General features: G+C 46.3%; 10 protein-coding genes and 3 long non-coding RNA genes across 29 annotated transcripts; 7 read left to right on the forward strand and 6 right to left on the reverse strand.

Annotated features, from left to right (window-relative positions):
• Positions 1-15,846: 15,846 nt before the first annotated feature.
• DTX3 (deltex E3 ubiquitin ligase 3) lies at positions 15,847-34,287 on the reverse strand. Of its 2 annotated transcripts, XM_083599676.1 has the most exons (5): positions 33,876-34,287; positions 28,312-28,386; positions 22,264-22,997; positions 18,868-19,085; positions 15,847-18,359 (listed from the first exon to the last, which is right to left on the reverse strand). In XM_083599676.1, the coding sequence occupies exons 2-5, from the start codon at positions 28,322-28,324 to the stop codon at positions 18,284-18,286; spliced, it is 1,041 nt and encodes a 346-aa protein (XP_083455802.1). In that variant the 5' UTR covers positions 28,325-28,386; positions 33,876-34,287; the 3' UTR covers positions 15,847-18,283. The 2 variants fall into 2 exon arrangements, with proteins under 2 accessions (XP_083455802.1, XP_083455803.1); XM_083599677.1 differs by lacking the exon at positions 33,876-34,287 and having other exon boundaries at positions 27,855-28,313.
• A 1,289-nt stretch (positions 34,288-35,576) lies between these two features.
• Positions 35,577-77,199, reverse strand: PIP4K2C (phosphatidylinositol-5-phosphate 4-kinase type 2 gamma). Of its 3 annotated transcripts, none has more exons than XM_083599665.1 (11): positions 76,931-77,140; positions 71,723-71,807; positions 63,813-63,910; positions 60,924-61,020; positions 59,084-59,227; positions 52,441-52,587; positions 46,503-46,541; positions 44,885-44,998; positions 40,185-40,440; positions 38,069-38,172; positions 35,577-37,510 (listed from the first exon to the last, which is right to left on the reverse strand). In XM_083599665.1, exons 3-11 carry the CDS (start codon positions 63,875-63,877, stop codon positions 37,430-37,432), a joined length of 1,047 nt encoding a protein of 348 aa, XP_083455791.1. In that variant the 5' UTR covers positions 63,878-63,910; positions 71,723-71,807; positions 76,931-77,140; the 3' UTR covers positions 35,577-37,429. The 3 variants fall into 3 exon arrangements, with proteins under 3 accessions (XP_083455791.1, XP_083455792.1, XP_083455790.1); XM_083599666.1 differs by lacking the exons at positions 71,723-71,807; positions 76,931-77,140 and adding exons at positions 72,010-72,104; positions 73,005-73,138; XM_083599664.1 differs by lacking the exon at positions 71,723-71,807 and having other exon boundaries at positions 76,931-77,199.
• LOC310756082 (uncharacterized protein) lies at positions 73,326-97,617 on the forward strand. Of its 5 annotated transcripts, none has more exons than XM_083599697.1 (6): positions 73,326-73,818; positions 80,047-80,208; positions 82,024-82,103; positions 82,252-82,377; positions 82,842-83,748; positions 85,793-85,916. In XM_083599697.1, the coding sequence occupies exons 1-4, from the start codon at positions 73,718-73,720 to the stop codon at positions 82,269-82,271; spliced, it is 363 nt and encodes a 120-aa protein (XP_083455823.1). In that variant the 5' UTR covers positions 73,326-73,717; the 3' UTR covers positions 82,272-82,377; positions 82,842-83,748; positions 85,793-85,916. The 5 variants fall into 5 exon arrangements, 1 of the variants encoding a protein (XP_083455823.1); XR_014544687.1 differs by lacking the exons at positions 73,326-73,818; positions 85,793-85,916 and adding exons at positions 77,880-79,165; positions 95,973-97,617 and having other exon boundaries at positions 82,842-84,393; XR_014544688.1 differs by lacking the exon at positions 73,326-73,818 and adding an exon at positions 77,880-79,165.
• Positions 85,851-143,697, reverse strand: KIF5A (kinesin family member 5A). Of its 5 annotated transcripts, none has more exons than XR_014544684.1 (30): positions 143,115-143,697; positions 120,104-120,191; positions 119,912-119,985; positions 119,454-119,558; positions 118,021-118,069; positions 117,765-117,820; positions 117,027-117,114; positions 114,427-114,551; positions 114,133-114,237; positions 111,989-112,137; positions 111,501-111,649; positions 108,499-108,674; positions 108,246-108,314; positions 106,785-106,991; positions 105,397-105,543; positions 104,408-104,596; positions 102,965-103,082; positions 102,341-102,399; positions 101,991-102,100; positions 101,006-101,107; positions 99,212-99,272; positions 99,035-99,106; positions 97,633-97,737; positions 91,493-91,709; positions 90,366-90,519; positions 89,587-89,669; positions 89,239-89,266; positions 88,917-89,043; positions 86,980-87,366; positions 85,851-86,685 (listed from the first exon to the last, which is right to left on the reverse strand). XR_014544684.1 is itself a non-coding variant. In XM_083599617.1 (30 exons), the coding sequence occupies exons 1-29, from the start codon at positions 143,241-143,243 to the stop codon at positions 88,965-88,967; spliced, it is 3,114 nt and encodes a 1,037-aa protein (XP_083455743.1). In that variant the 5' UTR covers positions 143,244-143,697; the 3' UTR covers positions 85,851-87,366; positions 88,917-88,964. The 5 variants fall into 5 exon arrangements, 3 of the variants coding, with proteins under 3 accessions (XP_083455743.1, XP_083455744.1, XP_083455745.1); XR_014544685.1 differs by lacking the exon at positions 143,115-143,697 and adding an exon at positions 127,356-127,493; XM_083599617.1 differs by adding an exon at positions 93,536-93,556 and having other exon boundaries at positions 85,851-87,366.
• Positions 143,698-157,101: 13,404 nt separating this feature from the next.
• Positions 157,102-198,041, forward strand: DCTN2 (dynactin subunit 2). The gene is made up of 14 exons (XM_083599663.1): positions 157,102-157,280; positions 159,168-159,236; positions 185,785-185,881; positions 186,739-186,800; positions 187,665-187,763; positions 188,047-188,207; positions 189,752-189,905; positions 191,913-191,978; positions 192,670-192,708; positions 194,041-194,118; positions 194,224-194,295; positions 195,880-195,982; positions 196,682-196,773; positions 197,521-198,041. The coding sequence occupies exons 1-14, from the start codon at positions 157,245-157,247 to the stop codon at positions 197,605-197,607; spliced, it is 1,215 nt and encodes a 404-aa protein (XP_083455789.1). The 5' UTR covers positions 157,102-157,244; the 3' UTR covers positions 197,608-198,041.
• LOC310756089 lies at positions 161,014-164,653 on the forward strand. The gene is made up of 2 exons (XR_014544697.1): positions 161,014-162,841; positions 164,474-164,653. It is a non-coding gene; the product is annotated as an uncharacterized lncRNA (long non-coding RNA).
• Positions 198,042-200,068: 2,027 nt separating the features above from the next.
• On the reverse strand, positions 200,069-227,811 carry MBD6 (methyl-CpG binding domain protein 6). Its single transcript, XM_083599616.1, has 13 exons — positions 227,604-227,811; positions 222,668-222,817; positions 221,519-221,655; positions 220,887-220,989; positions 217,782-217,947; positions 215,233-216,495; positions 209,117-209,655; positions 208,030-208,171; positions 206,963-207,144; positions 205,594-206,085; positions 204,741-204,790; positions 204,556-204,631; positions 200,069-201,685 (listed from the first exon to the last, which is right to left on the reverse strand). The coding sequence occupies exons 3-13, from the start codon at positions 221,629-221,631 to the stop codon at positions 201,611-201,613; spliced, it is 3,201 nt and encodes a 1,066-aa protein (XP_083455742.1). The 5' UTR covers positions 221,632-221,655; positions 222,668-222,817; positions 227,604-227,811; the 3' UTR covers positions 200,069-201,610.
• A 4,391-nt stretch (positions 227,812-232,202) lies between these two features.
• Positions 232,203-239,529, forward strand: DDIT3 (DNA damage inducible transcript 3). 2 transcript variants are annotated; one of them, XM_083599692.1, is made up of 4 exons: positions 232,203-232,358; positions 234,532-234,579; positions 235,762-237,747; positions 238,593-239,529. In XM_083599692.1, the coding sequence occupies exons 3-4, from the start codon at positions 237,607-237,609 to the stop codon at positions 239,016-239,018; spliced, it is 567 nt and encodes a 188-aa protein (XP_083455818.1). In that variant the 5' UTR covers positions 232,203-232,358; positions 234,532-234,579; positions 235,762-237,606; the 3' UTR covers positions 239,019-239,529. The 2 variants fall into 2 exon arrangements, with proteins under 2 accessions (XP_083455818.1, XP_083455817.1); XM_083599691.1 differs by lacking the exons at positions 232,203-232,358; positions 234,532-234,579 and having other exon boundaries at positions 238,590-239,529.
• MARS1 (methionyl-tRNA synthetase 1) lies at positions 239,485-268,095 on the reverse strand. 2 transcript variants are annotated; one of them, XM_083599621.1, is made up of 22 exons: positions 267,853-268,095; positions 264,909-264,999; positions 261,641-261,740; positions 259,735-259,869; positions 258,464-258,539; positions 257,448-257,620; positions 255,749-255,861; positions 255,067-255,183; positions 254,080-254,283; positions 252,143-252,344; positions 251,198-251,272; positions 250,870-251,040; positions 249,521-249,616; positions 249,024-249,141; positions 247,755-247,968; positions 247,153-247,284; positions 246,345-246,449; positions 245,913-246,096; positions 244,402-244,473; positions 241,730-241,756; positions 240,791-240,856; positions 239,485-239,816 (listed from the first exon to the last, which is right to left on the reverse strand). In XM_083599621.1, exons 1-22 carry the CDS (start codon positions 267,953-267,955, stop codon positions 239,688-239,690), a joined length of 2,703 nt encoding a protein of 900 aa, XP_083455747.1. In that variant the 5' UTR covers positions 267,956-268,095; the 3' UTR covers positions 239,485-239,687. The 2 variants fall into 2 exon arrangements, with proteins under 2 accessions (XP_083455747.1, XP_083455748.1); XM_083599622.1 differs by lacking the exon at positions 241,730-241,756.
• Positions 268,096-272,851: 4,756 nt separating this feature from the next.
• On the forward strand, positions 272,852-300,289 carry ARHGAP9 (Rho GTPase activating protein 9). Of its 2 annotated transcripts, none has more exons than XM_083599761.1 (18): positions 272,852-273,160; positions 277,103-277,538; positions 278,905-279,101; positions 286,226-286,462; positions 287,647-287,835; positions 288,525-288,638; positions 289,457-289,518; positions 291,221-291,302; positions 291,461-291,556; positions 292,145-292,243; positions 293,004-293,130; positions 293,276-293,386; positions 294,544-294,642; positions 294,801-294,878; positions 295,436-295,480; positions 296,798-296,932; positions 297,719-297,824; positions 298,553-300,289. In XM_083599761.1, the coding sequence occupies exons 2-18, from the start codon at positions 277,196-277,198 to the stop codon at positions 298,737-298,739; spliced, it is 2,307 nt and encodes a 768-aa protein (XP_083455887.1). In that variant the 5' UTR covers positions 272,852-273,160; positions 277,103-277,195; the 3' UTR covers positions 298,740-300,289. The 2 variants fall into 2 exon arrangements, with proteins under 2 accessions (XP_083455887.1, XP_083455886.1); XM_083599760.1 differs by having other exon boundaries at positions 277,130-277,538.
• A 2,286-nt stretch (positions 300,290-302,575) lies between these two features.
• On the reverse strand, positions 302,576-411,402 carry GLI1 (GLI family zinc finger 1). Of its 3 annotated transcripts, XM_083599727.1 has the most exons (13): positions 410,771-411,402; positions 319,642-319,830; positions 319,034-319,132; positions 318,718-318,810; positions 317,811-318,006; positions 316,622-316,787; positions 316,181-316,288; positions 314,310-314,450; positions 312,221-312,370; positions 311,006-311,170; positions 310,456-310,686; positions 308,545-308,818; positions 302,576-307,832 (listed from the first exon to the last, which is right to left on the reverse strand). In XM_083599727.1, exons 2-13 carry the CDS (start codon positions 319,736-319,738, stop codon positions 305,746-305,748), a joined length of 3,807 nt encoding a protein of 1,268 aa, XP_083455853.1. In that variant the 5' UTR covers positions 319,739-319,830; positions 410,771-411,402; the 3' UTR covers positions 302,576-305,745. The 3 variants fall into 3 exon arrangements, with proteins under 3 accessions (XP_083455853.1, XP_083455854.1, XP_083455855.1); XM_083599728.1 differs by lacking the exon at positions 318,718-318,810; XM_083599729.1 differs by lacking the exon at positions 316,181-316,288.
• On the forward strand, positions 351,812-357,473 carry LOC310756258. Its single transcript, XR_014544779.1, has 3 exons — positions 351,812-352,110; positions 354,798-354,865; positions 357,236-357,473. It is a non-coding gene; the product is annotated as an uncharacterized lncRNA (long non-coding RNA).
• Positions 411,403-434,821: 23,419 nt separating the features above from the next.
• Positions 434,822-436,764, forward strand: LOC310756157. Its single transcript, XR_014544731.1, has 3 exons — positions 434,822-435,030; positions 435,129-435,793; positions 436,149-436,764. It is a non-coding gene; the product is annotated as an uncharacterized lncRNA (long non-coding RNA).
• The last annotated feature ends 10,963 nt before the right edge of the window (positions 436,765-447,727 follow it).

Here is a 447,727-nt window from a genome sequence, read left to right on the forward strand (position 1 = left end):
ACAATCTGACTACAAAACTCTACAAAGGGTTTGGAAGGGATCCCAAATTTGGGGGTTTGTCATTAATGAAGCTTATTGGGGATCGCAGCAGAGGTGGGAGGAAAAAGGTGTGGTAAAACCAGGCATTTAATGATTCAGCCCAGGTTGCACTGAGACCCATGCACTCAGCATTGTCTTGCTGCTTCTCAGTCCTGTCGTTGGACACAAGGGGCATGTGTCCAGGAGAACAGGTGGCCACGTAGCTGGTTGCCACATGCAGCTGAGCAATCATTCTTTTACAAGAAGCCTGGAGAACTTGAGGCCCTCCAGAAGATGCTGGACTACAGCTCCATCATGCCTGATCACTGGCTGAGGCTGTTAGGAGTAGGGGCCTCACAATGTCTGCTGGGCCACAGGTTCCTCTCCCCTGTTGTATAGCCCAGAAAGGAAAGCGAGCCATTGTAGTCCGCCATTACTTCCTCCACCAAAAAGCACTGCAGTTCGGCCCCAGATAGCCATTTAAACCCCCTCTGCCAGAATCAATGGAAGAGCAATTTCGCAGCAGGATCCACTACCCACAAACCAAACTGGATTGCAGGAGTCTAGACCAAGAGCCTCCTCTTCCTTTCTTCTAGATCAGGCCAATCCGACAGCTTCTGGGTGGCCATCGCACAGAACAAGAAGGGATTGGCAAAGAAGATGTGGTGCACTATTGAGCAGCCTGAGATGTGCTTCAGGGGGTGGGAAGCATCTGTTTTCTCCACCCGCATCCAGAATACCACCTTATGCTATGTATTACATCACCTCTTGGATGCATGACACCCAAAAGGGCCAGCTATGGTCAGGGGGCATTTATTGCATCATCAGAATAGCAACAGCCAAGATTAGGTCACTTTGTTCCCTGTTGCTCTTTTTAATCTATGTGCATGTTTACTCAGGAGTAAATCCAACAGGGGCTAATGGGGCTTGGTCCAAGTAAGTATGCATAGAACTTCAGCTCAATGTTACATTCAGAGAGAAGGAAGACTTAGGCTGTGTACACACCATACATTTAAAACACGTTCCACTGCCCACAAAGAATTCTGGGAACTGCAGTTTACCCCTTCACAGAGCTACAATTCCCAGCACCCTACACAAACTACAGTTCCCAGCATTGTTTGTGGGGCACGTGCTTTAAATGTATGGCCTATATGCCACATCCCCTCCCCACCCTGTTCCCTAGCATTGTCATATGGGGGCCGCTATGTCTTCTTTGCTGATGTCCTTTAAAGGGTTTTAATAATGGCAGTGATTGCCTCTTGTGGTCTTTTCTCATTCTGGGAGTTTGCCCTACCTCCCCACCTCCCCAGGGGGCCCTCACCGCTGTGCAAAGTCACCCAAAGTTCTCTTTTCTATACTCTCTAAGGTGCAGCATCTACAACTACCCTGCCTCTTTGCATCTGCAATGCAATTACGGTACCCCTGCTTCCTTCCTCTGTTGCCCACTATAGCCCTGCAAATACGGTAACGGGGCTCCCCCGCCATTCCCCCCTCCCTTGCGGGATGTTCATTTCCTGTAGTTTTTCATTCCCACTTTCCAGAGAGACAAAACACATTTCTGGAGCCAAAAGGCAAAGCGTGAGCCATGAGTGAGAGGGGGGAGCCTGGAGGGATCGGAGCAGCAGTACCCTCTCCCACCCCCTTGCCACGCAGCCACTAAGTCCTGACCCCACCCCAGCCAGCCATGCAAGGCTCTCTGGGCAGCCTCTCTCCCCTGCACAGCTCAGGTCCTGCCTTAAGGCTCCCTGTTCCAGTTCTGAACCCCCAAGCCTGCTCTTGTGCTAAATACACAAAGACTGCCCCCTCCCCTTGGAATTAGCACTAAAGAGCCCCCCTTCCCCCCTTCAGTAACCAGCTCCTCACCCTGTAACAACAACAGTCGCTTCCCAGGATTAGCCGTCCAGCAGGGCTGGTGCCCACAATCATCAGGCGTGCCTCTGCAGCCACCAGCACGTGGGGGGTTATTAATTTGATTGATTGATTGATTAATTATTATTATTATTTCTATACCACCCTTCATTTGAAGATCAGAGGGCGGTTTACAATTTGATATATACCATAATAACACAAAAACAGCACCCCTCTCTCACATATTCTTATTTACGTCCTGGGCTTGCAGATCAGAAGATTGGCGGTTCGAATCCCTGCGATGGGGTGAGCTCCTGTTGCTCAGTCCCAGCTCCTGCCAACCTAGCAGTTCAAAAGCACGCAGTGCAAGTAGATAAATAGGTACCGCTCCGGCGGGAAGGTAAACGGCGTTTCCTTGCGCTGCTCTGGTTTGCCAGAAGCGGCTTAGTCATGCTGGCCACATGACCCAGAAGCTGTATGCCGGCTCCCTCGGCCAATAAAGCGAGATGTGCACCGCAACCCCAGAGCTGGCCACGACTGGACCTAATGGTCAGGGGTCCCTTTACCTTTACCTTACCATAAGGCCAGGCTGGTAAACCTGTAGCCCTCCAGAAGTTGCTAGACTACAATTCCCATCATCCCTGACCATTGTCAGGGCATCTGGGAGTTGCAGTCCTACAAGATTTAGAAGGCCACACACCGCTATTCCCCACCTTTTCTGACCCAGTACAGTATTTTATCCCAGCTTTCTCCAGCCAGGTGCCCTTGAGATGTTGTGGACATACAGGATCTCAGTTATGGTAAGCGTGTGCAGCAGGAGACATTTTACAGCAGCATCCTTTGCAAGGATCCTGCTTCCTAAGTAAGGGATCCTTTAAAATTCTCCAGAGCTGCAACGCAGCACCAGCTTCAGCAGTGACCATGTTCCAACTTTGGGGAAATTACAAATGCAGATAGCTTGCCCTGCAGAAGGAACAGCTATCTATACAGTGTCAGATTTCAGTCAGAGGATTGGTGAGACCAGATTGCTGCCTCTATGCAAGAACCTGATTGAGCTGCAGGAAAAGGGTATGGGATGTGCATCACATGCACAGCTCCCTGGTGTCCTTTCACCCCAATGCATATCCTGCTTCTCCACAGGTAATTGCCCCATCTCATTTTCCTTCTAAGCAGGGTGTACCACCACCCAGCAACTTCACTCTGAATATGCCACCCTAAAGAGCTGAAATTGAGAGCACCTTCTAAGGCAGGAGTGGGCTGCATTCAGCCTTACGGGATCGCTCTAACAGCTAAGGCATAAGTAACCTGCATTAAAGTGATCTATCAATACATTAAATATATTGAAATACCAGGTCCAGGTCTACATAGTAGAGCAAAGTTGAGTAGCCATTGATATCCTTCTCCTTCTTAATTATGTCTAAGCCCCTTTCAGAGCCATCCAAATTGGTCCTTTCTGTTCTGGGATGACTACAATATAAATCTACTGATCTCTCCCCTCTCCTGTGCAAGGGGACCTCCTAAGACCACTTAACTGAAACTCCGGATTATAAGAAATGTCTTGAGGCAAGAACATTTATTTCACCCTCCTCCAGGTGTGAAAACTGCGGATAATATCTCAAAAGGGAGATGGAGTTCACATATATGTTGGAATATCACATTTCCACAAGGAAGCTGTCTTCTGCCTGTGGGAGCGGACTAGGGTTACAAAAGGAGGGGAGTATTATGGTCACGCTCAGCGCCCTCTAATATTCCACCACATGACATTCGAGGGAGGGGGGAAAGCTTCTGCCTCGAAGGTACTTCATTTCTTTTTTCCTCCCGACTGAAATCCCCGGCCCTTACTTTCAAGTAAGCTGGGAGCTGCCTTACTCGGAATGCAGTCTGCACGTGCTCTGGAGCGCCCTCGCTTCTTTATTACTTGTCTACATGGCCTGGAGCTGAGCTGGAAAGGTTCAAAAGGCCTCCCCCGCCAACTCCAACTCAACTCTGGCCGGCTCAAACAGGAGCCGAGAGCCTTCGCGGAGGATGCCCAGAGACGCACTTGCGCCCCTCGGCGGCCCTCGCGGGGAGGAGGCGCTGCCCGCCGCTTGGCTCCGCCGCCAGTCGGTGCGCGCCTCCAGGCGGGACGGAGCTGCAGCGCAGCTGAGCTGACGGGCCTCTCAAGTTCCGCCCCAAAACGGGGCGGTGAAACCCCGGGAAAGCTGCGCCTCTTCCCGACGGCGGCTCAGGCTTCTGCAGCCCCGGCGAGGAGAAAACCTGCAGCAACAGTACCAGTGAAACACATACAGGTCGCACACATCCATCATAGGAGCCAACATCCCGGATGTCAGAGAGACTGCCAGGTTTGTTATGGTTATTATGATGATTTTACAGTGGTACCTCGGGTTACATACGTTTCGGGTTCCATACGCTTCAGGTTACAGACTCCACTAACCCAGAAATAGTGCCAGTTACAGATAGGTAGCCGTGTTGGTCTGCCATAGTCAAAACAAAACAAAATTTTTTCTTTCCAGTAGCACCTTAAAGACCAACTAAGTTAGTTCTTGGTATGAGCTTTCGTGTGCATGCACACTTCGTATCTGACGAAGTGTGCATGCACACGAAAGCTCATACCAAGAACTAACTTAGTTGGTCTTTAAGGTGCTACTGGAAAGAAAAAATTTTGTTTTGTCCAGAAATAGTGCTTTAGGTTAAGAACTTTGCTTCAGGATGAGAACAGAAATCGAGCTGCGGCAGCAGGAGGCCCCAATTAGCTAAAGTGGTGCTTCAGGTTAAGAACAGTTTCAGGTTAAGTACGGACCTCCGGAACAAATTAAGTACTTAACCTGAGGTACCACTGTATTTATTTATATCCCGCCTCTTTCCCTGACAGAGACTCAAAGGAGCTTACAGACAACAATTAAGAACAGCTAAAAACATAAGGGGGAAACGACAATTCAAAAACAGTTAAGACATTGGTAGAATTAAAACTATGTAAATGTGTATGATCTGTTAAAGCTAAACCAATAATTACCACAAGCACCAGCCCTTTCATTAAAAGCAGTTGGTCCCCCAAAGCCTGTTGGAACAAGAAAGTCTTCAAGGGCCAGTGGAAGGACAGGAGGGAGCCAGTCTAGCTTCTCCAGGGAGGGAGCAGCCACCGAGAAGGCCCTCTCCTGTTCTCCTACCAAGGGTGCCAGTGAGGGTGGTGGGACGGAGAGAAGGGCCTCCTGAGAAGGTCTCAAGACCTGGCAGGTTCATATGAGGAAATACAGTCTTTCAGATAGCTTGGACATAAGGACTTTATAAAGCCTAACCAGCACTTTGAATTGCGCCAGGAAACAGCAGCTGAGCTGTTGCAACAAGTCGTAGGCTCCCTTAATGTTCAAACTTTGACACGTCATGTCAGCTTTACAACAACCCAGTAAGGTTGGAGCGGATGAGGCTGAGAAGGTGGCTTGCTTAAGGCCAGCAAGTGAGTTTATGTCCAAGGGAGGATTCAAACCAGGGACTTTCTGATTCGTTGCTCATAGCCTTTTAGCCACAGTGTTACTTCAGCTCCTGTGCTCTCCAACTGTGTGCTGTGACACATTAGTGTCATAGCTGTCAACTTACAGATTTGAAAATAAGGGACCAGCAGCCTCGAAAATAAGGGACCAGCAGCCAAAATAAGGGACCTGCAGCCTCACCTGTTCCAGGCACTCCAGTCTTCCTGTCCTCCTGCAGTCTGGTCAAACTCATGCTGGTAGCTTTGAGAACACTGTCCACCCAACTTTGTAACCAGAGGTTCAACTGAATAGAATCTGAATCACATGTACCACAAGGCCTATGCAGCCTCAACTTAAGATGGCTTCCCGGCCTGGCTTTGCACTGCAAAGTTTGCAGCAGCACGTGCAACAAAATGGCATCCAGCATTCAAAAACCCCCTCAGCTTGCGTTAACTAGCCACACACAAGGCATGCAAGCTCCACCCCCCCCCAGTCGTTCTTAGACTTCTTATTGGGTGAGCAACGCAGCCAAGCAACACAGTTGGAGCCTCCCTTCTCCCTGGCCGGCAGGGAGGGAGGGAGAGGAGCTGCTTCCTTTGAAATTTAAGGGACATCATTTAAGGGACATCCATCAATAAGGGACAGCAGCGGGACATGGCGCTGGAATAAGGGACTGTCCCTTCAATTAAGGGAATCTTGACAGCTATGATTAGTGTGTCAGCTGCAGTGTGCAGGTGTGTCACACAAACAATCCCTGCGCTCCTCCTGGGGCTAGAAAGGGGTTAGCTTAACCTCCCGTTTGCTAGTAAAACTGAATTACTGTGTTGCGAAATGATGCATGTCCAACATGAAAAGTTTGGAAAGCTCTGCTCTAGAAGGAGAAAGTATGATCTGATAGACATCATCTTAAGGCCAAACCATGGCGTGGCATGAAGGCCTGGGCTCCTGGAGAGACAGTTGATGTGCTCCTGCTGTTCAAGTGCTGCGGTAAGCTGTGTTTTGGCTTAGTGGGTCATTTAACCCCAGGCTCATTGGTTTCCTTCTCTCCATACAAAATCCACATTAGTGCGATACCTTTATTAGGCCAGCCAAAACATTGTAAAACAGTGTGCAAGCTTTCGAGGTCTCCAACACTCTGGTATCAGGCTAGATTGGTGGGGGAGAAGAGGCTGTTGTCCAAGCCACAGATGGAGTCTGCATTAAGTCACAGTCTTAAGATACCTTATTCAGTCCCCACAGAATGGGGAGGGCAAGAACCCTAATCGGTGTGCTCCATATTTCAGCCCAACAGTTCCAAAATGTTTCTTATTTTAGACTTTTCCCTCTGGCAGGCCTAATGCTAGTGGGATGCATTTCCTTGGCAAGATTTGCCCAGCAGCCATTAGGGAATTGAATGGGCTGTAGGCCACACGAGACATGATGTTTGTATGTAGTTAGCTCTGGCGTGAAATGTTGTTGTTTTTTAATGGGTGGGAGGAATCCTGACTTTTGCAGTGGGAAGAAAACTCCCATTAAGACAGTAAGAGGAGCCGTGGTAGACCAGGCCAATGGTCCAGACCTAGTCCAGCATCCTGTCCTCACGGTGACCAACTCTTCATGCCTGCAAAGCAGAACCTGAGCACAATAGCACACTCTCCTCCTGAGGTTTCCAGCAACATTCAGAAACTTTGCTGCCTCTGGCACTGCTGCCATATTCTAAATAAATAAATATCAGAGTGGTTTACAGCATTAGAAAAACATAATATGATAAAAAAGTGACAAAAAATAGAACAAAAATCCATGTTTTAAAGCAGCACAGAATAATTAGGTAAGACAGCCTCTTAAACCGTCAATATAAAAACAACTGATATATGGGGACCTTAATAACAACTAGCAGATCCAAAATGCAGAAGGGCAGCAGACAAGCAGCCATACCTATTAAATATACAAGCATGTATTTATAAATAGCAGCAGCACTCACACTTCGGCTGCTACCTCCCCAACTCAAGCTCACACTAAATAGTGGGGCAAAATTTGTGCATGCACTCCTGGAGCTCTCTGCTCTCACAAGGGAATGTCCACAATTACCCTTCTCATTCACAATACCCATAAACAAGCCATGAAGCTTGTGGGTAGGGTAAGGTTGAAGTGAATGGAATAGAAAATGATAGATATGAAAAGAGAAAGTGTGAAATATTGGGGGGGGGATAAGGGAGGAGTCTTGTGGAATATTTACGTCAATATGAGTACAATGGTTTTATAAGCAGGTAGTTTCCAAGAATATGGTTGTAGCCAATACACTCTACTGAATGTCAAAAAGGGAATGATAAAAGCCATGCAGCTGCATTTGACTCTGCTGCTAGAAGAGTACTTTTAAAATATTGCAGAATATTGAACATATTCCATGTTGTTGCCAAATCTGCCAAGTTTTTTGCTCCTGTAACACAGAATCCTCTAGATTACAATCTCCCATTCTCCTCTATATACATGCACACATGTATTCCAAACTGATGGCTGGGGTGTGGTTTGGATTAGGGGGATCAACCAGGTTAGTTTTCTCTTTTTCGTTTTTGTTTTTTTCTGTGTATGTGGTTTTTACATTTTTTAGAATTTAAATTTTTAAAAAAGCAACCAAATACAATATTGTTTCTAATCCCAGATAATAACCCCTTCCTTTTGTTTATTACTGTGTAGATGGTTTCTGTTTCCATGTTCTTGAGCAGGAAAGCAAATTTAGGTTTGATTAGAATGGAAGGTTTATTTCAATTTTCACAATAAAAATCCAAAACCATTGGATCCTGCCCACTTGCTTCAAATTGTAGTTTTCAGCTCTCTCTGCTGCAAACCCCACACCTTCAGCGTGGGTTCAGGGTCATGGGTTTGAGCCACACATTGGGCAGAAGATTTCTGCCTTGCAGGGGGTTGGACTAGATGACCCTTGCGGTCCCTCCCAACTCTACAATTTTATGATTCTAATAGACATCTCAGTGTATTGTTTTGCTTCAGACAAAACGGCTGACCCACATTTGTCCCATCAAAGTAGGAGGAAAGTCTCCTCATTTGGAACTTCTCAGGCTGCTGCCATCTCTCACCTCTCCTCTCTTCAGATTTGAAGAGAGCTTTGTGCCTCTCACCTCCAACTTGGTGATAATGGATTCTCTGGGTGGGGAGACCCACTTTCACTTTGCACATCTGAATGCTCTCAGGCAGGTCGCCTGGTAGCATGAAAGAGACCAGGGCAGGAATGTACGGCAGTCCAGCTTGCGTCTAACTTTGTTCTCTCCATTTCTCTGTCTGTCTCCTGCTTTCTCCTTGGTTCATTCAGCTCTTGACTGACCATCTGGGAAGTGAGACTATCCAGGCAAGCAGCTGTGAGGTACAGCAAGCCAGGCAGTAGCAGGAGCAGGTGCTTCCCCAGACAGCTGGCTGGATGCTCTTCAAAAAGGCACAGCCCTGTCCCTGGCTTTCCAGAGAAAAGTGTGAGGGATGAGAGACCAAATCCAGCTTTCTTAAGAGTCTACGGACTATACAAAGTGTTCCCTGGAAGAAAGGGGGGGGTTCAGGACATGTCTGCTAAGTCTCCAGTGCCTGCAAGTTCTCTGTTAATGTCCCTGGATCTCAGCTCACCAGTGCACCAACGGAGACAGGAATAGCTGCTCTGTGCCTAAACATGTATAGAGAAAAAGGGGCATGGGGAAGGCGAAGACATCCACCCCAAGTCTCCCTTTCGGGTGTGGGAAGGCTGAGTTCAATTCACTGTTGGGCCAGGAGGTTCACTGTGTGGCCTTGAGCAAGAGACACCCCCCTCTCAGGCTAGTCTACCCTGTGTAGTTATTTTCAGTATAAAGTGAGGTAACACCCATTCAGATTGCCTTGGCACACATGCCATAGCTGTGGCTGCTGCCACCAGTGAGGAAGCCAAGCCCATTTTAAAAGTTACAGCAGGCATGATTTTTGTTTTTTTGTGAAGCTCTCCATTCAAGGGTTTCCCTATACTCTTCTTTGGGCATAAACATTTTTTCTGTGGCACCTGCAACATCAGAGCATCAGGGATCCGTGGCCTGGAAGGAGGCCCACTGACATGGCGCTCACAGGCCATCTAATTTTTATGAAAGGGAGATAATGTGGGGGAAGGTCTCTGGTCATGTTCTTTAGATCTGCTTTGAATGTACGGCGTGCACACAACCTGAGTGTGCATACATCAAATGAAGCTCCACAACACACTAGAATTACCTTCCAGATTTAACCTAAAAACCCCAACATAGAATTGGTTTACAATTCTGGTAACAACTCAACAACTCGCCCTTGGTGTGCTTCTTGTCCGGAGTACAGCTGGGTATGTGCCATGCAGGACATTACAGTGGTGACCTCTGTTTGTTCCCAGCACTTGATGTTCAGTGTTATAACTGCTTCTGAATGTTTCACTGAAACCAAGGATCTTGTCAAGTCCAGCGCTCTGGCCTTAGCCTCACTTCCCAAGAGTAGACAGCAGAGTCTTTCACTGATCCCTCTGTATTTGCCCAGCACAGTTCCAATTATAGAGAATTTCTGTGGGCAGGGCCAGGTTAATTATGGTTTAAGGGCAAATACTCTGCTGTTATCTGGAGATTCCCACTGTGAGAACTACGCCTGTCTTTTTGCCTGCCCCAGGGATTGCTCCAAGGCTGTCTGTTGCTCAGAAACACATCTACTGTCCTGCCATCATAACAGAGAAGGGTAGCAACCGGATTATAAAGCCCTGGAGGACAATGGCATCTTTTCCAGTATGATGAGATTCCCGCTTCCTCTGCTGCAGGTCTTTAGCAATGGAGCAGAGTGGACGCGGGAATCAGCATTAGTACATGCCTGCATAGTGAGGAAGCAACATATATTATTAACTGCTTTCCCATGTCCCTTGCCTAACTCTGTCCCTGGAAGGATCTTGACCTGAACACATAGCTGAGGAGGACTGTTCCAGACTTCTGGAGCCAACCTGGGTTGTGCTCCAGAAGAGAAATTGCCAAATATGGGGAAAGCGCAGGGATCAACGCCCCCCTCCAAAGGAGAGGGACTCGGCTGAGACCAAACCCGCTGCAGTCTGGGTGGGGTGGGGTGGAGACTGGAGGGAACTGGAGCATCCTCTTTTCTGAGAGGCCCCCGTGAGCCTCCCCCCCCCCACCAAAGGCAGCAACAAAGCGGGCTGGGTGCCCGTTTGTGTGCGCACCCTGTAACTGCCTTTCCAAAGTGCCACTCCGGATCAGCACTGCCCACGAGCCCCTGGCACAAAGGGAGCGGGGATAAAAATAGATGCATCTGAAGGTTAAAAATAGCTGGCCTAACTAGGCACACAATTTGCAAGGCAATGGCAAGGCACTACTGTAGAGGTGGCAGCGTGGGGGAGAGGTCTGGGAGCAGTGGGGGGCATAAAGCGCTTGCACAGATCAAGGCCTGCAGGCATCAGGATTCAGGGCTGGGGTAAGGAAGATGACTGGAGAGGTCCTGCCTTTGGCGACCGCTGCTGCCCTTGGGAGTACAAAAGCCAGGCTCCCATCCCAGTTTTGGGAGCGAAGCCTCGCATGCGAAGAGAGGATTTGCTCTAATGTTTACCATGTGTTTCTGTTTCTCAGTCCTTGGGACGTGCTGTGACACACACACCCTTTCATGTTGCTGCATCCAGTGGCATAGCATGGAGTGCCAGCACCCAGGGCCACACAGAAGGGGTGGGTGGGAGGCAGGGAATGAGACAGAGTAGGCAACTGTCTTACAGCGACTGAGTCACCCAGAAGATCGCAGCCGCAGAGATAAGAAAAGAAGAGTCATTGTCTGGAGAGGCCACTTCCTGGTTTGCATGGAGAAGCCATTTTAAACGGAGACCAGCAACAGAAGCACGCAGCTGTAGAGGCAATACTGGGTGTTGAAATTTTGCACCATCTAACAATTTTGCACCCAGGGCAAACGCCCTGGTGGCCCCCCATGCTACGCCACTGTCTGCATCCACACTTAGCCAGAGGGTAGCTGGGTGGCAGCCAGTACCCCTGTTTTGCCACTGGGCCCCTGTCTCCCTGCAAGTCATGCACCTTGGCTGGGGATTGCTTGACTTCATAGTGCCACCTGCCGATAGAAAAGTAACACAGCACATCAATGGGGAATACTTAATTTACTTTGCTTCTGGTTGGCCTCAGAGGAGCAAAATGCAAAGCTGGAAATGTTAGCTGCAGAGACTAAATGAGGGGCCACTCCAGATTGCCAGGGGTTGGGGGAATGTTAGGGGGGGTTTTTGGCAGGTGTATGAAACTGACAAAATAATAGCGCATTAGTTCTAAATTTATACTGGGCTGTCCACACACCATTCAGTTTTATTTGTTATGCAATGCATCCCCAATCTTATTGCAATATTGCTGTTTGGAGGGAGACTCCTTCAAGACAGTGCAAGAAAAACAGCACACAAAAAAATGAACTGGGACATTTGTGGTTTAAAAACTTGCAGGATTGGAAATTAAGCAGTTTGTCTGTGATGGCCAGGGCTGATTTGAGTTGTAGTCCAACAACATCTAGAGCACACCCAGTTGGTGAAGGCTGGTATAAAGCAACATCTCACCATGTCCTGCTTTATCCCATATTCTTTTAAACGTGTTATTGCTTTATATAAGTATTTATTGTCATGTGAATTGCTTTGAGAAGCAATTCATCAATTAATATTAATGGCAAGGGAATCCAGCATATGTCAGATTTTCTAAAATGGTCACATTTGCCCTATTTATTTTGGGGAAGACCAAAGCCTCTACATCAAATCCCAGAAGTAGCAACATAGGCCACATTCACAGCATATCACTATGATACCACTTTAAACAGGCACGGCTTCCACCAGAGAATTCTGGAAGCTGTAATTTGTTAATAGGAGACTCTGATTCCCCTCACAGAGCTACAATTCCCAAGGTGAATTACCAGTAAGTTCCGTGACACAGGGAACTCTGGGAACTGTAGCTCTGGGAGAATAAGCAGTCTCCTGGCAATTCTCAACACCCTTAACAAACTACAGCTCCCAGAATCCTTTGGGGAAGCCATGGCTGTTTAAAGTGGCATCATAGTGTTTTAAATGTATGGTGTGAATGAGGCCATAGTGTCCACAACTCAGGAGTCCCTGGAAGCGTCTGATTATCACTGCATTCTCCCAGTAAGAACGTGAATCCCAGTCCAATGTAGTCACATGGAATGGGCCCCACTGAGTTCAAAGTGGCTCATGCTCAAGTAGGCACAGAATTGCAAACTAAGTTTAATTTAATACTGAAGTGGCAGAGAGCATGTGGAAATTGATCATTGGCAACAGCGCTTCTCAGGGTACTTTCGGCAGAGGCTCAGGCAGGGTAAACTATGCAACAATTCCAAGAAATGAGAAAGGAAAGGAAATATTTCGTCACGCAAGATATAATTCACTTAGTGGATTTATTGCCTCAATATGTGGTGATGACCACACATTCAGGGACATTTGGTTTAGCTGGGTTATAAAACACAGTTGCCAAAATGGTGCCTCCATGACCAGAAATAGACTAGACATTCAGCTACCAGATAACGTGGACAAATGCTGAGATGAACTCCGTCTTGCTCTGTTTAGGAGGTTCCCTGGGAAATCTGGCTGGGCGTTACTGGAAGCAGTTCAGTAGACAGAACTTGGTCTGAAACCTCCTGAGGCAAATTTTGAATTCTTAATTTCCCCCCATATGCGTGAACATCTCTCTCATTTCAAACACATCAAGCTCACTAGCTGCATGAGGGTGGGAAGGGGACGATCCAGGGGAATTTGAGGGGAATGGCAGCAGCTGTTGAGCGGAGCCACTAGTTTAAAAGAAATAATAAATCCCTTTCAGTGGAAGCTCCAAGGCTGCTGTTTGAGATTAAAAATGGTCGCTGCAGCAGTGGCTTCCTTCGCTGAGGAGTTTGAACTAGACAGAGCTCAAGGTCCTGTTTTATCCTGTTAACTATACACTTGTGTTTTAAAACTTAGTCCTGAGCAAGACTCAGTAGCTGAGGGAGGCAAAAGGAAGAGCAGAGCAAAAGACGCAGGAAGTATCAGGCTGAGAAAGTGACCAGATGGGATTAATAAAGATCTCCTTGAGAATCACTGAAATCTTTTTCTCATGAAGGAGGGAGATCCAAAATCCCTTGCAACTCTACTACTAGCAAGCTGCTGAATTCTGTGGTTTGGATTAGATCAACTCCCTATTCCTATTTTTAAGTTAACTTCCACCTCCTGTTTAAGGTTTCTGCATAGTTTTATTGACGCCAGATGTCAACAGCCCTGAATACCTCCATTTGAATTGAGTTCAAGCACTTTGTGAAATGGGATTCTAGTTTGTGTACCCCCACCCCTGCCAAACTAAAGGCCCATTTGGCCAAGATAGGCTTCCCACTCCTGATACAGCGTGATAGGCCAAGGCTGCAATCCTGTGCACACTTACCTGGGAGTAAGCTAGGGAGATCATGGCACAGCTATAATGAGCTGTGTGGAATTGGAAAGGTCACCCTGGCACCTGAGGAACATGCAAGGTAAAAGGTAAAGGACCCCTGGATGGTTAAGTCCAGTCAAAGGCGACTATGGGGTGCAGTGTTCATCTCGCTTTTCAGGCTGAGGGAGCAGACATTTGTCCACAGACAGCTTTCCAGGTCATGTGGCCAGCATGACTGAACTGCTTCTGGCGCAATGGAACACGGTGACAAAAGCCAGAGCGCACGGGAATGCCATTTACCTTCCCGCCGCAGTGGTACCTATCTATCTAATTGCACTGGTGTGCTTCTGAAGGTTGGCAGAAGCTGGGGCTGAGCAAAGGGAGCTCACCCCATGGAGCAGATTCCAACCACTGACCTTCCGATCAGCAAGCCCAAGAGGCTCAGTGGTTTAGAAACAGTGGTTAATTAACAAGAAACTTAACACAACCAAGCTCTGCAGGCCACATAGGAATTTCACAGGTCATCTGAGTGCACATTCAGCAACAAGCCAGAAAGGGGCAGGGAGTGCAGACAATATGCTGAAACTTATCCCAGGAGCTAGAATTTTTAGTTACTGTTTTTTTAAGGCAAGAAGCAGATACTTGCAGGGATCCAAATTGTGCCAGATATATTCCATGTGCAATAAAAGAAACAACATTGTGCCTCATATCCAAACAGCTAGGTCTTTTAAGTCTTGCTTTGCTGTTTTTTAAAATGCCCTACAACCAGCTTTACAACTCCAGAATATGAAGGATTTTTGAAGGTTTTCATCTGGCAATAAGCTATTCACACAAAGCCTCCCCTCCTCCACCAACAATTTTTATTAAAAATTGCTTCCATTTTTTGCTTGCTGCTCCCTTCCTTGCATGAGACATGTAGTTTGATCTGGTGTCATCTTTAATCCTTTTCAATGAGGCTTTAAGTCAGGGGTGGGCAACCTATGGCCCTCCAGATGGTGATGGACTCCAGCTGCCATCAGCCCAACCAGCATGTCGAATGGTTAGAGATGATGGGTGTCAAAAGCCCAGCAACTTCTGGAGGTGCCCTGTCTCTGTTTTAAGCATTCATAGGAATGCTATGTTAAGAAGAAGAAGAAAAAGAGAAAGAGGAAGAGTTTGGATTTGATATCCCGCTTTATCACTACCCGAAGGAGTCTCAAAGCGGCTAACAGTCTCCTTTCCCTTCCTCCCTCACAACAAACACTCTGTGAGGTGAGTGGGGCTGAGAGACTTCAAAGAAGTGTGACTGGCCCAAGGTCACCCAGCAGCTGCATGTGGAAGAGCGGAGACGCGAACCCGGTTCCCCAAATTACGAGTCTACCACTCTTAACCACTACACCACACTGTTAAGATACTTCCTCCCCCCCCGCAAGAGCTGATAACATGTAAGGTGCTGCGATACTGAAGGAAAAAGAAAATTTTAGGTGAGAAATACCTGATTTTGAATTTTTTTAAAAAAAAAATATTGAAAAATTAAATTTCCTTGCAACATCCCCCCCTTCATCAATTCTGTGGTTGAGATCTTATTTTGGAAATAAATGTAAAAGCTGGCTTGTATACAGCCACTCACTTGGTCACCAATAGTAAGAATCGTCTCCAGCTGAACAAGCAAGAAACGTTTTGAAAACTGAGAAAGAACCAGTTCTTGCTTAAAAGCTGCTGCTATATCAGATATGAGAGGCAATAGGGCAAGGCCCAATCTCCATCAGCTTACTTAGGACTGTAGTTTGGGTCCCTCCCCTCCCAGAACTGCTTCCCTCTGTGATTGTTCTATCAATGCGATGTTATTCAATAACTGATACCTGGAACTGCCCTTCCCCATCTCCCCTCCCTGTTTCTGTTATGTCTATCAGACTGTACATTACATTGTTTGAAAATGTAAGTCACCATGGTGAAGGGCAGTAACTAAATAATAAGGAAGTGTAGGTAGGCAGGGTAAGAAGCACTGTGGGTCCTTGCAGACTTATTAGCGAGGCTGAAGGGGGAAAATGCCACCCCCTTATCAAAATAATAATAAACACAAGCACAACCGCAACACATAATTTCAGAAAAGATCAAGAGAACAAGTGTCGTATTTTCAGGTAACTCTTTAAAACAGCAAAGAAAGCCCCACCGTCCAAACTGCGCATCTGAGGGGAGCTCTCACCCGTAGGAGACAGTCTTGGAATTTGTCTCTGCCAGAGGCGACAGGCTCACCTTTAGCCAAGAGATGTCCCCCACCCTCCCGCAAACACTCAACAACAGGTAGGCGCCAAAGTCCAGAGCGTACAGGCCGGCCAACGAGGGTAAGCAGGCCTGGCCAAGTCCCAAACGACACGATTTGTCCCAATGAGGACTTGGTTGGATTAATTACACAACAGCTGATATGCCAGCACAGAAGGTATATATGTATATATATACACACAAGGCATGGTCCACGAACGTTGCCACCCATCCTCTCCACAGGGCCGGTGGGCATGTCGCCTGTGCCCAGAGTCGAGGAGCCGCTGCTTTCTACATCGACATGAAAGGACAGTCCCAATGTTCCCAGAAAGTTCCACCAAGTTGGGGTTGATGCCGATCCTGGAGATAGCAGCACAAGGAATGATGGGTGGGTGGGGTGCCAAGATGCCAGAGCCGCTCACTGACTAGCGAGGGGTTTGAAAGGAACAAGAGGCTGTGTACGAAAGGTCCCAGCACATAGGCCTCTTTCTCCAGCTTTGATCAGTTACCCAAAACAAATCCATGCTAATTCTGCTTCCCACTCACTCCAAGCCAAACCCCAGGGACTATACATTCTGCGCCCAAATGATACAAATTCTACAAGTGCATTTTGTTTAATTTTATTCTAATAGGCAGTCCCAAAAGTGTTAAAAATTCTGCGAGCGAGCTAGAGGGCACAGAGGGAGTGGAATGAAGGTGCAGAGAGGATTTTGGCCTTATTTTGGCATCCTCATGGGAAGAACAGAACCCTACCCCTTGCCCATAGCAGGAACATGAGATCCAGTGTGATCTAGTGGATATAACAATGTCCTCACAGGTGGGAGATCTGGATTTAAAATCCAACATCTGCCATGGACATTCTGGGTAAGCCACTGATTTTTCTCAAAAAGATATACACACTGTGCTCCTTTCCTTGCTTTCTCTCGCTATACTGCTCTCAGCTCACTCTAATTTTCATGGGTGTGCCTTCCTCACACCAGGAGTTTTCCTCCTAAACCTACTAAAGGCCAACATAATAGAAAGAGGGCTGCAGAGGTCTAATTTTAACATCAACAAGGACACACAGATGGTATGAAGAGCAGAACCTATGCGTGCAGCCAGGATTTATGTTGGGGGGGGGGAGGGCAGAACTGAGCTACCTGTGGCGCAATTGGTCAGCTAGTTAAGTATTTTTATTTATTTACTTGATGGGGGGCAGTTGCCCCTCCACCCCACCCATGGCAGAACCCTACTGTGATCTGTGGCTAAGCTCCCTGAAGTTCTTCTTCCAGCCTGGCTGTTATTACCAGAATCAACCCTGGCTGAAGTAAAAAATGCCTGAAGCATGAGGCAGGAAAGGCTTGGCTCTTCTCATCAGCATGCTCTCTTTGATGTAAGTAAGTAAACAAACAAACAAACAAACAAACAAACAACCCCCCTCTTGAAATGTGAATGGTCCAAACACAGGAGCAAACCTAAAACATTATGGGCCCTTCGTCACATCTATTTTGGTCCAAGGAATGAAATTACTATGATGCAAGATGCAGTGGTAGAATTCTGGACTGTGTTACTACAGGTTGCAGGTGCCAGTGGGGATCTTATTTGTGAATGCTCTCCCATGTAAGACAACCAACAAACCTGCTTGTGTTAACGTTAGGCGAGCACCGTCATTACACTGTTTTAAACACCTTTTAAAAGCAGCAAGCCTATCCCAACATATAATTTAGTTGTATTTGTTTTTAAATTTATGCTAATTTTATCTGTATATCACTGATAATTATTTCACACTGTTTGTGTACACCACTTAGGAGAGTTTTGATTAAGCAGTATAAATTCTTCTAAACAAATAAATGCAGCAGTCTAGCACATCAGGGGGAAAGATTTTGCTGTAGCTCTCTTCCTGACATGCTTGTTTATTACATGCCTGGATATGGAGTTTGTTATTATTAATGTTATTTAAACCCACACAACATATTGTCATCAAATAAAAACAAAACCCCTCCCTGCAAGCATTTTGAAGTGGTACAGTCCAGGACTCTACCAACTCACTCATTCTGTGTAATGTGCAGATTGACTTGAACTTTCTAATCCAGCCAATTCAAATGCCTGTCTCTAACACAGCCTTCTTCCCCTTGCCTCTGTTCCCAACTCCTTCCAGCAAGAAATTCCATTCAAAATGTCATCTCAGAATGCCCAGCACTTTGCATCCTGGGTCAAGATCACACTGTGAGACGGTTTGCTCCGAGAGATGAGGACGCTTTCTCCACAATTGCTGGACCAGGCAGAAACAACACACCATTCCTGGAGACACAGTGGCCGGGAGCAAGATCAGTCATTGGTGATGCCCTTGGCCCGCAGTTCCTCTTGCACCCGAGCAAGGTATGTAGGATCAGGGTAGCCAAACCTGGTGGGAAACAGAGATCAAATGTCATAAACTTATTTCAAGGCTCTGGCAATTTAGCTGAGTTTTACCACTTAGGTCAGTGATTTTCCAGATTTTCCACTTCTGCCTGAGCATGGGGAACTGTGGGGTGGGGGTGGGGGTGGGGAGGACTCACTGCCCAGAGAAAACTAGCATATCAGGGGCAAAAACTCAGCCTCCTGGGCAACCTCAGGAAAACCAACTACGCATCTGGAACTTGAGTAAAAGGGTCCCAGAGTGGTCATGTGACAGAAGATGAATGTTAATGAGCCAGAGAAAGCTCTTGGTTATTGCTGTCAGCTTCCTGAGGACTCTGTAATGTCTCTTAAACCCCACGGTTCTGGTTCTTGGAGTAGCTTGCTGAGAACACTAACCCTTTTCCAAGCAGCCTCTAAAGTACTCACCTATCCTTGGTGACCCAACCTTCAGTGCCCCCATACTTATCCCCCCTCCCTCTCCCCCACCCCACAACTCCATGACAGGTCCTTACAGCTGCGGTCCACCGGTGCAGTTGGTTTTGTGATGGATGTCGTTCCAGGTGATGACGTTGGCTCGGCCTGTGGTCATGGAGGTGCCGATGGTGAAAGTGAGGCGTTGGTCAAAGGCCTTGCGGAACAGCGCCAGCACCTTGTTGCCTTCGGGGCAGTCAGGCAGGTAGGCCACACGAGTGGTGCCTGGGTAGCGGACGCCAGGGTTGGGGTGCTCCACCTGCAAAAGGTGAGCCAGGCATGGCAAGGAGAATCCATTGTTAACCTAAGAAGGTTGGTGAACTGGAAGGGCTGGGAAGCCAGGGACAAGTGCCTGCTCTAATCCTGAGCTTGCTGACCATGGTTTAGATCACCCTGCTTCCACTGAGGCCTCTTGGTCCTCTGCAGAAATCTAAGATTTTTGGGATTCCTGAAGGCAGCAGGAGGAGGGAAAATGACACGCCTCAGCTACCATTTTAAATCTTCTACCAGATTTTTTGGGGAGCAAGAGGGCAGACCAAAGCAGGATTTCATTCTCTGCTACAATGCAGCACTCAATAAATGCATCGGGATGCGCATGGGACCAGGTGCATGTAATTAAGATCAGGGCAGCTGAACAGTCACACAGAATGAGAGCGAGGAGGATGTGTCAGACTGCACCTCCAGCTTTGGTCTCCGACTCCTCCCCTTAGCCATGCAGCCCACTGAGAGGAGACTCTTTACCAGTCACCATCTCTCAGGCCCACTCCTACCTCACAGGGCTGTTGTGCGGATATAAGTCCCTTTGAGGAAGGGTGGACAACAATTAATTGGGTGGCAGTAAAAAAACACTATTTGGCACATTTTCCGAAGTTCAATGAATACACATTTGCATTCTACATACCATCAAGAGAGTTCATTGGGATCAACAGAAATAATTCAGGGGGAGAAACTATACCTTGAACATATACCATTAAAAATGACTTTATATTGGTGCCAGCAGGGCAGGGAGCCACTTAGCAGAGCCAGCAGGAAGGCCCACAAATGCGGCAGTCACATTTGGGAACAAGTGAATAAACACACACTACCATCTAAAAGAGGCTCCACTCTGTGGATGGTGTGACCATTAAGTCCATAGTCCAAAATCACCTGTCCTACTCTGGGACTTTATTACATTATCCTCCACTGACTGCAACAGGCATTTTTATTCCAGTAGCAAACACAACAGCTGCTAATAACAGAGCTTCCATTTGCATACTGGGAACCTGAAGAGAAGACACTGTGAAAGCTCAATAAAATATAACATTTTAAGGTTTATAGACATGTCCTCAGGCACACTCATGAAATTCCACACACCAGATTCTACCAAATACAAAGTAGGAAATGCCATGAAAAACCATTTTGGAAAAGGAAGTATCTGTGGGATTGAGTGTGGGTATGTATGAATATTTTTAAGGATTGTATGAAATGTATGTTTGTATATTTGTAATATGTATGCATTAATGTTGCATTATTTTAACAATAAAATATTTGTGTGGTTAAATTTTTTTTTAAGAAAAAAGAAAAAAAGAAAAACCATTTTGCTTTATCCAAAAGCTTTGGAAACTTTTTAGATATTGTACTCTTTATCCCAAAATGGTGTTTTTCTTGACTGAAAGTTACTTTGGCTGGCTGGATCGCCACATGCACTGACTTTGGCCATCCATCCGCTGGGAAGCACACTCACTTCTCTGTTCACTCTACTTCTCTGCTTTCTTTTTCTTTTCTGTTTTCGTTTCTCAGTCACTTCTCTTTTTTCTTCACTTCCCTCTGCAGCCCCCTAATCTTGTGCAATGGCCCTCCGTTTACAATATTTTCACCTGGGGCCCCCTTGGAATATTCTGGGGCCCCCAGAGGGCCATATGGCCCCGGTTGAGAAACACTGCTGTACCCTATGTTCTCAGCTCCCCTCCAGGAAGGAGAAGACACCATTCACCTTCAATCTACATGCAACCCACTCAAAGGTTTTTCTTCCCAGGACAATAACCGTGGCCAAACTGTGGCCCTTCAAACGTCGTTTGATTCCCACCAAGCCCAGGCAGCATGGCCAACAGTCAGGCATGATGGTGAGCCACAGGTTCCCTACCCCTGGCGATACAGAAACTGAACAAACTCTCCATCCCCTTCCAATGCCCAGCTTCAAGGCTCCTCTCAAATCCTCATGTTGTCTCTACACCCTGAATTTTCCTATCACTCCAGCTCCCACAGAACTAAGAGTCATCAGGAAGAAGGAATCCTGTCACTATAACCCTTTTTGCATGTTAGTAGCACCTACAATTATCCCCAGTGTGAAGAGGAACGCAAGGCTGTGCTTGCTGGCAGTTCCCACTCTGGCCCCACTTGAACTACACAGTTAAAGCAGAATCATGTCACTTTAAACCGTTACGGGTTCCCCTAAAGTATCCTGGGAACTGTAGTTTGTTAGACGACCCGTATTCCCCTCACTGAGCTACAATTTCCAGAGTGGCTTAACAAACACTTGAAGAGGGAACTCTGGAGATTTTAGCTCCCTGAGGGGAATATTGGTCTCAGCACCCTTAAAAAATGACAGCTCCCAGAAGTCTTTGCAGGAAGCCATGACTGTTGAAAGTGGCATGACACTGCTTTAAATGCATAGTGTGGATGACACCCCTGTCACAATCCACGCATTGATTAGGGAAATCAGAAGCAGAAAGCCTGCTCTGTGTGCCCTTGTGGGATTTAGGGGTCTGAGCAATCAGGGGCTTAAATTGTGCCTACGCGAATGCAGCAGGCTCCCCTTTAGACACAACATGAGGACAGCAGGGAGGCTGGGCTGGCAGCCAACACAACACCGGACGAGAGAGCCAGTGAGTTTGGCCTTGCTCTCCCACTCAGACAATGATAATAGGTGACTAATCCTATGCAAGTTTACACAGAATTTAGCAGGTCTCATTCCCATGTGACTGTGCACAGGGTTGCAGTCAAGAAATACTAAGTGTGTGGGATGGGGGGCAGCACAAACAGAAGCAGAGCCAATTGCCATTAAGTTCTATAGAGCAAAGGCTGCAAACAGTATTGCTGGGGGGGGGGGGGCAAAGCTGCCTTCCTCCAAGTAACAAGGGGGCAACCAGGAACAGGTTTAGAGTCCCATCCCAATGGTGCTTCTCAGAAACCCCTTTTAGCATGACCCACAAAAGCAAATAGTTGACTCACTTATGAGGATATATATATATATATACACACAGTGTATGTGGGGGTACCGCTGTGGGGGGAACAAAACATGCCCCTTGCCCTGACACTAGGTGCCCTCTCCTCCACCGCATACGCCACACTGTGTCTCAGTGCAGTGAATGCGCCCCTTGACAACACTTCCCTGACCCTCACAACAACAGCCATCTTGCGATCCCCTTATAAATCTCTTATGAATCAACCCTACTTACTCCTTGTATGCCAGGTGGGAAGACATACTGGATGATGATGGTGCCATATTTCTCATAGCCAGGGAGGAGCAGGCTTGAGTCCTTGGAGACCAGCATGCGCCCGTTCTCCGGCTGGTTGCCCACCAGTTGCCCATAGAAACGCCCACACATAGGGCAGGCCTTCTTGACTTGCAAGGCCCGAGTGATGCAGTCCTCGCAGAAGGAGTGCTTGCACTTCTCCAGAGTCTTAATGTTCTGGATCTCCCCCAAACAGATGGGGCACTGGCTGTCCTGTTCCTCCTCCCCTCCCCGCGAGCAGCTGGCCACACCTCCGCTGCCGCTGACCACTCTGGACCCGGAGGTCTGCTGCCCTCTGGATATCAACGCAGCCCCTCGGCGGTGAAGCTCCACGGCGCCGTGCTCTCGGCTCTTCTCCATTAAGGCCATGCAGCCCATCAGCTCGCTCTGGCGCTGGGCCTTCTTCAGCTCCTTCTCTGTCTCCTTGAGCAGCGCCTTGAGGGCCTTGCGGGCCAGGTAGAGGCCGTTGCTTGGCCCGTGGGCCGGCAGGGTGATCTGCAGCACGTAGATCTCGGAGGTCTCGCCATCGATCAAGATGCCGACCTTGTTCTCCTCCTTCAGCTTAACCAGCTTGGCTGGGCTTTCCTTGGTCAAGAAGTCCCAGACGTGTTTATTTACCGTGAGCCTATTCTTGGTGGTGCCTCCGCAAGCGGCCATCCTGGATAAAACAAACGATACTGGAGAGAGAGAGAGAAATGAAGAAGAGAGTCATCAGAGCTGCAGAAAGTGGCTCCAGGCAGGATTAAAGACAACCAGACACTCACATTCAGCCCTTCTCATCATCGGAACAAAGCTGGTCAGGACTTGAAGGCTGTTATTGGTCTGCTCTGATAAAAGTTTTTTTGGTTTTGCTGAGCATGACATATACTAGAAACCCATTAGCAGACCCCCAGATATTCAAAATCCCTTCGTCTTTGTTCTGATTCAACACATCCGTACTACCTAATCCCATCTTAATACAACCCTGTGTCAAGCACTCCCAGAATGTTTGAATAATCAGAAATCTAACTAGGTTGGGGGAACCCAGGATTTCAACAGCTCGTTTTACTATTATGAAGCGGGTGGGGAGAGGAAAGGGATGAATGTGTGCATCATGTGCAGTTCTGCCCTGACAGAAGACTTAGCCTCGTTGGGGCAGGGGCAACCTACACACGTTCTTGTTGGGCTTCAGTTTGCATTATTCCTAGCCAGCATAGCCAGTGGTCAGGGATGATGGGGTTTGGGAGTCCAGTAATGTCTGAGGCCTGCAGGCTCCCCATCCCTGATTTAAGTGGTTACAGCTATAGTGAACTGCCTGGATTTTGTTTGTTTCAAGACCAGCCTACATCTGCACAGTGTTGCTGTCCTTCCTATCAACCCCACCCTGATTTCTCTGAGTCCATGAAGATGCAGGGTAAGAGACATAACAAGCACAGGGAGCTGCCTTTCTCAAGGTCACACTCTTTGCCATCTGGCCTTGCACCACCTGGCTGACAAACAGCTCTACAGGGTCTTAAGCAGAGGCCTGCCTGCTCCCAGGTTATATTTTAAGTGGAAATGCCAGGAGGGATTGAATAGGATGCCTTCCCCATGCAAAGCTGTGGGTCTTCCCTGGATACTGAGTCATACACTTTGTGGCAAGTGACCAGCCGGTCCCACTCTGCAACTTCCTTCTAGTCAATTAGTGTGCAAAGCAGTCAAATGTTTAAAACATCAGCTGCAAAATAAGGCATGGCTTTCCTCCTGACTTTAGGACAAAGGGTAGAATTCAATGTAGTGCTGAGTGGGGTATGCATGCATGGAATGAGAGCCACTTGTGCAACAGGACTCTGCCCCCTCTCTCCTTCCCAAGTGCACTGCCGAAACCTGTTCTAGGGGTTCCCCCAACCCTCCAGAGCACCTTTTGGTGGTGCAGAGGTAGGGGAGGGGGGGAGAATACCCCACTGTGCAAGTGGACATTGTCCCATGCATTCAACTATTAAACTATAAAGACTGCAGGGTTTTGAAATAAAGGACATCCATTATGATCTTGTTCTGAAATGGCCAACAAGCCTTTTAAAATAAATCTGCACTATCTACTCCCAAGCTCCTTGGAGGGACATTTGGCAAGCTTAAGCAGAGCATTACTGGGTAATTAGAACCCACCAGCAATCCATGAGGAATAAAAGATTAGTAAAAAAGATTTCAAAGCCTTTTGAGAGACAGCCTAACAGGACAGAGGAGGTGGAATATACCTAGCTCTTAATAGCCAAAGTATATTACAACCCCAAGCATATTTATTCAAAAGACATCCTCAAAAAGTTCAGCTTGTTCTCTTATAAACTGTTTTTGAAACATCTGGAAATGGGGTTATAGTTGTTGTTTTTTGTAAATTACCACTGAAAGAACACCTGCAAAAAGTTTGCTTTTCAAGTGTATAAAATACTGCTTTTTAAATGTTTGACATTATAGAGTTGTTCCCTATCTTTCTATAATGTCAGCATAATTTGTTGTTTTTAATTGTTGTTTTGATGTCTTTCACTGATTTCTCCAGCACAATTCTCACAGGGCACCCTGGGGTAGCCAGGCATCTTAGACATAACTGCCCTTAGTATGTGATAAGACAGAGGCAGCTTTATTGTTTCATCCAGATCGACCGGTTACTCGAGAGACTGCCTTATCTCTTACATACCCAGTAAGTCACTGAGTTCCACAGGGGAGTTTTTCCTTCAAGACCCACATCAGATATCAGAAGCCTGCTCCAATGGAACTCAGAAGAGTTACTACTAGTGTGGCTGCCTCTGTTCTGTGGGAAAGTATTCCTGTCAAGACACGACAGGTGCCCACTAGCTGTACTTTCTGGGGAAAATCGAAACTATTTTTGTTTCAACAAGCTAAACAAAAAGGCCTCTGCCTAAATCTTCATTCTGTGATGTTTTGAAACCTACACTCTGTTCTTTTTGTGCTGTGGTGCCCTGAGAAATGCATGTGGAAGGTGATCCACAAATTAATAAATAACAGCCGCAAGTATGAAAGAGAATAATAGACAAAACTTAACTAAAATTAGGCAGCCATCAAATACCTACTATGCATGCTGGAGGAAAGAGGTAAGTGGCCAGAGGACACTGAATTTGTCATTTCCCAGAATATAAGAAGCAAAATGAAACTGCTGCCCCTGAAGCTGTTCCTGTTATGATGTGTGGAAAGTGTGCTATCCTGCTTGCAGGCCTCCCATAGGTATTTGGTTGGCTACTGTGAGAGCCGAATGCTAGACCACATCAATCTGATCTAGGCAGGCTCATCTTATGTAGTCCCTTGGCCCAGGACTTCTGTTCCAAGCACAGAAGCCATGCATGGTGGAGCCTGCCCCTGAATTACCTAACACAGTCAAAGCCGAATAGCAGAGAAGTGGCTTCCCCGGTGCCCTTGCTAAATCTGCCTCCACTGCCATTTGCCCTAGGCATCCCCTACTCTTCCTGGGCCTGATGGGGTTACAATGGAATTTTGGTGCCTGGGAGGCTAACAATCTCCAGAATCGGACACAAGTTCACTGGGTGTGTCTTTGGCAGAGGGTTTGCTTACTGAATTCACTTTAAAATGTAAGTAATACACCTTACCATCCCCTCTCCTCCAGATCATTAAACCCAGACTGGGGGCTACAAGCCCGGAGTCTGAAATGATTTAACTGTACCACTGAGAATTCCCTTCCCTTTCAGAGTGAGTCCAATCCTAGCCTTGTTAAGGCTGTGTTCAATTAGGACATGGGTAGGCAAACTAAAGCCCAGGGGCCGGATCCGGCCCAATCGCTTTCTCAATCCGGCCCACGGACGGTTTGGGAATCAGCGTGTTTTTACATGAGTAGAATGTGTCCTTTTATTTGAAATGCATCTCTGGGCTATTTGTGGGGCCTGCCTGGTGTTTTTACATGAGTAGAATGTGTGCTTTTATTTAAAATGCATCTCTGGGTTATTTATGGGGCATAGGGATTTGTTTATTTCCCCCCCAAAAAATATAGTCCGCCCCCCCCCAAGGTCTGAGGGACAGTGGACCGGCCCCCTGCTGAAAACGTTTACTGACCCCTGAATTAGGATTACCCTCGTCCATTTCACCACCTTTTTTTTTTAAGTGAATAAATGCTCAATTACAGATAGCTGTTTTCAGGAAGAATGGGATAAAGGACCCTGTGATTTTATTGTATGCCACCCCGAGGTTGATGGCGTTCCCCCCTGCTTTTCTGAAGAGCGGAAATTCTCAGAATAACATACAGTTAAGAATGCCATGTAAAATACATGGAGAGTAATAATCAGCTGGCAAGGCAGTCATTAAAGCAAGGATTTAACAAAACTCTGGTGAAATTGCAACAGAATTGTGACAAGTGTGAAACATTATGACCAGCGTCTTTGATTTGCAGCGGTCTTCTTTCTACACAGTGGCCCCTATCCAGCTGGTGGTCACTGCATCTGGGCTTTACATTTAAAATGAATCAATACATTAATTTTAGTTATACATTCTGCTCCACTGCCCCATTTTCTTCTGCACTTTGGAGTTTTTGGTTTTCATTTTAATGCCTCCAAGCAAACATTTTTAAAAATCGCCATCACCACCCCACTCTCTCAAAACTGGGCATTAAAAACAGTTCATAGGCAGACTGAAACCCCAGAACCAACAGCAGAACTCAACTTTTGTTCCCAGACAAATACACACTCACAATAAATTAACCTGTTCAAGCAGACTTTGCCAGCCTTGTGCCCTGCAGATGTTATGGACTACAACTTCCACCAGCCCCCAGCCAGCCCATCTAGCAGCAGTTGGTAGAAGTTACAGTCCAAAACATCTGCAGGGCACAAGGCTGGCAAAGGTTGTGTTAGAATAATCAGCCACCTTCATCCAACTAGACTCAAGATACACCTCTTTGGCATGACCAGGAGGTTAGAGATGGGCCACTGGTCGTGGCCCTCCAGATGTTACTGGTCTCCATTTCCCATCAACCTTGACCATTGACCATACTGGATGGGGCTGGTGGGAGTCCAATGGCATCTGGAGGGCTACAGGTTGCCAACTCTTGTAGCAATGTCTGAGATATGAAGAAGCGCACATTGCCCTCTAAAAGCGGGGGGGGGGGGGGATGTGCCACATGGGAGATGTGCACAGTTACCTTCCCAAAGTTTAGAGGGAAAATAGCAAGTCTGCCTGTTGCCTTCTCTCTCTCTCTCTCTCTCTCTCTCTCTCTCTCTCTCTCTCTCACACACACACACACACACAAATGTTCTCAGAACCACGCAGCAGTGGTATAGTGTTAAATTTTGATGTTCAGGCAATCTTCATACCCATGTACTATACACTCCAAGACTATACAGCCAGAAATCAAATTTTGACCAATGCATTCATTATTACTCCAAAACCAAGCCCGTTTCCCCCAACCCCTACCCCTGCCTTGCTTAACGTTCAGCCCAGTGAAGTATACTAGTGGCCTCAAAAAGTTGCCCACTATTTCGTGGAAGTTTCATTAGTCCTAACTAAGGGTTTCTGGAATGCCACTCCTGCCAGTTTACCCCTTGGACACACATGCAACTTACCTGCTGCTTTCCTTTGTTAATTCGGGGGGGGGGGGCTTCTCTCTGGGTGGAAAAGAACACTTCCTAATCTGGCATGCAGAGGATTCGGCTCATAGCACCCCAAAGAGAGGACACCATCACCTTTGCCCTGACGCTAAGGGGCAATTGATTTGGTCCCTTCTCCGGAGTCACCCAGAAAGAGGAGGGGTGCTTTCGCCTCGAGGCTTCAGGCAGAAGGATGAACCCCTGCGGGCGACAAGGGGCCTTTGGAGCTCATCTCAGAGCCATAGAAATGGGAGGATGTGGAATTCACGTCCGTGGGACACAAAAGAACCCCAAGAGGAGAGAGGGAGAGGGGGGGAGAGAGAGAGAGAGAGAGAGAGAGAGAGAGAGAGAGAGAGAGAGAGGGAGGGAGGGAGGGAGGGAGAGAGAGAGAGAGAGGTTTCCTTCCCCCGCGCCGGAGATCGCAGCACCGTACCTGGCGAGCCCATGGGAGAGGCTGAGCGCGAGGACCAGCCGGATGTGGGAGTTCAGCCGAGCTGCGAATCAGAAACTGCAAAGGGAAAGAAGGGGGCGGGTTAGGTCGCGGCTGCGCCGAGAGGGAAATTGCGCGATATTTTTAGCTGCCGCGGACGAGCTTCTCTTCTTGCTCCCGAGCGCAGCGCTCCATCCAGAAGCGCGCCTGGGCAAGCGCTTCCTCGATCCTGAGACAAGGCCTTCACTTTCAATAGCCCCAAAAACCTTTTCGTTTTGCCTGTTTGCTGCCAAGAAGCAAATCCTCCTGAGTTCAATGTGTCTCACTACCTGGTGAGTTTTAAGATTGCCGTTTTGCCTCACGTTACCCGGGCATTTCCATTTTCCTTTCGGGCGCAATCCTAGGTGAACTTACCTGGAAGTAAACCACGCAGAACTCCGCCATGCACAGGATCGCGCTGGAAAGGATTAGGGCAGATCAGCATCTGCTTCTGCACTTGAGGCGCAATCCTGTCTTTGTCTACCAGAGAGTTTAAAGGGGTAACGCCCTCAACTAAGAGGGTTATAGGATTGCAGCCTTACAGTGCTTATGAAGTTCAATGAGAGTTGCTTGTGTGTTTAGATTGCAGCTTTAGTGATTTGTAAAATTCGGCCTAATAAAGGATTGCTTCACTGAGCCTTTGGGGATGCAGAAGTTCTTCGCTCCTGAATTTGTCTTCAGAGCAGGAGTCCAAATTTAGAATTTATGCAATAGTTTCATTCTTATTTCACTACAACATATATATTCTGACTTCTGTGTGATATTAAATGAGCTAGTGACACCATTTTAAACTGCAAATGCAAAAATAGCATGACAATAAGGAATTAAGGTGCCACAGTGTGTGTGGAGAACTTGCCCTTACCATCATGTACTGGCCACAGCTCTTCCTTACACACCCAAAGAACAAAGCTTAAGATGGGCTAGTGGTTAGATTAGACCTATCTGTAGCCCAGAAGCTGGTTTTGAATGCTCATTCTAAGGCATCCTTGCCTGTTCTGCTACCAGAGACCATTAAAACAATCACATAAGAGCCTTCTCCCAATTACATCAGTACTGCCCCATTCTACTCCATTATTATTGTCTCATCTGCACTATACATTTAAATCAGTATCGCTCCACTTTAAACAGTCATGGCTTCCAGGGCCGTCTTAAGCATATCTGGCGCCGTGGTGCAAAGCTCCCTCCGGTGCCGGTAGCCCCCCCGCCCCATTTCCAAGAGTTTTTTAGGAAGGATGGCGCTGCCGGTGGGCCTGGAGGAGGCAGGCAGCGGCTGGAGGGCGGCTCCTCCCGCGGGGAAGAGGCAGAGGCTGGAAACGGCGCCTCCCGGCTCAGCTGGCCGCTTCGTGCCACAGTGGCCACGGCAGGCGGAGGCTCCGGGCACAGCACTGCTTCGTTGTGGCATGGCGGAGGCAAGCAAGGGCGGCAAGCTGATGCTAGGAGATGCCGCGTCCAGCCTCTGCCTCTTCCCTGGCACCCTCCAGAACTTGGCACCCTGGTGCCCCGCGCCACTATGGGTAAGACGCCCCTAATGGCTTCCCCCAAAGTATCCTTGCGTTCGTTAAGGGTACTGAGAATTGTTAGGAGATCCCCATTCCCACCACAGAGTTGAAAACCGATCCCCAAGGATGATGGCAGGGTCATATCACTGTACAGAGTTGCTGGGAGCTATGTAGAATACCCAGCGCAAACCTGGAAGAGGAAGAGGTCTACTGACATCCTGACTGGAGCTCTTCCTAGTGCAACTCTTGGATGACCTCAGACATGGCTGGAAAATGCTTTTGGTGGCGTCGTGTGTGGGGCTGCTGCAATTCATCAAAAGTTTCTTTGCCTGGAAGAGAGCCTTCACCATTTCCAAAGCCAATCTTGCAGGAACATTAGTTGGTTCGTGAGAAAAAGCCACCATTCTACCTATTTTGTGAAAGCTTGAACAAATCTGCAACAACTGCCTATGTAGCAAGCTCAACTCACCTGGATTTCCTTCCAGTTCTGGGGGTAGACCAGGTACAAATCTCACTTGCAGCACTGCCTCCCTAAGTAAGGGGGGTGTTTTCATGGATGTAATGTTGTAACTCGCTCTTGGATCCCTTTGTAGGCATGAAGAGCAGGCTATAAATATCTGAAGTAATTAGTAAGTTTTATTGTAGAGGGCTATAGCTCAGTGGTAGAGCACATGCCTTGCCTGAAAAAGGTTCCAGGTTCCACCCCTCATGTTTGGGAGACTCTCCTGAAATCCTGCCTGTCAGTGTCAACAATACTGAGCTAGGCTGGTGGTTGCAGCCAATGGTCTGACTTGGTATAAGGCAGCTTCCTATGTTCCTAAATGCTAAGATCCCAGGCGCTGCAAAGCTTCCTTGTCCTGGAAGTCTTTATGGAGCTTTTGCCTGGACCAAATTGGGGAAGGGGAAACAAGAAGGAATGAGGGCAAGAGATGGTGAGCCAACTCTCTTCCTGCTGCAAGGTCACTAGGGATCACCACACCACCCTTTCCAAATACACTAGAGCTGAGGAAACAAAACAAAAACCCACAGAGATCACACAAAAATCAAGTAGGCCTATGCAGTCACTTGTGGTTTGGAAGGATCTTGAAGGAACAAACCCAGCTCATAATGAGTTCAACTCTACAACTAAACAGTTGAGAACTCTACTATGACGACAACAACCAACCAACCAACCAACCAACCAAGCACACAGTTTTCCATCACCACAGGCCAGGCACCATACAGGAAACACTACTAACTCAATCCTAACAGCTGCACTGAGTCATTATTGGATCTTTAGTAGGGGAAAACCACCACCACCACAGGATTTGGGAATACTGGATATGCCTTGAAAGATCACAGGGGAACAGTTGGGGTGGGGTGATCTTCCATGTCTATTTTCTGGTACCATCAGTATGGAGGCCAAGGCATTTACCCTTTGTCAACAGCAACACCACAGGTAGCCTTTAATCCTCTGTACCAGCAAATATGGGACAGCCAGTGAGGGCAGTCCAGTAGCAAAGGACCTAATCTTAGATTCATAGAGTTGGAAAGGACCCAAGGATCATCTAGTCCAACCCCCTGCAATGCAGTAATCTCAGATAAAGCATCCAGGACATATGGCCATCCAACCTCTGCTTCAAAGCCTTCAAAGAAGGAGAGTCCACAACCTGCAGCTCTTACCTTCAAAAAGTTCTTCCTGATGTTTAGTCAGAATCTCCTATCTTGTAACTTGAAGCCATTGGTTCAAGTCCTATCATCCAGAGCAGGAGAAAACAAGCTTGCTCCATTTTCTTTGTGATAACCCTTGAGATATTTGAGGACGGCTAGCGTATATCCTCTCAGTCTGCTTTTCCCCCAGGCTAAACACACCCAGCTCCTTCAACCTTTCCTCATAAGGCTTGGTTTCCAGATCCTTGATCGTCTTGGTTGCCCTCCTCGACACATGTCAACATCCTTCTTAACTTTCCAGAACTGGAAACAGTATTCCAGGTGTGGCCTGACCAAGGCAGAATAGAGTGGGATTATTACTTTCCTTGATCTGGACACTATGTTGATGCCGCCTAAAATAGCATTAGCTTTTCTTTGCCGCTGCATCACACTGTTGACTCATGTTAAGCTTGTGGTCCACCAAGATGCCTAGAACCTTTTCACATGTACTACTAGTAAGCCAGGTGTCCCCCATTCTATATTTGTGCATCTGGTTCTTCCTGCCTAAGTGCAGAACCTGACATTTGTCCCTACTGAAATTCATTTTGTTAGCTCGTGCCCAGTTCTCCAATCTGTTAAAGTCATTTTGAATTCTGATTCTGTCTTCTGTGTTAGCTACCCCTCCCAGTTTGGTGTCATGAGCAGATTTGATGAGCATCTCCTCAATTCCTTCATCCAAGACATGTATAAAGGCGTTGAACAACAACAGGCCCAGGACACAACCTTGCGGCACCCCACTTGTCACTTTTCCCCAGGGCGACAAGGAACCATTAATTAATACTCTTTGGGTTTGGTCAGTCCACCAGCTACAAATCCACTTGTTTAGTCCACATTTTACCAGATTCTTTACAAGAATATTATAAGGGGGGGGGGGTTCAATTTATATTTCTGCCACTTGAGAATGGGGAATTTTAGCATGCATGGCTTTCCTCACCTCTGTGTCCTGATGAGAAATCATGCTTGTTAAAAGGGGTTTGTTTGTTTTTTGCATAGCCATTAAGTGTACAGCAGCCCTGCTCCCTATTGCATCTGGACACTTCTACCTACGTGACCTTGGGCACAGCAGGGCCTTTACATTTCAACAGGCCTCACCTGTACAATAAGGATAAAAGGCCCCATCCCACTGCCACTGCGATGGAGGAAGAAGGAAAACAAACATGGAGTGGAGGGGGAAATAGAAGAAAAGAAAGCTACTGCAATTGGGTGGGGTTGGGGAGTGAGAGGGAAAATCACCTTTCAGGATGGCTCCCTGCCCCTGGGTATGTGGGGGTGAGAGAGATTTCTATAGCAATCCGTTTCCCTCCTCCCCCCCCAATCTGGGTGCAGCTTCCAGTCTTAGCAGGCTGCCTCCTCCATTCACCAGGGGTTGTTTATCAAAGAGGAAGCCCAGCAGCCTGCACTCCCTTGAAGAAACCGGGATAAAAACGGAACAAAGGGGAAGGGCGGGGGGAGTTGGGGTGAAAGACAATGCCTGGGAAAATAAGGCTTGACTGTATTTCTCCATTCCTCTTCAGCACGTCCCCGGCCCGGAGTGCGCATCAATACAGCTCCATCACATCCCCCCCCCAGCTCCAAAGAGCCCCCCACCCCACTGCACCCCGCCCTGTTTTTCAGACCCCCCCACCCTCAGGGCGAAAGACCCGAAACACGACGCGCAACAGGGAATGACCCAATGTGCCCATATCCGCACCTTCGCCTGACGAGAAAAAAGGTGGGCAGTTAAGTTTCATCCTCACTTGACCCAGTTCTGCCTCGGACCAAGAGCGCCTCGCCTGGCTGGGGGCGGCCGAGGGAGGCGAATCGAAAGCTCTTTCCCTCCCGGCCCGCCTCCGCGATTCCGAGACGCCTGACAGGTAGACGAGCAGGCAGCGCGACGGGCACGTCGTTACATAAAGCCCCGCAAACAAAAAGCCCCTCCGTGTCCCCCCCAAAGATGAGGGAACCCATTTGGTAACGCGCCCCCCCCCGCCGCCGACGCCTGTGTGTGTACACAACGCAACCGCACGCGCGCGCCCCCCCCTCCCCTCCACACAACCCTTCGAGGCAACACCCCGCTGCAAAGCCAGCGGGCGACACACAAGGAAGATGCCGCCGCCGCAGCTGCTGCTGGCCTCGACGGCCGCCCGAATCTGCAGACGAGGCCCGGCCAATGCACCACATTCTCGTCCTTATTTTAATTTATCCGAGAAAAAGCAGCAACTGCAGCAGCGCCAGCCCCGCGCCCGCCCGCCGCCCGCCGCGCTCCCCGCGCAAAAAGCGCCGCGCTCCGGCAAGCGGGCTCCGCGCGCGCCCGCCCGCCCCCTCCTCTCCCCCGGAGGCGGCGGCGGCGGCGGCACCCACCATAGCGGAGCATCCGAGGCTGGCGAGGAAACTCCGTCCATCGGAAGCTTGGCCCGGGCTGCGCTGGCGAAGGCGGAGGACGAGGCGGCCTTTGGCGCGCCCGAGGTGGCGGCGCGGGGAAGCGCGCCCAGGTGCCGCCGCCGCCGCCGCTCAGCGCCCCGCTCCCCGCCAAGCAGCCATCGCCGGGCGCGTCACGTGGCGCCCGCTTGGTGCCGGAATGGTGGTCATAGCCATAGCAACACCGCGACGTGGCTGCGGAGAGAGCGCGAGGCCCGGCCGGCTGCGCGCGCGGGAGAGGTGGGCGGCGGGAAGGAGGGGGAGCGGCAGCAGCAGCGCCGGGCTCCTCACGACATCCTCCTCTCACGGCCGCCCCGCAGCTCGATCCCGATCCTATCGCTGCGCCCGCTTACTCAGAAACACGCCCGCGCCCAGTAAACTGGCAGCCCCTCTCCCTGCCCGCCTGGCTCTGCTTTTATCCTGAAGAGTGATGGGGGAGCTCTCACAATAACAATCGTTCCAGGTGCAACCCCCTGCGCCCTCACTTGAGAATAAACCCCAGGGAACTCGGCAGAAATCAACCCGTATAGATGAATGGCACACTGCTCTGTATTGCAAGGGCCGTGGAGCTCAAGGCAATCTTGTGATGACGCCCCTCCTGTGAAAGCTTGCTCAGAAGTAAACCTCGAGGTGTCCTGTGCAGCTTCTGTCTTCTCCATAATCTTCACAATCCCTTCCTAAGCGTCGGTTGGCGTTACCCTTCTATAGTAGTAGATCAGCAAGGCAGACATAGGCCTATCTAGCTGCTTGCCTAAGGCCAGCTGGCAAGTCTGCAACTGGGACAAGATTTGAATCCAGGAACTTCTTGGCTCACATCCTCGGCTACTACACCAGCTCTCAGGCTAGCTATACTAATTTTCTGAATGGCTATAAAGATTGGCAGCAATGAATAGTAAGGAGGCCGTAGCAATGGGTATTTAGGCACTCTGTTTTAATTTATTTAGGCTCACTGCAGTCCACCCAGGCACTCTTCGTGTTCCATGGAGGTGGGCACTTGGAAAAGCAAGAGACAGCATTTACATCTAATAACAGGAGAGCACGCTCCAGCAGCACTGGCCAGCCTCTCAGTCTATTGCATTCAAAGATGTTAAGGCAATAGATGTGTTTATTTGATCAAATATACAGGCTGAGGATTGCTTCTAGTCTGCACTAAATTCTGCACTACCGTTGCAAAGGATGGTAGTCTTTCTGGATGCATGAACGCAAGATTTATTATGTATGAAGCCTGAGAGTGAACGAGGCACCATGGCACTCTGAAAAGGCAGGGCAGCCAACAACCAGCGCACAGGTTCCAAAACTATTTTCAGTGAGAAAGTTCAAGCCAGGACAATTAAGCAGCACATAATAAAGGCAAGTCCATCCCAAGTAATATGGGCATCATCTTCCCCCTAATTAATCCTGGCTGCCAGCAGTAATAATGATTTTTGTGTCCAGAACCATCGCCATGGCCAGTACAGGCATGCAAAGCGACCAATATTAGGGCTTGTGTAAGATCCGCCCCCCCTCCCAGCATTTTCTCTTTGCTACTGGGGTACAGTTTTTAGTCCAAACGAACAAGAGCAACCTTGTCCTTCCACTGGGCTTCTCCCATACTGGCAGAATAGGAGCAGCTCGGGCACAGCTGGATTTTTGCATGCAGACAACTTCTGGTTCAATAATTTATTTCTATGTGATACAAGAGTGAACTGGAAATACACAACGTCTTATACAATAAGAAACATTGAAAAGGGGCTGATAGTACAACAGCCCCAGGGCACAAGCATGTTTCCATGGCACAAGCTTTATTGCATTGAAGGAATGGCATCAAGTCCCAGCAGAACCACAATATTGGGGGCAGAGGGGAGGGAACTGATGGAAGAGCACAGCACTACCCCGAGTTCTAGGCCCAAAGCAGCCAGCTGGGTGGCTGTGCCACCGTCAGAGCCGGCCATAAGCCTCTCCCCTTACCAGAACAGCTGCCATGGTGTGTTAAGTTGGTGCGCCAGTCCAGGAAGAGCAACTGGCCTCTGATCAACCTTGACAGCTGTGCTCTGCTGAACTAATGAATACACTATTACACAGGGATGTTCTCTTTAAGACACCTCACAGCTCCTTGGCATATAAACTGCTTCCTCAGAGAGCCCCATCTCACAGCTACTGACATGACAGGTTGCCATCCCACAGCATATAAATTTGTTAGTTCAGAAGGAAACATTCAGAGCCCCTTTCACAAGATTGCGTGCACACACATAATGCTTCTGAAAACGCCCCAGTCCTGGGCATGGCATTTCCACATCATCCTGTCCCCAAAAGCTATGCTAAAACAGGGAGCGGATAAGGCTTTCGCCTTGGCATTTTCTAGAGGCTTCAACTGGACAAGCTATCTTTGGGTGGAGCTGGGAAGCCAGGACTTACTACAGTCGCAGCCTTACTAGTGAGCAGAGCTACTCAACACAGTCTGGTACATACTGAAGCAAGGGTAACAGCTGGATGCAATATATTACACAGGGCCAGAATAATTCTGTCTCTTCTCCCCTACACACACCCATCTCCCTCTGCCAAAGCAGGCACAGCAAGCCTCCTAGAGGACATTCTCAAATCCCCACGGGCAGCCCTGAAGTAGCTCCCAAACCCTGAATCAGTTCTAATCCTCCTTTGGAGTGATGGCTGAGGGAGAATCATAGAACTTCTGAAAGCAGCCCTTCGTGGAAGAGGCTCTTGTTGTAAGGAGCAGAACTTTGGCAACAAGGTTTAGTGGAGTATGCACTGCTGGGGTGAGAACTGGAGTGCTAGGCTCACAGGATGCTCACCAGAGCCTCTGCTATTTACTAGAGTGCTAGAAGGAGCCACCGCCACTCAGGAGGGGTGGGTTACAGCACAACCTTCCAGCAAGGGGTGGGAAAGAAGAGGTAAAGAATAAGGAGGACTTTGAAACACCGAGGCACTACCACTGGGTATCACGGGGTAAGTTAATATATACTATCAGTCACCCTCAGAGGGAATTGATTGCATAAATGGGGAAGAATCCACTTGACCCCCTTCTTTCAAGGCACAAGACTAAATTCTTATTGCATATTATTCTGTCTCTGAATAAAATACCATTAAACCTTATGTGTGAGCTTAGATCCTGCCCTGACCAGAGTCACCAATGTAGCATGTACCCTGTACAGTTTAGAGGATAGAGAATATCAATGCTGGGATGAATCTGAAGCCAGCCGTCTTTCTCCTGCTTAGGCTGCCTTCCAAAGCAGCGACCTCTTTAGTGCTCTGGACGGTTGTTCATCCCGACGGAAGGTCAAAGATAAGGCACTTGATTCAGCAGCCATCCCCCAGACCAGCCACAATGGGGCTCAAGTCAACCCAACTCTCCTGCTGACCCAAACAGCAGGGGGGGCGGGGAAACCATCCCTCTTACTGAGAATTGGGGTGGGGGAGAGAGGGAGAACTACAGGTGGGGGGAGGAGGGCAGGAAAGCCTTTGATCTGAAGCTTCAGCCAACAAGACAGACTGCACAACTGCTAAGCAAATACATTCGTGACGAAGTCCAGAAAGCGCTTGGCATATTGTTCTGGATGCACCGTGGAGATCTCTGCACCAGCCTGAAATGGAAGACAAAGTGTCAACAACCACCATAAAACGCCCCTATCTTTCCACACACACTAGGAAAAATAACAGTTTGAGGAGCGAATATATTGCTAGGGCAAGGAAGAGAGAACATCTGAACAGAAGTCTGAAAATGGCCTTGATCAACCATTTCTCTCTCACACACGTGCTTTCCAATGTCTGCTTTGGCATTATATAACCCCCAACCCTGGCCTAGTTTAGTACTGATGCCACTTTATTTCAAGAAAGTGCCCCTGGCACAAAAAGGATTAAGCCAATTATGCAATAAAAATGACTTCGGAATAACTCATTCACACGGTGTGACATTTTTATCACCCCACCCCCTGAAGATGATGCTGTCTCACCAGTCCACCTTTTTTGGTCTCTAGGTTGTGGCTACAGTCACCACTATGGATGCTATGAAATTGACCAGAAGTCTGGAAATCCTCTCGTAGGTGATGTAGTTGACTCTTTGATTTAGTAAGGCTAGCTGTGGGCCACCAGAGTCCACACTGAGGGGGCCCAGTGTGAAGAACTGTGCAGGCCAGACTCACCCCGTGCTTGACGGTCTTAGCTGCATGGGCAGCCTTCTTCTTGGCATCATACTGTGTGAGGATGTCAATCAGGCCCATGAAATAAACCTCCTTCTGGGGACTATCTAGAAAAGTAAAGAGTCAATGAAGCTCACGGGCACTGCTACCCTCTGCATTCCACCACCACACACACACACACCCCTCATGCCATGAGGCTCTTTCTGCACTGGATTCCAACAGGGCAAAATGCGAGTTACCGAATCTTAGGACGGGGTGGGGGCAGGAGGGAACCTGTCAGCACTCCCCCCCCGCCACCCAATGCATAAAACTACACCGTCAAGGGTACATGGGACGTAAGTAGGAATTAATAGGATGCACCAAACCAAAGTAGCATAAGAACTGAAAAATGCCCAATAACTCAAGAAAGTGAAAAAAGCTCAAGCTGGGAGGAAAGACAAAAAAAGCCACATAAGGAACATTAGATTATATCAGTTAAATTTGGGAAGAATCCCTTCCTGCCCCAAGTATAGCAAACAATTCACGAATGATTAATTCATCTTCTACATGTTTCTTCCTAATGAAGCCTGCATTTTACAGATGAAGCCACCAGTGGCAGCATCCAGAAAATACTACAGTGGCAGGAAGTGAACTTCAAAATCCCTATTATCAAATCTGACTCCTCTCCAGGAAGCAGATATCCACCTGACTTGCCTACAGCAAGGGCTGTGTGAGCCACCCTCTCTCCCACAAGCCACATTTTCTGCAATCAAAACTAAGCAAGTTGAGCAGATGTACACATCTTCTTATTTGTGTGTAGTTTAGCTGGCATTTAGATTCCACATTTAAGAAAGACCCAAAGGAGGAAGGAGTGATGACTTCAAAGAAGAGAAATCTGGCTCAGAGGGCCAGGCAGGACTTCCAAGACCTAGTTTTTAACGGCAGAGTCTCCCATGAAGCTCTTGTGTCTTGTGTCCTATGAAGCTCTTCAGGATCACAACAGGATCCACATAAGGCAAAAAATGGAAGCTTGTTCATGGGTATCTTGTGTAAATCTGTTTGACATCTCAGATCGTTGCAGGCACTAGCTGAAATAGCTTTTGTGTGCACCCTCAAGGTCTACAACCTTTTCTTAAAAATTAAAAGGCGTTGAAATTTGGTGCCAAAGGGTAGATAACATACTTGCACTACAATCTTGCTGATGCATGCATACATACAACAATCTAGTCAAGTTCTGTCTCTGATTTCTGCAGTTTTCTTCCCCAGTTAACTCCACAGCATTCATGGTAAAACACTCTTTTAGCCATGTTTGCATTTCATGGTAAAAGGTAAAGGTAAAGGGACCCCTGACCATTAGGTCCAGTCATGACTGACGCTCATGGGGTTGTGGCGCTCATCTCGCTTTATTGGCCGAGGGAGCCGGTGTGCAGCTTCCGGGTCATGTGGCCAGCATGACTAAGCCGCTTCTGGAGAACCAGAGCAGCGCACGGAAACGCCGTTTACCTTCCCGCTGTAGCAGTACCTATTTATCTACTTGCACTTTGAGGTGCTTTCGAACTGCTAGGTTGGCAGGAGCAGGGACCAAGCAACGGGAGCTCATCCTGTCGCAGGGATTCAAACCGCCGACCTTCTGATCAGCAAGTCCTAGGCTCTGTGGTTTAACCTACAGCGCCACCCACGTACCATGTCATGGTAAAGCATAGAGCGTGTAAATGGCTCCTACTTCTCCACAAGCGGGAGCAACAAACCAGGACCCCTGGGTTAGGTCTAGTGTTTTATCTGAATTGGGGAATGTGGTTTGTTTCACAGAAGCAAATAGCAAATAGAAGTCAAAAACAAATCTTAGCTTCATGTCATGGTTTGTTTGGGGGTGGGGGGAACCAGCCACGACTCCTAGTTGAGACACAAAACCTAAAACAAGGATTGTGGTTTGCTGCTTCCCACAAGGGTGGGGGCAAAGGGAGAGCTGCTATAGATTGCTGCAATGTGTAAATAAGTGGCTGGAATATTGGCCTTCAGTGAAATATACAATCAAAGGCACAAAGTAGGCAGACTGACTCCTGTGTCACAGAGGATAATTAAGGTGTCTTGACTAAAGACAAAGTTGACTTGTGGGAAGTTCCCTCTTGTCCTTACTTACTTTCAGCACTTTTTATGGCATAGACATCAATGTAAGGGTCAAAGTCGCCAGGTCCCAAAGGCTTGTGGGAGTTGAGATAGCTGCCAATACCCTCAGGAGAAGTTCCATAGGAACCTACTGATGCCACACCCCCAGGTTCACCCTCTCCATCTTCCTCTTCCTCTTTCACATCCTCGTCTTCTTCCTGTTCAGCTCGTTGCACGTCATGGATCCCCAACAGTAGGCTGTAGTCCATAATCTTTAGTTGCACTAGGAACTGAACATATGGACACAATTGTCAATAAACTAAGAAGTTAACAATGGGCTTGCTTTCTAGTTATTACACGTGGAACGCCTCTAAAAAACTGGTTGTTGTCCAGTGCTGTCTCTGCATGAGTAAAACGGACAACCCCATGTGCAATGCAGAATAATAATAATACCCCACCCATCTGACTGGGTTGCCCCAGCAGTTTCCAACAGAATACAGGCAACGACCAAGATACACGTGCCCAATAGACATGTGCACATGTACACTGTGGCGATCTGGAAGTGGCTGGAAAAGGGAGCATAACGGGCTTATGCATGCTCCGCCGTTGCACGCGATGATCCAGAATGAAACCCTTGTGCAAGCCGGGGGTTGCCTGTTTTACAAACATACCAAGGGTTAACTACGGATTAAATTACCGTATTTTTTGCTCTATAAGACTCACTTTTTCCCTCCTAAAAAGTAAGGGGAAATGTGTGTGCATCTTATGGAGCGAATGCAGGCTGCACAGCTATCCCAGAAGCCAGAACAGCAAGAGGGATTGCTGTGCAGTGATCCCTCTTGTTGTTCTGGCTTCTGAGATTCAGAATATTTTTTTTCTTGTTTTCCTCCTCCAAAAACTAGGTGCGTCTTATGGTCTGGTGCGTCTTATAGAGCGAAAAATACGGTACCTTTTGTGTAGGAATTCAGCTACTGATCGTAAGTGCAAAACCCAGACGGCAGAATTTACTTTGGATTCATCAGGAAAAATGAAGACCATTTCCTCTTCTTTAAAAAGGGAGTGCAGTTTTAATCCAAAGGTGGCATGTGGTGTTTCTTTGGGGGGGGGGGAGAAAAGAGAACCACCCTCTCCTGGCAGTCTGTCCCCATGATTAATTGCCTTGGCTGTTCAAAGCTGTGTACCTCCTTTGTAACTGGAATGCCTCCAGGTTTTGACTCTCAGACTCCTGTCCTTCTTCTGCCTCCGCTCAGTTGACTGAAGCACCATTAGTAATCAGTATTTTCTTCATAATGCTGAGAAAGCTGGCAAACCCACCAAAACTTCTCCAGCACCACAGACTGAACACTTACACAATGGGAGCCAAAAATGTCATGCGCAAGTGACACGACTGGCATCAAGAGGCAGGGAAGGGGCCACAAACCACCCCACACCCCAGTATGGGGCCTTAGAGACCTAGAGAGCTTTACTTTAGGGTCTCAGTCCACGCTTGTGTGAATATGTGCCTCAGTTCTTCAGGTGCTTAAGGCATTCTCATTCTCACTGAGAGAGAAGTTAAAGCACTGAAGGAGTAGGGATTATTTGGAAAGCATTTACTTGTATTAATGGATGCAGTACTATTATTAGTACTTCCAAGGAGCTCAGTGTGGTGCACATGGTTCCCCTCCTACCCATTTCATTCTCACAACAACCCTGTGAGGAAGGTGAGGCTAAGAGATGGTGACTGGTGCAAGGTGAGCTTCATGGCTGAGTGGGGATTTGAACCCTCGTCGCCCAGGTCATAGGTCAACACTGTAACCATTATGCCACCCTGGCATAATAGTCCCACTACTCGTGCTAATAATTTGCATTTCTACAGTGCTTGAGAATGTTCAAAGCACTTCATGTAATTATCTCAGTAATCCTTACGGCACTACACACAGATCAGGTCAGCAGCACCTGCAGATCCCAGGTGCTGGGTCAAGGCTGTAAGAACTCATATCTGAGATTTTGTTCCAAGGACTTCTTGGCTCAAATCTCACGTGCTTAACCAGGATGCTACAACAGCTCTTTCGGTGGAGGGACTGTACGGCTCGTTCAAATTTTCTCTCAACCATGAAACTCATTATCATCTCAGCCTTACCGACCTCACAAGATTGTTGTCAGGATAAAACAGAGGAGGGAAGAATTACCTCTGCTACAGGATGGGAAAAATGCAAATGCAATAAAATTTAATACTCCGTAAATCCTTGTGCATGTGAATATTAACAACATATGGCTCAGTTTCCCCTTGTGCATCTATCTTTGAAGTAACCATCATCATAAATAAAGTTACGCACATTTCAAGTATTCAAAGTTGTAGTTAGTGTCAGACTAGGCCCAGGGAGACCTTGGTTCAAACCCCCCACTCAACCACAAAGCTCAATGGGTGACATTGGGCCAGTTATACCTGAAGGAGCGTCTCCACCTCCATCATTCTGCCCGGATGCTGAGGTGCAGCTCCAAGGGCCTTCTGGCGGTTCCATCATTGTGAGAAGCAAAGCTACAGGGAACCAGGCAGAGGGGCTTCTCAGTGGTGGCACCCGCCCTGTGGAACGCCCTCCCATCAGATGTCAAAGAGATAAACAACTACCTGACATTCAGAAGACATCTGAAGGCAGCCCTGTTCAGTGAAGTTTAATGTGTGATATTTTAATGTATTTTTAATCTTTGTTGGAAGCCGCCCAGAGTGGCTGGGGAAACCCAGCCAGATGGACGGGGTACAAATAAAAAAAATAAAAAATTATTACTTCTCTCTCCCAATCTAACCAACCTCATTTCATTCTAAAATGAAATGAAATAAAATATTTCTATTGCACACAGGAAGCCAAGGTTGATACACCACCGGGTGTTTGCGGCTGAGGTACATTTGAACGCGAGGCATATGCTGCCGCTACCAGGTGTCCCTCTCAGGAAAGCAGAGGGGAATTTTGGGGTAAGCCACTTTGTGGACCCTTTCTGGAAGTGTTACGTATATGAGAAGACACCAGAGTACAGAAGCAGGGCATTCAAACAGAAGAATCCAAGGCCTTCTTCCCCTCTCTTTGCTCATGTGAATGCGGCCTGTGCAGACGCTTTCACAGAGACCAACTAGCAGAAGGGCATCCATGCTGAGGAAAATTTCAGGCAGATTATTCCTAGGGGCCGTCACTAGGCGACTCCAATTTCTGTCCTCAAAAATGCTTCAAGTTCTGTAAATCACAAAACCTAATTTTCTATCGTTTCCCTGATTTGGGTCACAAGCGATGTTCAGCTCTAAGAGGGTGGGGTGGGGAGGAATGTCAGGGTGGGACTCAGCTGATGGAAGGGGTAAGGCTGTGCGGAATACTGGGTTAGAAATTAAACTCCAAGCGGCTGCAGCCTTCCCACCCCCCATGCTATTAGCAGTCATTAAGGCTAATAGGGTGAATCTTGCACTGCAGAAGCATTTTCAGTTCTGCAGACTCAGTCCCCAAGGAAATATAATAGCTGATGAGATAGTGGCTGGGAGCATTTTTCTAGTCTTGGAACCTAACCTCATCTCATTGCAGCAAATTTGGGTTGGGGCGGGTGGGGAAGATCTGCCATCCCAAAAAACAGTTCTAGCTGCACTGTACAGCTTGAAGTGGTCCCCAAAGTGGCATGGCTTAAAGTGGTATGGCTTCCGCCAAAGAATCCTGGGAACTGTAATTTGTCCATGGTGCTGAGAGCTGTTAAAGGTAAAGGTAAAGGGACCCCTGATCATTAGGTCCAGTCGTGGCCGACATCTCGCTTTACTGGCCGAGGGAGCCGGCGTACAGCTTCCAGGTCATGTGGCCAGCATGACTAAGCCACTTCTGGCGAACCAGAGCAGCACACAGAAACACCGTTTACCTTCCCGCCGGAGTGGGACCTATTTATCTACTTGTACTTTGACCTGCTTTCGAACTGCTAGGTTGGCAGGAGCAGGGACCCAGCAACGGGAGCTCACCCCATCGCGGGGATTCGAATCACCGACCTTCTGATCGGCAGCCCTAGGCTCTGTGGTTTAACCCACAGCGCCACCCGCATCCTACTGAGAGCTGTTAGGACACCACTATTCCCTTTGCAGAGCTACAATTCCAATCATGCTTTGACATTCAATCCTTTTTCTCAGGGAACTCTGGGAACTGCAGCCATACACCAAGTAACATATTTGATTGGCGACACTTGCAAAGCTCTGGGAAAGCCCAACATGCAGCACTTGGGAAGCCCCAATGATCTATGCCAGCCCTGGCAATCCGCTGTTTGTTGGGCCTTGGAAAGCACAGCACCTTGGCCTGCGCAACTTGATTTCCAAACTGCACGAGCATGAACAGGACAGGCAACTGTCAAGTCAAACTTGCCCACTAGGTTGCGTGGGAGATCAGGATCCATCCTGCTCGCCGGATCCAATTCTCCATCCCTGAACAAATAGTTACATATAGCTCTTAGGAACGGGGGGCAGGGATGCAACCCTGCACTGGCACCACTGTTTCTTGACACTAGCTTGAAAGCCTATTAAAACTCAACACATTTGGGGCTAGAATAAGCTCTTTATCAGGGAACATTGCTCAAAAACGAGCCTGTTTCAAAGCATGGCTGTGTAGTTCCCGCAAAAGTCCCTGTTCTGTCAATAAATCCCTTTCTGTGCCTGCGGATCATTTCCTACTGATATGCATTGACCAGCTGCTCCTGTCTTGCTGTGACTGTATCAGGGCTAGGCCCCCTAAGCCACAGTACCTCCACATCTCTCTTTAATTTCTCCATGAAATCTCTCTTGGCTTCGTCGTCAACGTACACTTTCTGGTTCATGTTTCGAAAGTCAATGTCCTTGAGGGTTGGTAGCTCCTTGCCCTAGAAAGGAACAGAAACGTATTTCGAATGAAGAGGAGGCATGGGGGCTGAGTCAACAGCTGGCTGAATCTAGACTTGGAGGGCAGAACTCGAGCCAAAACAATGAAGAAGCGCACTGAAAGTATTTTTTAATTTTGCTTTCAACCTTCTTGCAAGCCCTCGCAGAACATGGTTATGGGGCACCATCTAACTACCGTATTTTTCACCCAATAGGACGCACCGTCCCATAAGGTGCACCTAGTTTTTTGGGGGGGAAATAAAGGGGAAAAATTTTATTCCCCCCCCCCAGGCGCGGGGCTGGGGAAGCCCGAGCTTCCCCTGACCCCAGCCCCCAAACAGGCAGCTCTCTGCAAGCCGTGGGAGCCCAGCGCCGGGCTCCCGCGCCTTGCGGAGAGTTGCGCGAAGTCTGGGCGTGCTGAGCTCAGCGCGCCCAGGCTTCAGCATGCAGGCAACTCTCTGCAAGCCGCGGGAGCCCAGTGCCGGGCTCCTGCGCTTTGCGGAGAGCTGCGCGAAGCCTGGAGAGCGAGAGGGGTCGGTGCGCACCAACCCCTCTCGCTCTCCAGGCTTCAGCGAAAGCCTGCATTTGCCCCATAGGATGCACACACATTTCCCCTTCATTTTTGGAGGGGGAAAAGTGCGTCCTATAGGGCGAAAAATACGGTATTTTAAATAAATAATAAAACGTAACTAACTCCCAGTTTTCAGGAAGATCACTTTCAAGAACAACATGGACCTTTATTATGCAATAAATCTCCTGGCCAGGAGATCACTGAAGAATTACCCCCTGCCTCCTACTGCCTCTCACTCTTTTGAGGGTGCCTCAAAAGGATTTTCAGGAAGCTGAATTCTGTGCTCATTTCTACATTCTTCTGCTGGGCTTCCAACAGAATCACAGCGCACAGAAATCCTGACTATAATGTTAAATGCTACTTAGTTCCATAAGATGCGGCCAACCATTGGTCCACCTAAGCCTGGAACTGCCTGTGGCAACTGCTTTTTAAGGTCCTTTTCCATCCCCTGCTACTGGAACCTTTTTTAAACCAGTGATACCAGGAATTCAACTTGGGATCCTCTGCATTCACATCACATACTCCACCACTGAGTTATAGCCCCTCCCCTCTTGATCTCCATTTTTGAACCCCCTGGAATTTGATGTCAATGCAAACATTAATCCTGCAAACTTATTCCAAGGAAACAACTCGCCTGTAATACCCCTTCACTCATATTTTAAGCCTCCATAGTCTCCACTTCTTCTAGTTTAGTCAAGATCTGTTTATTCTGCCTAGCACATGCAGATACCAGGAGTGCAATGTAAATGCATATATGCCCTTGCCTAATTTTTTAAAGAGATAAATATGCTCTCAGGTCATGCCTCTATCTTCCTTTGCAAAGAGGTCCATCATCATCTAGAGGTTTAAGCCAGCAAGCCAAAAATCACTTCACAACACATCAAAACAGAGGGAGAGCCACCACCTTTCACCAGAAAGCCATAATCTCAAATTACCTTCTCTTTATCACTAGCTTCACGGGATACCAGGGAGCCCTGGGAAAAAAAGCAGAAACACAAACATTAAGAAGCATGGTTCATAAACACAAATGGACATGGCCTTCAGGGCAGGTCTGAAATCAATGGGTGTTGTGCTAAGGAGATTGTTCCATCAGGGCTTGACAAAACAATCTTCCCTCTCTTCCTTCCATGTGCTGTTCTGGGGGTTCCCCCCGACCCCCCAAGGCAGATGAGGGAGGCGCAAGGGGCACATAGGAAGAGGAGTGTGCGGAAAGCCCCACTGTGCCAGCACTGGCTTCTGCTACCAGGACCCGTTGGTTGAATCCAGCCCACAGCGTTCGCATAAACATGGTTTATGTTTGGTTTCCAGCTTGTTATAGCTGGAAACCAAAAGATCATAATTATTGGAGGGGGAGGGGGAAAGAGGTATATGTCTCTAAGCTAAAAAGTACCTCAAGTGCTCTCCAAAAGAGTATCATTCCACTAAATATAATTCTCTGATTTTCTACGCCACAATGTTCTATTCTTCATAGTATGTGTATTTTAAACAACTGACTTTGATATTTTATTTTTATATTGCTGCGATACACCCTGGGTCCTCATGGCAAAGGGTGGGTAAGAAATCCAAGTAATAGTAACAGTAAAAGCAGTGTTTTTATACATTATGATGTTGTCCTGCCTTGACCAGATGTAAGATAAAAACAATAGTGTTCCTGTTACTGAGTTTCAGAGAGATAGCTGCCATAATTCTGTCCCCAGGGGCTATTACAATGGGCAAGATAAGACCTACGGACACTGTTCTCCATCATCTGCCGACCACAAAGGCACCAGTTCAGATAGGCAGAGGGCACAGTCTTTGAATCAAAAGGCTGCAACATAAACAGTGGCGATGGCACTCTGCATAACACCCTTCACCGTGCAAATTACAGACTATTCATTTTAACCATATAAGGCAAGCAATTATATTATCTCCCACTTCATAGGGCAGGAGACTGAGGAAGCATGACTTGCCAAGGCTACCCAGAGAGTTTTTGATGTAGCCAAAATATGAACCTAGGTAGGTCTCACCTGGTGCAAAAGCTCTGCTTAGGCAGTAAAGTAGCTGAGTTGTTGCTGCTGCTGTTTGTTTGTTTTTAAATAAGACTTCAGATGTTAGGATGGACACCTTTCTTGGCATTTTTCAAAAAGGAAAAATTATACAAGGCTGTTGTTTCAGGCTTAAGGATGCAATGGTACTTGCAGCCTGGTGCAAGTACAGAATGGAGGTATCAGCAGGTCTGGGGGAACCCCAAAGGCTTGCACAAGAACTATTTAAAAAAACAACACAAAAAACCAACATGGGGTGGGGGGGAAACAAAACAATGAGGTCCAAGCATGCTCAGTGGCCACAGAATCCTGACTGGCTGCTTGCGGGCAGGGACTGGGAGGGGGAAACAACACGAGAGGGAGAATAGAATAGAGTTGTCCTGCAGGAGAGCAGCGAACAGAAACACTCCACACTGCAGCATTCCACTGCAGGCCACAGCATCTGTCCTCTCAACCAGGGCTACATTGCTGCTATGTTCTGTGCAGCACCTAGCACATTGCTGGCCCTCAAGGTGGAGCTGACAAACGGCAGAGCCTGGGCATCAGAAGGGGAAGCAACTCAGTGGGTTAAATCCAGTCTTTTGCCCTGAGAGGAGATATCCTATTTTGAAAACCTCACAGGCAATGCCTATTTTGTAATCCTAGACCGACTGCACTGGCTGCCGATTCGCTTCCAGGCCCAATTCAAAGTGCTGGTTTCGACCTAGAAAGCCTTAGGTGGCTCAGGACCACAACCACCTCAAGGACCGCCTCACCCCATATGAACCGACCTCTGAGGCCCTTCTTTTTGTACCTCCTCCACGAGGCCCAGAGGTAGCAACACGAGAACCGGCATTTTCGGCAGAGGCTCCCCACTTGTGGACTGAGCCCCCTAGGAAGATTCGCCTGGCACCTTCATTATATGTCTTTAGGCACCAGGCAAAAATATACCTCTTTTTCCAGGTCTTTAAACAATATATGGCTTTTTAAACTGTGTGGGTGGGTGTATTGTTTGTTTTTGTTACCATGTTATGTATTTTCATGTTTTTATATTGTATACTGCCCTGTGGTCCTCAGACGAAGAGCTGTATAGAAATTTAATAAGTAAATAATCAACCACCCAGGTTGATTAACAACATATCCAAGTTACTCCAACTGCATTCCTTTATAATAAGCACATCAGCTGTGGCCCTCCAGCAAAAGCTGCTTTTATACTGTGGCCCTCATTGCAGTTCAACCCTCCAGCCGCCTCTTCTAAAATGTTCGTAACTGCAAACAAGGGCCTAGTTAACTCCACTATAAAAGATCTATGTAACCTTGCTGTGGGTCAGTTTAATGATGTGCAGCCAGGCTGAAGGCAGATAGGGGCAGACATGATTCATCTCATTCTCCTAGCTTGGTTTTCCAACACACACACACACACACACACACACACACACACACACACACACAGAGAGAGAGATACTGTCCATGTACTGAACAAATTCCCTGAGGAGGCCATTTCATTGCAATATCAGAACATTTAATCAGCACAGCAAGCCACATGTTGCCTAATAGGCATTGGGAGAGGGAGCAGAGAGTGAACCACAGACCTATCAGAGAAGGTCTGTACCACAACCTATTTTAACTGTCCGCCTAATGCTAGGCAATGCCTCTGGCAGGGAAGGACACGAGGAGGGCTGTGGAATGAGAATGTGCTCAGCAGGCTGGCAGGAGCCCTCAGATTGTCAAGGAAGGAGGAATGGATCCTCTCTTACGTGCTGCCTTCAAATCAGAAGCGGGTGCCCTTCTTGGGAGATGCAACTCAGCCAAATATGTTTTAATTGGCTTGATCAAGATGGTTGGTGGAAGCCCAAAAGGGAACTTCCTGACCGGCGCAAACCAAAATTTATCTGACCTTAGAAGTGATACATCATCAAACTATGAGGGAAGCGAAGGATTCCTGCCTTGGAGATGGAGCTATTTATCAGTGTGAAGGGTGCTTTGCAGAGCAGCATCAGCAAAAGACAGTCCTTTGCTCCAAGCAGCTTATGATCTATATTTAGGCACCCTGGTTGGGTGGGTGGGGAGGGAGGGAAAAGGAGATACGAGGAACAAATAGAAGCAAAAGCCGTTGCACACACATAGGCTTCATTTCAGGTGGGAATGAGGACTAAGGATGTCCAGAAGAGAAGAGTTTGGAACTGGGGTTACAAGCCAAAGAGGGGAACCTTTTGTAGTAAGGGGAGTGCAAGTAGTCAGGAAAGCCTCAGGCAGCTCAAGATAGGAGAGCTGAAGGAACAAGCTATTTATTCAGTCATTCAACATTTGTAAATACTGCTTTTTTCTCTGTTTCGTTGGCAAGCCGCTAGCCTGCGGAAGTCACATTGTTGCCCTTAGAGTGCAGTTCAGCAGAACCTCAGCCTCCCTCTGCACCAGGGTTAATGGCTATTGAAGCCATGGCCCTGTCAAGTGAAGATGCTTCACTGTCTAGAGCCAGAGCTAGTCACCCGGACAAAGCTGTGCCTCTGTTTAAGTCTAGGTTTGAAGGTTGCTGAAGCAATATTTGAAGGAGGTTTAACAAAGTGAAGGACGTCGTCCTCTTTCTATGCTCCTCCCGAAGGAAACACGCAGATGGGGACAGATATATCCCTGCTTTAAGTCATTTACATTCTGTCTTCTCTTGTATATTATTTTTGTTGGGTCTCTGGACCGTAATAAAGATTGTTGTTGTTGTATATTATTTGCTACAAAGCTTGATGATTAAGCTCTTCAGCAATGAAACATAGGATTACCAGAACAATGTCTGAGCTCTGAACCATTGGTATATTACAAGTGGACTCTTAGTACTATGTTTGCTATTCTTTAAGATAAAACCTATTTGGGAAAGAAACTACTTTTGCCATTTTTATGGACTTTCGTTGTTTGTGTACAGATATTGTGTCGATGGCAGTAGTCATTGTATCACCACCCTGTTCATTGTTTTATTGAAGCAATATTTGAGTCTGCTCATATGCCTCTCAGGCTTGAGCTTCAGGAGCAACTATGCAGGGTGCTACCCAGTTTATTTGACTTTGCCTTCCAGGAACTTGATTTTTGCTTTGCTTGATTTTTGCCTTACCAGAATCTGAACTTGTGCTTGATTTTGTCTTGCTCCCTTTGGAGCAGTGGTGGGACACCTTTTTGGCTCCATGGGCCAGACCCTTATCAGGATCTGCTTCACGGGTCAAATCTTGGCAGGTAAGTGGGGCTGCCCACCTGTCAAAATCCCTTTTGCGCTGCTCTTAAAAGGGAAGTGGGAGGAGACTTAAGATAAGGGGACTCTTTTGCCAAGTCTCCTCCTCCTTCTTCCCTTTTAAATCCCCAGATCTTGCTCCACTCAAATCTTGCTGCCTAGCCTGCTGAGAACAGGATTGTGCAGCCGATGCAGATTGAAACCTTGTTCTCCCACCCATCAGTTGATGGGTGCATGTGGTTTGGGGAGGCAGAATGGCTTGGCAGGCAATGGCTGGCTCATGGGTCAGAGGTTCCCCACTCTTGCCTTGGAGGAAGCCAAACTTGTGCCTACAGTACACATGAACCCATCAGGCTGCAATTACATCCAGCCAAAAACTCTGCCTGGAACTAACAGCATCTCAACTTAATAAGCAGAGAGAGGATCACCTGAATTGAGCCAATTTCTCGTGTCTTACAAGCCGATGTTTGTCTCATTCCTGCTACCAGAGATAATTAAAAGAGATGGAGGGCTGAAGCAGGGAGCTTGTGGGTGCAAATCGCACACCCTGCCACTGAACAATGGCCTCTGTGGGTGCCACATCACACAGCAGGTGGGAATGGTGCAAATCGCACAGGACCCACCCTATTTCAGTGACTCTTTCATTTTTGAATTGTTTCGAACAGTTAAAGTTCAGATGACCGAATTTTAAATTGTTTTAACACGCTCTGGGACCTGATGCTGAAAAGTGCATGCGAAATCTTTTTATAAACAGTTCCACGCATGCTCATATGTTTTCACAAGTATGTAGTGACTATCATGTCTATTTTACAGATGGAGAACAGAGGCGCAGAATTCTTTGCAAACAAGGCTTTTCAGGAGAAAACCTGGATGCTGCAACTCAGCACTGTGTTTTCCAGCTTCCTGCCTGATTACATATTTCCTTTATATCCCCTGCCCTGGCTCTCTACTCTCATGGCAAAGTGAGGATGATCTGAAATTCAGTAATGTCATGGAAGGCATACAGTGCCAGAAAGCTAGATAAGAACTTTATGGCCTTTTAAAAAGAAGAACAGAAGACATACAGGCAATTACTGACTCCACCTAGATACAACTATACCCAGTGCCACCTGGCGACTAAAGCGTATAATGACACCATCTACTCAAGCATCTTCTGAAAGCCAGGCATGCCAAGGTGGGAGGAGACTGCAAACTTTTGAATAAATATGGGTCAATAATAAGAAACTGGTGACATAATTCCATGACAAGCTTTGCCTCTGGTGCAAAAACCCAGCACTGCTCTGTCTGACATATTAGCATTTTAGATACAGCATTATGCAACTACCACGCCTTACATATTGCAACTTCCACAGCTAATTGGTAAAGCTCTGGAGATTTCCAGAGCAAACATCATGCATACATGGGCAAATGAGGGAGAAAAAGATGGACAAACAGGACCAAAGACTTGAGACTCAGCTACATTGGGAAAGAAAAATCACTTTAAATATGTTGTTTATGCATTCTAACACTGTGACACCAGATGGCGCTGTGGAGTTCTGTTTTTGCTAACCTGATTTCTCATACAAAGTTTGCAACGCGTTTAACTGAAATGCTTCTTTGATGTGTCTAGATCCAGCCTTGGCGCACACTTCCCGCCTGCCCTCCACTACCCGTTACCTTCAGATCGTACTTCCTGTGCACGGTGAGCCTGTGGCTGAACATGTTCCTCATGACCAGCATGTAGCTCTCCTCGTTGTCCACACTGAGCCGGTACATACCCAGGAACTGAGGCAGGAGGGTGCTCCCATGACACTTCACAATGTACTGGAAGAAGGAAACAAGATGTTCAGGACGTACTCTTTGCTAAGTACTGTACTAGTGAGCCCAGAACAAAGATCACCAAAAGCTTAGACAAGACTTATGCACAGTAGGAGGATGACTTCAGGAAGGCAAATCCAAAAATGGAATCGTAATCTTCTCTGTTGGAGTCCCAGTCCCCAAACCACAATTCTCCTGCATTTTGGCTTGTTGGGGCTTTCATCGGTCAGGGTGCAACAGACTCAGCTAGCTATCCTTTGCCAATGAGGACTATTCCTCAGCACTTGGCTTGCTATCCAGTTCTTTGGGTCCTACTCCCTCTTCATTAACCTCCATCCTCTCTTGATCACAAGACCACTGTCTTTTTTTGAGCACCAAGTACCGTATTTTTCACTCTATAGGACACACTTTTTCCCCTCCAAAAATGAAGGGGAAATGTGTGTGCGTCCTATGGAGTGAATGCAGGCTTCAGGAAGCTATCCGCAAGCCTTGGGAGCTCGGCGGGAGTGCCCGCTGGGCTCCCAAGGCTTGCGGATAGCAGCCTGCATCCCGAAGCCTGGGGTGCGCTGCAGCGCTTCTCCCCACCGCCAGCCCCACAAGCTCGGCGTTCACCTGAAGCCTCCAGAGCCCAGCGGAGCGTCGCCTTCCCGCTGTTCCCCGACCTGGTCTTTGGGGCTGGCGGTGGGAGAAAGCAGCGCTCCCCCCCGCCAGCCCCAAAGAGCAGGTCAAAAGGAACCCAAAGCCTCCAGAGCCCAGCGGGAACTCCCGCTGGGCTCCGGAGGCTTCGGGTGAACACAGCTTGAACGCACAGAACGCACCTTGACTTAGAGGGGGAGAACAAGAATTCCCCCCCCCTGTTCTCCCCCTCCTATGGTCCGGTGCGTCCTATGGTCCGGTGCGTCCAATAGAGCGAAAAATACGGTATACCCAGCCTAGATTTAAAAGGCACACTAGATCTTCCACCACAGCGGCTCAAGGAGGACTAATACCCACCCACCCACTCACACAGAGGCAGACAGCGAAAATCCAGTCACTGTTTTCCTAGTGCATCATCTGTAATTAATCTCTGGCCTTGCTAATACAGACATTGCCATGCTTTTCTTTACTTCTCCACTCTGCCTTATGCGTTCTGTGCATGCTGGTTAGCACTAGAGAAATATATAAAAAGTCAGCAATATTTTGATTTTCTTTTTTTAAAGGAGAGCAGCCATTGTTTTCTTCACCCCAGAACACATCCACCTGCAATCTGTTTTGCATCATAACCTAACCTAAGGAAGCTGGTGTGAAGTTACAGGGAACCAGGCAGAGGACCTTCTCGGCAGTGGTGCCATCACAGTGGAACACCCTCCCATCAGATGTCAAGGAGATAAAGCACTACACAACTTTTAGAATACATTTGAAGGCAGCAATGTACCAAGAAGTTTTAACATTTGACGTTTTATTATGTTTTTATATGTGCTAGAAGCTGCCCAGAGGAACTGGGGAAACAAAGCCAGATGGGCGGGGTATAAATAATAAAATTTTTATTATTACAATTCATCCTAAAGCTATTATAAAGTACAAACTATTTTTTTTTAAAAAAAATAATTTTTATTAACTGGCCAATCACATCAAATTAAATCACATCACATAAATTCCAAATTACAAAGCCAAATTTTTAAATTTTGTTGGGGGAACCCATGCTTCAAGATCCAAAGGGGGATTCAGATCATCTTCTTATTACTGCGTTAATGTCCAAATCAGTCCCAATCAGTCCAAACAAAATTCATAATTCTATCCAGTCTTATCTTGGTGTTGGTATAAAGTACAAACTAGGGCTTTCATCATGGCCAGCAATATTCTTCACCACATTTTTTTTAAACACTTAACGTGTAATCTGAAATAGAGTCCAGGTGGACTCAAAAGTTTGCTCACGACTTTGTGAATTTTACTTTGTTCTGTTAAAGGTACTGCAAGAATGTTGCTGTTTGGATTTTTTCATCCTAGTGGACCAACATGGCTATCTATACAGAATGCTTCCATATCAATACTGATGAACAGGTCTCATTGCATTCCTTCCACCTATTATTAGATGGCCCAAATGAAGAATTTGGCAGCCTGACGATAGGGCCTATTTTGTGTTTTGAACTTCTGTACAGTGCCCACATCTGTGAGGTACTTTACAAACAACACTGGTGTTGTTCTTAGCTTGCAGGGCACTCGGCATTCCTTACATGTCAGCTTTCAGTATTTTTCCATTTGAAAATTGCTCCTAAGGCTATGGAAAGAAGCTTGACAGCATGCAGTAATGCTTCCTCAGATCTCAGTAGTAGGTGAGGAACGGAGGACAACTTCCAGCGGTCAGGGGGCAGGAGCTACGCAGAACCCTGAAGCCCTTTTCCCTGTCCATGGCTAGCAGAAAGAACTATGCAAACTTTATCATCATGATGGGGGATATGAACGGAGTGGTGTCTACAAATATGGACAAGTCGCAAAGACAGGTAACTACTAAAGACGGCAGACTACCGAAAACCTTTTTTGACATGACTGACAACATGGACTTAATTGACATCTGGAGAACTAAGAACCCCCTGGGTAGGGAGGGAACCTTCTTTTCTGAAGCCAAAATGACATGGACAAGAATTGACCAAATTTGGCTAACTAGAGGACTGGCTCCCAAAATTCGAAAAGCGGAAATTTGTCCTAAAATCTGCTCCAACCATAATGCTGTGAGAATGGAGATGAAATTAACACCAATTGGTTCCTTTAGATGGAGAATGAATGACACCCTGTTTAGAGATCCAGAGGTCACCAAGAAGGCCCAAAAAACCTTGAAAGACTATTTCGAGATAAATTTGAATACTACGGTTGAAAAAAGAGTAATCTGGGACGCAAGCAAAGTGGTTATGAGAGGGTTTCTGATTCAACAGAACGTAATAAAGAAGAGAGCTCAAAATGAGAAAAAAGATAAAATTTTGGAGAAAATAAAGGAAGGAGAGATGAAATTAAGAGTGAAACCAAAGTCGCAAGAGATTCTGAGAGAAATAAAGCTGTATCAAGTACAATATATGAAAATGATAAATCAGGAAATAGAATGGAAAATCAAGCAGATGAGATAAAAGACATTTGAATCGGCTAATAAATGTGGGAAACTGCTGGCTTGGCAGATGAAAAAAAGGCAAAAACTGAATACCATTACAAACTTGGAAGTGGAAGGAAAGAATATACAGAATCCAGTGGAAATTAGAAAATGCTTCCAGAGGTATTTTAAACAGTTATATACACAAGGGCCACAGAAAGAGTTTGATATAGGCCAATTCTTAAAAACAAATGGATTACAAAAAATCTCTCAAGAAAACAAGATAATGCTGAACTATAAAATTACAGAACAGGAGGTAGAAGGTGCCATTCAGAATATGCAGTTGGGCAAATCTCCAGGGCCGGATGGCCTAACCTCAAAATATTATAGATCTCTGAAGGATTGGATAATTCAACCACTAAAGGAGGTTTGTAATGAAATCTTGGAGGGGAAAAAAGCGCCAGAGTCGTGGAAGGAAGCCTATATTACGCTTATACCGAAAACTGAGTCTGAAAAGACACAACTTAAGAACTACCGCCCCATATCCCTGCTTAATGTGGATTACAAAATATTTGCTGATATTTTGGCTAAAAGATTATAAAAAGTATTAATGGAAGAGATACATAAGGACCAAGCCGGCTTTCTCCCAGGTAGACACTTGTCTGACAACACGAGGAATATAATTAACATTTTAGAGAAGTTGCAAGTGAATATTAATACTAAAGCAGTTTTGATATTTGTTGATGCGGAGAAAGCCTTCGGCAATATTTCTTGGAGTTTCATGAAGAAAAATCTTCAGGGGATGGGGGTTGGTCAAGGTTTTGAAAATGGTATAGGTGCAATTTACTCAGAACAAAAGGCTAAATTGATAGTTAACAACGTGGTGACAGAAGAATTTAAGTTCGAGAAAGGGACACGACAAGGCTGCCCAATTTCCCCATTGCTTTTTATTGCGGTCCTGGAGGTTCTGCTAAACATGATTAGAAGGGACCATTTGATAAAAGGTATTCAGGTCGGAGCTAAACAGTATAAACTTAAAGCGTTTGCAGATGATTTAGTATTGACATTACAGGAGCCAGAATCTAGTACTAAAAGAGTATTAGAATTGATTCAGGAATTTGGTCAAGTTGCAGGATTTAAGTTGAACAAGTTAAAGACTAAGGTTCTTGAGAAAAACTTAACACCGATTGAGAAAGAGAGGTTTCAGAAGGAGACGGGATTAACATTGGTTAAGAAAGTAAAATACCTGGGGGTTAACATGACTGCTAAGAACCTAAATTTGTTTAAAGATAATTACAAGAAATGTTGGTCAGAAGTGAAAAAGGATCTTGAAATATGGTCAAATTTGAAGCTTTCCTTGTTTGGTCGAATTGCTGTTATAAAGATGAATGTATTGCCAAGAATGTTATTCTTATTTCAATCATTGCAAATTTTGGACAAAATGGACTGCTTTAAGAAGTGGCAGAAAGAGATTTCTAGATTTGTCTGGCAGGGTAAGAAGCCCAGAATAAAATTTAAAATATTAACGGATGCTAAGGATAGAGGTGGATTTGCCCTGCCAGACCTTAAACTTTACTATGAATCAGCAGCATTTTGCTGGTTGAAAGAATGGCTGCTTCTTGAGAACACAGACATTTTGGATTTAGAAGGTTTCAATAATGTTTTTGGGTGGCATGCATATCTGTGGTATGACAAGGTTAAAGCTCACAAAGCATTTAAAAACCATATTGTCAGAAGAGCATTGTTTAATGTCTGGACAAGATACAAATATTTACTTGAAAATAAAACCCCAAGGTGGTTATCACCGATGGAAGCGAAGGCTCAGAAAAAGCTCAATATGGAGGCCAAATGGCCAAAATATCGGGAGATTTTGGAACAAGAAGGTGACAAATTGAAATTGCAGAGTTTTGAGAAACTAAAAGATAAAGTGCGAGACTGGCTTCATTATTACCAAATAAGGGAGGCTTACAATATGGATAAAAAAACTGGTTTCCAGGTGGAAAAATCAAAATTGGAAACAGAACTGTTAGATCCCAAAACTAAGATACTATCAAGAATGTATAACTTGCTGTTGAAATGGAATACTCAGGATGAAACGGTTAAATCTGCTATGATTAAATGGGCACAAGATGTTGGACATAACATCATGTTTGCTGACTGGGAACAGTTGTGGACCACCGGTATGAAATTTACGGCATGTAATGCCCTAAGAGAGAATATTATGAAAATGATATAGAGGTGGTACATGACACCAGTCAAGCTTGCAAAAATATATCACTTGCCCGATAATAAGTGTTGGAAATGTAAGGAAAATGAAGGTACATTCTTTCACCTTTGGTGGACGTGCCCAAAGATTAAGGCTTTCTGGGAATTGATATATAATGAAATGAAAAAGGTATTTAAATATACCTTCCTGAAGAAACCAGAGGCCTTTCTCCTGGGCATAGTCGGCCAATTGGTGCCAAAGAAGGACAGAACTTTTTTTATGTATGCTACAACAGCAGCAAGAATACTTATCGCAAAGTATTGGAAGACACAAGATCTACCCACCTTGGAAGAATGGCAGATGAAAGTGATAGACTATATGGAATTGGCGCAAATGACTGGCAGAATCCGCGACCAGGGAGAAGAGTTGGTGGAAGAAAATTGGAAGAAATTTAAAGGCTATCTGCAGAAACACTGTAAAATTAATGAATGTTAAAATGATGCAGGATTGAAATGAGATGGTTTTAGTAACAAAATTAAAAGAATATGCAAAAAAGGATTGATAATTAGATGAAAATATGATTTTTAATATGTTAAGATTTATAATTAAGATAAAAACAAAGAGGGAAAGGTTTTGCTGAATTAACTATGTGAACTGGAATACAAAAAAGGGAGGTGTGAGGAGGTCAGGAAACGAGTAATTGAAATATAAGACATGAAAAGTTTGATTTGTTTTTAATTTTTTTTTTATTTTTCACATATTTTTTATTTTTTCTGTATTTTTGTATCTTTTTTCTTTGTTTTTTTTATTTTTCTTTTCTTATATTGTAATTTTCTTTGTTGGTAAAATCTCAATAAATATCTTAAAAAAAAAGAACTATGCAAACTTGCTTCATTTGCTTAAGTTTTGCTTCAGTGCACTAAGATTTTATATTTACTGTTATTTATTATATTCTTGTGGGGGTTGGTTTGGAGGTTTGAATCCCAAGTTAATTTTAAAAAGTTCACAGAAAGACAGACCATTTCCTGTGCCCGCCTCCCATCGTGCAGCTACCTGCACGCCAAGAAGTCACCCTGGAGGATCAATGGGCCCTACTGAACAGATGTGGGGTGAGGCACAGGTGGCCCTTTGCTTCCATGAGCATCCTTCAGGTGAACTTATTTTACACTCCAAGTCAAGAGTCCACATCACGTGCCTACAACCCCATACAAAGAAGCCCGCTTGCCTTCACGTCTTACCTGGTGGTAGTGAGACAGAAGGCTATGCACGTCAGCCACATCTTCACTGGAGATCTCCTTGATCACCAACGTTCTGTCGTAGGACAGGAGGAAGCGGCCCCCGCCCTCAATCTCATAAGTGGGCGGACTGCGTGTCAGAGAGACCTGAAGAAGTCAGAATGAACCAATGACAACAAGGCTCTGTGCCGATGACCCTGGCATGGCTGATTTTTAAAAATGCCATTCATTTAATTTGATGAACATTTGAATCTGTATGTATTTCAACTATATGTGATAGCCTTTTTTTCTAGTTTGGTGTGACCTTATTCTTAGCAACTGTATACCCTTGGCCATACAGCGTAATTTTTTTAAAAAAAGAAAGTAGCTTTAACGCTTTATACACTTAAAGTACATAAGCCTATACAATTATGTGTAACAGCATGTGAGGTAGCCTTGATTTAACCAGTTGATGTTTCTATATTTTTATTTAATGCCAGTAATTGGTTTTGCAGTGCCATTTTTTAATATTCCTTTTACTTTAAAAGCTACATTCCATGCATACACAACATAATTTGAATTCAAATTGGATGGTAAATATACGTTTAGTGGCAGGCTCAGTGATTAACGTGAGTCATTCACGTTGCATTTTCAATTTCAAGTTTAGTGCAAAAAATCAAAGAATGTGAATTCACTGCATTGCCCCATTGAATAAAAGCATCTGTACAGTTTTTGGTTGCCATCTGAACAAGTTTACCCATGAATAAACATGTATATTAACTAATTATATCATTTTCAATGCATTAAAATGAATATTCTCCTATTTTAAATGAAAATTCTCTAATATTCTCATTAATCGATAATATTCTCAAGAATATTCTCAATAAAGTTCTCCAAAAGATTATTCTCAAGAATTTAACATCAACCCTTGCAACCATCTTATATGCAGTAGGTCAGCCTCCCTACCCTCACAATGCAGACAGGAGCGGGGCCATCTAGAGAGCAGTTCAGAGTGGGGACTTTGTAATTAATAGCTCATTCTCTTAAGCCTTCCAACTCCCACTGGGTGTTCATACACAACTCAGTACCCAACTGGCTATTTCTAACAGGTGTCATAACTACTGCAGTGCCTGGGCAAGCAAATTCAGGAACAAAGGCAGTAATCTAGGGCTGCAGTGAGAACACTGGCCTTATCCCACCTCAGACATCAATTTCTCTCAAGGGAACATGCCTGCAACCAATGCCTCCAGTGAGCTTATTAGTAGCCCATGATTGCGCCTTATGCTGCAATCTTCCTGCAGTGTGTCCAGCTGAGCAATTTATGATCCTCCCAATTAGCTCCACACTGGAAGTGTACACTATGATTTATTAGCCGAATTTCATACTTGCTTTCGAACCAGTATTCTCAGTGTTTGAAAAAACAAATTACTGAAGTTGTGCATAATTTTAAATTTAAAACTAGCAGATACATACTGTACTAAAAAAACCCTATAAAACCTGAACAAAATCACAAAACTATAAAACCTGAATATATAATAAAATAACAGCAACTATAAAATCTGAATGAACCCAGTAAGAAAACACCTGCTCATTAGCTTTCTTCTAAAACAGCAGAAGCCTAACAGGAAAAGCATCAGCAATTTCTCCAAAAGCAGGTCTGGAGGGCATCTCTGGGAAAGGAGTTCCACAACAAGGGTGCCTTGGTCAAGAAGGCTTTCAGCTTCGTGCATTATACTCTGAAGTCCAGTATATGACAGCAGTAAGGGGGTCGGAGGCAGAGATACTACACACACACTACAGCTGAGTACCTAAAGTTTTGTGCAGGCTTGTAAGAGTCTGAAGTGTACAGACGAGACCCACATACCTGGTAATCCTGGTCATCAATGCTGAAACGTTCGCGAAGATTGCGGAAGACCTGTGGGCAGTATTCCTTGAATTTGAAATGGCTGGGCAGGTTTTCTCTGCAAGAGTCAAGTGACAGAGTTAGCTGCTACTCCAAAACTCGGACTGCACATGCAGCAGGGTGAGCTGGAGGAGGGAGCTGAACGAGAGCTGGGGGTGGGGGAATCACATTTCTGAATGCACCTCTATGAAAAAACAAAAACAATAAAGCCTCCCCGCTTCCGCACAAAAATAAGAACCTAGCACATCAGTGAAGACCACAGCCCAGCCTATTCACTCCCTGTTGCGCTAGCTTCTACTTACAGGGTGGGTTTTGGTTTCAACAAATAAAGAAGCATGATGAAGTTTGATTCTACCCACCTTGCAGCAGTCTGAAGTGGTACAGCCCAGACCATCACCTCAGACTCTGCTACGTTTGTGGTCCAGGCCTTACCTTCTCCTGCTGCAGATGGGACCAGCTCTCCATCAGAGGCAGCCCACTGCAACCCAGTCTTATACACAACCAAGCTCCTTCTGCCTCCTTACCAGAAGGCCAGTTGTTCTGACAAGTGAGCAAGGCCTAGTAATAGCTACCAAGTCAATCTGGGCATTATCTCAGTAATCTGCGACCCAAGCCCCATAATCCCCTGCCCATTAGTATCCTCTACCACAGGGTGTAATCCTCCATTATTATGCAAATGGTCTCATGACCAGACAGGCAGAACAATCTTCCTTTAATACTAAGCATTAAATACCAGGCAGAGGGGACAGTGTGTGAGTGGGAAATGATTTTTTTGTCCAGCTTTGCATACGCTATTCAATTTTTTTGTACTTTTCCTGGAGGAAGGTTCAAATCAAGCAATTGCTGGCCTTTCTGGAGTGCTACAACAGAAGTGGGTAACCTGTGGCCACACGCAGCTCCTAATACCTTCTGACACCACCCCATCTTTCCATCCCATCAGAGCTCCTACCTTCCTCCTTACCGTATTTTTCACCCCATAGGACGCACTTTTTCCCCTCCAAAAATGAAGGGGAAATGTTTTTGCGTCCTATGGGGCGAATGCAGGCTTTCGCTGACTGACCCCTCTCGCTCTCCAGGCTTTAGGAAGCTATCCGCAAGCCGAAGCCCAGGGTGCGCTCCGGAGCGCGCCCCGTGCTTCGGGCTGCAGGCTGCCACCCGCAAGCCTTGTGAGCCCGGCGGGAGTTCCCGCCGGGCTCCAAAGGCTTGCAGATAGCAGCCTGTTCTGGGGGCTGGGGTCGGGGGAAGCTCGGGCTTACTCTGCCCCAGCCCCACAGCTGGGGGGGGGGAATATTTATTTATTTATTCCCCCCCCAAAAAAAAACCTAGGTGCGCCCTATGGGCCAGTGCACCCTATAGGGCGAAAAATACGCCCTATTTCCATAGCTTTAAAAAGCTGTTTCCCCACCGTCACCCCTCTCTTCCTGTGTGGATTCAGAATAAAAAGGGCCATATATTATTTGATAGAAATAAACTGATGTGTTTAACAAATCTTTTTCCTGGTATCAAAGCTTGGGGAAAAGCCGTTTTCTTCTTGGTTTCTGCTCTCTCTGTGTGCGGTCACACCAAAGTCAGAAAAGAATTATTTTCACATGCTTTCTAGAGCAGTAGCTGCACTGGTCTGCTGAATTAAAAACAATAATCTCTGTACAGTTATTTGAGAGTAAACCTTTCAAACCAAGTGGGGCTTACCACTCTTCCCAAGAGTAAGTAGGCTGGCATGGGACTGGAAATTCTGAGCGAAGGTAAAGATGGAAGAAGGGCAGTCATCATTCAGGTTCAATAATCCATAACATTTTTGGAGTGCCCTCCATCCATCGCTAACATGCAGTCCCCAACCAGTTATCCTGAAGGAATGAGGCCCTTAACAGAAAACACTTGCCCTCCCCTGTGGCACAGTCATAGGATAGCTAGACACCTACACCGCCCCCATGTGCAGGCTATGCTCTTGAAACGAGTGTTGCTAATAGCTGACTTATGGTGAGAGTTGCAGGGTGCTAAATTATATAATTATCGCCAAAGAATTGATGCTTTTGAATTATGGTGCTGGAGGAGACTCTTCAGAGTCCCATGGACTGCAAGAAGATCAAACCTATCCATTCTTAAGGAAATCAGCCCTGAGTGCTCACTGGAAGGACAGATCGTGAAGTTGAGGCTCCAATACTTTGGTCACCTCATGAGAAGAGAAGACTCCCTGGAAAAGACCCTGATGTTGGGAAAGATGGAGGGCACAAGGAGAAGGGGACGACAGAGGATGAGATGGTTGGATGGTATTCTCGAAGCTACCAGCATGAGTCTGTCCAAACTGCGGGAGGCAGTGGAGGACAGAAGTGCCTGACGTGCTCTGGTCCATGGGGTCACGAAGAGTCGGACACAACTGAACGACTAAACAACAACAACAAAATTATAATTATAATTATAATTATAATTATTTATTATTTATACCCCACCCATCTGGCTGGGTTTCCCCAGCCGCTCTGGGCGGCTTCCAACAAAACACTAAAATACAATAACCTATGTTAGCTTCCCCTATATTATAGCATGTGCATTTGGAGGAACTATGTCCCTGAGGTACAGCATCTGCAGTCTTTTCTCACAGATGCCTGAGGGAAGCCCACAAGAAAGAGTCGAGCACTACAGCTCCCTCCTGCTCATGATCCCAAGCAACAGGTATATAGAGGTATACTGCCTCTGATAGTGGAGGTAATACATAGCCATCATGACGAAAGGTCCCAAGCCTAATACCTTGCACTTCCAGTTAAAGGATCTCAAGCAGCAGGGGTGGAACCTGAAGTTGGGCTAGGAAGACTATGTGCCTTTCCGCTCCTAGACATATGCACCACCGGTCCTCACCTGTTGAAGAGATGATTGTTCACCTTTATTTTAGAATTCGCTTTGAAGTCATCAGGGAGCAGCATCACTGGCTGGGGAACTTGACTCAGCTCGTTGATCTAAAGAAGGAAAGCAAATGTGAAGCCACTGGCTTCTCTTATACGAAGCAGCACATGTCAGGAGAATGTAATAGCACCAAGGCAAGGCCTTGAGAGGACAGTTCTTGTCTACCAAGAGCCCCCGGAGGAAGTGACATCCGACCGAATGCCATGCCATTTGCAACCTAAGACTTGGGCACTAAAGCTATGCTGTTAGTTTCTCCAGGCACAGGCTTCCTCAAACTCGGCCCTCCAGATGTTTTGAGACTACAATTCCCATCATCCCTGACCACTGGTCCTGCTAGCTAGGGATCATGGGAGTTGTAGGACAAAAACATCTGGAGGGCTGAGTTTGAGGAAGCCTGTCAAAGCATATCAGCAGGATGGACCTTTGGGAAAGGGCCATGGCTCAGGGGTACCAGCACACCTGCTTTGCATGCAGCAGGTCTCAGATTCAATCTCTGGCACTTCCAGGTACAGGTGGGAAAGATCCTGGTCTGAAATCCTGGAGAACTGCTACGAGTTGGCATAGGCAGTCCTGAGCTTGACTAACCAGTGGCCTGGCGCAGTACTAGGCATCTTTCTAAGGCAGCTTCATGCGGTCCTAGCGTGGCAGACAACCAACAATAAATTAAGTTCAAAGTTGCATCAAGAACCTATGAAAATGTATACAGTATATACTTACAGGAAGAGCATTCAAGAACATTTGGGTTATCAACAAAGTTAATACAGCAGTTCAGACAGGATTAGCCTAGGAAGACTAAGCTAGAGACTCATAGCAGGAAACCAATGGGCTTCAGATGGAGACAACCAAGGAGGAAGGTTATGGTGAGGATTAAGAGCACTGAAGAAAATGTTGCTTTAGTCCAGGGGTCAAATAGTCACAAAATAGGTTGCCTCAAAGCATGGGAAAGGAAGACTGTAGGGTTGAAAAATGGATTTTCTTGTAGTTGCATAATTTTTACCTGGGATTTACTCCAAGCCACCATCAAAAGAAATATCATACGTCTACCTCCAGTGCTATTTTTCTAGAAAAATAGGTGCTGGAACTCACCACGAACACCTCTCTTGTCCTCTTCAAATGGCAATGGCACCCACCTGAGGGGTGCCGGAACGGAGTTCTGGCTAAAAAAAAGCCCTGCCTACCTCCATGGAATGACCTGTAAAAATCACATATTCAGCACCTGTCAGGGCCATCATGGCAGAAAACATGGACCCTTGGAACAAATCCACGTGCTATGGTGGCTGCAGTGAGTGCTGGATAGCTGGGGGGGGGGAGGTTACAAGGCAAGCCACAGAAACCAATGGCAGGTTCAATTTGATGGTGGTTTGGAGGAGATGCCTTAAAAAAGTCGTAAGGTTCCATGGTTTTTTTGCCATCACTGACCCCACCCTGCTGCCCTGAGGTCACCCTTTGCCCATACAGTCGCTTCCCTTTTATACATCTATCTTTCTGTTCCTCACAAGCCCATCCACCACAGCTCACAGTTTCCTTTGTTCTAGGTAGCATTTAGAAGGGATGTCCAATCAGAAGGGTAGAGGGCGTGTTTCAAATGTTATACCCACATTCATCACCCCAAGTACCAGCATCTCTCAGGATGTCTCCCCCCCCACATTGTGCTCCTCCAGTGAGTTTTCCTTAGGGGCACCTAGCTTGCCACTGCAGGAGACAGAATCCCAGGCTAGGAAGACCTTTTGGCTGACCCAGCAAGGCAGTTCTTAGGGATCTGTCACTAACTCAGGAGCTATGGTCAAACTGGACTGTCAATTCTTGTTCATGAGCTTATCCCAGGATAAAAACTCTGTGATAACAGTCTGGAGCTAAACTCCTCTGAAACTTGATTATGAGAACGAGTCCAAAAGAGAAGTGGAATTTGGATTTGATATCCCGCTTTATCACTACCCGAAGGAGTCTCAAAGCGGCTAACATTCTCCTTTCCCTTCCTCCCCCACAACAAACACTCTGTGAGGTGAGTGGGGCTGAGAGACTTCAGAGAAGTGTGACTGGCCCAAGGTCACCCAGCAGCTGCAGGTGGAGGAGCGGAGACCCGAACCCGGTTCACCAGATTACGAGTCTACCGCTCTTAAGCAGTACACCACACTGGCTCTCAGTATTAAACTGATTGTTGTGTAGGCTTCCACATTTAGGAGAGTGAATCTCCCACAGGGAGTTTCTTTCAAGCACCCTCCAGTTCACAAGCCAGGAAAAACACGGAAAATGTACCAACAGCCTGGGCTGCTACAAAAGATCAGGATGTGATCTGTATTGATATGATCATGGAGAGATGAGTGAAGGTGACTCATCGGCATACATATCTCGGCCTGGCCTCTGTGTGAGAGACTACTTGCTGGCAAGGGAGATGGCAATGCTGAGAGGCCAGCCTGAATTTCAGTCGCCACAGCCCTTTCTCCTGCAGCGGAAGCTGCAGTGCTGAGGTAACTTTAAAACCAGTCCAAAGCTAAAGTGATAAGTATGAGTTGACCGGCTGCTAGCATCCAGCATGTCTTGTTTATGGGGGGGGGGGACGGGACTGTGATGCCTGCTTTGTTGGGGATTGTGTATTATGGAATCTGGTCCTAACCATCCGGTCCTAACCAATGTTGATGACCTGGTCAGTGGGGTAGAGGTGGAAGGATCATTAGGCGCGGGTGATCATGCTCTTCTGAAATTTACTATACAGCGGAAAGGAGCAGCCAAGCATACTAGGACTCAATTTCTTGACTTTAAGAAAGCCGACTTCATAAAACTTAGGGAAGTGCTGGGTGAGATCCCATGGACAGTAATACTAAAAGGAAAGGGAGTTCATGATGGCTGGGAGTTTGTTAAGAGGGAGATAGTAAAAGCACAACTTCAGGCAATACCAATGAGACGGAAACATGGAAGGTGCCTAAAGAAGCCAGGGTGGCTATCTAAATAACTTTTAACTGAGTTAAGATTAAAAAAGGATGTGTACAAAAAATGGAAAAGGGGGGAAACCACCAAAGAGGAATTCAAACAAATAGCCAGCACGTGTAGACACAAAGTCAGAAAAGCTAAAGCACAGAATGAACTCAGGCTTGCTAGAGAGGTTAAAAGCAACAAAAAAGGCTTTTATGGGTATGTTCGTAGCAAAAGGAAGAACAAAGAAACAGTGGGGTCACTCAGAGGAGAAGATGGTGAAATGCAAACAGGGGACACAGAAAGGGCTGAACTCCTCAATGCCTTCTTTGCCTCAGTCTTCTCCGATAAAGAAAACAATGCCCGACCTGAAGAATTTGGAGCAAATGATTCAGCAGAGGAAACACAGCCCAGAATAACTAAGGAGATAGTACAAGAATACTTGGCTAGTCTAGATGTATTCAAGTCTCCAGGGCCAGATGAACTGCATCCAAGAGTATTAAAAGAACTGGCAGATGTGATTTCAGAACCACTGGCAGTCATCTTTGAGAATTCCTGGAGAACAGGCGAAGTCCCGGCAGACTGGAGGAGGGCAAATGTTGTCCCTATTTTCAAAAAGGGGAAAAGAGAGGACCCAAATAATTACCGCCCAGTCAGTCTGACATCAATACCAGGGAAGATTCTGGAGCAGATCATTAAGCAAACAGTCTGTGAGCACCTAGAAAGGAATGCTGTGATCACCAATAGTCAGCATGGATTTCTGAAAAATAAGTCATGTCAGACTAACCTGATCTCGTTTTTTGACAGAATTACAAGCCTGGTAGATGAAGGGAACGCAGTGGATGTAGCCTACCTTGATTTCAGCAAGGCATTTGACAAGGTGCCCCATGATATTCTTGTAAAGAAGCTGGTAAAATGCGGTCTTGATTATGCTACCACTCAGTGGATTTGTAACTGGCTGACTGACCGAACCCAAAGGGTGTTCATCAATGGTTCCTCTTCATCCTGGAGAAGAGAGACTAGTGGGGTGCCACAGGGTTCTGTCTTGGGCCCGGTCTTATTCAACATCTTTATCAACGACTTGGATGATGGACTCAAGGGCATCCTGATCAAATTTGCAGATGACACCAAACTGGGAGGGGTGGCTAACACCCCAGAGGACAGGATCACACTTCAAAACGACCTTGACAGATTAGAGAACTGGGCCAAAACAAACAAGATGAATTTTAACAGGGAGAAATGTAAAGTATTGCACTTGGGCAAAAAAAAGAGAGAGGCACAAATACAAGATGGGTGACACCTGGCTTGAGAGCACTACATGTGAAAAGGATCTAGGAGTCTTGGTTGACCACAAACTTGACATGAGCCAACAGTGTGACGCGGCAGCTAAAAAAGCCAATGCAATTCTGGGCTGCATCAATAGGAGTATAGCATCTAGATCAAGGGAAGTAATAGTGCCACTGTATTCTGCTCTGGTCAGACCTCACCTGGAGTACTGTGTCCAGTTCTGGGCACCACAGTTCAAGAAGGACACTGACAAACTGGAACGTGTCCAGAGGAGGGCAACCAAAATGGTCAAAGGCCTGGAAACGATGCCTTATGAGGAATGGCTAAGGGAGCTGGGCATGTTTAGCCTGGAGAAGAGGAGGTTAAGGGGTGATATGATAGCCATGTTCAAATATATAAAAGGATGTCACATAGAGGAGGGAGAAAGGTTGTTTTCTGCTGCTCCAGAGAAGCGGACACGGAGCAATGGATCCAAACTACAAGAAGATTCCACCTAAACATTAGGAAGAACTTCCTGACAGTAAGAGCTGTTCGACAGTGGAATTTGCTGCCAAGGAGTGTGGTGGAGTCTCCTTCTTTGGAGGTCTTTAAGCAGAGGCTTGACAACCATATGTCAGGAGTGCTCTGATGGTGTTTCCTGCTTGGCAGGGGGTTGGACTCGATGGCCCTTGTGGTCTCTTCCAACTCTATGATTCTATGATTCTATGAATGAAGTGTTCAAGTCTGCAACACATATAAATTACCACAAATTAAGCAAATTTGCTCAATCTCTTGTTTTGTAAATTTAAACTGCAAAAAATGGTAAAAAAACAAAAACAAAACAAAAACGTTCTGTCTTTGCCAGTGAGAGAGAGAGGGGGGAAAAGGCAAGGAAAAAAAGTCTACTGGAGGACATGGAAGCTCTGCACTTGGCCACAGGAAGACTTGGTTGGCTTCTGTTATTTCCACAGGCATCACCTACACATTTTCAAGAATGTGATTGCAACCATAGGGTCTAGAAACTTGTTTTTACAAATATTAAAGGTTTGATATTCAGGAAGTTGAATCCCACTGGATTCTGCATGTTCTCTGTGCTGCCCCAGAATCACAGCATACACACTGCATAGGCAAAGTCAGTGGGTACATAATACACAGGGATGACTGAGTAGAGAGAACAAAATAGTAGGTATCATATACTGACTAATGCTGAATATGGTGTGAGGACCCTGCATACATAGCACCAAAGAGGGGGCACTTGTGGTCCTCCAGATGTTGCTGTTGGGCTTCAGCTCCCAGCATCCTCAGGCACCACGGGCAATGGTCAGGGGTGATGGGAGTTCGTCCCATCTGGAAGTCCAGATTCCTGATCCCTGCAGTACACTATTCCTCATGAATTTATTCCACTTTCACTTCACTTTCCCTCCGAAGGGTTCATAGCTGTTTACATACAGTTCCCATGCAGCCTCCCGTCAAAATACCTAAAAGGGCCTGACCTACTTGGCTTCAAAACCGCAGAACTGCGTCATGTGCCTTTGGACTAGACTCAAATTGAGAGCACTCCAGTTATTGTCAGCCACCAAGAGAACCAATGGAGTTTGTAGCTTTCCCTTACTTCAGGTTTCTGGGAAAGATCAAAGCTATTTATCGGGCCTACAGGAATGAACCAATCTGGGATAGATCCTTTGTGGCAAAAAAAACTGCAAGACCCAATATGCTTCAGAGAAAACAGTAACTGCAGCAAAATGATCAGGCAAATTATTTCCACAGGGTTGTGACTGCAATCTCATTCAGCTGGAAGTCTTCTGACATGGGACAGTCTGACCTATCAAATACATAAACAGTGCATTGATTTGAACATCATATTAAACCAGTGTTAAAATATACTATGGTTTGTATCTAACTAAATCACTGTATGTGCAGCCCTTCCTTTCCCCATGCACTGTCCCCAATCTGCTACACAATGGTTTCTTTGGGGGGGGGGGAATCTGGAGCAGATGGGGGGGGTGTATGCAGGGGGAGAGTTCTATTGGGGTTTGGGCTGGGTGTTCACCAGTATGTAGATGATACCCAGCTCAACCTCGCCTTCCAATCAGAACCAGTGAATGTCCTGTGTGAGTGTCTGGAACTGGTTGGAGGATGGATGGCGGATAACAGATTGAGGTTGAATCCTGACAAGACAGAAGTACTGTTTTGGGGGGATGGGGTGGGCAGGTGTGGGGGACTCCCTGGTCCTGAATGGGATAACTGTGCCCCTGAAGGACCAGGTGCGCAGCCTGGGAGTCATTTTGGACTCACAGCTGTCCATGGAGGCACAGGTCAAATCTGTGTCCAGGGCATCTGCCTACCAGCTCCATCTGGTACGCAAGATGAGACCCTACCTGCCCACACGCTGTCTCACCAGAGTGGTGCATGCTCTGGTTATCTCCCGCTTGGACTACTGCAATGCACTCTACGTGGGGCTACCTTTGAAGGTGACTCGGAAACTACCACTAAGCCAGAATGCAGCAGCTAGACTAGTGACCGGGAGTGGCTGCCAGGACCATATAACACCAGTCCTGAAAGACCTACACTGGCTCCCAGTGCATTTCTGAGCACGATTCAAAAAGTGTTGGTGCTGACGTTTAACGCCCTAAACGGCCTCAGCCTAGTATACCTGAAGGAGTGTCTCCACCCCCATCGTTCTGCCCAGACACTGAGGTCCAGCTTTGAGGCCCTTCTGGCCTTTCCCTCACTGCGAGAAATAAAGCTATAGGGAACCAGGCAGAGGGCCTTCTTGGTAGTGGCACCTGCCCTGTGGAACATCCTCCTATCAGATGTCAAGGAAATAAACAACTATCTGACTTTTAGAAGACACCTGAAGGCAGCTCTGTTTAGGGAAGTTTTTAATGTTTGATGTATTTTTACTATTCTGCTGGGAGCCGCCCAGAGTGGCTGGGGAAACCCAGCCAGATGGGCGGGGTATAAATATCATTACAGTCGTACCTTGGTTTTTGAACACCTTAGTTCTCGAACAATTTTGGCGCCCGAATGCTGCAAATCTGGAAGTGATTGTTCCCGTTTGCAAACTATTTTTGGAAGTTTCAGTGGCTTCCGATTTGTGGTAGGAGCTTCCTGCAGCCAATCAGCAGCTGCGCTTTGGTTTCCGAATGTTTTGGAAGTTGAACAGACTTCTGGAACAGATTCTGTTTGACTTCCAAGGTACGACCGTACATTATTATTATTATTATTACTATTATACCCACAAACGCTATTCTGCACATTCAGTCATTTAGTTTGAGAGCAGAGATGGTGAACTGAGGTCAAGAGGCAATGCCTTGCTAATGCCAATGAACCCAGTGTGATCCACGGGCAAAGACTGCTTCACTTTCTCAAACAGTAAGAAAAATCACCACTTGCTTCATAAGGCTGTTGCGAGGAAGAAAGAGAGAGATTGGGACTGTACGATGCTATGCATATTTAAACTGTTCCATACATAATTATCAAGTTTCTCTGGTATCATTCCCAACACTGAATGAGGGTCAGAACAGAGTCAATGCTTCTAAATGAGTTAATGCAGCTTGCAATTTAGTAAGCCAGTTCTAAAATGGAAACTATCCCCCACCAACATTAATAGCCATACAGAAGAAGACTGCACACACAGAGTTAAGAGGTTAGAATGATCTGGAAACACCTAAGCCAAGATATATTACCAGAAAGTTTCCATCCAGGCCAAGTGAAAAGGACCCAAGACACGCAAGGCAGACTTAACTTCACCAATTCTATTTTATCTCGTTTCTTAAAAGAGAGAAGGGGAGGGAACACGAGCCACACAGCATATTATTTTTAGGCACAAATACAAGCTTTGCAATCACACTTTGGAAGCAGTGAAGGGCAAAACGGAAGGAAGCAAACTGGCTTTTTGTTCATCAAGAGGCTTATGCTTGCGGCAATCAAGACAGTTTGCAAGGCAGAAGGGCATGCTATGAGGCCCACGTACCAGCCGCCTCCTTCATTCCGGAGTCTGAATTATCCTGGTGTTGTGCCATAGAGCTCATATGCTCCGCCCTCCCCCAATACTTTGGGGTCGTAAAACTGTTGGAATCAGAGGGAAAGGGTCAGTTGAGCTTAGGGAGGGAAAAGAAAGGAATGCAGCCAGACAGCTTAAGACCTGTGCAAGCATCTCACAAAGAGATGCCACTATTGTTCTACAGAAAACACACTCTAGGCCTATAGGTGTTGGTTAATTCCCTTCACATCCAAGGTCTGGGGAGTGACATTATTTTGGAGCTGAAAAATGAAGCCAGGCTCGCCACAGAGGATGTTGCAGAGTGTGCTACAGGAACTGCAGCTTCCACTCATGATGCTTTAATACATTTATCAGAGCACTGCACTCTTGACACTTTGGCAGTGCCCAAAATCAGGCTACTCATGTTCCTATGAGCCATGGAAAGGAGTCCCTCAGTAAGAAATCCCAGTTTGTTAATATGAGAGCACACCAGGGCATTCATGGCCCAACTGACCTGGTCATTCCATCACATGTGCATTCCAACTGTGTAAACAGAAGCCAAGAACACCAAGAATCTACATGTAGCGTACTTGGCGCAAATCTCCATATTCATAGCCACAAATCCTCTTCTTAAAGAGAAATTAAGTAAATTTTGATTGAGCCATACTTGGACATGTAAAGTTCATTCTATACCTTCCCCTATTAACTCAGAAGAAGAAAAGAACCTAGATGCAAGTTCGCAGGAGACTTCAGCAAGGGATTTCAGTAAAGAACAGGAAACACCAAACTTCAAGGGATTACATGGAAGATGCCTCCCAATGGGACCAAAACAGGGCTAGATAGTATTGGTGAACCCCTTGTCACAAGGAATATGAAAATAATGGTGCGGAAGAGCAAGATGCTGACTCCCATCCTGAATTTTAGACTATATGTAGTCACCTGGGAAGTACTGCCTTAACAAGACATGGCACTCTGGAAAGCCTTACCTGTTGACCTTGAGAAGTCCACAACAATAATCATTTTGGAAAGCCCTGCTGTGAGAACAGTTTCAGGTCACTTGTGGACAGGCAGCACTATTCAGCTGTAGGAATCTTTTACTGCTGATGTTATATAACATATAGCAGTATGTTATATAGAATGTGTCATCTGAATTGCCTTTCAGGAGTTTCAGGTTGGGTGTGCATTAGTGTGTCTTATTCTGTCACAGTTGATGATGTACTTTTAAGATGCAAGCCAGCTTGGATGAATTTTTTATTCAAAAAGATAGCATGTAAACATTCTAAAGTAAAAATTGAAAAGATATCTAAGTGACAAAAAGGACAAAGGCTAGAGAAATCAGTAGCAGCACAATCCTACAAGCGTTTTCTTGAAAATAAGTCCCACTGTGTTTAGTGAAGCTTATACCCAATTAAGTGTGGATAACAGTTTTGCTGTTCCGTCTACTGTCTAAAAATAATCTTTGCCAGAAGCTTTGGATGCATGAGAGGGAGCCTAACTGGCCAATCAATCTTCAGCCAGTCAGAGTCCTGTAAAAAATCCCCAGTATGGTGAGAGGGCTTATATAATCTCTACTGACATCACAAACACTCCCAACAAAGCTTCTATGAGTTGAGAAAGCATACCACTCACTAATGAAAAGGACTAGCATAGGATACTGGTAGCAGGTCAAGAGCAAAAACACAGAATAAAAACAGCAAGAATGGAGGATGGAAAGAGGATTCCACAAGACAACAGTTCAGCTATTAGCCCCAACACATCTCCGCTGTTCATGCCTCTCAGTCCCACAAGGGAGACTAAAAGGTAAATGATAAGAGAATAGATGACCAACCATAGAATTGGACGCAACAATGATTGGGGAGAAATGGGGAAGGCAATCTTCAGGTACTTCAGTACAGATACCTAACAATGACAGCAAAAAACTATGCAGGTCCCAGAGGAAGAAGTGTATTTGCCCAGTAACAATGGCAGGATAGTCAATGTTGAGTAACTGATGACATTTCAGCATCTCTGTCTCTTCGATGATTCCCCAAACTACCGTCTCAAGAGATGAGAGTCTGATGGGGAGAAGGGCAGTGTTTGGTAAGAAATTGATTAAAACTAAGAAGTGCTGGTATCAACCAGGAATAGCCTATGTGGTGCCTCCAGATATTGTGAACTACAACTCCCATCAACCCCAGTCAGCATCACCAACAGTCAGGGACCATGGGAACTGTAGTCCACAGCATCTGGAGGGCACCACATTAGATATCGCTTTATAGAGCCACAGAATCATAGAGTTGGAAGGGACTCAGAGGGTCCAACACCCTGCAAGAATCAAATGAAAAAGCAAGCAAGTGAAGGGGATGGGTATTTGGAGAATGAAAAGTGACATTTTGAGAAGTAATCCGTCTACTTCTTTGTTCATTCATTTCTGTTCTCTGGTGAAAATCCTTCAATGCAAAATTCCAAGATTATGCTCTCAAATGGAGGGAAATATTTTTTGATGTCAGGTTCACCCAGAGAGTTCCTTGACAGCCAGCCCGCAAATACATGACTGAAAGAGTAATATTTTGCACGTTCAGTGAGAAGTAAGCTCCACTGTGTTCAGTGGGGCTTACTGCTCGGTTAAGTGTGTTTAGGACTACAACCTGGGTATTCATTTATTTACGGTATATCTGTATACTGCTTTTCACCTGAAGATCACAGGCTGGTTCACAAAATGAAGACACAAAACACATAATCAAACCAAAACAAACAAAGGTACCGTATTTTTCGCTGTATAGGACACACTTTTTCCCCTTCAAAAATGAAGGGGAAATGTGTGTGCGTCCTATGGAGCGAAGACGCCATAGCCCCGCGACCCTCTCCCGGCTGGAGAGGTAACGCGCAGCTATGGAGGCTCCTGCCATAGCCACACGTCACCTCTCCAGCCGGGAGAGCGCGCACGGGGCTAAAGCAGCCACCCGCGACCCTCTCCCAGCTGGAGAGGTGACGCGCAGCTATGGCAGGAGCCTCTATAGCCGCGCACCACCTCTCCAGCCGGGAGAGCGCACGTGGGGCTAAAGAAGCCCGGCTTACTCTCTCCCGGCTGGAGAGGTGACGCGCAGCTATGGCAGGAGCCTCTATAGCCGTGCATCACCTCTCCAGCCGGGAGAGCGCGTGCGGGGCTAAAGAAGCCATAGCCCCGCAACCCTCTCCCAGCTGGAGAAGTGACGCGTGACTATGGCAGCAGCCTCTCCGCTGCGCCTTTCCGCTGCTCCCTGACCTGCTCTTTGGGGCTGGTGGTGGGCTTCCCCCCGCCAGCCCCAAAGAGCAGGTCGAAAGGAACCTTCCAAGGTAGCCGCCTGAACGCACCTTAAACGGCACCTTGTTTTAGAGCGGGAAAACAAGAGGGGGAAAATTCTCCCACTCTCTGCGCAGCGCCTCCTGCCGCTTCGCTGAAGGGGCGCTGGGCAGAGAGTGGAAGAATTTTTTTTCCTTGTTCTCTCCCCTCTAAAACAAGGTGTGTCCTATTGTCCGGTGCGTCCTATGGTGCGAAAAATATGGTACCTGTTTGATCTCAAGAAAGTCCCACAGCAGCTACCTGACTGCTTTCCAAAACTCCAGCTGCTAGTCCCAGGCAGAAGGAAATTATCACCGAGCAACAGCTGAATACAGGAAAGTTTCAGATCTGGTTACCAGAAGCCTGCTACCTGCAACTACACTCTTCCAACTGAAGAAATGTTCTCTTTTTCTACTGCAAGGCTAAAGTGGTCAGAACACCTGTCTCTCCTCCACATTTTGAAGCAGCACATGGGCTATTCACAGGCATGTAAGAAGGGTGAGCCTTGCAGTAAATAAGGAAAATCTCCCTGAAGCAAATAGGATACCTGTGCGATGTATGGTTGAGATTCTTTCTTAGCCACCCTATCAGGTGGGCAGTCCTCACCCACCAGATTTGGAAGCAAGGGACAAGACAGAAAAGGGAAAAGAGATGAATGTGTTGGTTCACCCCTTCAGTGTCAACACAATGATTGCTTCAGCCTAGCCATCAAGAGCAGTGTCCCCAGAGAACATGGAGACACCAGTTTAATATCAAAATTTGACCAATGTACTTATTGATGCTGTTTATTTGCCTTTGGAATGCTTCATTTTCAAGCAAATACTACACTTCCCTAACACGCATTCAAAACAGTTCACAACAGCCGAGGAAGTGCCTACATTAACGTAAAGCCAATATAAACTGTAACAAAGCAGAAATTATTGCTAGCCAGTGTATTCACACAGTGAATGATTCTTAGTACCAGGTATTGGGGAAGATTAACTGAAAAGAGAAGAGGGGCAGCTACTATAAGCTATTATATCTTGAAGAATGGTGATGGTGAAGTGATAAAAAGAAAGAGGTAACAAGTGGTGGTGGGAAGGAATGTGTTGGATACCAAAGTTGCCAAATATCTCTGGATCAGGATAATGCTTTGTGTGCATGTGATGAAGGGGATTCTGGCCCGTGAAAGCATGTGCCATAATAACGTCTTATGGTCTTTAAGGAGTTTGGGGGTGGTTGTTTTGCTACAGAGAGATTAAGCATGTAAATAATAATAATTTGTATACTGTCCTTCATCCAAAGACCCCATGGTGGATCACAATAGAAAAATGCTAAATTATTGCAATTCAGGACAGTTTTGTGAATGGATCCTAAACAAGAACCTTCCTTCCTTCTCCCACCTACCAGGAGTAGATCTCGCCCCGCCCCAACTCAGTAGCTGCCCGCCACATCCCACATACATGGGTCAAGGGTAGAATTGGAAGGGCTTCCGACGGTCATCTAGCCCAACCCCTTGCAATACAGGACCCTTTCACCCAACGTGGGGCTCGAACTCACGACCCTGAATGATGAGTCCCACGCTCTACCCCCTGAGCTATCCCAATCTGGGGTCTGAGCGGGAGGCGTTACCTGATGGTTGATCCCCCAGCCCAGCACGCCCAGCAGAGGGTCGGCGGACCGCAGCACCTTCACACGCTGCGGCACGAAGTGCTTCTTCTTGGTCTTGGTGCGGGTCCCCGGCCCCACCGAGGCTGCCATCCCCGGGCGCTGCCGCTGCCAGCCTCGCCCGCTCAGCCGCCCTGCCCGCCGCTCGCTCGCTCAGCCTCGCCGCCGGCAACGGAAGCGGCGATCAGCTGATGCCGCCGTCACGTGACCCAAGGGAGGGAGGGAAGGAAGTCGGCCGGGGCAGAGAGGGAAAGCGCGAAGTGACGCACAGAGGGAGGATGACCTGCACTTCCGGTAACAGATGAATCATAGGTAGAGTGATCGAGTTCATTCTAGATGCAAGAATCTCAACTAGACCCAACAGGGCAGATGGCCAGCCAGCCTCTGCTAAAAAGCCTCCAAGGGAGGAGAGCCCACCGCCTTCCGAGGAATCTGATCTGCTGCCGAACAGCTCCTAGTGACAAAAAGTTTCTCCTGATATTTAGTCGGAATTTCCTTTCTTGTAACTTGAAGCCGTGGGTTCGAGTCCTGCCCTTCGGAGCAGGAGAAAACAAGCAGGCTCCATCCTCCACGGGGCAGCCCTTTAGACATGGGAAGATGGCTATCCTATAGCTCAGGGGTCAGCAAACTTTTTCAGCAGGGGGCCGCTCCACTTTTCCTCAGACCTAGTGGGGGGCCAGACTATATTTTTTGGGGGGTGGGCAATGAACAAATTCCTATGCCCCACAAATGACCCAGAGATGCATTTTAAATAAAAGGACATATTCTACTCATGTAAAAACACGCTGATTGCCAGGCCGTCTGTGGGGCGGATTGAGAAGGCGATTGGGCCGGATCCAGCCCCCAAGCCTTAGTTTGCCTACCCGTGATCTATCTCCTCAAGGGCCCATGAGCTGTGCCTTGCTTCCCAGCGCCCACCCACCCACTCTTCGCACCCTTTCCTGAGGGGGAGCCCAGCGTGGAGTCAGGGCAGGCAGGCGGTTGGCTCCGCCGAGGGAGACGGCTGCGCGCTCCGCTCTGTAAGCGCTGGGCAGGAGCCTACTTCCGAGTCCACGCATTACAGTCCTGCCCTCCCTGTCTCAGATTAGCTGGTTTAATGTAGGTTTTGGATGGTTGGTATTGCTTCGTTACGTTTTCCTCACAACGACCCTGTGAGGTAGGCCAGGGGGCAGGTCCCTCCGCTCTCTATTTTCTAAGCCAGCATTGCTTCCAGGAAGGTGCTGTTGGGGAAGGAAAGGAACTAACAAGATTTAAGACAACTTCCAGAGTGACAGAACAAAAAACCCTCCCCAGCCAAAATGTATTGGGTCGGCCCTGTTCCAAAGTGTTACTAATTGTGATTGTGAAGGCAAAGTATTGCAACCACGGCTCGTAGCCATTGTTTGTCTTCTCCTTCATTGTCTGATCCTCCTTTAAAGCCATCCAAGTTGTTAGCATACTGTGGTGTCCAGACCAGACTAGGACCCAGGTGTCCAGGGTTCAAGTCCCCTCTTGGCTATCAAGCTCCCTGGGTGACCTTGGACCAGGTTTTGGGCTCTCAGCCTAGCCTACCTCACAGGGTTACTGTGAGGATAATTTGGAGAGAGGAATTGCATCTTGTGCACCACTTTGAGTTCCTTGGAGAAGATGTAGAGTTTTCATGTAATAATACAATAAAGCACCAAGAAAGGCCTCTAGGTGCACAAACATATTTTAAAAAGATGCCTAGAGGTGGCAAATGTGGGTGAGCACCTAGGCTATGGGTAGGCAAACTAAGGCCCAGGGGCCGGATCCGGCCCAATCGCCTTCTCAATCCGGCCCGTGGACAGTCCGGGAATCAGCGTGTTTTTACATGAGTAGAATGTGTCCTTTTATTTAAAATGCATCTCTGGGTTATTTGTGGGGCCTGCCTGGTGTTTTTACGTGAGTAGAATATGTGCTTTTATTTAAAATGCATCTCTGGGTTATTTGTGGGGCATAGGAATTCGTTCATCCCCCCCCCCCCCAAAATAGTCCGGCCCCTCACAAGGTCTGAGGGACAGTGGACCAGCCCCCTCCTGAAAAAGTTTGCTGACCCCTGACCTAGGCAGACAGAGAAGGTGGCTTCATAATACAATAAAGCGCCCCCCCATTTTTTAAAAGAAGATTCAGCCCACTGGAACCTATAATACACCGTGACCTAATGATGAACCACTAGCCATCCAACACCTGGGCAAACAGGTGAGTTTTAAGGAGGTGCCAGAAACTGGACCACAGCCATGGCCTGCCTTATTTTCTTGATCATCCAGAAGGATGCAAAGCTGGGAGAATTGGGGGAAACTCTTAAGGGGAGCCTAGATCCAGCTTCCTGAGCCGTCTGCTTGGGGGTAAATGCAGGGGTGGGCCACACGCTTGGCAGCTGCCTGAAGTTGCCCAGTGGTGCCACGGGCCTGGCAGTTAGAGCGTTCCTGGAGCCCGGAGCCCATTGGCTCCAGTCCTTGTCCAGTCTCTGACCTCACAACTAGGTGTGGAATCCTGCAGAATGCTTGGTTTCCTAGGAGGCCAGGTGAGTTGTTTAAAAGGATCCCTGGGTCAGTTGAAAGCCAATTGGATCAGTCAGCCGCCCGTAAAGCATCCATTCTTCTTCTTTTGCTGTCTTGAAAGCTGTTTGACTGACTTTCTGGGCCTTTTTGGTTCTGAAGATCCTTTGCATAATGTGCCGCGGGTGGCATAGAAGGTAAAGTCATGGAAAAGAGGGGAGGGATCCTGAAGATTTGTGCCCCCGCCACATGCCTAGTTTTTAAAGATGCTCCTTGGTTATTTGACCTTTCTAACCCCCATGCTGTGTGTTACATGAGCCAGAAATTTCCCCAAGGAGTTTTCAGATGAATTTTCTGAGTTTTCATTTTTGTCACCATCCAAATTGCAACAGAATTGCAACAGTTGGAGTCCAGTAGCAACATCTGGAGGGAACCAGGTTTGGGGAGGCTTGATGTAGAAGACATCAGGGTAATTTAGCATCGTAACACTGGGTGACTGGACAGAGGTTTATTTTGGCCCTGAACAAGGGCTGGAGACCTATAGCACAGACTTGAGACCCCTGCTTCTCCCTTCTTCCACAGAAGAGCCAGAGTCTCCGACCTGATAGCCAAGGCAGAGCCCCTCCCTCCCCTTGCAGCTGGAAGAAGAATTCTGCAATGGAAGCCTATGGAGAGAGACGGTTGGCCAAGAGATTGCTGCTTCTCTTCCGGCACGGGAGGCCCTCTGCCAAGAAGCCATCCATGGTGAGGAGGGTCTTTCTGTGGCTCTTTCCTCAGGTCTCCCACAGAAATATTGGGCAAGGGAGTCCAGAAGGAACTTCACTTTCTTAAAGCATAGGGTGGGAGAGAGTGCCTGGGAGATCTGCTGGGAAGTGGGTCCTTCTCCCTCCCAAGGGGAGCCTGGAACCTTTGAGTTCTCGAAAATGGCCAGGAGAGAATTTTTCTCCAAACAAGACCCAGAATGGCAGTGGTGACCTTGGAGCTCTCAAATTCCAGTGCCACCCTGTGCAACTCCTCCCCTCCCCCAGCCCACTGCCGCCTCTTGCGCTCTGTTCTACAGCATTGTTTCGGCACCCCCTGCAGTGCGGCGCCCAGCGCGGCCACACCGGTCACGCCGTCCTAAAACCACCAGAGCTTTGGGTGCTTCCTGGTGTCCAGGCTGGCAAATGGCCACAGCTCAGCGGTGGAGCCCTTGCCTTGCCTGCATGAGCCCCAAGTGCAGTAGCATCTCCAGGAAGGCCTGGGAAGGAGAGACCCCCTTCCTGAGGTGCTGGAGAGTCACCTGCTGGACAGTGTGGCGGTCACTTTGGGCCAAGGAGGACCCCACCAATGGCCACTCTTTTGGCTCTGCTCCCAGTTCAGGAGGAGAGCAGGATCCATCTCTCCTTGTCAGGCAGAGCCCACGTCTTTTTGGAAAGAACAACCCGCTTAAGCTCCCTCTTTTCCAGACCCTGCTGGGATTCGGCCTCTACCTAACCTTCTTCCCCTTCTGCCCTCTTTGCACAGAGCCGTTTATGACAGAGGCCCCCCATCTGCACTCACTGCATATTCATATTGCTCCCCTCAAGGCCCTTTCCACCTGGCCTGGGGGGTGAGGCCCACACTCACCAGCCCCACTGAAGAGGCTCCTCATGAGGCCAGAGGAACATTGCCCGGCTGTGAGGTGTGAAGGCTGCTCCCCTCAAGGCCCTTTCCACCTGGCCTAGGGGGCTGGGCCCACACTCACCAGTCCCACTGAAGAGGCTCCTCATGAGGCCGGAGGAACATCGCCCGGCTATTGTTTGTTTGATTGATTGATTGCTTGATTGCTTGATTGATTTAATATGCTGTAAACCACTTTGAGTTTTTCATTAAAAATATAAAGCGGTATAGAAATTTAAAAATAAAGAAATTCTGGTAGTCCTGTTTTACCAGTGGATGTATCAGGATAAACTCCAATCACGGGAGGAGCTGTCCCCAATCTACGAGAACTCCTTAAGATCCATAGTAAGTCTGCTTCCCCTCCAGACCAGTCCCCATTCTGTGGCCGGCCCAGGCCTCCCTGGCCCAGGACTCCGCTTCTTCTTGATTATCCAGGGAGAAGGGACAAAAATAGAAGCACAGCATCCAAAGATCTCTGCAGCAGGATCAGGCCCAAGGGGCCCAGCTAGACCTGCAGCCTGTTTTCAGGGGGGCCCACAAGCAGCAGGGCAGGAGTGCAAGCCCAATGCCCCCCCCCCCAGGAATGGGGATTGTTCAGAGGCATCCACTGCCTTGGGCAGGGGAGGATGGAGGTGGCAGCCAGTTGCTGCCTCTAAGCCTAACCTACCTCACAGGGTTGTGAGAATTAAATGAGGAGGGAATCCGTGGACACCCTCTTAAACTCCTTGGAGGATAAGGTGGGGTGTAAATGACATAAATAAATGAGATTCCTGGTCTCTCCGGCACTGAGAAAGTAGTATTAAAAAAAGAGCAGGCCATCTCCATCCCCCTCCTGTCCCTGCTGGGGTTATTCTTTATTCCCCCACTCCCATTGCCTTGCTCAACCTCCCCTCCCATGTTTCTTCCCTCTCCTCCTAGGTTCTCTGTTGGGGAAAATGAAGGATCTGCAGGAGAAAGGGCCTCTCATTGTGGAGATCAGGGACCTGCTGCTTTCCCAGGTAAGGATCCCAGAACAGGGCGGAGAGGCTGGCGGCAACTGGGAAGGGGCTGCTTGTGGGTCTCCAGTGGACTTGGGCCCTTGATTTCCTGATTCTCACCAGGCGTGTTTCCTCTCCCCTGCCCCCCTCCTTCCTTCCTTCCCCCCAGTTTGGTGTGGCTGCAAGTGAGGAGCTCCGGCAGGCCATCCTGAAGTGCAGCTTGCAGCAGGCCAGGGCCCTGGAGATCCTTAAAATGAAGTGGCAGAGAGATGCTCGGTTCTGGCGTGTCATCCAGGTAAGCTGTGTGAGAAGAGGAGGCTGAGCTCACGGTAGGGGCCTTCTCAGCTGCTAGCTGGGCACTGTCCCTGGGGGGCTCTTTTCCCATGCGAGGGGAGGGGCAGGAGGCCTGTCCTCTTCTGCCTGCTGCCCACTCCCTGGGCAAATGCAAACGTGCAGGAGAACCAGCCAGATGGTGTAGGTTAGGGGGTAACCCCAATCTCCAGGTGGTATGAGATTGCAGGGGTTCTGGGGGCTTTCCCTGGATTTGGTGTCCTTGGAATGAGGGGCAGCCTTCTGTTCTGACAGCAGCAACCCAGCTGCCCCAACAGATAATTCCCTAAGCAGGCAGCAGCTGAGCAGCAAGGCTCACCCCACTGGTTTTGCTGCTTGTGACCCTGGAGGTGGCTGACTTTCTCTGGTGTCCAGAAACATGCTGTCTGTCTGCTTTCTTCTCTGCCTTTCCCTGGAAATTGAGAGCAGCCCTGAATGCCACGACCACCGGCTGACCGATTTCCTGGATTGTGAGATGCAGTGCCTGGCCAGTTACCCTCTGCTGCTGAATAAGATCATCCAGCACACCGATAATATATCTCTCTTTCTCCATATCTTTGTGTGGTGGGGAGGGTGTCCCAGGAAAGCTGCATCTCTCCATGATTTCATGTTGGTATGCTTTCTATCTTTGGGAGATTGTGAGCTGCATTGAGCCTGCCTTACTAGGGAAAGCCAGCACCCAAGAGGGTGATGGGGGGGGGGAGGAGGAGATGATGGTGTGTGTTTATACAACCCCGTCTACTTGCATTAGTGCCCCCTGAGGCTGTAGGGCATAGGTGTTGTTCAGCAACCCACTTTTTCCTACCAGCAAACAAGGATCCATTTGCCTTGTGCATCTGGGCTGCTGCTGCTCATCTGCCTTCCAGACCTGTTTGCTTTTAAATGCAGCCTTGTTCCAGTTTGTGCTGGGAGTTGCTTTAAATAAAACCAACTTTGCAGGCAACCTCTGTGCCCCACTCTCTTCTCTCTGCACCTTCCTCGCACAGAGTCAACCTATGAGCACCAGTATCTCTGCCTGGCCCGCGATGAGGTCAAGGAGATCCTGGAAGACATCCAGGAGGAGCTGCGGCAGGCAGAGAATCACTGGCAGCTGCAAGTCTACCAACAGCGCCTGGACGACCGATCTCTGCACAAGAGCAGCCAGCCACTGGCCAGGTAGTTCCAGGTAGGGCCTCCCCTTCGCCCTCCCCTCCAATCCCTGGCCTTGTCCTGCTCTTTCCCTCTGTGAATTGCTGCCTTTTTTCTGCCCCTGCTGTGCAAAACCTTGACCTTATGGAGCACCTGCTAATCCAGGAGGGGCGTCTGCAGCTGCACATCAGCAAAAAGAAGACTGTGGGTAAGTGGAAGAAAAAACCTCTCCTGGCAAGACACACCCATGTGTCCACTTTTGGAATCACAATTCTTTTTTTGCAAATATGGGACATTCTGTAAATGTCCATTATCAACAATGTAAATGACTTTAGCCATTTTATTTTATTTCCTTACATTTATATCCCACCTTTCTCCCATCATTTAACCGAAGGTGGCATGCATGCAGTTCCCAGGTCACCTCATCTAAGCCTTGACTGGACCCAGACCTGCTTAGCTTCAACATACAAAGTGGTCTCATGTGCTCTCAGATCATACCCTGGGACTGTATCATTTGTAACTTAAATGTGCAAATTGCCCACTCCCAACTACTATTTTCTAGAACAGTATTGCTAATGCAGATTTGTTTCAATCTGCATCTGGGAATTCAGCACTACCTTTCTTTTTTCTTAAAAATAATTTTTATTAATCATTTTCTTTGGTTACGTACATGCGTTGTCTCTTTTTCAGGTCATAGAGTCTTTTTTTAAAATAGATCAGTTACATTCGAAGTGTGTGAGGGGGTGGATTTTTGGATCAGGTTTGCCATATTAATTCATATGCTGTCAGCGGATTCTTGTTGTTGTCTTGTTGGGCTGTATATATGATGAAGAGGAACCATACTGGGGTGAAGGCATGCTCTTTTAATGGTCCCCGTGTCAGTTTCAGCCTGCTGGTTAACCTTTCTAGTAAGGGTGTTTCCCATATGATTTATATTGGAATACCTCATTTTGAGCAAGGTGGAAAATGTCCAATAGGGCAGTTCTGGGGTGACTTCTAATACCTGTTTAGTTATTTTGCACATTTATTGTAGGACTGCTGCCCCAAAGGGTCGGATTATGGGGCATTCCCACCATATGTGAAGGTATGGGCCTGTAGAGGTGCAGTCTCTCCAGCATTCTGGGGAGGTTCCTGGGTGTATCAGCACCAGTTTCTGTGGCGTTAGGTACCATTTGTAAGCAAGTTTCAATGTGATATCCTTTATTTTGGCTGAGATGGCTTTAAAGGTAGGTGTAGACCACATTCTAGTCCATTGGATAGGGTTCATTTCATAGCCTATGTCATGCTCTCATTGTTTTTTGATTGCATTGAGGGGGTTTGTGGGATTCCGAAGCAGTATTTTGTATATTATGGATACCAACCCCCTGCTGTATTCCTCTGCTGCCAGGAGAAAGTTTTCGAAGCTGGTCGAGGGCCTAGTGACTGCTGATTTTACTGTGGGCTTGTTTAAGAAAGTGTGCAAGTTGGTGGTGTGTTAGCAAAGGTATTTGAGTGTCCTCTATTTTGTCTTGTATGGTGTTGATATGGGTATGTTATTTTTGTAGGTGTTTTAGGTAGTATAGGCCTTTGGCTTGCCAAGTCTTTATTTGGAGGTTTTGTGCTGCATGATGGAATAGTGGGTGATGAGCCAGGGGGATTAGTGGGGATGGGATTGGGGACACTTTACCTACTTTTTCATGTGAACCTGCTTAGTGTTGTGGGGATTTTCTTTAGTTTGTTTTGGAGAAATGTGGTGGGGGTGTTTTCGATTGTGCCTGTCTCCAAGTGAACCCATTGTTTCGTTTTATCTTCTAGGACAGGCATAGGCAAACTCAGCCCTCCAGATGTTTTGGGACTACAATTCCCATCATCCCTGACCACTGGTCCTGTTAACTAGGGATCATGGGAGTTGTAGTCCCAAAACATCTGGAGGGCCGATTTTGCCTATGCCTGTTCTAGGATGTATAGCATTGTGTGGAGCACTTAGCTGGCAATGTAATATAATTCTATGTTGGGAATTCCCCATCCTCCTTCTGAGGAGGGAAGGCAGCACCATCTTTCTTATGCTTTGAATATCTCAAAACTTGTTTATGCCCATCACGTATCATGAAGAATTCTGTGAAGCTCATATAGCAGCCTAAGTCTGACTAGCCAAAGATGGCATTTTACCTATCACATATCTTCAATCTTTGAAAAAGACTGCAGCCAGACTACCTACTGAGTTTATATTTTTTGTCTCGCACACCTTAGATACCTTTTTGTTCCTCTTGCAGTTCATCCTGTCCAGCTATACTCCTTCAACTTATGTACAAGAAGAGACAGAATGCAAAATTGTTATTTTTTAACATATTTGTTCATTTATTTTTTAAATAAACTTCTTAATATTCTGACATGCAACATTTGGTGTGATCTGAGCAGACAGGAATAAAGTTACAGGGTGTTAGCAGCTCCAGCAAGGCAGCCAAAACAAGGCTTTTGCCATTAAGCATTCTGACAGCAAACAGACCTGTAAGTCCCCCATAAGAGCTGCCATCTCCCCACTGCTCCCACAACCCTGTCTGCTCTGCGTGACTCAAAAGTGGTGACATTAATTGAAGATGTGCAGTGGACTCACTGTTCCCCTTAGGGACATAAATAGAAATAACAGACTAAAGGCCACTGACCCAGCTATCAAGAGACACAAAAAAGGAGCAACCAAAAATGTGTTGATAGCAGCCTCGTTTTTGTCCCACTTTGAAGAATCATTAGACCCTTAGCCTGCCTACTTGGATGTGCAGTGTTTCTGGTTGGTTGGGACATGTTACAGAACTGACAACCACATCCAGTCTGTCTGCTCTGGAAACTGTATTCTTCCCCCGCTCCCCCCCAAACAACTTTTGTCTCCCCCTTTATAGAATGGAATGGAGCCCCTGTGTTCCTCATGCCCAGTTGCAGGCTTAAGCAGGGGCTGCCCATCTCCTCCTCCACCGTACAGTCCCCATTATGTGCTCCCTCCTTTGTTCCCAATGGTAAAACATCAGCTGATCACCCTTCCCCATTAACAAGGGATCAGCTCATTCTCAAAGAATAGGCAGCATTTGTATTGTACCTACTGAAGGAGATGGCCAGCAGAGCTTTGAAACAAGTAAGCAGCTCTGTTTTGTAGAAAACCATTTCCTAGCCATCCCTAAAGTGCCACAACGACCATCAGCCTGTAGGCATATGCAGGGGAAACTGGAAATCAAATCCCTTGAAGGTTGAGGCTCAAGCACCATAGTGGGCTCCAAAACAGCTAAAGGTACTTGCCCAAGGTACTTTTATCCCCTTTGGGAAACATCCAGTAGGACTAACAGCTGGGTGCTGAAGCTCCAGGCCTTCTTTTGCAGAGTCAGCTAACACTACAAATGGTGATTTTAGCCCATCTAGCTAGTAACCTGGAGAGTATCAATTCTCCTAGGGCATGGCAAGGCCTAGTTGACACCAGGGTCCAGCATTGCCAGGCTAGGATCAGTAAGTTTTGAGGGGGATGCCTTATTGTCCCTCTCTTAGGCAGAAACTTGTTCCTACAGCAGGGTGCTTCTATGTCTGGGTTCTTCAGTGGCAGCCAGTCCCTTAAGGCAACTGAGGCAGGAAAGAAGAAGGGGCACCAGGCTCCTGGACTAAGGAGCAGGGGGCCCGATGAAAGAAGCAAATATATCATTGTCTAGTTAAGTGAGTAGAACAGAGAAACAGTGGGAGTGAAGCAGCAGCTGGATAAATATACAGGACATGGAGAGAGCAGGACACACAAACAGGGCCCATTTGCAGCAGAGGTCATGGAAAGCCAGGCTGCAGCATGCAGAGTTGAGGCTTCCGTCCCATTTAGAAACTAAAAGAGAAGAGAAAAAGAAGGGAGAGAGAAGAGTAAGTAGGGATGGCCTCAAGACACCAGGCTCCTGCACTCCAGCTGCATGTATAGGAAAAGAGGAAGGTGCCTTGCACCAAGGTAATGGTTCCACCTATTCTTTCTTATTTATTTATTATTGATTGATTGATTGATTGATTGATTGCTGCTGCTACTCCCACCACCACTAGAAGGTCCCTGGGTGAGTTACAGTAATAAAAAATACAGTATTAGCAAAAGTTCAAATCAAATTGCAATCACAACTAGACTGGGTCCACATATTGGTAACACATCACTCCAGATCTCCTAATGATGGCTCAGCAGCTTCACATAGATGTTAAAGCGTATGGGGAATAAGATGGAACTTTACTGGACACCAAAGGACAGCTCCCATGGCATACCTACTTTCTAGAAATGCCCCTGGAAGTAAGAGTGGAAGCACTGAAGTACAGCGTCTGCAACACCACCTCCCTCAGCCACTCCAGAAGGATACCATGGTCACCAGTATTAAAAGTGCTAAGAGATCACAGAGAATGAGTAGGACTGTACTCCCCACATCTCTCTCCTGACAAATGTCATCAACCAGGGTGACCAAAGCAGTTTCAGTGCCATAACCAGCCCTGAAGCCATACTGGGATGCAGACTCAATTTCTTCCAAGCAAGGCTGAAGCTGTGCTGCCACCATCCTTTCTAACACCTTGCTCAAAATGAGGTATTCACTGCTGGGTGATTTAACACTTATGGGTCCAGGGAGGTCTTCATAAGGAAGGAACGCACCACTACCTTCTTCAAGATGGCGCATTGACTACTCTGACTCGCAGTGGCTCTCCAGGATCTCAGGCAGAGAGCTTTTTAACAAGAAAATAAAGGAGAGGGCAAATATATCTCCCTCCCCAGTCTTTCAGGGAGTAGGGATGGAAATGCCTCCAAATATGGATGGGAATGTCCTTTGTCTACAACCCTGGAGAGCACCAGCCAGTTAGCATGGACAATGCTGAGCTAGATGGACCATTGGTCTGCCTTGGTCAAAGCAACTTCCTATATCCTTATATTCCTATGTACACATTCTCTGTAATGTTACCTTTGATGCAACATTTAAAGAGAAAATTTGAACACTTGCATTGTCGCTGATAGTCCTGCTGTGGCTTCCTGCTTGTGTGGGTGGGTGGGTGGGCTGTCAGATGGTGGGCAAGCTGTGGAATGTTAATAGTGGGATCTGTACCATCTCTAGGAGTCCTTTTTAAAGGATGCTTTAGGTATAGGATGTCCTACTTGTGCCAGGCTTCTTTTTAATGAAGCAGTCTTCTAGTTCTTAGGGACTATGTTGGGGGTTTGGGCTCTGAAGTTGTACACAATGAGAGAGTACTTGTGTTCCTATCTATGGTCCTGTGCAGCTTGGTAAATCTTGAGAGAAAGCAACAGCATAGGTGGAGAGAGTTGATAGAAAGGCTTGTTAGATTCCTGAGAAGACACAGTTTTAAAAGAGCCCCAGAAAAGAGGATGAGCTGCTGTGGAGAACAGGGGAGAGGCTGTACCTGATGGTGTGTTGAGGCCCGATAGGGAAGTTGGTGCTGCTGCTGCTATTAGCTGGCTGCAGTCTCCTGGTGAAGTGGGAAGAGCTTGGCTTGTTCATCAGCTTCAACCCCACAGGGCAGGTCACTTCTACAGGAAGGGAAATTTAATGCATGGCAGCTCAGACATCCCCTCTCCCACTTATTCAACTTTCCCCCCTACACCTGCACATAGAAAGTAATAGTCTTTTTTTTGGTATCCAGCCACCCTGAATGATCAATGGAACTATTTTATTCAATCTATAAGGAACCTCCCTCAGTAGAGTTCCACCCTGCAGTTTCTCACCTGTTATCATTGATGTCTGTGGCATTTCCTGGGCAATGGTCCAGGTGAATAACATAGAAGGATAAAAACGGCAGCATTAAAGTTAGAATCACAGAATTGTAGAGTTGGAAGGGACCCTGAGGTGTTCAAAGAGAAGTCAATCCCACTCCCAAGAGGATAAACTCTGTCCACAATATGCCCAATACTGCTGTACGAAAGTTTACTCTTAGTTTGGTGGGCTCTACAAAGATCCCAGGCAGCCATCAGAGGCAACTACAGGCAGTTCAAAGAAGTGAATGTATACATCTCCCCGAGGCACTCTCCTGCCTCATGTGCGTACATGCATCTCTCACTGCCCCAGCCCCTTACCGTTATCCACATTGAGCTTCTGATAGGAGGTCAGAGGGGCATTGGAGGAGCTGCTTCCACTGCTGGAAGAGGCATTGGTAAAGCTGGGTGGGTGAAAAGCAGAGAAAGTGATTTGTGAGGGCTGAATGGAAGTCTGGGACTCTTTCCACCTATGGTCTGGTGGGGTGGGGGGAAAGGGCTGATTGGAGCCCTCCAAAGCAAAGTGCTTCCTAATGGGCTTGGGGAGGAAAGGCATGGATTATGAGTGCTTGCAAGATCTGACTAGTGAATAGAAGGAGACCATATGCCCATTGGGGGAGTCACTGCTGGATTCCTGTAGATAGCATATAGTCTGGAAACGGGGTGGGTACACATCTCATAAAATCATCAGTGGGAGCAAGAAAGTCCATTTCACAATTTTCCTTCCTGACTGCAATAATTATTTCAATAGTTTCAATCTCAATGAACATTTATTAAGATTTATTTTTTTTTAAAGTAGGTTGAACTGTACCAGCTGAGGTTTTTTAATCATCTCTAGCAACAGCTCAGTCTAATAAAATTCTTTTATCCTTGGTATGCAGCTGCTTACTGGTGAGCCAGAGTTTCTGATCTGATGTGAGGTGGAAAACAGAATATGAACCAGGGGACAAAAAGCCTTGCCTCTTTGTTCAAAAAAGTTGGCCTGGGAATAGGACTAGGCAAACCTATCAAGTAGGCCTTGATTTAAGCTGGAGGGTGGGATTTTAGTGAGCCATAAGTAGTTTGCGCATTATTCTTCTGAACAGGTGAAGGATACTCACTAGCTGTCAGGCACAGTGCTGCCAGCATTCTGCAGGTAGACATTCTGATAGTTCTGGAAGAGGCTGTTGGTGTAGCTGATGCATTCAGGGTTGCGGACACCATAGGCGTTGGTGGGGGATGAAGCTGGGTAGTGCCCTGGCCGCACCGGCTTGGCTGCAAAGGGACACAGATAGCAGACATAGCACAACATTTTAATTCATTTATTCATTCTGAGCTTCTCCTCCCCCGCGTAGCTTAGCCAACGGCTCTTAGAACAGCCAGTGTGCAAGTTTCTTCCTTCCTTACCAGCTATCAATGTCTACAGCAGCATCAACATACATGGTATTTTATAGAGTTTCAAAGCTGGAACATCTGAAGAGGGGTGGGGAGGCCTCTAGCACTTTTACTCCTCCAGTGCCTCCTGCATCTGACACCAGAGCCACAATGAGAAACATCTGGAGCAACCCAATGAGGATGTGCTGCCCTGTGAAGTACGCAGCTTCTGATTACTTGGCAGCCATTAACAGACCAGAAGACTCAGCTGGAATGTCAATACCTATGTCACACTCTAGTAACTCTTGTCCATTTTATTGTATTTTAAATGTGTCGGAAGCTACCACGAGAACTTCAGGGTTCTAACCAACAAGTCATCCCATTTGTACAAGGACTTGCACTTGTGCAACAGAACTTACCCTCCGTCTCCTCCCACCTTAGCCTGCCCATAAAAAGCGGGTCTAGAATCAAAGACTAGGGTGATCTCCACTGTCTCCAGGAACTCATCTCATTGTGAGACTTTTGTGGGTGAGCTGAGTTTGTTTGGCCCTGGGTGAGAATCCAGAGGCTGAGATGGAAATGAACCGATATTGATTTTTATATATTATTAACTTTGTAATAATGTAACATTATATGTACCTGCCTATTTTTGTAAGATGTTTAAGTTGTCTGTTGTTGCTTCTTTTTTGTACACCACTTAGAAATATTTTAAATATATTAAGCAGAGTAGAAATCAAATAATCAATTCTTATCAGAGAGCCATCCTCACTGAACACAGTGAGATGCAACATCTGAATGCGCATACATAAGGTTACCACAGTACCAGCAATTTCCACATGCAACCCCCCCCCCCACTTGCTGCTTGCTTGCTTACCAATCTGCGCAGAGTGGTTGCGCTTCATGCTGTTCTTGTAGCGCACGGCCTCCTTGATGCGGTCCACCTCCTGCTGGTAGCGACGCTTGTCTTTCATAGCGCCCTCCTTAGCCTCCTTCAGTGCACCCTCCAGGGCCTTAACTCTCTCAGCCGTAGCCCGAAGACGTTTCTCCAGTTTAGGAAGCTCACAACGCAAATCTGCATTGTCGCGAACCAGCTGAGCCCCATGAGTTCACAGGGAGAGAAGAGAAACAGGGAGTATGGATAAAGAAGATGAGGCAGAGGGGCCTCTGAAGACCCAAGACACTGGCCCTTGCCCTCACTCCAATGCATTTCTACTCTGCTAGTCCTCCAGGCATTTGCCTCCCATTTCCAGAAAAACACTTGCGCCCTGTTTTGGACCCTGTCCCAGAAGCCTCACATGCCCACTTCTCACACCATATATGTTCTGCAAGAATGCTAAACACCCGCCTCATCTCTGGGAAGGCATCTGTGGCCTCTGAGCATCTGGGTGTCTGAACACCCAGCTAGTGAATCCACCACATCTGTGTGACCATACTGTGGAACTAGCCTTGGGCCTCCTAGTTTGAAGAGATGGCAGAGCTCTCAGACATTGAAATAGTTGCACAGAAGGGCATTTTTAGTAAATATAGTTTCTGCCACCATAGCAGGGCTATGATAATATGGGGGGGACATTCCTCCTGTTGCACATCTGTTAAAGCAGAGGTGGCTGACCAGTGTCACCCTCCAGATGTTGTTAGACTCCCAGCTCCCACCAGCCCCTCAACAACATGGCCAATGGTCAGAGATAATGGGAACTGGAGTTTGACAACATCTGGAGAGTGACTGGTTAGCCACCTCTGTATTAAAGGCAGCATTGGGGAATCTATAGCCTTCCATATATTGCTGGGCTCCAACTTCTATAATTCCTGACCACTGGTTGTTCTAGCTAGGGCAGGTGGGAGCTAGAGTTCAACAACACCTGGAGTGCCAAATGTACTCCATCTGTCATCAAAGATATATGAACCTGTATTGATTAGAACCTATATTCAGCCTGGATGCTGGTGACAAGCTCCCGTCCATTCAAAGTAGCATCCACCCCTGGCTCTCTCTAAGCTGGTGGATCCCAGTCTTTGCCCAAGTGTCTCAGATCCAAGCCGTGCACCATGCTGCATCACAGGAGAATACCATGAGGTGCAAATTGAGGGTCTGAAGGTGAGCGCCTCCTTTCTCCAGGCCCAGGCAATCCTTTAGCTCTCCCATCAAACACAAACTAATCTACAGGCAGGTGGGTGAGCAGCATGCAAGGAGGTCAAGAGCACGGCAGCAAGAGGTGAATAAGCGCCGGGGGGGGCGGGGGGCAGCCACCAGCATGATTATATAAAAAAAAATAGCAGGGGAGCCACTGGGTAGCACAGCCTCCAAGGGAGAGGGAGAAAATATCTGAGGTGATAACATTTGACTCCCACATCTGAGAGATTGATATTGGGGGTGGGGGGAGGGCTGGGGGCTTTTGAATCATGCCTTTCCAGAAAACCACAGGGCCTTGATCTGTGAGTTTCTCCAGAGTCCAAAACTAGCTATTTCCAATCTTTACAACACCCCCACCTATTCCTGAAGCAGAGGAGAGAGAGAGCCGCTGTTGAGAATTTAGAGAGGAGCAACTCAAATTTATTTCACTGTTTCTTTCCCTTGTAGCAGCTGCTGGTGGACAGGCAAAAACTGGTCAGTGTTGCCATGGCAGCAGAGCTGCCAGATGCCATAGAAGTCACACACATGAGATTGCCAAGAATGGGGCCATGGTGTCAGCCATGCAGGCCACAGTGGCTGGGGTTGTCATGGTAGCAGTGAGAGGCCTAGTACCAGATGATGCCACAGTTGTCAACGTGGATAGGCTTGCCATGGCAGTGAAATGGTGAGGAGGAAACAGACACCTGACTGCCCCCCCCCCATATGCATGTGCTCCCAATTTGGTCACCAAGTGCAAACATTTCCTGCCCAGCGCAGCAGGCAGATAAACATGGGCGAGAGGCCATACGGTACCTTGGAGACCCAGCGATCCAACTAGGGTGCAGCAGCGAGGGGAAAAGGGGGACACAGACAGTGACTGAGCACCCTGACAGAGTCCCCAGCCAAACCCTGCTCTGTATACTCAGAGAGGGACAAGTTAAACACCCCAGCAACAGAGTGTGCCTATGGCTGACTGTATGAAGACGGTACCCATTCCTAGAGCTGCAAGCAAGGGAACTCCTCTTTTGGGAGCTGAACTGTTGGGTAGGACACACCAGCCCAACATCTGCTAAGTACAGAGAATTCTATGGGGGAAAGAGATAACAGCAGGGATAATAGAAGGATGTGAAAGCTTAGACACACGAACAATCCAGAGAAAGTCTGGGCTGGGAAGCAAGGCAGGAAATGAATACAGCAAATGTCAGTTCAGCATCCATTCTGAGGTTCATTGTTTTCCTACTCCCACCCAACCTTGGACTGAACCAGTCCATTCCAGTGGTTAGCACACAAGTCTCCAAAGAACTGTAAAAGAGCCATTCACCTCTAAACACATGTCAAGCCCTCATGATCAATATCCACTTCCTCCTTGCCCCATCATTTGATTCAGGATCTGGAGCCTGCGTACTCCTCCCACCCAGCTACCAAAACCCCCTCCAGTTTGCACAGGAGGCTTGTTTGTAATAGAGAAAGAAAATAAGGTGGCCTGACTCACATTAGTCATCATTAATGGCTGATCACATGGCAGCCAGGGGACAAATTAGGAACCCTGGGGTGCTTCCAGACTGCCACTGCTTTCAGGTGGGATTCTATCACAAATGGGCAAATTCAGGTTGGGCAGTTACAGAGGATTTGGCACTCCTGTGCAACAAACTCACTTCCCCTAAAAACTGACTTTTTGCAATAAGGAAAGTGGTGGGAGAAAGCATTGGAAAGGGGTGGGGTAACTCTTGAAGCAGGATCACATCAATGAAGACAAATAAGAATGAATGCTCAATAAGCAGCCAGTTTTGACTTATCTCTGCAAACAAATCAGGTTGGCTGCTCATTAAACAGGATGTCTGAAAGTAATTCTTGTGTCCCCCTCTACAACCCCCCCCTCAAAAAAGCACAGGTGATTGTAGATGATAACATCATTTTGGGAGAGGAAGTGGATGGGAGGAGCATGTGGATTTGGCATAGAATCCCCTTTCACATCTGTAACATCAGCACTGGGTTGGTGCTGCCCCTAGGCAGCCCTGGCACCAGTCTGCCCTGGCATCAGTGCCCCTCAGACTGCAAGTTTCCACCAGTGAATTTTATTTCCCTTGCTGCTGGCAAGCTCTTTCAGGCCACATATGGAATTTGGACTCGCTCAACCGTGTAGGCCTGACCCCATGTTTATTACTCTGAAGCCTTGGAGAAGGAACAGAATAAAATGTAAGAAGCCATGAGAGGTGAAAAAGAACCAAAGATGCCTTCTTGACCGCACACATGCATGCAACCAGGTTACATGTTCTAAGCCTATTACCCTCATGCCCACTGGTATCTAAAAAGCTGCCTGGAGATACTGGGAATCGAAGAACATGGGTCTTTCTGCAGGCAAAGTGTATATTCTACCTTTCCCCTACTAAGCTGCTCAAGTGCTGTCTCTGTGGCTGCAGGACTACTACGCCAGAGGTTTCCCACCTTTTAGGCCAGTGAGCATATTTGGATTTTTTCATGTGTGACGTTGGCAGCACTCTCTGATCACTTCCCCGCACTGTACACATACAGTCAAGAGAGAGAGCAAGCACATGCACACATACATTTCTAAGTAGAGTTGCCACCTTTGGATGGGCAAAATAAGGGACAGGTAGGAGGAATCTGGAAAGAGAGAGAGAGTTGGCCGGGGGGGGGGGGGGCAGGTGGACAGCCTCCTGTTTCCTTTGAGGGTTTCTCCACTGGCTACCTCAACAAGTTTAGATTAGAGAGAAAGCTCTCTATGGGTTGTTGTTTTTTTTAAAAAAAATTATTAAAGATTTATTAGTTTACAAAAATATGTGCATTGTCTATTTTTTCAAGCTGTGTTTCCTACAGATCAGTTTCAATTTTTTTTTGTAAGATATTCTTACCAACAGTAAGATATTCTGTAAGCAAGATATTCTTACCAACAATATAAGGTTGGTAAGAAGGGAGGGGGAAAGGGAGGAGGGTGGGGTGGGGTGGGGTGGTAATGCTTCTATTCTTCTACTTAGTGTATGTGTCGGGTTTTGTGTCAGCGTCACTTGTGTGGATTCTCTTACTATTAACCTGTTGTATTTCCTTGGTGGTGAGAGAAGTTGGGACTGGCCTAGGATTTGGTTGGTTGTCTTTGGTTGGCTGTAGTGAGATTTGTTTATATGTGTGTGAGGGGATGGATTTTTGGATCAGGTTGGCCATATTGAGTCATATGCTGCCAGCGTATTCTTATTGTTGTCTTGTTGGGCTGAAGGGGAACCATACTGGGGTGAAGGCATCTTCTTCTATTTGTCCGTATTTGTGTCAGTTTCAGTTTATCAGCTTTTCTAGTAAGGGTATTTCCCATACTATTTGATACCATTGGTCCATGTACACTCCTGACAGGTCTCTCCAGTGCCCGGCTATGGTGCTTCTGGCTGCTGAGAGTAGGTGGGTTATAAGCTCTTTATAATGTGAGTGGGCATTATTATATTGGAAAATGTTCAATGGGGCGACTTCTAATACCTGTTTAGTTATTTTGCACATTTATTGTAGGACTGCTGCCCCAAAGGGTTGGATTATGGGGCATTCCCACCACATGTGAAGGTATGGGCCTATGGAGGCGCAGCCTCTCGAGCATTTTGGTGAGGCTCCTGGGCATATCAGCACTGGTTTCTGTGGTGTTAGGTACCATCTGTGAGTTTCTGGGTGAGTTCTTTTCTTTTAGCTGAGATGAGCTCTCTATGTTTGAAGCAAAAGAAAACCAGTGTGAGTGAGAGAGAAATGGGGAGAGGGGTAGCTGCCTGCTTTCTTTTAGAAGAGCTCATTTCCTGGGCAAGCCGCTTAGTGAGAAGGCAGAGCAAAGACTTGGCTTTGAATGAGTTGTTGCCATTGCCATTCTTTGGCTGAAGCTGCTGCTCCAGGAAACAGTTCCCTCTTTCTCTTCGAACCACTGGCTAGCCTGGAGTGTCAATCAGCCAGAGGGTGGGTTTTACTTCCGAGATGTCTAGCAATCTTGCAGCATGGCAGTAGGGCAGGAGGTGGCACATTCCCGCTTCACCTCAGGTTGCAAAATAGGACAGGTCACCCCTGCCCACATCAGCACCCCATACACACAGTCAGAAGAAAGATACATAAACAACACAGAACCTTCCCACTTAGCCCCAAACGCCACTCTCAGCCCAAACACCACCACTGCAGGAGGGTTGCTTGGCAAGCATTTCTCGGCAGTGGCACAGTAAGATGGGCAGAATGTTGCAGGTGGGCAAAACAAAAGTGCAGATAGCTCAGCACAAACTGGAAGTCTGTGCCTATTTAGGAGCTGCCCAGGATCTAAATCTGGCACCATACCAGAGCCACGTTGGCAGGAGTGGCTCTGGTATGGTGGAAGGGGGAGAAGATCTAAGTCAGGGATGGGGAATCTGTGACCCTCCAAACGTTGATGGGCTATAACTCCCATTATCCCTTACCATAAGTCATGCTGGCTGGACCTGATGGAAGTTGGAAGTCCAACAACATCTGGAGAGTCACAAGTCCCCTGGTCCCTGATCTAAGCAAACACCATACTAAATGGTGTAAGCAAGGTTTGATTGGGGAAGGAGATAGCCACAGAGACAATATATCTAGCAAGGATGAGTGTATAAGCCACCCATGCAGTGCTTTCTGCCAAGCTGGTTTTGCGAGTGGAGGGGGGGGGACTGGGAGAAAATCCAGGTAGCGTTTCCAGCAAAGTAGAGGGTGTCATGAAGAAACATTCACAGCTGCCACAATACACAGAGACAATGCGAAGTGGGGAAGGAGGGGGGGAGGCTTCCCACCCAGAGGGCTGAGTATAAATAAATAAATAAACAAACAGGGCTGAACTCACCAGCTGTCTTACCTTGCCCAGGTGGTTCTCCACCCCCATCCACCCACCCCACTTATGATGGGTCTCCAGCTCCCATCCACCCACTCACCTGTTTGTGAACTTTTGTAAGCTGCTCCAGGTTGTTCTCAAGAAAGGAAATCTTCTGCTTCTGGGAATGAGCCCCCCCGCTATCCTCGGGTTCCAGCTCCGCGCTCTGGAAGGCAAATACAGAGTGAACTTCTACCTCTAGGAGGGTGAATGGGATGGGATAGGAAACCCAGCCAAAGTTGTGCAGCCCACAACCAGAATCCAAACCTAATCCCTTCGTTTGACTGGCCAGCCCCAAATAGGCAAGCTTCTGGGAGACTTCCTTGGGTGGATTGCTCCGGAATAATAAGGAGGCTATTATGGTTGTTGTTGTTGTTGTTGTTAATGGTATAATGAGGCTAGCATAGGATTAAGGACAGTGCTACAGCATACTGGTGTATCCTGGAATGGGAGACACAGCTGGCTCTGAATGGGCCAGAGCATGTGGCGTGACTTGCTGAATTTCCAGTAAGAATGGAAATGGGTTTCCTGGGGAATGTGGCCTGCAGGCAGGTTTGGGGCCCCATAGCTCCCTCTTTAAAAACAAAGCACTAGTCAATTTTAGAGTTGACTAAGGGCTCAACCAGATTTCCTTTTGTGAAAGAAAGAAGCCAAGGGTTTTAGAAGTAAGAGCTAGTGTAGAGCAGAGCTGTGAAGCGGGAGGTCCTTGGATCAAATCTTGCCTCTGCCATGATGGCCACCATCTCCCAGGCTTAGCCGACTCCCCCAGTGTGCAACATAGGGCTAGCACCACTAACATAATAATAATAATAATAATAATAATAATAATAATAATAATAATAATAATAAATTTTATTTATATCCCGCCCTCCCCAGCCGAAGCCGGGCTCAGGGCGGCTAACAACAATCAAATAATCAAACAATCAAATAAACCAACATTCTAAAAATATTTCATTATAAAAATTAATTAAAATCAAGTTGATGGCAACCATTAAGCAAAACTCTGTGCAGGTTGCCAGAGGAGAGAGTCAGGCTGCGCCCTGACCAAAGGCCTGGTGGAACAACTCTGTCTTGCAGGCCCTGCGGAAAGATGTCAGGTCCCGCAGGGCCCTAGTCTCTTGTGACAGAGCGTTCCACCAGATTGGAGCCGCAGCCGAGAAGGCCCTGGCTCTAGTTGAGGCCAGCCTAACCTCTCTGAGGCCTGGGACCTTCAGGATGCCTTTAAACATTTGTTATAAGGATTTCTGAGTGTATGTGAAGGGTTCTCAGCCCTCTAAAGTGTTGGTGGGGAGCCTGTCATCCTCCAGTTATTGCTGGACTACAATTCCCATCATCTCTGATTACTGGGCCATGCAAGTTGAGGCTGATGAGAGGTGGGAGTCAGGAGGGCAACAGCTTTCCCTAAGGAACCCTGTATAAATGCTGAATAAACAATGAAGTTGGCTAAAAGAACTACAACATACTTTCTTAACTCGAGTCGTGACGTCTTGAACGAACAGCTTGCGAAGGTTGTGGAGGGTCTGGAGTTCACGGGCCTGGAGGGGTACGAGAAGAAAGGCAGGGATGAGGTGGTGAGACCAGGCTGGGGGCTTCAGCCCAACTCCCTGCTCCCATCCTTCACCTCTTCTTTAGCTACTTACAACAGTCTCCTCCAGCCCTTTGAGGTCCTGTTTGGACTGCTCATGTCGCTCATAGAGAAATCTGTGAAGATGATAGACAGTGATGGTCAAAGGGGTATGTGGAGTGTGGGGAAGAAGTCATTTCATGGCAGAAAGGGTCCAGTTGCGCTCCTTGAAGCAGAACTGGCAGTGCAAGGATATGCTGTCCCATATGCCAAGGACTAGACCCCAGCATCTGGCAAGGGAGGGAGGCAGGCACAAATCAGGCCCCTGATCACCATGATCAAGAGGTGGGCAAATTTTAGGAGGGGCCTGGACATATTTGCAAACCAGATAAACTGTTGCGGGTACCACACACATGCTGCAACACTCTCCTCCCCAGCTGTAACCCCCCTGAATTTTCCGAAATTAGGCAGGGGGGGGGGAAATCTATTGGTAGAAGAAAGCTTCTTTTGAGACTAATTCCAGCAAGTTGGAGGAGACCCTGTGGGCACCAATGAAAGCTTCTGCAGACACATGTGTGCCCACAGCCTCCATATTGGTGACTCGCCCATTGGTCCTTATCACCCATTGATGAGAGCACTGATATTGGGGGGGGGTGACTTGGTGGTGGAAGAAAAATGGAGAACGGAGCAGGAAGCTGCTGACCCCTAGTCTCAAGGCCTGCACAGGCAGGTAGAAATCTCTCAAGAGAGGGGATTTGAGTTACCACTTCCCTAGCGAGAGTTCTAGAATGTTACAGAGCATTCTTCCTATTCCATGGAGGCACAGAACCTGCATGTGGAGCTATGTGCTTATCTCTAATTAGGGGTGCTTGAAGTGGAGGAGAGGGAGATTGTGCACAATGGTTTAGGAAAGCGGAATCTTGGCTAATGCCCGCTCCTAAAATCTGTTAAGAGTTCCTCAACACTGGGGCCAATGCTTGGGGAAGGAAGAGTGTCAGCTCTCACCACATTTCCTGCGATTGGGTCAGCGGTGGGATGGGAAAGGTGCACAGTATAGCAGGAGTGAGAAATGAGAAGAGCATTCTGACATTTAGCTTCTACATCAAGCAGCAATTTCCCTGCTTTGCACTGGTCTCCTCTTTTACCAGGAAAATGCTCAATCTTACACCCATTTCTATTCCTCCTTTTAAAGTTACCTATCTGTAACTGCAATAGAGGACCATTCCACACAAGTCTGCTACCAAGTATGCATGCAAAAGAGATTTGCGGGCAACTCTGCATCAGTGGTAAGTATTCCTATATAATACACCCATATTTGTGAACACGTTTCTCTCATTCCCAAACTACCTTGTCAAGCATAAGGCATGGGAAATCAGCCTTTGAAGTGGCATGTCAAAGCAGGAGAAATCTAGGATATTGCCTTATATCGGGTCAGATTGCCTAGGCTAGTATTGTCTACTCTGACTGACAGCAGCTCTTCAGGGTCTCAGGCAGAGAGTCTTTCCCAACACTTTCTCCTTTTTAAAGTGAAGGCTTGAAATTGGGAACCTCTACATGCTAAGCATGTATTCCACCACTTAGCTATGCCCCCTCCACCCTCTAAGCACAGTAGGTCAATATCAGCGTTCCCTCTGTGGTGCCCTCCAGATGTTTTGTACTACAATCCTCATCAGCCTCAGATAGCATCATGTGCTGGTAGGAATTGTAGTCCAAACCACCTGGAGGGCACCAGGTTGGGGAAGGCTGGTCTAGACAGAGGTGGTTGCTCTCAGATGCTGGCTTTTGTTTCTCTTGTGGTTTGCTCCTTGGTTGGGATGAGCAGAGTCCGCTGAAAGTGTCTGGGAAAGGAAGGGCAGGAGGGTCTTCTCACGTCAGCTCCTGTAGCTTCTGGGATTTCTCCTGTTCCTCACTCTTGAGTTTCTCATAGTCAGCACGCAGTTTCTCCAGTTCAAGCTCTAATTTCTGGTTCAAGCTAAGCAGGGATAGAATAGAGAGAAAAACAGGGACACTAACACAGGGACAGCAAACACGTCACTTGACTCTCGTGCTTTCTTAAAGGTCTTATCCCCCTCAGATCAACACAGGAAGCAAATGTTAAATGCTTGAGGCAGAGAGAGACGAAAGAGCCCTGGCCTGCAGTCCTTGAGAGCCCCCAAATTGGGACAAAGCGCAGACACTGCTGCTTGACTCACCCACTTGCTTAAGCCTTTCCACTGCTACCAGTCTTGGACACATTCCTAGCCCTGACAACCTGATTTTTAACCAGGTTAAACCCAATAACTTTGGGAAGTGGAGGGTGTTTTGTTTCAGGGGGAGGGGGTTGGTCAATCCCAGCTTCCTTGTCAGAACCCCAACTCTTAGAAGGGGGAACAATCACATTTAAAATTGGTTCAAGTTTGTGGTGCACATATGTCCCAAGCTGTGAGAGCCTGGCTCAAGCCCTGAACTGGCCGCCTGGAGCTCCTTATTGGATATGTGCTTCCTAAACACCTCCACTCAGCTAGCTTTGTATCACACTAGGGGCATGGACTTGCATCCCACACACCACAACAGCTTTGAGCTGCATTGCCATTAGCCCCAAAGTGGCTCTTGCCTCACTCCTGGTTCTGACTTTCCTTCTGGTTCTTACCTCCTATAAGCTACATGGCTGTGGTTGGTTTGTCTCCTCCGCTTCTCACAGAAGCCCAGACCTTCCAAGCCTTGCCTCAGCTCCAACCCACAACAGCCCCCCACCCAGGCCCTGCCAAGTCTCCCAACTTCTGCATAGCCTGTCTCATCACAAGACCCACCCACCCTACGTGGTGCACCACATCCCACCCATGGAAGAGACTTGGCCCATCCTCAGGATGACTCACTCCTTGAGCTCATCGATGATCTTCTGCTTCTGGTTGATCTCATCACGCAGTCGCGCCAGCTGTTTGTGGTGGGCCTCACGGTGGCTCTCCAGTTGCACTTCCAGGGCCTTCTGTGTGATAGGGATGAAACAGGTCAGAAAGGCAGAAAGCCAAACCCAGGAACATGGCAGCACACACCTTGGATCCTCTCCACAAGTACAGAGGAAGCTGCCTTATTCTGATTCAGATCATTGGTGCATCTAAACTCAGTAATGTCCACACTGACTAGCAGTGGCTCTTCAGGGGGCTACCTCGGCCCTGCCTGGAGATGCCGGGGATTGAACCAGGCAGGCCACTGCTGTGATACGAACCTTCACTTCATCTGTATCCTGGATCAAGTCCTTCTCCTTGCCCACTTCATGAACAGTCTCTGTGAAAGAGAAGGAGGAGGATAAATAATCCTTGGGGTACAGCCAGAATTAGAGACATGGCCATCCTATCCCTTGAATTTACCCTGTGACCTCTTGAGCGTGCAAGTCACTGTCACAGCTTAATCTCTCAGCCTCTGTGCAGCCACGGGGTGGAGTCCATGTCCATTTAAAGAATAACACAACTAATCAACTAGCTCATCTGTACAGTAGAAATTAAAATGGCCTGCCTCACAGGGTTGTTGTGAGAGTAAACAATGAAGACCATAAAACACTTTGAAAATGAAAAAAGCACTTGAATCTGCTGAAGGTTGCTTGTCAGCAAACTAGATTGCAGACCCCTGTGTAATCAGATGATCAAGGATTCTGCTTTTAACAGTCAAACATATTATGCAGCTGTCTCCGTCTTTCTTTCTTTCTTTCTTTCTTTCTTTCTTTCTTTCTCTCTCTCTCTCTCTCTCTCTCTCTCTCTCACACACACACACACACACAAGCACCATTTTCTGGCACAAATGTTGCAACCATTCACATGTTCTGCATCAGATATAAGCCAAGGCACAGCCTAACCTTGGGCTTGCAGTTTAGCTAGCTCTTCACTCAGAGTGTCATAGGATTCCTCCAGGTTCCTCTTCTTTAGCTCCACACTCTGCATGTACTCCGTGAGTGAGCGGATCTTTGCCTCATGCTGGGGGGTTGCAGGGAGAAGAACAAGCAAGAGATAACTTTTACAGGTACATCAAATACACAGGTGCATTTAACAGCCTATCCAGTTTGACCTTGAGCCACCCTACAGCACCTGCCATGCCCCATGGTCAGGACAGCAAATAGGTGTTAGCATATTTCTCAGAGAGCAAGGTTGAAGCTACTGTCAAGGGTGTACCCCACAGCAAACCTGAGTGTGCAATGGCTTTCAAAGTCCTCACATTGGGGAGACAGGCTTGCCAGCCTCCCCAAACATTAGTTTTGTGGAATGCAACTAAATGTATCCCTTTCAGCTGAGAGGTAAGCTAACGGATCCAACCCTGCTGGAATGCTTTCTCTGAATTGGAAAGGAACTCATCCAAGACCACAAAAGCTGCTAGAATTAGGTAGAAGTCAGCTGAGCAGATGGGATGGAACCACCTTGTAAGTGATTTCCTCCCTGCCCTCACTAGGAGGAAAGAGGAAGCCTGTTAAGTCAGATATCTTCTTGGTCAGATTTACTTTCCTTTTGCACTCTGGTTTATAAGGATCTAGAACAGGCAAGGGGGAACTTGTGGGCCCTCGAGTGATTAAGACTCCCATCATCCCTGACTGCTAACCACGCTGGCTGGGGATGGCAGGAGTTGGGAGTCCAGCAGCACTTGAAGGACCACAGGAGCCCCAGTGCTGCTCTTGAAGAAGAGAAAGATGCACTACCCTAGCTGCCCCCATTTGCCCTGGATCAAAGCAAAGCCCAGCCTGCCTCTTTGGGTCAAGGTAAGGGCAATCAGTGCCTATGCTTCCGGATGTTTTTGTTTTTTAGTATTGGGAAACACTGAGGGCCTCCCCACAATCCTTCTACCTCAGGGCTGGGGAATCTTCAATCTGCAGGTCAGATCTGGCCCATTCAGCTTGTGAGGCCATTTTCTCCAAACCACATCCAGCTGCCCCACACCTGTTGTCAGGTGTGTAGCAGTAGAGACATGGCTGGTTGGCTGCTCACGCAGCAGGAAACAGGATTTAACTCCTCATACATCTGCAGATGCATGAGGAGTTAATTCCTGCTTGGTTTGGATTTGCAAGGGACTTCCCCATGGGGCACTCTTGGTGCATCCTTCAGAAAGCAGGAGATCAGTCCTCCTTGATCATGATCTCCTTGCACAGGCCAGCTTTGAATGGTGGGCGGGATCACCAACCTGTCAAAGTTGGGGCAGGGAAATAAAGGTCTGGCCTGCCAAGCCAAAAAAGGTTCCCTAACTTGTTCCACATTCTCAAAGCCCCACTTCCCCATGACTGCAGTTCTTCTGTCCTGGCTCCCCCAGGTCTGACCTGAGAGATGAGGAGCTGGCAGGAAGACAGTTCTCGCCCTGTCACCTCCATCTTGCGGTGACACTCGACTTGCAGTCCCTCCAGTTGCCGGCAGCGCTTCACAACAGACTTCACCTCCGATTTGATCTTGCTGATGTAGAGCCGGGCAACGGTGAATTCCTCCTCAATGGCACCACTGATCTCGACTGGCTGAGAATGGGGGCGAGGGAGAGGGGGTATGAACACACTGACCAGCCTCTTCCAGCCAGATCTGTTTGCTGAGCATTCACCCTGACTCTTTTTCAAAATGTCTGCCCGTAGGGTATAAATCATCACTTCAAGCAATTGTTATCCCACGATTCACAGGGCATTTTCCTAATCACAAAAAGTTCATTTTTAAAAAAGTGGGCTTGATGGACAAGAGCACCAAAACCAGTTTAATTGAATACCCTAAATTTGCTGGGATATGGCTGAAAACCACCCTGCAACATACCGACAGTGTTGAAGCAGCCACTGTCTGGGGCACACAGTTCAACCACATGACCCTTGCAAGCAGAGCCATTCAAACTGGTTGCTTCCACATTAGCTATTTAATATGGATTTGCCACCCTTCATTCCCCCTTTTTGGACTGGGAATGGTTTAACTCAGAGGAGAACTATTGAAATTAATGGGCCTAAGTTAGCCATGTCTATTAATTTCAGTGAGTTTTACTCTAAGGCTAACACTTGATACAACACTTGGATTCCAATGCTTTTCCAGGTTGTCCTGTCTCTTTTCAGACCTGGTATGTAGAAATCCCGCCTCACAGCTTAACACACAGTTATAGTACCAGCCTGCCCAGAGGTAGCACCATCAACTCCAGTTAACCCTTGTGTTGCTATTTTCTGTAATAAAAGTAAAATTGGGTAGGGCCAATGCTGAAGCTAGGAATCTCTTACAGGTCCATAATGCATACAATATTGTATATTCTCACCAGGTGTTCTTCCCAAGTGTCTCCCCTCTTTCTTACCAGCTTGATCTCACCATTGCCCACGATGACGCTGAACTCGCTCAGATCCTTCATGAGGCCATTGAGGACCTCAGCAATGCGCTTGCGCTGATGTGCGCTGAACTCCTGCAACCGCTGCAATTCTGATTCCAAGGACAGCATGGTGGCCTGCAGGGTGAGAAGATGGTTCAGCCAACCCAAGAAAACTGAACTTCTGATTTGCAAACACAGAACCCTCTCTTTTGGCAGGATAAAGGGTTAGGCTACAACTCCCATCAGCAGAGTCTGATGGGATGGCTAGGGCAATGAGAGTCGTAGTCCAGAACAACTGCAGGACACCAAGTTGGCAAAGGCTGGGTTAAAGCTTCCCTCCCAGCTCTGTCATTTGAAGTGGACCAGATTCTGCAAACACAAGCCTCGGAGGGAAATAAATGCCATATCACAATGCTAGTACAATCCATTCCTGAAAGTTTAGGCCAACATTTTCTACGGAACTCTTGATTCACATGTTGCAGGACAAACAGAGGCAGTTTTAGTGTAGTGTGACAGGTGCAGTCGCACTGGGTGTCGCACTGCAGGGGGCACCAAAACAATGCTGTAGAACAGAGTGTGCGAGGTGGAGGAGCACTGAATTTTAGTGTCTCGCAGGATGCCACTGAAATTTGAGAACCCAAAGTCCGCCACTGGACAAAGCCTTCAAAGGAGCACTTGCAAGGAGCGCTTGGCTGAAAGCAATGGACCTGAAATTGGATCTAAATTGAAGTGCCTCAGCAATCAGAAGACTAAGGGTGAATGGGGGCTTTCTCTGCTCTAGCTCTGCCTCACTGAAAGACTGTTGTGAGTTCACTCAAAGGCAGGACTGAGTACATTCTACACTTGAAAGAAGAAGGATTAGCATTCTGCACCAAGAATAAATGAATTCTGCAATCTGTATAAATTATGCAAATCAAGCTCCAGATTCTCATACTCTTAATAGTTTTTCTTTTTTACTGTTTTGAGTAATTTATACTTCTAGTACTAGTTATGCTGAGGAGTAAGGTGCTATGTGGAGGACTGAATCCCCAACAACAGGAAATTTTATTTAAGTGCTCTTCAGACTCCAGAGATTTTAGCAGACATTGGTCAGATGCTTTCAAGAATATTTTTGCAGCCATAAGGGGTAGATACTTGATTCTTATTTTAAAAGCTGAAATTTTCAGGAAGGTGAATTCTGCACCCAGTTCTGCACTGTGCACTCTTCCTATGCTTTTGCAGAATTGCAGAGTATATGCACACACACACACACACACACACACACACACTATACTCTTGAGGACTAAGGCAAGATTCAATGTGGTCCTGATCCTCCTCTACCAAGGGATCTCAAGGTTTACTAACCCCAAGGAAGGACCTGGCATCCCAGCACTTACCACCTTCTGGGACAGCTCATCCACCAGCAGCTGATTCTGCTGGTTTTTCTCTTCTACCTCCTGGGATTTCTGGTCGTAGTTGACAGCCAGCTCTTCCAGAGCTTGCAGCACCTCCTTCACCTCCTCCTTGGCTGAGTCATTCTCTGACTGCAAGTGGCTGAGCTCACGCTGCACCTTTTCATTGTCCCCACGAGTTGACATTAGCAGCTGGTGGGGAAGAGGCAGAGAATGGGATAAGTAAGGACCCAGTAGGTCAACAGTTGTCAAGGGCAGTCAAGAAAGAAGCAAGACGGACTGAACAGGAGGCTCAAATAGCGATGATGTGGGATAGACAGGCGTCCGAACAGAGTGAGATAGAGGAGTGTCGAGAGAGAGGGCTCGTCCACTCTTACCTTTTGCCCCATGCTTTCTACACACAACTCTGCTCTTTCCCAATCGATGTCCAAGTGCTTTTTTGTTTTGCCATGCCACTTTCCCCAGGAAAATCTGCTCTTTAATTTGGGACAAAGGGCAATGCAGGTTTTCCATGGATTGTCATTTGCTCTGATTCAGTGGCAAAGAGTGAGAATTTGAGGAGAAAGCTCCAGGGCAAAAAAAAAAATATGTGTTCTCAGACAGGTGCCTAGAAATGTGGAGCAACAGTACATGTGGATGAGCCCGAAGATGAAGAGAAAGAGAGTCAGCATGAGTGTGGCGTTTGCCTCCTAGGGTGGATCATAAGGAAAGGGTTAAAATGGGTGTGATATGATTGGCCAGTGAGAATGCAAGGGGAGAGTAAAAGTTAGAGTGGGAGGTTTTGAAAGTAAGTTGAGGTGTGGGAGTTGAAAAAGGAAGAGGGAGGTTTAGGTGTGAGTTGGTAGAGTTGTATTGTGAGAGAGTGAGAGGAATTGTTAGGTGGAGTCAGATAGATAGTTGGAATAATCAGTTTGGAGTTGTTAGGAACTAAGAATAAGAAACTGACAAGAGAAAAATTAACTGAAACCATAAGCTTGTTCCTGCATTTAAAAGTAAACTTGATTATTTGTTTATGTTAACAACTGACTGGACTCCATGTGTCCCCGTGAGATACGGGGTGGTGGCAGCGGAAAAAGCAATTGCAGTGGTGGCACAGGGTCAATAGACCGTCAAGCGTCCGGGGGCGCTGTGTGTGATCACCACAATGAGAGAGAATGCATGCAAGCTGGAATGGGGTAGTGGTTAGCATATTGGACTGGAATACCAGAGTTCAAATCCCCCAGCCTAAGCTACCTCACAGGGTTCTTGTGAAGGCAAAATAGGAAGGGGCACCATAAGTTCCTTGAAGGAAGGGTCAGATATGAATGCAGCATGCAAGTATAAAGATGATATACTCAATAGAAAGAACATAGCAAGGAGAGAGACAAAGTTCACACCAGCATGCATGCACATACATGTCAACATAGAAGCAAACTCTTGTAAACAAACACATACAGCACTGCTCACCTCCTCTTGGTCCAGCATCTGCTGCTTGAGCTTCTCCATCAGTTGGCTCTGCTGATTGATTTCATCATCCTGGATGGAGAGGAAACAAACATTTCAGTGGTGGTAGCCACCACGTGCTCTGCCACAGACACAAGATACCAGGCATGGAGAGAAAAGTTCAGGGTCTGAGGTGAGGGTAGAATTTCAAGCATCCAAGTGAGCCGAGGGGGAGGGGAGGCTGAACAGCATAAAGGAAGGAGGGGAGGCCTCAGACCTTGTCATCAAGTTGCTTGTAGAGTTTGCGGATTTCCTCCTCATACTTGTGCCGCTCCTCATCTGAGATCCGGATGACAATGGAGGAGTTGTTATCATTCATAGGCATCTCATCACAGGTATCAGGCATCACCTTCTCATCATCACTCAGCTGCTCTGTTTCTGGGACATTCTCACCTGGGAGGATTGTTTAAAAAAAGCAATTAAAATAATAAAAAAACCCACTGTGTCCCATCCCCACATGATTTAAATAAGCAGCAGCACCTTATTTGGATGCTGTCATGAAGGCAGTTCCGTAGTGCCACCCCACAACATTGGCCACTCCTATTCTAAGAAACCTGTTTGCCATTTCCTGCCTTTGGCACTTTGAAGAATTGGAAGGTGGTTATATTTTGTATTAATACCCAAGTGCCCTGAAAAGTCCTATTATATATGACTCAAGTTTATTTATTTCAACTTAAACAATATCAACTGATATGTGTTCTAGTAATCAATATCACCTATTTTACAGTGAATCTAAAATGTTATATTGTTAGTAGTGCTGTAACAAATTGCTTGTGTGGAATGTTGTACTATGTTTTGAAACAAACTGATAGTAGGTTGCTGGGAGCAAAGATCAGCTGTGGTTGTCCCCAGATGCAGACGTGGTCATAATTCTTGCTACAAGTATTTCTCCACCACCACAGTTTTGGTCTGTGTGATGGCTGCTATGATGGGAGGATGTGCAATTATTATTGTATCATTTTAAAAAAAGGTGGGGTAGTTTCCCAAAGGGAAAACTTTCAACAAGAACAAGCCCACTTGTGCCAGAGGACACCTCCCACTCCGAATACATGGGGTGGATGTGGATGGTGATGTGTCCCTTGAAAGACTTGAAACTTTATTACGAATCGGCTTGCTTATGTTGGCTGAAATAATGGATGACATTGCAGAACTCAGATTTACTAGATTTGGAAGGTTTCGATAATCGCTTTGGGTGGTATGCCTACCTGAGATATGAAAAAGGTAAAATTCATAGAGGCTTCCTGAATCATATCATAAGGAAGTCACTATATAAGTTATGGGGAAAGTATAAAGATGTATCGGAACCAAAAACTCCCTGGTGGGTATCCCCTTTGGAGGCCATTGCAGAGAAAAGAAAAAATATGGAAACAGACTGAGCCATGTACAAAGACCTATTAGAAGAAGATAATCAATTGTAGGTGAAAAAATTCGAAGAAATCAGACATCACCTAACGGACTGGCTACAATATTACCAATTAAATGAGGTTTTTAAGATAGACAGGAAAAATGGTTTTGCAACAGAAGAATCAAAATTAGATAAAGAATTAATACAAAATAAGAAACGAGTAATATCTAGAATATACAAGTTTCTTTTAGAGTGGGAGGTGAAAGATGAAGAGGTGAAAGAAGTAATGATTAAGTGGGCAAAAGATTTTGGCAAGAATATCCAATCATCAGCGTGGGAAAGATTATGGAATAAAGAATGGAAATTTACGGCCTGTTATCCACTAAAGGAAAATTTCTTGAAGATGTTCTATAGGTAATTAACTCCCAGCAAACTGGCCAAAATGTATAAAATGAGATCTAATACTTGCTGGAGGTGTAAACAGGCAGAAGGGACATTGCTTCATATGTGGTGGGGCTGTAAAAAAATTAAGAATTTCTGGGATACTATTTATGAGGAATTGAAAAAAAAATGTTTAAGCAAACTTTTATAAAGAAACCAGCAGCCTTCCTCTTGGGCATTTTAGATTCAGATATTCCAGATGAAAAAAGGAGAATATTTCTATATTCTACAACAGCAACAAGAATACTGATTGCCAAAAAATGAAAAGGAGAATCAGTACCAACAAAAGAGGAGTGGTAGGATAAATTATTTGATTATCTGGAACTGACAAAAATGATAGAGACAGTTAGGAGACAGCCGAACCAAAAGTTCAAAAAGAATGGGAAACTTATAAAGAATATTTAAAAAAAAATTGTCCCCAAATAAAAACCTGGACATGCTTTGATTAAATTTCACAAATTACAAGACAGATTATTAGTATAGCATATAGATAACAGAGGAAATGGGGAAATGACCAAAGAAGCAGATTAACAAAAAGATAAGACAGACATCTATTGGAAGACATCTATTGGGAAAGCTAAGTAATTGGAAATTCAGAATATGGTGGCATAAATTTTCTTTTAAGAACTTATGGATGTATGTACTGTATTTTTTGCCCCATAGGGCGCACTGCCCATTAGGACACACCTAGTTTTTTTGTGGGGGGAATAAAGAACAAAAAAATTATTTCCCCCCCAAGCGCGGGGCTGGTGCGGGGGAAGCCCGAGCTTCCCCCGACCCCAGCCCCAAGAACAGCCTACTATCTGCAAGCCTAGGGAGCCCGGCGGAAGTCACGCCGGTCTCCCCAGGCTTGCGGAGAGCTGCGCGAAGCCCGGGCGTGCTCTTCAGCGCGCCCCAGGCTTTGGAATGCAGGCAGCTCTGCGCAACCCTTGGGAGACCGACGCGACTTCGCGCCGGGCTCCCTAGGGTTGCGCAGAGCTGCGCGAAGCCCGGAACTGCAGGCAGCTCTGCGCAACCCTCAGGAGACCTACGCGAAGTCGCGTCGGTCTCCCGAGGGTTGCGCAGAGCTTCCTGAAGCCTGGAGAGCGAGAGGGGTCACTGCGCACCGACCCCTCTTGCTCTCCAGGCTTCAGCGAAAGCCTGCATTTGCCCCATAGGACGCACACACATTTCCCCTTCATTTTTGGAGGGGAAAAAGTACATCCTATAGGGTGAAAAATACAGTATGTTCTTCCTTTTTTATTATTTTCCTACTTTCTTCAATTTTGTGTGTGTGTGTGTGTTATTTGTTAGTAAGAAATGGAACAATTTGTAAAATGTAAGAAAACTAATAAAAAGCATTATAAAAAAGAAAGTCCCATGCCTTCTTAAAAAGATGCAACAGAAGTAGATTGAACTGCAATCCAAACACAGCCTGCAGATTTCCTGCTCACCATTGCGCCAGCGCCCTAGCTCAGCCTCCAGCTTGGCAATTGTCTCCTTCAGGACCTTGTTCTTCTCCTTCTCCTTCTCAAACTTCTTCTTCCACTGCTCAGCTGTCAGTTCCAGATTCACCGATGCTGTATTCTTGATTGTCTTGGCCCTGCAGTGGGGCAGAACTAAGCGTAAGATCCTTTACGCAGATAATTGTGTTAGGGATGCCAAATACCCTTCACAGAGATACAGGGCTCCCTGAAGAGAAGGAATTATTGTTAGATAAATTTCCAGCTGTAGTGCATACCCCATATATTCCAAGTGATTAGGAATTTTGCCTGGCCAGGTAAAAATCTACTTTCCCCCAAACTTTTGCTCTTAAATTCCCTGTGCCTGAAGAAAAACTGTGTGTGTTTCTAAGACTTGCAACTTTTCCAGCAAAATTCATTTTTTGTCTTTCCCTGCAACAGAACTCAATGAAAGGAGTAGGATGTGGCTGGGTAGTTACCTCTGCCCAAACATGAGTGTAGATTTGGTCTCGGCATCATTGTAGCTTGAAGGTGAGCAGCAGATGAACATGGTCGTGCGGCAGTTTCCACCAAGGGAATCCTGGAGGATGCGAGTCATCTTGCTGTCCCGGTAGGGCACATAGCTCTTCTGCATAAGACAATACGAAGCAGGCACATTTGACTTACTGGTATTCATGCACTGGCAAAACTGGCCACCAGACACCCCAAAACACACCACGGCACCCTCTTAGAAGGGAAAGGAAAATTCATTTTACCCAAGTCATTTTGGAATCAATCTACTACTGAATATAAATTTATCCATAAAAATTTTGATATTTCTCAACCAATGGTAGTTAATCTACTATATATTTTGGAAAGTTGCTTTTTTTTTGTTTATTCAATATGCATTTGAATAAACCTCTTAAGATATTGTAACCCATTTTACAGAATGCAGAGAAAAACATGAGAAATCAGAGAGATGAGCTGAGGGAAGTCTTGGAGGGGAGGGAGGGAGGGTTCATTGGGGAGGTTGGGGGAGAAATTAATGAAGATGATTTGTTTTGATAATTTGTTATGTTGAAATTGTTAATAAAATTTATTAAAATAATAAAAAAGATATTGTAGCCCAAAGTTTGCATGATGGTTCCTATGATAAAACAGCAGGTTTTCATCTCTGTATACAATTGGGAACCATTTTAAATCAAGATGCCAGACCGAACCTTTCAAAACTGCCCTGATTTTAACCTTTGTTTTCAAATTGGCAATTTTCTTTTTGGTTTCTTAGGATACCCAAACAACATCAGGTATGAAGCTGCTAGCTCATTATAGTTGTTGACCAGTAATCATTGTTCAATGGAGGTTTTTAAGCAAAAAGAGGTCCATCTGTCATGGATACTTAGTTGAGATTCCTGCATTGCATGAGGTTGGACTAAATGACTCTTGGGTTCCTTCCAACTCTACAATTCTAGGATTGTATATTCATAGTGATCTCAAAGTGCCAGTCCATATAGCCAAATGGCACAATCTATACACAAGACAGAGGGGTCAACAGGTTTGGGAGAATCAAAGGTTTGCAGAATTTAATTTATTTGGGGGTTTTTACATAGAAAACATATCGTAACGGGGAACTCCACACAACTGTAGAACCTCTATACCCTAAATCTCACAAGCACCTGCTGCCTTTGCCATGAATCCATGGTAGAGAACATTCCCTCTTGAAACCTTGCATAATCAGTTAATTTTCACATTCTTGCTGTTTTCCAGTTAACGGAAAGCATATGTGCTCTCTTCAAATATCATGGTACCAATATTTTTGCTGCTGAGAGACAATTCAAGATAACATCCACTTGTATATTGGTTATGTTTCCAATTTCCTTCAGATAATAATACAGAGATTTAATGACATAACACCTTGTTGATTCTGGATTTTAACTAGTTTGCTGCTTTGTCTGTTGAACTTTGACTACTAAACTTAGGCTATATACAGATGTTGGTGACTTTATTTATTTATTTATTTACTAGGTTATATACAGCTCTCTGACAGACATCCCAACACAAGTCTGCAGTAGGGTTTATCCTGGTCTAAGTGGGTATCTGAAAGCTGGGCTGTAGTTAAGGAGACTGCCCACTGTTCTTTTCCTGTGCCTGAATACAACACATTTGCCTCCACATTTACATACTTAACTCTGTGGGAAACTCTCAGAGCTCTAATAGCAGCCTGCAGGATATACAAGTCTCCTGTGGAGAGCTTACAGGATGTGTGCAGCAGTGGTCCACGAGGTGGCTTAGCTTACATCCTGTTATCCAAGTCCTTGCAGTGTACTGGTAGGGAGAGGAGGAGGGAAGAGGTGGTGGCAAGGTCAGCATGGTGCAAACAGGCTGGTGAGGCCAATCTGGCACAGACGCATTTGCACCTCACCAAACTCTCCACCGCTGCATCCCTCCCAGGACGACACAGTGAGGCAGGTAACAGGAGGTCAGGTAAGCACCGTTGCCCTGCCTTGCTGAGCATTGCTGGTTGTATGTTGCTCTAGTTTGTTCTATTTAAGGCTGGCTGAACATGCTCAGACACAACAGCTTCATGTGTTTGGTGTTCCAGTCTAACTAGTGCAAAGCTATTGTCTCCCAAGGAGCCAGAGCTCACCGTGCCCTCAGCCAGAGCAGAGATGACATTGCCAAGCGCTGACAGGGACTTGTTGATATTCTTGGCCTCATCCAAGACAGCTCCCTCAGCTCCAGTCTTGCTGACCTGCCAGGAAAAAAGAGAAGCTTGATTACTGTGTTGAAGATAATGATTTCAGGCATTGCTGGGATCTGTATAGATTTCCAACATGGGACAGCTAAATCTTTTGTTTATGGGAGAAATTGGACCTTGCCTGACTCTACAACTGGGCCAGGGACACCTGGCACCTACACCCCCTTGAAAAAACCCCAGCACCTTCTCACTGCCAGCCAGGTCCACCAGGTAAAGCTTTCCACTCAGTTTCTGTTCAGTCTCCATGTTCTCCTGCTTGATGTTGATGAGGAAGATGCTGTGGCTGCGGGAACTGTGTTCATTCATGTCTGCAGGGGCAAAACAGTGAGAACATGGGAGCGCTAGAACCAAGCCAGTTCCCTATAGGGAAATTCTGAGCAGGGAATTCCTGCACTGGAAAAAAAAATACCCCAACTCGATGCCTATCTAGGTCTAGGGTGGTATTCAATTAAATAGTTGCACAGGCAGAATAGGGGTGTTATTAACCCAATTGTTTGTACACACACTTGTGTCTTTTTCACTGTGGTCTCTGGACAAATGTCAATGCATTAGGAAAAAACCACTCAAAGAGCCATTTGACCAGAGAGAAGAATGAAATGAACATGAGGGAGCCCTGATGAATCAAGCCAAAGGCTCACCATAGTCCAGCATACAGTTCTGACAATAGACAACCAGATGCCTGTGGGAAGCCCATAGCAGGGCCTGAGCGCATCAGCCACTCTCCTCACTTGCAGTTCTCAGCAACTGGTATTAAGAGGCACTTTGCCTCCAACTGTGAACCACTGCATGCACAGTATGAGCAACAATAGCCTGATCATGTCTTGTCCAACTCTCTGGATAAAGGGGGTATTGTGTGTGGCCTGGAATCCACACATACAAATACAATCAACATTTTTCTCAGATATTTCTTACTTCCCAAAGGCTGGGACGAGGGCTGAATGACTGTGCTCAGAAAACACAAAATGTGAGGAAGAAGGCTATATTAGAACGCTTATCTTATTTTTCTAAGAAAAATAAAGGGTTTATTTGATAAACGAGGGAATAGTCAGTCATGCAGACTCTCAGCTGAAATTGTAAGCCCAGGAAGAATGTTATCACATTCTATGCTGTTTGTGTAATAGCAGGTCCATGTTTTGTGACTTAGGCATGATTGGGAGCAAGAGGCTGCAACACCACACACTGCCTCTAGGGTGCAGCAAGATTGTTGTTTATGACTTCACAGTTGGATTAGAGTCTCTGTTAAGACTTGGCTGCAATTCACAGAAGCCAGAACACACCTTCCCAAAGCACTGATGCTACACAGAAGCCCCATTGCCACCACAGCTCCCTGGTATCTTACTTACCTATCACAGTCTAGCTCACTGGCCCTCTTTATCCCAAAGTCCATGATGGGAACCTCCACCCTTTCCATATAGAATCATGGAATTGTAGAGTTGGAAGGGATCATGAGGGTCATCAAGTCCAACCCCCTGAAATGCAGGAATCTTTTGCCCAATTTGGGGCTTGGACCCACAAACCTTAGATTAAGAGTCTCATGCACCACTGACTGCGCTATCATCCATCACTTCTGACTGAGAGCCAATGTGGCCCAGAGGTTAGGGTGTCAGGCTAGCACTGCGAAGACCCAGGTTCACATCAGCACTCTGTCATAAAGCTTGCTGGGTGACCTCAGACTAATCAATTTTTCTCAGCCTAAACTGCATCACAGGATTGTTGTGAGGGAAAAATTGTGGAGAGAGACGTGTTCACTCCTTTGAGGAAAGGCAAGATATATATGTCATAAGTGAATGAATAAACAATACTGTCTATATCTCAGGCTCCACATCTCAGACATTTCAAATTTGACACCTTTCATTTCCATGACCAGGCTCAATTTTTAAAAAAGTAAATAAGTAAATAGAGAAGTCATATTTCATTCCTGGTAATTTTTATTTTCCTGTGTTAGAGACACTGGAGCAGAAGGGATATTTCCACACCACAGATTTAAAAGGGTTCAATAGCCACTCCTGCCCCAACAGTATTGAAAAAGGGATCACATTTGACCACCCCAATAGCATTCTGAGGAAAAATAATCACGAACTCACAATAAAAAGGATGTCTGGAAAGCCCCACAACTTTTCAGAGTAGATGCTATCAAAGGTTTAACAAGGCTCAAGCACGTGTTGCTTGTCAACCCCAAGGCTGTGTTCACACCTGATATTTAAAGCATTGTGATACCTCGTTAAACCTTCATGGCTTACTCCAAAGAATTCTGGTTGCTGCAGTCTGCTGTGTGGAGGTTTGTTAGGAGAGCTCTGTTCCCCTCCCAGAACTACATTTTTCAATTCCTCTTCACAGATAATTCCCTTCCTGTGAGGGGAATATAGGGATCTCCTAAGAACACGCAGCAGCCTTAATAAACTCCAGCCCCCAGGATTCTTTGGGGGGAAGCCATGGCTGTTTAAAGTGGCATCATGGTGTCTTAAATGTATGCTGTGAATGTGGCTTTCGTTTATTAAAGCGTGAGAATCTATTAGGAGTAGCTCTCTCTGCTTGAAACCTGAGCCCACCTCACTCAGGCCTTCCCTTAGCATGAACATAGTACTATCCCAGTGTTTCCTGGGATACAGACCAGGATAACGACTTGCAACCCACCAAGCCGCAAGCAGCCAGCCTGCCATGGCAGACACCACTGAGGGGTTTGATTAAAACAAACAAGTTGTACTGAGCTAGTTCAGAGCTCCCCATTCACCCAACCACACCATCATAATCCCTCCGGCCCGTTTTTATTTCTCATAACTCACTGGTAACAGCCACATGACGGTTAGATTTCCCCTCGTCAATGACATCCAGGATTTCTTCAGGGCTCGAGACAAAGCGCTCAGTGCAGCCCTGAGCGGGGAAGAAGAAAAGGGCATTTGTCATAGTATATATGGTGATGTTGACCTCATCTCTCTCTTTTTTAATCCAGGCTACCACCACCACCATGCCTCATGCAGCTCAACCTGGGCAGTTTTCCCTGTCTTCTGGCCGTAGACAGATGCCCCTAGGGTAGGTTTCCCTAAACTATTGCCCTTCTGCATTTTTTAGGATAATAATGTCCATCAGAACCAGCCAGCGTGGCCAATGGCAAGGAATGATGGGAGCTGGAGCTCATCACTATCTGTAAGGCACAAGTTGGGGCAGGAGGCCTTAGGATATACACAAAGGTTCCACTGAGGAAGGGAGAAAATTGTGGGGACCACTTTTCTACCCCACAGAATGGTTAGACCATGATAATTATACAAAAGTATTTACACCTCTAGTTATTATGAGATTTAATGACCAGCACAGTAACTGCTTTCAAAACACACTTAAACTTAAACTTAAACTTGGATGTACCCAAGCACAAGCCTTTGAATCTTACTGTAAACCCTGCCTCCCCATCCAAAGCTTGAAAATGCATCCCTGAGGTAACCACTGGCTAGACCCAACACTCAGGCCACTAGTGCTCTCTCCCTTCCATTCTGGCCAGGAGTGTGACACTTTCCCAGGAATCTCACCTTCACAAATGGCACCCGGTTCTTGTCCTCGTGAACGGAAAGATTGGTCTTGGTCACTATGAGCAAGGAGAGGAGATCATTCAGAGAGGGCACAGTTGATCCAGGAGCATACATTTCATTTCAGTCCTTCACCAGGGCCAGCGCCCCTGAAAAAATCCCCCCCCCCCGGTCACTATTTCCTATCAAGCCCTTCTCCTTTACTCTTTCAATGCCCTGTTCGTACCATTTCCCCTCAACATCCCTGATGATAACTCACCATCTAACAGATCACGGATTTTGTCCAAGTAGATTTCAAAGTAGGAAACCTGGGATGGGGGAGAGAGAGTAATTAAATAGAACAGACATAAAGATGTGGGGGTCCTCAATTTTCCCTCAGTTATCATCCTTGTGAACACATACCTTTCTGAGAACCACTGTGCTCAAAGTGAGAATAAGTAATACACTCTCATCACACATCTACACCATACATCTAATCTAAAGCATATTTATGCTGCTTCTGAGCAGTCATGACTTCCCCCAAAGGATCCAGGGAGTTGTAGTTTACCCCTCACAGAACAGCAATTCCCAGCATCCTTAACAAATTACAGTTCCCAGGATTCTTTGGGGGATGCCATATGCATTACATGGAGGGTGTGGATGAAACTGCCAACAATTCCTTGAGAAAACAGAGGGGGAGCCTGAGCCCTGCGGTTGAGGACTGGCCCCTTTGTTCAGTCCTGACCTTTATAGCCTCTTTAAATACAACAGTGGAACTGAGGGCTTCTCCACACTTCCTTTAGCCCCACTCTCTCCAGACAAAGGTCCATGCTTTAAAGCTCCATGTCCAAGCAACCCTGCTTTTGTGGTTGTTGCTGCTCCAGAGCTTTCCCCATGAAAACCTGCTCTTTAAAGCTGAATCAGAGCAAACAGTCACCAATGGAAAACCCAAATTGGTATTTACTCCAATTGAGCACTACAAAGTGGGTTTTCAAGGGGAAAGCTAAAAGAAATAAATCACACACATGGACACAGAGCTTTTAAGCACAGACCAGTGTGAATAAGCCCTTCTTCCCTGGACTGCTTCGTGTCAGGCTTTGGCTCCCTGCTCCAGAGGGGGAAAGGAGTGGAGACTAACCCTCTGCTAGCTGATTTGCAGGACCCTATAAGACCCAAATCCTTCTGGTCCTAGGACCCCATATCACCTGTCCCATGTCACTGCTGCCTATGGGAACATGGGAAGTTGCCTTATACCAGACTGGAGTATTTTCCTGTCTAGCCCAGCTTTGTCTCCTCTGACTGGAAGTGGCTCCTTCCATCATCTCAGGCAGAGAATATTTCCCATTACCTGATTTTTATTTCTTAGTTTTTTTACTGAAAATGCCAGGGATCAGACTTGGGACTTTCTTCATGGAAACCATGTGCTCTTCCACTGAGCTATGGTTCCTGTAAAGCTTCTGAATCCTCTGCACTAGTTTTGTCTGGGTAGCTCATGCGCAAGAAATATTATTTCCCTCCACGTTCATCAGCTGACAACTACCTGAGGTCCTTTGCCAGCCCTGGAACCAGAGGATCTGACTCCCTGACCAAGATGTGCCTTTCCAACCATCTCATTTGAGCATCCCACCCATTGCAAATACAGATCCTTTGTTCCCAGTACTGACCACTGTTGCCCATACCCCGGGCCCCACCGCTATTCCGTATGCCTCTGACCTTAATGTGGAATTCCAGGTTCTCATCCATAGAGTAGATGTGGTTGAAGATGTCCTGGGCAATGCGAGGGATGATTCCCATCAGCTGGGGGTCATGCAGCTTACCCTGGAGGAACAGAAACATCAGGAATGAGCCAAACGGATCTCCTCAAATGTTTTAGAGCTAAGCTTTTAGGGGATAAATAGTCCCATCTCCAGGTGGTAAGGTGGCAAGGATCCCCTACCACTGGGGTAGGGAACCTGTGTCTCTCGAGATGTGGTTGATGTACTGCAAGCCCAGGACTACAATGCCAGCTGAGACTGATGAGGGTTGAAGTCCAACACCATTTTGAGGGCCACAGGTTCCTCACCCCATTCCACTTTTGCTTCTTGAACTTATGACAGGGCCTTCTTGTCAGTGGCTTCCTAGCTATGACCTAGTTTTTTCCATGCCTTATATTATATTATATGCCTTCTCACCTCCATGGTGTGAGTCTTTCCCGAGGATGTCTGCCCATAAGCAAAGATGGTGCCATTGTACCCAGCCAGCACATCTGCAAGAGAAAGAAAGAGGACTCATTTATTTCCCCAGTTGGCTTTCTGCCTCACCCTTCCTGCCCCTTTATACAACTCCTACTAAATGCCCACCATTCTACCAATACCCAGACTAACCTTTGACAATCTGCATGGCACAGGCATGGTACACCTGATCCTGGGTAGTGTTGGGTGGGAAGACACGATCAAAGACATAAGGCTTGCCCTAGAAGGGGAGAGAAAAGAGAGGTCAAGAGCTACCTAGGAACACCAGAGGCTTATAGGAAATGCCCATTCCATCTAACTCACGCAGCACACACCTCACTGTCCACCTATTCTGTTTCCATACTCAACCAGCTCAGCAGCAACCAAATCCTATGCATTCTTACTTGCAAACCCAACTCCAGTGTGCCTTAATCCCAAGTAAATCTGCACAGACCTGAATATGGAAGGGTCTCCTACTACAATCCCCCTCCCAACCCTATTTTTGTTTTCCAAACGTCATGACAAGGCCTTATCATCAGGGACACCTAGGCTATGGAACTCTCTACCCCATGAAAGCAGGCAGGTTACATCTTTAAGCACCTTACTATGAACCTGTTTAGATGCGGGAGGGCTTTATGAAAATTTAAATTGTGATTGATTTTGGTTGTTGCTTATTATTATGCTGTTCAGATGCTTTATGTTACCTCCCCCCACTTACTGTTTATGACTACATTGTTTGTTTAGACACCCATATGCAATGGAAGGTATAGGGGATCTATAATTACATACATACATACATACATACATACATACATACACACATACTATATACATATTTCTTTCACTCCTCCTAGATAGTCTTACCTTGGAATTTCCAAAGTATTACACCACAGCTCGCCTCTGGGAGATTTAATTATTTACAGAGCTTGGATAAGAAAAGTGGATTTAAAAAGCCCCCATATCCCCATTCCCTCATTCCCTCAGGACTGTTTGTCCTGCTGCTATCCCTGGTGCTATGCTACTCTGCTGGTCTTGCCACAAAACAAACAGCATTACATGCTTTGTGGAGAGGCTTCATTTTTATATACTGTCCACACACTCTTTTTTGTGCAAGCAAGTCCCATCCTCCCCTAGCCAGAAGGAGGTGGAAATCCAGTGAAATCATACAAAGGAACCAGAGGGTTACTTTACCAAAGGGTATGTGTTATTCAGTCTAGACCAGCCTTTCTCAACCTTGGGCCCCCATATGCTGCTGGATGACAACTCCCATCACCCCTGACCACTGGTCCTGCTAGCTAGGGAAGATGGGATTTGTAGTCCAACAACATACATTTGGAATCCAACGTTGAGAAAGACTGGTCTAGACACTATGGTTCTGACAATTGGCAGGTTTTTTGTGTAAAATGATCCTCTGGGTCTGCAGCTCTTCCCTGATGCATCAGAAAGGGTCCAGCAGAGCCAGGCCAGGCCACAAGACGTGTGTCAAGGAGCCCACATGGGAAGGACTGGCTGAGTTTCTGCCCTTGCGCACAGACTGCTCTGAGAACAGGGAGCTGTCCAACTGCTAGATGCCTTTAAACATAGATTCGGTGGCTGTTCTTAACACCAAGCCTCTTTGTAGTGGCCTCTGTCCCTCCATTTGCTGTAGCTCTGATATGGTTCTCCCAAGAACTGTCAAAAGATGACTCTTAAAATCAGGCACATGCAATGTAATACTTCCTAGTACCAATGTGGCTCCTCCACCCTGTGTAGATTACAGCACATCCATAGCTCGAGCATCCTACTAACTCTTTGGGGCACTCAGTCCACTTCAACCTGCTGTTGCACTCATGCTCAGTTTGCAAGCTTCCCTACAGGCTTCTGGTTCACCACTGTGAGAACAACATGCTGGACCAGGTGGGCCACTGGCCTCATCCAGCAAGACTCTCCTTCTGTTCTGTGGCAGGATAACATGTACCTGAAGTGCTTCTGTGCAGCAATTGCTTAACAATCGGATGCATTCTGTTTTGACTATACACGATTTTGTCTTTTGGCATGATCCCTGGAATGTAACCCTGAGTAAGTTGAGAGACGCTTGTATATAGATACCTTCAACTCGGAACACCATGCATTTGAAAAAGTGGACTTTGGTCCATGAAAGCTTATGATATAATAAATTTGTTAGCCTTTAAGGTGTCACAATTGTTATTAAAAATCTGAGTGCCTGAACTGAGCTAGAATAATGAAGAAGCTTAACAGCAGTGGGCCCTTTAAAAAGTTTGGTTTCTCTGTTTCGAGTTTTTTCACAAGACAGCTGGACACAGTCAGATGCTTTCCCATCAGCACAGATGCACTCATGGGCAAGTTATTTGTCTGACTTTCCCTTTAAGGTGCCACCAATCTGCCTCTCCAGGAGCCAAGCCTGATGGTACTCAGTCAGTAAAGGCAGAAGCAAGGTGGGGATGGGAGCAGCTGCCATCACTAGGGCCTACTGAAGGGCTATGGAGCTCAGGAATTTAAATAGCCTAGAGCGAAGGTAGTAAGTGGCCTCCTGGAGAAGGAGAGACCCAGACTGAGACCACCACTACAGTCCCTTCTGCCATTTGAAGAGAGAGCCCTGAGAAAAGACCTCCCAGTTTTCCCCAACTATATTGCACTAGGATTTGGGATGACCTGGCCATTGAGGGTGGCCTTGGGCTATGTTAAAAAGGGTCCAGCAGCAGAACCCCAGACCTTTCATTCTACAAACACTGGAGCCTTGGGAAAAGCGCCATCAAGGATGGTTTGGGATGCATGAGCTGGGAAGAGGTGATTGTTCTACCTAGGAAAGGCAGGTGAGAGTTGGAAGCCTGATCCTGTATGCAACGAGAAACTTCATAAGTAGCTGCACTTGGCTTGTCTGGCCTGCATTGGGGGCTTAGTTTTTGAAATTATTTATCCTTGGACTGTGAAGCATTTAACATCACACAGTCCATCTGAGCACAAACCCATGAAAACACTTCATTCTCTGCAAATTTAGTAGACTATTTTATATCAACCTTCTGCACCTGCTTCCTTTCCTTATCACATTTTGTGGACACAGAAGTCCATAGCTGTCAACTTTTCCCTTTTCTTGCGAGGAATCCTATTCGGATTAAGGGGATTTCCCTTAAAAAAGGGGAAACATTGACAGCTATGCAGAAGTCTTCTGTTCTATTTTTAGGAGAAACATTATTTAAATAAACCTGGGAAAGAAGGGGGTTTTTTTGCAAGGGGGTAGAAGAATAGGAAGTGATGCTCTTGTGATTTTCCTTTGATGTACCATACCATTTTCTTGAGACAGCTACACTGCAGCTTGAGACAAGCTGAGATAACAGCCCCCTTCCAACTAACTAGCCTGGGAAAAGCTCTTCATTATTTACAGCCTGATGAGTGAATCACTGATTTCATTTCAACTTCCTTGTCAAAGCAATGAAGGCAGGGGAGGCAAGGAGAGAAAATGGATTCTCTAACATGCATGCAGTGCTAGTGATGTATGGAAGTGAGGGCTGGACCATAAAGAAGGCTGATCACCGAAGAATTGATGCTTTTGAATTATGGTGCTGGAGGAGACTCTTGAGAGCCCCATGGACTGCAAGAAGATCAAACCTATCCATTCTTAAGAAATCAGCCCTGAGTGCTCACTGGAAAGACAGATCCTGAAGTTGAGACTCCAGTACTTTAGCCACCTCATGAAAAGAGAAGACTCCTTGGAAAAGACCCTGATGTTGGGAAAGATCGAGGGTACAAGGAGAAGGGGACGACAGAGGACGAGATGGTTGGACAGTGTTCTCGAAGTTACCAGCATGAGTTTGACCAAACTGCGGGAGGCAGTGGAAGACAGGAGTGCTTGGTGCGCTCTGGTCCAGGGGGTCACAAAAAGTCGGACACGACTAAACAACTAAACAACAACAACAAACATGCAGTGCTTGGATACTCTCACCCATTGTGGCTTCTTGCAGGCTCTCTACTGCTTTTCAAATCTGCTTATATTCCTACCCCCTCAATCAGAAAGGTTGATGTTTTTTTCTCCGTTAGGCAATATCACAAGCAGACTTACTTGAAAGTAAGCTTGCTTGAAGCCAACAAGCCTAGACAACAATTAGCCCAACCTAATATTTGGCACTGATGAAACCATCCTCCAACCTTCTGTAAGTCCTTATCCTGGAATCCTTGTTATCCTCTAGGAATCCTTTGCAGCTGGAACAGGAAATAATGAGAACAGCTCAGTCGTCCTACTCTAATTGAAGTTTGAATCTGTGAAATTATTTCCCCAACTAATCCCTTAATCAGGGATTGATTGATTGATCAGTTAACAATAATTTTTAAAGAGGCACAATGTTCAAACCAACTGCTGTACTTCTTCATGCAGAAAAAAATTAATTTGTACTGAAATATCAGTACCAAACAAAGATAGCCTAGAGTAGAACAAATAAAGAATAAAAATTACAGCTAGCAAGAGAGCCAGAGAAATAATTAAATTTAGATTAGGAGAAAAATTGAGAGCTTTAAAAGTAGATGCACTGAGGACTGCCCTCACAATGAAATCTGTACCAAAACATGCTAAAGTTTTGTGAGTGAAAATGGAGCAAGTTTGCATAATTTATTTCTGCATCAACTAGCAATGTAACACATAGAGTAATGAGAAGGTGTCTAGAGACACTAGTCCCTGTTCTGGCTTCTAAGATTTCACAAGTCATCGCCCACACATTTTCAGATCTATCTATCCTTGCAGTTTTAAGAGCTTGACTAGAATATGCTTGAGGGAGGGCTTATGCAGCAATTATCAGGATATTGCATTGTGCCCAATGTTGAATTCTGCAATAGTGTGGTGTGATCCTGAAGTATGGAATACACACAACCTTGACACAAGCCCTGACTTTTTCTTCTTTCATTTCCTGGATTAATACACCAACCTGTATTATTAGATATGAACAAATGATTAAAGTTTATTTTCCTTTTTAGAAATATGCTCCCATGCTACACTCTTATTGAAAGCAAGACAACCCCCACCATCATCAGAGCAGAGCTCAGATGCTTAGTTTTTGTAGGGTACTAAAACTAGCATCTGACAACCAACAATGCAGATAGCTGAGACAATGCTGATTCACAAGAACAGGGGGGAAATGTCCTCTAGACTATTCCTGGTAAATAGGCATGTTTTAGAATAGGGGACTCTGTGGCCCTCCAAACATTGACTAAAAAATGCATCATTCTTTACCATTGCTCACACTGGTTGGGGATGATGTGAACTGGAGTCCAACAATATTCCCATCCCTGATTTAAAACAAACCCCATGTGTTAAGAACAAAAATGCTCTGTTTTCCGAAGTGGCTTGCCAGGTGGGGCAGAGCTGCTCAGGTAGCTTCCTGGTAGGTAGGCTGCTGGGGCTTACTGGGAGGAAGAAGGGCAAGATGACTTGGAGGCCATCCTGGTGTCAATGCACTGGCAGGAGCAGTGGATTGGCTCCACTGGTTTAACTGCACTGGTTTAGTGGCCAGCCCCTCTTGGTAAGCAACAGTGCCCCATCTGCAAGCCACTCCTGCATCAATTACAAAAAGCCAAGAAAGCTGTCCCCTGCGCCTACCAGCTCTGAAATTGAGCAAAGCTGGGTGCAGCTTCCTATGAGCCTAAAGAAGATGATCAGAATCCCCCTTTGGATCTTGAAATATGGGTCCCCTCAACAAAATTTAAAATTCGGCTTTGTAATTCGGAATTTATGTGATGTGATTTGATTTGATTGGCCGGTTAATAAAAATTATCTTTTTTAAAAAAAGTTTCCTATGAGCCTCATATGACCTTGTTTAGGCAGCACAGGTACATTTTGGCAGGCATCAGAATCCAAGTGCGATAGTCCTCAGCTCAAGGAAAAGTACCAATGGTGCGGAAAAATTAGATATCTTTGAGACCAAAAGTTCATCGAGGACTGGGGGAAATATCTGAAAAGAATATGTGATGTGCAAACAACACTGGCAGGGTTTCAAGAAGCACTGTGAAAGTTGAGATATATTGTTAAAACGAAACAGGAGTGGGAGGGGGAGTTTAATGGCAATATAAACAGAGAAATGCGTAATTGAGAGGCAAATATGGATGATTGCCAGAGAAGCTGAAGGAAGTCGAAAAGAACCAAATTTGTGGAAATTTTGATAAAATTGTATATTTGTGTTGGAAAATTAATAAAAATTATTTATAAAAAAAGGAAAAGTACCAATGGTGCATGAGCATAGTCAGGATTTTTATTAGGGAGGGCAGGCTTTTTTTGAGGGGGAAAGCAGAACCTCATATCTGTATTGATTTATATTGATCTGTATTGATGGGGGGCAGCCTGTCCCCCCTTGGCTACGCCCATGCAATGGTGGATTCAGCTAACTGGTCCCACTAGCAAAAGCCTGTGCAAAGCTTTCCTCTAGCACATCGGGGCTTTTCCCTCCCTCTTCTCCCTCCACACCTCCCCAATTGGCTCAGGTGTGTGTGCATGGGGAGAAGAGGTGATATTGTTCCACCAGGCAAGCGGAAATGTTTGTGCATGACATCGAATGCCTCCCCCACCATGTTAAAAATGGGTAGTATTCAATGCTCATCCTACTCAGAGTAGACCCATTGAATCGCAAATGAGGAGAGCGCTATTTCACACATGTCCTGCTTGTGGGCTCCCCTTTGGGGCATCTGGCTGGCCACTGTGAGAAAAGTTAATGAACACAACTAATTTAGGTTTGTTAATTTCAGTGGGTTTCCTCTGAGCAGGACTTGATTACAACCCTTAGAAATGTGTTGAGATAAAATACATATGTAAATATGCATTTTCTAATAAAATACATACTTACAAGTTGTATTTTTAATTTAAAAAAACAGATTAATGTGGAAATGTGATGAAATGGATTTGTGAATGAAGGAGATGGAAGCAGCCTCATGTAGCAGGTGCCTGTAGTAGTGCTACTCCTCACTGAAAAAAGCAAGGGCAGAAAGCCAGGCCACTCAGCAGTTACAGCAAACCTGACCAATCCAGAACCTTCATACTACCAGCCAGCCAGCCAGTGGCAAGGGCTGATGTTGCATAACCTTCCCCACCAACTTTCTGTGGCTTGGAGACACACTGTGTCCAGAAAGCCCACTATACTAGGCAGGCGCCAGCCTCAGACCACCGAGATCCCCATTACAATGTGCTGAACTCTTCCATAGCCTCTTTGCCGTCTTTCATTGGAAAATTGTCAGCACACGAGTTCTTGGTTTAGAACAATGGGGATCATCAGAGGAGGTTAGCAGCTGGGGAAGCATCTTCTCCTGCTCCTTTGGGCTTCTGGCGCTTACTTATGTTTCCAGGCTGGCGTAGACCCCATAGGGAAAAGGTCACAAAAGAATCATCTGGTTTGTAATCACTAAAATGGGAATAAGCACTTAGATCACTTACAGCAATGCAATTCCCCCAGGGAGGTTTGATAGTGATGAGATAATTCAGCGCTTGACTAATTCTCACTGCCTTGCAGGAAGCAAGTCTATTCAAGCTCTCTTGTCTTCTCGGCATCTAAACTGGCACTGCTGGATGGGATGAGCAACAACAGTAAAAGGGAGCAGGACAGCCAGGCCATTGTGATGGCAGCAGCCTTGTCAGAGCAGACACACACTGCCTCCTTATTGTGATGCTGCTGCCTGTGTCCAGCCAGAGGAGGGGAAAGAGCCAGCAGCCAGCTGTCTCTTATCTGCCTCTGCTGCAGCAACTGGGCCCAGCCACCCAGCAGGCAGGAACTAGCAGAGTAATAGAGCGTAGATCTTGCTAGGGCTTTGAGCTTTTGAAAGACTGGCTCCCTTGCATGACCAGATCTAAGCAACTGGAGGCGGAGGAGCCTCGGGCCACAGCTGTCACCCAACTAGATGCTTACTCAGGGCCTTATCAAAGCAATGCCATTGGCTCTACTGTGACTCCCTGACTGTGGAATGCTCTCCCCAGAGAGGCTCTCCTGGTGCCATCATTGCACGTCTTTAGGCACCAGGTGAAAACATTCCTCTTTACCCAGGCCCTTGGCCTATGGCTTGTTATTATGATTATTTTATTATTGTGCTGCATTATGTGTATTGTGTTTTTATTATTATCCTGCATAAATTATGTTCTCAATGTACACCACCCCGGGATCTTTGGATAAAGGGCAGTATATAAATCAAATCAAATAAATAAATAAAATACTACAGCAATAAGATGAGCAGAACCGCAAAGAGAGGGAGACAGGAGCAGCAAGAAGGTTAAGGGAGGGGCATGGAGCAAGAGGAGGGGCTCAGCACCTCCAGAGTTCTCTATTAGGATTCTCCCCAGGCCACACCATGCACCACCCCTCGTACACCTCTCCTTAATTCTATTTTTGGGCTGGCTCGAGTGTGTCTTTCAGCTTTGAAAAAACCTCTGGGTTGGGGAAACTGGCCTGCAGTAGACAGGTAAAATTTGTGTTAGTTTCTCCACCCACTTTTGCCTCTGGCCCCACCCCCCACTGACATGTGCCCCCCTCCCAAAGGTCTGGCACAGTAAGAAACTGGCATCCATTCTGAACCATGTATTAGCATTCTGCCCAGCCCATTGGATACTTGCATTGGCACTAACCATTATGCGCCTTCTGGCACCATAAAATGGCAACAGCTGAAAACAGAATCTCCCAAGGAATGCAACAAATGTCATCAGTTTAGTCAGATGGGTAACTACAATGAATTTGGAATACATAATTGGATTTTGAGAAGATATTTAGAGGCATATGGATGTAATAAGACTCAGCAATATTGAATGTCATCTAATTTGATTATTATGAAGTTGTTCATATTTTATAATAGAAATACTGCTTTAAAAAATCTAGAATGAGAAGGGGGTGGCCCAAATTATTTTGTACTGAGACACGGATGTTCTGCCCCTCATCCATTTCTTTTAAATGTTTTAAAAAATTGGTATAAATTAAACTAAATAGTTGTACTATCAAGAACCAGTGCAATAGGCGTTCCTTCCTCTCTTCCCCCATGTTCCCCCCAAGTGGCTGTGAGAGGCAGGATAGCACCCAAAGCAGTGCTCCAGGTAGGAGAGTTTGTTCTGTCTGGCAAACAAAATGCTTGTGCTGATGAAACAATGGTAACAGTGTGACATTGAATTCCACCCTTTTTTACTTTGCTCACAGCAATGCCAGGGAATCTGTGGCCTATCACTTGTTGTTGGACTCTAACTCCCATCATCCCTGGCTATTATACTGGCTGGGGCTGATGGGAGCTGGAGTCCCACAACCTCTGGAAGGCCACAGGTTCTCCATCCCCAGCTGAACAGCTGGGCATGCTGCAATTTGACCAGAGGAACTCTATACACTTATGCACATTTCTTTTGTGTCTCAGATCCTTCAAATACCTTGTAACTAACACACACACACACACACACCAGGCCCAAAAGACAAAATAATAATAATATGAGAATACTATTCCTTTTGGACACAAATACAAGACTGCTTATTCTGTGTCCTGTTTCTGCTTAACTTGAAGTGGTGGAATTCCTTTCCTGGCCCCTTCTCCAGTTGCAGCTGCCATTGCCACCACTCTCCGTTGTGGCACCCAAAGCTGGATCTGCTAAGCTTAGAATCAATTTCCTCTTAGCCTGCTCCTCCCAGGGATGGAGGAAGCGGCAGAAATCCTCTAATCTTCTTAGCGAGAGCCCAGGCGCCTGGCACTGAGTGGCCTAATCAGAGCTCAGCTGTGTTGGGATGCTGGCGCAGGAAAGTGGCTTTGGGGACAAGGCAGGTGTGGTATCACAGAGACCCTGGCTGGAGCAACAGGAAACCAGAGGAAGAGCTGGGAGAGAATGAGAAGATACACAAACACAGAGGAGGGATTTTGAAAGCATTGCCCAGTGATGAGCAGTGGGAGGCCAGTCATGGGCACATTGGCAACATTTAGAGTGGGATTCAGCCAAGTTTTACTCAGAGCAGAGCCACTGAAATTAATAGGCCTAACTCAGTCATGTTCATCAATTTCAGTGGGTTTACTCTGAGCAAATCTTAGTCGCATACCACCCTTTATTTCTACGGGTGGAATTATACGTAGCACTAAGTGGGGTATGTATGTGGGGAACTGAAATAAAAAATTTAAGGCCATACCGTATTTTTCGCTCTATAAGATGCACCAGACCACAAGACGCACCTAGTTTTTGGAGGAGGAAAACAAGAAAAAAAATATTCTGAATCTCAGAAGCCAGAGGGATCGTTGCGCAGTGAAAGCAGCAATCCCTCTTGCTGTTCTGGCTTCTGAGATACCTGTGCAGCCTGCATTCGCTCCATAAGACGCACACACATTTCCCCTTACTTTTTAGGAGGGAAAAAGTGAGTCTTATAGAGCAAAAAATCCAGTGTGTGTGTGTGTGATAAATGTTCATAACTGCATATATAAACCACATGTCTGAAACCCCACAGAATAAGTCCTGAAACCATTTTGTCTCTCCCAAATTGACCTCAAATATTTCTCTGCAAGGTCGGAGGAAAATGGAAAAGCCTCCCCATTGTCTTTTCGTTCATAAATCCTGTCTTTAGGGTATGTCTGTGTATGAATAGGGTGAGCATGTGACCTGGCTCAGGAACTAAGTATTTATCATTACAAAAGACTGGCCAGGCTCCCCAGGGTATCCAATCAAGTAAGCATTAAGAGGTAATCTGCCAGACAGGAGGTAAAAACAACGCACTCAGATTTCTGTTGTAGACCGCCTTTTTTATGATGTAGGTATGATGTTTGTGGGGGGTGGTCTTGGGTTACACCCCTTCTGTGATGTATGTATGGAGGGGTGGTCTTGAGCTCCAGGGAAGGCAATTTAAAATGTCTATATCAGGGCAGGCACGCCTTTGTTCTGGGTCCTCCTCCTTTCCTGCGTGTGACGGGAGCACTCTGTTGCAACAGTCAATAAAGATCAGGCTTACTAGCTGTTTTGCTTCTCAATATTCTCTGGTTGGCCTCTGTTATTTTCTCCAACCGATGGAGAACCTACAAAGGACTCTATAAGGGCTCTTGTGTCCCCCATAAGGGAATAAGGGCAGATTTTTGTTTATTACAGGAATGAAATCCACAAACGAAACTAGAATTTCCCCCTTTTGTCCCCCCCCCGCATGCCCCCCAATCCTACAGAGCAGATTCATGGGTATAGAGGAGGGAGGAAAGTTCTGTTGGGAGAGTGAATCTCGTTCTGCGCAGACAACCACTTAACTGAAAATGAAAAGTGCTGAGGATCAAGTCTACTCTCACCCTAGATGTACGTATTGGAACTAGGCAGCAGTTATTCCCTGGGGAGGGGAAATGTACTCTGCACATGTGCAGAGAGGCAGGCAGCCTGTAGCTGTGGAGTGGAGAAGGAACTGGGATTGAGACTGGAAGCTGGCTTGGGGTTTTTCTCCACCACATCCTCTAATAATCCCTTGGTGCTTCTGGTTGACAGCGCCTTTGTCCATATAACTGTTGGTACTCAGTGCCTGTAGAAGTCAAATGCATTGCCACCATAAGCCAGATTCTATATTTGTATTCCTTTTATGAGTCACAGAATATGATGACACCTGGAGGATTACATCATAGAACTCTTCCTGGAATGGTGGCCAGGCAAATGCTTCAAACACCCTTGTCAGCTGGGCATCAAGAAAGCAGCCCTGTTGTTTGACTTCTGATCCTCAAAGGCAAATTGCTAAATAGATTTATCAGCGGCTATCAGATAGATAGCTGTCTTCCATGCGCTCATTCCATTTTACAGCCTAGTGTGCATGGTCAACACAGCATCATCTGGGAGAACCAAAAAATGAAAAAAAAAAATGACGAGATTAAAGAATACGTGTTGGACTGGCTAAAAATTATTATCAAAGCAATTCAAAATTTAAGGTAGACAAGAAATTGGGATTTGCAGAAAAAACATTACAATTCGAAGAAGATATATTAAGATCTAGAGTTAATTATTATCTAAAATGTATAGAATATTACTTGATTGGGAAATGAAAGAAGAATTTGTGAAATCTTCTATAATTAAATGGGCACAAGATGTGGGTCATAACATTGATTTGAACCTGTGGGAACCATTGTGGGAAATAAACTTAAAATTCACAGCTAGTTACGCGCTAAAAGAGAACTACTTAAATATGATCCACAAGTGGTATTTGACACCAAGCAAATTAGCCAAAATGTCTAAATCTAAGGATGACCTGCCTTGCCCCACCCTCCAGCCCTAGGAGTCCTCATAAGGGAGCTGCGCCTGGAGGAAGAACTGGGAGGGGAGAGACTTCATCAGGCAAGGCCTCCTTCCACCTGCCTTGCTCACCCTCCAGTCTCTGCTGCTCAATTTGTATTGTATTATTTTATGCACTGTGGCTTGCCGTTGTTTTATTGATTGCAGTTTAGAAATTATTTATTGTAATTTTATTTTTATTTTTAATTTATTGTAATTTCTGTTAGAGTGGATTTCTGTTTAATTTTTATATGCTAATATTATTATTCTATACTATTCTAGTGATTGTTGAATGTTACTTTATTTGATGTGGGTTGCTTATTTTAAAGTTATAATAATAATAATAATTTATTATTTGTACCCCGCCCATCTGGCTGCGTTTCCCCAGCCACTCTCGGTGGCTTCCAACAAAGACCAAAAATACACTAAGTTATGTTTTAGTATCATATTTTTGTATTACATTAGATTGTTATAAGGTGTACATTCTTTGTTTCTTCAGCTTTTAAACCACCATGGGTATTGTAAGATAGAAAGACAGTATACAAATTAAAAGTGATGATGATGATGATGACCTATGCTGGAAGTGCAGAGAAACAACCGGCACATTTTATCATTCATGGTGGCTACAAATGTGTAGCCATAGAGCCTCACCTTTTTCCCTCCACATGACTGTGAAATTATCTGCAGCATAGAGAGTAATCTCTTTGTGGTTGCTAGGCTACAAATATTCTTTTTTTAAAAAACATCTAAGTAGGATTTGGCCCCTGCTCTTCTGCCTTAGAGCAGCCCAATATTCTGTTTGCACAGAATATTGAAGAAATCCAGCGCAGTGAAAAGTGGGCACTCATTTCACATACTGCAGTAATTAACTGCAGCAAAGAACCCTAATTGGGCTGGTGCTCTGATCTGAAGTGCATTTAATGTAACAACTAATCCAGCCCTGCTAAAGACCACCCCATAGAGCCACCCCCCCTCTCCACTTCCATATTAATCCGTATGAATGACCCACAAGAGAATCGGGTATCTTATGCAAGTCTTGTGCCCGTGTCTGAAAGTCCCAGTGAACTCAACAGGACTTTGTTCTGAGTGGAAATGCCTAGACCTGCGCTGTGAGTCACTATCCAAATTGATGATATTATATAACAGAGAAGAAGATCAAAGGGAAATGACTTGATTTTAAAAGGCAAAAGATTTGTATGATCTGAGGCAAAGCCAGACTTGAATTTAAACCAGGTGGGACTGCATGAGATGGATTATAAAAATGTATTCCTGCAACCAGGTCTCTTAAGAGGTCTCCGGGTCCTGGATGTCTGATGGGACAATCTTGGGTGAATCAGACACTTCCTTTCCTCCTGACCTTTTCCACTATTAGCAAATTTGTAGCTTGCTACGACTGGAAAAATTCCAGGTCTCCTGTGCCTTTTTAACAGGGGTAGGAAAGAGATTTGTTGACAATGCTGCTTCTACAACTGCAGCCTGCTAGTTGCAGATGCTCCCCAAACAAAATTCTTTCCTCAACCTGATGTTCTGCAGATGTGGTTGAATGACCACTCCCATCAGTCCCGGTAAGCATGGCTGGTGGTCAGGGGTGATGGGAAGTGTAATCCAGCAACATCTCAAGCATGCCAGATTTGGGGAGGCTGCCTTAGCACTCCTCTTCTGTATTTTAAAGGCAAAACTAGAAGTGATGTTAAGTACACAAATGGTCCTTGCATGTTTCTTTTTTATTTACTAAATAGTGACTTCAAGGGGGAAGTTCCAGGTTGGAGCTGCAGTATAGAGGAGAACCAATTCGAATCTTTGGCCCACCAGTGTCCCAGTTCAGATTGGAGCCCCTACAGCTGCTATTTGCCCCAGGAATAAAGTTCCTAGGGACAAACAGCAGCTGTGGTTGTGAGTTAGAATCATAGAATCGCAGAGCTGGAAGGGACCCAAGGGTCATCTAGTCCAACGCCCTGCAATGCAGGGATCTCAGCTAAAGCATCCATGACAGATGGCCACCCAACCTCTGATTTAAAGCCCAAAGGAAGGAGAGTCCACCAGTTCTCGAGGGAGACTGTTCTACTGTCAAACAGCTCATATTGTCAGAAAGTATTTCCCTATGTTTAATTTTTTTTAATTGGTTTTCCATTATACCCCCAATAATAGCCAAATTATAACAATAACAATTAATTCCCAAATTATACAATTATCAAAATGCCAATCAACATCAAATTAATACATTTTAATTAAAGTGGCTCCCCACATGATGGTTTGGGTGCATTTCCAATCTTATATCACTGCGTTCTTAATTAATGTCAATTAGATTTCAGTTATAATAATAATCCCTTAGTCCACGGCTACATAATTAATGATTTCCATTCGTGATGTTACAATATATAAATTTATAAAGCTTCAAGTGAGGAACTCAAACTATTTCCTTTATTCTGCCCTGCGTGTGAAAACTGTTTTATCCATGGAGATTCCTTCTGTCCATTTATGGACAGCTGTTGTTTTCTCCCATTATGGCTTGGGGCGGAACTGAATCATGGAGTTTCTCAGAGGTCTTATCTCTCTGTCCCTTGCTTCTGTCTCGGAACAGGCAACAGTCTGCTAGAAACCATTCTGTCTCTCTAGTAAAACATGTCACAGATTTTCGCCATTTCCCCCTCAGCCTAGGAAAAGTTGGGCAGTTTCCAATGCGCTGAAGATTTAATACTCCTTTCCAACTCCCAGAATCTCTGCAGCGTTCTTCTCACAGCCCCCAAATTCTTTTCCTTCCAGCGAGAGATTTATGGCCCAATCAAACTTTATCTTAGATTATATTCTGTCAATAACACACCCAAATCTCAGTCTCTTTTTCCTTGTCTGTTGTTTTTAAATGGAGGATAATTACTTCCAGCACAATCATACTTGAGCTTTCCCTCACCCTCCTTTCTTCATTTCAGATCACACACACTTTCTATTTTTGCTTGTTAATATCAATGTTACACCAATGTCCCTTCCTCACTTGTAAATATCTTTTTATCTTATATTCCAGAGAGGGTTGCTAAATCCTAAATATATAAAAGAAGCTTAGAATAAACAAACCATGCGCTTCCTACTCTCCAACCAACTCTCACACCGAAGAAAATCTTATCTCAGTTCAAACCTTTGATCCATGTAGCTGGTATATTCCGAAGCATGTTGTTGCAGCCGTTTCCCTTCACGTGCCAGTACTTTAAACCAATTAAAGTTCCAGTTAAACAGAGAACCTCTGCTTCTTAAGGGCTGCATAGGAGGGTTTTCGCCAGGTGAAGTGATTTGCACTCAGCGGCTCCCGGCCTCCCACATTCCATACCTGAGCAAGAGCCAGGTAATTAGACAAACTGTGAGGGATGCCCATTCCCCCCCGTCCTTGGAGGGAATTTGCAAGGATGATTTACCCATCATCCTTGTTTTTTGTTCACTGATGATCCCTTGCTGTCGTGGAGGCTGTCGTGCACAGTCTGCCGTGCACAGTCCCTTACTGTCGTGGAGGCTGTCCCCTATTGAAATTCATTTTGTTAGCTTGGGCCCAGTTCTCCAATCTGTTAAGGTCATTTTGAATTCTGATTCTGTGGCATTAGCTACTCCTCCCAGCTTAGTGTCATCTGCAGATTTGATGAGCATCCCCTCAACTCATTCATCCAAGTAATTTATAAAGATGCTGAACAACAACAGGCCCAGGAAAGAACCCTGTGGCACCCCACTTGTCACTTTTTCCCAGGATGACGAGGAACCATTAATGAGTTGTAAGACAAAGATTTAAATCCCCTCTGCCACAACACCGCAGTCCCAGTCCATTGTCTCCTTTCTCTTAGTGGATAGTTAGTATATAGAAACCAAGCCAGTCACAAGCATAATACCACAACTAGGGCTTGTCTACTATGCCCCCAGAGTTCACCATGTGTTTGCAGCTGCCTTGATTCCTATTTAATGTGTGTAGTGCACATGACATTACCCTCAGACAACACCAATCTCATACAATCATAGAACTGTAGAGTTGGAAGGGACTATTTGCCTGTAAATTAAGGGGATGATCCAAGAAACTGGGCGGGGGGGGGGCGGACTGGGCTCCAAACCACTGCACTTGGAATCACAGAAGTTGTTTTGGCATTTTGGTGTAGGTGTCTCAATTGTTACTTTCTGCTATTCTCCTTCCTCAAATACTTATTTATTTTCTTGCCATGTACATAACTGCTTCCAGCACATCTGGGTTTTTTCTTTATTAGATTTGCACAAAACCAAAAAAACTGCAGAGGCAAATTTCCAACTCTCCACTGTGTGCTTTTACACACTTCTTGGTCAGGATTTACCAACAAAAAACAAGGTGTGCACACATGCCCTATCCCTATGCAACTGGCATGTTAGACTCAACATACAACTGGCATGTTAGAATCAACCAATCAGATGGCAGAGGCAAATACGAAAGGGAAGGCCGAGGCCTACTAGTAAGAGGGAAAGACCAAAGTTGCTCCTCATACAATTCAAATCCATGTGGGTGTGGACTACTCTGGTCTAATTCAAATGGAGGAAAGATGGATTAGCAGCTACATACTGCTCAAAGGTGGTTTGGCTCTAAGAAGCACGGTATTGATGTATCCAGCAATGTATCAGGCAGGTGATCAGGAATGTATACATTGCCATGTATGTCACTATTGCCATTGCAGTTGGAGGAAACACAGCAGAATGCTGTACGCACCAAAAAACACACACACAAAACCCCTATGGACTCTGTAGAGCAGATAATACAATTGCAATCCCACATGCAGTTTATAGCACAAGAGCAATGACTGAAAAATCTGTAATAGAGCTGGGATTTGTTTGTTTTTAGGCATCTTGCGGTATGGTCAGTTTGTGTCTGAAGCAGCAGAGCTGTTTCAGATTTCAACTGGGAGCTCCCCTGCCTAAATGTTCCTCCGTACAAACACGTACATATCCCCGCACAATGAATACTAGCATCTCAAGGGGAAGTTAGAAAACTAGGAACCAGGTGGAAATGTTCTAGTCTATGTGGAGGGATTTGTATATGTGCACAGGATCATTTCAGTATGTGAAACACCAAGATTCTGCCTCTTAGTTCTGTCCCTGCCCCCTGCCAGCTGAAATACTCAAGGTAGGCACCAAGATCTTGCAATATCTTGTACCAAACTGGCCCCATTGTTGCTCCCCTTTTGGTAGGCAGCCAAGCAAGGCACTACTTTCTAAACCAGATTCTGATTGTTCATGTTAGAACCATTTTTTATTAATTGTTATGCTGTTTTACTGTGAGTTGTAATCATTCTGGGTAATTATTTTACTTTTTGTGTGTTTTGTTTGCCGCCTTCAATTTTATTTTATTTTTTAAATAGAAAGGCAAGATACAGACGTTGAAATAAAATTAAAATTAAAGAACCCTCCCACCTGTAGGCTACAATGACATGGCCCAGATGTAAGCTTACTAGCCCTGTGAGAAGTAGGCCATACTTACACTGAAATCTTGTGATTGCAAAAGCACATCCCCATCCCCAGATCTAGGGCAGAGGTTTTCAACCTTTTTGAGTCCATTGATCCCTTGACCAACTACATTCTTTCTGGGGCATCCCTGTGGGGCTCAGGAGCCCAGTTATGTCACCCCTTGCCTTCAGAGCTGGCAGCCCCTCACCTCATTTCAAACACCATCCCTTGTGAGTGTTCCCTCAGCCTCCTTTGCAGTCTGGGCAGCCACAGCTGCTGCCCCTGGTCTCTGAGCTTCCACCCTGCCCCCAAAGAGAGGTGCCTCTTCACACTGCCCCACAAGGGCCTGGGAAGCCCCCCTGGCCAGCCCCAGAGGCACTATTAGCCTGGGGAGCTTGTAGCCAGGGCTGCTGCAACGAACAGCTGTGCAAGACTTTGCAAGAGGGCATCAGAGAAGGGGGAGAAAGAACCCCAAGGTGGTTATCACCTATGCAACCGAAAGCTATGAAAAAACTTAACATGGAGGCAAAATGGCCAATGTATTGTGAAATCTTGGAACAGGAAGGTGACAAGTTGAAATTGCAGAGTTATGATAAGCTCAAAGGGAAGGTGCGAGACTGGTTACACTATTTTCAAATAAGAGAGGTCTATAATCAAGATAAGAAAATTGGCTTTCAGGTGGAAAAATCAAAGTTGGAAACAGAACTGTTAGAACCCAATGCTAAGATATTATCAAGAATGTATAATCTGCTGTTGAAATGGAGTACTGAGGAAGAAACGGTAAAATCTGCTATGATTAAATGGGCACAAGATATAGGACATAACATTATGTTTGCTGACTGGGAACAGTTGTGGACCACTGGGATTAAATTTACGGCATGTAATGCCTTAAGAGAAAATATTATGAAAATGATGTATAGGTGGTACATGACCCCAGTCAAGCTTGCAAAAATCTACCATTTGCCCGAGAATAAATGTTGGAAATGTAATGAAATTGAAGGTACATTCTTTCACCTTTGGTGGACGTGTCCGAAGATTAAGGCTTTCTGGGAAATGATTTATAATGAAATGAAAAAGGTGCTTAAATGCACATTTGTGAAGAAACCAGAGGCCTTTCTCCTAGGCATAGTTGGCCAATTGGTGCCAAAGAAGGACAGAACTTTCTTTATGTATGCTACAGCAGCAGCAAGAATACTTATTGCGAAGCATTGGAAGACGCAAGATCTACCCACCTTGGAAGAATGGCAGATGCAAGTAATTGACTATATGGAGATGGCTGAGATGACTGGCAGAATCCGAGACCAGGGAGAAGAGTTGGTGGAAGAAGATTGGAGGAAATTTAAAATTTATTTACAGAAGTATTGTAAAATGTATGAATGTGGATGATATTAAAATAAAAAGAAGAAGTTCTAGTAACAAGAGATAAAAATTTGGAAATTATAAATTTGGGAGGTAAACATTTAAGGACAAAGTAGACGATATGAATTTGCTGAGCTAATTGTTAAAGAGGGATACAAAAAAGGGAGGTGCGAGGAAGTCAGGAAAATAAGTTAACCAAAGATGAAAAATTAGAAAAGAGCGATTTGTGTTTGTTATATGTTATCTATGTCATTTGTGGTGTTTTTGATTGTTTTTTTTTCTTTTTTGTGAAAGATTGTATTGTTGTTTTTTACTTTTCTGTGTGTTTTATGTATTTCTTTATTGTTAAACTTAATAAAATATTACTATAAAAAAAACAGAGAAGGGGGAGAAAGAAAGAGGGACAGAGACCAGTGTTGCCTGTGGCACCCGTGACCATCATTCAAAGCACCCCAGGGTGCCACAGCACACTGGTTGAAAACTAATGATCTAGGGTCATTAAATGGGCTCATAGGCTGGTCAAAGGCCCTGCCATTCTGATTACAGAGCTATTGTTCCCTAGCTAACTCCACACCAGGTTAGGGTCTCTCTCTCTGTAACACGAAGCAATCTGAAGTGTAGGTTTTAGGCAGTTACATCAATGAGTGCACAAAGAATGCCATCAAAGGGACAAAGTGGAAGACTGGCATCTGTTTCACAGTGGAAGGGTCTTCAAGTGATCCTACCACACAGACAAAGGTCTCTTGGAGAGGTAAGCTCCAGTCCATGCTCAGGATGTTTGTGCAGGGATTTGGAAAGCCTGACTTCTTCAAGTATCTTTACACTGAACCTTGTGTGTGTGTGTAGTTCCACCTGCAGACTGGGTACCTCTTGCTGGCTTAGTCACACTCTTGCTCTCAGCTCACCCTTAGTTGCCTGCCTGTAAAAAGGGCCCATTAAGCAACCTACCTAAAATGGCTGCTCTGAGGACGAATAAAATAAGGACCAATTAACAGACTCTGGCTGGGCAGGCTATTTCTCATTTTCTTTCTAGCTTCACAGGGTTGTTGCAAAGATAAACAAGATGAGAGTTGTGAAAGTGTTTTGTATATAAAGAGCTGTAGAGAAATGAGTAAGATACCAAAAGTACCATAGCAAAGCAGACCAGAATCCTTTTCCCCACCACACACCTGTCTGAATGCAATATTTCCCCACATCATGACTGTGTCCCACTGGATGCTGATGTAGCCAGGCTAAGCCAGGAGACCAAAATGTTTCCTTCTGGAAACAGAGATGCCCTTCCAAAGTAAGCAGCAGGCCCCCTCTTTCCTTGGAGGGTTTTAAGCAGAAGTTGGATGGCCATCAGTTATGGATGCTTTAGTTGAGATTCCTGCATTACAAGGGGTTGGACTAGATGACCCTCAGGGTCCCTTCCAACTATGATTCCACTGTAGCTGTTCTGTCAGGGTGGGGAACTAGTGGCCTTCCAGATGCTGTTGGACTCCTACTCCCATCTGTCCCAGCCAGCATGGCAAGGATGATGGAGGCTCTAGTCCAGCAATGTAAGAACCACCACAGGCTTCCCAACCCAGTCTAGATGCTGTAGGCCAGTTTCCCCAACCTGATACATGATGGCAAGAGGAGACATGTAGCTATGCTGGTCCATTAGAAAATATTAGGATCAGTGGAAATGCCACAAAATTGTGAGGTGCTTTCAGGTTCCCCATAATACATTTTCCAGTTATAACAGCACCAACTAATCAGCCAATTCCCCCCCTGTGCAGCTGATGTGGTTCCCTGCAAGAGCCACCTCCAGCCTGGATATGTTTGGCACCAGATGGATAAAATCGTTCAGCCAAAACAAAAGGAAAAGAAACACTGATCAACCAGATGAGAATGGCATGTTCCCCCCGCCCCACACTTTCCCTTCCAGCCCATCCATCACAAGAACCCACAAGTACGAAGCTGGTAATGGAGCCGGGAGCCAGTGAGAAGCCATTGTTTGCAAAACACCGAGCAGCTTCACTTGCCACCACATCCAAAGGTTGCAAATTATACAAGATCGCTTGTGTAATCTAGTCCGGAAAGGAGTGCTGCAAGGCAGAAGGAGTACAGACTCCGAGGGCATGGAAGGAAGGGATCCTCATGGAGACGGGCTGTCCAGTGATGGACCACAGTCAAGCACAATGGAGGGGAGTGGTTCCTAGGAAGGAGCTGGCAGTTCCTTCCCTGTCACTGCTCTGAGGGATGACGAAGCAGCTGAGCCCAGGCAGCCAAGCAAGACGGCACTGCATCCTGCTGCCTGTTCCCTGCAGAGGCTTTTGTGCCTTTCTGGTGCTTTGTTCCAGAGGCAGAAGAGAACAGGGTTGCTGCTTCCCAGGGTAAAAAGCACACCTGAATTCCTCTTAAAATAAGCAGATTTTAAACACTCTGGTGTGGAGGCTGGCCTTAAACAAAGCAGGTGGGTGGACAGGGTAGGGGAACCATTCAAAATGGTTTGAGCCGGGTTGAAGTGGCCAGGTAGCAACTGCAGCCCAGGAATTGTCAAGAGAAAGAGAAATAAACTATGCTAATTGGGGGAAAGAGGCCCCTGATATTTAAGAAGCTCCATGGAAAATCTCTGCTCAAACACCCGCAGGAATGACTTTGCAGCACAACTGTGCTAAATCAAGAGGCTTCTCCAAAATACCGTCTTGTTCCAAGCCCAGGCATGAGAAGATGCCCTTGGTACCCAGGTGGAAAATAAACTTGATATCCCAGGGCTCCATTTGCCTGTGCAGTGAGAGAGGAGTCAGGCAGTCCCATTAGCACAGATTAATAACTTTCTCTGCAGCAGAGGGATTGAGAGGCACCCAGAAACCACAGAGAGTTGTGCAACAGACTTGGAGTGGGCAAGTGGTTTCTAATTCCCGCATATGCCTTCAACAGCTGGGGTCACCTTGGGGAGGTCCTGCACCTACCCTTTTCACTTTATGGACAAGAATCAATGGGGTCAGTTGCTCATGGCTGCACTAGCAGATCAGTCTCTTCAAACATGATGGGTGAGGTAGGTACAGTGGCGTAGTGTGGGTTGTCAGCACCCGGGGCAAGGCAAGTAATTTGTGACCCCTAACCCGTGGAGCCAGGTAGGGGCAGAGAGCTGCGAGTGCGAGCGCCCCCCCAGATGTTGCGCCCGGTGCAGCCGGCCCCCCTGCACCCCCCACGCTACGCCACTGGGTAGGTAGCCATCTGTTGGGCCCCCCACAAAATGAACACCCTCCCTTTTGAACACATACCCAAGACTGTGCAACACCTCCCACGTGATACCGAACCACTGATAGATATTTTAAAAACCTCCGTGGCCATGGCTCATCATGGGAGGCTGACATGAACGTCACTAGCCACCCCCCAGGAGAACCAGCTCCCGCTTCCTGCCCTCCTGAAATGGAGGGTGTCTTTAGCAATTGAAAGAAGTGAGCATCATGAGGTCAAAAGCCAAGTGTTGTACCAAGTGATGAACACAGAGACTATGGGGACGGGGCGTTGCCAGTTCTGAGTAAACAACCTACAGGCTCCTCAGCAAGCCACCTGCATCACTTTGAACCCCCATCCTTATATTGCACTGGTGTAACTTAACATGGTGTAATTCACTATGGTAGTGGTGGGGGTTGGATTTAAAACAGATGATGGTGGGAATCAAACGAGATTGTCTCAACCCGTCAGTTCTCAGCCCTTCAAGAGAATAACCTCAGAGGAGGCAGCATAATTTGGGCAGATTCAGAGGATTTAAGTTTTAAAATTTGGGAACAGAAGATAAATTCATGGGGTACAAAGGGTTTGTGTAGGAGGGGGAAGACATGGTTGCTGCTGCTGTTTTCCTTGCAGCTCCCAGGGATCCCTCCTTTCTTCCGAGTAGCCAGACCAACAGCTCAACTAGCCACACCCAGTGGTTTTAAGGCTGCAGAACTAAGGATGGAGCAGTAGCAGCCAAACAATTGAAATAAACTCAAATGGATACGCAAATTGGCAAATGGATACGCTATTGGTTATTTTACAGGTGGGCTTTGCTGTAATCCGGGAGATTCTGAAGGACATGGACCCACCTTATTGAACAGGCCTGGCTCAGGGCAGTGATGGAGGGGGTGATGCCCCTTCTTTTGAGAAGCATCCCTGCAGCTGCTCCCCCAGCCCCCCCCCCCAGCATTTGCTTACCCCAATGATGACGGTGTCATCCCCCTGGAAAACTGGGATGAATTTATCTCCCCGTATGATCTCCGACTGGTTCAAGGGCCGGAACCTACAGAGCACTTTGATGCTACATTCATTGACTTCTGTCGTCATGCTGGCTGGGCAATTGGGCTCCCTGCTCGTCCTGGCAGCCTTGGTGGCGAAGAGGTGGAGGAGACGCAATTCCCAAGGGGAGTCGAGAGGCAGAGAAAGGTGAAGGCGGCGTGCAACCAGGCTTTAGCAGACTGCAGAACGGGAGAGCGAGATCCCTGGATTGTCACCCCACAGCAGCAGAGCAATGGGGCTCTCTCAGCTGGGCTGGTGCGTCCTCCGCGCCTGCGTTACCTTGGGATGCTGCTTGCAGTGCCTGTATCTCCCTCCTTCCTGCTGCAGGCATCGGCAGCATCAGCAGCGAGCAAAGGGATGGGCAGCTGGAGCCAGGATGCTATAGCTTTTAAGGTGGAGCGGGTTCTGATGACTTAAGGTGGAAGCAAACATGCCGGTCCTCGCCCGCGGGTGTGGAACCTTTTTCAGAACAAGGGCTGCATTCCCTTCTGGGAAACCTTCTGAGGGCCACATGCCGGGGGGGGGGGGGGGCGGGACCAGAAGCAAAAGCGGGAGGAGCAAAAAATGTAATTTTTTTTGCCTGCATCTCCGCTGACCTCCATCCAGGCAAGCAAGACACATTCCTGAATCCTGCCAGGCAAAAATACTCAGGTTGTGGAGCGGACCCAGGGAGGGCTGTGGCCTGGGGAGAGTCCCCAGGGCCGGATGGAGAAGACTGGAGGGCTGCCTTCTGCTGCTGGGTGTGATGTTCCCCACATTTGCCTTAGCCAGTGCCCCCTTCCTTGGGTTTTGAATTGCAGCTGGCATCAGCTGCTTTGTTCATTTTGAACCCTGACCTGGTGCAAAGGGGGGCTGGACTCCTGGAGGCAAGGGGCAAGTGCTGATTGGCTTGCTGGGTTTAGAAAAACAGCAACTGCCAAAATTCCCCTTTATACACAGCCCTGGGCTTCTTTGGGAGGCAAAGCAGGGTAAAAATGGGATGAATTAGCAAATAATAAAAGTGAGGATCTGCACCCTTTTCCTAGGCACTCTTTCATTTAATTTATTTTTTTTTAAAGATTTTTTATTAAAGTTTTACAAAAAAATAAAAATAAAAATTCACAGAATAAAAAACCATAAATTACAGAAAAAAGAAACACGCAAAAAAGAAAAAAAAGGAAAAAAGTACAGAAAGAAAAGCACAACTAATTAAGAAAAATTACATTTAAACAAAGAAAAAATAAAACCATTCCATTTTTCCAATAGCCTCAATTTCATATGCTTATGTTCTTGACCTCCTCGCACCTTCCCCTTTTTGTATTCCCATTCAAATATTTAATTCAGCAAATTCTTACCCTTTGTCAAATGTTTAAACTTTGTACCATAACATATACTATATCCCTATTTTTCAACCAATTATCAATACCTTTTTTGCATAGTCTTAATAACTTTTATCACTAATTACCACTTATTACCCATCCAAGCACATTTTTAACACTCATTGATTTTATAATATTTCTGAAGATAGTCTTTGAATTTCTTCCAGTCTTCTTCCACCAACTCTTCTCCACCAACTCTTCAACCCTTTGCCTCCATTGGTGACAACCACCTTGGGGTTTTGTTCTCCAATAAGTCTTTATATCTTGACCAGACATTAAGCAATGCTTTCCTGACAATATGATTTTTAAATGCTTTATGAGCTTTGACCTTGTCGTACCACAGATATGCATGCCACCCAAAGACATTATTAAAACCTTCTAAATCCAAAATGTCAGTGTTTTCAAGAAGCAGCCATTCTTTCAGCCAGCAAAATGCGGCCGATTCATAATAGAGTTTCAGGTCTGGCAGGGCGAAGCCACCTCTTTCTCTTACATCGGTTAGTATTTTAAATTTTATTCTAGGCTTCTTGCCCTGCCAGACAAATCTAGAAATATCCTTCTGCCACTTCTTGAAACAGTCCATCTTGTCCACAATTTGCAAAGATTGAAACAAAAATAACATCCTTGGCAATACATTCATCTTTATAGCCGCAATTCTTCCCAACAAGGAAAGCTTCAAGTTTGACCATATCTCTAGATCTTTCTTCACTTCTAGCCAACATTTCTCATAGTTATCTTTAAACAAGTTTAAATTCTTAGCAGTCATATTAACCCCCAAATATTTAACCTTCTTTACTATTGTTAGGCCTGTCTCCTTCTGAAACCTGTCTTTCTCAATCGGTGTTAAATTTTTCTCAAGAACTTTTGTTTTAGATTTATTCAGCTTAAAACCAGCCATCTGCCCAAATTCTTGGATCACTTCCAAAACTCTTTTCGAACTAGATTCTGGCTCCTGTAATGTTAAAACTAAGTCATCTGCAAAAGCTTTCAATTTATATTGCTTAGCTCCGACCTGAATGCCTTTTATCAAACGGTCCCTTCTAATCATGTTCAATAATACCTCCAGGACTGTGATGAATAACAATGGGGAAATTGGGCAGCCTTGTCGTGTACCTTTCTCTATCTTAAATCCCTCTGTCACCATATTATTCACAATTAATTTAGCCTTTTGTTCTGAGTAAATTGCACTTATACCATTTTCAAACCCTTGACCCACCCCCATCCCCTGAAGATTTTTCTTCATAAAACTCCAAGAGATGTTGTCAAAGGCTTTCTCCGCATCTATAAAGATTAAAACTGCTTTAGTGTTTATATTCACTTGCAACTTCTCCAAGATGTTGATTATGTTCCTTGTATTGTCCGACAAGTGTCTACCCGGGAGAAAGCCCGCTTGGTCCTTATGAATCTCTTCCAGTAGTACTTTCTTTAATCTATTTGCCAAAATGTCCGCAAATATTTTGTAATCCACATTAAGAAGGGATATGGGGCGGTAGTTCTTAAGTTGCGTCTTTTCAGACTCAGTTTTTGGTATAAGTGTAATATAAGCTTCCTGCCACGACTCCGGCGCCTTTTTCCCCTCTAGTATCTCATTGCATACCTCCATTAGTGGTCGAATTAACCAATCTTTCAAAACTCTATAGTATTTGGAGGTTAAGCCGTCTGGTCCTGGAGATTTGCCCAACTGCATGTTCCGAATGGCACCCTCCACTTCCTGTTCTGTAATTTTGTCACTCAACATTATCCTCTTTTCTTGAGAGATTTTTTGTAATCCGTTTTTCCTCAGAAATTGGTCTAATTCGACCTCTTTCTGTGGCCCTTGTGTATAAAGTTGTTTGAAAAATCTCTGGAAGCAGTTTCTAATTTCCAATGGGTTCTGTATAATCTTTCCATTTACTTCCAAATTTGTTATGGTGTTTAGTTTCTGTCTTTTCTTCATCTGCCATGCAAGCAGTTTCCCACATTTGTTAGCCGATTCAAAAGACTTTTGTCTCATCTGTTTGATTTTCCATTCCACTTCCTGATTTATCATTCTCATATATTGTACTTGATATAACTTAATTTCTCTCAGAATCTCTTGGGATTTTGGTTTCGCTCTTAATCTTTTCTCTCCTTCTTTTATTTTTTCCAAAATTTTATCTTTTTTCTCATTTTGAGTTCTCTTCTTTATTGCATTCTGTTGAATCAAAAACCCTCGCATGACCGCTTTGCTTGCGTCCCAGACTGTTCTTTTTTCCACCGTAGTGTTTAAATTTATCTCAAAGTAGTCTCTCAATGTTTTTTGGGCCTTCTTAATCACCTCCTGGCTTCTGAACAGGGCGTCATTCATCCTCCATCTGAAGGAGCCGATTGGCATTAGTTTCATCTCCATCTTTATTGCATTGTGGTCGGAGCAAGTTTTGGGGCAGATTTCCACTTTTCGAATCTTGGGTGCCAGTCCTCTAGTTATCCATATTTGATCAATTCTTGTCCATGTCATATTGGCTTCAGAGAAGAATGTTCCCTCTCTTCCAAGGGGGTTCTTAGTTCTCCAAGTGTCAATCAAATCCATATTGTCAGTCAATTCAAAGAAAGTTTTAGGTAGTCTTCCATCTTTAGTTACCACCTGTCTTTGTGACTTATCCATGTTAGTAGATACCACTCCATTCATATCTCCCATCAAAATGATGTTATAGTCCATATAGTCCAACAATGTCTCGTGCAATTTCTTAAAAAATTCAGATTTCCCCTCATTTGGTGCATATACTCCTAAAATCAAATATTTTTCACCTTGTAGTTGAATCTCAATTGCAATAAACCTTCCTTGTTCATCTTTAAAAACAAATTTCGGTGATAGGCTCTCTTTAGCGTATATAACAACTCCTCTCTTTTTGACTTTGTCCGATGAAATAAATTCTTGACCCAGTCTTTTATTAATGAGAACTTTCCTGTGGAGCCTTACCACATGAGTTTCCTGCAAACAAATTAGATCCAATTGGTCCTTTTTCAATATATGAAATACTTTCCTCCTCTTCTCCGGCGAGTTAAAACCGTGAATGTTCCAGCTTAATAATTGCAGAGACATGGTGTGTTTATTTTAATTTCCTCCAGCCGCTCCCAAGAGCTCGTCAAGTTCTTGCGGTGGTATCTTCTTTTTTGATTTGTCAAATTCCAAAGGTGGTGGTGCTATGCCAGCTCCTGGTCTCAAGGCTTTTGGCAGATCTGTCACTTCCTTTTGTAGATCTTCTTCAAAATCTCTCAGAAATTTTTCCTTATCTTCCACTGATCTGATTCTGAACTTTTTCCCCTTAAATGTAAAAGACAGTCCCTGGGGGAACTCCCATCTGAAAACAATAGTATTCTTTCTCAACAAGGCCACCAAGTCTCCGTAGTTAGTTCTCAAATCCAAAAGGTGTTTCGGAATATCTTTAAAAATCTCCGCTCTGGTCTCATTAATCTCTAGGGTCTTCTGGAAGTGAGCACTCAATATTCTGTCTCGTTCCTCTTTCGATCGGAGGGTCACCAAACAGTCTCTCACCCTGTTTTTCCTCCCTCCTCTTCCAAGTCTGAAGGCGCTCACTATCTTAAAATCTTTATCCAGCTCCAAGTTCCAGAATTTCTGAAATTCCTGTGAAAGATAGTCATTCAAATTATCTCTCTCAAGTTCTGGCACCGCCCTGATCCTCAGGTTTGTCTGTCTCTCTCTCAATTCAACCATAGACAATAAGGCCTGGTGGTCCCCAATCTGTTTACGTATTGGTTTGATTTCTTCCTCCACAGCCACAGCTTTTTCTTTTGCCTCCTCGGCTATTTTCCTAGTAGTCGCAGATTCCTCCAACAGTTTTTCTATAGCTTTGGTATTTGAATTAATACTGGCTGTGTTCCCTTTAATTTCAGCTGACTGATCTGAGACCTGTTTACTTAGGCCTTCCAATTTTTCGTAAATTTTATTCAACACAGATGTAAATTCCCCTTCTGAGGCCATTCCTTTTGGCTCAATTTGCCCTGGGTCTTCCTCCTGAGTCACAGGGAGGCCAGGCACAGATGCCCTACGTTGCTGGGAGATTGAAGTAGATTGTTGGACTTTGACCTTGGATCTTGTTGCTCTTTGTTCAGTCATTCCCCTTTATCTTCAGTCAAGGTCAATTCCCACAGGCAAGCCTTGTAGTGGAAAGTCCCCAAAGTTGACAGTGGAAAATTCCTCCAGTCAGGTATTAACTTCAATAGTCCTCTAGGGGGATACAGTGGCTGCCATAAAATTCTCAATAGCCAGACAAACAAATCTTTTTGTAGCTTTCCGTATCCCCTCTTTAATTGAAACTAAGTATTCAGATCAGTAAAACTCAGAAATGTATCTTCTTGCAGAGTTAGATCAAATATTTACTGTATCCACAGTCAATGCGAGCTCAAATGTAGCAAACCTCATTAATCTGACAGACCGTTCCCATGAGAGTTCAAATAAAAAGTCTTTTTAAATTCCCAGAAGACCCCCAGAAGAAATACAGTCACTTTCTCAACTTCCCCTGCAGGGGAGTTCTCTCTTTTGGTGCTTAGAGTTAAAGTTGAACGATCCACATTAAAGTAATAGCACAGAAAGGTCTTTGCTTTGATCTTTTACAAAGCGGAAAGGCGGACTTCCTGTTTACACCTTTCCGCTTCGGAGCCCAAATTCAGTCCTTTTTGTTCTCAAATCCAAATTTCTTAAGTCCCCCTACTCACGGGTGTTCTCTTTTAGAGCCGAATTTCACAGGGAAAAGGTCAGCGCTCTCCGGCAACAGCTACGCGGCTTCGCTCTGTAGACGCAGCAATCGACCCGTAGCACCGCGCCGCTCCCGCTGCACACCGGAACCCCTTTCGGGGCTCCCTCGCAAAAACGGGGGGCGCAAAAGGTGCCTGCTGGGTCCCACGCTCGCAGGCTCTTTCTGCCTGCAATTTCAGATCGGGTCCCCGCTTCGCCGTAGCGGAACAGACCCACTTTCTACAGGGCTTCTCCTCCTACTCAGAAGGAGACCGCCATTGCCGTTGGCGCCGCCTCCGGAAGTCCCTCTTTCATTTAATTTAGACTCCATGTCTCAAAAAGCACTCTGCACTGCCCTAATGCCTACTGTGTTGGCACTGGCTATGATTATTCACTGCTGAGAAGGGGGGGGGACATTTAGCATGCATTCAGATGCCCTTTCTTTATTATCACTCCATAGTCCATAGGAATAGAGGCAGCTGCTTAGTAACAGATCAGGCTATTTGTTCATTTAGACCAGTGGTGTCTACATTGCTGGCAGCAGCTTTCCTAAGTCTGTCACAGACAAATATTTTCCCTCATCTTCTACATGATCCTTTTCTAAACTGGAGATGCCAGGGATCGAATCTGAGACCTTCTACATGCAAAGCAGGTGTTTTTCCATTGATTGAGCTCTAGGCCCCTCCTCACATGACCTCAGGCTGAGGCCAGAGTCAGTTCCAGGCATCCTGTTCATCAAGCATTCATCCTGATTTGTTTGCACAAAGTTTGTGGGGACGTTAGATGTCATTGCCTATTTATTGTGCATTCATTCTGTTTGCAGGGAGGATAGACAACATTGCGTCAAACAAATATTATCCCACATTTTCCAGTGCATTTCCCCGTCACTTTTCCTAATCACGAAAAGGTTGATTTTGGAAGGAAGCCAGTTTGTTGTGTAATAGCGCCAAATCAGCTTTAATTGCACATCTTGAATTTGTTGGGGCGATTGAATCCCACTTGACAATAGCAATGGTCTGAAATCACCCCAGGTTAAAATAAATGTAAGTCTGACTGAAGATGTCATCCACCTAAATACTAGATGACATGCATTATACTTGCTCATATGATTTCTCATTTTTCCAAAGCACCCAAACAACCCAAACCAAGACTGCCTCCACAAATACCATAGGAGAGGCCACATTCTCATGCCTCTTGCTACCTGAAGGCCAAGACTGCAGCTGGAGAAACAATAAACATCTTAATTTTTGAGATGAGGAAAGCAGAACTGTGTTGTGTACAGTTATGGTCACCTCATCTCAGAATGGACATCACAGAACCAGAAAAAATGCAGGAAAAGGCAACTAAACTATTAGGGGACTGAAACGCATTTTCTACAAGGAAGGAAAAGATGTGAAGGGGGGTGAGATGAACATAAGAACATATTGTTGGCTGCTTTTTCAAATTTGTTTATTTGTTTCATTTTACTTTTTGTAAAGTAAATCCTGCTTTGGATTATCTTTTTAAAAGAAAAATTAAACACTAGTGGACTCGGCTACATTTGTCAAAAACAACACTGAATGCATTATAAACCTGCAACATCAGATGGCGCCAGAGAGCAAACAAATTTTCTATGTTATTTTTACATAAGTTTTTTTCTTTTGTTCTAACGATTTAATTTCTGACTTATTAATAGCGTTTTTTTCTCTTTGTCTAGATCCACCCACTGTCTATCTAAATTAAATATTGGGTCCCTCATGTAGCACCCACAAAACAGCTAATTCTGATGGAGTAGAAAGTCTAAGTTTTCTAATTCCCCAGCATAGGATCAGGAAAGATTCCTGTCTGTAACCTAGGAAAGGAATCGCTGTAGACCAGGGACCAGGGCCTTGTGAGCTTCCAGTTGCTGTTTGACTGACTCCAGCTCCCATCACCCCTGACCCTTGGGCCATGCTGGCTGGGGATGATGGGAGCCATGTTCTCAACAGCAGGAGCCACAGATTCTGCTTTTCTGGTGTACACAGTAGTGAGCTATTTAGTCCAATGGCTCTTACTTGGTATATGTTTGTGTTTGGCTTTGCACCCAACCTCTTCAGCCCTCTGCTCAGATGGGCTTTGACCCGTGAGATCTATAATTATGGTGGTTCTGAAGGACTCCCTTTCTCAGAACTACTTATGGGTGTCTGTGGTTATTTTGGGGGAGGGGTAAAGTAAAACACTAAAAGCAGTGGCATAGCGTGGGTTGTCAGCACCCGGGGCAAGGCAAGTAATTTGCGCCCCCTAACCCGTGGATTTGCGCCCTCTAACCCGTGGATTTGCACCCCCTAACCCGTGGATTTGCCCTAACCCCAGATGTTGCGCCCGGTGCGGCCGGCCCCCCCTGCACCCCCCACGCTACGCCACTGACTAAAAGGATGGAGGTGGCTAGTTTCTTGGAGGAAAAGATAAATATCTGTACAGTACATGTCACCTCATATCTCAGGTTCTACCAATGCAAGAAAGGTGGAAATCTGGGGGTTGTGGTTCAGCTACGCCCGCCCCCCCCCATGGATGTTCATGGGACTACTGTTGCCTATTTAACGTGTGCCCATGTCCTATATGTTTATAACCAATGCTGGCTTCAAATTTTAGGATGCCCTCAGGCAAGATCACCTAAGAAGGCCTTCTAAAATGGTGACAGGACAGTTTACAGACTCTGCTTTCCACTTGTGGCGGCAGCAGCACAAGTTTGTTGTGTAAGAGCTCCAGACCAACTTTAGTTGAGGGAGAAATTTGGTTTGCATTTAAAGCTGAGTTTTTCAAATCCACCCTTTCTGAAACAATATGAGAACCAAAGCATAGCACACATGCAGGAAAAGGCACCGGATCAAACTCAGCTTAAGATGGCTCCCCGGCTTGGCTTTGCACTGCAAAGTTTGCAGCAGCACGTGCAACAAAATGGCGTCCAGCATTCAAAACCCCCCTCAGCTTGCATTAACTAGCCATACACAAGGCATGCAAGCTCCACCCCCCCAGTTGTTCTTAGACTTCTTATTGGGTGAGCAACACAGCCAAGCAACACAGTTGGAGCCTCCCTCCTCCCTGGCTGGCAGGGAGGGAGGGAGAGGAGCTGCTTCCTTTGAAATTTAAGGGACATAATTTAAGGGACATTTAAGGGACATCCATCAATAAGGGACAGCAGCGGGACATGGCGCTGGAATAAGGGACTGTCCCTTCAAATAAGGGACACTTGACAGCTATGGTATAGAGTGCAGTTGTCAGGAACATAGGAAACTGCCTTATAGTTAGATCACTGATCCATCTAGCTCAGTATTGTAACTACATTGGCTGGCAGAGCCACTCCAGAAGTTCAGACAGTCCTACTTTGACATGTTGGAGTTTGAACCTTCTACCACTGAACTACACCCCTTCCCCATACACAATCTGAGATGCATACCCCACCCCCAATATCTGCCTTCTCTAAGCCTCTGAATAATGCCCCAGCCCAGGAGATATATATCTGGTAAAACCTTTGAATCATCAACATTGCTTACTCTTCCAGGAAACTGAGGGCCAATTGGACAGACGCAGCAAAAACTGCAGAAATCAAATTGAGGCTGACGTGTGGAGGGAAAGCAGTACCAGAAGTGCAGTCACTTCTTGCATCAGGCCCCAAGCATGACAAGAGTGCAGCAGCTGCACTGACTTGCAAAGTAGATTCCTTTCCTTCCAGATGAGCTGAGCTGAATGAAGCTTTAAAAAGGAGCGGGTGAGGATAAGGGAGGTCAGGCCCATGCCCTGCTTGTCAATTTCCCAGAGGCACCTGTCTGGGCTGCTGCTGGGAAGCAGGAGGCTGGATTAAACGGTCCTTGATCTGAACCAACAAGGCAATTCATAGATGTGCTCTGTATGTTCTACCACAGTTACGTCAGTAGCAGTTATGTCATTCTCTCCAATACTTAACAGAGGAAAAAAAGGTGCATTGAGAGCCAGTGTGGTGATGGACTAAGATTGGGCAGAACCAGGTTCAGACCCCCACTAAGCTATCAAGTTCCCTGAGCGACCTTGGGCACCATCTCTTAGACTAACCAACCATGCAGGGCTGTTGTGAGAATAATGAGGGGAGAGAGTCCTCAGTATTGTAGAAATATAAAGAGATGGTACAAGAAAGGGGATGGGAGTCAGAAACAAGGAGGCAATAAAAACAAACAACCCCGAATTCATGATATATATTTTTTGTTCTCAAAGTTATTTTGCTCATGTACAGTGGTACCTCGGGTTACAGACACTTCAGGTTACAGATGCTTCAGGTTACAGAATCCGCTAACCCAGAAATAGTGCTTCATGCTAAGAACTTTGCTTCAGGATGAGAACAGAAATCGTGCTCTGGCGGCGCGGCGGCAGTGGTAGGCCCCATTAGCTAAAGTGGTGCTTCAGGATAAGAACAGTTTCAGGTTAAGAACAGACCTCCGGAACGAATTAAGTACGTAACCAGAGGTACCACTTTATTTGATACCAAGATAAAATTTGTGGCCAGCTGTCCAAAATGTTTCTTGAGGATATATTTCTTCCTCTTTATATTCTGTTTTAAATTTAAGACTTTAAAGTACAGTTAAAATAATTAGAGCCTTGCGGGTTCCAGGAGAGATAATATTTTTGTTTACAGTATGATTCCATCAATGTTTACTCAGAAGTGAGTTCCATTGAGTTCAGTGAAGCTTACTTCCAGATAAAGCATGCTCAGTATTTTATGGGATCTGTTGTGAAATATGTAGCTTCAGGCTTTATTTATCTGGCAAGCTCTGGTAATTTGATTTAATTTCAACACACAAACCCTGTATTACTTATATTTTTTAAAAAACAAAATTTTAATGGTTTTTTAAAATACAAATACAATAACCTTTAAACACTTATCCAGCAGTACAGCTCATGGTGTTTGTTTTATCCATTATACAATTACACATTCAACATTCAAACATATTACTTAATGTATTTTATATTTACAAAAAAAAATGCTTGAAAGTATTAGATGCACAGATCTAATAAAAAGTCATAATGAATAATTAACATCAAGAGAAAAAGGTGCAGGTATCATATGTTGTTATAAGCCGTCTTAATAGGATTAGTCTTGCATTATTTCTTGAATATCAGCAAACCAGAACTGAAGGACAAAATGAGGAAAGGCATATAAAATGAAGGATGGATGACACATTGCACTCACCAGCCAGTCCTCCTGTCCTGAGGAGGAATACTGAGTAGCAGTATACCTATCACATTAATACCATCCCTTATTGCCACACCATACATTTAAGGCAAATGGCTTTCTGCAAAAAAATAAAAATAAAAATCCTGGGAACCACAGTTTACTACTCACAGAACTACAGTGCCCTTAGAAAACTACAGTTCCCAGGGTTCTTTGGGGAAAGATGTGCTTCAAATGTATGGTGTGGCTGTAACTTCAACTTTCTAAGAGCTCAATCTTGGTTTCGTTTTTTGAATGAGTCACTGAGGTGAATATTGAATCCGTGGTGGACAACCTTTTTTGTTGTTGTCTCAGGTGCTTTGTTGGGGCTGCATGTTGATTGTGGGTGCGACTGAAGACAGTAGCAGGTAGAAGCAGAATCAAATTGAATAGGCAATCTCTTTCTTTCTGACATTCCTTCCTTTACCTCTGTACCCAGCAGCCTGGAAGGCACAGATTGTGCTTGCTAGAGACCTGAAGAGTGTAAGCTGTTGACCCTGTAATAAACGTAAATCTGCCCTTATTTCCGTATGGGGGACACAAGAGCCCTTATAGAGTCCTTTGCAGGTTCTCCATCGGTCAGAGAAAATAACAGAGGCCAACCAGAGAATATTGAGAAGCAAAGCAGCTAGTAAGCCTGATCTTTATTGAACTGTTCCAACAGGGTGACCCCTTCACACGCAGGAGGAGGAGGACCCAGAACAAAGGTATGCCCACCCTTATATAGATATTTTAAATTGTCACCCCTGGAGTCCAAGCCCACCCCCCAGACACATCATACCTACATCACAGAAAGGGTGGTCTACAACAGAAATCTGAGTGCGTTGTTTTTACCTCCTGTCTGGCAGATTACCTCTTAATGCTTACTTGATAGGATACCCTGGGGAGCCTGGCCAGTCTTTTCTAATGATAAATACTTAGTTCCTGAGCCAGGTCACAGGCTCACCCTATTCATACACAGACATACCCTTCAGACAGGATTTGTGAAGGAAAAGACAATGGGGAGGCATTTCCATTTTTCTTCGACCTTGCAGAGAAATCATTTGGTCAGTTCAGGAGTCAAAATGGTTCTAGGGCTTTTTTCCTGTGCTGCTTGAGACATGTGGTTTATATATTTATGTACACGTTTGCTTGGTACATTTATGAACATTTATTATATATATATAAGACCTTAATTTTTTTATTTCAACCCCATGTGGCCTGAGGGCCACAGTTTGGCCACCCCTGTGCCAAAGCTGCAGAAGAAGATTAAAGAGCCATTTGCTGTGTTTCCACTTATTGGAGCAATCAATGAATGGAGCCAATATTACTGGCTCCTCTGGCTCTGTTAAAAATTAGGTGCCACGTAGGGTTTTAAGCAATCTTATGTGAAGATAAGATCCACTGAAGTGAAACTCCTACTTTTAAACAGATGCATGTGGATTGGGTCTTAATTCTATATTACATTTTATTAGTGGTCCAGGCTATATTATGACCTCAATGGATATCACAGCCATATATCTGGAGAAATTTAGGCATGCTTAATTCCTATTGACATAAATGCTGCTTATTCACAGATTTAGCTAAATCTCATTATTCTGATATCACTGTTGGCAATTGTGTCTGCTGGTATCAGTAAAAGGTACAAAAAGGGTATATTCCTGAGTTGATAAATAATTGATATAAAGAATAATTGATTAAAAGGCTAGGGGTGTCCCAATTCATTCATCCCTGTTAAATGACTGTGTGCCTAAGTCCACATGCGGAGGACTGAGAATCTTTCATGCAGTGCTTTTTCCTTGGGGGGACACAAACATTTTGTGAATCTTTGTACTTTTGTCCATATCCTGTGTTTATTCTTCCCAATTTGAACTATAAAATGGTGATTTTCTTGAGTCAAAATGAGAGTACCCCTAAACATTTTTTAAGGAAAGAGCACTGCTTTCATGTACTGAAAAGCAAACTCATTCTACAAGTGCAGAGCATCGTCACCATCCATGCATAAGTAGGCTCAGGGAACCTCAGGTTTGGCAAAAGCATGAAATCGGGGAACAACGACCCAAAAACAGCTGAATGTGGAGACCCTCCAAGTGTCCCTATTTTCTAGGGACAGTCCCAGATTTACAGGTTTCTGATTTGATCTCAGAATGCCTCGCTTTTCCTTAGGACGTCCCTATTTTCTTTGGAGAAATGTTGGAGGGAATGAGTGTGCTCGATGACCACAGGGAATGTTTCCTTTTGAAAGGAAAAAAAAACCTGTAGAGGAATGGGGAGCGGGGAAAGTGTAACGGTCTAGTATACTGGAAGCCGTGGCAGACTTTGGGGCCTCGCGGCCTCTCGCACGCCATTGCAGAGCAGAGTCGGGGTCCCTTGAGGGCAGCCAAACGGGTCGCGCTCCCCGCGTCGCTGCAGAGGGGTCGCTTTCTCGTGAGGCTCCCTGAATACCTGCGATGGCCGAAAGGAAAACATAAATTTGATTTATTTTATTTTTAAATTAAAACCCTCGTTTTACGTTATCAGTTGTGAGCCTACGTCGAGAATAGCAGCAGCGTACATTTCCCGTCCCCTGGCAACACGCAAGTGAAAAACGCCGATTCCGCAACTCCTTTGGCGACTACAACTCCCAGAAGGCACTGCGCGGCCGAACGCCCTTACCTCATTCTTCCTTTGTACTATACAATACTCGGAGGTGGGGGTTTTTTGGGAGGGAGCTGTTCTCGCGATATTTGGGTTTTCTTCCTTCCCCACCCCCGCCCTCGCCCGGCCTAGGCGGATTCTGCCCATCCCTCTACCTGGCCATGGCCGACCCCAAGTACGCGGACCTGCCCGGCATTGTGAGTGGGCGAGGAAGGGAGCGGGGGGCGAGGAAGGTTCCGGGCCAGGGCAGAGGAGGGGCGGAGAAGGAGGAGGAGGAGGAGGCGGGTGGGGCCGCCTCGCTTCGCTTTGTTTCGTGGGGTGGTTGGGGCGGCGGCGGCGGCGGCAGTCGGGGTGCGGGTGGGGTCTGCACTGCCGGGCGCGGGAGGAGCCTGGATCCTGAATGGCAGCCTAAATGGGGCTTGATTCTGTGACCCTGACGACATCAAAAAAACACGTGGTGTAATGAATAATAATCATTATTATTATTATTATTATTATTATTATTATTATATTTATATGTATATTTGTATCTTCATTCGAAGATCCCAGGGTGGTTCACAGTAGTGTTCCAGAGGATGTGCAGAGTGCCTTTCTCCTCAGCCGCGAGAGGTTGTGACAAATCTCATAGGAAGCTGCCTTAAAAATACACACACATAAACACGCACACAGACACACACACCACCCTTCATTCGAGGATCACAGGGCAGTTTACAAAATAAAAACAAGCAAATACATACAGTGCTGAGTCAGGCGGTTGGTCCATCTAGTACAGTAGTGCCTACACTGACTGGCAGTGGCTGTCCAGGATTTCAGACAGGGGTATGAACAGGCAAAGCAGGTGCTCTATTGATGAGCCATGGGGGATGCCCAGCCCAAGTTAGCCATCACCCCTCCAAAAGCACCCCCGTTTGCTTTCCCCACTTCCATTGGGATGTGAATTTCCTTGTGGATTTTATCCGCAGCCAAGTAGCTTCCTAAGGTTGGTGGTCTCCACACCATCCTTTGAGGGAAACTTGGGTGCATTCACCCATGCCCCATTTTCTGTAAGCTTGTAACTGTTAGCATTTGAGCATCATTTTGCCTTGCAGTGTGACCCACATAGGAGCACTGGCCACATTCAATAAAGGGTTAGTAGATGTGGGCCTGTGATTAATTGCTGAACTGCTTCTTGCTGATGCCCGGACAGTTGTGTTTTTATTCAGTTAGGGATGCTGTACCCTGGGAATTTAGAACATTATTCACGATAGTTTTGTGTTTTGGCTTCTGGGGATTTCCAAGCAATTGGTTCTTTCCCCAAACATTCTATGGAGCAGCTCAGGTGTTCAGGAAGGACAGTGGCATGACTTGAGGTCCCATGTAAAGAGCAACATATCCTATCTATACATGCCCCATCCATTTTCTTCTACTTCATATTTGCGGGGAACCTTTTTTAACCCGAGAGCCACATTCTTTGTGGGGAACATTTCAGGGGCTGCATGCCCAGATGCAAAAGTTGTCGGAGCAATTGGTATGATTCTTAACTTTGTACAGTAAGGTTATATTCTAGTGACACCCATCAGAGATTGATATGTGCTCACCCCTGGGGTTTAATGTGAGCTAATCAGGTTCCTTAGTGGTAAGTTCAGTAGTAGGAGACAGGTATCCTATAATGAGAACTTTACCACCACTACCATTATTCCCTAGAAAGGAAGAAAGCAGTAAAGTGTTTAATGTGCTTTAGGACCTTCTCAAAGTTCAGACAGGCTTGACCAGCTTCTCAGATGAGCTGAGTGTTCATCCTAGCATGTTCTCAAGCAATCCTCAAAAGATATGTCCACTGTGAAAGGATTCCCTTAAGATAGAAGTTTTGAAATCTATGGTTTTAGGACATAGATGTTCTTTTAAGTTAAGGGCCGGTGGGCTAGTACCAATGTTTGTGACTTTTGTGGATTTACTTGTTTGCTTCTGTTCTCTGATTGTCTGGATGATGAGAGTTTATTCATTCCTGCTTTGAGGGCATATCATTGACTAGAACACTTTTGGGTCTGTTCTGACCTTCTGTCTCTTTGTCTCTGGCCTTACTGGATTATCTTTGTGTTTTCCAGGCCAGGAACGAGCCTGATGTTTATGAAACAAGCGATCTCCCAGAAGACGATCAAGCGGAGTTTGATGCGGTAAGATCATGTGACACTTATTCATTTCTTCAGTAGTGTTCTGGTTGTGTTATGTGGGTGTGCCAAGCCCTCAAACCATCTCCAAATGTTTCTTTTGACCAAAGTGACTTGTGCTACTTAATGCTGCCGTGGATTTGACTGGGTGAAAGGGTGTATGGGGTGGGTATGTGATAGAATTTGGTAGCTTAAATCTTTTTTTAAAAGGATCTGGATATCTAAATCATTCTTAAGGTTAAAAAAGGTGGAAAGCATTCAGCAGGTCCCAAAAAATAATGAATTTTGTGAACATCTGTCTACCCCAGTGACAATAATTTCCTCATAATCGGATTCTACAAAATATTTCTAAACTATGGATATCTAAGGAGGGCTCGTGCTGCTCCTTAAAAACATTCCTTTAAATTGAGATTAGATGTTTAAATTATTAGTAGAAAAGTTGAAGATTTGAAAGCTTTTGAACTTTCCTGCTTGCCAGGAAAGAGCTGTGTTTGCCTTTGACAAAAGACATGCGATTGGATGCCTTTATCTTCAGAGTGTAAAGCCCTCCTGAAGTAATCTTGAAGGTTTTGGTCAAAAACCCTATGCTGGAGGCATTCATCGATTTTAAATAGCAACTCTTTTATGGGACCCTTGCTGAAATGAATATAGGGTATTAACAACTGTATGCTATGGTGACAGCCCTGGTCCAGGAAAATGGATTTCTGGAAATACAGAAAAGTACATTAATTGCTTGTAAGAAGAAGCTTTGCGCAGTGGCAGTATCCGAGGCGCGATTATTGCTAATTGTTGAAAGCTTTTGCAGATGACCTAGTTCTGACGTTACAGGAGCCAGAATCTAGTACGAAAAGAGTATTAGAACTGATTCAAGAATTTGGTCATGTGGCAGGATTTAAGCTGAACAAGTCAAAAACTAAAGTTCTTGAGAAAAACTTAACACCGACTGAGAAAGAGAGGTTTCAGAAGGAGACAGGTTTAACAATGGTTAAGAAAGTAAAATATTTGGGGGTTAATATGACTGCTAAGAATTTAAACTTATTTAAAGATAACTATGAGAAATGTTGGACAGAAGTGAAAAAAGACTTAGAAATATGGTCAAATTTGAAGCTTTCCTTGTTGGGTCGAATTGCAGCTATAAAGATGAATGTATTGCCAAGAATGTTATTTTTGTTTCAATCATTACAAATTTTGGACAAGATGGAATGTTTCAAGAAGTGGCAGAGAGATATTTCTAGATTTGTCTGGCAGGGCAAGAAGCCCAGAATAAAATTTAAAATATTAACTGACGCAAAGGAAAGAGGCGGATTTGCCCTGCCAGACCTTAAGCTTTACTATGAATCAGCAGCATTCTGCTGGCTGAAAGATTGGCTGCTTCTTGAGAACACAGACAGTTTGGACTTAGAAGGTTTTAATAATGTTTTTGGGTGGCATGCATATTTGTGGTACGACAAGGTTAAAGCACATAAAGCATTTAAAAACCATATTGTCAGGAAAGCATTGTTTAATGTCTGGATAAGATATAAAGACTTACTTGAAAATAAAACCCCAAGGTGGTTGTCACCGATGGAAGCAAAGGCTCAGAAAAAGCTCAATATGGAGGCCAAATGGCCGAAATATTGGGAAATATTGGAACAAGAAGGAGACAAATTGAAATTGCAGAGTTTTGAGAAATTAAAAGATAAAGTGCGAGACTGGCTTCATTATAACCAAATAAGAGAGGCCTATAATTTGGATAAAAAAATTGGCTTCCAGGTGGAAAAATCAAAATTGGAAACAGAGCTAGGCTGTTTTCACATGTATATTGTGGGATAAATCTTTTTGCATGTTCATGGCTGGAAAATATTTTGGATTTCAGGAGCAAACACCAGATGTTTAGGAACCAGGGCTCTGTCCAGAGCTGAGAAAATAGGCACAAGTATGTCATTCCAAAGAAACAGTGATAGTCATCAACGTGGATGACTTTAAAAGAGGATCTAGAAGTCCCATTGAGCTCAGTAGGATATATTCCTGAGTAGACATGTATAGAGTTGTGCTGTGAGTGTTCCTTGAACATTAGTTCTCTTGTGATGCGTACATCTCTTGGTGCTTCTTCCATTGGTAACAATTCTATTTTAACACCAATCAATCTCTGATGAAATCTAAAATCTATAATGAAAAGTGTTTCCAGCATTTCTCACAGTTAACCAGCAATAGCATCAGACTGTTGCTGCCATGACTATACATTATGTCCACCCCCATTTGTGTAGGCTTTAATTTCATTTACAGTATATGCTGTTCTTAATTTTCTGAGAATGTGAGATGCTGTATCGGCTGGAGCAATAGGTGGGTGCTTCTCTTTGTTTACTCACCTGGATCAATCTTTGCTCAGTCCAGATGAGCAGTGAACAGCACCTAGGTTACATTGTGGTCTTTAGTAGAATTTCTACCAAGATCTGAATCCATCATAGTTTAGCTACAGTGTTTGCATAAGGATGGGCAAAAAGTGCGTTTTATGGGTGAGGCTGTTTGTCCCTAGTTTTAAACACAATTGGATTGTTGCAACTGTAGTTGTATAGGGTGGCTTGTTTGGCTACAGATAATATGCAGCAACATGAAATTTGGTTGTTCTGAGAAAAGCCTGAGGAAAATAATCTCAGCTTTTATTTTACAAAAGGGGTGTTTTGTGCAGGGGTAGCGGGGAGCTTCTGGATTTCATAGCTAAGGAGAAGGCAATATCTGAACAGCGGCCTTTGAAAACTGGTATGTCCTTTCAGCTGTTTTGGGGTAGTGCTGTAGCATCAGATTCACAATTCTGGGTTTTTCACCAAGGTGCAAAGTGGAGTGTGTGTGTGTGTATGTGTATTTGCTGTGGAGAAGCAGTGGGTGGCGTGCAGGTGCTTAACCTTTCACTTGCTGCCACTTTCCTTCTTCAACAAGTAATTCTGCTTTAAGCTTTCCATAGTAAAGAAAATGCTTCCCTCTCTCCTAAATTGGCATTGAATGATTTGTCACAACAGACTGGATTTGTCACAACTAACTAGCTGGGCTGACTGATCTTCATTATTTGGTCTGACCTTTGCAAGGGTCAGTGCGGCAGTGGCATCTCCATGCTGGTATCTTCCATGTCCTGTCTTCCGTTCCTTTATTTGCAATAGGACAGAATAAAGATTCAAAATCTTGTGTTGGATTACCAATCTTAAGAGAGCAAAATAAACAAAAATAAACTTGAGAAAAATGGCCCATACAAAATTAAAATTACTTGTAACAATGAAGTGTAGTGAGTTAGAGTGTTGGACTAGAGCAGGGGTAGGCAACCTAAGGCCCATGGGCTGGATGCGGCCCAATCGCCTTCTCAGTCTGGCCTGCGGACGGTCCGGGAATCAGCGTGCTTTTACATGAGTAGAATGTGCCCTTTTATTTAAAATGCATCTCTGGGTTATTTGTGGGTCCTGCCTGGTGTTTTTACATGAGTAGAATGTGTGCTTTTATTTAAAATGCATCTCTGGGTTATTTGTGGGGCATAGGAATTCGTTCATTCCCACCCACCCCCAATACAGTCCGGCCCACCAAATGGTCTGAGAGACAGTGGACCGGCTCACAGCTGAAAAAGGATTCTGACCCCTGGACTAGAGGTAAGGGACTTGACTCAGCCAGGAAGCTTGCTGGGTAACTTTGGACCAGTTTCTCTCTTTTAGGCTAATCTATCTCAGAAAGTGAAGATGAAATAGGATACTCCCATGTGTAACTGCTCCTTAGTTCCTTGGACAGTGGTGTGAGAAAGTTTTTGGCCTGGTGGGTCAAGACTTTTTCTCCTCCAGCCTGTGAACCAACTTTGACAGTTGTGCATGGTCTCCAACATCGGTCATTGCCAACCGTCATGACCTCTCGGGGTCAGGTGTGCCAACACAGGTAGGGAGAGGGGCCATTGTGCTCATGTTCTGCTTGCAGGCTTCCCACAAGCATCTGCATGTCACCCGTGAATACAGGATGCTGGACTAGATGGGCCAAGTAGCCATATTCCTGTGAATCCTGGACTTTAGTACTTTTTCTGCTGCATTGATTTTCAGCCATTTCAAGTAGTAGCTCTCAAGCTGTTTGAGGTCTGAGACCATTTCCATGAAAGCAGCACATAGACTCACTAGTATGACTTTCCTTGGATGTGCATCAGAATGGGGAAGAATAGTTATCCAGTAGCTTAATTCTTATTTGAAATCTAAGTATTATAATTATAGCTTCTGGGTTCCTTGTCCTGACCATGTGAACTTTGGAAATCACTCCCATTGATTTCAGGGTCGCTTAGATCCATATAATAATGCTCAGAATTGCAGTCCACAGCCATCTGATTTAAAATGAGTGATGGACACCCATCTTTTGGCTTGAGTTCAAATTGAACACAATGGAAAAACAGACCTCATGCAGCTGTGGCTGTACATGAAGGAACCAGGAGAAAGCAGCCCAAGTGTCAGAATTGGACTTAGCTTCATGTTTAAGAAACCACTGCCCAGATTCTTGGAAGGGCACTTAAAGTGTCTGCTTAGAATTAAGGGACTGGATTGGCCTATTCCTAGTTTTGTGCACCCTTTTGAGTATGTGGTAGTTTCTTGCAATGTGTGCACATGTTTTCTCTCAGACTTTAGCAATCCAGTCATGTACCTCCACTATCATGGGAAGGGGGTGGCTTCTGACACATCATTTGAAATGACCCCCCCCCAAATGTTTACACTAATGTGCACAAAGCAGGCTCCTGGCTTGCCATACTCCAGAAATCAACATATGCAGGTTATTTAAGCTTGTCTCCCAGTGCAGTTGCATCCCCCAATGGTTGTGGGCATCCTTCCAAGCAGTGCATCACTATTTTGAATGTGGTTGGCCACATCTGCAGTAAAGTCATCTTGCCATTTGGGCCCCCCAGTTATTAAGAGCATGTGCCATACTGGATGCAATGGAATACAGACAACTCCCCATTCATGCGTGTTCAATATGCGTGCAACTATGTATCATGCCGAACCCAGAAGTGACCTGAAAACTTCACAAAAAGGGGCGGGGCGGGGCAGGGTTGGAACAGGGTCTTTGCAGGGTTTCTCAATGGTATTTCAAATATACACCATTTCATTTAAATGTGTGGTACCTTGGAACATAACCCCTGCACAAATTGGGAGTTGCCTGTACTCCTTAATTCTGACATCCTAACCTTTTTAGAGGAAAAGTGAGTTTTTTAATAAAAAATTAAGGCTGGAAAATGATACATTGAATTTTCTTTCTAGGGAAATGCTGCGGATGCAGGCTAAAAATGCAAAGCACGATGAGTTTGAGACAGAATTTTTGTTTGCCAGCCTTTGCCTTCCATATGGCTTTTCAGAAGAGGGACCATAGTTCAATGGTAGCACTGCAAGATGGTCTCAGGTTCTGTTCCTGCAGGTCCAATTAAAAAAATTCTGGTACTAGCCCTGAGTAAGACTCTTCTTTTCCTGAGACCCTGGAGAGCCTTCCCCACCTGGTGCCCTCCAGATGCTTTGGACTACAACTCCCATGATTGCTGACCATGCTGGCTAGGACTTGTACTCAAAAGCATCTAGAGGGCATCAGAAAGGGAAAGGTTGCACTAGGCAACACTAGACCAGATGAACTTGGGTCATTGTTTTACATTCATCAAGTGAAAAGCCTAAGGTTCTCCAGATAGTGCTGGTCTACAGCTCCCACCATCACTGGCTATTGGCCATGTCGGCTGGTGCTGATGGACAGCTCCCACCCCTGAAGTCCATCACCTGGTGGGAAAGCCACCAGTTTCCCATCACTGATCTAGTCTATCATGCTGTTTCCAGCTATGGCCGGCCATTTGCTTCTAGGAAGCTTAAAAATGGGGCATGGAATTGTTGGCCTATGTAGCCTATGCAGTTTCTGATAATGGAGAGTCTATTTAATTATTATGCCTAACCTCCCTTGATAGACTTATCTTTGAAGAATTTAGCATACCCTTACAAGGCATCTTAAGGCCATGGCCATTACCATTTCTTGTGGTTATGAATTCCATCTGTTAAATTACACACTGTGTGGGAGCTGTTCAGCAGCAGGGAATTATAACTTCACACACACACACACACACACACACACACACACGTCAAGTACTTCCTCTTGTCTTTCTTGGTCCTACTGCCAACCAGTTGCAGTGGGTGACCCCAAATTCTAGTATTGTGAAAAGGGGGGAGAAAAAAATCTTTCTTCTGCATCAGTCGTACTTTTAAGAGCCTTGTCTACCCTTGCAGTTTGTGGAAATGCTTCTCCATGAATGCTGATGCATAGACAAGATGTTTCAGATGTGATGGCTGCTCATATTTGAGTCTTGGATGTGATTCTCCTCTTGCATATCCTACAAAATGTTTGGTTTGTGGCTTTCTCATATTTGAGTCTTGGATGTGATTCTCCTCTTGCATATCCTACAAAATGTTTGGTTTGTGGCTTTCCGTAGTACCCACCCTCTCTGTCAAGGAGGGATACTAGTAAATAGATGCTGAAATCCAGCAGTCATGGTTTGTGTTTTAGCATTTAGTCCTATTTCCCTGTGAAAACCAGCCATGCAACCTGGTATTGTTTGCCCTTAAATGCTTTGCTGTGGGCTGCACGGAAGCTGTGTTTCCTTCAAAGCATGCAATACTCCTGAGAGGAATTGCACGAGGTACATAGTAACTCATAGTAACTGGCTGTGGGGAGGGGAGGGAGAGGGAGGAGGGTTTGAATAATACATTACTTTGGCAATGCTAGCTGAGGGGAACAGTTGAGGCACCAGTTCCCTTATGTAGTCTGACATAAATCCTCAGCACCTGGGTGCCTAAACATTTGATACTAGTGGCTACCTATTGCAAAAATATAACATTTTGACCTTGCCCTTATGGTTAGAACATCTGGTTTTCTGCATAGGATTCAGAAACTTGCTAATCTTGCACCATATCAAATTAAGATTCCATATTTAGCATGAATAATTAACATAGCTGTTTAAGGAAACGTGCACCTTTTTTACATAGCATCATGTGCTTTGCACTAACTAAAACCGCACTTAATTTTTAAACCCCATATTGGGCTGGAATTTATACTTCATGAAAGTTGTTTCGCCAGGGAGGGGAATGGTGGCAGCTTAAAGGTAAAGGTAATTGAGGGGTACAGAGATGTGTGCGGGAAGGCATTATTTATGTGTGTGAAGTAAACACATAAAAGCAGGGAAGCGTGTAATAGCTCTGCTGCCCTGTCTCTGTTCCAATTCCCCTTCATGAGTTGGGAGGGCGACCATTGGGGCAGGAATAAAACTGCTAGCACATCTGCAAAGCTAAGCAAGTTCCAGTATGGGTTCAAATTGGATGGGAACCATGTGTTGAGATTCCTGCATTGCAGGGGGTTGGACTAGATGGCCCTTGGGGTCCCTTTTGAATCTACAACAAGGGAAGGGGTGAGGAACTGGTGGACCTTCAAGAGTTGTTGGTGTTAGTTTATTCAGCTCAGGCCCTTGAGCTGATACGGCTCATCTTGACTTGAGCCCAGCAGAGTATGATCCCATAGTCCGCAAACGAAAGGATGAAGCAGGTATGGCTACATTGCTATACTTTATTTCTAAGCTATACCGAGAACAAACAAATGTACATCTTGCCTCTGTGAGAGCAGAGAGCAACTCCAACAAAGAAACGACAGAACAAAAGAAACAGGAAACCAGTGAACGTCACATCCAGTCTCCCTTTCCCGTGAGAATCCAACAGTATCTGGACTCTGTGGAATGTAAACACAGTCTTGTGACTGCAAGCAGCTGCTCAGTGAGGAAACAGAAACTAACAGTTGGACTCCATCTTCCATCATCCCTGACTGTTGGCCATTCTGGCTGAAGCTGATGGGAGTTGGAGTCCAACAATATCTGGAGGGTCACAGATTCTCCGTCTCTGCACCAGCTGAAGTTTCAGTGGCAGCCCCATATAACATAACAGTATTCAATCCATTGAGTTACCTGGGCATTAATGACACAGATGTGATTGGACTCCCAGCTCCCATCACCCCTGACTATTGGTCATGCTGGCTGGGACAGATAGGAGTTGAACTTCAAAAGCATCTGGAGAGCCACACATCTGAGCCCACTACTTACCTGGAAAACACCACATTGGCTACGCACAGGCTCAAGGCTTTGCTTGCTTCATGGTGACTGAAGCAGCGCTTGCAGATTGGGTTGCTTGCAGATTGGATTGCAATTGATGGAATCACAGTTTTTAATCCTGTGAAATGAAAAATTCCTTCCATGAAAATAAATGACAGGAGCTGTTGTTCTCCTCACTTGAATAGTTTCTAAATGCTCAAAAATGACAGATCTCTGAGTTGGGAGAGGTAGAAGGCTGCCATTGAGAATGCAAAAGAGAGAAGCAGTACTCTTTTGGCTAGTTGCTACGGATTTTAAGAGGCTGCCATTAAAGATGTCCAGATGAAAAGTTGGGAGCGCAGGAGCTCCTCTGATGGGAGCTGGCATAAAGGTTTCGTCCTATAAATGATTCACTCCTTGAAAGTAGGTCAGTGCTTGGGGGAGGTGTGCAAAGTCTTTCTTCTTTGCAGCAATCACTGCTTGATAACCTCACAGGGAAGGACAGGCTGGTAGAGCATCGGCTTCTTTCTCTGAGGGTTCTGGGGTGTGGAGAGGAGCGGGAGGTTGAGTGGAGAAGAGTTTTTGGCATGAACTCATAACACTTTGTTTTCTCAGAATTAATATGTTTTGTATTGGAAGGCTTTCCTATTAATGTCACCAGTGGACATGACATTTTACAGTATAAACATAGAAGAGAGTCCTAGAAGGAATGAAGTAGGGGGGGAGAGAAGGACATGGACAAGATATGAATATGAAATATGAGAGAAGAGAACCACGTAGGTATTGATCATTCGGTGTCAGTCACTGGCCTTTAAAGTTAAAATTCTAATGATGTTCTTTACAATTTTTTGTAAAAAAAATTCCTTTCAATGAGGAAAATGGCAGCCAAGTGGCAAGAAGCAAGAATCACATGTCCACTTCTGAGGAAATTTTAAAACCTCACAGCATGAATGTCCATTTGTGTGTGTGATTGGTCATATGTCACATTTTGGATGTGGATGTACTGTGAGGGTATAAGCTATTTGAGGCCTATTTTGGAAAGAATAGGTTATGGCAGGAGTAGGGAGGGTGCTTTGGGACACAGCTCTCATCATCTCTTGCCATGGACTGCTGGAAGTTGCAGCCCAACAACGTCTGCAGGACATTGTGTCGGCTGCTCCTGCATTATGGGCATGGCTATATGTATTCTACTTTTGCCCAAGGCAAGCTGAATTCTGTAAGTTGTCTAAATAATGCAAATCGACATATCCTATCCAGTGTGCCTCTTGCCCTTAAAGCATCGCCCACATACCTTCAGCCTGTTTTTTCGCAGTTATAAGGACAAAGAAACAGCCCTCAAAACAAAAATGGAGATTCTCAGGAAGTAGAATTCTGCACACAGTTAAAATATTTGATGGTGTAGGATTGCAGAATACACACAGCCCTGGTTTTTGGTTGTGTGGTTCCTGGTCTATGGGAAACCCATGGGCTCGAGTAGAGCTCCATGAAACTGATCGGGTGGGTAGGTGGGTTTCCCATTCAGAATTAGGCCTGCCCTGAAGATGCTGGGAATGAGGTGGTAAAATGAGCTGTACCACTTCAGATGACAGGTGGAGAATAACAATGCTGCATTTTGATTTAGCAGCTCCCAGTTTCCAAATACATCTCTGCCCATACTGTACTGTGACACAAAAGTTGGGACTAAATGTTGCACCTGCAAGACATTTGTGTGTTTTTAATGTTGTTTTTGAAGGTTATGTAATCACTAAGGTTTTTGGGGCCTTTGATCCAGCTCTGTTAACCTCTGCTATTAGTTCCACAGGCTTTTTCCTTTGCAGCTGCCATAGAGGATGCCTTATGATTTTGGGAATTTGCCTGATAACTGTTTTAACTGTGTTTGTATTGAACTGTTGCACACTTGAACTTATCTGAGTTTTCCTAATGCTCTTCCCCTTCACCCCTCACACCACCTTGCCTGGACACTAGTTTGCACAAGTAAGACCATTAAAAATGCTTCTTCTTATTTTATTTCTCTGCATGCTTCTAGAATTTTTGTGTTTTGCATGTGGGTAACTGTGCACTTTTCTCTTCTTTAATTACTTTAAAATCCCTGTTTATAATATGGCAGTGGGGAAACAATGATTATTAATCAAGGGTTGTTTTGATATATAATATTTGTGAATGATTCATGGTGATGTTATCTTTTCACTGGGGCTCTTGCACAGAACAGAGGAAAGCAATAAATTCAGAATTATAGGCTTTTTCAAGAAAAAGAAAAGGAGAGAGAGAGAGAGAAGTAGGGAGCCTCATTTTACTTCAGCCTGTTGATTCAGGAGAAAAGGGAAAGTATAATAGAAGTTGCATTAATATACTTATTTTTGCACTCTGCAGGGTAAAATGGTAGATTCTGGGGTAGGGCTGGGCGATATATCAATACAGTGGTACCTCGGGTTACATATGCTTCAGGTTACAGACTCTGCTAACCCAGAAATATTACCTCAGGTTAAGAACTTTGCTTCAGGATGAGAACAGAAATCGTGCTCCGGTGGCGCGACAGCAGCGGGAGACACCCTTAGTTAAAGTGGTGCTTCAGGTTAAGAACAGTTTCAGGTTAAAAATGGACCTCCGGAACGAATAAAGTACGTAACCAGAGGTACCACTGTATATTGTCCAAAATCGGTTTGAAGTGTTTCATAATGTTTGAGCTGGCAATATATCACAAGTCACAATGTGTGTAAGGGTTAGGTGATATCTGGTTTTCAAAATTGCGATAACTCACCAGCTAAACATTGCAATGTTGTCACCAGTTAAACATTGCAATCTACCACAATGTCTGAAATAAGGATGGAACTATACAGAGGTGAACAGGACAATGGCCTGACAACTGCTACTACTTAGGTGTCTAAAACTGATAAATGACAATATTATCAATCATTACACACTCAGTTTCATCAACAGGAAAACCAAAATGCATCCCAACAGGACTTTTGGTTCACTGCGAGAGGCAGTGGAAGACAGGAGTGCCTGGCGTGCTCTGGTCCAGGGGGTCACGAAGAGTCGGACACGACCAAACGACTAAACAACAACAACCAAATGGTGGTATTCAGGACAATTGAAAGTCCTGTTGGGATGCATTTTGGCTTGCCTGCTGCTGAAAGTGACCATGAGGTGATTGGTAATATAATCATTTATCAGTTTTAGACCCTTAAGTAGTAGCAGTTGCAGGACATTGTCATTTTCGCTTCTGCGTAGTTCTTTCTTTATTTCAGATATCATGATATATTGATATAGCATGATGTTTTCTGGTGATATATCACGATATTGAAAACCAGTTATCGCCCAGCCTTATTCTGGGGAATAAAGGTAGCTTGTGTTGAAGTGGCACAAATTATAGGCGAACCAGGCAGGTTGGTTGGTAGGTAGGGGCAGGATGTATCAGACATTGCAGGATGGAGGCATGGCTGAGAATCTGCATTGGAGTGCTGGTTCTTAATTCTGAAGTATTTCAGATGCATGCCTCTGAGCTCTTCCCACTCCTTGCCATAGAAGCAACAGCCAAGTTTCTTACACTTCCACATCTGATATTTAGGATCAGGGTTTCCAACTTGGAAGGGGTGGTTTGGCTTGAATGCCTGGTCTGTTGCATTTTAAACCCACTGGATCTCGCAGGTGTTCCTTCCCGTACAAAACTCATTCTTGACAGATCAGTTTAGATATGCAGCAAAATTAGAGTCATGACCCTGGGTGGGTCTGAGGCGTGTCACAGAGGAAACACCTAAGCCTCAGGACAGTAATTTTTACGGTAGAATGCTACATGAGACTACTGAGAGGTAATTCCTATTGAGTTCAGTGGGACTTATTCACAGGTTAAGTGAGTATAGTGTTGCAGTCCGGTTGAAATCTGTATCTATGCACGGAAATCAATTTTATATCAATGGCTTTCATAAATGTTACCCCAAGTATTTCAGAGACAAGTATTTCAGGTACATCCATAAGTAAGTTGTGTGTAAATGCAGATTAACACCCCCATAAGTACAACTCTAGGCTGCTTTTGAAAATAAGACACTGATCTGTTTTCAAAACATAGCTTATCAAATGTTTTGGATCATGGTTTTAGCTTCTGAAGAGTAGGGCAAGGCATTGCCCAGAGTTTAGATCTGCCCAGCCTTCTCTTCCAATTCTTACAGTACAATGGCTCCCCTTCACTTCATGTCTCAGCTCTCCATCCTACCTGTGATAGGAACGCACGTGCCATGGACAGTGTGGTAAACCCTGGCTTTAAAATTACATGTGTTTGCCACCATATAATATGCAGATGACATGGCAATAAGAGAAGAAGACCAAATAGACCCAATGCAGATATAATACTGCCTTCATCAAAATTGTGGTTTGCAGGAGCCAGCCATAGGAATTCACCCTCCTCCCCTCTCCAGTGTGGATTCTTCCATACTTGTTGTCAGATTTAATCACGATTTATAATTGCATCTACAATGATGTCCTGCTGACTAGAGTTCCCATCTTACCTGGAGATTGAAACCAAGGTTTGTTTTGGGTTTGCAAGCTGTGGTTAATACTGGTGCTGATAGAACACTGAAGTTTAGCAGTTAAACTGAGGTTCAAGGTGACAAGGGAAGAGAGGGGGGAAATTGTGCTTGAGAGGAGGTGGGGGACAGGGCAGGCTTTCATGAGGCTGGCTCGCCAATTGCAAACTGTGCATGGTTGGCAGGGAACCATCATTGCACTTGTTACATCTGCACCAGATCATAAGTTACAGTTCTTTAAGACTTTTTCAATCTAACATTTCAAGTTTTAAAGATGTTAGCTATTTATATATTATTACGTTTTTACCCCACCGTTCCTCTAAGGGTCTGAAAGTGGCACACATGATTCCCCTACTTTCCATATTATCCTTGGCACAACCCTATGAGGTAGGTTAGGCTGAGAGACAGTGACTAGCCCAAGGGCACCTGGGAGTTCGATGAGCAGGAACTGTGTGATGGACTCGCTCATTTCAGTTGTGTTAGGTTCACCCCTCGCCCCTGCATACACATCCCTGCCAACTCCTCTTATTTGTGTAGCACAGATACATTGCACAGACCTAGGCCAATATCAGAATGAATAATGAGCAAGGAAGTAGAAGAGAAGTAGAAAGATAACTGTGTTTTCATTCTGAGAACTGAGCAGCTTCCAAGCCTGTTGAAAGTGTAACAGCCTGCCCTGAGTATGCAAGATCAAATCTGGAGGGGAGGGAGACCCAAACCTGATTGAAACATTGATTTTCCTGGCAGTCTTTCCCAACCAGCTTGATCTGTAAGCTGCCTTGTGTCATTCTGTCAAGTCAGGACTGGAAAAATCCTAAACACCTGATTTACAAGGGTATCTGTCAAATTTTACTTTTTAAATTTTGTTTTGATTATGCATTTTTATAATTTAAATATACACATATACGTATATCTGACAATTACAAGGGTATGTGCTATAGATTCCAGCCCTATGCAGGGCTGATTCCTAAATCTTTAATACTGGTTCCTTGAAATTTTGAAATCCATTTTCTTAATCCTGCTTTTCTATAAGATCACTGCATGTGAAATGCATTGTGGGAGATTTGTGTGCCCGGAGGTGAAAGGGCGCAAGGGAGCGGAATGTAGAAGGGAAGTTCTGAAGATGAAAGACGCAGCCCATCCTTTCTTAGAACACTTAACATTTTATTCCTATTTTCTCCAGGGTCCCCCCCTGCCCCCCCCCCGCTCCAACTTTGGGGATGATTTCAGCAGAAACAAAAAACTGAGACTGTCAGATGTCTTAATCATCCCATTATTGCTTTTGTTAGGACTTAAAAAGAAAACTAGGCACGATTCTGCCAAAGTTAAGCATTCCTTCCCCCCACCAACCATATTGATTTCAATATGGAAAGTTTAGCACAGGCTTAAAACTGCTGTCATTGAAATCCATGTCTGTGTCAGCTAAATGTCAGGCTGAGAAAAATGGCTCCTTTCAAGCCTACCTCACAGCCCAGGAGGCAGATACCAGCCTCTTCTTTGTTCCCTCTGCCACAGACAACTCCTTGCTTGGTCACGTGGCCTCTGTTTAGCTGCCTCTCTGCTTGCCTTGGGTGGGGAAGCCTTGTGCAGACTCTGACTGTAGTGGCACTGAATGCTTTGCTGATGGCTGCCCTATATTGGAAGGGCAGAGCTGAGGCAATGTAGGCCATAATACCTGTGCAGATGCCCCCTAGGTAGCACAAGGATGCTGTGATCTTGTTATGTGTTTGGGTTGATGATGCCAATAGGTTTTCTACTAAGGAAAAAGACTCTTGGAGCCCAGTGAAGCGCCTGCTTCATTATTCCTGGATAGAGAGAGGATCATATCCACAGCATACAGTTTATGCACATGGCTTCCCACCAAAGAATCCTGGGAACCATGGTTAAAGGGTGCTGGGAACTGTAGTTTGGTTAGGGGTAAACTACAGCTTCCAGGATTCTGTGTGGGAGGGAAGCCATGAATGGTCAAAGTTAGATGCCCATTAAAATTTGTGGGACCTGTGTGCTTAAGAGTGTGGGTGTCCCACTGATTTCCGCAGGACTTAAATAGACTTGTATGGGAGAATCCTCAACACCTTTAGCATACCAAATCGCACTCTTTTTTGCTGGCTCCTCCTCGTCCGAGGGACATAAAGATGAGAGGAAGAGCTTGCACTGGGCCCCTTCCAACTTAGCTTCTCTAATATGAGGGCACTTTTGTGTCTGCCAACAGCAAGTGCTGGAGGCAGAAGTGGCAACTTTCTGCGGGGTGCTGTGTTACCTCAACAAGAAAGGGGGGCGGAGAGGCAACCAGCAGTTGGGGCAACCGTCTAATGGGGAAGAGCACAATAATGCTTAGCTGATATACTGCAGCCATGCATACATATGCGAGAGGCTCACATTGCTGTAAAACGTGCTTTGATTGCTCTCTCCACCCCCTCTGCATTTCATCTGCATGCTCCTGAGGAGGATCTTTTCCAGTCCCCTGGGTATTCTGGGACAAGCAATGCTCTTTGAAGTTTTTCACATTTGCCATCTGGAGAGAATGCAGCATGAGGGCTCTCTCTGGTTCCTAAAAAAACAAGCTGGCTTTCTCTGCCACCTGCGAGTCATTTCCATCCCACCCTGTCAGTCAGGTACCTAGTGAGACTAACATTAACAAAGGCAAATTGAATCCTTGGCTGGCGGTGGGTGCCATCAGGCTTTGGGGCAGAAATAACGGGCTGCAGGAGGGGCTGGCAGATACAGCAAGGCCAGGTCACCACTTCTGAAGTAATACAAATTACCCCCTTAATAGTTCTCCCTCCACCTGCCGCCATCCAGTACCATTAAGTGCAAAGTCTAAAATTGCATAGCTGTGTCACTGCTTGTATAGAATTAGGAAAATGATAGTGGCTTCTGTGGCCAGCTTGCTAAAGCAGAGAGAGAGCAAAACCAGTTTGAAGGACCTGCTTGTTTCTCTTCACTGCCTGTCTGGCACTGAGGCACAAGGATACTTTTGACATGCTCTCAATCCCAGCCTTCAGTGATCAGCTGGGATTTGAACCAGAATTGGAGTATGTTGAGCACTTTGCCAGCAAGGCAAACCAAGGCAAAGCCTCACTTAGGTTAACCAAAGGCTTGTTTTGCTCTGGGAGCAAGTTAACACACACTGTGTGTGTGTGTGTGTGTGTGTGAGAGAGAGAGAGAGAGAGAGAGAGACAGACAGACAGACAGACAGACGGACGGAGGGAGGGAGGGAGAGAGAGAGAGAGAGAGAGAGAGAGAGAGAGAGAGAGAGAGAACACAAACTCTCCAGAGGTTAAGCACTTGCAAATCATCATTCTATCAGTTGGAAGGCCTTTGCAGCTCTCTCAGAATGTAGTGTATTTGTATTTGTGAAGAACTGCATCCTAGGATATCCTATTATCCCACACTTTTGCTTGTCCCGTGCCCAGAAAGCATGGGTCTGAGCAGTTTTCCACTTGTCCCACATGGATCTGAGTGGTTTTGCTTTTGCGCTGCTGTTTTCCCCTGGAAAACCTGCTCTTTAGCTCAGAACAAATGAGCAATCTGCAGAAAACCTGATTTCTTGTTTGTTCCAATTCAGTGCTAAACCAAGGGTTTCCCCAGGGAAAAGCAGCAGGGCAAATGGAAAAGGCAACATGGGCGCATCTTGCAGCTCTAGACCTGTGTAAAGTTCAGTGTGAATTAAGCAGTATCACTTCTTCACCAGTTCTTTTCAACTCAAGCAAGCAGATAAGAGTGAGAATTACAGCCAGACGCCCCTGAAGTTTCTACCTCCCCTCCAGAGCCTTAGATACTTCCCTGCTTAAAAACTGGCATCTCATTTCCCCAAACTAGAGGGATGAAAGGAGACAGTTCTTCTCTTGGATCTTTTCCTCCCACCTTCTGCTTTCCATAATTGCCTTCAGATGCCTCTCTTTCAAAGTCTTGGGCCTTTGTGCTTGATCTGTTGGGGCGCCATCTAAAACTGCAGCAAAAACAACATTCCCCTGTTAATTATTGAAGGCCACCCACCCTCTTGGAAGGAGAGGCATTTAGGAAGGCTCTTGTTCGACTCTTACAGCAGGGTAAGGAGGAGGATACAGCACTTGCTTGGATGCTCTCTGGCAGCATAACATGCCACTTTCACTGCTCCATCTCATTTCCCCCCATGCGCTTTGAGCATAACGGCTTCACCTTAACATCTCGCTGCCGTATTTCTTAACTCAGTAACCGCATAGCAGTCTTGCATGGTATATGGGAATGCATAACTTCATTACTTCCCTTCTCAAGAAACCCCCTTTGCTGCGACCTTCCCAAAAGTACCACCAAAGGTACTGGAAGCAATAAAACACTGGAGTGGGGGATCAGGCTTGGCAGAGATGGGTTTTCTTGTGCTGCAAATATGTTTGAACTTTTGGTGTGTAGTGCATGTGACAACCTTCTAATACAATTTTTGTCTTTTCTTCCCCTCCTCTCCCCCATCTCTCTCCCCCTCTCCTTCTTAACTCCCCCCCCCCTTCCTTTTTCCATCTCTGGTGGAAACACAAGGAGCTGGTAAGGAGCTGCGCCTTCCGTCTGCTTTGGTGTTTGTGCTGATAAACTTCTAGTTGCTAACCTTTTGTCTTTGCCAAATCTTGCCACTCTGGAGGGCTTGAAAAAAGCGGTTTTCTGTGTGTTGCAGTAAGCTGTTTCTCGTGGCCTTTGCAAAGACATTTTGTGGCTTGTGACACAAAATCCAAATGGCTTCCGCTCACCCAAGTAAAATAAACTTCTAATAAAGTAAATTATTGGCTGATTTGCCACTTTTTGTGGCTTCTTAAATCTGCCACTGCACTCTCCCTAATGGTTGGGCTGGCTCTGGTAGAATTCTGATAACAGTTCCTCCTAGCTGCTGGTAATATGCAGGATGTCATCTTGTATAAGCTGATGACAAATGACTAAAATGCAGAAATGCCCTTTAGATCTTATCAGTCTTTCAGAGCAAAGTTCACTTTCAGCAAAAGAGAATAAAAGCCCTGTGGTATCAGACTGAAGGTCCATCTAGTTCAGCGTCTCACAGTGGCCATCAAGATGCCTCTGGAAAGCCCATAAGCAAACTAAGAGTGTAATAACCCCCTGTCCCAGTGTTGACCCCCTGCAATTGCTATTTGACAGTCATACTGCTTTTGAACATGGAGACTCCACTTAGCTAAATATTTTCATGATTTCCACCCCTGAACCTTGTAAATCCATCTAGGTCATTGGCAGTCACCAACATCTCATGGCAGTCATTTCCTGCACGTTTCCCAGCTTTTTGCCTTTGAGATGGGTGGCCAAAACCATGTGCGTTGTTCCAAATATCAGATGAATAATCAAGATTGTTAGCTAGTCTGATCTGGGGTGACATCACATTCTAATCCCCATCCCAACAATACAGAGATGAGTCAGACTGATCAGTCCACAACAAAATTTCCATCTGTCATGTAAAACCAAAGGAAACGTTTGGGGGACATAAATGCCTTCCCTCCAGCTTGGACTGTCTAGTTGTGACAGTCTCTGGTGCTCCAGAGTAGGCATGGCCAACTTTGGTTATGTCTCAGGAGGGTGCTGTGTCCTCTTAGGTTTAGCCCTGGGTTGGAAGCAATCCTCAGAATGGGTAGGACTAGAACCAGTGGGTAGAAATGACAGCCGATTTCAGCTAAATATCAAAACAGAGGTTCTCAAACAGTGATGTGCAAACCACTGGTGGTCCATGGGCTCCATGCAGGTAGTCAACAAATAAAAAAGGGGGAACAATTGAGAATAGCTGTATTGGCTCTGTACCTGATCAATTATGCACACATGCACACACACAAAACACAGATATCTAGGCTGTTTTGACCATGGCATATTCTCTCAAACAGGCTGGCAAGACTAGCCTAGGGTCTGTGATGGTCATAAAGCAGCACTAGAGGGGGGGATGTTATTAAAGCATGAGTTACATTTGTGCTTTAATTTGTAGGACAAAAGAGAAAGTTTATTAAGTGATCCACTGAGACACCTGGCAGTTTCCAAGTGGTCCATGAGGGGTCAGGGGAAGAGTTTGAGAGAGACTGCCTCAGGATAAATTTCCATAACTATAGAAGCTGTTTGGTAGTGCAATAGCCTACCTTGGGAGATGGCAGGCTACCTTCTTTGGCTGGAAGTATCTAAACAGAGGTTTGAGTACCTTCTGCCAGGGATGCTATAGTTGAGCAGAGTTGGACTAGGGTGTCCTTGCAACTCTACAATTGTATGGAATTGTATTTTGCCACACAAACTTTGGTGCAGGGGTCACGTTCTGGTTGGCTCCATTGAGGCATTGGGACACGCATACCGTATTTTTCGCTCTATAAGACGCACTTTTCCCTCCTAAAAAGTAAGGGGAAATGTGTGTTTGTCTTAGGGAGCAAATGCAGGCTGTGCAGCTATCGGTGAAGCCTCTTGAGCGCAGTGGGAGCGCTCCTCCCTCTTCACTCAAGAGGCTTTGCATTGCTTTCTTGTTTCTTGTTTTCCTCCTCTAAAAACTAGGTGCGTCTTATGGTCGGGTGTGTCTTACAGAGCGAAAAATACGGTAATAGGGCCTTTCGTGCAGAATTCAGTGGCTGCTATTGAAATAGAACTTATAGTTTCCTTAAAAAGAAATATGGTGTAGCGATCGGGTAGGCAGCATTTGCTAAAATTCAGAGAAGGGTTTCCCATCACTTTATCCACACGTCACATTTGAAGGTGTCCACTTAAAATTGTTTGGGGGCACCCTTAAGAACATCATGGGTGAAGTGAGATTCTCTCCTCTGGGACCAAAGGAGCAGTAGCTCTGTGTGCCATTCTCTAAGAACAGCATCCTGATCTTTTAAAACAAAAACAGCACATGTGCTGTAGCATGAAATTACTATATAGTTGCTAAGAGGACTCAGTGCGTACATTTAAATATCAACATGCAGCTGATTCCTCGAGACTGCTGTGTTAATCTTAAAGCCATTATGGCTGCTTAGCTCAGATATGGCCTGTGACCTCTAGGTGGAATCCATGCCAAGGCATTTTGGGATTTGCTTGTAATTGCCGCTTGACATGTTACTGTAGTGCATCAAAGCTTGTACGTTCCTGGACCCCTAAGATGAACTGGGTTTTCTAAATAGTGCTTTAAGTCCTTTATCAGGGGTGAGGAGATTTTTCAAATATTAACAACTGCTGGTAAATTCCAGCAGTTTGCAGGGCCTGCTGTGAAATGCTGCTGCTGCCTGCAGTTGAAATAATTGCCTACCTCCTCTTATAAAACCATGGCTAAGTGTGAGTTGCCTTGAGGCTTAGTTTTATGTCTAAAAAGAGGAACTGGTAAAAGAGTAGACCCGTTGAAAACAAGGGGAGGAGCCCTGATACCATGGAGCAGTGCCTTTCAAGCTTTGTCCCATGAGGACACTCTTGCCGTAATGGCTTTTCTTCCAAGGAACACATACATTTCTGCCACCAAGCTCCTGAGCATTGCATTCAGGAGCACATAGCTTAGATTCTGGGCAATAACCTAGGGCTAGTGGTTCCCAAACTTTTTTTTCTGACGAAACGCTTGAAAATTACTGAGAGTGATGTTCCTCCCAGTTGTTGCAATGGCCATGTGCTGTTCTAGAGAGCACCATGTCAGCTACACCTGTTCTAGCATTTATGTAGCAAATCACTGGTGTGCATAGCTCATTCACAGCCCATAACTTAACTGGTGACTTTACCATATTTTTCCATGTATAAGACGAGGTTTCTTGCTAAAAAAAATAGTAAAAAATTGGGGGTCATCTTGTACACGGAACATGGGCACCTGGGGGGATTTCTTTAAATATTTAAGCATATGTCCGGGATTTTGGCTTGGGGGGACTGAGGCAGTCCCTCCTGCTGCCGTCCCCCCTTTCTCCCCCCCACTCTGGGCTGCATGCTGGCCACTGGCTCACCTCCTGAAGACCCTGCTGCCTCGACCACCGGATCAAGAGCAGCTGCCACCACTGAGAGCTGCCTCAGCTACCTCTCCTGGCCTTCCTTTCCTTTCCCCCCTCTACCCCTCTCAAACTCCCACCCTGCCCCAACGGGCGCTGCCTTCCCCTGGCTCTTCCTTGGTATCCTGTTTAGGAGCCTCCTTCCCCTCACTTCCCCGCAGCAGCAGCAGCTGCCACCAAGGGGGACATTGCGGTGCCCCAACCGCTGCCTTTGCTTCTGCTCCATGGTGTACTACATGCACCTCGTGCTGGAAATGATGAGGGCCTTTGCCCCCCAAAAGATCAACAACTTGCTGGCGCCGATCATCCAGATTTTCACTTCTGTTTTAGGGTTTGTTTGTTTTTTTAATTTTGGGTTTAAATAAATAGGGGTCGTCTTATACATGGGGGTGTCTTATACACGGAAAAATACGGTAGATACTACTACTGTTACTAAATTGTCTTCCAGATTTTCATTACCCACTTCCTTTATAGTTTCTGTACATTGATTTCTAATAGTTAGTAGATGTCCGGCTTGCTGCTACCAATAAATTACCATATTTTCCCATGTATAAGACAGATGTTTTTCGCTTTAAAAAATTAGTAAAAAATTGGGGGTCATCTCATACATGGATGTTTAAGAAAAACACTACTGCAGGAAGCCTAGGGATATTTCAAGATATTATTTTGGGAGAAAACACACACACACACACATACATCTTATCTAAAGCCTGCAAGGGAGGAGGATGAGGAGGGTCACTTTTGCAGTGGGAGGTTTGCAAACAACCACCAAAAGGGCAAAAGCACAGCATAGCTTGGAAAGGGCACTCCAGACAATGCACCAAAAAGTGGGGGTGCCCCCCAAACACCCACCCACCCAACCGAAAGGGGGCTGAGCAGGCCCTGCAGCTGCTCCCTCCTCGCCCAAGGCCCAGGAACGGCACCCGCCGCGTACATGCCTGGGAGGTTGCAAGTGGAGCAGCTGACCAGAGCCAAGAGGGCTGGAGAGGCAGCCAGCAGCTCTTCATCTCTCACCTGGTGCTTCCTTGGCGGTGGCAGCAGAGCAGGACAGCTGCCGGGCATCATGAGCTTGACGTGTTGCCACTGCTGCTGCTGCTGCTGCTGCTGCTCCCAGTTCCTCCAGCCTTCCTTCCTAACTTGCACACAGAAACACACACTTCGATTCTCACTCCCAGTTTCCATTCAAAGGGAACACACCCACTCAGTAGAAAAAACCCTGGACGTTTTGCCAAATTAAAGAAATCCACCCCATGTGCTGTGAAGAAGCTGCTGGAACTGCCATTCATTTCACTTACCACTTCCGCCAACCAATGCGGACTGTTGCGGCAAGCCAGGTTAGGCAGAACAAGAGCACTCTAAATGAAAAAAAAGTTGTTCTGTTTGATGTTTAAAGATACGGTACTAAATATACCAGTGCTTTGAATATTTAATAAAATATCAAAGTTGTTCTGTTTGATGTTCAAAATATTGATTTCTTAATTTTGGGTTCAACAAAATAGGGGTCGTCTTATACACGGAAAAATATGGTATTTTGAGTGTTCGTATTGTATTGTTCAATGGTCCATGAAATGATTTGTAGGTAATCTGTAGATGGGTGACAGTTCATTGTTGTGGATAGCAATATTCCAGTATTTGTTTGCCTTTGCACATCATCACGGCCAGGGGACAAGGTCACCTCTAACATCAATATCCAACATTTGCCATTAATTATTTAATAGTTTATGAATTTTCCACTGAGTTGCCATTTTAAAACAGTTTTCTGTAAGATTTAAAGATAAAGTAAAAGTAATTTTCTGTGATGAGAAATTTCCAAACTCCCACTTGTCAATACAGATGATGGTATATTCATTTCCACAGAGCAAGGTGGGGTGATGTGCGAGTCCCAAAGGGCCTGATAAGGTCCTCAGGCTTTATCTGCACCTTGCTTTTAATGAAGGTGTTCAACATTGTAGGCGCTGGTGAGAAGTCTTTGGATGCAGTGATCTCAAGGTGTCCTTTAAAGGTCATGTAGGTGGAGCACATATATTTGTTTGCTTGTAACAATTGCCTCCTGTGCTGTGATTTCATAGCCACTTTAATCTGATGCAGCTATTTTTTGCCGTTGTTTTGAGAATAGCCTCTTCCAGCGTCTTTAATGTGCAGGACCAAAGGAGCAGGAATGTGAGGCTCTTGTAATAGCTCTTCAAAAAGAGTCTGGCCTTGATGCAGCCATAGATTTCCCATCAGAGCCCATTACAGCCACCGCGCTGCTTCCAAGAGTACTGGCAGAATGCCTGCCTCTCTCCAGCACTTAGCAAGAGGAGAGGCTGACTTGTAGTCAATAGCAGAGCTCTCTCTAGCTCAGATGCAGAGTGGTGCTTCCCTTAAGTGAGAAGGGACCTTCTTTTCTAGGGTAGGGCTGACATTACCAGGATTTCAAAGGCGGGATTGATGTTGGGGGGGGGGGGAGGGATTTCCAAAAGGCGGCAAGTCAATAAAAAAAATCACGGTTATTTTAGCATTTTTGTAAAAACAACAACAACAACAATAACAACAAACCAACCCCCAACAATTGCCTCAGCTGGCGTGGGAGGTTGTTGCTGAGGACCCATCTCAGATATGGCACAAAGCTGCCTCTGATTCACAACAGCTTGGTGTTTCTGGGTTAATGAATGCACCCAGCCACAACAATGGAGAGACACCTCATTGATTCATGGCAGTTTGCCACACCTTAGCAGGGCAATGGCTAGTCGGCCTAATGTACACATAGCTGTCTTGTTCCCTTGCTGTCCCCTCTTGGAACAAGATGCTGGGTTTTTGGGAGCGAAGTTCTGACCTGTTCTGCTTTCCTCGGGCCTCAGGTCTTTTTGTACTCAAGCTGCTTCTAGTTTGGATAGCTCTTGGTTCTGCCAGGTTCCACCTTAAAACCCCTGTGCCTTTTGGCAAGTAACCCTCCTGGATTCTGTCACAGCCTGAATTGCAAGCACTGCCGAAAACCATTGTCAATGTTGATTGGAAGCTCTGAAGTAGCAAAGCCACCATGTAAACCTAGCCCCACCTGGTGTTTCTGCTATGCACAGCTTGCTCCTTTGCAGAACTCCTTTGATTTAGGAGAGGCTGTGGCAGGACACAAAGACAGCCTTAAAATCCTTTCAGTGGAACCATCTCAGGTGTAAGAACGTAAGAAGAGCCCCTGCTGGACTAGCCAGAGGCCTACCTAGTCCAGCATCCTGTTTTCCATAGGGGCTAACCAGAGGCCTATGATACATCAAGGATGTTCCCATATGAACTGACCCAAGCCCTGCAATCATCACCTGAGGCCCTTCTTTGTGTGTCCAATCCACAAGAAGTCCAGGGCGTGGCAGCATGAGAACAGGGGCTTTTCTGTTATCACTACCTGTTTGTGGAATGCTCTCCCCTGGGACGTGGGACCTTCATTACATATCTTTAGCTGCCAGATGGAAACATTCCTCTTCTTCCAGGACTTTAGCTAATTAAACAATCTTGTGCCTTTTAAACTGGGCAGGGGAGTAATTATTGTTTGGTTTATTGTTATGCTATGTATTTTGTGTTTTTATATTGTAAACCGCCTTGTGATCCTCGGGTGAAGGGCAGTGTATGTATATGCATATGCATATGCATATGCATATGTATATGTATATGTATGCCCACAAGCTAGGCCTGAGCACACAAGCCCCCTGCCATTCAGGATCCTCAGCTGCTGGTATTGAGAGGCAGACAGCCTCTCTGATACCAGAGGTAATATTAAGCTGTCATGACTAATAAACCTGTATTTTTATCACCCCTGGGTTGGTTACATTTGCAGCAGCCTAGATCAGGCATGTGAATGTTCTGCAAAGTGCTGCTCTCTTGTAATCCTGCACACCTCTGGAACCTGCATGTCACTTTTTCACCTGGAGTGGGATCTAATGCAATTAAATGTAACGGAAATTCTGTAGGTAATTAACCAGCCTTTGCCTCCTCCCTGCACTTTAATTAAATTCTTATTTGAACCAGTTTCATCCTGTATGTTGATTGCTGGAATTGGCTCTCGCACATCTCCTTCACAGGAAGAAAAAGGAAATGCTGCTTTGGCTGGCATTTGATAGCCACTTCACCCAGGGAGCTGTGAGACCCGTTATTGGAAAACAAAATATACTTGGATATTGTCTGAATTCCACCCCCTTCCTTGCTGATTTCCCCTCCCCGCTGTTTTGAAAAAGGGGTAGGGGCTGTCACATAATCCCTCCAGAAAGGCCAGATGGTTTGTTAGTCTTATTAATATAATCCCCTTTTTAACCCTTCCCACTCCTGTTTTAAATGAACACTCAACTTTACCAGGTCAATATGTGCCTGGCCTTTTCATAACACACTATTGTCTCCATCCTTCGGGGCATTCCTCGGCCTAATGTTATATGGATGTTTTTGCGTATGGGGAGGTGCCCACCAGTACTTGATTTTAGCATACCATGTTATCCTTGGCTATTAAGGGTGAAGAAGGCAGATGTAGTTCTCCACAGGCAATCCCACAGGTCTTTCACCTACAGAGAGAACCCAGCAGCTTTGCATTGTGTTTTGCAGACCTCCATGGCTGAGTCACATGGCTGAGTTTTCCTGTGTCTAGGTGGTATGTCAGCTTGCACCACCCACCCTGCACATCAGGCACGCGGTCTACATCTTCTCTTTTTTAAGTGGCTCATGTGTGTTCATTCCTTTGATTAAAAAGTTCACAAGAATGAACAGTTCAGAAGCAGAAGCCTCACCCCACCCTACCTCAAACAGTACTCATCTTCTTTGCTCCATGTTTCAGAACAACTCAGGAGCCAAAACAGGCTTTGTTAGATAGCTGTGTGGACGTAGCCAAAGTGAAACAGTGGTAGTTCTCTTGGCTTCCCTAGAGCAGCCTTTGTGCTGGCTGGGACTGATGGGTGTTGTAACCCCAAACATCTGTAGGGCACCAGGTTGGTGAGGACTGCTCTAGGGTGTTCCAGCCCATGTTTGCAGCCCAAGGCATGTTCAAAGCCAATATTTGAAAGAGCTTAGCATCTGAATGAAGATGCAAACCAGCATCTCTTGGTCAGGTTTTTTTCGTACATAAGAGGCCTGCTGGATCAGGCCAAACACCCGTCTAGTCCGCCATCTTGTTCTCCCAGTGGCCAGTCACATGTATATGAGATGCACTGGTTACTCATGCTCTTTGCTGGTCTGCCCATTTGGCCATCCCTATTCAGATCCATGACTGTCTGCAGGACTGGAAGGGCCCAGAGAGCCAGCCAATGTAATCCCATCACTAAAGACCAAATCCTGCTTGCATAAATCCTTACAAGATTCCTTACAGGTTCTTACTGACGCACTGGAGCAGTGCACCACAATTGATTGCAGAGCAGCTTGTTTCAGGGGACTAGAGTAAATGAGCTCTGCCATGTGCTATAGGGGGAAACAACCAACCCTTTTCCAAATGACTACAGTGGTACCTTGGATCTCAAACGGCTTAGTTGTTGAATAAATCAGCTCCTGAATGCCGCAAACCTGGAAGTAAGTGTTCTGGTGTGCAAACGTTTTTCGGAAGCCAAACGTCTGATGCAGCTTCTGCTTGAGTGCAGAAAGCTCCTGCAGCCAATTGGAAGCCACACCGTGGTTTTCGAACGGTTTTGGGAGTCAAACTGACTCCTGGAATGGATTAAGTTTGAGAACCAAGGTACCATTGTAGTTCAAATCTGACCTAAGGGGAGAGAAGTTCCTGTTTGACCCAAGCTATTCCTTTCCAGCCTGTGGGGCGAATAGCTCTCCTTGTTTCTCAGCACCATTAGTGGTTTCTGTGGACTAAGCACTGCAGTAGTGCTTCAACATTATGCCTGCTGGGACTACCAAGAGTGTCAGGTTTGCTAACAGAGCATCTCCTCTGTTCTGCTTGGCCCTTGTGAAGATTGCTTGGAATCTGTTGGTTGTGGTTGGGAGGGTGGTTTGGGGAAGTGGAGAAAAATAAGGCTGGGTGCTCTGATATTTGTTTGTTTTTCTCTACACAGGAGGAGCTAACTAGCACCAGTGTGGAACATATCATAGTAAACCCCAATGCGGCTTATGACAAATTTAAGGACAAGCGAGTGGGCACTAAAGGACTAGGTAAGTGTTTCTCCATAGGCCCTTTCTTGAGTATGTGTCCAGGGTGGTGGGGGAGCAGTAGATCCCGACTAGAAAATGTACCAAAGAAAAACATTCAAAGCAATCCTCAAAGAACCCAAGGATCCTTGTTTAAAATGCCTTAATAATTTACAATAATAACGTTATATACATACTGAACATTTCAAATAACTTATTCCTAGTTTAGCTTATGTCTGCCAGTCATTTGTCTCATTGCCTGCAGATGTGAGATACAGCACAATACATGCATGACTATTTTTCAGTGGTTTTGTGTGTGTGTGTGTGTGTGTGTGTGTGTGTGTGTGTGTGTGTTGGACGTACAAGATGTTAGCGTGCCCTTGAATGGAGATCTTCAGGTTTGTTCTGAACCAGAGGAAGCAACAGGGTTTCTTTTGCAGTTTTGAACACTGGTCCTTACAGATGATGGATCAAGCTCAGTAGCCAAGCTCTTGCTTTCCATGCAGAAGGTCCCAGATTCAATTCCTGACATCTCTGGGTAAGGCTGGTGATGTCCCATGTCTGAAAACCCAGAGAGCCACTACCAAACAGTATAGACAATATAGTACACGCCTAGCTTGGTATAAGAAAGCTTCTTATAGTCTTCCTAAAACTTGAAGGCACAGTTGTGCAGCCAGGCCTGTCTTGGCCCTGGTATGAAGTCTGTGAGAAGTTGGTAGAAAAGTCAAAAGGCCGTTCTACAAATATGAGCTGCTGATCAAAGAACTACTAACTCCAATTGTGAATCCTGTAACTTAATTTTAATGGAAAACATGAAACTTGAGGCTGTTCAGTCTAAAAGTACAGAAATTTTTTTCCCCTTTCCCCCTTTTGATTTGTAGATTTCTCTGATCGTATTAGCAAAACCAAGAGAACTGGCTATGAGTCTGGAGACTATGAAATGGTAAGTAACTAACTCAGATGACTGTAGACCGAAAGGAAAACCTTTGCTCTGTACCAAGCTGTATCTCAGCTGGAGAATGAGATTGTAGCCTTAAGTAGAGGCACACAGTCAGGGCGGGAGGTCACTTGGCACCAGTATTAGTTCAGAATCCAAGAAGAAGAGTCAAGTCTAGCCAAGGCCCAGGATCCAGCAAGGCAAGTTCAGATAGAGGGGTCAGTTCATATAAGCAAGGTCAAGGTTCATCTACAAGCAAGGCAGGGAGAACTTTCAGCAGCTCCAACTGGAGCCTGGGATGGAAGTTACACATGGCAGGTTTGGATGTTGCTTCAACAAGCAGCAAGCCCAGACTGAGCCTTAAATAGGGCTTCAGCTTCCTCTATATCCACTACCTATTTTATTAAGGACCCAGGGCCAGGATAGGCTTGTAGTCCAAATCTGCTAGGAGGCAAGACCTCCCAGCCACCAGCCTTCCTCGAATTAGCCATTGCAATGGATGACCAGCCGGTGGCATGGGCTCCACAGGAGCAGGAATTCATGGCATTATTGAACTTCCCATTAATTGCCCTGCTCAGTTCTGCCTCTGGCCCCATCAACCACTAACGTGTCACCTCTTGAAAGTTGCCCAGATGGGAAGGTGACCCTCAGGTTGAAAAAGACTTCTCATTGCTGATCTAGACCATCTATCTATATCTATCTATATCTATCTATCTATCTATCTATCTATCTGAACTCTCTCACAGAAAGAATTGAGAATGGCCCTTCCTAGAGCCAGCCTTGCAACAGGAGATGGGGTCAGATGAAATTGTGCTACCCCAAAAAATTCTGGTGTTGCTGTTGACCTGAGAATCCTATTTTATTTTTAAGCTAGGGGAAGGCCTTGGTGTGAAGGAGACTCCCCAGCAGAAATACCAGCGTCTGCTGCATGAAGTTCAGGAGCTGACTGCCGAAGTAGAGAAGATCAAGGTAAGATCAAGGTGGTCTCTGTTCTTGTTTCCTTCTGGCCCCCTTGCAGCTCCTCTGTGGGCCCTATTGATTTGGACCCACCCATCTTCTTGGTCTAGTCCTCAGGCCCAAATGCAAAATGAAGGCCTTTGTTATCCGATAAGTTGTCCTTGCCTTGAGACTATGTGCTTTACTGCTGTGGTTAGTATCAGTACAAGGGGGAGCAGCCCAGGGTCAGAGAGGATCGTGCCCCAAACAATTACTGAATGCCAGGTTTTCAGTGCTTCTATCCCTTCTTCCACAGAGTACCATGAAGGAGTCGGCTGCCGAGGAGAAACTGACACCAGTTGCCCTTGCTAAGCAGGTGGCCAGCCTGAAACAACAACTTGTCTCCACCCACCTGGAGAAACTGCTGGGACCAGATGCAGCCATCAACTTAACAGATCCTGATGGTGCTCTAGCCAAGTAAGTCACGGTGGAGTCAGCACTGCAGTTCCCCAGGGCTTAGACCCACAAGCTGCTTAGCCCTGGAAAAACATGTCTTCTTAAGAGTCCATCTGAACCTGCCCTTCACCCTTGGCTACTGCGGTCAGGCCCTCTGCACCAGTGTTCGAAATTCACATTGTTCTTAGGCACATTTTGCAACGGGGAATTTAATTAGTGTGAGCAGTGTCTGAGCTCTGGGCATGGTACTGCGCCTAAGATTTCATATTAAAACTGCAGAGTGGAAGGAAAGGGGGATATTTTCTGGCTCCCCACTTCCTGCTACTCTCTGACTGGAGAAGAGACCCACTCTTAAGAATATTACAGGGGTGGGCAGGGGACCATGTGAAAAGTGGACATAATGTTGTAGCTGCAATTCATTCATTTTCAGCTTTGTATTCTTATAAAAAAGCATACCTAGACATTCCGTTGCTGTGCCCATAACCTAGGTTTAAGAGGTCATTTAGCTCTTAGCTTTCATATCTCAGTTTTTAACACTGCTCTGCACCTCAGAGTAGGCCATGCAAGGCAAAGAGTGTCAACTTCAGGGCAAGCTTGAGATCAGTTGTACACCTCTCTGTGGAGCACATTGTCTGCATTTAGTAGGAGTGCTGAGATTGTGATGGGATCATAGGACTGGATGGGGCCATGGAGCCATCAGCTCATCCCCTTAAGGCAAGGGTGGAGAGTTGAGTTGGCCCATCATCTCCTAACCATTGAGCAGGCTGACAGGGGCTGCTGGAGTCCCACAACAACCACAAGGCAACCCATCCTTGCTTTAATGGAGTAGATTATACCCATAGATAAACTTGCATAATGCAGACCATCAAAGAGAGTTGTGATTTTTTGGGTGTGAACTGGGGGAAATTGTCTGGAGAATTTCCCACTGGTTCTAAATTGATGGGGATCAGATGCAGTGTACTTTTTTGACTTTTCTTTTAGTAAAACATATTTTTTAGTCTTGTTAGTTTTGCAGTCTGTATAAATTTCCCGCAGGGAAGGAAATCAATAAAGTGCACTTAGTGTGGTTTAAATGCTATTTTCAAAGATTTACCTGGAAATTATTCTTATTGGAATACTTGTAAATATTTAAATACATGGCAGCACAATAGCATACCTTTCCCTTTCCATTATTTAGATTTTAAGAAGAAAATATAAGCAGGGAAAATGGTTAACATACTAATTTTAGCATGCTTGAAGAGCTACGTGCAGAAATATATGTGCTTTCTAGGGATGGTCATCTGAAAAAGTTGATTACAACCATTTTAGATTTGATTTGTTGCCCAGTTGCTGTATACCGTGTTCAAAGTAAATTTCTAAACATGGGCCATTTCCCAACTGACATTGGCTGCAAGCATACAGAGGAGAAAAGTTTCCCCATCCCTTCTAATTATGCTCATGCCCCTCATTATTCCAGTCTCTGATCCAAAATCCATTGCAGCAGGCGGTAGCTGTTGTAGCCAGTGTAGTCAGTGGGGACCTAACCATGTGCCCTCTAAACATTTGTGGCCTCTTCAACTTGTCAGGCGTTTGCTCATTCAACTGGAAACAGCCAAGAGTACTAAGGTGCCCCCTGCAAGTGGGAAGAGCCCAGCGAAAACTGCGGCTGGCCCAGGAAACATGGTGACTTATGAACTGCACTCCCGGCCTGAGCAGGACAAATTCTCTCAGGCTGCCAAGGTAAGAACAGGAGTATTTGATCTTTGAGACCCCCCTGGGACTTATAAGGAAATAGCTAGGATGATGAGCTGATGCCACATAGGTACAGCAGTGAGCTGCTTTAGCAGCGCCCTCATTGTATGCAATTCAGCAGTGCCTTTCTCTCTCCAAGCTCAGCTCTGAGGGCAGGAGAGCATTCTGTTGCTTTATGGGGTGCTTGATTTGAGTGGGGAAAGGCCTATTGTGCACAGCGCTGGTTGGTTAGTACTTGTGACATCACAAGGACCCCAAGCTCCAGAGCATTTTTGTGTCCATATGTGTCTTCACTTAAAGAGAGCTGGAGACTGGGAGCATCAGGGTCTCGGTAATGTCTAGGAATAGTTCCCTTCCTCTGGGACTTAGGACATACATCAACTTGGCTTGTGCGTCTGTATGAAGCTAATGTATTTGATACTGAAGAAAGGAATTTCCAGAATGCAGAGCATTTTTCCTAAGCTGCTTCCCTGTCCCACGCACAGCGTGTATATACAGGGCTCATGGAGATCTTGAAGCATCAATCATTTTTGTGAATCTTCTCCTTCCCTCCCCACTGCACATAAAGTTTGAGCCTTTCTCACCCCATAGCAGAATAGAGCATCATAGAGTAATGAACCTTATTTTGGCTCCTTTGCTTTCCCCACACTTTCTCAGTAATCCTTTAACATCTGCATCACCCAGCAGTCTCTGTGACTTCATTCTGAGTACTTTAGAGTTAATGGGGTTATTGACTTACTTATTCTACAGTCATGAAAGCTTAGGAAGGCAGGAGTGGGAAACAGTGATAATGTCTTCCTGGTAATATTCTATACAGTCTGGGCTCAGGGTTCCCCAGAACGTGGATTGCAACTCTGTTGGGACTGTTGAAAAGAAAGATCTGGCTGTAGGTTCCAGCCTGCTTCAGGTCCAGTTACTTCATGCTGGGGTTGAAGTGGTGGTGGGAAAAGGTGTCATTAATCATATTTGTACCCTGCTTTTTGGCCGTCCATTCTAGGCAACACAAAAATACCATTGTTAAAATGGCTAGGAAGGAGCTCAAAAGAAGTGGAGGGAGTGATAGGCAAAGTCTTGTTTGCGTTGAGCAGATGAGGAAGGGACACAGGGATGCAGAAATCTAGATAAGATTTTTCATTTCGCTGGAAGACTGTGGAATACTCTCTTCCTTAAGCATGCCCATATCTCCTTGGATGCCAGGATCAGACACCCATCCCTCCCATCTGTTCTTCTCTCTGTAAGCAAGTGCAGTGGTGGCTGAAGCAGGTGTCCCCGTCCCCCGTTGGTGGGGGTGGGAGGGCATGCCCACACCATTTTGGATTCCTTTCTCTCATTTCCCCAGTTTCGGATTATGCCACACACAACACATTAGTCATTTTGTGATGGTGCCCCTGACACCTTCTCAAACTTCCAAATGTGCCCAGGAAGGTTGGCAACCTCTAGGTGAAAGAAATGAAGTTGTAGTGGAGTGCCAGTCTCAGTGGAGAACTTTTTGGGAGGGGGGAACCTTTGTGGCTGATTTGAAATGATTGATGTGTATTTCTGTCATAGTCATATACAGTAGGTAATATAATCTCATTCTGGACAAACTTTCAAGCTTTCTAACTTCTGGAATTTTCACCTGGCTTTAGATTCCTTGAGCCATCCATCCACACTTACAATTTTTTTGTGCCTTGAGGTATGAAATCTAAATAGGCACGTGCACCTACCACCCAGCCCAATCCATCCAGGAAGTTTTCCTCGGCAAACCCCATGAAAGTGAATATAGTCAAGGCGCCATGTTCCTGCACAGGTCTTGATCACTTCAGTGGGGCTTGTGAAGGGCAATTTCCTGGCATGTTGTACCCCATAGGTCAAATTGCCCTTAATGGCACCTGAAAAATGACACATCCGGGTCAAGGGGGAATTTTAGAAGTGCTTTGCCCTGCAATTCAAGAAGGCTTCTCGGGAGGGAGAGGAGTGCAACGCATCTTCATTTGCTCCCTCTGGTCTTTCCAGATTGCAGAATTGGAGAAGCGGTTGGCTGAGCTGGAAGCGACGGTTCGCTGTGAGCAGGATGTCCAGGTGAGGCATGAAGGCAGTGGAAGCCCTGGGTCCACGGAGAAGGTTATGGGGCCATAGCTCAGTGGTAGAGCATTGCTTTGCATGCAGAAGGTCCCAGTTCAATACCCAGTATCCCCAGGTAGGCCTGAGAGATACTTTGGTCTGAAGTCCTGGAGTGCTGCTGCCAGTCAGTGTAGACACTATTGAGGTAGATGGACCAATGCCTGACTTGGCAGGCTCCTTAAGGGGTAATGGGAACAGGTGTAACAGCAGGCTAGATTTTATGATGAACTCCATGGCCTCATTTGTTAGCAGCTCCTGAGATTTTCTCCAGTGATGCATTTAGGGCAGCATCTACTTTGGCCCTATAGGCGCGCTGTGAAATTGTCCAGGAGGTGTAATGCCTGGAGCTGGTTACAGGGCCTGAATGAATTAAATTGTACATGGCCAGCCTGTGGCTGAAAATCCACAAGTGGCATAGGCAGCTGACTTGGTAGCACTCCTGGGCAAGAGCAGAATGCCCTGGCCGTGCCATAGAGTCAGACTCTTGCTGGACTAGAAGCAGCTCCAGCCCAGAGTGCAGGAACTACATGGCTATTGTTGAGTGTGATGCAGTGGCATTGCCTCACACTGCAGACTGGCTTGTGCCATGCTTGCCAAAGGCTGGCCAGCACTATCCTAATCACCCCCCCCCTTCATTTTCTCTCTCTAGAATCCTCTGTCTGTCGGACTGCAAGGAGCTAGTCTTATGGTAAGCTGTTGGCTGAAGTTTATAAGTGGCCTGTGCCTTTTGGGATTGGAAAGGAGTTAAAGGGGATGTTTGCTTTTAAAGATTGGGCCTGAGGGTTGTCTCTTAATTTATCCTGTAGCTGCTGGGAGGCCAGGTTGGGCTTGATGAGTGCTGTGCAAAGTGTGTGTACATGTGTACATGTGCAAAGCACATTTGTGTGTAAATGGAAAGGAATGAGATACTATGCTGAAATGTTGGGAAAAATAGCTTCTAGGCCAGGATTAAGGGAAATAGGTTTGCACCTCACTCTATAAGATGTTCTAGACAAGGGGTGGGCAACCTTTTTCAGCTGTGGGCCGGTCCACCGTCCCTCAGACCATGTGGTGAGCCGGACTATATTTTTTTGTGGGGGTGGGAATGAATGAATTCCTACACCCCACAAATAACCCAGAGATGCATTTTAAATAAAAGGACACATTCTACTCATGTAAAAACACTAGGCAGGCCCCACAAATAACCCAGAGATGCATTTTAAATAAAAAGACACATTCTACTCATGTAAAAACATGCTAATTCATGGGCTGGATTTAGAAGGCGATTGAGCCAGATCTGGTTGCCTACCTTAGGTTGCCTACCCCTGTTCTAGACAAAATGTTCTATGTCTTTGTGGATTAAATTCCTTTTCTTTATTTTTGACTACTGAGCTGAGGTAATCTGTGCCAAGTAAAACTGAAATTTTGCAACCTAAACAATATTTGCAAATTTACTAAATATTTCTCATGTTTTGCAAAATTCTGTCTTTAAAAGCTATTTTACATAATTTATTCTAGTTTTGCTAGTCTTCAAGAAGGCCGAGGAGCTATGTAGGTTGCTGAAATTTCTCTCTCAAACACACACACACACAACACAGCACCATCGAAAACCTATTTAAACTACGCCTTTGGTACCTGAGATTCCAATTTGCATTATTCATGCAGTATGAAGCATATATTCACAACAGTGAAAACTAGAAATATGCTGTCTTTAAGAAAAAACATAAGATTCTTGAGTAGCTGAAATTTCCATCCAAGGTTGTGTTCCACTGGTGGTTGGTTGTTGTTCTGTACAATTGCAGCATAGACGTATCCCCATGTATTACCTCAAAGAGCTGATGATATTCGGGGGGGGGGGTCTCACTGGATCTGGCTGGGACAAATGTCGCCTGGGCAGGAAGAGCCAATGGTAGGAAAGGCCAGCCTGAGGGCCGGGACTAATTCCACACACTGATTTGAGTTAGCCAACTAAAGTTTTGCCTACAGGCATGTGGTATTTTTTTCTCTAAAACGCTTTCCCCATGTCACATCCTCTCCATAGCAAACTGTTGAGATCCTGCAGGCCAAAGTCAGCTCCTTGGACATAGCAACCCTGGACCAGGTGGAGGCAAGGCTACAGGTGAGTCTTTTTCAGCCGCAGCATTTAGGGCATGTGGAAAGGACTAAGTGATTTTGAAAGTTCTGGCAGGGTTTAGCTTTCCTAATGGCAGTTCTTCATTCCTAGAGCGTCTTGGGAAAAGTGAATGAGATTGCCAAGCACAAGGCCACGGTGGAAGATGCAGACACCCAAAGCAAGGTCAGATGTGTTTTCTCTCTGTAACTGGGCAAACGATAAAACCCACTTTCTGTATTTGTATGAAAGCATCTTGTTGATTAGGGACACGGGTGGTGCTGTGGGTTAAACCACAGAGCCTAGGACTTGCCAATCAGAAGGTTGGTGGTTCGAATCCCCGCGACGGGGTGAGCTCCCGTTGCTCGGTCCCTGCTCCTGCCAACCTAGCAGTTCAAAAGCACGTCAAAGTGCAAGTAGATAAACAGGGACCGCTCCGGCGGGAAGATAAACGGCGTTTCCGTGCACTGCTCTGGTTCTCCAGAAGCGACTTAGTCATGCTGGCCACATGACCCAGAAGCTGTACGCCGGTTCCCTCGGCCTATAGAGCAAGATGAGCGCCGCAACCCAAGTCAGTCACAACTGGACCTAATAGTCAGGGGTCCCTTTACCTTTATCTTGTTGATGGACTCTGCCCAGTATACCTGAAGGAGCATCTCCACCCCCATCGCTCAGCCCAGACTCTGAGGTCTTCCTCTGAGGGTCTTCTGCTGGTTCCCTCACTCCGAGAAGTGAAGTTACAGGGAACCAGGCAGAGGGCCTTCTCGGTAGTGGCGCCTTCCCTTCAGATGTCAAGGAGATAAAGAACTACATAACATTTAGAAGGCACCTGAAGGCAGCCCTGTATCAGGATGTTTTTAATGTTTGATATTTTACTATGATTTATATATGTTGTAAGCCGCCCAGAGTGGCTGGGGAAACCCAGCCTGATGGGTGAGGTATAAATAATAAAAGTATTAGTAGCAGCAGCAGCAGCAATAGTAAAGGCAGCATTGGCCTGCTATTACCGATCAGGTCAGTGTGATTTCCTGATCCCGGTGGCAAAGAGCACTGAGGGTTCATAAGGCTTCTGCCAACTCTGGAAGAGGAAGAAGGGTAGAGACTTATCAGTTGTGGATGTTCTGAACAAGCCAATGGGATAGATTCCCTGCCAGGCTGTGTCTTGGTGATTCACACACAAACACAACACCCTGGTAAATTAAAGACACCAGCTCTTCTGTGCCCTAGAAAATCCTGAATAAAGAAAAGGGGGTGACATTTGGGAATGGCTTACCAAACAGCCTATGTCTTTTTTCACACGTGTGCGCATCATCTGATCACTCAACATGTGATGTCTGCCTGTTTTATTGTGTGAGCTGAGCTCTACCATAGAGCATAAGAACATAACGTTAAGAGCTGTGCTGGATCAGGCCCATCTAGTCCAGCATCTTGTTCTCGACAGCCAGCTCCCTACAAGAAGCTTGTGAGCAGGACCTCAGCACCGCATTTTGTGATGTGAACATTTTGTCTGGTGTTCAGAACTCTGCTGGCTCATTCACCTGAGCAAGTCAGCATTTGATCCTGTAGTCACCAAGGGATGAATGCAACATGATTTGTGCACTGGCCCTTTGTTGACAGACTTCTGCTTTTGCCAGCCAAGCAATGAGATTGTGAGCAAGTTTTTTGGAGGGATGGTGATGGAGGAAGATGATTGGCCTAAAGTTGAAGACCAGGTTCCCACTTGGATCCCCCCCCCTCCTGATAACTTTCTGCCTCCCCTGCCCCATACAGGTGCATCAGCTCTATGAGACTGTGCAGCGCTGGAGCCCTCTGGCCAGCTCCCTCCCTGAGGTGGTGCAGCGCCTGGTTGCTGTGCGGCAGTTGCATGAGCAAGGTGAGCCTCTGAGCCAGACAGGGGCATTCTCTAACTCGGGAAGGCAGAAGAGTAGCCTCAGCCTTTGGGCCTCCCATTTTTGTTTATTTACTTTGTCATTGTCATTTTTTTCTATTTTTTTTACACTTGAAACAATAAAATTTCAAATAAAAGAAATACACAATTGATATTGACTCCCCTTCCCCTCCTTCTATTGTGCATTTTATTACTCCCCCCCCCACATATTCTAATTTCTCCCTATATCTCATTTTCCTCATCTTCACATCTCAGTATGTTTTACTGCTGAATTTATTCATTTTTATGCTTAATTTATATTGCAAAAAACAATCGACAAAAACAATCCAAAATCAATACATATTACAAAAAGAAAAGAAAAAAATAGATTCATACACAACAGATTCTGTTATGACTTCCGATTATTCTGTTACTGTTAACTTCTTAATATGTTTACACTATGTCTCTACATAATCCATAAAACATTTCTAATCTTCCTCAAATAGTTTTTTTATCCTGATCTCTTTTTCTGTCTTTCAGTCCTGCCATTTCTGTATATTCTGTTAACTTTGTCTGCCATTCTTCCTTCGTTGGCATTGTATCTTCCCTCCACCATTCGAGCCTTTGGGCCTCCCATTGCCCCAGTGAACTGGGTGGCTGTCCTTCTTGTCCCCAAGCTGACTTTTTGGTTCTTCTCTGTTACAGCCATGCAGTTTGGGCAGCTCTTGACTCATTTAGACACTACCCAACAGATGATTTCTAATTCATTGAAGGACAACGCTTCTCTGCTGACACAGGTGGGTTTCGGGGCTTTGGCGAACTGCCTGTGGGACTACTCGGGTCTCTACAAGCTGGCCAGTACAGAGAGCATGGGTGCACCTAGTTGTGGGGAGAGCACCCAACTGTATATTCCACTGTTTCTGAGAATAAACTGCAGCCGCTTCACCGTATAGCACAGATCCCTTTACCACAGCTATGAGATCTAGGCTTCGTAGTGCAATGTGCCTGAAGCCAGCTCCCCACAGAGCACATCCTGCAGGATCCTGCCATTGTCCATTCTGTGGACATGACCAAACCAGCATAGATGTCACTGGGACAGGAGTGCAAACATGCTGGGAACGTGGGTCTGGGGGAGCGCATCTTTGCTGGAAACTGTCCTGCCATACACGTTTAGAAAATGGCAACTTTGCTGCTTTAGAGCGTGAGTGAGACCTGTGGCCCTCTAGACGTTGTTGGACTTCTGCTTCCACCATCACTGGCCACGTAGCCATGCTTTCTGGGGTTGGTGGGAGTTGGGAGGGGCTGCAGCGTCACTGCCGCTGCTATAGAGAGTACTGCCACCCTGAGAGGCAGCAGGTTGAAAACCAAAGTGTATGCGGACTATTTTGAAAACCATCTTGCGGCATTTGTGTGCCCTAAATAGAGCCAGGTGATTCATTGGTCTGACTCACATGCTAGTAGGTAGCCATGGTGGACCATGTTCCCAGGCAGGCCCTCCATATGGCTGGCGTCTATCCATGTTCTCTCCCTCCATCTCTCTCAAGGTTCAGAAGACTATGAAGGAGAACCTGGCTACCGTGGAGGACAATTTTGCCACCATTAACGCACGGGTGCAGAAGCTTGCCAAGTGATTCCCCTTAACAAAGTCTACAAAGGCAGGAACTGAGGTTTGCCTGCTGTCCAAATAAGCACTAACTGCTCCGTCCCTTCCCTACCTCTGTACCTTTTCTCGTGTGCACTTAGTGGGAGTTCAGCCTTGATGAGGGCTGGTGGACTGAGTGCTTATCTCTGTTAGAGGGCAGGTGTGTGCGCCCCCCCCACCTCTTGCAATGCTTTGCACCCCTGTGGCAATTGATGCTGACTGCAGAGGGCAGTGTTGCATTCCAGATTGGAGGGAGGGTGTGCTAGAGAGGGAACTAACTTTGCGTATCCACCTGGGAAGTTGTACTCACTGCTGCTTGGCTCGGAGCCTTCTACTTGGAAAAATTATCTTACCTCTCAGCCTGGCATGGAAGCAGATTGTATTGTTGTATAATTATTTACTGTCATTAAACACTTATGCTTAGTGCTCTGTACTTGGTTTTTGTGTGTGTGTGTGGAACAGGTTGCTTGTCTTGTCTTTCTGTAGTCTCCAGATTGCGCTCTTCATGAAGGAGAAGGTTGTCAGTGGCTCCTAGTTACAATGGCTTTTGGCTCGTCCAGAAACACTTTGGCAATGAGTATGAGATGCTTGGAGACAAGCATCAGGTGAGGTCTGTTGCTCCCTTGCTCTTGTTCTGGGCTTCCCAAAGACATCTAATGCCCTCTGTGGACAACAGGGCTAGATGGGCCTTTGGTGTGATCCAGAGAGCTCTTCTTAAGTTCCTGTCCCATTTCACCCTTGGGAAGTCTGCACAAGCTCTTCCAGTCTCCTCTCCTATAGTGAAATAGCACAGCCTACACTGAACTCCCAGGACTGAAGTGGCACCACTTCACATATTACATTCGGGATTTATTCACTGCTGCTCATTCGGAATAATCTATGCTGGGTAGCAGTCGCATTGACTAGGTGGTCACTGCTAAAGCTGTTTGTTATTACAACAGATACTGATTGTGTGATGAAGGACAGATATACAGTGGTACCTCGGGTTACAGACGCTTCAGGTTACACACTCCGCTAACCCAGAAATAGTACCTCGGGTTAAGAACTTTGCTTCAGGATGAGAACAGAAATTGTGCCGCAGCGGCACGGCGGCAGCGGGAGGCCCCATTAGCTAAAGTGGGGCTTCAGGTTAAGAACAGTTTCAGGTTAAGAACGGACCTCCGGAACGAATTAAGTTCTTAACCTGAGGTACCACTGTACAGCTCAATGACTCGCTCACATACCAGAAGCCCTGTTTGGGCTGTTGCTGACTCACTCCATTATGTTTGAATTTCTTTCCCATCCGTCACCTCTGAAGAGCCAGCTTTCAATATATCATGAGATAAGCAAATATACTAGGAGCTGTGGATCCGCCTGCCTGCTGTGTTCACTAACCCCCACATTAACTCCCTAGAGCTTCCCCTTCCCACCCTCGTACAACTATGGTGGTTGGCATCCTTCTGTCTTGAGAAACAAGGGAGTGTGCTGCCAGAGGTGAAACCAGCACTGAAGCCAACGGTGACCTCCCTGGGGCACAAGCCAGGGCAGTGTGTCTGGAGGTCCTGGGCTGCCCAGACCCCCCCCCCCCCGCCTCACTGATGTTTTCCAAAGGAAAGCAGAGCAATAGGTTTGGCATCAGCTCGGCTGCAGGAGTTGCTGGAAGGAGGCGGACAAGGAGCCATCCAGCCGCCTTAGGGACTCCACTTAAGATTTGTGTAGGGTTTACTCCTTAGCCTTTTCTTCTCCCGAAGATGTCCCGCAAGGCAGCAGAGGTTTAGGATCAGTGTTTTCCTTCTCCTAGATGAGGCTGAGGAGCCCAATCTACTCCTCATTTCCCTCTACAGTATGTGCAGAAATCACCTCTTGTAGCTCACATAACTAAGCTCAATTTTCACCTTCCAAACCCCATTTCTGAAGCCACTTCTATTCTGCAACACCCCCTCTGCGCCCACACCCATGTTGATTCTTCCTCCTTTTAGGCAACCCCCACCTTGCACACAATCCACTTCCATGGTAAACTCCTGCATCTGCCTCTTTCCACACTGGACTACTTAGTGACTAAGCACCTTTTTCACCTTCTGCCAAATTACAAAACCACCATCTCTTCCTATTCTTCAGGCCCTTGCATGCACTTGCTTTCATTTCCCATGCCTCCTGCGCTCTGCTGTTTTGAAACCCCCTTCCTGTTCTCAACTCTCTGTTGCACACAAATCACCCCTGTTTCCATGCTGTAGCCTCTCTCCTATTGTGCATCTTGCATGCACATATCATTTTCACCTTCACTTCCTTTTCTCTTGGTCCTCCTTCCTTCAGCTCGCCCTTGCACACAGACCACCACCCTATTTCCATCTCATCCGGTGGACTGACTTAGTTTAAGGCAGGGTGTTTTCAGCCTCTTAAAAATACGGGCTGCACACCACCCTGCTTCCAGAGCTGTGAGTTGAGCTGACAAAAGACCAACCCCATAAGACTTTGTTTTAAATACATATTTTAATACTTGATACAAAACACACACACACCCCCAAAAAAATAAACAAGTAAAGAAACAGTAACTTCGATCTAAGCGGCAAAATATTTTCATCTGTTAAATTAAAAGTCGCTCCCATAGAAAAGCTACAATTCACAATTGTGTAATTGTTTTTTTTTTTACAAAACAAAATTTAAGCTCGAAAAAGGAAAATAGTTCCCCCCCTCCAAATTCCTTTTTAAAAAATTTATTTATACAAAACAAAGGCCGAAGTTGGTTGGTTGGTTTGAAGTGCACAGGGGAGGGGGAGACAGCGCGAACTGTACAGTATCTACACAGTGCTTTTGCATAATCCGTCAAGATTCTCAACCAGACATGGGGGCAGGTGGTGGTGTACTTGGGGCGTGGAGCGTTTTGGTCGTTCAGAGATGAAGGCTGTAGTGTGTATGTTTGCAGGGAGGGGGCTAGAGAAGCAGATGCAGGGGCAAAGCTGGGCCAACTCTAGTTAGAGCACAAACTACTCCTCTCCCTGGGCAAGGACCTGAGTGTTCTTTTGAGGATTTCTATATATAGAGAGAAAAACACATAGGCAAAGGTTGCTTTTTCGTTTGTGTGTGTCAAGGGGGGGGGGTGAGAACATGAAGCCCTACCAGTCCCAGGAGCCCAACTAGAGCCAAGGAGAAGAGCAAGTCCAACTCACCAGCCGGACTTTGCCTCATGGCCACTCTCTTTCGGTAGCGTCTCAATGGAGGTGGGGGGGGAGTGTGGTGGCGGGGAGTGAATGAATTGCTGAACTATGGAAGGGAACGAATCCTCCCTTCAAAAACGTGGCTTCTTTTTCCTTATTGCTTTGTACCTTTAGCACAGGGGCCAGGATCTTGTGTGTGTTTTTGGCAAGGCAGAGAAAGAGAAAGAGACTGATTCTTGTATTAAAACCCTGAGCTGGTTCTCACCTGGGTGCTAAAGCGCACACAGGTCTGAGGTAAGGTGGGAAGTGAAAGGGCCAGGATGTCCTCTTCCTGGAGCACATGGCCCTTGCTACTCCTGCTGAGGTTCTGAGATTCAACCGAGGGGGGGGAGGGGAATCTCGCCAGCGTCAGGGGAAGGGGCAGCTACTACACAGTGGCAAGGGACTCCCCGTCAGGTCATTGAAAGAAAGAAGAAAAGCTTCCAAGAAGTGCTATGGGTGTGTCCAGCTCTAGTGCTCCTTTTGCTCCCATCCCAGCCTTTGCTCCCACCCACCCACATCCCAAAACAAATGCTGTGACCAGAGATGCACCTTGTGCTTTCAGGGGTCCCTTTTAGGAGAGATTCGGGACCCAGGCAACTGGTGAAGCTACAACACATTCACGGCTAAGGCGCAAAGAGCCCAGCAGCAGCAGCAGCAGCAGCCGATCCTCTTGCTGGTATTTCCCTCCCCTCGCCCCATGTCCAGGGGGTGGGCACCAGAGATTAAGGGGGGTGGGGGGGGAGAGAGAGAGAGAAGCCAGAGGTGTCCTAAGCTCTGATCGCCTAGGAGCGAGGGGGGTCTCCGGTTCAGGCGGTGCTATGTGGGCAGTTTCCTCCTCCTGTTTTTCACGGGTCGGCCAGGCCGTGGCCGACGAGCAATAGTGTAGTCAACCTAACAGAAAAAGAGAAAGAGAGTGAAGGGGGTGTTTAAAGCTCGGCTTACTAAGTGGCAGAGCTCAGAGGCAGGAGCTGCATCTACGCCAATGCAGAGGATGCTCCTGTTATAAATAAAGTCCATTTATTTCCAGGGTGTAAAAAGAGGGAAGGGGTGTGGAAGAAGGAAGGCAGAGGCAGAAGGCAAAACGCCCCATAAAACAGAAGGGGGATGTACATGCAACAATAAAACTTAACTCTGCAGTGGGTACTAAAACTAAAAGGTATAGCTAAGGCAAGCTGGGACAGCCCTAGTCCAGTGATAATAGTAGGAAGGGTGGGAATAGGATGGAGTGCAAAAGAAATCCCTTCTTGGGTCCAGGCAGCAAACCAAGGGGAAGGGTAATAGCTCAGAGACAGAGCATATGTTTGGCATGGCGAAGGTCTCTAGGCTTCTACCACTGAACTGTGAGCCTCCCATTAAGATGAGTGCTAAGAAGAGATGCGGGCTGATGATGTATCTTTCTGGAGAACTCTCTTCTCAGCTTTGGGGTTGTAACAGAAAAGGCCTTGCTAATTCTCTTTGCCAATTGCTGAAACAAAAAACTGGTTTGTTTCGGAGGGTTGATGCAAATATGAACACATAATGAACACCCGATACTCTGTCCTGCTGGCAAAACTGTACTGTAGCAGAGTGGAAAACTAAATGGATTTTGGCAAGAGGTGGGAGGGGTGAAGCAGTCAATGCAGGTGTCATTGCTGCTGGCAGAATGGGACAAGACAACCAATCTTGCCAATGGGGCACAATCCAGTTCTGCAGCACAAGCCCCACTGAAGTGAATGAAGCTTTCCCAGCAGACTGTGGAAATGGCTACTTGGTAGATTGCAGATTTTCCCCCTCATGGAAATCCAGATTCCCATCAATGTGTCCTTACAAGAATGACATACTCTACCCATCTCTGCTGTTGAGATCATCTTCAACAGCCCTATTCCACCTTCCCTCAGCGGAGAAGCAGGGCTTGCAAAAAGTTGTGCCTCCCTTTCCTGGACTGGGGCACAAGGAAGGCACTTCCATTTCTGAGCACTGTCACCAGAGCAATGATGTCAGCCTTTGCTCCAAACAATTTCTCGCATTTGGCAACAAAAAGGAAAGGCCTTTATCCTCTAATTTAGGGCAAGCTTCCAATGTTCCTTCAGCTGCTTTCATAGTCCCTCAGTGCCCTGGAGTCGCCCTCCTTTGGGAATTTCCCCTGGTGACTTCATCAGCTTCGGCCAGCTTCCTGTCAGCTTCTCTTGGGTCCTGCTGCCCTGTGGTTTGAGGGAAGATGTCCAGAGAACCACTTATCCCAGCTTCTGCCCTTCCTGGGATCTGCTGACGTTGCTGCCTCCTCACAGGTCCTGCTCTGGGCTTGTCCTGTTGATATCCAGTGATGGGTGTGTTGGCCCATTTCTTCTAAAAGGCCTTTGGACATGGAGATAATGGCTGGCAGGGGGAGAGGTATGATGGCTTTGCTGCTGTAGGTACAGGTTTCTACCCTGTTTTTGTGCACACAGCTTTGAGCTTAAAATAATTAAAATCATCATGTTCTAAGGTGCCTTAAGCACTTTCAAAAAGTGACATGGAAATGTTTTAAACAAAGAATAAAATCACCAGGGCATGGGAGTGATAATGTAAAATGGTAGGACACCTTTTAAGTCTTCACTTTTAGTTGAATTTGCATTGCCTTTTCTCTGGTGGTTTTGTTTTTTGCTCATCTCCAAAATGTAGAAAGCTTTTTGATCAATTGTTTATTTTAAACTGAAAACACAGAAATCCTGATGAAGCCAATGGACACCAGAAGCCAGGCTCTTCCATTTGCGGCACAATCAGATCCACACAGTGTATTGATATTTTTGCTTTTCAGCGACAGTAAGTGCTTTAAAGGAAATGATTATCTGAAGACATAAATTGTGGCAATGAAGTGGGGGGTGGCCACTTGTGCATTCCTCCAAAATAGGAAAGGCATCACCCTCACCACACAAAAAGCGGGACAAAAGAGGGCACATATTTGTGCAAAAAAATTACAGGTGCTGATAAATATGTAACAATGCAAATTTAGGAACTACTGTAATTGAAACAAATGCATCTTGTCAGGGTGGGAAAGACTGTGATCATGTGAGCTGTGTGTGCCTGCTCGGTCGGCTGTCCAGGTGCCAACCTTCCATGGGCAATTTCAATGCAATTATCTTCTAGAAAATCCTGTTAGGAGAAGCCTCCTTACAGTTTCTCATCTTTAAACTGGCCTTGGACCAGACCGCCCTTCACCCAGAGGACTGACCTCTGTAAGGCAGGACACATGGCTGCTCCACAATGAAGCCACAGGGGAGCAGCAAGAGGAAGACCCGGGGTTAGTTTGACAGAATACAGGCCTTTGCCTGCCCCTGTGTGTAGCAGGGATGGTGGCTGAGAGAGGCTTCTCTGCTCTATTACGCCTCCTTGGTGTCCCCCAGTGGTGTTTCACTGTGGGCCAAAAGGTCTATCATGCTCTAGGACCCAGGGAGCAGCTTGGAGGAACCCTCGCTGGCCTTCTGTGACCTTGAGAAGCACTTTGCCGAGAAAATAGTTTGCCTCTGCTCTGACTTGGGTGCCACGCGGGGTGCATGAGGTTGTGACTTGTGGTTGCTCCCTTGGCTTCTCTTTCACCCTAAGCAGTTGGTTGAGTCTTTGCGACCTACAAATGTGGACAGGAGGCTTGGAGAAGTGCATGGTTAACCCTTTCCCGCTAGGTGTTGGGCTGTGTGTGGTGTCCAGGCACATGGGAGGAGGGAGAAAGCAGCCTTGCTGCAAGACAGATTAGTGCCTACCACTCTGAAGGAGGTGGCATTGGGGTGGGCTGGGGTGGCACTTACCAATGGGCTGGGCCCTGGATCAGCACTGGGACCCCGGATCCGTGTAGCTTCAGGTCGGGCGCTGGGCCGGGCACCACTGCAAAAAAACAAGGGTGGATTAAAAAGAAGGAAGAAGCTTTCAGTGGCCCCCAACCTTGCTCTAGGTTCTGCCATGAGCCCCATCCTTTCTGGGACATGGTCCTCACCTGCTTTTTCTCCTCCGGCCACGTCGGGCTGGTCGCCTTCCAGGAGGGCCCTGCAAGAAGGATGACTGGAAGGTGAGCATCTGCATCTCCTCCCCCTCCTCCTGCTCCCAGCGTCCTTGGAGCCATCCATTTGTCCACTCGGCTCCACCCAGTTTGTCCATCTTCCAATCCCTGGACTCCTCAGGACCATTATGCAAAGGCCACTTTGAATATCCCACAAGGCTCATGTGCTCCCCTGACCTCTTCCTACCAAGCGGCCCTGAAGAGCTCTGTCAATTTTAGTTTCGTAACAAGCTAACTTCAAATTCACTGACTTATTAAACTGGTCTGTCTTTTAAAAACCAGAACCCCCAGTTTGAATGTAATGCTAAACTGAGATAAAAGTGAGACTTCCTGGCTATGCAAGGGTGTCGGGCGTGTGAGTGCGCAAACCCAATGCTTCAGACTTGTTACGGCTTGTGTGTGAAGCTTCCTAGCAGCCTCACTGAACACTGTTGCTGCTCAGCATGCAACAGGCCCTTCATAGCCAATGCAGAAGCAAGGGCTCAAACCAGAGGCATTCCGTATGCTGAAAACAGCAGCATTAGAAGTGTGTTGGTGCACAAAGGCCTCGGGTCTACCTAGTCCAGCATGTGGTGTCCAACTCAGATGGCCAGCAATATGGATGGGTCCATCATGGCGGAGCCATCCCATTGTCTGCAGCATCAGGAAAGCAGGAGACAGCTTGCCTCTGAATAGCAAGGGGGCCTTGCAAGCTGTGCTCCCTCCCCCACCCCTTAGCCAAGTCAGGGTGGAGCCCATTTCCCAGTCACCCCCCGACTCCCTGTCCCCCTTGTTTCAGCACCTGACGTACCTTTATCTCCTGGACAGCAAAAGGGCCCGCTTGGCTTTCAGCACTGCTGGCCACCATCTCCCCGTTGCAGCGCCAGGCAGGATGGGACGGGTGGCCTGCGCCCAAGTCGGGAAGCTGGCCGTTGAAGTGCCGCCTGCCCCTGCCCCGCCCGCCCCCTCGCCGTCCAGACTTGCCGCCCCGCCCCGGCCCCCGAGAGAGGCTGCTGCCGGAGTCTCCGTTCAGGTCTTCCGTGCCACGACGGGGCCGCTTGAGCGGGGAGCGCGAGCTGCTGGCCTCCTGCCCCAGGGGGGCCTCCTGCTGTCCTTGCCTGGCTGGCTCGAGGGCTCTGGGCGGCTCTAAGGCACTTGTAGGGGCAGCGTCCGTGCAAGGGGGGGGCAACGCAGTGTTGTGGCCTGGCTCCGTCTCTGCTGCAGGGGCCCCGCTGGCCAAGGCTGGGGCTGGGGCTTCACTCGGTTGCACAGACTTCTCTGGGACGCCAAAGCCAGAGCTCAGCTGGCAAAAAGAGACGAGACAGCGGAGGAAATCCGTCAGAACTATGCAAAGACTGCTTCTCCAAAAGCATATTTAAATTCACTTCTGCTGAGTCCATTAAAGCTGGCCTCAGTATTCACAACATTCGTCTTTTCAGCAACAGCCTGTGTTACTATTTCTTTCCCAAAGTCCAGCAGTGCGGAACCTGTGGTGTTCCAGAAGATGTTGGACTCCAACTCACATCAACCCTGACCGTTGGTCATGCTGGCTGGGGCTGATGGGAGCTGGAGTGCAAGAGCACCCAGGGTGCGCCTACCCCAAAAGGACAGGGGCTCCATTTTCCTGCTTCAATTGCTCATCTCACCTTGCTTCTTTTTAATCCTTCGCCATCCCAGTGAACCAGCCTATTGGACAGTGTTGGGCTTTGACTAAGGAGATCCAGGGTCTAATCCCCACTCTGGCCTAAAATACATGTTACATGTAAACACACATGAACAAGAGCCCAGGAAAACCCTCTCCTGATGGGTGGCAACTCCCCACCCTCACACTTCTGATCACCCTTACCGAAATCAGCTTTTGCTTCTAAAACAGCTGTTGACTACTGTCAACTACTGAGTTGTGAGGATGCTACCAGGAAGTGGGGGGGGGGGGAGGGTGCACAACTTGGTGAAAAGATGCAATTTTTAAAAATGTCAAGCATAAAACTCCTAACCCATCCTATAACATTCCAAAATAGCCCAAATACAGCAAAGTAAGCAATGCTAATGCAGCATATTTGTGTTCATTTGTGAGTTTAAAAACACTCATAAGCATTTCCCCCAAGTACTGAATCTGGGGGGTGTTTCTGAATGCTGCCTTGACCTTGGAAGCCGGATACAGCCCTCGGCTCTCCACTTACTTGCAAGCTCTGGAGGAGGCAGGCCAGGGGGTTGGAGGCGGCCAGCAGGGGCAGCTGCCCTTGGAAAAGCTGGAGTCCCAGCGGCCCTTGCAGGCTGGGTGGCAGAAGCGGCTGCTGGGCCTGGAGAAGAGGGTTTCCAATCAGCGAGGGGCCGGAGCCTGGGTTCAGCCCTGACAGGTCACCTACATGGGGGAGAGAAGGAGGCCAGGCCGTGAACAATGTGACTCTCACACAACCGTCCCCAGGGGTGCTCCAAGGTGCCTCACCGCAAGAGCTGTAACGGCACCTGTTTTCGTATGTTCTCTTCCCCTGCCCAATATATACTGACTAAAGGGAACAGGATTGTTCCTCCAAAAGGGTGAAAGGGACATCTGCGCATACACCTGCTGTCAGCTGCAGTGGACATAGAGCTCTTCCACACTTCCGCCTTCAAATACTTCTGGAATCCAAAGCTTGAAAACGTGAGAGCCCAAAATACCCCAAAAATTTTTTGGGGGGAGCCTGTTCCCCTCAAGATCTTGCTGGACTACAGCTCCCATCATCCCTGATCCTAGGCCTTGCTGAGAGGGGCTGATGGGAATTGGAGTCCAAACTTCTGGAGGGCCTGAGTTTCCCAGCCTTGGATCAAGAGGGAGAATGCAAGTAAACAGAAGTCAGAGGGGTGTTTCCCCATCACCACCTCAATGAGCTGACTGGGTGACCTTGGCCACAGGTTTTTTTATTGTCAGTTTGGCTCCTTTCATGGTTTCTGTTGCTGGGGGGCGGAGGGCGGGTGACCAGACCCTATGTGGAGCATTAATGAATGCATAGTATCAGAGTGGCTGTGATTCCTTTTCAACTAGCGGCCCAAATAATAAACCAGAATGTGTGGAAGGACTGACAATACAAAGCTGTAAAAGTAGGACTGTTTCTTTCTGCCGTGACACAACTACATCCAGGCCCTGTTCAATCCCAGTCCCACCGATTCAGACACATTAGTATGTGGCTGCAGCTCCTGCTAGCCCCCTTTCCGCCACTGCGTCGCCTTCCTAGGAGTTGGCCCTGCAGAAAGAAGGGGTTTAACTCACCCAGAAGTGTGGTGCTCAGCAGTGGGTTCACAAGCTGAGGCATCAGGGGATGCAGCCGCCCTGAGGTGCTGGGGGCGCCCTCAGTAGTCGTCGATGTTGCGCTGGTGGAGGTAGGTGCCACAGGAGTGCCAGCCAGGCCAGTCTGGGGCAGAAGAAGCAGCGGAGGGTGAGGTGGGAGCGAAGGGGCTGGGCAAGCCCAGCAGCTGATTTGGGGAGAGCGCCTGAAGCCTGTTGCTATGGCTCAGTGTTCCCGGATCCCACCCTCTGCAGAATTTCTGTTTTTTTAGAGCAGCCGTGCTTGCTCCTATCTGTGCAATATGGCAGGTCAGCTGAGCCTTCAAATGTTGATCTCATTCTTCATTATTAATTCCTGGCCTTCTATAACACTACAGCATGACCAAGGAATGAGACCCAGACACAGGGCACTAGGAGCAAAGTGGGCATGTAGCTCCCAGTCCCACATGTATCTTGGAGAGCCCTTTGCTTACTAGCCCCTCACTAGAGAGTCAATGCCTGTCTTCCTGCTTTTGATGCAACACTTCGGTATTACACTTTGGGATGCTATTTTAGTGAGGGCAGAGCTCTGCCTCCCATTCCCCAACGCTGGATGTCCTAGCAATGATTGGCAGGGATTCTGTGGCAGAGTTGCACTGCACCCCTCTATAGTATTTGAGGTGCATAGAATCACTCCACCTCCGCCCACATGGCGATGGACAAATTATGGAAACTCCTTGGGCCATGGATGTTGTTTATGGGCCTCTGCAAAGTGGCACTGTATAAAATAATAACTGTTCCATCATTAGTTTAAAAGAAAGACAGAAAACATTGCTTTTCAGGTATGTGCAAGCCCCATGCTTCCTGCAGCTGTCATCTCCTCCTCCCACCTGCTTTCCAGGTGTGACCACATTGCAAAAGGCCCCTTTAAGAGTTTTGAGCCTGGCTGGTATTCACTAAATACAGTTCCTTCCATTCCACCCTCCCTCCTCCCCAGTGCCCTGTGAGAGGAGAAGCTGCACCTGTGAAACTTCTACCTTCCTCTTGAAAGGAACAAGCAGCCCCTGGCAAACCCCGCCTGCAGTTGTCTTACCTGTGGGGGGCCTGGCCCAGGGTCAGAAGGGCCTAGGCTGGTCGCCAGCAGTGCTGAGTTTAAAGCTAGGACAGCTGGAGGGGTGGAAAGTGCTGGGAAGAGCAGGGGCTGCAGAGTTTCATGGAGGCCAGTGAAGGGCTCCAGCAGGGGCTCCGTCGCGGCTGCCTCCCTCTCCACCTCGCACGTCGCCTCTGGCAGCCCCAGCAGCGATGCCAGGAGTCCGCTGGGTTGGTGCAGCAAATCCAGGCTGGGCAGCACCAGAGGCAGCAAGGGCTGCCCCTCGGGGTCCCCTTGCAGGTTCAGGGGGGGCAGTGGCGTCTCCGGGCCTAGCGTCAGCGAGAAGGGGAAGGAGCCCAGTGGGAGCAGCCCGGGAGGTAGAGCATTCCCAAAAGGCAGCGCCTGCTCCTGTGCCAGGAAGGGGAAGGGGTCGGGGCCCGAGGTCACAGGGCAGCCCAGGCCCCCGCCTTCCATTGCACTGGTGGGGACAGGGCTGGCTGCCGACGGGGCTTTGGGAGTCAGAGGTGAAGCAGAACTGGCACCTAGAAAGGGACAAGAAAGGCACAGACACTGAGGAAGAGCAACGCGGCGCCTCAAGGACTGCCCCCCCCAATACACTGTTCCATGCTTGCCCCTTCCCAGAAGGGCTTGTTCAGAAGAGGCCCAAGAGAGGCCTGGTTTCCATGTATGCTCAGAAGGTGATCCTGCTGAGCTCAACGGAACTTATTCCTTTGTTAAGCACGTGCAGGACTGCAGCCTTAATAAGCACGTAATTCGCCACCTTCTTTGCAGTTGTGTGGCAGACAAAATTCAACAGAGGATGCTTATCTCAGCCTGGAGCTGCCTGCACCTCTACATTTTTTGCCATGCAATTATTTCAGGCTCAAGAGACCTGTGTCCTCCCCACCAACCCATGGAATTATAGTAATCCTGCTTCTGAGGCATCAGATAGCCAGTCTGGCAATGAAGTCTTCTGTGACACTGCAGAGCACCTCCCGAGACACCACCATCCAGCCACTCAGTTCTGTTCGGCTCCCCATTGGGGTAAAGGTAAAGGAACCCCTGACCATTAGGTCCAGTCGTGACCGACTCTGGGGTTGCGGCGCTCATCTCGCTTTATTGGCCAAGGGAGCCGGCGTACAGCTTCCGGGTCATGTGGCCAGCATGACTAAGCCACTTCTAAGCCATTTACCTTCCCACCGGAGCGGTACCTATTTATCTACTTGCACTCTGCTGTGCTTTCGAACTGCTAGGTTGGCAGGAGCAGGGACTGAGCAACGGGAGCTCACCAACCTTCTGATCAGCCGACCTTCTGATCAGCCGCCGACCTTCTGATCAGCAAGTCCTAGGCTCTGTGGTTTAACCCACAGCGCCACCCGCATCTCGGTCCCCATTGGGGTAGCCAGCCTTTAAACTTGTCCCTTAACAGCAGTCTGATCTGTATACATTAGCAAGCGGCAAGGTTCATCTCCCAGCTCAGAAAAGTCCCCCTGCTAATTGGAGTCCCCGTGGTATAGAGCAGGGATGGGGAATCAGTGGTCTTCCGGAGGCAGAAAGTACAAGTACAGAAATGGGGAATATGTGACCCTTTGTATGTTAAGGACTCCCATCAGTCCAGCCAGCGATCAGGAATGATGGGAGTCACCTGGGGGGCTGCGGCCCCCGCCCCTCCCAAAAAACCTCCCTAATGTAAGGTATAGGAACAGTTTGCAAGCAAGGGAAACCACCATTTTGGGACAATGTTTCCAGAATATTGATTGGAAAGAGTACTAACTTTTTTCTTTTAGCAGAGATAAGTACAGGGGCTCAGGCCTACATGGGAGCCCTGTTTTCTGCCATGAAAGACACCCCTGATCCTTTATGATTATGTAAATAGTAGCACCAATGTGCATGTTGCTTCACAGAGTATAAGAGAACCGGTCCCTGCCCCAGGGATCTTAGTCTAAAATTCAAGAGAGGAGAAGACAAGAAGGGCAACGGAGGCGGGGGAAATTGTGATTCTAATTCTGAATTCTAAATCTGCGAGAATTTTGGTGCTGAGGGAAAGTCCATGGGTTCCTTTTGCCATCTTTTCATTATTACTTCATAGCTCATATTTATTCCTGCATTGCAGGGGGTTGGACTAGATGACCACTGAGATCCCTTCCAACTGTACAATTCTATAAGCTATTTCTGTGAAGAAGGGCAATGGGGTCAAAGTGAAGCTCAGAAAAATCATTGTGTGAAACCACGATGTGTCTTGCTGTTTGGGACATGCTCTTTAAAAGGCCAAGGATAGAAGGGAATGGGCAGTGCCAAGTAGCCAGGGCTGAAGGGGAGAAAATGTGGGTCTGTGTCGGACCAGACCGACAGTGCTTGCAAGACTTCTGCCGACGTCAGTGGGAGACAACCTTCCTACCTCTCTAGTAGGGAGAGAGGCACTCACGCGTCTCCCTGCTTCTTTCTCCAGTGTCTGAAACCACCCTGCTTGCTTAGTTTTTCTTTTGTACTCAAAAGACTGTGCATTCATTATGCAAGCAATACTTCCAGCTGCCTTAGGGAGGTGGCAAGCAGGGCCATGACATTGGTTCTGCTGAGGGACCTGAACACTTTCCATCTCAGCTGGTCATTATAAAGCAGGTGTGGGGAATCTGGGGGCCAGGCTTGAATGCAGTCCTCCTGGTCTCTCTATCTGGCGCTTGGAAGCACACAAGCAGCCCAGCCATATCTCCCCTCCCCAGGCCACCCCCCTCCCTAACCCTGCTTGGAACACTCCTTGACTGTTTCCCCCTGACTAGAATCTGCCAAGGAACTCTGATAATGCCTCTGGTGTATCTGGGTGGAGGAAACAGGGGTGTGTGGAGAAATTAGCCTACTGCACAGAGATGAGATGCACATTAGTTGTTCTGTTCCCCATCTCAATTATGAACTCTCCTATTTAAAAACTGAGGGCTGGCTTTGCTTCCCTGCCTCTTGCTCTTCCCTACCCATTCCTTTTTTCCTTATTTTAGGTTGTAAGCCTGCAGGAAGGGACTACCTTGTTTTCATTGACTGTACATAAACTGCTCTTTGAGCTTTTTCAGCTGAAGAGTCAGGTAAAGATTAAATAAACAGATAAAAGAATACCAGTCCAGATTATGTGTCCATACAGCCCACGTTGTCTCTCCTGGCTAGCGATTGCTCTCCAGGGTCTCAGGCAGAGAGGTCTTCAACATCCCCTGATATCTGCCAGGGAGTTAACCTGGGGCATTCTGCATGCAAACTATGTCCTCTAGCCCTGAATTATGGCCCCGCCCTAAGTAAAGAGGTAGCAAAATTTTCTAGGCACCGGCTAGAAGCAAACAGCCTTGTGAGCTTTGAGGCAACCCAGTCACCAGACCCAGCTACTGGGCACCTGGATTTTTTGTACCCCCCATGTATAAAAGCTCAGGGCCACAGTAACTATGTGGACAGAAGCATGTGGTGTGTCCCCACACAGGTTTGGTTTTTACCCCAAATCTAGCTGGATTAGTGGAAGGGAGTTTAACCTACAGGCCATTTTCCTGATCCAAGTGCGACCTGTGCTGCTTTTCTTGCTGTGGAAAACAGAAATCCAGTATATACACAATGCAAAACAGCTGGTGAGATGAGGGGGTGATTTTGATCAGGAAAACTGTCTGAGAGAAAAGGTTAAGCACCTTTCTGCACCATCGCTGCTCCGATCAGATGCAGAACCACCTGCAACTCCATTAAAGTAAGAACAACAAAACGCCTAGCCTGGTTTGGCCCTGAGAAATAAAAGCTAGCGTGATACTAGTTACTAGATATTGACTGAGGCAAGGCTTGACTGAGGGGAACATTCTCGCTTGCTGTTCACACACAGCGAGGCTGTAATCCCAATGCACTTATACTGAGGAATAAGCCACATTTGAAATAGCAGGGCTTGCTATCTATTGTGAAGAAAGTGAAATACCTTGGGGTTAACATGACAGCAAAAAATGGGAACTTGTTTAAAGATAATTATGAAAAATGTTGGGCGGAAGTGAAAAAAGATTTAGAAATTTGGACAAATTTGAAGCTTTCCTTGATGGGTCGAATTGCAGCTATAAAGATGAATGTATTGCCTAGAATGTTGTTTTTGTTTCAAACATTGCAAATTGTGGACAGGATGGACTGTTTCAAGAAGTGGCAGAAAGATATTTCTAAATTTGTCTGGCAGGGCAAGAAGCCAAGAATAAAATTTAAGATATTAACCGATGCAAAAGAAAGGGGTGGATTTGCCCTGCCAGACTTTAAACTTTACTATGAATCAGCAGCGTTCTGCTGGTTGAAAGATTGGCTACTTCTTGAGAACACAGACATTTTGGATTTAGAAGGTTTTAACAATGTTTTTGGGTGGCATGCATATCTGTGGTATGACAAGGTTAAAGCTCATAAAGCATTTAAAAATCATATTGTCAGAAGAGCATTGTTTAATGTCTGGACAAGATATAAAGACTTACTTGAAAACAAAACCCCAAGGTGGTTATCACCAATGGAAGCGAAGGCTCAGAAAAAGCTCAATATGGAGGCCAAGTGGCCAAAATATTGGGAGATTTTGGAACAAGAAGGTGACAAATTGAAATTGCAGAGTTTTGAGAAACTAAAAGATAAGGTGCGAGACTGGCTTCATTATTTTCAGATAATGGAGGCTTATAATTTGGACAAGAAAATTGGCTTCCAGGTGGGAAAATCCAAACTGGAAACAGAACTTTTAGAACCCAAAACTAAGATACTGTCAAGAATGTATAACTTGCTGCTGAAATGGAATACTCAGGATGAAACGGTTAAATCTGCTATGATTAAATGGGCACAAGATGTTGGACATAACATCATGTTTGCTGACTGGGAACAGTTGTGGACCACAGGTATGAAATTTACGGCATGTAATGCCTTAAGAGAAAATATTATGAAAATGATATACAGGTGGTACATGACCCCAGTCAAGCTTGCAAAAATTTACCATTTGCCCGATAATAAATGTTGGAAATGTAAAGAAACTGAAGGTACTTTTTTTCACCTTTGGTGGACGTGCCCTAGGATTAAGGCTTTCTGGGAAATGATTTATAATGAATTGAAAAAGGTATTTAAATATACCTTTGTGAAGAAACCAGAGGCCTTTCTCCTGGGCATGGTCGGCCAATTGGTGTTAAAAAAGGATAGAACTTTCTTTATGTATGCTACAACAGCAGCAAGAATACTCATTGCAAAGTATTGGAAGACGCAAGACCTACCCACTCTGGAAGAATGGCAGACGAAATTGATTGACTTTATGGGACTGGCAGAATTGACTGGCAGAATCCGTGACCAGGGAGAAGAATCGGCAGAAGAAGAATGGAAGAAATTCAAAGACTATTTGCAAAAATATTGTAACATTAAGGAACACTGAGTGATGTTGGATTGAAATTAAGGGGTTATTAGCTGTAATGATACAAAAGAATATGAAAAAATAGTTCTTTTTTGCACATAAGTAAAAGTGTAAGTTACAATAATTTAAGAAGATGGATTGAAAATAAGGTTTATAGCTGTAATGCTATGAGATAAGGATTTGCTGGATGAACAATTTGAACTGGAATACAAGAAGGGGAGGTATGAGGAGGTCAAGGAAATATGTTATTGGAAAATATGATTTGAAATTTATGTGTTTTTAATACTTTTTCTTTTTAATCTTTTTTTCTCTTTTTCCTTTTTCTTTTTGGTTTGTATAAAATGGAAAATCTCAATAAATATCTTTTTTTAAAAAAAATGAAATAGCAGGGCTTGCTTCTGAGCAAACCGGAGCTGCCTATCACTACCCTACAACAGCTGCTGAGGGTGGAAAGGCTGTGGCCGAGTAACATAGCTCAACGCACGTGAGCTAAGCCTGGGCTTCAGCCAGAACGTGCTGAACTACAAATCCCATCCTACTGGCCATGCTGACTGGGGCTGATGGGAGTTGTAGTTCCACAACATCTGGAGGGCCACAGGTTTCCCCATCTTGGAGGAAGGAGACATATAGCAGACACCTCACTGCCTCCAGGGATGAGTTCCCCCCCAGTCTTTCCCACCCTCAGAGGTGGTGTGGCGGGGAAGGAGTTTGCCTCTGTGAAGGGCACCACCCACCTACAGACGCACGGACCTACCTGGGGTGCCGTGTGATCCGAGTGGGGAGGCAGGCGGTTTTGGCTGTGGGGGGCTCCCTGAGATCTGTTCAGAAGACGCCGAGGCCAGCTGGCCAAAGAGGCTGAGGAGCTGGCTGTTGAAGTCCTGGAAGGAGGGCAAAGGGCTGGGGCTGTCGCCGGCGGGGGTCGGGGGCACCGGCGGGAGGCCAGGGGCGGCCAGTGAGCTCACGGGGGGAGCGAGCAAGCTGAGCAGGGACGAGAGCGGCTGAGCCGGAGCCCCGGAGCTGGGGGGTCCATTCTTGGCCTCCCCTGCCGGCAGCTGGTCCCGAGGCCGGGGGTGTCGGGTCGGCGTCTCCTCCGGATGGGCGAGCCCCCCTGCCTGCCCCGCCGAGTGGGAGTCCTTGAGCAGGCGCAGGACGGTGGGAGAGCGGCGCTGCCGCCTGGGCGCTCGCCCGCCCACCATGGACAGTAGCAAGCGGCTGGGTAAAGTGCTGGCAGCCAGCTCGTCGGGACGCCCCCTGCTGGCCAGCTGGGCCTTGGCGGCTGCACTCAACAAGCTGCTGGCTGGGAAGGAGCCTGGGCCCTGAGGGTGGAGGAGCAGCAGGCTGGGCGGTCCTTTGCCTTCCGGGGCAACTCCTAAGGGCACTGAGGGCAGGTTATTGCTGCTTTGGTTGGTTAAGGCATTGGCTGGGGCCGCTGCATCCAAGCCGGGGGGCCTGGCGGCTGGGCGGTGTCCAGAGAGGCCCTGCTCCGAGGAAGCTGAGGAGTGCCGAGAGCGCTGCGGGGACGGCTCGGCGCTGCCTGCCGGCGACGAAATGGAGGAGAGGGTGGTGGGGGCGGGTGAGCCTGTGGTGCTGGTCTGAGAGCCCAGAGGCACCGGCCGGCTGCTCCAGGGGCCGCCCTCCTGGCTGGACGCCGCCTCATCCGGCGGGGGGAAGAGGAGGCAGCTGGAAGGGTAGGGCCGGGACAGCGTGTCTGGGAGGGCCTTGCTGGGCAGGAAGGGCCCCCCCACAGCACTCAGCTCAGCTGGGAAGGACGGCCGGGTGTTGCCATTGGTGGTGGCAGGCAGGCGGCCTGGGAAGACATCCCCAAAGAGAGTGCTGTGGTGGCGGGGGAAAGGAGAGTTCGGGCTGGACCAGGCGTTGCCATAGCGATCCGAGGGGCACTGCTGGTAGAGTTCAGGGCCCTTTGCCAAGGTGGTGGAGGCTTTGCTGGGAAGCATCTGCTGGGGGCGACTGCTGGGCCCCGGTGTGGTTGGGTGAGGCAGCTGGGTCAAGGTGGGCCCTGGAAACAGATGCAAAAGGCAATCACTGCAAAAGGCAATCACTGCATGGGCCTAAGCAAAGTTAACGTTTCAGGGTTTTTTAAAATATATACTTTGTAAACCACTATCTTAGCATCAACTAATGATGATGGCAATGCAAGTGATGACTCTGGTGGTACTGGATGATGTGGAGCAAATACAGAAGACAAAAGTCACCAGATGCAAAAAATATTAATGTTTAAGATAAAGCTGATGTCAAATACATTTGAGACATTCCTAATTCTTCCTTGGGGACGTTGTTCAGCAGTTATATTGGCATTGCCCAAATCTGTGCTGTCTGAAGCATAATTTTTCTCACTGCTGAGGTACATGTGACTTCATATTACTTGTAGTGTGAAAGGATAAAAGTTATATCCCACTTTAGGAGTATCCACAGTGTTAGTTGTTTTTCTTTTCATGTTTCTTTTACTTTAAAGAAAGGTAAAGGGACCCTTGACCGTTAGGTCCAGTCGCGGACAACTCTGGGCGCTCATCTCGCTTTACAGGCTGAGGGAGCCGGCGTTTGTCCACAGACAGCTTCCGGGTCATGTGGCCAGCATGACTAAGCCACTTCTGGCGTACCAGAGCAGCGCACAGAAACGCTGTTTACCTTCCCACTGGAGCGGTACCTATTTATCTACTTGCACTTTGACGTGCTTTTGAACTGCTAAGTGGGCAGGAGCAGGGACCGAGCAACGGGAGCTCACCCTGTTGCAGGGATTCAAACCGCCGACCTTCTGATCGGCAAGCCCTAGGCTCAGTGGTTTAACCCACAGCGCCACCCGCGTCCCTTCTTTTACTTTACATAATCTCAATAACCGAACAACAATAAACACAACATACAAATAATTAGAGGGCCATTCCCCTTGTGTCTCTGTAGGGTCGTTCACACATTACACTGAATATCTGTACAGGGTGTTTGGACACATGTGCAAGTGCTAGTGTGAAAAGAGTGTACACTTGCTGATTTGTACAGCTCAACTGCTGTGGACACAGGTATACAAACTGCACACTCACAGAATATTACACGCAAATAACTTTATGAGCGTACAGATCAAACATTTGTGTACACAGGTTGAATTTGATGTGTGAGCACCCATCTAAGCAGGTCTCCTAAATGGAAGACAGCCCAGAGCAAATGACTCACACTGGGGTTGAATAGGCTGGCTGGCTAAGCCAGTTCCCAGTCCCTAGCGCTGGCCAGGTTTACAGTGCTACCGAAAAGAACAGTGAAGGAATATGGCCCCGTGCAGGAGACCACAGTTACCTGGCCCCAGGTGTGGCAGGCTCAGGGGTCCATGGCTCTCCATGCTGCGGTACAGTGTGGCCATAGCCACAATTTTCCGCCGGTGGTTGCACAGCTTGGTCATGTCCTCGTCGCCCTTGCTTCCTTCACTCCCTGTCACCATTGCTGCTGGGTCGAAGTTGAAAACCTAACCATGATGGGGTGGGAAGAAAATACTGAGAAACAGGAGGGCACCTGACCAATCCAGGGGAACGAGGTGATAAAAAGAGACTGCAGTGGGAGTCAGGCCATTTCTTGTGGTCCAAGTTAGAGTCAGTGTGGTGCAGTGGTTAGAGTACTGGACTAAAACCTGGGAGAGCAGGGTTCAAATCCCCTCAGCCAGGAAGCTCACTGAGTGACCCTGGGCCAGTCACTGCCTCTCTGCCTCACCTACCTCACAGGGTTGTTGTCAGTGTTATTTTCCTAGAAAAAGAGGTGCCAGAACTCGCCATAAATGCCTCTCTCGTTCTTTTAGAATGGCAATAGTGCCCACCTGAGAGGTGCTGGAACCCACCTTAAGAGGCCCAGCATGGCCTAGTGGTCAGGAATGATGGGGATTGTGGTCAATCGGTGCTTGGAGAGCCAAAGGTGCCCCAACCCTGTTTTAAACCCACCCTTCCTCCAAGGAACTCACAGAGGAGGATATATGGTTCTGCCCTCTGCACTACAACCCAGGGGTGGGGAGTTAGGCTGAAATTTTGAATGACCCGAGGATACCCAGTGAGCTTTGTGGTTGAGCAGGGATCTGAATCCTGCTTTCTCCAATCCTGCTTTCTCCAGCACACTAATGATGACTGTTACCTTACTGACCCCATAATGCAAACTTGTGCTGATTCTTTCACTAATTCTTCTCCACATACAGTCATCCTTAAAGCAAGAAACTGGAATGGAGGGTCATCCCAATGGGTGGAAAGCAGCTGACCTTCAGAGCAAAACAGGCGCCCACAAAGCTCCACCAGCAGAGACTGAATCCTGAAACCTGAATAAACTGTGCAAATCGAATCAATCTGCATACGGTTTGCACAATTACTTCTGTCTGTTAGCCCTGGGGCAGGGGGACAAGCCAAGAGCCACGGAGAACACATAAGCAATGCCCCTCCTCCCCACCCTCTGACGTCTTAGTCATCTCCCCTCTGCCTTCTTTCTCCAAACACCGTTCACATGTTTTCAAAAGTGTCTTAGCATCAAAAAGGACTAGTACCTTGTTCTTTAAAAAAATGAAAGCTTTGATTCTTAGGATGCCAAAGGCAGGCTGATTTCCACGTGTGTGTGGTGTGCTTGCTCACAAGGGGAATACAAACAGCTCTGGTTACAACTGTCCCCTATGCAGTAGGTGGCTCTGTCCAGCCACAAAGGAGAAGATGGACTATTGGGTCCTCTAGCTCAGTATTATCTACGCTGGCTGTGGTTCTCCAGGGTGTCAAACAGAAGTCTCTTGGTTCAGCCCTGAGGATGCCAGGGATTGAACTTGGGTCCTTCCTGGGAAGGCAACTTCCCTTGAAATGAACAGCAGCAGCACGTGTGCCAGGTGTGTCCTAGCAGGCTCTGGTCACACAGAGTGAAGCAAATGACAGCTGACTCGGAACAGGTTTCCCTGAGGTGGAGAGCTGGAAAGCCCCTGCACTGGGAAGAGCTAGGAATGTGCTGTTGGCAGAAGGGAGCCCTGGATGCACTGCCAGCTTCTGCTGCTGCTGAATGACAAGATCTGACCCCAACCAAGCCACACACACACTTTCTGTTCCTTTCCAAAATAGCTACTGGTGCTTAGTGTGGTGAACATGTCCCCGCTCATGGATCTAGCATGCTGCTCTTCAAATTAAAGGGCAGAATTTGGCAGAACTGTAGAGGGTCAGACCTTTTTCTAGCCTGAGGATCACAGAGCTGGAATGCCCAAGCCAAACAGGGCAGCATCCACCTCTACAGCAGAAAACTCTCTGCTTTATGTACTCTCTGCAAGCTGTATTCTGCAGCCTTGAGTTATTTTGCCTTTTTTCTCGTTTTGCCTCCTTTAGTCTTCCCATAGGAGCAGCAAGGAATTACAGGGCACTGGAGCCCCGTCCTTAGACCAGTAGAAATATTATCCCACAGACCCCCTTCTCCCAGTTTCTGAGAATCAACCAGGCTCTGCTCTCATACGTTTAAGTGTGCCTTTGCAACAACAAAGGCTAGAAACTTCCTTTAAAAAGGCTGGGAATCTTTAGGAAAGTGAATGCCACATCCAGCAATTCTTTTCAGCACTTGTAAACACTCCCCATATTTAATTCCCTGTAATCTACCTCCACTGTCAGAGGCAGGATGCTGGGAATAGCAAGTGGGAAGAGGGCTGTTGCACTCAGGTCCTGCTTGTGAGCTTCTCACAGGCTTATGGTTGGCCACTGTGAGGATGTTGCACTAGATGGGCTGGTCTTCTGTATCCAGTTTCTAGGGCTAAATTACAAAGCTGCTGAATGAGCTGCCGCAAAGAGGTGCCTCTCCAGCCCACGTCTCTGGCCCAAATGGGCACTCTGCAGAAAGCAAGAACAGTAATGGTGGTAGTGCTGGGCTGGTGGCCCTGTGCAAGTCTAGGGTTCCCAGCAAATGACCAGCTCCCCCGTTTTCTGGAACGAGGCCTGGCCACTAGCGGAAGAAGGGCCATGGCTCAGTGGTGCAACAGGTGCTTTGCATGCAAAAGGTTTGAGGTTCAGGCCTTGTCATCCCCGGGTCAAGTTGGCAACGTTCCCTTCTCTGAAAGCGCTGGAGAGCCCCTGCCAATTGGTGCAGAGGACACTGAGCTAGATTGGGTCCATGGGCTGACTTGGTGTAACACAGGCTTCCTCAACCTCAGCCCTCCAGGTGTTTTTGGCCTGCAACTCCCATGATCCCTAGCTAGCAGGACCAGTGGTCAGGGATGATGGGAATTGTAGTCTCAAAACATCTGGAGGGCCGAGTTTGAGGAAGCCTGGTGTAACACATCCTCCAAAATTCCTGCTGTCAACCTTTGTTCTCCTTTTGTTATTCTCACTACTTGGGCAAAGGTTGAAAACCTCCAGGCCAGAGCCCACTGCTGGTGGCAAGCACAGTTTTGGTTCTCTCCCGCAAGTTCTGTACCTTATGCATGTTGAGGGGACACTCCAGGCCACACTTGCATGTGCCGTCCGCCAGCAGGTATGCACGAGTCTGCTCCAACGAAGCCAGGCTTGTGCCGCTGGGACTATGGGGGGAGGAGAGAAAGAAAGAAAGAAAGAAAGAAAGAAAGAAAGAAAGAAAGAAAGAAGTGTCAGGGGACTAGTACACCAGGGGGGTGAACAAGAAGCTCACCATTGGCATCCATCTGTCTCCAGTGACAATGGAGTGCACCTCCGAGGGTGAAGTCAAAGTGTTGCGTTAGAAGCACCAAAGGGTGCAAGTCTGGACGCTGTGTATGGGGCTCCTGGGCTGCCCAGACGACAAGACCCCCCTCTCAGCCTCACTGATGTGGTCCAAAGGAAAGCAGAGCAATACATTTGGCACCAGCTTGGCTGCAGGAGTTGCAGGAAGGAGGCGTACAAAGTGCCATCCAACTGTCTTAGGGACTCCACTCTGGATTTGTGTAGGGTTTACTCCTTAGCCCTTCCTTCTCCTGAAGATCTCCCACAAGGCCGTGCAGGTTTAGGATCAGAGTTTCCCTTCTCCTAGATGGGCTGCCTTCCCAGGTGGATGAGCCCCATCTGCCCCATCACCAGATATAATGCCAGGCTTACCTGATATAGCGCACTCCACCCTCTTCCACCATGCGCTGCCAGCCCACGGGCACAGGTGTGACTGCCAGGCGCCCACCTCGATCCACAACAGAGCAATCATCGCCGCCATTCATTGTGCTCCCTCAGCACTTGGGCACCTGAAAAAACCCAGAGGGTCACCAAGATGGCAGGCACAACCACCTTGCCTGGAGAGGGGTGGGGAAGGAAGGAGGGAGGGAGGGAGGGAGGGCATGTAAGCCAGTTGCAAACTTCTCAGGCCAACCCTAAGCTGGGAATGGTGCAGCCTAGTTGAACAGGCCACGAATGGCAAGACCTGATAGTATGGAGCTTACTTTGGTCTAGGGACTTTAGCTGCCTCTGGAGAACGGTCACCCACCTAGAAAATGTGGCATCAGTTTTTGCGTAATCACCTCCAAGCCTCCCAACACACACACACACACCTACCTCCCTGGTGGACATTTTGGAAAAACGAAAACAGATAAACATTGATTCTTTGCTAGCTTGAAAAGCTCTAGAAAAGAACCAAGCTACGCCATCAGCAGAATCACACAGCACAGTGCCTGCAGGACTGTACCACTACAGTTTGCATGTGGAGGAATCTCTGTACAGAGGGTTTGGAGGGCATTTTTTGCTTCGTTTTTAAACATAGGGGAGCATTAAGAAACCCTTGACTTCCCCTACTACCACTTGCCATCTGACGTGATACAGTCCCACAGGGACTCTGCTACATGATTCTTTTCAACACAGAGATCAGCCTTTAGAATGAGGAAAGGAGGTGCTTTGCAGACGGGGATCACTGAGCAGCAACAGGACAGAGGAGACAAACTGGCAAGTGGCGGGGGGGGGGCAGAAGAGGGAGGAAAGCACAGTGGGTAGGACAAATAGTGATATAGCAAGGTGGCTTCAGGTTAGGAGACAGGCATCAGCATGATGTGGGAGGCTCAGGACTGTGATAGCAGGGTGTCTGAGGTGAATCGGGGAGTCAGGCGCTGCATTCCCCAAGCCCCCACTGTCTGTCTGTTTCCTCTGCCCCCTCCCAACACTCCCTGGGCAGCTCTGACCTACTAAACTCCACCAGGAGGGAGCCGTGAAACGGCAAACAGCTGGCTGATCCTTTAATCCCAGATCTGCTCTGCCGATGGCTCCTACCTGCTCATGGCTGCAAACCTCACGGCAGGCGGCGTTAAGAGTGGGCACGATCCCTTCAGGCACTCATAGCCCAGCAGTCTCTCTTCTGGGGTCGGGGTGGCGTCCAGTGCAGCGAGCTCACACCCACTCTGCGGCCACGCTAGCCTACACCTGGAATGGAAGGAAGACATTGTTATGCCATCACTAAGGGGGAGAGAGAGAGGAGATTCCCCACAGCCTCCCCCACGACAGGGACCGTGTGGGCCAAAGGTATTTGCTCAAGACCTGCCTATTTCACTAGGGCCCTTGTCAGGTCAGCAAAACCCCTCATTAAGCTCAGAGTTGAGGCACACTTAATTATTTTGTGCTGCAGAAGGTAGTCAAGCAAAGACTTCACCTGTAAAACATAACACACCCGATCACATCCTGGTCAACTCATTGCTAATCATCCTGGAGTTAAGACAACAACAGCCCACCCACCCCTGGTTTTGAAATCCCAGTTGCTACGGTGGATTAGGATTTCAACTTCACCCACCTTGTAAAGAATGGGAGAATGTGGACACCCTCTTCCCACTCTGACTGCAAGTACAAGAGATTGGTTGAAAGGGTATAAAGGGAAGCGAAGCCATGTGAAACCCTGGAGAATCCACGTGGAGATCCATCTTTGTCCAGCTGACATCCATTCCTCTCTCCAGGCAAAAGCCTTGGTCTACACATTCAGCAGAATGAGATAATAATGTTCCCCAATATAAACATGTCTTTGCAAGTTAAAAGTTGGTACATTTAGCCCAGCTGCCGTGCTAGCTTTCTGCTTGCAGGGAGCTGTTTATGGAGGGGAGCATTCATAAATGTCACCTGCCACCTCAGAGCTTCCCCCACCTTATTCTACGGCACCAGGTCAACATTTCCAGAGAGGGGGTAACTAAAAGGCAGGAGTCGTGCCTACTGATCTGGAAGACTACCTTTACTACATTGGTGAGCCAACTTTCTCAACACAAGGGCCACATTCCTTCACAAGCAACCTTCCAGGGGCTGGCAGGTGGGGGCAGAGGCAAAAAGTGAGTGGAGCCAGAAGCAAACATGGGCAGAGCAATCAATGCAATTCTTACTTTTGTGCAGCAAACTACATTCCAGACAAACCCCAAAGTTTTCTATGCACCAGGGATAGGGCCGCTGTGGCTCTCCAGATGTTGCTGGACTTCAACTCCCATCAGCCCCACCCAACATGGCCAATGGTCAAGGATACATACAATGGTTGGGGTACAGCATCATCTTGAGGGCGCCAGGTTCCCCATCCCTGTTGTAGTACATCCACACAGAGGCATCTCTCCATCTTCCATCCAGGCAAGCATTACAGCAGCTAAGATACCTTCCAGCCTGGTGAAAGTACTCAAGGAGAGCATGGAGCTACACTGGTGAGGGGCATGGCTTGGGAGAATCCTGAGGACCAGGAGTGTCTTATTTGGTCTCCAGACTGGAGGTTCCCCATGCTCAGTCAAATTGTGCACAAAGTTAAGCTATAGACTTAGTCCCACCTTGTGGGACTGAAAAGGTGTTGTGATGGCCATCAAATTGGAGGGCTTTTAAAAGAGGAGCAAACTAAATCATGGAAGATACTATCACCGGCTATTAGCCATGCTAGCTAGGTTCTTGCTCCACCATCAGAGGCAGATTGCCTCTGAATACCAACAGAGCTGATCCTATGTTTTTATCCCTGCTGTGCTGCAGGATATTCTGCAATGTAGCAGAAAATTACCAGGTGAATAATAATAATAATAATAATAATAATAATAATAATAATCTATTATTTATACCCCGCCCATCTGGCGGGGTTTCCCCAGCCACTCTGGGAGGCTTCCAACAGAGTATTAAAATACAATAGTCCGTCAAACATTAAAAGCTTTCCTAAACAGGGCTGCCTTCAGATGTCTTCTAAAAGTCTGGTAGTTGTTTTTCTCTTTGACATCTGGTGGGAGGGCGTTCCACAGGGCAGGTGCCACCACCGAGAAGGCCCTCTGCTTGGTTCCCTGTAACTTGGCTTCTTGCAGCGCGGGAACCGCCAGAAGGCCCTCGGAGCTGGACCTCAGTGTCCAGGCAGAACGATGGGGGTGGAGACGCACCTTCAGGTGAAGCTTTAGCCCATACTGCAGCCTCACACCAAGAAGCTTCAGCTGTTGATTTTCAACTCTCAGTAAAGGAAAAGAGTGGCTACCTGAATGGGTGCTAAAGTCCGCAATGGGACAAGTTTTTCTGCAGAGATGCGCAGATGTCATACAGCTGGTGTTCAGGTACAAAAGGTCAGAGAGCGTAAGAGGACAGCAGCCTTACAAGTCAGTTCAAAACAGTTAGTGCCCCACAAAATGCCTGCAGGTTACTAGCCCATCTGCTCACACAAACTTGTACTACAGTTTACAGACCATCTTCACCTGCTTTCATAAAGCTTCTCTGACTGGTTCCCTAGAGGCAATTCTTACACACCCCAGACAGTCAGGAAAATTGTTATTTTGAAACTGGGAAATCTAAGCCCATTAAGACAGCTCTGGATTAGAGAGTAGGCTGTACAACAGGTCAAATACCACCTCAGAGCAGTCTTAAAACCCTAATGGCAAATAGAAATCAACATTAGGGTTGCCAACAGGAAAACCAACAACAGCATTGCCTGTTTTAGTGCCTTTAAAAGCTGCTTGATATGTAGAAATCAGAAGAAAGAGCAGAGCAACCATGGATCAGTTTAAAAGCTGACAACCATAGTCACCTCGAACAGCTCCATCTGAACATGTCAAACTCAGAAATCCAGGAAAAACATACCAGAAAGGGTTAATAATAGAGGCAGTAGCATGCCAACAACTGGCTCCATCTCCTGCCACTCATTGGTAGAGCCAGATGTGGGTGGGGTTAAGCCACTATAAAAATTAAGCCTCCTGCCTCAAGCCGCCTACTTATGGGAAGGCTAGTGGAGGGGAGAAGGTAGAATGCTAGCCTGCCCAACTGAGGAATCATCCTAGAAAGTTGAAACAGTAGGAGAGGTGAAACATTTCTCCCTTTCAGAGAGTTGTATGTTATTTACCTTGCAACTTCTGAGAAAGCAGGGAGTGAACTTTTATCTCAAAAACACCAAAGAGGGAAAACTGGAATGATAGCAAAACACCCTCCTCCTTTAATTAAGCAGGATTTGTCTTTTGTGACGGACAGATGCCAACATTATTTGTAGCTGCCGTTGAGACTAGGTGCAGCATAGAGGGAAACCTGCATTCTGCACCCAGGAAATCTCGCTGTGGGAGGAACTGTTGGGAAGAAACAACCAGATCCTCAAATGACAGTGCACTGGAAAATGCTTAGACTCTCTTGGTTCTGCTCCTTGGGGATCCAGAGGTGGAATGTATAAAAATCATGTAAGGGCCTCACAGCAGAAGCCTATTCTGACCTGTGGCGAGAGAATGGGAAAGTGAATATTATGCTACTGGCACAGGGCAACCCTGGCTGTTTGATATGCTTCATTGTCTAGCTATGTGATCTGGCTCTTCTAAAATGGCATGTATTTTCAATGGCATGTGGAGAAAAGGGTAGGCCTCTCATGTATTGTATTGCTGGTATTCTGATTATTGAAACACAAGGCCAGGTTTGATTATATTCTGCAAGGTGTTGGATATTCAGTTTTTACCATTTTCAACAAATGCACATCTAGAATTTGCCCCAAACCACGACACAGACCAGAAACAGGAGACTCAAACACAGCTCTTTTGTGGCATACACTTCAAACCTGTTTTGAAAAGCCCTGAGATACCTTGAGCAATGAAGCAGCATAAACTAGAGACAATAAGCCTTTGCTATTAATTGCCACTGCCTGGATCCATGCAAGCCAGTCCCCTTCAGCAGGAACCAGCTGCTATCCAAATGTCCCATTTGGACATTTTACATGCTCTGGCTACCCAGAAGTTTCCCAGTTAGATGAAGAACAAGCAGGACAACAACATGACAGAACTTGTAAAAATATTGGCAGCAGTCCACCTTGAACTGGTGAGCAGCCAAGGGCAGTTGTGTGATTTGGAGGGAAAGACCCTAGACTTGGAGGGGTCCCACGTTCTACTCTGCCTCGGACTTGCCACTGTGACCACAAGAAAACATATTCACCTCTTATTTCAGTCTGAATTATTCAGGAAGCTGCAGTCTCCTGAGCAGTCCCCTTTTTGTGCACTTAATACCTCTGAGATCCCACTTCTACTCAGCTCAGAGACTGTGTGTGCGTATGAGTAGGGGCAGATTCGGATTGGAGGAGAAGCTCTTTCCTTACCACCACACCCCCATTCAACAAGACCTGAAATTTATCAACACAAGAATGGGAAATGTGCAGAGACCCAGTTCCTGTCGCTGTGTGAGCCCTTTTGTAGGAAATTATAGTTGTGGTGGGTCATCCAAAAGAACTTGCCACCTGCTGTTGGGTGTCTGAAAAGTGGGGAGGGGGGGAATCTAAAGTAGGGGCGGTGCTTCTAATGGTGTTGGCCCTACTCTTTCCTCCACCGCAGCAGCAGCAGCAGCAGCAGCTGAATTGGGCAGAGTGAGGCCTGGACACCGCCTCCACCTCCAGGGAGGCAGAGGGCAGCCAACCCCTTTCCGACCTTAGCAGTTCGTGCGTGCATCCGGATTTTGGGTGGGTGGGAAGGTGCCTGCTGGAATCGCCGCCCGAGATTTCCTTCCCGGCTTCTCCGCCTTCGCTGCAGGGAGAGCTGCCCTCCGAGAGGCGGCCGCCAAGTCGCCTTTTCTCTGCCCCCACCGCCCCGCTCTGAAGGCGAAGCTTCCCCAACTCCGGCAGAAGTTTGAACTGTCAAGAGGAGCTGGCCGGGTGGGCGAGGGTGGGCCACGGGCTCGCCTCCCGGCGCTGGCGCTCCCCGTGCCCGTGCCAAGTGCACCACCCGGCGCGCCTGCTGCCCAGAGTGCCCGGGGCCCCCTTGGCACTTACCTCGGTTCATGATGCCCCTTCCCCAGCTGCTGCTGCCGCCGCCGCCGCCGCTGCAGGCTCCAACTTGTCCCCCGCCCTCCCGGGGCTCCGGGTGGCGCCCCCCGCCGCGGCGGGTGCTGGGTGGGTGGGGGGTCAGGCTGCAGGGCTCGCGGGTGCTCTCCGCCCCCACCCACCCCCAGCGCCTGTCTCGCTCGCTCCCTCCCCCCGGACTCGGTGCCAGGAAGAGGAGGGGGTTGAGCAAGGAGCTTCCTCCCTGGCATGCGCACTGGGGGCCGGGGTGGGGGTGGGGAGCAGCCCTGGGAATTCCGCTCCCGTCTTCCTCCGCTGCGCGCTCAGGGCGCACGAGCTGCGCTTGGCGCACGGGGCTCCGGGTAAAACGCGGCCCGGGGCTCGGGAGCTGAGTCGAAGTCCCGGCGCGGAAGTAGGAGCGGCGCTGCAGGATCCCGTGGCGTGCTGTTTTAATACCGTGCCGTCCCTCTCTTCTCTCAAGGAGCGCTGGAAATCAAGCTGCCCTCCGTGGCGCCCCGGCTGAGCCACACAGCGGCCGCAAAGTGGGGCGTGTGGGTTTTTGTTCAGAGTAGAAACCTCGGGGTCGCGTATTTCCTCGTCTCCCAGCCCCGGCATTGTACCGAGAAAGGGGCACACTGTTCGAGTAGGACTAGTGGTGCAGCAATTAAAAAACTGCTAAGCAGGGTCCGGTATGGTTTCTAATTGGATAGGGGACCGTGTGTTGAGATCCCTGCATTGCAGGGGGTTGGACTAGATGACCCTCTGGATCCCTTCCAAGTATGCAAACTTTGATTCAATTACTGTTTCACACCCACACCCCTATTCTTCTCTGCGTCACACGCACACTCGGATAAGAAGTCAACAAAGTGTTGACAAAGTGTTGACTTCGTACAGAGTTGTGCAGACCATTACGAGACTGTGTGAGTGTAAGTTACACCTACCATCTATACTGTCAAGACACAGCAGGTCAAGGGATTGCCCATGAGAGACCAGAGAACCAAGTTTGTCCATATCACAATGCAAGAAGTGGCAGCAGCTTTGAAGGGAGGATTTAATACCTAAATCTTGGGATATTAAGTGTACTCGCTTGAAGTATGCAACTATGTGGTGGGGGGAGAGAATGTTGCCTCCATGCACAGACTGTCCGCTTACTTGAACACTGTTGCCAACATAAAGCTGAACTCACAGTTCATGTTAAGAAACATCGGAATTGCCTTGCTGGGTCAAAGCAAAGGTCCATCGGTTTCTGTGATACTCAGCTGCTTGGCCCCAGCATCAGCATTTGGAGGTGCCCTGCCTCTCAACGTGGCAAGCTCCATTTAGCTGTTGTGACTCATAACAGTTCATAGACCTGTCCACTATGATTAGTTACACTTTACAGCAAGCTTCCCTAGGTGTTTTGTCTACAGATCCCTTCATCCTGACCAATGGTTTGAGTTGTAATCAAAAAAATCCAGAAGGCACCAGATTGGGGAAGGTTGTGCTAAACCAGGGGTGGGGAAATTGTGACCCTTAGATGTTGTTGAACTCCAGCCAATGAGGCTAATGGTTGGGGTGATGTGAGCTGGAGTCCAAAAACCTGTGGAGGGCCACAGGTTCCCTGTCCCTGTAAACTAATGGTCCTTGCCACTCCTTGTGTCAGTGATCCTTGTGTGTGGTAGTGCTTATGACTATAAACATGGTATGATTAGGCTGGTACAGGTTGGTACACACATGACCCTGTTGGGTATTAAATATTAAAGTACTGAAGAGGAAATCTAAGTGTTACACATGCAGCTTATGAAAGACATAGCAGAACATTAGTCAGGGATTGAAAGGGCGCAGGAAGTGGACACTAGGGTTTGGGACACTTGCAGGGCACAAAATTTATGGGATAAGCAGGGAGTTGTATGAGAACAGCTGGCATAGTAAATGGAGAGAAACCTGCAGTTATGGTTCAGGGGGCCCAAGCTTGCAACATCTGAGTCATGTTTGGTGGTATAGCAGGAAATCACTTTAATGAGGCCCAATAAATCACCTATGTCCAGTCCCCATCCTGCCACAAACTCCCAGTGTGATCCTAATCAGAACAAGTCTCATGTTGGAGTTGAATCTACTTTGCATGAAGGACTCCCATGCAACTCCAACGTTCAAAAGGCTTATTTGAGTCAAATCTATGGGTGGTTCACTACAGCAGACACAGCTAGTCTGAGTGACCTGAGTGATCTGCCATAATGAAGTCACAAATTGGTGCATCTCATTTCAATGGACCTGCTCCCAATGGAATCCAAGCAGAACAATGGAGTTGGAAAAGGTGGGGGCAATTATTAGTAGACTATAGTAGATTAAAGGATGCTTTATGTTATTAAACCATTAGCCAGGGGAAAAACTAGGCTTTATTTCACCCAGGTCAAAGGCCCAGTTTGGCACACATACCTCCAGTATTTGTATCTGGATTTGAATTTGACTCTTTGGTTTAAATCTGTGTAGGTTTTAAAAGACACAGAGCAGGGGTTGTCAAATTATGTTCAGCAGAACACTGTTTGTGTAGCTTATGTGGAGTCGTCGGTGAGATCGGTAATGGAAGGTGAGGCTACTTCCAAGTCAGTTTTGCCTGCCCGTTTACCCACAACCACTCGTCCTCTGCAAAGTTGCATTGGGCATGTTTGACAGTGCACTCTTAGTTTGCATGGGCCTAGCTCACCAAGTCTGGCTAGCACATACTGCACACAGAGTATGCAGACTAGAGTGGCCCCAGAATCTTCAACAACATGCAGGAGTTTCAGGGAAGACAGAGAAGTGTTCCATGGCAGACAAGTAGATGAACAAAGGATTCATTGAAGACAGAGCATTTGACAACAGCAGTAACTGGTCATGAAAGCTCAGGAACTGCATTAAATACAACTGGGAGATCAACAATATCAACATTGCATGTCTACTGAAGGTGACCTTCAAAAGCAATTCTAACTCCTCTTATTTAAATGTTCAGTCCTCTTTAACAAATCCAAGTAGCACTCCCATTTTGGTGTTTTGCTTGAAAAATACATTCATTTTGATGAAACACTTATAAAAGATTTAGGACTGGCAGTATATTGTTTTAGCCAATTTTTAAGTAAAATAGTAAGCATGGATACTGAAAGCAATGGGACTTTATTGTATGACCTAAAATAGCAAGTCTGACAGCTACTTATGTTAAGTAGCCTTAACTGTCACACCAGGACCAATTATGGAGGAACTCTTTATCCTGAACCCATTTTGTGGGGTGGGGGGGAGAAGTGAGGCAGTTGCTAAACGTTCCTGTTTTATGTTTCTCTTTCCAGACCATCACCACCTCTGTAACCAGGGTGGGATACTCTTAATGTGGTGTGTGCATGCTCATAAGAAGTCTGACAATTTGTCATTTGAAATCTTAAACACATTACATGGAAGCAAATCAAACTGTTAGAACTGGGCTGCACTTGGCTACCTCCTCTCTTTACCTCTTATGAGATTCCTCCTCCTGGAGGCATGTTTAGAAATTTATTTTTCAGGAATACAACACTGCATTATTTAACTAGATTAATTTGTAAAAAAACCCACTTATGAACAATAAAAAGTTAGTCCACAGGCAAAAACGTTCTTTTTTCAGCCAAGCTTTGGGCTGTTTTAACAGGTCTATATCCTTTTAAATGTGTGTAGGGGTATTGGTTTGTTCTTATTATGCACTTTGTGGTTTTATTCCGTATTTTTATACCACGAACCGCCCTGAGATCTTTACATGTAATTTATTTTGGTTAATTCTTATTTTTAACAGAACTACAAGTACACGAGCGGAATTCAGCTCCTTAAAAGGTATTCCTCCTCCTTTCTCACACAGGAGGAAGATGCCCATTGAGATGGCCGCCTGCTGTGACCACCTTAAAAACAAAGAAATGTGGTTTCCCCCCATTCCAGAACCGTTGTTTTATTCACATGCACATATGCATTTATTACATAAAGCTGACGCGGTGAACGGACTTCTCTGATCGAGCAGCGAATTTTTTTGCTAAGCGCTTTGTCGTCGTTGCCGCTGTCCCTCGTTACTCGCTCCGCCCGGAAGGCCGCAGACGGGCCAGTGCGCGGCCCGCAGCCGCCGCTCCCGCTCCCTTCCCCGGGGAGGCCTGGCCCTTTAACGGCGCGGCGGGCGGGGCGTGACGTCACGAGGCTTTCCAGCGGCCCTCCCCTCCCCCCGCCCGGCCTCCTCGACGCAGCTGGGCCTAGGCCCTTCCGAGGGCGCTGTGGCAGTTCGCGGGTGGCCGGGCGGGGCGAGGGAACCAGGCGCGCCCGGTGCGAGAGGAGCCCGGAGAGGCCCAAGGTCGCGGCTCGGCCTCGGCCGCCGCCGGTTACCAGGACGTTGCATCACCCTCCCCGCATGACTCACCTCCTTCAGACTCGTGACCCTGACGGGAGGGAGGGGGCGGGGAGGAGTCACTTCCGGGGGCGACGCGGCAGTCTCCACCCGCCCTTCGGGAGGCGGGGCGCGGCGGAAGGGCGGCGGCGGTTGGGCGGGCGCGCTCCGCTCGAGGCGGGGCCGGGCGCCGCCGATTGGCCGCGGGTGGCGCAAGGGTTGCGTCATGCGGGGGCGGTGGGCGGGGCCGCGCTGGAAGGACCAGCCTGAGCCCAGGACGCGCTTGGCAGTTGGAAGCCGGCAGCCGCGCAGCGAGGAAGAGAATGAGCCGCGAGGGGAGGATGAGCCGAAGCCAGCAGCTGGGGGACCGGATCGCGGGAGAGAAGGGGCCGCGGAGGAAGGTGCGAGGGGCGCCTGGGTCCTCGGGGGGGGGGGATCTTCAGCGCCGCTCACTGAAGGAACTTGGTTACCTTCTTTCTCCCTGCTTCGCAAGGAAAAATATGCCTGGTTTTTTGAGGAGGGGGTCTCCGCGTTGCTAACGCGCTCCTAAAACTCAGAAGTGAAAGGGGGGAACTAGCCCAGACTTCATTCAGAGTTTGCGCCCCCCGTCAGCGTGGCTCCCACTGTCCCCTGAACACGCAGGCAGGAGGCACTCTGCTCTGAACTGGGTGCCCCTAAAAGCGACTCGACCATGAAGCCCTTGCTTTCTCCCCAACCCCGCTCTCCACACAAAGAGAGCAAAAAGCTCCATGGACGGGCCTGCTTACTTCAACGGCGAGAATGAAAAAATAAAGATGTAAGAGGCTTTATTCGTAGTTCTTAGGGGTGCTGATGTGTAAAGAAGGGTGCCTTCATTAAAAAACCCACTAAGCAGAAATCCGAATACAACTGAGGGAATTGCAAGTTTAGCAATGAATTCAGGGAAAGTGGGCACAGCTTTTTTATTTTAAAAATTGTGCTGGGAGCCCCGTTTTTTCATTGCCTTTTGCTGGCATTGATATATTTCAGTGTTACTGTATCTGCTGAGCTAACGGAAGGGAGATAGCTGCTGTACTGGGTGGTGGACAAACCCCCTAAATTTTCCTAGTTTGCTTCACTTTCAACATGGAGAGGGAAACACTTATTGGTCCTGTTTTGTGTACTAAAATAGCTTGGAATTATGGGCTCTCTGCCCGCTCTTGAGGCTACATCCTTTCAGACAGCTGTACGTACTGTTGGTTTCTGCCAAGAGATGTTGGAGCGCAGCCTTTTTCACTGTGAGCAGTTCTGTGGGTTTAGAAAACAAAATCTGCCTTCTGTGAGAATTTAGGGGTGCCTCAGAGGAGAGGGAAGCAGGATGCCCCAGTTCTCATTTATGCAAGCAGTAGCCCCTGTAAAAGACTGCAAAGCTGCCTGCTGGGGCACGCGGATGACTTGAAATGCCTGTTCGCATGGCTCCTTGGGGATCCTTTTCTCCCCCAACAGGCTGCATAACAGTTCCTCGATCCCCAACTCTTCTGGTTTGTTGCATCACTCAGGGCTGATGAAAACCTGTGGTGCATCCCTGGTGCATGCTGCATTCCTGTGGGGTTCATGCCACTGTTGCTGCCTTGCTCTTCAACTCAGGGCAGTGCAGGGTGTCCTTTGATCTGACTAGTGGACCCTTGCAGAAGAAACAGGGGGTAAAGTCTCTGTACACAGAGAGATAAGTGGCCTTCTGACAATTTTCTTAAAACAGTATTTCAGGCAGCTTAATTTCAGGACCTTTGCATTTTGTCAAAAGGTAGTCTCTATACAAATCATAGGTTTAAAAAAATTGCGAGGCCATATCCTGGATCGTCCAAGGTCTTGAGCAGTGCCATACAGTTGGACCTGTGTCAAAACCTCTGCTCATCTCTTAAGTTCATTTGGTGACCTTTGGCCAGTCACTATCTCAGCCTCACCTATTGTGCAAAGAAAGCTCAATGGAAATAATTGTATGCTGTGCCAGGTTTTTGGAAGGGTGGGATACTAGCATAATACATTTCTCTCAGTTCTCCCAGCTGCACAATGGATGCATAGGGAGTGATAAATCTAAAAGCCTCAATTTTGTGTGTTGAAAAGGGCCTGAGCATAGAACGTCACAGTATCAGCTGCAGCCAATAACACAACCATTACAAGGGGAAAGTCATGGGTTATCTGCATTTGACAGTCTCTAATTCTGCCAGGTTCTGTTATTTCAGAGCACCGAGACTTCAGAGACCCTTAGGTACACTACTTTTTTGAAAGCAATCAATGCAGTGCATCACTTCTTGAATTTATTTTGCCTCTGGGGTTGGAAGAAGGAAGGAGATAGTTTCCAAGCATGTGAGAGCAATGGGCACTCCCTTCCAAAACTAGAAGCAAAGCACAGTACAGTATCTTAAGAACTGATGGAAACAATCGGAAAGAGGGCTGTGCCACAGTGCCATTCCACCTTGCTGCATAGCTTAAAGTGATAGGTGTTGCCTGGGTATATTTCTCTCTGCTACCTCTGCAGTGGAAATGGAACAAGATCAGATCATTATGCGGTGACATCAGTAGTCAAAATATAAGTCTCTCCTCTTTTTCCCACAGCTTCGAATGAAAAATCGCATCCTAATACACCATCACACTTGAAAACTGGTAAGAATAATTTATTCTGATTTCTGCAATGAATCAGAAAAGGCACTTAGACTTCATAGAGTGAGGTGTACGGCACTCAGGCAGTCCGTGTGTTTAGACAACGCATGTTGGACTTTGGATGAAGGGGCTGCTGTCCTGTTTTGCTTGGATGTAAGGACTGTTGAACTCAAGTAGGGCTGAACCTCCGGAGTTAACATTCATTGCGTTTGTGTCACAGCCTGTCAGTTTCTATGACAGACACAGTATCTGACTGCAGCTGCATTGATGCAAACAGGTACTGCTTAGCCAAGCAGAGAAATGCAGTGGGATGTAATGGGCATTGGGAGAATGGGGTGCATGGAACTAACAATGCAAGTAATTAACTTGTTCCTATTTAACCATTGCAGGAACATTCAGAGTTGGCTGGCCTTTGTTCATGTGAATGCAGCTCTGGCCATCCCAGGTCTACCATAAGTGAAACCATAAAATCCTAGTTTAAGATTTAGGGGGGAACCAGAGCAATGTTTTTTGTTTTGTTTTGAGAGGGGGGTGGCTGAAGGAGAGGAAGTTCTGTGAGCAGGAGTCCGCTCCCATGATTTTGGATACAACCCTATATTTGCAGGGTGCGTTCTCCCTTGATGGAACTCAAGGTTGCATTTAGCTGTGTCCTGGGAATTATTCTATCTGTGCATTAATTAGGTTCCACCTTGCTTAGTTTCAGTTGCTGTACTTCAGGCCATAGCCCTGGAACCTGTGTCTGGACTGCATCTTAATATAGACAGTATTCCTTACAATGTCTTGTGAGGTATTACTTTAAAACAAGGCTTTACCTCCACTGGGACAAATCTGTAAAATAGAACCCTAATCAGCGTTATCTCGTGATTCTATGATTATATCTCAGAGCAAGGGATAAACCATTTCTGTTTTCTGCTGTGTCTCCTGGAGAAAAGCAGCTGACACAAACATAAATAAGTAAATAAGCAACTGTGCATCATGCTTCTAGAAAAGAATTTGTATGACTTCCATTGCTCAGCAGGTTATCCATGCCTTGCCCTCTAGCAGGCAAGGGGCCCCCTCACCACCAGGTGATGATGGACTCTTTACCTGCCATCAGCCCCAGCCAGCATGGCCAATAGTAAGGTATGATGGGAGTTGTAGTTCAGCAGCAACTGAAGAGCCACGTGCCCCCTTGCCTTCCTCTAGACTAGTCTGTGTTATAATCACCAAGTCAGAGAGTAATGCAACTGAAGAATGGTGCTTCTACTCAAGGCATGTTCCAGCCTGCCCCAAGGCCACAAGGAAAGGAAATGCTTAACATCTGAGGCTGCAGGAATGCTTGGCTTGGCACTCACAGACTGTCTTGTGACAGTGACTCAGCTCTTATTTCCAGCATGAGAGATTTCCAGTGTGAAAGGTACTGAGATGTTAACATCTGCGCTGGTCTCCCTGGGCAGGATACCTTATGCCCCTAGGAAAGGTCATGAATATGAGATGTGCACACTGTAGCCAGCCATGCAGAGAAACACCAGTTTCCTAAAGTAGTTTTAAAAAATTCCTTTGAATCAGGAAAGTAACTTAATAAACCCTGTAAGGCACATGTGGCAGTGGAAGTCTTCAGGGACACACCAAGGATGGTGCACTTGTACAGTGTGATATTTGCTCAGAAGTAAGTCCCACTGTTGAGTGAGTCTTCCTCTTAAGTACATATAGCAGAAAAGGGGAACCTGTGGCTGTTCGGATGTTATTGGGCTCCTATCAACCACAGCTAGCATAGTGATGTTCAACGACAATGGGAGCTGCATATGGAGGACTACAGGTTCCCCACCATAGGAGGGTAGTCACCTCATAATTGTAGGCTACAAGCTTCATTGGCTTCATGTGCATATCAAGACTGTTGGTTGGCATCTGTCTGTTTTGAGAGACAATGGAGTATTACTGAGCCAATAGCAACATTTATTGAATTGGAATGGGTCAGTAAGTTGTGTTTTAAGATTGCTGAGCTTCCAGTGTCACTCCTGAGCCCATCTATATTTTTGGAAAGTGGTTTTTATGGTTATGATGCATTTAAACACCACCTGAGATATCATCACCAAATTTCTGCATGGTGGTTCCAGAGATAAAGGAGTAAGGTATTCTATGTTTGAATACATTTGGACACCATTTGGAATCAAAATGAGACTGAACCTTTCAAAACTGCACTATTTTTTTGGTTTCTTAGAATTCCCAATCAACACTCAATATGAAATAGCTTCCAAACAGCTAATAGCAACATCATTTCTAAATTGGTGACACCTTTTGTGCTCTTTCAGCTCTATTACTAAAAGGTCTGAACCAAAAGTAGCCATCCTGTAGTAATGGTCCATCACAGCACTCTTGGTGGCCTGTAATCCTTTAATTGTGCTGTGCTTGCATAAGATTTTTTTCTAAGAGCTCTCCCAGTGAGGTTAGGCCACAGAATGGTGCCAAGCCATCCTCCTTGTCAATGCAGAATAGGAGGCTGTCTTTCCGGTAGAATGAGGCACACCTCTTGCTTCCTGTTCCCATGTGAAAGCTAGTGCTGTTTGAATGGCAGAAAGTGGATGGGGGAGATGCTCTACCCAGTCATTTCTATAGCATAGCCCCTTTTTAATCTGGCATTCATTGTCAAGGAGCAGGGAGACCCTGGCTCAAATCCCCATTCAGCCATGAAGCTTACTTGGGCCAGTCACTCTCAGCCTGACTTAATTCACAGGGATTAAAGGTATCCCTGGATAAAATGGGAGGCAGGGGGAGAACCTCAAGGGAGGTCAAGGGGGCTTACAAGGAATGATGGGATAAAAAAGCAATGACAAACCGATTTTCAGGGCTCTTTTCGTTTTTGGGTAACAAATGGATAGGGGTCTCCTTGTAATGAAATCCAGGGCTCCTTGTGTTTTCCTATTGACCTAGAACAACTCAGTGGGGTCTGGGGGCTCTGCACACCCATCCATCCTCCCTGTGCACTTTTGAATTTGTATTGCTAGCCCAGGTCTCTTGACACACTTTCTTTCAGACAGTGCTGGCTGAACCATGATGGCAGAATCACTGCCCTTCTCTGTGAGCACCCCAGTGCCCCCGTGGGAGCTGGAGGCCTGGTATGAGGACTTGCAGGAGGTGCTCTCCTTGGATGTAACCAGCAGGACAGACCCCCCAGTAGGGGGACAGGAGCAGGTGAGAAAACGGAGGAAAGCAACTTTCCTAGCATCTTGTATGTCTCTTGTGTACAGCATCCCAGAGGTGGCTAGATTTCCCCCTTACAGGGTTTTCTAATTCTTCTTCCATTGGCTCTGCATCACACTTTGCTTCACTTGTCCTCCCAAACCATTTTTTAAAAACCCATGAAAAAAATTAGTGTGGTACCTTTAAATTTGGGGAACCTGGCAAGCATCTGTTTTACCACTTATGCTATGCAGAAATTTGATAATCTTAACATGCTATATAGTTTTCACTATAGCCTATTCATAATGATGGTAGAGAAACATTGGAGCAAATCCTGTCATGCAGAAGAGGTAGATATTTCAGGAATTGATGGGGTGGGGGTGTCCAATACCAACTACTCCACATGACACAGATGGGCTGTCAAGCCTTATCTTTTATGCTGTGTCATTCACCTTTCACGTGCCCATTAGTGGGGTGGTTGTTTTTTTTTTGGGGGGGTGCCTATAGGCTGGCTTCCCTAGATAATACATACCTCTTTCTGTGCTCTTAGGTGTGCACTGTAGTTTCTATTATAGCTTAGAAACTGCTTTCTGTAGACAAAAGTAAAGCAAATAAACGTGCATATTTGGTTACATGAATACCTAATCCCATTTGTATCTCTCATGCTTTCTTCCAAGGAGCTCAGGGGACTTTCCCCACTTTTTAATCATAACAACCTTGTGAGGCAGCAACAAGTCCAAGGCTGCCCCAGTGAAGATGGATCAGGAACCCTGGTCTTTGTAGGCTAGGGGTCACACTGGCTTTAGGAGGTGAAGGCAAATAGCAGCTCTCACCATCTTTCCATTTTCCTACAGAAGGAGTTTGATGGTGTTGACAGTACTGCTCTGCTGTGGAACCTGGATGCTTCCAATCCCTTGGAGCCCAGTGGAAGTGAAGCAGTTGGAAACTGTGAGCTGGACCCTGATCTCACAGCTCAACTCCTGGAACTGCTAGCTGAGGAGCCTGCGGGACCTGCCGAGTCAGACTCCAGCCACAGTTCCCCAGTGCAGACTGGGACAGATGATGATGAGGGGGTGTCTACTAGCCGGAAGAGGAAGCATGGTGGACAGCCCCACGGAGGCAAGAGGCAGCGGGGCAGAGAGCGGGAGCAGGAGAATGAGCGCAGAGTGGCCGAGCTGTTGGCCCACAATGAGCACCTCCAGAAAGAAATAGAGCGCTTGACTGCAGAGGTGGAAGCAACAAGAGCAGCGCTTATCCAGCGTATGGTGAGCCTAAAGACTTAAATGGATCTGGAGAACTTCCTTCCTGTACTGATGACTCACTTGCCATGGACCAAACAGAGCAATACTTCACTGCTCCCAGCTTTAGCATCTATGACTTTAAACAACGTGCTAAAAAAGAAAGTGTCAAGCACTTTCCTATACAACAGAGTAAACATTACCATCGCCTGGTAGGCTGGGGCTGTTCCATAGACTAACTCTGCAACATTACCTTATGGGGGACTCAGATTGCTTATTTCTACTCTGGTTTAGTGAGCCAGCCTTGCTGAACTGAAATATAAAAGGTGATCATGCAAGTAGACTGTGCCAGGCTATATATTCCAGAGGAAAGCCATCTTGGATGAAACTGCCTCTGCCAACCAGGCTTGTTCTTAACATCACCACACCACTTCACTTGTGAAGAAAAATGTGCGAGAAAAAGCATGTATGTATGACTCCAATAACAGCTTTTGCATTTATAGGTACAGTATGTATTTAACCAATAAAATATTTATTTCTCACCATATAATCAAAACATTTCAAAGGATTCTGAATTTGTCATAAATGTGATTACAAAATAGGAAAAGGGGCTACAGCAAAATAATTTAATGTTGTGAAAAACTGAGAAACTCTCCCATTGCTGAAATACAGCGAGCCAAGTGTCTGGGCAAGAGATGCTGCCTGCCTGACAATTCACTTTCTCTTTTTTGCTTTTCCCTCAGCCAAGTTGAGCTGCTTCTGTAGTTCTGCTAATTTTGAGACTGCAGCATCAACCTGCTTCTTCTCAGCATTCTGAGCCTTCAGCTGCTGCACGTAGTTATCCTAGAGAGAGAAATGAGCGGTAAAATATTGCACACTTGCACAAACAGGAAGCAGGGTGAAGCCTGCAAGGCAAGAGTCCTGAAACACTGCAAGTTACAGTAGTTGGGACCTGCAGCCGACATGCTGCTCTGTTGAGTGAATTGTCCTGTCAGCCTTACTGCATCCCTCATCACAACGCAGGCTGCCTCCTTAACTTTTCTATAAAGGTGGCTTTTGCCTTGCTTCTATGCCATCTCTGCCCTCGTGATACAAGTACTCCTGTTTCCAGGCCTAGTGCAAGATGGTGTGTCTCCCCCCCCCCCAGTGTAATACTTAAGGAAAACACAAACCAAATTAAACAGCATTGCTTTGCAGAAAGTGATTTTCAGCTAGTGCTTGATGCTTATACTCGTCGTTTCTAAGTGGAACTTCACTCTTTCTGGAGGGAACCTCAAGGAAATGTGGCCCTCTAGGACTTTGTGACCCTTAGAGCTCTCTCCACCTGTCCCAAGCCACACCTTTCACTGCCTCTATTTTACAAGGCTATTAGGCTGTGAATAAAGCCTCAGTAAACACAGACAAAAGCTGTCAGCAAATCTTGCTCCGTTTTATCACTTTTCTGTGCCTAAGTGAACCATGTGTGTTTGCTGGTTGCCAGTGCTCTTCATTAATGCATGGGATAGGAAACTATTTTAAAAATAGTTCACAAGCCATTTTTTTAAATGTTTAAAATGCAGCGTTCCCCAACCTGGTTCACTCCAAATGTTTCGAACTATATCGCCCATCATCCTTGACCTTTTGGCTAGCCCAAGTAGGGCTCATGGGAACTAAAGGGCATCGGGGTAGGGGAGAAGCTGAGTTATTTTGCAAGGCTACAACTGCTTGGCCACAACTACTTCGCCATTAAAGAGATAATCATGTAGTTCTAGCTGTGCTGTTGGGCTGATTGGTTCATTAAAAACAAAAACTAAAAACAGTAGAGTGTGCAACCTTACCTGTTTGGCTACTTCTTCCTGCAGCTCCTTTGCTCCTACTGCCTGCTCACCTTTTACAACTTTTTGCTTGAAGGGGAGGGGGAAGAGAAATAAATCTAAATGAGTGGCAGTATAACAGGCTTCACCAGCTTAGCATCCAGGAGACAAGGATAAGCAGAACTGCTTTAGTATAGGCCTCAGATGAAGCTCAATTAGTGGCAGGCACAGGCAAAGAGTCACCAAAGCTTGAAAAAGTGAACTGCACTGTTCTTGCTTGGGGGGGGGGGGAGAGAAGACACACATGCAGGATACATGCATGTTCATTAAGCTACCACTGGTGATAAGCCCTCAATCTTCTCCCAGTGCCCCTTTACCCATTGTTCTAGGTAGCTGTTCCCATAAAAATAAGCAATGAACAGGCTTAGAGGCAGTAAATAGGAAATCATGTAATCCAACCCTGCCTGCTTTGATAAATGCCATGCATTTTGCCTCTCAAGCCAGATACAGATGGCTTAAACGCCTTGGTTAAGCAACAGAGGAAATTTACACTCTTGTCACACATGTGGATGGGTCAAATCTGAATCAGAAGTGATCGCTGAGTGGAACTCAAATGATGGAAAACAAAATGTCCCTTGTAATTTGACTGAACTTGTCCTTAAGGTGGGGAAAAGTGAAGGATGTACTGGAGAGCAAAGGTTATATATACAAAAGTTGGAAAACTGCCTTTCCCCAACTTGACACCCTCCAGTTGTTTCACACTACAACTCCCAGCAGCCCTGGTCAGCACGGCCAATGGCTAGTGCTGAGCTGTAGTCCAAAACATCTGGAGGGCACACAAGGGAAGGTGGTGGGGAACCTCAGGCCCTCTAGAATTCTCTGCCTCATGCAAATGTTATATCAATGGAGAGCCCTTCCTAAACCTCAAAGCCACTCCTGGTGAGCAGGAAGAACACATTTTACCTTCAAATTCAGAGGGAAGTCTTCAAACTGGAAAAAGCACAAAAGGATACGATACCACAGCCATGAAGAGCAGAGAGAGAGAAGCAATTAGGTGTCACAGCAGAGGATTTGCAAGTAGCCTAGAGCTCTATATACACACTAAAAATAAAAGCACCAAGGGGGAGGCAAGAGATGCTTGCCAGTGCTAGGGATGCAGAATCCAATTGCATCCAGCCAACAGACACATTTTGTGGATGCTGGGTAGATGACTTGCCTAGGAACTAAACCATAGGTGCAAAGCAAAATATTAAGGGAGAGAAGCAGAAAAGGGTGGAAAGCATTGGAACACTTTCCCCTGAGACAGTCACTTAGGCAGAACGAAACGGGAGATGTCAGAACGAGTCTCCCCAAGTCTTTACCTTCAGAGTGTGAAAGGGTAGAAAGAGGCAAAGAAAAATCCATTTCTTTGTAGAAGTTGCTGACTCATTCAGAAATATGACAGGCAGATTTCCTTGAGGTAAGACAACTCTGCTTTGCCCATGCATCCAACAAACCTAAATGATCCAATCCCACACCTCATGCAGGGCAGAATGACCTGCCTTTTGCAGAAGCTGACTGGAAAGAGGTGTGGTCAGAAGAAAGGTAAGGTCACCCTTACCTTTCCCGCCCCGACCTGGCCACAGTGATCCATGCGACGGTCACCTCCAGGCTTGACTACTGTAATTCGCTCTACGCAGGGCTGCCCTTGAAGCTGTCCCAGAAACTCCAGAGGGTGCAGAATGCTGCAGCGAGGCTCCTCACGGGGTCTCTGCCATGGGAGCAGATTCACCCAGTGCTTTTCAAGTTGCACTGGCTCCCGGTGGAGTACAGGGTCAGATTTAAGGTGCTGCTTTTGACCTTTAAAGCCCTTCACGGACTAGAACCCTCGTACCTACGGGACCGCCTCTCCCAATATGCCCCACGGAGAGCCTCAAGGTCCATAAATAGCAACACCCTAGTGGTCCCGGGCCCTAAGGAGGTTAGATTGGCCTCAACCAGAGCCAGGGCCTTTTCAACTCTGGCTCCGGCCTGGTGGAACGCTCTGCCTCATGAGACCAGGGCCCTGCAGGATCTGATTTCTTTCCGCAGGGCCTGTAAGACAGAGTTGTTCCGCCTGGCCTTTGGCTTGGAGCCAATTTGATTCCCTCCCTCTCTTTCTTTTTTCTTTTCCTTCTCCTCCTGCGATGAGGCATTTTAATGAGGCATTTTAATATTTTAATGTTTCAATATTTTAATGTTGTATTTTAATTTTGTTTTAAGTTGTAATCATTCAACTTGTTTTTATTATTGCTTGTTAGCCGCCCTGAGCCCAGCCTTGGCTGGGGAGGGCAGGGTATAAATAATAATAATAATAATTATTATTATTATTAAGAAGCAAGTCAGGCAGAGATGCTGGGGGCAACCTCCTCTGTAGAGGAGTACTTTGGGCTCCCAGGAGCCTTTTCAGCAAATTCATTCATTTCCTGAGGTACACAAGCCGTTTTGTCATTCTGCCGCTCTGATACACAGTTTGGGAATTACTGTGTTGAGAGAGTGCAATTGTGAAATGTTTGGAACAGAGGGGGGCAGAAGTGTTTTTCTTGCCCCCAGCAGGTAAGTAATGGCAGCTTACTGGGAGGAGTGAGGTGGCAGAGAGGTTGACATGGTGCAACTGCATTAGCTGAGCTAATCTGGTACTCCTGCCAGTGTGTTTGCATCATGCCACCCTCCCTGCCTCCCAGTAAGCAGCAATGACTCGCCTGCCAGGTCAGGTAAGCACCTCCCCCCACATCTGCTACTGGGTACAGGATACATTAAAAAAGGGTAAAGGGACCCCTGACCATTAGGTCCAGTCGCGGACAACTCTGCGGTTGTGGCACTCATCTTGCTTTATTGGCCAAGGGAGCCAGTGTACAGCTTCCGGGTCATGTGGTGAACCGGAGCAGCGAACGGAAACGCCGTTAACCTTCCTGCTGGAGTGGTACCTGTTTATCTACTTGCACTTTGGCGTGCTTTTAAACTGCTAGGTTGGCAGGAGCTGGGACCGAGCAACGGGAGCTCAACCCGTCACGGGGATTCGAACCGCCAACCTTCTGATCGGCAAGCCCTAGGCTCTGCGGTTTAACCAACAGTGCCACCCGCTGTGGCAGTTTTACTAACTTGTAAAATGGATGTGCTTCTTCAGTAGCTTTCCAGTTAATCCTCTGGCCATTCTGCTACTCTCAGAGGCCCAGCAAGGTATGGGGGTATCACGAGAGGGCCTTTTTCGTGTTGGCTCCAAGAATATGGAACTCTCCACAGATGTGCATCTGGTACAACTTCTGACAGCATCTGCCAGCTGCTTTGAAAACAGTTCATCATCATGAATCAGGTAGACGGAACTGGAGTGTTTACAAGCTCAGGGAAGATGTTTGTGCTGTGGCAACATTGTGAGGAATGCAGTCAAGCTCACCTAGCAGTTCTTGAGCAATGCATGTTGAAGTGCCCTCTTCTTAATCAGTTCCTTCCCCCCCACTCAAGCCTGAAAGCAGAGGGTCTCCACAGTCCCATTCTGTTTTCTCTGAGCTCCTATAACTCCCCCTTTGTATTTTAACTAAACACTTACTCTGCCCACTCATGGCATGAGGTTCTCCCAGAGGAGCTCTACATCCATTGGCTCAGCTGCTTTTCCTTACCTGGCCACCACCAAAGCGCTTCCGCAGGTTTTCAATTTGTTCTGTCTCCAGCTTCTGGAATAGAGGTGTCACCTGGTGGGAAATTAAGGAGACAGGTGGGTCCACAGAATCCTTTGTGAACTTGTCCCATGCACATGTTATGTGTATTCTATATGATTACTTTGAGAGTACTGGGCATCCCAAGAAACGCGTCTAAGCATCTAGTCCCTATGTTTGCAGAGAAAATTTTGTAGCTATGTAAGTAGTAACGGTTAGAAGTAAGTAGGAGGATGACAAAGCAGAACTTCAGTTTCGTTTCTTTGTTGCCAATTATTTTTATTGATTTTTCAATTTTAACCCCATTACATAAATTAATGCCAAATTAATGCAATTTCGTTAAGAGGTTTCCCATGTGCTGGTCCTGATGGTTCTTATTCATTTCTATTACAATCCATTTTACAAAATTATCACATAGTCAACAGCTGCACTCTTAATGATTTCTATTTGTGTTATATTATGTAACTTTCAAAAAACTTCAAGTGAGGAACAATAACTTTTTCCTTTCCTCTTTTAATTTTTATTGATATATTTTCCTTTTTTCTATTTATACATCATACACTTTCCATCATACAAAATTTCTTTACAGACGTCCCAACCCAAAGCTCCTTGGCATTCTAGATGTACCTTACTTTCCTGATATCTGTTAATTTTCCAGCCCTATTTTTCTCCTTTCAATTCCTTTGTTGCTGTTAACTGTTGCTCAAGAAATTACCCCACTTGTAGGTTAGTTTTACTATCATCTCTTTATAAATATGCAGGAATCTCAGCTAAAGTGGTATTTGGCTTGGAGCCAATTTGATTCCCTCCCTCTCTTTCTTTTTTCTTTTCCTTCTCCTCCTGCGATGAGGCTACATTTTAATATTTTAATGTTTCAATATTTTAATGTTGTATTTTAATTTTGTTTTTAAGTTGTAATCATTTAACTTGTTTTTATTATTGCTTGTAAGCCGCTCTGAGCCCGGCCTTGGCTGGGGAGGGCGGGGTATAAATAAAAATTATTATTATTATTATTATTATTATTATTATTATTAAAGCAGCCATGACAGATGGCCACCCAACCTCTGCTTAAAACTCTCCGAGGAAGGAGAATCTACAACCTCCCAAGGGAGAGGTAACATACAGCAGGGCAACAGGTTAACATGAGGAGTCTGGCTGCTGCATTCTGCACCAGCTACAGCTTCTGGACCAGATACCAGGACGGCCCCACACAAAGCCCATTACAGGAGTGGTATTCCTTTTAGCTCCCACCTCAGTGATCTTTCTCCCAAACACACTAGTTATTTAAGTGCTGCGATTATATCTTATTTTTAATGGAGGAGCATTCTGTTATACAAGCCTGAAGGGGTCCAGCCAAGAAACAGGTTTACCATCCTATCTGCCATTGGAGATAGCTGGCCCTCGGTCATAGCTTAGAAAAGACATTAGCCACAGTTCTGGCACTAGCTATATAGCCTCCTCTCCCCGGCACTTACCGTGCCAATCTGATGCCCAGCAGGCAAGGTGCAGACAAAGTCGTTGGTCACCACGTTGTAGTCAGCGGGAATGCACAGCTGTTCTTGGATTGCAGCACTCACACTGGGCATGTAGGGTTGCAGGATAACAGATAGCAAGGATGCAATGTTGACGGCTACCCCTATCACTGTGCTTGCTTGCTTCCTAGGAAGATGAAATGATGCTTGTTAATTTTCCTAGGAAGCTGAAATGATGCTTCCTCCCTGTGGGAGGAAGGAGAGAAGCCAAGAAGAGGAGATGGCAGTCTATATACCAGAGCTAAAACATGCCTCCCAAAATAAAGCACTGGTAGCCAGCTCAGAGCAAAGGGGGAGACATTATTCTGCTGAGTTGGCTGGTCTGACTAGAGGGCACCATCAGAAAAAAGCCTTTTCCTCGAAGCAGAGACTCACTTGTCAGCCTCGCTGCCCTTGATCCGTTTCCAGGGTTCATTGACCTGGAGATACTGGTTGCCAAGGCGAGCAATGTTTAGGATACTGCGCAGGGCATCACGGATCCTGCAGGAGAAAAACAGGAAATTTGTAAGAGGAGCCAAACCAGGGAAGAAGAAAATGTAGCAGTCTCCTCTTCGCCCTAGCTGCTAGAAGGGATCAGGGCTCATAAATAACCACTTGCCTTATACCTGGGGCAACTTAACTTAACAACAACCTCCAGGCAACCATGCAATTTTTTTTTGATTTTTTTTTTTTTTTGTAAATCAGCTGTTGCCCCCCCCCCCTTTTTCAAACCCTCAGACTACCACAAAATACTAACACAGATCCATGCGGACAAGCAGACTAGTAAAACACCTTGGAGGTTATCAAATTTTGTCAAGTTATTTGCAAGGGTGACAGAGCCTGCTTTTTCATTGCTTTATCTCTACTTTAATCTTAACATGTCAGTTTTGCCTCTCAAAAAGGCACAGGATAAAAAGCACACACAGATACATAACCAGAAATAAGCGTCTAACACAATGTGAGTAGAACTCTGGAAGTGAAGATTTCTTCCACATGCATTTACTTGCAGTTAATGAAAGGATGCTCATGAGAGAGACAGATATAGATATAACTAATTCACATGTTCAGAGCCAATCTGGAGATGATCTCCTTAGCCAACGTTCTGCTGCCTGTGACTGGGAAGAGCCCTTCTCAGGACTTTTCTAAACAAGGGATGGAACCAGGCCCTCAGGCTAATGGCACATGCCAGGTCCTAAGGACGTACTTGACCTTCTCCAACAACTGGTTGTATTGGCGCAGCTCCAGAGTGATGTGAACCAACAGACATTTGTCATCCTGACTCAGCTCCATGGTGGGGACGTGTCCCCCAAAGAATTTGCACACAAAGGACCCGGCTCTGAGAGAGAGAGACACAGGAGAGAGGGATGAGGGACAAATTTTATTGTAAGCCATTAAATCCTAAAGTTCTGGCATAATCATTTTATTTTACAGAAAACCAGACTAATTGTAATGATTTGATGGTTGTATTGCTTTTTGATTGCTGTGAAGCTAATGATTTGCATGCAATAAATGTATGGCTAATGAACAGACAGATCACTTAATATTTCTAACTGGATACAACAAAAATAGAAGGAGTTTGCAGGCTATGTACAAAGCAGTATCTCCCAACCAGGGGTGGGAACAGATCTGTATCCATTACATCCACTGAACAAACCATGTGTTGGGTAAATTACCTGCTTTCCTTTTCTTTATATGAACTATCTGACATACATTTGTAATCCTGTTCCTCTCAACCACCACCACCAGGCTGCCATGTTCTAGTTTCACTGTGGATTTGAATGACTCTTTCCCTCCTCACCCCATTACCTGTTGATGAAGTTGCCAAGGGTGTTGAGAAGCTCTGAATTGTTTTTAAGCATGAGATCATTCCAAGAGAAGGCACTATCCTGGCTCTCAGGCCGCAAGTAGAGCAAGTAGAAGCGCCAGATGTCTGCAGGGATGCCCGTGTCTTTGGCCATATCTCCAAAGACCCCCACACCACGACTCTTGGAGAATTTGCCATCCTCGTAGTTCAAGTACTCTGCAGAAAGGAAGATTAAGTGATGGCTTTAAAAGAGGTTTCGACTAATTCACAGAGGATAAGGTTCTCAATGACTACTAGCCAAGGTGTCTATGCTCTCCTTCCAGTGTGGACGCAGTTGGTTGGCATCATCATCTGTCTGTCTTAAGCGACAATGGAGTGTGCCTCCAGGGGCAAAGTCAAACGGCTGTGGTAGCAGAACCCAAGTGACCTCCCTGGAGCACAAGCCTGGGCAGTGTTTATGGAGGTCCTGGGTTGCTCAGACAACAAAACCCCACTCTCAGCCTCACTAACGTAGTCCAAAGGAAAGCAGAGCAATACATTTGGCACCAGCTTGGCTGCAGGAGCTGCTGGAAGGAGGCGTCCAAGGCACCACCCAACCATCTTAGGGCCTCCACTCCTCAGTCCTTTCTTCTCCCAAAGAGATCCCGCAAGTCTCCCAAAGAGACCTCCTTCTTTGGAGGTCTTTAAGCAGAGGCTTGACAACCGTATGTCAGGAGTGCTCTGATGGTGTTTCCTGCTTGGCAGGGGGTTGGACTCGATGGCCCTTGTGGTCTCTTCCAACTCTGATTCTATAAGTCAGCGGAGGTTTAGGATCAGAATTGTCCTTCTAGGTGGGCTACCTTCTCAAACTGAAGACCTCTATCTGTCCCTCACTTCCCTCTACAGCACATGCAGAAACTGCCTTCTTGACCACGGGACCCATCATTGGTCTTGTCAGCTCAATCTCTGTGTGCAGGGGAAGTCCCTACCTCACCTCTGAATATGCCTCTGAATATCAGGAAATGGGCGCAGCAATGTTGGACTCAGGGGTCCTACTTGCGGGCTTCCCATAGGGATCTGCTTTGCCACTGCCTTTGGCATCAACCAGCAGGGCTCATGTTCTTAGGGGGTTTTAAAGGTTTGCTCAAATCCCACTTCAATAGTTCCACTACAGCTTCCAGGTCACATAAGACGCAACCTTTTTTGTGGCATAGTCTAGCTTAAACCAGCAGCAGTCTGAGGGCTGGAAATGAACGAGTGGCAGGTGGGGCCAACTCTCACACACAGAGTACCTGTTGCAATAAGATGGTTGACGAGTGTGTATCTATCCCCAGTACCCAGCAACGAACAGGGAAACACAACACTATGGAAGGGGACGTTGTCCTTGGCCATGAAGTTATAAAGCTGAACCTGAGAAGAAACAAGGAGATGGACTGCATGGTTAAGTCACACAACCCCCTCACTCTTTGCTGCCCCAAATGGCTGACTAGTATAAAGGGCATTTGTTTGGAGGGGTGTTATAGAAGCACACATGCCCCTGAGGATGGGATAATCACATGGGTGTACAGGCGCCCTGGGTCCTACACATGCTCCCACCCCATCTCCAGTGCTTTGATACACTATCAGACAGAACATCTGCCTGGATTCTAGACTGAAGACACACACGAGAAAACTACTGTACATCCTTTACATAAAATGAGCTTATCTGGAAGGGATCTCTTGGTCTTTTTCCTTCTGTGAAAGAGACCAAGCTACAGTGGCAAGTGTGCAAAACTAACAAGCTCATCACCTGTTCTGGGTTCTTCCACCATTTCTCCCACTGGTCAGTGTAATTGGCTGCAATGGACAGGTAGCCAATGGGGGCATCAAACCAGACGTAGAACACCTATGGAGAGAGAAGGGGGGACCAATACATGAGGGGATGGTTCACAGAAGGCAGGCAAGGGAGCACTTTCAGAGACCGGAGTGGCTAGACTTCCAGTAACATCCTGCCTTTAAACTTTTCCCGACCAACATTTCACTTGAAATTTGACACATCTGCTCATACACATATTTTCAATCCTTATTTTTTGAAGTATGGAAGGCCATACTGATGCTTAATTCCTAAAACAGGGCAGGCCACAGCTCAAACCTTTAAGACAATGCCAATTATGTGGAGAGTGGCTGCTGATTCTTCAGTGGTGAACTGTAGGTATTCTGCGCATGCTCAAATGAATCAACAACACTTGACCATTCTGGAGCTGTACCATTGGTTTCAAGGGTTGAATCAATAATTAAACTACAGGCATAAGTTCTGGTTACCATATTTTTCGCTCCATAAGACGCACCTTTCCCCTCTTAAAATCTAAGGGGAAATGTCTGTGTGTCTTATGGAGCGAATGTGTGGTCCCTGGGGCTGGGGAACCCAGGCTTCCCCCGCCAGCCCTGACCTGCTCTTTGGGGCTGGGGGTGGGGGAAAGCCGGGCTTCCCCTGCCAGCCCCGACAAACTCCTGAGCAGCTTTGGGGTAGCCCGCGAAGCCTCTGTAGGGCAGCGAGGAGCCTTCATCCCACTGCCCTGGGGAGGCTTCGCGCGGCTATCCCTGGCTTTTGTGGGAGGTGGGGGAAGGGACAGAGCGAGGCTCTCTCACTTTCCCCCACCTCCCGCAAAAGCCCCCAAGAGCCGCATATTTTTTCTCTCGATTTCCCCCGCCCCAAAAAGTAGGTGCGCCTTATGGAGTGAAAAATATGGTAATTAACAAAACGACGAGTTTAAGTCAAAGTATGAATAAATTTGTTTGGAATTAGAAATCATTTGATTGACTTGCAAATGTGATATGAAGTTACTAATGAATAATACAATTGAGAAGGTTATTTTAGATGTTCAGATAACAGACAGACACAACCCAGACAACTTTCTGGGCTCCTTTTACAATGCCCTCCTTTTTCTCCAGGCACCACTGACACTAAGCTGTTTTGCCTCTAGACTCTCTACCTGCTGGAATTCCCAATGCCCTGATCCATCCTGCTGAAATAGTACTGTATTTCCTGTGGTGCCCCTCAAAAAGAAAAAGCCTTGGACCACAGAATAAAAACAAGCACTCAGTAATACCATGAAAGGATTAAGCACTGACCCCCTGGGTCTTTACCCCATCACTCACCTTGTCACGGAAGTCATCCAAAGGGACTGGCGTGCCCCACTTCAGGTCTCGAGTAATGCAACGTGGCTTGAGCCCATCACGGATCCAGGAGCGGCTGATATATCTTGCATTGGGGGTCCAGTCCCCAGTGGACTGAGAGACAGCCAGCCACTTTTCCAGGCTCTCTTCTAGCTAAAGGTGAGAAGATCAGAGACAGTGAATGGGGATCCTGGGTGTAATGTCATAAGATCTAGGGCTCATTATGATTGCGAACAACACTAAGCAAACTGTACATCACATGTACATCGTACTGTCCTTTAAAGACACTAGTAAAACAAGAGAGACTCACCTTGGGCAGGTCCAGGAACAAGTGCTGGGAGGATTTCACCACAGGGGTCGCCTGGCAGACTTTGCAAACTGGTTTCTGCCAGGATGGAAAGAAGACAAGGCCATGGTATGCTTGACATTAAGCCCAGCAAGTAAACAACATGTAGGTAGTAGTACCAAGCCCATATGTAGGACCGCCACACATGCAAATTCTTGTGTGCTGGAAAGTTATTATTGGCTGCACCTCCCTTTGTTTTGATTGACAAGCCCAGGTTTTAATCAATGAATTGTTTTCCAGGGAACAGCGATTTGGGGGAAAGGATGTTGAAGTAAAGATTAATAACTATGTTTGTTCTTCGCATGGATCTATGCTATTTCCTCCACCACCATTACTTTTCCTATGCAAATCAATAGAAATATCACTCTCTCTCCCCTTTGAAAGCAGGGTCCTTGCCCCCCCCGTTTGTGTGTGTGACATTTCTCCCACCCCAGTCTTTTCTGGGGATCCATGCTCTTTATTCCCACCATCACCTGCACTCCTAAATTCCAACTGTACACAATCCAAACCAGTAAAGTCTCCCTTGAGGGAAAATCACTTTGAAATTTGGCAGGTTTTGTATCCTCAGAATTGATTTCAATTCTGGTATAAAATAAGGTACCTTCTCTTTTTCAAAAAAATAATACTTTATGGTGCCCTGCATGAAAACCCCTGGATTAAGCCAATCTGGTATGCCTAAATCACTCTGAGGGCTCTGCTATGCCTGCAAAGTTCATCTACTTCTGTAAAAAGAGAAGGACCTTGGGCCTGCACCGCCGGATTGTGGGGAGGAGATGGGTGGTGGGGAATCTATGCTAGCCTAGCATGGTGCAAATGAGACACATTCCACCATTATTTCTAGCAATCCAAGACAAAGATAAAGAGAAATGCTAAGTATGTAGGTTCCCAGGATCATATGGGTGGCAGTACCTTAAGTTCAGTGGCATTGATCAGTTTGCCACATTTGTCGCACTGGTCCCCACGGGCCTCTTCATAGTTGCAGAAGGGGCAGATGCCTTCCACAAAGCGGTCAGCCAGGAACCGTGAACAGTTCTCACACTTCAGTTGATCCACTGTCTCTGTCAGAAGGTAATTGCGCTCCAGTAGCTTCTGGAAAATGTCCTGAGCTATCCTGAGGCAAGGAAGAGAAGAAACATATGAAGGAGGGACATCCTCAACCTTCATATGACACACACCCCAAAAATTAAATAAAAATCACATCAAGGAAAACTTGGCAGTCAGTCCATGAACAATTAGCAGACCGGTGTTTGTCTTGGGCTTGCCAACTGCACCTACACCTTCTGCTGATGATTCTCTAATACAGCAGGTAGGCTGGCAAAGCACTTAATACCTCTAGGACAGGTGTGAGAAACCTTTGGCCCTCCAGATGTTGATGAACTACAACTCCCACCAGTCCCAGCAAGCATGACCAATGGGAAGGGGTGTTGGGAGTTGTAGTTCATCACTATCCATAGGTCCAAAGGTTCCCCACACCTGCTCTAGAACATGGAGTCCTGCTCTCCTGTGCCAACCATGGTCCAATTTAAGGAGGAGGCCCATCTCATAACACTACCTGTAGTGTGAAATTCATGGCTCAATTGTCCATTGGTCAGTTAAGAACCTTTCTACGGTGCAAAGGAAGTCCCACTGACTTGGTTCTGCATTGCTGAACCCTGTAACATGTGGCTTGCCTTACTTGCTCAAGCCACTGGAAAGTGACCAAACAGCAAACACCTGTGTTTCCCAATGGCATATTAGTGTCTGGTGGTGTAGGTAGATTTGATGGGAACTGGTGCCAATTAATCTTATTTACACACATATAGACCACTTATTATTATTATTATTATTATTATTATTATTATTATTATTATTAAATCCAAGGTGGTGTACAAAAGATTAAACTGCATCTTATCTTTAGATGTGTATCTGACCTTGCTTCACAGGAGGGGACTGAACATGCATCCTACAACAGTACACATAAGCATGGTAACTAAAATTCCATCTGCCCCAGTTAGTATCCTCGGACAATGCTGTTCTGCTCATTCAGAGATAGGGATAAAAGTACTGTTACAAATCACTTTATCAGTTTGCCATTGAACAAGATGGGCCTGCAGCCAGTACATGTAAGCTGCTAACCAGTCAGGACTGCATTCTGAGTTTATCCGCCAGACCTCATATATGATGTGGCACACCTGCAGTTCTGCATCACATTTAGTGGCACCATACACTCTTTTGTAATACACCAGTGGCAGCTGTACAGGATTATTCAGAAGAAGAGAACCCACATCCTAACTCAGCCTGTGCACCAGTGGCTTCCAAGGAACCCATCTACCACCTCTCAGCAATCAAAATTAACCCATCAGTAAGTTACTAGCCCACAAGGAGTTCCTTCTCACCCACATATATGCTGTTTTGTCATTTGTAGCCCAAGGCAGGGGGAAAATAGCAAACAAAGCCAAATTTTGAAAAGCTTCCCTTTTTCTGGAGAAGTAAAAAACTTGCTACATTAAGCACAGTCATTTACAAGCATGCCTTAAACCTGTGCTTGGCACCAATGCCTCACCCTGAGCACTGAGTTTGAGTAGAGGGGCAACAATTTGAAATAATTTAAATAAAAACATATTATGTGCTCTCAGATTTTTAGGTAAAGGCATGCCTTGTTTCATGGCAGCTGGACCTCCATGGTCACAGAAACTGTAAACAATTCCGTCAATCTTTTCTGCCCATCTCTAATAGCCAGTTTTACAGTTCTTAAAGGCTAAGACAATAAGTGGTTTGTAAGAGAGAGCGCAAAGTAGTGCTGCCACATGAAGCATTCATGCTCCTTTTTCCTTGGCCATTGTGCTCCCTTTCCCAGCAGTACTTACTTGGTCTGATGGGGTGTGGTGGTGCGGCCAAAGTAGTCAAAGGAGATTTTGAACCACTGGTAGATCTGGGCATGGACAGTGTAGTACTTATCACAGATTTGCTGCGGTGTCAGCCCCTCCTCCATGGCCTTTGTTTCTGTGGCAGTGCCGTACTCATCAGTACCGCACAGGTACAGCGTGTTCCAGTTGCGCAAACGACAGTACCTGGAAAGGACACAAGAAGTGAAGCAGGATGCTTATCGCTACCTGCAAGGACCAAAGCTTCACACAATCCCTCTGTTACTTCAAATGGGTCAAAGCTCTCTGGGAAAGCACATGCTTTGAATGCAGATGGTCCCAGGTTACATTTCTGGTACATCCAGTTAAAAAACACTCCGGCAGCAGGGCTGGGAAAGGCCTCATCTTCAGGTCTTGGGGGGCCATTGATACTCAGAACAGAGCAGAAAATGAGGCTGCATGGACCAGTAGTCCACTTGATGTGAGGCAGTTTCATATGATCTCATTAGATTAACAGTTAAACCCTGTCTATGATTAGTTGGAAATAACCCTCACTGAACTCAGTGGCTCTTACTCTGTAATAACTGTTTAGAACTGGAGCCTAAGACCTGCCCAAGATCCAAGTTGCAACACCCTGAAAATATTTTTTATTTTCTTTCATAATATTTATACACTGCTTGCCTCAAAGTAGTTTGCAATGTGTATATAGGCAATGTAAGCACAGATATCCAAGTACACATATTGTGGGATTTTGCAAATTCATTGTAAAATCAGATTCATTAAAACAATATCAAATAGCAAGAAATCAATTGACTCATATCACCAACCACTCTGATATTACCAGGTACAAAGGCAGCTCTGGTGGAGTGGATACACCTTGAAAATAAAATGCCAAAAGAATAAATTCTCAGCCTCCCATTAACCCCCCCCCCCTTTCAAGTGATTGACATATCCTAGCAAGAGTCGGTAGAGAAGGCATCAACATCTTACCTGGCGAAAGTATCAGCACTGAGGACGCAGCCAATGATATTCCCAAGGTGAGGCACGTTGTTGACATAGGGCAGGGCGCTGGTGATCAGCACGTTCTTCATGCCTTCCACAGGAAGTCTGCAAAGATGAGCCACAAGAAATGGAGCCAGATTTTAAGGAGAGAAACTGTGCTTTGGTAGAAGAGCAGGGAAACACAAGACGGAAAAAAGGCTGCTCTGTGAGATTACACTGTAAGTATCTGGGCTCCTGGGGAAGTTGCCCCTGCAACTTAGAAAGGCCAGTTCTTTATAGGCTGGATGCTAGTCTTCTGCAACGCCAAGTACAAACAGATCCTGATACTCTGCTCAATTTGCAAATTGGCATTTGGCTCCTAAACCTCATGGCTGTGGGGAAACTCCATTAAAAATGATCAAACATCACCACAAAATGGCCTATGCAGAAGAGGGGGCTGTTGTGCTGTGCACCATGTTGCACTGATAAGGGCTAACCCTAACACTGATGTCAATGTTCACCATGATATAGATACAGATTTATTTTCATATATTCATACATACAGAGATGTTTGGGATTTTAAGACATAGAACAGGAACATAGTTCTGCTCTTTGCTTTGAAGTCCTCTTCAAAACAGCCCCACATCATTTCCACTAAGGCCAGGGCATTTTAGCCCAGCAAGGTACTTACATAGGCTGCTGTGGCTTCCAAGGTTTGGGGAGGCCAGCTGGCCCTCTGACCCAGACTTCTGCAATTGTTGCAATCTCCTCCTCTGACAGAGACCTCTGAGTGGATTCCTCTTCCTAGAGGGAGGAACAAAAATCCATCTCCAAACCTGCTTTGCAGGTGCTCAGCACCCAGCTCCCAGAAGGCAATCACTATGCTGATGCACAAAGTGGCACAGCCCAAAACTTCAAGTGTGGCTCAAACACACCAGGACAGTCTGCACCCTCTTGGTGCATCTTCCCTCCCCACATGGTGCTTTAGTACTTACTGGGCTAAATACCAGTCAACTAAACAAATCCTAAACATCTTCTCAGAATCTAGTCATTGACTTTAACCTCATTTTCACAAGCAGAAGGAAAGATTTTGTTTCATTCATTTTATCTGAATGCCACTTTGCCACCAAAAATAAATAAATGCTCAAAGCAGCTTACGAAAAGGAAACAGAGATGCATTTCAAACGAACATGACAAAAACAATTTCATAACAACATAGCAAAGCAATAGCACAATAGGACCATCCTGCTGAGAGCCAGAGGGCCCTGCTCCTGCCTCTATCTACCTGGCCCAGGGCAGGGCCTGACAGGCTTCCTAAGGACTGCTGCTGCTGCCCAGCAGAGAGGGCTTCTTCCCTTAAATTGTTTTTATATTCTTTTTTTTTAAAAAAATAGTGTTTCAATGGTTTTTAACTGGGCTGTAAGGGCACTTGGTGGGATGTGCCTGGGATGAGAGGAGCAGGGGGGAGGTTCTGGGTAGGGGGAGGTATGGTGTGGGAGGAGGGGCAGGCCGGGTAAGGGGCACATGGCCCAGGCAGTTAGTGACTGTGCTGTATGTCAGCCCCTCCTCCAACCTCGTTGTCCAATTGTGGTTGTCATATTAGCCAGCCCTCAGGTCTGCGACTGCTGCTGTTGAATGCCCGGTCGGCCCAGAATAAAATCTCCCTCATACACGATCTGATTATGGATGAAGAGGCTGATCTGGCATGTATCACTGAAACCAGGGTGGATGAACAGGGTGGAGTTGGTCTCACTCAGCTGTGCCCACCTGGGTACTCAGTGCAGCATCAGGCCAGACTCAAGGGTCAGGGAGGCAGAGTTGCTGTGGTCTATAGAGATTCTCTATCTCCAGGCTCTCTGTCCAGTTGGGGGGGGATAATAATGATAATAATAATAATAATAATAATAATAATATTTATTTATACCCTGCCCATCTGGCTGGGCTTCCCCAGCCACTCTGGGCGGCTTTCAACAAAAATTAAAATACAGTAATGCATCGAACATCAAAGCTTCCCTAAACAGGGCTGCCTTCAGATGTCTTCTAAAAGTCTGGTAGTTGTTGTTCTCTTTGACATCTGGTGGGAGGGTGTTCCACAGGGCGGGTGCCACTACCGAGAAGGCCCTCTGCCTGGTTCCCTGTAACTTGGCTTCTTGCAGTGAGGGAACCGCCAGAAGGCCCTCGGCGCTGGACCTAGAGTGTGTGTTTCTGGCATTGGACAATCGGAGCAGATTAGGGATTCTGCTGGTTTACCACCCGCCTCGCTGCCTAGCAGTCTCTCTTCCGGAGCTGACAGAGCTGGTCTCTGAGGAAGCATTCAGCCTTCCCTTTCCCCCACCTGCAGCACTATGTGCTACTCTTAGCACCATTTGAAGAGAACTGGAGGACAATACCTTCAGCTCATTAGTAGCTGGCTTCTCAAAAGCCTGGTTGGGAGCAGGATGCTTTTGCAGATAAGCCTTCAGCTCCAGCAATCCTTTGGGTGTCCATACAGATTCAACAGCCTTCTTGCAGTACTCCTTCTGGTTCATGTTCTGGAACCATCTCCTCAAGGTTTTTAACTCATCTTTAAAATCAAACAAATTCCAGAGGAAAAATCTCACCTTGGTAACTGCTCAGTCTCAAATAGAAATGTATTAAGTTCCTATTAAGGTAACACCCACACCCCACAATCTGTGAAGATCCCTGCCACTGACTCAAAACTAGTCGGAGACTAGTTTTGCCAGGAGACTTCTTCTGGGCAAGGCAAGTATGGTTGGAATCACCAGAGTGATCAGAATCAAGATAGCCAGGGGGGGAACGAAACAAAAAGAAAGCTATTGCACCCTTATCTCAGTGTGGTCTAAATAGTGTTTTGAATGCCCTAGGATCCCTCTGTAAGATGATAGTAGTAGCAGACAATCCTTCCCCTGAAAGAGTTTGCCAGGGCTTGTCTTCCCCTGTAGCACGCAGCCACAAGAGCATGTAAGGTTTTTCCCAGGTTTTTATCCAGTTCTTTTAAAAAAAAATACATTTAGGGGTACTCTCATCTTCCTACTCATATTGAAATGCTGCCCCTCAATGAGGCCAAACTCAGATTCACAAAATGTTTAGGGGTTTGCGTCCCTCCACAAAAAAGCACTGTATTTATCTATCATATTTATATCCCACCTTTTCTCCAAGGAGCTCAAGGCGCCACTAACGTTCTCCTCCTCCCCATTTTATCTTCACAACAACCCTGTGGGGAGTGTGACTGGGCCAAGGTGGCCCAGTGAGATTCATGACTGAGCGATTAGGAACGGGGAGAGGAGAGGATCCACAGCAACACACAGAGGCTCATCGAAACCAGCAGCACATCAAAGTTGCCTCCTGTGGCCTTAAACGGGGCCACAAAATGATGCACACTAAGGCCTTTGGCAGCATCTCTCACCTGGCAGGAAGGATTCATCCCTTAACAGAGGGAACAGGGAGCCCCACAAGACGACATCAACAGCTGACTCAGCATCCTAGATAAAAAGGTTAGGAGAAAATTGGTTCGCAAGTGTGAAGAGGAGGGGCAACAGGCCAGAATAAACTCTAGAACAGAGTATCAAAGTGTTTCCCAAAAGGAACAAACTCTTTCCATAATATGCATTTAATATTAAGCTTAAATTTTCCAGAATTAACACTGAAGAGACTTCCATGCCTCTGTTAATCATTTTATCAGAGGGCTCCTTTTTATTATTACAGAGCAATTTGCAAAATTCCTAAATGTAGCAATTTTGCATAGGCTGCTTTATGGCGTATGCACACATGCACACACACTGCAATCTTTTTACTAACTTATGTAATTTATGTTCTATAACTTTTGCATTTGTGCTCAGTGGGCCATAAACAAATTATATATTTGATTTATCTTGTCAGCAAAAGCCAGCAATAACATAGTAATTAAGTACACATATTCTGTAATAAGCTTTTTATATAAGACAATAAACTTGTGTTCTGAAATGGTCACTGGGAAATACAAATGCACCAACTGAACGGACAGGTGTTCTTGTCCGATCTCTTACTCGAGGCAGGATAGCCTTGTGCATTCTGTGACTCTATTGATCCAAATTGCACAAGAACAGCACTTGGTATAAAATTTAGCACCCAGAGTATTCCAGCTTTTATTATTTCATTTTGCAGTTTTTAGCCCTTCAGGTGAGAAAGCTCAGCAAGCATTGCGCTCACGTACAGGCCTAAGCCTCAAAAGTCAGAGGTGAGGCCTCAATGGCACTTCAAGCAATTATAGTTCTCCCCCCGTTCTTTGCTTTTCTCCCCTCACTTTGCTTTGTTTTCCCCTCCCCTTGGTCCTCCTGGGACAAGAGCCACATAAAAGGATGTGTTGCAAATGGCAAGACCTTGGCTTGGAACCAGTCCTGCCAAAGACAACGGGGGAGGGGGGTGTAGATTCAAAGTAGTGCTAAGGAGATCTTCACCAGGGCAAACAAAATTGCTTGCATTGTTGGAGCAATCTCCCTGCTCCTCCCCACACATGCTGTTCTGGGGGTTCTGGAGGATGAGGGGAGGAATTCCTGTTGCACAAGCGGGATTCATTGTGCTGGCACCCACTAGTGTAACTATTTAGCCTGAAAAATCCATAGTTATTGGATATCCCTCTCAACTCTACCAATCCTTTGTCAGTAATGCTCATTTTGCTACACAGCGATTCTTACTTACCCCGGTAAGATAAGGAGTACCCCTTTTGACAAGGGTCTGGTCAATGTGGTTCAGTGGTTTCCGAATAATCTCCAAAACCTCCTCTCCTTTCTTTCCATGAACCAAATGAAGATACAAGGCTGCAGACAAAGCAGGCTAAGAGGAAAGCCAGAGGAGAGGCATGTTAAGGCCCTCTTGTGCCTCATGTTGTTATCTTTCACCCTTGATCAAAAGTAGGTTGCCCTCTCCTAAGATTAGAACTGATACCCTATTTTACAGTGAAAGGAATAGTGCATATTGGCAGCCCTGGATAAAAGCAAATATAAAAGCTAGTTTCCCTCCACACTGCCACAATTCAGAATTAACCAAGGACCAGAGAATGAACCTATGCAGGACTATAAGAAAGGATGTGGAAAGGGAAGCAGGATCGATTCTCACCAGTGTTCCACAGCAAGCTTGGTGCCTGCCCCAGTGGTCTATTCGAAGCCACCATTTTACTTTTAGGTATACAGACACATTGAGCTCCCCTGCCCCCCAGCCAATGGTGCTTACATTATATAGTGGTACCTCGCGTTGCAAACTTAATTCGTTCCGGAGGTCTGTTCTTAACGCGAAACTGTTCTTAACCTGAGGCGCACTTTTGCTAATGGGGTCTCCCGCTGCCGCCGCACCATTTCTATTCTCATCCTAGGGCAAAGTTCTCAACCCGAGGTACTACTTCTGGGTTAGTGGAGTTTGTAACCCGAAGCATTTGTAGCCTGAGGTACCACTATATAAGCTCTTCTCTCTCTCTCTCTCTCTCTCTCTCTCTCTCTCTCTCTCTCACACACACACACACACACACACACACAGAGAGAGAGAGAGAGAGAGAGAGAGAGACTTCATCCTAACGGCAAACATTTTGCTAGCCAGATTTTACATATTTAGTTCCTGTGTTCAGTCTCTGCAACACTCGTGCCAATGAAGACACAGAACTTGAGGAAACCCTAAGCAGATGAATAGGTGGCTTCCCCACCCCCCACTTAATGATTTTCATTGAGTTTTGTAGGACAGAGCAGAAGGACTGCAATACAGAAGAGAGTTCAGAGGAGCAGCCTCAACCCCCAGGCACTGGGCAGTTTTAGCTTACAACCCAATGGCTTTCTTAAGCAAACCCCTTCATCTTCTTCCCTGTAAATAAAAAGTTATTATTCATTCTATAGGGAAAGTGCTGCATTGGTAAACCAAGGGGGAGGGAAGGAAGTGGGGGAGAGAAAACCTATGCTCCAAACATTCAGTGCAGAAATGTAAGAAGCCACTGTTTTCCACTCCAGCCTGCACTGTTGCATGCAGCACTGTCTCCTTTCTGCTGCAGTTTGTCTTCTGTCAATAACTTGGTTATTTGTCCTTCTGTCCACTGTGGTGAAATTATGTAATATATGTATTTAACTACGTCAATTACATAGTACGTATGTTATTCCACCCCATTAATTTCAATTATGTACTGATGGCTGACTGAAATCAACAAAAGCAAATACTGACGGTATTTGCTGGATTGATTTCCGTTCCGAACATGGAACAAAAAGTGCATGTCTGCCATTTCCTCCACCATTTCTGTTTTTGTCAGAATTCTCCGACATTCCTACTAGGTGACCCACCCTCCATCAACAGGAAGCTTAAAGAAGCATCTCACACACATACCCAGGGGCCCCTGCAATATAAAATCACTCCCTTCACACCCCACCAAGAAGAACTGGGCATTTTGGAAAGACAATAAACTGAGCCAGAGTCTCATCTATAGGCATCTGGGTATGTAATTAAAGAAAATAAGGCAGCTACTATAACCTTCTTTCATCCCCCCCCCCCGAACAATAACATCTCCTCTCCATGAACTGCAGGAACATGCAAATGTTCCCACCATAAAGAAACACAGCAATGCTTCACACACCTCCAGCTCAGTTGCATCCCACTCAAACAACTGGTTGGAAAAATTGCTCTCATCCTGGCCCAAATCACGGATTTCTTTTCCAGATAAATGGAAGAAGTACCTAGAAGAAAGAGAGCAGTTTGCTATTGAAAAAGGGACACGACAGGGGTGCCCAATATCCCCATTACTTTTTATATCTGTCTTGGAGGTTTTATTAAACATGATCAGAGGGGACCAGCTGGTTAAAGGGATTCAGGTCGGAGCTAAACAATATAAATTGAGAGCGTTTGCAGATGATCCAGTATTAACTTTACAAGAGCCAGACACTAGTACGAAAAGAGTTTTAGAGCTAACACAAGTATTTGGTCAAGTAGCAGGTTTTAAGCTGAATAAACAGAAAACGAAAGTACTGGATAAAAATCTAACAGTTGCTGAAAGAGAGAGGTTTCATAGTGAAACCGGTTTAATGGTAGCAAAGAAAGTGAAATACCTGGGGATTAATTTGACATCTAAGAATGTGAACTTATTTAAAGACAATTATGAGAAATGTTGGACAGAAGTTAAGAAAGATTTAGAAATATGGTCAAATTTGAGACTTTCCTTGTTAGGCCGAATTGCTGTTATTAAGATGAATGTTTTGCCGAGACTGTTGTTTTTGTTTCAAACATTGCAGCTTGTGGATATAATGGATTGTTTCAAGAGGTGGCAGAAAGATATATCTAGATTTGTCTGGCAGGGCAAAAAGCCCAGAATAAAATTTAAGATATTAACTGATGCAAAAGAAAGAGGGGGGTTTGCCCTGCCGGACTTAAAATTGTATTATGAATCAGCGGCTTTTTGCTGGCTGAAAAACTGGCTGCTTCTTGAAAACACAGACATTTTGGATCTGGAAGGGTTCAATAATAGGTTTGGCTGGCATGCATATATATGGTATGACAAGGTTAAAATTCACCAAGGTTTCAAAAACCATATTGTTTGGAAAGCACTATATAATGTTTGGATTCGGTATAAAGATTTGTTGGAAAATAAAACCCCTAGGTGGTTGTCACCAATGGAAGCTAAGGAAGTGAAAAAACTTAATATGGAATCTAAATGGCCAAAATACTGGGAAATTATAGAACAAGAGGAGGGAAAAGTGAAATTGCAGAGCTATGAGAAATTGAAGTCTAAAGTAAGAGACTGGCTTCATTATTACCAGATAAATGAAGTTTTCAAACAGGACAGGAAAATTGGCTTCCAGGTGGAGAGGTCAAAATTAGAAACAGAATTGTTGGAACCCAATACTAAGAATTTGTCAAGAATGTATAATTTGCTGTTGAAATGGAATACACAGGATGAGATGGTTAAATTAGCTATGATTAAATGGGCACAAGACACTGGTCATGACATTATGTTTGCTGACTGGGAACAGTTATGGACTACCGGTATAAAGTTTACGGCATGTAATGCCTTAAGAGAGAACATTATGAAAATGATTTATAGGTGGTACATGACCCCAGTCAAGCTTGCAAAAATCTATCATACGCCCAATAATAAATGCTGGAAATGTAATGAAACTGAAGGTACTTTCTACCACCTTTGGTGGACGTGCCCAAGGATCAAGGCCTTCTGGGAAATGATCTATAATGAAATTAAGAAGGTTCTTAAGTGTACCTTTCATAAGAAACCAGAGGCCTTTCTCCTGGGCATGGTAGGCCAACTGGTGTCAAGGAAAGATAGGACGTTCTTTATGTATGCTACAACAGCAGCAAGAGTTCTTTTAGCAAAGTATTGGAAGACACAAGAACTACCCACGCCGGAAGAGTGGCAGACGAAGGTGATAGACTATATGGGACTGGCCGAGATGACTGGCAGAATCCGTGACCAAGGAAAAGAGACGGTGGAAGAAGATTGGAAGAAATTTAAAGTTTATCTTAAGAACTGTTGTAAAATTAATGAGTGCTAAAATGTCATGGGTAATGTAAAACAGAATTGCAGTAATAAATAATTGGGTAAGAGAAAAAGGATTAAAGAAAGTGAATTATAAGTAATTGAAATTAGGGGTTGCTAGGAAAGTTTAAAACAGGGATGCAGAAAAGGGAGGTATGGGGAAGTCGTTGAAATAAGGTTTAAGAAAAAGAGGTTATGAAATTATACGTGTTTATATGTTTGTTTGTTTATGTATTGTCAGTTGTATTGTGTCTTAATGTATGTTGGAAAATTAATAAAAATTTATATATAAAAAAAAAGAGAGCAGAAGAAACTAAGCACTCTCCACTGGGAATATGTGCACACTTATAGATGAGTTTAAAAGACAATCAGGAAAACAAAACTATAGTAGTGCTTTCGTTCTATCACAAGGAGCCCTCATTAACCCCTTCTGTTCCTAAACCCAACATGACTGCCTTGTCACATTCTCTAACTGGTGCTGGAGGCTGCTTCACAGAGCTTGCTTTTCTGTGCTCTTCTGCTTCACGCACTCCAGTATGAGATGCATATCTTGTTTCCATGATTTGTGCTGGCATGACCCAAGACCGCTAGAGAACCAGTTGCGGTGCAGTGTTTAGAGTGCTAGAGACCTGTGCCCAAATCCCTATTCAATTATCAAGCTCACAAGGGGGTTGGGGTGGGGTATAGCAGTCACCATCTCTGCCTTCCCTTTCCAAACAGGATTATTCTTAGAATAAAATGGGGAAACGCTGACATGGGCTCCTTGGAGAAAGAGACTGAAATATAAACAGCAACAGAGATGAAGCCTGCCTAACATTCAACGGGAAAAGATTCCAAAGGGTAGACTCTAGCACTCACAAAATTCCCCATGAGGGGAACCCACAAATTTTGGTGGCGCACATGTGTGTCTGATATCAGCATGCCTGGGGCGTGCTAATGTTGGACACGGGAGCCACCAGGCATGCTGACATTGGCATGCACACCCCTGGGCACCCACAGTTGTGAGGGCAAGCCAGCGCTGCTGGCCCACTCCATTGGTTTTGATGGGACAAATAGTCTTCCCCACCCAGAACCCCTTCTCCCTCAGTAGCAATGGTGCAGGGTTAACACTGTGGGGAGTGCCACGGCCCAGCAGAAGGCTGCATCAGCCTGTATGGTGTCGGGAGATGCCACACAGGCCAGTGCAGCCTTCTGCTAGGCGTGCCTCGGTCCCCTCCAGGCAACGTCTCTGCTCGTACTATCAACACTGCTGGGGTTATCTAGCATCACCAGTACCACAGACACTGGACACAACACACAAGTGATGTGACCAGTAACTTGACTTGGAAAGCACACAGGGCATTCAGGGCCTCATACTTACTGGCAAATCGTATTTGTGGAGAAGAGGAAAGACTCTTTTTCCAAGTGCAGAGCTGGCAGCTGTGAGCGGGTGAGGAATGGGACGACGTGAGCTGTCAAGGAATACACACAAAACAGAAGTACAGCTTACACACAAACAAGAGAATTAACTATTTTCTAGCGGGTCTTCTTTGCTTGAGCAACTAGGAAAAGTTGACAGGGGCAGAAGAGAGTTTATAGCAAAATGGTATTTATGTATTATTATACAGGAGCTGTCATATGCAGACCCACATTTTTTAATACCAGATTTAGTTGCTTCAAATGGACTCAGTGGTAAAGCACAAACTTTGCACATGAACAGTTTCAGGTTCAACCCCCACTATCCCCAGATACAGATGGGAAAGATTCATTGACAGGAGTGCCACTCAATCCAGCAGCTAGCCCTCCTTTTTGTCTCTAGGCCCAAAGTTTAACTAATGATACCTACCAAACAAAACTGACATTTTGCCAAATTTTAAAAAAATCTCCCTGGACAGCAATTTTACTCAGAAAAAAGAGGACTTCTCTGGGGAAAACCAGGCGTATGGCAATCCTAACATTTGGTTCAATGGCAGGTGGGACTGCCAAAGTCTTTTCCCCAGATGCTGGCCCCTTTTCTATCTATCATAGAATCATAGAGTTGGAAGAGACCACAAGGGCCATCGAGTCCAACCCCCTGCCAAGCAGGAAACACCATCAGAGCACTCCTGACATATGGTTGTCAAGCCTCTGCTTAAAGACCTCCAAAGAAGGAGACTCCACCACACTCCTTGGCAGCAAATTCCACTGTTGAACAGCTCTTACTGTCAGGAAGTTCTTCCTAATGTTTAGGTGGAATCTTCTTTCTTGTAGTTTGGAACCATTGCTCCGTGTCCGCTTCTCTGGAGCAGCAGAAAACAACCTTTCTCCCTCCTCTATGTGACATCCTTTTATATATTTGAACATGGCTATCATATCACCCCTTAACCTCCTCTTCTCCAGGCTAAACATGCCCAGCTAGCTAGCTATCTACAAACGCATTGATTCAATGCACACAAGTCAAATGTAGAGTTCTTCAACTATGGTTTCCCAAAAGTTGTTCGTTTAGAACTGCCATCATACTGAACCACTAACTAAGCTGGCTGGGACTAATGGAAGTTCCAGTCCAACCCCTGGGGACCGGAGGGTGAAGTAGGCTGTTGCAGGCAGGGACTCCTGTGGGGTACCGATTCCACACCTGCGACCACTAATGTGGGTTAGGATTCTTCCATCTCCTCAGCCCCACTCCCAATACATGACAAAGCAGAAGTTAAATGGCTGTCAAATGGAGGATGGTGCAAGCTTGTTTTCTTCTGCTTTGGAGGCTAGGACCTGAACCAAAGTTACAAGTAGGCCTGGATAATATATCGCCCAGGACTGGTATGAGGGGCAGACTGCAATGGCAGCTTCACTCAGCGATATATCGTGGGTGAAACTGCCATCAGTCCTCAGTCTTTCTTCTACCAGCACCCAGCACACCAAGGGAGAACAAGTTGCAGCAGGCGCTGGAGGCAGAGGGACTCAGGAGAGGCAGCAGCTTCACCAGTGATAAACCGCTGTGTGAAACTGCCACCTCACTCTGCCCTCATAGTGGCGCAGAGGGAGAAACAAGCTGCATTGGCCAGGCGCAATACAGCTTGTTCCTTCTGCCGCTTCTTTAAGCCACCTGGCTGAGCAGTGCGCCACTGCCCTTGCCTCAGCCAAGCAGTTTTACAGAGCCCCCAACCCACCACCGGCTCACATGAGCCAGCGGCAGGGTGAGGGCTCTGTTAAAGTATTCTCGCTCCCCAGCTGAGGGAACTCGATCCTTCTCCTGGTAGGATCGGGGCTGCTTAGATGGGGACGGGAGGCTTCGCACCCACCAGCTAAAGAAGTCTAACCGAGTCGCCAACACGCCTCTAGCTTGTGCAAACCAGAGATGGGGCTGGGGCTCCATTAGACTTCTCAGTTGAGGGGTGCGGGTGAGTCCCTCTCGGCGAAGACGTTCAAAGGAGCGCTGACCTCGCCTCCAGCTTGCACAAGCTGAAGATGGGGTGGGAGATCCATAAGCCCCACATCCCTTCGGCTCGTGGATGAACAAGAGGGACATGGAGCTTGTTCAGCTGGGGGGTGGGAGTCTTTGCACCAACCAGCTGAGCAGTGTCAATGAGAGCAGTGACAGTTAACCCAGCGCCTCATTGGCTGGGGTCAATGCAGCTTGCTCTCTCAACATTGTGGTATATTGCCAGACCAGGATGCTTGGCTGGTGAGAGATCGTGATCTTGAAAACCTGTCATTGCCCAGCCCTAGTTATAAGAAAGGGGATTCTGACCAAACACAGAGAAGAACTATCTGACAGTAAGAGCTGTTTGACAGTGGAACTGTTTTCCTCGAGAGGTGATGGATTCTTCTTCCTTGGAGGTATTTGAGAAGCATTTGGATGGCCACCTGTCATGGATGCTTCAGCTGAGATTCCTGCATTGCAAAGAGTTGGACTAGATGACCTGGTTTTTGATTTATTATATTTCTATGGCGCTTTTCATTCAAATGAGTCCCAGAGTGGCTTACAAACAATAAATAACATGACTGAAGATAACAGAGCAACAACAGCATAGGGTCTCTTCCAGCTCTACAATTTTATGATTCATAACCAATCCAGGTTAAGGGATGCTAAATTACAGAACAGCTGAGGGTGGAGAAGTCCTTAAAAATCAGAATTCAAAGCGTTAGATCGGGATGGGGGATCCTCAAGTGGAAAATCAATGCTGCTGCTGCGATAGGATTTTGTTTTTCATTTTCAGTTCATTTCTATTTTACGTCGGAACAGCATAATCCTCCTCCTCATTATAAGAATCTCCCGTGAGCCACCTAAAGACGTCGGCGAAACTGGGGTGTTTCCCGGGAAAGCGGGGCGCGCCCCCGGCACTCACCCTCCTGAGGGACCCACTTCAGCTCCGCAGGGGCGCCGGTGGCTTCGGCAGCCGCCAGCACCTTCAGCGCCCCGGGGCTGCCTTCGCTGAGGAACAGCTTCATGCTCGCTCCGCTCCGCGCTCGGCTCCGCAGCTGATGCAACTCCGGTCGGACGGGACCCGCACTTCCTCCCGCCGCCCACGTGGCCCGTGAAGCCGGTCGCCCGGACCCTCCCTCCGCACACCCACTCCGGGGCACGCACGCAGCCGGAACTACCACCCCCAGCATGCATTGCGCACGGGACGGGAAGTTGTCGCGACAGACGCGAGAGGGAAAGGAAAGGGAAGCCGAGTCGGCAAAGGAGGAGCAGGCAGGGAGTTTGTGCGCATGCGTACGTACGTACGTGCGTATGCACACGAATAAGCTGATGTGATATCATTGGGGGGGGATTTTTAAAATATTTTTATTAAATTTATTAATTTATTTAACATAATTATTACAAAATATAAGCAAAATACATATATATTTCAGATAAGCACACATATATAAAAAAAGAAAAAAGAAGAAAAAATAGAGAGAAAAAACAAGAAAAGTTGGAGGGTTTTCTTCCAAATTTATTCTACAAATATCTCAATATGAAAATATTAATAAAATTTCATTGATTGACTTCCATCGCTTACACTGCACTTCCTGTATACATTTTAAGCAATATTGTATCTGTTATTCTATATTAGTCCCATACAATCTCATTAGATTAGAATATTTGTGCTGATGTGATATCATTATGTGTTTAGATAGATAACATTATCACTAAAAGAAACATGCAAAAAGCTAAATTGCAACATGTCTGATATCAATAGGCAGGGAGTTCCAAAGTCTTGGTGCTGCCATACTGTATATGGGTCTGATTATGGAAATAATTCCATGCCTATTTACTGCATCTGATTATGCACATTACCTTCCTGATCTGTTGCCACTCTTCCCACGCACCTTGTGATTCCCAGCAACTAGCTTTCAGAGGCACACTGTCTCTAACAGTGGAGGTAGAAAATTTAAAACAGCAGAACATAATGTAAGAACCAACCAAACAGAAAATGAATGTTAGTGAAGCAGTAGCCAAGAAAACCCCAAAGTCTAGGAAACATGTCTTAGAAGCCATTCCATTAAAAGTGGTGGTCAGTTAAGAGGGAGCCTTAACCTGGCACATGACATAATAGCACAAGTGCCTAGTGAGTTTGTATGTCCAGGTTACTTGTTGTTGTTTAGTCGTTTAGTCGTGTCCGACTCTTCGTGACCCCATGGACCAGAGCACGCCAGGCGCTCCTGTCTTCCACTGCCTCCTGCAGTCTGGTTAAACTCATGCTGGTAGCTTCGAGAACACTGTTCAACCATCTCGTCCTCTGTCGTCCCCTTCTGCTTGCGCCCTCCATCTTTCCCAACATCAGGGTCTTTTCCAGGGAGTCTTCTCTTCTCATGAGGTGGCCAAAGTATTGGAGCCTCAGCTTCACGATCTGTCCTTCCAGTGAGCACTCAGGACTGATTTCCTTCAGAGTGGATAGGTTTGATCTTCTTGCAGTCCATGGGACTCTCAAGAGTCTCTCTCTTTTTCTTAATAGTATTTATTAAAGTTTCAAAAAAGTTACAAAAATTAAAAAATGAAAGGAGAAAAAAGAAAGAAACAAAAAATACAAAATACAGAAAAATAGAACCAATTAAAGACAAATCAGTCTTTCCATGTCTTGTCTTTCATTTACTTGGTTCCCTGACCTCCTCACACCTCCCTTTTTTGTATTCTAGTTCAATAGTTGTTTCAGCAAATCCTTACCATTTTGGGACTCTCAAGAGTCTCCTCCAGCACCAGAATTCAAAAGAATCAATTCTTCGGCAATCAGCCTTCTTTATGGTCCAGCTCTCACTTCCATACATCACTACTGGGAAAACCATAGCTTTTACTATACGGACCTTTGTTGGCAAGGTGATGTCTCTACTTTTTAAGATGCTGTCTGGGTTTGTCATTGCTTTTCTCCCAAGGAGCAGGCGTCTTTTAATTTCGTGGCTGCTGTCACCATCTGCAGTGATCATGGAGCCCAAGAAAGTAAAATCTCTCACTGCCTCCATTTCTTCTCCAGGTTACTTAAAAGCCCCTTTTCCAGGTTTAGCCACTGGATGAGGAGGGCAGGAGGCACACCCTGAGAAAAGTTTCAGGAAGAACCAAAGGCAACCCAGGACTTTCACCATAAGGTGGAGATATTCTTTCTCCCCATTCCCCCACCTCTTTGTAATATGCAGAGAGAGAGAGAGAAAAGTAGAGAGAAACTTACAGCATAAACTTCCAGTGAGCATTTGGAAGCTGTTGTGCATGGGACAGAAACAAGAAAGGATCTCTTGACACCTTAAAGACCAAGACTGCATCCTATACTGATTTACTGAGGGGTGTAAGTAGGACTGCAACACTATGCACACTTACAAGCTCCATTGAATACAGTGGAGCTTACTTCTGAGTAAGCATCCAAACAGTGGCTCTGTAAGTCCAACTGAACCGAATGGGGCTTGCTTCAGTGTAGACACATACCGTATTTTTCGCCCCATAGGACGCACCACCTAGTTTTTTTTTGGGGGGGAATAAAGAAAAAAAATTATTTCCCCCCCAGGCACGGGGCTGGCGTGGGCGAAGCCCGAGCTTCCCCCGACCCCAGCCCCCAGAACAGCCTGCTATCCGCAAGCCTAGGGAGCCGCGCCGCTCTTCAGCGCGCCCGAGGCTTCGGAATGCAGGCAGCTCTGCGCAACCCTCCGGAGGCCGGCGCGGAGCTTCCTGAAGCCTGGAGAGCGAGAGCCTCTCGCTCTCCAGGCTTCAGCGAAAGCCTGTATTCGCCCCATAGGACGTACCCACATTTCCCCTTCATTTTTGGAGGGGAAAAAGTGCGTCCTAAAGGGCGAAAAATACGGTATTTAATTTATGGCATAGGTGTTGTGTAGGAGAATCCACTTCTCCAAATCCACTGAACAGAATTTTCATCTAAGAGCGCAGAGTGTCTTTGTCGCTGGGCAACTCTACAGTACTCTCTCTAACTTTTACATTGGAAGTTAGGCTAGATTGAAAATGAGTTCTGTTTTAGGCAGGAAGGACTGTGATGGTTGACATTTGCAGAGGCTGGAAGACAATAACTCCGCTAGCTTCCTGTTTGATTCTAGATCTCTGGTTTACAGTTGTGGAGATCAAAGCACAGGGTGTTTGCATGAAAGCCACAGGAGGAAATAATAATAGCAAGGTGAAATAATTGTTTTGGAGTTGTTGAGGGAAAAATGCATTTTTTGCATTCTTCATATTTTATATAAAATGACAAAAACCAGTTTTGCTTGGATTGAGATGGGAGACTTTTTATATAGAAAACAAATTAAACTGACATGTGGAAGGCGGATTTCAAAGGCGGGATTGACGTCCAGGGAGAATTTGTGAAAGGCAGAGCTTTGGCCTTAATCTTAAGCAATCAAAATATCACATATTTTTTGGTGTTTTTGTAAAACAGCTCAACAACTTTGGGGTTTGACTAAAAAAGTTCAACAATTTCGGCGTGTCCTGGTTTTTACTTTTTGAAATGGAATTACAAACTTAGTGGATCAGGGATGCAGCAGCAAAAAAGCTAACACTATTTTTGGCTGCATCAACAAAAGTATAGTGTCCAGATCAAGGGAAGTAATAGTACCACTCTGTTCTGCCTTGGTCAGACCACACCTGGAATACTGTGTCCAATTCTGGGCACCACAGTTCAAGAAGGACACTGACAAACTGGAACGTGTGCAGAGGAGGGCCACCAAGATAATCAAGGGTCTGGAAGCTAAGCCTTATGAGGAGTGCTTGAAGGAGTTGGGTATGTTTAGCCCAGAAAAGAGGAGACTGAGAGGAGGTATGATAGCCATCTTCCAATATCTATAGGGCTGTCACATGGAAGAAGGAACATGCTTGTTACTTCCTGTTCTGGAGGTTAGGACTCAAATCAATGGCTTCAAGTTACAAGAAAGGAGATTCTGACTCAACATCAGAAAGAACTTTCTGACAGTAAGAGCAGTCCAACGGTGGAGCGGACTCCCTCGCAAGGTTGTGGACCCTTCTTCTTTGGAGCTTATTAAGCAGAGGTTGGATGGCCATCTGTCATTGGTGCTTTAGCTGAGATTCCTGCATTGCAGGGGGTTGGACTAGATGACCCTTGGATCCCTTCCAGCTCTAAGATTCTATGATTCTCTAATAATGAAACCAGCTTCCATTTTAAAAAATCAGCAAGGACACTGAGTATCTGAACATATGCAGAGTGTATTTTCTATTACTGTATACAGGGACTCATTTTTCAAATAAATCAATTTAAGGAATGAATTTCTTTGAGCTCTCACCTTTGGTCTCTCACTCACCTCATTCTATTACTTTTTTAATGTTCTTCACAGAACAACGAGAAATAACAATAGATTTTGGCATTCACATTGCATCCAGTCCAGATTTCCCAAGAATGGAGTTAGTGGCAGGAGCAAAAGGATGCCAGGGACTAAAGACTGCTGTTGGTGGATTTTTGTAGAGGCTGAATATTCTGTTAATGAAACATGAGGTGTATGATTTACAAGGCCATGCAAAAGGTCCCTAGTTCAGTCCCTGACATCCACAGGTAGGGCTGGGAATGTATGTTCCCTGCCTGAAATGCTGGAGGGCCACTGCCAGTCAGTGTAGGCAATACAGTGTAGACAATAGTAAGGCAGTTTGCTGTGTTTCTAGATTGAAGCCTATGATCTGCCTGAACTAAGCCCGCTTTTGGTGGGTGTGCTCTCCCAACGAAGGTGTGCCTAGGCTGCAACCGCGCAGTGCGCTCTCAACCACATCTGCTTTCGGAAGCATCCTCCACAGACTTAAGTACTGAACAGACAGCATGCATAGGATTACAACCCTTGTCTTGCTGGTTTCAGCAGGTCTTCTTGCTTCAGTAATAATTTGTTTCCTGCACACACAAAAAGGCTACAATCTTTATTTTAAAAAAAGATTTTAAAAACTCCATGTAGGTTTGATTTATGGGGCTGTGGGTCAGAGGGACAGTGCCTCCTTCCTGCCTTATCGTGGGGCATGTGAACAAAGCAGCTCGCTGCTGCCGATAGGAAACCATTAACCCCTGCGAAAGCGGATGTACGATACCTGCGCTTTGTGCTCAGCGCACTGAATTCTTTTAAACAAGGGAAATGCTTCATCTTTCACACCCCACCGACACGAGGGATAGAAAGGACAGGAGAGCAGATCCAGGAGCGAAAGAGTCACTCTCAGGAACGTCATCTTTCCTTGTGATGTGAAGTCAGGTAAACTTAATTCTTATACACAGTTGATCTGGGGCCATGATCTTGTGCTTCTATTATTGTGGATTGTTGGGAGAGATTTATGAATTCAGGTTCTGTCTTCATCTCTTGAGAATGCAAAGAGATTTCATGAATTGGATGAGTGAAAGGATCCATGAACTTAAATCTAAGAGGTGGGACTCTGTGATTTCTCCTAGCTCCTAAGGATCACTGTGTCACACTTGTCCCCACTTTTATATAAGCAGCAAGAAGTTTTAGTGGGGTTAATTTTCGTGGGGTTTATTTTCTTTTATGGGGTTCATTTTTTTGTAGTGAGAGACTTGTGGGGGGTAGGGGGGTGCTAGTCTATGGCTTAATGGCAGGCCCAATGTCAGCGTGTCCCTCTCCCATCCCGTATGCTGGTAGCTGGATTGGCAAACTGCCATTTTAAATTTTCCACAGTGCCCCTGATTGTAGCATCTTTTTGCAGGAAATTTAAAACGAGGGCTCCCATTTTGCACTGAGAAATATTTGGGGGGGGGGTATAGTGGCAGTGGCACCATTCACATAACAAAAACTACCAAAGAGAAACCAGCATTTTCAAAAGTCGGAGGTCCATGGCTTGGCTTTTGAAAAACAGGGGCCTGCAGTACTTAGCTAATTGGAACCACTGCTGTACTTGGTTACAAAACACTACTGTTTGATCATAGAGCTAGAAGGGACCCTGAGAGTCATCTAGTCCAACCCTCTGGAATGCAGGAATATGCAGGTGTCCAAAGCCACAACCTGGTCCTTGGCATTATCAGCACCACATTCTCACCAACTGAGCTGTCAAGTTGATGTGTTGTTTCTCTGTACAGCTTCACACCGACTGGAGTCCTTCAGCCCTTACTCATCGAGAGGTGAAAACTTTTGTATAGGGTTAAGGCACCCTGCATTAAAATGGGGGGGGGGGAGTGAGAGGAAACCAACAATTAAAGTAGGAACAGGACTGGCATTAAAAGGCAATTCAGAGAAGCTTTTCAAAAGCTAATTAAGAGGCCATTCTTACCATTCTACCATGGCTGAGTATCCACCATACATTTAAAGCACATTCTCATCCCCGAAGAATCATGGGAACTGCAGCTTACTCTGCACAGAACTGAAATTCCCAGCACCCTTAACAAATTACAGTTCCTAGGATTATTTGGCATGGGCTATATTTTAAATGTATAGTGTGTGTAAAGCCTAAATTCAACAGGAAGCAATGAAACAGCAGAACCTGCAAGCAGGAAGCTTTTATTTAAGGGCTCATTGGTCTGAACTATTGCTTTGTCTGTCCACTGTAGGCAGGCTGGCTCAACAAACATGTTTTATGTATTTTTTTTAAACTCCCGTAAATTTGGTTGGAAGGGAGCCGGAGGATAAAATACTGGATAATGTTGTTTGGATGCTCTGTCAAAACTGAGTGAATAAAGGACAGCAATTGCAGCTTAAGCCCTTTGCCTGTTTGTATAAGTGATTAAGTTGAGGCACCTACTTTGTGCCTCAACTATCGCTGGCAAGTGGCCCTCAGAGAGTGGCCCAAGGGTGGACATGAACCTTTGCACTACAGAACAACTGTTTGTTGCATATTTTACACACACACACACACACACACACAATCTATCTATCATCTATCTTTATAGATATTATCTATCATCTATCTATCTATCATCTATCACCACCCCACCTGCTCATGCGCATCCCACTTGCACGTGACCACATTTATGCGGGTCACTGTGGAATAAGTAAATAAATAGATTGACTTCACCTTGCTTGGAGCTGCTGCCCAGAAATTGCTCAGGGCTGCTGCCAGAGTAAGGGAAGGAGGCCTTCGGTTGCCCTCTGTGGCCAGCTGCTGCCACCACGCACACTGGCTTCCCTCAGGCAGGCAGGCAGGCTCGGGACAGGCTGCGCAGCTGCCCTGTGCAATTTCCAGGGTGACCACTCCTCATCTAGAGGGAACATGCATAGGTTGGTCTACGAAGAACATGTACCTACGAAGGCTATGTTGGAGAGATGCTGACAAGAAGGATGGTGAGGAATTCCAAGGGGACCGAGACGAAGACAAGTCAGCTTTGTTTGTTTGAGAGTCTGGGGCTCTAGAAACTCCCTCCCTGTGATGGTTTTTATGAGCTGAGCAAATCCCACTGGGAACATCGTCTGCTTTGTATGGCTGTGCACTCACTCTCTGCCATGAGTTGCGAGAGCAGTATTGCTTCCTCTTGCAACAGCTACTTGGACACTCCTGCAACTTTCGCTTTTCCAGGGCCCGGCAAACTGGAAAGCACAAAGGTCACACTTCTGGAGTTGGTGGGGACACTGCCACCTTCTTCTCCAGTCTGAGCAGCATTCTGAAAGCCATATGTACCGGCCCCTAATGGAGCCACAGACTCCCAGGTACAAGGCACATGTTGCAGCATGTTCGTGAGAAGCCCTTTGTTTGCAATAGAGGAGGAAGATCCCATTCTCACTTCCTGAGCCACAGGACTGTCTTTTCCCTGTTTGGTTCTCTCTCAGCTGCATCCGTACAATGCATTTGAAGCACAATACTTCCCCTGTAGAATCCTGGGAACTGTAGTTTGTTAAGGATGTTGGGACTTATAGCTCTGTGGGGAGGGCAGTAATGTGCTTTAAATGTGTACATGCAGTGGTGGCTATGATGTGGTTCAGGGTTTTTTGTTTTTGTTTTTTTGCCGAGGCAGAAAGATCTCAAAAGCAAGTAAACTGACCATTGAAATAATATATTGTTAGCAACTGTGTGTGGCTTGGCGTAGGTGTAGCGGTTAGAGAGGTGTGGGAAACCTGTGGTGCTCCATATGTTGCTCACATCATCTCCCATCATCCTGGCCACTGCTTGGACCCGTGCCTAGAAAGCTAGGGTCAAGAAGAAGTGTGGATGGACCTAAGTGTTGTTGTGTCTCAGCCTCACCATAGGATGGTTGGGAGGATAAAACAGGGAGGGAGCCACAACCTCTATAGAGGAAGAGTGGGATATAAATGTAATGAATAAGCAAGATGTTTTGGGACAGAGGAGGACTAACTCCAAGAGGGAAAGGCCTAATCTTCAATGCATATTTAAATTATCTTATGGAATTCATTGCCAGTGTATGTATATTATGACTTTTGTAGCACTAGGAAGAAAAGCCTGGACTTATAATCCAATGGTTACTAGGAATTTCCTGTACATTCCTGCAAAACTAAGGGCTTGTCAATAATAATAATAATAATAATAATAATAATAATAATGGGATGGGGGAGAATTTCAACTCAGCTTGAACCTACTTAATTTGCACTTTCTGAAATAATCTGAGAACTGAAACACAGACTTTCTTTGAAATTTGCACTTCCCTGAATTTTACAATGCAGTACTCCAGCCAATTAGTGTGCACAAGAATGCATATACTGGGCTAAAATGCACATGTTAGTGAAAAAAGCATACTAGAATTATAGGGGAAATTGCATTGCAAAATTGCATACAAACAGGTAAATAATAGGAGGAAATTAACACTAAAATGTGGCAGATTTTCTTGGACTTTTTCATTTTTAAAGAAATTATAAAACTATTGTGGGAATGTGGAGAACTGAACTTAAGATGGGAAAAATGTGAGAGAGAAACCAAAATGGACAGATCTACCCATCACTAGTGATAGAACATCTGCTTTGCAGGCAGAAGGTCATTCGCTGGCATCTTCAGGAAGAGCTTGGACAGAACAGAATGCCCTGTCTACAACCCCAGAGAGCCCCTGACAGTCAGTGTAGTTATCCTGAGCTAGATGGACCAATGGCGGATTCAGTATTGGCCCGCTTCCGATGTTCAACATTCTTAGTTCACTAATATTTCATCATGTATATGATGATTCAACCAGCTGATTACAGCAGATGTGCCTAAGCGGACTGGCATCTTCTCTGCTCTAAAAGGTATATTTCTATTTGTGTGTTCAGCCTCTCAGTGTTTGTGCCCCTTCACAGGTGACAACTCAGAGCTCCTTCCGGCACGCAGTCCCTGGCGCTTCACAGCTCTCCTGTTCTGATGAGATGCTTGCAGGACGGCGGCTACTGGAAGGGTTCCACCTCCGCCAGAGCACACCATCGCTGGACAACCCCTCTGGCGCTGTTATGCTGCAGGCCCTCTACAACTACCAGTATAAGTCTGAGGATGGGAGGCAGGTGACCATTGAAGAAGGCGAGATCTTCCAGCTTCTGCACAAGGCCAATGAGGACTGGTGGCAGGTGCGACGGCTTGGTCAGCCCAAGCAGAAGCGACCCATCTTTGTGCCTGCCACCTACATGATTGAAGTGCCCCCTGGCACAAGGACAGCCTGCCCGGAAAATACTACACAGCATCCTGGCATCAACACAGAGCAAGATGGTGGCACTGGTGAGTTTTGGGGAAGGACCAAACAATGAGAAGCCAGGCTGGCATGCCAGTTGTAGACATATTGTAGACAAAACTGCTAGAATTTAAATAGAAATGCAACACATCTCACCATAGTGTTGTTGGCAATGGGAAATTTTAGGCCCTTGCTCTCCCTTCTTATTGGTCTTTATATTTAAGCTAGACTTGGACTGGACAGTCATATAAAGGGCACCTTTAAAGAGAGGACTCTCCTCTGACACACCTTTAAAAGAGGACTGTTACCCTTATTGGGGTAGTTTGCAGGACCTTCCAAGTGAGGACTGTAAAGCAGTCACACATTCCCTGCAGCCATGGCATTGCTCTCCTGAGAATCCCTACTCTCTGGGGTGATGGGAGCTGGAGTCCAATGCATCTGGAGGGCACCATGCTGGGGCCTCAATATATGGGCAGACTCATGTGGGAAGAGGCAACCAGGAACAAGCAGAAGGGCAGGCAAGTGGACAGGGAAGCCAGCAGACTGTGAGGGGAGCAGCCAGCGCTGTGACTTGGTGAGAGTGCCCAGGCTTTGCCTGCAAAAGGTTCTGGGTTCAGTCCCCAGGTGGGGCTGTGCAAGATCCCTATCTGAAACCCCTGAGAGCCACTGCCAGCCACTAGAGACCATAGCTCTTCCCCCATTATTTCAGTTAGCCTAGGCAATGGTCAGAGATGATGGGAGTAGTAGCCCAACAAGACCTGGGAAACCAAGGCTGAAGACAGCTGGACCAATGGTTTGTTTCCATATTAAGCCTCACATTGGGTGCAGCGTGGAGACAGAGAATCTGACGATTGTTCCAGCAAAGACCAAGAGCAGGAAGCATTGATAGCTCAGTTTAGGTCACAAGGAACCAATGGTCTACCAGCAGTGGGGTGGAGGGAGAAGTGAAGTCACAATAGAACCTGGGCAGACAACACTGTCCCTACCCCCTCCTCCTCTTCTCTGCAGCCTCTGGTAGATCACCATAAGAGATTCCTGGCTGGAGCCTTGGCTGGAAGAACGTTGACCCATTGATGGCTATTGGGCCCAGTCCTGCAATAGGCGGCTGATGGGACACATTAGGCATGCTCTCCCGAGAGACTATGTGTGCACATGCTAGCATAAGGGAACTTCGTGGCTAGAACTAGGGATGTGATAGTCAGTGGCCGCTGCTTAGGAAGTCCACAAGCACGACACGAGGGCAGCAGCTCTCTTGCCACTTGTGCTTCTGAACAGCTGGTCTTCATACAGAGCTGCCTCCAACTGCGAAGGTGGAAAGCCCCTAGTCACAGACCTTTGAGCAGCAGCACCTGTCCCCCAGCACCCGACCCTAGTCATGTGTTTCTGACCCTGCCATTTCCCTCATCCTTCTAGCTCACTTGGAAGTGCTGTCTTACTCTCTGGTAGACCTCTGCATGGAACCACACACCCCGCCTTTCCACCACGTCGGCCTCATGTCCTGCCACAGCCTCCCTCTGCGTTCCCGTCCCTCGTCTCTGGGCAGGAGTCGCAGCGCATGCGGCTTGTCCCAAACTGGTGACGCAAGGCAGGAGCAGAGTTCAGAGGAGCAGGTAAGGTGGCCTCCGTCCTGTCTCAAACCTTTTCACATAATTAAGGTGTGTGGGGAATAACTATGTGAACTCAGAAGCAGGGCTTCAAGGACTCAGACCCCTCCTGTCCCCTGAGCCCTCCGCTGGATGGCAGACCCTTCACTCCCTTCTGATGGCTTTAACCATCTTTAACCCAGACATGGACTAGTCCAGGGGTAGTCAACCTTTTTATACCTACCGCCCACTAATGCATCTTTCTTGATGGTAAAATTTCCTTACCGCCCCCCAGTGCTTGATGGAAGGAGGATTCAGCTTGTGCTGTAGAACCCCCTGCTGCCCACCTAGAATCCTGAAACGCCCACTGGTGGGCAGTGGGGACCAGGTTGAAAACCCCTGGACTAGACAGAGTAATGTCCTCTATGACATGTGGGGAACCTTGCGCTTCTCCCTAAGCCACACCCCTCACAAGCCCTGCTTTGTGTACACACACACACACACACACACACACACACACACGTGTTTTGGCTTGGCTGGAATGTGTCCTTCAACCCTTGCAGCCTGGATGGAGGGAAGAGAAGGGTGTGTGAATTTGTGCATAAACAAGCATGCTTTTAAAAAAGGGGGAAAGGTAAAATTTACATTACTTGCTGCCCCTGCTTTTGCTTCTGGACCCACCCAGCTCTGGGACCAGAACATTTCTTACTGTCAGAAAGTTCTTCCTGTTGTTTCGTTGGAATCTCCTTTCTTGTAACTAGAAGCCATGGGTTCGAGTCCTGCCCTGCAGAGCAGGAGAAAGCAAGCTTGCTCCATCTTCCATGGGACAGCCCTTTAGATGCTGCGAGATGGCTATCATATCTCGTTAGAATAGAAAGTCAAATGAAAAAGCAGCTGGTCCTTGGTGCTGCACCCCCCCCCCCGGCTGACTTAGCCCTCTGAGGCCTGGGCAAGTGTACCTGGCTGCCCACATCCTGCACAGCCCTGGGTCTCGGGCTGAAAAATATTTCCTGCCTCTGGTCTATAAAGAAGGACATGTGGCCGTCCTGCTCCTCAGCTGCAATCCCAGTGAAAATCCCACTTCTCCAGCTACTGCTGGGGTTTTTTTTTAATCACCAATTGTGGTGGGCAGGACAGGTGGGGGGAGGGATTTTTGTTGGGCTCACAGCTGGGGAGGAAAGGGTTAATCCCTTCCCTACTGCTTTCCGGTCCTTACTTTTAAGCAAACAGAAACCACAGTTGTGGTTGCAGCAGCAGCAGCATGGTACATGTAGGCCTAGTCAGCAGTTTGTACAGTAAAAGCAGTTTCAGGGTTTCCATTCAGTGTCCCTTACTAATTACTAAGGGAGGACTGGCCAGTGTCTCAAATAAGAGAATACAGTGGTACCTCGGGTTAAGAACTTAATTCGTTCCAGAGGTCCATTCTTAACCTGAGATGCCACTTTAGCTAATGGGGCCTCCTGCTGCCGCCTCACCACCGCTGCACAATTTCTGTTCTCATCCTGAAGCAAAGTTCTTAACCTGAGGTACTATTTCTGTGTTAGCAGAGTCTATAACCTGAAGTGTCTGTAACCTGAAGCGTCTGTAACCTGAGGTACCACTGTATCTCTAAATGATAAAATACCACTGCACTAGGGTTGAGGCAGACTTTTAACTGCACACTTACTTATATCTATTTAATAAGCTTTATATGCTGCTTAATCAAAAAGAAACCTATTAGAATCACAGGGTATGAATTGAATAATAGAATCACAGAATCATAGAGATGGAAGGGACCCCGAGGGTCATCCAGTCCAACCCCCTGCAGTGCAGGAATCTTTTGCCCAGCGTGGGGCTCAAACCCATAACCTTGAGATTAAGAGTCTCACACTCTACTGAAAAGAAGGAGGTGTTTGTTTCATAGAATAATAGAACTGTAGTGTTGGAAGAGACCCCGGGGGTCATCCAGTCCAACCCCCTGCAGTGCAGGACCTACGGACTGAACCATCGACTACCGGGATAGTGTTAGATTCCTGGGTGGTCACAGCAGCACACATCTGAACATGCTGCACCCACTTCCCCTTTTGGCCCTTTCTCTGGGAGGCTGCTGGTCTTGCCCACACAGGAAGTGGGGGAAGCCAGTGGGAGGGCTGGCAGAGCCTCAGGGTGTGCCTCTGAGCTGCACTCCTGACCCGGGCGCTGACAGCAGTGAGTACCGGGAGGGGGAGCTGGGGCCAGGCTGCAACTCTCTGTGGGGAGGTGGGCATGAGCAAAGGCCTTTGGAACAGGCAGTTTGGGAGGGGGGGTGGTCAAATAGGGAAAGCGCTTGGGGGAGGCATACGCAGAGCAAAAGGAGGCGTTGTGGAGAGCGGAGGCTCTCTGAACTGCTAAAGGAATCATTGGAAAGCCCAGCAATGAAGCAAGTGTTTTCAGCTTCCTCTTGAGCAATGGGTGGGTGGAGGGAAGATTGAGAGGGGCCTCTCCAGCAAAGTCAAGGCTTAGGACCTCTCTGGAATGGGGCAGAGTTTGTGATGGTCCATGGATGGGGGTTCAGGTGGATTCTGTTGGGGTAGGGGCATGGTAGGATTGGTGTGACTCCAACTTGTGTGACTCCAACCCACGGCTCTGGCCGTCCACATGTACTTCTCACATTTAGTTGCATTTTGAGGATAAAATGGGGGTTGTTGTTGTTGTTTAGTTATTTAGTCGTGTCTGACTCTTCGTGACCCCATGGACCAGAGCACGCCAGGCACTCCTGTCTTCCACTGCCTCCCGCAGTTTGGTCAAACCCATGCTGGTAGCTTCGAGAACACTGTCCCACCATCTCGTCCTCTGTCGTCCCCTTCTCCTTGTGCCCTCCATCTTTCCCAACATCAGGGTCTTTTCCAGGGAGTCTTCTCTTCTCATGAGGTGGCCAAAGTCTTGGAGCCTCAGCTTCAGGATCTGTCCTTCCAGTGAGCACTCAGGGCTGATTTCCTTCAGAATGGAGAGGTTTGATCTTCTTGCAGGCCATGGGAGTCTGCGTAACTTTGGTTATTAGGTGGGGTAAAAATATTTCCGCTATTAGTAAAAGGCTCCACATTGTAGGATGGGGATGAATGTAAACTCCAGATTGCAGACGTCTGAGGATTACAGACCTAGATATGGCAGGTGATTACATGGTCAGTTCGTTCCTATGATCGAAGCAAGGTGGCTGCTCTGTCACAGTGCAGTATCCGCTGAACGGCTGTGTCTTCGCAATGGCTGTGTCCCATGATTGGTTGGTGTTGCTGAAGAGCAGGATCATTTATTCATTTTGAAAACGTCTAAACTGCACCTTCATCTTTTTAAAGTCTCCACATGGACTCCAGTGTGGTTCAAAAAAAGGTCAAACATCAATGCAATATTAAAACAAACACTTTAAAAGAAGATAAAAACAGTATTTTTAAAAATCTGAGAAGGGTTCTGGTGCCCCATATGTCACCTGCCTTAGGTCAGGAGGACACAACTCGTGATCTGGGACCAGGACAGGCAGGTTTCAGGCTTGTAGGACCTGGTGTAAAAACCATACCCTTAGAATCAAAGCATTCTGATCCCAGGAATTAATTTTTGTTGTTTTTTTAAATGTGTTTTTATTAAAGATTTCTTGGTTTACAAAAGTATGTTCAATGTTTCAAGTTACATTTTCTACAGATCAGTTTCATTTGTTGAGACATTAGTGTTACATTAGGAAGAAAAAGGGGGAAAGGTGTAGGGGGCCCTGGTGGGTGGGGGTGGGGTGGGGTGGCGATGTTTCTATTTTACTTAATGTACATGTGGGGTTTTGTGTCGCTTGTGCAGGTTCTCTTTGCTATTCACTTGTGTTCTTTTGGTGTTGAGAGAGGTTGGGTTTGATTGATCAGTTGTGATTGGCTGTGGTGAACTTTGTTTTCGTGTGTGAGTCGGGTGTGTGTGTGTTTTTGAATCAGGTTAGCCATATTGATTTGTATGCAGTTGAAGGATTCTTGTCATTGTCTTGTTGGGCTGTGTATGTGATAAAGGGGAGCTATACTGGGGTGAAGGCATCTTCTTCTATTTGTCCCTGTGTCAGATTCAGTTTATTGGTTAATTTTTCTAGTAGGGCTGTTTCCCGTGCTATTTGGTACCATTGGTCCATGCTTACTCCTGACAGGTCTCTCCAGTGTCTGGTTAAGATGTTTCTGGTTGCTGAGAGTAGGTGGGTTATGAGTTCTTTGTGAAGTGAATGGGCATTATTGTCTTGGAAGATTTTAGTAGGGCCAGTTCTGGGGTTATTTCTAATACTTGCTTAATTATTTTGCATAGTTCTTTTATGGCTGTTGTCCAGAATAATTGGATTTTGGGGCATTCCCACCACATGTGGAGGTATGTGCCTGTGGGGTGCATCCTCTCCAGCATTTTGGTGAGGTTCCTGGGCATATTAACGCTAGTTTTCTTGGTGTTAGGTACCACCTGTAGGTGAGTTTTAGAGTGAGTTCTTTCCTTTTCGTTGATATGGATTTAAAGGCAGGGTTTAGACCACATTCTGGTCCACTGAGTGGAGTTAATCTCATAGGCTATGTCTTCCTCCCATTGTTTTTTGATTACGTCTAGGGGGTTCATGGGGTTTTGGAGTAGTATTTTGTATATTGCGGTTACCATCCCTCTGCTGTGTCCCTTTGTTGTTAGGAGGAGGTTTTTGAAGGTTGTCAGGGGCCTAGTTGCTGCTGATTTTACTACTGGATTGTTTAAGAGGGCATGTAATTGGTGGTGTGTTAACCAGGGCATTTGGGTGTCTCCTAGGTTGTCTTGTATTTCTTGTATTGACAAAGGTTTGTTATTTTTATAGAAGTCTGTTAGGCGATATAGGCCTTTGGTTTGCCAGGTTTTTATCTGGAGGTTTTGTGCTGCATGGTGGAATAATGGGTGGTGCGCCGGGGAATTAGTGGGGATGGGGTTGGGGACAGTTTGCCTATTTCTGCTTTCCATGCTTTGAGCATGGTCTGTGTGTATCTGGTGAGTGCTGTGGGAATTTTCCTTTGTTTGGGAGGAATGGGTATGCTGTGGTGCAGGTATTTTTAATTGTGTCCCTCTCTAGGTGTTTCCATTGTTTTGTCTCATCTTCTAGTATGTATGGGATTATGTGGTGTATTTGGTTGGCACTGTAATATGCTTCTATGTTGGGGATTCCCCATCCTCACTCTGAGGTGGGGAGGTGCAGGTATTTGGGGCTTATTTGTGTGTGTGTGTGTGTGTGTGTGTGTGTGTGTGTGTGTAAGAAGATAAATAAGTGTAGTTTTTTTCTGCCATTTTCGGAGTTGGGTTGGGGGGATCTAGATTGGGAGGGTTTGGAATAGGTAGGTTAGTTTTGGGAGGGTGATCATTTTGATCATGGCTATTTGTCCGAGAGAGTGAAGTTTTGTGTTGTTCCATCTCTTTAGGTCTTTGTTAATTTGTCTCCACAAGGGGTTGTAGTTGTGGAGGTATAATTTGTTGAGGTTTCTGGTTATTTGTACCCCTAGGTATCTGAACTTGGTGTGGCAAAGTTTTATGTTGGTGACGTTAGTGAGTTCTTTTTGGGTGTGAGGAGCGGTGTTGAAGCACATAGCTTCCGATTTTGCAAAATTTACCTGTAGGCCTGGCACTGTGCCAAATGTGTTGAATTCTCTGATTAGGGAAGTTGCTATGTTTATGGGGTCTGGTGTTGTGACCATTAGGTCATCTGCAAAGAGCCCTAATTTATGGGTTCTGCCTTTTATTTCCACTCCCTTGATGTCTGTGGCTGCTCGGATTCAGATTTCTAAAAGTTCCAGAGTCAAGATGAATAAGAAGGGAGACAGTGGGCATCCTTGTTTTGCTATAGTGTTAGAGTCCATATTGTTAGTCCTGCATTTTGCTGAGGCTTGGGAGTATATTTGTTTGAGAATTTGTAGGAAGTTGGGGCCAAATTTCATGTTAGTACCGCTAGTAGGTATTTCCACTCTAAGCAATTAAAGGCTTTGAGGATGTCTAGGGACATAATTCTCAGTGGGAATTTGGTTGCTTTGCTGTGTTCGATCAGGTTCAGTAGTTTTCTGATGGGGTCTGTTATATTGAGACCAGGGACAAAGCCACTCTGGTCTGGGGCTATTAACTTGTGTAGGAAGATTTTTAGGCGGTTGGCCAAGATTGATGTGAATATCTTGTAGTCTTGGTTTAATAATGAGATTGGGTGGTATGATTCTACTTTGAGGCTGTCTTTCAGTGGCTTTGGGATGGAGACTATTTTGGAGTAGGTCCAGGTTTTGGGGATGCCCCCCCTTTATGATGTCATTGAATAGGCGGGTCATGTAGGGCATCAGGGATTCTTTGAATTTCCTATAGAATTCTGCTGTGAAGCCGCCTGGGCCTGGGGCTTTGTGTGGCTTCAGGTTTTTGAGGACCATATCTATTTCCTCTGGGGTGATAGGACTGTCCATGAATTCCTGTTCCTCATCAGGTCAGGAATTAGTTTTGAGTACCAGAACTAAGTGGAGCCTTCTGCACAAAAATCCATTCCTGGTTACTCCAAAACTTTTTTTATCTTGGCAGCATAATTCAGGGTGTGTGAATTTTGCCACATACACACCATGCATTTAAAGCACTATGATATCATTTTAAACACCCCCAAAGAATTATGAGAGCTGTGGTTTGTTAAGGGTGCTGAGAGATATTAAAAAACCCCACACACCTTCCCTTCCCAGAGCTCCAATTTCCAGAGTGGTTTAAAATTCAATCCCTCTTCACAAGGATCTCTCAAAATTGTAGCTCTGGGAGGAGAAGAGGGTGGCTTCTAATAAGTCTCCGCACCCTTAACAAGCTAGAGCTCCCAGGATACTTTGGGGGAAGCCATGATGGTTTAAAGTGGTATGATACTGCTTTAAATGTATTGTGTAATGTGGCCTTTGTTGTTGCTATTGTTAACCAGTTGGGAGAGGCCTCAAATCTTCTTGATCACCCAAATATCTGTCAGTAGATCTGCCTTCTTCTCGACCCTGATCTAGGGGATTGGAAAATGTTTATTTTTGAAGTTAAGTTATCCAGAGCTCTTTATTGGGTTCACCATAAAAATCCCATGCTATGGAGACTTCCTCTCACTTGTTCTGCATTCCACAAAAAGGAGAAACTGCCTCCTCTTAATATATGAAAAAATGAGCATTCCTGTTTTCTTCTGACAGATGTTGGATGATACTCACCTGCCTCCCCACCATCCCGTTGGGGAAAAGACCCCAATTTACTGCAACCTGGAGGAGATGAAGCAACCAGCAAGAATGCCCCCGAGCCCTCGCAGTCCCCCACTGCAGGTGCTGGACACCTGGGAGCACCACATAGATTCTGGTTCCCTGCGCAGTTACTATTACAAGCCAGCGACAGGCGAGAAGTCATGGAAACCACCGCGAAGGAGCCAAGAGATGGTGAGGCTGCTGCTGGTTCTTACCAGTGTGTGCAACTGCTAGGGATAGAATCTCACCTCCATCACTTCAAGCATTTTTCGAGGCTGGGGGGCGGGGCTGGCAAACACTGCTTAGGTGATAAGCGCACATTGTTGCCTTCCATCCTGGCCCTTTCAATCTCACAACAATGCTGTGAGGTGGGTAAGGCAAAGAAATAGATGGCTTCTGGACAGCCTCCTTATTTACCATTCATCCGGATCTGTTTGCACAAAGTTTGTAGGGGGTTTGGACTGCATCAGCTATTTATTGAATATTTGTTTGCTGGAAGGATAGACAATGTTGTATCAAGCAATTGTGATCTCACACTTTCCAGCTTGTATTTCCCCATCACTTTCCTTATTGCAAAAAGTCCAGGGTTGTCACGTGAGAGCACCAAACCAACTTGCATTGCACAGCCTGAATATGCTGGTATGTGACTGAATCCCACCCCAAAATGGCAACAGTCTGGAAGCAGCCCTAGGCTACCCAGCAATATCCATGACTGCAATCGAGATTTGAACCCAGGTCTCCCAAGTCCCAGCTGAGAACTATTAAGCACTACACCACATAGGGTCCCCATGTCCATTATTGGGGGGGGGCTCACCTGTTGGGGAGCCCTGCAGAAGGTACCGGCTGCCACCTCCCCCCCCCAACAGGCTGCCTCCCTCTGAAGCCCCTTGCTTTCTGGCACCCTCTCCCTGGGACGCTGCCGGAGGAATTCTGGAATAATTACTTCTAACGAACTAGGAGTGCTGGCCAAGGGGAAGGAGCCAGCCTGCCAGTGCCAGCTAATCTCCGGAGCTGGCTCTCCCCTTTCCCCACGCCCCACTGCCACGTGCGTCCCTCCTCCACCAGGAGAGCTTGTGCCTGTGGGTCTTGTTAGGACCATCAGCAGCAGAGGGTCAGGGCAGGACAGATGGGGGGCGGGTGGGTCAGGAGGACGGAGGGCTGTTGCTTATGTGAGAGAGGAGGTTTGAAAGAAATAGCAGGGGGCCCCTGGGGATTAAGACTCTGGAATTGCTGAGCCTGGGGTGGGGAGGGGGAAGGGCAGCCTCTTTTAATTGGAAGCTGTCCGGTTCTCTAGATAGTAGCTTCTCTTACACCCACCCACACGCCCTGCACTTTATCCTTCCCTCCCACCTTCTGTGTTTCTGCATTTTTTGCAGCGCTTGATACAGGCAGAGGGACACAGCCCCTCAGCCCCTGTAGACCCTCCTCTGGGCGAAACACTGGACAAAGACCCAGACGGAGCAGAGACGGGGGAGCTGGAGGCTGCGAGACAGGGTCTCCGGACCAGGGACAAGAAGCTGACCTACACCAAGTCCATGGTGCTGCCAGAGACGCAGGGGCCCAAGGTAAGTCACCTGGGGGGGGGCTGGGGGGCAACTGTGTGCCCCAAAGAGGAGGAATTAGGTGCATTTGGTAGTGAATGGAGGCTGTGTGCACACCATTTAGAGCAAATCCCTCCCACTGCAAGAATCCTGGGAACTGCAGTATACCTATTACAGACTACAATTCCCAGGATTCCTTGGGGGGTGTTGGTCAGTACACAGCCTTGCGTTACTCTGATTGTGTCTGGAGCTGCAGGTGTGAGAACGGGAGGGGCAGGGCTTGCCCAAGACATTTGGCTGCGTGAGGCAGAGTGCAAATGGCATTGCCTCCCCTCCAAACCATGTCAAGTAAAGGTGCAAAAGTAACCAAGGTCAGCCACATTATTTTGGCACCTGAAGTAGAAATTCCTCTCCTCGTTCCCTGGCAGAGAAAAAGACAATAAAATATGGGGTGCTATCCAAACTTTGTGAGTAGACCCACCAAAATTTGTGGACTTGAGGTCATTGATTTTAGTTGGTCTACTCTGAGAAGGACCAACACTGGATATCACCCATAATAAATAAAATAAGCAGCTGTTTGCCACCCCTTCGTTTCATCCAAAATCAGCTGTCGGGGGCAATCATTTCCCTTTGCCTAATGGCAGGGCTGGCCCTGGACTTGATACACCAAAGAGGTTGGGAGACTCACTTCTTCTGTGTCTCTCTCCTTCCAGGGAAGTCATCGCCGGAACCTTTCGCAACACAGTTGTGAGGCCTGGCTGGAGGAATACCCTGCACCGTCGGGATCTGCCAATGGTTCCCCCACAGACAGCCCTGACCTACTGCATGTAAGTGTGGTGTGGTGGGTAGAGTGTGTGAAGCTCACTGGGTGACCATGGGGCCGGCCTGCCTCGCAGGATTAGCGTGAGGATAAAAGGGAGGGGATCATCTATATACCACCTTGAGCTCCCTGGAGGTAAAGCTAGATATAAATATAATTGAACAAAGAAAGCTCCCCTCCTCCCCACTGGGAAGGATCTGGTGCAGTGAGCACCCCAAGTTTAGGGCTGCCATGTCAGGCAGGCGGCTTTCTCAGTTTTGGGGTGGGGTAGGATGCTCTTATAAGAAGGGAGCCCTGTGGGATCAGGCCAGTGGCACCGACAGTCCTGGACTATATACCAGTGAACCAGATGCCTATGGGAAACTTGCAGGCAAGATCTGATTGTAGCCAAAAGTGCAGCCCAGGCAATGGACTACCCAGTAATAATAGGAATAATAGTGCAGGACAAAGAAGGAGAACGTAGTTTGCTGGTGGTGGTGTGGCTTGGAGGGTGAATGAAGCAACGGGGCGACAGGGAGTGGAATCCAGGCTTTGGAAAAATAAAGTTTTGCAGGGTGGTCTAGGGAGACCCAGTGCGGTACCTAATCCTGAACACCAACAATAAAATCATATATAAAACCAGCTCCAGTGCAGAACCTCTTAAAAGGAATGTCTTCAGTAGTCATCTGAGAAGGCAACAGAGCGAGCGCCTGTCTGATATGTGATGGAGAGATGCAGGTTAAGCTCTGCTGAGAAACAGAGGCTATTGGGGAGTATCCTGCAGCTCAGAAAAGGTCAGAGGGTTTGCCCATGGTGTTTGCTGATGCTGATGCTTCTTCGCTGCAGATGGTGGAGAAAACCGGACAGCTGAACAAAACCAAGATTGCAGAAGGAGGCCGAAAACTCAGGTACCTCGCTGGCATCCCCCGCGGTGGGAAGATGCTCGAGGAGGGGTGCTTCCCCCTATTCCTTTTGGTGGAATCTGGGCAGCCCTTGGTCCTCCAGTCTTCATGCTAACCTGACTGGTTGCTCAGTTCCAGCTGGATAGCAGTTCACAGCTGAAGGGGTTTTGACAAGCAATGTCCTGGCTGTGAATGGACAAAAGGGCTGTCAGTGGGTAATTGGGCCTTTTTTCAGCTTACTGTCACAGCTCAGGAAGGGGCCCAGCCAATCTAGGAGGAAATAAAGCAGATCTGAGCCTGGGTTCTCTCCACCAGGGGAGAAATTTGGTAGGGCAGAGGAAGCAAGCTTGTGGGAAATGGGACATGTGGAGTTTGGAGTATCTAAATAACCTGATGGGCAATACAATGGATATACTGTCATGACGATGACTGTGGAAGGCCCCAGTTCAATCCCTGGCACTTCCAGGTAAGGCTGGGAGAGATTCCAGTCTGAATCTCTGTACAGCTGCTGCCAGTCAGTGTAGACTGCATTATAGTGACCAGTAGTCTTGCTCAGTGTAAGGCAGCTTCCTGTGTTCCTAACTACAGCTCAGGGTCTTCAAAAAGTGGGCAGCAGTGACAGCAGTTGGTCTTAAGGCAGGGCTGTAGTGATACTTGTGGCCTCCAGAGTTCCGCCCATCCTGCATCACTGGCCATGCTGGCTGGAGCTGAAGGGAGATGGAATCCAGCAACATCTGGAGGGCCACAAGTTCTTCAGCTGTGACCTAGGGGGAATTCTTTCTCCTTCCCTCAGGCTCAAACTAGGATATTGAGTTAGTTCCAGAGAACAGGAAATAGGTAAAGAAAGTCTCACCTGATGCCTTGTTGACAACCATATGTCAGGAGTGCTCTGATGGTGTTTCCTGCTTGGCAGGGGGTTGGACTCGATGGCCCTTGTGGTCTCTTCCAACTCTATGATTCTATGATTCTATGATTCTATGACATCCATTTGTCTTGAGAGATAATGGAGTCCGCCCCTAGGGGTGAAGTCAAACAGCTCCATTAGCAGCACTGAAGTGACACCCTTGAGGTGCGAGCCTGGGCAGTGTGTGTGGAGGTTTTGGGCTGCCTAGATGACAAGACTCCCCTCTCAGACTTGCTGATGTGGTCCAAAGGAAAGCAGAGCAAGACATTCGGCACCAGCTTGGTGCAGGAGTTGCTGAAAGGAGGCATACAAGGTGCCATCCAACCACCTTAGGGACTCCACGCAGGATTTGTGTAGGGTTTATTCCTTAGCCTTTTCTTCTCGCAAGGTAGTGGAGGGTTAGGATCAGAGTTTTCCGTCTCCTAGATGAGCTACCTTCCCACGTTGACAAGCCCTCTCCTTCTACGTCGCGTGCAGAAGCTGCCTTCTTGAAGGGAAGGGAAGTGTAGCCTGAAGGCATAAAGTAGGTTCTGGGAGTGACGGCATCAGAGTAAGATAAAATGATGTCTCTCATATGAAGTCTGAAAATGCAGGAAAGCCACTGGCTGCTTTCAATGTAATGTTGAGGTGGGTTCATTTATATAACTGCAGTGCTTATTCCAACCAATTAATGCAATCAATATAACATGCCTGAATGTGGGAGCATTTGTTTTCATCCTTTTGTGTGTGTGCTCAGAATATGCATGCTGTCAGATTCATCCCTATTCATCTCACCCTGCTTCTCGCATCCCCCCCCCCCCACAGAAAGTGTTGGGCATCTTCGTGGCTGGTGTTGGCTGGGAACAGTCTCATGTTCTACAAGGACCCCAAGGTGGCAGCTGGATGGGTGAGTGGGGCAAGCAAGGCACAAGGTGGAAGGTGAAGGAGGAAGGAAGGACTGATTGTGCTTGACAGCAGAAGCCTCCTGTGTCCCTTTCCCAGCTTGACACAGTGTCAAGTGAAGTTCTGGAGAACCAGCTAACTCCTTCTCCTCTCTTCCTGCAGACGCCAGCCAGTAGCCGGCCTGAAAGCAGTGTGGATTTGCGTGGGGCCCGCATTGATTGGGCCAGGGACTTGTCCAGTAAGCGGAATGTCATCCATGTAAGCGCATGAATGCTCAGGAAATGAGCCTTGACATGTGGGATACCTGGGGTCAGATGTCACATTGCCAAGAACTGAACCCTTTTTGCCCCTACTGTGGCGTTGTTTGCTCTTCTCACTTAAGAACACAGAGTTGACCTTTAATGGTCCTGTGTTGGCCTGCAATAGAGAAGCAGCTAAAGAAGGGCCACTGCATGTGCTGTTCATGGAGAAGAGAGGGGATAATTTCCAGACACGTGGATTGTCTCTGCTGGGAAGTGGATGGTGAGAATCTGCTCAAAGGCACATTCTCAAGAGTTAGTCAACTCCTCACTCATAGCTAAATTCTGTCTCTGGGATTGGAGGTGGTGGGAGACTGCTATTGCAGGAGCTTGTTGGCTTCTCAAGACCCATCTTGGTGTTCTCTGTACAAAAGAGGACTAGTTGGGCCTCTAACCTGACCCAGCAGGGCTCTTGTTATGTCCAGTGGCTCCTCATACACATTTCCTTTGAAATCCAAGACAATGTATTCTAGGAAAACACAGGGTTACACAGAGCCGTTGCCTAATCCAGTCTGTCTTCTCTCCTTTTGCCCTCTGTTCTTCTTAGTTCCGCACCGTGACAGGCAACGAGTATCTCCTGCAATCAGGCAGTGAGGCTGTCAGCCAAGACTGGTACCAGGCAATCAGAGGGGTCATCCGCAGGCTGGTGAGTGAGGCAAACCAAAAGGCTTAAGCTGCCCTCAATTCTTCCTCCTCTTCAAAGTTAGACATGCTTGAGGTTTTCTTCAATCTCCTTTTTTTTTTTTAATGAACCGTTCTCATTTGCACTTCCTGGGACTGAAACATGGATTGGAATGCAGTTATTATTGGAATGCAGTTATTGCAATAGTTTTCAGCTGAAAAAGCAAGTTACCAATATTATATTTTATGTTAAAATGTGTACAAAATACAATTTAGAATAAAGCTGTATTAAAATAATATAAAACTGCGTATTTTGTAGGAAAACACATTAAAAATGTGTTTGTGGTTTTTAAAAAACAAACAAATAAATAAAGCTTGATGTGGGGACTTAGGACCAAACCTAATAAATCTAACTCCGTTGGAGATACGACCCATGGTATCAGAGAAGGATTGGTACATGACAGAAGCGACAACCAGGGAAGGCTAATGGCATCACAGCTGACCCCTCCCCCCGCTTTCCAGACCCAGGGCTTTTAAGGGGTCAGTTGCAAAGCTGAAAGTGTGGTTGAGGAAGACTGGAATTAAATGAAATGCCAACTGGAAGAATATGTGGGTCAGGGTTGCATCACCATGACAAGTCACTGACCAGCCCAATCTAGGTCTCCATACCAGTGAAACACCACATTTTGCATTTGGGATAAATTATAAATTAAATGCATTTGCCTGCTTCACCCCTACTTTGCCCCACCCCTCCTGGCTTCACCTGCCTCCCTTCCTCACTGCAGGATCAGGAGAATCCTCTGGATGAGCCACTTCTGTATCCCCTCTGCCGGTCCAACAGCGCTGAACTGGTGGACCTCAGTGCTGATGATGACGAGGAGCCGGGTGCTCTGAAGAACGAGGCGCAGGCAGGTCTGTGCCAGGCAAATCTGGGTGTGGGGAAGGCTAAGAGAGTTGCTTAAATCAGGCTGCCTTGGCCTAGGCAGGGGAGTTGGGACAACTGAGCTTCAGCTGCCTTAACTTCTTCTCTCCCACCTTCTCCCTGCCCATCTCCTAGCATCCTCGAGTCCGGACAGAGCCTACAAGAAACGGGTCAAGAGCAAGCTGAGGCGGTTCATAGCCAAGCGGCCGCCACTGCGGAGTTTGCAGGAAAAGGGACTGATCCGAGGTGACTACCCAAACCGTCTTAGGTGGTGTGTGAATGGTGGACGTTTAGAGGTATTGTATAGTTGGCATCATGATGCACTTGCTCGTAATGCTTCATGTGGGAACTCCTTGAAAAGGCAAAATAAGTCCCCATAATTGTGACCAGCATGGCTGCAATAGATGGGTGTAAATTTTGGTGTGGCTGTTGTGAACATGAAATGTAGCAGGAGCCAACACGGTGCCCTGCAGATGCAGTTCTCTCCTCTGGATGATACCCAGCTCTACCTCTCCTCCAAATCAAAACCAGTGAAGGCAGTGAAGGTCCTGTGTGAGTGTCTGGAGGCAGTTGGAGGATGGATGGCAGCTAATGGATCGAGGTTGAATCCTGACAAGACAGAAGTACTGTTTTGGGGGGACAGGAGGCGGGCAGGTGTGGGGGATTCCCTGGTCCTGAATGGGGTAACTGTGCCCCTGAAGGACCAGGTGCGCAACCTGGACGTCATTTTGGACTCACAGCTGTCCATGGAGGCACAGGTCAATTCAGTATCCAGGGCAGCTGTCTACCAGCTCTATCTGGTATGCAAGCTGAGACCCTATCTGCCCGCGGACTGTCTCGCCAGAGTAGTGCATGCTCTAGTTATTTCCCACTTGGACTACTGAAATGCACTCTACGTGGGGCTACATTTGAAGGTGACCCGAGTGGGCGTCGAGACCATATAACACCAGTCTTGAAAGACCTCCATTGGCTCCCAGTACGTTTCCGAGCACAACTCAAAATGTTGGTGTTGACCTTTAAAGCCCTAAACGGCCTCGGTCCAGTAGACCTGAAGGAGCGTCTCCACCCCCATCGTTCTGCCAGGACACTGAGGTCCAATGCTGAGGGCCTTCTGGCGGTTCCCCCACTGCGAGAAGTAAGGTTACAGGGAACCAGGCAGAGGGCCTTCTCAGTAGTGGCGCTCGCCCTGTGGAACGCCCTCCCATCAGATGTCAAGAAAGTAAACAACTATCTGACTTTTAAAAGACACCTGAAGGCAGATTCCCTGTTTAGGGAAGTTTTTAATGTCTGATGTTTTATCGTGTTTTTACTATTCTGTTGGGAGCCGCCCAGAGTGGTTGGGGAAACCCAGCCAGATGGGTGGGGTATGAATATTGTTGTTATTATTATTATTAATTCCCCAGACCAGGTCTTTGGTTGCCGGCTAGAAGCCTTGTGCCAGCGGGAAGGGGGCACTGTCCCACGTTTTGTCCAGCAGTGTGTGGAGGCTGTGGAACAGAGAGGTACGCTGTGCTCAGCATTCCTTCTCCATGAGGCATCGCCTGGGCAGGGAACGGGCCCTTCCCCTGGGGACCCTGGTAGTAGCCTTCTGCCCTCACTTTGCCCAGTTCCATTGGGGGTCCATGAGATTTCACAGCAGGGTCTCTCCTCTGCTTTTCAGGACTGGATGTAGATGGAATCTACAGGGTCAGTGGGAACTTGGCTGTTATTCAGAAGCTGAGATTCATAGTTGACCGTGGTGAGTAATTACAGTGATAAATGGAAATGGGGGGAACTTGCAGAGAAAGGAGTTGCTGGGTCTCAAAGCCATCTGTTATTTGGGCTTTTACTTTTGTGATGGTGCAGGAAGCATTTGAAAAACTGGGCCCAGTTTGAAAAGTACTTTTCAGCCTATTTAATACCGACATACATTTTTTCCTGTCTTGGGGGTGGCGAACAGGTCTCTAGTTTCGTTTCCACAGTGGTTCAGCTGTAGAACAGCCAGAGGACAGAAGCCACCTATTGGCTGGCGCCTAGAAGGTAACCAATACACACATGCCTGCTCCCTCAGAGCAGTTTTGCAGCTGCTTTTGCAATTATTTTTAATAAAGCAAAAGGCAAACCTATGAATGTAAACATACTGTTTTAATATGTGTATAAATCATAGAGCTGAAGCATGAGAAGGGCAAGGCTGATAGCTCAATCAGTGTATGGCTTGCTGATATGTATCTATGTCAGACATGCTGTGAAGACAGGATTGCCAAAGGCCTTGTTCCTCTTACTGGTGCCCTCAGTAACCATTGCATTGTCTTGCAGAGCGGGCAGTGACCTCAGATGGGCGCTACGTCTTCCCTGAGCAAGGTAATGTTGGGTGCTTGCTTCTTTGCACTTTTGTCTCTGTGAGCTCAAGACCACAGAATGGAAGCCTCTTATGGGGCCAACTTGTGCCTTGAATGCAGGATGCAGTTCTCTTGAGTTGTAGAATAACAGAGCTGGAGGGGACCTGGGGGTCATCTAGGCCAACCCCCATTCATGGCAGGATATGCAATGCAGGAAGTAACCCCCGCACCCTTGACAGGTGGCTGCCCAGCCTTTGCTTAAATAGCTCCACCAACTCCCAAGGCAGTCTGTCTCATTGTCAGTCAACTCTTATACAGTGGGACCTCGGTCACTGAACGTAATCCATTCCGGAAGACTGCCCAACTTCTGAAACGTTCAGCAACTGAGGTGCAGTGGGCGGTCGGCAAATTCCATTGAGAAAAATGAAGAAACACACCTCGGAAGCCATTCGACTACTGAGGTGCGTTCAAAAATGGAAGCATTCACTTCTGGGTTTTCGGTGTTTGGGTTCCAAATTGTTTGGCTTCCGAGACACTCGAAAACCGAGGTTCCACTGTATATATTTAGCATGCTTCTCCTAAGTATAGGGAAATACACCTCCCTACAATGGCCACAAATTTGTCCTTTTCTCTGCAGCGACACAGGATTAATCTCCTCCCTCTTTGTGACAGCCTTTCAGACATTTGAAAGACAGCTGGGACTATCTTTACCTTTCTCTAGACTAAACATACCCACCTCTTTCAAGTGTTCCTCACAGGCTTTTCTTTGCCATTCTTGTCAGGACACACTTCAACGGTTCAATGTCCTTTTTAAAATGTGCTGCCCAGAACTGGACGCAGTACTCCAAATGTGGCCTGGCCAGTGCAGAATTAGGTAAAGGTAAAGGGACCCCTGACCATTAGGTCCAGTCATGGCCGACTCTGGAGTTGCGGCGGTCATCTCGCTTTATTGGCCGAGGGAGCCGGTGTACAGCTTCCGGGTCATGTGGCCAGCACATGGTGAACCAGAGCAGCACACGGAAACACCGTTTACCTTCCCGCCAGAGTGGTACCTATTTATCTACTTGCACTTTGACGTGCTTTCGAACTGCTAGGTTGGTAGGAGCAGGGATTGAGCAACGGGAGCTCACCCCGTTGTGGGGATTTGAACCACCAACCTTCTCATCGGCAAGTCCTAGGCTCTGTGGTTTAACCCACAGCGCCACCCGCATCCCTAGTGCAGAATTAGAGTGGAACAATTGCTTGTGACCTGGGCACAATGGTTCCTTTCAGGCAGACTTTTCTGACTCCTCCTTTACCCGTCTTCAGCAGCTCTGCCGTCTTATTTCTCCCTTTCTAGAGGAGAAGCTGCGCCTCAGTGACCCCCAGTGGGACGATGTGCATGTGGTCACAGGGGCCCTCAAGCTGTTCTTCCGGGAGCTGCCTGAGCCACTGATTCCATACAGCCTCTTTGATGAATTTGTGGCTTGTGTCAGTAAGTGCAATTCCTGTCCTTGCCTTTTGGCTTTGGTTCCCCATAGCTAAAGGAATGACCTAAAGCAGGCATGTCCAACTTTCAAGAGAAGGAGATCTACTCCCACTGTAAAAAACTGGCAGTGATCTACCAAAGTTGAGCTTTTTTTAGGGAGCCCAAGTTGGGTTTTTTTGGGGGGGGGCCCTCCAGAGATCTACCACAGACCCCCTGTGATCTATCAATAGATCATGATCTACCTGTTGGACATCCCTGACCTAAAGGAATGACATCCCATTTCCCTCACCCCGCCCCCAGTTAGCCAGTTAGTGGCTCCCATGCATAACATAGAGCTTGGGTGAAATGCAGGTAGGAAAGCAGAGATCACATCTCTTAGGGTAAAATACCTACTGCAGGAGCACATACATCAGTTGCCAACAATTTTCTCTGGAGCCGGGGGACGAAAAATGGCTCAGAACAAGTATATACTGCCCTTTTCTGCAATAATTCACCTAGTAACTTCCTACTTTTTTGAGTAATTGAAACCCAAAGCCTTGATTTTTACCAGCTAAGATCTGGGTTTGTAAAATTACGTTATGAGCAGTGTAATCATTGCAGAGTCATTTGCATTCTATTGCTAAGATTAGCAGTCCTGTTTGTTTCACAAGATGAGCAAGAACCTCAAGCCATTTCCTGGTCTCGTGTGGCTCCAGATGATGCCTCTTGAGAGCTGGTGGTGTCTCTATAAGCATGCCTATTACCTCACCTCCTGCCCAATTAAGGAGTGGCCGGTTGCTTTTCCCTACACAGAGTTGTCTGAACCCAAGGAAAAAGTATCCAAGCTTGCAGGACTGGTCCAGAGCCTCCCCCAACCAAACCAGGACACACTGCATTATTTACTGGAGCATCTTCGCAAGTAAGGAAGCAGGATTAATGTACCATTAATGTACCACCCAACCCTATGCATTTTCTTATTCCACTTACTGGCATGTGCGGCATTGGTTACTAATATTAGGAGGAAGCTGTTAAGTATCTTGTTAAAAAACCTTGTTTAAAATCCCATTAAAACACTGACAGGCAATCAGTGTTTTATCTGTCATCATTGGACTTGCAATTGTGTTGCATTGTGCACACACAATCATGGGATAGCAATTGCAGAGAAGAGGTATATTGTGGAAGCAATCTGGTATAATTCCAGCTCTCTTGCTTCTGCTATCAGATCTACTCTACAAGGCTATACTGAGTTTGGAAAGCTGGAGTATTTGGGAGCTGGCACTACATGACACAGTGGAGAGAAATAGAAGTTCCAGCTGATTGGAATCAGAATGTCCAAGGATGTCTTTTGTGGGTCGTAAAAAGTAGGAATGTTGGGCTTCGAATCTTAAATATTCCTTAGTGTGATGTGCAGAGAAAGAAGCATGTGTAAAATGTTTTCCTCTAACCTGGAATATTACAACAAGCCCACATATAGACTAGGGAAATGACATTCCAGTTCAGGGGATGTGACTTTCAAGCTGGTTGAGCACCATCTTTTTCTTTTTAGAACTCAAATCCAAAGCATATCCACATGCCTGCTTTGGCCATGGATGTGTTAGACAGAGGCCAGTGCATTATGATGGTTTTCTCTCTCTCTCCCTCCTTCAGAGTGATGGAGCACTCAGATATCAACCGGATGACGACACAGAACATTGGCATTGTCTTTGGTCCAACACTCCTGAGACATGAGCGAGATGCAACCAGCCTGGTGGAGGGCATGGTGTACCAGAACCAGGTGGTGGAGCTGCTCCTTACTGAATTCCCCAGCATCTTTGTGGCCCCAGGTGCTGAATGACATGGCTGGCACCTAAATCTCAGAGGCTGACGGTTTTATCTTGAAGGTGCACTAGATCGCAGATCATCTAGTCCTGGGGCAAAGCATTGGCTCTGAGCACCACGGACCTGGCATTTGCTATTAGACCAGTATCTCTTGGCATCAGCTTCTTGCGGTGTGGATTTCTAGGTGGCTTGGGCTCTGCAGGGTCATCATCCAGGATCTTGAAACTGAGTCAAATTTAGAAGCTGGTGCACCGTAGGGAAAGGTGTTCTCTACCCTACAAAGAACTATTTCAGATGCCTCAAATGAAGCTGAGACTGGCAGCACTTGGACCTGGGCCCACGGGGTCCAGCACGATTCCTTGAGTACAAATGTGAAAAGAGAAGGATGTCGAAAATAGACTCTCCATTAACCCTGTCCCTCTCACATCATCATTCAGCCAAGTTCTGCAGCTCATTCTCTTGAGCCGACAGTTACGTTTTCTCCACATGACTTGATGCCTCTGATGTGCAAGGCTCCTTTGCTCTGCTTTTGCACCCTTCTGCACCAGTTACTCATTTTGCCCTTGCAGTAAAGTCATGCGGTAAAGCATACATCCCCTAGGACAGGAACAAGGAACCAATGCCTCTCTTAAGAGGTTTCTGGACCACAGTTCCTATTGTCCCTGACCGTTGGCTATGCTGCCTGGGGCTGATAGGGTTTTGGAGTCCAGCATCTTCTGAAAGGAACCAGCTTCTTCATGCCTGCTCTAGGTGGCCTTCGTGACTCATTATGTTAAGGCACATCAGTACTTATTAATTAAAAGAAAAAAAAGGTAAAACTACTTTGAAATTGCCATGGTTTCCTGCAAACAACCCTGGAAACTATAGCTTAATGAAGCTGTTGAATTTTCTGTACTGGAGATCCAGTACAGGTTTTTTTGGTCCAGAGCTATGATATTCCACTCTAATGCTGTGTCTCTCTGAATCGTTTGGGTCATAGCTTATGGCAGCCTTCCCCAATCTGTCACTCGAAATATGTTTTGGACTATAGCTCCTATCAGTTTCAGTCACCATGAGCAAAGCCCAGGAACAATGGGAGTTATAGTCCAACAATCTCTGAAGTGCACCAGGTTGGGAAGGCTGGCAAAGAAGTTTGCATTTAACAACTCATCTAGCTGATCAAGAATCTCTAGCTGATCAAGAATCTCTTGTGGGCAAGTGAACACACTGGCAGAAAAGGAATGGACCACTCCTTGTCTCCTCTGCCAACCTCAGCCATGGAGGAAGAAGGTTGGTGGAATGGAGAAAAAGTTATCCAGCCCACACAGCAGAAGTCCTTTTTTTGTTGTTGTTTTTTTGATGAGTCTTAAAAGTTAGTAGCCAGCCTTTCCATGCCCACTATGGAGACAGTGGCTACTACCCTCATAGCAAACACATTTTTTGTTTGTTTTGTTTCTGTTTTTATAGGCTTTTGTGGACTTATTTACAAGGCTGGAACGTAGTTCCTGGAACTTTTCATCTTGATTTTCTCAGTGACTTGTAATAGTTGAGGGAGGGAAGCATACAATAAAAAGAATTTCTGAGTGATCCATCCCCTCTCTACTGTACACGGCAGAATCAAGCATATTGGGAACCTCAGTCTGGTGGGGGAGAAAAGCAGTTTCCTAATGGTTACAGGAAAAAACTATAGATCGGGGTGAAGAACCTGTGGCCCTTCAGACATTGTTAGACTCAAATTCTCAACACCCCAGCCAGCATTGCCAGTTGTCAGGGACGATGGGAGCCAGGGGCAGCCCATCTCATTTCGCCACCCAAGGTGAAACGGGAATGTGCTGCACCTCACCTTACGCTGCCCCTTTTCACCAAACTCAATGAGAGCTGGAGAGCTCTTTTCCAACCCCGGGGGGGGGGGGACGAGCTACAATGCTGTGTGCAGAAATGCTCTCGGGAGTCAGAGAGGAGATATGGTAGCCATCTTCCAATATCTATAGCGCTGTCACATGGGAGACAGAGAAAGCTTGTTTTCTCCTGCTCTGGAGGGTAGGACTCAAACCATTGGCCTCAAGTTACAAGGAAGGCGATTCTGGCTAAACATCAGGAAGAACTTTCTGATCGTAAGAGCAGTTCAACAGTGGAATGGACTCCCTCACAAGGTTGTGGACTCTTCTTCCTTGGAGGTTTCTAAGCAGAGGTTGGGTGGCCATCAGTCATGGATGCTTCAGCTGAGATCAGTCATGGATGCTTCAGCTGAGATCCCTGCATTGCAGGGGTTGGACTAGATGACCCCCGAGATTCAATTCTACGATTCTATGATTCCACAAAGTATTTCTGCTTGCCCTCTCAGCCCAGGGATTGGGTGGTGGCAGCGTGGAGGGGGAAGACGAGCAGCAATGCCCGCCATGTGGGAATGCGCAGGCTCTCGCTGACTTCTCTGAGAGCTAGGGCGCTCCTCAAGGCATTGTCGCTTGTCTTCATCCTGGGGTGGGGAAGGGAAGCAGTGACACCATGTGCTGGAAGCAGTGGGGCAGACGGGGCGCTGCCCTGTGGACCTCTGCTGCCTGAGGCGGGTGTTTCACCCCATCTAATTGGTGGGCTGGCTCTGATGCGAGCTGAAGCCGACAACATCTGGATCCACAGGTTGCCCACATCTGCTGCAGAGGATCTGAAGAGGCTCCGGGACAAGGCTTCTGTACCTTTAACAACTAACTGCGTAAGACGCAAAAAATTATTAGATGAATCTATTCCCCAACTGTGCATAATGCCCACCTCCCCCGGTTGGTTTTCTCCTGGTCCTATAGTTGTTCATGACATTAGGTGTCTGAACAGGGAAGCAAGACTGTAGCCCTGTAGTCAGGAAACTGGTCCATAAATGATCCATACAATTTGCTCTCTGAAATCTTCTTGCGCTTTCTGGCTCATACTCCATGTTGCCCTTCCTTCAGTTCTGTGTGGTCTCCCAAAATACTTATTTGGAAAATTAACTCTCATGAGCAGAGCAAGTTCTTCAAACAATGCACCACAAATAGTCCTGCGCTCTAAACAAATGAAATGGGTGCATCCTTGTATTTGGCAGTGGGTGTTTTTCAAATATGACATTTAAAAGCATACCTTGGCTTCTTTATGTGCTATCGATGCCACATGCAACTGTTGTTGAAGAATAAGGATAATTTGGCTGTGTATAATCAGGAAGCACCACCAGCTGCTTGCTCCTTAATAAATGATTTTTTTAAAACATCCAGCCAATTTGAAAAGGATCCATTATTGACCACCCAATCAGCTGCAGCTCTATATCAACTGCAATTCAGCTGGCTGGAAGGAGCTGTTTCAAGCAGCTTGTTGGAGCCATTCCCATCCAGAAATCTACTGAGTAAGCAAAGGTTAATCAGTAGAAGATTGCCTACATTATTTTGGTAATAAGCCCACTATGGAAGCTCAGTGCATTTCCTAGATCAAGATCAGGAGCAACCCATTCTCTTGGTTTTCAGTATGCTGAAGCTATAGCCCAAGTGAGAGTATGCCGTGCACCGTGGTGGCTGGCTGGGCACTTGTTACAGTCACTTACAAAGCTATCTCCCCCATTCTTGGAGCAGTTGGATGTGTTTTTAAAATATTTAAAAGTGACCAAGATGGATGCAAGGAGATAATAAGGAGGGAGAATCAGTTTCAATTAAGAAGTTTATATTAAAATAATAATAATTAATCTGAGACCATGGATGCTGTAATGCATGATGAGAACCAGGGTTACATTAGGGAGGAGAAACATTTGGGGGCTAAAAAGACAGGCTAGATGACTGCTAGGTGCAGTTCCTCAACTATATGAGTCTCTTTCAATGTGTATAAAAGGGACAGATTTGCTTCCCCTCCCTTAGGAAATATTTTCAATTTTCATTTTATTGTGTTTTTTCTCTTTAAAAAAAGAGAGAGAAAGATTTACAGGTAAAAAATACTCGCACACCTATATACAATCCATAAAAATACATGTCACTATGATATGCCTAGACATTTCCCCTACCACCCACCCTTTTGCTTTAATACTTTCCCCTTCCCATAGATGAAAAAATCACCTGGAAGGGACAGGCATTGGTCTGGCTTCCCAGCTAAAATACAAAAGGAAGATACAAAATAAAAGCTAAAAAGGATGAAAGGTTTCTTTGGTTTCTCAAGTTTAACTTAGGTTCTTTCCCCCCTTTTCCCTTTTTCTTTTGCTAGGAGGAGGATGCTTGAGTGCAGGGCATTGGGATAAGTACCTGAGGGAGACTGGGGAGGGGGAGAAGGTGCTAGCTCAGTGACAGAAGCTGGTGCTCAGTGGTGGAGGATGGCTTTGTATGTGGAAGGGCCCAGGCTCCAGACCCAGGGACTCCAGGCAGGGCTGAATCAAGACTCCTGCTCCAAACCTGGGAGAGAGAGGCTGCCACTCAGCATGTAGACAACACTGAACCAGATAGATGTGGTAGAACTAAGCTTCTTGAGCTTCCCCTGGAATGTTTTCTTCCCGGAAGCAGGGAATCCCCATCTGCTTTGCACAAAGAAGACAAGGGCTCAGGCATGTAACAGACAATGTGTTTAGGAGAGGTGACAAAAAGCATCACTGGCCTTGGCTCTGCTCACTCTCTTGGGTCATCTTTGGTCAAACAGGTTTTTGAAAGCCTAACAAAACCTGTTTAGAAGAGGTGACAATGGGCAAGTGTCCCAACACCACAGGGGATGGTGACTCCTTTTAACTCTGAACACCACTCTCATGGTTGTCCATCTCAATACTTAAACCCTCCAGAGCTTTTGCAGCACTTGTTTTGCTTAGTCAGCTGGGTCTGTTTGAACATTACCTCCAAGTCTCTCCCCCCCCCCCCGGCTTATTTGTAGCCTGTGAACAAAGTACACCATCTTTGTATGTAAATTCAGAACTGAAGAACCCAGCCTCTGAACTATTTGGGGAACCTGGCCTGAATAGATGGCAGGAGCTATAGCTCACCAGCTGAGCACAAGTGCCGCAGATTGAGGGTTGCCCGCCTCAACCAGGTTTTTGCATGTTAAAAACAAACAACCCCCAAAGCAGCTGTGTAGCAAAGCAACTTTTCCTCCCATTGAACACTGAGATGGCAGGAGCTGCCTCTAGACTAGAGGAAGGGGTGTATTTGCTTTCCTGTGGAGTTGCCAGGCTGCAACCTGTAAAAAGCCTTCGGATCCCCAAATGCAGTGGGAGTCAAGGCAACCAGCGTCCCATGTGGCACATCCCTGGAACCCAGGTCATTAAAGAGGTTGGGAAGGACAGAAGGGCCAAGGAAGGAGTGAATCAGCAGGAGCAGTTGTGGCTGCCTTGCTTCCTGCCAAACTGGGAGATTCAAAAGGAGGTAAATGTTCTCCAGATATGCAGCCCAACTCAAGTGATGCAACACACACGTGTCAACCTGCCTTTGAACTGATTTGGGTTCAAGAAGGATTTTTCTTGTGGGCTGGACTGACCTGTGATCTTAGGGCACAGGGGCGGGTCTTTGGAAGTCTGTCATCCCTTGTAACTTGGCTTGCTTGTCTGAGTTATGAGCATGTGAGGCACTTCAATAATGTGTGCTATGCTGTTCCTCCAGCTTTCTACACTTGTGGCTCACTATGGTCTGCTTATGTGCCTGTTGTGCACATACACTTTTTTAGTTTTCAGCCCTAGGATTCAGTTCTCTGTCCAATGCCTGACATTTAAGAAGCCTTTCATACATCAAGAGGTAACAATCTCGGGCAAGGATCCACAGCCCACCCCAGCTCCCTGATGTATGTATGTAAATGTGGGCTCATCACATGCATCTGTTTTTAAGTGTGCATGTAAAATGTCATTGCCCCAGCCCCAATGAGATCTCCCTTTCTCAACTGGGAACTGCTGGTATAAATTATATGTGCATTCTCACCTGTACTCTGTCACTACTTACATGCACAGCCAGAGGTGGATTAGGACACATATGTACACCTTTAAAAAATGTGATGTGTGGATGGAGTGGCCCTTTGGGGCAATTCGGGCAGATGCCACAATTCTGCTCTCACAGCAAGGGATAGTGGAAAGCCATGTATCTTTAGGAAAGCAGAAGCCGCCAGAGCAGATGTTTTTGCACATCCCCCAACATTACACTTACATCACAATGTGAGCTTTGTCATGGTGGCAACTGCAGGATGGGAGCTAATGGAGAATGCCCAGGTTGATGTGGAATTCGGGGCTCCAGGCAGTCTAGCAGCTTTACCAGATGAGAGCTGAAAGGCCTGAATGTGCCAGAAGTGTATTTGCCATGTGCAAAGAAGAGCTTGCTCTTAGTAGATGCTCTGAGCCCCACCACCAACCTCCAGAGCCTCTGTATAGGCAAAACCACAGAGTCAATTCTTTCCTCCACTGGGAGTCCTTCCTTCCTTCCCAGTGGAATTTGCAAGAAGGGACTATGAATAGGTGGCAACATTCCTGCTTGCTCAAGATCACAGATCTCTCCTGCTAAATGCAGGCAAAGTTTTCAATTTGCCTAAAAGCCCTGTTTTTGCACATGTTCCTCTGTGGATAAAATTTTTCCAGGCCGACATGGGCCCTAGGTACGCAGCTGTGCTCAACAAACTCTAGAACCAGGCTGATAGCCTGTCAGAGCTCTCAATGCATAGGGGACTCTGCAGAAGAGGCACTTTGGGGTGATGCTTATTAAGAATACTGGTTTCATTTGGGGAGTGCGGGAGACAGAGGATGGATGGGTTTCGCTCTACCAGCTGGGAGAGAGGAAGGACTCCACTTCCTTTTCCTATGGCCACCTGTCCTTCATCCAGTACCATCAGCACAATTCTCAACAAGAGACCCACCTTGTACAGGAGGTCTGAGGTTGCAACAGATGCAATTTGGTACCAAAAGGCAAGCCTGGAAGTTACTAATTGGACCCAGTCTCCCTGCAGAGCCCCCAGTCCCACTCCCCAACCTCAAGTTATTGAGTCCAGCCCAGCAAGAGGGACCCTGGCCTTGTCTCTTCTTGTGCCCATCTGGTTCCTGTTCACAGCAGGTCCTCGTCGTCTCAGCCATGATCCCAACTGTCCTAGGAAAGGGTGTTAAGGAACTGGTTCTCCCCTGCCAGTGAGTTCAGCATGGAGCTCATGTCCCCCACAGCCATGTTGGCTGGGCCACCGGGCGGGGAGGTGGGGCTGAGGCCCTCTGCATCGTCTAGGATAGCTGTGAAGTCCAAGTGGGTGTTCTCCAAGTCCAGAGTGTCCAAGCTGTTGGACACCTGCTCTTCTGGCAAGTAAGAGAAAGAGTCTGATTTGAGGATGTCCAGCCTGGGGGTGAAGGGCCCACCCGGATCCTCTGCCACGCAGCTGGGGGGCTGGCAGTGAAGCTGGTGGGCGTTCATCAACTTGTTCCCAGAAGCTTTGCCCAACGGCATGTGTAGCTGGCTGGAGAAACCTCTGGCCTCCTCAGGGCTGCGGAGAGGGGGCAAGCGCATCAGCCGGTGAGGGCCGCCCTCACCGGGGGTCTCATAAGGGAGGCTGGCTTGGTAACACAAGCTGCTTGGCCTGCTCAGCGGCTTGGGGCCCCCAGGCGGGTGGGGGACCATCCCTGGGCTGTAACACTGGCCTCCAGGGCTTGAAAGTGCTTTGCTCTCCATTGCTGGTGGGGGCTTGGCAGGGTAGCTGGGGTACTTGGGGCTGCCAGGGTAAGGCTGGGGCTGCTGGCACTGTCCCCCACTCTCTATGCCCATCATGACATCACCGGCTGGCTGCTCCCCCCACATCAGTGCCTGCTGTGACTGCACATAGCTCCGAACCATCATCTCCTTGACCTGCAGCATGGGGGTCTGGGGCCTCCTGCTGGGGGGTTGCCCCATACCAAAGCACGGGGCCTGTTGGCTCTCAGGCTGGTGGTACCCCTCCCCCCTGACACAGGCAGGCTGGGCTTGGCTGTACGACAGCTGCTTCATGCCCTGGCAAGAGGCCAGAGCAGGCACAGCTGCTTGGAACTGCTGCTCAGCCTTAATGTGGGCCTGGCCAAACTGGAAAGTGCCCTGCTGGCCTTCACCCCCATGACCTTCTACTCCCATGTGCTTGGCATCTGGGACTGCGTACTGGGCAGAGTGGCACTGCCCCATGGCAGAGGAGGGTGCAGGGTTAAGCCCCACACCGTCGCCATCCCAGTGCCGCACTGTTGTGTGGAAAGCCAGGCTCATCTGGCATTGGGGCTGGGTATAGTCCAGTTGGTCAAAGCCGCCTTCCAGCTGTTCAGGACCCATCTGCAAGTTGCCTATCGCCCTGGGCGCACCTCGATGGGGCACGTTGCTTGGGAGCTCCATGCCCGCAGCCTGGCATGGGTAGCTCTGCTCCTGGTAACCCAGGTAAGGCTCCATCTCCAGCAGTTCCTGCTCTCCAGCTGGGCCGGTGCTCTCCATGGTAGCGTTCTCCAAGAAGACGTTCTCACTGATGCTTGGCGGCCGTGGCGAGAAGAGGTGGCGCTGCAGGTTGGCATCCGAGCCCCCAATCGCCTGCCCGCTGGTTCTGCCCATGCCTCCTGGGCTCATGTTGCTGAGGCTCTTGAACCTTTGCACTCTGGGGGGCGGGTTGGCCTCACCCACCGTCTGGGAGGGGTCGCTGGCTCGCCGAGCACTGTGGCCAAGTGCCAGGTGGGGGTGGAGGATGCCAGAGCTGCACCTGTGGTATTCGCTGGCACTGTGTCGATGCATGAAAGGAGGCAGGGCAGAGCCTGAGTAATCTGCCATGAGGCTGGGCTGAGCAGCCCTCTCCATACTGGGTAGAGGGGTTGGAGGCGGTCCGCCTGTCGCAGCGGCGTACTTGGCTTTGAGGCGGTATTGTTGGGCCGGTGTCAGGTTGCCCAGTCCTGGAAGACCTCCGCAGTGGCTGGCCTCGCTGGAGCGTCTGGAGGTGTCAGGGGAGATGGGGTCATACACGTCAGGTGGGCCCACCCCATTAGGGCCTCCTGCAGCCGGCAGGTATGGTGACACCATGGAGGAACGGCGGCTGACGGTGTAGGCCGAGCTGATGGTGCTGGTGGTGCTACCACGGCGCTCACTGGGCATGGAGAGGGAGGGCAGGTCTCCCGATGACAGCTCCATGATGCGCCGGTGGGAGACAGCGGAGGGTGGCCCACACAAGCCAGGCATTTCTCTCGTGGAGCCTGCGAAGAAGCAGCACAGTTGACTAAAAGGACAGAGAAAACACATTTCAAAAAGCCAGGCCCAAAGCTAAGCCCATGGTTTGTAGCCGGCTTACTAGGCCCGAGGCAAGGCCTGACAGAATGGCGAAAGGGCTCCTCCTCTGCGAGATCTGGGCACCTGTCAGTCATATTTAGAGCATCGTATGTGATGTCAGCTCCAGGGCAGGTAGAAACATGACTCAACCAGCTCTGTGACTTAATTGGGAGGGGGTAGTGCTAAATGGCTAAAGAAAGAAGAGCGGACCACAAGACCAAGGCCAACAGTATCTGCAAGAGGCTATTTCACTGCAAGAGGTAAAATAGGAGAGCAGCCTCACCCAGCACTGAAGCTGCTCTGCTGGCAGCCGTCCTGAAGAGCAACAACGGGCCTTGTTATTCTCACTGCCTCCTGCCTATGCAGACCCTATTCTATGGGCATCCGCAGGGGTTTTTCTGATCGGGGTGGGCGGGCAGCAAAGTAAAACATGACAATGGGGAGCAGGAGAGTTTCTGTCCATTTTGACTTCTAGCTCAGGTTCTACAAATGCTAGAAACATACCTTTTGAAAACAATGAAAGCTGGAGATCTAGAGATTAATGCTCATCCGGATTTGGAGGGGTAGGTGAGTGCCTGACCCCCTGTGGACACCCCTGCCCTCCCCTCCTCTTCCCCCAAGACCTCCTTCCCCACGCACCTGACCCGGGGATGGAAGGGAGCTTGACCCCCTTGGCGGACAGGGGCTTGCGCAGCTGCTTGAGCTTGTCAATGCGCAGGTTCTCCAGCTTGTGCAGCGCCGACAGCCCGGAGTTGCCCATGGACTCTGATGGTTCCTCCAGCACCGACAGGTCTTCTAAACTGCCGCCCGCATTGGCATTCATCTCCACGCCACTGTCGTTGTTGTTTGCACTGCCCAAGGGCGAGCGCTCGCTGCTGCAGGACGACTGGCCACCGGGGCTGGGCTGCGGTTTCTGGGGTGGGTGGGGGGTGGAGCACAGCCACATCGCAGGGTTACAGCAATCGTCACAACAACTCGGGGGGGGGGAGGCGTTCCATGCAGGGTGGGGGGAGAGATCTTGGCTACTTAGAATCATAGAATTGGAAGGGACTACAAGGGTCATCTAGTCCAACCCCCTCCAATGCAGGAATCTTTTGCCCAACGTGGGGCTGGAACCCACGACCCTGAGATTAAGAGTCTCATGCTCTACCACTTGAACTCACTGGGACCTGTATAGGAGTGGGGTACTTGCTTGTTTCTTTTATTACATTTCCACCCCCCCCCCTTCCTCCCAAAGGAGCCCAGGGTGGCAAACAACCAGTGATTAATCAATAGAAACAATTCTAGTACAGATGCAGACTGGGAAAGATCTCGGCTTAAAAGGCTGGTTGGAAGAGGAAGGACTTCATCGGGCACCAAAAATACAGCAGAGATTGCACCTGTCTCATATTCAAGGGGAGGGCATCCCAAAGGGCAGGTGCCACAAAACTAAAGGCCTGATTCCTGTATTGCGCAGAATGGAGGTTCTGATGAAACGGTATCTGCAGGAGGCCCTCACCTGCAGAGTGCAGTGACTGTGTATATAAGGGGTGAGATTATCTTTCAGGTATCCTGGATCTTACCTGCACAGGGCTTTATAACACCGAAACCAGCACCATAACTACTTCAACTTGCTTCTTAAACCGAATAACATGTGATGGTAAAACAATATTTTTTAAATAAAAAAAAATAGGGCTGCTAGCTTTACTCAGTAGACCATCTACTTAGTTGATTAATCACTGGGGCAAATTCCAGTTAGTGTGGGCAATGGATGAGGGCAGTAGAAAGGAAAACGGGAATAATGCTGAGATGCTCAGGGTGCCAATTTCTGAAGATTTATAGTGCAGCATTCCTTTCTCAGGGCCTGTATGCTGAAGAATGGACTGCAAGAACAGGAAACTTTTTGGCTGAATCACAAATTCCCACCAAATTCTAATTCCTCTTTGGCTCAGCGTGGTTTGGTTTGGGAAGGTCTGTAGCTCAGCTCCCTGGCACCTGCTAGTAGGTATGGGAGAAATCCCCACCTGAAGCCATGGAGAGGGACTGCCAGTCAGGGTGTGGGCAACAGTGGGCCAGGCAGACCAACGGTCTGACTGGGTATGAGGCAGCTTCCTCATCTTTTCTGACTCATCCTTTCTGGGCTTCTTAAGAAGTAAGGAGGGAAGTGGCCCCCAGTGCTCCTTGAACTCAATAAATTCTAGCCTCATAGCCCAGTGTGGAGGCTGACCCATTAGGGCACCTGCCCCACCAACCTCAGTCTGCCTTCTGGTAACCGCCACCTACCAGACTTTCTGCTTGCGAACAGTGCAAGGGGAGGCACTGGCTGCCACCTTCCCTCTCCTCAGTCTCATAGAACACAGCAGGGAATCGGTGGGCTCTGCCTAACACTGGCTCTGGCGCCACCTACTGTTGGCCTCCTTGCCTTCTGCCCTAGCAGTCTCAATGACCACCAGCCACCACGGCCCAGTGTCAAGATCCGTCCTCCGTGTGTCCTCTCCAAGCAACCATGATATGCCTTGCACTGGAATTTAGCCTCTCTTCTCCCAACGCTGCTTGTGTAGCACAGCTTACCAAGTTAGAGTCAGGCACCATGAGTTTGCCTTCGTCTTTCCTGCCTTCGCTGTCTCGCTCCTGTTTCATATCGCTGTGGAGGACGAGTGTCCGGCTGGTGGAGATGGTGTCTCCGCGATGCTTCTTGGTGACGTGGGCATCTGGTCCATGCACCGTCTTGACATGCTTGCGCAGAGAACTGGGGTCTGTGTATCGCTTGGTGCAGCCTGGGATCTTACAGACGTAGGGTTTCTGCCAGGACACGAACAGATTATTGTCCCTCACCGGAGGCGGTAACTTTAGGCATAGAATGCTTCTCTGCCTCACTCTGCCTCATAGTAAGACAAGTGTGCTTCAAACTGGGACCCTCCAGATGTTGGACTGCAACTCCTATGAACCCTCACTATTGCCTATGCTGCTTGGGGATAATGGGAGTTGTAGTACAACAGCACCTAGAGACTTGAGGTTCGGAAAAGGCTGAAGCACTGGGTCATACCAATAGTGCATGGGGGGGGGGTTGCCATCCTTTTGACGTGAGACTCCATGGTTCCCCCTAGGCAGCTAGCCATACCTCATTGGAATGTGTCCGGTTCTGGTGCTTGGCCCGGTCTGAAGCATTGGAGAAGGCCTTATTGCAGCCCTCGTGCTCACAAACGTAGGGCTTCTCACCCGTGTGGGAGCGCAAGTGGGTCTTGAGGTTCTCCAGTCGTGAGTAGGCCTTATTGCAGCCTTCAAACTGTAGGATAGCAAAGCAGTTGGTAGTTGTATGGCAAAATGGGGAACCCCCACCCTCACAAAATCACTCTTTCTCTGTGCCAACCCAAATGTGTAGCTTCCTTTGTGCGCACACCACACCCTTCTTCCAATGGGGCAGCCAGCCACACCCATTCACAGCCAGGTACACATGATGGAAGTGGTCGAAGATGGAACCTGGCTCATTGTCACAGGCACCGGGTTCTGCCCAACTTTGGGGGTGCCTGGTGCATGTGTGTGATGTCACAAGCATGATGCACATGTGTGACATCACATGGCAGGAGGCATCTGCGAGGCCCACCACAGCCACAGGGAGGCCTGGTAAGGCCTGGTGTGTCCCCTTTGCAGCCGTGGGTAGGCACAGTGAGGCCCCCCACAGGACGCAGAATATTGAGGGGGCCCAGCTGCCTCACTGAAAATTTGAGGCACCTCTCCTGAGGGGTAAGGATGTCAGAGAATTCCATCAGAAATTGAAACTAGTGCAATCTACAAGTTTGACCAAGGTCAGAAATCACACAAGTGAATAAAAGCAGTATTCACTATAGTAGTTTTTGAGTCCACACAAGTTATACAAATCAGCAGTTTTCCATTTTTTCAGACCCAGAACCCACTTTTAACCCAAACATGCATTAGGGGACTCATTTCGTAATCTTTTACAATATATTTGCATGGTGGTAGTGCTCCTGTTGTGATGCACCTTGGATCAGGCCACGACTCACTAGTGGGTCCTGACTCCTGACCCACCTGTTGAAGACCAGTGATGTAAATAATTGCATTATTTTCTGCATTGTTTTTGACGTTTCCATTCCACTGAAATGCATTGAAATTAATTATATTTGTTCTGGACATAGTAGAGAATGAAACAACACATATGTTAGCAGAAGCTGAATAGTAGCAATATAAAAACAGTACTCATTGTGAAGAAGACAAGGCAGGAGACAGTCATAGTGCAAACCTCATCAAACTCCGTCTCTCCTCAGATCCTCCACCCAGGACAGAAACCAGCTGGCTCTTTTGAGCCCACCCTACTTACTGTGCACTTGTGGGGCTTCTCTCCTGTGTGGCGCCTCATGTGAACAACCAGCATGTACTGAGCTTTGAAGGGTCGTTGTTCCCGAGAGCACTCCCGCCAGTGGCACACAAACTCCTTCTTCTCCCCGTGGATGTGCTCGTTGTTGATATGCTGCAATGACAGGGGAGCAATGCAGCAGAGGTAAAAAGTCAGTGGAAGTCAGTGGCAAACACAGTTCATCACCAGCATTTATGGTTTAGCTTCTGATCCTGCCTAATCACTGCAAAGCATTACAGAGTGGAAGCAGGGATTGTTCCAGGGTGCAGAGTCATAGCTGGCGGGGGGGGGGGGAGGGGGTTCTAGTCAGAGTTTCTGACCCAGGTGAAGCTTCCAGAGGGGTGCCATTGAGGCTCCCAGCCTCCCAGCTTGTCTGCGCTTCAGCTGGAGAGAAAGATGAAATAGTGAAGGGCAACCGTGAGCTCCTCTTTCCCCATGAAGCTGAAGAAGGCTCATTTACAAGGTGACACAGGAAGAAGGAGAGTTATTATTATATTTATATGTTTGGGCTGAGGAGAGCCCAAGAACATGCCTTCATCATATAGGCATACATCCCCCACCCCCAATAAATAAATATCATATGCAAGGGAAAATAGCATTACAATCCAGAACAGTTAATTCAACAGTTGGTCTGTGAGTATTTAGAAAAGGATGCTGTGATTTCTAAGGCCCAGCATGGGTTTCTCAAAAATAAGTCATGCCAGACCAATCTGATTTCTTTTTTTTTGGTGGTTGATTTCAGTAAGGCTTTTGACAAAGTCTCCCATGATATTCTCATGAGGAAGCTGGTAAAATGTGGGTCAAACAAGGTAACTCAGATGGATTTGTAGCTGGTTGACTGACCAAACCCAAAGGTACTCATGAATGGTTCCTCATCATCCATCTAGGCTGCATCAACAGCCTAGGGTCCAAATAAAGGGAAGCAATAGTGCCACTCAATTCTGCCTTGGTCAGACCACACCTGGAATACTGTGTCCAATTCTGGGCACCACAATTTAAGAAGGATGTTGACAAGCTGGAACATGTGCAGATGATCAAGGGTCTAGAAGCCAAGCCTTATGAGGAATGGTTGAAGGAGCTGGGTATGTTTAGCCTGGAAAAGAAGAGACTGAGAAGGTTGTCACATGGAAGATGGAGCAAGCTTCTTTTCTCCTGTTCTGGAGGGCAGGTCTCGAACCAATGGATTCAAATGACAAGAAAGGAAATTCTGACTAAACATCATGAAAAACGTTCTGACAGTAAGAGCTGTTCGACTGTGGAATTGTCTGCCTCAGGAGGTTTTCAAGCAGAGGTTGGATGACCATCTGTCATGGATGCTTTAGCTGAGTTTCCTGCATTGCAAGGGGTTGGACTAGATGACCCTTGGCATCCCTTCCAACAAAAATAAAATCGAAAGGCATCTTGTTGAAGCTTACTCAGGAGTAAATTTACATGTCAAAACTCCTTGAAAGGGTTTGCACAGAACCAAGAAGAGGGGTAGGTGACAAAAAGCCTCAAAGAAAAGGACAATTTTTTTTTTTGAAAGGAAACCAGAGGGTCTTGGCTGATCTTATCGTCTTGTAATACAGTCTTGTAATGATCCCGTGACCAAATAAATCCAATTCAAAACCTGACCTCAGATAGACAATTGTTGCACATGGAAGTTCTACTTTTGACAAACAATTTGCTTTTACAGGAAGGGATGCTCACTTTCCCTTTGGTCAAACAGTCATAATACTTCTTAGGATTCCTTTGAATTCAAATAATCTATTGCCTATTTTTATGCCCTTTACGAATAAATGTGTTGAGGTGTGTGTGTTTATATGTATGTATGTGTGTGTGTATGTGCATGTGTGTATGCAAACACACATCTGAGGGTGGGTGGGTGCCAAACTGGGTTTTTGACTCAGGTGACAGAAAGCCTAGTTTCGGCCCTGCCAGGATGTATCTGATGCAGCTAATGAGGGCAGGGGGTTGGACTGCGTAAGTCAGCCCTTCCAGTTCCCACCAAGTTCTAAGATGCCTCCTGTCCCGTCCACCCCCCCAATCCTGCCCACAGGCCCACATCACTCACGTGCACCAGCTGCTCCTGGGTGTCAAATTCCTTGGAACATCCTTCCCAGTGGCAGTTGGTCTCATACACTGCCTCAGCCTCTACTTTCCCATCTTCCTTCTCCAGTTCATCCCGGGGATCAAGCATGCCTAGTAAGGGATCCTGGGATGGAGGTAAGAAATGGAGCATGTTCAGAAAACCTTGGGAACAATTCAGAGCAATGACCTAGTCTGCCCCCCCCAACAATCCAATGAGAGAGGGGCAAAATCTGTTCATCTGTCCATCTGTCCAAATCTGTCCACCCAGTGCATAGGCATAGCAAGGATTTTTGTTGGGGGGGGAGGCCTTTTGTTGGGGGGGAGGGCTTTTGGGTGGGAAGAATCTCAGCTATGCATTTTTATTGATTTTTCTTGATTGGAGGGGCAGCTGCCCATCCCTGCCCCACCTCCCAGCTGCGCCCATGGCCTCATGGACTGATGAAGTCAAGGGTTTTGCTGATGTCCGTGAATCTCTTTTGTGCCTTCTGATGGGTCACATGGCTGAGGCACCATTAGTTGATGGCAGAACAGGTGCTTTGCCTGCAGAAGGTCCCAGAATCAGTTTGTATCATCTTTGAGCAACAGAGTTGGGAAAGGAAGGACCTCTACCTGAGACCCCAGTGGACTAGAGATGGACCAATGATCTGACTTGTTTAAGGCAATTTTGTATATTTAATTCACAAAAAATTCTTTTTGCAGGTTGTAACTGTATCACATGGGTGACTGATGGTGTGAAAACATGATATGGGGTGGTATAGAAGAAGGAGGAGGAGGAGGAGGTATATTTGTATGGGCAGATTTCCACCATAGTGGAGCTTAGAATTCTTGCTTTTTTCTGCCATGCTTTTAAATAAATTACATGTATCTGCACATAACATGCTCTTTCAAAGGTTAAGGGTAGATTCCAACATAAAACATAATAGGAGAGTTTGGATTTTAATAAGCTGAAATATGAACAAGCCTTTAGTCTGAGTTTGCAGCCCCTCTGCCTTCATGGTGGAGAGGCAAACAAGCCAGGAAGTCTGCTGTTAATTACACTTGCTTGTTTCATCTGAACCAAGAAACTATGGTTAGCAGCTTTGGAACAAGTCAGGATATTAAGTCAACTTCAAAATGTAGTTTAATATCCTGGTTCATTCTGAAGCTGTTAACCATAGATCCCCAGCCTACACAAAGGGAAGAGCAAAGGAACTGTGTGTTCAGCCAAAGAGCTTGTTCATACCTTGGCTTATTAAGCCAAGATATGATCATCTCAATGTTGTCAGTAAGTTAAAATACCCTGCCACCAATGCCTCAGCTGCAACCATCAGATATGCCTGCCCAAACCAAAAGGATCTGATGCGTCTCCGGAAACCAGCTTCTGCTAGGGCTCTCTCTGGTGAGCAACTTATGCAATGGCATCTGGTCAAAATGGAGCAGATATTGGGTTGTACCCAAAGTGGAACTGAGTAACACATTCCAGCAGCACAATAATTTCTGCTGCTTGCTCACCAGGACTTCCCCCTCCTCCCCCTCCTCCCCCCGTACTCCATGTCCCCTAAAGGTTGCCCCACACAATCCCACTGCACACGCAGTTTGGTTTGTGGACGGACTGGCAACGAGTGAGAGACTAAGCCTAGAGTGCGGTTGATCTATCCAGCTGTGAGACTGAAATGTTGGGGAGGAAAAACAAGTGAAACACCATGGTTTTTATGTGTAACGCTGATGATGAGAACATCTTCCTCTCTCTCCTCCACGCCCCCACCGCCCCTCCAGCTCCACATGAGCCACTCCAGTCCTGGACACTTGACTCTGGCTTTGGAGAGAGGGCATGCTTGGTGTCTGTGTGAGCACATTGGTGTGGGCCGATGTTACCTGTGTCCCTGTCGAGGCTGGGCTGGAAATGTCACCCTCCGAGCACTCCTCCATGCACTTGGAGCTCAGGGCATCCAGAGGGCTGCCCAGGCTGGGCTCTGACTTCAGCTGTGGGAAAGAGACGGCGAGAGCTCCAGGTGATGGTGCCCTCTCCCAGTGCAGCCCCAGACCCGAAGGAGGCCCCTTCTCCCTCTACGGCCACCCATCTTGCTTTCCCAAACGAATGTGAGAGATTAATCTTAGAGCCTACCAAGAGTGCTAAGGCACCCCTGGGTGGTTAACATTTATTTCTGAGGGTTTTTTGTGGGGGGTGGGGGTGGGCAGGCTATGGGACTTGGTAAGCAATGGGTACGGCGGTGTCATGTTGGGGGCTTTTGGTATTCACCTGCTTGAGCGTGACACTTTGAGAGGGGCAGGGGGGTGAACCTGATATCCACTTACCTGGCAGTGTTTCAGCATCCCACGGGGTGGTGGCATATGGTGCATCATCCCTGGCCGGCCAGGTATGTGTTCATGAGATCCACAGGGAGCCATAGGTGGGTTGTGGCCAAATGACATCCCTTGAGCTTTCTGGTGTCCCATGGGGCTCTGGAACCCAAGGGAAGGACTGCCAAGGGTGACAGAAGAAAGCACAAGCTGTTTGCATGCAGAACACCTGCATAATGCACCATTTGCACAATGAGCGTTTGCATAATGGCAGTGCTGTGCATGTGTAACATGATGCAACAGAAGTGCATAACGTGTTATTGAGCCCAAATGTAGTTTTTTAAAAAACAAAAAGGGCAAGGAAAGTTTCTAGCCCTTATGCTTGAAAGGGCATGGGCAATGCCCTCCAGCCGTGAAACATGGAGCTGAAGAAACTTCTGATTGGGGGTACTATTAGTGGAGAATGAGAACTAACATAAGCAGGAAGGTTTTTTTAAATCTCCGGCACAACCGTAGAACTATTTTCATTTTGTTCAGAGTGCATTTGTATATCATCCCCTCACCTGGCTTACCTTAATTTAACAGAACTACCCTCTGACTATCTATAATTGGGCTTTCTTGGGCAGCTAAGGAGTGCGGAATTGAGGAGATGTAGTCAAGTTTGGGCGTGAGGATTCCCCACTCCTTGTTGCAGTGCTCCTCACACACAAAAGGCTCTGGCTTTAAAGGCAGACATTGGTGTGCTTCCCCAAAGAGTAAATAATAGAAAGTGGGGCATATATGCTTCTGCTTCAGAATGGCTAGAGTGGGGAGTGGAAGCTCATTTGTGCCAGTTTGGGGAAAACTGAGAACTTGGGGTGTTGGGAGGTCTGAGTGACAGACAGGTGCTGCATGTCCACGGTAGGTCAAGCACATTTTTAAAAACATGTTTGACTTTTTAAAATATGAGGTTTATAATGTGTGTTGCTCAGGAGCCACAACTGGCTGATGTATTTGGGTGTGTATGAGAGTTTCCCATACATTTTGCATACAAGTGAAGAAGGTTCTTTGTCAGAGGTCTAGCACTGAGTTTAAGTTTATAAGAGGAACAGGCTTTTATGGTGCCCAGGACAGTTCCTCAGATTTCCAAATATGTCCCTGGTCCTAAAATGTTGGGGCTCCGCAATACACACAAACCTGACCTATCCTGGAAGGGAAAACCTACCTGCTGGTGCCAATGGAGAGGTGCCCGTAGGAGCCACCAGCTGAAGCACAGCGGGAGTTTATGTAAGCCACCAAGGAATTGGGAGAGGTGCGGATGACAGTCTGCAGGTCAATGCTGGCATCTGAGAGAGGAGAGATGGACAGCGCTCGCTTCTTGGTCAACTTGGCTGTGCTTCGGGGCGTAGAAAAGCGAGTACCTGGGTGGGAAACAGGAAGAACACAGGGAGCTGCCTTATCCTTAGTCAGACTTTACATCTGGGTCAGTATATTGCCAACACTGGCTGGCAGCTGCTCTCCAAGTTTTCAGACAGGGTTCCCTGCCTCCAAGGCTATCTAGAGTTTGTTTATTTCTTTAAAGCATTGGGGTGCTCTAAATGAATGTTGGCATGTCACCAAGCTGTTTGTGCATCTTCTCCCCTCCTGCACATTCTCCAATGCATTGCATCATATGAGGTTGCCTGGCCCTCTAAGACAGGGAGAGGGAACCCATGGCCCTCTGGGTGTTGCTGAACTATATCTCCCATCATCCCTGCCCACTGACCATGCTTGCTGGGGTTGGTGGGGGAGGGGGCCAGGTTGGCTATCCCTGCTCTAAGAGCATCAAGAGACAACTTAATGAAGGGTTCTTCTGGTTCTGGTTCTTGTGGAAGCGTATTACTTCCTGCAAAGAATCCCAGGAACCGTAGTTTATCCTTCAGACAGATACAGTTCTCAGCAGCCAAGAATCCTTTGTGGGAAGTCATGTGCTTTAAATGGACAGTGCATTTGCAGCCTTGGAGTGGGAAGGTAAACCAGCTGACACAGCAAGACAGAGGAGCAAAAGCAGGAGGCTCTAGTGTCAGTACTGTGTCCTCACTGGGGGTGTGGGCCCAGGGAGGTGCCCTATATTGTTGACCACTGATGCTGACCTTGTCCAGGACAGCCTCTAGTAATTACAGGCATGTTCCAAAGTGGAGATGTATGTGCTGGGGCTTGCATGGAAGCTGTCACCACGGCGGGTCCTACAGCAAAAGAGACAAGCCACTTTGAAAACCGCACAAGAGCTTGCCTTTTCAGCAGCTATGGCAAAACTATCAAAGAAAACTCCAGCTGCATGCAAAATTTCGGCCTGTGCTTATTTATCTGTGCTCTCAAGTCTGTAGGCTGCAGGGTGTCCCCTTCTACCTTGCCCCCCCCCACTCATTACTTCTCATGAATTTGCCACCACCTGTCATTGAAACTCACCATCAGTATGAGAAGGATGTTCACTTCCAGGTGGCATCCCATAGGTGTGATGATTCCCCATGGAGTTGGCTTGGTGGTAATATGGCAAGTCATTGATTCCTGGAAAAGAACAGAGTGAGCCATTAATAGAAGCAGGGGATGTTTTGGTCCACCCTGGGATTCCTTGGAACGTCATCAGGGGCTTCTCAATGAGAAGACCAGTACTGGCAGACAACCGAATCCTGAACAAGGCCCCTGATAATATTCCCTTCCAACATCTACCTCAAGGGGTGTGATGAGTGTGTTCTGAGACACAAGGGCATTGTCTCGGGTGCACAGAGGAAAATGAGGACCTGCAGAGCTTGCTGGTCCTCCGCCCAAACTGAATGTGCACATGCATTCCTAGAAAACCTTCTCTACAAATCCTCTGTAGCATTAAAGGGTTCCATGCAATAGCTCCTCAGCAGACATAGCAACATGGAAAAGGTTCCAGGAAGCTGGGTGGATTGGAAAACCCTCTTGGAAAAGAACAGAAGGAGAGGCAAACAGATGGCTCAGGTGGAGTGTTGAGCAAGAGGACTGTGCTGCTCTTGGCCCATGCTGCCCCTGGCTGTTGCTGTGAGACTGACCTTCCACCATGGTGCTGGGTTGGCCTTGCCCATGGAGGGGGCGAAGGTAGCAGTGTTCTACGTAGTTATTAACTGGTGCGTTCATCGGGTTGAACATGGTTTGTTGGAGGCTGGATGCAGTCAGGGGCACATCTGCTTTTTTGATGGGTTACAGTGAGCCAGGAAGTGGCAGTGCTAAGGGATCCAGATCTGCAAGAGACAGAGTGTAGTCATGTGAGAAGACAAGAGAGACCCAAGATCCCACAGTCACTGGTGTGGTGGCTCTAGAATTGGTCCTGACTTGTTGTGCAGTTCAGCCAAGGACCCTAGTTTTCATCACTGACAGAGAGGGGTCACATGTCAGTGGCAGAGCACAGACTTGGCATGCAGAAAGTTCTAGGTTGAATTCCTGGCATCTCCAGGCAGGGCTGGAAAATACCTTTCTCTCCCCAAACCCACTTGAAACTCTGAAGAGCCACTATCTGTCACATCAGATCATATTGAGCAGGACCGACCAAGAGTCTGGTTTGGTGCAGGGCAGCTTCCTATGATAACACAGGTTTAATGTACACCTTCCATGATTAGCTCCAGTAATAGTATTTTATGCCCTTAAACAGATATGGAGGGCTCCTCCAGACGGCCAATTTATTATTTTTCTTGATTTGGCTTGCACAAAGTTTACATGGGGGTTAGTTTATAGCCAGTCTTTATTGAGTATTTGTTCTGATTTGCTTGCCTGTAGCTTACACAAGAATGAACATTCATCCTGCATTCATCCCGGTTTGCTTTTTTTATACATCTACCATTTGTCATTCATTCAATCAATCCACACCTTTCAGTGTCGCTTACCCAAACTGCAAAAAGTCATTTCTTTTTAAAAAGTGGATTCATTGCACCAGAGCGACAAAGCACAGTAATCCACTTTAATTGAAAAAACCTAAAATTCTCAGTATGCGCCTGAATCCCTCCCGCAAAATGCTGACAAGTCTGGAGAGAGACAGAGGCAGTGACCCCCCCAGTTGTCTGATGAAAGGAGGACAAGAGTTTTCTAGTAAAGCAGAGTGGAGTGAGGGGAGAATCAAAGGCTCATTATTAAATAGATACAAGATTAACTCCTCCCTCTCTGGGGAAATGAATGAAAATGCCTTTTAAGAGCATTCGCCATGATTATTTACTCTTTTACACCTCATCTTAACTGTGGCAATGTTATCAACACAGGACAATGAGTCCCACTCTCATTTTTAAGAAAAAAACATTTGTTCTTTTGACATACACATAAGCTTGCGTAAATGTTTGTGCACATTAGATACTCAACCCCTTACTATGATTTCTATTCTTGGGAATCACTTATTGAACTCAGTGGGACCTGTTACACTTCCTGATTGCACTTCCACTGTGTATGGCCATTGAGTCGTCAATGGATACAGAAGGATCCATATCCTCTCCCTGCTGCCCCTCCAAGCCCACTTTAAATAGGATCCCTATAAAGTGGTACCTTGGTTTTTGAACAGCTTAGTTCTCAAACGTTTTGGCTCCCGAATGCCGCAAACCTGGTTTGTGAACTATTTTTGGAAGCCGAACAACTGACTGGGCTTCCATGGCTTCCGATTGACTGCAGGAGCTTCCTGCAGCCAATCGGAAGCCGTGCTTTGGTCTCCGAAAGTTTTGGAAGTCGAACGGATTCCGTTTGACTTCCAAGGTACGACTGTACAAAGGATCCAACTCCATACCCCAAATATGACTTCAGGTTTGTGGGGAGACAGGATTTGCTACCATTTAAGTCACACACTGGCCCACAATCATGTATGAGTCACCAAGACCCAATTCCAGCCTTTGATCAGGAGCATGATTATAGATCAGAAAGATGGCTACATCAGAAATGCATCTGCTATGGGGGAAAAGCCAAGAATTACCGTAGTTTTCGCTCTATAACACGCACCTGACCATAACACGTACATAGTTTTTAGAGGAGGAAAACAAGAAAAAAAAATCTGAATGAAACAGTGGATGTATCATTTTGGTGCTTCATGCTGTGGCCACAGACATGTGATTTGATGGTGAGTTTGCGGTAGGCCAATGCAAAAATCCTGAGAATCCATGTGGATCTGTGCTTTGTAACCACAGCAACCGAAAACAGCTTTTACAACTTTGTAAACAAAGCAACCGAAAACAGAAGCGGGTGGGCAATAAGACCCTGAGGCAGAATGCAGGAAAGCAGCAGCCTCCTCTCTGCAGTGCGCGATCTGATTTTTGCCCCTGCACTCGGGCCAGTCGGCTCCAGGGACCACACATTTGCTCAATAACACGCACAGACATTTCCCCTTACTTTTTAGGAGAAAAAATGTGAGTGTTATAGAAAGAAAAATACGGTAAACATAAAATTATAATAGATATAAAAGAAAGAGGAGGCTTGCTCTGCCAGACTTGCAAATGTATTACGAGGCAGCTTGTTTATGCTAGTTAAAAGATTGGATTGCTTTGGACAATGCAGACATCCTAGATTTAGAGGGTCGTGATTTAAATTCAGCTGGCATGCATGTCTTTGGGAAGGCAAAAATCTGTAAGAGTTTGATGAACCTTATTCTTAGGAAGAATCTGTATAGAGTTTGGGAGAAATATAAAAATCTGCTGGAAAGAAAAACACCTTTATAGTTATCTCCCATCGAAGCAATTACAATTAAGAGAGTTAATATGGATAGACTTACAGGGAACTGCTGGATTTTATGGGGGGGGGGGGGAAGACTCAAACTGAAACCAATGGAAAACCTAAGGAGCCAAGTTACGGATTGGTTGCAATAGCATCAGTTACATGATATGTTTAAATTAGACAGAAAGAATGGATTTTTGGAACAAAGATTACAATTTGAAAAAGAACTCTTGCAAAACAAAGATCAACTTTTGTCTAAAATGTATAATCTGTTATTAGAATGGGAAACAAAAGAGGAGTTTGTTAAAGCTTCAATGACACACTGGGTGATAAAGGACACAATATAGATCTTAACCTCTGGGAGAAACTCTGGAAAAGTGATCTGAAAGTTACAGCATGCTATTCATTGAAAGAGAATTATTTGAAAATGATTAATAGATGGTACTTAACTCCAAGTAGGTTGGCTAAGATTTATAAGACAGAATCAGATAAGTGTTGGAAGTGTAAAGAAGTGGAAGGAACGTTCTTCCACATGTGGTGGACATGTAAAAAGGTAAAAGGGTATTGGGAAATTATTTATAATGAATTGAAAAAAATGTTCAAAATTACTCCCCCCCCCCCCCAACCAGAGTCCTTTTTGCTGAGAATAACCCAGACTGAAATTCTCAGGTGCCAGAAAAGGTTATTTATGCATGCAACAACTGTGGCCCATGTTTTGTTAGCCCACAAATGGAAAGGGAACGAGGTCCCAACTAAAGAGGATTGGCAACTTAAGTTGACAAAATATGCACAACTTGCAGATTTAACATATAGAATAGGAGAGCAGGAAGAACATATGTTTAAAGAAGATTGAAAAACATTTATTGATTATATGGAAAATAATGGTACAGCTGAAAACACAGGCAGCATTAAGATAAATTCAACAGAGTATATCATTTTTGATGGATGTAAAAGTGGAAAATTGATTTGAATTGTTATAATAAAATATGCAGGGATATATGATATGTAAAATGAACCATGGAAAGAAGAAGGGAAGTGACTGGATATTTTAAAGTTTGTAAAATGTTTATTTGAAATTGTAAAACAGAAAATTTAATAAAAAATATTATACAGTATATATATAAAAAGAAACGCCTCTGCTAAAATTCAAGAGGCTATTTAGGTGGCCCTAGAGTCCCCTAAAATTGTTTTGGATAATACTGTTTCACCACTATGCTGAAGGGGATGTGAACAGTGGGGTTCTTTTTGCACATGTGGTAGGAATGCAACCCAGTTCAAAGATTTTGGGGAACTGTATTTGAGCAAGTATCTGACATTACAGGACAACTCATTCCCCCTAACCCTGCTTTCACTTTTCCATCTATTGCTGATCACCTGGAGATATCAGTCAAACACAAGGAACTTGCTATGCTGTGTGTGTTTCTCTCTCCCATATTTTTGCCATCACCTCTCCATGGAAAGACCACCCACAGCTTTCCATTGGGATGCTATCTCCATTTATTACTTTCACCAAAAGAACATCACTCACTTCCCCTCCACCCACCTACTCAGATTTCCTTATAGCAAAGTTCAATAGGTAAATAGACACAGAACATCAGCCTTAGGTTCTCCTTCTTATTCTGTTGCAGACCAAGTAAGTGCTGTGTGCATGAATTTTAACTGCATTACTCCAGAGTCATTTGTACTTGTGCTGTTGTTTTCTGTTATGTACTAAGTTTGGATCCTAGAACAACAGGCAAGTAGGATCCTAGAATGCAACAACTGATTGGCTTGCAGGAGAAGACCAATCAGGCTCCAGGAGGAAGTTAATCAGCCAATTAGGCTGGTAGGATTGTAGAATGCAACAACTGATTGGCCTGGAGGAGAAGACCAATCAGGCTCCAGGAGGGAAGCCAATCAGACGGGACTCATTGTGTAAATAATGTATATAAAAGCCTGAGGTTTGTGGGGCAATTAAATCACTGTTTTACAAGCTGCAATAAAGAGCATGAAATCACTACAGGACTCTGAGTATATTTCATTTTCTCTTTCATTGTATAAACCATAAAATACAATTTTAAAAGAAAATACTTCCAAGTGGTGGCAGATTTAAGATCTCCTTCCAACCTGGGTACAATGAAATATACGGGAAGTATGCAGGGCCATCAGCCCACAGGAAAGTGTGGCACAAGCTCAGGTCTTCCTCACCACCACTTGCATTCTGAAGGACTCGTGTTTTACACCACAGGGATTGCTGACTTTCTTATCCCTTTAACAGCAGCCCTCTCCAGGCATAGAGAGGGACAGCTTCAGCGACTTTGTGCTTGTGTGTCCAGTTCTGTGCAGGTGGCAACCCTATTCACAGCTGTGTGCATCCACAGGAACTCCCACCCATCTTGAGTGGCAACCAGGTACTATGGCTGGCACAGTAATGCACCCGTCACTTAAGGTGGCAACGGACCCTACCTTTACAGAGGCATCCTTTGCTTTAAGATGCCCTCTATCTGAAGAGTTGTCTGGTCCAATTTCTGTTCAAAAAGCAAGGACCATAAGGAGAGGCGAGCAGGAGGGGCCTCCACGTTGCCCGTCAACATTTAGCAGCACCTGGAAAGCAGCCTGGAAGGGCACCCAGGTCACTTGGTCTGGTCGAATGTACGATGCTTCTATCAGAATTCTTGATACTGGGAATGCGCCTTCACTGCGCACTTTTCAGCATTTTTGTTTAGACAAGTCTGCCCAGGTATTTAGAAAGCTGGTGCTTGTATTAATCTGTTTATAGTTTATTGTTGCTTTTAATTTTTTTCCAGTGTTTTAAATTATTGCTGTTAATTTTTTTTTTCCTGATAATTGTATTGTTTTGCCTTTTTTGTAAACTGCTTTGAGGGCTTTTTTGCAATCAAGCAGTGTATTCAATTTTATGAAATAAATAAATAAATCATAGAAATTATTTTAAAACTTGCATCTCTTTATATAAAATAACACATGCAAATATCTTTTCTGGTGATGTATCTCCTCTGTGAGCAATTCACAAGTTGCCACCCAACACTCATTTATGCCTTTGTTTAAAAAAGGGGTCGGCAAACTAAGGTCCGCGGGCCGGATCAGGCCCATCAGGGTTGTAAATCCAGCCCGCGCCATGAAGCCGGAACCCACCACGAAGCTTAGACTCCTGGCAATGGCGATGGGGGGAAGAGGCCAAGTGGCGGCGGCTCTGCCACTCAATTGCCACGCCTGGTTTACCTCAGCGGGGTTTGATTGGCAGAGACGTCCCCGCGCCACGCTGAAGTAAACCAGGGGCGACGTCTGATTGGCAGACGCACCGCCGCTCGGCCTCTTCCTCCAGTCGCAAGGAGGCAAGGCAGCTCCCACCGGCGCCTCTGGCTCCTCCTGCCTCGCCACCTCCAGAAGTCCGCTTTCCCTTCCCTGCCAGCTTCCACCTGCGCTACTAGGAGACCACTAGGAGACACCGCATCTCAGCAAGTAGCCGCACCCTGCCCTGCCGTTGGATGCATGGACAGTAAGAGCCCTAGAGATGGGCTTACTTGCAAGTAAGCTGCAATCGTTTCAAGGCTGCTTGCTCAGTGCCTGAAGAACTGCTCAAGCCCACTGAGATGAAAAGTGTTACAGAACACGCCCCTGGGAAGGTAAGCGCAGCGCCTGGCCCCCTTGCCTCTTCTTCCAGCTCTCCACCCTATGCCCCTTCTTCGGCCTGCCACAAGGTCTGAGGGACAGTGGACTGGCCTGCGGCTAAATTTTTTTGCTAACCCCTGGTTTAGGCAGTGGTGGAGCTTCAAGCTCCGGCACCAGGGGGCGGAGAGCAGGCGTGGGCATGGCATGGGGCGTGTCCTGGGGGCGTGGCGCGCCACCTGGAGTGGAGTGGCGCACGTCCTGGGGGCATGGCGCCCAGTGCAGGCGGGGGAGGGCAGCCGCGATGGAACCCTGCTGGGATTGTGCTGCCGGGGGCAGTGCACTCCCCCCGCACTCCTCTTCCTCCGCCAGGGGGTTTAGGGGATTGCTTTTGTGGACGGTCATAGAGAATGTTGCATGACATTAAGCCTCCATCTACACAGTAGAATCTGCAATTCCCAGAATGGTTTAACAATCAATCCATCTGAACAGGGAATTCTGGAAATTGCAGGCTCTATGAGAGGAAAGGGGTTAACAACTATCAGCACCTGTAACAAACTACAGTTCCCAGGATACTTTGGAAGAAGACATGACTGTTTAAAGTAGCAAACTCTATCATCACTGCTTTAAATGCTTGCAAACCATTTGCTGTTTCTTAACAGCCAACAATATATTCTGGATTCCAGCAGAGGGAGCCAACACCATAGCACTTCAAGGTGAAAGATTCATAATGCCATGTGGTATCTTTATTCCTCGCCCCCCCCCCCCCCCGCTCTTTGCAAGGCAAAAAGTGACTTAAAGGGCCATCTTGAGTGGAAAAATGGTATCTCCTCTCTATTGCTGTTCTAAAGATATCGGGAAGTACCCATAGCTCTATTTCCATTTTTTGAAAGCCCAGCAGATCCTATTATAATATGCAGTTTGGCCCCAATAGTCCAAATTGCACTTAACGTTTGAGAGAAAAATATATGACTGTAATTACATTTTTATCCCAAGGATCTCAGGCTAGCATACCCCTGTCCATTTTATATTCCCTACAAACCTGTGAGGAAAGTTTTTAATTGTAATTGTTATTACACCCTTCACCTTAAGTTCTATTTTAATAACACCCTAAGGTCCTAAAGGGCAGGTTGCAACATTGAAAACTGCTTAAAACAACTTACACTAAGAGAAATAAGGTGAGCACATACATCTGAAGTGTCAAAAGCCAGGGCAGAGGTGTGTCTTCAAGCATTCTCCGAAAACTGTACAATGAAGGTGCCCATTGCACCTCTGCAGGGAAGGAGTGCCACAGATAACGCCCTCTTCCAGGGCACTGAGCTTCTAAGATGGCCTATTTTTATTATTTTATTATTATTTATTGAATATATATACCACCCTATACCCAGAGGTCTCAGGGTGGTTCACAGAAGCTTTAAGTGTTCAGTACCTGTTTTACTTACTTTAATGGGGTTCATTGCGAAGTGAGTGTGCGCAGGATAACACAGCCTTAGTGAGAAGTCTCCGCCAGTTTCTTTCACTGCAGATGCCTTCAGATTCCACGAGTTCCGCCAGTGGTTTAACCAGGAATCTCTCTCACACACACACAAAGGGAAATTTCAATGCTATTGCTAACTGCTCTTGCGCAGTTACAACCATTTCTTGGTCCAAATGCTTCCACAAAGGGTCAGCATCCTTTGGCGATACCTGAGGAAACCATACCCAAGGCACTTCTTGGCCAAGTTGGCGTCCTGCTGGCTGGCCTTGTGTCAAACAGATGCTTTCCTTCCATGGCACACAGCAGCTTGAGAGTGTGTCTGAGGATTTACATCAAGATTTTTCATGGGGGGGGGGGGAGTGAAGCCTTCCTCTTCACATACTGTGGGTGGGGAAGCCTCAGGCCCAGGGGCCTAATGCCTATTTGTTAGGCTCTTGGGATTATCAGAAAGCCGTGCCTAACTGTACAATGTGCCACAGTGCTTTTGCCTAGGTGGACTATGTCCTTGGACTGTGACAATGTCTCTTGGATGGAGGAAGAAGAGGGGTGTGTATGTGTGTGTAAAAAAGGTAAAGGGACCCCTGACCGTTAGGTCCAGTCATGGCCGACTCTGGGGTTGCGGAGCTCATCTCGCTTTACTGGCCGAGGGAGCCGGCGTACAGCTTCCGGGTCATGTGGCCAGCAGGACTAAGCCGCTTCTGGCGTACGGAAACACCGTTTACCTTCCCGCCGGAGCAGTGCCTATTTATCTACTTGCACTTTGACGTGCTTTCGAACTGCTATGTTGGCAGGAGCTGGGACCGAGCAACGGCAGCTCACCCCGTCGCAGGGATTTGAACCGCCGACCTTCTGATCGGCAAGCCCTAGGCTCTGTGGTTTAACCCACAGTGTGTGAAAAAAACTGTATTTTGTGTGGCTGGAAAGTAGCCTATTTTACAAAGACAAGCACTTTTGCCTCTGGTTCTGTCCACTCTGGCCTCACCTACCACTGGCAGGCAACACCTGCCCCTTGCGTGCCAAAAGATTGGGCATGAGAGAATCAGGCCCTCAGACTGAAGAAGGCCCCCATCCCTCCCATTGCATTCATTTTTATCTATTTATTACATTTATATAGCACCTTTTATCTTCCAAGGATCTCAAGGTGGTGTACATGGTTCCCCTCCTACCCATTTCATTCTCACAACAACCCTGTGAGGAAGGTGAGGCTAAGAGATGGTGACTGGGCCAAGGTGAGCTTCATGGCTGAGTGGGGATTTGAACCCTCATCGCCCACCCAGTGAACTTCATGGCTGAGCGGGGATTCAAATCCTGCTTGCCCAGGTCCTAAATTCAACACTCTAACCCATGGGTAGGCAAACTAAGGCCCGGGGGCCGGATCCGGCCCAATCGCCTTCTAAATCCAGCCCACGGATGGTCCAGGAATCAGTGTATTTTTACATAAGTAGAATATATGTATTTATTTTAAATGCATCTCTGTGTTATGTGTGGGGCATTGGAATTCATTCATTTCTCACCCCCAAATCTAGTCTGCCCTCCCCCAAGTCTAAAGTGGACTGGCCCCCTGCTGAAAAAGTTTGCTGACTCCTGCTGTAACCATTATGCCACACTGGTTTTTGGTCCTTTGCAGTCTCATTCCTTATCTGCCTCTCCTGCGGTTGCTACAGTATTTAATTTTTTAGAAGGAGGCACTTTAATAGCAACCACGCAATTAATGTCACATTGAGTTTGGCCTTAGCTTCTGAAACCTTTGGGGGTTGGACAGGGGTAGGCAGCTCTCCCCCCCCCCCCCGCCCAGACATCAGGGACAATGTTGTGACAATGAGTTGAAACAGAGATCTGCTAGCTGGTTTGGTGGGCGGGAAGGGTTTAGAAGGTCTAACATCCCCTTTCGCCTTGCAATTTGTCTAAGCATGCAAAGTCAGCATAATTCAAAATATATTGACTCAAAATATTGCACCTAGGCAGGATAACTCCTCCAGATGCCACCCCCAAGCTCCAAGGGGAATCTACTACAGTTTGGAAATTCAATGCATTCCTACAGCCATTCGGAAGACACCAATGCATTCCAATGACTGGTCTGTGTCATTTGTTTAGTACACCTTCCTCCAAGAACAGGTTCCTCTTAAGACAGCTAGTCTCAAACTTATATTTTTCCCAGCCCACTTGAAAAATGCTCAGGTTCTCAGCACACCACTTAATAAGCTGTTTGTTGCTGTTCTACAGATCAAAGCGCATAGATAACTGAAATGAGCCCAGGGGCTGTTGTGAAGGCGCAGGAGGTGAAGCTAAACAGGTGAGTGAGTGACCTCCGAGGAACCACTTTGGGTTCCATGATGGAAGAAATATCACTTAGTTCTATTTCCTCATGTTCTGATGTACAGATATTCACACATAAATGTGAGATGGGGCTAAAAAAACTCCAACCTATGCGTTTCTGGAAATTCATACTGGATAGGAAGTTTCTCCCTTTCACATACAGACACGCACATGTTTATGTTTACATGCAAGTGCTCACACCACAGGATGGTTGTGGCTTTTTGGGTGTGGTTAGACACACCCTCACTAAACGCTCCCTGCAAGAAGTGTCACTCTAATCACTGGTTTAGCAACCCCGATGCTTCAGAATTCTGATTTTATAGAATGACATTAACATTATAAATGCCTAGGTGGGGGTGAAGGTGGCAATCAAGAGTTACCACAGTGGCTGGTCCAGGCCAACCTCTCTGCAGTTTAAGGTAGGCCACGTTCTTCTGCTTCAACCGTCAGGGGCAAAATGCCTTGAATGCCAGCTGCTTGGAGTCACGAGTGGGGAGAGCTGTGCTGCTGCTTATTAGTTTTGCATAGGCATCAGGATGGCCACTTTGACTAAGGGGTGTGGAACTGAGTGGGCCATTGGTCAGATGCAGCAGAGCTCTTCTTATTTTCTCATGTCAGCTGAGGAGGCCCTACTTCACATCTGGCAGCCACATCAGCCTCGACAAGAAACAGGGCACTTTTGATTGTCACTCTGGAGTTGGGAGCACTTTGTACCTGGTCCCATCCCTTCTGGAGGCAGGTTTAAACTTTTAACGTCCCTTTGCTACACTACATTTATGTTTGGTGTTGCTGCAGATGCTACTGCCTTTTGTTGTGGTTCAGAATGTTTTGTCTAACCCCATTATGATGCAAACTGCTTACACATCCTTTTTAAAAATATAAAGAGGTTCTATGGCCATAGGTTATGGCACACATGCAAAAGAACTAGGATTTCTGCTCCTCCCTATCTCCTGTGGAGCAACCCAGTCGTATCGTATATTGACCATGTTCTCTCTAGATCCCTTTCCCCAGTCCTCCCCTCCCCAAATATGCACACAGCTATTTGGGAGATCCATATTATTCCCCTGTAATGTAATACAATTTTAACTCCAAACCAGAGGTGCCCAAAGGCAATGGACTTGGTTCCTGAATGTACCACCCGCTCACTCTCACCACTGGCACAACTCCACTCCTGAAATGTTCAGATTCTAGATATGTATGAACAATACAGTGTGCTATTATATATTTGTAAAATAATGAGTTGTGTTTAAAAACAAATTGGGCCAATTTGACCAATGAACATGCAAGGTATCCACATGAAAAATACGCACTATGGGCAATGCATGAAATACCTTGCTGTTCGTTGCACGGTCTGTGTTTTTGCCACCTATGCTTCTTGGCCAGGCAAAATCCCATTCTGTTCATTTGTACATCTTATGTCTAGCAGATGTGCACACTGACGGGGTTTTGTGTGCTACACAGTTTGGAGACTCCCTTAACTCACAAGGACTGGGTTGCTCCACAGGGGATGGGAAGGAGGAACAGACATTCTAGTTCTTCTGCATGTGTGCTGTCCATGTGAGTTAAGGTGGGTATTCTTCATGTGGATGCCTTGCATGTTAATTGGTCAGTGTACATAAACATACAGGTGCCTAGCCCTTTACAACAAAAAGTCCTAGGTCCCTGCCCCAAAGGGCTTACAATCTAAAGAAACTTTACAAGTGAGAAGAGGCAGAGGAAGGGGAAGGAAATGGAAGCTTTGTTATAACAAGGCCTGGAAACTATTGTGCCCAAGGTTTCCCAGAAAGACATCTGCACAATTGTGTCTCCATCCTTGAGTAATATGCACATGTACATCCTCCATGATCTTTAGCAAATATGCACAACAGCCAGGTTTTTTCTCTCTCTGGGGAGCTCTCATTTGAAGGAGAGAAGTTGAAACACAAGCAGTGGTGCTGGAGAGCAAGCTGCTTCAAGGCAGGGATGGATCCTCCCTCTTTTCTAAAAGAGGGAGGAAATATGTAGGTGGTTTTTAATTACACATTTTACTAGTTTAGACAGTTTAATGGTATTTCATGTAAACCACCTCAGAGATCCTCCTGGACCAAGAGGGGGGTAGAAATTACACAATAAATGATACTATACTCGAGTTAAACTGTCCGTTTCTCTAAAGAGGCGATAAGAAGGTGAGGCAGGACTATTAAGACCAACATCCAGTATCCTACCTCCCCCCCAATCATAGTTCAGTGCTGTAAGGGGCCCAATCTGCACTTATGCATATAAAGGAATATCATACCACTTTAAACAGTCATAGCTTCCCCCAAAGAATATTGGGAACTGTAGTTTGCTTAGGGTGCTGAGTTGTTATTCAATCCCTATGCCACTCATGGAGCTACAATTCCTGGAGGAGTTTAATAACATTTCCTCTTCCCAGGGAACTCTGGTAGCTCTGTGAGGGGAAGTGGGGTCTCAGCCCTCAGCAGCATTAACAAACTACAGTTTGAAGGATTCTTTGAGGGAGGCCAGATGGGGTCAGAGCTGGGGATTGCTGGCCCTCCAGATGTTAAACTCTAACTCCCATCATCCCTGACCATTGGCTATGCTGGCTAGAGCCTGATGGGAGTTAGAGAAATATGTGGAAGGCCACAGGTTTCGCACACCTTGTAAACTCCCTTGTGTATGTGCCAGTTATGTGCCAACCTGTGCAAAAGTACCACTGAAATTACTCCATCCAGGTGCACAAAATAAGTGGGAATACAGCAGTCTGTTGACTCATATAAACATGTCCACGTGTGGACACATGACATGCCACAGTGCAGATACATGGACACAGGCTTAAAACACAAAGCTGGTGAGGTCAGCCATGTATACTTGAAACCTGCCTCACAAGGAAGCACATATTCCACCTCCCTCCAGATCACTGGAGGAATTGGAGGTTTTTTGGGAGGGGGGTCCAATTAATGGAGGAGGATATGTCATGCCTGAGAGCCTTCTGCTCATGGTATTGTCCTAGAAAATCATTGGGTTTCTTTTTTTAAAAAAGAAATTAATTCTTCCACAATGAATCATTAGTCACTCCCAGATAGTTACCAGTGTTATAAGAGGCTCTTAAATGGCAATTTCCATAATATCTATAGCTGTATTTTTTATTTTAAAAAAACCAGTAAAATCCTTGCTACGCTAGGCATTTAATTTCTAAAATGAGAGATGCTGCGGCTTACGCCTGCACAGAAGATACAAAATTCTCCAACAGTGGCTGAGTGTGGTAGTGCTGCTGTGGTCACACACCTTCTGCACATGCTCAAAGGAACACTTTCTTTTTAAAACAAAACAAGACAACAACATTTCCATCTTCTAAGACTGAGTGCCAGCAAACAGGGGTACCACTTTAGCTAATGGGGCCTTGTGCCGCTGCCGAGAGTCTTCTGTTCTCATCTTGAAGCAAAGTTCTTAACCCGAGGTAATATTTCTGGGTTAGCGGAGTCTGTAACCTGAAGTGTCTGTAACCCGAGGTACCACTGTATTATTAGCAGGGTGCAGTATGGTTTCAAGTTGGATGGGAGACAGCATGCTGAAATTCCTGCATTGCAGGCATAGGAGCCCATTCCTAGGGGCCAAAGGGGCTTTGGCCCACATCATGGGCGTAGCCAAGGGGGGGCAGGGAGGGGCAGATCAAGTAAAACAATAGAAATACTCAACTAACTGACCAATCACGTTGGTTTGGCCGCCCCCCCCCAAAGTCCTGCCTCCTTAACAAAAATCCTGGCTATGCTCATGGACCCCCTAATAAAATATTACAGGTAGCGAAGCCCCCCCCCCCCAGTTGATGGGTAAAGGTAAAGGGACCTCTGACCATTAGGTCCAGTCGTGGCTGACTCTGGGGTTGCGGCGCTCATCTCGCTCTATTGGCTGAGGGAGCCGGCATACAGCTTCCAGGTCATGTGGTCAGCAGGACTAAGCCGCTTCTGGCGAACCAGAGCAGCGCATGGAAACGCCGTTGACCTTCCTGCCGGAGTGGTACCTATTTATCTACTTGCACTTTGATGTGTTTTCGAACTGCTAGGTTGGCAGGAACTGGGACCCAGCAACGGGAGCTCTCCCCCCCCCCCCCCGTTATGGGGATTTGAACCACTGACCTTCTGATCGGCAAGCCCAAGAGGCTCAGTGGTTTAACCCACAGCTCCACCCATGTCCCCTAGTTGATGGGTATTGCCATTCAAATAGTGTGCATGCACCGTGCCGTGTGATCGATTATGTGGGGTGGGGCTTATCTGGGCCCCCAATATTTTATTCAAGTTGTCACCCCTGATGCGGGGGGTTGGACTAGATGACCCTTGGGGTGCCTTCCAACTCTATGCTTCTTCTGCAGAGAGGAAAGTGGGGCGAGTGAGAGATTTTGAGTGCCAAAAATGGCAGAAAGGGGCCGGATTGAGCGGTGCCTCTTTCTCATCTCCACCTTCAGCTCCCAATTTCAGTTAATCCCGGAGGAAGAACCGCGGACTTGCCCGTCGAAGGGGCGCTTTGACGCCAGGAGCCGCGGGCTGCGCTGCGCACTCAGCCGCCGCTCGGCGGAGCGACAGAAGGCGCGGAGAAAAGCCTCCTCTCCTGGGCGCTTCTGCTCCCCGTCCACTGGATCCGCGCTCCGGCCTTCCCCGCCAGCCGAGGCCCTTCCCGGCGAGGTGGGTGTTCTCGGCGCATTTGTTATGACTTGGGAGCCGATAATGGCAGATCTTATAGACAGCTCTGCTCCTCCCGCCGCGCGGCGGCTTCGCTGGAGAGAGAAGAGGAGGAGAAGCGCGCCCGCTCCGCGCCGATTTCCAAAAAGCTCACTCGGCCTGCGGGAGGGAGAGGAGGGAGGAAGGAGAAGGGGATGCCCGGGGAAAGCGGGCGAACGCGGATCGTTACCCCGCAAGAAGCCGACGCGCTGGACACACGCCTGTCGCGCAAACGCACCAGAAGGCGAGAAGAGGTTTTGCAAAAGGCAGGACCACCGCGGAGACGACCTCCACTTCACTCCCAGCTCCCTAGCTCCGGGTCTCTAGCGCCCACCCTCTCTCAAGTATTATGTGGGTGTCGGGCTGTTTTGCGCCTGGGGCAAGCACCCCCAGTCCCAACAAAAATGGGACTTCGGTTTTCAAAATAGATGTCTTGCAGAAAAAATGAAAAGCGCGAAACTTGAAACTGCTAGGTTTGTTTTCATTTGCAAGTTTAAGTAATACTGCAGTCTTTGATCATCTTTCTCAAATGCAAGAGAAAACTAATCTGTATACAGTGGTACCTCAGGTTAAGAACTTAATTCGTTCTGGAGGTCCATTCTTAACCTGAAACTGTTCTTATCCTGAGGTACCACTTTAGCTAATGGGGCTTCCTGCTGCTGCCTCCACGCAGCATCCTGATCTCACCCTGAGGTAAAGTTCTTAACCCGAGGTAATATTTCTGGGTTAGCGGAATCTGTAACCTCAAGCATCTGTAACCTGAAGCATCTGTAACCCGAGGTACACTGCCCCTCAAAGGTCAGTACTGTGCCGCTCCGAGGTCTGTGCCCTCAGAGGCTGCCTAGTTGGCCTAATGACAGAACCAGCCCTGGACTTATTAGAACTTCAGAACTGTATTTTTTGAACCAGCCCTGGGACATGTACAAAACAGAGTGCCTTTGCCTTTGAACATGTGCAAAGTGGTTTGATGAACCACCAGGCAATCTGCCCCACAGCCAGATGACTGGAAAGGTGGAAAGGCTTTCGGGTCAAAAGAAGGCTGGGTATTGGTGACTAAAAATCCTTTTTGTTATACCAAACAACTACACCAAGAAATATCAACCATATGTATAAAGTGCTTTTGAGAGCTCTGAAGTGTTTCACACATATTCCAACAACCCTGTAAGGCAGGTCAGTGTTATCCCCATATTGCAAATGGGAGCCTGACAGACAGAGACTTGCCTTAGCCCACCTGGTGAATTCATGGCAGTGGTGAGATTCTAACTAGGAACTTCCTGAACTGGGGCTCAGGTTTATATCCACTCATAGAGTAGACCCCTGAATTAATGGACACAAATAGTCTTTCAATGGGTAGTTTACAGTTTTAGTCCTGCTCAGAGTAGACCCATTTGTGTTAATGGACATGACTAATAAGTTCATTAATTTCAATAGGTTGTATTCAATGAATAGTAGAATAGACATATTGAAATTAATAAGCCTAAATTAGCTATACCCCATAACAGCAGTGGACTGACTGTGAATGCAACCCAATGGGTCTACTCTGAGTAGGACAAAGGCTGGCTACAAATGTCAGTCTCTTAGCCACTTCACTATAACTTCGATGAAGGACCATAATGATTGCCCCATCTGCACTTTACATTTAATGCAGTATCATACCACTTTAAACAGTCATGTCTCCCTCACCCCCCCCAAAAATAATCTTGGAATCTGTAGTTCATTGAGGGTGCCAAGAGGTGTTAGGAGGTCCTATTCCTATTGTGTTTTTATGCTGTAATCTGCCCTGTGATCCTTAGATGAAGGGCGGTATATAAATTTAATAAAATATTCCTCTCATTGCTACAGTTCCTGGAGTGGTTTAAACAGCTGAACCATCCTCCCATGGGACTCTGGAATCTGTAACTCTACAAGGAATGGGGGGGGGAGTGTCTCCTGATGACTGTCAGCTGCCTTAACAAACTACACTTCCCAGGATTCTTTGGGCGAAGCCATGACTACTTAAAGTGGTATGATACTGCTTTAAATGTATGACACAGATGGGGCCAAGTAGCACAGCAGCTGCACTGCATGCAGAAGGTCTCAGTTTCAGTGCCTGGCATCTTCAGTTAAAACACAGATCAGACACCAGGTGATGGGAAAGGCCTTTTTCTGCCTGGAGTCCCAGACAGCCACTGCCAGTCAAAGCAGACAGTCCTGGACTAGATGCAATAATAGTCTGATCACCTGGTTTAAACTAGTTTTCAGTATTCTATTTTAACCACACCAGCTCTACCCACCCAAGGTAAAAGATACACAGCCCAGGATCCCTTGATATGTCACAGAGGGGTGCTGGAGGATGACTCTTGAATTTGTCCCTACTTTGCAAATCACAGAGCTCTAAGCCACAGCTTCTGTAGTCAGACCAATGGGGAAAGCAAAGGAGGATAGTTCATAACATTCCAAAATTTCAAATACATTTTCGGACCACATTCTTGGTGACCAAAAGTATTTAATGCTTGTAGTCATAGCCTGTTGCATACAACACATAAAAAAGGCAAAATGTCTGCGACACAGAGATAAACGTGAGCAGCTACGCTTCCCAATTCTCAGATTTTGAAAATCCTTAATATCAACTTTTGAAGGCTCCTATTTACATAGCTTGCTCAGATTAATGAATTACTCTTAAAGTTTACTAACGTTTTATTAAAAAACCCCTCATGCTGATTTTCTTTGCGTCCAATCGGTGTGTGATTGCCAGGACAGGGGGCGCTTATGCACGCTCCGCCAATGTGGGGGCTGAGAACAGAACCCAGCGCAAAATGGTCAAATGTAATGCAAAATTTAAAGACATGCACTCTGAGAGTAAATCTGAGAGTAACTATGCCACTATATCAGGGATGGGGAACCTCAAGTCTGGGGGCCAAATGCCAGGACTCTCTAGGCTCTTAGGCCACACCCATTCCCCTGGTCACAACTCTCCCTGGACCAGCAGAACTGTCCTAATGACTCTTTCTTGCCAGAACTGAGAGGTATTCATGTGGGGCAAGTGCAGACACCTTGCGAGGTTGCAATATAGCCTACTGTGCAAAGGTAAGAATCACACCTGTTGCTCCACCCACTTTTGGCTCTGGCTTCACCCATCACTTGCATGTGGCCCCGAGAAAGTTGCCCATGGATGAATGGGGTCCTTGGGCTGTAAAAAGTTCCCCAACTCTGGACTATATGATTTGTTGACTCTTCAGGGCATCAGGCCACAAGGTAGGATAACTATTATGCATTCTCAGAATACAGCCATGGGGGGTTGCAGGAAGGACAGAACAGATAAGGTAGAAGGGCCCTTGCTTAATTTCTAAAAAGACTGTGGCTAGGGCTCATGCCTACCCTCTATCCTGAAGAACAAGCCTTGGTCCTAAATTTGGAGTGTGTGACAACTGGCAAAGAAGGGAGGAGTTGGTGTTAAATAGCTGTGGTGAAAAAGAAAGGATTGAGCTATAAAACCAATAAACCCAGCCAAAGATTTCCCCTTGCCTTCTACTCCATGGGTAGGCAAACTAAGGCCCAGGGGCCGGATGCGGCCCAATCGCCTTCTCAATCCGGCCCGTGGACGGTCCGGGAATCAGCGTGCTTTTAAATGAGTAGAATGTGTCCTTTTATTTAAAATGCATCTCTGGGTTATTTGTGGGGCATAGGAATTCGTTCATCCCCCCCAAAAAAATATAGTCCGGCCCCCCACAAGGTCTGAGAGACAGTGGACCGGCCCCCTGCTGAAAAAGTTTGCTGACCCCTGTTCTACTCCATGTCAGACCCTAGCCCTAGAAACCACTCTAACTGCTTAGCTAAGATGACAAAAGAAGCCCTTGCATTATTTTGAAGATCAATTTGTTATTTAGAGAACGTGGCTAAAAATATGTAAGACACACAGACACCCACCCACCCCAGTTCTTACTTCTTTCCGCCAGACCCTGTTGAGATCTGATAAAGAGGTAACAGGGTTTCCCTGCCTCTGGTTCTGATTTCATCCACAGCAAGACTGTATTGTGGATAACCTCTCCACTTCTGGGACCATCAAAGGCAGACAGGCTGGCTCAAAATAGCCCTAGGCCAAGTGTAGAGCTGAGGCTGAGGTTGGCCAGTGAGAAGGAAGGTGTCGTTTGTAGCCCAACTAACTGCAGGCCTTGATCGTCCTCTCGCCCTCACAGGACCATAAATGTCACCGGAGGGGTCTCTCTTGCTCCCTAGAGCCAACGCTGGCCAGGAACACAATTTTTTCTCTCTGCCGACTCTTTACACGCACACCCCCATCCTTTTTCCTGCCCATTGGGCTGCGGAGGAAGGGACAAAATGTTTTTGCCAGCAGTCTGAACTGATTGCTTACAGTGGTCTTTCCTTTCAGGACTCCATCTCTTTTGACTTCTCTGCTGTCCCCTGCCCCACCTACATGAACTTGTGTGGAGGGCTGTACACAGCTTCTTGGTGCACACAATGTGTATATACAATAGAACATAAAACTTCACAAGTCTGATGAAGTGCAGCGTCATCCACAAAGGCATATGGCACAATAAACTTGTTCATCTTTATAACGTATTGCAAGACTCTGTGTTGCTTTGTCAATAAATGTGTGCAAGCTATTCCTTGATCCTGTGCTCTGGGCAGAACATGGAGATGGGGAAGCTGGTCTCAATCAAAGGGCAAGGGAAAACATGGTCTGTGTTCCCAGGGGTCCACCCCAAGATGTCACAGAACGCAGAGGCATGCCTGGGGAGTTTGGTAGTGCATGCAGCACCAAGAGCTAAAGTGCTCGTACCACAGTTCACTGCCCAGCAGCAGCAGTTGGAGACTTTTTTCCTACATGGCAACAAGCTCAGGTTCAGGGTTCATCCACACTTCTTGCCCTGCTGCCTTCCCCAGGGAAAGCTCTTAACTGGAGCAAAGGGTGAGATGGGTTTTCTCCAGATTGACATTTGCTCTGATTTAGAGCTAAAGAGCAGGTTTCCCTGAGAAAGGAGTGGGGCAAGGGAAAAACTGCTCTGACCCATGCCTAGAAAGTGTGGGTCAAGCAAAAGTGTGGACAGGTCCTCAGATGACATACGTATCCAAGGCTTTGTTGCTGGGTTGTTGTTTTTTAAGAACCTTGGTTCTGTATTCAAGGGATGGGCAAAGAGTGGAGATGCTGGCAGTACACCTTGTGAACAGGCATCCCTTTGCATGCGCATTATTAAGATGAAACCTGTGGAGGATCCCAAACATTCTTAAATTGATTTGAATGGGTGGCTGCTATGCAGACTGGGCTGCCATTTTAATACAGCGTCATACCAGTGCCAGCCAGGAAGTTGTGAATACCTTACCATTGGTGGCAATTGCCAGAATATAAAGTATGCCATCCTTAGCACCTTCAACATCAGTAGGGAGACACAGGGTGTCTCCAGCTGTCAAGTGCTTTGTACCACATGCTGGAACTTTAGGTTTGCACAATTAAAGTGGAGTAAAAAACTTTGTCAGCCTAGCACAACAGAAAAAAGAGAATTAAATTCCCACCAGTGGCGTAGCGTGGGTTGTCAGCACCCGGGGCAAGGCAAGTAATTTGCGCCCCCTAAACCCGTGGATTTGCGCCCCCTAACCCATGGATTTGCGCCCCCTAACCCGTGGATTTGCCCTAACCCCAGATGTTGCGCCCGGTGCGGCCGGCCCCCCCTGCACCCCCCACGCTACGCCACTGATTCCCACCCCCACTCCCAGTTTGGAAATTGATGGGAAAATGCATTGAAAAGTGTGGGATGAACAAATGGCTAATAAACACCCCAGAAGCAAATCAGAATGAATGCGAGAGAAATGATCATTTGGCCCTGTATACCTGAAGAAGTGTCTCCACCCCCATCATTCAGCTTGGACCTACTGGCGGTTCCCTTACTGAGAGAAGTGAGGTTACAGAGAACCAGGCAGAGGGCCTTCTCGGTAGTGGCGCCCGCCCTGTGGAATGTCCTCCCATTAGATGTCAAGGAAATAAACAACTATCTGACTTTTAGATGACATCTGAAGGCAGCCCAGTTCAGGGGTGTTTTATTGTTTGATGTCGTATTGTGTTTTAATTTCTTGGAAGCCACCCAGAGTGGCTGGCGTAACCCAGTCAGATGGGTAGCATATAAAACAACAACAACAACAACAACAACAACAACAACAACAACAACAACAACAACAATGCCGCCCAACAAACAAATCAGAATGGATATTCTAGATATCTTCCAACCTCTGCATCTAGAATTGGTTTTAATATCCAAGACTTTACATATCAGTTTCATGATCTCAGAACTGTGCCAATGTTGAGAATACAATTTTTATTAATGTTGCTGTTCCATCCTCAGGCCAATAGGTTGGTGGAAGGGTTTCGCTGCACCTTGAAACATGCTAAGATAATCTGTGAGCACTGCACCTCGGTGGTGGCCTCCTTGCCCAACCATCCCTGGTCCATCAGGGCTCCCTGTATGAGGTACTACACAAGGCTTGTTCACATGCCACACTCAATGTTACATGTGTACAAGTGTATAGCTATTTTTTGTAGACAGGTAGGGATGAGCAAACCGCCCCTGTGAGATATTTCATTTGGTGCTAGAAGTTAGGGATAAACTGGTCCAGTTGCCGTTTCTGCTGCTCTTGTTGCTAGCAACCAGAACAGAGCTGAAGTTCTTTATAAACAATAATTTGACATGCGGATGAGGCCCTGTGAGTTCAGTGCTGGGCAGTGAGTTCCTCTTCAAGCAGTTAACAACATTAGATCCCCGGGTGAGAAACGATAACAGAAACATGGGAAGCTACCTCATACCACGTCAGACCATTGATCCGTCTAGCTCAGTATTGTCCACACTGACTGGTAGTGGCTCTCCAGGATTTCAGACAAGCAATCTTTCCCGGACCTCCCCAGAAACTGGGGATTGAGCCTGGGACTTCTGCATGCAACATAGATGCTCCACCACATAGCCACAGCCTGTCTCCTTACAGAAATTACAGCAGACTTTAAGTAACCAGGTGGCTGCCCTGCATTCTGATCCTCTTTCATGGCTGAGGCAGAGTACAGCAGTACAATGCAGCTGTAGACCCAGGTTCAAACTTCCCACTTCTGCAATTGACTTTACTCGGAGCAGGCAGAAAACTGATGATGATCTCATTTCCTTGAATCCTCGTTTCATAGACTTGCTGGGTGGCCTTGGGCAAGTCATGATGGTTGCCAATTTTTTCCCCTGGCAGGATTCCCAAGCCTTTAGCAGCTGCATGACAACACGAAGTTATGCTTGTTGTACAGCAGCTAAAGGCAGAAGAGCTCTACCAGAAAAAAAATCATAAGAGGAAAAACTTTGGCAACCCTACATATCACAATTTACCTCATCCTCATCTGCCTACCTGTAAAAGACATGGCCTGGGATAGTGGGATAGCTGTGCTGTGAATATAATGACAGTGATGACCAATGCTGCATTTTAAAGACACATGTAAACATCTATATTTATGCCCAAGAGGTCCACACCATGTTGGTGTGGCATTATTTATGATCACCACCAATCTACTCCACAGCATTGTCTGGCATGCCCAGAGGTCTTGGGAGAGAGGACAGATCTTTTCTTATTTGTCTGGGGCACAAAGGTAAGGAACAGTGTCTGCCACCTCTGCAGCTCTGAAGAGATTCCTACTGCTTCTTACTTTCTCAAACTCCAGTGGGATCTTTGGGGCAGTGGTTCTCTTGTTCACCAGTAGGCAAGGGGCATTTGCCCCTGTGCAATTGGCAGGTGGATTTGTGGGTGCCTGTCTGTTATTAATTTCTAATGTTCTCTCTCTGTCACACCCAAGTTAACAAAAAGATAAAAAGAATGCAACCAAATAAACAATGAAGGGGCAGGGAGGAAAAAGGTTGATATTCTCTGAAATCCTCCAGCAGTGACTGCTGGGATAGCTCAGTCGGTAGAGCAGAGCTTTCCACACTGTGAGTCGCGACACGTCAGTGTGTCAGCTGCAGTGTGTAGGCGTGTCGTGCGAACGCTCCCGGCGCTCCTCCTGGGGCTGGGAGGGGGTTAGTTTAAGGTTACCAGATTCTTTTTCAAAGAATCCGGGGACACTTTTTTTTTTAAAAGAGAGAAAAAGTTATTTTTAATTTTTTTTAAAAAAAAAATAACAAGTAATCTCTTCTGTGGTCTCCTCTGTCGCGTGGCCTTCCTCTGGGCCCCGGCCTGCTCTCTTGGAGTGCTAGCCGCTGTGGAGTAGGCTTGGGTCAGGCCTGGGCTTGGCCACCTCTCCTCCTCAGCAAAGACGAAGGTGGCAGCAGCAGCACGGCAAGGTCGGGGCTCCCCTCTTTCCTCTTTTTTCTCCTTCCTCTTCCTCTTTCTTCCTTTTTCTCCTCTCCTCCCTCTCCCTGTGTCGGCAGCTCTGGGGTTTTCCTGGCCCCAGAGCATCGCTGGGCAGTTGGCTGGGTGGCCAGGTGCTCTTGCACTTGGCTCGATTTGGGTCATGGTGGGGTGTGTGTCCCCGGTTCCCCCAGTTGACGCGCCGAGCGTCCCCAGTTCCCCCTTGGCAGTGGCTGTGGCGGCGGCAGTCTCAGCAGCCCAGAGCCAGCCTGGTAGCGCAATTGGCTCTGGCTGGCTTCAAGAGCTGCTCACTGCTGTGACGCCTGCCATTTTGCCTCGCCAGAATTCCCCATATGATGTGTCTTGAGCCGTTGAACCAATCACGCAATATTCATTCCCTATTAATAAATCTACAACATTTAAAATATAAATCCGGGGACATAAAATGAAATCCGGGGACATTCTGGGGATAGATTTTGTCCGGGGACAGATTTCTAAATCTGGGGACTGTCCCTGGGAAACGGGGACGTCTGGTAACCATAGCTTGGTTTAACCTCTAGTTTACTAGTAAAATGGAATTACTGTGTCACAAAATGACACAGTAAAAATGTGTCACCACAATGAAAAGTTTGGAAAGCTCTGTGGTAGAGCATGAGATTCTGAACTAACGATCTCAGGGTCTTTAGTTTGAGCCCCACATTGGGCAATGGAGTCCTGCATTGCAGGGACTTTCCAACTCTACCAAACCCTCCCAGTGTCCCTATTTTCCAGGGACAGTCCTTGATTTACAGAAGCTGTCCCTGTTTCTGATTTGATCCCCAAATGTCCTGCTTATTCTAGGTAAAGGTAAAGGGACGCCTGACCATTAGGTCCAGTCGTGACCAACTCTGGGGTTGCGGTGCTCATCTCGCTTTATTGGCCGAGGGAGCCGGCGTACAGCTTCCGGGTCATGTGGCCAGCAGGACTAAGCCGCTTCTGGCGAACCAGAGCAGCGCATGGAAACGCCATTTACCTTCCCGCCAGTGGTACCTATTTATCTACTTGCACTTTGACGTGCTTTCAAACTGCTAGGTTGGCAGGAGCAGGGACTGAGCAATGGGAGCTCACCCCATCGCGGGGATTCGAACCGCTGACCTTCTGATTGGAAAGCCCTAGGCTCTGTGATTTACACTACGCACCACCTGCATCCCACTGCTTTTTCTAAGGATGTCCCTATTTTCATTGGAGAAATGTTGGAGGGTATAAAGTCATGGGACTCCTGAGCCAAGGAGGAAAGTAACGATACAGGTTTTAGAAGACATCTGAAGGCAGCACTGTGTAGGGAAGTTTTTAATTTTTATTTATATATGTTGAAAGCCACCCAGAGTGCCAGGTGCAACCCAGTCAGATGGGTGGGGTATAAATAATAAAACTGTTGCTGTTGTTTTGTTATTATTGAATAGGATGTCCCTATTTTGATGTTGGAGGGTATCCTCTACAACTCGTTAATTCTGCCCAGGTCATCAGAACTTTCACACAAACATTTTCTTTTTCTTTTCTTTTAATCATTTTTATGGCTTGTTTTTTTAACAATGGCGGTGTGCATTAAATGGTGGGTTAAACGGTGTTTCCATGCGCTGCTCTGGTTTGCCAGAAGCGGCTTAGTCATGCTTTGTTTGTTTGTTTTTAAAAATTTAAAATTGGACTTCAACCAGACAGCGTTTCATATTTTACATTGACTTATTCACATTTTACAATAATTTATAGACTGATAATACTGAAAGTTTCCAAGTGGTGTGCTTCATGAATGCCAGAGACTGTCAAAGATGGTGTATGAACAGCATACTAAAAGCAAAGTGAAGTATTGGGGGGGGGGGGTAGACAGATAGATAGATGATAAATAGATAGATAGGCAGACAGGCTTAGGGAATTGTTTCAAGGGGTTGTTGTGGTGAGGGGGCTGTTGCTGTTATTCATATTAATCTTTATTTTATACCTTTTTATGATTTATGTGGAAATGGTTTGATTTGGTTGTGTACTCTTTGATGCATTTCATTTACTGCTTAGGACTACTTTTGTTATGTTTGTAGTCATGCATTTATTTTTCACGTTGTAAGCTGCCTTGAACTATGGAGAGGCAGCATACAAATAAAATTATCTCTGTGTGTGTAAGGTAAAGCCCACAGAATCCTGACAGTTATAATAATAATAATAATAATAATAATAATAATAATAATAATAATAATAATTTATTATTTGTACCCCGCCCATCTGGCTGGGTTTCCCCAGCCACTCTGGGCGGCTTCCAACAAAGATGAAAGATACACTAAAATGTCACATATTAAAAACTTCCCTGAACAGGGCTGCCTTCAAATGTCTTCTGAATGTCAGGTAGATGTTTATCGCTTTGACATCTGATGGGAGGGCGTTCCACAGGGCGGGCGCCACTACCGAGAAGGCCTTCTGCCTGGTTCCCTGTAACTTGGCCTCTCGCAGTGAGGGAACTGCCAGAAGGCCCTCAGAGCTGGACCTCAGTGTCCGGTCAGAACGATGTGGGAGGAGACACTCCTTCAGATATACTGGACCGAGGCCATTTAGGGCTTTAAAGGTCAGCACCAACACTTTGAATTGTGCTCGGAAACGTACTGGGAGCCAATGTAGGTCTTTCAAGACCGGTGTTATATGGTCTCGGCGGCCGCTCCCAGTCACCAGTCTAGCTGCCGCGTTCTGGATTAGTTGTAGTTTCCGGGTCACCTTCAAAGGTAGCCCCACGTAGAGCGCATTGCAGTAATCCAAGCGGGAGATAACCAGAGCATGCACCACTCTGGCAAGACAGTCCGCAGGCAGATAGGGTCTCAGCCTGCGTACCAGATGGAGCTGGTAAACAGCTGCCCTGGATACAGATTTGACCTGTGCCTCCATGGACAGCTGTGAGTCCAAAATGACTCCCAGGCTGCGCACCTGGTCCTTCAGGGGCACAGTTACCCCATTCAGGACCAGGGAATCCTCCACACCTGCCCGCCTCCTGTCCCCCTAAAACAGTACTTCTGTCTTGTCAGGATTCAGCCTCAATCTGTTAGCCGCCATCCATCCTCCAACCGCTTCCAGACACTCACACAGGACCTTCACCGCCTTCACTGGTTCTGATTTAAAAGAGAGGTAGAGCTGGGTATCATCCGCATACTGATGAACACCCAGCCCAAACCTCCTGATGATCTCTCCCAGTGGCTGCATGTAAATGTTGAAAAGCATGGGGGAGAGGACAGAACCCTGAGGCACCCCACAAGTGAGAGCCCAGGGGTCTGAACACTCATTCCCCACCACCACTTTCTGAACACGGCCCAGGAGGAAGGAGCGGAACCACTGTATGACAGTGCCCCCAGCTCCCAGCCCCTCAAGACGGTCCAGAAGGATGTTATGGTCGATGGTATCAAACGCCGCTGAGAGATCCAGCAGAACTAGGAAACAGCTCTCACCTTTGTCCCTAGCCCGCCGGAGATCATCAACCAGTGCGACCAAGGCAGTTTCAGTCCCGTGATGAGGCCTGAATCCCGACTGGAAGGGATCCAAATGGTCCGCTTCTTCCAGGCGTGCCTGGAGTTGTTCAGCAACCACTCGCTCAATCACCTTGCCCAAGAATGGGAGATTTGAGACTGGGCGATAATTGGCCATCGTGGCCGCATCTAAAGATGGTTTTTTAAGAAGCGGTTTAATAACCGCCTCTTTCAGCGGGTCTGGGAAGGCTCCCTCCCAGAGGGAAGCATTCACCACCCCACGAAGCCCATCGCCCAGTCCTTCCCGGCTAGCTTTTATAAGCCAGGATGGGCAAGGATCCAGGAGACAGGTGGTTGGCTTCACTCGTCCAAGCAGCCTGTCCACATCCTTGGAGGTAACAGATTGGAATTGATCCCACACAACTTGACTAGACAGGACTCTAGCACTCTCCCGCCCTGGCCCTGCTCCCACGGTGGAGTCTACTTCTTCCCGAATCTGAGCAATTTTATCTGCAAAAAACTTTGCAAAATCATTGCAGGAGATCATGTGGCCCGTACTGGGCCCCAATGTCGCAGGTGGTTCCGCTAAATTGTGAACCTTCTAAGGGAGATCTCTCCTCTGCAGAACCGGACAAATGGCCACCTGACTGAGTCTGACTTGAAGGAGGCCCGTCTGCGGCGGAGGAGGCAAGTCTGCCGGGCTCTGGCGGCAATTAGAGCCGTGTTGTGTCAGGGAAGGGGTGGGCGGTGGGGGCGGGGGAACTTGGGGGGAGAGAAAGGTGAGGTGGGGAAATGAGAACAAGCTGACTAAGAAGGATGAAATGGGGGGGGGGGTCTGCCTGTGTGTGGCATTTTGGGAGTGTCTCCCTCCCCCCTCCTCCCAGTCGTTCCTTGTAAAGGGAATGAGACAGAGAATAAAGCTCTCTCCGCCTCCCACCCACCCAACTAAAAAGGGAGAGGAGAGCGAGACAGAGCCCCTCACCCCGCTGGGAGAAAAGGGTTTCATTGCTGGTACTGAGGGCAGCGGCCTTCCGCTTGAGTTCCCCCTTTCAGGGCTCATCTCTGCCCATTGTTGGGATGTCACCAAGGAAGAATATGCGGGTGGGGGTTGGAAGGACAAGGGGAGAGGCGAGGTGGAGGGCAAGGCAGGCAACAAGAGGTGGCTTAGGGTGGGTGCTGCAAGGGATGGAGGGGAGGAGGGTGGCCGGGAGCACAGCTGCAGCGCTGCAAGGCCATTTTTAGGAGCTGGGGCAGTGAGGGAATGGTCCCTTGCCCCAGAGAGTGTTGCATGGCCAGAGCTTCTCTCTGTTTGGCATAATCTCTCTCTCTCTGTTTATGTGTGCATCCATCTAAAGCTGCCTTTGTCAACCTGGTGCCCTCCAGATGTTTGGGAATGCAACTCCCATCAGTCCCATGTGCTGCTTGGGGGCTGATAGGATCATGGAATCATAGAACTGTTGAGTTGGAAAGGAGCAAAAGGGTTGCCATATGCCCTCTTTTTCCGGACATGTCCTCTTTTTCATGTAAAATTAGAGTCGTCATAGCAATCCATAGTTAAAAATAGAAATCGGCAAATGTGTCCTCTTTTTTGCTCTTCAGAATATGGCAACCCTAATTTTTCTAGTCGAATCCTGTGCAGTGCAGGAGCTGTAGTCCTGAACATCTGAAGGGCACTAGGCTGATGAAGGCAATATAAGATACTGCCCACAGTTACCTCCATCCATGCAGGTTTAATGGTTGGGGCTTCTCACACACTGGCTGAATATATTATTTTTTAAAAGGTCATAAATGGAAGAAACCACTCCCTTTCCCAGAATCTTACGCTTAATGATAGCATGATATACATAAGACTCCTGATGGATTAGCCAAGAGTCTCTATAGTCCAGGATGCCATCTCCAACAAGGGGCCAGCAAAATGTCTCTTGGAAGACTAGAATGGTGGGCAGGAAGTGAAGGTACATTCTTTCACCTTTGGTGGACGTGCCCAAGGATTAAAGCTTTCTGGGAGATGATATATAATGAAATGAAAAAGGTATTTAAATATACCTTCCTGAAGAAACCAGAGGCCTTTCTCCTAGGCATGGTCGGCCAATTGGTGCCAAAGAAGGACAGAACTTTCTTTATGTATGCTACAACAGCAGCAAGAATACTCATTGCAAAGTATTGGAAGACACAAGATCAACCCCCAGTGGAAGAATGGCAGATGAAAGTGATAGACTATATGGGACTGGCAGAAATGACCGGCAGAATCCGAGACCAGGGAGAAGAGTTGGTGGAAGAAGATTGGAAGAAATTTAAAGACTATTTGCAGAAACATTGTAAAATTAATGAATGTTAAAATGATGTTGGATTGAAATCAAGCGGCCTTAGCAACAAGGTTAACAAGAATATGTAAAAATGGATTGATAACGGATGAAAATATAAAGTTATAATATGTTGAGATATAGAATTAAGATAAAAAGAAAGAGGGTAAGGATTTGCTGAATTAACCATGTGAACGGGAATACAAAAAAGGGAGGTGTGAGGAAGTCGGGGAAATAAGTAAATGAAATTTAAGATATGAAAAGATTGATTTGTTTTTAACTATTTTTTATTTATTTTTTCTGTACTTTGTATCTTTTTTCTATGTATTTTTGTACTTTTCGTATTTTTCCTTTCTTTTTTTTCCCTTTTTATTCTGTAACTTTCTTCTTTTTGTAAAACCTTAATAAAAATCTTTAAAAAAAAATAGAATGGTGGGCAGGAAGAAGGAGCTTTCTCCATACTTCCCCCCCCCCCTTAGCCAGGTACACTTCCTCTCAACATGGAAGGTCCATTTAGCTGCCATCGTTAATAGCGGCCAACAAACTTACCCAATCTGAGCTGGCTGCCATCACCACACCTTGTAGCAGTAAATTTCATAAGTTAATTATGCATCATATGAATATATACTTCCTTTGGTTTATCCTGAACCAACTGCAGATCACTTTCACTGGGTGACCCAAAGTCCCATCAGCCCTGACCATTGGCCAGGCTGGCTGGGACTGATGCAGTCCAACATGGGCTGTGCACACACCTGGGAAATGCAGTTTTTCCTTCACAGATCTACAATTCCCAGCACCCTTAACAAACCACAATTTTTTTGAGCCAGTGTGACCCCATCTAGAGCAGGCCACACACCACTCAGCCTGTCAGAGGAGCCACCCACTAACAGCATCTGTTTATTGGCCTTCATCTAGTTCATTATCACAACCAAGAATGGATTCAGGGCATCCACTGCCTTACCTGCAGAACATGAGAAAGGAGAAGAGTTGTGGGCCCTCAGTGTATGGATGACAATGCACTCTAAACCACTCAGTGGCTTCATGCAGATGTTAAACACCATGGGGAACAGAACCAACTCCTGTGGGACCCCATGCCTAAGTACCCATCGAGCCAAGCAATGCTCCCCAAGAACTGCCTTATGGAGATGGCTATCTAAGTAGGAGCAGAACTACTGCAATGCAGCACCCCAGTACCCCCGACGGTTGTCTCAGGAGGATGCCAAAGCTGATGGCATCAAAAGCTGCTGACAAACTGAGGAGGCTCAACAGAATCACATTCCCCTGTCCCTCATCCAACACAGGCATGGCAATCAAGGCTGTTTCCACACCCAAACCAGGCCTGAATCTCAACTGAAACATCATCTAGAAAATCTGACTTCTAGATCTGGTTGGCAACCATGCATAATGCTAAGCCAGGGATCATGGTTTGTTTTCCCTGCATGCCTACAGAAAAGTGCAAACAGCCCAGATGGACATACCGTATTTTTCGCCCTATAAGGCGCACTGGCCCATAGGACGCACCTCGTTTTTTTGGGGGGAAATGAATAAAAAAAAATTATCTCCCCCCCCCCAGCCGCAGGGCTGGGGCGGGGGAAGCCCACAGAACAGGCTGCCGCCCCAAGCCTCGCGCGCCCGGCGGGAGGTCCCGCCGGGCGCGCAAGGCTTGCGGATAGCTTCCTGAAGCGTGGAGAGCTTCTCTCTCCCTCTCCCCCCGCCCCCTGCAGTGGCAAAATACCTGCTCTGAGTTCAGAACTGACATGCGCACAGCAGAGTGGGACACCCACCCACTGTTAGCTCTTACATTTGAATCATTTGTGTCATAAAATTTATATACTGCTTGATTGGGGAAAACCTCAAAGTGGTTTACAAAAAGATTTTTAAAATCAGGGAAAAAATTCAATACATTAAAACATACAAGAAGTTAAAATACTAAAGAGAGATTCACACCAAAATTTCTAAGCATCTGGATTAGTCTTGTCTAAGCAAGAATGTTTTTAGCAGGTGCTGAAAAGAATACAGTGAAAGTGCCTGCTTGATTCCAAAGTGTTCCAAAGTGTATGTGCTGCTACACTAAATGATGGAGCTTTTACAAACGCCTTTTGCCCATGCTCTAGATACCAAATGTCTCCAAATCACTTCATGAAGGTTCCTTCCAGCCTAAGAAATTTCACACCACAATAAATTTGTGAAGCCTGAAGGTCCTACAAGGACCCTTTGTTATTTAAACCACAGAATTAGCATTAGGATGTTACAACAGGTTGCCTTTATTTTACTGTGCTGACAATATAGCTGTGCGCCTTTGAAACTTCACCCCCATCTACCCATCTTCTTTCTTCACGTGCCCAACTTGTTGTTACATATCAGATCATAAAGAAAGAGAAAGATCAGATCCCTTTAGGGTACGGATCCTCTGACTTCTGCATGGCTTATGGCTTATGATAATATCTGTGGCCCCACCCACCATTCTGGAATGAGGTCTCAAAAGAATACGAACCTCAGGCTGAACAAAGGTTCCCCACTCCTGCTTTGGCAAGTTTGAAAGCAAACTTCTGCCTTGATATGCCTAGCTGAATCAATGGGTTCTTCTTTGCAGTCCAGCAGCTGAAGCTCTGTGCATGCTTTGTGGCATTTAAAAATATAATTAAATCCAGGTAAATGGCTATATGGAAAGATGTATTCAGCCCTCTTCCCCATTCCTTCTTTGTCAAACAGCAGGCCAGCAGAAATATTTCAGCTGCTCAAAAAGGACTCCATGCTGACCCAACCCCTGTACACCCAGAAGAGGTCATGCAGTGAGCATCACACTTTCTCATGGCACATGTTAAGCACATGTTACCTTTGGGGGAGGCCCAAAGGTAAGGCAGAGTTTGAAGGCTCAGCAGAATGGTTTCCAGAGGGGAGCTGTGTTCACCTGTTGCAGCAAAAACTGAACTGGTTAAGGGAACCCAAGCATCCTTAGTTGTCAGCCAACACACCTACTCTACATCTACAAAACAATTTCTATCTCCCTGGTGATTAAGTCCATAATGATATTGCAAACTGAAAAAGCCTCTTCCCTCTTGCCATTGCCCTTGGGCAGGGCTGGGTTACGCTGTGTGCTGAGACGCTCTCCGTTCCCCAGGTTTGGCTCTAGGATGTCCCGAAGGCTTCAAGCACAGCCCAAGAGCCCAGCTCAGCACTCATGCCTTTGCATCCATTGTGAGCAAGAGAACTTCCCTCAGACAGCAAATTCAGGGAGGCACTGAAGATCTGGGCTCTGTAATGGGTGCAAAAGTCTAGAGCTGGCACACTTCTCCCCTGGAATCAAGAGATCAGCTTGCAAATCATGAGATGCTGTTTCTGACCAGCTAAGAGCCAAAGGGCAGAAAGCTGGATATGGGGAAAGGTGAACCCTAAAATGGCGCCCTCCTTCACCCCGCCTGGGAAAGACACACAGCAGGAACAAGAGGGGAAGAAAGATGGGCAGTAGATTATTATTATAATAATTTGTATACCCACAGGTCTCAGGGGCTCCTGAGGATCTTGCCGCCTGAGGTGGTCACCTCACCTTGCCTCATGAGTGAGCCGGCCTTGCTTATTTATACTCTCCCCGTTTGACCATTTTTTAATTAGCTGCAGACATATCCATGTGACACAGAACCAGCACATGGTGAAGACTTCTCTACCAGTACAGGTAAAATTAACAGCAAATCCAGGGAGATTGTGTTATTACGAACTGCTGCTACTGTGTATGGTCACTGTCAGGGTTTTTTCCCCCAGCCGGAACTCACTGGAACTCCATTCCGGCACCTCTCAGGTGGGCACCATTGCCATTCTAATAAAATGAATGAGATGTTCATGGTGAGTTCCGGCACCGCTTTTTCTAGAAAAATAGCCCTGGCTCACTGTGCTTATTTTGTACACAGAACTTTGCACAAAAATCTCACAGACCACATTCTGCATTTCATGGCCTTTTGGGCTCACTGCTTTCAATTCTTATGAATGCATATGAGTGTTTCTGCCAACTATACGCATCAGGTGATGTGCATGGGTCTCTCGGGACTCGTGGAGGGGTGGGGGTTTGGGTTTGGGGTTTTTTTGTAGGTTTATTCGGCAACATTCTGCAATAATAAGCTTTAGCGGTGGATTTAAACTGAACCATCCACACCTCATTCTGCTCTGTTAGTTGTTTTGTGATGGTTCCCCAGTGTTAATGCACTGTTGCCATCTGGAGAGGCGCTATTGCACTATAGTGCAACAAAAGTGCAACCCTCCCACTCCCTCCAAAACACACATTTGTGATATGAAAAGCTACAGGATTTCAGCCAGTTGTTATGGAACATGCCCTGACTGGAAACAAAACAGCATGTATACTCAGAAACCTCTGCAGGCACAAATGCTATTGAAAGCAGGATTGAAAACAGCCACCCCGATATCATCATGAGTGCAAAGAATCACAAATGCACAATAAAAAGGATGTCTGGAGGGACTCCATAAACATTTATGATTCAATAAATATGTTAGTTTTTAAGGTGTCACTACTGTTTAATTCTTTGTTGATGTTTTGCTAATCTGGCTTTTCCTCTAAACTAAGTCATACAGGTCACCGAATACAGGTGTTCTAGTTCTTAACACAGAATATAAACAGTCCTGGAGGATGGGGAACCAGGCTATGCCTGTGCAAATGCTGGATAACCAGGCATTACCACAATCAGATTCAAATAAGAGGAGGAGAAGGGGGAGAAGGACAATAAGCAGAATGAAGGGAATTAGGTAATTGAAATCAAAACAGCATTTTGAGATGTTATGGGACGCCGGGGTAAAATTAGCAGCTGATTTACAAGTCATTGATTTTAGCACTAAATTAAGCAATCGTTTTGGAAGTGGAGCACGAAGCAAGCCATGCTAGGTGCTGTCTGCACAAGCTGCTATTTTACAAGCTTAGCAGAAATTGACTGGTGGAGACAAACCATAATTTAGGACCAATTGGAGAGGTAGGCAATCGGCTGCAGGACAGGCTCTGTGCTCCATTGCCAACCCACACTAGTCCTGAGCACAAGCATGGTAAATTCCAGTGGACACTTAGCTTGAGATCTGTGTCACACCAAGGGATGTCCTTCCCAGTCCTCTTGTTTGACACACAAACACTCCTCCTTCTCACCACTCCACTCGCCTGCTCCCTTCCCTATTCAACAAATGCCAGCTAATTCCTGAACAAACTCAACTATTTACCCTCACACACCCGTCTGCCACAAACCCCCTCTGTACAGGCAGCATGGCCCACAAGTGGTTTGAAGTGCCGTGTTGACAAGTCTTGCAGCCTGCCTGATCCAGGGGGAGGGAGGGGGGCAGGGGGAGAAGACACAAAATCGCAAATGCGTGCCCAGAGAGGGTTGATTCCACCAGGCATAAGGACATGGAAAGGGGAACTTGACACCATCTGCTTCTGCTGTAGCAATTAAGATAAATTGCCATCACCCTATACTGTATATTACCAGGAAACCCATTATCCAAATGTGGATTCTCATGCAGCCAAAATGGCAACATCCTTGCAGAAGTTGGAGGCTATCAGCCATGGGCTTGGGTTGGGGGAACTTCATGGTTTGCAAATATACACATACACCACGTGGCAAATGATACAGGAGCCTACTTTACAGCAGTGTCTCTCCGCTGCTTACTTAAATCTGGCTGAAAGGCTCAATAGGGAGTCTTAATTTTCTGCACCCATGTATCACCCATGGTGAAGTGTGGGAAAAGTACAACTCCATCTCCAAATCAGTATATTTAAAATTTTGCCCAGAGGCAAAACAAGAACATGAGCATTGAAGTAATGAAGGAAAGAAATGTGGATAGGAAAAGTCATGTTTTAAAATAAATTACTTGACACGGGCAACGATTTATAGATTAATCTATAACTCCGTGCAAGAGGGGATATTAGGTATGAAAACAAATTTCTTGAGAGATGGGCACTTTTTATTTCCTTTTGAAATGAAACATTTGGAGAAAGAACATACTCATTTTTTTTAGTTTAAATGTGAAGCTTCTTACTCTTGCTACAGGATACTGCGAGAATATCTTTATCGCGGGGGGTGGGGGTCTTGTTGTCTGGGCAGCCCAGGACCCCCATACACACTGCCCAGGTCTGCGCCCTGGGAAGGTGACTTGGGTGCTCCTAACACAGCAGTTTGACTTCACCCCCAGAGGCGAACTCCATGGTCTCTCGAGACAGACAGATGCCAACAGCAACCTTTACTGCCTGTTAAGTTAATTCGCTCTCATACTGTATATATACTAAATAAATAAATAACTTTGTGACTGCCCCTTTGTACACACCTGTTTGAGCACAGTTACTAGCACCATTCTTGTCTCCAAACTGTTCAGCTGTTTTACCCTCCAAGTCTGACTTCCCATTGCATGAGAAACAGTCTGATTGCCTCAAGAAAAGAAAGGTAAGAATTTGGGGTAATGTTTTTTTTTGGGGGGGGTGGCGGGGGGGGGGAGGGATTGTCACTGTTATTGATATTAATTTTTGCATCCTCATTTTAGATCCTATGACTGACATGGAAATTGTTCAAAATGTACTTTTTGACTACTTTTGTTATGTTTGTAATTATGTACTGTATTTCTTTTTACATGTTATAAAAAGGCAGAACACAAATAAAATGATTGACTGAATTTGCATCACTTTATATTAGTTTATCAGTGTAAGGATGTTCATGTTATCCCCAACACAACCTTGTCAACTGTCACTGTAACTATTTTGGCTTTTTTTTACAAAACTATCACTGATTTGAGGATTATCCACACCACCACTTTCCCCTGGGGAAACCTGCTATTTAGCATTGAATCAGAAAAAATGGCAATTGGGTTTTCCACAAATGCCATTTGTTTTGATTTATCACCATAGAGTAGGTTTTCAGAGGGAAAGAAGCGAGGCAAAGGCAAAATCACTCAGACCCTCAGCTAGAAAGCGCAGGACAAGCAGAAAACCACTTGGACCTATGATTTCTAGGCATGGGACAAGTGGAAGTGTGGACCAGGGGTCAGCAACCTTTTCCAGCCGTGGGCCGGTCCACCGTCCTTCCAACCATGTGGTGGGCCGGACTATATTGGGGGGGGGGAATGAATGAATTCCTATGCCCCACAAATAACCCAGAGATGCATTTTAAATAAAAGGACACATTCTACTCATGTAAAAACACACTGATTCCCGGACCGTCCGCGGGCCAGACTGAGAAGGCGATTGAGCCGCATCCGGCCCACGGGCCTTAGGTTGCCTACCCCTGGTGTGGACGAACTCTTATTTTTGCGTGCATACACACACTTCTGACCTCACTCCTCTGCATTTCCCATCTCCAACCACAGGCGTATTTATGCCTGCCAGTTTGGGGGTATACTTCATGCATTCAGTGAAGTGGACTCGGGCCAATGAAAGCTTATGCCACAATATGACAGTCTTTAAGGTGCCACAAGAGTCTGTTATTGCCTTGATTATCCAGGGATAATTCAGATCACAACAATGAAAGCTAAGCTGGGTGGGGTGATGCTCACTACACCTCTTCTTTTCCTGGCACTACCTTCATAATTAACTGATTTTTTTTAAATAATAATTTTTATTAGTTTTCAGTTACTACAATCCAATAATAGCCTCATTATAACAATGCCAAATTATAATGCAATTAATGATACAAATCACTGAAATGCCAAATTATACAATTTACGTGGCCCTCTGCATGCCAGAATTAATGGTTTATTTATTTTGTTTCTGCTTTCCAAGATCTTATAAATTTCAATTACAGCTCCAGTTAAAATACCAATCCCTTATATCGCAACTACAGTTTTAATGACTTCCATTCGTATTGACACATTAAATTATTTCTACACCTACAGATGAAGCATCCAAACTCCTTCCTGTGTGTGGCAATTATTCTGTCCGTAGTGTTTCTTCCTGTCTTCAAAATACATTACAGTGTCTATCATTTGTCAGTTGTTGCTGTTCTCCATCACGCCTTGGGCGGCGCTAGTGTCCCATTGTTGTTTCAGAGGTTCTCCATTGCTCCGTCCCTGGTTCGCTGTTTTGCAACTCCAATTAACTGAAATTAATTTGCTGTAATAGTGCTGTTCGACTTCAGGCTCTGGCCTTGATCAGCAGTTTTTAATTTTGACTCAGAGTTGATTCATACAACCAAATCTGCATGCTAAGTCATGGGTTAAGTGGATTACCGGGATGTCAACATATTTCCCCAAAATGGTTCGGATACATGTTAAAGGACTGAGATGGACAGGTGCAGAATTGTTATGTTCCTTGAGAGAGAGAGAGATTCAGGGGTGGGTTTTTTTTGCATATTAAACTGTTGTACAAGAACACGTCATACAGATTTTAACTTTGAGCATGTAAACTTCAGGGATTTTATATACTATGTATATTGAGCGCCTGGGAAGATGGGCATGCACACAAATGGGAGTGTATACATTTATGGCAAGATGCATCACGCAGTTGGCACAAAGGATGCTTTGGGTACATTCCGAGAATGCCACATAAAGATTGAATGACTACAAACTATCCCGCTGATGAGGTTCTGCATGCAAAATGCTCACTGAAAGTCTCACACCAGGCAAATCCTCAGTGTGTTGCATGCTCTCAAATAAATGATGCAAATTGTGAGCATATCAGGCATGTCTATGTCACTGGTTACTCTATGTTCTGGTTGGAGAAAGGAGTTCTTTCACTTTGCAGAGACTTCACTGAAACCTCTGGCTTCTGCAATGTTCTCATTTTATGCTTCTGTCCAAGTGTGACAAGTTTTTCAATATTGAAGCACTACAGGAAACCACCCAGTCAGATGAAATTGGGATGGGGGATGGAGAGATGTCAAAAAGTCACACAGCGTAAAATGCAAACTTTGGAATCTGGGATTGCAGAATTGAGTGGACTTGGGGACCCATGACAGTCTCCATGCAGGAAAGAACATGTACACTGCTCCAATGTGGGATTTCAACATACATCTTCAAAAGTAAGGGTACAAACTATCTTCCCTCACCCCCAAACATACTGAAGTCATATAATGCAGAAAAATCATTATATTTAAACTATTATTCTGCACGCCCCAAAAAGTGAAGATTCTGCCCCTTCCATTAGGAGAAAATGTTTTCTTTCTCCTCACCCCATCACATACTTTTGCCTTTACCATCTCATCATCTGCTCTTGCGTAACTCAACCCTCCTGATCTATGGATGAACTCTGAACCAATTACTATCTACTCTCTCTATATCCTTTTAATTCCACACTTAGTGTCACAGTCAAGGAAATCTATGAAATGGCTTTGATTTGCACAATTTATACAAGTCACAGAATTCAGCTTTTCGTGGCACATGATTTTGTGTGTGTGTGTGTGTGTGTGTGTGTGTGTACAGACACACACTTACTGTCTTAATATGCTACTCTAGTGCATTTTTGGTTACCCTAAACCTAGCTAATTTGCATTACGTATATTGAACTAGAACTGAATGGGATTTTGCCGATGATGATGTGATATATATATATAGAGAGAGAGGAAAAACATTGTCAAAATTACTATACATTGTCAATTACTATATATCAATTACTATATAATTACTGTCAAAAACTGACCACCGCTGCAAAATCTTTGAGTGTCAAACCTCTGATTCTAAAAATAAAAAATTCACCACACATTTGCCAGTTTAGAATATATATCCACCACTGCGGAGAATGGGGTGGTGGGAACATATATCACCAGGAATGTTCACTGTGCATTCCACATTGCAGGAAACTGGCACCAGAATGGCAGGACACAGAGGCTGACTTCACTGCCATTGCACTTTGGTGCACCTAGTGCCTTACTTTTTGCTGAATGGCTGTGTTATTTGTAAAAAGACCACACAGCAAGGTTGCCACAGCTGCATCAGCAAGAGTAGAAAGATGAGCAGGAGACCCCTCCCAAGGCACTTCAGGATGGCAGGAGCTCTCAGGGTCACGGGAGAGTGTGGACAGAAAGCAGGACCAGCTTACATGTCCCCATAAGCTATCAGCAGGGCGGGTGTTGCAAGGAACACACTCGACCTGGGAAAGAGACTAGCGGCATTTCTCACAGTGACCAGCAGCTGGACAACAGCAAGCACTGAGCATCAGGTCTGGGTGACAGGGGCCCCAAACAAAGCACCTTCATCCCCCAATGTCCCCCTCATAAGACACTAGTTAAAATGTCTCAAACAGAGTCTGCAACCCAGACCTGCGCGTACTCAGGATTCTATGACCTGAATGCACAGGAACACTGAATTGCATTCAGTGCAGAAGAAGAAGAACCAGAGTTCTGACTGTGTTTGTGCTGTTCTATATGCTGTTCATGCGGAACATTGAACCTGGGTGGGATCTGGCGCAAGCTGAATGCACGTAGCGGAAGATCAGTTCAAAAAAAGCTAACATTTGGGGCTTTAAGAATATCAAATTCCCCACCTGCCCATGAAGTGACAACAGTAATTAGAATAGCAATAAATCCTAATCAGGTATAAGGAGCACCGCCCCCCCGCCCCGAGCTTCTGTGTCAGGAGAGTTCACCCCTCCATCCTTTTTTCCATTCCACCCACAGAACTGGCCAGAGGAAAGGGCAGGGTCACGGGAGAGTCATTCTGGAGTACATCAGAATTTCATTAGTTTTGTAGGGCTGGGTTTTGTTTTTTTGTTTTTTTATCCCAGAACAAACCGAGGAGGTGAGGCTGCAAGCACAGCACCCAACATACATAATTCACAAACACATCAAAATATGTGAATCCCATCTTTGCACATGCATGAACTAGCACATAACCATGCTATGCCTTTCAGCAGCACCATACAGATACAACATTTTCTCACTATTTATCCCAATTGGTGTAGCGGATTTGTACACTCCAAATCTGCCTATTTAGCTGGTAGGAAGCCAGTTTCTGTATCTACTTTGACATTCTTAAAAATCCTTTGAGTTGTTTAACAAAAATGGAAAAGAGAAAATAACTCTCTCTCTCTCGATGTAAAAATGCATTTCCTAAGAGACATTTATAGACGCATTTTTTTCCGAAAAGTCTTGAATTGGGAGTGTCAGCTGCTAAAGCCAATGGAAGTGTGTTGCTCCACTTAATTTTTTTACTCAGCAATAATAACAATAGAAAAGTTAAAATTCTATATCCATCCAATGCAAATTCTGCACCAAGAAAAGCTAAATTCTGCAAGATGTCTAAATTGTGTAATCCAAGCAAATGTTGCATACATTTCTTATGCAATTTGTGCAATTTTCATAATTTATTCTAGCTTTGTTAATCACAGAGGAGAGTATGCTGCTATGCAAGGCATTGAAAGGCCATCTTCACACACTGAAAATATCACTCAGCCCCCACTTTGGTCTATGAGATTTCAGAAAAGGTTGCCCACAGAATTTCAAATTCAAATATACCATTGGCTAGATACTTGCTTTTTTAAAAAAGAAAGTGGAATTCCTCACACAATTCTACTATTTCATGGAAAATTACAATATAATCAGTACTCTGCTCATACCACTGTACCCCACTATAAAGCTGAGCCACCTTAACTCTTGCTGTAAAAAAAGGGCACCTCCCTTCATTTTAAAAACATTGGATGACATGCATCTTGCTCTCTTCAGTTACACAGATGCCACAGCAGAACATCCAATGGTCACCCACACCATGTGACATGCTGCAACACTGTGGGAAAATGTTAACAGGGAGAAATGCTATAGGGCACAAAAAACCCTCTACCTCTTAACTTGGAGGTCAAAGAAAGATGTGGATGTTCTTTTCACTGGCATTGTCAAGCTAGCCTCCTTAACCAGCATCAGTGAGGGTCTTTCCAAGATTAGGTCTAGGGCAGATATAGGGAACATCACCCAAGGCTGAATGTGGCCTCCAAGGCCTCTCTACCTGGCCCCCAAGACTCTCCCCAGCCTCCATCCCTCCGGCCCTGCTTTGCATTCTCTTAAGAGTGTTTTTGCCTGGCTGGAATGTGTCCCTGAATGCTGACAGCACCGCTTGCTTGCCTGGATGATGAGGGGAGACCCTCCCAGTGTCCCTATTTTCCAGGGACATCCTGGATTTACAGAACCTGTCCCAGCTTCTGATTTGATCCCAGAATGTCCCACTTTTACTTAGGACTTCCCTATTTTCATCAGAGAAAAGTTGGTGGGTATGGAGTTATCCAACAGCTGAGCCATCTGAAGGCAGCCCTGTATAGGGAAGTTATTTTTAATGTTCCATATTTCACCACGTTTTTATATATGTTGGAAGCCGCCTGGAGTGGGCAGCTTCCAACATATATTATTATTATTATTATTATTATTATTATTATTATTATTATTGAATAGGACACCTCTATTTTCATCAGAGAAATTTTGGCAAGTATGAGAGGGGTATGTTAAACGTGTATAGAACCTAGCCTGCTGTACACACATAAAATTTACATATGTTGCTCCTCCCCTCCAGGAATTTGGCCTTCAGACTAAAAAGAAAATTCCCCATCCCTGGTCTAGGCCATAATACAAGTCAGAATCCAGAAGACAGAGGTCCAGCTTCAGCACCATAAGGAAAGTAGCAGGACCCAGTTGGGCGTTCAGGTCAGAGATTCTAACAGTAAAACAAACTTAGTGAACATATGAAACAAGAGAGCCACTATGCCAAAGCAAGCAATCTGAGCAGTTGGTAGCAGAAGCATCCACGGAGTGCACTAATCCCAGCCTGGCCCCATATTTTTGGGTTACGAGTAGGTGTTTCTTAGTGAAGTGTGTGGCTTTTAGCTGGCCGCGACACCTCTCTTTTTTTAGAATTCAATTTCTGCCATGCCCCAGGAGCACCCAGAGCACCCACTCTTCCCCAGCTGATCTGTTGGCCTGAGCCCGCAAATCCATGCTTGCTCACATTTGGGAGTAACGCCAGCTGAATTCAGTGGGGCTTCCTTCTGGATGAAGGCACAAGATTCTCTCTGTGCGTCTCACTAAATTCATTTGAACATATTTCCAAGTAAACACACAGAAGATCATGTTGTTAGTTTTATGCACAATTATCTGGGAAACTCTTTCTGTTGGAAGTCAGTGGGAATTTCTTTCCCAGAAATCGAGCACTGAGCTGGCCTGTTAGTGCCCAGTGGGGCTAACTCTCACCTTAGGGTGCATCAGTTATACTCTTGCAAGCATTGGCGGAGGAACGGGGGTGCGGAGGGAGCAGACCGCATCGCGGCAGGCCCCCTGGACACGTGCCGCGCCCCCTGCACCTCAGACGCCACACCCCCACAGGCAGCGTGCCACGCCCCCAGAACGTGAGCCATGCCCTCGCGGGTAGCATACCATGCCCCCGGGGGGCGCCAGCCCCGCCTGCTCTCCGCCCCCGGTAGCGGAGCATGCAGCTTCGCCACTGCTTGCAAGAAGCATTATTTTGGGTTTGTTGGCATGGGTTTTTACTACCCATCCAGAGGCACAAGTGTAGGATTAGCACTGTCTATTTAACGCTCTAGAGTTAGCACCAACTGTCAAAATATTCAGGGCTTTGATGGCCCTAAAGCTCAGCCAATTTAATCAGCGCGGTGAGGGCCAAATTTCAGATCTCCACTCGCTGTGTGATTTTGGGCCAGGGCCAGCCTCAGCATTAACCTACCTTCACAGGGTTGTTGTGAAGATAAAATGAATGTATGCCACCTTGAATTCTTTGGAGGAAAGGTTGGTATAAATGTAATAATAAATAATTAAGTGACATGCTTGTACCTCTAACACAGGGGTCAGCAACCTTTTTCAGCTATGGGCCGGTCCACCGTCCCTCAGACCATGGGCCAGACTATATTTTGAAAAAAAATAATGAACGAATTCCTATGCCCCACAAATAACCCAGAGATGCATTTTAAATAAAAGGACACATTCTACTCATGTAAAAACATGCTGATTCCCGAACTGTCCGTGGGCCAGACTGAGAAGGCGATTGGGCCGCATCCGGCCCCCGGGCCTTAGGTTGCCTACCCCTGCTCTAACACATTGGGTTTCATCCTTTCCTTACACACTCTGCTTTCCTCTCCAAGGTACCAGCACACCCTTCACACTGACCTCTCTGTGCCTTTTCTTGTGATCTTTATCCTGTTCATTATCCCAGCCTATCCTGCAAGGCAGGGTAGGGTTATACATGCATAATATAATCCCCACTTATATGGATGGGAAACTGAGACTCAAAATGCTTGCATAAGAAAAGGGTTGCTAAATAAATAAAGAAAAACCAGGAGGAGGCTTGAGTAATCCTTCCTGCCCCAGCCTCTCACACAGCACATTAAAGGGTCCTCAAATAGGGCCTTGCTAAATCACACCAAAGGCTTCTATCCCCGCAGTGCGTCTCTCCAGCGGCAGCCATCCAGATGCCCCAGAAGGTGGGGGTGGGGAGAAGACATTATGGCCATGGCCATGCCCAGCATCTGGGAATCAGATGTTCTACATGCTTCTGAAAATGAATGTTCTATTATTAGCTGTTATTGCTCATACCTAGGGATCCGTGAGGATTTTGTTCAGCCTGCATTTTTAAGCAAAGCAACCAGATTCACACTTCACAGAATAGTACACAGATTGGGAAGCAGTTTATCCTTTTGTTTTTTTCACTTCTCTGCATTTTGTGATACTATTCTTGGATCAACACGCATATAAAAGGATTTTTTAGGTTAAAGCACATACATAAGTGATGTGTTTTGTGAGAAAAAACACATTGAGAATAATGCGAATATCCTTAAAAATAAATCAGATTGATGTGGAAACAGGAAAGAACACACATAAACACATGAAAAACTGACAGAAATGAGAAAAAGACTGACTCTTCATCCCAAATGATACCTACTGATAAATCTACGCCTTTCCCTATATTATTATTATTATTATTATTATTATTATTATTATTATTATTATTTCGCCCATCTGGCTCGGTTCCCCCAGCCACTCTGGGTGTCTTCCAACAAATTAAAACACAATACAAGACCAAACATTAAAAACTTCCCTGAATGGGAATTTATCCAAATTTATCAAACCCCATCTAAGCCAATGATCTGCCACATACATTTTCACACAGCTGCTACATAACTTAAGGAATTCAGTGCTAATCAGTTTTATTGGATGACCTTGAGGTTTGAGAGATAGGAGAGTTAATTTCTCCATAGTGTTCATAATTTCATTTTTTAAAAGATTTTTTTTTTAAAAAACCCTCTCAACTTTTAAAGACTTCTAGGGAAAATGATAAATCTCGCTGATAAGCTGCCCTTTTCTGAACCTTCTTCAGCTCCAATATATTATATTTTAGATAAAATGTCACAACTAAAAGACATTTATGCTGAAGCATAGATTTATATATAGATTTCTGTAATGGCATTATGATTTTTGTGTTTTCATTATCAATCCTGTTTTCTTCTTAGTAATTTCTAACACCAACTTTGTCCTTGTGTGTGCGTGTGTGCCATATAATACTAAGATGAAACTTCCAGTGAGCTGTTTATAGCTGTTTATTCTCTCTCTCTCTCTCTCACACACACACACTTTCCTGCATGGTTACAGACAATTTAGATGCTTTTAGTAGCCCATTCAAGCATTCAGTACCTATGGTGGGCTAATCAGATTGCATGGGCTAAACATGTGTGATCAGATCAATCTGAATTAGGCCTAGGCATGAACATCTGTATCCACACAACCCCCTTCTGATAGACACCGCTTGGTTATCGCTTCACACATTTGGTACTCTTATGTACCACTTGCCTGCATGGGGCTAGTGTATATCAGCATACTATAGACAACTATTTGTAGCAAGTGTCATGCCTTTTGACCTTTCTGGCGAGGCAAAAGGAACCCTGTACACACTCAAATACATTTGTAGTCTTAGCTCAAATTAAGCCATTTTAGGACAAGATGAAGTAAAGGCCCATCTGCTCACATGACCCTGCCCAGCTACTGAGATCAGCCTTAGAGGCTCTGTTCCATGTTTTTCTGCCATCAAAAGTATTCCATCAGATTCCTGGGGACAGAGCCTTTTCACTTGTGGCACCCTGTTTTTGGAACTCCCTTCTCAAGGAGGTTTACTTGATGTCAACTTTAGTCTCTTTTGGCATCAGAGGATAGTTTTCCAGTTCTTTCTTTGTTTTATGTTGGATTCTTAATTGCCTGCTGTGATCTGCTAATTGGAAGGATTTTATTCTAATTTATGTATATTTTGTAACTGTAATCCATTCTGAGCTACACGTGATGCTGAATTTGCCACAACACACCTTTATATAGCTGGTCCAGCAAACAAATGCACGTGTCATGGTGTGGGCCAGGGGCAAAACTAGACTTTCTTTCACCTGGGTCAAAGACCAAGTTTGGCACCCCCCATGCACATTTCCACACACACAAAGACACTGGCAGGGAGCCTCAATGACACCCCTCTGGAGGCTTCGCCCAGGGCAAAAAACTGGCTAGCCCCCCTCTGTAACCATGGCACTGGTGTGGGCACACATTGACACATTTGCCATGGTTGTGCAGCCACCTGTTAGAGATGATTTAGGTGTCAGATACCTGCCTTAGAGCGGGGAATTGCACTAGATCAGTAGCAGCCAATGAAGTGCCCTGTAGGTTTTTTGGACTACAATTCCAAAAGGGTGCCAGGAATTGTAGCTCTGTGAGGGGCAAACTGCAGTTCTTGGAATTCTTTGGGGGCCGCAGTGTGCTTTAAAGGTATGGTGTACTTTAAAGGTTGGAGTCCAGCTTCCATCAGCCCTAGCTAGTGTGGCCAACGGTCAGAAATTATGGGAGCTGTAGTCTACAACATCTTGCAGGACACCATGTTGGCTACCCCTGGAACAGATAATCTAGTGCAAAGATTTTCAACCTTTTTGTGTCCATGGCTCCCTTGACCAACTATATTCTTTCTGCGGCTCCCCTGTGGGGAAACGTGCTCTGAGCCTCAGAAGCCCAGTTGTGTCCCCCCTTTCCTGCAGAGCTGGCAGCCCTTCACCCCTTTTTGAACACCCCCCCTTGTAGAGTGTTTCCTCAGCCTCCTCTCCTTTCCCTTCTCCCTGGGAGTGCTCCAGGCAGCCCCACCACCATCCCTGGTCTCTGAACCGCCCCTCTGCCCCCCAAAGAGGTGCTTCTTCACGCCCCCCACCAGGGGCCTGGGAAGAGGATATCCCCAGCCTTAGTGGCCCAACAGAGACTGGCCAAAGATGAATGTGAAGCCAGCACCTTACTCACCTTGGGAAGAAGCAGGTGCCACTGGGCCTGCATGGCAGAAAAGCTCCCCTTTGGCACTGGACACTCATCTCCCAGGCAGACATTGCACACAGCAAGCACAAGGCAGGCCAGCATAGTGCCTGCCTGCCTGGTCTCCCACTTGTCTGTCTATTCCCAACAGCAAGGGCTGGAGGACTCAGCTCCCGGCAACCAGCACCCCCTGGCCAAGCCCCAGAGTCACCATTCACCTGAGGAGCTTGTAGCCAGAGCGGCTGCAACAAACAGCTGTGCAAGACTTTGGGAGGCAGAGATGCAAGAGGGCAGCAGAGGAGGGACAGAAGGCCAGAGCTGCCTGTGGCACTCCTGGCCATCATTCAAGCAGACTGTTTGAAAACCACTGTTCTAGTGGGCTAATTCCACAGGAGTGGTTCAGCAGCTCAGCAGGTAGAAAAAGCCTCTTGTTTCTTTCACCATCTGTAAAAGAGTTGTGTGGATCGGCCCTGAGTTGGCAACCCTCTGCAAGGCCTCCTTCAGCTTGTCCTGTATAAACCTTGCCCAGCTAGCACAGAGGTTTTCAAGATGTGAGAAGGAAACAGGGATATTCATAACTGGCTGCTTTCTTCAATACAGTTTGGCTTCCTTTAAACTGGCACTGCTGCAAGGGCTTGGCAGGGGGGAGAGCAGTCAAACATTGTTTTGTTGCTGCTGCAATAACCCCATACAATTTCCACAGGGAGGGAGCACCCCGACAGTGTCTCAGCACTTACGCTGCTTCCTTGGAGCAGCTGCAGAGATCCAGCATACCTGCTGCACGAATGGCACAGAGCTGTGCTTTTTGATATGCTCCTCAGCCAACACCTCTCCCCTGCACACACACGCAGACACACCTTTTCTCATAGCTTGAAGCCACGCAAGAACTGCCTGAGAGTTTGAGCCTATCTCGCCTCTTATTAGGGGCTCAGGAGATTCACCTCTGGAGCATGTTATGGCAATTCCCTGGGGAGCAGGGGAACGCACAGTGTGCCTGTGTGTGTGTACATGCGTGCAGGCGTAAGCGCTGAATGCAGCCAATGGGGAGGGAACGCCTGTTCCTGTGAGGAGTCACCCTCCTCCCCTCCCTCTGCACAGCCGCCTCTGGCCCACCCAAGTAGCAGCCGATGGGCATAAATTTGAGAACTGAGTACTAGGCTGGATTGAAGGAAACCTTTCCCTCTCAGCCTCCACGCCTGCCAAGAAACTCAAACCGAAACACATTCCCTCTTGGCTCGCCTGCCAAGAAACCACGGCGCAAGGCCAGCAGTGCTGAGGCTCCTCCACATAAACACAACTTGAGGGGGGTGGCAGGGCTAACCCCCTCTCCCCTCCATTACCAATATAAGGGGAAGAAACTTTAATGCTTTGCTCTGGATTGCTTACGCACACCAAACACACACATCTGGCTCCCTAGAGGGAACCATTCTCATTCCCACCCCAGCCCCCAGTCCTCAGGGTTCTGCCTCCTTCAGGGTTCTATTAAGAAACACATATATACTTTATGTATAAATATCCTGTCCGGCTAAAAGGTGGAGGAATCAGAGGCAATTGTGGGATGGCCCCCAAGCCCAGAGACCCCATGAAAACAAAAGCAAAGCCCCTCCAAAAATTCTTTTGAGCTGTGGAGGTTGGAGTTTCCCTGAGGCCTCCTATAAGGGAGACTCAAATGCAACGTAAATAAATCTGGAATACAGCATGCATAAACGAGAAAATATATGGCCCAGGAAACAAGATAACTCAGACCCCCAAAATTTCTACTGTAGAAATGGAAGCTTATGGCAGAGACAGAGAGCGATTCAGCCTAGAAGCCCAGCCCTCTCAGATTAAGTGCACTAGGTAAAATGACACATTTCACAGCTGACAGACACATCCTGGATTGAACATGATGGCGAGTGAGACTTGCTCAACCCGATATTCATGCTGAGAGGGAGCGCATAGGATAGTTATGAGCCTCCCTACTAATTTAATGCTATATTGACTGCTATTGCTTTATTTTGTATTTCTCACAGCCCACTCTGGAATCACTCATCCACCGAAGAGCAGGATGACGATGACAGAAATAAATAATTGATACATGAATCCTGTTGCTGAGGAGATTCAAGGTGTGGGAGTCCTCGCCCCCAGCAGCATCACATTCAAACTGAACAAGGAAGGGTGGGGGTGGAATGGCTGCTTGGAGAGTAGGATGGAGGGTCTTATGCAGTGCTTAAGAGCTCAAGTTCAAGGGGGCTGAATGAGGTGATCCAAGGTCTGCCATTCATGGCCTTTCTATTCCCATTCATGAGCTTACATAGTCCCAAGTCACCTGAGCAGGGATGCCCAGAGGGCCAGGCTGGCACACTGGGTTATAACCCTGAACTCCCAAGTCTCAAGCCATTGTCTTCAAAATAACAGGCCCCCTGAAAGCAGAGGGATGAGCAGAGAAAGGATAACTGCAGCCCAGGGAAAGTGGTGAGGGAAGGAGTCAGTAGGCTACCAACCTATTCCTTCGGCCTGCATTCAGAAAGCTGCCATCTCTTCAATAACTGACTTCCTATTTCAGGACTTCTGTTCATACAGAGTAGAAAGCTTACTATAAACCAAATGTGTGTATGCGTGTACACCCATTTTAACTGTGAGCCGGAATCATCTTCAGTCAGTCCTGGGGTGGTCAGATGCAAACTAGGATGGGGGTTCCTGCACCTTCAATAGATGTGTAGAAAAAGGACGTTAAGCAGGTGTTGCTTGCAGGACAGATTGCACCTGTGGAATTCCCTCTTCTGCAAAACAGGTGCCGGAACCCAGTTCTCTTTTGCATCTGGCCACTTAATTAGCCTTGCCATCAGTTTTAAAAATGTTTTGTTTGAAGAAAAGGCTCTTCCCTCCACTGTCATATGTCAGCAGCTATTCCAATCAGGTTCTAGGAGAGGGGGAGGATGGGAATGCAGGGCCTCTCCATCCTCTCCACTGCAAGACCAGCTTATTTCCATTCCAGCTGCTTGTTACAGTAACTCTGCAACTAAGAAACTGCCCATGAGTTTGCTTTCCTCCCTCCTCCCTCTCAATCCCTTTTTCCTTTTCGTTGTGTCTCTTAAACTATAAGCCTGTGGACTATAAACCTGTCTTTCCCCTTGATATTTTTAAGCCACTCTAGGAACCCTTTTCAGCTGAAGAACAGGATTTTTAAAAAATGCTTTAAATAAACAACCATTCTACACCCCACCCCCAAAAAACACAATCTTAACCTTATAGGGTGTTGTTTTACGTGTGGTTTGTTTCTCAAGCAACTTGTGAAAAACTGAAATTGTTGTGTAAAAAAATAAGTGTCTAGTTTTCAAACAGTTCCACACTTGTGCATGTCATCTAAACAATTTGACTAGCAAGTTCTGATAATGATGATGTGGTTGCAAAAGCCTTTCTGATCTTATTACTCGTGTTCCCTGAACATGGCAATTCTGTGTCCTTGGGAGCAAAAGGTCCACTTGTACGTTTCATGGCAAGAGTACCTCCAGAGATGCATTTTAAATAAAAGGACACATTCTATTCAAGTAAAAACACGCCGATTCCTGGACCGTCCGCAGGCTGGATTTAGAAGGCGATTGGGCCTTAGTTTGCCTACCCCGGGCCTTAGTTTGCCCCCCAGTCCTTAGTTTGCCTACCCATGCTTAAAACCCTTGCAAGGGACCCATACATCTGAAGGACCACCCACAGATGACCTTTACATGCATATTAACATCATCTTCTGAGGCCTTTCACAGGTACCTCCACCATCATAGGTTAGGTACAGTTGTAATCACAATTATTCGGTTCCCACTGCAAACCAGATTTATTATCAAAATTTACAGACTTCCAGCTGTTTGCAAATCAAACGAAAGCAATTGAAATAGCTCAACACAACAGATGCTTCAAGTGGTTCCCCAAATTCAGCTGAAAATGCAACTTATACTGTCTTCTCCAGTAGAGATGTACATCTTGGAGTTCTGGCATGGAAACTCTCTCTGTTTACAACGTGTCTTTCTGTGCTCACTGAAATCTCAGTGCCTGCCGCCATCAAATCTTGATTAATTGCATCAGGTGTGCTTGAGACAACACCTGGTGTGTTTGTGCTGTTGTGAGGGATTCTGTTGAGGGGGTTGAATAATGGTGAGAATAGTGAGACTGGAGAAGCCAGTGCAAGTTGCAATTTCAGCTGAATTTGGGGAAACCACTTGAAACAAGCGTTGTGTTGAAGTATTTAAATTGCTTTTGTTTGATTTGCTCATTGCAAACAGCTGGAAGTCTTTAAATTTTGATAATAAATCTGGTTTGCAATGGGGCTTGAATAATTTTGATTGTGACTGTATATGGTGACCAGAGAGCGGGCGCCTTCACCGTTGTGGCACCTCTCTGTCCCCCACCCTTATGGAATTCTCTCTCCTGGAAGGCTTGCTTAATCTGATGTCTTTTTGGTGCCAGGCAACAATCTTCTTATTTACCAAGGCTTTTAAATTAAAAAGCCTCGGTAAAGCTAATTAATTAATTTAATTAAACCATTTTGAACTCTGTTTAAATGTTTTATTTCTCTTTCTTAATAATTGGTGTCACATTATGTTTTTAAATTTCCTTTTGAAGTGTGTATTGGTGTTACCATGTTAATGACTGTTGTATATGAGGGTAAGCTGTTGTGGAGAGTGGGAGTGCTGAAGGGTGGGGTCACGTTGTTGGCATCCATCTGTCTTGTGAGATAATGGAGGAGTGTGCATTTGGGGGTGAAGTCAAACCATTGGAGAGTCACAGCACCTGCTGTGGCTGTAGCATACCTTACACTAATCAGGTTGAGCTTATAACTTATAACTGCTGCCTCCCGCATTGTTTTTGCTGCATTTGCTGCACCAAAGTGACCTCCCCAGGGTGCAAGCGTAGGCAGTGTGTATGAAGGTCCTGGGTTGCCCAGACGACAAGACCCCCCACTCTCCACCTCACCGATGTGGTCCAAAGGAAAGCAGAGCAACGCAGAGTTGCTGCAAGGGGGCACACAAGATACCATCCAACTGTCTTTGGGACTCCACTCTGGATTTGAGTAGAGTTTACTCCTTAGCCTTTTCCTTTCCTGAAGATGTCCTGCAAGGCAGCAGGGAAGAGCAGGGAACAAATGCATCTTCTACTTGTTTTAATGAATGTCTTTTTATTGTTGGTTTTATGCTGTTCATCACCATGGCATTTCCCCCCTTAATGTTGGTGGTACCGAAATAAATAAATCTCTTCAAAAATATGTATAGTTACAAATGCTCCCTGGGCCCTTAATGTTTGCCCAGAAATAAATTTGAGAGGCAGAATAGCTTGAACTTTGGCTTCCTCGTTGCTGCTTAATCCTTCATATTAGTTTTTGGGTATAGAGCATATGCAATATTCCCCTCATCCAACATAATTAGGGGCAAATAGTGGGTGGGATGCAGTCACTCATTTGCCTACATCATTCCATTTGAATTTATATAACTATTAGCCTCTGGAATGTAAAAAAGAAACTACACAGGTAAAACAAATCAGAGAGAAAAGAGAGAGCAGTAAGAAAAACCCAGGGATAGCAATATTAAGAGTGGGAAGGTCCACTCTCTTTTCAGAACATGATTAGCACCATCCTTAACCTAGGCCAATTTAGCCTCTGTAGGGTTAACTGCATGTGCCTGCACACACACACACACACACAGAGAGAGAGAGAGAGAGAGAGAGAGAGAGAGAGTGAAGGAATGTGATGTAATGACTGGATTAGCAAGTGCCGCTGAGATCCCAGGCTTGATAAAAAGGCAGCTCAGAACTGTGTGTGGCAAAATCCACCATCCCACCACCACTAGTCCCCAGCTTGTATCTGTGTGTGAGCAGACAAGCACAAGACTTCTTCCAGTAATGAGAACAGGGTTAATCCAGGCTGCGTGTGTATGAGGACAGATACAAACAGATATTTGTGTACAAGAAGTTGGGATAAATGGGTGCATGTTTATATGGGCATACAGATTTATTGATTACTAGGTTAGAGAAACCTACTTATTTATTATTTGTATTCATTCATTCATTCATTCATTGCATTTATATCCCACCTTTCCTTCAAGGAGTCATTCGGGGTTCTCTTAGAATAACAGAACTGTAGAGCTGGAAGGGACCACGAGGATCATCTAGTCCTACCCCCTGCAGGGCAGGAATCTTTCGCCCAACGTGGGGCTTGAACCCATGACCCTGCGATTAAAGAGTCTCATGCTCTACCAACTGATCTGTCCCACTTCTTTCTCCCTATTTTATCCTCACAACAATTCTGAGAGGTAGGTTAGGTTGAGAGACCATGACTGGCCCAAGGGCAATCAGTGAGTTTCATAGCTGAGCACAGATTTGAACCCTGGCCTCTCAGCAGTGGCGGAGCTTCAACCTCTGGTGGGGGTGGCGGAGAGCAGGAGGGGGCATGGCTGGCATGTGTCCTGGGGCGTGGCATGTCCTGGGGGTATGGTGTGCCACCTGCAAGGGCATGGCACCCAGCGCAAGGGGGGAGCCGCGATGGCACCCCACTGGGATTGTGCCGCCGGGGGCAGTGCGCTCACCCCGCACCCCTTTTCCTCTGCCAGTGCCTCCCAGGTCCTAGTCCAGCACTCTAGAAAGGTCCTCCAGCCTCTTCCAACTCATAAATGCGAATGGACTAGGGCAAGGTGGGAGTTGTCCATCGTTGAAACAGATTGTCAGGGAAAGTTGGGCTGGTGTGTTTGGGAAGGAAAAAGTTGTGAATCAAGTGGATTTGAGAGCAGGAGTCCAGAGGAGGGGAGGCAGTGGGGAGATACAGAGGAATCCCCACTTACGGAGGGGGGCGGTTGTTCAAGGAACGCGCCCAAGTGGAGATTCCCCCACCCTGTTCTGACCCTGCCTCCTTTTGGCACTGTTTTTGGCATCTGTGTCAGCAGGAGCGCATATGCTGGTTGTGCACAAGTGAGGAAATGCCTGTGTTCTCTGATATTTTATGTTACTCTGAAAAGCGGTATACTTCAGGCAACATTGGTTCCATGGCAGATGGAACTGGCAATGATGAACCAGTACAGATTGCGCGGTTCAGAGGTCTAGATTCTTACAATAAGATGACAGTATCCTGTGGATAAGGGGGAAATGAGGCAGTCCCTGCTGCAGCCTCAGCATCAAAGTGGACCATTAAAAACCACCTTCTGGTGGGAGTTTTAGTCCAACACTATCTGGAGGACCACAGGTCCCTTGTTCCTCTCACATGTCAAGTTTAAATTCACTTTGAGCTCCTCTCTGATAATATCTGGTGGTCAAGAGGTCCCTGTATTGCAAAGGAGCATTCTGACAAAGTAGGTGTGATATTCACATTACAAACCAATTTTTCGGAGAAGCACTTTTAAGCCTCATGTTTGAAAGCTGAATTCACATCCTTAATGTCGACAATAAAATATAATGTGCACATTATTGCTTATAATTTTTTTCTTAGTCATTTAAAACTAAAAAAGTATAAATTCATGGCACCAAAGCCATTTGGTATAAGTTAACTAACTGGATACATTTGATTTCAGAGACACTTAAATTCAGGCCCTTTAAGGCTGTGGATGAACAAAACTAGCTACAGTCTGGATGGACCAGATATAAACTGTAGAAGGTGTTCTGGGATGGGTAACATGTTGCCTTTGCAGCAGCTAAATTTTACAGGGTTGGAACCTGAGAAAGAACTCATACAACCTTTTCTTCTTGAGCACAAATTTGCGCTGAGTTTCGCCTGCTATTTACTTTGGTGTGGCAATAAGGCCTTTAGCATAAACTGAAAAGACCACCTTCATTAGAACCTGTAAAATGACTGGAAACTTGAAAGGGCCAAGGCCAGGAGACTTGTGGTCGCCATAGGTGTCTGTCAAAGCTTTCCACCAAAAATGATGGAGAAAAGCTAACCTGTGGAGAGTTAACAGCAAAAGAATGCAGGTGACCTGGTCCTGGATTGCAGCATGAATTCTAACATGAGATTACTACAGGGGTGGATAGGAAAGGATAGCTATAGGATTCAATAACAGTGGACCATTTCACACTAGCTTTCTTCCGCTGGCATATACCCTATCTGTTCATCGATTCCTGACAATCTAGAAGACATTCCTCCAAAACCACTGCAATCTGGACTCCTTCAGACAACCTACTTATTGAGCATTCATCCTGATTTCCTTGCACAAAGTTTAGGCAGATGTTAGATTGTATTTGGTCTTCGGTGAGCATTCATTCTGATTTGTGGGGAGGTTGTACAATAATGAGCATTCTTTCTGAATTCATCTGGATTTGCTTGCAGGGCGTTTAAACATTTTCCCATCAAGAATTTGTTTTATCCCCTGTCACTTTCCTTAGTCTGTTTGTTTGTTTGTTTGTTTGTTTTCTTTCTTTCTTTGAATTGGTTATGCTGGGGTGTCAGAGCACTTTAACCCACTTCAGTTGTGCAAACCTAACATCCCAGAAGGTACTTGAATCCCTCCTGCAAAATACTGGCAGTCTGGACGTGCCCTCTCATGTTTTCCTTTGCTGTTGTCCCATAGTATGTTTTGTTTTGTTTTTTAATTGCCGGCTCCTGTTAAATTGGCAGCACAATCCTTTCAGGTACAAATTCATTTGGACATTTCAAGCAGTTATATATCCATCCTTCTTGGCTCCTGAGTGTGCTCCTTGGAATTAGAACTTTCGGGGGGGTCTATTTATCTATAATAGGTAAGAGCTCGCCTGCTCTTTCACAGCCATCAAATGGGAGCCTACTGGTTGGCACCAGGGTGAGATGGGAGCCTAGCAGAGCCATAAACTGCTGTCAGCCCGTCATAGAGGCCTGGCCCTTCCTGATCTCCAGAAAGGGATGGGGGATGACAGGCAGCTCTAGAAAGCTTCTTGAACCATGAGGACCTCAGTCTCCATTCTTCAAAGCTGCTTATTCCCAAGACCAGCATGAATTCACCAAGCGCAGCACATAGCTCTGCCCAACACCCTATGGAGCCTGGTGTCCTAGCCAACTACTCCCAGTGGAACAGTGGCCCTAGGCCATGGGGCAAGCCCGCTTCCCAAGCCTGCCAGCATGGCACTCCCAGGGCATGGCCTTCGTGCAGGCGAAACGCCCAACCCCTGCTGGTAGACCAGCTGGCCTCACCCCATTATGCAAATCTCACCATTTTTATTGTGTTACACTGCTTTTAGCTGTTTTTAGCAGTTTTAATGTGTTTTAAATACATTTATATCTTACTTTTAATTGCATTTTTATTACAGGAATGTTTGCCACCCTGGGCTTCTTTGTGGGGAGGGTGTGGGACATAAATTTGATAGATAAATATGTAAGTACAGTACCCTGTTGGAAGGGTGAGGATAAATCCCAGTAGCCCCAGCTTAATTAACACTGTAGTTACCTAAACTGGGATGAGGTCTGGGTGATCTCAGTCATGATTAACTCATATACCTGCATGTATTGTGTGTGTAGTGGGAGCCTGAATCTGCAGTTCTTTCAAATTCTGGGACAGACCAGTCTTGGCCGTGATAACAACTAGCAAGGGGAAGAGCAATGTAAACCCAACACAATTACACTCTGCCGGTAGTCAAGCCAACAGTGGGCCCGAAGCCTAGGATTTTAGGAACCAGGTGATCATAAGGAGCCAATCCTATAGCACTGTCTGCTATAAAGCTCCAAGATACAGGAATCTTATCTAGTTGAGATTCTTGCATCGCAGGGGTTGGACTAGATGACTCTCAGAGTCCCTTCCAACTCTACAATTCTAAGATCTGATGTAAAGTCATTACTGAGAGGGCCAAACTAGATGTGAGTTTGATGTGTTACTGCATTTAACTTGCAAGTTTTAAAAAACACAAATAGCCACCTTGGCTTAGCATGACAGGGACCACAGCAACTGGGGGAGGGAGGGGGATTAACCCTTTCACCCTCACTGCAATCCTGACTTACCAACCAGACAGTTGTTCTCTCTGCTTGAGGTGCCTCTCAAGCTGGGGTGCATGTACTTGGACGCAAGACCTGACAATGGCTGTTAGTGCCAAGCTTTGGTTTCCAGATCAGACCAGCATTTGTGAGCAGCTGAATCTGATGAAATATACAAGACGCCTCAAGAACAAATGTAAGACCCTGCACGATCCAGTTCCATAAGGACAGCTTTTCCAGTGGAGATGGCTGCAAAACATTGCCACAGTGGAAAAAATGGTCATGTGAACACACAGCTTTGCACAACAATTACAACTCCCTATTCTTGCCTTCTGGTATCCTGTGAAAGTGGCCTACTTTTGAGGAAGGAGGCCCTAAGTTCCCGTTTTGCAGTATCCCCTTCACATTACTCTGTGCCTAGCAAGGGACAAGGCCTCATAATGTCATTTCCAAATACTGTAACTCTCAACATCACTGATTCTCACAATTAGGAAAATAAAATTTCTCTCTCTCTCTCTCTTGTGTGTGCGTGTGTAGTTCTCAGCTCTCCGCTCTCCTAAACAGACCAAATTCCACACTCCATGTGTGAGTCAGGCTGGGTCTCCCTCTGACCTGAATGAAGGTTTTGTGTTCCCCCACCATGACAGGAAAGAATTCCCTTTGCTCACCTCCACTGTGTGCCCAACCCCTTCTGTCTGGCCCACCACCCTCATTCAGTCCCTGCTCCCCTGATGTTGCTAATCCCCCATCCCAGACAGCTGCCTCAAAGCCCATTGTTTCAGGTTCATGGGCTTTGAAAAGGCCAGGATTCCCTGAGCTGGTCTGGACGGCAGCACTGGATTCAAGGTGGTCCTGCGGCCATACCACCAGGGGCTGGGGACATGGGAAAAGGGACGGCAAGCATCTAGGCTCCCCAGTCCTAACTCCCACACCCAATCTGCTGCACCCTCTTAAATACCAACTGCTAATTAGTACCAGTTTTAAAAGCAAGATGAAAGCACCGGTGAGGGGCACAGAACACTCCCATTATCTTCCTGCATCCTCCCCATATTGGGGAGGTTTCTCACTTCCCGTATAGGAGCCTAACTGAGATACCCCGAATCCTGCTTTGAACATGATTCAGGCAAACCACTCAAAAGACAGAGCTGCCATCATCACAATTCACCTTGTTCACAGTATCTGTTCTCAAAATGGATGGATGCAGATTCCTGGCAGGAACCCAGTCGGTGCTTAATGCTGCAGCTTATTAGGTCAGCTGATTCTGTAGTATTATGGGTAGAATATCAGACAAAGACCAAGGAGACTAGGGGTCAAATTCCCACTCAGACATGAAACTCGCTTGTTGACCTTGGTCCAGTCACTGTTTCTCAGCCTCAGTTGCTGTGATGATAAAATAGGGAGGACATTAGTAGGTGCATGTCACCTCAAATGGATTGGAAGAAAGACAGGATATAGATGACAAAGTTAAAAATCAATGAGATATTTGGCTGGCATAATGCTCTCAATTTCATTTGAGGACTGGGCTGCAATCCTAAACATACATACTAGTTAGCAAGTTTCCCACAGGTGGCTTTTGCCCACTGGGACTCATGGGGCAGAATGCAGGAAGGACAACGGTTTGTGGAGCCACAGCCAATGACAGGTGGAGCCAACCAATTCCAGTTTTGTCCCCGTTCTCCTCCTTACTGAATTCTACAAAGACAAACCCTGAGACTGAGGGAGAGGAAGCTGATAACTAGTCCCACCCCCTGGAATGTTTGTCAGTAAGAAGGCAGGCAGATCGGGGCTGGCTAAGGGCAGAGGAAAGTTGGTGGGGCAGTGCCCCATTTGCCCTACTGGATCAGCCTCCATTGAATAAACATGTACACTAGGATTGCACAATGGATCTCAAAATGTTAGCAGCTACTGAACTGCAAAATGCTTGCTTGCAGAAATTACCGCTCTCACACAAATTGCCACGTATCCATGACGCCTCTCAACAGAACCAATTGCAAATCCTCATTCTGAAGTTGGACTGTGGAATGAAGCATCAGTTCCCTTGCTTAATGTGCTGTGCCCTCAGCAAGAGCTGAAATATGTGTATACATTGATTTGGGAAAGTGTGAGTGCAAAACAGCCTGCAGGGATTCCCCCCACCCCAAGTTCAATAGAAGTTGGAAAGGAGATTGTGACCAAAATGAATGGAGTTAGGGCAGGACCAAGTGCAGTGATTTAGATCCCTGCCAGCGGGCATGCTGAAGAACAATGCCACATCTGGAATAAGTGGTGCTTTAGATGGCCAGGACTGAAAGGGACAAATGTGGAAAACGTACCACCTGCCTGCTCTATTCTGGGCTCTTTTCTGGCCACATTGCTATTATGGGAACCTGAAGCCTTATTTCTAACCAGCAAGCCAAGCATTTCCTGGAACCAGGAAAGGCAGCCATTGCCTTGATAGGTGGTCCTGGGGCCACAGTTCGGGAGGAGATTGCCCTGGACTGTTGGTATGTTTGCTTTGGCACTTGCCACAAAACCGTACACATTTCCCCTATAAAGTGACTGTAGGAATTTGTATGCTGTATGGAATGTGTGTGTGTGCATGTAAAAATATGTGTGGGATTAATAAATCAGTCTGCTTCAAATTCACCTGCTGGTCCCCCCCCCCAAACAGGCGTTGTTGCAACAGGAGCATATTAACACACATTTACAAGGTCTCACCAACGATGTTTCATTTTAAGTCCTGCAAGATTTAAGTAGTTTAATCAATAGTTTAATCAACCCAAGAGAGTTACTGCCTCTGTGCCTCACTTGTGATCTTATTGGAGGCATCTAGATCAGTGTTTCCCAACTGGGGGCCTCCAGGATATTCCAAGGAGGCCCCAGGTGAAAATCGCATAAATGGGGGGGCCACAGCACAAGGGTAGGGGGCCACAGAGGGAAGTGAGAAGTGAATTGCATTTTCTTGGAGCAGTCCTGGTTTGCTTCCAGCGGGAGAGGGTGATTGCTCAGGCTCCCATTTTGACCCGTACAGCCCGCGATCCAGAACCCCCAGGTCAGGCAAGTGTGGTGGTGGGGTGGCAATGCGTAGGGCTGGGTGAGCCAGACCTGCTTGTTGCTGTCACCAGTGCTGGACCCGTCGGCAGCCTGGGTCTGACTCTGCAAGGCACGGGGTTAAATACACCCCAGCGCCTAGCCGAGCAGGGTCGTCTGGTGCTGCTGACTTGCATCTAGTAAATAACTGTCTACTCAAAAGAAAGCTTCACTGAGATCAGTGGGGCTTACTCCCAGGTAAGGGTGAGTGAGGCTATAGCAGTGGCTTTCAACCAGGGTGTTTGTGTAGCGGTTTGCTGCAGCAGCCCTGACTACAAACTCCGCAGGCGAATGATGCCTCTGGGGCTGGCCAGGGTGTGCTGGTTGCCAGGAGCAGAGGCTGCCTCGGAGTAAGCAGGCAAGTGGGCGAGGGAGCCCAGCCAGCCAGTCCGCCAGCCCTTGCTGTTGGGGATGGACAGACAAGTGGGAGGCCAGGCAGTCAGGCAAGCAGCACTCTGGCATTTCTTGTGCTTGCTGTGTGCAATGCCTGCCTGGGAGATGAGTGTTTGGTGCTGAAGGGGGGCCTTTTTGCCATGCAGGCCTGGCAGTGCCCAAGGTAAGGTGCTGGCCTCACATTTGGTCAGTCTCCCTTGGGCCACTAAGGCTGGGGGCATCCTCTTCACAGGCCTCTGTGGGGCAGTGTAAGAAGGCACCTCTCTCTGGGGGCAGCTCACAGACCAGGGGTGACTGCAGCTGCTGCCTGGAGGATTCCCAAAGGACTGTCAAGAAGAGGGGAGAGGAGAGGAGGCTGAGGGAACACTCCACACGGGAGAGTGTTCAAAAAGGGGTGAGGGGTTGCCAGCAAGGGGCAAGGGGCAAGGGGGGACATAACTGGGCTCCTGAGCCCCACAGGGGAGCCACAAAATACTGTAATTGATCAAGGGAGCCGTGGACTCAAAAAGGTTCAAAACCTCTGGGCTATAATGTTTTATCTTTTTGCACCAGGCAGTGGCGGAGTAAGCTGCATGGGCACCCGGAGCGGCAATCGTCTGCAGCTGCAGCGAAGGCGGCTCGATCTTCCGCTCACACTCGCCGCTGTGGGGTGATCCTCCCTTTTTGTCACCCCCCTCAGAGATGGCACCCGGGGCAGCCTGCCCCCCTCCCCCCTTCCTACGCCCCTGGCACCAGGTCAGTGAGGACCACTTGCTTTATAAAATTCTCCCTGTGTACCTTTTGGACTGTATCTGTAGATTTCCTCCTCTGTATCAAATAACTGGGGTCAAATAAGTGTTGTTTACTTTTTATAATACATGTAAGATGGATCTCCCTCAGGAGGTTCTGGACTCTCCATCCTTAGAGGTTTCTAAGCAGAGCTTGGATGGCCACCTGTCATGGATGCTTTAGCTAAGATTTCTACATTGCAGGGCGTTGGACTAGATGACCCCTGGGGTCCCTTGCAGTTCCATGATTCTATGTTTTTCTGCTTCAATGATATGTAATTATGGTCCTATCATTTTATGCAATTGTATTTTGTATAAATTATAAAAAATATAAATAAAACACATTCTATTTACAAACAAAACATTTAAAAAGGTACCTTTCTACTGGTAGGATGGGGGAGGGCAAGAGCATAGCCAGGATTTTTGTTAGGGGGGCAGACTTTTATTCCAGGTGCAAAACCTCAGTTTTGTATTTATTTTTACTTATTGAGTGGCAGCTGCCCCCGGCCCCCCCTTGGCTATGCTTATGGGGGGGGGCACAGGAAGGCAACAAGGTTGGAAACGGGCCATGGTCGAAAAAAGGTTGGGAAACACTGATCTAGATGACCAAAGAGTAAAACAAGATACTGGATTAAATAGACCATTGGCTTGATCCAACAGAAATCTTCTTATGTTCTTATATCAATATTTAGTTCATTGATCAATGTACAACACTTATAATCTGTGAGGCTGAGAGCCATGAAATACATATTTATTTTTTTCTTACAATTTATTAAAAATATTTTTCAGTCTATTGTGGTTGCGGTGCAGTGTTTTAATAGGGAAAATGAAAAAAGAAAACATTGAAAGGTGGTCCCTTCCAAAAAGAAAGGTTGCTTTTTTTTCTTTTGACGTTCAAGTTGTCTCACATTACTTCCACTAGAAGTTCAGTAATATGTAAATAAAATTAATTAGTTTAGTGGAAACTTATTAATATATTAAAATTGTCTTAGTTTGTTGATAGCCATAAACATTATATCCTACAGTTTTACCTGTTTGCTAGAAACTGGGCCTATTTCCCCTATTTGGGTACCAGTTGCTGAAGTATAGTATTTAGGCTCAAAATCAATAAATTGCTGCCTCCAGATACAACTCTTTGGCATGAATTAAACCACACCCAGTGGTCTGACTATCGTATAAACCACAATTCGAAATCCATCTCGGCCAAAAGAAGAGAACTCACCCTAAAACTTATATATAGATGATACCTAACACCATGGAAGCTAGCACAGATACACCCAGAAACTTCATCTAAATGCTGGAGAGGCTGCACTGCAATAGGCCCATACCTCCACATGTGGTGGGAATGCCCCAAAATCCAATCCTTCTGGATATCAGTGCTGCAGAAAAATTTCAAAATAACAAAAAAAGTAATAGAAGCAACTGTAGAACTTGCCCTATTAAATATCTTCCAGGACAACAACACACATGCAAACTAAGTCACTTACTTTCAGCTTTCAGCTAGAAAAATCATAACTAGACACTGGAAGGACCTATCAGGAGTAAACATAGACCACTGGTACCAAAAGGTATGGGAAACCACCCTTCTAGAAAAGTTAACTAACAAACTCAAACTAGCACAGGGATAGGCTACGGAGGATGCCTTCACCTCAGTGTGGTTCCCCTTTAGTACATACGCAGCACAACAGGACAATGACCTATCTGCCCCAACAGCATACAAATCAATATGGCTAACCTGACCCAACAACCTAGCCTGCCTCCCTCACACAAATAAGCCACGCTGCAATCAACAAAATACAACCAACCAAGCTTGGGAACCTCTAACCTCTCACAATATCAATAAAAATAAATACACAAAGGACCTACCTACGTGATGCTGACACAAACCCCCTACATTAAGAATAGGCAATAGAATGAAAGAACAATATCCCTATCTCTCGCTGTTCCCCTTTCTCCCAACTGATATGTATGGCAAAAGTGTCTCTCACCAAACATAAATGAACTGTGAAAAACACTATGAGCTGAAAATGGAGACAATAGATGTACCGTTCCCTGTTTATCTGTTTGCTTTGTAACAGAATTATTATTATTATTAATAATAATAATAATAAAAGTTACTAGCCTGCCACAAACATGAAAAGAAAAGTTTTACTGCTCTGTCAAGGTGGATAATAGGCAGCTTGATATGCTAGGTTCAGAGGAGGGATAGAGCACTTCATCCTCAAAATAGCCAACCCATTCACTACAGTACATGTAGTTCCTTCTTGCCCATGGCTAGCAGACAAATACTTACATACAAGGCTGTTTTATCTAGCACAAATTAGAAGGGAGCCTGCCTACCACCATTTGTGACAGGCCCCTTACCCAGTGTTTATAGAAGGCTACATAGTGGTCCTTGATTTGGATAACATTTGTTGAGATTAAGGATGAGGCTCCTGGTTTTGATTAATGACCCCCAGCATCTTAAAAGGCAGAGACATCACCTTGCCAACAAAGGTCTGTATAGTTAAAGCTCTGGTTTTCCTAGTAGCGATGTATGGAAGTGAGAGCTGGACCATAAAGGCTGATCACCGAAGAATTGATGCTTTTGAATTATGGTGCTGGAGGAGACTCTTGAGAGTCCCATGGACTGCAAGAAGATCAAACGCATCCATTCTTAAGGAAATCAGCCCTGAGTGCTCACTGGAAGGACAGATCGTGAAGCTGAGGCTCCAGTACTTTAGCCACCTCATGAGAAGAGAAGACTCCCTGGAGAAGACACTGATGCTGGGAAAGATGGAGGACACAAGGAGAAGGGGACGACAGAGGACGAGATGGTTTGATAGTGTTCTCGAAGCTACAAACATGAGTCTGACCAAACTGCGGGAAGCAGTGGAAGACAGGAGTGCCTGGCATGCTCTGGTCCAGGGGGTCACGAAGAGTCGGACACGACTAAACGACTAAACAACAACAACAAATACATTTCCTCTCATTATTCAGTTACTGCCTTTAGTACAGTTGGAAGAACTTCTGAGGGAAATTACCTGTGGATGTCACAAGTGCTTTCTGTATCTGAGCGGGGCCAACATTTCCACTAGGAAAACTAAGGCAATTAATTGCCACAGGCAGCAGGAGGGCAGCAAATCAGTACCCTCTGGGTCCACTGGCCCACTCACCTGCTAGCCCACCTGGCCAATCTGAGCGAGGAAGTCCTTCTTCAGAACCAGGTATTTTGTGGGAACAGGAGCAGCAGCAGGAGCAGCACTGTGGGAAAGCAACATTATACGGTTGCCATACATTTGGGAAATCCGGGCCATGTCGTCTTTTGGGGGGCCTACATACCCATTCGGTGGGATTTTTACAATATTAAGCAAATGTCTGGCTGGGGGGGGGGTGTTAAAAAATATGTGTGAGCGGGCAGCTCAGGTTCCGCTGGACGTTCAGGTTCCAAAAGAACATTCGCAAACCAGAACAATCACTTCTGGGTTTGCGGTGTTCGGGAGCCAAAACGTCCGAGTTCCAGGGCGTTTGGCAACCAAGGTACGACTGTATTGAGGTTCTTTCACAGCTTAGTGAATCATCAGTTGTTTGTCCCTGAGTTTTGCGTTGTTTTAACACAAAAGGGAGGAGTGGTGCAATTTGTTATTTCCTCCCGAGGCGCTAATATGTCCTGATCCTCCATCTTGGCTCCTCCACCAGCCATGAAACTTTAATTTTTAAAGAATTATTAAAAAATATTAATAGAAAGCTATAGAATAAACCTATTATAGGTTAAGTACACCATACCAGTTAATTGTAGTTTGGCATCTGTTATATTGTATAATTTAAACCAATTATGTTAATAACATGCCACTAAAATTTGCAGATTAGCTTCAGCCCTCTGGCTCATGGTGCATTTTGAATGTGGAGCTGAGCAGTGAACAAGCTGCCTATCCCTGCCCACTTCACTGGAATACCTGCCTCTTGCACCTGCGCCTTAGCCCTGAACCCCGCTCCTCCTTCAAGGAGCTCAGATTGCCTTCTCCTTGCCAGGGCCAGGCTTAATTAGCTACAGCAGCAGAACTGAATCATGTGCCTTTAGACTATTCTCTGGGCAACCAAAGCCATTATTCAAGAGCCAGAAGAGGTGCAGCCGGCTCCAAATGATTTTGCTTACTGAATAAGTAGTAACACACATTACTTTTGCAATAATGAAAATTCAGCTATAAGAATGCCCTATTTACCCCACACATAATGATTAGGTGCTGACAGATGAACCCTGCTTAAACAATTTCAATAGAAAGAGTTGACAAAGGATGGATTGCACATAAGTTTGCACCTGTCATGCTGAACTGTTGAGTTGAGTGTTCAGTGATAGGGGTTTTGGGGGGGGGGGCAATTTTCTTTAAAACAAAGTTTTTACTCAGTTGGGTGGACTGCTGGGTGTGGCTTGCACAATATATTTTTAGGGCTTCCTGATACAAATTTCAGTAATAATTAATTGACTAACAATTGGACTTGTTAGTTTCTTGTTACACAGAAAAGTCTCCAATCAGCTTAGAACATGTTTACTAAAAACATGCATGCACAAATCAGCTAGTCCAAAGGTAATACAGGGTTGGCGGAAGGTATTTTATCACCCTGGGCTCCCCTCAGCCATCCCAACTCAGCAGCTTTTATGCCAGACACAACACTGGCTAAAGGAGCAACAACAGGTTTCCTGGGAATACTCTGAGTCTGCCAATTGCCATCCTTCATCTCCTTCCTACTCATGAACCACAAAAATCTCCATTAATTAAATACAGAAATTTCAACAGTTCAACAAAACACTGAAGTCTCGTTCCACAGCATTCGAAATGCAAGATGACCAAATTTGAAGGGTAAGTGCTTAGACTGCAAATTAAGAAAATTGTCATGATCCCATGTCCTGCTTCATCCACCCAGCTATTGCTCAATTTTCGGGCAACATGGTGATAATTCAATGGTGTTGCGATCTTCATAACCACCTCGACATAATTAAGAAGTGTTCATTAAACAATGAGCATTTTGTCTCCAATTGCCTTCTAAGGTTTTTATAATGATCTTCCAAGGACTCCATATACATTCTTTTGTAATTCTTACAACAGCCCCCTAAAGCAGGACAGTATTGTTATCATCTCCATAGTATAGGTTTGTTGGGCTCAGTCCAAATGTGGTGAGCTTCCTAAAAGACCACCTAGTGAGTTTCCGATAAAGGCAAGACTCACATCGGGGACTTTCTAGCCAAGTGTCTTCTGCACTGCTATATCCTAGCTCTGTAACATGACTTGCCACCATGAATTAGGAGAAATGGGCTGCTCATCTCACCATGTGGAAAATGCAGAATGAGAATGGGTGGGGAGCTGATGAACTATGCGCACACACTAAAGCAATATTTTCCCCATGGCACTTTTCACATACAATACCATACATTTTTAGTAATCCTGCATTAAAACCAGTAATACCCATTTTTGCTTGTTTCTTTTAACACAATGGACTGGAATGCCCACCTATGATTCATCTAATATAAACATACAATGAAATGATTCAGAGGCAGGCTAGCGATTTTGGTTACTCTCTTTCCCCATTTTTGTAATCTTAGGGCTCGTCCACACTTTTGCTTGTCCCAAACCTAGAGAGCATGGGTCCGAGTGGCTTTCTACTTGTCCTGTACTTTCTAGGCAGTTATTGATGTCCCAGGTATGTAAAATGGACCTTTTCTCAGAAAACCTGTTCTTTAGTGCTAAATTGGAGCAAATGTCAATCTGGAGAAAACCCAATTGCTCTGATTCAGTGGTAAACAGCAGGAAAGCGGCGGGAAAGGCAGAGGTGTAGACAAGCCTTCAAATTCAGTTTGCCCCATTTCCACATCAGTTTGCAAATTATTTTTAAAAGTCTGCAAGAATATACACATTTTCATGCACATGCAATCTCATAAGATTCACATTTTGTACACAATTTTACCTGATCCATGCATGTTTGCAGACACGTTTCCTAATATAAGGCATTTTATGTTTCTTATTTCCACTTGTCTGCACTTTTCCCTAATATACACATTTTTGGGGCACATTAGTTTAAAAACTGCATTACAAAATCTGGAGAAATGCAAATTTTGAAAGATAGCTGTGTTCACATATTAGTTCAAGAAGTGTGAATTTGATGGGTCTTTCTTTTAAAAAAGCAAACTAATTTCTCCCCTAACCCTCCCCAAAACATGGTGTTCTCTCATATAGTTTGCTAGTCACAAAGACCATTCCACACCAACATGCACTGGAAAAAGAGTGGAAAATGTTTGGAGAATCTTATGCACAAATAATCCACGTATCTCCTAAGGTGGCCACTTCCACATCACCAAAAAAAGGGGACAAAAGCACTTGGCAATTTGCATAAAAATGTGACATGCTAATTTATATGTATACATGCAAATTTAGAAATACTGTAACTGCTATAATTTAAATAGCAGTACATTACATCTCATCATAGCGGAGAAGACTAAGATCCGGTGACCTCTGTGCTTCCTCCATCTGCTGCCCAGGTGCTGCTCACTGTTGATGGGCAACTCAAAGGCCTCTGCTCTCTCCCTACTTGATCTTTAAACCAGACTTGGCCCTGGACTGGACTGCCTTTCAAATAGTTCCTTCAAAACATTTTTCCATGCCTGGTGGACTTGTGAAAATCTAAGGTATATTGGGGTACAATTCACAAAGAACTTTAAAAAAATGCTAAAACCAGAGGCACTTCTGTCTACTGGGGAAAGATATACCCCAGAAAAAGAAAGGAATTTTCCTATACGCTATAGCAACTGCCAGGATAGTGTTTGCCAGCAAATGGAAAAACGAGACAATACCTACAAAAGACGACTGGCTACATAAATTAAGTGAATTTATGGAAATGGCAAAGCTAACAGCATACATAAGAATGCAGTCAAATCGAAAACTTAGACAAGAATGGCAGTGCTTCAAAGAATATATGGATAAACACTATTCAAAAAAGAATATGCTGATATGTTTAGATTAAAAGAGTAAAGTAGAAATCATTAATAAGTCATGTTATAAAGAGATTAAAATACAAAAGCCAAAAGACTGCAATGTTTTGTACCAAACTGAAAATATATAATATATGGAAGTCAAGGTGTGGTGGAGGGAAGCGGTGGAGAGTGGTGATGGGTTGTCACGGGGGGGGGGGGGATAAATGGTGTTTGTGTAAATAGTAGTCTATTTCTGTTTGTTTACGTGTTTTTCTTTTTTCTGTCTCATCAAAATTCAATAAAGAAAATTTATACACAAATAGTGGCCTCCTTCAAATAGGCCATCCCCGTGATAGCCAGTCCTGATATAGGATTGTCCTCTCAGCCGGACACATGGCATGACTATCTTAGTAAGTATTTGGCCAATTAGGACACACTTCAACATCAGCCCCCACTCTGACTCCTTTTTTATCACTAGAATGGGTAACAGCACATTTCCCCTATTTCCCTGGTGAGGAATCACGCTAGCAGGAACATCGCTCCCCTCCAATCTTCTTAAATTCCTAGGGGGAAAGACAGTGAGGGGGGGAAGTGTGGGAAAGCTCTTCATTCCTAATGACCTTCAAAGGCCACTGGTTTGTTTTGTTTTTGGAAATTATTTTCTAAGTTAAAGGGAATGCTAGAATGCTGGTGCGGAGGATAATTTCCTCTTCTGCTCTCTCGGATGACAGAGGAGAAAGTGGTGGCACGATTCAGGTAATGCCCGTGCACAGACATTTTGTCTTCAAAGTATGGCTCTCTCTGAGGACCTTACTAAACGGGTTGTCAGTCATGGGTTTGCACAGGTGTGCTTAATTGGGCCACTTGGTCACCTTTTACTTTTCTCAGGCCATTTAAAATATTGCATTTTGAACCTATTTGCCTCTGCATTTCACTGTAGTTTCTTAGCCCTTTGAGATTATGAGATGCTTGCTGAAGATCTGTTGGTTCCTGATTTGATGGAGTTGCCTGTTGCTTTAAGTAACTTCTTGTGCTGTTATTACCTGGGTTCATTGGAACTGTGATTTTAATGGTTTCTTAATCTGTTTGTTGCCCACAGAACGATGGGCATCAGATAAATGTAGCAGTAGTAATAATAATAATCATCATAATAATAGCCATCACTGCCCACATGCCTGCAGGTTGTTTGCGACAGGCCCAGCCCTGCCAGCGGCATGACACAAGCATCTATGTCTTGTGCAAAAAGACAGCGGGTGACTCTCTAGCAGTGACAGTGGCTCTGGGACCCAGTGAACCAGCAGCCAAGTCCAGTATTTTTAATGGACTTGGAGTACAAGGCTGTGTTGCTTCTGGCAGGACATGCCATGGAATGAAATTCATCAGTGGAATGATACGGTGCAGGACCTGGAAAGCAATTGTAACCAATTGACATCGCTTGTAGGGTTAAAAGAAGTTTTGTAAGGTGTAATATATAAATTATTGTGAAAAGAATTAAGAATAGGTATTAAGATTTGAATTTATAGCAATAACTATAGTAACAAAATGCATAATTAGAAAAGATTTTAGAAAACCACCAGTTGAGGTTGAAGGAAGTCTTAGGCTGTGATAGCCAAGATTTTGAAATGATGTTTAAAAGAATGATATGCTGGAAAATATGTGTAAAAACCAATAAAAATTATTTTTTTTTTAAAAAAGATATGGTGCAGGACCACCACATGCTCACTTAATTCCTGGTTTACTCCCACAGCACCGCTCTATGTCCAGCACTGCTTGCCTTGCAGATACATGCAAACTGAGTGCATGGTACAGGTAATGCAGGTATTGATATCCCAGGTATGTATGACGAAGCTTCCTGCAAACAAAACTACAGGGCAAGGAATGTCCAAGATTTGTGTGGAAGCAAGTAGTACTCCACCAGCACCACAATCTTGATGAGGGATAATTCTCTGAGATAGCTCAGTCAGTGGAGCAGGAGACTCTTAATCTCAAGGTTGTGGGTTCCAGCCCCACGTTGGGCAAAAGATTCCTGCATTTCAGGGGGTTGGACTAGATGACCCTCCTGGTCCTTTGCAACTTTACAGTTTCTATTATTCTAATTCCTCCTTTCGGACTCTTTTTAATATACTCCTGGAAATCAGGAGACCCTGGCAGTAGGTTGATGTCAGCTGTAGCTGCAGTTCTTGCCAGTTACCAGTCATTTTTCTAACAGCTCCCATCAAATGCAACAAATGGGCAAACAACCATCTGATTTGGAATCACCCATCAAACGCAACAAATAGAGAGGAGAAAGGGAGGGTGAATTATAAAGACAACCCAATGCATGAAAAAGAATGAAGAATAAAAGACCCCGGCCCCAGAAAAATACGCCTGAGGCAGGGACCTCCAGGACAGTAGCTCTGTTAATCTGTAGCAGCAGTGCTTTGTTCCTGGGGGGGGGTGCAGGGGGACGCATTCCCCTAAACATTTTTTGACTCTAAGTTTGGTCTCATTGAGGGGCCGTATTTCATGATGAGTAGGAAAATGAGAGTACCCCAAACATATTTTTAGGGGGGGGGAGCACTGTGTAGCAGATAAAGATTTGAGTACTCTGGGCTACTTGTATGTGATTTTCCTATGCCAAATTCATTTACATGTATGCACGTGGAATAGACAGTCAGGTGGGCTGAGCACCTGCAGTTTAATTTTGTGGACAGTCTAAGGGAATCAGCCATGGCATGATAAGTCTAGGGAATAAGCCATGGCTTAATGACATGCATGAAATGACTGAGAAGATGGTAGGTGGATGCAGAAGTTAAGAGTAAACATTTTTTGGCAACCTTCATTAGTCATTTGTGGCATGTTGACACCACAGAAGACAAAAAGAGTGGACTGTTTTCTAGTTCATAGAAATATTCTGGCCTTGTGTTTTGAAGGCAGTGTTTGCTACAGGTGACCACGCAAATAGCAGTTGACAAGCCTGGTGTGTACAGTGGAGAAGAAAAACCAGTATCCCTGGCTATTGTAAATTGCACTGAAAAGAACTGAGATAATTCAGCCAGTCTCCATCCTCCTCAATGCCCATCTTGGCTTGTTGTTGTTGTTTAGTCGTTTAGTCGTGTCCGACTCTTCGTGACCCCATGGACCAGAGCACGCCAGGCACTTCTGTCTTCCACTGCCTCCCGCAGTTTAGTCAGACTCATGTTTGTAGCTTCGAAGACACTATCCAACCATCTCGTCCTCTGTCGTCCCCTTCTCCTTGTGCCCTCCATCTTTCCCAACATCAGGGTCTTTTCCAGGGAGTCTTCTCTTCTCATGAGGTGGCCAAAGTATTGGAGCCTCAGCTTCACGATCTGTCCTTCCAGTGAGCACTCAGGGCTGATTTCCTTCCGAATGGAGAGGTTTGATCTTCTTGCAGTCCATGGGACTCTCAAGAGTCTCCTCCAGCACCATAATTCAAAAGCATCTTGGCTAGTCTGCTGCAAAGACCTGCCTCTTCTATGTGGAAGAGTGGAAAAGGTGGCACTCAGGGAAAACAAGGAGATGCTGTTAAAGGCCCTTTTTAAATGAGAAATTAACAATGCTAAGTATTTAAAGTTATTGCATATTCATTACCAGTGTGTTGTCAAAGCTTACTGTGGCTTTAGTTGTTGGTTATTGGTTTTGTTCTTATGGTACTGTACTATGTTTTTATATCAAAGTTTTTAAACATGTTGTCAGTCATTCTGATAATAAGCCACTGAAAAGTCTATTATTATTGTTACTGTTATTATTAACAAGTCTTATTAATCGTTCAGAATGCTGATCATCATAGCTCAGCAATTATTCACGCAGTTCAAGCAGGTCCTCGCTTGCAGATGGGCTTGCCAGGAGGAGACGGAGGCCAGCTGCTCCAGAGGAGGATCATGCCGCCTAGTTAAGGATGAGGCCCAGAAGGGAGGAGACTGGTGGGCTCTGAGGGGCAGGAGGCAGAGTCCGTGCCATCGAGCAAGCAAGGGGTGGATCCCTCATGATACAATGTTTAGCTTATAGCTGTTCGTTTAGACTGTGTGAATTTTTCATAACTATAGTATTATTATTATTATTATTATTATTATTATTATTATTATTATTATTACTGCTACTATTACTGTTTTATTAGTTTTTTTTTAATATTGCTAAATGTTTCTGGCATTTTTTCAGAAAGGTGGGGGTAAAATTATTTAAACAAGCAAACATGGGCTTGCTACTAGCAAGAGCTAGTAGCAAAGATTTCAAGGCAACCAATCTCATTCACAGGTATAGCATCTATAGAAAATACATATTTGGGATGTTGCAAAGAAGCAGGGGAGCCAACTCCAAGTACAAGTCATTTTATTACAGTCAATTATCAGTATCAAGACAAAACCCCACGTACAAACTTTAAAAGTTCAAAACAGGATAAAATGATATAAAATCGCATATACATAAAAAAGCAGTTCTGGGTGGGCATTTATCTGTCAGAAAGGAAACCCTTCTAGTATTTGTGCTGCTGATCTAGAAGTGTCCATCGGTTGATATATTATGTATTATACTATTTCTGGGTGCTAATTGTTATATGTCATATTTTGACATATAACAATGTCATTGTTGCTGCTGCACAAAATTTGGCCACCTTGTATGTTATACCAGGATTTTTATCAAGGAGCAACTGAGTGGCAAGAAACTGATCACAGCATCTAGTATATTTCTGGATCATTGGCAGAAGAAGGTCAAAGCGTAAATCTCTATAAAAGAAGCATGTGTTTGGCCAGAGTCACCGGGACAGCATCTCTCCAAATATGAGAGAACAGCAGAGGGGAGAGCACAGCATTGAGCCAGGATGAAGGCCCTACAATGTTTAGCCAGTTCCAGACTGCTTAGATATGGGCGTCACGCATGACATTGTAACATCACGCACCACCATGATGTCAACCTTCCTGTCTCCCTCCCGAGTTGGTGCTCTGCAAAGAAGTCCATTGAAAGGGAACAAGGGGCAAAAGGGAGTTTTAAACATTAGAATGGGCAAGCACAGTCAGCCGAGCACAAGACTCTTAATCTCAGGTTGTGGGTTAGAGCCCCACGTTGGGCAAAAGATTCATGTCTTGAAGGAGATTGCATTAGATGACCCTCGAAGTCCCTCCTAACTCTACGATTCTATGATTGTAAGAGAGCTGAAGGTAAGCCCTGCAAAAGACAGCCTGCCTGGCCTGCCTTCTGAGGTTTCGCCCTTTTCCGGAGGACTCACAGTCTCGGAGGAGGAGGAGGCTACAACTCCAAAACTTCAGGTCAGTCCAAGAGATCTTTCAATCTTAATTGAGGGAGCAGGGTGAGGCCGCTGTGCCTTGCCTAAGGCCACCCAGTGAGTTCAGAACTGAGTTGTGATGTGATCAGGAGGCTTCTGAGCGAAAGAATTGTGATCTTCACCACTAAGCAGTGCCATTTCCTAGTTACTCAAGTTGCAGGTACAGGAGTGGGACATACTAGTAGCATATCCAGAGTTTCTCAAACCTTGTAGATAGCAAATCTTCATAACACATCCCTTCTGCCCGACTTTTGGAGCTGGTGGATATTACAACTGGATCCCCTACGAGAAGGAACCCTTGGCTTCCCAAACAGGCACCTGGGCTGCATCAATCGTGAGAGGTCAGGTGAATCTTGGCTCAACGCATTCAGGAAAACTGGACTAGGAGACACGATAAAGCAGAATCTTTCCCACCTAACCCCCTTAGGTAGGTACTGCCTGCCACATACTTTAAAAGCTATGGCACTAGACCATCCTTGCAGGCTTTACTGGAGTCCATCTGCCTCAAAGACCAAAGTGAACATTATACACTCTGGCTACAGGTGACATTAGTGCACTTGCTGCTCCTGCATTCCACAGCATCCGCAGTACAGTGAGCCTCTGAATACTAGCTGCTGTGGAGCATGAGCATGAGAGTGTCTTGTCGGTGGGATTCCCAGAGGCATTTGGTTGGCCACAGTGGGAACAGGATGCTGGACCTCTGGTCCAATCCAGGAGGGTGCTTTGTATGTTCCCAGCAGCGGCAATATGCAGTGAAGGAGTGGATGACCCTCAGTGTTGTTTTTCCTTGAACTCAAAACCTTGGGTTCCACATTTGTGAGGCAAAGAGAGGCCTGGAATCCTGGCAGAAGTGGAAATAGTTGAACATGTGGCAGGTGTAGGACTTCTCTGTTTTCACTGGAGAAATGTTGGAGGGTATGCATTTCAGGGGGAAACCAGTGCTCAGAAGAATGATTAGACATCCCCTCTTGCTCCCTCTGCTTATCCCCTGCAACTTACCCCCTCTCAGAGAAGACTCAGTGCTGCAGTTGCCAACTCTCTGGGTCCAAACCTGTTTCAGGGTTGTAGACTGTTAGGCCTAGTTTTCACAAACAGCAGACTTCTTGTGTTCTGCTTGCACCATTCTAGGCTACAGGATGGGGTTCATATGCAATTCCGATTCTCCCTGCTCCGCCCCAAGTATAGAAACTAGGTGTTAGGGAGAATGGTTCTATCAGTTTTATCTGTGTTTGGGTTTTTAAAAATCATTATACTGCGACAAAGTAAACGCAGTCAACTTCAGCCTGCAGGGCACAGTCCTGACCCAGGTTGCCACTTCATCAGCTGTTTGTGAGAACAAGGCTTCATGGTCTCCAGATGTAGAAGTTCATCTAAGGATGAGGAACCAGAGAATGAGGGAGACGGCATGCTTTACTCAGGGCCCTATTGTTATGTTTCTTTGTTGTCCTATCATCACCATTTATTATTCATAAAAGCACTTAATATATCCCAGGCGTCACACAGGAATAAGATGAACAGAGCCTTACCTACAGACTCATAATCTAAAGCTGGGGTGGTAGATCACCAGGCGATTTGGCAAGGATTTCTGGCTCCCAATTGATTAGCCAACAACAAAATAAATCACGCACAGCCTACACACACACACACACACACACACACACACACACTACACTACACTTCTGGATAAAGAAAGCTGGCATATGGTAAAAATCACAGGAGCTTATTTTTGTGTGGACTCAGTTTGTGAACTCAGTTTAGTTTTGGCACTCAGAACAAATACATGGGCTCAGAATCCTTTACTTTTAAGTGCATGTCTTTTGTACCTGGCTCCAGTTGGTGGATCTAGGAGTCCTAGTAAAAAAACCAAAGACCCTGCAAGCCTATTGTCTGCTGACCACAGCACTAAAGGACATGAGACAAAAAGAGAAGTGACTTGGGGCTTATCCATGCTTCTTCTTGTCCCACTGATTTTCCCTGGGGAAAACTGCTCTTTAGTGCTCAGTCAGAGCAAATGGCAATTTGGGTTTCCTCCGGATTGATGTTTGTTCTGTTTTAGGGCTTATCTACACTTACCTTTTGCCCTGCTATTTGCAGGCACAGCTCCAAACTTTGCTCTGTGTCTGAGCATTTGCTTGTTTTGGGTTTTTGTCCTGGAGCTTTGCCCACAGAAGCCCACTCCTTAGCGCACAATAGGAGCAAATGGCAGTTTGGGTTGTCCACAGGTTGCCATTTGCTCCAATTGAGCTTTAAAGAGCAGAGTTTTGTGGCGAAAGCTCCAGGGCAAAAGACAAAAAACCCCAGCTCTCAAACACAGAGAGCATGGACCTTGCCTGGGAAAAGGGGAGGAAAGGTAAGTGTAGATAAGCGCTTGGAGCCAGAGAGCAGATTTTCCCTGGGAAAGGAGCGGATCAAGGGAACTGTGTTTCTAGGCACGGGACAAGCAGGTGTGGATGAGCCCTTGGAGTGAAATGAAGAATAAAAAGGTTGTTTAAGGTATTAGCCTTCAAGTGGTGGGGTCAGGGCATTATACATGCAGTTTGTATTCCAACCTTGAGTGAGTCACACACCAGTGGCATTGGTGTCCTTTCTGATCAAAAGGCGCAACTTCCAGACATGCTTTAGCACTGGTGCCTTTCCCTTGAGAAAATTAAGCACTTGGGATTCTTCCAATCTTGCCTGGACATGTGAGCGTGTGATTTTGCGAAATTTCACATGTGTGTATAAATGAGGGGTGTGAACCAATTGAAAGGGAGAGTTCCAGGGCCACTGGGCACAGCTGCATACTGTTCACTTGTCTTGACTGCAGCCCCCTCTACCTCCCCATCCTGTCAGATCTAGGAGGGAACCACTGATCCATCTTCTATCCTTTACAGGACAGGCCTTCTCTGCAGTGTATCCACATTATGGAACATTGTGGCTTTCTTACTTACTAACTGAGGGCTTGCCTTGCTCCATTGCTGCTGGCCTTTTGGCTTCTTAAGAAGGCATTTTCTTGGGGCTGCCATATCTATAACTATCTATCTATCTATCTATCTATCTATCTATCTATCTATCATCTATCATCATCATCTATCTATCTACAATACCGAAACTTTTCTAGCCACTGTAAAAATATATACATTTAATGGCACAGTCCTCACTTGCAAGCTTACACTTACTACAGAAATTGGGAAAGCAGACAGGGAGAAACCATGAAATCAGGCAGGCACAGACACTAATACCTCATCGGTTACACATGACATAAAAATATTTTTTTATTAAATCTAACAATGATTCTAAATTGCTTTATCTATTATGCTTTCTTGAAAAAATAGCAATCTGCTGGCTATCACTATAATCTTTTACTGTACTGTACTCAGAAAAATGTGGCTAAAAGTTACCTAAAATAAATGTATTACAGGTATGTAGTCGGGCTACAAATCAGGAAAGCAGATTTTTGGGTCCAACATGTTAAGACAACATACTTTGAGAGGTATGCTGTTGTGGGAATTGCTGTTAAATTTTTAAAGTTTTTTAAATTGTTAAGTTTTTAAAGTTTCATATCCACACACAGCAATAAAGTTCATTGGATGACCTTGAGTAGTCCTTCTGTCACAGTCTAACCTACCTTATAGGGTTGTTGTGGAAATGAAACGAGGTGGGGGAAAGAACAAGCTATTCTATGTTACGCTCCCCGGAGCAGTGGTTTTCAAACTTTTTGCTCTGGGCCACACTTTGAGAATAAAAATTTGCTTGCACCACACCAAATTTTTAGGTGATAAAAAATGCATTGGAAAATAGAAACAACTACTAACAACACTTGATAGAATCATAGAATCATAGAATCTTAGAGTTGGAAGGGACCCAGGGGTCATCTAGTCCAACACCCTTCAGTGCTGGAATCTCAGCTAAAGCCAGACCAACTGCTGAATTATCTGCTCTAGGACCTTCCCTGGTATCAATGTCAAACACACCAATCGGTATTTACCTGGGTCTTCTCCCCCCCTTTGAAGATGGAGACAACATTTGCCTGCCTCCAGTCTGCAGGGACCTCACCTGTTCTCCAAGAATTCTCAAAGATCATAGACAAAGGCCCTGAAATTACAAATATTCCCTCCCCACTTGCCATCCTCTCCTGCCACACCAGTGTGATGTGTCACACCCTTTGAAGAACCACTGCCTTGGAGGAACGGTGAGATAAAAGATTCCCATGTTCCCCATAGCAAGGCAATATGTGGGTTACTGGATAATAGTGAGTACTGCATCTTCAGTAAAGCAGCACTAAGCTTTGTTTACTGATATCACAGGTAACAAACCCATTTCCAGAGATCAGTGATGGCATGGTCTGCTAGGTGCATTGCTGAGCAAGGTATAGGTTCGCTGGAGATTCAACACTAAGCCCTTTGCATGTGGAAATGGTCACATATGCCAGCCACAAAGTATGCTTCTGATGTACAAAATGCCTTTGTGTACTTTGTGTACACAAGATGAAGGGTCTTTCACAACAGCACATTTATATTATGGATGATGAATAAGGAATAAATAATAATTCACAATCATGTGCAGATTTAGATCTAGCACTGGATGCTTTCGATGAGAGATGGGGAAATTGTGGTCCTCCAGAAATTGTGGCCCAAAACTCTCATCAATCCTGACTACTGGCCATGGGAGCTGAGGGCAGTTGATGGGAGGCAGAGTCTGAGGCCTCATCCACACTTACCTTTTGCCCCACGCTTTCTAGGCACAGATCTGTGCTTTGCTGGTCAGGATCCGAGCACTTTTTTTGGAGGGGAGTCCAATTTCCCCCAGGAAAACCCATTCTTTGGAGCTAAATTGGAACATCTGGCAATTAGGGTTTTCTTCAGGTTGCTGTATGCTCCGATTCAGTGGTTTTCACATGAAAAGCAGTGAGGCCAAAAGAAAAAAAAAAGTGCTCAGACATGGAGCTTTAAAGCACAGACCTGTACCTAGAAATGTGGCAAAAAAGCAAGTCTGGGTGAGCCCTGACAACATTTGAAGGCTCCTGAATTCCTCATCCCTGCTCTAGTGAAAAGATCAATAATGGAAGGGAAACTTCCTAACAGCAGCTTGTCTGTCTCTGCTGGTACTCCTTTGCTCTGTGGATAGTTTAATCTGGAAAAGGTTCCCTGAAGGAAAGTTTGAAAACCACGGCATTATTTGATTGTGAACTTGATTGTGAGTTTCAAAGGGAACCCAAAGTTTTGTCAAAGTGCAGTTTGAAAAGCACTAGTTTACTGCAGGCACGTCCAACAGGTAGATTGTGATCTACTGGTAGATCACTGGACACCTGCAGTAGATCACTGGCTCCCCTAAAAAAAATAAATCAACATTTTTGCCCTGCACCTTAAAAAAACCTGAACCCCAAAAAAGGGGGTAGATCACTGCCAGTTTTTAGTTTTTAACTCTGTGAGTAGATCGCAGTCCCTTGAGAGTTGGCCACCCCTGGCTTACTGCATGCCCTCAGACACAATTCTAAATTTTAAATTATCGAGGCCAAGTGGCCGAAATATTGGGAAATTTTGGAGCAAGAAGGAGACAAATTGAAATTGCAGAGTTTTGAGAAATTAAAAGACAAAGTGCGAGACTGGCTTCATTATTACCAAATAAGAGAGGCTTATAATTTGGACAAAAAAATTGGCTTCCAGGTGGAAAAATCAAAATTGGAAACAGAACTGCTAGATCCCAAAACAAAGATACTTTCAAGAATGTATAACTTGCTGTTAAAATGGAACACTCAGGTTGAAACGGTTAAATCTGCTATGATTAAATGGGCACAAGATGTTGGACATAACATTATGTTTGCTGACTGGGAACAGTTGTGGACCACAGGTATGAAATTTACGGCATGTAATGCCTTAAGAGAGAATATTATGAAAATGATATACAGGTGGTACATGACACCAGTCAAGCTTGCAAAAATATATCATTTGCCCGATAATAAATGTTGGAAAAGTAAAGAAAATGAAGAGACATTCTTTCACCTTTGGTGGATGTGCCCAAAGATTAAGGCTTTCTGGGAGATGATCTATAATGAAATGAAAAAGGTATTTAAATATACCTTCTTGAAGAAAGCAGAGGCCTTTCTCCTGGGCATAGTCGGCCAATTGGTGCCAAAGAAGGACAGAACTTTCTTTATGTATGCTACAACAGCAGCAAGAATACTTATTGCAAAGTATTGGAAGACACAAGATTTACCCACCTTGGAAGAGTGGCAGATGAAGGTGATGGACTATATGGAACTGGCGGAAATGACTGGCAGAATCTGAGACCAGGGAGAAGAGTCGGTGGAAGAAGATTGGAAGAAATTTAAAGACTATCTGCAGAAGTATTGTAAAATTAATGAATGTTAAAATGATGCTGGATTGAAATTAAGTGGCATTAGCAACAAGGTTAATAAGAATATGTAAAAATGGACTGATAATGGATGAAAATATACAGTTACAATATGTTAAGATATAGAGTTAAGATAAATGAAAAAGGGTAAGGATTTGCTGAACTGACTGTGAACGGGAATACAAAAAAACGGAGGTGTGAGGAGGTCAAGGAAACAAGTAAATGAGTTTAAAGATATGGAAAAAATGGATTTGTTTTTAACTTTTTCTATTTATTTCTTTTTTGTATTTTGTATTTTTTTTTTCTATGTATTTTTGTATTTTTTGTATTGATTCTTTTCTTTCTTGTCTTTTTTTTCTTATCCTGTTAACCTTTGCTTTTTGTAAAATCTTAATAAATATCTTATAAAAAAAAAAATTTTAAATTATCTTTGAGCCTCTCACACTGTATTTATATCGACAGCTGGGTGTTTAAAATGTGGGAGACAAACCTCAGGAAAGGCATTTGTAATACATATATGCATTCTGGCCAGTATGGGTTTCACACTCAGGTTACAAACACAATTAAATCAAGAGCCACTTTAAGTCTCTTCTGTGAAAATGCTCATTATGGGTACCAGAAGATTTCTCTCAGTTTTTAGGCTTACAAGAGCCATCGCACTAATCCATGCCTTTTATTCGGGATTAATTAACCCATTGTGTTTTCTTAACACCACAGACAAGAATAACCATTCCACTCTTTAAATGTTATTGGGAAGACTAAAAGAAAGCCTTTCTTTTAACTCCTAATAAAGAAAAAAAATGTTTGTTACTTAAAGTTTGTATTATCACAGAGCATTCTGATGATGAGCGGCTGTCCTCCTCAATTCGCACATTCAGGGTGATTAATGACTGGCAGAAGAGTAGACATTTTCCCTCCTCTCCTGAATAAAGTTTCAAAAAGATGGAGTGGTAATTCAAGCTCAGTTACGTGTTGCCAGAACACAGCAGCTTATATGTTAAGTTATGCAAGTTAAACTTGCACTTTTATTTGCCTTGGGCTCATAGAGGTGGAAATAAATAATCAGCAAAATTGCAAAAAAATAAATAAATAGAAGTAATTAGCACTAAAAAGTTGAACTTTCGTGAGGATCTTAAAAAAAACCCAACAACCTCTTTTCCCCTCCAGATTGCTGCAGAAAGGTGGAGAACAGAATTCAAGACTGGAAAAATGAAAAACTGAGAAAACCAAAACTGACAGAACCATCCATCCCTATTGGAGAACATGCGGCTTCATGCGTATATAAAAGAGTGGGATGGAAAGCAAAAAAGAGCAGTGTGTGTATGTTTCAGGCTTCGATTGCACACAAATAGTGTAAGATAGCCAGCTGACCTGCACTGGCTTCATCCCTACTTTCCAGCTGTGCTCCTAACACACAAACACGCACACATCTCCGCCCACCTTCTCCAAGGCCTTCCCCAAGCCAACTGGCAAACACCAGCAGACCCAAGCACACAAATAAACAAACATGCCCTGGGTACAGAGTGGGCTCTGTAAGCTGCCCCATGCAAAGGCCAGGGGAGGAAGAAGAGGAGGGGCCTGAATGGAACTATCAGGGCCCACATTAGCCCTGAAAACACATGAGCTTGGCATCCATTGCTATGGTTGCCAGGCCTTGGCTTGGAAATCAGACAGACTACGGTGCTCTCTCCTCTACAGAGTTCAAAGCAGAGGAGCTTCCCATACAGGGAAGAGTGAGAGCGGCTGGGTTGTTTGGAAACAACTGGCTGAGGCAGCATTTTTCTTATTACGAAGTCCTTTCTACTACTTCCACCCTTCTCCTTGCTCCGGGGCCTCAGATGTCAATACGTTAAAGCAAGGGTAGTTAATCTCTGGCCTTCCAGATGTTGTTGAACAGCAGCTCCTATCCCGCCCCCAACCACTGGCCATGCTGGCTGGGGTGGGTGGGAGTTGTGGTCCAACATCTGGAAGCAGCAGAGGTTAGTTCCCCCCACCTTAAGGAATACAGGGGCAGTCAATGGACAAGCAGCCTATATTGTGGTAAAATCACAGGTTTCCGGTCCTTATTAAAATATATTTCCTTTCTACAGCTAGATGCAGAACAAAAAACTTGCAGCAATCCTGGTCAAGCCCCATAAATTAAAAGTGTCCAATATCCTAATGCAGAGGGTGGCTATCCTGGTGCCCCACCACCAAGATGTTCTGCACTCTAGCTCCTATCAACCCCAGCCAGCATGGCCAAATGGTCAGAGGCGGTGGAAGTTGTAGTCTAGCAACATCTGGAAGGTGATGGTTCGCCACCTGTGTCCTCAGGCCTCAAATGATAACCCGTTCCCTAATGCAAAGATCAAATAAGACTAGCCAGCTCTTCCCAATTCCTTTTCTTGTTTTGTAACTTTTCCTTCCATGCCTTTTCTAAGATTGTAGATTCTCCCCCAGTAAGATGAGAATCCTGCCCTAATCCTTTTTCATTTGTGTATGTTTGCTTACAAGTATGAATGTTTAAAAATGTCTTTTTGAGGTTGAAATAAGACCAAACACTCACTTCGTACTCTAGTCCATGGGCAGTCAATGTGGTGGCTTCCAGGTATTGTTGGGAGTACCATTCCCAGAATCCTTTACCACTGGCCTTGGTGGCTGGGACTGGCAAGTCCAACAATATCTGGAAACTGCCACATTGGCTAACCCTACTCCACAGGCCCCTGTTGCTGCTGGAAAGAGTGGAGGGACTCTAAGGCCTTCATCAGCTTCTCCATGGCTGCCATGCGCGCAGGGAGGGCGACTCTGCTTGCGACCGTTTGCCGGCCAGCCAGCCAGCCTCCCTCACCTGCTTTCAGGGAGATCAGCCCTGCAAGAGCTGCTTGAACCATGTGGCCGGGCATTCAGAGCAAAGAGGAAGATGGCACACTCAGTCCGCCACCGACACGACGGCCACATCTTGAGAGCCTTTTTAACTGCCACTGTATTCTGCTCTGGTCAGACCTCACCTGGAGTACTGTGTCCAGTTCTGGGCACCACAGTTCAAGAAGGACACTGACAAACTGGAACGTGTCCAGAGGAGGGCAACCAAAATGGTCAAAGGCCTGGAAACGATGCCTTATGAGGAACGGCTAAGGGAGCTGGGCATGTTTAGCCTGGAGAAGAGGAGGTTAAGGGGTGATATGATAGCCATGTTCAAATATATAAAAGGATGTCACATAGAGGAGGGAGAAAGGTTGTTTTCTGCTGCTCCAGAGAAGCGGACATGGAGCAATGGATCCAAACTACAAGAAAGAAGATTCCACCTAAACATTAGGAAGAACTTCCTGACAGTAAGAGCTGTTTGACAGTGGAATTTGCTGCCAAGGAGTGTGGTGGAGTCTCCTTCTTTGGAGGTCTTTAAGCAGAGGCTTGACAACCATATGTCAGGAGTGCTCTGATGGTGTTTCCTGCTTGGCAGGGGGTTGGACTCGATGGCCCTTGTGGTCTCTTCCAACTCTATGATTCTATGAACTCGCCAGATGGCAGACTTGCCTCTCATCACCTCAGTGAATTCAAGTGTTTATTCAAATGTAATGTGCCATCCAATGTAATGCGCCCCCTAATTTTCACGACATAATTTGGCCAAAAAAGTTGTGCATTACATTCGAGTAAATAAGGTAACCTAATGGGCTTCCTCACCTTGTGGATCGTAAAAGCACACTGTAGACTTGTGTGGACCTGCTCCCTCCCTACTTACACATTCTTTATTTCTGTCCAAAGACCCACAAAAACATTTTCAAAAGAAAAATAAAACAGAAATGCAGGGAAAGGGTTCCAAGGCGGTCGCTATGTTTCATCCAGAGCATGTAGGTTTCTGTTTCTTAATACTTCCAAGAGGAACTTAGCTACGGCCAGGGTAGTATCAGTTGACATATCTCTAATGAGGTACTTAAGGTGGAAGGTTTCGGATTTTCCAGTTAAGTTTACCAATAGGGGTTTAATTAATTGATCCCTTGCTTGTTTGAACTACTCACAGTGCAGTAGCATCTGCTTCATAAAGTCGACACCCTGAGAACATAAGCAGAGTCTATTCTGATAGGGTACATCAGAGAGTCTGCCATTTAGTACTTCTGATGGAAATACATTTGGTCAATTGGCGATAGGTACAGACAGATTCATGAAATAAAATGGCCATAGTGGATTCCAAATGCAAACAGTCGACAGGTTACATAGGATCTAGAGTGAAGACCACTGTGTGGAATATCATAACCTCTGCCTCAGGGATTTAAGGGCAATAACATAGCCCGGATGATGTAAAAAGGATGGTGAAAGACCAACTGAGGAGACTTTTGGGGCCATAGTTTTCAACCATGAGCTGATAGACTCTTCATAGGTTAGATGTAAAAGTAACTCCTTCCCCAGGTTTGATGTGATGTGATCACCTGCATTGATGTGATCAATGCTGGTTTGATATGAGGTCTGGCAGCCATGTTAGTCTGGACCTGGAATGCAGGTGAACTTTCCCAGCCAAGCCAAACTATTCTGACTTTGCCTTCACATAGCTGCCCATGAGGCTACATGTTTACTCTCAGGATGTATCTACAATATCTCCCTTTTTTCAGTCATAAACACAGTTTGATTCTCAGGTCACACTATAATATTTACATACCAGTTAGTCACCCAAAAGGAACTCCTCTCTTAAGGTGGTCCATAGTAAAGTATAGGTAGCAATCTAACACTGAAAACGAAAACAAAACAAAGCTAAAAAGCCACAAAACACCTCACTGTAAGTGGAAGTAACACCTATTGTAAAAGCTAGCAAATAAGGGATCACAACACAGTGAGGCAGAAAACCCCTTCCCTACTTTCATGGTGGGAAAATATATATAAAAATACAAAACTGGCCCTCTTCTGCCCTTTAAAAATACTGTTCATTCAGATTAATGCCTGCAATGAAAACTTCAAGTTGCATACTGCTCTGAAAAATCCATCTGAAAACCCAGAAAAAGCTGAGCTACTCCAAGTCTCCAGTTTTTTTGCAGAAAGTTACTTTTCTAGCAGACACTGTCTGCTCTAGGGAAAATGTGGAAAAGTGGACAATTTTTAAATTAAGACCCTTTCTGAATAGTCAGGAAAAGAAAGACACCCTCACCTGCATTGAAGTCTCTGAGCGATACTCCTCAAAGTCGCTTTCTAGTCCTTAAGCATACAAAGATCCAGTTTGGATGTAACACTAAATTAAATCATGGCTTGGCATGGATGAGCAAAAGTGTGGTTCCCAGAGCAAAGATCAAGGCTGCTGCTTTCCTCCCCAGGTCCTTCTCCTGCTGCCGCTGCCACTGCTGCACTGTCCATGCCTAAGGCATGGTTTACTTATGTCTGAACCCAGACTTGCAGTTTGTTTCACTGCAGGCAAATGAGGAGGTTTGTTCTTGGTTCACCACTACCAAGTACATTCAGAGAAGTGTGAGATCTGGTAGATAGCTAAATTCCAATCTGTCTACTAATCTGAGATTAGATAATTTACCAGAAAGAACCCCTGTATCTGTACCTATTTTGCCTTTGGGGGCTGATTTTAAGAGAAATTTGTTAACGTGCATCTTCATGTAGAATAATATACAGTGGTACCTTGGTTCTTGAACTTAATCCGTTCCGGGAGTCCATTCGACTGCAGCTTCCGATTGGCTGCAGGAGCTTCTTGCACTCAAGCGGAAGCCACGTCAGACGTTCGGCTTCTGAAAAACGTTTGCAAACTGGAACACCCACTTCTGGGTTTGCGGTGTTCAGGAGCCTATTTGTTCGACAACTAAGCTATTCGGGAACCAAGGTACCACTATACTAGTTCAGAATCTGAAAAACGTGTAATAGGAAATGATGATAAACTCATCTCTAAAATATACAAACTGTTATTGGAGTGGGGGACCAAAGATGAAATGGCAAAGGTGACAATGACTAGATGGGCAATAGATGTTGGTTATAATATATAAATGTCTGCCTGGGAGAAATTAGGTGGGGAAACTATGAATTTCTCCAACAAAATAAAAAAAATTCCTTCCAGTAGCAGACGAAAGCTCATACCAATAACAAACTTACTTGGTCTCTAAGGTGCTACTGGAAGGAATTTTTTTATTTTGTTTCGACTACGGCAGACCAACAACCTACCTGTAACTATGAATTTCTCAGCCTGTTATCAAGAAAAATTTACAAAAGATGGTGTACAGGTGGTACTTAACACCCAATAAACTGGTAACAATTTATTAAAAAGATTCCACGTTATGCTGGAAGTGTCAAAAGGTAGAAGGCACTCTGATGCCTATGTGGTGGTCGTGCAAATATGCTAGGGAGTCCTGGGAAATGATTCATATAGAATTTTAAAAGATCATTTCCCAAAAGACCTGAGGCCTTCCTACTAGGGATAATGAGTGATGATATTCCAAAGAAGGCACTCAACCTCTTATATGCAACAGCTGCGGCTACAATAGTTTAGGTGAAAAAATGTCAAGAAAATGAAATACCAACAAAAGAAATATGGCAAAATAAATTGATAGAATATACAGAATTATAAGAAACAAAGGTGAAACACGGATAAGAAAGGAGTGGAAGTCTTTTGGAGTATATCTCGAGAGATATAATACTCAATTTAACCTGCAAGTAGGAGTAGCCATATGAGCTGCAGTTAGTATTAAATAAAAGAAACACATGAGAGAAAATACGGTGGTACAGCAGGATATGCAGCAGAATAAGGGTTGCATAGAATGCCATGGAGAGATGGACTGGGAAGTCCTAAGGGAAGTGACATGTGCTGGGCAATGTATGATGTATATAAGAAATTTGTGGGAAATGCATAATTTTTTTGTACACACACTTCCTTCCAACCATCATCTCTCAGTAACTCCCTACCCAAATAGTAAATAGTGCTAAATATTTTTGAGTTGCAGCCCTTAAAAATGAACCAAGGTCCATTTAAATGAGATGTAAGAATGTTTAATAGATATTTGGGGGGGTTATTTTTAAAGGTAGCAGTTATGGTCAGTTTATTCACACACATACACTTGCTTCAAAAGCCAGTGCAAGTCAGGCCATTGTATAATCAACAACTAGGGTATATGGCAGACATTCTGCAATGTTTAATCGGATGGGGGGCGTTGTTTAGTTGAAAAAAAATAGTTGGTGGGTGACAGACGGCAATCCTTGGCGCAAGAATAGTGGTACTTTAAGTGCTCCCAATTATCTCTGTTTTCATCTGTAAAACATTGGGTGGTATATGAAAAGCCAAGGGATAAGCCAAGAGTGGCAAAACCTGTGATCCTAAAGCATGGGTGTAGCCAGGACTTTGGGGGAGGGCAGAACCTCATCTTTGCATTGATTTGTAATGATTTTGATGGATTTAGGGAGGCATAAAGATATGGGCATAGCCAAGGGCCATCCTGCACCAGCCCTAGCCAGTATAGCTAAGGGTCAGGGGAGCTTAAGTCCAACAACCTCTGGAAGGGCACAGGATCCTCATCCCTGGCCTAGAAAATAAAAATTCAGAGATGGGTGTGCATGTGTGCTTTTAATCCATCTTCCGCAGGCGGCACACCCCTCCAGCAAAGATGGAAGAAGCCTGCACTTTTCATAAAAGTCCCTGAATCACTTATTCAGCAAGCTAAGCCTTTGGGGCTGAATTCTTTCCTTTCTGACAACTCACTTGGGAAACTGGCTTCAAGGAGAGAGGGCACCTGGAAGTCAACTCAGGGGATGGGTAGCAGAGCTCCCTAGGTGGAGTGATCCTGCAGCGCTTCTGTCCCATGGAATAATCAGTTTAGGCCCTGAATCTGGGAAGCTGCCCGGGGCCTGTGAATTTTTCAGCCTCACCCCAAAGGACGCTGCCTGCCTGGTGCAGAAGCCGGCCGAGGGCGGTGGTTCCCAGATAACACCCAAAGTTCCCTGTCACCCTCCCACTTGCTTCTCCAACCCTCAGCCCTGGGAATGCTGGCTGGGTGTGCCAACCCCCCAAGATGGGAGCTCAGAATGTGGGTTCATGACCCAAGAGCCAGTGTGGCGTAGTGATTAGAGCATGGGTAGGCACACTAAGGCCCGGGGGCCGGACGCGGCCCAGTCGCCTTCTCAATCCAGCCCGCGGACGGTCCAGGAATCAGAGGGTTTTTACATGAGTAGAATGTGTCCTTTTATTTAAAATTCATCTCTGGGTTATTTGTGGGGCATAGGAATTCGTTCATTATTATTTTTTCAAAATATAGTCCGGCCCCCACAAGGTCTGAGGGACAGTGGACCGGCCCCCTGCTGAAAAAGTTTGCTGACCCTTGGATTAGAATGCTGGACTAGGACCTGGGAGACCAGGGTTCAAATCCCCACTTGACCATGAAGCTGGCTGAGTGACCTCAGGCCAGGCATCGGCTCTCAGCCTAGCCTACCTCACAGGGTTGTTGTGGGGATTCAATGAGGAGTTTCTTGGAGAAAAAAGTGGGAATATGAATGCAACAAACAAACAAACAAACAAACAAACAAACAAACACTTTCCACTCAGTCTCAGGCTGAAGAGGTGGGCAAGGGCATCTCTTCACAGACAGCGTGGCTAAAATGCATCAGTGAAGAACGCATGAATGGGGAACAGGGTAGAAAGCTACACGTAGAGGCTAAAAGGTCTATATAGGGTTAGGGTTAGGGTTTGGAAGACTTTGAAGGAAGACTTTGAAGACAGAACCATTAAGTGGTGCAGGAGAACAGAGATAGGGGGAAACTGTAGGAACATATGGCTGGATTGTCAGAGGAAAAACCTAAAGGCCTTCACTGGATAGCTGAACATTATTCATGTCTGTAGCAACATCAATGCATACAACACTTTATGAAGTTTAACTATAACAAACACCAGCCGCTACGTTTCAACAGTGGAGAAGACAGCGAAGGAAGAGGAAACATTTACAAGGGACAAACTGACCCCTGTCAGATGGGAACTAAAGGCTGGCACACCATCAATCTAAAAATCTGATGCTAACTCCTACACAGACTAAACAGACTCCAAACTGATGCAGGCTTCCATGTATAGTGTTTAAATTTTTTTCCAGCTTGGATACATGGATTTAAAATAATAGTAAAAATAACAAGAACAACAACTTTTATGTTAAATTTTACAGTGAGAAGTCCTATAGTCTACATATTGGGAACACTCCTGTTGCACAGTATTTCAGTGATAAGTTGTGGTCTCCTCAGTGGTTAGATATATCCTGTGATGGTCTGCAGTAACCAAGCCTAACAGAAGAAACAGGAGACAGCTGCTGAATATGCAGATGCCTACAATGTACAAAAGATTAGCGTTGTCCAGTTTTCAAAAGGTCAGTCCATAGCTCTTTATGGTAACCTCTGCTAACACATGTTAGCAACCTTTACAATACTGACAACTGCAAGGGCAGAAGACGTCTATTTACGTGTTACAGAGCAACTTTCCAATCCAGACTTCTGAGAAGTCACGGGTTCATCCATACACTTTTCATGTCAGTTTCCCATGCTGTGTAGATGGGAAAGCTGTTGCTGGACTCCAGGTCTCAACTCCGCCAACCAGTGTGGCCAATGGTCATAAATCATGCAAGTTGTAGTCCAACAACATCCGGAAGGCCACCAATTCCCCATCACTGCCCTACTGTGAAAGATCGGGGAGGGGGGAGCTTCCAGAAAGGTCCCATCATGCAGCACACTGGCAGCAGAACTTTGCTTTTCCAGAACCTGCCTGAGATGGTGATACAACAAACAGAATCTGAAATATGCTAAAGTCTTGTTGCTTCTTTCCCAAACAAGTGGAACTATGAGCAAAATGCTTTACCACGCCTTGATTACAATTTGGTAGAGCCACCAGGGTTCACATAAAGCTGCTGTGAGCTGACGCTTGGCCATGCCTGCACTGTCTGAAGCACAGATTTGGAGCGTGAAGCATCAACAGCTAACTCGTCCTACTCCTCAGTCCTCGGCCAGATGTTCGCCCACAGCCTTCACCAAACAATTTGCAAGCAGCAAACTCACTCTGATCTCAGCTTTCTCTCCTTGTGTGTCCAAACCTTGCAGCCAGCATCTCTGTTACAAAACCCTGAGTGGATTTTTCCAGGAGGCAAGAAACTTCCACAAGACCTCTTCCCCACTCCCGCCCCCCACTTTTTCCCTTCAGTGCTCAGAAGAGCCCCATCCCTTTCACACTCCCCCCTCCATCCATCACCCAAGGCAGATTGTTGTTAATCTGAGCTGCAAAGTCAAGAGGCATCCCCAGCAACCGAACCTCCTTTAGCAGTTCAACAAGTCCACACAGGTCATTCCAGCTGCCGATTTCAGCAGACAAGGGAAATGGATTCTTAATTATTTTTCCAAGCTTGTCACGGAGGGCTTTGTTTCTCTTCTTTTCTCTGTTGTGTCACAGAATGTTAGAGATGAGTCACGCTCGGGGGTTCCTTTTTTCCTTTTTGCTGAAGGGGGTGGGCAGGAGGGAAGATCTGGATTCCTCCAAACTGCTATTCTGAAGAGAATAATGGACTGGCTCCACAAAACTGGGGTAACCAAGGTTTCCCCATTCATTAAGGGCCTTTCCACAAGGTGACATATAAGGGCACATCTGCACTACACATTTAAACCAGTTTAGGCATCATGGCTTCCTTCAGAGTGGCCTGGAGTCTGTGAGGATTGTTTGGTGACTAACCCAAACCCTTTCACCAAAAGACAATTCTCTTCGGTCAGGAGGTGTGAAGGGAAAACATGGTTGAAACCAGGTTAAATCTTACAAATGCCATTCAATCCAGAATAGGCTACAAGTTTAACATGGGATAGAAAGTGCACAAGAAGTAAATTTTAACATGTAGATATATTCCTGGCAAATGGGGTTTATGTTACCATAAAGCAGTGGTTTTCAACCAGTGTGCCGTGACACCTTGGGGTGTCTTGACTGATAGTCAGGGGTGCTGCAGGCAACCCTGGCCTCTGTCCCTCATTCCTTCCCTCCCTCGTCTGATGCCCTCTTGTGCCTCTGCCTCCCTGGCTACAAGCTCCCCAGGCGAATGGTGCCTCTGGGGCTGGCCAGGGGGTGCTGGGTGCCAGCAGCCGAGGTGGCCTCAGAGCAGGCAAGAAAGTGGGTGGAGGAGCCCATCCAACCTGCTGGGACAGACAAGTGGGAGTCCAGGCAGGTGGGGGGCAGCTCAGAGACAAGGGGTGGGCTGCCGCCCAGAGAACTCCCAAGGAGAGGGGAGGAGGGAGGAGGCTGAGGGAACACTCCACAAGGGAGGGTGTTCGAAAAGGGCTGAGGGGCTGCTGGCTCTGCAGACAAGGGGTGACATAACTGGGCTCCTGAGCCCCACAGGGGAGCCACAGAAAGAATGTAGTTGGTCGAGGGAGCCGTGGGCTCAAGAAGTTGAAAATCTCTGCCGTAAAACCATATGCTACGTTACCAGATCCAGAATGTTTGACGGATTTTAAGTGTCACTTGTGGAAACGGCTTAAAGATCTAATATTTGGGCCCTTTTGTCAGTCTATTAAATGTTATGTACTCCTGTATCATTTCTCAAAGCTGTGGCCTAAAAGCATTACAAAAGGATGCCAATGATACCAAATGCCACACAACAAGAGGGCTGTCTTGATTTACTCCAGCTGGTGGGGAAATCCACCCTGATGTTAATAATTTAATTTAAACAACTGCAGCAAGCCCCCTCAAAGCCTTTGAAGTTTGCCTGCCTGCTTGAGAAAAAGTTTTAACAGAAGTGCCACCATCCCTCTTATACACACATGGAGCCCCCAGATACTCCCAAGTGCCTGATCCTGCAACCTCCACTTAACCACTGAGGTGTGAAAAGTAAATACAATTACAATGAAGAAACCTAGAGAAAGGGCTCCATTTGGAGGATGGGCATAATCTCTTCCTAACAATTTGTCATATTTGCAAAGTTGATTCTGCCTCAAATTTTAATTGGATCTGAACCAGTTCCAGGAATTTGGATGAAGATAATGGATGACTGCTGTTGGCTTGTTGGGCCAAAATATGTCAGAAAAGGTGAGATATTGGGGGGGCTGACGGAGAGCAAACTTACAATTTTTGTTTTCATTTGGTTGGTAAGGAATGAGAAGAATCCACAATTCCTTTAACCAACTGCGCAAAAGTTACAAGTTAGGAAGTTGCTGCATAGCTCTCCTCAAATGGGAACACTTTTGAAGATGAGATTTCACACAAGCTCCTTCCCTGCAGATAACCCTTCTAAAGTTCTTTTGAGGGTGATTAACAATTCCTGCCACTGTGCACTCTTTATCGATTCAGAAAAAATAAAATCTCTACTGCTCCCCCCCCCCCCCATCATTTCTTTTTTTCTTTGTCACAAACGCTGCGACCATTTGGAAGGCAAAGTCTGCAGGCAATGTCAAAAATTTCGTAAGGGGGAATGAGGATTTTTACTTTTTAAAAAAAAATCAGTTTCAAGTTGGAGACAGAAGAGAGAAAAAAAGAGCATACCTTTCAAAGACTGGGGCGGTATTGTTAGAGAGTCATTAGAAATCCGGAGATCCTTGTCTTCTTTATTACGGAGGATTCCACTTCCAAAATCTGGACCTGGTTCCGAAATCTCAACTTTCCTGTAGTCTTTTCTTCCCAAAAGAGCAACATCCAGCGGGCTAGAGGAGGGAGAACGCTTTTCAAAAAGCACAAAAAACCCAGCAGTAGAGATCGCTGTAGCCTTTCACCAAATTCCCCAAATTTTCCACATCTTGATTTCACTTCTTTCGCCTTTCTTTGGTTTGTTTTACAATTACTTTTTTTAAAAAAATAAAAAATGCCCACAATAAGAAGACTAGGCTTTAAAGCTGCTCAAAAGTGCGAGGTGGGATCCTGCTCTCCCCGCGCGCGCGCGCACACAGAACGCAGCACGCGTGATAAATATTCGCCTCTCCGGACTGCAGCCCGGGACCACCTTGAAGCAGGAAGTTTTGATTTTCTTTCAAAACTTTCCCGATGCTTTCTTGAGCTTTCGCACATGGAGCCAATCAGCCGCTGCGTCGGCGCTGCTGTCTCGGGGAAGGAGGGCTTTGCTCGGGACCACGCAGGCTTGTCAGGAGGGGATGGGGAGGGAAGAAAGAGCCCCCCCCGCGCGCCGCCGCGCCACCCACTCCACGCCTCTCCTCCTCGGCGAAGCTTTTGGGTGGTTTCCCCCTCCTCCCGCCCCTCCTTTTTTAAGTTTTCGAGTTGTTGGCTTTTTCCTCTTCTTTTTTTCCAAATGGGATCTTTAGCAACAGGAGGAGGGTAAGTTGAGCCCTGTGTGAGGTTTTCGATGGAGCCCCTCGCGAGCGCAGTTCTCACAGCATGCTGCCTGCGGTGCCAAAGCGGCGTGGAAAACCCGGCATGGAGTTTCAGATTATTATGATTAATTATTATTAGTATTATTATTGGTGTGTGTGTGTACGCACACCGCCCGCGCACCTGGGCACACGCCGGGACACGCGAGAGGGCGCAAAGAGGCTGGTCCTATTCCTCAAGGCCCATCCCTAACCGAAGGTGGCAATGCAGACGCGACTGAAAGACACGGGTTAGGAGCCCAAGCCCACCCGCACTCTGGGTGGCCTCCGGAGCTCGCCGTCTAGGAGAAACGGCCTGGGGAGGCTGGGGGGGAGAGGGGGAGAGTGACCCCAAGTGTGCTGAGGGCCACGGGCGTAGCCAAAGGCCCCCCCTAAATCAAGTAAACCAATCAAAAATAATTAACCAACCGAGGTTAAGAAAACCTGGCTCTGCCCAGGCTGAGGTGGCCCAACCAGGAGCAGACCAAGGCAGTTTGCTGCCTGAGGCAAATAGCAAGATGGCGCTTCCTCCCCGCCCCCATTCCATGGTTCAGAAGCTGACTGGATCTTGCTTCAGTACCAGGGACAGGTCACGGGGGGGGGGGGGAGCAAGCCGATTTGGGGGTGCAGGGCTGGTCTCTCCCCCCCCACACACACAACAGGAGGGAGCAGCCAAGCCAATGGGGTTGCCACTACTGCTTTCCTCTGACCCCCATCTGCCGCACTCTAGCCCTGCATCTATTTCTCCTTGTCCAGTTCAGGAGGGGCTGTGGGGGTGCGAAATCAGTGCCTGGGGCCAGTAATGGCCTGGATGAGGGCTAACCAACTGAAGCATAACCCCCCCCCCCAAAAAAAAGATAGAATGCCCAGGTGGGTGGTGGACTGTTAACATAGGCAGTGATTGACCTATTTTGGACAGGGTTGCATCCCCCCCCAAGGATCAGGTTCCTAGTCTGGGGGTGCTGTTCAATCCATCCCCATCTTTTGGGGGGGCAGATACAGCCTCCTCTGAACAGGAGTAGTTTGGCCAATCATTTATGCTTCTGGCAACATCCTAGTTAGATTGCTGCAATGTGTTATATGTTGGGCTGCCCTTGGAGACAGTTTGAAAACTACAGATTCCGAAATACTGCAACTTGGTTACTTACTGTAACCAGGTGCATTAAAAAAAACCTTGCTGGTTTTAAAACATCTACAGTGGGTTGAGGTGCATTTACAAATGCAGCAGGTTGCGACAAGACTACCCTAAGGGCCACATTCTGCCACATGAGCCTGCCTGATTATTAAGATCTTCCTTGGAGACCCAGCACCACCGTCGAACCGGAGCTGCTGTCCAAGGGCCTTTTCAGTTCTGGCACCTCCAGCTCTAAAACTTGTCCCCCAAAGAAGCTTATATGGTGCCAAGCCTTTGCAGTGCCAGACCTTTTAAAAAATTTGCCCAGGTCTTTTTAATTGTGGTGTTTTCAAGCACTGCTTTTCCACTGGCTTATGTAATCTTTATTCTGTTCTGCTTTTATTTTGATGCCTTTTACATGTCTTTTTGTGTTTTCAGTGTTAGCTGCTCTGAGAGGCTTTTGCCTGATAGGAATGAATGGATCTCAAGTAAGCATGCAGAGGACTCCAGTGGTTTAGCAATGTGTCTTTACTTTGTCGAATGTGATTTGAATGTGTGAGGGGAGATTTTGCTTCTAATTAAAAAAAAGTATCACTCGAGGCTGCAGGCCTGCCTCTGTTGAGATCTGAGATTTTTAAAAGGAAACTAACACTGAATTAAAACTGTATTGTGTTCAGAATCATAGAACCATAGAATCGTAGAGTTGGAAGGGACCACAAGAGTCATCTAGTCCAACCTCCTGCAATGCAGAAATCTTTTGCCCAATGTAAAATAAACCCACCTCTGATGCATCACATGGATCCAAATTATGGAAATTGTGAAACTGTTGGAAGAAGTTAAGGTGTTGACTTGCGCTCTGGGTTGATAAGCAGCCAATTATGCTCTTCTGGGAAGCTCAAAAACGAGGCGTGAGGGAGACAGGCTTGTCCTATGTTTCTCCCCGGCATTTAGCAACCAGAGGCTCATGGCCTCTGCATGTGGATGATTTATGGCTCTTATGAGAGCTGTTGTGGTTGGACTGGAGTGTTGGACTAGGACCTTGGAATCCCTGCTTAGCCATTAAACTCAGCCCAACCTACCTCACAGGGTTGTTGTGAGAATAAAATGGGGAGGAAGAGAACCATGTTCTCCTCCTTGTGCTTCTTGGAGGAGGAAAGGGGATATATAGGCAATAAAGAAATAAAATGACCAAATTTGTCTTGTCCAGGGGTAGCCAATGTGCTGCCTTGGAGGTGTTATTGGACTACAGCTCCCATCATTCCTCACTGTCGGCTGTGCTGGCTGGGGCTTATGGGACTTGTAGTCCAACAAGATCTGGAGGGCCAGTGGTTGACTATCCCTGATGTAATCCGTCCTCCACAAAGCCATCTAAGCTGGTGAACACTGTGATAAGCTCTGGCGAAGAATGCCATGCATACAGAGGATTTGGAAAGATGTAGAAGGGCAGGAGCATCCTTCTTTTGAATCCAGTATTTTTACAGTTGAAAAATTTGAACAACAGCCCCTTGTGAGACTGGAAAAAAAATGGAATGTGTTAAAGCCCACATGACAATTGTGTGCAGAGAAAAAAGCAAATCTGAATGATCCATTTACAATGTAAGCACTCTGCAAGTGCCCTTAATAATTATTTGCAATAAACAATATGAGAACTGTGTTTCACACTTGTTTAGTATGAGACTGCATTATACTTTGTTAGCCCTGCATATCTATGTATATTTTGTATATTTATAATCTTCCAAAGAAGAATTAGTCCAAAACGCATCAGACATGTAATAAGTCTTAGAATGCTTTCCCACCTGGGAGTTGTAGTTTAACAGCATCTGGAAAGCCACAGGTTCCCAATCCCTGTTGTGGGAGGACCAGATGCAAAGGAGACCCAGATGCCTGTTCCCGCAAATTAGAATTATCAATAAATTCCATTATTTAAATTTAATAGCTGTATAGCAGAGGGAGCTTCTGTAGATGCTGCTTGTCATGCACAGATGGAGAAAAGACCCCACCCTTTTACAAAGCAGTTACTGCTTCTTAAGCACACTTACTTTCAATTCATGTGATCTTTTTGCACACGCTGTACATTTATAGTACATTTAAAACACGTGGCTTCCTGCAAACAATTCTGGGAACTCTAGTTTACTCCTCACAAAGCTTCAATTCCCAGCACCCTTAAAAGTTCCATAATTCTTTGTGTGTGGGGGGGGGGGGTTCTCTAAATGTGCCTTATAGCTATGGTGAGTGCACAGCTTGAGTAGCCAAGCCTTGTGGTGCATAAGTGCAGCAGGAACCTTGCCCTAATATCTAGACAAGTTCATTTAGAACTGACCACCACCTTAGGGTATAAGGACCAGTTATCCATCTGGCCAATTGCTCAGGCCTTGTACTTTGAAAAAACTGTTTCTGGAGCCTTGCCTGGCACAAGGTTCCTGTGCAATTTGGGAGCCACACCCAGCACTGAGCTCAGTTGCCTGTCGTCAGATCTGCCTGTGTCTGTGGGTGGCTTTGAATGCTTGCAGAGTCCCTTCCACACACAGCACTTGAGTGGCATGTCCAGCAGCCTCTTAAAAACCGAGGAGGCGGGGCTCTGAGTGAGCTGGCTAAGTATCGCCCCTGAGCAGTCCATCTGTGGGATACTCCGGGCTTTCTCCAGTGATTGTAGTGTGTGTTTTTGCAGGTGACCGGTGGCGGCTGATTCAGCTTTCCAGATAGCTGCAGCCCAGACTGCAGCAGCCCAGACTGCAAATGTGCCACTGTCTGTGCTCTTTGCTGCTGTCCAAATAAATGTGCCAGCAGGATTGTTGTGTTTCTGTCTGTGGGGCAACAAACATAACACAAACCTGGAGATAGTAGCTCAAAGCTTCTATGCTACTTCTATAAAGTGGGTAAGGAAAAATAGTTAGCGCTGGACTTTATCTTCTTTTTATGAACTGTTTCAACAGCAGCTTGATCTGCAGCCTTTAGCAGGGGACAATGCTTAACTCCATTCTGTGAAAAATGTTACCTGTTGATTTTTGCCGGCCAGACTGGTCTAAGAGTGCCGAAACATTGATTGGCCTGGTATAACCTTAAACACAGGCCCACTTCCAGCTCCTATTAAAGGCCGCCTCTGTTTTTGAGAACTGGAGGCTTGAATAGTGTCTGCCCTTTATTTTAAGTTTACTCATGTTTCTGATTGTTGTTTTCAGGCAGAAATGGCAGTAGGACATGTGTATGTTACTATGAAGGTGGCAAATGCTCTTTCAACTCTTCCCTGGGATCTGGCATCACTTCTTACACATGTGCTCTGGAGACTGCAGACCTAACTCATTTATTCCCATATGTTCCAGAACTGGAAAAATCCTGCAGTGGCTCTCACTTGGCCCCGTGGTCTCCAAATGTCCTCAGTTCTTATAGTGCTTGTCCCTCCTCTTGCTGCCAGTTTGATGCCACCCTCCGTTGGCGCATCCTGCCCATGCAGAAACAACAGTGCGAATTCAGCTCAGGAACCCAAGCTTTGTACAGTGGTACCTTGGAGCCAAGATATAAATATAATAATAATAATTATGGACACTGTGAGAATGATCAGGCATATATCAGTGTAAGTCCTATTGAATGCAGTGGGACTTACTTCTGAGTAAAAATTATTATACGGTAATTGCAGTACAGTGGTACCTCGGGTTACATACGCTTCAGGTTACAGACGCTTCAGGTTACAGACTCCGCTAACCCAGAAATAGTACCTCGGGTTAAGAACTTTGCTTCAGGATGAGAACAGAAATCTTGCTCCGGCGGTGCAGCGGCAGCGGGAGGCCCCATTAGCTAAAGTGGTACCTCAGGTTAAGAACAGTTGCAGGTTAAGAACGGACCTCCAGAACTAATTAAGTTCTTAACCCGAGGTACCACTTTAGTTCTCAAAAGATTATGTCTCAAAGCATGGCACCCTGCTCTCTGACTCTCAGAATGCCCTCGAGCAAGGGTGGGAGGCATGTGGACCCTCCACCCATTTTCAAACTACAGCTCCCATCATCCCTGACCATTGGCCATGCTTGCTTGGATGGGAATCCCGCAGCATCTGGAAAGCCACAGATTCCCTGTCACTGCCGTAGAGATTCCAGTACACACAAGCAGTCTCTCTCTGTCTGTCTCTCAGGTGGAGTGGGCTGGTTAGACAACCAGGTGCCCTACATCTAAGTAAACTGTCCCCTCCTGTCCACATGCTTAGATCCCAATTGTTAAACGCAAGGGAGCAAGATAGATTTTTTTTTTTGGTCTGGCAACTAGTAACCCTAAAAACATAGATACCTTCTTTAAGGTCCTTTCTGCTTTGGTTCTGGATTTGGTACAACCAACATTAGATTTAGCATAATTGGGTTACCCTCTGCTTTGTGCCTTTAGCAGCTGCTAAGCACCCAGAAGTAAATGTGTGTGTGGACGCATGTATTTTAAGAATATATACACCTGATAGCTTAGTTGGTAGAGCACGAGAGTCTTAGTCTCATGATCATGGGGTTCCAGCCCCATGTTGGGCAAAAGATTCCTGCATTGCAGGGGGTTAATAATAATAAAAATAATAATAAATTTTTATTTATGCCCCGCCCTCCCCAGCCAAGACTGGGCTCAGGGCAGCTAACACCAAATATAAAAACAATTGATTGAAATACAGCTTAAAAAACAAGATTAAAATACAACATTAAAACATTAAAATGCAGCCTCATTTCAGTGGAAACTCAATCAAAAACTTTTTTGGGGATGAAAACGTCAAGTCTTCACCAAGGCTAACTATCCAGACTGGTCCTACATGGGCCAGAAAAAAGCCAGGGAAGTCCCCAAATAGGAGTTCCAACACAGAAGGAGAAAGGAAAAAAGAAAGAGGGGGAGGGAAACAAATTGATTCCAAGCCAAAGGCCAGGCAGAACAACTCTGTCTTACAGGCCCTGCGGAAAGAAATCAGATCCTGCAGGGCCCTGGTCTCATGAGGCAGAGCGTTCCACCAGGCTGGGGCCAGTGTTGAAAAGGCCCTGGCTCTGGCTGAGGCTAATCTGACTTCCTTAGGGCCTGGGACCTCTAGGGTGTTGCTATTTATGGACCTTAAGGTCCCTTCCAATGCTACAATTCTATACTTCAGTATAAATATTTTCAAGGTAGTTTGCAAATTAACCCACTGAAGCTTTTACAACATTTTCTCCATGCCAGGAAAAGCTTCCCTTTCTCACTTTATATGTGAATTACCAGTTCACATATTACCATGTTAATGTCAAGTTCACATGGTTTGCCATAATTGTTTGTGGAGTGGGTGGCATGGGCAAGGGTTCTGAAATATACTCAGAGTCGCAAGGTGATTTCATGCTCCTTATTCAGCTCGTAGTGGTGAGAAGGAATGAATGGAAGTCCCCTCAAAGTATCTGCTTTATATACATTATTTACACAATGGGCTGCACATGATTGGCTAATTCTGGAATTCTACTGTAAGCCAATCAGGTTGTGGATTCACCTCTATCTGGAGCATGATTGGGTGCTTCCTGCCAACCAATCATACTGCTGCATTGTTCTAGGACCAATCAGACTGCTGCATTCTGAATCCTATTGTTCTAGGACCAATCAGACTGCTGCAGTTTGGATCCTATTCAACTCAGTACATAACAGGTTCTGTGCCTTTAACTGGAGACCTGCACGTGGGATGCCAGCTTGGGTAGCCATGTTTTTCTGTCTCCTTAGGAGCAAGCCTGAAACACAGAAATTAGGCAGATAAAATGATTCCTGGCATGAAGACAGAATGAACAGGGAATGTTTTCCCTGCTTAATTTCTGCACGCCATTGGGCTCTTAACAGGCCAGGGGAAGGCACAGGTAAAAAGCGGTGACAGCAATACCAGGTTGTAGGGCAGAGATGAGGAACCTGGACAGTGGATTGAAACTCCCATCATCCTTGACCATTGACCATGCTGTCTGGGACTGCTGGGAGTTGAGGACTAACATTTGGAGGGCCACAAGCTTCCTGTGTCACTGTTGAGTCATTAGATATAAATTCCTGCACCTTTCATAGAATCAGAGAATTTTAGAATTAACGGGATCCCCTCTGCAATACAGAAATCTCAATGTAGCTGTACAGAAGAAGGAATTTTTGCAAGCACAGCTGTCCTCATCTTAACAGTGCTAAAGCGTGACAAGCTGGTACTAACGATAGTTCTTCCTCTATCCCTCTGTTTATTTCTGATGTTTTGATTGACACATCTTTGCCACAACATCTGAAAGGTTGTAAGCCACAGCACATGCTGCCCTCTGCTGGTTACAAATGGCCCTGCACCCCATGCAAAGAATCCACAGTCTCTTTCAGTCAGCACATCACAAATCACAAATCATAAATGTCACTAGAACATAAGGCACATGTGAGATTGAACCCCTGCTAGGAAGGGGAAAGTGTGTGAGCTACTCAAGATAGGATCAGATCCTACAAGCTCACTTTTGCCCAGTCCCTATCTCTCAGCCTAACCTTTTATTTCATAATTTCGTAAGATGTTTACACTGCTTGACTGTAAAGAAAATTGCAGTGTTGTTTTGGGGATAAAAGGGGTGGGTTTGTTAGTTGTCCCAAAAGGCACCTATTAATTATATATTATATGTTATTTACTATTATATTTGTATCCCACCCTTCCAAAGTTTCCCAGGACAGCAAACATTAAAAGATTAAAACAGTATAATTTAAAAACAATTTAAAAAAATTAAGAAACACTTAGAGCATTCAGAATGTCTAAATATATTTAAAAGTAAAAATATACCCTCACAGTTACTCATTTGCACGGTTGCCATGGCAGGTATCTCTCAGCCCTCAAATGCCTGGGTAAACAGGAACGTTTTGAAATTTCTGCTGAATGAGGGAGACACCCAGGAGTGTATTTTGCAAACAGAGAACCACCACCAAGAAGGCCCTTGTCACAGGCCAACAGCAACCTGGCAGCAACCAGAGGCGGTGCCATCAGCATGGCCTCCCCTGCCAACTGCAGAGCCTGAGATGGTTACTATTGTGAGGGCAGAATGAAAACTAGTTAAATATCATCACTATCAGTTTGTCATGGACAAGGGATCAGGGGAAAAAACATACAGTACACAAAATAAACAAATCTCTCATTAGAAGAGGGTCATGTTCCCTCTTTTAATGAGGCATTTGTACATGTTAATTGAAAAAGTCGTAATTGGACTTGTCACATTGACATAATTAGTGTCCAGTGCCATGATTATACAATTTTGAGGCTGGAACATCCTTTCCTAGAGCAATCAGACCTGTCCATGGTCATTCAGGCCTTTCTGACCTCTTGGCTTGACGGCTGTAGCACACTGTATGTGGGGCTCCCTTTGCAAAGCACTTGGAAACTCATCTGGTGCAAAACACTTCTATATTTTAGGTGCTAATTAAAATGGAGCATATTATTTGAATTTTGCATGATCTACACTGGTAGCTTGTAATTCTGTTTTTTTTTTTATAATATTTTTATTTTTTCCATATAAACACAACACAACAAACATAAACATACAAAGACAAAAACAGAACAAAAAACATGTATCATTTCATATCCTAATTTCATTTACCTTTCTTCCCCGACTTCCTCATGCCTCCCCTTTCTGTATTCCAAATTCTTATTGATTGTTCAGCAAATCTTCCCTTATTTTAATTTAGATTTAGACTATTCTTCCTTATTCTCCTTGTCTTAACCATTACTAATAGTAACCATTTACTTTCCAATCCAACATCATTCTAACTTTCATTAACTTTGTAATATTTCTTTAAATAGTCCTTGAATTTTTTCCATTCTTCTTGCGCTGCCTCTCTTCCCTGGTTTCGGATTCTGCTCGTCATTTCTGCCAAGCCCATGTAATCTATCACCTTCATCTGCCATTCTTCCAGTGTGGGTAGCTCTTGCGTCTTCCAGTACTTCGCGATAAGTATTCTAGCTGCTGTTGTAGCATACATAAAGAAAGTTATATCCGTCTTTAACACCCCTTGGCCGACAATACCCAAGAGGAAGGCCTCTGGTTTCTTGGGGAAAGTATATTTAAATACCTTTTTAAGTTCATTATAAATCATTTCCCAGAATGCCTTAATCTTCGGGCAAGTCCACCAAAGATGAAAAAATGTACCTTCAGTTTCTTTACATTTCCAACATTTATTGTCAGGCACATGGTAAATCTTTGCAAGCTTGACTGGGGTTATGTACCACCTATATATCATTTTCATAATGTTTTCTCTTAAGGCATTACATGCCGTAAATTTCATCCCGGTGGTCCACAACTTTTCCCAATCAGCAAACAAAATATTATGACCAATGTCCTGAGCCCATTTAATCATAGCTGATTTAACCGTTTCGTCTTGTGTATTCCATTTCAGCAGCAAGTTGTACATTTTTGACAAATTCTTAGTACTGGGTTCTAACAGTTCTGTCTCCAATTTTGATTTTTCCACCTGGAAGCCAATTTTACTGTCCAGTTTAAACGCTTCATTTATTTGATGATAGTGCAACCAGTCTCTCACCTTCCCTTTTAATTTCTCAAAACTCTGCAATCTCAATTTGTCCCCTTCCTTTTCCAAAATTTCCCCGTATCTTGGCCACTTGGACTCCATATTTAACTTTTTAACTGCCTTAGCTTCCATTGGCGACAGCCACCTTGGAGTTTTATTTTCCAGCAAGTCTTTATATCTGACCCAGACATTTAATAGTGCTTTTCTGACAATATGGTTTTTGAAACTTTTATGTGCTTTAACCTTGTCATACCACAAATATGCATGCCACCCAAAAATGTTATTAAAACCTTCCAAATCCAAAATGTCTGTGTTTTCAAGAAGTAGCCATTCTTTCAGCCAGCAGAAAGCTGCCGCTTCATAGTAAAGTTTAAAGTCTGGCAGGGCAAACCCCCCTCTTTCCTTTGAATCCGTTAATATCTTAAATTTAATTCTGGGCTTTTTGCCCTGCCAGACAAATTTAGATATGTCTTTTTGCCACCTCTTGAAACAGTCCATTTTATCAATTATTTGCAATGCTTGGAACAAAAACAACATTCTTGGCAATACATTCATCTTTATAACTGCAATACGGCCTAACAAGGAAAGCTTTAAGTTGGACCAAATCTCCAAATCTTTTTTCACTTCTCTCCAAATTTTTTCATAATTATCTTTAAACAAATTCACATTTTTAGCTGTCATATTTATACCCAAATATTTCACTTTTTTAACCACAGTTAACCCTGTCTCATTCTGAAACCTTTCCTTTTCTATCTGTGTCAGATTTTTCTCCAAAACCTTTGTCTTAGACTTATTCAATTTAAATCCTGCCATTTGACCAAACTCTTGAATTATTTCCAACACTCTTTTCGTGCTAGCTTCTGGCTCTTGTAATGTAAGTACTAAGTCATCTGCAAATGCTCTCAATTTATATTGTTTAGCTCCGACCTGAATCCCTTTAACCAACTGGTCCCTCCTAATCATATTAAGCAAAACCTCCAGGACCGATTTTCTGTTATGTGAACAAGTGTTTTCTCCCCCTTTGCCCTAGGATCTTTGTTTCTCTGGAGTTCAACTCATCTGGCTTTAATTTTAAATTATATTGGGAAGCTTTGGAGTAACATCTTCCTAATCTTGTTTTAAAGATTCTTTTATTGTTTGGTGAATTTAGGTGAAGCCTTTCTTTCTTTCTTTCTTTCTTTCTTTCTTTCTTTCTTTCTTTCTTTCATTCTTTCATTTGTTGAATAGATTTTATTGAAGTTTGGGGGGAAATACAAAGATTAGTATCAGATATATTTTTATCGAGGCTAAAAAACTAATACAGACCAGAAAGGGGGGGGGGGGTTGAAGAGAAAAGAAAGGGGGAAAAGGAGAACTTCTGATTCTTTATCTGTCAGCTATATCTAGAAAATTATTTGTAGAAAACACCCAACAAATCAATTTTCTAGAAACAAATATTATCATTGTTTCATCTTTATCCCAGGAAAAGGCTTCACTTGCTAAATTCCTGCATGTTGGACTACAGGCACATGAGCCCCAGCAGAAATAATGTTGCATTCCCAGTTGTGGTTGTTGTGAGAGAAGCAGAAGAATATCCAAAGAATGGTCGTGACAGCTGAAATCCCGAACCCCAGACCATGGGGGGGGGGGATAAAAAGAACTACTTGGCGGTGGTGCCAGCTTGCAAAGGTGATGGGGGGGGGTCTCCATGCTTTTTGGACATTGGGGGGTCCAGCCCCTATCTACCCCCCAAATATAGAGGGGGCCAAAAGGGCTCGGCTTCCAGGAGCTAGTGCCACTGCTACTTAGTATTTTCAAATGGCCAGCTGATTTCGGCACACTGTATACTGAAGTGTGATCCACCCGGACATATGAATGCTAATTGTTAGATAATATAAATTTTAATTTTATATGTGATATTGCGAGAAGGCGCCATATTTATGTTAGATTCAGCTATACAGGAGATTTCTTGGTTTTTTTGTTTTATATATCTTGTCCATATGTTTTCTTTATATTGGATGTATAGATATGGCAAGCATTATTCATCTTTCTTCCTGCTCCCATTTTTGGAATCCTGAATGTGTGTGCTTGAAAATAGATTTGTCTGGCAGGGCAAGAAGCCCAGAATAAAATTCAAAATACTAACTGATGCAAAAGAAAGAGGTGGATTTGCCCTGCCAGACCTGAAACTTTATTATGAATCGGCCACATTTTGTTGGCTGAAAGAATGGCTGCTTCTTGAGAACACAGACATTTTGGACTTAGAAGGTTTCAATAACGTTTTTGGGTGGCATGCATATTTGTGGTACGACAAGGTTAAAGCTCACAAAGCATTCAAAAACCATATTGTCAGGAAAGCATTGTTTAAAGTTTGGCTAAGATATAAAGACTTATTGGAGAATAAAACCCCAAGGTGGTTGTCACCAATGGAAGCAAAGGCACTGAAAAAGTCCAATATGGAGGCCAAATGGCCGAAATATTGGGAAATATTGGAACAAGAAGGAGACAAATTGAAATTGCAGAGTTTTGAGAAATTAAAAGACAAGGTGCGAGATTGGCTTCATTATTTTCAAATAAGAGAGGCCTATAATTCGGATAAAAAAATAGGTTTCCAGGTGGAAAAATCAAAATTGGAAACTGAACTGTTAGAACCCAAAACTAAAACACTTTCAAGAATGTATAACTTGCTGCTAAAATGGAACACGCAGGATGAAACAGTCAAATCTGCTATGATTAAATGGGCACAAGATCTTGGTCATAACATAATGTTTGCTGACTGGGAACAGTTGTGGACCACAGGTATGAAATTTACGGCATGTAATGCCCTAAGAGAGAATATTATGAAAATGATATACAGGTGGTACATGACACCAGTCAAGCTTGCAAAAATCTATCATCTGCCCGATAATAAATGTTGGAAGTGTAAAGAAAATGAAGGAACATTCTTTCACCTTTGGTGGACGTGCCCAAAGATTAAGGCTTTCTGGGAGATGATTTATAACGAAATGAAAAAAGTATTTAAATATACATTCCTTAAGAAGCCAGAGGCCTTTCTCTTGGGCATGGTCGGCCAATTGGTGCCAAAGAAGGACAGAACTTTCTTTATGTATGCAACAACAGCAGCAAGAATTCTCATCGCAAAGCATTGGAAGACACAAGATCTACCCACCTTGGAAGATTGGCAGATGAAAGTGATAGACTATATGGAATTGGCGGAAATGACTGGCAGAATCCGAGACCTGGGAGAAGAGTTGGTGGAAGAAGACTGGAAGAAATTTAAAGACTATCTTCGGAAATATTGTAAAATTAATGAAGGTTAAAATTATGCCTGGATTGGAAATAAGTGGTAATTAGCAACAAAAGTTAATAAGATTATGTAAAAGAATGTATTGATAAATGGTTGAAAATATTGAGTTATAATATGTTATGACACAAAGTTAAGATAATTGAAAAAGGGTAAGAATTTGCTGAACCAAGTATGTAAATGGGAATACAAAAGGGGGGAGGTGTGAGGAGGTCAAGGATACAAGCATATGAATTTGAGGATATTGAGAAAAATGGATTTGTTTTACCTTTTTAACTTCTTTTTTAATTAGCTGTTCTTCGTGTATTTTTTGTTTTCACTTTTGTATTGTTTATTTTTATCTGTGGTTTCTTTTTTATTCTGTAAATTTTTACTTTTTTCTTTTGTAAAACTCTAATAAAAATTTATTTTTTTAAAAAAATGAAAATACACACATTCTTCCTGCAACTAGGACCTGCGCCCCTGCTCACTGCTGCTTGCCAGCTCCACTAGCGCTTCTCCTTCCTACCTCTTTCAACTATTAAGCTCGCTTTTCCCAATCCCATTTCTGAAGGCTCTTCTCTCTTTGATTCTGCAGACCTGCTTTGCACCCCAGTTTTCACAGGGGTGACCCAAACTAGTATATATTAAGGACATTGTGATCCAAGCTAGTATATATGAAGGACACTGGATGCAGTTTTTCACTGAGAGATCTTGCTTTAACTAGCCTATTTGTTTCCCAGATCGTAATGTTATGATTCTATTGGGCTCTGAAATTTTAGAATGGAACATGGTCCTCCTGTTCAGGGCACAAGTTTGAACTGAATTCCAGCTCACCCTGTGCACCCTTTTTCAATATGTCAATACAGCATACGCCTTGAAGGCTGGGAAACTGGAATGAAAGTTGGTGTGGGTTTATTCCACAATTCATGTTCAAACCTGTTTTCATGAGAAACTGACTAGGCCTCACAGATACGGTGCTTAATTAGTTTACAAGTGGGACCCGCAGCAAAAATCTGCTTGCCCTCTATTCCAACCCTTGTCCTCCCATTTCCTGGGTTTCCACCCTCTCTCAACAGCCAGTCAGCATTCTGTGGCCGCTGATCATGCTCATTGCTCGGGGGCTTGTTTCTGTGGGGTGGGGAGGCAGCTTGTAATTCTGAAAACCTTTCAGTTCCCTCTTGCACCTCCATGGTCTTGTTTTGGTAACAACCCTGCTGGCACTCGCTGGCTGAGTTTGCCATTAGAAGGAGTGATATATCTTCATAACTACAGCAACACAGATCAAATAGCCATTTAACCCGCCCCCCCCCCCCAGCATAGGAATTCATGGTCTTGGTGTGCCTGGCTAGCACATAAGCCTGTTGAACTGGTTAGAATGTAGAATCATTTGCACATGAGATCTAAAATGTGTGTTCACCCTCTTGCCCTGCTTCGATGGTGGTGCCTTTGCTTGATGGGAGAAAGTGAGCAGGCTTTTCGAGCTGTGGGGACGTTTGTTTCAAGACCTCCACTCTCTTCTTCTGTGGCAACAAATAGGGTGACCATCAGAAGAGTCAAACAGAAAAGGGAACTTGGCAGGTACAGTTGTTCTCACCTGGCAAGCTGCCCCATGGTCCAGGAATAAATACATTGCATTTATATTAGCAGTCAGGCCAGGGAGAGCCACTGGTGCTATTGGACTCCAGCTCCCATCATCTCTGACTACTGACCCTGCTGGCTAGGATGCTGGAGTCGGAGTCCAGCAGCATCTGGAGGGCACCAGTTTGAATACACCTGAGCTAGGCTTTTAGTTCAATCTCAAAGGTGCTTAATATGTCCAGTTCACAAAGGCAAGCAGAACCATAGAAACGAGTGTTTCCCCTGGCTCATTTTTATGTTGACCACTAGACGGCAATAGAGAGCCATGTTCCCGTTACAGGTCGTTGTGCTGCGTTGAATATTCGTTTATTTCCACCTCCACCAGATTAATGAGGCCGGCAGGTGGTGGTGGAGACAGACAGGTACAGTGGTGCAGTTACTTCATTTTAGGCTCTGGACTTAATGGCATTAGGAAGAACCCTTTTTAGATGGCCCTGCTGTTCATCTGACTGAACTTCTGCCTCTGAGGCCTGTCCTGATGGAGCCACTGAGCCAGACCAGAAACCCAGGGCAGGTACTATTCATGTTCTACAATGTGAATGGCAGAAATGGCACCCAAGTCTTTCTTGCTTTCGGCAGAAGTAGGTCTACTTGCCCCAAACAGTGGATGCAGTGCGAAAGCCTGTTTCACTTCTGACTCCACCTGAGGCTCACAGGATTTAAATGTTCCTCCAGACAATGCAATTCCCTCTGCATAGGCACCTTGGTGTTAGGGAGAAGGCTTCTTGCCCAGCCCTGAGGTATGTGTGTGGGGGTGGGTGGGTGGGAGCAGAGCAGAGCAGAGCAAAGAACAGGGTGAGGAACCTATGGCTCTCCAGATGCTGTTGAACTCTTTTTTATTATTATTAAATTTTATTTAACATAATTATTACAAAATACAAGCAAAATACATACAAATACATACATACCGTATTTTGCGCCCCATAGGATGCACCGGCCCATAAGGCGCACCTAGTTTTTTTGGGGGGAAATAAAGAAAAAAAAATTTATTCCCCCCCCGGCGCAGGGCTGGGGCGGGGGAAGCCCGAGCTTCCCCCGACCCTAGCCCCCAGAACAGGCTGCTCTGCGCAAGCCGTGGGAGCCCTCCCGCAGCTTGCGCAGAGCTACCCGAAGTCCTGACACGACTGCCCAACATGCCAGGGCTTCGGGATAAGAGGCGGCTCTGCGCAAGCCAGGGGAGCCCTCCCGCGGCTTGTGCGGAGCTACCCGAAGCCCCGGCGTGACTGCTGAGTGCGCCGAGGCTTCGGGATAAGAGGCAGCTCTGCGCAAGCCAGGGGAGGGCTCCCGCGGCTTGCGCAGAGCTACCCAAAGCCCTGGCGCACCAACCCCTCTCGCTCTCCAGGCTTCAACGAAAGCCTGCATTCGCCCCATAGGACGCGCACACATTTCCCTTTCCTTTTTGGAGGGGGAAAAGTGCGTCCTATAGGGCGAAAAATACGGTACATACATTTTCCAGATAAGCACACATATATAAAAAAGAACAGGGACGCGGGTGGCCCTCTGGGTAAAACCTCAGTGCCTAGGACTTGCCGATCGCATGGTCGGCGATTCGAATCCCCGCGGCGGGGTGCGCTCCCGTTGCTCAGTCCCAGCGCCTGCCAACCTAGCAGTTCGAAAGCACCCCCGGGTGCAAGTAGATAAATAGGGACCGCTTACTAGCAGGAAGGTAAACGGCGTTTCCATGTGCTGTGCTGGCTCGCCAGAGCAGCTTCGTCACGCTGGCCCCCGGCCTCTTAAGTGAGATGAGCGCACAACTCTGGAGTCGGACACGACTGGCCCGTACAGGCAGGGGTACCTTTACCTTTACCTTTTTATAAAAAAGAGCAAAAAAGGGAATAGGAAGAAAAGAAAAAAGAAAAAGAAAAAATAAGAAGAAAAATTGGAAGAATTTCCTCCAAATTCACTCCACAAATATCCCAACAATAAAACTTCATTGATTGACTTCTATCGCTTACACTGCACTTCCTATATACATTTTAAGCAAATTTATATCTGTTATTCTGTATTTTCCCCATACAATCTCATGCAAATATTCTAATCAATAAATTTTCTAAATCTTTCATAAATCTATTCCAAACACAACCAATACCTTACACTTAATCGCCCAGCCCTGAGGTATGTGTGTGTGTGTGGTGGTGGTGGTGGGAGCAGAGCAGAGCAAAGAACAGGGTGAGGAACCTATGGCTCTCCAGATGCTGTTGGACTCTAACTTGGCTGTTTGTGAGAACTGGGATTTGAGGTGAAGGAGCTTCAGTAGAGCAGAACAGGGGCAGGTGATGGCAGGTGGAGGGGAGCAAGTGGTGACAGGTTTTTGCCCCTTCCTTGCCCATCTTGAGCCAAAGTCAAATGCCACGTTGTGTGTGTTCGTGTATAAAGGGCAAGCAAACACCTACTGTGTTGTGATGCCACATGGGGCTGCAATATCACATCAAACCTTGCCTCTTGGGCAATGCCAGAGCTGGGTTGCATATCCTGTAACCTCTACTCCTGTGGAAACCAGGAAGCCACATGGTTCAAGATTCCCAGAAATGTGAAACCCTTTGCCTCCCCATCCTAGGACTTCATGAGTTTCCCCATTGCAAATCATCTATTCCCAACATCAGAAATCAAAGAAGGGTTAAGTCGAAGATATTTCCAAATGAGATACAGTAACTTAATAATGTATTGTATTTCTCTTACAATTCAGATGACAATGAATACATAATTACAAGTGTATTATTAGTACTGGTCACAGCTGGTCCACACAAAGTAGGGGGTTAAAATATATACAAACACATATGCACCATTTTCTTCTACAATTTTTAGAAAATCTGTTTCAAGTTTGTAATAGAACTGCAGCCTTTCAGTGCAATCCTACCTATTCATTGAGCTCAATGGAATTTACATTTGATCCCATTCAAGGAAGACTGGCAGTTAAAATTAATGGACTATGCTGAAATGGTAAAACTTATGGCAAGAATTAGAAACCAGGAAGAAATTACTTTTAACAAAGAATGGGAAAATATGTAATTTATTTGAAAAATGATTGTAAGCAATTAAATTCCTTAGCAGGATTAATTTAAAACTTCGTTTTTCATTTTCTCCTTTCCTTTTCCTTTTTCCTATTAAGATTATTGACTAAGGAAAAGGAAAGGAGAAAATGAAAAACTGGAGTTGCAATGGAGATGCAGTAAAAAAATCCTAACAGAAGGAATCCAAAGGGATATTTGTATTATTAATTAATGTGTATATGATGTAAATTTGAAAAAACTGAAAATAAATTTTATATATAAAAAAGGAATTTACATTTGAGCAGACACATATAGTTTAGTCATTACTTACTATACTTAAACTTTGCCCGATAATTTTCAACCTATTGGTTCCTTCTTCAGCAGCTTCCAATGATTAAAAACACATGCATGTTTCAGAAATATGGTGAAGAGTCTCCTTAACTCATTAGGAATGTTTATTCTTTTAAGATTCTAGTTCTCATTAACCCACTTTAATTATGTTTTTAAGGCTGCAGTCTTGTGTGTACTTTCCTAGAAGTAAGTTTCACTGAACCTAATGGGACTTCTGAGTAAATATTCATAGTATTGCCTTGTAAGTCATTCATATTATGAACACACAGTAGTAAGTCTGTACTTTTTCACTTTACAAATTATAATCCACCTGTTATGTACTGAGTTGAATAGGATCCAAACTGCAGCAGTCTGATTGGTCCTAGAACAATAGGATTCAGAATGCCACAGTCTGATTGGTCCTAGAACAATGCAGCAGTATGATTGGTTGGCAGGAACCACCCAATCATGCTCCAGATTGAAGTGAATCTGATTGGCTTACAGTAGAATTCCGGAATTAGCCAATCATGTGCAGCCCATTGTGTAAATAATGTATATAAAGCAGATACTTTGAGGGGACTTTCATTCATTCCTCCTCACCACTATGAGCTGAATAAAGAGCATGAAATCACTTTGCGACTCTGAGTATATTTCACCACCATTTAAAATTTATTAATTTAATTTATATACCACCCTATACCCAGAGGTCTCAGGGCGGTTCACAGAAAAGTTCAAAATATATAAAAGCAAAATAAGAACAATAACCCAATAACACCTCCCAAAAAAAGAACCACATTTTAGAAGAATATAAGATGTCAATCTGGTCAGCCAAATGCCTGGTTAAAAAGGAACGTTTTTACCTGGTGCCTAAAGGTGTATAATGAAGGCACCAGGTGAACTTCCCTGGGGAAAGGCTTCCGCAGCCAGGGAGCCACTGCAGAGAAGGCCTGTTCTCATGTTGCCACCCTCCAGACCTCTTGAGAAGGAGGCACACGAAGGAAGGCCTCCAAAGATGATCTCAGGGTCCGGGTAGGTTCATATGGAAAGAGGTGGTCCTGAGCTATACCCAAAGGTCACTAAGAAATAATTTAAATACATTTGCAATTAAAAGAAGCCAAAATAAAAACAAATCCCCTGTACCTCTGTTTTGTTGAGATTAAGCCACAGTTTCATAGCTAACATCCTATCCATCACTGTTCCCAAGCAACAATTCATGGGATGATATCCAGCTTTAGCTATTCTCAGAGTAGAACCACTGAAATCAGTTGATTTCAATGTTTGTTGTAAGCATGATCAATGTTGGATATCTCCCATGGTCTCTGCAGCCTCTGGGGCAATAGACAGAAAAAATAGTGTGAGCTGGATGTTATCAGTGTGTTTATTTGTTGAGAAGCACAATGAATTGTTCGTTTTTCATGTCTCACGCTAGGAAAGTTTGCACATTTCAATTATTTCTTTATTTGGGACGGATGCTTTGAGTTAAGTAAAAGGTAAAGGTAAAGGGACCCCTGACCATTAGGTCCAGTCATGACCGACTCTGGGGATATCCACTTGTACAATGGGACTCCCCACTCCTGCTTCTGTGTCCTGTTCCCTCCCCAAATCTGCTTTGGAGAGTTGGGGAAACTCATAAAACATATTGGGGGGAGGGGAGAGGTCCCACTGAGGAAGCAGAAATCATTGCTCTGATGAGACATTTAGGCTGGATCTAGGCACATCAAAGAAGCGTTTCAGTTAAATGCATTGCAAACTTTGTATGAGAAATCAGGTTAGCAAAAACTGAACTCTACAGCACCATCTGGTGTCACGGTGTTGGAGTGCATAAACAACACGTATAAAGCACTTTTTCTTTGCCAATGTAGCTGAGTCCTTAATACAGTGGTACCTTGGTTTACGAACTTAATTCGTTCCTGAAGTCTGTTCTTAAACTGAAACATTCTTAAACCAAGGCACGCTTTCCCCAATGAGGCCTCCCTCCGCCGGTGCCCTTCCACCGTTTGGCTTCCGTTCACAGACTGAGGTAAAGTTTGCAAACCGGAACACTACTTCCAGTTTTGCAGAGTTCGTAAACTGAATAGTTCGTAAACAGGACTGTTCTTAAACCAAGGCAGTGCTGTACTACATTGGATAGAACCCTGCCTTCTTCATGGATGGAATGTAACCTGCTGTATGAAAGTCAGTTCTACCCACTGTGCTGCCCACTTTTGCACCAGCCCATGCCCACCCTTGGTATACACACAAGGGAATGTGGCCCTTTGGCTGAAAAGGGTTTTCACCCCCTGCTTTAAACCACCTTTTCGTTTCAGAGTTGGGGGCAGAATCAACCAGACCTGGCTTTCCACCTGGGAAGCTTCAATCCACTAAGCACTTTCCCCTGCACCATTGTCCACCCCCTTGGGGAAACAAAGCCCTGCAGGTCTTTGCTCTCAGCCCTGCATTCAGACATGTGCAGGACAAACATTGTGGGAAGAGGCAAAGTCTTTTGGGGACCTTACCCAAGTACCGCCTGTTTATTTTTACCTCCAAGGCCGTTCTCTCTTGCTCTGGCTGGTGGGTCCTTGCTCTTGTTGCCATGGCACTTGAATGCAGGGCAAAGGGCCTTCCCTGGCAGAAGGACATGTGGCTATTTCAGGCACATGTGGCCTTTGCCTACTCCACTCCTGTCAGGAAAATGACATAACACATTGCAACCAGATCAGGCTTCCAAAGGGGCAAAGTCCAGTGCCAGGTATGTCTGAGCTTCCTATGAGGTGCTTGAGGGACAGCTGCATTAATGTTTCCCTGCCTGGCAATTCCTCTGCAAATGCTCTCTTCCTTCTTGCCCCATAATCGGCAGGTGCTGTGAAACCTATTTCACACTTGTACAGGCCCAGTCAATAGTGCATTTATCCCAGGCAGGGCTGGTCCTACCATTAGGCCAAATGAGGCAGTTGCCTCAGGTGGCAGAGACTTGGGGGTGGGTGAGCTGTTGGTGAACAGAGCTTCGTCAGCTACATGGCCTGCCATCCACCCCATATGCTAGCCTTTCACCCTGAGGCATAATGCTGACCTCTCACCAGTGCTGAAGTCAGAATCAGCTACTAGTCTAGTTGGCTTCAGTGCTTGGAATTGGGAGTGATGGAACCTTTTCCTTCACCTCAGGCAACAATATGTCTTGAGCTGGCTTTGAACCCAGGTTTCGGCTGAGTAGAGAACACTGAACATACCAAGCCTCTTGGGCTTGCTGATTGCAAGGTCGGCAGTTTGAAAGTAGAGATGAGCGCCACAGCCCAAAGTCAAATTCAACTGGAGTCCAAACCACACTGTGATCAACTCCCGCCCAGGAACCAATGTCCCCACTGTGGAAGGACGTGTGGGTCCAGAAGTGGCCTCCAAAGTCACTTACGGACTCATTGTTAAAACCGTGTTTATGGAAGACAATCATACCTGGCTACGAGTGATTGCCAAAGAAAGAAGAAGAAGAAGAAGAAGAAGAAGAAGAAGAAGAAGAAGAGCACAAGCTATGTACCCTTAGGGAAATGCTATATAAATATTAATATCCAAATTTTCCATTGCCAGTATTTTGAGGTGGCTTACAAAACAGAATGAAACTATCAACTGTAAAATTAAAAACTATTCCAAATGTATAATCCAAATAATTTATAGGAGTAATCAGATAGTGATAAGAAAATATCATTGGCTAAATGCTTGGGAAAATAAAACAATGTAGATCTGGCACCTAAAAGAACAGTGGGCACCAGTTATTCCTAGGGAGAATATACCAGAATCAGGGTGCCACTGCTGCCACAGAAAAGTCCTTTTTCCTAGTCATCACCTGCCTAGCTTATGAAAGTGGGGACACTTTGATTACAACCTCAGATGAGAATATCATCATCTATGGGTCTCCTAAAAATGCCCATGAGTTTGGATAGCACTCACACAGAGGATATGCGTTTTATTGGCTGTTCCAGAGTTGCTCTGTTATTCCATTCCCCTTGAGTCTTAATCGAAGGTTGTCAGCATTTTACTGGTCCTGGTCCTATGCCTTTAATAGCAGTCTAAATGCAAATATTTTGCAGGTAAATATTTCCCCAAGGCATGTTAGAAACTGTACCTTATCGTCTGTGTGCCATGCTGCTGTGAAGGGCACAGGATCAGGGCCAATTAAAAAAAGAGGGACCCTTGTTGGAACCTGATAATATTTTTTTTCCAGAAGCACTGCAATACTTTTTTTAAAAAAAGTTTGCTTTTGGTGGCTAGAGTTCTACTTGGAGCATTCATATTTCAGGGTGTCACCCCCCTCCCCAATTTTCCCTTGCCATATTTTGAAAACAGGACCCATTTATAGCTCTTAGTGATGGGGCAGGCTTCAAAAAGTGTGTATATACATCTATATCTGTGTATCCATCCTTTGGAATAGGGCTCTGAAGCAACCATCTGTTATTTACAGACCCTCCAAGTGTCCCCATTTTCCAAGGACAGTTCTAGATTTTAAGAAGCTGCCCTGGCTTCTGATTTGACCCCGGAATGACCCATTTTTCCTTAGGATGTCCCTATTTTCATTGGAGAAATGTTGGAGGGTATGGAGTTATGCCCCCCCCCAAGCCAGGAGATAAGTAACTATACAAGTTTTAGAAGACATCTGAAGGTAGCCCTGTATAGGGAAGTTTTTTAATGTTATATTGTGTTTTTATATGTGTTGGAATCAGAGTAGCTGGGGCAACCCAGTCAGATGGGCAGGGGATATTACTACTACTACTACTACCACTACTACAATGGAATAGGACATCCCTATTTTCATCAGAAAAATGTTGGAGGGTATGTATTTGTTACCATTTCATATTATGCCAATAAAGGCTGAATGAATGAATGAATGAGAGTATTACCATTTTATATCCTGCTATTCAGGATCTAAAAATCCTACCAAAGTGATTTGCAACCACATATTTGAAAAACGCATTAAACAATACTATCAGATTAAAACACATTGGGGCAGTTGAGGCTAGATCGCCCTGAGAAGAGGCCGACAAGAGCAGACCTTGAGGGTGGTCTTTGCCTGTCTGCCTAATGCTCTTGCACCATTTGAACATGGACGCTGCATTCCTGGGCTTGGATCCAAGATATTATAGTGAGATTGTAGAGGGTCATCGAGGGCCCCTGACCACTCGCATGTGCTGCTCTCCCATGGATGTTCTCATGATTTTGTTTGCCAAGAATAAACCTAACAAGTCAAAGGTGACTGTAAGGCTCTGGAAACCAGAGCAAAGGTAAAGGCCCAGCCGGGGCCAGGCCACTCCTTCAGATAAGTAATTGTTTGGGTAGGTGGTATTGATGAAAGGCAAGGTCAACGTGGTCATTTGACAGATGGAAAATTTGCTCCAGGTTGTGCTTTCGAGGGGGTTATTTGAATAGGCCTGGTGTTAGGACAAGGCATCTCTTGGGCTGTTGGCAGAGCCCCAGCCACCCTGATGTCTTCTGCTGAGTCCTCTCCCACCTGCGGGTGGGCAAATGCAAAGTCCAGCTTCCTGCCAAAGGTAGGCAAGGAGGTGCAGAGAAAGTAACCATGTCCACAGCTACCTTTGCAAGTGTGCAAAGGTAATCCCGTGTTCTTCACTGAGTTGCAACCTGGCCACCCTACCATAGCTGTCAACGTTTCCCTTTTTCAAAGGGAAATTCCCTCATTCCGAATAGGATTCCTCGCAAGAAAAGGGAAAAGTTGACAGCTATGCACCCTATGCACAAGCTCATAAACCAACGGTGCAACCTGGAGGGGGAACACCAGCAACAACTAGGAGCACCTGAGGCAGACGTATGAGTTTATTCTTTTATTTTGACAATTTATATGCTGCTTAATTACCGTCTCTGAGCGGTATACAGAAACTCAGTACAATTAAAACAAGTTAAAACTATAAAATCAGAATGATGTTGGTGATGGTGATTGAAAGGGAAAAGAGTAGCGAAACAGCAGAGCAAGGGCCTTCAATGAGACTTTTGGGCCGGGAGCGGAATTTCTGCTTTTTCTGGGTTGTATTCAGTGCTGCACATGGGGACCCCGCTGACATGGTGGTCCTTCTGCTTCTTCTCTTCTCCCTGAACAGCCTCAAAATCTGCTTTGGAGGGTTTGACAACCCTCTGGAGCAGATTTCGAGGGTACATGGGGAGCTGCAGGTGAGTGGAACATTCTGTTGTGCAAGCAGGCATCTGCTACACTTGCAGAACAGTCCTGGATGTGACCTGTGAAGACTGCTGGCTGGCTGGTTGTTGTTGTTTCACAAATTGAATTTGCTGTGAGATTGCCATTACCAAGAGGTTTTCAGTCACTTATTGGTTCTTTGGCTGTGTATGGTAGGGGGAGGCCTGTTCAGAACTCTGAAGCCTTCACTTGAGTTAGTTGCCATAGATATTGTTGTGACGCGGGGTTTGTGATTTCAGCTCTCTTGACATAATATGCTGGAGACAGTTCTGTAGTAACACTTCTTTATTAAAGCAAACAAGACTGAGAACTGAGGAGGGGAGAGCTACATTTATAGGGACAGAGAACTAGCTACAAAGGATACATTTTGGAGGGAACAATATCAGGCAATCACAGTTCTGCCTTTTGGAGGAAACCAATAAGACAGAGGATCGAAATACAGCAGCTTAAATGAACCAATAGTAGCTGTACCCTCTGGAACCAAAAGGCAGTTACTTTACCCTAATGCAAATACAGACAATAATAATACAGATATAAAATCCTTTGACTCAATACACAACAGATATAGAGTGCAGTGTGACTAAGGTCAAGTTCCAGGTGGATTTTCCCAGCAGCCCCTGTACACTGAGGTGGTTGATGCATCTCATTTGGGCAGGTGCTAATCCACTTAGTCTAGATTTGTTGCTGAGCCAGTTCAGCTGCCTGAAAGTGCCTGTCCCATGATTACTGAACTGCCCAATTTGCCCAGGTCACGCATTCCCTCTCTGGCAAACCCTGATGGTACTATCAGGAAAGGACAGAGGGATCCACAGCACCAGTTCTTCCTCTTGTATTATGTTCCTGTCTGATTGTACATACCACCCCAAAAGAATCCAGACTGTTTTCTCGTCAGGGGGCAGGCTTGCATGCTGTCTTCACAAGGGGAGGTGGTCGCTCTAAGGGAAAGAGAAGTGGGTGCCTCCTCCCCACTCACCCCTTCCTTTAATCTTTCTTCTGTCACTTTAAGAAGAGTAAAGCAGATCAGAAACAAGGGGGATTAAAGGCTTAGTGACTCCAAGGTTTCCATTCCCTGGGCTGGTAGGTTAGTATGTCAGTGAGTTACTGTGACACATGTGCTCCAATTCTTCAGGCCCACGACTCTGATCACAGATCCGCCCCACCATAAACAACTAAACTCTGACCCCTGCTGCAATCCATGTTTTTTTCTACCCACCATCTCACCCCACCAGTCCATAGCTGTCAACTTTTCCCTTTTTTAAAGGGAAATTCCCTTATTCCGAATAGGATTCCTCGCAAGAAAAGGGGAAAGTTGACAGCTATGCACCAGTCTCCTTCCCATTTTGGCAATGTACCGAACTGCTACGACTGAGCTAATCATGTTCTCTGTGATTTCCCTAGAGTTCAGCTCCATGTGATTTGGCTGGAAGGATGAACTAACCCAAAAGCAGTAATGACAGATTCCTCACATTCTCTGGTATGCTGGAACAATGTACCCAGGTAGTTGAATCACAGATCACCTGGCTCCAGTTCTTTGTGGGCGCTTGCTCAAGAGACCTCTGGCATCTCCTCCCTGACTAGACACCCTTTTCCTCAGTGGGAGTGTGCCATTCACTCATGGCTGCAGTCCTTAATCCTCCTTCAGCACTGGCCATGTGAGTAATGATAGACCAGCCAGAAGAGCTGTATGAAAAGGCAGGGTAGAAATGTATTTTAAACATAGAGAAAATGAGTTGCTGAAATGCTTGACTTGTTAGAGCCCTGCAGACTTCCAAGGACTCTGGGTCATTGCTTGACCATGCTGTGTGCTGGTGCTGACCATGACATGATAGTGTTTCTCAGATTTATTGAATTTGGACCTTTCTTCTGAATGTACTGACATGAAACACATAGACCCAGCCCAACATCAATAATCTGGAGAGTCTTGTGTGAAGGTATGCGCTACCCATATCTATCTTCTAAAACCATTCATAGGAAGCTATCATTTGAAAATGCCTATTTCAGTGAATGGATTATGAATTGATGACAACAACAACAACAACAACATATTACTTAAACCAGACAGGGTTGCCCCAGCCACTCTGGGTGGCTTCCAACATAGGGTTGCCATATTTTGAAGAGCAAACAAGAGGACTTGTTGGCCAGGACACATTTGTAGGTGGGCTGGGGGGGGAGGGAGGGGGGAAATAGTAGAAATTATAACGCTGAAAAGGAGAACTATGGACTATGGCAACCCTACCCAACATAATAACACAGCAGAGCATAGTAAAACATCAAACATTAAAAACTTCCCAATACAGAAATGCCTTCCGATGTCTTCTAAAAGTTTTGTAGTTTTTACCTCCTTGACATCTGAAGCGAGGGTGTTCCACAGGGATGCATGCCATCAGGTCTATACAACTGTGGGGCAAAGAATCTATCAATAATACTAACCCTTTCTGTAAGCCTAACCCCAACCCCAACCCCACCCCTAACCCTAACCCTAACCCTATCAATAACCATATATATCTAACCCTAACCCTAACCCTAACCCTATCCATCACTGTAAATCTAACCCTATCTCCAACCCTAACCCTGCCCTAGCAATAACCCTAACCCTAACCCTTACCCTAACACTAAACATATCTTGAACCCTAACCCTAACCCTCACCCTCACCCTCACCCTCACCTCAATCCTCTGAAACCCCAACCCCAACTGTAACCATAACTCCAACACTAACACAGACCCTATCACCAATGAAAACCCTAACCCTATCAATAACTCTAAACCTAACATTAAACATTAACCAAACCCTAACCCTAACCCTAACACTAACCCTAACCCTAACCCTAACCTCAACCTCAACCTCAACCCTAACCCTAACCCAAATTCCAACCTTAAACCTAACCCTAACCCTGTCTCCAACCCTAACCCATGAACGCAACCCTAATCCTATCCCTGACGTTGACCCTAACCCTACCCTAACCCTATCCTAACCTAAACCCTGACCATAACCCAAACTCCAACCTTAAACCTAACCCTAAACCTATCTCCATCCCTAACGCAACCCTAATCCTATCGCTGACTTTGACCCTAACCCTAATCCTATCCCTGACCTTGAACCTAACCCTAACCCTAACCCTAAGTGCAAGTAGATAAATAAGTACCGCTTTATAGCGGGAAGGTAAACGGCGTTTCTGTGTGCTGTGCTGGTGCTGGCTTGCCAGAGCAGCTTTGTCACGCTGGCCATGTGACCCGGAAGTGTCTGCGGACAGCGCTGGCCCCCGGCCTCTTAAGAGAGATGGGCGCACAACCCTAGAGTCGGACACAACTGGCCCGTACGGACCGGGGTACCTTTACTTTAACCCTATCTCCAACCCTAACCCATGAACGCAACCCTAATCCTATCCCTGACCTTGACCCTAACACTAGCCCTAGCCCTAGCCCTAGCCCTAACCCTAACCCTAACCCTAACCCTAACCCTAACCCTAACCCTGTCTCCAACCCTAACCCATGAACGCAACCCTAATCCTATCCCTGACGTTGACCCTAACCCTACCCTAACCCTATCCTAACCTAAACCCTGACCATAACCCAAACTCCAACCTTAAACCTAACCCTAAACCTATCTCCATCCCTAACGCAACCCTAATCCTATCGCTGACTTTGACCCTAACCCTAATCCTATCCCTAACCCTAACCCTAACCTAACCCTAAACCTATCTCCAACCCAAACTCCAACCGTAAACCTAACCCTAACCCTATCTCCAACCCTAACCCATGAATGCAACCCTAATCCTATCCCTGACCTTGACCCTAACCCTAACCCTAACCCTAACCCTAACCTTAACCCTAACCCTAACCCTAACCCTAACCCTAACCCTAACCTTAACCCTAACCCTATCCCTATCCCTAACCCTAACCCTAACCCTAACCCTAACCCTAACCCTAACCTAAACCCTAACCCTAAGCCTAACCTAAACCCTAACCCTAACCCGAACCCGAACTTTAACCCTAACGCTAACCTCAACATCAAACTCAACCTCAAACTCAACCCTAACCTAAACTCCAACCTTAAACCTAACCCTAACCCTATCTCCAACCCTAACCCATAAACGCAACCCTAATCCTATCCCTGACCTTCACCATAACCCTAACCCTAACCCTACCCTAACCCTAACCCTAACCCTAACCCTAACCCTAACCCTAACCCTAAACCTAACCCTAACCCTAACCCTAACCCTAACCCTAACCCAAACCCGAACCCGAACCTCAACCCTGACCCTAACCCAAACTCCAACCTTATACCTAACACTAACCCTATCTCCAACCCCAACGCATGAACGCAACCCTAATCCTATCCCTGACCTTTACCCCAACCCTAACTCTAACCCTAAACCTAACCTAAACCCGAACCCTAACCCTAACCCTAACCCATGAACGCAACCCTAATCGTATCCCTGACCTTGACCCTAACCCTAATCCTACCCTAACCCTAACCCTAACCCTAACCCTAACCCTAACCCTAATCCTATCCCTGACCTTGACCCTAACCCTAACCCTAACCCTAATACTACCCTAACCCTAACCCTAACCCTAACCCTAACCCTAACCCTAACCCTAACCCTAACCTCAACCCTAACCCTAACCCTAACCCTAACCCTAACCCTAACCTAAACCCTAACCTAACCCTAACCCTAACCCTAACCCTAACCCTAACCCTAACCTCAACCACAACCACAACCTCAACCTCAACCTCAACCTCAACCTCAAACTCAACCTCAACCTCAACCCTAACCATAACCCAAACTCCAACCTTAAACCTAACCCTCACCCTATCTCCAACCCTAACCTATGAACGCAACCCTAATCCTATCCCTGATCTTGACCCTAACCCTAACCCAAACCCTAAGTGTCAGAGCTACCCTAGGTCCCAGCTCACAAAGGACCAACGCTGCTTCGTTGTTAAGTATAAAAGTCTGTATTGAAGTTCAGTTTCACTTCCAGAGCCGCAGCGCGCAGCCCCATGTCTAAAGTGTCAGACCACTGATGCTCCGTCTGAGTCTCCTCCCCCTTGACACCAATTTAAGATTCTAGCCTTGCTCCACCTTCTCCGCTGCTCCTTCCTCCTCTGGGTCCGCCTGCCTGCCGGGGTTCCGCCCTTTCTAGCCTCTTCTGACGCTGATTCCCCTGAGCTGATTCCCTCCCTCCGGCGGGCTTTAGGAGCTGGTTCCCCATCCGGGTCTCCTGCTGTTCCGCACATTTGAACTTGGCGCGCGCGCCCAGCCAGCAGCTTTCCTCCTGACCGTTCCACTGCTGCTGTCACTGCTTCCCCCTTCGGGGGGGCTAGCTGCAACTGACCTCCCCTCCGTTGGAGGCGTGGGCAGCCCTGACTGCCTCTCTGGAGGAGACACTGCTCCTGACACATGTGACTCCTCCCCCCCACTACGCTCTGGTGGGGAAACTGGTCCCGATCCTCCACTGCTGCTTTGGGGTTCCCCTCTGGCTTCTTGTTTCTGGTGCGTCCCCCCTGGGACCCCCCTTGCCCTGACCATCGGCGCCCCCTTCTGGGAATCTTCTGATTCGCTGGAGAAGCTCATGGAATCTCTCGGGCCACTGTCATACTCCCCTACGCTGCCCTCGGATTCTTCCCCTTCGCTCTCCCAATCCTCTCCCCCTAGTGCTCCTGCTCCTGATTCCCTGACACTAAGCTTAATCAGAACCTGGACCTCAACCCTGACCCTAACCCAAACTCCAACCTTATACCTAACCCTAACCCTATCTCCAACCCTAATGCATTAACGCAACCCTAATCCTATCCCTGACCTTGACCCGAACCCTAATCCTATCCCTGATCTTGACCCTGACCCTGACCCTGACCCTGACCCTAACCCGAACCCGAACCCGAACCCGAACCCTACCCTAACCTAACCTAACCTAACCTAAACCCTAACCCTAACCCTAACCCTAACCCTAACCCTAACCCTAACTCCAACCTTAAACCTAACCCTATCTCCAATCCTAATGCATGAACGCAAACCTAATCCTATCCCTGACCTTGACCCGAACCCTAATCCTATCCCTGACCCTAACCCTAAACCTAACCCTAACCCTAACCATAACCGAAACTCCAACCTTAAACCTAACCCTAACCCTATCTCCAACCCTAACCCATGAACGCAACCCTAATCCTATCCCTGACCTTGACCCTAACCTGAACCCTAACCCTAACATGAACCCTAACCCTAACCCTAACCCTAACCCTAACCCTAACGCAACCCTAATTCTGTCCCTAACCCTAACCCTAACCCTAACCCTAACCCTAACCCTAACCTAAACCTCAACCTCAACCCTAACCCTAACCCTAACTCCAACCTTAAACCTAACCCTATCTGCAATCCTAATGCATGAACGCAACCCTAATCCTATCCCTGACCTTGACCCGAACCCTAATCCTATCCCTGACCCTAACCCTAAACCTAACCCTAACCCTAACCATAACCGAAACTCCAACCTTAAACCTAACCCTAACCCTATCTCCAACCCTAACCCATGAACGCACCCCTAATCCTATCCCTGACCTTGACCCTAACCTGAACCCTAACCCTAACATGAACCCTAACCCTAACCCTAACCCTAACCCTAAGCCTAACGCTACCCTAATTCTATCCCTAACCCTAACCCTAACCCTAACCCTAACCCTAACCCTAACCCTAACCCAAACTCCAACCTTAAATTTCACCCTAACCCTATCTCCAACCCTAAACCATGAAGACAACACTAATCCTATCCCTGACCTTGACCCTAACCCTAACCCTAACCCTAACCCTAACCCTAACCTCAACCTCAACCTCAACCCTAACCCTAACCCTAACTCCAACCTTAAACCTAACCCTATCTCCAATCCTAATGCATGAACGCAACCCTAATCCTATCCCTGACCTTGACCCGAACCCTAATCCTATCCCTGACCCTAACCCTAAACCTTACCCTAACCATAACCGAAACTCCAACCTTAAACCTAACCCTAACCCTATCTCCAACCCTAACCCATGAACGCAACCCTAATCCTATCCCTGACCTTGACCCTAACCTGAACTCTCACCCTAACATGAACCCTAACCCTAACCCTAACCCTAACGCGACCCTAATTCTATCCCTGACCCTAACCCTAACCCTAACCCTAACCCTAACCCTAACCGAAACTCCAACCTTAAATTTAACCCTAACCCTATCTCCAACTGTCAGGGCTACCCTAGGTCCCAGCTCACAAAGGACCAACGCTGCTTCGTTGTTAAGTATAAAAGCCTTTATTGAAGTTCAGTTTCACTTCCAGAGCCGCAGCGCGCAGCCCCACGTCTAAAGTGTCAGACCACTGATGCTCCGTCTGAGTCTCCTCCCCCTTGACACCAATTTAAGAGTCTAGCCTTGCTCCACCTTCTCCGCTGCTCCTTCCTCCTCTGGGTCCGCCTGCCCGCCGGGGTTCCGCCCTTTCTAGCCTCTTCTCCCGCTGATTCCCCTGAGCCTTCTCCCTCCCTCCGGCGGGCTTTAGGAGCTGGTTCCCCATCCGGGTCTCCTGCTGTTCCGCGCGCCTGCACATTTGAACTTGGCGCGCGCGCCCAGCCAGCAACTTTCCTCCTGACCGTTCCACTGCTGCTGTCACTGCTTCCCCCATCGGGGGGGCTAGCTGCAACTGACCTCCCCTCCGTTGGAGGCGTGGTCAGCCCTGACTCCCTCTCTGGAGGAGACACTGCTCCTGACACATGTGACTCCTCCCCCCCACTACGCTCTGGTGGGGAAACTGGTCCTGATCCTCCACTGCTGCTTTGGGGTTCCCCTCTGGCTCCTTGTTTCTGGTGCGTCCCCCCTGGGACCCCCCTTGCCCTGACCATCGGCGCCCCCTTCTGGGAATCTTCTGATTCGCTGGAGAAGCTCATGGAATCTCTCGGGCCACTGTCATACTCCCCTACGCTGCCCTCGGATTCTTCCCCTTCGCTCTCCCAATCCTCTCTCCCCAGTGCTCCTGCTCCTGATTCCCTGACATCCATCCCCCCCTCGAAGCCCCCCCTTCCCCCCTCCCCCTCTTCGGGTGTGGGTTCCGGGTGCTCCAGTCCAGTGGGTGTGAGTGCGGGATACCATTCTTCCCCCCTGGTGTGTAGCCGGTCCACTGGATCCGGCCCAACCGCAACGGGCTCGTCGACGTCGATTTCCTCTGCTTCCATCTCTCTGCTGATGTGCTCGAATCCAGGATCCTCCCCCAACACGTCCATGTCCTCCCCTCCCCCGGGTACCTCTGGTGAGACAGCTTGCAAAGGTCCCCGCAGCAGCTCCCTGCGCCACCCCACCTCCGGTTGAGTGTCCCACCAATAGGAGCGGTCTGTGGCAAACCCCGAGAGAGACCCCTCCGAGGAGCTAGTGTCTGGCGTCGTCTCTTCAGCTGATGAAAAACCCTGGAACGTACTGGCTGACAGTGTGGGCGTGAAGAGCCAGTCGTCGAAATACTCTGCCGGCATAGGTCTGTGTGGGAAGAGTGCATGGAACTCGTCTTTAAGATAGTGCTCCTCCACGGCATAGCACGGTACCCACCTGTTGGCACTGGCTGGGGTACCTTCCCTGGCGAGGAGGTATTCCACCCCCTCTTCCCCCCACCTCGAGTCCAAAATCTCCGTGACCTCGTTGAGTGGCGTCGCCCTCCGTGACCCCTCCCTCTTCGGAGATTCACTAAGTGTGTCTGGCGCGTTCCCTGTCGCCTGAAACCTGTGGGGTTCCCTGTAGGGTGTGAGCACTGACCTATGAAAGACTGGGTGCATTCTGGAGCCCTCCGGGAGTGTCAACCGGAAGGCCACTGGATTGATTTGCGCCGCGACCTGGTAAGGTCCCAGCTGCTTGTGCTTGAGCTTCCTCTTAGCTAGCGTCCTGGCCGGCACTGCCTGGGCTGCTAACCAGACCCAGTCCCCCACCTGGATGTCCTCCCCGACCCTCCTGTGCTTGTCTGCCTGCATCTTGTAGGCGTGTTTCGCCAGTTCCAATTGCCTTCGGAGTTGCTCGTGGACCTCCTGTAACTCTGCTGCTAAGTGCTCTGCTCCCCTTGGCTCCCCCTCCCCCGTCGTCTCTAACCCCGGGAAAGTTCTGGGATGCCGCCCATTATTGGCGAAGAACGGTGTCACTCCCGTAGACCCGTGCTTCGTGTTGTTGTAGGCAAACTCGGCCAGCGGTAGGTAGTCCACCCAGGTCGAGGGTTGTTGATTGGCGTAGCATCGCAGGTACTGCTGCATGATGGCGTTGACCCTCTCCGCTTGTCCGTTGGTCTGCGGGTGTCGTGCCGACGCTAAGTTGATCTTGACGTTCAGGATGCCCAGCAGCTTCTGCCAGAAGCTCGAGACGAATTGGCGACCCCGGTCGGACAGGATGGACCGCGGCAAGCCGTGAGCTTTGAACACGTGGTCTATGAACAGCTTGGCGGTCTGTTCCGCTGTGGCCACCTTCGCGCACGGAATAAAGTGTGCCATCTTGGTGAACATGTCTACGACCACGAGCACCGCTGTTTTGCCTCGCGAGCTGGGCAGATCTGTGACAAAGTCCAGGGCCACTCTCTCCCACGGTTCGAGCGGCGTCTGTAGGGGTTCTAGTAGACCCGCCGGCTTCCTGTGTACTGGCTTGGCCCTTTGGCAGGTGTCACACCTGGAGACGTAATCCGCGACTTCTCCCCTCACCTTGGGCCACCAAAAGTCTCTGGTTACTAATTCCGCCGTTTTGTCCTTGCCGAAGTGCCCAGCGCTGGGCGCGTCGTGTAGCTGCTGCAAGACTTTCGCGCGGAGGTCGTCTCCGGGCACGTAGAGAGCCCCTTTGCGGATGAGCAGTCCGTCTCGTATCTGGAACTCGTCGTCCTTCGCTGTGCCTCTTCGCACCTCCTCCATCTTGGATTGTGCGAACGAATCCGTCTGCAGCGCTCGACGCACCGCGTCCAGGTCCACGGCAGCTGAAGCGCACGCCCACGCTTTCGGTGCGAAAATGTGCTTGGCCGCCACCGGCGCCGCTTCCTCGAGATACTGCGGCTTCCTGGATAGTGCATCCGCCATGACGTTGTTGTCTCCCGGGATGTATTCTATCCGGAAATCGAAATCCGCAAAGAACTCCGCCCAGCGGATGTGTCTCTGGTTCAGGAACCGCGCCGTGCGCCAGTACTCCAGGTTCTTATGGTCCGTGCGGACTTGCACTGTGTGTCTGGCTCCAACGAGGAAGTGCCGCCACGCCCTGAAAGCTGCATGAATGGCCAGCAACTCCCTGTCCCAGATGGTGTAGTTCTGTTCCGCCTTGCTGAGTTTCCTGGAGTAGAATGCGCACGGCCTCCATTCCCCTTGCGGATCTTGCTGCAACAGGACGGCCCCCACTGCTCTGTCTGAGGCGTCCGTCTCAACCCTCATTGGTCTGCTGGGGTTTACATGTAGCAGTTGTTCTTCGGACGCGAAGAGACGCTTGAGTCTCCGAAAGGACTGCTCCGCCTGGTCCGTCCAGGTGAACTTCTTCTTCTTGGAGCTGAGGGTGTCCGTGATGGCCGCCGTCTCCTTCGCGAACCCTTTGATGAACTTGCGATAAAAGTTGGCGAAGCCGACGAACCTCTGGACCTCCTTCCGATTGCGCGGGCTCTTCCAGTCCAACACCGCGCGGACCTTGGCGCTGTCCATGGCGAGTCCCTTGTCGGACAGCTTGTAGCCCAGAAAATCCACCTCCGTCATGTCGAACTGGCACTTCTCTAATTTGGCGTAAAGTCTGTGCTCCCGTAGCCTCTGCAGGACCTCCTTGACGTCCCTCTCGTGAGCCTCCTGCGATTCCGAGAAGATCAGGATATCGTCCAGGAAGCAGACGCACTTCTTGTAGAGGAGTCCCGCTAACACGTGATGCATGAAAGCTTGGAAGGTATGGGAGCCATTTTGCAGACCAAAAGGCATTACGCGATATTCATAGGTGCCTAAAGGTGTAAACATGGCTGTCTTCCACTCATCGCCCTCCCGCATGCGTATAAGGTTGTACGCCCCTCGTAGATCCAACTTGGTGAAGATCCGTCCCTTCCTCACCGTCGCGAGCAGGTCGTCGATCTTGGGCATGGGGAATGCTGCGGGCTTTGTTTTGGAATTTATGGTCCTAAAATCAACTATGAGTCTCCGTTGGGGCGTGTCCTTCTTCTTCACGAAAAACACGGGACTGCCCCCCACTGCTTTAGATTCTTGGATGAACCCCCGCTTCAAGTTGTGATCTATGAACTCCCTGAGTTCTTGCAGTTCATCTTCAGACATGGAATACAGTTTCCCAGTCGGCAGCGTCGCTCCCGGCAGGAGGTCAATCTTGCAGTCGTAAGGCCTGTGGGGAGGCAGCTTATCCGCTTCCCTCTCGCAGAAGACCTCCAAAAACTCCTTGTACTTGTTGGGTACCGCTTGCACCATGCCTAGGTGTAGCTGCGGTTCATCCTCTTGCCCCTCCTCCTCCTGGCGGGTCTGGATGCAGTGTTCTGCGCAGTAGGAGGAACAGAAGGTCAACTGCCGCTGGTACCATGCCAATGCCGGGCTGTGCCTATCCAGCCAACTCATACCCAACACTATGGGCGTGTCCGACAGGTGGGTGACGTTGAAGCTGATGACTTCGCGGTGGTTTCCAATTTGCATCACCATCGGTGGTGTTTGCTGTACCACCTCTCCTCCCAGTAGCTTCCTGCCATCGACCGTGACGACGTTTAGGGGCATCGTGGCTGGCATGAGTGCTATGCGATGTTGCTTGATAAAGTCCACTCCAATAAAGTCTGCGTTGCTCCCAGAGTCAATGGTTATTGGTACTTGCATGGTGTGCCCATTGGGCAACTGGAGCGATGCGGTGAGTTGCACCACTGGTTTGGGTGGGAGGGGGTCTGTGGGCTGTAAAATCTCTGGGGACTGCTTCACTGACTTGCCTGGTTGGGCCCCAGTGGCTCTGTTTCCAACCAGGCTTCTTCTTCCCCCTGCAGCTGTTTCAGCTGCTCACCTGTTCCCTTTACTGTTGCTGAGGCTGCAGTGTGCTTCTGGAGCCTCTGGGGACACTCTTTGGCCATGTGCTGTGCACTGTCGCAGATGTAACACTTCCTGGTCCCTCTAGGAGCCTTCCCCTTGACTGCTCCCGGTGTTTGGGCTCTGCTGGCAGTCTG

The sequence above is a fragment of the Podarcis filfolensis genome, assembly GCF_964270895.1.
Source record: "Podarcis filfolensis genome assembly, chromosome: 2".
NCBI lineage: Eukaryota > Metazoa > Chordata > Lepidosauria > Squamata > Lacertidae > Podarcis > Podarcis filfolensis.

What these genes read in the sequence shown, in the direction of transcription:
- DTX3 (XM_083599676.1), bottom strand. An exon ending in TCCCACCTGGCATACAAGGA is followed by an intron (nt 19,086 to 22,263) that starts GTAAGTAGGGTT and finishes CACCTTTTGCAG; the next exon opens with GTGGAGCACCCCAACCCTGG. An exon ending in TGCACCGGTGGACCGCAGCT is followed by an intron (nt 18,360 to 18,867) that starts GTAAGGACCTGT and finishes GTTTCCCACCAG; the next exon opens with GTTTGGCTACCCTGATCCTA.
- LOC310756082 (XM_083599697.1), top strand. Translation starts at nt 73,718, where the DNA reads ATGGAGGATGGAAAGAGGATTCCACAAGACAACAGTTCAGCTATTAGC. An exon ending in CTGCCAAGAAGCCATCCATG is followed by an intron (nt 80,209 to 82,023) that starts GTGAGGAGGGTC and finishes CTCTCCTCCTAG; the next exon opens with GTTCTCTGTTGGGGAAAATG. An exon ending in GGGACCTGCTGCTTTCCCAG is followed by an intron (nt 82,104 to 82,251) that starts GTAAGGATCCCA and finishes CCTTCCCCCCAG; the next exon opens with TTTGGTGTGGCTGCAAGTGA.
- PIP4K2C (XM_083599664.1), bottom strand. Translation starts at nt 77,059, where the DNA reads ATGGCAGCCTCGGTGGGGCCGGGGACCCGCACCAAGACCAAGAAGAAG. An exon ending in ACAGGAAGTACGATCTGAAG is followed by an intron (nt 46,542 to 52,440) that starts GTAACGGGTAGT and finishes TTTTTTTCCCAG; the next exon opens with GGCTCCCTGGTATCCCGTGA. An exon ending in TGCCATAAAAAGTGCTGAAA is followed by an intron (nt 38,173 to 40,184) that starts GTAAGTAAGGAC and finishes TTACTTTTCTAG; the next exon opens with ATAGTCCCCAGAAGGAGGTT.
- KIF5A (XM_083599617.1), bottom strand. Translation starts at nt 143,243, where the DNA reads ATGACGACAGAAGTCAATGAATGTAGCATCAAAGTGCTCTGTAGGTTC. An exon ending in ACCTGGCTGGCAGTGAGAAG is followed by an intron (nt 114,238 to 114,426) that starts GTGCTGGGGTTT and finishes TTTTCCTGGCAG; the next exon opens with GTCAGCAAGACTGGAGCTGA. An exon ending in AGCTAAACTGCAAGCCCAAG is followed by an intron (nt 102,400 to 102,964) that starts GTTAGGCTGTGC and finishes TCTCTTTCACAG; the next exon opens with AGACTGTTCATGAAGTGGGC.
- DCTN2 (XM_083599663.1), top strand. Translation starts at nt 157,245, where the DNA reads ATGGCCGACCCCAAGTACGCGGACCTGCCCGGCATT. An exon ending in CCGAAGTAGAGAAGATCAAG is followed by an intron (nt 187,764 to 188,046) that starts GTAAGATCAAGG and finishes CTTCTTCCACAG; the next exon opens with AGTACCATGAAGGAGTCGGC. An exon ending in GCTGTGAGCAGGATGTCCAG is followed by an intron (nt 191,979 to 192,669) that starts GTGAGGCATGAA and finishes TTCTCTCTCTAG; the next exon opens with AATCCTCTGTCTGTCGGACT.
- MBD6 (XM_083599616.1), bottom strand. Translation starts at nt 221,631, where the DNA reads ATGAATGGCGGCGATGATTGCTCTGTTGTGGATCGAGGTGGGCGCCTG. An exon ending in CTGGGCCAGGCCCCCCACAG is followed by an intron (nt 208,172 to 209,116) that starts GTAAGACAACTG and finishes CTTCTGCCCCAG; the next exon opens with ACTGGCCTGGCTGGCACTCC. An exon ending in GCCTCCTCCAGAGCTTGCAA is followed by an intron (nt 206,086 to 206,962) that starts GTAAGTGGAGAG and finishes TCTTTTTGCCAG; the next exon opens with CTGAGCTCTGGCTTTGGCGT.
- DDIT3 (XM_083599691.1), top strand. Translation starts at nt 237,607, where the DNA reads ATGATGGCAGAATCACTGCCCTTCTCTGTGAGCACCCCAGTGCCCCCG. An exon ending in CAGTAGGGGGACAGGAGCAG is followed by an intron (nt 237,748 to 238,589) that starts GTGAGAAAACGG and finishes ATTTTCCTACAG; the next exon opens with AAGGAGTTTGATGGTGTTGA.
- MARS1 (XM_083599621.1), bottom strand. Translation starts at nt 267,955, where the DNA reads ATGAAGCTGTTCCTCAGCGAAGGCAGCCCCGGGGCGCTGAAGGTGCTG. An exon ending in TGTTCCTGGACCTGCCCAAG is followed by an intron (nt 251,041 to 251,197) that starts GTGAGTCTCTCT and finishes TCTCACCTTTAG; the next exon opens with CTAGAAGAGAGCCTGGAAAA. An exon ending in CAACCATCTTATTGCAACAG is followed by an intron (nt 247,969 to 249,023) that starts GTACTCTGTGTG and finishes TCCTTTCTGCAG; the next exon opens with AGTACTTGAACTACGAGGAT.
- ARHGAP9 (XM_083599761.1), top strand. Translation starts at nt 277,196, where the DNA reads ATGCTTGCAGGACGGCGGCTACTGGAAGGGTTCCACCTCCGCCAGAGC. An exon ending in AGCAGAGTTCAGAGGAGCAG is followed by an intron (nt 279,102 to 286,225) that starts GTAAGGTGGCCT and finishes TTCTTCTGACAG; the next exon opens with ATGTTGGATGATACTCACCT. An exon ending in GAGATTCATAGTTGACCGTG is followed by an intron (nt 294,879 to 295,435) that starts GTGAGTAATTAC and finishes ATTGTCTTGCAG; the next exon opens with AGCGGGCAGTGACCTCAGAT.
- GLI1 (XM_083599727.1), bottom strand. Translation starts at nt 319,738, where the DNA reads ATGTTCAACCCGATGAACGCACCAGTTAATAACTACGTAGAACACTGC. An exon ending in ACCCAGCACCATGGTGGAAG is followed by an intron (nt 319,133 to 319,641) that starts GTCAGTCTCACA and finishes GTTCTTTTCCAG; the next exon opens with GAATCAATGACTTGCCATAT. An exon ending in ACATCCTTCTCATACTGATG is followed by an intron (nt 318,811 to 319,033) that starts GTGAGTTTCAAT and finishes CTTTTGCTGTAG; the next exon opens with GACCCGCCGTGGTGACAGCT.